We start from the raw sequence: 529,935 nt of genomic DNA, 5'->3' as shown, positions 1-529,935 counted from the left end.
CTGCGCCTGGGAAGCCGTCAAAAACCTAAGCCTAAAATAATACTTACACTATTTCTTGCATTTGCTTACCAATTTTTTTTTGGAAATATATCAAACATTTCGCGCTCACTTCACTCGCGCTTTGAATTTCTATTACTTAGTGTAAACCCCGCAATTTCGTTTGCATGAATTTAGATTTTTAAAAATTCCGTGGGGGATTTTCCAGGCTAAAAAGCCGCCTAAAAAAAATGTCTGGGATGCAAGTTACCTCTGAATAGTAAGTACCAAAATTTTGGTAAAGAAGATGGGCCGTGAAAGGGTAACAAATAGATAGGTAAATAGATATACTGTCGTATTCGTAATATTAGTATGGATAGGAAGCTTTAAAAATAAAATCTTGCTATGGCTACACTCGTTTCCCTTTCACTTTATTTTTTTCTGTTTTGAACCAAAAACACTTACGCTCACTGCGCTCGCGCTTTTTTATTGTTGTATTTTATCTCACTGTCAAATTGAAAGGCGAAATTCCACTAACCAGGTAATTAGCCCATAAAGTTGAGCGAATGTTTTTTCCTCATGACAGGATTCAGTTCCGGCCCTGATAAAACCTCTCCCGCAATCGATTCCTGGCTACGGCCATAGTATTGATACTGTGAAGGTGGAATTACAAATTAAATGTAATTTTAAGTTGAAATGAAAAGATTGTATGCATGAAATGTATAACATTTTGCTTTACAACACTAAGAGTTTTTAAAAGCTATTTAAATAAATAAATCTTTTATTTAAAACCACATTGCAAACACAGTTCACCAATCAAGACACGGCAACATACAGAGAAAAAATACAAAACTTACAAACAAACTGAAATATCTAAATAGGCTTTCCATGCATTTCCGAGAGAACCACCGCCTATTTCTTCAAATACTTCAAATTTTCAAATTTCTTCAAATCTAAACCCCGTATTTTTGATGGTGGTAGCCTGTAAATCAAAAAGAGCCAGGTGGCAACCCTACTTCGACCTAGACAGAATGAAAAATTGTTTTCATTACTCGGTATGCCTACTGCCATAGTGTGACAGAAAGTGTGACGGTAGTTGTGACCTCTGATTGGCCGACTCTCTTTCACTATTTGCTAAAATTGATGATTGCAACAACAATTTTTTCTTTTTTGTAATCGAAAACAGAACACGGACGTCAAACAGGTTGACTAATTGCAATCATTTCTGACCGGCTAACATTGTTCCGCTAGTGGCTCAAACTCACTGTCGCAGCAAGAACATGGTAAATTCAGCCAATCACAGCAATTTGAAATTTGGTTATCACAAATGTACCGATCTAGGAACCGAGAATGCACGAACCAGGGCAGATAGAGATAAGAACAATAATATCATACGTAGGAAATCGACGGGGGATCGTTGACAACGATAGCCTTATTCCGAGTTAAAAACTTTTGATGCAACTGAATTATATTCGTACAAGGTATTCAATTTAAATAAATAATGTCATAAAACGAACATTTATAAGTTGAAAATCCCTAAAAAATGTCGGCTGCGTTAGGTACTCTCGCCGTTAACAAAGCTGGATTAAACGCCCGTGTTCAAACGGACCTTTATTGAAACAATTTTAAATAATCTCACACACAAGTGCTGTACAAGGTACCACGGCATGGCACGACTATGCAGCGATTTGCAACATTATTTTGTGTTCCCTGTAAATTAATGACAATGTTAAAGCTAAAAAGTTTAATTAAAAAAAAAAATACGAGCTTTTGCTAATAGACTTGTCGTAATTGTGCTCATAAACAACTTAAATATAATTGTATTAATTCGTTGTGGCTGTCATGTTTATACAAAGGAAAGTACAAGGACGTTACCTATTTCTTTTTTTTAACCCCCGACCCAAAAAGAGGGGTGTTATAAGTTTGACGTGTGTATCTGTGTATCTGTCTGTGGCATCGTAGCGCCTAAACGAATGAACCGATTTTAATTTACTTTTTTTTGTTTGAGAGGTGGCTTGATCGAGAGTGTTCTTAGCTATAATCCAAAAAAATTGGTTCAGCCGTTTAAGAGTTATCAGCTCTTTTCTAGTTTTCTTGTAGAAAAGAAGGTTAGATAACCCTTAGGTTCATAATATTCAAGTGTCAATTGACAAATGTCAAGCTGTCAAGATGGACGTTGCCTAGATATACATAATTATTTATTTGAAAATGATTTGTCGGGGGTGTTGAAAATTTTTAATTTACACTTGTAATTGTTTCAATTGATTAGTTTTTCAAACGGTTTGCATATACCTACCTATCCTGAGAAATAACTACTTATTTATGCAAAAAAAAAAAAACCAAAAATTATTTCAACTAAACACTTAGGTCGCTCTTACTAATAAGAATTTACTCACTTTTTCTATCAAGATTTATAAAGTCAAAGGTAAGACAGAAAACCATGTAACATCATGATCAACCGGCCCCACTACTAAGCACGGGTCTTCTTTCAGAATGAAACGCTTAGGCCATAGTCTGCCGCGCTGGCCAAGTGCTAATTGGCAGGCTTCACAACAGCTTTGACAGCTTTCAACATTATGAGAACTCTCAAGCATTACATGCAGATTTCCTCACGATGTTTTTATTCACCATTAAAGCTAGTGATATTTAATTGTTTAAAACGCACATAACTCCGAAAAGTTAGAGATTGGGCATCTCTAACTTATTATGGATCGAACCACCGCACCACAATAAATGCAAGCAAGCCATGTACCTATAATAGTAAGTTACTATTTGTACAATATCAATTTAAAAAAATCTTAAACCTTAGAGGTGCATTCATGTGGTGAAATACAAACCGTACAATTAAAGCGCTACTTACATAATCAACACAGTTGATCCAGAAAGTTGACCTTTCGCTTTGGCCTTGCTCTGTAACACGAATCCTCTATATTCCTCTCATTTAATATGAAACGTGATGTAATTCAAACGCACTTTATATTCGCAAATTGTCCCGTGCAGATACTAACTCATATTTTGCTCATTTGTTGACAGACGAGCCGTTGGATTTAGAGCTTAGAGGTGGTAGTTAATTACTAGAAAGCTTGCGGTCCTAGTAAAGCTATAGATTATTTGTGTTGCTTAATATACTTTAGCTGAATATAGTAATTTGGATGAGTAGCCCAGCTATGATTTTTTACAGTAGCAACATTTTTTCAGCAGTGTTTCTGACGGCTGAATACAAAAAACGCTTCATAAGAATTGTTAAGTGTCTCTTGAGTTTGAGATTAAGATAGTACTCATAGGTAAGTTTTAATATTGGATATCGAGAGCATTTCATATCACACAATGATAATCTCAACTTCGGGTTATGTTTCTTAGCGTAGGGGTTTTTTAAAAAAACGCACCGAATTGCAGAGAACCTGCTCCTTTTTAGAAGGTTGGACAATCAGTAGGAGAATTTTAACATTGAATATCGTTGCATTAAATTTTATGTATTCGATAAATAAGAATTTACTTCAAGCCAAAGAAACCGCTTTTCTATCACTCTCGTTATTGTTAGGTTATTGTTAGGAGCATTTATATTGTTTAACTTGTAGTTACCGCGTTTTTAACTGTAAAGTGAAACAATAACCGACCAAACATTAACAACACTAGCAAGTAGGTCAAACCAAACCGCCCTATTTTTCCTAACTGGTTCAATTTAAAATTATAATAACTTAAATCACCCTTTTATTACATAAAAGCGAGCGGCACCACAGAACGAGGAATCAGAAAAGTACAGAAGTGCGTGAGATTTTCGCCGCGCCAATGGGTAGTGATCCATCAGTGTATCTCATTGTAACAGTAGATTTTGAATCTTCTTCTTTTTCGGGTGCCTCTCCGACTAGCAAAGGTTGTCAGTCTGTTTTGTACACTCCGTTGCATTATTCTGTACTCTCGGTTGCGTAATTTGGAATTTTATCTGCGACCGAGAACGCTTCTTCCGACAAATTTTCCTTCATAATGAGGTGTAGAAGTTCAATATCTCTCGTACCTGAGTAGGTACGTATTCCACATATTATGCAAGTTTTCTTATCTTGATGGTTTGCAAAAGTTTTTGATTAACATATTGTGACTTCCACATTTGTGACTTTGTGAGTCCAACTAATAGCCAACATACGTCTAAACGTCCAAATCTTGAAAGCGTAGCGTAACAGTTTAATTTACGTTGCGTTGGGTGCTAGATAATAATTAGGCGTATGTTCTTTCGAATTATTTTTGAATGTTTTTGTATAACTCAAACGAATTGATCAAGACCGGTGATACTCGGTTCCCGTATAAAGGACAGAGCATACCATTTCTATTACCCGAACTAGTTCTGAGGGCGGCACAGATTGCGGCAGCTCGCGATGGGCTCGACCGCACTCATCTCGCAATCACTGTTGCATTTTATTACTTTTCCATTTCCACGGGGGTTTCAATTTCCGTTCGCATAATTAATAGCCTTTCTACGAGTTGCTGACGTTTTCTATTCCCGCAGCGAAGAACTTTGCCGTTCAATTTGCATTTCCATCTACGACCTTGTTATGGCATATTCTCATTTTGTTCCTTTGCGTTATTGTTTCAGACAGATTGTAAAGTAGGTGTTGTTTTATGAATGGAAATAATGGGAAACAATATGCTTTTTAGAGCCTTAGTGTAACTTTTCAAGTAAAAGACGTGACAGAGGAGTAACGTTAATGTTTCACGTATCAAAACTAAAATAACAGACGGCAACGCATAATATTATGTCACAAAACCATTGAAAATTAATTATGCCCAATTATCCTAAAGAGGTAAAAATGTTGTAATTTTTATTTTTTTATAAAAATAGCGAGTAAGCGAGCAGGCGAGTCATCTTATGTTACGTGATCACCGCCGCCCATGAAGATTTGCAGCATCAGAGGAACCGCCAATGCGTTGCCGGTCTTTCAGGAATTTGTTGGTCCGCCCATTGAATAACCTCATGTTGTAATCTACTGGGAACACTGCCGAAGGATTCCACAGTTTGCATGTGCATTTATAATAAGTTTTATTTGATTTGAGAATCTTCTAATAATTCCATTTTAATATTTTAACTTTCAAAAGATCACTCATTTTCTACTCGAGTGAATGAGAGTTGTTTGACAATTTTGAATTTCTTTTGCTTCAATTTTCGTAAACGAAGAGTAATCTATCAGTAGGGCACTTGAGTATTTACGAAATCAACGATTCAAAAGTAAGCTAAAGGCGAGGGATGAAAAGACAATGAAATTTTACGGTTTATTTGAAGATTTATGGATCGTAAACATATTGTCGTCATTTTATGACTTGTGACGGAAAACAAGGAAAAGTTTATACATTTTTTATGACTGAATGTGTACGCTCTTTTCTTTTAGGCAAATAATATTTTATAAGGACATTTATAATTCTGCATATATAGGCACCTAATACAAATTTTCCTTCCGTTAAGTTTCTAGGACATACATTTTTACGAAAAAAAACTTCTTGCGATAAAAAAAATCTAAATCAATATTTGAGCTTGCGACATAGGCTTCTTTGAAATTGTTATATATTGATGACTAGCTGATTCACACGGCTTCACTCTGGTAAAATTTGATGTAGGTAAATAGGTAGGTAATAATAGCTTATGTTACTTCTGAATAAAGCAGCTTTGTAATAGTCAAAGAATTATTAACATCGGTTCACTAGTTTCAGAGTTTATCAATTACAAAAAAACAAACAAATAGCTTTCCCCTTTATAATATTAGTATACAGACATGTACCCTGAATCCGCAATGAGTGGCAAATTAGTAAATAATAATGAACAAGAATATTATTCAGTCTCACGCACTCTGATAAACATTTTTCCTAGTTCTCTCAATATCTTATCCAAATAAAGGACGCAATAGGGTGTGAAAGTATGCCGCGCGTTCCTGTGTCAATATCAAAGCGATGAAATTCCATTAAGGCACGTGTGATCCCCACTCCATAACAGGAGATGCCTTCGTACCCACTGACTTGAAGATGTACCGACATCCAACTAGACTTCAAACGATTTAATATCGTATTCTTATTGGCTTGTATTAATCACTAGCCGATGCCCGCGACTTCGTCCGCGTGGATTTAGGTTTTTCAAAATTCCGTGGGAACTATTTGATTTTCCGGGATAAAGGGTAGCCTATGTGCTAATCCAGGATATTATCTATCTCCATTCCAAATTTCCGCCAATTCCGTCCTGAAGTTTTTGCGTGAAGGAGTAACAAACATACACACTTACACACACATACACACAAACTTTCACCTTTATAAAATTAGTGTGATTACGAGAGGATCTTGTAACTATGAGTTTTACAGCGTTTTCAAGTACTGGCGTTAGTTACTATGATTGTTGTCACCATCTTCTCATAATAATCTATTACCTATGTCTAACGATTAAGGACTGTGAAAGAACAGGAAGGGATTTCCCCAATACATTGTCTTCTAACTTCTTCTGCTTGTGCTCTGCGGTTCTCAGTGAGTCGCCTGATGTTGTCAGTCCATCTGAATAAAATCTTGTTGTGAAATATATTTCTACAATCAGATTAAGAAAACGTTGCTACGAAAATAAAACTAAATATGCCATATTTGGCTTTTTACTATTACGAAAAAACATAAATGGCCCCATCTTTCGAAACATCGTATCATTCCAAGGAATCGCTAAAAATAACGACTATAACACGTTCATATCTCCTAATGGTACGTTTTAACGGCACCACCAGCATATTATCAATAATGGCACAACTCGAAAATTTCACGGCAACTTCTTAATGAGGGCAAGAATATTCGCGCATGCCAAGTGCTGGAACTTAAGAGATGTGTAAACTTTCAACGTCATTAAAAGTTTCGAAGATTTGTGCCAATACTAATTAGCTAGACGGTTATGAAAAATGGTTACGTTTAAAGTTTTAAACGTTCAAGGTAGTTGATAGAAAGAAGTTTAGAGCTTCTTGAGCCATATCTATCTACGGCATCTGTGTGGACTTGAAATAATTTAAATATTTTGAATTTATTAGCACTTTTTGGAACCTTTTTGATATATTTAATTAGCAAGGTCTACAGGATATCTTTATTATTTTAGCTTAAGTATACATTTGCGAGAATTTTAGTTTTAACACGTCGCGACCTAAGCAAATATCAATATTGTTCTTTCGGTAAACTTGATCTCCTGTAAAATTTGTTAAATGTTATAAATAAACACCGTTAAATGCTAATCATCTATGTCACCATTGTTAAATAAACAAAAAAAAATACCAAATACATTAGGTATTTGGCGTTACTGAGGGATTTATAGTAGCATATTTAATTTCATAACGGTTTTACACAGACTTATATTCAAAAGTTACACTTATTTAGAAAGTAAAAGTATGGGAAGTTGTTCCACTTTTAATTTTAAAATATTAGTTAAAAAAGTGCGGTTAAGATTTTTCAATCCGCCACGTGAACCTAAAAGCTAAAAGCTTGGATGCAGTTTCTTCGGAGCCACACATTAGGACCACAAAGGAGCAATTAGACTTTTTATCCTGCTACTGGTGCTGCATTCCGCACGTCCCGGAGTTATGAGTGGATCGTGACTGTGCAGTGTGCACTGCTATTTACCGTTGTTTTATATCTTCAAGACGCACCTACCTACCTGAGAATGCTTAACTGGAACATTTGACTCCTTGCCTGCTTGAGGGCGATGCATACGTAAAGTTGTTTTTCCCCATGCCAGACGGGACGATTTATTAACGTCGTTGCATATAAAGATATAGAGCCTCAAAAGCTCAACCGGTAAAGGAGTGGACTGAAAACCGAAAGGTCGACGGTTCAAACCCCGCCCGTTGGACTATTGTCATACCTACTCCTAGCACAAGTCTGACGCTTAGTTGGAGAGTAAAGGGGAATATTAGTCATTTAACATGGCTAATATTCTTTCTTTTTTTTTTTTAAAGATCTTGTAGCGACTAAAGATACGTCCCGTCCCGTCCATTTTCTAGCTATCGAATAGTAGTTCAAGAAATCTTCCTGTTCCGTCCGGCACGAGTACAAACATGTTACGTAGGTATGCTATGATGCCCTTTAGAGTTACACTTCGAAAGTTCTTCTAAAATTGATGGATTAAATACCTATGGCTATGTCAAAATGGCTGAACAAATAAATATCAGACCGGCAGATGGACAGACAGAAAAGCAAACAGACAGTCGTTACGTTTTTCCTTTTGAAGTACGGAACCCCTTACAATGATGTCTAGGTTTATACTTACTTTGAGTTTGACACCTTCATGATTACGATTTTTGTTTGAAATATAACTCCAGAAAAGTTTTTGAGGAACCCTGTAAGTTCGAAAACTGAAAAATACGTCTCTCATAAAATAGGATCAAAAGTTAATTAATATAGCAACATCATTCACAGTATGTAGGTACTTAGAAGCGGTAGGTACGTTTGGTAACTAGGTTATGATGCAAACATTTAATTACTTAACTTTTGTAGAAATGTAACTGTTTCCGTATACCAAATACAGAATGTTACGTTTGAAAGATAAAATTAATTTATTTCGACATCTAAACGGCTTTTATCTTTAAGATCATGAACGATAACTTGGTATCGTATAACCCAGAGCCATTACGTGTATCCGACATCGTCTCTGGGGACTACCGGAGGAGGAAATGTTTGGAAAGATAGTAGGTAAGTACATAATGGCTATAAGAAAGGTATTGGTACGAGTAATTTTGTAAAATAATACCCTATTTAAGTATTATATATATGTGTCTATCCTACTCGTATATATTATGTTTTTCACAGGTTAAACTCTGCGTTCGAGGAGTGCGTTCTAGTCTTTTAATTATTGTGAAATCCTGTGCAGTTTGATGCCTGGCAAAGTCCGGTTTATATTTTTCGTCAGGTCCAGTCGAGTCGAAGCTAAAGGATGGTTATTATCCTTGATCTAGTATATTACTATGCTGCCATATACCTAAATATAATTATAGAGCCATATACCTACCCCTCCTAGTTTAGCGCACCTTACACTTTGATTAAATACCCACCATATTATAATTATTCGTCACATGTAAGTAATCAGGTAAAGACATCAGTCAAACACTATCTTCGAATAAAAAAACAATGATTAGGTTACGATAGATATCAGCGAAATTTCATTGACTTACAAAGAATGCAGAAAATTTTTAGTACCCATTGAACATAGACGTCGGCATTTAGCAGTTGGTTAGGATTTCAAGTTTAAGGGCCATAAACGTAGGCCGTAAACTCTACCGGCTCTAACTTTGATACTTGATTACAGAGTCAACTTCACGGCAGTAAAATGAACTGCGTATTTGGCTATGCTTTAAATATTTTAACAAATACAGGTACAAAATTCATTTAACCTGTATTTAAAATTAAAAAAATTTACTCTATCTACACTAATATTATAGAAGTACCGGTAAGCACAGTGTGGGACGACCTCCAGCCCGCTGGATCGATGACCTGAAGAAGGTGGCGGGAGCGGGTGGATGAGGACGGCGGAGGACCGTGTTTGGAGGCGCGCTCTTGGAAAGGCCTATGTCCAGCAGTGGACGTATGCAGGCTGATGGAATGGAAAAGGATAGTCTCCGGAACTATTAATCATATTTTGAAAAATCTTTCACTTATATTGTAGATTAAAAACTATAAAATTATATCATGCGGATGAAGTTGCGGAAAAAGCTAGTTCAAAATATTCTGTATAGTCTTTTTGTGTTCGAGATTTTGATGACGTAACGTGCTCTGCGTACCTAGGTATATAAAATTTCTGAAAACGGAAATATTTAGCACAAAGAGAAATGTTCATGGAAATATTCAAACAATATGAGAAAAATGTGAATATGTTTTAACTTATGGACTTAGTTTGGAATTTTAGGAATGTTTCAAAACATGTCTCTATTGTACACACATTATGTATTCATACGAGAGCTTTGTTGAATTAATGAGGGTGGCACGGCGTCGATGCGACAGCGCATATCAAATATTTGCGTTGCGATTTTGTTGGTCACTGCCGTTTACCTAAGTCAGCAACTAGCCTATATCTCACTTACCACCAGGTGAGATTGCGGTCAAGGGTTTACTTGTATCTAAGTACTTGTATGTAAGTTGCTATCTATATTAATTTTGACAGAATTAAAAACCGTTGACTGATCGACGGACATTGGATAAAAGAAGGCGTTACTTTGCGGAAGTAATGCCTGCTTCTATCCAATGTCCAATCTTCTATGGCACACAAGGACCAACAAGCATAATTCGCTATGATCCACCAAAAACGACAAATCTGACTTATACCTATTTGCTATTACTTGCTTGGTTGCTTGCATTTCCTGCTGTTTAGTACATCTGAGGGCACATGCTGCACTTTATAGTTTATACCAAACAGATTTATCTGTTTTGGCGGATTATAGCGAATTAAGCTTGTTGTTCCTTGAGATTACAGTAATTAGGTATATTGGTCAGTCTTCTTTCAAAATATATTTTCTTCTAAGGCAAGTTGCTAACACACCCAGCGTAACCTAAAGTACCAGATAGAGGTACAGTTTTTGTTACAGGAAGTTCCTTTAACAAAAACTCGAGGCGAAACAACCGCCACATAAATCCATTTAGTTTCGGACAGTGTCTCTTATGTACAGCATTTTAACAGAAGAATATTCAGGGCATTATATCGGTGTAATAATATAAAGTACACAAGTCCAGTTTTTATTGGGGGACACCACGAGCCGACACGACTGGGACATAAATCTAGTTAGCGCGTGTTCCACCGCACAATAAAATTAACTTCGAACAATGTCGCTCCTCCTTACCTGAGGCATGCAATCTACGATGTTTTTTAAACTGTTTTAAGTAGATACTTATTGTAAGTATCAGAACACTAACAAAAACGCAGGCGATAGTACCCACTGATGATTACTGAAAAAAACTACGAAAAAAAGTGATGATGCAGTCTAAGATACAATCGGGCTAACCTGGAGTACCTGTAGCAGATATTCTTTTGGTTTCTATACGGCATCGTAGCGTATGCTTCAATCTTTTTCTTCGATGAGTACCTAAATAATAAAAATAGACAAAGATTATTTTACTATAACTCATGTTAATTACAATCGTAGTAGTATAATTCACGTCTTAATATCAGAACGATAGTTACAAGAAAATCTCGAATACCACGTATTCACGCCACATAATAATGATATTTTTATTGCAGCACTAAAGATCCCGAAGATAACAATGGAAGTAATTTCCTATATCGTATACAGCCAAACTAAACCTTCATAGAAAAGTAGTCTGTATAACTTTACAGTTACGTACGAAAATGGTTTGGATAGTTTTCGCCGAACAGATTTTCTCTGTGGCTTTAACCCTACAAATGCCTGATCCCAACCAACGTATCTGCCTCGGGCATAATTCCATATAACAGGGAAATTAGTGCGTTGTCCGGATATAGTCCCGTCGGACAACTTTTGTTTTTTTTTTTTAACCGGCAGACGTTGCAAAACGTGTTGGTGATTTGAAATCCTAAAAATGGGAATTGATAAATAAATTCGGAAGAATTTTTGTGCGAATATTTTTACCATTGCGCTGAGTTTGCGACGAGTGAAATATTGTGTCACAATTTTATTGGAAAGTGTGGCGAGATAATATATTTTAGAAGTTGCAAAAGTGATTTTTATTAAATCGATTTTTCACTTACCTTACCTGGTGGTAAGATGACGATACAGCCTAAGATGGAAACGATGGAGCTAACTTGGAAGTAGTTTTTCCCTGTGTCATACCTATTTCTTATAGGACATTACAATAATTAACCCCCGACCCAAAAAGAGGGGTGTTATAAGTTTGACGTGTGTATCTGTGTATCTGTCTGTGGCATCGTAGCTCCTAAACTAATGAACCGAATTTTAATTTAGGTTTTTTCGTTTGAAAGGTGGCTTGATCGAGAGTGTTCTTAGCTATAATCCAAGAAAATCGGTTCAGCCATTTGAAAGTTATCAGCTCTTTTCTAGTTACCTACTGTAACCTTCACTTGTCGGGGGTGTTTAATTTACACTTGTTATAATCACGTAATGGTAGGATATTTTTGTAATGTGGCTTTTAAGATTTTTTACCCGCCTCTTGCCAGTTTCGGAGCCCGACCGATTATTTTATTTGTATCCATATTCTGTGTATAAAATATGCTTTCAATTGTCGGTAATTTCAGCGTAGGTAATAAACGTTTATGGTAATTATTTACCATGCATCGGTTCGTTCCCACACTATAACATTTAAGAGGGTGCTACTGAAGTCTGCTGCACCTGCTGTTTGCTTCTTTAATTGCTATCGTCATTAATACTTGTCGTGAAGACGCGGAAACAGAGTAATAACTCAAAAGCTTGCATTCGCTTAATGGCTGAATGCTGTAATTAACAACTGTTAGAAGTCGCATTTTCGGTAATCGAAATTAATATCAAAATGAATAAATGCATTGAGTTGAGATTTTAATTTCACTCTGAGGAACAAGTTGTAAGTTAAAAGATTCAATTTATTTAAATTTAAGTCACTTTGAACGCGGAAATGTAGACTGAAACAAAATCAGATTGCCTTGTAGCCAAACATCGTATCTTACTAGTTTCAAAAATTGGAATTTCATAAAAGGCTGAAATACCATGAAATACGTATTTCTTCATTTTTGACCAAAAGTCCAAATACCGATTTCCATAGATACCTATAGCTTAAAAATGACAGACTTTCATACAAATTTTAACCCCCAATTAGGGGTAGAATTTTCAAAACTCCTTACTCAGTGTGTGCTTACATCATAAAAAATCATCCACAGGCTCAAGTTTCTTATCCCAACGGTTTAGCTATGCGTTGATAAATCAGTCAGGACAAGTTTTTTCTATAGATTTAGGTGCTTAGCTGCTTTGGTGAACCAAAAAAGATCGAGTGAGAATTTACAGGTCTTTCAAGCATAGTAGCTAAATAGCTTCATACTCGTATATAATATACAAAGTTACTTCTCTTCCATACTAATATTATAAAATATACGAAAGTGTGTCTGTTTGTATGTATGTCTGCTAGCTTTTCACGGCCCAACACTTGAACTTATTTTAATGAAAGGTACAGAGGTAGCTCACATCTCGGGAATTTACATAAGCAACTTTTTATCCCGGAAAACCAAAGAGTTTCCACGAGATTTAAAAAAAAACCTAAATCCACGTGGAGGAAGTCGCGGAAGTAGAGGATCATCTAGTAATACATGTCAAAGATAAGTTTTAACCAGTTCCCAAAAGGGGGACCTTTAATGGACAGTTAATTTAATTTTATGGCTTATATTTTGTCACGTGAAAAGTACTTATTTTGCATTTCGCCCACCATTGACATGGGGTGTAGGGAAAAATAAAAAACCTGAATTTATCACAGTTGCATTCTGTCTCACATTACGAGTAAAAGGAATAATTAAGGCTTGGAAATACAATGCGCGTCGGAAAGCGTGACTGAAAAATGTCCCTCTCGACACCTTGAAGTAGTATATTCAGCCAGTCGAAAAATACACTACGAATTTCAAGTAGGTGCCTGGTTTTCAAAGAACTAGATTTTTTTCTCGACTCTTTGGAAATTGCTCCGGGTAAGTAGGTACCTATGTTTCTTTTAGATTATCTTTTTATTTGTTTATGTAAATGGTTGAAGAATGATTTTATTTATTTACCACTAGATGACGCCCGCGACTTCATCCGCGTGGATTTGGTTTTTAAAAATCCCGTGGGAACTCTTCGATTTCCCGGGATAAAAACTTGCCTATGTCAATTACAGGGACGCAAGCTACCTCGGCACCTTTCAAATAAATCGGTTAAGCGAATGGGTCTTTGGGAATCCCGTTGTGACTCTTGATTTTCCGGGGTAAAAAGTAGCATATGTCCGTCCCCGGGATATAAGCTAACTGTTCCAAACGTCTGAATTGGTTAAACTGTTGGGCCGTGCTAGCAGACAGACAGACAGACACACTTTCGCATTTATAATATTAGTGCGGATGTGACATCCTGTCGTGCTGCACTCATCACACGTTACTGCCGTCGAGCATTGCATCTGTTTAGGGCTCAAAAGGAATAATTAAACTTTTTGCCCGGGCACGCCGCGCTGCATCCCGCACGTCCGGGAATTATGACAGAATCGTGACTGTGCACTTCTGTGTACCATTTCCTTATTTTGTTCCAACTTAAGTGCCTTATAGCCTTAATAATATATACGAGTACAGTGACGGGTATGGGCCTATGGTACAGGCCTATGGCAAGGACATTTTATTGTAAAAAAATACATTTTTATATGGCATCTTCGTGTGTTAATCTCTATGTAGTATAAAATAAAGTCGCTTCCCACTGTCTGTTTGTACGCTTAGATCATTTAAACTTCGCAATGGATTTTAATGCGGTTTTCACCAATAGATAGAGTGATTCAAGAGGATGTTACGAATAGTTCAATATTGTATTGTGTTAATTTGCGATAATCTACATAGCAACCGTGCGAAGCCGGGGCGGGTCGCTAGTAACTCTATAAAGAAATACTATTCATAACTTTTTTTATGTAGAGGCATACTCCTCACTTTTTTGGACGTAATATCTGTCAGGTCGATTTTTTTTTGTATAAATTGTAGCCTATGTAACCCGGATCATAATAACGAATTGATTGACACCTCTTTAATTAGAATCGGCCCAGTACTTTTGGTGCTACGGTAGGTAGAACACACAGAATCTGATAAAAACATACATACTTACCTACATACATACATAGACTGCTAAAATCATAATCCTTCCTTTTGGCTTTGCCGTAGTCGGGTAAAAAGACCTTTAGTCAGACTTTCAATATTAAGGACGTTTTCAAGTAGGTAAACTCGTTTGAGTTACATAACTTGATACAAAATTACTCCAAATATACGAAATTCCCCATGACAGCAAAAATATTTCAACTTATGACCTGCTAATATGAGATATGATATAGCTAAAGTAAAATGAAAAAAAAAAATCTTTTATTTTTGTCACACGCAGTGTCAACGTTGCGCGAAATACGGGCCGCGTATGAAAATATATACGCCGTTACATGAAATTAAATGGGCCATTAAAGAGTCCCCTTTGTGGGTGCGGAAAAAATATTGTTTGTTGTCTTTTTAATTTGTATTACGATTTTTATTCATCTTGTTTATGGTGCTACCGAGGTTTTATTAGCCCAAAGTTCCATATTTCTGCTCTCCCTGAAACGAGGAAGACTTTTAACCCGATGTGGTCAGACCTGGCATGCTTAACGATGCTGTATAATCAAGTCAATCTGTTCCCTTTGAAGAAAAAACACAAACATACATATGAAAACTATCCTCCTACATACAAGCTATTCATTACTCGTCTTACAAAACTTAAACGTGTACGCGCGCGTTTAGTGTTCATAAGTTTCAAGTTTAATTATTGTCATCAATGCAATATGCTGCCAAATGCTCGGTCGTTAGCGTAGTGGAATACCGATTGCAAGAAAACAATTTAGCTTTAGGAGGGCGCTTGAGAGGGATGAAGCAAAAACCTTGGGAGAACGACAGCTGATCGCACCGTAATGACTGGACCTACGAACAACCGGTAACTTATGCTTTTTAGTGGCACTAATGGAAAACAATGCTCTAGGTATGTCTAGGTACGTCCTTTATTTTGGATAGTCTCTGAGTAAAATTAACGTGATATAAGAATTATTACGAAGAGATAGATGTTGAGAGACAGACAGACAAACAAAAAACAATCACAAAACTCGTTCTATTTTCCTTTACCAAAATACTTAAATATATTGAAAAAAAAACCACCCGTGTAACCTTTGTACACAGTTGAAGAAAAAGTTATTTAACACTGTGGTAAATATTGCAATTATGTATTAATCCATACTAATCTATCCATACTATAATATTATAAATGCGAAAGTGTGTCTGTCGGTCTGTCTGCTATCTTTTCACGGCCCAACAGTTTAACCGGTTCTGACGTTTGGTACAGGGTTAGCTTATATTCTGGGAACGGACATTGGCTACTTTTTATCATGGAAAATCAAAGAGTTCGCACGGGATTCCCAAAAACCCTATGTATAAAATTTGGTATTGAGGTAGCTTGCGTTCCTGTAATTCACATAGACAACTTTTTATCCCGGAAAATCACGGGATCTTAAAAACCTAAATCCACGCCGACGAAGTCGCGAGCATCCTCTAGTTTTCAAATAAAATAGATATGCTGTCTTATAGTAGATTCTTTTTAGTAAGGTTGTTCCAAGTAAGTATATGAACTTGTATAATGCAATAATTTTGTAAAGTAAACACGCGTTGCACTTTATTTGAACTACAGTATACGTGCTTGTACTGCGCTAGTAGTCTATGTTGTTAGTTTAGGTAACAAAGATTTTATTAATATTTACTAAGACTTTCTGGAAGACTGGGAGTTCCTGTCTTGAAACAAAATTATTCTTGTGCACTGTGTAGGTGTGCGATATCAAAAATTTTCTTTAATTTTTCTTGTAATTTTACTACACAAACATTTTTACTGTTATTGTTTTGTTGTATATTGCAGTAAAAATAAAACCGACTTCAAAAACCAAAAACACTAAAAAGTAGAAAATAATTTTTGTTTAGCTACACATGTAATGTACCTAGGTATGAAGTCGAGCGAGCATATTAAAACAAAATTAGAAATCCAAGAGTGAAGCTCGCCCGACTTCATACCTAGGTACATTACATGTGTAGCTAAACAAAAATTATTTTCTACTTTTTAGTGTTTTTGGTTTTTGAAGTCGGTTTTATTTTTCTTTTGAAAATTTTTTATTTCACAATTTTTAGTGGCCCCACTGTACTATAATATGCTATGCCCAGTTAAAACCCTACTGTTTACTAAGCTATTACAGTGATCGCGAGCAATTTGCTCTTATCCATTGAGGAGTTCTGTTCTCCATCTCCGAAGATATTCATCAGATCTTCACCAAATTTATATGGGACCACCTGCACAGTATACCCTTTCAAACAAAAAAAAAATTTCCAAATCGGTCCAGGGGTCTTTGAGTAATCGGGGAACAAACATAAAAAATTAAAAAAAAAAGATCCCGACGAATTGAGAACCTCCTCCTTTTTTGAAAGTCGGTTAAAAATGAGGTCTAACACCTGGAATAGGAATAGCAGAAATTAAAACAACCTTAAACCATATTGTGGATTTGTGTAACGTTAATCATAACTTTTCACCAGACCTGACCAGAACCTATTTAAAAAAATTTACTGAATCAACTTAAGCTCAAAGGATAACTCAAAATTTAAAAAACCCCCGACACAAAAACCTTTCTAAGAAAACTAGAAAAGAGCTGATAACTTTCAAACGGCTGAACCGATTTTCTTGGATTATAGCTAAGAACACTCTCGATCAAGCCACCTTTCAAACAAAAAAAAAAACTAAATTAAAATCCGTTCATTCGTTTAGGAGCTACGATGCCACAGACAGATACACAGATACACACGTCAAACTTATAAGCCCCTTCTTTTTGGGTCGGGGGTTAAAAATAGAGCACTTTAGCAGCTAAGTATAGGTAGGTACATCATTGCACGTCCCGTCGCGTCTCTTCCCGTCTACTCGTCTTCTTGCAATAGATTATAAAAATAATGCCTTCGGTTTACGGGCTACTTCGTATTTCCTGTATCCTTAGTACCAGTTTTTACATCTCGACAACATTGATAAATTTCACATATCAAAACCCGATATTAATAATCATACTAATATTATAAATGCGAAAGTGTGTCTGTCAGTCTGTCTGTCTGCTACCTTTTCACGGTCCAACAGTTTAACCGATTTTGATGAAAATTGGTACAGAGTTGGCTTACGTCCCAAGGAAGGACATAGGCTACTTTTTGTCCCGGAAAATCAAAGAGTTCCCACAGAATTTAAAAAAAAAAAAAAATCCACGCAGACGAAGTCGCGGACATCATCTTGTGTCGTATAAAATAGACCTTTTTTAGGTACCAATTGGTTTTATAAGATATTTAAAAATTACATTGAAATCGCTATGACTGTTTTGTCGACATTATTTTGTTCTATAGATCAAAATGCCAATATTAAAAACATTAAAATGCATTTCAGTACTCGGCAATAAAACGCTTTTTTTGTACTTTCTACCGATTTTTATCAAGCATTTCCGGGGTTTCTGTTGCTGGACATCTTGAAACAATTTTCACGCTACACGAACAAAGCGATTTGTTTCCTCGTTTCTTATCCGAACCGCTAGGATATGGAACGCCCTTCCGGCATCAGTTTACCCCTTCATTTTTAATATGGGTATCTTTATAAGAGTTGATATGTACTTCTAGGGAAGCGCACTCCATCTTAGGCTGCATCATCACTTGCCAGTAGGTCTGATTGCAGCCAAGCGCTACTCTATAAATTAAATAAATAAACGTGTCGGAATACTCGAAATCTATCATCGATGTGGAGATGGCCAGACTTGTACTAAGCCTACAGTTTAGTATTACCGCATCTCCTCCCCGGGCCGTCCCATGGGACGCCGTCGGTAAAGACGTCGGGTATCGTATGTCCAGTTATAAATTCTACAGGATCTTTTTCGTACGTATAAAGTTAAGAGCCACTCTATTCTTCTTCGTCGTAGCATGTTTCAGGTACTTATGTTTCGTCTGCTTATTTGCAGGCAAAATGGCAGACTAGCAAATAATGAAGTTCCATTTTATTATTAGTTTTATAGCTACAAGAGTAATGATCGGTCAGAACGCTTGGTTTAAATAAACTTGTATACTCGTTGGGTACTAGCTGACTCGCCCGACTTCACATGGGTTCAAATTCTGAAAATCCTTTCCTAGTGGGAGTTGTTAAAGCAACGTTGATCTAAGTCAGATAATGGATGGATGACATGACTTTGGAGATTTGTAGAAGACTTTAGCCTCTTTAACTCCCGGGCCCCGGATCTGTCACTAACATTTACTTAATAGTAGGTACCTACTTCGTTCAGTTTCAGCGTAATGCGCGATTAAAGAAAGAGACGGACGGATAAACAAAGAAAACACTGTTTTGTGTTCTATATCACTACCCATGTTATAAATGCGAAAGTGAGTTTGTTTATTGGTCTGTCCTTCAACGGAATATCAGATCGACATGATTTTTTGCATGGATATAGTTAAAGACCTAGAGAGTGACACAAACTAATTTGTATTGGATAGAATCAGGCGTTACTTTGCGGAAGTTCATGTTTAGCAAGAAACAGTTAAAAATTATTTTGCTATAATCCGCCAACAGAATAAATCTGTATGGTCAAACATGCAGTTACAAGCTAAGCACCGCTTACCTCCCCAACCAAGCAATAAAGCCAAGTTCCCAAGCAAGCACTGCCACCACCATTCACATGCAACACCACACAAGACTTTTCCACTACTCTCGACGCACGTTTCGCCCCGACACCGGAGCATCCTCAGGAGATTTCGACTTTACAATGCTGTATTGTCAAGTGACGTTCTAATCAAATGCGCGGTATTATATACTGTTATTTAGTCCCACAACTGTTGCCCCGCCCATTACTCCCCTCACCCCCTGTTCTACCCCCGCACCCCTCCAGTCTACCCCTTTCAAACAAACGAAGCAACGGTGAATTTGAAACATTAACTTGTTCATTGAGTAATTTAAATTGATTATTATTATTATGTTTTATTATTTCTAATTGTTCGAACATGCTCAATCGAAGACCTTTATCGCAAGTGTGTAGGATTTTATATGAATGGTCGGATGATAATTTGTGTCCACTATCTAGGAGATGTTTAGTGATCTTAGAAAATCAAAGAGTTTCTACAGTATTATTAAAAACTAAATCTATGATGTCAAGCGCATTAGATAATTTACTAATAAAGCTACCTCGAAGTATAATTTTCAAAATATATTCAATTTATAGAAGTTTTGTTGTTATAATGACTTATAGAAAAATAACCCGCAAGGAACAGACCTTCGTTATTTTATAAAAGCTAAAAATTTCTCTGCGTATTAGTGTCTTTCAATGCATGACGTGATTTCTAATACTATCCCGAAGAAAACAAAAAATTAGACTTTATACTTTGACGTAATATTTTATACGTCTTTGTTGCCTGTTATCTGCCAAAGCCACCATGATCAAACTTCATAGTCGCTGATCGTTCCGCCCTGTGTTGGGGTCAATACGCTGAGAAACTTTTAGCTTTTACTTAAAAAAGCTAAAAAAAATCTCTCATTTGAAATAATAGCGTATTCCTTCTTGTTTTAGATTGGAGTGTTTTGTTGTACTACAAGACACACGAGCCTGTGTCGGGTAATATTATCGCGTTTATTGTGGTAAACCTACATAACTCTAAATTTAAAAAAACCCCGACACAAAAACCTCTATAAGAAAACTAGAAAAGAGCTGATAACTTTCAAACGGCTGAATTGATTTTCTTCGATTATAGCTAAGAAAGAACACTCTCGATCAAGCCACCTTTCAAACAAAAAAAAAACTAAGTTATAATCGGTTCATTCGTTTAGGAGCTACGATGCCACAGACAGATACACAGATACACACGTCAAACTTATAACACCCCTCTTTTTGGGTCGGGGGTTAAAAAACACACATAAGGTATACTTTCGATATACAGATTTTATCTAAACCCATTCGATCGATAAAATGCTTATAATTGACAATTGGCAAGATTTTGTTCAAAGTGTCGCTATAATATTCGTGATCTGCAACCGAATGCATCCAAAGAAACGCACAATGCATATAAAGTAGGCACACCGCAAATAAACGGGTCCGAGATTTTTATTTCCCATATCCTACAGATATTCGTAGAACTGCGCGAGACGACAGAGAACAGTGTGAATTTAGAGTAAGAATTAGAAAAATCAATACTGTATTGTTTTTTTTTTTCAGTGATAAATAATAATATATGCTTTGCTGCGATGTTCTTTGATTGAAATAAATTTATTTTATGAAATGAAATTATTTTATTTGAACCTTGAAAACTACTAACACTAACACAATTTTTTTTTGGGCAGTAGTAATTATTGTTAGGTACTATACGGCTTACTTGGTAGGTTTAGCCGCGGTCGAACCTGTAGAGTTGCAACTTTCAGGTAACTAGTCGCGTTTAAAGGTCATAGCATACATATCAACTTGGAAAGGGATCATCACCGTATTAATTCGAGCCGTCCATTATCTTTTGTATGAAACTCCTTACTGCAACGCATGCTAATCAGAATCGTAGCGTAATTGTCTCGCCTCGAGATAAGCTCACGAACGGCGGTGCGGTGCGTAGTCAACTTGCAGTTCCTTTGCAGCGGCTCGTCTTGTCTCCATAGATACTTCTCTCTTCGTCCACGCTTGCCTGTGTGCGGTCGGCGAGCCGTAAGCGCGGCGTTGATCGCCTAGTCGTAGGCGAATCGACCTACCGACGTACTGGAGCTTTACATTAGGATGACGCCTGGTTGACGACGAGGCGAAAAGCAATACGGTGCCGATCCGTTTCCGAGTTGATGTGTGCTCTTACCTTTAGGCTGCTTTGTAAAAGTGATTTTTTGTAGGTCTTTTGGATCTGGAGTATTTCATGTATGGTATGTGGTGATTGGCTTAAGGTAGGTAGTGCACGCATAAGTATCAATCAGGTGCTATAGGTATTGAAAATTTATTCTGAAAATTGGGTCACATGTTGGTCAATCAAATAAATAATTGAACACTCGCCACCAACTCGCACCGCTCGAAAACAAAATCACCAACTGGATTAAAAAGAATCAAGGTTTTAGTAATCCAGTAAAATATAAAGCCGTGTGTACATTTTAATTCACAGAATATAGTCATTAGACTCTAGAGGTTAAGTTTAATACTTAGGTACATTGAAAATCGCGGCTCATAAAGACTCAATAAGTAAGCATATTTTTTATTTCTTAAGCATTGACCACTGCACAAATTGAAATATTTTATTACATAATCATCATCATGATCAACCTATCGCTGGCTGAACACGGGTCTCCTCATAGAATGAAAAGAGTTTGACCAAGTGCAGATTGGCAGACTTCACATACCTTTAAAAAAAATTATGGAGAACTCTCATGTATGCAGGTTTCTTTGCGAGTCACGATGTTTACCTTCACCATTAAAGCAAGGCTTAGTTAAAATATCCGGTACGATGCCGTGTAGAAGTTAACCCGCTTCCATCTTAGACTACACCATCACTGTGATCACCAAGCGAGCCACTGTGCCAAAAATATAAGCAATCCATACTCCACAATGCACAGTCACATTGTGCTTTTTAGAGTTCCATACCCGAATGATGCCAACGAGACCCTATTACTAACACTCCACTGTCCGTCCGTCCGTCTGTCTGTCAGAGGGCTGTATCTCGTTAACCGTAATAGGCAGAGAGTTGAAATTTTTACAGAATTTGTATTTCGATTGCCACTATATAAGAACAAAAAATAAGAGTTTCAAATGATCACTAGGAAAAAAAATATATTCAAAAAAATTAAAACGTGTTATTTTTTGTACAGAGCCTTTCATGTGCGAGTCCGATTCGCACTTGTTTATAAAAAACTTTAGTAAGTAAATTATAAACAGTATGCACCAGAGCTAAATTGATCGCCTTTTAAACTTCAATCTGAGACTGACGCTGGTTTAATAGGATTCCATTTACCAATACTCAGTGGCTGTTAGCGGTGAAATATTAGTTTATGACTGCCCCACTTCCCACTTTTTACCTTCGAGAGCGATTGTAGGCCAGGAGCTCAACGACGATCCTAAACCACGATTCTCATTTCATTTTAACAGGTTTCGGTACACATAGATATACAATACAATCTTACAATAGATATTTTTAAAAACTTTTGTAGAGTCCTTAAAAAGCCACGAATGAGTTTGTGGTGAGGATTATAGGTTAGATTTTTTGTATTAGTATAGTCAAGGACTTGGATAGTGACATAGGCTACTTTTACCCTGGAAAATCATTTCTGAATCCCTACGGGATTTTTAAAACCTGAATTCACGTGGACGAAATTACGGGCTTCAGCTAGTCTTTATTAAACTAACGTTTTCCAGCACATTAAAACCACAAGATTACAATGGGCTGGACAAGTTAAACGATGGATCAGCTGCCAAACATACTTTTGTATAAGACGTTGAAGAAGAAGAAGAACGAGGTAGATGGAGGAATCTTCTGAAGCAGGCCGAACTCACAAAGGGGTGTGTGTAGTGCCGATGATAATGATGATAAAGATAAGTAACTTGATAATTATGCTGATCGTAACCTTTAGCGCCAAGTGTACCTAAGAACTCTATTAGACGGACTGCACGCTTGCAGTTGATAGGTAATACCATATGAACAGCACGCCCTTTCAAGCGTGATGTCCGAAGCAAGAATTTTTCAGCACCTGCTATGCGAATAATGACAGCGCAAAAAAAAAATGCTCAAATACAACACCTCCGGCGGTCCCCGTCTCTCGTAACTCTATTGATTTTCCCCATTTAATCCCTAGTCAGTTGCGTTTAAATACATTCAGATTTTCATTTCCTGTAGTAATAAAATTGTTAATAGATAAGTTTATTAAATCGCACCGAGGGACTCGCCTTCGAAAGCTCAAGAATATTTTCTTTCCTGACTTAATGTACTTTAGTAACTTAATACTTTTTCGTCGTGGAATGTTGCCAGTTAATTTTGCGCTCCGAAACAAAGTTTTAAAAACTCAGTTACCAAAATTTAAAATGTATTTAAAAAATTGGCATTGGTTCTTTTTATACTTAGTAGGTACTTCAGTAACATATAGATAGGGTTTTCTGACAAATATTATATATTACTTTTATAGTTAGATATTCTTATGTGGTTAACTGTTTGATTTAATCTCGAAAAGTTAAATGCCAAACGCATCAAATTTAATCTGTAAAGGTTTTTGGATCGATCTTGCTTTAATTAGTGTAATCTACAGGATAGAATTATATGAGTACATAGCTTTAGTTTTATTTTTAAAATTAATTACTAAAAAGCAGCATAGGTAGGTACTGTATTAACTTTTAAAACTATTTCAAGTAAACCAACGTCGTATTAGTCATATAACTAAGTAATTTTTCCGCTCTAATTGTTATTACCCATTAAACTGTCTGGTAATTATCATTATACTAGATGATGTCCGCGACTTTCTTAGGTTTTGAAAAAATCCGTTAGAATTCTTCAATTTTCCTGGATAAAAAGTAACCTACGTCACTCTCCACGTCTTTAACTTACTATAATATTCATAGCTAATGCAAGTAATTCCTTCGATTGATGATCAGATACCTCATTGTATTCTGTATAAAATCATATTATGATAACGCCTATATATACTTATCATAATATATATTATAAACTAGCTTATGCCTGCGACTTCGTCCCCATAGATTTTCGATTCAAAACACAAAATCGACTTTCGTCGAAGCCCCTTGATTTCTGGGCTGGTTTCCGTACTAACGTTTCTGTCTGTTGTTCGTCCAAGCGCTATTTACCCCTTCAGGGTTTGGATTTTCAAAAATCTTTTTTTAGTGGATGTCTACGTCATAATAGCTATCTGCGTTCCAAATTTTAGTCATAATAATCAGTCAGTCAGTCACCTTTTTATTTTACATAATATTTAGATAATAATTATGAAATTAAAACTGTTCCACTCAAAACTTACTCTGTGCTCATTTATGTTGCTACGATATAAACGCTTCGAATAAGAGAGCAGTGGGGAAATATTCATATTTCATTGCATTGTAACGTTGTTGCGAAAAGAACACAATATATTGCGAGGCCTAAGACAATACAATCACTGCTTCAATCAAGTTATTGGGAATGTTGGTGTGACCAATTGGAGCTAAAGGTTACATGACTGTTTACGAGTACCTACCTACGAGTATGTCAGTTCACACGATTGGAAAATTTTGAAATCTTATCGTGGTTTTAATTTCTTACCATCATTTATTAATAAGTTGTTCAACTTTTAAATTTTCATGTTTTGTCTTTATATGGTTAATTCTCTTTTAATATTAAAAGAAGACACTGTCTCCTGTTGCACAGTTCTTACTTCCTCAGGAGTCATAAGACTGGGCCTCATACCATTCGTTTTAAAATAATACGTTTTGATAAAATCAATAAAGATTACATATATTTTATTACGTTTTTTTTATTTTGTAAATCAATTATTGTATATATCAAGCCCGCTTGGAATGGTGCCAAGAATACTGGCTGAATTTCCGCGTTGGACAGCCAGGCTGATAGGTACCTACTTCTCCTGAAAAGTTAGCCGGTGGATAAATTTTGTAATGATAAATCTAACAGATCTTTATCTATGCTAATAATGTTAGTCACACTGTAGGCAGATAGGTAGGTACATTTAATAATATGATATGCTTTACTTCAGCAAGTTTTATCTGGGATCGTCAAATGTCATCATTCGGTTTCCACCCCTAAAATTAGTTAATTTATCGGCACACAGAGTAATGTTGAAATATTACTTATGAATCAATGGCGACAATACAATTTTCTTAGAACATTTATTGGAGTAGGTAGTATTTCATAACATTTGACCCAAATCTCAATTTATCACGTAGCGTACAAAGCCTCAATTATATATTTCATTCGATATTCGTACTCCGATTCTAATGTATTAGTTAGAATTTAATAATAGCATAAATCACATATCATGCACGTAATTGCGAGTTGGTTTTGTTTTTATAAACCTCAACCCCGACAGTATCTGATTAAATGTCAGCAAATTTGGTTTCGAGTAGGACAAGCTGTTTTAAGTCATAATTCGTTGGTTGAAGGTTTCTTTTTGGTTGATTTATGATATGATCTTTCGTATAAAATCGAGTACAGGTAAATGGAAAGGCGTGGTAGGCCGTTGCCTATATAATATCCATTATTAGCCGTAAGGTGATCTAGTTGTAAGTCTGCAAGTGCGGTAGAATGCGGACACTGCCCACACCTGAAACCTTGGGGAGCAGGAAGTCGAAAGCAGATTTTATATTTGAGTTCTTAAAAATAAAAGTAACTACTTAATCACATTTTAGTTCACTGTCCTAACATTATTATTATGTATCGCCAAAAATAATATATTTTTTTTGTGCGAAAGCACTTCTGCCTATATAGAGTTGCCAGTACCTAGCTAATTTATTAAAAAAACAACCTACCAATCAAAGAGCTTTTACACACAAATAGGACCAAAGAATAAAAGCTGTGCGAATTATTTAAACAAGCTTTTAATTTTTAATGTTAATATAATGTGATTATCTACTATTGTTATTAAAATGTAGGTCAAAACAAATACCTAAATCCCCGGTTCACAGAGGATTGTCTTGTTTAGTTGAAAGTCTAGATATTCTAGTCTTAATTCCAGTTCCACAACAAAGGAACTGGGTCCTCCCTTTGTCTTGTAATCAAAAGCTACGTTCTGATATTCGTCTGGCTTAAATTATGTGACATTTTCTTTGAATACATTCTAGTGTTTTTGAATAGGTACATAATATTAGTTTGTGTGAAATAAGGGATATTTTTATAGGATGTTATATTATGAACTCAATTTTAAGGTATATTAAGAATTAAATTTCAGAGTTAATCCGAAGTTAAGGTTTTGGACACCATTTAAAATGGTGTTCTATTACGGATTTTTTGGGAAGCTCAAGCATTTTAGATCACTATAGGATAGTTACAGGAATTTTTTAAAGGAAAATGGGGTTTTAAATTGAAACACGAATGAATATTATCTAATTTTAGGGTAATATTAAATTTATTTACAAGTATACAAATAATCTTAATATGACGTCATTCCATTAATTCCTCTTCTAGTAACAATACCAGCACTTTATACACATTGTCCATTAGCACACAATATCACAGCAAACAACAATTAAGAAATGCTTTCGAAGCAAGCGGGCACGTACCCGCGGCGAAACCCCTGATGACTCGGCGAAATACTAATTGACGCGTGCTTTTTACTTTTCGGACGCCACAAATCGCCGAGACCCTTTCCTCTAACTAAGATTTATACTTTGTGGAAAGAGTAGGTGTAGCCATCGGGCGCACGGTTCAAGCTGAACTTGCCCGGAGGGAAGAACCGCGCTGGAGGTGGCGTGGTGGGCTCGTAGTAGTCTTGGCGGGCTGACTGTGGGGCGTTGTATTGCTGGGTTTGAACTCCACTGTATTGAGCTTGCTGAACACCAGGGTAGATGCTGTTAGCCTGGAACTGAGGCTGCGCTTGGTATTGGGGCTGAGGCTGGTACTGAGGCTGGGGCTGGTATTGAGCTTGAGGTTCTTGGTATTGCTTTTGGGGAGCTACGTAGTTGTTGGTCTCGTATAATTCGGGGTAGTATTGACCGTCGTCTTCGTTGGGTTTGACGCCATAGTTGCGTGGAGCAGGGGCGTTGTACTGTTGTTGAGGAGCACTGTACTGCTGGGGAGCTTTGTAGTCCGGGGAGTTGTAACGGGGGTCAGGGGTGTAGCCAGGTGTTGGTGCTACGGGCTGAGGTGCCGTGGGAATGTGATCTCCGGAAGCCTGGAATCCGTTCTTGCCGGCGACGTAGTTCACAGTTTTTCTCTGACCACTGGGGTCGATGTAGGAGTAGCTGCCTCGTCTGTTGCCGTCAGCGTCTGTTTCCTCTTTGAAGTTAATTCCATCTTCCTGTTGGTACGCGGCTCCGAAAGCGCCGTTTCCACTGAGATACCGAGCTTCTTGCACGATAGCAGCTGTTTTCGGATCACCCGCGTATTTCGGAACTCGTCTCGCACCCTCTTGTTGCTGACACGCGACTGCCGCGATCACTAAGGCTGATACTATGAGCCTGTACATTTTGCTTAAATGTGCACTGCTCGCGTGAAAGTAACAAAATGTGTACCTGCGGGCGACTGAACTCGTTTTATATGACAAGTAAAGGCCTTGACGTCCATTGGAAGGGCTCACGGGTATGACCGCGAATATATTGTACTCGTACGGGTCTGCGATATATTCTCTTTTTGTGGTGTAACGGATGTACTGTGGGTGCATCGAGGAAGTGACATTAACTGATGGCTGCAGCTGTGGTCGTCCTTAAGCCACATCTTTGGTGTTTATTAAAATGTCAATGGGTAGCTGGATCTCTAAGAATTTACCTTGGCATAAATTTTCTATTTATTACGCTTGACTACTACTGCTACTGATCTCGCTTAGCGGTAAGGCTTTATCAGTTTTATAACTAGTTAAAAGCTAGGCTAGCTTTTTAATAGAGGAAATGAGTAGGGCACATAGTTAGAAAAACCGATAGACCTTTGGGGTCCCAAAGTACTGAAATGGCGACTTCGCACCGCAAAACCGCAGCGTTGGAAGATCCTCTATTAGGTGGACATATTACATCAAATGAGCCGTTGGATTTAGGATGCACAATACCGTGGCGTATGGATGTCTCTACAAGAGATCAATATGTTCAGGATTGGACGTCTATCGGTGGGCGTTGATAATGATGACACCTAGCTGGTACATATTCTGCAAGTATACCCAAACGTAAGCCTATTTAGGAATGATCAGTATTTACTTAGGTTGACCCGACTGAGAATAGAACTCGGAACGTAGCCCAAGTGAGGCGAACATTTGCCCCGCAAGGCATATTTCGTCCCACAATTATTTATAGTAATGGGAAAATTAAGCTCATCAAGATAGTCTATTCTTTTGTTTTAATGTCATTAACAAAAATAGAATATACCTTAGTTAGCACACACATGATTTTCTCACCGGATTAGTTTAATTATGAAATCTGCTAAGTTAGTCTATTCATTGTATTCGGTAACGCATTCGCTGTTTTAAGCCTTCTAATTATGAATGTAAAAGGTTGCGTAAGCTGAGATTATAATAGTTCTCAAGTCTAAGCACTATAATCTTTGAATTGGTAGGTAGGTATATATTTTTTATCTCAAATCACTACCCATTACACATTTATCCAACTTCGAAATTATGTTAAGAAAACAAAATTGAGGATTTTTATTTTTTACGTATTCCATTTTCAGAATTATGTCGAAATAGTTAAGTGCTATCAGTACTACCTATTAGTATTTAATTGCAGCTTTAATTAAGTTACATAACTCAATATAAACTAGATTATCTAATATCTTCGTGACAATCATGTTTCTACAACACTTATTTATAATGTAGAGGTCAATGGCTGACTATTGAGAAATATTTTAATGGGTAAGAATTTGGAGCTACATGAAATATTTACAGTATTTTTTTGTATTTCCTACATGTTAGCGGATTTAAAATTTACGAATTTATTTAGTTTGATATCAGGTAATTATTCCTAATTCCCAAATTTTTATGCTCAAACTTTTGGTAAAACCAATGTTTTATGTAAGTTTTTATGTAAATTTCTCCGATTTCCAATTTCGGGAGGTAAAAAACAGTTCTAGAAAGCAAAAAAAGAATAGTTAATCTATGTCAGTAATCTGTGATAATGGCTAGCTAGCTTGGGCTTTTTAAAAAATAATAAAGGTAAGTAGTTACATTACAATATTTCTAAATATTTTTAATTGTAATGTTTTTTTTAGATCCAAATGTGTTTGTATTCTAAGCTTATATTGATATACTTGTATTTGAAGAGCGAAACAAATTATTTTCATAAAATTTAAGATTTTCTACCAATGTGGAAGACTGCATTTATTATACAAAAAAAAAAAAACTAAGCGGAAGACCACCGGAAACAGTTTTATAATGCATTCCAAGTAGGTATTTAGCATAAATTAGCTTTCCTATTCCGCTCGTGATTCGTCCATGAAACTTGACATACTGTTAGCACGTGGATGTTAGCCTTGTTTGCTGCTCCGATTAAACGGCGTTATGTATGTAAGTGGACTGACTGACTTGTTTAGTTTGTAGTATGTAAATGTTACGTAGCCGATTTCCTTGTATCTATGTGGACGGGTAGTTACATCAGCTTATCACATTAACAATTGCGATGATTTCAATATCTTTACAATTGCATTGCAGCACTATTATCTTTGTATCACGATTATCCATATTTTAAATCGATTTCTGGTTTTTCTGAAGCTTTTTGAAATGTCAATATTGTGACATTGACTACTCTACCGGCCAATGTGGACTGCTAAGCGTTTTGGTAACCAAATAAGTATGATGATGATTGGTCGACTGAACACATCTCCTCTCCTCTCCGCTTAGGTGGGCACCGGGCCGCTGGGTATCGCAAAAACGGACATAGGCTATTTTTTGGCCGGGAAAATCAAAGAGCTCCCACGGAATTCTTAAACAATCTAAATTCACGTGGAAAAATCCTTTTTGCTTTTTTTTAAATGCTTGTTTTATTTATAGTCACCAACCTTTTAGTTTCATTGCATAGCAATAATTAGCTATAATAAGAAATCGAGAACCTGATTGCAATCACTTTGTGTCAATAATTCCAATTATGATTTTTGAAAGCTATCTCATTTTTAAAACTAAAATACTACAATTATTATTATAATATTATATAATATAGCTACCTATCATTTTAAATGGTTCTTTCGAAACCAAATTTCGGTCCCGGTTGCCAATCTTTGTAGAGACTGGCCATCGTGGCCAACATTTGGTCGCGAAGACATTATTATTAATTGCGAGTGATTGCGAGTAATAGTCGTATATCCAAATTGAGTCTCAGTAGTTACGTTCATTACATGGTACCAGTATTGGTACTTGAAAGGTCACTGGTTGCCCGTGAACAAGGCCGCTCCTGATTTGGTATGCGAGAGTTATATACAACGATCGAATCCGTCGGAGGCAGCTAGTATGACATTTATATATTGCGAGCAAAATAATTATGACATTTAAGTTAGATAGGCTCTTTGAGCCTTGAAGCCTTTACTAAAATCAAAAAAATCAAAATCATTTGTATCAAAACATGTAGGTACATATGTAACTGTGTACCTAGACTTTTGAAAGTTAAATAGCCTAGGTGGACTCTATACGTAATGGTGATAATTTAAGAGTGTTGAACCGGCATGAGCTATTCTTAAGCCATTTTGCCCCCCTATATTTTATTAAACACTGCATTTATGTAAAACATGTATATACTACTTTGTAGAATATTTCCTGTTTTATTAAATTGACAGACAACATTTTGCAATTTATTCATAGTTTATCTTTTATTGCCTAAAATACCAAAAGACTATTACTGAATTTTGGATTTCGTGTCATCTTTGACGTTCACTACATCAAAAGTTACTTGGTCGATTCTCACAAAGAGATATATTTACCAAAGAAAAGGTCCTGAACTAATAAGATGACAGAACCAAATCTTTCGTTTGGCATTTTTTACATTATAAAAATTCAAACAAAAAAGTCATAATTTCATAAAACTACAGACACATAAAACTGTCATTTAGGTGGGTTATTTTTCTTCATTAATAAATAAAACTAAGTACTCATTAAAGAAGAACATATTTGCAATATAAACAGAAAAAAAAAATTAAAATTTAATTAATATTTGTTTCCAAAAAATAATCTTGAAACACACTACAAAACCGTGCAACAAGCAATAGTAAATTGAACTAGGAAATTAGTATCGGCCGAGGCCTCTCCGAGAACGGACGTAACGCTTGTTTGCTTAGCAATTGTTATCGGATTATTTACGATTTACCTGAAATTGTAGTGCGACTATCACTTCTCAATACTAGGTATTTTTAATACTCGCTATTTTTTCTTAAAGATAGATTAAAACTTTTTGTATATTTTTAAATTGTGTTTATATGATGCTGTAAGGAATTGCATTCCTAAATCCTGGTGATCCCTCGGGATTTTTAAAGGATCATCCGTTTAGATGTTTTTTACGTGGTACAGAAATGCGTTGCATCCCGGGGACGGGCTATTACGGATAGGCTACTTTTGTCCTGGAAAATCAAAAGTTCCCACGGGATTTTTAGAAACCTAAATCCACGCGGGTGAAGCTGCGGGCATCAGCTAGTTAATAAATAAGTATTGCCTCGAGCAAATAGCTGCATTGGTATCTATTGTTCCCTGTCATTGAAAGGGAACAATTTAATTTTCAAAATTTGAAAAAAATTGTAGAGAATAGATCAATGCCTATCAGAGCAGTGGCATTGATCTATATTTTTAATAATTTCTAAAAAATAAATTAATAATTAACTGTTTAAATTTTACATGGGTTTCACATTTATTTCAAGAGCTTTTATAAATATGTAAAACTCAATACTCAAGGTTTCATTATACCGTTTGTGATAAGGAAAACCATGTTTTTAAATAAACGGAAAGTTGAATTTTGTATAATTAGTTATTGACTAGAATTATAATTTTTCAGAATCAAATATTCTTAAAGGCTTATAGTTTTACAGTTATTACCGGCTGACAATGCTATATCCCAATAGCCTTGCTATTTGTCCTAGCCGCTAAATAAAACTTTGATGATTCATCGTCCTTTTATGGCATTAGCGCGGTTTCTTGTATTCCATTATGATTTCTTTTTTTTCGTTTGCATAATAGCATTAGTTTATTGTCTTTTACAGCATTAGTACGGTATTTTGAATTTAGATTTTGGTTGTATACATTGTACACTCTACCATAACACCTGAAACAATAGGATAATTACTATCATTTGCACGTGGTCATCTCTCGTGGATCTTTATGATGGTTTTATTTTTGAACTAGCTATTACCCGCGGCATCGCTCGCGTGATTCAAGGTTTTAATAATAATTGAGGTTTGTTACAATATTTTATGCAATGCCTAAGTTATTTTATCATGTGTTTTAGCATGCTATCCTGCGGGAACTATTTGTTTTTTTTTGAAAGGAAAAGTAGTCTATAATACTTTTTCCTCGACTATGTCTATGCAAAACAACCAGCCAAGTGCGAGTCACACTCGCGCACTAAGAGTTCCGTACTCGGCTATTTTTTCCAACATTTTGCACGATAAGTCAAAAACTATTATGCATAAAAATAAATAAAAACCTGTTTTAGAATGTACAGGTAAAGTCCTTTCATATGATACCCCACTTGGTATAGTTACCTTATTATTTATATAGTTATTGAATGACGAATGCCTGAACGATAGCATGCTATCCTGCAGGAACTGTTTGGTTTTTAGAGAGAAAAGTAGCTTATTTCACTTTTTACATTCTCCACTATGTCTGTGCAAAAAATGCCGTCAATCCGTAGCTCTGTTATGGCGTTATTGAACGACAAATGCGTGAAAAATAGTATGCTATCCCGCGGGAAGTGTCCATATTTTTCGGCAGAAAAAGTCTCATTTATTACTTATTAGGTTTTCAGCTGTCTTTGCAAAAAAAAGCGTCAATCCGTAGCTCTGTTGCGGTTTTATTGTACGACAAATGCGTGAAAAATAGTATGCTATCCCGCGGAAAGTGTTCATATTTTTCGGGAAAAAAAGTTGCATTTATTACTTACTAGCCGATGCCCGCGACTTCGCCCGCGTGGATTTAGGTTTTTTGAAATCCCGTGGGAACTCTTTGATTTTCCGGGATAAAAAGTAGCCTATGTGCTAATCCAGGATATTATCTATCTCCATTCCAAATTTCAGCCAAATCCGTCCAGTAGTTTTTGCGTGAAGGAGTAACAAACATACACACACACACACACACACACACGCACACACACACATACAAACTTTCGCCTTTATAATATTAGTGTGATTAGGTTCTCAGCTATGTCTTTGCAAAAAAAGCGTCAATCTGTAGCTCTGTTGCGGCGTTAATGAATGACGAATGCCTGAACGATAGCATGCTATCCTGCAGGAACTGTTTGATTTTTAGAGAGAAAAGTTGCTTATTTCACTTTTTAGATCCTCCACTATGTCAATGCAAAAAATTGACGTTAATAAATAGCTCTGTTGTGGCGTTATTGAACGACAAATATACGAGAAAATAGTATGCTATCCCGTGGGAACTGTTTGTTTTTTCTGGAAAAAGTAGCATATATCACTTGCAAGGTCTTCAACTATGTTTACGCAAAAAAATGCCGTCAATCCGTAGCTCTGTTGCGGCGTTATTGTAGGACAAATGCGTGAAAAATAGCGTGCTGTCCCTTGGGAACTGTTTGTTTATTTTGGAAAAAAAGTAGTCTGTATCACTTGTTATGTCTTCAATTATGTCTGTGCAAAAAATGCCGTCAAACCGTAGGTCTGTTGCGGCGTTATTGAACGACAAATGCGTGAAACACAGCGTGCTATCCCGGGGGAACTGTTTGTTTTTCCGGTATAAAAAGTAGCCTATGTCCTTTCCCGGAAAATATCCTAAGTTGGTACCAAATTTCATCAAAATCGGTTCAGCGGTTGAGCCGTGAAAGCGTAGCAGACAGACAGACAGACAGACAGACACACTTTCGCATTTATAATATTATAGTATATATATAGTATATATATATATATATATAGTATGGATAAAACAATACTTTATCCAACTAAGAGAGGACTGAGTTTTCGGGAGCTATGTATAGTACGTGACAGGTCAAGATGGCAATCGAGGTATGAGACGGGGGACGTTCTGCACACCCGCACGTCACCCGCGCTATCCCGCACCGGATTAGCCCAGGGATTGTGTGGGTGTGCGGGGCGTCCTCACCCTGATTGCCATCACAACCTGTCACGTGTTGTGTTGCGTATTTGTTTGTTTATTGGCTCATCGATTCACTTATTACTGCCAAACTGCACATTAAATTTTGATAAATGAGATCTCTCTTTCGCTTCGCTTTACCATTCCGTGTGTTAGAGGCTATATTGTCATATGTCATAAAATTTTCCGATATGTCATAAAAGAACTTATCATAACGAATCAAAACGAATCAAAACTTATCAAAACGAATGTAAGAGATATAACTTACAAAACCCAAAAAGTATATTGAAATTGGTTTACCTACACATGACATGAAAAAGAAATGTATATCGAGAAAAAATAAACTTGAAATAGATGGATCGAGTTTGATATCAAATCATAGCAGTTACTATGAAAATTTCGAATACATGTATATAATAATTTATACATATTCAAATATAAATCAATCATCTGCGGTGAAGTCTTTAAAAGTAGTAGGTGGGTTTTTGTACTTTTAGTTTTGAACTTTATCTTATTTTGTTTTTGTATCCCTAGCTTACTTGTGTAGCAATGCACTTATTTTTGATGAATAAATACCTACTCAAGTGTAACATCTGCATTTTTGTACCTGTTAATCCCTTTCATTGTACTGTCCATTGTCTTGCGCTTACGGTAAGTACGATTTAGTACTAACAATAAAATTTGAAAAGATTGTAAAGGACCATAAATAAATAAAAAATGCTCAATGTCTTTATGGGTATTAGCATTGCATTATATTTTTGATAATTTTGCAAATTAAATATTTAAGACTGTTTAAATTTTAGACGGATTTCACATTTATTTTAGCCTTTATAAACATATGTGTGAAAATTATTATAGTAGGTGTAACTATTTATACTGTGCATGATAAGGGAACCATATTTTCGTAAATATGTATAAGGAAAGTTGAATTTTGTATAATTTCTTGACTCTCTTATACTTACACAAGTATATAAAAGATTAGTATTAAGTACTGACTACAATTATAAGTTTTATTCACTCGTACTTAATCTATAAAAACAATACACTGTTTTAAAAAACATCATTGTTTTGAAAAAACGACAAACTAACACCACATACTTAAAAATATTGAAAAAATAATCTGTTTGAAAATCGTCTAGGATCAAAACGGTTTGTTATAAACTAAACTGCGCTGGGTACGTCCGTTCACGGAAACAAACAAAGAACCTCGGGTAAATACCTAAACTTGTGTTCCAGGCTCATGCTTCAACGCTCTTAACATCAACTTAAGACTTAGCTATGAGGGTCTTAACGCGCTCTGGTCTGAGAAGAAGCCCGTAATAAACTTAACCGGATATTTGTTTTATTATGATGATGCTGATCACTTTACTTGAAAAGTTACATTAGCATCTGGTACACGAGATTTCTAGGTCAAAATTACTGAAGAACAGTTTGATTGTTATTAAGGACGTTTTAAAACTTAATTGTAACTGATCGGAACGGATAGTAGGTTTAAGAATAGCTTACTCTAATAAAGATTTGATCACCAATTAAATAATTGCATAGATGTCGAAGGAGGAAGGTCCTAGTTAACTTCATTGCAACGAAAAAGTAGGTAAGTACACATCATAAAACTTAGTGTTGAGTTATGTAATCTGTTAACAAGTGTAAATTAAAAATTTATAACACCCCCGACGATCCAAAGTATTTGAGTTTTCCAAAACATCATTTTCAAATAAATAATTATGTATTTAGACAACGTCCATCTTGACAGCTTGACATTTGTCTATTGACATAATATTATGAACCTAACGGTTATCTAACCTTCTTTTCTACAAGAAAACTAGAAAAGAGCTGATAACTCTGAAACGGCTGAACCAATTTTTTTAGATTATAGCTAAGAACACTCTCGATCAAGCCACCTTTCAAACAAAAAAAACTAAATTAAAATCGGTTCATTCGTTTAGGCGCTACGATGCCACAGACAGATACACAGATACACAGACACACAGATACACAGATACACACGTCAAACTTATAACACCCCTCTTTTTGGGTCGGGGGTTAAAAAATAATTATTGTTGCATCTACGATTACCTTCTGTAAGGTTATTTTTAAAAATTGATTTGAGTTGTCAAAAATAATATAAAATTAATAATTTATCTAATGCAGGTAGATTGATAAAATCGATATTTGGCTCATTCGATGTCATACAATCTGTTGCTAGGAGGCCAACAAGATTGAACTTGCATAAATACGGGTGTTTCGAAGGTTTTAGTTCAGTCTCCTTCTGAGATTCGGAGCGATATCGCATATTTTCGGTATTTGGATTGTGAACTGAATAATTAGATGTTGTGATAGCAATCACGCTCTAATTAAATTATTTATTTTGGCATTAGTTTGTTTAGATTAAAACTCTCGGATAACCTTGCACATTAAACTTGTGTTTTTTTTGTGTTGGTTTTGGAGAGGACATTCCAATAATTCGATAAAAATATTTAAATAATACCTGCTTTTCTGAGTGACGCCAATAATTCAGAAGTGGGATGTGTCTCACGTTGTCTTAATTTTGCTTTGGTATATTTTTGTAAACAACCCACATTTGATTAAAATTTTATTGAGTTTGATTTGATAATTAAAATTTTTAGTTTTTTTAAAGAATTTAGTCTTTTGTGTAGTGAAAAGTAATTTGCAATAAGTGGTTCAGATTTTGTATACATCGAATGAGAAGTTAGTCGTTTGGATTTATTGTTGACTGAATATTAAAACTGAGAGTTCGGCAGTTCAAGGGTAGGTTTTAATGATTTGACGGAGGGCAGGATAGCCCATGATTTGGATTTGACTTAGGGCAAGGAAGCCCGCGACTGACATGACAAGATTGATTAGAAACACGAGGACGTGTTCAATTCAGGACGGCCGAACTGTAAGGTTATTTTTAAAAATTGATTTGAGTTGTCAAAAATAATATAAAATTAATAATTTATCTAATGCAGGTAGATTGATAAAATCGATATTTGGCTCATTCGATGTCATACAATCTGTTGCTAGGAGGCCAACAAGATTGAACTTGCATAAATACGGGTGTTTCGAAGGTTTTAGTTCAGTCTCCTTCTGAGATTCGGAGCGATATCGCATATTTTCGGTATTTGGATTGTGAACTGAATAATTAGATGTTGTGATAGCAATCACGCTCTAATTAAATTATTTATTTTGGCATTAGTTTGTTTAGATTAAAACTCTCGGATAACCTTGCACATTAAACTTGTGTTTTTTTTGTGTTGGTTTTGGAGAGGACATTCCAATAATTCGATAAAAATATTTAAATAATACCTGCTTTTCTGAGTGACGCCAATACTTCTCTTATAAAAAGTATTTTCTTTAAGAGTCAAAAAGTACTATCTACCTAACAAACTTTCCATAACATAACACTTTCTATTTCTTGTAAATAATTATACCACATAGCGTTTAAACTATCGTGAGTGATATCCATTGTAAATTATATCACATACTTAACAGGGCTCTCTCCGTCACTCGTTTCATACAATCGTAGTTTCAATTTCATTTGAATATTAAGCAACCAAAGTCCATGAAATTTTGCAGACATATTCTAGAAACTAATATCTGTGTCTGTGGTGTTTTAGATTTTTTTTTAAATATGTAGTTTTAAAATTACAGGGGCTCAAAGATTTGTATGAAAATTTTTAAGATCGCGTAACTTTGAAACCGAATATTTTAATAGAAATCTGGAAAACCACAGATATAGATATTAGTTTCTAGAATATGTCTGCACAATTTCATGGACTTTGGTTGCTTAATATTCAAATGAAATTGGAACTACGATTGTATGAAACGAGTGACGGAGAGAGCCCTCTTAATTGTTTCGCTCAAATATTTCTGCAACAGACAGAGGAAGTAGAAATAATAGTTGAGGTTAATAACGCTAGTATATCTATATTACTGACATAAAAGTAGCTTCGTTTCTTATTACCTTTTCCTTACCTTGACTAAAACCCTGTCTAGCCGCTACTCCTTGTTACTAAGCCAGATTTGTTACGTAATAGCAAGACAGACAGTCACATGGACTCAAGAATTTGCGACTAAGTGCGTCTAGTTTCATGTTTTTAAAAAGTGTACATTTTAAGTGCATATACTTATCACGTACTAGTGGAAAATGTTAGTGACTAGATAATGCCTCATGGATTTACGTTTTTTGAAAACCCGAGGAAACTCTTTTATTTTTTAGGGTAAAAAGAAGCCTATGTCACTCTTCAGATTGCATCAGTACACAATTATATATTATAAATGTGAAAGTGCGTTTGTTTGACCTCTTTAATTTTCCAGTACTTTTTATACCGTAAAATCAAAGAGTTCACACCGGATTTTTAAAATCTCAATCCACGCATTATTAACTCAAAATTAACTTTTACTAACTACTCAGTACTTAGCCTACGGATATTACAAATAAAAACATTTTGGTCTAAGTATATTGAAATAATGAGTATCCCCCATTTTTATTTTTCTTTTTAGTATCATATTTTTGTTAATAAAAAAGATAAATTGTTTAGATATCTACCGACCTGAGTGTATAATATACTAGATTAATACTCATGTAGATTATACAACTTCATTACACAGTTGGAATTTTATGTACTTTAATTTGAAAGTCAGACTTAAAAGCAAATAAATCGACCTCTACGAATAATTAATCTTCAAAGTTGTAATATTAGCTTAATTTAAACATGTAAATCAAGTTATTTTGTTCTTGAGAATCTCAAGCCTCTCTACGTAGTCTACAAAGTTATAGGACACCAATTCGTGAAAAATTAAGATTAATCTACTATTGACGACTTCAAAAGAACGGTAAAGTAAGTGGTACGTTATCAGGTAACTGGTACAAGGTGCATTAAGAGGGGTCTCTCCGTCACTCGCTTCATACAAACGTAGTTCCAATTTCATTTGAATACTAAGCAACTAAAGTCCATGAAATTTTGCAGACATATTCTAGAAACTAATATATATCTCTGTGGTTTTCCAGATTTCTGTAAAAATATTCGGTTTCAAAGTTACGCGGTCTTAAAAATTTACATACAAATCTTTGAGCCCCTGTAATTTTAAAACTACATATTTTTAGAAAAATCTAAAACACCATAGACACCGATATTAGTTTCTAGAATATGTCTGCAAAATTTCATGGACTTTGGTTGCTTAATACTGAAATGAAATTGGAACTACGGATGTATGAAGCGAGTGACGGAGAGAGCCCTGTTAACACTGCGTCAGTATCGATATAGTCTATGCTGTTACGCACATGAGTGTCGCAAATGCAAACATACTTTTTAAAGCCTCAATAGCTCAACGGTTATAGGAGTGGACTGAATTCCGAAAGGTCGGCGGTTCAAATCCCAGCCGTTGCACTATTGTCGTACCCACTCCTAGCACAAGCTTTACGCTTAGTTGGAGGGGAAAGGGGAATGTTAGTCATGATTTAAAATGGGTAGTATTCTTATTATAAAAAAAAATATAAAAATAATTATAAAAAAGTACCTAATATGTATGTATGGCCCATGAGTTAGGTGTATATACATATTTTTATTTATGACGTAGATTTTTCGAGTTTTAAGTATTACCATAAAAACTAGTGTAATTTTTTTAAGATCTAAAAAGTAAAAGACTTTTTATTATTACAGTTACCTATTTATCTGGTTTCTTATAGATATAAAAGCCCCTAAATAGATAAAGAAAAAAAATCTGTCGACTTTCTTAAAGCTGTATTATCTGCTTAGTCTATTTCCAAGCAATCGTTTGCCCAAAATACCACATACATTCTTCCCAGTTCCCACCCACTAAATTAACTTTTTGCGGAGAGACCTTTGCTCCTTCCTGAAAGAATTTTTTCAGGTGATTTATTATTATCACTACTTTTGTTCGCGAAAGAGGTAGTTTGAAAGGATACGCCGTCGAAGCTGACCTGAATATTTATGTAAGTTTTTACTTAACTTTACATAATATTATGTAAATCGTATTCTTAAAGGCAAAGTTACATTATGTGGATCACCCTGCATAATAAGGCTTAGTATGTGGGCTTAGAATTTAAAACAACTATCACCAAAAGACGACTTCATATCGACGCCAGTTTTGTGTGAAATAGCTTTGTGAAAATCACATCACATTATCACATTAATATTATAAAGGCGAAAGTTTGTATGTGTGTGTGTGTGTGTATGTGTGTATGTTTGTTTCTCTTTCACGCAATAACTACTGAACGGATTTGGCTGAAATTTGGAATGGAGATAGGTAATATCCTGGATTAGCACATAGGCTACTTTTTATCCAGGAAAATCAAAGAGTTCCTACGGAATTTAGAAAGACCTAAATCCACGCGGGCGTAGTCGCGGGTGTCAGCTAGTTACACATATAATGTAATAGTAGGTATGTATGTATGTGAAGTCTTTGTGTAGTGTTTAGGATCGGAGCTTGAGAACTAGGTACAAAAGTTGCTTAATGATGGTGTGTGTACCCATAATCATTTAGGTTTCGTAGGTATTTGAGCAGCCTTGGGCCGAGCAACTTGAAGAAAACTGTGGCTGTTCAAACGCAAAAATATGAGCAAATTCATGCCTCCCGTTAGGCAGATTCAGGCAATATCTTCATTTGAGGCAGAAAATTTTAATGTCTGTAAGTCGAGGCATATGCTGCTATAATTATATTGGATACTAGCTGTGCCCGCGACTTCGTTCGCGTGGAATCAGCGCGCTTTATATAGCCACGGACGCTCAGGCACGAGGCGCGTAGTACGTACTCTGTACGTTAAAAATGTTCGCCGTGATTCTTTAAATTGACATAACTTTTTTATTTATGAACCCATTGACATGAAATAAACACTAAATATTAAGTGAAGCTTACTACAATATATTAGTAAAAACCGTATCTTAATCGAAGAAGCCGTTTCTGATATTAGCGTGCACAAAAACACAGACAAACAGACAAACAGATAAACAGACAAAAAAAAATTAATTACAATTTCGGGTTCGGCATCGATATAATAACAACCCCTGTTATTTTTTTTTATATATTTCCATTGTACAGACACCACTTTTCTACAATTTTATTATATGTATAGATGTATTCGATACGGAGCTTTTTTGGCATTGATCAAAAAAACGTGACCAGCCCTATTCATCAAGTAGGTAATACTAGAAAGATATAGGTATCATTAAAAAAAGATTGACGTATAATAATGGCAATTATAAGAAGTAAAAAGTCCAATGGTATTCATAATGCAATAAAGTTTCTTTGTCTCTCTTGTTCATGATTTTTCTTCTGGCTTCTGGGAAATGGCGAATGGAGATTAATTTATTATGTCTTGGAGAAAACATTGAAAGCGAAGAGCTCTCTATTAAGACGAGCGGGCGTGGAATAGGACGATTAATTATGATTTCTTCTAACGCCTGTATATTGTAGAAATGAAGAAACGAAAGCGGGCTTTATTACGTGTCTCAATTTAAAGAAATTAATAGTTATTTCATCATTTTAGTGGTTATTTAAGATAGTAATTATAGTGAATTTTTAAAGAAATTTCCCTTCCTTCAGCTGCTCTTCGGTTACGGCGGCTTTTAACTATTTGAATTGCTGAAAGCCAATTTGCAAGAATAATATATAAAGTGTGACATTTACATCTGTTTTATCCTAAAAATCGACGGCATTGAACCTGGCAAGTAGCTAATAGGTTCTCTTGGGTATAACTGTTTCGTTAGATAAAATATGTTAGAAGAAATGAGACTGATCTAAGCCTTCCATCAGAAAAAGTCCACTATGAAACGAAAGTGATTATTTACCTTTTTTGGCATTTATATATTTTCATCAAAAGAACAAGGGTTATAGAGATATTGCTTTTATAATTCATTTCAAACAACTGTAAACTTTATTTTTGAACACTTTTATGTCGAAATTGTTGATTGTTCGAATTGTTCCCAGTACATATAAAAAAGCTGTTCGCCGTCGATTGAGTTGAAACTTTTATTACACATGTAAAATTTCCAGTTGAAAAACCTTAAAAATCGTTCGACACAAGGAAAGCGCAGGAATTTTGCATACTGTTGTGAATTTGTTTGTTATGAGTAGCTAGTAGGTATGATTTGTTTTAATGTTCAAACAGTTTTTGTAGTCGTCGACAGTTTCTCCAATAAAGCTTACTTAAACAAAACAATGAATTTTTTTAAACCCCCTCAAATCAATAATTATTGTAAATATATAAGACTAGTAGCGTTAAAAATAGTCTACCGGATACCTATTTAAAAGATGGACCGCCCTTAGACGGGTTTCATTGTGAAAGAGATAGCGAATATTGATTTACAACCCTCGATACAGAAATGGAATAAATTGGAATATTAATTTCGGATAACAATGCTTGCAAACAAATTAAAGTGTGCCAGATGTCTTACTCAGATATCGCCTATTTCCTTTTATGTTTGCTGATTCACTAAAAATAATAATCGTTCAAAATACGCTGAAATGTTGGAATTGCCAAGCTCTCTAAGATCTCTACAAACCTAATTACAAATCAAGTAAGTAAGTACCTGTATTATTTTCATTCAGCCTAGATAAACACATAGACGGAAATTACAACCAGTCAGAAAAGTCCACTTTACCTATTCTCAAATAGGCGAGCAAAACGAACCTTCAAATAATTTATTTGGCTGAATTCTCTGTATGTTTGTCTGTCAGAGCTAAAACTTATGAAATAATAACATTTTATTTTGGTAGTTATGTCATAGTTTTACCGTCCAAATTCAAGCTTGGAATCATAAACCACAAACTTAAACCACAAAATCTATTTTAAGCATTTTAAGTCCGCAAGGGTTTCTAGCGCATTGATTTAATAAAATATTAAAAAAATGCAACTTTATTACAGCTTTGATGGTAGGTTTTATTAAGTCTATTGAATTCAGCTGTAGGGTGCGTAGGGTTAATACTTATTCAACTTTAATTGCTATATACGAAATAAACGGGCGATGTCGTGCGTATAATAGGCATAAATGCTTGTTATTAGCAGCTTGTAGAATGGGCTATGTTTATTTTTTAATACCTGCGTAAATATAAAAGCAAAATGGCCTCTCTAAATTTTCAAGAGTGAGTTAATTAATGCACCCGATTCAATAGCTATAAAATTAATTTGGAAAAAAAGGATTATAATATTTATTTCTAACGCTGTATACCTACAACAAAGCAGCTTTATTGAATTGAACGCATAAAATTACTAGGTATAACATTTTGCATATATACCCAACTAACTTAAGGGAATTTTTGAATACTATTCACATAACAAACAACTACTTTTCGTATCTCACCCTTTTAAGTATATTTATGAGTGGTTCTAGTATTCACTTCTTTGTGGAAAAGTTTGGGGTTCCTTTAGGAAGTTTTAGGCTCACCGTAAATTATTCCTTCGACAGGTGTGGCCGTAAAAGAAAGATTTACACTAACGGGTAAACCGGGTCAGCTGCCCTGATAAGTAAAAGAGATAAAGCATTAAACCACATCAGTTGAGTGCTTTAAATTATATAGCGTAGTACAAGCTTACGGTCTTATTATTTTGTACAATGAAAATCTCTTAAAACTTGGAAGAGATTCAAATCGTTTCAGCTCTGCCAACGTAGTCTTCATTATTGTTATTATAAGAGGCACACATATTAATTATAATAAAAAAATAGCTGTTGCTATAATTAAGTATTCAGTGAATTTAATTTATTTTGAACTAGTTGATTCGGCTCGGTGAAGATGGCCCGGCTGCGCTCGGTTTGGCCTATGTACCTAAGTAACTTTTCTGTAGATTACATGAGAATGTGATACACAATATGAACCTTCCTCGTGCCATATATTAAATTGGCGAAATCCATATTGAAAACCTATTAGAAGTTGTAAGCGAGTTCAAATGCGGATCGCGATATTTAACTCTATTTTTTTGGATTCCGTACTCGAAGAGTGCCAACGGGGCCTTATTACCAAGCCTCCACTGCTCGTCCATTTGTCCGTCTGTCTGTCAGCGCGTTATCTCATGAAACGTTAAAAGTTGAATTTTTCACAGAGTGTGTATATCTACTGCTGCTACTAATAAAACAAACGAATTTCTAAAAGGCGCCATGGAAATTAAATTTTTTTTGGAAAGTAACGTAGGTAGTGCTTGTTATATCTTACACGATGGATGGTAGGAATTCGCACTTGACTAGTGTTTTTCAATCTTACATATAGAATGAGTAGCGACCGTGGTAGCTTAAACTTTGGTAGAAATATATGACTCATATTATTTTAATTTTGGGCATAATTTCAACACACTTAGCTATCCATTAAATGTTTGAGTTGCTATCAAATTTCGAGAGAGCTTTGCTCCTAAAGTACAGCGAGGCGTGACTGGCCCGGTGAGTGAAGAGGAAGGGGGTCTCGCAAAATCAAAGCCTGCAATTTGTCAACTCGATTAGCATAAACAAACGAGGAAGGCGTTTCGTTGTATAATAACACTAGTATTTTTAACCCCCAACCCAAAAAGAGGGGTGTTATAAGATTGATGTGTGTATCTGTGTGTTTGTGTATCTGTCTGTGGCATCGTAGCTCCTAAACTAATGAACTGATTTTAAATTTGTTTTTTTTTGTTTGAAAGGTGGCTTGATCGAGAGTGTTCTTAGCTATAATCCAAGAAAATCGGTTCAGTCGTTTGAAAGTTATCAGCTCTTTATATCTATATCAGTAACATAATTTTAGGAGAACACAGAATTCTTAGTGAAGTAATAGAAATAGCATATCGATGTCGATAATATTTAGAGCTACTCACACATGCTACGCCTACTAATTAATGCCTCCATTTTAAAAATTCATCTTCCATTTGTATCCGCTAAACTCGAAAAGTAGTTGATGGATTGACTTGAAATTTTTACACAACGTTGCAATTACTTATATACTTTTTATCCCGAAGTTCCCACGGAAACGAGACTTATTTAATTCCCTTATCAGACTGAGCCACAACGAAGCAAGGCTGGGTATGGGCGCGACATAATAATATTATTTCTATACTATCCAAAGCAAGGCACCTACTGATGTATCACTAGTGACTAGACAACTGCAAGGCAAAAAGCTTCCGTGCCTTTGCTAAACCTAAATTTTGAATTCTGTGCTTACTAACTCCAAATTATTACGAATTCATAGCTACCTATTTGCGAACTTTTCTTTGTGGCAAAACTGGTTACAACGATAACGTTTATTGAGCAACTTAAAATAGCTAGTTGGAATTATTTTGCAAAGTATTTATGGAACTTTGCAACTATTGTTTACTCGTTTCTTTGCTAGAAATTCAAGGAACATTTCCACAAAAGGAAAGCCAGATCAAACAATTTCAACTAAACTACCCAATGTACTCAAAAACAATACTGAAATTCAAAGCCGCTCAAGACAGTGTGGACTAACGTAACTGGACATCATGGACGTAGATTTGCGACCGATTTGATTCTAGATTCTAGAAGTTGTTTTGCTAAAGACCTGGCGAGTAGGTTTAAGGGGGGTTTGTTCATTGTTAACTCCAAATAAACCTAGTTTGGCTCTCATTTAAATACTAACCAGACTAAGTTAATTAGTTTTAATAGATAATCTAAAAACAAATATCTGTTTGTGATATTCCTGATTTACACCAAAAAATTCAGTTTCAAAGGTCTCAAGAATTTACATACCCGTGTTATTTTAAAACAGGTTATTTTTACGGAAATCTGGCAAATCACAAACATATTTTTTAATTTTTTAAACGTATCTACAAAGTTACATCGAGCTTGATTGGTTAATATTTAAATGAGAACCAAAGTACGTTTATATGGAACAAGTGAAGGAGAGATCGCTGTTAAAAACACCAATACATAGTGGATTCCGTCCAGACCAACGCTAATGTCAGAAATTCCAGGAATTCAAAGTTTCATGATTTTGATTGAGCATTATTATTATATCTGAAGTTTAATCAGTAAATCTTTCTCGGAAAAGGCTTTAACGGTTTTCAGGAATTTCACGGAGTGTAGATATTTTCATGTTCTGGAAATTGTCTTGCTTCTACGAAGAAAATGTAAAATATTTTTAGTTCAAATTATAGGTAGGTACATAAAAATGACAAAACATAGTAGGTATGTTTTGTCATTTTTAGGGTTCCGTACCTCAAAAGGAAAAACGGAACTCTTATAGAATCACTTTGTTGTCTGTCTGTCTGTCAAGAAATCTATAGGGTACTTCCCGTTGACCTAGAATCATGAAATTTGGCAGGTAGGTAGGTCTTATAGCACAAGTACAGGAATAAATCTGTAAACCCCGAATATTTTACTATTTTTCTATTTTTATTTACTATTTTCAGAATATATTACTATTTTTTACAGTCGGCGGTTTGAACACTGCTTAAACTATAGCAAATCAATTATTATCAATGAAACTTTTCTAGAAATACGACTGAAAAGCTCGCATCGCCGCAAACTTAAGTCGTCCTCTTTTGTCTTTGTTAAGAGAGTTCTTTTGATTTCAAGGAAATAGTGAATTGAGTATTACGAAATATACAGAGTAGAGAGTTCGATGAAACCTCAACGACAATGCGGGACCGCTAGCGATTCGCGACAAAATAATTTGGGTTCTTTATTGATTTTTTTATGGACAAGACTTAAATTGCATGGTTGACTTCTTTCCCTAAATTGAATCCGCCTAAGAAGATCGTGGGTCCTAGAGTTTTAATTAAATAGCAAAGTAAAGGAAAAAATCTGAAAACCGTTTGTGGTTACATAAAAAAAAAATTTAATGTGTTCACGAAAAAAAAAATTTACTAAATGGCGCAATCCGTCATTAATTTGCAGTGTTCTACATAAAAGTCTTAGGTAAGTATATCTTGTACGATAGTACGGAACCCTTCGTGTGCGAGTTCAACTCGCACTTGACCTGTTTTTTATTTTGGAAATTGTCCCTTTTAGCCCCGCCCCATAAATCCCTTGATATGAAGTAACAGCAGATTAAATTTATTGATGTAAGGTCTGCACTGGTTGTTTAATTTAGGCACTCAGGTAGACTATGATAGGTGTACAACATAATAGGGCCGTGACCTCAAAAATACGTGGATTTAGATTTTTAAAATCCTAAAGGAGCATTGATTTCTATCCGGAATGAAAAGTATTCATCGGTATTAAATTCGATAAATTAATCGATAGCTTACAACTTAACGTCACTAACTTAATTCCACGGTTGACATGGGCCCTAATGAGGATCGTTTGTACAAGCGTGTTAAGTTGGTAGTATTTTTATTTAACTGCGTTTACTCGATAAGTACTTTTTAATTTATAAAACAGACTTTAGTGCGCAATACCTACTTGTAGCTATGTCTAGGTAAGTCTTTAAGGGTTCCGTACCTTAAAAGGAAAATAAAACCCTTATCTCATAGAATCACTTGGTTCTCTGTCTGTCTGTCTGTCCGTTTGTCGTGTCTGTCAAAAAAACCTATAGGGTACCCAGTTGACCTAGAATCATGAAATTTGGCAGGTACGTTCCTAGGTCTTATAGCACAAGTAAAGGAAAAAATCCGGAAACTGTGAATTTGTGGTTATTTGTATACGAAAAAAAAATTAAATGTGTTCATGAACTAATAATATAATTAGTAATTTTCAAAGTAAGATAACTATACCAAGTGGGGTATCATACGAAAGGGCTACACAAATACATTCTAAAACAGAATTTCATTTATTTTTTTGTATAATAGTTTTTGATTTATCGTGCAAAATGTCGGATACCCGAGTACGGACCCTCGGTGCGCGAGACTGACTCGCACTTGGACGGTTTTTTGTGCGTAATTAAACTTTGAGTGAATGCGTAACTGCAAACCTACTATAGGTACAGGTATGTACCGCACAGTATTTCGATAACTACATCCAGTAGACATGGTCTAGGTAATTTTGAGTAGTTAATAAAGCGTTCATTATTCTTCAAAATCTACGGCAATTTTTTTTTTAACTTTAACCACTCTGGTCAAGTGCGGTTTGGCAAACTTCACTCATCATATGAGGTTTCTCATGATGTTTTACTTCGCTGTTAAAACAAGTGATATTTAATTGCTTAAAACGCACATAACTTCGGACTTTAAGTTAAAGGATCCGGCATCGAGCCCTGGAGCCCTGAATCCCCCAAATAGGAGGCTGACGTCTTAACCAACCGTCATGATTAAATGTTATTTTCATATACATAATGGGAATAAATATAGTAGGTATGTAAAAACAGCTCAAGGTTATCTGTCCGTTTGAGGAACAGTATCGTCTCATTCAAAACCATCTAGTCATGAATGGGACGCTATTAAGTTTGTTAGTAATTTCGAAAAAAATATTACGCGCTGAACTCCGCTCACGAGATTCCGTGGTAATGTACGATTTTTAAAACTTTGATAATACGCGCGGACGAAACTCCACACCGCTCCGCTGCTCTTGGCCTAAGGAGTAAAACTAGGTTCATTTGTAATGCATAGACAGCTTTAGCAGGTGATAGAGCATATTTGTAAAATGAAACTGGTTTATTACGAGTAGGTACTCGTATGTCTGCAATCGTTAATATAAAAGTTGAATGCAGTAGCAAATCTCTACAGTTTATAGACACTTTCATTAAAATAATAATGCACTCATAATATTATATATAACTATTCCATACAATTATGTATATTAGGTCCGCTGGTCCATATCGATGGATATAAGCAATTTGCAAGTAAAATGCGAGTGTCGGATGCATGGCGTCGACAACCCGCCTCTAGGAACACTCTTTTATTTCACCATAGAATTTCATATGCCGATATTGCGTATCTACACTTCAGTCTCGTTCGATTTTACTATATCTCGTTCTGTATAATGTTTATTTTAAATTCGTCGCTTCAATAAAAATTGACATTTCAGTATATTTAAGGATATTGAAACATAAGGTTAGCCGTAATAAAAAATAATTAACAAAAAAATGTGGACGTACGAGTTGCGAAAAAATAGTATCTTGTTTGTAATGAAAAAAGTAAATAAAACCCTGATGATTATTATAAGCTGTGATAGCATAGTGGTTAGGACGTCCGCCTCCTAATCGGAGGTCGAGGGTTCGATCCCGGGCACGCACCTCTACCTTTCGTACTACACGTTTTAAGGAATTGAATACCACTTGCTTTGACGGTGAAGGAAAACATTGTGAGGAAACCTGCATGCCTGAGAGTTTTCTATAGTGCTCTCAACGGTGTGTGAAGTCTGCCAATCTACACTTGGCCAGCGTGGTAGACTATGGCCAAAACCCTTCTCATTCTGAGTCCTGAGATGAGACCCGTGCTCTGTAGTGAGCCGGTGATAGATTATATTATTAGAATTATTATATGAGACCGGTGATAGCCTATAGTGGTTAGGTTTCTTATCATTACTACGTTTTTATGATAGTTTTATCACATAATAAAGTATTTTAGGCACAACATATTTTCCTGTTTCATTGCTAATATTCTCCCTGCATACTCAGACCAGTACGAATATGATACCTGTAATAATATAAGTATTAAGGATTATTTAAAACTCAGCCGTGGAGCGACGACCTTGAAAAAGTGATGGGAAGTGGGTGAATGAGGAAGGCGGAGAACCGTGTGTAAGTAGTGTGCTCACAAAAAGGGATATAATTAAGTATGGGTGAATAACATCGATGGTGGATAGTGACTTCAGTGATATCTAATTAATCAATAAAAGATTTCCAATCCAATACGTGTTTTTAAACTATTTTGCTTTGTAATTAGAACTATCACACTGAAATAAGTATAAAAAATTTGTGCAACTGGTGGACTGTGAATTTAAAAAGAAAAAAAGTAGGTATTTCGTTCAAGGGGTTATCTTGGCTTGAAGCTGGCCAACTCTTAGGCACCATTCCAACTGGCACACTGAGTCCTGACTGCGCAAACAATTCATTAGTACAGATTGGCTGCAGCAAGATTTATCTAAGTTTTTGGTTTTTTGGGTTCTTCACCTAAAGTAAATTGTGAATGGAATTTCTGGTGACACTTTTTCTTGTTTTTCTCTTTGATTTTCCAAGATAAAAAGAAGTCTATGTCACGCTCCACGTGTTTAACTATACTACCCATTGAAAAAATCATGTCGATCCGTTGCTTTGTTGCAACGTGATTGAAAGACAAAACAATAAATCAAACAACCAAATAATATTGTATAATGTCCAGCTTAGCAGCCAGTTTGGGAGGTCTTTCCTATCTATGCACTTTTATCCGTGGATCGCGAATAAAATATTTGGTTTATTGGTCACAACCACCCAACACTGAATCATTGGGCAGCCTATATAAGAAAGTGGTTCAAGAAGACCTAATGTTTTCGTACTTCTAGATGTAATAAACGAAAAATTACCTGCGAGAAAAGCTTTGATAAATTTAAATCGCAAGGCAGCGGCAGTAATACGTCTGGCGTCTAGTATAGGCGTAACAAAGATAATAATAATTGACTATGAAAGAGGCAGCAAATATTGATTTACACCCCCGATACTGAAATGGAATAAATTAGAAAATTAATTTTGGACAACAATGGTTCCAAATAAATTAAAGTGTGCCAGATGTCTTGCTCAGATAATTCTATTGTGCAATTTCAACAAATAATTTTTGATTTATTTCGGAGTATCTTTTGAAGTATGTGTGCACACCAATAAATTTTGTAATTCAATTTGAAATAAGGAGCTTTTTAAACCGAAAACTATTTTATATCTCTGTAGAGTGAGAAAAAATTGGGCGTAGTTTTTTATTTGAACATGAGTTTACTTAGGAAGGTTCTCTCCTTAGCTTGATGATTTTTTTAATAAAAATAGCGGGAAAACGAGCAGGCGGGTCATCTGATGTTAAGTGATAACCGCCGCCCATGAAAATTTGCAGCACCACAGGAACCGCCAATGCGTTTCAATTTGTTCGGCGGTGTAAAGTTTTCATTAGTGCTTTGCCCAGTAGGTATAGAGATCTCAGTAATATACGGATTTAAAAAAAAAACCAATATTTATATAGGTACTATGATGTACCTATAAATAGGGAAACTGACTGACTGACATATTACGTGCCTACAGGACAAATCGTTGCATATAGAAACTTGAGATTTTGCAGGCTCTCTCAATGTAGGCCACAAAAAGAAAAGTCGAAGAGTAGCTGAGTTTATTTCGTTAAGTTTTATTTTTAAAGTTTGCACGAGGACATGCTCCCAAATCGTAGAAACTTCGTGAGAGAGTTACTTTAAATAATGAGATGGAACTATTGGATAAAATATACCTTTCTATATGTATCTGTATAATGTAAGGAGATAATCTAGTTTGGATTTAAAATACCTGCATTAAGGAACTTTATAACGGTGTTGTAATTTCCTTCAGCTTATTATGCAAGTATAGTCAGGCAGGAAAACATGTTGTGCCTCAATAATATTTTACCCAACTCTAAATGAAAGAAGGAAAATGTTCTCAATTCGGTGTCCTATTTTGTTCAAATTGTCCCTCGCGGTATCATCGGTTTAGTAAAACTGTCAAACACGCACTTATGTTAGAGGTGTTAGAGTGAACTAGAGTGAAGTAACTCTCGGTTTGATGCTGAATAGACGATGTAATATTAATTAATTAAGGCTATGATGACGTAAGGCTACCTGCGTCAAATGTGCTAACTTTTGACGCCTGACAGTGACGTCGAAGCCTCCACGGTTGATTAGAAGTTCTAACTGTTGTGAACTGTGCTAATGTGCAACATTCAGAAGTTCCGTATACGTTTGCTAAGCATTACGTAGAATTTGAATGTTGCTGGACATAGGCCTATCCAGTGGGGGATCTTTCAACGCTGCATTTTCCAGTGTCAGTACTCAATTCTCCATGGAATTCTTCACCTTGGAATGAAAATAGAACAAAAAATATTCAGAGTTTTTTTGCACCTGCTGCGACCTACAACAATATCATTAACATAAACTTGTTAATCATAATAATGCAAATACATTTTTCCACGTCACACAAATTTCAATCACGAAATAGCCGTATCACGTAATGAATTATAATAATAATTATAATATTTTATTAAAGCCACACACACACGATACTTTTAGCATCGGCAAACAGAGATTTTTCTACTGCATCGATGCCGCATAAAAGTTATGGTGACTTATTGTGATCGATCCAGCTATAAATATAGAATGTTTTAGCCATTTCTAACGCTACATCCCGTTACTACAACTTGTTTTTATTTATATCATTTACCTTCTATTGGGTAATAAACTTCTTTCAGGGGACATATTATTTTTAATGTATTTTTAACCCCCGACTTAAAAAGAGGGGTGTTATAAGTTTGACGTGTGTATCTGTGTATCTGTCTGTGGCATCATAGCTCCTAAACTAATGAACCGATTTTAATTTAGGTTTTTTTTTGTTTGAAAGGTAGTTTGATCGAGAGTGTTCTTAGCTTATAATCCAGAAAATCGGTTCAGCCATTTGAAAGTTATCAGCTCTTTTCCAGTTTTTACGGTAACCTTCACTTGTCGGGCGTGTTATACATTTTTAATTTACTCTTGTTTAAAATTGAGTAAAGTCAAGTTAAAAATTGATTGTGAAAACTACCGATCGCCGATGCTAAAACCAAAAACTATCGTGTGTGTATTGGCCTTTAATAAAAAGCGCTCGGGTCCCGCGATGCGCAACCACGTGATTGTAATGGCTGCTCAGAAGCGTGTTTGTGTTAACCCCGCGGACACAGGGAATAATTACATTATCCCATTCGCGTGGCGTGAGTAAAAATGCGCTTATACGTAATATTATAAGCTGTAAGTAATAATGAGATTGCGGGTTGCTTGGGAGTCACAATATGCTTAGGGCAAGTACAGACGAATGCGAAGTATGAAATAAAAGTATCTTTTATCTGTAATCGATTTTTATGAATTATGAATTAAATAGATTACGCATTGTTAGGGGAAAACTGCAGGATGCGTCAAATAAATGCGTTTTCGACTGTTGACGTCTGTTGCTGACGTCATTTGCATGACATTCAGTATTCAGAAAATTCGTTGCGTTTGGCGAGTGCGACCGACAAGCAAAACGTTTAATTCTCCTTGGCGGCTCTAGTTCCTTCCCCCCTCCCCTTCCCTCCCCTTTTAAAATTAGGTTTAATAAAGAGGAACCTCATCATCATCATCGTCATCAACAACAATCGATAGACGTCCACTGCTGGGAATAGGTCTCTTGTAGGGACTTCCAAACGCCACGGTCTTGCGCCGCCTGAATCCAGCGGCTCTATTATTGGAATGTCCTCTCCAAAACCAACACAAAAAAACACAAGTTTAATGTGCAAGGTTATCCGAGAGTTTTAATCTAAACAAACTAATGCCAAAATAAATAATTTAATTAGAGCGTGATTGCTATCACAACTTCTAATTATCCAGTTCACAACCCAAATACCGAAAATATGCGATATCGCTCCGAATCTCAGAAGGAGACTGAACTAAAACCTTCAAAACATCCGTATTTATGCAAGTTCAATCTTGTTGGCCTCCTAGTAACAGATTGTATGACATCGAATGAGCCAAATATCGATTTTACCAAACTACCTTCATCAGCTAAATTAATAATTTTATATTATTTTTGACAACTCAAATCAACTTTTTAAAAATAACCTTACATTTTGTACTAGATCATGCCCGCAACATCGTCCGCGTGAATTTAGGTTTTTTAAAAATCCCGGAGGAACTCTTTAATTTTCCAGGATAAAAAGTAGCCTATGTCCTTCCCCGGGATGTAAGCTAACTCTGTACAGATCAAAAGCGGTAAAACTGTTGGGCCGTGAAAAGCTAGCAGACAGATAGACAGACACACTTTCGCATTTATAATATTATTAGTATGGATAAGTCTTTAAAGAAAGTAGGTACTTATGTATAATAACGTAAAGTTATGACAAAAACTTCTTCGTAAAGTTTGGCCCTCGAGTCAGAAGAACAAGCAATTAAAAGCAAACTGTTCATGCCTAAACACTTGTAGAATATTAAATTGCCTCTAACAACTACAAATTGTTTCACGTTAGCTACGTGATGCTTGCGTGCACGACGCCATTTGCACGATTTGTATTTCTATAAAATAAAAACCAAAGTTTCTTTAGGTACTCATTCTATGGGACAGGTAGGTGTAGGTACACTAATTTCTTAGACGTACACATCAGTAATGTTCTTTGGCCAGATCTTTTTATCTTAATTATAAATTCAACGTAGTGATTTTCCGGTGACTGACTTATTATAGAAAAAAGCCTTTAAAAACATTTCTCTATTTATAATTAAGAAGGCGAAAATTAAATGAATATGTAATTAGAACGTCCTGGAAAATGTTTAGAATTTTTCTTTTTATTTTAATAAAAACATAAGTAATTAAGAGGCATTCATGTTAGAGCTGTTCATATAAAGGAAAAGTAATTATAAGAAACGGTGATGACGTCTCGCTACCTACTTGAGTAACACGCTTTTGAATTACACATTTCAATAAAGGGTGAGGGCTTGCGAATTATTTTATTTCAAAACTTAAGTTCTTTGAAAGTACGTGAGTCATAATCAACCGCGGGTTTTCTTTAAAAAAACTTGTGTCGGTACATCAGAATGTAAATAAATAAACTATTAAAACAATAATTTAATATTCATTTTTTTTTAATTCACTTATAGAATTTTCTAGTTCGTTATACTAATTTTCAAATTAACACTATGCTAATGTTAGATTGTGATTGCGCATAACAGCGGAGTTGAACCGCACGCAATGAATTTTTCATTATTATAATTGGTAATTAGCTAGGTCTAGACAAAATACGGTATGTATGTTTTTACTTACAATAATAATAATTAGTGACATGGATTAAAGGTTTGCATTATTATTTCATACTAGCCGATGCCCACGACTTCGTCCGCGTGGATTTAGGTTTTTCGAAATCCCGTGGGAACTCTTTGATTTTCCGAGATAAAAAGTAGCCTATGTGCTAATCCAGGATATTATCTATCTCCATTCTAAATTTCAGCCAAATCCGTTCAGTAGTTTTTGCGTGAAGGAGTAACAAACATACACACACACACACATACAAACTTTCGCCTTTATAATATTAGTGTGATGAAAATAAATGAAAATGAATGAAATGAAATATGCTTTATTGTACACCATCATAAAAAGAAACAAAAAAATAAAACATAACACAACAAAATAGCAGTACAATTTGGCGGCCTTATCGCTTTGAAGCGATCTCTGCCAGGCAACCAAGGCAAGAAATTGGTTAGCCAATCAAGTTGATTGCAGCGATCATCACGTTGTAACTTTGGTGCTAAGCCTGTAGATACCTAAACTAAAACTTAAACTTACAAGTGTAAATTAAAAATTTATAACACCCCCGACAAGTGAAGGTTACAGTAACTAGAAAAGAGCTGATAACTTTCAAACGGCTGAACCGATTTTTTTCCATTATAGCTAAGAACACTCTCGATCAAGCCACCTTTCAAACAAAATAAAACTAAATTAAAATCGGTTCATTAGTTCAGGAGCTACGATGCCACAGACAGATACACAGATACACACGTCAAACTTATAACACCCCTCTTTTTGGGTCGGGGGTTAAAATTGTAGATTACGTTAAATGAAAACGTCACGACTACCCCAAATGCCAATCCTAGCTCTCACGCAGAACGTGTCCGATTGCACCTACGTCGCCAAGCGAAATTGTCGTTCCAAAATACGTTGCCGTGTAGAAGCCGATTAGAGGCTTGAGGGCTTCAAGCTCTACAACTGACATCTAGGTAACGGCTCTGAATTTTAAGAGAAGTGACCCTAGTGCTGTGACAGCCTAGTTCGGCTCCTAATCGGAAGTCGTGGGTTCGATCCCGGGCACGCACCTCTAACTTTTCAGTTATGTGCGTTTTAAGCAATTAGATATCACTTGCTTTAACGGTGAAGGAAAACATCGTGAGGAAACCTGCATGCCTGAGAGTTCTCTACGAGTATGTTCAAAGGTGTGTGAAGTCTGCCAATCCGCATTGAGTCAGCGTGGTAGACTACGACCTAAACCCTTCTCACTCTGAGAAGAGACCCATAGTCAGTAATGGGTTGATCAGACAGACATGGTTTACATTTATATCGTTGGTTGATCATGATAACCCTAACGCGCTCCCCAGCGCTTTTCATACAAACGTAGTAAAATTTTAAACTTTAATGGTGTCTGGCAGGGGGTTGCCACTATACTATGTCTGGCAATGCATAAAGTGATTTCTAATACTATTCCGAAGAAAATATAAAAAAATACGCTTTATATTTTGACGTAAAATATTTTAGACCCTTGTTACCTGTTATCTCCCAAAATCACCATGATCCAAAAGTTTAAAGTCGCTGATCGTTCCTCCCTATGTTGGGTTCAATATGCAGAAAAACTTTCGCCTTTTATAAAATTTTATATTATTTATAAAATAGGTAACGAAGGTTTGACCCACGCGGGCTCTCTCTGTAGGTAGTGTATGAACCACAGAATTCGGAATCAGCGTTACTAAGCATTCATTTAATTTATGTCCTGTGCAATGAATGTACCTGTGCAGAATCAAATATAAAACACTAGCACTGCGCTTTCCCGTGGGGCTATGGTTTTTTCAGTATTTTTTTTTAAAATGTCCATTTCTAGGTATCAAGTTTCTCTATCTCTGTGCCTTTTGTCTAGATTGCTCAAGAATTTTAGAACCGAAATAGGGTAAAAAATTTACATACAAAGAGAAAAAACAATAAATTATTATTAATATACAAATATGGAAAGCTTTGCCTATAGTCATGTAGATATGGTTTCTATATTATTAGATATATTTGATTGTTATTTTAGCTTATATAAGCTTTAAAATAACGTCATTAAAACACGGTAGCGTCGTTTGCTTATGATAATTAAGTTGACAAGTTGCAGGCTTTGATTTTCAGAGGCCCTCTCTGCCCGCGTCTCCCCAACACACCTAGGTTTACTTTGGGAGGACATGCTCTCACGAAATTCGATGGCTACTCAAACAGTTTCATCGAGAGCAAAATGTTTACTGCATCAGAATAAGTTAAAACAAGTTAAAATAACGCATTTTAGGGTTCCGTACCTCAAAAGGAAAAAGGAACTCTTATAGGATCATTTCGTTGTCTGTCTGTCCGTCTGTCGTGTTTGTCAAGTAAGCCTATAAGTAACGACCTGTTGATCTAGAATCATTTTTGGCAGGTAGGTAAGTTTTAGGTAGGTAGCACAAGTAAAAGAAAAAATCCGCCGTGAAAAAAGCAGTGAACATGCGGTTACATCACAAAAAACGATTAAAATCTGTGTTCATGAACAAATAATAAATAATATAATTACTATTTTCAATTTTCAAAGTAAGATAACTAGGTATACCAAGTGGGGTATCATATAATCATACCTATACATTCTAAAACAGTTTTTTTTTAAATGAATTTTGTCTATAAACAGTTTGCATCTCGGAGACGGATCCGGAAAATTTAAATTCCCACGGGAATATTAGGAACCCTAAATTTTCGCGGATTAATTCGAAGACATTATCCAGATTTTAGTTGCAAATAAAGTAACAACTTGTAGCTTTGTCGTCTCATATTAAGTTACAATAATGAAAACTTTGCTGGCTCTGGTTAAAAATTTGAAACCTCTCCAAGTTTTAAGCGAATTTCATTGTGCGAAATAATGAAAGTATTATATAGCATGCCACAGTGCTGTTCTTTTCAACCGAGTATTATTTCTCGGTATTTAGCGAAATTCTGCTTATAATTAACCGACTTCCAAAAAAGGAGGAGGTTCTCAATTCGTCGGAATCTTTTTTTTTTTTATTTTTTTTTTTTACGTATGTTCCCCGATTACTCAAAGACCCCTGGACCGATTTGGAAAATTTTTTTTTTGTTTGAAAGGGTATACTGTGCAGGTGGTCCCATATAAATTTGGTGAAGATCTGATGAATATCTTTGGAGATGGAGAACAGAACTCCTCAATGGATAGGAGCAAATTGCTCGCGATCAGTGTAATAGCTTAGTAAACAGTAGGGTTTTAACTGGGCATAGCATATTATAGTACAGTGGGGCCACTAAAAATTGTGAAATAAAAAATTTTCAAAAGAAAAATAAAACCGACTTCAAAACCACAAACACTAAAAAGTAAAAAATAACTTTTGTTTAGCTACACTTGTAATGTGCCTAGGTATGAAGTCGGGCGAGCTTCACTCTTGGATTTCTAATTTTGTTTCAATATGCTCGCTCGACTTCATACCTAGGCACATTACAAGTGTAGCTAAACAAAAGTTATTTTTTACTTTTTAGTGTTTGTGGTTTTGAAGTCGGTTTTATTTTTCTTTTTTTAATCCAGAAAGTTTGGTAACATTAAAAAAAAGCCGCAACAACCGAAATCTCTTTTGATAATTTTATTCTCCATCATACAAGCATAATACAAGTTTCTTTTTTGAAATGAATCTTCTGAAGACGCAGTGACGAAATGCATTTTATTGGCTGGCTTTCTCATATTTGCTCGCACATATGTATGAGCTCAACGGTTAAAGGAGCGGACTAAAATCCGAAATGCCGGTGGTTCAAGCCCCATCCGTTTTACTAAATTGTCGTACCTACTCCTGGCACAAGTTTACCAAAAAACCCTATTTTCTTTAACTCTATTAACTTCTCTAAAATACATTTTAAATTTTAGTTGGTCCTTTTTCGCATAATATTAAAACGTGTTGAAAATTCTTCGTAGGAAAATAACTTGAAATTTTATCTATCCCATTACGGCAGCTTTAAGTTCAAATTTCCTCCTGTCAAGGCGGGCGCTTGGCGCTGTGCGTACAATCGAATATTTCTTATTCAGTTATTTCTTGAGAAGTGTTTGGGATTTTCCCTTAGAAGTTTTAAGCCGGCAGTAAATTATTCCTTCGACAGGTGAGGCCGTAAAGGTAAGATTTACGTTTGTGGCAAGAACGGGTGAGTACTGATAAGATATTGGGCGGGCTCTTAGGATCTATTGGGATGGACCGCACAAAGTTTTGTACTTCAACCCATGGGTATGATGCCTAGGTCAAAAATAAATTGTTTCTAAGTAATTATTAAATAAAGGGTCTTCCAAAATATGTAAAATCCACATCCGTTGGTAGTTTTAAGTTTGCTAACCATTTTAAATTATCGATTTAACTAAAACAGGACGTCAAATTACGTCAAATGTTATGACGTCACATCTGTGTATTTCATACAAGCTCCCATACTAAGCGAGCGTTGTGACGTTGGATAAAAAGTCGCTGATTTGACTAGTAGTCATCATCCCTATTGTAGGTATAAGTGTAAACTACCGTAATATATTGGAAACATCAAGCAAACTATAAGTGGTGGTATGTTTGTAATAAATGAATTGCATTTTTATTGCTCTTTTCTATGTACAAATGTTGTAAGTTGTGGGCTTGAATTTTCGTAATCTAGATGATAATAGTTATAGCCATTTATTGAATCGATTTGCGCCTGTTGCATCATTAATAATGCAGTAACTGGAGCGACAATAGTCCTTAATCTAAGGGATGGATAAACGATGACATAACTTAAATGGACTTCGAAGAAGGAAATGTAAGCAATTTATTCTTAATTCGTTATAAATAGGTGCAAGCAAAGTACAAAACAACAAATAAGTAACTTTTAACTAAACAAGCTTATATGACCACAACTTCGTCCGCGTAGGCTATACGAATTTCAAACACTTAGGGCCTTTTCAGTGCGACGCGGATGGCCTGCGCGGACGTCCGCGGCGGACGGTGGAGTGTATGAAACCTCAACAGCGCGTTCAGAGCGACGCGGAGCTGTCCGCGTCGCGGAGTTGTTGAGGTTTCATACATTTTACCGTCCGTCGCGGACGTCCGCGTAGGTCATCCGCGTCGCACTGAAAAGGCCCATACACCCCACCACCCCCTTAGGGGTTGATTTTCAAAAATCCTTTCTTAGTGGATGCCAAATTTCACAATCCGTTCAGTAGTTTTGGCGATGTGTTGATAGATCAGTCAGTCAGTCAGCTTTTCCTAAATTATGTTAATAGAATGCCCACTTTGCGCAACAGTGTAGATTTTATTAATAGACAAAACAAAACAAACACAATGATCAAGCGAAATTATAAATACCCTCAGTAAATGAACCAACTACGGCGTTGGAGGAACATATTTTTTTTTTAGTTTATAAATAGAAGGTTATTGCTCTATAATAGAAAATGCTAGACCAAGCTCTGTAGCTTCGACGGCGGCGTTGACACGTTCGACAAACGCTTTCGCTGGAGAAAGACTAGTGTTAAGGGGCTCTAAGTCCACCATAGTACATAGTAACCATCACCTAAATAAGTATGATAATATGAAAATAAGTTTGAAATAATATCTTTCAAGTAAGGGTAGGTACATCTCGAGTAGTTCTCCAAGAACAATCCATTAACATAAGTTTAAAGGACTTTTCCAAATTCAATCGAAGCTCAAGTCTAAATTATAAAGTTAAATTCATAATGTATTCTCGAAGTTGTAAGTGTACAACTTGTCTGTTAGTCCTTTCATAAGTTTATGATGGGATTTGTCTGTATTAGGGAGAATGTCGTAACTTCAAGCGTAGTGGATTGGTACGAGTAAATTATTAGTAGGTAAGTTTTAAGTCTTGCACGTAAGTAGATAGGTTCATCAAGAGGAATTCTAGTGATGCTTAAAACTGTCTCAATTTTTTTGTTTGTAATAATTATGTTAGCCTGTGACTTGCTCGTAATTTTTTAGAACATAATTTATGGTAATTTGGTTTTTAAGTCTCAAACTCTTTGCCTTCTTTTCATTTATTAGAATATTATAATCACAAAAGTGGCCACAACCTAAACATTTTGATGCATCCAAAACATTTTTTGTTAGTTATAGCTAAGTACTAAAAATACTACAGTGCACCCAGTAGAGCGCAAATGCAACCTGAAAACGTCAGCAGATTACTACAGACTGAAGTTTAAAACTACTTTACAAAACTGAAAAAATAGGTATCCCAGATATTGCCGTTGTGACAGATCTTCCGCTTCTTGGTAAATTGTTGATTTTGCGGCAGTGTGCGATCACTTTAAGTTTAGAATTCGCTGTTTTACTATTTTATTCGTGAACTTGCCCTAGTCTTACCTTAGCCTTGCCTTGGCCCTTGCCTTGGTTTTTGATGGAATTTGTCTGTATTAGGGAGAATATCGTAACTTCAAGCATAGTGGTACGAGTAAATTATTTGTAGGTAAGTTTTAAGTCTTGTAAGTAATGAAAATGCCCTGTACATTGTGTAAGTTTAATAAATATAAGTATATAAATTAATATTGTTTTATTTTATGAGTTCCAAATTTCATAGTAGTCCAAAAACACATATTTAATACTTTCAACAGAGTCAGTTTTACACCAAAAACAAAGTTAAGTACCTTTTTCACGTTTAAAATATAGGTACAGGAAATGTGGTGAAATAAAGATACAAAATGTTTAGCCCAAACCTCCATATACCACAACGAATCAAAAAGTTTCATATTAAAATCTCTTCACGACGTGGAAACGTGTACCGACATTGGACGTTTAGATTTAAAAGGTAAAGTGGTTTTACTTATAACGAAATATGAAAATCTAATTATAAAGGTTGCGATAACTCAAGTTACACAGGGTTCAGAGATATCTGTTTCGTTGAGTAAATATTTTGACTTCGGGAATGGTAAAATTTCCCAATTGAGAAGACATTTTATTAAATGGAGAGAGATTTCATGTCAACTAAATGCCTACGCCGAGGTAAATAATTTTATTCAAACAGTGTATTATTATATTATCAAAAGAAGATCATTAGCTAAAGAGCTTTGGTAGATTAGATTATGAAAATTAATTATTATAGTTACTAAACATTTATATTATGTATAATAAGTACCTATAAGTAATGACTAGGTTCAAGACACATTGCAGGAAAATTGAAGCGATGCGACGTATCTTTTTCAAAATGTTGCTTGCATACCATTTAGGAGGATTAAGGCCTCATTCATACGAGAGCTTTTTTAACGTCCGTAAAAAAGCGTTCAAATAGAAGAAATGCATTCCCAAGTATCTGTTCACACGTCAACGCCTTTTTATCGCGCACTGTTGTATTGTCAGCGCTACTAGCCGGAATTTAACGCAACCCTTTGTAACGCTCGTGTGAATTAGGGCTAATTCAACCAATAATTCAACAAAAACAAGCTGAACGCGTTTGTACGTTACGTAGCAGAAAAAGAGTATAGTATCGCTTAGCTTCTACTCTATCGCTACCTTTTTATTTGTGCCTTAGAAATGAGATTTTTAGCACTTATACATTCTAAAACGCTCATAATTATTATAGACCATAGACCAATATAACACAGTTTATTGAATAGAGCGGGAATTTCTGACCTTTGCTGTGTGAGAAAATGTTAAAAATTTAATCGTGTACCGACCGCATTATTGGTGGCGTCATATTGAGCTGACGCGAGCGATCCGGTCAGTTGGGACCGAGGACGGAGGACTTTATTACGCTTGTTCAATAAAACAGTATTCCCTATTTAGGTTAACTTACATCAGTGGTAAAAGAAATATGAAAAATGTAAGATTATAAAATTGATAGTTTACATATTTAGTTAACTTGCTATTATTAGATACATGACGTGTACTTATGTCCTTTGTGCGCGCGTAACACAAAGCCTTGAACTGATTGAGAATCAAACATTCTCACTTTGCAAGCATGCAAGCAAATTACCTAAATCTAATTTAGATCACAATAATTATAATATACACATACAATAAGACAAGTCTTGAAAGGCCAAGGCCAAGGAACAAATCTAGCGAAATCATACGAGAAATAAAAGCGTGTGTACATTTTTTAGCGTTTCATCGCTATGGCGGTCTAATGTTTCAATGTACCTAGGTCTAGGCAAAAATATTATGTTGAATTATTGGAGAGCAATACCACGCGCAATTGTTTGCCCACAAAGCCCCACTGTTCCTATCCTTAGTTAATAATATAAAAGTCATTCAGATTAATATCAATACGTTAACTTGGGCAACGAATATTATTAAATTTATTAAATGGACTCTTCAAATACGTTTCCATTTACAGTTTGATAAGTATCGTATTGTATGTGGTTTGGTCAGGGTCGTTGTGACCGCAGTATATTGGCGTGGTTTTATTAGACGGGCGGATTGCTGTGGGTTAAACTGTCCTATTTGATGAAATGTTCGGACAACTTCGCTCTTCATTTTCGATCACTTTAAAATATAAATGACTCGGATGATTCGGTTTAATGTGGCTACAAGTGTAAATTAAAAATTTATAACAACCCCGACAAGTGAAGGTTACAGTAACTAGAAAAGAGCTGATAATTTTCAAACGGCTGAACTGATTTTCTTGGATTATAGCTAAGAACGATCAATCAAGCCACCTTTCAAACAAAAAAAACTAAATTAAAATCGGTTCATTAGTTTAGGAGCTACGATGCCACAGACAGATACACACGTCAAACTTATGACACCCCTCTTTTTGGGTGGAGGGTTAATAAAATAGAAGCTTTTTTTTTGTTTTATTTTGTAGGTACTAGCGACCCGCCCGGCTTCGAACGGTAACTCTAATGTTTATGTGGTCGGATGATTTTTGGCGGCCATGTGACGAAGTTTTAGCACATCTATAGTTTTCGTGTTGTTGATGCAACGATTTTCCCAACTAAATTCACTACTATGATTATCATCCCTACAGTTTAAATGTTAAATTAATGATTAAATATTTATTAAAAATTGAAAATTTAAATATTTTGCTCAGTTTGATCACTATAATATAAAATAAGATCAAATTCATCAGAATTTCATACATGTAAAGACAAGAAAAAAACTAAATTTATGAAAAATATTCCAACAAGGCGTGTACCTACCAAGATCCATTAGGGAAGGTCAAACGAGAAAATAAATATATTGTACTAGAGTTAGTACCTACTTTAAGCTTTAAAGGTAAAGCTTTTCTAAAATAGAAAAGGGTTAACAGGGTATCCTGTTTGTTTACAGACAAACGTCTAAGCACTGGGCTCATCCATATTTGTGGACCATGTAACATGGCTGTAGCCTTTGTCATGTTTCCCTACTTGAACTCGGCTCTCTATAGCTACAATCTCGTACAATAGCGACCGTTACTGTAATCCGATTTCCACTAGAATTTTTATGTCAGACATTTGTTCTCACATTCGTTCTATGTACTCCGTGTTCAGACTTTACAGAGTGGAAAATGGAAATGATAAGTGAGCGCAGATTCACAGAGATCGCAGATCAACCCAGTTCCGGCTCACTACTGAGGACGGGTCTCCTCTCAAAATGAGAAGGGCTTAGGGCATAATCTGCCACGCTGGTTCACGGTTGGCAGACTTCACACCCTATTTTCAGAACATTATGGACAACTCTCAGGCAAACAGGTAAAATACATAAAACCCCGAAAAGTTTGAGGTGTGTGTCCGGGATCGAACCCTAGAACCCCCAGCTAGAAGATTGACATCTTAACTACTGGGCTGTAACCCCCTATTACTATCTTCTACTACTACTCTCTTTCTTTATAATTGTATTCCTCATTGCTGAGAGTCGTGATTCCTTTCCATTGATCACATAATGACAGGAATTCTCTTGGTGTAATAATGCGGTGGGTTCCCAGATCCTCCCGTGCAGAGAGCGAGATTTCGATTCCTATGTTTTAAGCACAGCGGAAACGAAAAGGTCAAATTTGGACCTCTAAGTCGGTCACCCATCCAGTTACCGACTTTGGTCAACGTTGCTTAACAATTGCAATCGATTGATATGCGTTGCGACAACTAGGCCACACGTTCCTCGCTAGCTAGCTTTACTACGTTATAATTCAAAGAAATATAACGTGAAACTATCAGCAATATTAGAAGGAATATCGAGAAATACTTTAATGTGATGCAAACGAGCCGACACTGCATCAATTCCTATGCGAGTTTCTAAACGAGGGAAATGGAACTTTTCGCTTCCCCGCGAACTTTGGAAAATATTGGTACCGTTCCAGTTTAATAAAAATTGAGTTGTGACTCTCTTTATGCGAAACGACCGGGGCAGTGGCACAGGTAGCGATAACTTCTGTAAAGTATAGCGCCTTTGATATTACTTTATTGCAGTACGTTTTTGCGTTGAGCTTCCTATTTTATCATATTATTAATGCGCTTTTTATTCATGATTTACTTAAGCTTAACTTTTTTTATTTATCATCACTCATTCAGTTTTTAAACTACAAAATACAATCGCACTCCGCCTTTATCGATTTGAAATGAATTTATTCATTGAATGTAGAATAGTTTGTGCCATTTATGATCAAATAAATGTCAAGACACTATCACTGGTTCCAAAAGCAAATTCTACTGAGAAGAACCAGCAAGAAACTCAGCAGTTGCTCTTTTTTAAACTAAGCATCTTAGTGGACTTCAGTTACTTAAAACGTTTACTGCGAGTATGGTTTGTTTATTTATTTTATTTTGTATTTTATTTAATAGTAAATAAGTATATAGTTATATCATGTACGCACTCAGTTTTGGTTTAGAGGTCCTGTATCTCTTCGCTTCTCCTTTAAAAAAACATCAAGATAGTGGAAATCAGTAAAATGTAATGGGTGTAAGATGTGAGAGAAAATTCACTATCTTAAGAGGTATGGGTAGCAATAATATTATCGACTTCCTGATAAAGGATGTTCCTAACAGGGGAATTGGGGGTAGGTTCCTAACAGATGGAAATGGAGATGGGCAGGGCATGTCTGTAGGATGACAGATGACAAATGGATCCGACTGCTACTGGGAATGGAGACTACGTATCCAAAAAAGATACGTTGGAAAACAAACATCCAGTTGGTCCGACATCACTAAGCTTGCTGGAAAAACTTGGAGGAGGCTCGACCGACTCTAAGAAGAATGACTTGCGCATGAGGAGGCCTCAGTATATTCCAACAATAAAGACGAAGAAGACAATAGGGGACAGAAACTTCCTTTAGTGTTTCTGAGGGTTATCGTACCAACGTATATATAAATTAAAATTAATTTTAAAATATAAATTTGAAAGAAACAGTTTTGAAAATTTTATAAGACACCTAGGTACGTACCTACGGGCTTTGTATTCTACAATTTATTTTACCTTTTTGTAAAGCTTTTTAAAAATATAATTTTAATAAAATACATTTTTATTATTACAAGCACAAACAGTTGTACATTAATTATATTTTCTACTTGTGCGAGTGCTTCGTATTAAAAATGAAAGAATATACCTAACATTTAGTTAAGGGAATTAATTAGCTAGGTAACTTATGTAAATTTACTTTACGATGAAAAACGTAAATAATAATTACTCCTAATCAGAAGTCTTTATAGTATATATAGGTAAATTTGATTTCGCCGAAATTTCCTGACGCCCGAATCTTATATTAACAAACTCAAAGGGCCAACGAGCTTTACAAGATACATCAAGACAACTTTAATTGCTAACAAGATCAAACTTTCCAAATTTGGGACCCGACAAATCGAAATCGCTCTTAGCAAAACAAGTATTAATTTTGTATCAGCGTCCGGGCGGGCGGGCGGGCGGCGCAATACCAGTCCCCCGCCCAACCAGTCTTTCCCGCGCCGCCGCCGCGTTACTACGTACCGTACTTTCACGCACATATCAAAAAGCTCCCTTCATTAAAAATCACGTCCCGTCAAACCTTCACGACACACACGATCGAGTCAACGCAGCGCGCGGTCGTACCACGCGCCCTAACATATTATGCGTACTTAAAAATATTAAATAAATTACATAAATAAACGGTGAGGTTATGAAAATGTGATGCCAGTAAGTCCCAGTGCCCGTAATTCATGTTTTACGGAACTCACAATGTGGATTGTTTAGTTCAGGAATTTGTCCATGAAAAGTATTGTGGAAGGTGAGTTTGTAGTCGAAAGGGTTAATTTTTCAATTAAAATCAAGCAGAATTACACGCAAGTCACCTTCGGAGCCAATATACATCAACGATTTTTGATTTTTCGGATATATGAAACAGTACAGCTTATAATTATTACACGTAATTCAAGGCTATAAAACAGTCAGACATACACTGCATGATTTATACATCCTGTTACAGTCAACCGAACCCAACCTAACTCACTAGAGTCTAGAAATTATACCATTCTTGCTATAATTAAAAGGGAAATTATTTATTCCATAAAGATTTAAGAAATTAATTGAATATTTCAAGAATTATTTGACTAAAATATTTAACTATTCAATGGATCTATAAACAAATCCTTCTAGCCGGCGTTGGTTGTTGTTCTAGTGCTGCAGATATTAATGGGCGGCGACAGTCACTAAACATCAGGAGGCCTGCTCGTTTCCTGACTATTTAAACCGAATACCTATTATTTTAGCCCATATTATGATATCTGAATATCTAACAAAAAATCAAGTCTTAAGTTTCCGAGACACTACTCTCTAACATTTTTCTTTAAAGCTCTTTAGAATTATGTAGGAAAGAGAAAAATATCATTACTATGGCAAATGTAGAGCTTTTTAGGTTACAAAGACAGAATTCACGTGGGCGCTATTAGGTATATTCTGATTTCTATGCACTATAATATACACTGAATAGTAAATAGCAATGGACTGGTAAGATATTAGTAGTAAAAGACTACTACACAATGCATGCGGATGAGCTTTTGTATTTAATCGACTTTTACTTCAAAGAAACCGCCCTACGAAAAACAAAAACTCCAACTTATACTCGAGCTTTTATGCTATATTTTATCAAAAAAAAACTATATTTTGTAATTTTGAAAATATTAATAATAAATAAGTAAATACTTGCTTGTTTTAATAATTTAGGGTAGAGATTAATTCATTACATTTATGGTGAATTTTACATATTTTATTAATTTGCTATACAAGTGTGTATTTCGAAGAAAATAAAATATGTACATTTTATTTTCTCCGAAATATTCACTTGTATGGCGCCTATTAACCTTATCGTTTAACCAATAAAATAAGCAGACTATCATATTTTAATTAATTATATTATCGGTAAAGCTCATTATTTTGATTGCTCAACAGATACTCGTAGATCAATACAAATCAACCATATTGGGAGGTTTCGTGGTCAGGATACCTGGTACATAAAGCGTACTTACTGGCTTTACCCAGCGTGCGTATGCGGCGTTAAGACTGTATTTCATCAATTTTTCAGCATGGAATGCATTTTAGAAATATCTAACTAAGACCTGGTTGATAGAACTTGATGCAGGTAACCTGGTGTAGACGGTATTATGATTGATTCATTGAATTCAGCGTGGAGTGCATTTTAGAAATCTCTACAGTAAGATGGTTGATACACAGTTTGCCTATTGTAGGCGGTGTGGCGGCGTTTCGGATAATCTCATTCACCTACTCTTATTTACGAATGTAGAATGCATTTTAGACAGGGGTAGACGGTGTTAAGATTAATGTTCGTATTTCACTTTAATTCGTCATGGAATGCATTTTAGAAATCTTTACAGTGATACGGCCGATAAACAGCATGCGGATGGCGTAGGCGGCGTAACGACTTATGAAATTCAGCAAAATGGAACAGTTTGGTGCATTAACATTAGACCATCCTATTCGGGTCCTATGGCATTTGTGTTAGAAATCATCCGCACAGTGAATGCGTTTTTGTCTAGAGATGGAAAGTCCTGGATTCGATACCCAACAGAGGCAATCGGGGAATTTATGATACCTAAATTGTCTATGCCACGATGTTTTCATACCTGAGAGGTCTCCATAATGTGGTCAAAGGTGTGTGAAGTCTGCCAATCAGCACTAGGCCAACGTGGCAGAGTGGTCTAAATCCTTCTCAATCTGAGAAGAGACCTGTGCTCATGTAGTGAACGAGCGAGGGGTTGATCATGATGATGATAATGATGAAGGGAACTGAATTTTCTACAAAAAACCAGCCAAGTGCGAGTCAGACTTGCGCACCGAGGGTTCTGTATTCGGGTATTTTTCCGACATTTTGCACGATAAATCAAAAACATAAATATGCATAAAAATAAATAAAAATCTTTTTTGAAATGTACAGGTAAATCCCTTCCATAATATGATACCCCACTTTATATAGTTATCTTGCTTTGAAAATTAAAAATACAAATTATTTGTTCATTAACACATTAATTTTTTTTTTGTGATGTAAGCACGAATTCACAGTTTTCGAATTTTTTTCTTTACTTGTGCTATAAAGCCTACCTATCTGCCAAACTTCTAGTAGTAGTAGAAGTACTTACCCTAAAGGTTTTCTTGACAGACAAGACAGACAGACAGACAACAAAGTGATCCTACAAGGGCTCCGTTTTTCCTTTTGAGGTATGGAATGCTAAAAATTAAGCCTCGTCACGGACAAAAGCTCACTATTTGTATTCATTTTATGTTTATTCCTAGATGCATGTCTAAAGCAGGGCACCGCAAGTGTCTTAAGCACTCTCGAGACAAACCAAGCGAGCACGTTCAGTTGACGTTATCATGTTTTAGACACCTCGCGTAGTTTCAAGCGCAGTCCTGTTGTAAAAGTAAAGTAGGGGTAGTGTTACAACTGGCTTTGGTGAGAATCTGGAAGTTAGTAATTGTAACGTACCTTATTATATTTAGAAATATTGTCTTTCAAGTTATTTTTAAGAATTCGTACCTCGAAAGGAAAAACGGAGCCCTTATAGGATCACTTTGTTGTCTATCTATCTGTCCGTCCGTCTGTCCGTCTGTCATGTCTGTCAAGAAAACCTATAGGGCACTTCCTGTTGACCTAGCATCATGAAATTTGGCAGGTAGGTTGGTCTTCAAAGTAAGATAACTTTACCAAATGGGGGATCACATAATTATGAAAGGGCTTCACCTATACATTCTAAAACAGACTTTTATTTATTTGTATGCATAATAGCTTTTGATTTATCGTGAAAAATGTTGGAAAAAATACCCAAGTACGGAACACTCGGCGCGCGAGTCTGACTCTGACTTGACCAGTTTTTCATTATTCATAATGTGAAGGACATTGTACGGCTAAAATATGAAGTACCAAGTTTTACCCAATCACAACTAGGTGCGGCCGGTAAACTAGATTTAGCAGTTTAATATGACTAAACAGCATTTGACAAAGTTGTAGATTGGGTTCAGAAGGAAATCTAATCACCCCGACTCCACCCAGTCTTATCTGTCTCACCCCTAGGTACAATATGGTTTTAAAAGCAAAAATGTGGAAGCAAAGAGCTCGCGAAAGATTTCCCGAATGAAGTGAGCCAACGAGATTTTTAGCAAATCTAAATCCCCGTGGACGAAGTCGCGGGTATTATAGCTACAACTTAATAAAATAAATATATGCATTTTGGCTTTGCCTCCGTTGGCATCACAACAAAGCATTATTATGTTTATTTTGAGTTTAATATGTTGTGTGTAGGAGTATAAGATAAAGAACATCAATAATAAGAACATGTACACTGTACAGTCAAAGATCTTAGAGCTCGTTATAACGAAATCTTTTATCTGTAGGCACATACAGATGGATCCAAATAGGAGCGTTCCGTTTATCGACAACACACCGCATGTACAACGTAACGGTAAAAGCAAATTACCGTTAGGCCAAACCGACAATATTCTCGGCCCGTCTATTTCTCGTGACGTCTATTTCCCGAATCGCTATTCAATGGGGATGCTGACTGCCATTTTATCACGCCAGATGGCGCATCGTCGCCATGGCCATTGAAAACTGTCATATTCATACGTTTAATAACCTTTCACAAAGTAATTTTTTAATTTTCTCAAAATATGCCTCTTTGTGCTGTGCCAGGATGTACTAACTCCGGTGTCCATTTATTTCCGAAAGATCCAAAGTTAAAAAAACAGTGGGAGAAGGTTATACGTCGCAAAAATTTTGTGGCGACTTTGCATAGCAGGTTATGTCGGAATCATTTCCAAGAGTCTGATTATGTAGGAGAGTCAGCTTACACAGGTGAGTTAAAAAGTATCTAATTTCAGTCATTAGTGTCACAGAATCGCAGTTACCATTTGTACCAGTGTGTTCATGGAACTATAAATATTTTACTGTGTTTGAAAGCTGATTTCCAACACACATAATTTGGTTTGAATATTTCCCTAGTTTCTTTTAAAGAATAAACAAACCATGCATCACTAATGTATCACTATGTATCCTGTCACCCTTTATCCACCTATAGTTTTAGGCCCGGTCTAAAAAGCTCTTATTTTTATCAATGTTACTAGTTATGTTACAATACTAGTTTAGACAAATAATATTGCTGACTTGTTCAATTTATTTTTATTTTTCAGGATATCCTCAAATATGCAGGTATTTAAAAAAGGGGACCATACCAAGCATATTTCCTTGGTCCACCCATGTGTCAACAACGCCTACATCAAGAGCCCGTCGATATTTGGCAAGAAGCAGACGCCAAATTGACTTCGGTCAACCAACTGTGGATGAAAGTATTCCAGAACCCTCTACGAGTACTGAAATAGAAATATCTACAATAATAGAGTCCTCAACAGAAGACATTACTCCAAAAGCAATATCTGTTAGCACTCAGTGTGGTAGTACTTTGGGAATATTATCACTAGAAGCTATGAGAGGCAATAATAAAACTATTCATTTTTATACCGGTCTTGAAAACTATGACAAATTCATGCTGCTCTTAGACACATTAACTCCTATGTGCTATAATTTAAACTATTTGAGAAGTACAGTTATGAATGTTTGTGTTCGTGACCAAATGTTAATAACAATGATGAAACTTAGAAGGTATTTACCAGATTTTGAGTTGGCATTTTTGTTTGGTATTTCAGAAACTAATGTTGCAAACATTTTTATAACATGGATCAATTTTATGTATGAAATATGGAATTTAATTGATATTTGGCCCACTAAAGAATTAGTTGAATACTTTATGCCGGAGGCATTTAAAAGAGGTTTTCCGAGTACAAGAATTATTGTGGACACAACGGAAATACCCATTACAAAGCCTGGTAATCCTATAGCACAGCAAGTGACATTCAGCAACTATAAACACAAAAATACTGTGAAGGCTATGATTGGGGCAACACCTGGTGGTCTAATATCATATATCTCAGAATGTTATGGTGGTTCTGTCAGTGATAGACAGATCATAGAAAGATCTGAGCTGGTTAATCGTTGTGACAGTGGCGACTCTATTATGGCTGATAGAGGTTTCAATGTGCAGGATATATTTGCTACAAAAGACGTTACTATTAATATTCCAACATATTTGAAAGGAAAGACACAAATACCTGGTATTAGAATAGTCCAGGATCGAAAACTAGCAAGCAAACGAGTGCACATAGAACGTATTATTGGGCTAGCCAAAACTTACAAGATTTTAAAAAGTGAATTAAGCCCATACCACGTAGCCTTATCATCAAGAATTTTATTCATTTGTGCTTTTGTATGTAATTTTAGAGAAAATATTATGAAATAAAAGCTGTTTAATCTTATATAAATTTTTTATTAGACATTATTATTCTTTATATAGGAGTTTTTTAATCACAGCAGCTTTAAAGAAGTTGTGATAAAAATAATCAAGTTTTTCTAACATGTACTTAATGAATTCTTCATCATAATCAATGAATATGACTTCTAAACTTTTGAAGGTATAAACCAATAAGTTGCAAAATTTCCTTTTTGTGACATACAATTGCCCTTGTATTTGATAGTAATATATGTTGTTCTTTTTCAAAGAGAGTTTCCCATTTTCATATTGTAGATATGGCACATTTAGTGGACAAACTTCTTTGTTCCGCGAACTATATGGACATTTTACTTCTATTATTGTTTCTGATCCCAGTAAGCCATCAGGGGATGCTCCTAGGTAAGGACGTTCCTTACTCAAAAATAACCCACATTCTGTAATTTCAAGATTAAAAGTGTCCATATATTTTTTCATTGCAATTTTTTCATTTATATTACCATGTGCCATTGCTTTGGTTTTTATTGTAGTTTTATGTAAGATTTGACTGGAATATTTCAATAAACTTTCAGTTTTTAAATGGCACACAGTATGAAAAATGCTGGCTGTTATATGGGTTTTTCTGTAACTATGCCATTTTGGGTTATTGCTTTGTCCTCGAGTCTCCCTTTCTATTTCCAGAATCTTTTGTTCTGATACATTTTGCAATACCATAGATTCTAAAAAACAATCTATGGCACTTTTTTCCAAGTACTCATGGTCCAAACATATGCTTCGTTGGCTGGCTACAGGATATATCTGTTTTATAGGCATTGATGACTGTGGATAATTTAGAATCATGGACTGGAATCTGCATTGAAATGCCTTCTTGTCAAAATCAGGGTTTTGCTTCAAGTATGGCGAGAAGACAGTATTATTTATATCCCTTTTTGATGGGAATCTGGAAGCTCGTAATGGAGTAGCATAATATTTCCTTGATGGCTTATGGAATGTCTGTAGTTGTGACGTAGAAACTTCATGAAGGATTATTATTTTTTGCTGGACAATGTTTTCTGCTGCAAGAAGCACCACAGCAATGTGTTTACAGTGGGCTTCATTGCCTTCACCTGCTGCACATTCACAGTTTGCCTCTTCAGGCATTCCATCATTATTTAATTTGATGTTAATCTCGTATTGAAGTTGTTTCATGGATGCCTTGCAATAACCTGGAAGTATAGGTATAATAAATTTTAATTATCAAATTAAGGCAAGTACACAAACAAAATCTAAAACCACACTGTCATACCACAATATAGTTGCATATTATTTCAGTCATCGCCTTTTATTTTCTTATATCCTACTAATATTAAAAATGCAAAAGTATGTTTGTTTGTTGGTTTATTCATTTGTCCTTCAATCACGCCACAACAGAGCAATGGAATGTGATTTTTTGTATGGGTATAGTTAAGAACCTGAAGAGTGGCTACTTTTTATCCTGGAATATTGTGTGAGGAGTTTCAGTAGTACTTAATCAAAAAACTTATTCCACACAATTTCCAAGGCATCAGCTAGTTAAAATTAAATAGCTAGTCTAGTATAAGTGGAAATAAGCCTACCTTTTAGGTAAGTATCTTGGCCAGATGTTGCTGATCGTAAAACAAGAAGGTATCTCGATTCATACAATTTAACAGCATCACAGATATTTTTATTGAATCTGAAATAAATACCAATGCATGAGGACTGAATGAGGCTTAGGGTATTACATGATAAATAAAGGAACAGTATTATTATATTAAATGTCTTTTGAAAGAATAATATTATATTATTTGTTATTATAAGCACTAGGTACCTACCTATCAAAGTAACTTTGAATATGATGTTTGGTAATCTTCGGCAATATGGTGGAGCTATTAACGTCTTTGTAAAGTTCTACAGCAGGTACGTCAATTGCTTGGCTTTGAGAAGCTTGCAGGGTTTGGTGACCAAAATTAAAATTTCGATCGTAGGCTTCTAACCTAAAAATTAAAAACATATATTATGTACTAAAGTAACGATCTCAGGGCTATACTTAATTTTTTAACATGAATTATTTAAGAATAAAAACATTCAAATCCAAAAAAAGGTGCTAATTATATAAAAGACCACTAAAAAAAATTAATAATATATATTAGGACTACCTTTCTACAAGTTCCGATTTCTTTCCAGTTATCCTCCCTCCTCGTTTTTTTAATTCGTCTTTCAATTCTTTGAGCTTCCAGGTAGAATACATATCAAGTATTGCGTTGATCGATAGGTTTTAACCACAAAAAACAGCAAAAAATCGATTTGCAAACTGATGTAAACAAAGCAATTACAAAATGACAGCGGCCATCGCGCTTCTAGCGCCCTCTGCGCTCAGCTTTGCGTCAGCATCTTCATTAGCAGAAAATAACAGCTCGGGAGCTTAGTTGCACTTCTTTTCACAGCGAAGCACTACTGAAATAGAGGATCATAATTTATGCGTAAAGTGGACAAACTCTTATACTGATGCAATAAATTATTTGAGTAAAAGCTGAGTTTTAATACTGGTTCTTCTCTTTTTTTTTTATTCACTATAGGCAAGCGCTTGACCACAATCACACCTGATGGAAAGTGATGATGTGGTCTAAGATGGGACGCGTTTACCTAGAAGGTGCCTATTATCTCGATACGAAAGGTATTCCAAATTAGTGGTAGAGCCTTTTGACGATTCAAAAGCACTTGTAAAAGTTTATTTGAATAAAAAGTCTTTCTATTTCTATTCACTCTCCGAAAATTTGTTAACAGATAGTTAGTGTAGTTGTGACAACACAATGATTGAGTGCCTTCCATATCAACAGACGGCAGAGGGGAATGGAAACTCGCTTTAAGCGGTTTTTCGTCTGCAAATCTTTTTAAATCACAAAAGCCAGTCGTCAAGATCGGATGTCGAAGAGGAAAAGAAAATATCCCGTAGAAATAGCGCAGCTGCTCGGATTTGGCGCGAAGTTCGAAGTAAATCCGAAATGAAAACACACCCTGCCGCCCGTATGTAGGCCATCGTGTCTCCCACATCATCTGTGGCTCTCAAACTTGTATGGATGAATGCCGATACTATTCGTAAAACAGAATAAGAACTTCAAGTTTAAGCAAAGTCAAAGCCATTTACTTAAAAACTAGGGACCCGCCCCGGCTTCGCACAGGTACCTAGCTTATAACAATTTTAATACGGATTTCTATTTTTTTTTTGAAAATATAATATAGGCTATATTACTCAGGTATAATGTTGCTATCTACTGGTGATAGAACTTTCAAAATCAGTTCAGTAGTTCCAGAGATTACAAACTTTAAATCCCTTACAAACTTACAAATACCTCTTTATAACATTAAGTATAGATAGGTACCTTCGTACAACTCTTTGATTGTCAGTTCTTAAAGTAAGTTTCTAGTAAGCTTTAATTTAGTTATGATTTTATTCAAGTAGGTAAGCTTTTTTATTTATTTATTTATGTACCGCCCACAGAGTTACACATTTAGATTAAATACATTTACAACAACAATAGAGTTTATAGGAAACTTTTATAAGAGATTTTTTTAAAGAATTACACATAATAAATATTCAAATAGGGATATTATTTTCAAACTTTAAGCAAATACGTTTTTGACTGATTTAATTTATATAATAGTCTGGATAATAATGACAAATTTTCTATGACAGTGTCCAAAAAATCTAATTTATTGAATTCAAAACCAAAAAAGGCAAAAGAAAATTAGTACCAGTGGATACTGAAACGCTAAGGAAACTGCTTAGCTGATAGCCAAAATAGCTGTCACTAGTTTTTTTGAGAAACGCGTAGAAAAGACCATGATGGCCAATTTAAATTTTGATTAAAAATACATTTTGACCAATAAAATGGTTTTTATTTTTTAGTTTTAAAGTGCCACTATTTCGTTTCAGGTAAATAAATATACTTTTAACGAATTGACACGATTTTCACGTAATCGTTTTATATTAGGACGACGCCTTACACTTTGAGAAACACCGTATAAGATAAATTCAAAAAGGATTCCCACCACATACATACATTTCCAACTCAATAAGGATTAAAACTTCATTTGGCGTTGAGAAGCTTTTAAACTTTCCCGTGAACCAGGTTTATCTCCTTACTTAACACACCTTTATTAGACCTTGCTTGTATTCGTCTTAAGTTAGGACGAGTCTAGAATACGTAATATCTCATTAAAATGTGCTCATAACTTAGATACCTACATAACTTATTGACCGCGTTTAGGTACGAAGTCGCGTAGGAACCGATAGGGGTATGAGTTTAATTGAATTGCCTTTCCATCATAGACTAGGACTTAGGACTTACTTAATATAATTGAATAAAAGAATTAAATAAACTGTTAATTAGGTCTAAGTGGACAAATCACACTTCACACTAATATTATAAAGGCGAAAGTTTTGTGCGTGGGTGGGTGTATATATGTGTGTGTGTGTGTGTGTGTGCGTGTGCGCGCTTGTGTGTGTGTGCGTGTGTGCGTGCGCGTGTGTGTGTGTCCGCGTGTGTGTGTATGCGAGTGCGCGCACGCGTGTGTGTGTGTGTGAATGTGTGTGGCTGTGTGCGTGTGAGTGAGTGTGTGTGTTTATATGTTTGTTAGTCGCAAAAAATACTGAAGGGATTCAGTTGAGAATGACCTCCTCCAGACAATCCTTTTATTTAAAGACCTATAATAATGCTTTATATTAATTGACTAGAAGCTTCCTCGGGTAAAGGCAGTGTCTCGAACCACAGCAGATGAGACGCTGCCTCAGTCTAAGCCGCATTGCACCATGAATCTTTCATCGACGACAGATACGTAATATTTTGTTGGTCCGTTTTTAGCTCAAAGAAGTCTCAATTTGGATTAAGAAAGCTTTTAGTAACGTAGTGGAAACGAATGAGCAGAAGAAGCCATTTGACCAGTCTCAGTTTTTCTAAAGCGAAAGTGTTCGGTTGGAGGCTGCTCAAATAGATACAAAGCTTATTAATGTATATTCAAATAGATACCTACCTACACCCGACTTCAGAAATTATAGCACTACTAGCCGATGCCCGCGACTTCGCCCGCGTGGATTTAGGTTTTTCAAAATCCCGTGGGAACTCTTTGATTTTCCGGGATAAAAAGTAGCCTATGTGCTAATCCAGGATATTATCTATCTCCATTCCAAGTTTCAGCCAAATCCGTCCAGTAGTTTTTGCGTGAAGGAGTAACAAACATACACACACACACACACACACATACAAACTTTCGCCTTTATAATATTAGTGTGATGTTACAAGATATTCTAACCAATTTTAATTTCTATCATTACGTGAATACTAAAAATATAACGGTTGCTCCCATCTTTACCTATAAGTTTATGGGTCAAAATTTTTGGTTCTAGTAGACTTTAATTTTCATGCTTTAGGTATTGCAGCAGTGTTGTTAAATAATATGATGTTCTAACCGAAAAGTCGCACCTAAATAATTATTATTAGTATAGTGAGTTCTACATGCACAAAGAAATAAACATACAGAAGTAACAACTTCTTTAATAGCTATTAGGTTAAAGATTCAAGATTATACCGGTTTGTAGCGGATATAATTGATACCTCCAAGTATATGAAAACATTTTCAGCTATTCAGTTTTTCATTCATTCATAGTCCACACATACTAAATAAGTTTTAAATAAAGAGTGAAACGATAAAAACAACAGCCTGACAATTATTATAACCAACCTGCAATTTTACTTTTAATTAATAGCCAGAACAAAGTAAAAGGAATATTTAAAAATGGGCATGTTAATAAAAATCCGATACATTTTCAATGAGTCGAGTCGGCAACAACGACCGACAATTAGTGACACGCAAGCAAACTACCTGACATTCATGACTCGTTAGACAATATACGAACATACATTGACCACTTTTATATCGTACGACAATCGTGACGTTTAATAATTGACATGACGACATTGGTGCTTATTCTTACCTAAGAAACTCTTAAACTAAATTAACAGATAAATAATTTATTAGGTAAGGTCATTGTGTGAAATATTTAAATAATGTCTAAATAAATGAATAAATAATTAATCTATAAAAAAAGATTTTTAAGCCCATGGGAGTTTCAAGAAATATATAGGTACAAACATGTAAAATGTAAGTTTTAGTTAATATTTCTCGTACGTATTGTATTACAGTATTAAGTACTTTTTTATTAAAATCTGTGCGTTTTTGCATAAGAGAGTTTTGTATAGTTACCAAAAGTATGTTAGATATTATAATAAGACTAGCTGATGCCCGCGACTTCATCCACGTGGATTTACATTTTTCAAAATCCCGCGGGAACTCTTTGATTTTCCAGGATAGATAGAAAGTAGCCTATGTGTTAATCTACGGTATAAACTATCTCTATTCCAAATTTCATCCAAATCCGTCTAGCGGTTTTTTCGTGATTGAGTGACAAACATCCAAACATCCACACTTTCACATTTATAATATTACTAGGATAAATGGAATAAAGAAATGAGCGTAATACTCGTATTTTGAATACAAAAAGTCGTATCGGTGTAGTGTCGTATAGATAGAACAATTACATTGTTTACCCTTCAAGCTGAATTGGAATAGAGTTCGCAAATATTGAGCTTTGTTGCATAGAAAAAAGACAGTAATGGAAAATATTGATTGCACTTTTAAGTTAGGCTGCTGTTTGTTATGTGCAATTGAAATTTAACCTTTGTTTGAAACATTTACACGAACATTTTTTGCTGCCGTTAACTCACAAGCGAGTGAGCGAGTGATGCGATGGCAATCACTGTCGCCCATGGCATTTCGAAGGGGAGATACGGGAAGTTATGTGCTTTGAAGAAAGAAGGAATTAAGTTGCTGCAATGAGTAAAAGAACCTAACTAAGAACAAGATACACTTAATAGGGGTCTCTCCGTCACTCGCTCCATAAAAACGTAGTTCGCCTCTCATTGGTATACTAACCAATCATACTCAATGGAATTTTGTAGAGACGTTCCGGGAACTAATTAATAATAATTACCAAGAAATAATTTATTTTTGACCTAGGCATCATGCCCCATTCATTTGATCGTAAAATGACTTTTCTGTCGCGGACATCAAAGTTTTAAATTCTCAGACATACCTAAACGTTGTGTTTCAATTTGAATTATCGTAATATTACTATCACACTTATGACAATAAGAAAATATCTATTGCAATGGCTTTCACATTCGCACGCCATAGTAGCAAATCGATTAACGCGTTTATGTCCTTGGCGATCTATCTATCTTACGTAGCCATAGAGATTTTAAGCTGCTTTCAAATTAAACGCTTTGTTAGGCACCTGAGGGATCCTTATGGTCACTTCTTTAACTAACTTTCCATTTTTACCCGACTACGGCAAAGCCGAAAGGAAGGGTTATGATTTTAGTTTATCAGTAGGGATTGCACCCACAAACTGATAAAAAGTCGGGTCATAATCCCTACTCATATTATAAATACGACAGTGTGTTTGTTTGTTTATTGGGCTGTAGATTGCAACACATCGGCGTGATTTTGTGAATTATATAGTTTAAGATCGAGTGACATAAGCTACTTTTTGTCCCAGAAAATCAAACAGTTTTTGTGCGATTTTAAAATACTAAATCTACGCGGATGAAGTCGCGGGCATCAGCTAGTTATTTTTATAATTTAAATCTCTTTTTGAATCCCATTCGTATTTTTATCGTCAGAATAAGCGAGTCATTCCAAATTAAGGTTCCGGTACTTTGGAGATCATTATCCAATCTTATCCGAGTTCGTTAAAATTTTTATTCAAACGCTTTTAATGTTGAGTGTCGGAAATGGATTCAATTACAACAAAAACTGGCCTGAAAGTGATGGTTCTCGCGGGAGACACTTGAAACAAACGGCGTTATCAAATCAGTGCACGGGAGTAAGGGTTGACGCATACTGATGGGCCAAGCGACGCGCTTTTTTTTCAGAAGAATCTACTCGAAGAAAAATGTACTAGAGTATGTACTCGCATTCCTTAATCGACATCAAACAACGCTGCAAGCTAGCAAGAAATAAAATACATAGGAAACACAAACTTATTTCAAGTAGGGGACGATGGGGGAATTGCGGACACGGGGTAAATACGGACTAGCAGATATCTACTCAATCCCTTTCCCCCGTGCCCGTCTGCCACGATCACTAGTTACTTTCCGCCATCTTCAGTGCCAGGGAAACATTCGCGACGGAAGGCTGTGCACCATTTTTAAGGTAAATAAACTCAAACGTTTTTGTGAGTTTTGATCTAATTTGTAGTGTTTACTATTTTGAGTGTTATGTCTGTAAAATAAGTGACAATAAAAAGCTATATTTTCTATCGATTGCCTCGTTCATATAGAATAGATTACACAAATAACTTTCGATGAGAAATTTTGTTACCTACAAATTATTGCCAACTTTTTTTTTTGGATCTGGTTGGGTTAATTGCGAACAAGCTCGTTGGGGTGAATACGGATGTCCGTAATTGCCCCTGACTAGATAATTTGTCAACTAAACCAATTTACTGCTCATTTTCAGATGCCTCGAAAGTATATCAGAAAAAAAGAACGAACGTACAACACCATCGCAACCTTGCAAAAAGCCGTACAAGAAATAAAGGATGAACATATAACTTTTCGTCAGGCGGAAGAGAATACAGAATTCCGAAGTCTACACTTCTTGACAAAGTGAAAATGGGCTGTTCCAAAAAAGGCATAAAATCAACTTTTAATAAAATTCAAGAATTCAAGAATAAAAAATTCAAGAAACACACGTCCGTATTTGCCCCAAGGGCTACGGGTAATTACGGACAGACAAGGTTTTGTTTTTCAATCAAAATTTGTAGTCGTTGATTGATCTCCTAGAATAGTTAATGTTAATTTTGTACTTGAATAACTAAAGTTTTATAATTAATAAAGACTGATTGATTATTTCTAATAGTATGGGTTTTATACGTAATTTCCCTTCAGCGTCCGCAATTCCCCCATCGTCCCCTATCTTCAAGTCAAGAGTGAATAGGCATATTGTAGACAAGCGCGCTCCATCTTAGGCTGCATCATCACTTGCCAGCAAGTCGATTGCAGCCAAACACTAGTATACAAATAAAAAAAAACTTATTTGAAATGCTTTTTGCTATTTTTGAGGCACTGTAGGTCGAACGGGCCTGTGACATTGAGCTGTGAGGAACAATACTTCGCAGTAGTGTTGTAGAATGTTTGATTGCATAATGTAGATACGTAACACCTTGAAGCTTGCGATGATGTTACTTCCAAAGCCCCTAACTGTTAACTCTTTTTGAATCTAGCTGAACATAAAAAGCAGCTTCACGTCACCAGTGTGACCAGACCCTTAGTACCGGTAAAATGGGGGGCACTTATTGCCTCCCCTACCTCCCTCCCATCCTCCAGTCAGAGCCCGCCGAAACCTGGGGCGACAAATTAAAAAATATGCCCCAATCGACGCAACGATTTCGAAGCTCACGAATTCCATAAAAAGGGTTAGGACCATAGAAAGATCTGATTGAAGATTGAGGTATTAATTAAAATTGAAAGTCGAAATATGCTTTTGAAATTCATTAAAAGGCTATACAATGGTGTGTCCTATATCTACTTATTTATTTCTTCCTTCGGGGCGAGATATTATGACTAGCATTTAAGAGACTAGAAGCACCTAGAAGACCAGAACCTCATTTAATCTGGCATAACAAACTAGTAACGTTCTAGCTTTAAAACATCAAAAGTAAGGCAAAAAAGCTAATGCAGTCTTTGTTACAATCTGAATTGTGATTGGCTCAATATTATTCTTGCTGCAACAACGCATTTCAGCCATGATTTCAGCCAATAATACAATAGTCTCGTCCAATCAGAGGCGATTGCGATCGTTAGAATGTAGCTGTCATCCTATGGCGGTAGCTTCCTTCAGTAGATCCTCAAAAGGAAAAACGGAACCCTTATAGGATCACTTTGTTGTCTGTCTGTCTGTCCGTCGTGTCTGTCCGTCGTGTCTGTCAAGAAACCTATAGGGTACTTCCCGTTGACCTAGAATCATGAAATTTGGTAGGTAGGTAGGTCTTATAGCACAAAAACAGAAATAAATCTCAAAACCGCGAATTAGTGGTTACATCATTAAAAAAAAATTAAAATATGTTTCAATTTTCTAAATAAGATAACTATACCAAGTGGGGTATCATATAAAAGGGCTTTATCTTTACATCTTAAAACAGATTTTTATTTATTTTTATATGTAATACTTTTTGATTTATCGTACAAAATGTTGGAAAAAATACCTTAGCACGCAACCCTCAGTGCGCGAGTCTGACTCGCACTTGGCCGATTTTTCCAGAAAAAGAACGTAAAATTCTATCTTTTTTATAACTTAAAAATCGTTACTACAAAACACAACCTAGAAACACTGTAGTGCAAAGGGATTAAAAAAGGCTTCGTAGCTAAGCTACCACGGCGCTACGATAATTCGCTACATAACACTCTACGTGTGCAATTCGCGCTACTATAATGCAGCTATTGTAAACGAACACAACGAAAAACCGATCAAGTTCGAGTCGGACTCGCATCTGAAGGGTCCCGTACCATAAAATAAAGTACAAATTTTTGTCATAAACGAGCAAATTTAAACCCTTTTTTTTGACTTAAAGGTAACTGTAGTAAAAAGCAATCCATGTTGTTTTTATAGAGTTCATCGAGCAAGAATGTTGTACGCGCATCCCTTCGATAGAGATAAACTGAAAGACAATAAAACTAAACGTACGTGATGTGATTCCTATGAAGTGCCTCCTAAAAAACAGGCACTACTGTGTATTTTATTTTTACTACGAATAAATGGGCAACTTAGGTACGCTTGTTAAAAGAAAATGGGAGGTAAACTTTTGTTACCTACTTTTGAAACATTGTATTGCAAGAATTGAGATTGTATAAAATCAATGTGGTGATCGATATTTTAACCCCCGACCCAAAAAGCCCCTCTTTTTGTTAAAAGTTTGACGTGTGTATCTGTGTATCTGTCTGTGGCATCGTAGCTCCTAAACGAATGAACCGATTTTAATTTAGCTTTTTTTGTTCGTAAGGTGGCTTTGATCGAGAGTGTTCTTAGCTATAATCGAAAAAAATCGGTTCAGCCGTTTGAAAGTTATCAAACCTTTCTAGTTTTCTTATTGAGGTTTTAGTGTCGGGGTTTTTAAATTTTGAGTTATTGTAGTAGGTACCTAACCTACACAGTGATATATATGCTGATCGTCAATTGACAAGATTTCGATCCACATCAGCACTTTTCGTATATTTTGATTTTTTTTATAGCATTGCATGACTGTTATGACATTGTGATTATAATATAATTGTAATAATCAAACCGCTTTTGAAAATGTTTCCACGGGATTCTTAAAAAATCAAATCCCTGTGGACAAAGTAGTGGGCATCATCTATTTTCTACAGAGATAGCTGCATCCTGGAGTCAAATATAGGCTACTTTTCATTCGGTAAATCCAAGAATCCACACGGGATTTTTAACGCTCAAACCCACGCGGACGAGGTCGCGTATCATCCAGTTAAAAATAAAAACAAAATAGTACTATAAAATCGACCAGACTTAAAGCTTCGATGCTGTAAAAAAAGATTATTTAAATCTTAATGTAAGGGGCGAAAACGACATTTCCGTGGCGTGAAAAATTATGAAATTGCCAGTTTGCTGGTTCAATCAGAATAAGCTCCAATACTCAGTTATGAGTTCAATGCTCCTCTGCACTTATGAGCTAGTAATTAACTGTTCGGCAAATATAGCTTGTGCTGCAAAAATTATTTTGCCTTATGAGGGGTTTATTCGTAGTAAGCTCCAAACAAACGAAGTTTGGCTCACATTTGAATCCTAACCAATCAAACTCATTGGAATGATTTTCTTATATTATAGCTTAAGAACACTCTCGATCACCTTTCAAACAAAAAAAAAACTAAGTTATAATCGGTTCATTAGTTTAGAACCGACGATGCCATAGACAGATACACACGTCAAACTTACTTATAACACCCCTGTTTTTGGGTCGGGGGTTCAAAAAGCTCTAGCTACTTTGAACCAAGTGTCCTAGTTTTAAGTCTTAACTTTAGATACGTACATGTACATATCGACTTCTTTTATACATATCATTAAGTTTAATGATTATTATGACAAGTTTAAAGACTATAAACTAACTTTATACTTTCTATATCATTTTAAACCATATTAAACCCATTTAACATGTTCGTAAGCATTATCTATAAAAACCATTTAATCCTTAGCTGATTAAGCTGGTAAAGTGGTGGGATTATCCTAGTTTTTCACACCAGAGCACAAAGCGTTTTGAATATTTCATGCTTTATAATTTATCGCATGACTTAGTGAAGGGGCTGCCTCGTAGCTCGAGAGCTGACTTCACTGAACTTTAATTTCTTTTTAATAAAAGGTATTTAGTCTTATTTCTTTATTTTTTCTATTTAGTCATTCTTTCTCCATTCTAATAATATCATTAATATAATTCTTAAATAAAGGATAGTTAGTAGTTCATACATACGAATAACGCGCGGTTGCGAGCCGTACGATTTAAACTTACGAGAACGTAAGAACCTTGTTCACACAATCGCGGTGGTAAAGGTACACCTTTTACGTCCAAAACATGTATTACCGTAAAGTATTCGAACATATTCTACACAGGTTAAATAAATGATGCTTAACCTGCGCAGACGTCAAAGAAATTGATTTTTAGGCAGTCCAGTAGCGGCATTCGCGTGGATTTACAATCTGCGTTCATGGATATGAAGGAATAAGATAAAGACGCTTATGTAAATAAAACCGGACGGATTCCACCAGGTCTGAAATAACCCTAATCATCCCTACTATTTCATTTGTGTATTTATGAGTTCCTTTGTATGTACTTTAGTGTTGAGATAAACAGGACAAAGTACTTTTATATTGTAAAGTCTGACGTATAACCAGACCTACCAAGGTGTCCGCAATAGGTGTACCATGACTCTTTTATGTATGCTTATTAAAATTTTCTTCAAGCTTTTGTAAGCAATTCTAATGCAATTGTGGAAGCACTTGTAAAAAGTAGACATCAAGTATGTCATAAAATTTATTAAAGAAAGTCAAATAAATATAAACTTGAACAGCAAGCGCGTGTCGTGAGAGATTTCGCCATTATTTAGAAGGACATAATTCACGAAGTAGGGTATACAGCGCCTTTAATAGCGGTCTTTATTCGCAAACGGCCTAACGAATACAGTCAATCTCTTAGACGTAAATCTTCGCCGGAGTCATAATTCAAGTTTATTGAGTTGGCCAAACTTTTGGGCCCTCGAGCGTAGAGTGCTTATATACATCAAGGAATTTTACTAATATTATCTAACTTGAGATTAAAATATGGATTTCACAAGTTTCGCGCTCCAAAATCGAAGTTTGTTTTTATTAAATAGAGAGCCGGAGCCAGATGGCAGAGACTTTTCAAACTTTTGTCAAGTTTTCGATAAGATCAAAGTTTGAATGGCGTTGTAAAGCTAAGTTGACGTACGCAATGAACCATTACTTTTGCCAAATAATTGAAATGCTGGCTTTTTCGTATATTATCAAGGAGGTCTTTGTTAGTTTTTTACACTGACATTTAATTCAAGTACGCTGGACCTGCGTATACCGACATGTTTTGAAAGCAACTTTGGCTCTGATAGCAAAAGTGAGCTTTATGTAAGCATACTTGGAACTAAATGCTAATGACGAGACATCTGGAAACATAGTGTCAACATGAAAACCATTTGACACAATGTCAATTTTGTTTCCCGGTATGCTCGGAGGGGCTCTTCCAATTGGCACATAAAATAAGTGTAATTTTTATGGCACACCTTTTCCAGGTTAGATATACCTACATAAGTCTATTTCAGTGTTTTTTGATGATTAAAAATAATAGTTTAGTAAAATATTGATGGTTTATGTAATCCATACTTCCATATCCATACTATTATAATATTATAAATGGGAAAGTGTCTGTCTGTCTGTCTGCTACCTTTTCACGGACCAACAATTTAACCGATTCTGAAGAAATTTGGTACAGGGTTAGCTTATATTCCGGGGACGGACTTAGGCTACTTTTTATCCCAGAAAATCAAAGAGTTCCCACAGGATTCCCACAAAACCCATCCGTTTAACCGATTTGTATGAAAGGTACCGAGGTAGCTTGCGTCTCTGTAATTGACATAGGCAATTTTTTATTTCGGAAAATCAAACAGTTCCCACGGGACTCTTTAAGGACCTGAATCCACGCGGACGAAGTCGCGGGCATCCTCTAGTATTAATATAACTTTAATCAACTTTCATTATTTAACAAATTAGCACCAAAGAACAACAATTTTTTTGCGCCTACGGCGGCACCTGCTATGCATACTAATGACAAACTATGGTTGACATTTATATTCGGATTTTCAGCAGTTTGTTACTTAATGGTTGTTGGTACCGCTCATTTCCTTTCGTGCGAAGGTCACCATTAGTGAAGCAAACAAAATATCACCTTTTGTCACTTGATATCTGCATTTACAAAAATATTTCCCCTACTGTCATTTAGCGATGATTAATCAAAATGTCCGTTTCTTATCACAATATCCGATTCTTCAGCTTGTTTTGTAATTTAGATCAGATATAATTTTATCCCTTTTAGATAAAATTAGGCATTGAGTATAGTTAATTTTAAATCATTTTTATATGGTGAAGTTATTCTTTTTCTGCACAGTGATTTCAAGGGCAATTTTTAACGGAAAAGGATTAAATTCACTTTTGGCACTTCTAAAAAACGTTGAAAGCCCTAATTTAGTCTGTCATTTAGGTATAACGTACCTACCCGATTAGGTAGAGTCCCGATTAAGCATCACGCAGTAGAAAAGTATTATGTGCGTGACATATTTTATCAGTAGATATTTATCTTCATTCTCGTTTAAACTAGGTATGTATAGCCAGAACCATTAAAAGCTATTTCTCTAAAAGTCTTTCAAACGAATATAAAGGAACGAATTCAGCTTTCGAGAAATCAATTTGACTACAAGAGATTGGCGAGGCTACGTCCTCATTCTTTTAGATTTCCCTCCCATTGTTATGGAAATTATGAATTAGCCGTCAATTGTTGTCACGTCTATTTTCTTTGGATCGGCAGCATCAAAGAAACACTTAAATGCGCTCTATATATTTTTTTTCTTAACTCATGATGCTCTATTTAGGCTTTTTAAAATTTCCAGGAGAACTCTTTCATTCAAAAAAATGTCCGTTTTCAGGATGCGAGCTGTCTCCTTATCAAACGTAAAAATCGGTTAAATGGATGGGTCGTGAGATAACAGACAGACAGATACTTTTTCAAACTTATAATATTATAGTATGGATGTATGGATAATAGTTAACACTCATTGCTTTGCATGGGTAAACTAATCCATTCTACCTAGACTCACTTAAAATGTGTAATGGATAATGGGTATTTCTGTGTAGTGTTTGTGTATATGGAAGTAAAAACCATTTTAAAATCCATAAAGAAGTTAAAAACTATTGAAAAAAGAGGAGAAAGTTATTATTTTATTTATTCAATGATAAGTTAGACTTAACTCGATCTTACTTGGACGTAAGTGATAAATTCTCAAATTAGTCCTGCCATCAATTGAACGCGGGACTTTCCGCTTGTAAGACCAGTGATCATCACTGTGCCAGAGAGATTGTCAAAACAATACTATAATAAAGTAAGTATTACAGTATTGTAACCTAGTGCTGTCACAACGTCTTTTCACCATTATATTATGCTTGAATTTAAGAATTTTATTCAAGAACACATATTTTACTATCAAATGTATTTCCTTACAGGATTCCCTTGGAGACAGGAAACCTTCTACATCGCTATCCCGTATATTGCGTCTGAATTTTTAAAATACAATTTTTATAATAGTACTACATTCATATTTACGTAGAGCTTATAACTTGGAACGTGTCAGAAGTGACAGATTTGACTAAGGTTCAGTTGCATGACAGCCTGTTAAAGTGTTACGGTTACCGTTAAACTTCGTTCACCAATAAAAAGCTAAATGGGTTGCACAAGTCAGTATTCATACCCCCATGATTAAAGTCCATTCAAATTAAGTCCATTCCGAAACAGAAATTTTTTATTAAAATTTTATTATTCTTTAAATGACGTAATCAAAAACTCACATTTATCGGATTTTTCTTTACTTGTGCTATAAGAACTATCTACCTGCCAAATTTCATGGTTCTAGGTCAACGGGAAGTACCCAATAGGTTTTCTTGACAGACACGACCAACGGAGAGATGGACAAACGGACAAACAGACGGATAGACAGACAACAAAGTGATTCTATAAGGGTTCCGTTTTCTCTTTAAAGGTATGGAATTATGGGAAGCCTATAAAATTAAGAATCAAGAAAATTTCGCACAAAATTCGTCACTATAAGTGTCTTAGTACCAGTGTCTTATCCAAAGACGTGAAAATCATATTCATCATCATTATCCCCGCCTATCACCGTCTCTCTACTGGAACGGATCTCCTCTCAGAATGAGAAGCGTTTGGGTATAGTCCCCAGGGTGGCATAGTGCAGATTAGCAGACTTCACACACCTCAGGCACTTTAGGCATACAGATTCTCACGGCACTCTTAAAATAACTAACATAAACGACGAATTGTCATGAAATTGTCGCTATTAACCGCTAGTAATACAACAAAATAATCTAGTATTGTTCTATTACTCAACAAAACTTTTTCTCTATGGTTATCATAATTCAACACAGCAAAGCTTTAAGCTCTACGTAAGTTTCCCAGTTTCCGACATAGCAACGCTAACGGTTTATGTGATCGTCTTGTCGTATGTCACTATGCAATGAAATGTACTTTGTAGTAACAGTATTTTTTGCTTTATAGGCAAAAAGTTATTATAGTTTTTCCACAAGCATTTAAAATACCTGTTTAAATAATTCCGTTAAATATTGATATCTAGACTAGTGACCACCCGTGGCGTTTCTCCCGTGGAAATTCCGAAAAATCGGGCCTTGTTCTTTGTCTACATTATAAAGGGAACCGCAGTGCAAAAATAAAGTTTAAACAGGGAGTTGATGAGTCAATTATTGAGTCAAGACTTTTGTTTTTACATAGGTATTTAGATAGGTATACATAAAAACAGTAAGTATAATTGAAGACGTCAGCGCAGTCTAAGTGTTTTAAACAAATATCCTGAATTTTGAATTATTTAATAGGTAGTTTCAACAATACAGAACTTTTTTACGTACCTAAGTACTGAATTTAATCTCAGAAAGTTAAAAACCGTGGCCCAAGGAAAAATGTTAAGGATTAGAGCGTTTTTCATCTATTCTTCCAGAATACCTCCTGCTAGAAAATCGTGAATATTTCCGACGGATCAATTATTAAAATGATTTACAACTCCCCGGCCCGTTGTATAAGCAAGACGGGCGTGTGCAAAGGCTGTATTTCAACAAAATGAAAAAGTACAAATGTTTTTGCCTACACTCAAAAGAAAACGTTAAACGCGTTTTGAATTCTTAATATCGCGATATTTGAACGGTTTCTCTTTTAAGTATAATTAGAGATTAAATACACTTCTTATTTATGACTGGTCGTAACACCGCTTGTATTTTTTTTCAGGTATATTTCTGTAAGGATGAAGAAGATTACCAGTTACGGTAAGCTTTTGTTTAGAAATTCATTTGTAAATTATGTTCCCATTTCAGAAAATAAAGATGCAGAAGTTTGATTGACTGTAATATAATTTCGATACAACGTAACGTACTACGAAAGAAAATAATACTCTAGGTAATTTTCGTGCCTTTGAATGTAAAATCGCACGTTGCAAAAATATGAATGTTTTTTGGGGAGAACCATTATTGCATGCAGGTTAGGTACTTTCAATTATATTTTCATGGTTTCTTTATTTTAAAAATGCAGATATTATGGCCACCCTGATATATTGTGACCTAACAGCCAATGTAATTATGTCTTTTTTTTTCGAGTATAATTATATAATGGGAAATCCTGCTTTTCATGACGTGACGTCTAACCTGTATTACGTCCAATTAAAACTCCACTAACGTTAATCTAAATTCTAGAAAGTAGTAAAAGATAATTATGAATTTTTAATCCAATAAAGCGCGCCATAAAACATTAATAACTCTCTGGCCAGTCACATCCACTTGGCTAGTTTTATTATGCAATATGACCCCATATTGTTTAATGACTTTATTTTAGCTAATAACATAAAACCATACCGCTATTTGGGTCACGTGAAAACTAACATTGATGGACGCGATACACCCCTTTATTATCATTAATGAACCGAGCCTTGCTATTACAAGCCTATTTTTGTACATGAACGCTTTTAATAAAAGATAAGGTTAGCTTGTGTTTTATAAATTGATTTAGGGCATTGAATTTAATTTATAGCTTGACTATTCCCTATTCCGAACAAAAATAGTGTTCCAAAAAGCTTCCCACCAAATATGACACTGGTAATCAAGTTTATGTAAAAAATCTTGTTTGGAATGGCCAATCTAGTGAGCAGTGCCTGTCCTACATAATATAAAATTATTGATTGAGGATTTGTTACTTATTAGGAACAAGCTTAATTTGATCATCAAAAAAAATTAACGATTAAAATCGCACAAGTTCGTTAACTTTTAGTCAAAAATTAACTCTTATCCCTAACCATGAGGATACAAACACTAATTGGTGAAAGAGCGATTTGTTTTTTGGTAGGCAAGTTTCAAGACCTGCCTGAACAAGTATTCAATCCTTGTAGCGATTGTACTCCGTCGTCCGTGCCTTACGATAAACGATGAAAAGACCTACGCCGGACACTCTATTCATGTACATCATTGAGTGCCTCGAGAGGTAACCGTGTAGAAAACCGGAGAAAATGCGGACGACACAATGTATACTGATTTGAAACTATACTTATACCTTAAAATCTTGTAGTAGAGTTCAATTTCCAATGATATTCATAGGATAACTTTAAACTGACCGTATATACTTTCATAGTGTGTATGCATTTTGTAGATAAAGGGGATTTGTGAGAGAGTGGATTTGTTTTAGGTTTAGTTGTATTTTAGGTAGCTTAATAATGTTATTTTATTTATATATGTAGACTTCGGCTTTGGGGTCCGGAGTTCTCTAACTTTTGGAGTAGGTACCTAAAGTGCGTTTTAAGCAATTAAATATCACTTGTCTTAAAATTGGAAGAAGACATCAAGAGGAAACCTGCATGCCTAAGAGTTCTCCATAATGTTCGCAAAGATGTGTAAGGTCCAAAAATCCGCACTTGGCCAACGTGGCTATGGCCAAAACCTTTTGCATTCTGTGAGGTCCTCTGGGAGATGGAGATGCACAGGGCCAGTGATGGTTTGATCATTATGATATTTTTTTTAAAGAATATTAGCCATTTTAATCATGACTAACATTCCCCTTTCCCCTCCAACTAAGCGTACAGCTTGTGCTAGGAATGGGTACGACAATAGTGCAACGGCTGGGGTTTGAATCGCCTTTCGGAATTCAGTCCACTCCTATAACCGTTGAGCTATTGAGGCTTGAACTATAGGTAAATGTAGGTACAGAATACATATATTTAACCCGAATTTCACGAATTTTAAATCTATAGTTCTGAAAGGAAAGACACGTGTAGTACTTACATCACATTGTACAGCCTCAGATGCCGTTTGCTAAGTTATACTAAAATAGCTAACATTGTTACTTAAAATTTTCTTGTACGTAATTGGTAACAAATTCACGACAATAATAGGTAAACCCACTCTTGCGAAACTGTGGCCGAGTCAGCCAGTCAAGTACAAAAGACCGTAATACATAATGTTATAGTTACTGCTGTCTGCTACCTACAAAATTATATCCCATACAACGAATTTACGAAACATTCTCGACAGTCAGTCCCTTTTTAAAAAACGTTCGTTTTTGTATATCCACAATTTTACGCAATTGTCCGAGTTCCCTCGCCCGTGGAGTGATAAAACGTTGAAAAGATGATATATGGGGTGGATGGACAGCGGTCCAGTCAATGTGACTAGATGTGGAAGAGAAAGGAGTCTTTTATAACAATGTTTATTTGCCTTTTTAACCCGGAGAGATAGCATTTGTCACTTTTAGCGAAGTAAATGGGGTGCTTTTTATCTGTAACGCGCAAAAATGTTAGGTACATTAGTTTAAGTTAAGGTTTTTGAGTGGGACTTTTATTTTTATAGTCTTACTAAGTAGTTAATGCCCGCAAATTCGTCTGCGTGGTTTTGGTTTTGAAAATCCCGTAGGAACTCTTTACGAAATATCATTTCGATTTTCCGGGATAAAAAGTAACCTATGTCCTCTCCAGGTCTTCAATTTGATGCTCCGTTATAGCGTTATTGAAGGAAAAACCAACAAACACACTCTTTCGCATATTGGGTAGCCTATCCGACTATTTTCAAAAATTAACATCTATTATGCATCTACTATTACTGGATATAGAAAAGCGTAAAGAAAAGATTATGTATAATAATGATATAATAAAATATAATAAGTCAAGAACGCTGGGATGTAAGTAACGTCATTATCGTGCTGTTTGTTTGATTGTCGAGATAAATGAGGGCGCGCCTCGAGCACTATCGTTCGGATTTCTCCAGGGGGCTGTATATAAATATATTCCATGTCAGCGGTCTATCGCAATATACTTAAGACATTTTTTTAAAATGCTTATAGCGGCTTTGAAAACTAAAAACAGACCATTCCCAAAATGATTAATTATTGGATGATACTTTTATCCCAGAAAATAAAAGTTTCCACGTGACACTCACGTGTCATTTGTGTTTTATGGTGCAATAAAGTATATACATACGAGTGCATACATATTAAATTCATTCATTCTGAGTTTTTGAACACGTACAAATAAAGAAACAACCTACTATTTGACCTTTTAACAGTCAAACGTCAGACCCTATTTTATTGCATTATATTGCCCATTCATTTGTTTGTTTATACATAGTTTTTCCCAAGTCGCAAACATATCCTTAAATGGAATTCGTTTTTTTGTATAGCTCCATCAAAATCGCAGACCCTATTAGTGAAATTGCTGTGACCGGCCTTCCAGAGAATTTCCTTTACTATCCAGATGTATTGAGCTTAAAGATACTTATGTCTATTAAAACAGAAAAAGGACCTTATTTTTTATAGGCACCGTATTTGTTTTCGATACAATAAGTAGTCGACAAACGTCCTTGTAAATACATGGATTAAACCTTACCTGTATCTATTACCTAGTAGTATATAAGCAGCTCTACAATATTTCAAAATACTGTGATTTTATAATTATTCTAGATTCAGCCTCTCTCTTTCTGCATCATAGTCCGTGCTGAGGATCGTGATCCCTTTCCATGAATTAAATAATGGTAGGAGTTTTCTTAAAATTGGGATAATAACGCGATGGGTTCCCAGATCCTTCCGCATTTTAATCAGAACCTAAAACAGCTTATCATGCTCTACGAGGTACGAAAGAAATGAAGATGCCAGGATCTTCAAAGTCCGACTTAGGTCAACGTTACCTAACAATCACAATCAATTGATAAGCGTTATCAAAACTGGGTCAGATTTCCCCCAAATTCTACATAATAATATAACGAACCAAAAAAGGCATCGAAATAAACATTGTAAGCTACGAACAAAGCTTGCAAATAAACATAAATAAGATTAGAGATAAAAGTATTCAATAGCGTAAAACCATTTAAACAAACAGAATACAATTTACAAAATAAATGTAAAAGCGGCCCATAAAAACGCTTTTGGCACGAGCTGGCAAGGAAATCAATCCACGGAGCATTGCCGCACTACGGATGTGCCCGATGTTAAGCATTTAACTCTCATTATGTCACAGCGGGAGTATAAGATGAATGTGCCAAACAGTCCACACCCCTGTGTCTTGGCGCCGGTGTCTTACGTTAGAAAAATTTCCTAGATTTAGCTGTTTCCGTATAGGCAGCTATCAACGGAATTTCGAATCTCGCCGGAAATCAGGCGCTAGCAACACTGAGGAAATTTTGTTTATCCCAAATTTGTCACTGAATATATCGACACCTCCCACGTAAGTTGTTGTAAGCCACAAAATTGCCATTTTGCGTTTTTTACATAACAATGTCTATTTTTATGTATTTTATATGTTCAATTAAAAAAAATCCTAAAAATATTGTTTTTTAAAGTACTTATGAGGCGTATAATGTTGTATGTTTCAAACGAGGACGACGTAAAATATCATATTGACCTTTACAACGTTTTATGTGGGGTGAAGTCGCACGTTTGCGCCTCGTATGTAACAGATACAACAGATTACGCCGGACTTCAAATGAAATGTTTGTAACTCAAGACACTGATATGTCACGGTTGTGTTTACATTTTTTTATTTCATTATCGTATTTTAGTAATTTAATAGTGATGCCAAGCTAAACTATTGTATAGATTACATACAACAATTTACGTCGTTGAGGACACCCAAAAACAGTATTGTATGATGACATACAACCGTTTACTTTGCAGAATTATAATAAATTTTGTGTTAAGTGATACATACAACATTTTACTTCGGCATTTATTTCCCAAAATTTTGTTGTATGATTACATGCTATATTTTACGTTGCTATGACATTGGTTTTTTTCTTACATACGACATTGTATACAATAAAACTATGTTAAAATTTAGTTTGATGGCGACGTAAACTCATGATAGTCAATAAAATAACTAATCGGCTCATCATACCACTAGGTTACCGTATAATTAACAAAAAAATCACTACTACAATATATAATTTCAGAGCCTACCTTTCCAATAAATAGGTTGGTAGAACCTGCCAGGTGGTGGAGTCCAATTTCTTTACGGCCTATCGTCCAAAAATAACAATTTTTTTTTTTTGATTTTAAAGCTCATGGCCAGAAAAAGGCCAGAAATGATACTGTAGTCTTCAGCAGATGCACCTTCTTACTGGCAGATCTCTATTGTACAAACACGTGACTTATGGATCTTTAATTTCGTTCTAAAGATACCATAGAGCGGAACAGGAACTCAAAAGTATTCACGAAAGATCTGTCTACTAAACAGGGCCTGCTGATACGACAAAAAACTGACAACACCTCATTTCAGCTAAACTTGAGCTCTTGAAATAAGCGGGAGAAGTTCTATGGACAGTTATACACAATACAACACAATACAATACAAAGACTTGTTGAAGATTTGGCTAAAGATCCCAGAGCTAAATTGACGGGACAATATACCCAAGATATCCCAGATGCCAGTTTATACGAGATAAGTATGGCTCTCAAACAACTCAAGGATAAAAATTCGCTCGGTGATATCAGAATCACAGTAGAATTCCTGAAAGCGGGTGGCAAACCAGTACTTAAGGTCTTTCAGCGATTTTCCAATCTTTTTCCAAGGGATTTTTAATCCCGTCATGGCGATAATGCCGTAATAAATAATAAGTAATGGTTTATTTGTTGCAATGTGGGCACAAAAGGTTAGTGAATCTTATAATCAAATTAATCTAGTTCATTGCATAACGAAATTACAAAGTTACAAACATTACTCAAGAAGAGTCATAGACTCATCTCGCTGCTGAGCCATGTCTATAAGCTGTTGTTATCGTAAGTCATTATGAATCGTCACAATAATAAGTTCGATGACTTTCAGCATTCCTAACAAGCTTGATTCTGAAAAAGCTTAAGCACTATAGGTCACATTCATAAGCTGCGACATGTTATGCATAAAATAACTAAAGGCTATTATAATAAATCTGCCACTGTGCTAAGCGTTTGTAAACTATGAGAAAGTTTTTGATTTGGTGGAAACTGGGGCTGTATTAAGGTCGCTATTGAGATGCTGAAACAACTGCCTGTTCATACAAATGCTGAAATAGAATCCTGTACGAAAACACCATGTCAGTCAACATATAGGACCAGACTAGGCCAGTCCAATTGCAGTGACAGAGTGCACATTGAGACGTAATTCTCTGAAACTCTTTACCACTGCTTTGGAAGACGTCCTTATGTTTAAGCTTGGATTGGAATGAACTTGACATTAACATCAAAAGAAATTCACCTTCGATTTGTCGATGACATAGTCACTATCGCAGAAACTCTGGGAAACCTCATTAGGTTTCCCAGTTTCTACATTTACAGCTCAATGACTTTTGCAAAGTTTCACAACAGATGGGCCTGAAAATGAACATGAGTAAGACGAAAATTATGTCTAATTCTTATGTCTCGGCCCACCCAGTAATCGTTGAGGGCTCTGCACTCGAAATTATATAAAAGTGTGAGCCTGGAACAGGTAGGTAAGTGCAATTTCAAGAAACAGATCAGCCAACGAATCCGACTCGGCGGCAGCGTACGGAAACTAAATTAGTCTTCGAACAGTGCGTGTCACCAGTGATGACATATTATGGATCCGAGATAATATGGTCACATATTATAATGGAATTCATAAGAAAGTTCAGAGTCACTAAGCGGGCAATTAGAGAGCTATATTTGAAGTTTCTCTACGTGATCGAATCTGGAATGTGGATATCGGTAGGAAAATCAGAGTAACCGGCATAAATGGGTTGCGAAGCTGAAGTGTAAATGGCCGGGGCACATAATTCGAAGGACCCATAGACGTTGAGGTCCCAAGGTGCTGGAACCTCGCACTGTAAGGCGCAGCGTTGACAGACTCCCACTAGGTGCACAGACGACATCAAACGAGTCACAAGGAGCCACTGGATTCAGGTGGTGCAAGACCGTGGCATATAGAAGTCCCTACAAGAGACTTATGTCCAGAAGTGGACGTCCATTGGTTGGAAATGATGAATCGGACTACACATACTACATTTTTTTTTAAATTTTAAACGACGTACACCGTTGTATTTAACACATACGATGACACTCAACCCGTTTTTTCCAGCGTAATTTGTTGTAAGTATCTTATACAACATTTTACAAAGATGAAACACGCCGTAAAATGTTGTATGAACAAAATCTCAGAAATGTGAAGTATTTCTATGAATTATCTTTCAGAATATGTTAAAGTACTGTAAACTTTAACTAAATACCGAATTTCACAAAAATATATTGAAAAATGGAGCTTTAATTTCAATTTATATCTTTAAAACGCTCTACTGAAAAGTTGTAGTTTTGGGGATACAACAACTTACGTGGGAGGTGTCGATATTGTGCTCCCGTGTATCCTTGTTGTATTTTACATGTTCACGAAAAATATTTTCATTGTCAAATTCAAAGATATAACATTCCGGATAGGTAATACTCATATTATAATTGTATTTTTAACCCCCGATCCAAAAAGAGGGGTGTTATAAGTTTGACGTGTGTATTTGTCTGTGGCATCGTAGCTCCTAAACTAATGAACCGATTTTAATTTAGCTTTTTTGTTTGAAAGGTGGCTTGATCGAGGGTGTTCTTAGCTATAATCCAAGAAAATCGGTTCAGCCGTTTGAAAGTTATCCTTCACTTGTCGAGGGTGATAAATTTTTAATTTACACTTGTAAAAAGTGAAGATAATTCGTACCAATGTGTAGCCTAGCGACACTGACAATATAAACTAACTAACAACTAAGTTATTAGTGGGGGGTTACACATCAATTAATCGTGGCGACTCCTACGAACGTGCTTCAAAAATGGTGGCCCGATTCAAAACCCAGGGGTTTCAGAATGTTGCTAATTCTAAAAAAAATCTCAACAATTTTTATATTCGCGCTACAGGAAAAGTCTCGGTCAATGTAGAGGTAAACACTTCTCTTAAAACGGCAAATGAATTTTTATTTCGACAACAATAACCGGGTGTCACACGTACTCGTAAATAAGGTACTTTTGTTTAATATAAGTAAAGCAAGGCTCCTGACACGCCATCCATCAGGCTCTCAAGGCCTATGACAAGAAAGCTTGCCTCTCTCATGAATATTTATCGCACTGTTTATTCCCGAAACCGAGTTTCCGAGGAAAAAGCCTCGTGACTGCTACAACTCGTTCGTTTTTGGAAAAAAACTTACAAGTTTAGATAACGGTTTGGAATACAATTCCAGGCATCTGTGATTAAGTGCATACGTACTCGTGAAAAGGTTTTTTTTTTTGTTTCGATATAGCCTACGATGGAAATAAGTTTTGAATAAAATCATTAAATACGTGTTAACTCACGGGGTAGAAGAAAAACTTAACGTAACTTTAAATTTAGTAGTTTTGAAAATGAGTCGTACTTGTAGGCTTGAAACTTGAGAGCTTTTAAACTATGCACTAATTACTTGGTACTTCAAAACATCTTAATAAAAAATGGACAAACATCTGTTCAATATGGCCGCCAACTATTTTAAATACTGATGGAATTTTGCGTTACATTCATCCGAAAAAGACCAGTTACGCCCAAAGAAATTCTTAGTAACTATTCCTTAGGCAATTTCTCTGCCCTAGAAATGAAAATACTCGATTTTGATTCAACTGGGTTAGATCTGGTTGGTTCAAAATAATTATTCTAGGAATATTTCTTTCCAGATTTAATCCTTGGAAGTTTAAATAAATTAGTAGCGTATAATAAATGAAAGCGAAGTATTCTAAATGAAAACATAAACAATTTTTACATTGTAAGGTTCATTAATTATAAGTTCGAATACACCTTAATAAAATGCCACATTTCCTAAATATAAAGTGGCGTTATTGTTTAGAAAACGTCTTTGTTTCGTCCAAGTTCTTTGATCAATCATGACAAATTGTGTTTTGTTTTAAGAGCACCCGTAGCGTAGTTTGACAGTTGTTTACCAAACAAAACTTTTCTTCTGTCGAAACACGACAAACTTTGAATTAGTTCGTCCTGCTGTTGATTTCATATTTTTATTGTGAAGGGAAAACTTACGCGTTAAAAGCTTTTAACATTTTAAATATGTAGTTCAATAATAAATAAAACGTGTTCGAGATTTAAATACCTACATTTTCTTTAAACAAAAAAAAAAACATAATGTTATTGGAGAAGATAAAGATTTTGGTCAATTCCACAAATAGGTAATGCGAAGGTACCCTTATTGCTACCTAAAATTTGTAACATCTTTGGAGAAAGTACCTAGTAAAGAGACGAAAGAAAAGAAATGCAACTATGTAGGTAAAAATAATTAAATACAAAACCAGAAAGAGTTGATTGGGCTTCTTGTAAAATATGGAGTCAAAGCCGCACCGGGTGTTATAGTACCTCAAAATAATATTATGTATTCCCATTTTTTAGTAATACATATTTTCTTTAACAATATAAACTGATGAAAACCACACCTATATTACGATACCATGTTCTCATTTACTTCCAAAATATTTCGCGTGGCTTCCATAAACGGGAATGCCTTGGAGGCCGCAGAAAAAATGGCGAGCAATAAAAATGTCAACTCAGGTCATCAGAATGGAAAGCCCAAGGCGTTTCGTCGCCAGATGTGCCACTGAATCAATGACAAACCACTTCTTCGTGCCTCGCCTCGATATGTCAAGATGGCCTACGAAAGAGCAAAAACTATGAGTCGAGAGTTAGTAGGAAATTCTGAAGAGGTGCTTGCAAGTATGTAAAGTGAACTGCTTGCGGTGTGTTTAGGTTAGACCTGCCAGCCAGAATGTCATAGAAATGAGGTGAGATTTTTGGTCTACGTTATCATGTTTGGTTGTTTATGACCAGGTCTTAAGTTCAAATTCCGGGCTGGCCAAAAAATATTATTATAATATATTGGGTGTTTCTTTCAAGGAATTCTCAGTACGAGCCCGTAGTAAGGAAATTGGTGCTGTTTAACCCCTGTACTTCGAAGACAACGTTAAGCCCTTGATCCTGCGTTTGAGCACTCTCCGGTTGTGTCTGATTTTCATTGTATCTGGCTATGAGAGTGTACTTACCTGTGTTTACATACAAACCTTGTGCACTATAATATCTCCAGCGCAGATGGCTAATTTCTATGGAGATTGGCCGATCGATATTCGGTCGGGAGGCATTATATCAAACAGCTCGAAATTTTCTACTGGCTCTCGGGCTACTACTGAACTATAATAATAATGGCCCATGTTATGTTTGCTGACGGGACTATTCCTGAATCGCGCACCTGCTATCTGTAATATATGGCGCTTTGAATATTATTTTTTTTGGTACGAATGCCGAGGATTAAAGGAAAAATATGGAAATGCCCAATGTTTGCAAATGCGCCTGAAGTAAATATATTTTACACTACATTTACATAGTTTTTTAGTATCCGTATTATAAGTAAACAAAATGGATTGCTTAGTTTTCATGTTTCTACGTTTGTGGACATAATTATTATGCCTTGAGAAACAGTTTAATTTAAACAGATTTTTAAGTGTTTTAAGGGTTCCATACCTCAAAAGGAATAAAAAATCTTTATCTGTCTGTCCATCCGTCGTGTTTGTCAAGAAAACCTATAAGGTACCTACTTCCCGTTAACCTAGAATCATGAAATTAGGCAGGTAGGTAGGCCTCATAGTACAAGTAAAGGGAAAAATCCAAAAACTGTGAACTTATGGTTACTTCACAAAAAAATATTAAAAAGTGTTCACGAAAAATTAATTTACTAAATCAAACTAGCTTACAGTTTTCTGCAATCTACATAAAAGTGTTAGGTATGTGTATCTTGTACGATGGTACGGAACACTCTATGTGAGAGTCCGGTTCGCACTTGACCTGTTTTTTTTAGAATACCAACTAAGTATACTCCTCATCCTAAAGATCCGTTATAAAGAGTCTTCTAAAAGAAAATCTATCTGAAAAAACTACGTACGATCCAGTTTTTAGATTAGTAACAAAAAAGCAAGCGAGTCAATAAAACTACCAGTGGTATAAAAAGTAGTAATACTCGATTATGTAACTGCTTTATTACATCCTAGAAAATAAATGGTAGGCAATTGACATTGTCGACGCCCTTTAGGTGAGCAATATTTTTCAAAGTTTCTTTATGGTTTTATATCCCCAAAACTGAGGAATAGCTTAAGTTTTTTTATGGGACATAAAAGTTTTTATGTTGCACAATTTTTGACAGATATCTAATGTTATTTTTGTGTACATGCTACAAAAAAAAAGACTATTGATAGAGTTTAAAACGTATAAACGTTCCTATTTTAAATTATATCAGATTCGTCTTGAGGAAAAATTCTATGTCACGTTTCAAATTTCAATAAAATAAACCACAACATGATTTAAACGGAAAAAATTGAAATAAAATATTTGCACAAATAACCTTCTCCAATAATGATTATTTACAAAAAATATACAACGTCTAAGTGATCATTTATGGGCATGTTGCCCAAAACGTTGTGAGTTCTGGCTATTTCCTTTCTGGATTTTCAGGCTTAGCAGTTGAATTACATAAGCGCCTGCAGCTCTTGGGTCACTTGACGTATGGATTCATTCCTGGGGCATGCTAGTTATTCGTTTTAATGGCAATATGGTAATTTTTTCATTAAATTCCGTTATATTAATCGATAAGCCACTGAGGTTTTAATTAAGTCTAACTTTGTGCTTTTACTGTCTGTTACCTACTGTTTCTAAAATTAATATTGGCATAATACTCCGAAGTAGAAGTTTATTAATTTTAGACAGCTGAGATAATTGAGTGAAACGTTAAAAGGAATAATAATACAGGTAAGTAGTTACCTTTGAAGATAAAGTAAATATAGTATAAAGTTGATCTCGGATAAATCTTGTCAGCTTGAAAATAAGATTGAGGATAAAACTAAGCTAAGCTAGACTGAGTGCTTAACAACACTGTATCTCTATAATATGAACTCTGATTCAAACAATGAGAACCTTCTTAACAATGAAGTCATATTGCTTAATGGAATCTTTTCTCTCGTCTATTTGTCAGTTTTGTTTACTGAGATTTGCTATTGTGTCTCTGTGTCTAGTAGTTATATTTATATTAGGATAATATAACTATTATTCCAGATTATTATCTATAGCTTTTTGATTTTCCAGGATAAAAAATAGCATATGCCCATCTCCGGAATGCAAGGTATATCTGTAACCGATTTTAACGTATTGTACAACACGTTAAAATCGGTTAATCGCATGGGTCGTGAAGAAACAAACAGTCACACGCTATAATATTAGTATGGATTATGGATATCAAAGGTGTATTGCAAAAGCTACGAGTAATTGAAACAATTGGATATATGAAGCGATGTGATTTAAGTCAATTACTTGACAGGTTGATCAAACCGATTCCAGTGTCAAAGGCAATCTTCTTAGTGTTTGGTAACTCGTCGAGCTCGAAGCATTCCATTAGGGTAATTGTAAAGCTCGAAGCCTCCTAAGCTGGTGTTGGTCGTGCGTACGAATTATTTAACGTGATATTAAGCACCACACTGCTAGGCTGGTAGCTTGGCAATACAAATCGGCGTACGCGACTAAAACATCGTAGATGGAAACGAATTCAGGGGTTCGATTACGGTAAAATGACAATTAAAATTGTCACGATCGCAATCACCTCTGATTGGTTGACGTTCGCTCACTATTAGCTACAAGCCATTGTTGCAACGAGAAGACCATAAATTTAACCAATCATAACAATTGCAATTGTAATAATGCAGGTTTTCCGGAATTGACTAACTGGTCTTAGGGTATATTCCGATGGTGTATTCAGATCACATAACAGCAGCAAAAATGTCTCCAAGCAGTGTTCGTGTGTGAATGGTCTGGACTCTCCGGCTACAGCTGGCTGAAGTTGCATAGCATTCGCAACCAAATAGTTTAACCAAATACGCGTACATGTGAATAGAACCTTTGCATTTGTAGGTATACATTTTCATACACGACGACATTTTTGTCGCTGTGGTGTGGTTGTGGTTATGGCTCGTTATGACATTTTACCCATTTATAGGTAACAAGCTGATGTCTGTGAAGTCTTCCGCGTGGAATATATTCATAAAAATTCCACGGGAACTTTTCGATTTTCTGAGATATAATTAGTTTTGTACGAGTATGTCTGTCATCAAGAGGTAAGCTATTCAAGTTCAGCGGTTGGACCGCGAAAAGTTCACAAACTGAGAGAGTATCATTCGCAATTATAATATAAGTATAATTGAACTCAGGACCTCTGAGTAGTAGGTAATAGTGGTTCAGAGACGAAAGCTACTACAATGGTATTCATGTTGTCACAACATTTAATCCGATACTCGGCTTACCGTTAACCGTTTGATTTACACAGTTGCAGCTAGGTCGCACCACATTCTATTTCTTAGCTGAATAAGCCCATAATTTATGTTCGAGAACTTCCGATAGTATATTATGCAATCTCCCGCTGCAATCTCGTTTGTAGATCGAAGTGCTCAATAGATATCCTCTTTAATTTATTACCGAAGCGTTGAAGGGCGGTGACTAACAGCTTCCTATAGCTGCGTCAATTTACATGTTAGGGACATTTTGATCGATCTCTCAACTTTGCTTTTACGGTCCCAAAAGTTTTTATTGCGTTAAAATTACGCTGCATACATATTTTTTAGAAAGAACTTTGTCAAACCTACTCGTACATGAATAGTTTGTTTTTATGGATTAGATTTGTTTTTCGTTTTATCCCATATTCCTTTTAGGTACGAGGGTGTAATTCAGTTGGTTAAACTGTGCAGAAAAATTGGGGAGTAAATGTTTAAAAACTATACAGTTATACAACATACATGCTTGGTTTAACCTGTACAGTTTAATTATACCGGTACTTATGCACTTTTTGTATGGATACCTTTATAAGTTACTAGATCATAACCGAGACGTAGTCACGTAGATTTAGGTTTTTTAGAAAATGTTTTTTGTTCTTTAAATCTTTGATTTTGCGGGTTAAAAAGAGTAAACTTATATACTCTTCAGGTCTTTCACTATATTCATGTCAAAAAATCATGGCTATCCGTTGCGTGATTGAAACGCAAACTATCAAGCAAATACCTACACTTTCGCAATATCAGTAGGAAGTAGGCTGTCATATACGGCACAAGCTCAGTTTCCAACCCGCCAAAGGGTTTTAATGACTTTGCATAGAATCCAAGTCAAAATATTATGTTCATAGAGTTTTAATGTGCGCGATTGGTGTGCTTGCGTGCCTCCACCAATTTGTGTTGGCACCTTATCGTAGAAGCTAATGTTCAGTGTAATACGGCTTCCGACATGAAAACTGCTCCGAACTCATTGTTCTTGAAGAACTGTTTAAAAATATCGTGAAGGCTCTACTTACGTGTCTAGGAAGTCACTGGTTAACCTATTTCAATGGCCTTAATAATAATTACAATCAGATGATTTCTAAATGGTACATTTATGGCATAGGTATAATCTATATGCAACCTATCACGTTTTTGTAGAATTCTGGTTTTTCTTAATTTTTTAGTTGCGTCAACCGAGCACTAACTGTTATTTCCGATCTCCCAAAATATACTATTACGTTCCAATACAGTATTTAGTGCAGTGATCTAAAAAACCAGATTGATGAAACAAACTTAATAATTACAAAAAATTAAAAAAACTGCTCTGCCATTTATTTCAAAGAATTTATAGCTAGTGTTACTCGGGAGGATGTGGTAAGGATTATAAAGATAGCCCATACATCTAAATCTGTTCAGGCATTTACATGAATCTTGAAAACATTAGGTACACTCCTTTTTCTGAGCAGTCGGGTAAAAAATGCTCTCGCATATTACGTTGCGCAGGCCATATTTCTCTTTTATTCTTCAATAGTCGCGCCCTGCAATAATATTCAAACCGTCATATTTTACAGTTAGCAGGTGCGCTATTCAGACATAGTCCCTTCAACAAACACTATATGTATCAATATGTGTATAGTTGCGTAACTCTTCAGTATATAATAAAATTTCCAAGGATACAAACTATTACAATGTTAACATTAGGGTCTTACCTGAGTCTAAACGTGAAATTATCACATCACACTAATATTATAAAGGCGAAAGTCTGTGTGTATGTGTGTGAGTATGTTTGTTACTCCTTCACGCAAAAACTACTTGACGGATTTGGCTGAAATTTGGAATGGAGATAGATAATACTCTAGATTAGCACATAGGCTACTTTTTATCGCGGAAAATCAGAGTTCCTACGGGATTTCGAAAAACCTAAATCGACGACGCGACGAAGTCGCGGACATCAGCTAGTAACTTTATATACCTACTAGCAACGACTGGATGCTGCAAAGCACTACTAAATACTTCTTATAGGCAAGCACGCTCCATCTTAGATTCATGCTGCATCATCACTTGCCAGCAGGTCTGATTGCAGCCTAACATTTATTCTATACATTTGAAAAACTAGCGATATTATAGGAACAGTATCCGGCAGGAAATCACACATCAAACTTAAAAAAACAGCAGAGGTTTGCTTTAAATATAACAGACAAGGATTAAGGTCGTATTTTTTTCGAAATTCCCACGGGAGTGACACCGCCAGCGGCTAGTTGTAATATTCTGAGAATACACCTAGCCCGTTAAATTATTAACTAAATAATTATACACTTTATATTCATCTCGTCTTTTTAATATCTACAGGGCTTATAAAAATATACTTAGAAGACATATTAATATCATCTTTGTTAGCAGAGTACCTGGGCAAATGTTTCATAATTCCATGAAAGGAAATCTAAGAACGTTTATGTTTTATTGAATCAAAAGGAGAATAAAACTCAAACAATTTACCAAAATGTTTTTACTCTTTAAATAAATTGCTATTAATACACCAAAATATGTTTTAAGAGAAAATAATCTTTGAGAAAATGTTTTTTTAGAAGAATTAAGAGGCACGTAGTTCCTATATTCCCGTTTAGGATAAACTAAATTTTCACGCTCTTGCCAGTGCCTGATTTCCGGTTTGATTGGGAATTCAGTCGATTCCTGCACTGGATTCGACGGGAATATTGCTCGCAGGAAATACTGGTGTCAAAATACAGGGGTATAGGAAATATTTTCACATACCTCTAATACTCATTGTGACTATTGACATTTAACTTCAGTTAAATGCTTGTCTTGGCACATCCGATCCAGAGTAAGGATATGAAAATTACATACAGAGGTTCGACGAAGGACTCTATAGACATAGATAGGAATCTTCAAAAGCGGGAGGAAGAACGAGCGACTTGAACTTGTCTATCTATTTAGGGCCCTATGTGTCAGTCTGTTGAATCTGTCTGCTAGCTTGCCCGGCAGATTCGATCAACCGATTTTAAGATAGCTTGCATCCTGGGGATGGAAATAGGCTACTTTTTATCCCGGAAAATTAAAGAGTTTCCACGGGATTTAAAGTCTAAATCCACGCGGGTAAATCATCTAGTGGTAAATAACATAATGTGGATTCGGTCGTTCACAGTATTTCCACGAATGGGTATGCGTTTTATAGAATAGAATAGGATAGGATAGATTTTTATTCAAGTAGACTTTTACAAGTGCTTTTGAATCGTCAAAGTAATTTACCACTAAGGTTAAAAGTTACATAAGGTTAAAAGGTTCCATAAAAGTTAATAATATGCAACTAAAGGAATGAAAAATTAGCTAATTCAATTATGATTCATAGTAGCTCGAGTGTTTTGTAAGTCTAAAGCTTAATTAAATTACTTCAAAAGTAAGATAAGATAAGCGCTTTGATACCGTGTCACGGAACGGATACTCGGAAAGTTTTATTTTCAGTTCCGCTAAAGTTGTTATGAAATCAAAATCCACCATCTAATTCAACTTTTCGGATTCCATACGTCCGAATATAAAACGGAAACCTCATAGGATCACTCATGTGTCTGTCTGTCCGTCCATCTGTTCATCTGTCACAGCCAATTTGCTCCGTTTAGGTTGAAAGGTACATATTATTATGAATACTATAATTATTATGAAACATATTATTATGGTGGGAAGTGGCTGGATGAGGACCGGGTGTGGTGGCGCTCTTTAAGGCCACCACACCCGGAAGGCCTATGTCCAACAGTGGACGTCAACAGGCTGATGATGATGAATGTTTTAAACCTCTGAAATATTTAAAATATTGTAGTTTTTAAAAACGGATTTTATATAATTAAACATTTTCATCTGAACAGGCAAAGTTAACATAGGCCAGCGAACAATGCCTTCTATGCGGTCTACACAGATAAACTTTGACCGATGCACTCACATACAATAATAACCTCTGAACCCAAAATATAAACGGCTAAAATTGCTTGCAAACTAGACTTGAATAATCATTCATGTAAATGGAAAGCCCCGTAACCGACATTACGTAGTTTGCTTTCAATACGAGAGGGAACTCAGGATGAATGGATTAACCGAATCATGCATTGTTAATGGCTTTTAAAATCCATATTTTGGAGTACTTTTTGTTGTCCGCAACTTTAACAAAACTGATGATTGATTACGCTTAATTGACAAAGCGTCCGGAAATATTCAGTTGTGATTTTAATGCGCGAATTCAAATGAAGCCCAAATCGTGATATTTTATGGTGTTTTTATCCATTTGGATTGATGAATATTGCGGTTTTCGAAAAAACTTTAGGGTTTTATTTTTTGCGAACAAGTGGTATACTAATAATGATTTTATGTACCTATGATGGATTTCATTGATATTTCTACGTTCGAAAGGAGGCTGATTCCCTGTTTTGTGGTTTAAAACCATTTTAAAAGAATAAACGAGTTTCCAGCTTTCGTTCCATAATTTCTTTTATTAATAGTGCATTGTTTTGTCACCAATGACTCTCCTGGCGCGACGATCTACTGAATCCAATCCAAGTTTAATAGAGTTAGAGATCATATCGCGTTTACCGTTGTCTAACCACCTTTCAAACAAAAAAAACTAAATTAAAATCGGTTCATTCGTTTAGGCGCTACGATGCCACAGACAGATACACAGATACACAGATACACAGAAACACAGATACACAGATACACAGACACACAGATACACAGATACACACGTCAAACTTATAACACCCCTCTTTTTGGGTCGGGGGTTAAAAATAGAGTCATAAGCACAAACCTGTAAAATGCTTGGTCAAAGAAGATTCTATCACATAGGAGTTACATTTTGGACCAGGCTAGTGCTTCTATGAATTACTTTAATCCTAAAAGTGCTACGAGATTTATTAAAGACTAGTTCAGTGGCACAATTGCTCTTAGATCGCGATAGGGGCTTCGCAAAATGGCGGAGAGTGATGGGGTCGCTGGCCTGATTCTTTATCTAGCTGGCGATCGCGGGCGTGCTATCACAGGTTATACTAACATTACTGATAACGCCTGAAATATTAATGTGATTGTTTTGGTCGAGCGGAAATTTCATATGAGCGCCACTTTCTTTATGACTTCTTTTGATATTGTAATTGAGGTCTATTTTTCCACCCTTCTATAAATTATTCTATTTTATGCTTTGAAGATTGTTATACGATGATAAGTTTTATCTCAAAAGCACTGAAATTACAAGTTGCAGTGTCTTTCGTAATGAAAAAATGAAAAAAAAAAAAAATTTCCTAATGAATTTATTAATATCATAAGTAAATAATATTATATTTTACATATCTAAGGTCTTATATTTTACTAGCTGATGTCCGCGTCTTCGTCTACATGGATTAAAGTTTTTAAAAATTCCGTGGGAAGTTCTTGATTTTCCGGAATAACCAGCCTATGTCAGTCTCCAGGTCGATCACTTGCTCTGTTGCATCGTAATTGAAGGACAAACCAACATAAAATCAAACTTACAAACACATTTTTGCATTTAAAATAGGTAGTGATTTTATGGGTTGAAGATTGTTAAAACCGGATGGTAAGTTTATCTCTGCAGCTAATGAATATTGCAGAATGTTACTTACCAGATTATATACCTAGTATGATTATTGTGGATCTTCAAGGAGAAAAATAGTAAGCCTCTAATTTTTTAACCCCCGACCCAAAAAGAGGGATGTTATAAGTTTGACGTGTGTATCTGTCTGTGGCATCATAGCTCCTAAACTAATGAACCGATTTTAATTTAGTTTTTTTTTTGTTTGAAAGGTAGCTTGATCGAGAGTGTTCTTAGCTATAATCCAATAAAATCGGTTCAGCCGTTTGAAAGTTATCAGCTCTTTTCTAGTTGCTGTAAGATTCACTTGTCGGGGGTGTTATAAATTTTTAATTTACACTTGTATGACAGTTGCCATGTAATATTGTGTCCGTATTCGTTGGTTAAAAGTATGCTTCTCCATTAAACTTTAGAGCCACTGCTAAGAGCATAGGGATCCAGCTTTAAGTTCGTAATCATGCAGAGTGGCTATAACACAGACACCGCAAAGCACCTTTCATTTTCTTAGATGGCAGACGACTTTTATTTTCGGCGAAATGTTCTTAGAAATTATGTCTACAAAAAGCATCTTGTTACACGACGAGTCATGAAAAACAAACGATTTTCCGAGACGAACAATAGTAAACAGAATGTACTACCAGCTGTAAAGGACATAGGGTGCAAAATAAACAGGTCAACGCAACATATGCCACGCTATTATAGCTCGTGTATCCTGGGCTATTAGTTTTAATTTTGCATGTAATAAACTAGCTGGCGTGCAACGCAAAGCAAAATGTATGGTGGACGCAAATGAGGAGTAGGTACATACTATCTACGTGCCCAAGAATATTGAAATAGACGAGGCTATAAGTTTGTTCACACGTACATACTTGCTAAGTTTATTATAATAAACTAGAGTTCTTGTTGACTGTAAGTAATAGTTGTAATAACGGGAGCCGGTAATACGTGTCCGGTTGAAATGTGTGTTACAAGAAGTTAGTTCTTTTGGTGCTACTAACATAAATCCTTTGGGAGCTCCTTCTGTGTTTTCTATTCATAAATCTGTCTCTATTTTCGTCTTGGATCTTTCTCTTTACTTCATTGGAGTTTCATTAGTCAGATTGTAAATATTGTAGACAAGTGTAAATTAAAAATTTTCAACACCCCCGACAAATCATTTTCAAATAAATAATTATGTATATCTAGGCAACGTCCATCTTGACAGCTTGACATTTGTCAATTGACACTTGAACATTATGAACCTAAAGGTTATCTAACCTTCTTTTCTACAAGAAAACTAGAAAATAGCTGATAACTTTTAAACGGCTGAACCAATTTTTTTGGATTATAGCTAAGAACACTCTCGATCAAGCCACCTTTCAAACAAAAAAAACTAAATTAAAATCGGTTCATTCGTTTAGGCGCTACGATGCCACAGACAGATACACAGATACACAGATACACAGATACACAGATACACAGATACACAGATACACAGACACACAGATACACAGATACACACGTCAAACTTATAACACCCCTCTTTTTGGGTCGGGGGTTAAAAAAACAAAGTTTGGCATTTGAAAGTTGGCCAACTAGTTTTAAACTAACTGATCCTTCTAGACTTTGCTCTAGTGGAATCTTTAAAATTGCTTAAGCGGAATGAAAAGGTGGAAATTTCAAAAACCCTGAAACACATGTTTCTTTGTTTTTAAACGGAAGCTCAAATACTAAATTTTATGAATATAACTTGAGAAATGACGGACTTTCATCCAAACTTTAATTCCTTAGACATATTTTAATCCAAGAACACTGGTATAGAAAAAATGAAAGTAAACAATAAAGACAACATACGATTAAAATAATAGTGTGCAAATATTTTTAAAAACAACCGTAATTGAAATCAAGTAATTAGTTGATCAATGAATTTAAATTAGTTAATAAAATATTAGCATTAGAAATTACAAAAATCCTATAATAGTGAGTTTGCTTCTCTAAACAATTTTCTAACCCCTGCGGTTGAGGCTGTGCGTTGATCAGTCGGTCAGGACAATCTTCTTTATATAGCTACGGATAAGCTAAATGGAAGTTATCAAATAAATGGAAACAAGTATGATTTACAATAATTACGTATTATAGGGAATTAGAAGATTGTTTTCTAACTGTTCCTTACAATAAATACATATCCACATTTTAGTCTATTTTTAAACATCGTTTCGTGGTTTCGTTTCGTGGTTTGTGATTGTTTTGCCAGTATAGAAGTTTGCACCTCGTCTTTAAGTGTAAATGCAGCGTATTTTCTTTAACGAGTAATGTAAATAATGTTCATTGTTTCGTGATTCGAAGGGAGACAGGGGCGTGTGGAACGTGCGAGGACCGGCTCTCGGGGGATTTGAGGCGTTCAGATTTTTCAATTTTTATTTGCGCTTGTAAGTGCCGATGCCGACACAGCGTTCCGTGGGTATTGCGATCAATTTCACTATTTTATTTTCATACCCGAAACCCGTGACACCTGTCCGTTTGCCCTTTGGTTAGGCTATAGGACAATTGAAATGAACTCTGGGACAATAAAATTGTGGAAACTGCCCGAAATCTAAGTGGCCAACAGTTTGGAAAGGCTTGACTGCTATACCTATTAGCAGACAGTAGCTCAGGTAGGTAGAATAAAGGGGATGGTTAAAACGTATAGCCTGCCTAGTGGCTTGGCAGACTATACTTCAGACCCTCCCGAAGGATGCTGCAAAATTTCAAACCTTTCAAAATTAACATTCAGAGAAAACTTAAAATTAGTAGGTAAAGATAATAAAATAATATTTTGCTACATCAAATAGAAATAAAACAAAATACAGAAATCCGTTAATAACATTAAACGATCTTCAGTAATTTAATCAACAGCTGTCGTGAGTTAGAAATCCTTAACTCGCGCACTACGTATGCCCACTTTTCGAAGCTAAATTCGGATTGGACCAATTATGCAAATTGCCTGCACTCGCTTAGCACGAGCTCATTTTAACTAGCGAGGATATTTCGGCTAAGCATAAAAGCTTAAGCTGTTTTATTGTAAATTTAATTTTCTATGCACATGCAAGGCCTGTTTGCTTTGGTTTCTTAATAGATTTAATTTTGTAACAACTTTAATCTTTTAAACAAAAAACCGGCCAAGTGCGAGTCAGACTCGAGCACGAAGGGTTCCGTTATCTAATGGAAATAGGCAGATGTGAAAATTCCTCAAAACAAAAACTCCATTTGTATTGTATCAAATTACGGCGAACATTTTCACTTGACTGATTTAACGGGGATATGATGGTAATGTAATAAAGCAAATGGCCTCATCTTTGCCACGCCGTATACCTACAGCTATTTTATTACGTTATATTATACGTAATAAAATAGCTGCTACCTATGCTAATGTGTGCGATGCTTTATAATTTACTTCTCTACTTTTTTCGTATTGTTTCTATTATATTATTTACTTACCTAATACTAGATAATGCCAACTTCATGTTCGTTTTGCATGAGTGTGTTTAAATACCTGGAGAATGACATGGGCTAATTTTATCCCGGAAAATCTTCTCATTTCATTCATTATCATCGTCCCGGAAAAAGTTCTCATGGGATTTTAAATCCACGGGAAATCGTGGGCATCGGTTAGTACATCAATAAACATGGATTGTTACTTTGTTTTCGAAGTAGAGAATAGTGATAAACTGTATATTAGGCCGACAAGTTACCCAATAGCCTCAATAGCTCAACCGGTAAAGGAGTGGTCTGAAAACCGAAAGGTTGACGGTTCAAACCCCGCCCGTGGCACTATTGTCGTACCTACTCCTAGCACAAGCCTGACGCTTAGTTGGAGAGGAAAGGGCAATATGTATTAGTCATTTAACATGCTAATATTCTTTTAAAAATATTTTCCTGCGGAAGATACTCGTAGCAAAAAAAAAGTGTCGAAATCCGCAAGTAAACTGTCAAGGCACGATCGACAATAATTAGTTGGAGTGTTGAGCGCGAAGGAAGTTCAAGATTGATGGGTGGAGCACAAAGGTCTGTCGGTGATAAATTGCCCAATATTAGGTCATGATTCGGGGCGGGTATTTGCCTATCGGTTTCTTTCAACACTATCAGATCGAGTTTTTGTGATGCTCTTCATAGAATTTTAAATAAATCTTTTCCTTGTGCTTCGGTTATTCTTTCACATAGAAGTGAGATACCTAGTGAGCTGTGGTTCATAGTAATTGGTAAAGTTGTTTATCAAACATATTTAGAAATAGATAGATTTTAATCAAATATACATTTACATATATATTTGATTCGTCAAATGCATCTCTATTGGTTTCCACTTGACGAATTTGACTTTGACTTTGACGATCTATTATCATGTACATAATCTTCGATTGTATAATATGTTTTTTTCAGGATTAGGTATAATAAATGTTTTAAAAGCGTGTGAAGGTAAGGCTAAAATTGATTGCGGAATTTTGTTATAAAACAGGTTATAAAAGATTACACTCATTCCCACAAACGACTTTCGGACTTTCTTGATAAAACAAAGTAAAGCTATGACCGCGTCAGGAGGAGTCATAACTTTATTTTTAACCCCCGACCTAAAAAGAGGGGTGTTATAAGTTTGACTTGTGTATCTGTGTATCTGTGTGTCTGTGTATCTGTGTATCTGTGTATCTGTGTATCTGTGTATCTGTCTGTGGCATCGTAGCGCCTAAACGAATGAACCGATTTTAATTTAGTTTTTTTTGTTTGAAATGAGGCTTGATCGAGAGTGTTCTTAGCTATAATCTAAAAAAATTGGTTCAGCCGTTTAAGAGTTATCAGCTCTTTTCTAGTTTTCTTGTAGAAAAGAAGGTTAGATAACCGTTAGGTTCATAATATTATGTCAATAGACAAATGTCAAGCTGTCAAGATGGACGTTGCCTAAATACATAATTATTTATTTGAAAATGATGTTTTGGAAAACTAAAATACTTTGGATCGTCGGGGGTGTTATAAATTTTTAATTTACACTTGTGTTTCATGTTATAACCAAAATACATTATTTAATCAAAAGTCCTAACCTTAACCTTTAATTAGCGGTCGGTGAGGTTGAAAGGTTTGACCTTAGACTTACCCGTCTTACTATAAGACTTGAGGATTGACTAGAGAACAAAAACATCATGCTAAAAGAGCCTCAATAGCTCAACCGGTAAACGAGTGGACTGAAAACCGAAAGGTCGACGGTTCAAACCCCGCCCGTTCCACTATTGTTGTACCTACTCCTAGCACAAGTCTGACGCTTAGTTGGAGAGGAAAGGGGAATATTAAACTAGCGGCACGCTATGATGGCCGGTTTGACGTTTGTCCGCTCATGAAGTTCCGTATTAATTGATAACGACTTTGAAGGAAATAATTGTATTACTTTATTGACGATAGTGATGTGCAGAGATTCATAAATTTTATCGAATGTAGTTTTAGGTTTAGGACTCAAAATTTATTTATTAAATTGATTTCTTAAATGTATACAAGTGTAGAAAAATCAGTTTGCACCATTTAAGGGGTGAATGTACTTGTGAATATGAACAATTTTCACTATGTGGACAAACCTCTGAAATCGCAAAAAAATATCAATAAATTTTTAAAAATGGAATCTAATACGATCGTCACATAGGATCGCTGGCTAGCACAACTACTACCTCCGGCAAACTCGCGTCAATGCTCAATGCAAAACAAAGCAGTTTCGAATTGACGTTGCTTCGAAAAGTATAAACTGTCAGTGCAATGCGATTGTGATATAGTTTTGACCTGGCTTTGGATTTTAAATATTGATACTGCATTACTGTTGACCCTTGCTCGTTAATTTGGACTCTGTTCAAGCCCTTTGTTGTGGATTTCGTCGATATGACCGAACGTACGCAGAGAACTGTTCTAAATAGTCAGACACGTGAGTTCGTAATACGCCTTCGTAACTATTTCGATCGTGAAGCTCAAAATGGAGGGCCAATTTTACCTATAACGTCAGTGGTTGAACGCGTAGCTGATGCGCTTAATATTGGACAACGAACTGTTAGACGGATAACTAAAAAAAAATATGGCGAGACTGGCACAGAAGAAAATAAACTTCACACACCAAAAAAGAGAAAACGAGCAAAACCAGTCGTAGGCATCGATAGCTTTGATGCCGATGCTATCCAAAGACATGTTTACGGCTACTATTTACAGAAGGAGTATCCAACAAGAAAAAAGTTGGTGCATTCACTGAAGGAAGCTGGATTATTCTTCGGTGGGGAAAGTTCTTTAACGAAGATTTTGAAGACCATTGGATTTCGATACAAAAAATGTAACAAACGCAAAATATTGATGGAAAGATTTGATATAGCGATGGCAAGGTATACTTTTTTACGGCAAGTGAAAGAAATCAAAAATTGGCAAAATGTTGTGTTCTTGGATGAAACATGGCTTAATGCTAACCATACTGTAGGCCGTTCTTGGAACGATGACACAGCAGCATCTACTTCCAAAGTTCCTGTAGGAAAAGGATCGCGACTTATAATTTGTCACGCCGGAACCATCAACGGGTTTGTCGAAGGTTCTCTCATGGCTTTTGCGTCAAAAACCACTGGAGACTATCATGAAGACATGAATGGAGAAAAGTTTACTGAATGGTTTACCTCAATGTTGTGTAGCCTCCCTGAACCATCTATTATAATTATGGACAACGCCCCATACCACTCGATGCAAATTGACAAGCCACCTGCCCAATCCCAAAAGAAAGCTGATATCGTCGCATGGCTTCGTAAAAATGGCGTAGATGCAAACATGAATATGTTAAAAGCGGAATTAGTACGTCTTTTAAAAGAAAACAAACCAACCAAGATCCGATACGTCATTGACGAAATAGCATTAGAACATGGGCACAGAGTTATACGGTTACCGCCTTACCATTGTGAGTATAATGCGATTGAGTTGGTGTGGGCTCAAATTAAGGGATATGCTGCAAGACACAATACAGAACCCCCATTTACCACAAAAAAATGCTAAAATTATTAGAAGAAGCTTGTGAACATGTGACTAAAGGAGACTGGGAAAAGGTTGTGAATAGAACTGTTAAATTAATAAGGGAAGATTATGAAAGAGATGTGAAAATAGATAATATTATAGAAAACGAACATATAATTATTAATGTATGTGATGATAGCAGTGACGACAGTGAAAATAGTAGTATGGACGAATCTGATTAATTATGGCCTTTTGTGGCACCTTTTTTGGTATCTTTTGTATTCATATGTTTCTTGTGTGCATATAAAGTATGTATATTCATTTTCGTTCAAATATTCAGTTCGTTCAAATAAATTAAATAAACATATACATTTTTGTTTTATTAAACCTATTTAATCAGGTACAAAAACAAAACTTAATTGTTTTTTGTTCGAGAATAAATTGACATTCCACATCACTATTGTAATGTGTCAAACCGGCCATCATAGCGTGCCGCTAGTGTAGTCATTTAAGATGGCTAGTATTCTTTTAAAAAAAAAATAGTTTAAAAGTTTGCACGTAAAAAATATGAGAGATGATTTGGTTTTAACTTTTGCACATACAAAAATTTTTCCCTAAAAAACACAAGAAACCAGTAAAATATAAGTTTGCAGCAATTCCATTTCATATTCAAATATCTCGAACGCATGTGAGAATTGATCGAATGTAGAGCAATTTATTGGAATCTCTTAAAGAAATTGAGCCTTAATTGTTACAATCTAAAGTTCAAATTTGAATTTGAAGCATACGAAGAGATCGTAGTTTGGTTACTTATTATGTAAATCAGGTAGTGCGGAAGTGTCGGGACGTTACCTAGTTCCCATTACTTGAGAGGCAAATTATGATAAATGAAACACAACTTCGTGTATTCAAAGTTCAGGTGAGCACTTTCTATCTACTTAGCAAAGGATTGCATCTTAATTAAAAGACATAATTTAACGAGTTTTGTTGAAGATTTCGTATAATATTCGTCGCTTCAAATAAATAGTTATTTAAGACTCAGGAGAAAACCTTGATTTATAACAATTTGTATAACATTATCAAATTGTGTAATATTTACAATGTATTATTTAAATTAAAAATTTATAACACTCCCGACAAGTGAAGGTTACAGTAACTAGAAAAGAGCTGGATAATTTTCAAACGGCTGAACCGATTTTCTTGGATTATAGCTAAGAACAGTCTCGATCAAGTCACCTTTCAAACAAAAAAAAAAAAAAACAAAATTAAAATCAGTTCATTAGTTTAGGAGCTACGATGCCACAGACAGATACACAGATACACACGTCAAACTTATAGCACCCCTCTTTTTGGGTCGGGGGTTAAAAATTAGTTTTGAAAGTAGAAGTAATCTTTGGAACTAATGATCGAATTCTGAATCTGAATTCTGATAGATTTTATATCACGCGGACGAAGGGACGGGCAAATGTCCTCCTTTTTCTTCAAAAAGTTTCGAGTACATATTTACAGCTTTGTTACACCTTTATCGTCCAAACCTGCACGACCAAAGAGACTTCGAAGAAGGAACGTCAGCCGCGCGGCGGTCGCCTCTCACACGCGACTACAATAGTCGCGTACCTAAGGGTGCACGTATAAAGTCGCGTCATGGACGCTTTACTTTACGTCATACATCCCGCATTCATGACGCACATATGTAACCGTAGCTTTATCACCTGAACGTCAAGTCGTCGCGTCGTCAATACAGGGTGTAACTTACACGCTAGCAAAAACTTAGCGTTATTAGCATACTACCTTAACACAATCCAATGCCACTAACCATTTGCCTTATCTTATAGTTTTAGTATTTATATTTTTCACCCCCGCATTGTATAACGTGCAAAACTCGGGCCAATGCTACTTCTACGACACGGCATTGACTTTGTGTGTCCTATTTATATGGAACGTTCGTTGACCTCTAGCGTCAGTCAGATGTTTTATTTACAATATATTGTGAACTTTAAGTACAGGATTTTTTAATTTTATTTTTTCGTGATTTTTTGAGGTATCGTATCAGTAATCATTAGCACTACTGTACCTGTCCTCGTTTTAGCTATCGTTCTGGTTACATCCTGTATAAACATTCGGTTTACCTTTCCGATCAACTCAATTGGGTAGCTTTATTATGCATTCGCTATGTTTGTGGTGTGGCTAGATAGATTCTATTGCTTTCATGTGCAACCAAAGTGCTACGAATGGAACAGGTAGGTACGTCGGAAACTATATTACCTGAGCACAAGACTGCTCGTTTGGTACAAATGGGTCCGAAATTTCGGCCCCTACCACTGACACAGTTTGTGTTTCATCTAACGCTGAAAGCATCTCGGCAAACTCTATTCAAATGGCTGTACACACATTAAGAGCATGAATTGGCTAACAAATACTATGCTGTAAGTGGGTACCTAAAAGTGGGCTTAAATACAACCTAAATGATTTCTGAATGATATACTCAGTTACCATTGCATAACTGAAGAGCCTGTAGGGTGACAATTGTCACAAGTTGACGAATCACTGAGCTCTCACGTCACGTCATCCTCACTCCCCTCCCGCACCGCTCCACTATTGCAGGATCCTACTTACTCAATTGGGTATTTTCCTACTTTTGAATTTGATAAATATTATTACTTTATTATAAACTAGCTGATGCCCGCAGCTTCGCCCGCGTGGATTGGTCAGATCCCCTGCAGCATCAGGATTGAAGAGTTGGACTCCAAATTTTTTATGAAACAATGTCGCAAAGTTCCTCTATCGATTAAAAAAGAAATGACGCAAATCGGTTCAGAAATCTCGGAGATTTCGGTGTACATAGGTAGAAAAACACAACTCCCTTTTTGAAAGTCGGTTAAAAAAGTAGCCTATTTTACGCCCTGGTCAATCCTCTACTTGCCTGTGAAAGTCCCGTCAAAATCGGTTCAGCCGTTCCAAAGATTAGCCTTTTCAAACAGACAGACAGACAGACAGACAGACAGACAGACAGACAGACAGACAGACAGACAGACAAAAATTTTAAAAACGTGTGATTCAGTTATGGTATCGTTCAAATAACCATATGAGCTTAATATGAGGTAGTTATTTCGAAATTACAGACAGACACTCCAATTTTATTTATTAGTATAGACTAGGATAAAAATAATGACGTATGCTGAAAAAAATATTAAAATCCATCAAAGATTTACAAAGTTACAGGCATTTTAATTTTGGAGTGGCAGGGTCATCTATCCCTTTCTCGCAAAACGAAAAGTATGAAACCGCAGGAAGCTACTATGGCATTAGTGACGGAGTGACGTCAAAATGCTATTATCGCTATCTCTGTCTAATTTGAAATGCTTATAACTTTTTTGTTATTTGATCGATTTAATTAGTTTTTTCAGTTTACGTCATTATTTTTATCCTAGTTTATAATAAAGTAATAAAAAAATTAGAGTAAAATACCCTATTATGCGTTATGCCTGTACCGCCTGAATTGTGGCTTCGTCCTCCTGGATCTAGGTTTTTGAAAGTCCTGTTGGTACTCTTTGATTTTACGAGACAAAAATTTGCCTATATCCGTCTCCGAGATGGAAGTTAATACCAAGTAAAAAGTAGTTAATCGTATTGGTCATGAAAAGGTAACAGATTTTCAAATTTATAATATTAGTATGGATATGGATTGATTGAAAAAACCACTGGAATTTGGTGTTAAATTCAAAATTACAAAAAAAAAATAACGTATTATTTTACTACACAAAAATCACAACGTACGGTAGTTACAAAAACACAAACATGAAAAGACTCCCTAATCTACAATATTCAAAATTAACTAAGTCGAAAAACACAGTCGATTGGGCTTACTACACAAAATAAATTCGAGAACATTTTCCCCGGAAAATTGAGCTTCATAATACATTTATCCTCTTAAGTAATTTTGGGACACAACGCATAATTCACGAAAGCGTGGCTAAATATATTTTTGCAATTTTTCTCGATTCTGACTAATTGGATTGATGGAGCGGCCCTCACAAATCTGTCAGCTAAGATAATGAAAGATGGCCAAAATGAACTTTTGTCTGCTAAGGGGAACTATTTTCCTCGAGACGGCAATCTTGGCCTGACATTTTGATCTTTAGAATCTGAAAAAGCCATTATAGGCGTCGGTTATTTAACATAGACCTACACGTAGAGCTATTTATTGACAGTACTTTATGGCAATTTAATAATACTAAGTAGATGATGCCCATGAATTCATCCACGTGGATTATAGGTTTTTGATTTAGGTGTTTGGGAACTTTTTGATTTTCTAGGATAAAAAGAAGCTTATGTCAGTCTTCAGGCTGCAAATGGAATGGAAGCTATCTCTGTGCCAAAACAAAATAAACGGATGAGCAGTGCATAGCTAGCAGACAGACGGACAGCCAGACTCGCTATCACGTTTATATTATATCTACGTATTTGAGAGTTGTTATCGTTCCGACAGATCATCGTTCTTGTGGAGCTTCTGTCATTTCTGGCCCCTGTTTCACTTATTATTGGATACTACCTGATGCCCGCGACTTCGTCCGCGTGGCTTTAGGTTTATCGAAATTCCGTAGAAACTCTTTGATTGTCCGGGATAAAAAGTAGCCTATGTGCTAATTCAGGGTATTATCTATCTCCATTCCAAAATTCAGCCAAATCTATCGAGTAGTTTTTGCGTGAAGGAGTAACAAACATACACACACACATACACACATACACACAAACTTTGGCCTTTATAATATTAGTGTGATTAGTGTGATCAATAATGTTACGTTAGACTAAAAATAAATGAAATCTTTGAATCTGAAAAACCACCACGGAGTTCTTAGAATTGAAAGGAATGCTTAAGTGTTAAATATGACCAGATAGCTTTTTATCGCGCCATACGCCACTATGTGATCTGCATTTTTGGGCAATGTTTTACCTACCAACTTACATAATAAATGAGGGTTCCGTGCCAAAAGCGGAAGTAATGGTGTGTACTCAAACCGACATGAAAAAATACTCACGACCACCATTAATTTTCATTTCCCTTAGTGTCCAAGGATTGCTGTCTTGAGGAAAGTAAGCGGGAATCAGGAAAGAGCGATAGTCATTTTATTAGAGCTTCTGTATAAATAGTTTGAACGTTTTCTCTATAAAGGAAAGCGAAAGAAGTGAGACGTGTGTATTTTTATCGTAAAGAAATCTAAGGTGAAAGCCATGTTATTTCGTGAGCGTTTTCCGATTGAAAATAATGATATTAGCTCTTTTACTTCCAAGCATCGACCCTTCGAATAAACTGCTGTTACAAATGTTATTGAATGTACGTTAGCACCTGGTCTGGTATTGCTTACATTGAAATGGAATAAATAGTGAAACATAGGTTCCGATTGACGACGTCCTAGCATTTTCCGTCGTCTTACAAGTGCTAGATTTTGGATCAGCTACATACATAGATGGACGAACTGTCTATTTCTCGGCGACTTCTTGTTTATTTACATAGGTATATTTTTATGCTCTCTTTAGGGTTCCGTACCTCAAAAGGAAAAAAGAACCCTTATAGGATCACTTTGTCGTCTGTCTGTCTGTCTGTCTCTCCGTCCGTCCATCCATCCGTCGTGTCTGTCAAGAAACCTATAGGGTACTTTCCGTTGACCTAGAATTATGAAATTTGGCAGGTAGGTAGGTAATATATCACAAGTACAGGAATAAATCTGAAAACCGCGAATTTGTGGTTACATCATTAAAAAAAATTAAAATGTGTTTCAATTTTCAAAGTAAGATAATACCAAGTCGGGTATCATATGAAAGGGCTTTACCTGTACATTCTAAAACAGATTTTTATTTATTTTTCTGTATAATAGATTTTGATTTATCGTGCTAAATGTCGGAAAAATACCCGAGTACGAAACCCTCGGTGCGCGAGTCTGACTCGCACTTGGCCGGTTTTATTTCCTTTATAAAGCGGCTGTTTTGATATTTTAACTGGACAAAGCGGTGCAAACCGCCCGACTGCTTGTACAATATACATGTACTTACACCTACACACACTTGAGTGTTTTCAAACATAATATAACCCGTTCTCATTCATGCCAATTTTGCAGCTTAAACGAAAAGCAAAGAGGGATTCAGTAAAACCCGCTTTGTGCCACAATTGAGGGATCTTTTGCCCGGAAAACGGTATAAACACTATATATAGTCGATCTTTAAGTCTTAAACAACAAAGGTCAAATTCCAACAAAACTGTTTGGGTTTTGTGGTTCACTCTTCGTGCAACATCTAATCCAACTCGTTCCAATCTCTTTACCGGGATAATATTATGAAATACAGACTTGGTCAAACCTTGGCCCTCCCTATATTATCACTCGGTTGTTACCTTATTATACGAACCGAGACTTTTATAAAATCCATTGGAAATTCTTTGATTTTCCGGAAAAATAAATTAAGAAAATTTTTATCTCCGTTTCCGGAAGACAAGCAAGCTATTAATGCTTAATTTCGTGCTTAATTTCGTCAAAATTAGTTCAGTGAACTAATTTTGTGAACCGTGAAGTAAGATAATAGATAAACAGACTGATTTTCGAGTTTTAGTATGATATAGATATATCTTTTGTTGGACGTAGACATCGTAGCTATCGTAGCTCTAGAGTGTGGAAGGAACAAGCGATTTCCCAGTGGTAGTTTCTATGTGTCATAGCTCAAAACAGAAGTGCTTAGGTATATTATGCATATTGTGAATAGCCATAGTAACGAGTTTTCGAACATTTTGGTAATCAGAATTCAGAGCTGTAGGTCAATTTGCAGAGCTTTGTCAGTTTTGCATTTCAGGAAGGGTATCCTCACATTTGTTGGTTTAGTGCAATAAGCAATCTAGAATAGTAAATCAAAGCTAGTTTGTTACGCATGCTGACTTCCATCATCGCTCGTCTCAATTGACGCTGTATACTTAGGTGCATGAGACGGGTCTGCACGCGAAATTCAAAATTATGTTGGTTTTTCGTTTTTTGGTTTTTATCATTAGTTAAAATAATGAGTTTGACATAAGTTACTCACAAATTAGTCGATACTATCTATATAGCTAATTTCCTAAACTGGATCCTTTCAAGTAATTTTTTTTATATAAACCTGTGAAGATGATAGGCGATTGGCGCAATTAAAATGTCATAAGCCTACGTTGTCTTATTAGTTTACAAATTGCGAAAAACTAAATTAAATTTGATTTTCGTGGGCAGACCCGTCTCATGTCCCTTAATCCAGACTACACTCGCCGACTTGGTTTGCCTATCTTCTATCTTATTATACACTTTTATATAAACCAATTTATTACACGAATTCATAACCAAAAGGAGTTCTACTTTATCTACCAGCTTCGGAACAACCGGCCCCTAATATAATTAATTCAATAATAAAAGTCGCACTCAAAACTAAAAGTCAAAATATAACAGTAACTGCGGTAAGGTGCGGTGCGGTCGGTGGTGATTACGACGTGGGGTTATTCAAGGGGCGGACCAACAAATTCCTGAAAGACCGACAACGCATTGGTGGTTCCTCTGATGCTGCAAGTGTTCATGGCACGCACTTAACAGGGCTCTTTCCGTCACTCGTTTCATACAATCGTAGTTCCAATTTCATTTGAATATTAAGCAACCAAAGTCCATGAAATTTTGCAGACATATTCTAAAAACTAATATCTGTGTCTGTGGTGTTTTAGATTTTTCTAAAAATATGTAGTTTTAAAATAACTGGGGCTCAAAGATTTGTATGAAATTTTTTAAGACCGCGTAACTTTGAAACCGAATATTTTAACAGAAATCTGGAAAACCACAGACATAGATATCACTTTCTAGAATATGTCTGCAAAATTTCATGGACTTTGGTTGCTTAATATTCAAATGAAATTGGAACTACGTTTGTATGAAACGAGTGACGGAGAGAGCCCTCTTAAGAGCTCGTTTACTCACTGCTTTTATTAAAAACAACTACGCAGTAGGGCATACCTACTGAACACGAACTTTTCCTTAATACCTACCTGCCTTCATAAAATACATATATATTTTGTTTATAGTATTTGTATTGCAATTGTATTATTGCACCCGTTTCTAGCGCACGTTTTATTAAAAAAATCGATACCGATTGAAATTCTATTACAGCCTGTTTTAGTTTGCTACTAACAAACGGAATTGCTTATTTCATTTATTGCTTGTTTTCCTAAGATTGCTTTCTCATCTAATTGGTATAAATCATTCGCGTTTAAATTGGTTTAGTATTTCGATTAATTAATTGGACGAAGTGTCACTCGGGGGCACTTAATTTGCCTAAGTAAAGAGATGTCTACGTTATAGTAGGTACCTGGCCGAAGTAATTGGAACTGGAAACTGTAATTTGGTAGAACTAACCTTAACAGTAACAAGCTTTTGCCCCGATTTCACCGGACAATTTGAATCAAGCTGTACTTTACCTAACTTGGGATCTAGAGAGCCAAAGATGGAAGTTGGAACAGTATTTCGTTTTACACTGCGAAAGCTTTGAAGAACAAAAGAGCACAAACAAAGGTAATCAGGCATGATTGACCTGCTTTTCCAAAAGTGGTGAACTTGAACCAAAATAGTTTTAAATTAAGTAAGCTTTCATTGTTTACAAATATTTAATTTTAAAATTACCTCAATAAAGCAACAATGCTACACTATGGAGTTTATAAAACACACGTGTGTAAGTACAAACGAATAGTGTGTACTTACTTCTCTTATCTCACTATATTTAAGTTTTCACCATTAAATTGGGTGTCTCCCAAATAAAATCCGTGCTTATATTTCTCTACCTAGCCTGAGGAGGAAGAATGTCGCATTATTGATTTAATTTAATTGGCATACCCACAGACAAATTCAATTATTTTTTGGACATCAAAATCAAATGATATTATTGGAATTCATGTGATTAAATTCGCGTTAATTAATTAATGTCGCCACCGCAAATTTGTTTACGTAGACATACTAATCACAATTATTTAATGTAATTTATGCAGGTAATAAAATAATATAATTATGTATATTTCTGCACCATTATTTAGCTCAAAACTGAAAATTTTATCACCTTTCAATTTATTATGACGGCTATAATAACATTGCAATTAAATTTTAATTCTGTTAAGAACTAAGAATTCTTAACTAAGGATTCCTATAGTACTAATTTACTAAAGATTCTTGTATTCATAAATTTATAGTTTACTACTGTAAGACCTATTCCACGTATAATGCGCCTTACTCACAACCGAACCTTGAACGGGGAGCTGGAAAAAATCTCTGTTTAGAGATAAGCATTTCCAATGTAACTTAATTTATTATTACTTTTTAACTACAATTTAGGTACCTACATGAAATTAAAGAAAAAAATAAGATACCGACGAATTGAGAACCTCCTCCTTTTTCGAAGTCGGTCAGTATGAAATAAGACGAAACGCCCACTGATAGAGTGGAATGGAGCCGAGGCGCAGCGTCTTTTTTGATTGCAACTTTATTTATTTCGTCAGAGGGATGCGTTTCGTCAGTGCGAGGCCGTCCTTTTTTCTTCTGTATTTTTATTTTCATTATACCAATACAATCAATGAGAAAGTATGTAAAGCTGATTATAAGATTGTTTTCAAAAATACTCGGATCTTTCATGCGTACACGTCGCTCGGTACCAAGCCTTGGTCAAATACAACGAGATTTGTAATCCGGCTTGTATTAACGAATCTCGAGGTTACTGGTGCGACACGTATCGCTGCGTATACTGACACACAGTAGGGCGTTGTCTGACGTCAGCACAAGCAGAGCCACTGTGTTAGAATTTGACCGCGTTGTTAGAATGAACGTTGCTCACCAACGTTGTTAGAATTTGACCGTCCTAGTACAATAACATCAAAGTAATTATTAGTTATTATAGTGGTAATAACACATTGTGAAAATTTCAGCTCCTCACCTATCACACTTCATGAAATACAGCCAGCTGACAGATGTAGGGACAGACGGACGAACAGCAGAGGTTTTAGGCACCGTTGGCACCCTTCGCGTACGGAAACCCAGAAATATATGACTAAGGTAACAAGACTAACTTTTCAAGTGGCTTTTGCGTCGACAAAGTGTTGTAAAAGCGTTGTCGCACTGATTGTGCTTGCGCTACAAGCTTTAATGAAACAATGAAATAATTGCATGCTCATTCCTGTTTGCGAATTGTACTCTATTATGTGCAAATAAAGATTCTGTTGTGCATTATCGATTCTAGGAAGCCATTTTGTTCGTGTCGTAATGCGATTGTTGTTTCGCGTACGAGTAATTGAATTACGCTTTATATTATCGCACTCTTCATTACTATCAATTACCGCAAATTAATTAAATGAGCGTCTGTTAGTTTCTTATTATTTGAATATTGTTTTGTCTAAATTATTATACTCATGTGCCTTTTAAAATTGTAAAGGCTAGGTCAGACGCAACGAGACTCTAAGAAGTTTTAGTATACGGCATATATTAAGAACTAGAGCATACCCGCGACTTCGTCCGCGTGGATTTAGGTTTTTAAAAATCCCGTGGGAACTGTTTGATTTTCCGGGATAAAAAGTTGCCTATGTCAATTACAGAGACACTAGCTACCTCGGCACCAAATTTCATACAAATCGGTTAAGCGGATGGGTTTTTAAGAATCCCTTGGGAACTCTTTGATTTTCCGGGATAAAAAGTAGCCTATGTCCGTCCCCGGGATATAAGCTAATAACCCTGTACTAAATTTCGTCAGAATCGGTTAAACTGTTGGGCCGTGAAAAGGTAGCAGACCGACAGACAGATAGACAGACAGACACACTTTCGCATTTATAATATTAGTATGGATAAGTTCAGATTACGTCAGTACTGTCGCGCTCTGCTGTATGATATTGTGCTTCATAGACATTCACAGAGACGCATTCTCAAGCGGTATGCCTTTATGCCTAGGCACAAATCGTTACTAGTTTCGCTAACGGATGCAAATGCGTCGGTGTGCTAAAGGCGTTAATATTAAAAATGCTTTAAAACTGTATTATGTGACCACTTTTCATGTCATGCAGCATATGAGTAAAAGCTCTACTGTGAAAAGCAGTCTGGCATCCGTTTGCGTCAACACAAATTAAATTATTATAATATCATGACTTAATTCATAGTGAATTAGATTAGCATAATATTAGGTGCATTGTCGTGCAAATCCTACAATAATAATATGCGGGCTCCAATTGAATAATCAGGTGATGTTTGCAAGCCCGGATTGTATTTGAACAATAGCCCCCGAGACGGAATCATAACTACTAGCATTCTATACATGCTTATAATTAACCCGTCATAGGATAACTAAACCACAGATCTAAACACTAAAATATACATAATAGGCGCCGCAGAGCTAACCACGGACCTATTAGGCGCAGCGCTAACAGACGGAGTAGAAACACAGTGGCGTGACTTCCTTTTTAAGATTCCGTAATTTAATAATACTCTGCTGTTCGTCCGTCCGTCGTATGGTGAACTGTAATAGGTAGAGAATTGAAATTGTCACAGAATGTGTATTTGCCCGCTAATAACAGCAAATAATATTTTTTTAAATGGCCGCCAAGAAAATTAAAATAATAAAAAAGTGATATTTTTTTGGGATTGTACGGAACACTTCGTGACCTACTCGCACTTGACAGATTTTTTATTAATTTAAAAGCCACCGCGTTTTTATCAACTTAAAACAATTTAGCGACATCTTTCTCATAATTATAGCCCACTAAATATTAACTAAATGATACTCGCGGCTTCGCACGCATGGATTTAGGTTTCTGCAAAATCCTGTAGGAACTGTTTGATTTTCAGGGATGAAAAGTATTCTATGTCTGTTCTTAAGGCTGCAAGCTGTTTCTGTACCCGGCAAAACGTTTCGCTAAGCGGACGGGCTGTGAAAGCTAGCAAACCGAGAGACAGATACACTTTCTCATCCATACTAATATTATAAATGCGAAAGTGTGTCTGTCTGTCTGTCTGTCTGTCTGTCTGCTACGTTTTCACGGCCCAACCGCTGAACCGATTTTAATGAAATTTGGTACAGACTTGGAATACATTCCGGGGAAGGACATATGCTACTTTTTATCCCGGAAAATCAAAGAGTTCCCATGGGATCTAAAAAAATCGAAATCCACGCGGGCGAAGCCGCGGGCATCCCCTAGTTTATAATAATTGTATGGATTCTAAGCAAATCCTAATCCTGTAATAAATAAATAAAATAAAATAATATTGGTTCACTATTACATAAGCAGGCTGTGTTTGAACTTTGAATTGCAGCCAAATTCTATTCGAACAAAACAAGAGACCCAGAGATGCGATAATTCCGCATCTGTGCGAGCAGTCACAAAATAACTGACCGCCGTATATAAATTATTCATGAATATTCATACTTACCTACTTACTATATTGTCTATTATGTTATACTTAATGATGGCCGCGACTTCGTCCGCATGGATTTAGGGTTTTTAAAAATCCCGTGGGAACTCTTTAGCTAACTAAAGATATAAATTACCTATGTCAATTCTCGGGATGTAGCTTGCTACCTTTGTACCAAATTTTATACCAATCGGTTAAATTGGTGGGCCTTTATGAATCGCGTGGGAACTCTTTAATTTTCCAGGATAAAAGTGGTATACATATTTCCGTCCATGGGATGTAAGCTAACTCTGCACCAAATTTCATCATGTCAGTCATGCTGGTTTCCTCACGATGTTTTCCTGCACCGAGAGCAAGTGATATTTAATTGCTTAAAACGCACATACCTCCTAAAAGTTAGATTAAAAGGCGTGCCTGGGGTCTAACCCCCGACCTTCTAAATAGAATTTATTAACCACTCGGCTATCACTGCTATATAGTCACTAATAATAAGCAATTAAACTATATGTAAATAAAATAGTTCAGAATTTTGTTAGCTTGATGATATTATATTATGCAAATCCTATAGTAATGGTGGTACTATGTGCAACACAATTGAATAATAAGGCTATGTTTGAAGTGCAAACGCAGATTGTATTTGCACAATAGCCCCAGAGACGATATTATGCTCTGCCCACGTATAATCCAACCTGTCGCAGGAGGACGGACCATAGGACATACATTATTCAGTTATTGTACTGAGATAATAATAATTCTTTGTGATATCTACGAATTCGTAAACATCAAGACTGACGATTTACGATAGTGTTTTATATGTTTATACTAGCTGATGCCCGCGACTTCGTTCCCGTGGATATATATTTTTAAAAATCCCGTGGGGACTCATTGATTTATCCAGGATAAAAATGTGTTATCCAAGTGCCTATGTGTTAATCCAGGGTATAATCTATCTCCATTCCAAATTTCAGCCAAAGCCGTCCGTTTGTGCGTGAAAGAGTAACAAACATCCATCCATACATACAAACTTTCGCTTTTATAATATAGTAGGGTATAGGGTAAGTAGGTAGGGTAAGTAATGCAACTACACACTGTCTATTTACATATATGTAAAAGGAAGAGCTAACTGACTGATCTATCAACGTACAGCTCAAACTACTGGACGGATCAGGCTGGGCATGAAGATAGCTAATGACGTAGACATCCGCTAAGGAAGGATTATTGGAAAATCAACCCCTAAACTTCCCCTAAAAGGGTAAAATAGGGATTTGAAATTTGTGTAGTCCACGCGAATGAAGCCGCGGGCATTAGCTAGTGGAGATAAAAGATTCTGCCATACGTTAAGCTAGTTAATATGTTGCTACGCGCTGATATTTTTACTTATAACCACCAGTTAATGCCCGCGATTTCTTTTAGGTTTTTCAAAAATCCCATAGAAAGTCTTTGATTTTCCGGGACAAAAGTAGCCTATGTCCGTTCTCGGGATATTAGCTAATTGTACTCGTCAAAATCGGTTAAACGGATGTGCCGGGAAAAAGTGTAGACAGACGGACAGACAGACACACTTTCGCATTTATAATAATAGATGACTGCATATTTTAATACTAGTATGGATTTAATATAGTAATAATAGTAGGTGTGGATTTATGCTAATAAAAAAAATTTTTGCTCTGTAAAGCTTGTAGCTTTCATCGCTCTCCTCAAAGGAAAAATGTATTCTAAGGGAATTAAAGTCAAGATTTATATTCTGTGTGGGAGGGCACTTAGATTAAGGAACTATTGAAGGCATCAACGAAAACATTGAATTTATCGTGCTCCATTTATCAGCGTGAAGGTTTTTCAGAAGAATAAATCCAGGCAATCACTCTCAACAATTATCCTCGATTTTTTCACAGAGACAACTAATTAGTCTAATGGACTGAGCTGTTAGAGATAATTGACTTAAATAATAAATTGGGAACGAAATATAGGATATGTATAAAAGCTCATGTGCTTATTATTTTTTTCCGTTGGATTATTTGCACGTAGTAGTACCTACCTTTTTTTGTATATCTACCTCAAGATTTAGGATCTGTTTTGGCAATAAAAGAATTCCCATTCACGGACCTTTAAAAACAACTATAGTCACGCGGACGATCTCGATTCGCGCTCATCATCTGAATATAAATATTTTATGAAAGAAAAATATGACTGATTGACTAGGCTAAGTACGAACACACTGATCTATCAACGCAAAGCTCAAATTATTGGACGGATCATGCCGTTTGGGAGGCACATAGCTATTGTGATGTAGACGTCCGCTATGAAAGAATTTTAGAAAATTCAACTTATCAGGAGGTAAAATACGGGTACCTATATATACATTTTGTGTTGAAAACTCAAAACCTAAGTGTATGATTTGTAAGCGTAGTCAACGTGGACGAAGTCGCGGACATAAGCTAGTATAATAGTTTATTCTAACACAAGTGACTGATAGTTGTCGGCGCTGTGAGCCTGTTTGTCGTATCCATCAGCATGTTTGTCACCCGCCGCACGCACTAATGCTTTTATCGAGCCCGATGAGATTTGTTTGCGCTGCCGAATTAAACAGATTGCATTCCCTTGTTCCTCTAACAACATTTTGCAGCCCGATTCCTGTGTAATGTGCAATGAATTTGTTAAATGATTCACCACTTTGGTGTCGTGGTATTTTTCAATTAAGATCACTAAATGATGCCCGTGACTTCAATCCGCGTGTATTTAGATTGTTAACTCTTTGATTTTTCGGGATAAAAAGTAGTCTGTGTCCGTCTGCGGGATGCAAATTATTTCTGTATTTTAGTTCATCAAAATTGGTTAAACTATCAACCGTGAAAAGGTAACAGACAAACAGACACAGATGGTAATTATATTTTATTATATTCATAGAACTTTTATTAAATCGGAAGTTATTTTAATTTTACAAGTAGAAGTAGGTAATCATTCAGTTAAAAACTTTTGTGTACAAATTGTTTCCATGTTTAAGTTTGCAATACAGAGTTACATTTTCTTTAAACGCGTAATTAAATTCTTGAAACTGTGTCTGACTTTGCATATGCATGTAAACCAGACTAATATTGTAACCAGAATAATACGTAAATGTGTCTATCTATCTGTCTGTTAACCAATTCAGCTTAACCAATTTCGATAAAAATTGATACAGAGCTTCCAGTCGGGAGATGGATACCTACACTACTTTTTGTTTCCAAAAATCAAAGAGTTCTCACGGGATTTTGTTAAATAACCTAGATCCAAGTGGATGACGTCGCGGGCATCAGCTAGTATAAAATATGCACCAAAATAATAATTAATAGGTAAATAACTTACTAATTGTTCTAATTTTAATAGTGTAAAACTAAGGATTGTTATTGGACGATGGATCCAGATGGATCGTGCTTTTAACCAAATAATCTTTCACTCCGTTTGTAGTAAATATCTATTTACATTTAATAAAATTAAACATTTAACGTTCATCATTAAGTCAATTGTGAGTGCGAATCGAGGCAATCAATAATAACGACGGGCCAATAAAAACCGGCTGGATATGCGGAGTCAGCAGCAATCGAATTAAAACACGATCAAAATGGCTTTTTGAATTTCTGTAAATAATCGACAATGGTAACTTTATTTACAACTGTTAACGAACTGCCGTAAAATTATGAAAATAAGTATTTTAATTATAATTATTGTCATGGGGTTTTGATAATTATTTATTCCATGAAATAAAAAATGTTGCACGATGTTGACGGCTTTTAGATTAATTGGTACGCTTTAGTGATATATTGTGGTTTTCCTTGGTTTACTATAATTTGGATAAGCATATCGCAGAAACTCTATCGATATGCGACTCTGTTTGTTTGACGCCTTAGACCTTCTATCTAAAAACCTTACTTTTTGATGTGTTGGTGATGGTAAGCCACCATACATTTACAAGAAATTAGGAAGAGCATATGAAGGTAGGGCAGTCGTACTTAGCCAGACGTCCTGGTCTGGCTAAGTATGGCTGCCAATCTTCACACACCTCTAAAACATTTTTTAGAATGTAGAACATACGCGTAAAAAGGCATTTTAATAATTCAAATGAGCTTTTAAGAGCTAATTTTAGTTGTAACTGAATTTCGGTTTATTTACGGAAACTCCAATTGAAAAGCTAAAATCACAATCAAAAATAAAACCGTATAAAGTCGCATTCCCAATGAAGCTTTCGGGAAAATAGCGTTATATAAATTAAAACGACGTCATGAAAACGTATGAAGGTTCACTTCGTTCAAATTTCTTACAAAAGCACTCTATCCGGGATTTTACAAACGAGAGAAAAAAGATGTTGCTATTAGAACCGCATTGCTCGTTCATCAGACCAATTGCTGCGGTTCAATGGAGGAGCCATATTGCTAGAGCACTTTTTTCAGCGCTAAGAGAACAATACATTCGTTACAGGAACGCTTTAAAGGTCCAACATTTCAATCCACTTGATTGAGTATCTTTTTCAGATTGAAGGATTTCATTTTCAAAGCGGAAGTTTAGATAGATGGTACGATAGTATACTTGGCACTTGTATTTTCTGAATATTTTAGACGGATTTTGTATATACGGAAGGCTTCGATTTTTTATTGTAAAAATTTGTTATAATCATTGGGGTGCTTTATCACACAAACATAAGCCGCGTATATATTTGATTACTCATACGTAGTCTAAGTTTCAGATTTGATTCGGAGTTACTATGAGCTTAAGATCAGATCTTACTTAATGTTATTAATGTGGAAGTTTGGATGTTTGTTGCTCCTTCACGGTACACTGACTGAACTGATTTGGCTGAATTTTGTAATGAAGATAGCTTTTACCCTGAATTATAAGTAATACATACGTTACTTTTAATCCCGGAAAATCAAAGAGTTCCTACGGAATATCTTTTTTGTCTTAGTTTGTTGGTTTGTCCTTCAATCACGTTGCAACGGAGAAACGGATTGACGTGATTTTTGCATGGATATAGTTAAAGACTCGGGAGGGACATGTCCTACTTTTTATCGCGGAAATCAAAGAATTACTAGGGGATTTTTAAATCCTATGCTTGTTATAAAAACTATTTGTAAAATGCTTGGGATATTTTCTCGTTGCTACTTATGGAACTTTCTAGAAAAAATTTAGGCAATCGCTTTTCGGCTACGAAATAAAATGAAAAATCTAGAAGTGATACAGAGCCTCACACTTTGTACCAGGCACGATACGGTTACAGTATTGGAAAAGATTGATGGAACTATCTAGAACGAAATCGCTGCCTGGCTGGAAATAGGTTTTCGATTTACCAAAACGTTGCGACGACTTCACATTACTAAAACTTCTTACGTAATAAATATAAAAGCTTACTTTTGCAACGAGGTCGTTTCTTAAGCTCGACAAGTTTTACGACATTTTGTCTTTAAAATGAATGACGTTGTAATCGAATAAAAAACAACCTACTTCAATAACCACTTGAATTGCGATTGCCGATCTGTTTTTGAAGCAACTTGATTTTCGCCATTTTTGAGCTGATGGCAGCAGTAAGCGTAAGCGTCATATATGAGCGTACTCGTAACTATTGTATTGTAGGTATATTATGTTAGTGATCAAACATCTGTTTGATACCTAAAATTATCTTTAAAGGACAAATTTTCACTTACCGAGTCAGGCTGGGCATTCGGCTATACTTGCCCGCTAAATATTTCAAATACAATGAAAGTGCGTGATATATTAACGTAGATTAAACTCACGGCAGCATCGTTTAATTAATGGGATTTTAATCACGCCAATACAGATTATTTTAATTGAATTTAATTTCCGAGCTTATAATATGAAAATATGGAGATTATTTTACCGATTATATTTGTTTCAAATCTGTAATCTTTTACTGGCAATTACAGAACTGACTGAAAAGGGGAATATTGTTTGGTTAAACATCAGCCGTATTTGCTTTACGAAGTAATTAAGAGCAAAGTTAAATTTCTTGATTAACATTTGCTTAAGAGCTTATGTATGTGATGTGTCTCTTGGATATTCATTCTAGTCTGCTAATATCCTTCTTAATATTATAAACGCGAAAGTTTGTATGTACCTATGTATGGATGGATGGATGGATGTATGAATGTTTGCTACTCTTTCACGCAAAAACTACTGAACGGATTTGGCTGAAATTTAAAATGGAGATAGATTATATCGTGGACCAACATATAGGCTACTTTTTATCCCGGAATATCAATGAGTTCCCCCGTGATTTTTAAAAACCTATATGCACAGGAATGAAGTCGCGGGCATCAGCTAGTAAATAATATATTGATATTAGCGAATAATATATTCATAGTAATCACTAGGTTATGCCCGCGTCTTCGTCCGCGTGGACTACACAAATTTCAAACCCCTATTTTACGCCTTTATTGATTGAATTTTTAAAAATCCTTTCTTAACGGATGTCTACGTTATAACTGCTATATGAATATAATTGCTGAATTTTAGCCCGATCTGTCCAGTAGTTTTAGCAATGTGTTGATAGATCAGTCAGCCAGTCAGTCATTCAGTCCGTTACATTTTCCTTTTATATACATATGTACAGATTACATTAGGTACATAATATAAGCTTAAATTATGCGGTACACTTTTAGATTTCCTTTTTTTGCTAAATACTATTTTGCTAACAACCAGAGATTCTATCGCTTGTCTATCCAAACTAACACGATTTTGAAAAATGTATATTTCCTTGTGTTTGTTGTTATTTCAAAATGTATCCATTGAATAGACTTCATAACGATTCATAGATACGAGCAGCTGCCTCTTGGATATACGTACACACAGATTCTGGTCTACTTTATATTATTTTACCATCATTTCACGGTGATATGCCATTTTTAACCCCCGACCCAAAAAGAGGGGTGATAATATAAGTTTGACGTGTGTATCTGTGTATCTGTGTGTCTGTGTATCTGTGTATCTGTGTATCTGTGTATCTGTGTTTCTGTGTATCTGTGTATCTGTCTGTGGCATCGTAGCGCCTAAACGAATGAACCGATTTTAATTTAGTTTTTTTTGTTTGAAAGGTGGCTTGATCGAGAGTGTTCTTAGCTATAATCCAAAAAAATTGGTTCAGCCGTTTAAAAGTTATCAGCTATTTTCTAGTTTTCTTGTAGAAAAGAAGGTTAGATAACCCTTAGGTTCATAATATTCAAGTGTCAATTGACAAATGTCAAGCTGTCAAGATGGACGTTGCCTAGATATACATAATTATTTATTTGAAAATGATTTGTCGGGGGTGTTGAAAATTTTTAATTTACACTTGTTCCGTTTACAATCTGATTGTAAACCTATATATATTCTGTACGCACAACATAGTCTAACGAATAAGATTTGGACCTTTTGAATTTCAGGCCTCCTCCATACACATTTGAGCTACTGAGGCTAAAAATTACAACACAGGTTTCATAAAAAGCCATTAACGAACCCCAGAATGCTCTGCACACAGACAAATCGTACTTAACCATATGTCAGCAAGCCATAACTCACGAAAAATAAGAGTAACAGACTCTCACGTTTTCCGTTTCACCGGGCTCTATATATACAGGGTGTTTTAGTTATTATTTAGGGCAGTAACCATACTACTTAGTATTGCAAACTCGATATACGTATATATCTATATATGTCTATCTGTATATCTATTACCATTCCAGGGCCAATCCGTTTAACTGAGTTTCCGACGAAATTTGTTACAGAGATATTCGTAGCTTGCATTCCGGAGACCGACTTATGCTACATTTTACTTTACAAAGAATACCAATTAGTTTTTTAAAAACTTAAATCCTGGCAAATGAAGTCGTTCGCATCGTCACGTAAAATGTAACTAAATAAAGTTAAAAAACATAAACTCACCTGCCACGTTACCAAAAATATACCACCCCCAACCATGGACAAAGGGTTCATATTTTCGTTCCATTATATGTAATTATGAACACATTGCCAGCTCACTACTGAAAATGGATCTCCTTTCAGAATAAAAATGAACTATTTTTATATATTGCAGGTAAATTACTTTTGGAATTAACACAATTATGATATTCTCCTTATATAAATATATCTCCTTAGATAAATTATTTATTATTCACGGTTTGTTTTGACATGTTCCTAGATCCGCAGCTCAAATATGACCTTAGCCTCTCTAAACTAAAGGCCGGATCCCGATCTAACGCTATTCGCCGATTCAACCCAAATTTTGACGTGAAAATACCTAATTTCGTTTCAAAAGTACTATCCTAATTTCTGGCGGTTGGTACTTTTATATCATATCACTACTCGTGACGTTCCTCAAACCGCCCAAGATAAATAAAACACTCTGTATAAAATGTATACTGTATACTCTCTCCCCGTCGTTGGCAAGGGGTAAAACAACGGGAACGAAATCTCCTTTTAATTACGCTCAATCTCGGACGGAACGGTGAAAATACACTTTTGATACCATTTCCTTGCTGCGGGCAGTCAATACTTAAAGTTTGCTTAATGAAAGTCTGGAATTTATGCATATACCTACGCCTGAATATAAGTACGTTAAGTTGCTTAGTTACTATGCATGGATAGTTTTAGTTTAAAACTAATAGCAGGTAATTTCAAGTAACAAAACAATGAATTATAATAGATATTAGTTGGTAGAGGAAATTATAATATGTATGCGTAAAATATTATTATGTTGAGAATATTAACCCTATAGCAATACATTTGTTCATAGACCACTTTCCTACTGGTCCAAGACGTTCCTTATTTTCTGAGAAACAAAATTTGTGGGATAGTGTTAGCGTGTACTTTTAATGTATGTATATTTGCTAGCTTGTATTTCAGACTTGTATTTCGGTTTCAGCGTGTTTAAAGGACGAACCAATAAACCAACAAAAAACACACTTTCGCAATCATAATATGGTTTTTAAACAGTTATGACTACGTTTATACAAAAAGTTACTTCCATTAAGAAAAAGTACTCGTACTGTAAATCACGGAGCTTAACACTATAACGTACGTTTTAGCGACAAAATACCTAATGAAACACGGGCAGTGGTCGATGCAACTTCTACGTTCTAGTGTGTTTAAAGACAAACCAATAAATCAACAAAACACACACTTTCGCATTCATAATATGGGTAGTTATGAGTACGTTTATACAAAAAGTTACTTCCATTAAGAGAACGTACTCGTACTGTGCAAATCACGAAGCTTAACACTATGACGTACGTTTTAGCGACAAAATACCTAATGAAACACGGGCAGTGGTCGATGCAACTTCTACGTTCTAGTGTGTTTAAAGACAAACCAATAAATCAACAAACAAACACACTTTCGCATTCACAATATGGATAGTGATGTGCACACTGCACGTTTATACAAAAAGTTACTTCCATTAAGAGAACGTACTCGTACTGTGCAAATCACGAAGCTTAACACTATGACGTTCGTTTTAGCGCTAAAATAACTAATGAAACACGGGCAGTGGTCGATGCAACTCCTACGTTCCAGCCGCGTAATTAAATTTTGTTCCCGCTTCAAACTCCCGACCTCTGTCTTGCAGCTTAACAGAATTTCAATCTGCCGCTGTAGCACATTTTACGGTTTAAATCAACTAAAAGTTTCCATTGCTATGCAGGGGTAATTATTCTTGATGTCTGAATTATCACAAGCAAGCTTGAATTATCTGAGTATGAATAGCTCAACAAATATAAGAGCGGACTGAAATCCTAAATGTCGCCGGTCCAAACCCCACCCGTTGCTACTACTACTGCACTACCTGCCAATCCGCACTCGGCCAGCGTGGTAGACTATGGGCAAACCCTCCATAAGAGGAGACCCGTGTTTGCGACACGGAGCCGGCAGTGGGTTGATCATGATGACACTAAACTTACACACATTAAATTATTTATATCACTACTAAGCTAAATTTTACCCCTAATTGACTATTATTAGAAAAAGACAGTAACCAACATAACGAGGTTCCTAAAAATCTGAGAAAAACTGTTCTTAAAGTGGCGCTTGGTAAGTACTCTTAATATGTTTTTATGTTGTGCCCCTTATAATCCAAGGAATTTTGGAGAGTCAATTGTAATGAGTTTAAGACTTAAACGATTTATATTGTAAACTAGCTGATGCCCGCGACTTCGTCTGCGTGGATTTAGGTTTTTAAAAATCCTTTGGGACTTTCCGGGATGAAAAGTAGCCTCTGTCACTCTCCAGGTTTTTAGGGTCACCCATGCAAAAAAATCGTGTCAATTCGTTGCTCCGTTGTGACGTAATCGAAGGACAAAGCAACAAACAATCACACTTTTGCATTTATAATATAGGTAGTGATAAACTAAAGTAAATTGCTTAGATCCAGAACTTCTAGTTCCAGATTAAATTATTTTGATTTTTCTCTACAGTTATTGTGAATGAAATGATATCTCTATCTATGGTTATTGCCTCCACGCCAAACGAATTGACATCAACACGAACTTAAGATTTTGATAAATGATGATTTTTCACGGGTTCCCTTAGTAAATAGGTAGGTACTAAACCATTACCGACAGTAATTAATTAAGGAATTTCATAAATGGCACTTTTACATCTTTAGTCTTTACCACCAAGTAAAGAAATGCGTTTAATTAACAAGTCGAAAGAAAACTTCAACATTCATCGTGAATAGACGCACCTTGTTAGGACCGCTCTAGATCACTTAAATGCCCTTTGAATGCGTATTTTAATTTTTAATACCTATTTGTTTTTTTTAATTAATGAACTCTGAACCCACGTTTGACATAGTGACTTAAATAATGTTTTGTAAAAAAAAACTGTCTTTTATTTAATCAAATCAAACTTTATTGATTTTATTTCATGTAAGAGCACTAGTGCCTCTTATGCTATGTCTATAACTCTACCACCACGTGCAGATTCCATTAAGAAGAGTCACAGTTTTTTGTGTACGGGGGTTTTTTAATTTTAGTTCTTTTTCATTTAAGTGCCATCATTATCAGGATTTGATAGCTACCTTCACCAACTCTGGATGTATGTAATGAATATATTTTATTCCTATTTGATGAAAGTAAGAGCAACATATTATTTAACCATCCTCTTCTTCGTCTTCTATGATCTATCAAATGCTTCATGAATTCTCGTTTCCATTTATTTAAGTTATCAGACATACTTAGTTCAGTTTTGATTTTGATACTTGAAATGATAAAATTATGTTTTGAATCAGGTGTACCTTCACCAAACGATAAGATAAATTAGATTTCTTATAAAAAGAAATTATATAGAAAGCGGAATATTTCAAGATCATAAATAAAACAGCTATTTAGTACTAATACTCGAGTCAGTAAAATATTGCAACATTCAAAGAGTTTCTTCTTTGAATCTCTCTGATTTAAAAAAAGCTTTCGCCTCTTATCTGAGGTTTATCTCATTAAAATTGCATTCTGTTTCCCTTCTTTAAGAGCATAAAGTCGGCAGTCAATAAATCTCCTTCATTTATTCATTTGCAAGGCCAGACCACTTTTTCATTGATAAAGTCTAGATATTTTGTACCATAAATATTAGAATCAGCCGCGTAGCTTCAATGTTAGTACAATTTTCTAGAATGAACGTGACTAAACTAATATTAATACTCTAGAGTCTAGTGGTATGTCTAAACATTGTTATAATCATAAAAAGAAACAAAAAAGTAAAACAACATTAATTCAAAGAGATAACGTATTGATTTATTTAGCGAAGGTGATAACAGAAATATGCCTGCATGCGTGAATTCTATATGTATACCTTCTATAGGGTTGAAGAGGATTCCTCTTTAATTTATCAATAGATTGTAGATAGATTGATTATTATATTTATTAACAGGGCTCTTACTTAGGACGGAGAGAGCCCTCTTAACTTCTTCCGTAAACGCATATCGATAGGACCATAAAGTAATTGAATGCATGTATGTGCAATCTTTATATACCCACTCAAATGTTTTGATGATATCGTATACGAATGCACACACTTATTACTGAATGTGTATTGAATGCTCCTTTCTAATGAAATGTTTTCGATCATAAGTTCTGTTTATGTTTCTACTGAGTAAGCATGTTTCTAATAAAATTATGTTTACTGACATTGAATAATTTAAAAATGTAAACACGAAGAACACAAATAAAACAGTGTTGGAGGGTGGTCCAATATGTTTATTAATATTATCGTAAATTGTTCATTACTGAATCTTGAAGTTGGTGATGCAGATAATTAATAAGATGATTCTAGAAATATTCAGAATACATAAATAAAAAAATAATTATTCAATGCCATTATTATGTAACTCCCGCCAAGAAAGCTGATTTGGAATATGTCAGTTAAGTAGTTACTAAGTAGTTTCTACTGGATAGCATACAATCCGGCATATTCCTATTTCGAAGTGCAAATTGCATCTCAGTTACTAATTAGTTTTTGGAAATATTTTTATTTACAACTACCTGACGCCCTTCACTTCGTCAGCGTGGATTTTGATTTTTAAAAATCCCGTGGGAGCTCTTTGATTTTCCGGGATAAAAAGTAACCTATGTGATTCTGCAGGTTTTTATTTAGGTATATCCGTGCAAAAATCAGTCAAACGAAAGTTTTTATAAATATCAAAACCTAGGTCCGGACTAGTGGCGAAAAAACCGGCCAAGTGCGAGTCAGACTCCCGCACCGAGGGTTTCGTACTCGGATATTTTTTCCAACATTTTTCACGATAAATCAAAAATATATAAAAGATAAATAAATAAATAAAAATCTGTTTTAGGATGTACAGGTAAAGCGCTTTCATATGATACCCCACTTGGTACAGTTATCTTACTTTAAAAATTGAAACACGTTTTAATTTTTTTTTAATGATTTAACCACAAAATGATTTATTCCTGTACTTGTGCTATAAGACCTACCTACCTACCTACCAAATTTCATGATTCTAGGTCAACGGGAAGTGCCCTATAGGTTTTTTGACAGACACGACGGACAGATAGACAACAAAGTGATCCTATAAGGGTTCCGTTTTTCCTTTTGAGGTACGGAACCTAAAAATATTAATTTACATACATTATTCAACTTTATTATCATTTACGATAGCATCGTTTACGGTACGGTACACTCGCTGTCAATTACATCCGAAGTAAACATCACAGCCACATAACCGCCCAAGCCATAAACCCACTCATATCTGTTGCATAGAAAATTACGGCATTTTTATGCGTTTCCATCCCAGAGTCAGGTCTGGCACCTCGTAAACCGTGCTCGCGCACAAATTCAATTTGAAAATATAGCGGTCTTTTTATTGCATCCCTCTGCATAAGAGTAGGTACTAAACACGACACGTATATTATAAACCTACATACAGTGTACCACCGAGCAGTGGTTGCCAGCCAGTGGTGTGCACATGGTTCGAAGTCAGGGTACGAACAATTTGAGTAGTAGAGACCTTCTTTACTTTTACTATACTTTTACCATCAATGATGTTTTGATGCATCTAACAAAACTAGGTGAAACATCATCATTTTATCTTCACATTAGGATTAGGCCGGTTTTCACGCAGATAGTCGGTTCTGGTGTTGCATACTTCTATATTCATGTTTACTATATATTTACTCTTAGATATAATATTTAACTTTTGAGGAATCTATGAAAAAAGGATATAATTTGATTTCTTCTAGGTACCTACCTACAGTCAAAAGACGGTTCTAAGAAAATGCATCCCCTTGCATACAGAGGTATATTTAAATTACACCAACGTCAAACATTAATTGCTTATTTAAGCGTATATTATACTTGGAATTTTGTAGGAGGCAAACAGAGGCAAGCCATTTCAAGCTGCAGTTACCAGTTTGAAATTCCACAAATTATAATAGTAAACTCAACGTCAAACTCAAACTCAAAGCACTTGTTCAAAATGGGTACCATTGTACAATTCTTGATTGTTAATTGTAAATTGTAAGGCAATGATGTGGTAATTAATTACGTAAACTTAAAACTAAAGCGCGCCCTTCTCTAAAAAGGAGCCCACTACAAAGTAATCTTTATCATCAATATATTTTATTCAAGATATAGGACCGAAAATTAAGAACCGTGCCCCGTAAACTCCATACTCCATAAATCCAAACTTTCTTACAGATTTAAAATGCTGTCCTAAATTGCGAAACGCCTTTTAAAAAGCTTTTAGAATTGTATGCAAGCAAAGAGCTGTGGGCAGTGCATCCGATGTTGTATGGTGGTCAGAAGCCCTTTAAAATTCCCTTCGTTGGCTTGCTCATTATTTTTCAAAATTAGTCGCCCTTCACATCCTTGGATAGGGTGTTACTATGGTAAAAACTGTGATGATTTGATATAAATATAAAATTATATACGCTACATGCTGCAAGTTTTACAGGTTATTTTGCCAAACAGACTCACCAGATTCTTTAATTCTTAGTGTGGAATATGGGTAGAATAGTACCCTAAGTAGTAGGTACACTCTAAGATTAAATCCAATCTAATTTTTAAAATCATAGCATATCATCATATTTGAAAGAAAAAAATGAAAGCTAAAAATGGTCCATAACTGTCTTGTTTTAATGCTCAAGTTTGTCCCTATATCTACAGCCAGCGCTTCAAGAAAAGCGTTGCGAAAATAAAATCCGTGGTACTAAATTATTGAATTTAAATCAAAAACTTTAAATTTTTGTTTAACTTTGACGTTACTTTATTTCGATGCTTAAAATCTTATCAATATTGGTGAGATGTAAAATTTCATACTAAGTATAGATACGTCATAAAATCACTAATAAATAAAATAACTCAACGATTACACATTTATAAAAAAAAATTAGACGTTTCTGTTTTGTAAAAAAACTCCGTTTAGTTCTTAATTGTAGAAGAATAAAAGAAAAAAACTCTAGCTAAGACTTAAAAATGTCGCCCTGAATTTCAAGGCACCGCTGCCGTTTAGAATATAAAGAGCCGTGCGCAATGCACCAGACGGCCCTTGTCTTGTGTAATGGTCAGTAGCTTTTAAAGGCTCTCCCTCAGCTTGCTCATTAAATTTCCATCATAAAACGCTATTCATGCCCCCTTGTCTAACTAAACAGCGAACACGTCATCATGAAGGAATGTAATAGTCAATTGCTCTTACGTTTTGCTTCTAGTTTATTTACTTATCACGAACTTGCACATATCAAGTATGTTTGTTATTTAATAATTTATTACCTAAGAGTCAATGCTTCAACCTCAATAATATCTTACTTGAAGGGACAAGTGTAAATTAAAAATTTATAACACCCCCGACAAGTGAAGGTTACAGTAACTAGAAAAGAGCTGATAACTTTCAAACGGCTGAACCGATTTTCTTGGATTATAGCTAAAAACACTTTCGATCAAGCCACCTTTCAAACAAAAAATACTAAATTAAAATCGGTTCATTAGTTTAGGAGCTGGAAGGAGGATGCCATAGACAGATACCTACACACGTCAAACTTGTACCCTTCTTTTTGGGTCGGGGGTTAAAAAGGACAATATATCAGTCATGTTTGAAATAGAAATACTTAGAACAATATTTTTAACTAAAAAAAACATTCTTTACCTCAATGTGAATACGGTGGTAGAGGTATTTTTTAACTGTCTGCACTAAATACATATTTATTAACCCAGGCTATAAGATTACGTGAGTAGAATTCCGTAATTAAATATCGGTTCATTACGGGTATCATTCTCAACACCACTTCATAGATTTATAATTGCTAATTTTATTAGAAGCTCTAGCTATTCATCAAAAACATTGACTTCAGATGAACCTTCTTATTTTATGTTTAATATAATATGTATATATTATATTCGAAAAATGAGTACTACCTAATTTACAACTTAACGTGCCTTGCCTGTTCTTTGTTGACTATGCTCTTAATATTATATCAGATCCCAGAACCGAAACTGTTTTGCCCTGAAATTACATCAGCATAGTTGCAAAAGTAGATATGAAAATTCCTCGCGAGCTATTGAAAATATTTTCCACTTTCAAATTGAAGGTTGCCTCGAAAAGAGATGTGAAAGAAAATAAGCATTTTGTTTTACACGAGAATGCGTCAATTTTTCCACAAGTTGGTTTATAGCAAATTGGAAAATATATATTTAACGACTTTCTCTTAAATGCGGAAATTGTGTACTACTCTGAGAAGGGAAAAGAAATGAATCTAAATATTTCTGATGTACCTACCTACCTTAAGCTATTACCAATTTATATTTTCAATCAATCATCAGCTTATTTGCACCTACAATTGGATATAAGCCGTTCCAAGAGCGCGCGACCACACACGGTTCTTTAAAATAGAAAAATGTTAATTCGAGCAACATATAGCCGCCAAATTGTACCTATATTTTGTTGAGCTTTGTATGTGTTTTTCTGTACTAATTTTGTGGTGTACAATAAAAGTATATTCATTCATTCATTCATTAATTCATATAGGCAATATCGTCTTATTCAGCAGTGCAACACCTCGCACAGCGTAAAAATTGTACGCAAAACAAATTAGGTATAGCTGAATCTAAGGGCATATAAATTATACCAATAAACTAAGAAGTGTAATAATACTGTATGAAAATAAGGTAACTGTTAACGTAAATTTTACCTGAGCTTAAGCCAAGGTTACATTTTTACCTACGTTTACTTAAGTCAAGTGCTTTCAAAAACATCTTTTGAGAAGTTCATCAATTAAATGAAGCATGAAAATTCTTTTGATTTCTAATGCTCGTTTTATGAACAATTTTCTTTTTTGTTTATACGTAAACAGAAATATGTTTATTCGTTTAGAATTATTTTACAGCGTCTTTGAGGGCAACTGACTATTGGCTAAAAAAAGGCTATAATATTATGTAAAAAAATATCACAGATTTATATCACACTTGAGAAAAGATACTTCTAGTTAAAAAGTAATGTTTTAATTTATTTACAATTTGTTAGAATAAAAATGACTTAAGTCATCTAAAAAGAGAGAAAATATAGAGTTTATCCAACAAGCAACCCAAGCACAATCAGCGCGACAAAGTTATCTCGCGGCTTGTTCATCAGATTTGAACACAGCGTTGAATAAAATATTTCTTTTAACCAGTGGGTGTTTATAATGACTCTCATTGTGCCATCTGTAAATACATTATTAACAACGAACAGTATCAGAAAGCAAACTCAACACCCGCTTGCGCTAACATAATTCAACGGGAATTGAATGTAAACCACTGATGAACGTTGTGCGGCTAATAGTGTTTGCACTAGACGGTCAATCGTGACACAGAATTCCTATCCTATCCTCGTAACCTACTCCGATGACCTGATTGAAGCTGAGACCTAACTACACGGATAATCCATATCCATACTTTATTTATATTATTAAAAATGCCAAAGTGTATCTATCTGTCCGTCTGTCTGTCTGCTAACCTTTCACGGCCCGTTTAAATGATTTTAGGTGGTATGTAAATATCTTGTATCCCAGGGATGGACCTAGGCTAATTTCTGTCCCGGAAAATTAGGGTTCCCGTAGGACATTTAAAAACCTTTTTCCACGTGGACGAAGTCGCAGGCGTCATCGATTTGATACGAGATAGCTTGCATCCAGGAGACGGACTTAGGCTACTTTATTAAATTATTCTGATTTCATGCAAACCAAATTCATATGAGAATTTCAATAAATCCATAAGAATTAGTCCAGTAAGGTAGATGAAAAATTTGTAGCAAGATTCTAACAAACAATTCGAAAATAAACTAAATAAATTTGATAATTTGTGACACCTCCCAAATACAAATTAAGTATCTGCAAATTTAGCACGGATAAAAACCAAAAAACTAACGAGGAAGATCCAAAACTAGTGCCTGCTTTTATAAAATTCGACTACATTTTCTTCTTTGAGCTTAAGAAAGTAGGTTGCCTTTTTATATACATATATGTAACATAATATATATATGCACCACGCTGTTACAGCGTTCTAAATCTCTAGAGACATTCTGGGTTAAGAGAGATTCTACAGCATTTTAGCCGAGTAAGCACAAGTTCTGTATTTAACCCAGGGATTGCTAATTTTACTTCTCTTTGGAAAAATCTACGACAAAACTGTAGCTCCATTTAATAAAATATACTAGATAACCAAAACATATAGGTATATACGTTACTAATGACGAAATAAATTACAATCATAACAATAATTACAATTTACAAGTGTAAATTAAAAATTTATAACACCCCCGACAAGTGAAGATTAGGTACAGTAACTAGAAAAGAGGTAATAACTTTTAAATGGCTTAACCGATTTTCTTGGATTATAGCTAAGAACACTCTCGCTCAAGCCACCTTTCAAACAAAAAATAAACTAAATTAAAATCGGTCAATAAGTTTAGGAGCTACGATGCCACAGACATATACACAGGCACACACGTCAAACTTATAACACCCCCCCTCTTTTTGGGTCGGGGGTTAAAAATTACTAAGCCCCTTAGTATAACCAACTAACCAACCGGTAGACCTCCACTGTTGGACGTAGGTCTCCTGTAGGGACTTCAATGCGCCACGTTCTTGCGCGGCTTGAATCCAGCTGTTCCCTTTTTTTTTTGTTTTTTTTTTTTTTCAGCTGTTCCCTTTTTTGGTTTTTTTTTCCAGCTGTTCCCTGCGACTGCGGATTTGAATTGGTTTAATATAATACTATTGATGAAAATTTGATTGATGTATTACATCAATCAAAATATGGACCGGAACTCTTCGTGTGCGAATCCGACTCGCACTTGACCTTTTTTTTAAATATGTATAGTATTTATTTCAATCAGTATATAGTACCTTGTTTTTATATCGATGAATTATAAGTACCCATATTTAATGAAATGACACTATGTTTATCTTTACATTACCTAATGTCTTAAAAAGATAACAAAAGGAAGGTTTTAATGAAACTAACAAAGTTCAAAATTAGCATAACTACGACACGACTGTGTCAAGGTATATGGAAGGCTTCAAAATAATAATTTTTATCTTGAGAAATATAGAAAAGTGCAAAGAGCAAGAAACCTGCAATAATTCAATACATTTGTACCAGGTAAGCTAAAAGATGCATCTGGTACACTTACACAGAGTGATGCAATAAAATGATCGCTGTATTAGATTGAATTTGCAAGCGAAGACGATTTACGAGGTGCCAGTAACTCGGGAATGGAAATGCATAAAAATGCCGTAATTTCCTATGCAACAGATATGAAATGGTTTATGGGTTGACCTATGTTGGCTGTTGTGTTTACTTTTATTTGAATAAATATTACGTACTAGAGGATGCCCGCGATTTCGTCCGCGTGGATTTAGGTTTTTAAAGATCCCGTGGGAACTGTTTGATTTTCCGGGATAAAAAGTTGCCTATGTCAATAACAGGGACGTAAGCTACTTCGGTACCTTTCATACAAATCGGTTAAGCGGATGGGTCTTTAGGAATCTCGTGGGAACTCTTTGATTTTCCGGGATAAAAAGTAGCCTATTTCCGTCCCCGGGATATAAGCTGACCCTGTACCAAATTTCGTCAGAATCGGTTAAACTGTTGGGTCGTGAGAAGGTAGCAGACAGACAGACACACTTTCGCATTTATAATATTAGTATGGATATGGATAGTACGCCACATGGCAATCGGGGTATGAGGCGAGTGTACGGGGCGTCATCCCCACTCCGATTACCATGTCGACTTGTCGCAAAATATAACGTCTCTGTTTATTTGTCGTGCATCTTGCTTGTCTATGGTTTAGCATAATAATGCTGTGGGATTCTTCCGTATGCCAACTCGATTAGAAGAGTACAATAACTTTGTAATAAGGAGTAAGTAATAATAAACGGGACTGATAAAATGCTCTTCGAGGTCAGGACAGGTAACCAGGCCATATTTCGGAGTCCAAAATCGGTCACCCATTCAGTTACTCCCTAGTAAGTAACAAGCAATTTGATTAAACAACACAAACTATTGACATGCGCTTATCAGGAAATCTTTTCCCAATGTCTTTAATAAAACAGGTCACGGCCTTCAGAAATGTGGAATATGATACAGATAAAAAAATCAGGTCATTAAAAAAACCCCATTCAAAATCAAGCAGTATACATACAGACATACAGGTTGAATTGAGAAGCTCCTTTGTTTGACGTCGGTTAAAAATAAAGGCGTCTTGTACATTTATGAAGAGTGATGTAATAAAACTACAGGCAGTTGTATTAGATTGAATTTCATAGCGAACCCGGTTTATGAGGTGCCAGACCTAACTTTTGTGATGTGATCAAAACTCATAAAAAATATGAGATGGCTTACGTTGACTGGCGTTTTGGCGTTATGGCGTTTTATGATGTTTGTAATTCAAGTTTTTGATTAAAACCCGTGAACTCCTACTGAAAAGCTTATGTTTATCTATGAAAATGACTTGTGCATCTTTAGCATGACCAAGTCCCGTTCGCTGCCATAATGTGAGAGGGCGACGTTGTGGCTAATTTCTATTCTATCTATCTCTAAACTAACCTGCCGGGCGATTCAGAACACTCGATTCGGTAAGTTATCGTTCGATAAGACGTATTTTTCAATGAAGAGTACGTCTTATCGAACGGTAACTTACCGAATCGAGTGTTCTGAATCGCCCGGCTGAATGGACAAGCCTCAACCTAGTGCTATCTTTTTCCGCAGCGTGAGTTATGAGAGGAATCACACTCACACTAATATTATAAAGGAGAAAGTTTGTATGTGTGTGTGTGTGTGTGTGTGTGTGTGTGTGTGTGTGTGTGTATGTTTGTTACTCCTTCACGCAAAAACTACTGGACGGATTGGGCTGAAATTTAGAATAGAGATAGATTATACCCTGGATTAGCACATAGGCTACTTTTTATCCCGGAAAATCAAAGAGTTCCCACGGGAATTTTAAAAAACCTACATCCACGCGAACGAAGTCGCGGGTATCAGCTAGTAGCAATATATTTAGACCCGTCACACCCAAGCGACATCATCTTCACCTCCAAGTATGACACACTATAAAATGCAAGATGTGAGAATTTTGAGAAATATCTGTTGTTGCTTGAATGTACTCGTAACTGGGACTTGAAAAGATCTTAAATAATATTGCCGTAGGTACGTCAAAGGATAAATCTGCCATTCGGAGGCTCAAGACTTATGACTCAAATCCTGCGGGAAATAATTGTCATGATGTGATGATTGTCTTGGCTGATTCAAAAGTACTTGTAAAAGTTTAATTGAATAAAAATTATTTTGTTTATTTATTTATTTACTCGCGCTTTGTAGCATGGACGTCAATACAGTTCGGGACTTCAAGATGCGTTTGATATGTTGAGTTGAGCAAAAGCAATGGCCATAAACTAGCCTTTACTGAAATATGTAGCAAACGGTATTTTGGCCATCGATGTATTTTTGGCACATTTATTCAGAAATACATATTTCGTAGGAGTTAACGGTTGGCATGACGCTAGTGTAACGCAAATGTTAAAGGTCAATTTCGAATTCCTCGTGTCAAAGGATTACATCGACCGTTACCGTTTTAACTAGGTTAAAGAAAAATGAAAACTTTCTCAATATGCCTCAACAAGATTCCGAGGCAAGAGTTTTCAGTTATAACATTTAAGTTTACTGCCAACATTTTAACTGATTTCACAAAAAGGAAGCGTAAAATTGGCTGTGTAGGAAGTTGTAGCGAGTTGATAGAGGATCGGAAAATATACAGGGACGAAAAAGGATTCTTATATTATATATGATTTTCCCTCAAAAGAATTTCTTTGTTGACAGAATCTATAGCTTGTTGGTAAAAATAGTAGTAAGATGGAAGTCCAGAATTTTGTCCCTGGACAGAAAATTACGTGTTTATTTAAGCATTTTCAAAATTACCTATAAGTACCTACGACTTTGGTCTTCTTACAAAAGCGAACAATAATCTTCTCAATAATCAAAAATTATAGCTAGGTACTATATTACACTAGTCCAATCCTGAGACTGCCTTTGATTCTTTGTATCTTTTTCGTACAAAATATGTAGGCATTACTAGCTGACCCGTCTCGCTTTGCTCAGTCACTTCTCGCTCGAGTCATAAACGGACTGAAGCGACAAGTGCCGGGTTGGTTGTTGATGATGATGATGATGAAGTCCGTGAGTGAGTCAGGACTTTGTTTTTTATATGTACTTATTGATATTTATATCTAAGTGTCATTTTTGTGTTCCGTACCTTACAAGGAAAAACGGAACCCTTATACGATCACTTTGTTGTCTGTCTGTCTGTCCATCTGTCGTGTCTGTCAATAAAACCTATAGGCTACTTTTCGTTGATCTAGAATCATGAAATTTGGCAGGTAGGTAGGTTTTATAGCACAAGGAAAGGAATAAATCTGAAAACCGTAAATTTATGGTTACATCACAAAAAAAATTAAAATTTGTTTCAATTTTCAAATTCAATAAAACTCTGCTAAATGGCTGCTATTATATGTAAATGTCTTAACTGTACATTCGAAAAAAGATTTTTACTTATTTCTGTGCATAATAGTTTTTATCGTGCAAAACGTCAGAAAAAATACCCGAGTACGGAACCCTCGGTGCGCGAGTCTGACTCACACTTGGCTGGTTTTTTCATCACAGCGAGTGTTTATTGTATGTCCCTATAATTACGATGTTATTAAATGGAGCTGACCAGTACAGAGTTACTAGAGCGAGTTACCATTTATGTGGTTCGGGCCTTTCATTCCGGACATGTGCGACAAATTTCATTCCCTTTTTCCAGTATTCCGTATTTATCTAAGCTATTATTTGCATTCGTTCCGTTGGAAAAGCGTGTTTTTTTCTATGTAAATTTATTTGCGTTTCCAATTTTGCTTGCTTAATAAAATCACTCAAATTGACTATTTTACAGCTGTTGGTTGTTTATACTGCTTCTATCTCAGTGCGAATATAACTCATATATATCTTTAATCTTAAATAATTTTTGAAGAGGAAACTTCACCAGGCGCGTTGTGCGATTTTGAGATGGGTAAAAACTTCAAGCTCGCCTCACTGAGTACCTATACTTATTTGGAGTGCTGATGGATGTGAAAACTAAATTAATGTTAACGGTTTTCATTTACAAATTATGAAATTTTAATTTTTGATAAGTATAACTAAGTACTATAATTATTTTCCTCCTGACTCACTTCAGTCCTCACTGATTGCAAATTAATTAAAAAATCTTTATCAAACCATAATTTTTATTCCCCGAATATATTTTTTAACGATAACTTACCTCTGTGGGAAATAAGATGGTACAAAAAATCCTTTGAACGTTATAACAATTTTTCGAGAGGAAAAGTTTTGATCTTTTTTACGGAGACATTTCGCAATATGGCGCTCATTCGCAAACTCCAGAGGTGACCCGGTCAAAGGAGGTGAAAGTATAAAGGAGTTTTCTTTGGCCCTCATCACTTTCAAAATATCGCATGAGTTACGTTCCGAGGAAGATGAAATTGTTTTAAAGGAATGTGGTGACGGGCCTTCAAAGAAGAAAGAAAATATTTAAAAGACAGTACTTCAAAAACCTTCAGAAGGACCCAGCTATATGTAGTATTATCAAACAATAAAAATAAGAAAAATAATAAAAGTAAAGTGTACAACTACGCAAAACCGAGGAAATATTTAAAGAAAAAGTTATAGTCTTCGGTCGAGACAACGCATTCGGTCAAGTACTAAACTTGGTACTAAATGAATATGTACTGCACTTAGCACTCGACCGCGTTTCTCGACCTAACAACTCGTATAGTGTACACTAGGCCTTAATTTCGTTTTAAACAAACCTGAAATAAACCAGACACAAAAAATACTTTTTACTAACGAAAGTTTCAGGACGCTTTTTTACGGTAATAATCCAGTCAAAATAGACAAAAATAAGTCATAACTTAGCCAAAATTCGCATAGAGCTGAAAATTGCCAGAGACGTTAAATACATCATTATAAATGAAATATCAAAAATCCCCTTCGATCCTACTTCTGCAAAAAATTTTATTCAAGGTCAAAAGTATAAAATTAAGGTTTTTTCCATTTTTCTCGAAAACAGTAAGTATTATCGTGAAAATAGGTCGGACAAAAGTTGTAGATCATACAATTCTCTACAAAAATGGTCTAGTCACTTTTTCTCTTACGACTCACCATTCGTAAGATATCGCGGTTTTAATCATTAGAAAATTCATATTTTACATAATAGCACACATTTCCGCACCACCTATGAGGTAATGTACTTGGCGCATTTTTTTTAACGTGGTTTCCCCAGTAGGTATACTCCACGATCTATTGTAATAAAGAAAGTTTGATCAGATCGTATCCTATTAATTGAAAGAATAGTAATATTGCTAATGATTAAAGTGGAATAGGTTGTTTTTTTCTACATGTCATCATTATATAAGATAATTGTCTAATTCTACTTCAACAATTATTTCTTCGTCTTCATTCTCTTCTTCTTGCAGAATTTCTGTTTGCTGTTCTAAGAAAAGGGATGCATCAATTGTCTCTTCATTAATATCATAAATATCTTCATCTGTTGTATTTGTTTCAACATTGGAGCAAGTCTGACCCTGACAATTGATGCATACTGGCGAACAAAATAATCCTACTTTTTGACAGCCACAATTCTTACTACAATCCGTCTTGCATTTACAAAAAATAGTATTAAGTAGTTTTTCTGGAGCAGGCGGGAGTAAAGTTTGAATTGGCTCCAAATAATTGTCTGTTAATTTCCAACCCCATTCTTCTGGGTCCAGCTCATTGCCTAGCCACACTTGAACTTGATAATACACACGATACAAGTGTTGAAAGGCAGAAGCAGATGTTGGAGGCAGACAAGACAACTGTACTGTTTTATTGTTCCATGCAGATTTTACAAACTTCAAATATCTATATTTGTCTATAGAATCAATTTTTTTTGGAGCACCATACATTGCAAGAAGAAAACGAATTCCATTTGTAACGATGTCGTGTGGAGAAGAGTCAATCTTTGTGAATACTTCTGCGCAATGAATTAAATCATTACGTTTTTCAAACAATTTAAATACTGATGTTTTACCTCTTTTAAAAATGGCTGATGTAGTATCGCAACCAGTTATTGCATGTAAAAATAAAATATGAGCTTGACATTTCGGATATGCAGTCAGACTTTGTGATGAATATATTGTTGATTGTACTTGAGCTTTCCCAGGTTTTAAAAAGTAAATAATTTTATCATTTGGAGTCCGTGCAGTCAGTAATATCAACAAATCAACATCTTCCCCAACAACGACAGTTGTATTTGAACTTTTCCATTGTTCTATTGCTGTTTCAATTATAAGGACATCAGCATCATTATCAGCTTGTTTTATTGAAATACCAGCAGCTGCAAATTCTTCACATAGCATTAAAATGAAGCGAGACTTATTGTGAGTATTTGCAAGAAATTGTTGTTGGTTTGTTGGAACTTTCATATATCGATCAAAAACGATATCAACAGATGAAGATGTTTTTGTAGTCCGACGACGTTGTTCTGCAGCTTTAATATTTTTCGTATGATTAGTATAGCCATCAAATACAATCGTACTGTTATGACCAAAATGTCTTTGTACATACTGAACATATTTTTCAAAAATAGTATGAAATGTTTCATCTCGATCCCACACAACACGGTGTAATAGATACCCTCCATCGATGATGTAGATAGCATTTGTGTTATCAATTTCGGAGTTTAAACATTCAAAGCAATTATAAAGAGCCGACTTCATAGTTTTACGCATTCCCACTTCATCAAAGAGTGATAATGGGTAAGGAGCTAATTCATATGCGAAGAATGTTTCAAGTTCATCTTCGAATGCCTTAGTAATGCTCATGCGTTGAAATAATAATACAGGGTCTATAGGCACCTTTTCATCATGTACCTTTATGACGCTACTTGCATTTAAAAGAGGAAGTACTCTATCAGCGCGTTTTAATTTAATATTATTAAACGTTTGGCCAGTCATTTTGCTCATAGAAGCAAGTCCAACTGCACGAGCATTATGACAATTAATTTTCTCATCGCCGACAACTCCGCTGGCAATAGACATAATTTTTGGAATTATAGGAAACGGATCATGTAATAAGAGCCACTCCATAAGTTTATTAATATCTTCAATATCTCTCTTTACACGAGAATCGCTTGCATCCACATGCTGGTCTGTTGTGTCCATTCTAACATTTGCGAGATATTCCAATCCTTCACACACAGTATTCATCGTATGCATGCCATAAACCCATTTACTAATGACACTTTCTTGCGTACTTCTCCCTCGAGCAACACCTCCATCTGTTTTCATACACTTCATCATTGATTGTTCAATCACCATATCCGTCGAAGTCCCACAATTTAATTTATCAGAACGTCTAATAGTGAAAAATCCTTCAATAAACACTAATCCTTCAATAAACACTAGGATCCATCAAGTTCTCTAATTGCATCATATCTTGTAGATATAAATGCGCAGACTTGGCATAATTAAAATGTCCTGACGCATGAAGATAAGGAAGCATTTCTTTAACGCAATTCAAATGAGCTCGCCAATCACCCATACGTTCAGCTCTTATAAATTCCTTTGCAATAGACACCATATGAAAATATTGTATCCATAGTTTTGCTGTAGGTCCTCGTTCTTCGTGCTCCTGTAGATTTTCATTAAACTGATAAAGTAATGCTTCAGCTATTTCATCGCCTTGTTCAATATCATTATAGGAAATAGTTTTATTTATTATAAGTTCAATTGTATTTGTAAGGTTTTCATCCATCTCACTATCGAGAACAAGCTCTTTGGATATTATTGTTGCTAAAGTAAGATGTAGCAAGGTATGAGCTCGAACAGCTCTCGCGTAAGCATGACCATTGAGCATTTTTTCTAATGAATTAGGTGCATCAATCAATGCATGAAATGCTTCTTTTATACCACTTCCTTGCATAATATATCCAATCGCTCCAAAAAAAGACATGAGTAAATGAAAACCTCCAAGTCTTACTATGATCTTCGATAAATCAGATCCTTCAGGCGCTGCGGATACGATTTCTCGAGCTTTTGCGTACAAAGGTTGATCAAAAGTAATAACACAATAATCGTGGCCATAACGTTTTGCATCTTCTAAAGCACACAGTAAAGTTGTGTATATGGTATTGTAGTTACTCGCTGGTTGATGAATAAATGGTAAAAATAAAATTCGAGATTCCGAAAAATTTATAATATTACTTGTTAAATGTTCAATATAACCATTCCAACCAGGCAATAATAAGTTTTTCCACTTCCCATACAACCATAACATATCTACTTTTTTAAGTAAAGATGTTGTTGTATTATTTTCATAATCAAAATCCTGCACAGCTATTTTGCTATATCCTACCACACTATCTGTTTGATAGACTTGTATTGGCACATGAGCTTTTTCTGCAAAATGTTGCGCTGAAGGAAGTATGTTTGTTCGTAATATAGGCTCTTCTGCTATAACTGAACTTTTTGGAGTAATAATTTTAATGATCCCCATGATGTGAAGCGTATTATGACCGTCTAAAGTATGTACATTTATATCAGCATTGTCTGCAACATACTGAATAAATGTGCCAGTTTTTGGTGGCAAAATATGCGGTGGACGATGCAGAACTGCTGCTGCCTCATACATTATAGTATCATTATATGATGCACACAATCCGAAAGACGAAAAAATCTGTATAAGACGTTTTGATCCAAATCGTCGATGAAAAAAAACTGATAAACCCAATTGCAATCTTGATTTGAAAGACCTAGGCCGAACAGCAGTCATTATACAGTGGCTGATAGTTGTACATATTAATTTCAAATGATCTAATTTAAATCGTCGATTTTTTAAAATTACTTGCTCCAAAAAATAAGTCAAGGACTCCGGAATATCGCTGTTGATATTTTCAAACATTTGACTCGGCGGGGGATAATTATCATTATCAATCACTACAGATTGAATATCCTCTCGAATAATTGCTGCAGCAGCTTTCAATATTCTGAATCGTTCTTCGTTTGTATTTTGTTTTTTATTTTCATACCAAGCTTTATTAAGAATATCGTACTGATTATCAATAAAACAGATAATTGTTAAACTTCCTTTCTTCTCAGTTATAATAATTTTATCACCATACTTTAACTTTAATCTTCTTTTAATTGTTTTATTATCTATAGTTGGATTTTTGCCGATATCTTTTAATTCTTGTAATGAAAATTGGCAATCATCATTATTTTCAATGTACTGAAATATTTCCTCCATCGCCAAGTTTACTGAATCATCTTCGGGACGACCAACTTTATATCCCGTAGTAGGCCTCAGAAAGATATTATAACAGTTATTGTGGTACTTAGCTTCAGCAGCAACTAAGTCAAATTCATACTCAATGCGGGCAATAACAGCTTTTGCTGCGTCATCAGAACGAGTCCGAGCTACCTTTAAAATGGAATCTTTAAATTCAAGTGTAGATACGTTATAAATTTTACGACGAGCATTTTGCGCTTTCTTCTTTTCAGCTTCTTCATTTGCTTCATCGCCGCAAAATAAACAATATTTTTTGAAGTTGAAGTCTGGCTCACTTACTCGTGCTCTAGTATGAGGTGGACTTATCGTGGATGTACTACCTTGTTCTGTCTCACGCTGTCTTTTAGCTGCAACAATACTACTCTTTCGAGTATACATTTTACGACACTGCACGTGGACTGTCACAGATTGCTTGTCTTTTAAGTATTCAAAAAAATTATCATTTCTTTCAACACTTGCATCAATCAAAGTCTTCATTCCACGATCAACAACAACAACTTCACTTTCTTTCAAAGGTTTATCACAAATGAAACAAACTTCTGACATTTTGTTTAAATTATTTAACAGCACAAATTAAAATTGAAAATATTACCAATATGCACGTCTGCTCACTGCACAGGAATTTTCAAAACTAACAGTATATACTGAGTCATTTCATTTACTTTCTTCAAAAATAAGCAGGTATGCGACCCTCCACACTCGAACAATGACGTAGTTAGCAGATGTTACTCAAGGTTACCGACGAAGGGAATTAGGGACTGACAGTATAGTCTTATATTTTAAAATCCTCATTTAATTTATACAAGTTTTATTGTGTAAGTAACACAAACGAATAGTTTCTTATTTTCATTTATATTGAACGTCCGGTGACGTATACAAGCTGCATTTTAGTGCATATTATGTAAAATATGAATTTTCTAATAATTAAAACCGCGATATCTTACGAATGGTGAGTCGTAAGAGAAAAAGTGACTAGACCATTTTTGTAGAGAATTGTATGATCTACAACTTTTGTCCGACCTATTTTCACGATAATACTTACCGTAAAACGGGGGCTACTTTGACTTCCAGGGTTACTTTGACAGATTTTGGGGCTACTTTGACAGAGCGCCAAAATCGGTTTTTACTTGTGCTCAGCAAGTGCGCGTGACCTCGAGTAATATTGCGTGAGGCGCGGGGTGTGGGGAACGCGTCATAGCGCGCCCGCCGACTAGTCCGAACAGGTTCGTCGCTTGAGTTTGTTGTGTTGTGTGGTGGTGCAAAAATACGAAAAAATCTTTACTTTTCGGTAAGTTTATTGTATTGTTTACTTAAATAAAACTACAATTGTGAGTATTCGTGATTAAATTGGTGTAAAATAAGGATTTTTATTTGTTTTAGGTTACCTTTGTATTTGTTTGTATTTACAAATGAACTACAATGGTCAGAGAGTATAAAAGAAAACTGGGTGCCCGGAGTTACAAAAATTATAGCGATGAAACCCTTGCAAAAGCCGTTGCTGAAGTGAGGGCAGGTCTTCTTACCCAGAGTGCGGCTGCCAAGAAGTATAAAATAAATAGAACAACTATTCTAAACAAAATTCACCACCAACATGAACTAAAGCCGGGTCATCCAACTGTTTTGACTCCTGAAACTGAAAAACTAATAGCCGATACCTTGAAAATATTAACAGATTGGGGTGTTCCTTTTACTAAACGCGATATCCAAATTATTGTTCAGATGTTGGTCACCAGGGAAGGTAGGGTTATAAAACAATGGAAAGACAACTCACCGGGGCCGGACTTTGTGACCGACTTTGCAGCGCGAAACAACCTTACTCAGAGACTGGCCACAAATATATCAAACCTGCTAGGGCATCAGTGGGTCCTAATGAGATAAAAGAATTTTTTGAAAATGTGAGACCAGCTCTGGAGGAGACACGTCCAGGTCTTATTTACAATTATGATGAGACGAACGTGACTGATGACCCGGGGGCAATAAAAGTTTTAGTCCCTCGAGGTCACAGACGTGTCGAACGAGTCCAGGAGCATTCCAAATCATCGGTCAGCATCATGTTTTGTGGCACAGCAGACGGAAAAATGATTCCTCCTATGGTTGTCTACAAATCAAAGCACCTGTACGAGAACTGGACAATGGGAGGCCCACTAGGAACAATTTACAGAAATAGTCATAGCGGTTGGTTTGACATGAACCTCTTCGAGGTATGGTTCTTCAAGTTGTTGTTGCCGAGCATCCAGGAAGAAAGAATTGGAAATGAAAAAGCAGTTGTCATAGGTGATAATTTAGCTTCGCACTTCTCACCTGAAGTCGTTCAGGCAGCAATACAAAATAACATTCATTTTACGACTTTAACACCAAACTCGACGCACATAATGCAACCCCTCGATGTGGGTATATATGGTCCTTTAAAAAGACAATGGAGAAAGATTTTGGATACTTGGAGAAAGGAATCGAGAATACGGGGCATCATTCCAAAGCCACAATTTCCCATGTTACTGAAGAGACTGATGGATGCAATGGCTCCCAATTTGATGAAAAATTTGCAGAGCTCCTTCAGAACTACGGGATTTTACCCTTTCGACCCTCAAGTTGTTTTACAAAAGCTCCCAGGTGAACGCGAACAAGAAACAGGACGTATCCTAGATAGCTGTCTGCTGGAGTTTTTAAAAGAGACGAGGGGTTACAATACTGAAAGAATTCGTCACAGAAGAGGGAGGAAAGTCGTTAATAAGCCAGGAGCACAAATATTGGTTACGAGCCAAAGAGATAATGCAGAAGAAGATGCCCCAGAAATAGATGTCCCACCCACCATCGACGATATTCCAGAAATCGATTCCCCACCTATGCCAGAAGTCAGTTCGCCAAGCACCTTCAATAACTCTCCAAAATCGATTTCTATTTTAGATTTTCCAACTATGGATGACTCTCCTGAAATAGAAGAAAATGTCTCAGCTTTCGAGAATAATCAACCTTCTACCTCTGGACTGCTTACAAAGAACCAGACTGATTCCGACGAAGATGTGCCTCTGAGTTGTTTGGTTCGCAAGAAGGAAATCAAAAACAGGAAAAAGGACAAGAAGAAGAATAAGAAGGAGTCCAATTTATGTTATATCTGTAGGTGCGACTATAGGTTCTACCGTCATTCTGTTGACTGGATATGCTGCATTACCTGTAAAAACTGGGTGTGTGGGATGTGCAATAAGGGCTCAAACAATCCGTCATACGAATGTGTCGTGTGTGAGGATGACTCTGACTAATTGTTTCTTGCCTTATAATATTGCCAAAATTGATTGTTACCTTGTCTTGTTTTTAAATTGATCTCAATTATATTAATTATTACTTAAGAGACTGATTAAGTGCCATTATTGAATTAATAAAGAATAATTTAATTATTACTTAAGAGACTGATTAAGTGTCATTATTGCGTTAATAAAGAATAATCCATGTAGTTTTCAATAAAATAATAGTTTTTTTGGTCAAAATGATGTCAAAGTAACCCGTGCTTTGACTATCTTTGACTTCAGTTGCATTTCAATGCCCTGTCAAAGAAACCCCACTTCTGGGGTTACTTTGACATTTAATAAATTAAAAAAAGTAGGGAGTTAAGGGGGGGGGGGGAGGTTAAATTTGCCATAGATCTGATAACCAAAGGACACATTGTTCTGTTGGCGTAAAAAAAGTGAAATTCGAGCCGTAAAAAAAAAGTTACAATCCAAAAACCTCCAAAACCTGTTCAAAGTAGCCCCGTTTTACGGTACTGTTTTCGAGAAAAATGGAAAAAACCTTAATTTTATACTTTTGACCTTGAATAAAATTTTTTGCAGAAGTAGGATCGAAGGGGATTTTTGATATTTCATTTATAATGATGTATTTAACATCTCTGGCAATTTTCAGCTCTATGCGAATTTTGGCTAAGTCAAATGTCTATTTTGACTGGACTATAACAATATAATTTGTAGGGTACCGTACCCAAACGGTGCCAATGCGACGGGACCTTATTACTAAGCCTCGCTGTCCGTCCGTCCATCCGTTCATCTGTCAGCGGACTATATCTCATGAACCATATATATTTTATCCAAAAAACCAAGATGGCGAATTTCTAAATAGTCGCCATGCAATTAAAAAAAAAAAAAAGTACATAGTTGTAAGATGGTAAGGAACCCATTGCGGGCGAGTCCGACTCGCACTTGACCGGTTTTTTATTTTCAAAGAACACTGCATTTGCCTACACTCCTGAATTTTTAGAACGAAATACCTAGAAAGTAGGTTAAGCGTGGAAGCGGAGAATTAAGCGACCATCTGATTCCTTTTATTTTAAGAACAGAGCTGAAACTTGACAACAGAATTAAGTGAAATTGTAGCAAAAGTTTAAGTTCGTAAGAATTTAATGTTAAAAGCTTTGATATTATTAATTAATGAAAGTATGGCTTTATTATAAAAATAGTATGAGCATAATTATGCTCTATTTTCTCATTATATTAGGATATGAGAATAGAAGAATAGATTAGAATAGAATATCCATGGGCATAATTATGCCCATGGATATTCTGATAAATGGGAATCCTTTGCTTTTCCCAGGAAAAAATAATTTTAAGTTTTTATTCTAGCAGATTTCGTTGGAGTTGGTTGTTGTATCAGTTGGAGTAAGTAGTTGAAATGTATAGAAATAATAAGCAATCATAAAGACACTTTCGTAATAATAATATTGTACTTATTAAGGGGATAATATTTCTAAAAATATGATGACCGTGACCGAACGATGACTTCTATACTCCATGCTTTTGGGCCGCCTGAATCCAGCGGCTCTCTGGGACTCGTTTGATGTCATCGCCTACCTAGGGTGGCGTCTTCCAACGCTACGCTTTTAGGCACCTTGGGATCCCAACATCCATCGGTTTTCGAACTATGTTCCCTATCCATTGCCACTTCAGCTTCGCAACTAATTGAGTTATGTCGGTTACTCTGGTTCACTTACGAATCTTCTTATTTCTGATTTGATCACTTAGAGAAACTCCAAGCTTAGCAGCTCACTTCATCTCCCACTGAGAGACATTGAGCTTTCTTATCTACCGTTTTTACATCAAAAATGTTATAGCTACCTTCAGTAGTTAATACCTATTAGTAGGCTTATTGTAGGCAATTCTAAGTGTGCATTAAAATCGTTTTCTACTTATTATTTATAGGTACCTCAATGAACTCTCTAACTACGTTTACCACGGAAGCTATGAAACTATATTCCAGATCTTGACTCCCACACTTGCCTCATACTTAAAGATATTAGTGAATATTACTTGAAACTCTGCATTGCAGCTCTTAGAGAGGCGTGTAACTGTAATTAGTAAAGCGTTTTAGTGCTTCATACCGCTCGGAAATTCTGTACATTATCTAAGTTTTATTTCATTACGAGCGAATCGTACACCTTCCAGCTATTAAGGCATAGTCTAGGGACTGTAAGAGCTAGGTTTACATTGCGACATAAATGTCGGACGTTAAGTTCTGTGTAGAAAACAATGGGCACTTAAAGTGCTTTGATGACGATAAGATTATTTCGTTCCTTAAAACACCTACAATTTTTATGGATTTAGGATTTAAAATATATAGGCTGGCACTTGACTGTAATCACACCAGATTGCGCAGCGCGCCCGCCCAGACGGTACTAAAGTTCCTCTCTCTCACCGATTACCAAAAGTACCACTCGAGTGAAGCCAGGGCAAGTCAACTAGTCAACCATCCTTTTTTTTATTCAATTTTCATTTTATAAACTATACGCGTTCTCCTGAAAAGTTACTGTTTCGCAGATAGCTTTTGCGCCCATCGATGTAATAGTGTAAAACCTTGATTATAACTTAAAATTTTAAAAACCCCCGACACAAAATCCTCTATAAGAAAACTAGAAAAGAGCTGATAACTTTCAATCGGCTGAACCGATTTTCTTCGATTATTCCTAAGAAAACTCTCGATCACGCCATCTTTCAAACAAAAAAACTCCATCAAAATCGGTCCATTCGTTTAGGAGCTACGATACCACAGGCAGATACACAGATACACACGTCAAACTTATAACACCCCCCTTTTTGGGTCGGGGGTGAAAAAGTGTTCCAAATGACGGTGAAAACTGCTTGGAAATCCAATAAAAAGTTTACAAATTGTACAGATATAAGTTTACAAAGTTTACAAATTATATGATCAAACGGGTATAGCGGCTTTTTAATGATATTTACAGTTACAGAAAAGAGAATAAATGTATTTACACTGTGTAGGAATTTTAGTCTAGTCTAAACTTAATAAATATACCGAAAACGGTGTATGAAATTTAAAGCAAGTATTTGCTAAACAATTAGTTGAAACTCGTAACGGGTTCCAGGAACGAGTAGTATTTACTGAGTGCTTGAACTAGTTTCGATATTATTTGCAAACGGGATTATAGAAATTAGAGCACTATATTTTTAACCCCCGACCCAAAAAGAGGGGTGTTATAAGTTTGACGTGTGTATCTGTGTGTCTGTGTATCTGTGTATCTGTCTGTGGCATCTTAGCGCCTAAACGAATGAACCGATTTTAATTTACTTTTTTTTGTTTGAAAGGTGGCTTGATTGAGAGTGTTCTTAGCTATAATCCAAAAAAATTGGTTCAGCCGTTTAATAGTTATCAGCTCTTTTCTAGTTTTCTTGTAGAAAAGAAGGTTAGATAACCGTTATGTTCATAATATTATGTCAATTGACAAATGTCAAGCTGTCAAGATGGACGTTGCCTAAATACATAATTATTTATTTGAAAATGATGTTTTGGAAAACTCAGATACTTTAGATAGTAGGCGCGGAATAGTTCAAGAAAATCAGTTCAGCCGCTTTTCAGCCGTTTGAAAGTTATCAGGTCTTTTCGGTCTTTTCTAGTTACTGTAACCTTCACTTGTCGGGGGTGTTATAAATTTTTAATTTACACTTGTTGTAGTATCTTTTTATCGTGGTTATATTTCAGTGATATCTGAAGTTCCGTGTCAAGGGCTGTTTATTATAATATTTCTATTTTATTTGTTACGGAACCGCCCACAGAATTACATACTTAAATTTAAGTTATTTTCCTATGGTATCATGTAACTCCATTTGCGGACAGTCACAACTTACAGTACAGTAACGTAATATTAGCTATTCTTGGAGTTTTTCAACGTGATCAAAATATCAGAAATGACGAAATCCGTAAGAGAACCTACAAAGCTCAACGTATTGCAAAGCTGTAGTGTCAATGGCTAGGGCACATAGAAAAAACCGGCGAAGTGCGAGTTAGACTCGCGCACCGAGACCTCCGCTGAGAGGGTAAAGCCCTCTCATATGATACCCCACGTGGCATAGTTATCTTACTTTAAAAATTTAAACACATTTTAATTTATTTTTAATGCTTTAACCACAAATTGACGGTTTTCGGATTTAGGTATACCTTTACTTGTGCTACAAGACCTACCTACCTGCCGAATTTCATGATTTTAGGTCAATGGGAAGTACCTTATAGGTTTTCTTGACAGACACGACGGGCGGACGGACGGACAGACAGACATACAGATAGACAGACAGACCACAAATCACTTTGTAAGGGTTCCGTTTTTCCTTTTGAGGTTCGGAACCCTAAAAACCGATAGACAATGGGGTCCTAAGATGCTAGCATGGCGACCTTGCACAGTGCAGTGCTGTGCATGCAGATCCCATGGAGATGGGATGGACATGGGTGAACAAAACCGTGGCATGCCTGTGGAAGTCTCTACAGAGACCTATACCTACCCAGTTGAGGACATCTATAGGTTAACAATGATGATGATGATGAAGAAATAAAACATTATTTTCCGCCATAACAAACGGTTTTTTATATTTTATTCAGATACAAGTTGGCCCTTGACTGCAATCTCACCTGATGGTAAGTGATGGCATACGCAGCCTAAGATGGAAGCGGGCTTACCTGGAAGGGGTATGGCTGTTTTCATTAAAGCCATACCCCTTTGATTTTATGGTGGCAACTAGCCACGGCCGACGCCTCTCACCAGACCGAAGTAGCTATACCAGCTATAACAAATATGGGTGTAGATAAAAATATCGGCATCCATGCATGGAGGACGTGACGGGAAATCAGTAGCGAATTACGCAAAATCGCTCGCACAATCAATGATTCCCTTTGATTAAATACCTGATTCGAACGCTGATTACAACAAAATTACCACCGCTTTGTAATTTTGTATCCCAATTGGAACGTGCTATTGGTAAATAACAACGTATGTTGCACGAATGAGATCATAATTATATTATTGCTTAATTACCGAAATCATAAAAGGTAGCTAAATACCTGTTACTTTTAATTCATGGAGCTTACTAATAAAAAGTAAACACATGGACTTTCGCATGGAATTAAGTAGGTACTTTTCTCTCTCTCGTCTGGCTAAGTAGGTACTTATAGACTATTCTGTCATGTAGTCTACATTACTTGGACCCAGTTATAAAAAAAAGTAATTATTAAAAATTTAAAAGGAACCAAGCCACATTGTATTGAACTTGTGATTGCTCATGGTTCAATAAATTTAAATGTAACCATTTTAAAAGCTATTGCGTTCTTTGCTTCAGAGCTTTTAAGTTGTTTATATTGTATAAAATTTAGGATATTCTAATAACTGAGAGTTCATTATTTAATTCATTTCTCGACGATTTGTTCATGATTGATTGGTTAATTATGCATAACTGGGCCCAAGTCATAATATAATTATGTAACTTTTTCTCATAGACTGTAAAATAAAACATTACTAGTTGACCAGCCTCGGCTTCGTACCTATACCTATTCCATAGACAAATATGAATATATGTATTTACTAAATATGAATTTTGTACGCATTAGCGTACAAAATTACGTACGATTTGAGTCCTTATTTTAAAGGTGAACCATACTTTGACATTGATATGATGAATTGCACTGAGAAATTTTGTTAGGTACTAATCTTTTTTGACGTGACAACGTCTTATAATTCGATAGAGCCGGCTGCACGCACGAAAAAACATGACTCATGCAGCGTTACCTCGCTCTGAGGCGTTCCATGTAAGGCTTGAAGTGCAAGCGAGAGCGCGGAACGAGCGACAAAGAAGCACAATCGGCCTTTGTTGTCACGTTCAACTATCGTCAGTAAACCGACTTTTTTACCAAAATTAGAATACAATAAAATAGAATGTATTTTTATTCAAATAAACATAAGTTAGATTTTGTAAATGCACAGTACTTATATACAAATTATATGAATTTTCACATTTCAACACCAACTGTATAAACGTATAAACATGCTACGGTTTCAGTAGCTAATAGCCTTTTAATAGCCTCTATACCACCTCTATCAGAAAATGTTACCTTAATGTTTTTAAGATGGCAAAATAAAGATTGGAAACCAACCAAGATAGTTTTCTCGTTAGAGCTTATTTATGTTAGAAGAGTGTATGAGCATAATCACAATAGAAAGTCGTAGTGAGTAAATAAGTATGTAGTGGTTGTAAATCTATACCACAAAGCCATAAGAGCAAAGATATTAATGAGTATATCCTACCTGTAATGACGTGTGAACGAAAACGTGGACACTGATAGTTGGCCTCATCCACAAATTAAAAGTTGTTCAGCTTCATTTCAGCACCTTTCTTAGTACGCTATTAAGCGAGCTATGTTGAACCGACAGACAATAAATTTAATTAATATAAAAAATAACACCCCCGACAAGTGAAGGTTACAGTCACGTACCTACACACATCCATGCACACGGTCACACCCACACACACACCCACCCACCCACCCAGCCACACACCCACCCACACACACACGCACGCGCACACACACACACACACACACACACACACACACACACACACACACACACACACACACACACACACACACACACACACACACACACATCTTCTATTTAGCAGTAGATTTACTATTTAATTTTATATAACTGTAACTCTAAAATTATCTAATATTGCTTATTTTTTTACTCTCATTTGTTTAATAATTAATTTGCTTATTACTTTTAGAAACTACTTATTTATTTCCATTGTAACAGAATATGCTATGGAAGAGCGGGGCCGCCCGCCACAAGTACTAGTTTAATACTAGTCACTTACTGGGACGGTCCCAATTTTTATGTTATATGTAAACTTGTTTTATACCGAAATAAATAATTTTGTATTTTGTATTTGTACAGTAACTAGAAAAGAGCTGATAACTTTCATACGACTGAACCGATTTTCTTGAATTATAGCTAAGAAAACTCTCGATCAAGCCACCTTTCAAACAAAAAATACTAAATTAAAATCGGTTAATTATTTAAGAGCTACGATACACAGACAGATACACAGATACACACGTCAAACTTATAACACCCCTCTTTTTGAGTTGGGGGTTAAAAAAAGAAACTCAAAAACATTTATATTCGATCCATAGTAATTTTTAAATACGAAAGTGTGTGTGCGTGTTCGTCTAACCATCACGACGATGGTTAGACGGATGGACAGAAAATCAGACGGACCGACACGACGTCGGTCCGTCTGATTTTCTGTACATCCGTTTAACCGATTTAGACGAAAGGTACAGAGAGAGCCTGTCCGTCTCTGAGACGGACATGAGCTACTTTTTATCCCGAAAAATTAGAGTTTCCACGGGATTTTTGAAAATCTACGCAGACGAAGTCGCGATCTCATGTAGTTTTAGATTTAAGAAGAAGAATGATTTGAAACTGTTAGTATACCATCAATATTACAATACTACTAGTGGTACGCGGATATTTTGCAAAGGAAATTCAAAAAAAATACAATTCAATGTAATTATGGACGTAAAGCCTTCTGAAGTACTTCCCATCATACGTTTACCTTCTTAAAGCATCGCTTAAAGAGGGTTTCTACGATTTGCAACCCTGATGTGTTATACTATTCAAGGAGAAAAGGAATTAGGTACGTTAAATGAAATTGTAACCCTCCCTTTTACAATTATATTATAAGTTTATGTTACCTGGCGATTAGTTTGTGCCTGACGATGAGTAAGACAGAAGCTAAGAAACGAACGAGAGTCGAAGAGATAGCGCTCTACAGTGGAAAAATCGAAGTTTAGAAAGAAATAACGGTTTTCTAGCGCGTTGTCTCTGTCGCTAAGACCGACAAAACGTCACATAGTTATGAATGACAAAGATGAAGCTCTATGAAATGAAATTTTGTTCTAAAGTTATTTTTCTTGCCTGGTTAATGCCACCTAATTGTCGTCGTTTTAACTCTTGAGATGGCTACAGTATGTAACGTTACTACTATGTTTACATAATATTTAATATCATTGCCTTATGCGATTCAATTTCAACACAACAATGTATATTCCATTCATACATATGTATGAAAATTACCGGTAAATTTTGGAGAAAAATAAATAAACAGCCATACACACCTTGCCATTTTGATCCTTGAATTATTCATGACGTCTCACGTGGGCCCACCTGGGCGAGGGTTGAAGAGGACTCTCCAAATACGACCAGTATCATTGCTTGGGGGAGCCAAACGAAATGGGTGAGCCAATTCGATTTAGGGGCGAAAATAAAAATAACGATTCGTATTACTTGCACTAAGTCAAATGTATTGCTGCAAAAATGATGACGACGTGATATGAAAATTTATTGAATCTCAACTGCAAGTCGTCGTAAGAATAAAAAAAAAACACGATATTTTGCTCAATAGTGACCCTCAGATTCTTCCTATTTACTGAAAAAACATAGCAGAATAAAATACAGGTACTTTAGGTATATGAAATGTATTGAAAAACCTGTTAATATGGTCTAAAATACACGCAGTTTAGGTATATGAAATGTATTCAAAAACCTGTTAATATGGTCCAAGAACCCGTGAAAGCCAGACCTACGTCATAGTAGGTGGAAAACTTTGCGCAAGATTAAAGCATTCTACTCACGACACTGCGGCAGGGCTGATTTAGGAGACAGTTCTAGATTGGAGCAATAGACGCGGATCTGCCGCTCAGTGCTTGCGCAGCCGATCTAGGAGGCGATCTAGGATACTTTTCCCGCAGTATCGTGAGTAGAATACTTTAGTATGAACCTTGTATCTATCGCACTAATATGAGTTTTTGTCGGTAGTGAAAGTCTTGGATTTAAGAATAAACTAGGAATAAAGCAAAAAATTAAGGAAAATAACACAGATCTAGATAAAATCTGCTGTAAAATAGCCGTCCTTTGTTAACTATGTGTTAACGTTTTATATGCGTTAATATCTCTATGATGTTAACTCTATGCGAACTACATGTCAACTTCATAATGATATGCTGTCAAAGAAATGAATTTACTATGCTGTCAACTTGTTCAACAACAATCAACAAAGTATTTTTGCTTTGGTTACCAGCGTTAAATTATCTTTGCCAAAATTAAAATGCAAAAATAGCTGGACTTATGACTCTACGTCCAAATTATAAAAGATTACAATGGCAACCATGCAGCATCTTTTGCCATCACCACTTGAATTTTACGCTGAACTGCAAGAGAAGGCAAACCTAGCTGAGGATAGGCGTCTAAAAAGATTTCTAGCAGTAAGGACTATACAGCGTATGACAAGAGGTTATTTAATCAGGAAGCATATTGCCTGGTTATCCAAGAATGCAACGATTATACAGTGTGCGTTCAGAGTTCATTTATCACGTAAAATATACCTAGCAGCGTTGCGAAGAGCTGTGAGGAACAAGCATGCCAAGTATTACGCTCGAGCAGCTACGAGAATACAGGTGACATTTATATTATGCTTGCATTCTTCCTGTTGTAACTTAGGTGTAAAGTATAATGTATATTCTTTATTTGGTGACCAGTTAGACCTTGACAGTTTTGAGCACTAAACTATAGTACGCGACAGGTCGAGATAGCAATCAAGGTGGGGACGCCCCGCACACCCGTCCAGGTCATCCCCCCGCTTCGTACCCTGATTGCCATCTTGACCTGCGGCGTACCATAACTAAACTACGATCTGACCTGATGGTAAATAACAATGCCATCGAAGATGGAAACAGGATAGCCTGAGATAGTTTTATTATATACTGCAACGAACCGAAACCCTAAATCAGTCCATGATATGGCTTTGCCAGTAATCAAGGCCGAAACCGACCAGACCTGAAGCCAATTTAGCAATTATGAATTTCCGAATTGACCCAATCATTAAATTCATTAGGTATCTGACCTTATTCTTACAAAGCTTGCCAACAAGGTATCTTGAAAAATCAGAGGCAGTATTTATAATATTTATTTTGACTACATTGCCAACTAACCAGTTTAAAATTAACATGATATTGTCTCAGGCTTAAAAAACAGCTCAATTTAATGGGTCGCATAAACACGCAAAAAAATTACTTGTAAAATTAGAGTAGCTAGCAAGTTTCAAATTGAGATTTGTTTTAGGCATTATGGCGTGGACACTATTCAAGACGCACTAAGTTCTGCTACCGTTCCTATAGAAGATGGCTTGCCACTGTTAAAGAGCGTGGAGAAAGACGAGCTGCAGAAGCAGCTGAGTTTGGTATCAGGAGCCGGGCAGATGATCTGCGTATTCTAGAAGAAGAGGCAAGACAGTGGCTCGCATTCGTCGTGTTCAAACTGCACCATCTACTTAGAACGTACGTATGTGCCGGCGTCTACTCTGAACCCGCGACTACAGAACTCTCAGAGTTTGAAAAGCTTCTTAAATCTATCCATTACACTGAGTACATGAAAAGACTCAAGCGAAAATACAACGAATTCGTCAGAAAATTTCGCCCGAAATTCGCAAATAAGAGACTGTTTCCGATTATAGGCGATGGTGCCGACTACTGGTATCTATCGTTGCCCGAAATGTATGAACTGACGAAGCCCATTAATAAGACGGTGGATACAAGACATCTGGATACACATCATGGTCCTTTACATAAGAAGCCGTTTCTCTGGAAGAAGGTACGACCGCCCTCAGTGTGTGAAAAAAGAGGGCCGTTTAGAATATCTACATCTCCTAAAATAACAAAAGTGACGAAATCGCCACCCCCACCAGCTCCCACTCCCTGTGGTGACACCAAACCGTCCAAAGATCCACGATTTCATCTCTATGTAAAGTACTACATTCCGCAACCTGATCTTTTCGATTATGTGGACTTCCACATCAATGTTTTGTTAGCTAGGAAGTGCTCCATTCAAAATATAAACAATGAGTTTTGATCATTTTTGAAACCCACGAAGTGCTCGCTAATTTTTTGCAAATATCACAATGGTCTATTTAGGAGCATTTCGTACAGTCAGCATCTAAATTATTGTGTTTACTTTCTTACTTTTTAGTAGAGCTAATAATTAAAATTCTTTAATTGAAAATACGCATTTTTATTCAAAAAGAAAAAACATTGTTGTCTTCGGTAAAAAAAGCATCTTTGGCACTGGGTCTATTATTCTTGACATTTCCTCATTATAGCTAATTACAAATCATTAGTAGAGACGATCACAGCCGTACCATCACAGTAGCCTGGGTGATATTAAATTGTATTTAAGTCACGCAACCGACTCATAACCGTGATTTCACCTAATGCTTTTTTAAAGATTACTAGATCCATACTGAACTTTCATTTATACCCGGGCTTAAAAGACCACCATTATTACGCGCCATATTTAACAGACCTGGAACCCTCGTAGCATTAGTTTTAAGTTTATTACCACTAAGTACATCATCTTACAAATCTAACGATTGAGAGTCAAAATGTGTACAATAGTACCTACTTTAAATAAACCTTGACCTCGACACGACTCATATACTCATATCCTTTTATTTTCTCTTACACGTTCAAAAACGGAAAAAGCTTATGCTAGGAGCAGATACAACAATACTTAGCAAGTACATCAAGTAGGGCTTGACGTGTTGACCTTTTAACTCCATGAACGTTGAGCTATTGAGGATTAGTGATAGCGGGGTCGGTGGCGAACCAATTTTCCAGATTCCGGACCTGTGAATGACGGTCTTAAAGTAAACAAACCCCATTTAACTGTGGATTAAGACAGAGGGAGGATACATATATTTTACGCTGACGGTACGAAATGTTGAGTTTTTCTTTTCTTGTTCGGAAATCCGTAATCAGGCTGGTGAGTTTGGAAGGGTCGTCCGGATGTTGCGAGCCGCGAGCCTTTTGTTGTTACGCTTTTGTTGTTCTGAATTTTACACTTGTAATTTATTTGAGGAAACGCCTCGGCGAGAAAGAAATTACATTAAACTCTCCGAGGCAAATGTGTTTTGTAAATTAACATCTTGCCCGTGTAGGTTTAAAGGTTGAAAATTTCCTTTTATCCGTTTATTTTCGTGTCGAGAATTTTTTCGCAGAATTTAATCACTTCATTGAGTTCATTTCACTAATAAAGTGTAGGATTTCATTAGTAACTAGCTTTAGCCAGCGACTTCTCGTATGATTTATATAAATGTGACACATGTGAATATACTGCGCGCTTTTCTCCGCTAGATTTGTCCCTGGCATTAGCAGAAAATTTGAAAAATGGTAGTTTAAATTATTATTTGTGTTTAGGTCTCCCATTTGAATTCAAATTTGAAAATAAACATAGCAAATATTAATACTGTACTCGAAGCGTTTAATTTACCGTATTCACAACAATACAAATAAGCTGTCGCAACAAGCACCTTCTAAGTAATATGTTCAACACCACACGTCTTAGAACTCATTTGTCTAACAATGCCTGTTTGACTCAGCAAATTTATTAGGGTCAGAATAATTCAGCTTGTGGGTTTCTGTACCGACTCCTTATTGCATAGCCGTCTTAGGGGGCAACCATTTGTTAGACGTACGAGTATAATGGTTGACCCACTTTATGTGTGGCGAAAACGTTAGAATGGGTGTGATTTGTAAAGCAACTAGACAATACAGAGACCTTATGCTTTTGATAGTCTATACCCGGGTTCAATTTCATTGGCCTATTGTTTCAGTTATAGATTCAAGGTCGCGTTGATAAGCCACTTACAAAAGGCGGTATGCCATAGTTTAGCATTCGTACAGTTGAGCAATGAAACCACCACACATGCAGACATCCTGTAGAGAACTTGACGCTGTATCCTGTGTCACCACAGAACACTCTAATTGGCGCTTCCATATTCAATGTTTGTCGTACATAACGCATTGTTACACTACAGATTGTTTTACCACAGAATACTTATATAGAAGTATTAAGAATTTTAAAGTGACATGTTCCCTGTCAACTACCATAACTAAAGGCATACTTATTGTATCAAGTAAACGTATTCTGCACCACGTTTATTTAATATTGGGTCGTATGACCACACATTTTAATAGTAGGTACCTTCCAGGTATAGAAAAAAGGACCACTACGCGAACACGTACGTTTAATGAGAATTAAATAGTGATTTGTATTAAGACACAATAAAGGACAATTCACGCACAGCACTGGGTTTTAAAATTGAACAATGGCCTCTCTTTCTATTGCTTTCTTATCTTTGATCTATCTGTCTTATAGGAGGTACAGGTTTCACAAGAGCCATTGAAGGGGCGCGTTGTTGTCAGTATATTTCTCAGGTCACGTGACCATATGAGCTCGGCTAGGTATATCAAAAATAATTATCATTGCTCAACTGTCGGTTCGCTAAACTGTGCTAAGCCTTCAGTATCGCGAATTTGCGCGTCAACTGAAACTGTCAGGCTCAGCGAGGGTGTTTGGCGCATGAATAATGTATGGGGTAAATTTGCAAGTGTTTCAATTTACACCCGACGCCACTCCGCTCATACGCACCCTAGAGCTGTTGAAGTGCAAAAAAGAAAACAATGAGTGCGGCGTACGGATAGGGTAAGTGTGTACTGTCAAATTATCACGTCGTCGTATAGTGTACCTAGTTAACGTGTTGCCACGATAATTGCATACAAAATTATTTATACCTATTCATTTAAAAAACTTCCCCTGATTAATTGATATATCAACGCACAACCTGAACAGCTCGGATTAGAAACTTAAATTTTTTTAAATATAGGTTCTTTTTATGACCTAGGCACTCACTCACAAGGAAAAACACCTCAATAAGTCTAATTTTCAGGTGGATAAATACAAGTTTTTAACCTACTTCAAAAAAGGAGGTTACGCATTCGACCCTTATGTATGCGATTATCTCAAAGACCAGTGAATCGATTTTGATACTTTTTTATTATTATAATTTACTTCTTTCAGGAAGGTTAGTATGTAAAACAATATATATCATTCCTATGTACTAAGTTATATACAGATATAATGTATACTTAACGTCGCCAATATTTTTGATATGTAGATTGTAGGTACACCGAATTTTTTTGTATAGTTTTTGGTTGACTTGATAGGTGGAGGTAGGAAAATTTGCTAAATAAATATATAATCGAGCAACAACTGAGACAATTTTTTTACCATTAGTTCACAAACTTGTATTTGTATTTACTGAAAAGACGTTTACTTCTTAGAAATTAGCTTGGATGTGTCCATGTTTAAGTATATCTTTAGTAGGTAGGGAAATAATATTTGTCATTTTAAATCTTACACAGTTAACCTTATACAGTATATTCGGAGCTTTTGTTTATTTTTAGGGTTCCGTACCTCAAAAGGAAAAAAGAACCTTTATAGGATCACTTGTCTGTCTGTCTGTCAAGAAAACCAATAGGATAATTTCCGTTGACCGACTGACCGTTGAGGTATGTAGGTTTTATAGCACAAATAAGGAAAAAAATCTGAAAACCGTGAATTTGTGGTTACATTACAAAAAAAAATTAAAATGCGTTCGCGAAAAAATTAATTTACTAAATCAATTAGGCACCTATATACGGCGCTGCCCGTCATTAACTTGCAGAACACTGTAGGTACCTACATTAAAGTGTTAGGTTTATCTTGTGCGATGGTACGGAACCCTTCGAGCGCGAGTACGACTCGCACTTGCCCAGTATTTTTTTTACCTACAAGTTACAATGGTCCTAGGCAGAAGCCTGTTAATTGTGTATGTAGGTAATTTTTTGTATTCTTTTTTATTGAACATAAAAATACGTTCGATATAGGTATATTGAGAGGACCGTTTTTCAGAGAAATCGTGAAAAAGCTCTAGGTATTTTAAATCGGGGTCATAGGAGCACAGCGAATGAAAACTGTAGTACCTATACCTATTGAACACGTGGCCAAAAGCCAATTGCGGAATTCTTTCTAGGAAGTACTGTTACGTGACTGAAACTACCCTGAAAGGATTTAATTTAACCCCTTCTTCTTAGTTATTTTAAAACTTTATTTCATTATTGAATTCTTTTTTTTTTGAAGTAGCAGCATCCAGGATTACTTCAAATAAAAAATCTTATTATTTAACTTGATTTAGTTTTAAATGTTAATTTAATAATACAATTACGATGTTAACATAATGAACTACTATGTACTTAAATCAGGTATTTTCTTATTGAAATCTAATAAGTAGGTATGTATTGTTAAAAGTGACACAACCAGTGGTACCAAATAGTTCCTTTGGGATTGCTTCTTTTGAGGTAGAATTTAATACCTTCCAACCAATGTCGACGATAAAAACTACTTTCAAAGAGTTGATTTTATTTTATTTGAAGGCTCGCTTGGCCAGGTTAAAACGTTTTTTTTAATTTGTAGACAAGCACTTGATTGTGATACCTAGAAGATGCCTTTTTAGTTTTGACTAAAAGTTGAGCAACTGATCTTGATCAACGCACAACCTATGCCATTGGGGTTACAAAGATGGAATTTTGACAGTAGGTTCCTCATATTATATCATAGGCGCACACAGAAAGATTTTCGGAAACTTTACCCCTAAAAGGATTATAGATATACATACCTACTAAATGAAATTTTTGATTTCAAAATTGATCCGGGAATAATATATGGTTTCAAATAGATCTACGAATATACGAAGTTACGGCACAGTTACGGACCACAGCACACACGGATTGTAATTGTCTAGAAAGCCCACATTTCAGGGGTTCATCATTAGTGAAATACGTTTACACCAAAGGCTGGGTAATCCGGTCTACATAATAGGAACATGAGGTTTGTTATAAATTAAATAAAGCTATTTTATTTTACGGAAATTTAAAAATTATAAAATTTTAATTTTTGATACTATATCACGTGACCTTGAAGTTTATACGCCATTCTAAAAATGGCCCTCGTAGAAGTTTTCACTTCAAGAATAGTAACAGGGTAGTAGAAACATAGGGGTCACAGTTTGAGGCCAGTAAGTGTGTGTGTGTGTGTGTGTGTATGTGTGTGTGTGTGTGTGTGTGTGTGTGTGTGTGTGTGTGTGTGTGTGTGTGTGTGTGTGTGTGTGTGTGTGTGTGTGTGTGTGTGTGTGTGTGTGTGTGTGTGTGTGTGTGTGTTAAGTATTATTACCTAGTGTAAAATATAATAATCTTAAGATAATGTTGTAAAGCTTTTTTTTAAAATAATATACCTAACAACTTTTTATTAAAATTGAAAATGTTACAAAAAGTTCTAAAGCTTATCAAAAAGTCTACAAGCAATTAGTATTTCTTAATAACTTTGTGAAAAGAACTGTTTCTATTCATTAAATGTTTGACAGAAAATTATAAAAATGAAAGTTTTAACTGGAAAAATGAAAACAAAGTATTTCATTCCTTAAGTATTTAAGTTCTTAAGTAGGTATCTAGAAAGTTTATATATCACAATTTTCATTTTTCGAATCGTTGTCGAATTAGCACTGCTCTTCAATTCTACCTGATGGAAAGTAAAGATCATGCAGCGTAGAATAGTGAGGTACAGGGTACGGCAGTTTATTAAACTCATACGATTAACCAGTCATACGCGACGGTGTTACCACACTGATAATAATTTTTTTTTTTCTCTCTCGTCTGGCTTTACAAAGATTAGCCAATGTCAAGTTTGTAGTTATTTGTAACAAGTTAGTTAAACTATACAAGTATGGACCCCGTCTGTGCCGGCGCTCGCCGACATACGCACGGCACCCCCTTAGAGCGTTTTCCAGTCAGTTTTAACAAAAAAAACACTCTCAAAAAGGCAGAGCACGCCCGCCAGCTAACACCAACACAGTCGAAGTCCCTGATAATAATTTCGCTTGGGTCTTTTGGAATATAAGTAAAAATATAACATAGCATATCATTAATAGTTAGATATTATAGGTAAGTATCTACTATTTTTTTTAAATTTTATTAAGTCATGTAAACCATAATTAAATCGTGGCGTACCCTTTCAACGCAAAGTTAGAAACGCCAGCAGCATTCTAATCTGGGATCACTTAATGACCGGCGCTCGTTAATTAACATTACACACCTAATTACGTTAAATGTACTTTACAAATTAAGTACGTAACGTTAACGTCAGTTTAATGCTACATATTTTTATGATATACCTATGTATTTTTTTTTTCCTTACATCCTTATTCTAAGGCCTTGTTCAGGGAAACACAGAGCATATTGCGGCGTGTTGCGCATTGCATGATGCCGCGCGTCTTAGTTATTCCAATCATGGAGAAGTAGGTGGTAGTGATCGAAACGAGACCTACACCGGTATTTGCAGTGGCATACGTGTACGATCAAATGTGTTACAACACGTGAAACGCGCATAACAAGAACATTCCCGTATTATATCAGCATAATTAAGTTTGATTTGGCCGCGCTACCTCTACGCAAAACGGATTGTACGACACCACGCATCTGCATTAACGAGGCCTAATAGATATTTCTGAATAGGTAGTCATAGAAACAGTAAAAAGCGTAAGTTTGTCGCTACGTAGATGAAGGCATCACTGTGCGTTATTGTAAAATCAGACGCACCTATTTGCATAGAGTGACTGTTTAATTTAAGTTGCTATGCGTCATCATTATCATGATCACCCCATCGCCGGCTCACTAGTGTGCATGGCTCTCTTTTCAGCATGAAAAGAGTTACTGTCTACCACGCCAGCCAACTGCAGATTGGCAGACATTTTTGTGGATACTCTCAGGCATGCAGATTTCCTCATGATGTTTTCTTTCAGCGTCAAAACAAGTGATACATAATAATTTTTTAAAACGCACATATTACTTACCTTCGAAAAGTTAAACTTGCGTGCTCGAGATCGAGTCTCCGACCCACGGAATAGGAAGCAAATGTCTTAACCACTAAGCTATGACTACTCGTCAATTAAAAGTAATCAATCTCAGCTTGTCAGCTATCTGAAAATCTTTTTTCCAAAAAAGCCATTGCATTCTTCCATTTTCTTCGCAAAGACCGAGTAATTCTCAGCATCCAATCGATAAGGGGAGCGGAGAGGTTCCGTGATCTGGATGAAAAATGCGGGAGAGCCGTGGTACGCAGTAATTAGTGAACCGTACGCTTAGGAGCGTGAGGGAGCTATGTTGTGTCCAAGTGGTACCTATGGAATTTTTAGGAATACGAACAAAGCTCTTGAGTAGATACGAATGAGGTATTTTTGGGGTTCCGCACCTAAAAAGGAAAAACGGAACCCTTATAGGATCGCTTTGTTGTCTGTCTATCTGCCTGTCTGTCTGGCTGTCGTGTCTGTCAAGAAAACCTATAGGATACTTCCCGTTAACCTAGAATCATGAAATTTGTCAGGTAGGTAAATAGTTCTTAAAGCACCAAATACCGTGAATTTGTGGTAACACCACCAAAAAAATGTGTTCATGAACAAATCATAGTATTTTCAATTTTCAAAGTAAGGTAACTATACCAAGTGGGGTATCATATGAAAGGGCTTACATGTACATTCTAAAACAGATTTATTTTTATTTTTATACATGATAGTTTTTTATTTATCGTGCAAAATGTCTGCAAAAACCCCGAGTACGGAACCCTCGGTGTGCGAATCTGATTCGCACACCGAGGGCGAAGAAAGTTGGCTATTAACACATATTTATCGTGAAAGTCCAGTCGCAATAGACCTCCATCGGTGAGAACGACGATGACGATGAAAACTAACATAAAATTACTTTTCCCGTGAATTCATCCGCGTGGATTTAGGTTTATAGAATCTCTCCATAGTAGAGAGAAAACTTACAAACAAATGTTCAAGTGTCTGAACCCAGCAGCAGTTTATGTCAGACATTTGATTTTTCCTTTCATAAACATTCATCTTTTTAATTATTATTAATTTTCAATAACTAACTAGTGGATAACCGGTTTGTGATATTACGGTAAAAAAGAATATGCCTATCACTATTTTAGTGGTCTAAAACAATCTTCGCATTATTTCCTTTCTAACGAAACCAGTTAGGCGCAAATCGGTTGGATGGTTTCAAAGTCTAATACTGGACATATAGAAACATTTTTTGTGTTTTATCAGTAGGTATTAGGTACGAATATTTCAGATGATTACAATGAAAATGAAAAATGAAAATGAAAATGTTTTATTAACAAAATATAGTCTTATACAATAATTTCCCTGTTTCTGGTGGTACCCACACTAGGTAATCCTGTGTCGTGGGAACCTAGTTTGCGTTGACAATATCCCGTTTACAATTTTATTTGACACTCGGTTAAATTAAAGCTAACAGTATAACAATTATTAAGTATAACAATGTTACTAAAGTACGTATTATATACATATTCGTAATAAATAGACACAAACAATTTAGTAGATTAGAATTTTAGAGGATTAATGGAATCAAACATTTATCACTCCGCAATTTACTGAATGTCAACATTTCGAATTCAAATTCGCGGATGGTTTTTAATTGAAACCGGTAACTGCATACGAAATAACAATTTTGATGAACACTTCACAACACGTATAACACTGTTTTAGCTGCGTAAAGTGGTTTTCGATTTGACACATTTTTAGTTCCGTTAAAAATAATTTATCGGATGTTTTGAACCGTTTTGAAAAATAAATTTGTCCTATTTTAAGACCAAAGCACACACGCTGCTTTTAGGATCAATCAACGGTCTGATTGCTTTTCGGAAACAGCTGATTATGAATTTCTAGCATCCTTTAGATCGTTAGTATTGGAAGCTTTGCAGTGACTGCAAATTTAAAGATCAGCGCATACTTACATAATATATGCTGGTTTTAGTATTTGCTATCGTTTTCTTGCAATTAATTAATTTGCGATCAATTGTGGCATTGAAATCACACTTTTTATTTATCGATTGCTCCTATTTTTTTTAAAAGGGACTATCCCAGAAAGTAGTTTGTGAGTTATCGCCAAAAAACATAGGATGCCGTTGTGTTTTCTTGACTTCGCCAATGTTGCGTGGGCAGGATTTTAACACGAGTGTAGAGCATATATTTTTCTGTTTCTTTCTTTTCTTCTCTCTGGGCTGGTTTCCGCACTTCGTTTCCGTCTGTTGTGCGTGTAAACATCTCTATTTCATAGACTAAACCGTGTCCTCTGACATGCTTGGTCTAGAGAAGCGACATAAAGACATACCAGAGGGAACTACTCATAGAGAGAGAGAGAGAGAGAGATTATCTTCTGAAGATTTTTCAGAGAAACACATTATTTAGATGATTAGGTAAATTTCATAACGGCATTGCAAAAGAAAGTTATATTATTGAATACTAGACGATCCCCACGATTTTATTAAGTAGATTTAGATTTTTAAATGCCATGGGACCTCTCCGATTTTCCGGTATTAAAAGTAGCCTATATTTGTATCCGGAATGCAAGCTCTACCAAATAGATAATGGCTGTGGCCTCATAAACGTGGATTTAGGTTTTTGCAAATCCTGTGAGAACTCTTTGATTTTCGGGGACCAAAAGTAGGGCCTATATTCTACCCCGCTATGCAAACTACATTTCTGTGCGAAATTTTGTCAAAATTGGTTGAATGAACTACTAGGCAGACTAACGGACTTTTGGATTTATTATTAACTAGCTGATGCCCGCGACTTCATTCGCGTGGATTTAGGTTTTTGAAATCCCGTGGGAACTCATTGATTTCCCCGGATAAAAAGTAGCCTATGCGTTAATCCAGGGTATAATCTATCTCCATTCTAAGTCAAATCCGTCAAGTAGTTTTGGCGTGAAAGGGTAACAAACACCCGTGCATCCATACATACATACTTTCGCGTTCATAATATTAGTAGGAAGTATGGATTTGCAAAAATATGACGCTGACGGCAAGTTAAATTAAAAGTGAATAAAAATGTAGAGTAGTCGGGCTTTCTTGTGATTAAATTCAAAATGCTCCCAAGCGACCGCAGCGACTGACTGTGACAGGCGGCTCACGTTTAATTTGCGGTCACCATGATCTTGACTACGTCGATTTTTGTATTCAGCTTTTAAAATTGGATTGGAAATAAGTTTTCTAGTATATAAAAATACTGAAATATGCTTCATCAAAATGTTTCGTGTGTAACCGTAACCTCAGATCTCGCAGCTTCGGTCTAGAGCGAATTCATCTCCACTAAGCTACTGCAAGTTGAGGCGCTGCCTCGACCACCCGCAGCTGTATCTAGTGTATGATTATATAGATAAATAGATATATAGAGCATGATTATGAAGCTGACAGTTTTCTCATTTTAAGTATCAAAAACTATTTTGAATCGATTGTTTTTAACCCCCGACCCAAAAAGAGGGGTGTTATAAGTTTGACGTGTGTATCTGTGTATCGTATCATATGTATCGTAATCCGCTTTAGACGCAACTCTAAATGAATTATCCTCATATTATCATATTTGACCAGGTACAGGTAGTTTTAGTACCTATAACTTGTCGTAACTGATCTATATTCGTAGAAACGGACAGCGTCCAAAGCGAATTACGACTGACAGGAGTGTGGACACCGATGTTCGTCGAAACATGTTCCTATGAACCGCCACACCTAGTGGAGAATTTATATCGCTGGGCTCAAACAATAAGAACAAAGCCAACCCTGCGTCGCGTAAATTTCAAGCCACGAACATTGAAAAACTGGAGCTACTTTGAAAATGAGAACAACTCGCGACACGTTGCATTTGAGAACGTGTGAAACGTAAAACAAACTACTATAATATTGTCGTGTGCTAAGAGTGGCTCGGAGCCTTGAAAGGCTTTACCTGCCTGCAGGCGCTTTATGAGGGAGTATTTGAAATGGCGACGAGTAAAAGAACCAGTTTACATTACATCGAGTCGACTTTTAGCAAAAATAAAAAGCGTGAGTAAATTGTTTAACATACAAATGGGTTTTAGTCGCGTTCGCAGGATATTGTTCTTAAAAGGTTTCAAATAAATTTTTTCTCAACATTTACTTATTTATTTTTTAATAATCAATATTATCGACGCATTGCCGGCTCATTACCGAGCACGAGTGAACACCGCAGAATGAAAATTGTTTGGTCATAGTCCACAACGCTGGCCAAATGCGGATTGGCAGACTTCGCACTCCTTTTAATAGATAAGATAATTACTTAAAACGCACATTAATTAGCTAGAAGTTTGTGCCTGAAACTCACCGAATAAGAAAATAGGAAATCAACATCAGACTATCGCCTTTTAACATTATTAATAGATGCATAATCGGTAATAGTGTACTGGGATAGAAAAAATATTTATTTGAAAGTCTAAGTTCTACGATGAATCTATACTCTACCTAGGAATAATATTCTCAAAAAAAAGAGTTACGTAAGTAATTGCTATTTAGTCTACTGCATTTGACTTTTTGACACATTAAAATAATTATAGGTACTTATGTACGTTGATAAAAATGACGATCCGACATTTTAAAAAGAGCCTTCATTGCAACCATTTACAAGTTAGAAAAGCAAAGGTGTAAAAAAACTGTTCACCTCCTGTTTTTACTAATTAGATACTATTGGCTCACTCAAAGGAATATTTAAATACTCGCCAGTTAAATGAAAGATTTGTCTTACCTTTTTTTACTTTTCTGTCTGGGTGCGGTTTTGCTGATTGCTATTTTTTCGCACAGAAGACGTAATGAATGCTAGAATAGCCTAAATAATTAATTAATGTAAGTACTTTTAAAAAAATTTAATGAGAATTTATGTTCCTACTATCCGATAATTTATGTACATTCTGTAACTTATAAAAAATGTAATCAAGTTTAAGTGCAAAAATAAATGCAAGTAGTATCTAATAAAACAAAAATCCTTGTTCATTTTGTTCACAACACTAAGAATAGTAAATTTCTTAGTAAAAAAGTAATGAAAATGTCTATTTATTTTATCTACATCAAAAGAGAGAAGGTTCTATGCTCACACAAAATTTATCTTTTAAGCTTTGATATTACAGTTGCTTAAGTACCCTAATTATAATAAAAGGTTTGCAAAGGAAAAATCTTTTTGTTGAGCTTCAAGTTTTTTTATTGTATTCACCAAAATCGTGGGGTTTACACAATACTAAAATTTAATAATATGGCCTTCCATAAGGCCGCGATTACACCTGTCAGTTTTACTCATTTAAGTAGCTTACGTGATTAACTGACGACAAAAAATGTCACTTACTAAATAGTATTTTTAACATTTGTGAAAATCTGTATCGTTACTTGGTAATATTTTTAATATTAACAAGATACGAAAATGGTATTTTTAGAAGTTTAAATATTTGGAGTTCGAATTCCCTCTAAATAGGTGTGTTTACATTAGTAAAGTCGTAAGTTAAGCTACTTACGCGAGTAAAACTCACAGGTGTAAGATGTTGCTGCCTTACACTAAATTTTATTATACGAATTGAAAACCCGGTGAGCTCAGCTATTTAGTCAAACAGAATTTTTCAAACGCCAAGGAATGCGTTGTGACAATTTTTGTATAGTAAATCTGTCGAAACGTGAAATGGATTTCGTGGAAGCAAAATTGGTCTTAAGTTATTAAACAGAAGACAGTTAATATCTGAACTAATTAATCAGGTGGTCCCTAGCATAGTTACTGTTCTAAGCATTTTTACGAGTTCATTGAAAAGGGAAGAAAGAATGAAGGCTTTATATTATGAAAAAAGTTAATAAAGGTAGATTAGTAAATTATTTAATGTAATATAACAATAATTTATAATGAACGTATAAAAATGTCACAAAATTACAAATACTTAATTCATTTTTAGAGATTTTAGTATTTGTGGTTCAATAATATATGTGTACATAATAATATACCTTCCGTTTCATATTCTTAGCTAGGTGGTAGAATCCTAAAAATGTTTGCACCAGGATAATACTTGACTTAAAGTCCCAAGTTTTGAACGACGTGGAAGTAAACTAAGCACAAGGACTGAAAAGGTAGGATAGAGTATAGAGATAAAGTTTAATCATAATAGACTCGCTAAACTTGTAGATGGCAAGTCATGAAGATTAGTAGAGTCGTAAAGATTCTGAAAGGCATTCAAATATACTTGAATGGGTTATTAGCGGCAGAGCATCTGACGTGGAATTAATACCATGTCTCATTCGTCGACAGCCGTTATTAATGGTTGGCGTAATTATCTCCAAGACGCAACCAATCAACATGATACGTTTACATGGCACCGTCGAGATTTACATATAATTCTATCTTCTCTTCTCGTTATATATCCTTCTCTTCTCAGATCTTGGCGCGTTTGAAACCCTCGTAACTTAACTATCTTACAAATTTAACAATTCTGACCACCAATTAAAAAAATTCAAGGTCTACATAAAAAATAGTTTACCTGTTGAGTATCTTAGTTTAAAATCAATGTTTTTCGGCACCACATTGCAATATTTTTTGATAAGTACTTACATTCCGTGTATGTACCGCTAGCCTATACTAAGGGCTTATCAGCTGATATAAAACAACAACAATTAAAACAATAGGGTCTTGGAATGTTTCATGAAATGTATCTCAGCTTATTGTTTACATAACTAAAAAACTGCAAAAAATATTTTCCCGCTGAAATTACTCTATTTTTAAGTTAGAAAATTGAAAAATATGTGTCATTTATCGCGTTGTAATGTCATTGATAACCTTGCGTACAGCGTGACGTTAATAATAATTGATTATGTTAAAAATAAAGAAAAATCATGATTTTTATTTAATTAATCTCTTTGATAATGAATTCTAGCCCCATAAACTACCAAACATCACATCATTTTATTACTACAGTTCAATACCCTATTCGGTGTGTTGCCAAGTAGGTAATTCACATTTGTAAAATTAAATCACCGCATTAAGTACCATATGAACATACTCCTAGATTTATAAATACGTATTTAAACACGATTCATCATCATTAAAACTTTGACACGTTAATGAAAGACTCTCGAGGGCGTCATATGTTTTGACAAAGCTGTATTGTTTATTATGACTTATTTAGGGAGAGGAATAATTAAATTATTAACGTAGCTAAAGTTCCCGCTTTATGAGGAATTTGAGCCATTTTTTCATGAAAAAAAAAGTAATTTAATGACGAAGCCTGAACTTTTTTATTAACAACATATTTTGTCCCACCTTTTGTAAGTCTTGATGATTTCATTTGATGCTAATAAAAATTGTAGCCAACTAAGATTATGGGAGCTTATAGTATTTGTCATCATCATCATCATCAACTTCTTGCTGGCTTACTAACAGAGCACACGTCTCCTCTCAGCATGAGAAAGGTTTATCCATAGTCCAATATACTGGCCAAGTGCAGATTGGCAGACTTCACTTGAGAACATTATGGAGAACTCAGACATGCAGGGTCCCTCATTCCAAAGTCGATCATCACCTAGTTACCTACTTGGGTCAACGTTACTTAACAATCGCAATTGATTGATATGCATTATCACAACTCTAGGTCACACTGCCCTCTGACAGGTTACCCATTTACTCGTTGGTATTCAAAAAGTCTTTCAATTTCGACGAATATACTAACTATTCGAATATAAAAAAGGTAGTTGTATCCGATAATAATAATAATTAATAAAAGCTAGGTCCGTATTTTTCATTCCTCTCTTTAAAATCTCTGATTCACTGTGACCCAGATTTTATTTCATTCTGTGTCATTTTAAAACTGCACCTATCTATGAGAAAGGGAATGAACAGGTACCTACCTCTATCAGAAGTCATAAATAATATTCCTATTCTATTATTATAGGAATGAAGATGATTAATGATGCTATGTTCCTCAATTCTATGTTATAAAAATTGCAAGGCTTCTAAAAGCACTCTAGTTTAACAAGTGTAAATTAAATATTTATAACACCCCCGACAAGTGAAGGTTACAGTAACTAACAAGTGTAAATTAAAAATTTATAACACCCCCGACAAGTGAAGGTTACAGTAACTAGAAAAGAGCTGATAACTTCCAAACGGCTGAACCGATTTTCTTGAATTATAGCTAAGAACACTCTCGATCGAACCCCCTTTCAAACAAAAAAAACTAAATTAAAATCGGTTCATTAGTTTAGGAGCTGCGATGCCACAGACAGATACACAGATACACAGACACACAGATATACTTCAAACTTATAACAGCCCTCTTTTTGGGTCGGGGGTTAAAAAAGAGAGAACTTTCAAACAGCTGAACCGATTTTCTTGGATTATAGCTAAGAACACTCTCGACCAAGCCACCTTTCAAAAAAAAAACTAAATTCAAATCGGTTCATTAGTTTAGGAGCTACGATGCCACAGACAGATACACAGATACTCACGTCAAACTTATAACACCCCTCTTTTTGGGTCGGGGGTTAAAAAGGCTCTTGGATCCAGTTGTATTTGCATGGTGCGGCAAACGAACAAAACAAACAATTTCAATTATAAAATAAATAGAGATTTTATTTTGAAACTCAGGCGTACGATTCGTAAGTAATTTCCGTGACACATTAGCCTCATTCTCACGGAAACAGTGCACAAGTGTCTAGTAGAACGAAGTATCTTTTGACCTACTTTTACCGGAACTTTTTTGCAAAATGCTTCCAAGTGGAGATTAAAAAAGATGCTGCTACGTGCAGTCAACTTAATTCATGGACGTGATAACATTTAATGAAATTCATGGAAATTTCACTTTGCGTACTTGTGTTTTGAGACTGAGTTTGTAACACTACTTGAAAAAATACATTTTATTACATTAGTTTTGTTTAAAGCTCTACATTTTAGGAGAATTTATCCTACGTCGTAAGCTGTGGTTAAGACGTCCGCCTAATAATCGGAAGTCGGGGGTTGGATCCCGGGCACGTTTCGGAGTTATGTGCGTTTTAAGTAATTAAATATCACTTTCTTTAACGGTGAAGGAAAACATCTTGAGGAAACCTGTATGCCTGAGAGTTCTCCATAATGTTCTCAATGGTGTGTGAAGTCTGCCAATCCGCACTTGCCCAGCGTGGTTGACTATGACCAAAACCCTTTTCACTCTGAGAGGACACCCGTGCTCTGTAGTGAGCCGGCCATGGGTTGATCATGATGATGATGTTGATGATCCTACGCCGTGCATGGTTTTAGGTTTCTTTAGGTTTTGGCCGGACATTTATCCAAATCCATACTGATGTGTGTGTATGTCTGTCTGCTACTCTTTCACATCCACGGATAACCGATTTGACGAGATTCGGCACCAAGTTAGCTTACATCCCTGGGACGAACATGGGCCATATTTGTCCCGGAAAATCAAAATTTTCAACGGGATCTTTAAAAACCTATCCACGTAAATGAAGTTTCGAGCATCATCGTTTTGCTACAGATATTGAAGAAGGACATAGGCTACTTTTCATCCCAAAAAATAGAGTTCGCTTGGAATTAAAAAACTGATATCCACGTGGATGAAGTCAGGGACATTGCCTAGTATCAATAATACCTATAATATTTTTTCTTTGAACTGTACCTCGACCGGGCACCCAATGTGTAAAATAAATCCACCCCTTGTATAACAGCTGCCAGAAAGAATTAGATAAAAATCACGAATCTCTTACATAATATTTTCCTACCATGCAGATAAAAGGACACGAAAAAACCATGCTATAAACACTCCACCTTTTATCGGGGTTGTTAAAAGGACAGGTGTCTGATATTTATTTTTCATAGAAATTCATGTAAAAAAATGTTTACCGAAAATTTCATAGGTATTTTCATACAGTAAATCTTTCGCGGTGTCATACTAAACAAAGAATCATAATTCACGCACATGAATATAATAGGCGGGCGCGTCGCGTGTCGGGGTAGCCACGAATGGGGTATTTTATAACTATCCCGTGACTTTACTCGAAATGTGGTTTAATTGTGGTTTAAATAATAAATATTGAAGTTTAAGATATACCAGCTGTACTTACGTATTTGGTCGATGCTTGCGGTTCACAGTATCAACCGCGACGCGCAGCGAGTCGAGTCCCTATGAAAAAGGACCTCGGATGGATTCGAAACTAGTCAGTACATCGACTAAATACTTGAGTATATATAGCTAGTATATCCTAAACTTACATAAATAAATAAAAAAACCAAACGTTTATTTCAGACGTTTCCATCCATAGATTTTTATATGTTAGTAAAAAAAATTCCTTCATTACTAAGTTAGAATTATTAGTTTATTAATAGGTACAATTACTTATACTCGCCCAGTAGCTACAGCACAGTGGTGTAGTAAGTATGGGGCAGTCGGGCCTGGCAGCAATTACCTTTAGGATGCCATTGTCGCTGGTACGGAAGAGCTGCAGGAGAGATGCTGCATTTTTTAACGCATTATAGCAAAAATGTCGTTAGTGTGTGTCAGCAACCATTTTAGAGGTGTTACAGCATCACAGCAGCTTCAACAGCATCCTATAAGCGTTGTTATGCACACGCAGAGCATTGTAGGCCCTCAACACTTCATACTTTATATGCAGGAGGTCATCATTATAAACAATCCTTCGTCGGTTCACTACTGAACTCGAGTCGCCTGTATAGTCTGCGCTGCGCTGCGCTGGTCAAGTGTGGATAGGCAGACTTCACTCACCTTTGAGAACATTATAGAGAATTCCCAGGCATGCAGGTTCTTCAGGTCAGGCAGGGCAAATTTCGAAATAGTTGCTTATATCTTGTACGATGGTACGGAACTCTTCGTGTGCAAGTTCAACTCGCACTTGACCTGTTTGACTTGATTTCATAAATCCTAAATCCACGCGGACGAAGGTGCGAGTAGTAAATAATAAATAGTAATTTATTCCACACTAATTCCATTTACAAAAAAAAGATTTGTAATTTTATATCTATGTTAGCGTGATAGTAACAATTTAACTCTTCTCTTTGCCTAAAATGCATGTAGGCAAAACGGTACGGTACGCAGAAATTCCCGTAGGTATGATAGACAAGTCAGACGTACAAAACGCATGTCGCGCTCGCCATGTCACGTCATTTGTCATTGTCACGTCTACAATGACACCCGGTGTGTTGTGTAAAACACGTATCGTATACCCGCATGTACTGTACGAAAGTTTAACGTTCGTAATAGTCATCATCTTCATTATTATCAACCGATAGACGCCCACTGCTGGACATGGTGTTTTGTAGGGACTTCCACATGCCACGGTCCAGCTGCCTGAATCCAGAGGCACCCTGTGACTCGTTTGATATTTTTTGTTCATCTAAATCAAATCAAAATCATTTATATTCAAAATAGGTACTATTGTACACCTTTTGTTTGTCCGATTTGTTAGATTTGAAAAATTCTAGTGGGGGGTTCCAAGTCAAATCTGTTCAGGTATAAAAGTATAAAGTGGAATAAGAATCTCACTACATACACACTGAAACATTACCTTTTTTGGACAGTCGTGTAAAAATGGAATATTTTTTTTTTTTTTGTAGCATAAAAATACTTAATATAGCCTCTGATTTCCAAGATAACTTTAATCATAACCAATTGCTAACGTCTGACATCTCATTTTGTGATTGATTGACAAGTGTTCAGAACAGGCGTCGCCGCATCGCCTGGTCGGGGATTAAAATTGAACACCAAACATTCTTTGCATGGTGTTTTTTTGAACTGCAATTTTTTTTTTTCATAACAATGTCTTTTTTTATTAAAATAAAATAATGATTCTTGTTGTCTTTCTACGTAATAGTCAATAGTGAGAGATTAAGCTAATCAGAGGTACCTAATTGCTATAGTAACAATTGTACAAGTAGCTCTTAAACTACGGCGGTATAGACCTAGCTGCATCATTAATAAAGCTTGTTCATTTTATTGAAAACTTGTTTCATTTATAAAACCTTCCAATCGAAGCGTTAATCAACCACGGACAGCTAGAAAAATGCACCGAATTCCCACGCTTCTCAAAACGAAAGCCGTGGCGGGCCCGTATAAGCCACTAATCGGCTTGTCACCCTGGGGTCCGCCATCGGATTTCAGATCACGTAGATACAATCTGCATATCAGGGTTAGGGGACCTATGAAAACATTTTAGCGAAAAATGACGGTCGGATTTCCAAAGCCTGCAGTGGTACGATCTTGGTATACGGCATTTTTAATTTATTACGCAGACTGTTGATCTAACAATTCATATTTTATGCTTTATGTTTTTAGAGTTGTATTACCTAATCCATAATAGTAGTTTTATAAATGAAAAAGTGTGTATATGTATCTGTCTGTTCCTTTTGCTTTGATTATCAATATTTATGAAATTGTAAGATATAATTAATTAATGTTGTTTTATCAAAATATTTCCACTCCTACTGAACACAAACTTTGGGCCTGGGGAAGGTACGGTAAGGTAAGGTAGATAATAGTGCCATGGGGTTTCAGTCCGCCCCGTGACCGTTGATTTATTGAGGTTGTGGTTTTTATTATAAAAAGATAATATTATAAAGAAATAGAGCCTTCATAAATAATAAGGTTAAAGTTAATTTGTTTGAAACGTGACATCGACCCGCGATACAGACACGGTGAATTTAATAAAGAGCTGCTGTTCTACCGAACATCCCTGCAAAGATTGATGTGTCTAAAATTGTAAAGGCGGATGCTCACGGAGCTTGATAGCACGAGCTATGCTGCTACATTGCTTGCTACGAATAACTTGGCGTAGACATTTCGTAGCGATACTCGTAGCGTAAGTTTGGGTGTGTCTATCTGCACTAGAATACGTTGCTTTCTTTTTTTCTTCTATCTGAGCAGGTTTCCACACGTAAAAGTTTCCATCTATTGTACGTATAGTGCATCTCATCGCAGTCATCATTCTAGCCATCTAAGCTGGCCCCAGAAGCAAAATAGACCACCCAGGTTGCCGAGGACTTCCTGCAGCAAAGCTGGCATTGGTCCATGTAGGGAAAGACTTTTGGCTTGCCAGCAGTCAGTGGTATATACTCATAGTTGGGAATAGTTAAAACTACCAGGTTTATACTCACTGAACAGGCACGATAGGTTCTGGCCCTGTCACCTTCGGATTCGTGGCCTTTAGTGCTAGTGCGAGCATACTTACGTTGCTATCATGTTGTAAAGAAAGGCGAAAATTGGCTCCAGCTACCACATTCGTGAGAAGCTATCCTAAGAAATGGAAAAGGCTATGTCAGTTTCAGATAGGAACATATTATATTATAAGTTTAATATTTAATAACTTCACTGGAACGAAAGCAAAAGTTTAAAGACTTTACAACAGTTTCAAGCTTGCTTTGTTACACTGTTTAGAATTTTTCTTTGCGGAGAATCTTTTTATGTTTATCTTGTACGTAAATCTCATTAACGATTTTATGAACTTGTTTATTTTCAGTTAAGTAATATTAAGTTTATAGACTTCTAGAATATTAATGGAGAATATAGTACCTAAAGATTATTATTTCTTAGTATTTTATTCCTGAAAAATAAGCTATAGTAATTTATTTTTTGAACAAGTACCTAAAATATAAATAGTGGCCTTCACATCACTTTCAATATTATAAATGCGACTGTGTTTGTTTATTAGTTTGTCCTTCAATCATCTCGCAACGGAGTAACAGATCGGTGTGATATCTTAGGGTTCTCTATTTCCAAAGAAAAAGAAACCCTTATAGGAATTGTTGTTGTCTATCAAGATCCGTCAAGTGAATCAAAAACTTTAGGCTACTTACAAGAAGAAATAGAAATTTGGCAGGCAGTAATGTCTTATAGCACAAGTAAACGGAAAATCTGAAAACCATGAATTTATGGTTACACCACAAGAAAAAGTATTAGTTCTTGTACGACGGTATGGAACTCATGTGTGAGTCTGACTTGCACTTGGTCGGTTTTTTGCATATAGGTACATATGCAAAAAAATTACGTGTGTGATTAAAATGTCTGATTTCGTGTGAAATCAAGTGACAAAGGTTTATTCTTATCCAGGGAAAAGAAACAGGCCCTGCGGGATGGGATGCCTTTTTCAGACCTTTGCCCTTCAATCTCTTAACAATCTTGGTTCTTCTCCACGTGATTTCATTTTCGGAAAACCAAGAATTCCCACGGGATTTTTACAAGATTCATGCATGTGAGTTGTAGGCGACAATACATTCATAAAATACCATAAAATAATGATTAATTATTAAAAATGATATATGAATATGAATAATAAAATAAGCGATATTGTGTGGTGACAGAAATTAATTGAAATCTATGACGTGAAGCGAGTGCCGCACCAGCTGTTCAAAGGTTTAATTAAGGAAGTAAATGCATTTAGGGTTGTCATTAAAAAGTTAAATGCAACGCGAGTACGAAGACTCATTTCTATAGAAAGGGCATTGTTTATTGTTTTTGCGTCTCAAGTAGGCTCGACTGCGTATACTGCAATTTAAAAAACACTGTCACTAACCAAACTCGTTTTGTAACGCAACCAACATATATTTATCTTAATCACAAAAATAAGTTCTTAATAAGTAAGTTACTTAATATAGAGAATTTAATCAAATTATGAAAACATTATTATATACTCTAACAGAAATCAAGAATTACTACTCATATTGTAAAGTGCAAGTGTGTTTGTTTGTTGGTTTATTGGTTTGTTAGTTTGTCCTTCAATCAAGTCGCATTGGAGCAACCGATTGGCGTGATTTTTTACATGGCTATAGTTAAAGACCTGGAGAGTGACATTTTTCTTTAAAGATGCATAGAAAAGGGGCAAGAATATTGTTTCATATTTGTACAGACAGCAACCCTAGTTATATAGAGATCATTGATTATAGTGGAACAGATTCAACTGAAAGTTGTGATTGATGACGTACACATATTATACGTGTTACGCGCGTAGGTACATTCGTGGAAATTTTCGACAATAAGCTATCAATTTTATTTGGCCCCGTGAATCATCCGTCTCTATTACGGGTTTAATTAAACTAACGGAAACAAATGTCTTTTCTCTCACGAGTTTTATTTTATTAGACCAAAGAGATTAATCGATGGGTTTTGTAATGCTTGATTCTCTGTTCCTTTATTTTATTAGAACAAGAAAGATAATAATAATTGGCATTAAAACCAGCTCAAAGGATTAGCAAGCTGAAGTGGCAATGGGCAGGCCATGTCTGTCGCAGAACCGACGGCCGTTGGGGCAGACGTGTTCTGGAGTGGAGACCGCGTACAGGTAAGCGCAGTGTAGGACGACCTCCAGCCCGCTGGACCGATGACCTGAAGAAGGTGGCGGGGAGCGGGTGGATGAGGAAGGCGGAGGACCGTGTTTGGTGGCGCGCTCTTGGAAAGGCCTATGTCCAGCAGTGGACGCTTACAGGCTGATGGATGGATGGATGGATGATTAAAACCAGTGGAACGCAAGAAATAAAATGACTTTGAAATCGGAAATTCTGTCATTGCCAATTCAATTTAGAACGTGAGTAGAGCACGTGTATGACCGATAAACACTATGATTTTTTTTATCATAAATCTATTATTGTTAGCGCATTTAGGGCTTGCAAGATTCTCTGTATTTTGAATTTATTAGAACAATCGATATAAAAATCAGTGGTATTATGTAAGAAATAAAATCAGTTTGCGATATTCCATTTCCTGAGCGGAAATTCTGTCATTTCCAATTCAATATAGAACGTGAGTAGAGTACCTACCCAGTGTGTGACCACTATGATTTTATCACAAACCTATTGATGTTAGCGCAAAGTTGTAATAGCTCTATAGTTCTAAATCTCAAACCAGCCACTTTGCACTGAGCATTTACGTGAGTCGTATTTCAGAGAAGTGAGATAGAAATAGAAGGAATAAATTCACTTTAAGAAATATTATAAACTAGCTGATACCCGCGACTTCGTTCGCGTGGATGTAGGTTTTTTAAAATTCCCGTGGGAACTCTTTGATTTTCCGGGATAAAAAGTAGCCTATGTGCTAATCCAGGGTATAATCTATCTCTATTCTAAATTTCAGCCCAATCCGTCCAGTAGTTTTTGCGTGAAAGAGTAACAAACATACACACACACACACACACACATACAAACTTTCTACTTTATAATATTAGTGTGAAGTGTGATGAGAATATCGCCTAATCGTATCGTACTATTTTACAAACTTTTATTTGACTTGCCGTGTCAGTGTGCTCAAATCTTGCAACTGAAATTCATACCAATTACCCTAACCGATGTTTGAAATAACTTCGATGGCAAAGTGTTATGGTACTATTAGAACATAGTGTTTATATACTCTTTGGGTACTATGGAGGTGATTTCATTATGGAACCGGGAGGTGGTTATAGGAGTCCTCAATTTCAAAACATCAAAAAACTCCATCGTGTTTGGGCTCTTCGAATTTGTCTTAATAAGTACTATAGACCTAGATAATGGATATATAGCAAATAGGAGATGTTCACAGGATTTCTTCAAGTACCCATCATATCTTCATTTTATTTAGACTCATTGGATTAGTTATTGTCTTTGCACGTATAACAGTAGAACTAAATGATGTTCAAGTACAGTATATAAGTATAAAACAGAAGGTAATTTGGGTTTAAATTGGTTCAACATAAGTTTGCCATCCTCGTTGCATCTTGGGACGCTCTGGATCCTTCAAAGAATGCTGGAAGAATAATCTCAATTTGATATTTAAAAAGAAACAATAATTTAACTGTACTCAAACCTGCAACCAAGAAAATACATATTTCAATCAACAATCCTACATCGCGATAATAAATTTAAATCACATAAAGGCTAGGCCATAAATATTTCAAAATGTGATCGGTATTTTGCCAAGGCACAGTTCGACGACATAGCCATCAGGAGCAGATGGTCATTTGTCTATCGGAAACGCAAGAGCCCTCGATATTGGCGTTCAGTCATGCGTGTTGGTCACATTTACCGTCGTGACGTAAATCGCGTTGACCTGGTGCTGTCCGCATGCATGAGTTTTGACCAACTATATTCAAGCTGGTATGTGAGTTGTAAGCTATTGCACTTACAGCTCCTTTACAGTATACCTGGCCTGCTTACAAGACCAAGAAAAGTTTACTATGGACAGAGCAGATCCACAAAAAAAATTCGTGGCGACCCACGAATTTTTCTTTGATCTTTTTCCACGAACTTTGATCGCGACCGATCAACTTGACTGACGCGTGATGCGGACGCGCCACAGCTGACACGATTATAAACCTTAACAGGGCTCTCTCCGTCACTCGTTTCATACAATCGTAGTTCCAATTTCATTTGAATGTTAAGCAACCAAAATCCATGAAATTTTGCAGACATATTCTAGAAACTAATATCTGTGTCTGTGGTGTTTTAGATTTTTCTAAAAATATGTAGTTTTAAAATTACAGGGGGTCAAAGATTTGTATGTAAATTTTTAAGACCGCGTACCTTTGAAACCGAATATTTAAACAGAAATCTGGAAACCCACAGACATAGATATTAGTTTTTTCTAGAATATGTCTGCAAAATTTCATGGACTTTGGTTGCTTAATATTCAAATGAAATTGGAACTACGTTTGTATGAAACAAGTGACGGAGAGAGCCCTCTTAATATTAAGGGGTAAGGTCTATATTTCATTCGGTTTTAGGTTGCGCTTTTCCGATTATTATTAAACACTATGAAAATATATGTCACCGCTTCTGAGGCCCCGTGATAGACAAGACTTGTGCGGCCGACGTCATTCATTTTAAACCCCCGACCCAAAACGAGGGGTGATATAAGTTTGACGTGTGTATCTGTGTATCTGTCTGTGGCATCGTAGCTCCTAAACTAATGAACCGATTTTAATTGTTAAATCGGGGGTGTTATAAATTTTTTATTTACCCTTGTCATAGTATTTATTAGGTACTGTCCCGTCGGCCTCAGTGCGTCGCTTCTTTGCTTACTTTTTAAGCGCTATGAAAATGTATAGATCCGATTCCAAGCCGCCGACGCTGATGCGTTCAACCGATGCCATAGTGTTTAGCATTCTTACGTCAACCGCGGAACGTCAGTTGTGTATATAAATGAATGAATGATTTATTCAATAAAAATATTTAGTCGTAGGTATAATCCTTAATAAACTTGCAAATCTCTGTAGACTTTGGAGATTGATTGATATACGTACACACATCGCATTGTGTCGTTAGTGTGAATTAGTCCCAATGAGGAATGATTGCGTATCCCATAATTACCGCAATGACTTACGAGTGATTTATGCTAATTGTTATTACATTTCGGCTAAAATTAGAGCAATGTATTGTGTAATATGTCATAATATTACAGTAACCTTTACATAGTGAATGTGAACCTGTGTAATAAATGACAACATGGAGATGAAAATGATTTGGATTCACGGATTCGGGTCTGTCATATTAACTTCATATCTACTAACTTTTCGTCAATATCATCAACTTATGGCTGGTACACTACTGATCACAGGTTTTTTCTGAGAATGAAAAGGGCTTAGCCATAATCCACCACGCTGGCCAAGTGCAGATAAACACTATTTTAAGGCAAATATTTCAATATATTAATTCTATTTCTTCACAGGACACTAAAAATTATTTATTACATTTAGATTATATCACAAGTAAACTTTTCAAACTAAAGCTTACAGGTGCACAAAGGAGATAAAATCTGTTAGTTTCAGAAAGTGTTAAAGTAAGAACATTTACAACTTCGATACAGAAATATATTATGCACTTTATGCGCTGTTGTTTCGTTAGTTTACTCGGAAGCAAGTTTTCGCAATTTAGCTTATATTTTTGCTTCCTAGTTTCGCCATTAAAAAGTTACTTTAGACATAAATTTTAAAGTTAATATAATATTATTACAGATAAAAGCCGAACATGTAGACTCTGAAAAGAAAACTAAAAGAAAATCAAGATACCTACTCGACCACAAACTCTATAGAGGCTTTCTTCAGTGTGCAAGCACGGGATTGAGTTCTAGTTAAACTTACTCAAGTACAGTAAAAAGGTCAATAAGTTACTTGTGGATAGTAATTAAATATTAATCAGGTCTCTACTAAGTAAGACAACCCAGCAAGAAGCAGGAGTTATGAGTGTAGCAATCAAAATATCACTTGTCATAACGGTGAAGGAAAACATCACGGGGAAACCGGCATTCCTAAGAGTTCTCCATAATATTCTCAAAAGTGCTATTTTTATTCCAATTTTTTAATACCTGTTAACACTTATCTTCAAGACACCTATATTTAAAAGTGAAGGGAAGTTTTCTTAATTGTTAGATATATGTAGGTAATTGTGCACCTACTGGGTAAACATTCGTCTAAATGATTGTAGTCGGAAAATCTCTCCATTAGGCTGAGACAGTTCTGATAAACTACGTAATCCTAAATGAGTATGCGACATTTTACCTTCATCACACCTAACGAAGACAAATTTAAGCTCACCTTAAATCGGGAGACCCGGATTACTGATAGCTTATATAGATTTAACCATATTATATTGAAGTATACATTTATAATGTACTTACATAGGCGCTTCTCTACCTATACAAACGCATAGACATAGCTATTACTTTAGCGCAGAAAACCAAAATATCCAGAAAAGTTCCTACGGGATTTTTAAAGTCTACTAACTCCACGCAGACGAAGTTGTGGGCGTCATTTAGTACCTAGCTACATAATTACACAGTCGATTGCCAGTGAATTACCTTTATAAGCCAACCTTTTACAGTAAATAGGTTTGCTTATGTTATACGCAGTGTAACGACGGGAGCAGACTCTCGATTTTTTCTTTCACTGTTTATTAAATAGAAGCTTACATTAGGGCACATGACATTACATATACATAGTTGAAAGGCTCGGATCTTTCCTTTCAAATTACGATTATTGCCTGCCTACCTAGATATACGATATATAAGGCTAGTGAAAGCTAGAGAAAGCTTCTTGCTTCGAAAGTACTCATTGGTACTCATATGCATGCATGCACTGTACTATGCATTTGATCTACTGACTTTTACATATGCTAGACCTGCGATTGCTGACCTACTTTTGAAGTTGAATTTCAATATTTTGGCGCTGATAGCTGCAGTGAGCTTCACATAAGCGTACATTGGACAAATGTTAGTAATTTTTTTTTTCATAGTGCCAACACGAACACCATTTTACACAGTGTCAATTTTAATTGCCGGTACGGCAAGCCTATCCGAAGCGGCTGTGGGCGCTTCGAATAGGCACACAGGATAACCGTAATTTTATCTTCTTCCAGCGTACTCCCAGCGTTTATGTTCATTTTAGTGATCTGAAATAAAAACTTCACGTCTTATTACAAATAAAAATAAAAATCTGTGATACATACTATCGCAATACGAGAATTACGAAATGTACTCCAGGCTTAAAAGATTGAGCCTGTATTATCTATCCATGTGCACTCGACTTTTAAATGAGAAAAATTGTCTGCGAGCAGCCTGGGGCGTATGGCATGACACGGACCAGACGCTTAGCCCGTCTGCCCTGTCTGCCACTGTGCGCGTACGTACCCTTAAGCGCCATCTCCACGGATGAGAGAATCGCGGCGATAATCTCGCTGTACCACCAAATTCGATACAATTTTCTCTTTGAGTGCCATCTATTGGTGGTTGGCAATTAAGGCTAACTGTATTTTATTCAACGCTGCCCTAAACAATAACCTCGCACTCATGTTGAACCACTGGCGTAGGTTCTTAAGCCAGGATGTTCGTCTACGACCAGGTCTACGTTTGCTTTTTATCTTGCCTTGTATTATTTCGTAGCTGTAGCTCTGCAGCTGTAGCAGTCACTCTTATAGGCCAATCTCCACAGGGCGAAACAATCGCCGACGACTCGTTGCGTTTCCTTCGCCCGTGTAGATGGCCCCTTATGTAGTTTAATGAAAATTGTATGACGTAAATGCGGTAAAGGCTCTGTATTTTTAAGAGACATTTGCGTGGATATACGGGATAGGAGGATTAGTGTACTTAGCGTATGCTTTGAAAGGGAGTAACCTAATTTCGACTTGTTTTACAATTAGTTTGGAGTTCAAAAGGAATGTCACAGTTTTAGTAAAAGCGGAACGTTTAAAGAGGAAATTTTCTATGAACTTATTTTCTATGTGCAATTTACTTACCTACTATAGTCTGAGTAAGTATGACTACTTAGTATTTTTTATGAATTATTCTCTATTGTACTAAATAAAAACCTCTAAAAATTTTTGTTTTATTCAGGTCTAGAAAAACATGCGAAACGTTGCAATGGTTATTAATTCCTTATTTACTGTAATGACATCTTGACCCTAATCTTTTATACTTAGGTAAGTATATGTTTTTTATGTTTGAAAAGGCAAGGGGTGATTTGCTAATATTGTCTGTTTGTTATTTTACACGGAATAGTGGTAGGCATCCTAAGTAAACAGCTAAATGGGCTTTACCGAAGGCAAATATAGATTTCTTTGGGATTTGCATATTTTAAGGAAATCTCATTCTCATATCATTGTTTGCTTCGGTTTTTATCAAATGAAATTATTAGCTAATTATTATTATAATTGAAGATCAATATTTGATGAATCCCGTTTTTTTTTTAAATTAGGTTAAAGTAATATTTTGTTTTTCTATTTCAAGTTTCACTTACCATAAAGTCAAAACTAGTCTATGGTCAAAACAGAGAAAAATTATCACCTATGAAGCACCTTGTTATGTTTCTTTTTTATCTATTTAACTCATTCCCATTTCAGAACAGGCAGTAATAGATAAATGGCGGCATTAAAATTCATCAATCAGGCTATCAAATTATTTTTCTCCTAAGTAACTTAGCTTATTAACTAAGCTTTCCTCATCTTTCTTTGAAATGCAAACAATGTTGGAATAATCAATAACATTCTGAATATTTTCCTTTTCCAACCTTTACCTTTTCCAACAGCGCCATCTGTACGTGTTGATTTGACGCAACATCGTAGTACGAGCTGTTTTCAATAGGTGTCGCTGCTTTTGGTTCAAGTCAAAGTCAGAGGTGTTAATTTATCAACCACCCGCTAGATGGCAGCGAAATAAAGCTAAGTTACCAAAATGTTATAATAACTTATTTATAATCTATAAATAATAAATAAAATTGAAGTGACTGTCTGTTTGTGAACGGGCTTATCTTCGGAATGGCTGATCCTATTTTGACGGGACTTCCACAGACATGTAGAGGATTAACCAAGGAGTAACATAGGCTACTTTTTTAACCGACTTTAAAAATGGAGGAATTGTGTTTTTCTACCTATGCCTATACCTATATCTCCAAGGTTTCTGAACCGATTTGGGTAATTTTTTTTTAATCCATAGAGGAACTTTGCGACATTGTTCCATAAAAATTTGGATGCCAACTCTTCAATCCTGATGCTGCAGGAGATCTGACCAATCCACGCGGGTGAAGCTGCGGGCATCATCTAGTTTACTGATAATAGAGGAAACTCCATGTCTTATCCAACATTTGTTAGAGTATATAGCTAATGCTTAGCAGATAAATTACTTGCAGGGAGATATTCTTGTGCAGATATATAACATTAATAAATGAGACATACTTTGACAAGCATTCTCAGTTAAGAGAGGTCTCTCCGTCACTCGCTCCATACAAACGTAGTTCGTCTCTCATTTGAATACTAACCAATCATACTCAATGGAATTTTGTAGAAACGTTCCAGGAACTAATATCTATGCCTGTGATTTTCCATATTTCCGTTAAAATATTCGGTTTCAAAGTTACGCGGTCTTAAAAATTCACGTACTAATCTTTGAGCCCCTGTAATTTTAAAACTACATATTTTTAGAAAAATCTAAAACATGACAGGCACAGACATTAATTTATAGAATATGTCTGCAAAAATTCATGGACTTTGGTTGCTTAGTATTCAAATGAAATTGGGACTACGATTGTATGGAGTAACTTACGGAGAGAGCCCTGTTAACCATCAGAAAGGTTTTAAATCGATTAGTGAAATATTTCTGTATACCTATCTAGACGGTTCAGTTGAATCCATTGCATACCTACCATTAAATAATTTAGTTTGTAATTTTGGCTACGATAGGGCTGGCGTATCCTTGTCGGACGAAAGTCCCATAAAAATAAGATAAAACCATTTAATTTTGATTAAACTAAACTAGTACACTACAGTACCAACTTTTACTATGAAAGTATATTTTTTTAAGTCGTTGTGGTTTTGAAAACTTTACCCGCACCGCAGTTGAATTAACCAATTACATGCAACTTTTGAAAACTTACCAGGAAAACAGAAAACGCCAAACATCGTTTTACTTCCTTATATTTGCAATTCAACGAGTCTAGGAGTTTAAAATTACTTTGGGACAGTTTTATCCTTCGTTTATTATATTTAAGGCGTCTTCGAAATGAGATTTCAAATTAGCTTCGCGACTAAAATTGAATTCCGTATATTAAAATAGAGTAAATTTAAATATATTAAAATATTTTCAGAAAAAGGCAAAAGAATTACAAAAAAAGAAGAATACAGCTGGAATCTTTAAAGTTCTTTACTTCAGCCATTGAAAAAAACAGTAGGTAGGACCTACAACGGGGCTAACTTGTAACTTTTGTAGATTACCAAGCTTAACAGTTTCCTTAAGAGGAAAAAAAACACTATACAGTAGGTCTGCAAGTTATAAAAAAAGACTGAATTTGACTTTGTGACTTATAAGTGTGAACATGACAGGTGGTTAAAGCTTTAAACTTTAAAAACGTTTTCTGATTCGTTGGTGCCTCAAAATGGTTAACACCCACTGAGATTTTTGTCTCTATCATTTATTTGGGAATATGTGACAGAGAGAGCGCCACACTAACTTCTTTCAGAGGATAGAGTCTAGCAAAAATCATTTTATACAGACAATTTTGCAGCGTGTCTACCTCGTCCAGGCTTGCCGTGTAAAGCAAACCCACCCTAGCCACACTAACAAAACAAAACGGACTTCGTCTAAGTGATATTACTATGATGTAAATTGAAACGGCATTCCTGCAATAACAAAGGTAAAGTCGAAACCTCGAAAGCAATACCAAGCGACTGCTTGAAGGAATAACGGTGAGATCTAATTGCCGAATCCCAGATGGAATGCAAACGGATCAAACGCAATACAAGAACTGGTACCTACATCGGTCTCGGTTGGATTCTTAGCACACAAGGCGAAAATACAAAGACCGTTCAAGGGGATTGGATTCGTAGGCTAGTGGAAATTGGTAGCTCAGCGGGTTGCGAAGCTAAAGTGGCAATTACAAAATTTGAAAATTGGTACATGTTAGGGACCTAAGGAGTTTATCACTTACGATAAGATGCAGTCAAGGGCCTACCTCAAAATCGAATAAAGACAAGTGTAAATTAAAAATTTATAACATCCCCGACAAGTGAAGGTTACAGTTACTAGAAAAGAGCTATCATCGGTTTAGGAGCTACGATGCCACAGACAGATACACAGATACACAGATACACAGACACACAGATACACAGATACACACGTCAAACTTATAACACCCCTCTTTTTTGGTCGGGGGTTAAAATAGAACGTAATGAATGTTTTACAAGGTTTCAATATGGTTCGACAAATAATCAAATAAGTAAAATACATATTAATAATAGCAAAATATATGCATACTAAAACCGAATAATAACGAATCGATTGACACTTCATTATTCAAATTGGGCTCAGTAGTTTAGGGGTTAATACAAACCTACATACATACGTAGACTGTTAAAATCATAACCCTTACTTTGTCGTTTGCCGTTATCGGGTAAAAATGACGCAGTTTTATTTATTTATATTAATGGATTTTAAAACTAACTTTTTAGCTGAAAAATCAATCTAAAGTATATACAGAAAAAAAAAGCAATAACGTATATTTTTGTTTGTAATTTATATTGCGTCATCAAAATAAATAAGAGTTCAAACACACCGCGATAGAAAACAAACATTTCCGTTAGAAAACAAATAAAACACGACACTTTTTAGATCCGACGCAAGCAAATATGATATATATTACATACATAGCATATTAGTTTTTTTTAGGATGAAGCTAAAATACCATTCAGGTGAGGAGTTCTAAAATCATTAAAATATTCAAAAAATCAAAAAAAAAACTGACTTCAATACCCACAAACACCAGTATAAATTAATTTAATTTATTACCGAATATATTATTATGTACTTATACAAAAGTTAATGTAGTTCCATATTAAGATTTTTTGGAGCCGGTGCCAATTAGCCGCACGAACCTTTTACTCTTCATATTGTTTGTGACTCCACATTGGTACCTCGTTGGCATTGGTTTTCCCACCCGAGTTGCCATCTCAACCTGTCGCGCACTAGGGTGTTAATAGCGCGAGCGTTAATACCAATAGCCCAGTAGTTAAGATGTTGGACTCCTATTGGGTGATCCGGCGTTCGATTCTAGACACGCACCTACTTAACTACTTCTATCTTTTCGGAGTAAACATCGTGAGGAAACCTGCATGCCTGAGAGTTTTCCATATTATGTTCAAACGTGTATGTATGCCAATCCACACTTGGCTAGCATGATGGACTAAGCCTAAACCCTTCTCATTCTGCCGCCCGGCAAGAATGAAAAGGTGATGACGACTCTCAGAATGACAAGATATTTACGACGATGTAGTATCTTCATCGGGTGTGTCGAAACTATCGATAAATGTCAGTAAGTAACAACTCTAGTATTTTTTTTTAACGGCTCTAACACCACTCCATATGCTCGAGTTTACTTTCCACTCATTCAATTATGCAAAGCTACCATTTGTTAACAGATTTTAGGTAATTCAGGGAATGTCGACCCGATTTATGCTAATCAGCTTAGCGTCCGTTATTTATTGTACAATATAGGCTTTTGTCATACACAATGCACGACGGGTACGTATCCAACGCAGCTTCTAGAAAACTATGAAGGCGTTCAAACTGTACAGTGAAGAGCCAGGCTATTGTTGTCACGAGCCATACAAGTTCATACAGTTCCTCATACATAATAGGTACAAATGTCTAGGAGTCTATATCTGTTACATAGGCAGTAACTACCTTGTTGGTTTTTTGGTCAGTATATTCGATTGTGGATGACGATGTTCTTGGTTCTATTCATATCTCAGTATGAAGTCTTGCAGTACATGAACTTAAGCATCCATACTAATATTATAAATGCGAAAGTGTGTCTGTCTGTCTGTCTGCTACCTTGTCACGGCTCAACAGTTTAACCGATTCTTACGAAATTTGGTACAGAGTTAGCTTATATTCCGGGGACGGACATGGGCTACTTTTTATCCTGGAAAATCAAAGAGTTCCCACGGGATTCCTAAAGACCCATTCGCTCAACCGATTTGTATGAAATTTTGTACCGAGGTAGCTTGCGTCCATGTTATTGACATAGACAACTTTTTATCCCGGAAAACCAAACAGTTCCCACGGGATTCCTAAAGACTCATCCGCTCAACCGATTTGTATGAAATTTTGTACCGAGGTAGCTTGCGTCCATGTTATTGACATAGACAACTTTTTATCCCGGAAAACCAAACAGTTCCCACGGGATTCCTAAAGACCCATCCGCTCAACCGATTTGTATGAAATTTTGTACCGAGGTAGCTTGCGTCTATGTTATTGACATAGACAACTTTTTATCCCGGAAAACCAAACAGTTCCCACGGGATCTTCAAAACCATAAATCCACGCGGACGAAGTCGCGGGCATCCTCTGGTAATAATATAAGACTGTGCGATAACGCTTTTCGCAGCTTTTTCAGAGATCGCTTTGCAAAAACCGCGAGGGAGACGTGTCTCACTGATTGTGCTCGCTGCAGCCATCGTATAGTATTGTGTGTGTTGACGGCTTTACGTTTCACGGTATAATGTGCACTTTCAATGATAACGTTATTTCGAGCAATTAATTGCAGGACTCGCCGCTGTTATGATTTAAGTAGAATTAATTCAGTTGAAGTGTTTTTGTTTAATTGTTATTTTGTGTTAATTCGTTGAAAGCGTTCAAGCGTACTTGAGTGAAGTATTTTCGCAGACGCAAGTGTTCAAGCTTTACAAAATATTATTTGCCAGACACCAAATCAACTTGAAAATGTTGTGTCGTAAATTATTTCATATTCTTTAATAGGTACCCATAATATAATTATTATAATAAAAATATTTAATATATAATAGGACTTTAATTAACTCTATTATCCGTGCATAAATCAAAACACTCATGATTATATTATCATCATCATTATCAAGCCATCGCCGGCGCACTACAGAGCACGGGGTCTTCTATCAGAATTTTTGGCCATAGTCCACCACGCTAGCCAAGTGCAGATTGGCAGACTTCATAGGTACATCTTTGAGAACATTATGAAGTACTGAGAGCATGTGTGTTTCCTCAAGATGTTTTCCTTCACCGTTAAAACATGTGATATTGAATTGCTTAAAACGCCCAATGACTCAGAAATGTTAAAAGTGCGTGCTCGGGTTTGAGGCCGGGCCTCTCCAATTGAAGGCGGATGTCTTTACCGACTATGTCTTTGTCTATGTCGGATTTGGCTGTCTAGAATGGAAATAGATTATACCCTGGATTAAATTTTAGGCTACTTTTTATCCCGGAAAATCAAAGAGTTCTCACGGGGTTTTAAAAACCACGCGAATGAAGTCGCGGGCATCAGCTAGTTTATAACATGGGACATAGTGATAAAGAAACAGTGTTTAACTGCATGTTTAACTGCATGTTTTACTACTATGTAGTACTGCAATACCATTGTAAAAAGTAGCGGTAATAGGCACCGTATTCCCGCTGCGGGTCTATTACAGACACGAGCTCACGACAGAGGGCGGTGCGGCGTCGAGTCGTCGCCGGCAAGTGAACAATTTTCTGATTGTCATCAACCCTGAAATGATTACGACTAACACGCTATTTACATTTCCATTTGTAACATACCTCTAAAACAGGACCTAGTCCGTTATTATTTATCGTTTTTACTGAATATGTACAATGACTCAAACCTTAATCTGACTTTCAGACATGTAAGTCGCAGATGGCAAGAACTAAAATTAAGCTATCTTAACTTTATCCTCTCCGTCAACTAAAAGTGTAACTTAAAATTTTAAGTATAGAATGTAACGGCTATACTCAGATATTTAATTGACGTAAGCCCGACTATTTCGCTTCAATCCACACTCGGCCACTATGGTGGACTCTGACATCATTCTGAGAGGTGTAGTGCTCAGTAATGGGCCAGCAATGGGTTGATAATGCAGATGAATCACCGTAGCTATTGCGTCTATTTGAATTTTTTTTTTCACCATTTAAAAGTTTTTTTTTTTTTTCATCTGTACATAACCTGTGTAACCTGAGCAAGCGTAACAGTAAAATCTCGTTTCACATAGTTACCTTATCACAAAGTTTAAAAACAAAGCTTCATCAAGCTAAAGTATCTATTTCCATTGTTAATTATTGAAATTATACCTAATTAAGATTATTATATTTTGTTTCAGATGTCCTCCGACACGTTTAAAATATCAAGATAGGTAAGTGATAATTATACATAATACGAATTCGCTTTGTACAATCTTCCTTTCTTACAAAATATCCTCAGGCAATAATTACGCTGGTAGTGTTTATAATTCAACGCTTTCGTGTTTCCCGCCCTCCTCGATCTATTTTTACACTAAGCGACACGACTTTAAGTAACGACCTGCTTATTACGTAAAAAAACCCGGTCAAGTGCGAGTCAGACTCGCGCACTGTGGGTTCCGTACTCGGGTATTTTTTTTAACATTTTGCACGATAAATCAAAAACTATTATACATAAAAATAAATAAAAATCTGTTTTAGGGTGTACAGGTAAAGCCCTTTCATATGATACCCCACTTGGTATAGTTAACTTATTTTGAAATTGAAACACATAATTTTTTTTTTTAAATGATGTAACCACAAATTCGCGGTTTTTTGGGGTTATTCCTGTACTTGTGCTATATAACCTACCTCTCTGCCAAATTTCATGATTCTAGGTCAACGGGAAGTACCCTATAAGTTTCTTGACAGACACCACGGACAGACAGACAATAAAGTGATCCTATAAGGGTTCCGTTTTTCCTTTTGAGGTACGGAACCCTAAAAAGTTCGGAAAATTGGGAAATTGGTAGATCAAGGTCGTCTTGGCTAAGTTTCATCATTATCATAATCATCGTGATGATGGGTGTCCTTTCAGAATGAGAAGAGCTTAGGCCTCAGTCCACCAAACTGGCCAATTGCGTATTGGCAAACTTTACACACTTTTGAGCACATTATGCAGAACTCTAACATGCTTACGGTTACAATACATGTTTGCTTACGGTCTTTTCCTTCACTGTTAAAGCAAGTGATACCTATATTTATAATTGCTTGAAACGAATATACTGTACCTCTTCTCATTTTTACATGACTACGCAACGCGAAGTAGTGTTATGTGTTCATCAACCTATATAATATTTTTGTTTGTTGGTACAAATAAATAAAAAATAAGTTTTCCACACGAAGAAAACTAGACCTTAAGAAAACTAATTAATTAATATCTACAAAAGGATTCAAGGTCCTACCTTCTACACGTGTATATTTCCACACGCCGCGTAGCAATTATTATTATCTTTAATTACTCGCTATATAATGGTACGAACAGCAATGAAGCTAATTTTCTATCACTTGTTAGTGGCAGCCTTTGTGACGACCAGTTATAAGGCTTCAAAGGAAGGCTGGAGGGATGTGCTTAGCAGAACCAATACTCAGAGTTGTGACATGATGTGTAATAAGGCTTTGTGAGGTAGCGAAAGAATTATTGTTTTGAAGTAAATTTTGTATAGGTATCTACTCAGAGGTGATTTTGAAGTGACTTTTATATAAGAAACAATAACGAAAATTTACCCTGAGTAGATTATTTTAAAAGATATTGATCGACTCACTTTTGTTTATGTGCAACGCACACTTATGGTATAAAACTAATATTTTGACGGACACTACAACTCAATTTTGTTTAATTCGTCGATAGATTATAAGATTTCGTAGATTTAGGTTTCTAAAAATCCCAAGGGAACGTCGATTTTCCGGAATAAAAAGTAGCCTTATCCGTCTCCACGATCAAGCCGTCTCTATTACCAAATAGATGATCGCGTAACGTCTTCCAAACGAATTTTGGTTTTTTATATACCGCATGGGAACTATTTAATTTTCCGAGACAAAAAGCCTACGTCCGTTCCCAAGATGTAAGCAATCTTCGTCAGAATCGGTATACAGGTGGGCCCTGAAAAGCTAACAAACAGACAGAGACACTTTCGCAATTGTAACATGATTTACTAGCCCTAGCTCAGTTTGTAGATAATAATCATTATGTTTCGTATCAATTCACTATGATGATATTGTCATCGTCAGATATCGTGATCAATATCTTCGAAACGATATACCTGCTAAGTATATAGCTATAGTGCGCGACAGGTTGAGATCACAATCGGGGTATGTGGCGGGGGGACGCATTGCACACCCGCACGTCATCCGCGCTAGCCCGCACCGGGTTAGTGCGGGGACTGTGCGGGTGTGCGAGGCGTCCCCACCCCGATTTCCATCTCGTCCTGTCCCATACTATAACCTACACAGTAATAAATTGTTTATCAACTACCATTAACAGTTCTAACGACACACGCCCCAGTTTCACCTCCATGAATTTAATAACGTTTCAAATTGGCAAAATAATAAACCGGGACGTTGCTACTAGCGATGGGCATTATTGCTACTTTTAAATTATTTTCATTTGGTGAAATTATTTTTCTTCACCGCGATTTCACAGACGATTTTTCACGGAAAGTGATTTTTCAACACACTTATTTGAATTGGAATGTATTTTTTGCAAATTTGCAAGAATCGTTGTAAATAAATAGTTGTAAAATAATATTGTTACAATCGTTTGCTACATTAATTTAACAAGGAGTTATAATCACGATTAATATTATTTTACAGACACGTTTTTCACAGACATTAAATATTCGCATTTAGGTAAATGATTGTAAGTATGAAAATTGGCTTTCCGTGAAAATGGCAGTTTTATTTAACCATTCCTCTTATCGGATTCTACGCGGCACTGTACCGGAACGCAAAATCGCTTGGCAGCACGGCTTTGCCAGTAGGATGCTAACTAGGGACGGCGAAAACTTCCCATCAGAACAGAGTCAATTTAGAAATTAGAAATTTCCCAACTCTCCCTGCTAATAATCAAACTCGGGATTTCCTGCTTATAAGACCACAGCGCTCATCACTGAACCAGGGAGGTTGTCATAGTCAAGTCAGAGAGAGTCAAGTGTTAAATTGTAGTGTGTTAGCATATACATAAGTAGCATAAGAGTACATTTGATTACTAATAAACAAGGCTTCGTTACGACCAGACATTTCAATAGTCACACCTCAATATGAAAATGCTTTTCACGTGATTTTTCACATGCTACCTGTGAAACGGTTAATCTCTAGTTGCTACTGACGTCCCGGTAGTCCCGGTATATTCGGAAATGCAATCACGTCAGCTATGAGGCGTAATTAAACACAAAGCGACGGCTTACTTGCATCGCATTGTGATTTATTTGGACAATTTTATGGGCCCTACAATGATGGATAGTCTTAATTTATAAATTATATTAATATTATTATTGTTGGTCAATTAAAATTATCGATTTTACTTTAATAATAAATTAAGCTTGATTGTTATTGCTTTGCCTATATTTACTTATTTATTCATATTTTCATCGGAAGCTTATAACTACTATATACGAGTATATACTATACGGTCTCCTCTTCTTAGAGTGGAAAGTGTTTAGGCCATAGGCCGCTACACTGGTCAAGTGCGGATTGGAGACTGCACACACCTTTGAGAATATTTTCTTTTTCTTCATCGTTAAAGCAAGTTTAATAAAATTAATAGAATATGCAAAAAGTTTTGTACCAAAGACATTTCTGATGCATCGATCGTGTACAAGTCCTGCAGCTACCTATTTCAAAATTCAAATATTTTCACTAAGTGCAGAACCACTGAAAGGGTCTTTTGAATGTCGGTGCAGAATTCTTTTACGATTTTAAGATAAAATCATTCAGGTATGAGGTCAAAGCGTCTCGCTTATTGGAAGGTACTTTATGCTATTTCCCTCATATATATTTTGTCGAAACTAACGAAAAGTGGTTTTTATTTGAAAACTTACCTAAATTGAGTCCGCGCTTTTGCACGCAATTAATAATAATGTGACTGTCTTGGTTTATGGCTTGGTTTATTTACACCAATTGCGTATGCAGCACGTACACGTGACACGTGCGTAGTGACGCGCGTGAATCCGTTGACATAACTGCACGCATGACGTCTATGCGAACGTACACGCCACGCAAGCGGTATGCCATGTCTCATACAGGTCCATACATTACAACGCAATGGTACGCACTACGTCTACGCTTACGCAGCCTGTGTGAACGAGCTCTTAACGACATGTTGTATGTAAATACAAAGTACAGCTCGAACTGCAGCTCTGCAGTCCAGTTTGACTACGACTCATGCAACTGATATTCTGCAAATATCGATAATTTAAAATCATCATAGGTCTAAGTAAGTACCCATTATATTTTTCATTATAATTATAGGGATTAAGGAACAAAATAGAGAAAGAGAATTTATAAATATTTATTTAATGTACAGAATATTTGACAATAATATTTGACAATTGTATAAAATAAACTTTAAACTAAAAAACTAAAATAAATTAAATTAAATCTAAAACCTGATCGAGACCGCATCCATGATAAATTCTTTTATAAAATCTTTTCTAATTCAGTTTACTTTTGTGTATAGATTACAATTTTAACTCTAGAAATAGGTTGTTATAGTTACTTATACTGGATAACTTTTAACATCACGACATTTATGGCACATCTGATGCCATTGCAACTGTACTCAGACACTGCATTAAGGTTTCTTTACTATTATTTCCACCTCAACGAAGTGTACAGAGAAGTTTCAATTCGATAGAAATGTTAGCACGAGTTACTCGTACTAACAGTACTCGTATAGTTACATCGTAAAAATATTATGTCAAAAATTGGTCAAGTGCGAGTCGGACTCGTACACGAAGGGTTCTGTACCATCGCACAATAAATAACACTTTTTAATAATTTTTTTTAATTTACATGATGCCCATTTTGAAATTTTTGTTAGGTAGGTACATATTTGTTTTTATAGCGGCAATAGAAATACACATTTGTGAAAATTTCAAATCTGTAAGTACCTACTATGGTTCACGAGATACACGGACGGACAGATAGACGGACAGCGGAGGCTTGGTAATAGTGTCCCGTTGGCACCCTTTTTGGTACGAACCCTAAAAATTAAGTTATGTTTTATTTCTATTACGTATTTTCCATATCAAAACAGCTACATACTGACTTTTGTAAATGTATTTTTAACCCCCGACCCAAAAAGAGGGGTGTTATAAGTTTGACGTGTGTATCTGTGTATCTGTGTATCTGTGTATCTGTGTATCTGTGTATCTGTGTATCTGTGTATCTGTGTATCTGTGTATCTGTCTGTGGCCTCGTAGCGCCTAAACGAATGAACCGATTTTAATTTAGTTTTTTTTGTTTGAAAGGTGGCTTGATCGAGAGTGTTCTTAGCTATAATCCAAAAAAATTGGTTCAGCCGTTTGGAAGTTATCAGCTCTTTTCTGGTTTTCTTATTACTTTTATCCCAGGACCACCAGAGGTTACGTATTTTCTGACACAGGAAATATGAACAATTGAGTAGTGTTAGTAAGTACTAAGATAGCATGCCTAGCCTACGTGCTAGCTTGCTTAGACGGCCAATTTTCAGGTATCTGATAATCAAGGTACATAAAACCATTACTTACCTACCTCACGTAAATTCTCTGATAAAACTGATTTTTACGTATATTTTAGGCAATATCCTTAAAAATATGTCGCCAATACTCCCAGACACTTCCCGCGTCGGCCGTATTGCTTTGCAGACGCTTTAAAGCTCCCAAAATAAGTAATTACTTAACTGCACGTAAATTCTGATGCTCCATTTTTATATATGTCCACCAGACAACTATTTTAAAACCTTTTACAAGAAGACAGACAGATCCAGAGGGCCAATCATCCCCTAAATTCAATTTTAATGCCTCTGTGAGTTTGAGCGCGAGGGCATCATTATCTACGCGCATGAGACTGAGTAAGACATGTATTAGGATATAATATATTGACTTCTCTCTCACTCTCTTATAGTTTACTTATGTCAATTAATTATTAATATTAAAAAAAATCTGCTAAAAATTAAAAAAATTGGAGAATTTACGTGAGGTAAGTAATGTTTTTATGTACCTTGATTACCTGATACCTGAAAATTGGCCGTCTAAGCAAGCTAGCAGGTCTGTAGGCATGCGTTCTTAGTACATACTAACACTACTCAATCGTCCACATTTCGTTCGTCAGAAAATACGTGACGGCTGGTGGCCCTGGGATCTTTCACTATTGTAACAGAGGTTCATAATATTATGTCAATTGGCAAATGTCAAGCTATCAAGATGGACGTTGCCTAGATACATAATTATTTATTTGAAAATAATGTTTTGGAAAACTCCGATACTTTGGATCGTAGGCGCGGAGTTTCTAATTTATAAAATATTATAATCACAGTTAAAATGAGAAAACATCAATTCAATTATAATATCCAACAGTCAACCAAAGGCCACGAACAATCAACCCAAACCCAAACCATAGTCAAACAATTTTTAGGGTTCAGTAGGTATCTGTAGAAAAAAAAAGTAGCCTCGACTGTTGTAGTCGCGTAGGTGTGCATGGCACCATTAAATATCGTAGGAGGCGATGACCCTCCGCGCGGCTGAGGTTCCCGCATCATAGTCGCTTTGTCGCGCAGGTTTGGATGATGCATTAGGCGCACCTTCTTTTCATTTTATCTGCTTGAACTCAGCTTATTTACTTTGACAAAATACGTTTAAAATTCATCATCATCAGGATCAACCCATCGCCGGCTCACTACTGAGCACAAGTCTCCTCTCAGAATGAGAAGCTACCACACTGGCCAAGCACGTATTAGCACACCTCACGCACCTTTGAGGGAGCATTATGGCCAACTCTTAAGCATGCAGTTTTCCTGACGGTGTTTTCCTTCACCACTTCGTTGTCTGTCTGTGTGTCATCTTTCAAGAGAATCAAAACTTATAAATTGGGTACTTCCCGTTTACGTAGAATCATGAAAGGCAGGTAGCAATATCTTATAGCCCAAGCACTCTACTCCTGTGGCCCAAGTAAAGTGAAAAATCCGACAACTGAATTGTCATTACATAAAAAAAAACTTGTACGGAACTCTTCATGTGTGAGGCAGACTCGCACTTGACCGGTTTTTGAAAGTTATGTCAAATAAAAATTTGACATGCAATAACAAACAAAATGAAATACAAGCCACTTTATTCCTTATTTCATCGGGTGAAAGTCGATTTCAATTTAATCGTAGGTATATCTTGAAAAGCGAACTATTATGCGACTACGTAAAATGGGTACATTTTTAAAGCAACGACATGTTAGAAACAGATATTTCGTTTTGGTCGTGTTAAACTATGTGAGTCATTCAGATAATTCTTGATTTAGTGATGTTCGGTCAAAAATATTTCATGGAACGTATAATTAACATAACATTGATGTTACTTTTGGAAAGATATTAGCTGCCTTATTAGATTTATATTATTATAGAAATTGGGTTTTAGAATGGCACAAATAAACGGTAATTTATGAATAAAAGTTTAAAAAGCGTGAAATAAAAATTAAATTAAAAATTTAAAAAACCCCCGACACATAAACCTCTAAAAAGTAAAAAAATAATAGGTAAGTATGTATGGGCCCTTTAAGAATAGTATAAATAGTAAAGTTTTTATCCAAGCGTTCGTTGCGTCGGGGGACCGCTAAAGACTATTCTTTCTACAACAGATGACTTTCATAGTTTACGATAGGTAGCGGTCCCCTGGCGCAACGAGCGCTTGGATAAAAACTTTACTATTTATACTATTCTTAAAGGGCCCATACATACTTACCTATTATTTTTTTACTTTTTAGAGGTTTATGTGTCGGGGGTTTTTTAAATTTTTAATTTAATTTTTTATACTTTGTATATTTTTTGTAAAGGGAACATTAAATCAACCGAGATATTATATTTCTTACTTAATTTACATTATAAGGACTTCTACATCGATTATCATTACACATAAGTTAAAAGTCTATGTCCATTCATATTATGTAATCTAATACCTATAGTAATTATTTAACACCACACACCAAAGAGTCGAAATCGCCCTCGTCTAGTTTTATGTATAATGATCTGGGAACCCTCCATATTAAAATAGAAGGTTTTTTTCTTTTATTTAGTAGCGGTCTGGTGATAGACTGATCTTGATCCATTTTGTGCTACTTCACAAAATATGGCTCATAAGCTACTACACAAAATTCAAACCCCTATTTTAACCCTTTAGGGGTTGAATTTTCAAAAATTCTTTCTTAGCGGATGTCTACATTATAATAGCTATCTGCATGCCAAATATCAGGCCGATCCGCCCAGTACTATGAGCTGTTTGTTGATAGATCAGTCAGTCAGGTTTTCTTTTTTACCCGACTACGGCAAAGCCGAAAAGAAGGGTTATGATTTTATTATATTTAGACTAATGACATTTCGTCGTCGCAAAAACTTGAAGAAATAACATTAGCTTAAACTCACAGGAAACTTGCAGGAAACACTCAGCGATATAATGTTATTAGAGCACGAATTATGTTTAGAGTGAGCGTCGGTGTCGCGGTGTCTCGGTCTCAGCGACAACTAATTGCGTTTAGAGCGATAGAGCAACGCAAGCGATGCTAATGGAAGGTATTAATTAACGCGGGCGTCTCACTTTGAACATTTTATGTTAGATTTATAGATAAGGCGAACTACGGTGCGATGGCTGTAGTACGCGCAAAGCAAATAAGTATAGTCCAATCCGATTACGAGGCGTATAACTGTGAATAAAAAGATAATTTAGCCAGGTTTTTCTATTTAATTCTTAGTCTATGACCTGCGCAAACCGCAGATTTACTTCAGATTGGACTATACTTATGTATTGCGATTGTCGATCACTATAACTACGCACATAGTACATAATGCTTAGTCTATGATCTGCGTAAACCAACATGTTGCAACTTCAGATAGGAATACTAACTTCAACTTCCAGTCTACTGGCAATCCTATTGCATAGCAAGTTAGCGTTCTAATACGATGCTGTGAAAAAACCGATTGGTAATTTAATTAACTACTATACTTTTCTTTCAACCCTAAAGTATACCTCTTACCTTTAGTATCAAGTCAGTTACAGTTAGTAGATCTGGTGGTACCTACTGATATTATATAACACAAAATTTAAAAACCCCCGACACAAAAACCTCTATAAGAAAACTAGAAAAGAGCTGATAACTTTCAAATGGCTGAACCGATTTTTTTCGATTATATGTAGCTAAGAACACTCTCGATCAAGCCACCTTTCAAACAAAAAACTAAATTAAAATCAGTTCATTCGTTTAGGAGCTACGATGCCAAAGACAGATACACACGTCAAATTTATAATACCCCTCTTTTTGGGTCGGGGGTTAAAAAGAGCATAATGGAAGGCATAACATGATAAATACAATAAGTACATAAAAATATAACCCTAGCTAGGTAGGTAAGTGTAATAATGAAGAGAAATGTTAAAATATTTCCTTATAATATTTGCATTGCTGCCTTGCCTTTAAGAGGGGTCTCTCCGTCACTCGCTCCATACAAACGTAGTTCCAATTTCATTTGAATATTAAGCAAAGTCCATGAAATTTTGCAGACATATTCTAGAAACTAATATCTATGCCTGTGGTTTTCCAGATTTCTGTTAAAATATTCGGTTTCAAAGTTACGCGGTCTTAAAAATTCACATACTTACAAAACTTTGAGCCCCTGTTATTTTAAAACTACATATTTTTAGAAAAATCTAAAACACCACAGTCATGGATATTAGTTTCTAGAATATGTCTGCAAAATTTCATGTACTTTGGTTGCTTAATCTATACTAATAAATAAAATTGGAGTGTCTGTCTGTAATTTCGAAATAACTACCACATAATATTAAGGTCATATGGTTATTTGAACGATACCATAACTGAATCACACATTTTTTAAATTTTTGTCTGTCTGTCTGTTTGAAAAGGCTAATCTTCGGAACGGCTGGACCGATTTTAACGGGATTTTCACTTACAAGTAGAGGATTGACCAGGGTGTAACATAGGCTACTTTTTTAACCGACTTTTAAAAAGGGAGTTGTGTTTTTTAACCTATGTACACCAAAATCTCCGAAATTTCTGAACCGATTTGCGTCATTTCTTTTTTAATCGATAGAGGAACTTTGCGACATTGTTTCATACAAAATTTGGATTCCAACTCCTCAATCCTGATGCTGCAGGGGATCTGACCAATCCACGCGGGCGAAGCTGCGGGCATCAGCTAGTATTCAAATGAAATTGGAACTACGTTTGTATGGAGCGAATGACAGAGAGACCCCTTTTAAAGGCAAGGCAGCAAAGGAAATATTATAAGGAAATATTTTAACATTCCTCATCATTATTTTATCTTTCTACCTAGCTTAGGGTTATATTTTTATGTACTACTAGCTGATGCCCGCAGCTTCGCCCGCGTGAATTGGTCAGATCCCCTGCAGCATCAGGATTGAGGAGTTGGAATCCAAATTTTTTATGAAACAATGTCGCAAAGTTCCTCTATCGATTAAAAAAGAAATGACGCAAATCGGTTCAGAAATCTCGGAGATTTCGGTGTACATAGGTAGAAAAACACAACTCCCTTTTTAAAAGTCGGTTAAAAAAGTAGCCTATTTTACGCCCTGGTCAATCCTCTACTTGCCTGTGAAAGTCCCGTCAAAATCGGTTCAGCCGTTCCAAAGATTAGCCTTTTCAAACAGACAGACAGACAGACAGACAGACAGACAGACAGACAAAAATTTTAAAAACGTGTGATTCAGTTTATGAGCTTAATATGAGGTAGTTATTTCGAAATTACAGACAGACACTCCAATTTTATTTATTAGTATAGATATAGATGTATTAGCATGTTGTATGGAGTAAGTGACGGAGAGAGCCCTGTTAAGCCCTTTATTTGTAAATTGAATAAAATACTTTTGTGACATTAAATTCGCCAACAAGCGCCTCGAAAAGTAAGTTAGGCGACCTCTTGAGCTCAACCGAGGAAAATGGAGACTTTGCATCAACCCAATGGTTAAAAACGTTTCGATATCACAAAACCTTAGCCCTGCAAGTTTGTGTTCACTATACAACGATTTTTTTTGTGTAAACTTCTTTATGCGCGTTGCTTGATTTTGGATGGGTAAAAATTGTCGATAGTTGTGTGCGCTAAGCGTCACAGAACTTTACTGTTGTGACTCAGGGTAAATAATAGGCATCCAGATAGACTTGGTTTGAAATGGCATATTTGTTCTATATTTACATTCTCATTTATATTGTGAAATGTTAAACAATTTTAGGAGGGTGACCTTCATAGTTCATTTCACCAGCTAGCTTTCATTCCACCAGCCTGTATGCGTCCACTGCTGAACGAAGGCCTCTCCAAGAACGCACCACCAAACACGGTCCTCCGCCTTCCTCATCCACCCGCTTTCTACCATCTTCAGATCGTCCTTACTTACCAGTATGTGGTCTCCACTCCAGAACACGTCTGCCTTTTCGGCCGTCGTCGGTTCGGTAACTTACTAATACCAATAATTTTAAACTTTTTCCTGTCTATGATCACTATGATCACGTATTGCTACGTGCTATGACACTTACCTACGTGAAAATAAACGGATGGCTCGTCAAAATGGAAAAGCGCTCTAACGCAAATTATTAGAGCAACTCTAACCTCCCTTTCTTTGGCGTCCGGCTTTGCTCCGTGAACTCTCAATAGATTCATTAGGACTCTAACGAGATCTTTCAAAGCAAATTACGAATGCTTTGTTTCGGTAAATGCGATTTGTCTTATTTATTGCAATATTATATTTTGACATCGTTTCCTAAACCAGAACGACACTTCCATGTCAAATGATTTTGCATATTTGGTTCTTTTGGTTTAGTGTACAAGAACCTTGAAGAACGAAAAAAAAGAAACTAAAATTAATATTGCAACTAAATTATTCATAATATCTATGAATTATCTCATGTGTGTGCCGTGATAAAATATCTTTTTTTAAACCACATACCTGCCTATCCTGTATTTTCTGAGTTTCTTTGTCTTCTGGTTAAAATTTCCTAAAGTGATAAGTTGTTACTGTGCATGTCCTTTCAATGTTTATGTTATTACTAAGTTCTTCTGTTTTTGGTACATAATAATATAATAGGTATACCTAAATAACGCTTATAATATGTTAACATACAAAATAACTCTTATTTGAGTTATTTGATTTGATTATTTTTAATGATAAGTAGATATTACACCTACCTAAGGGTTTTTTTTAGAAAAAGAAACTTTTTCAAGAAAAACGTTAAAATATTTCAACAGCCAAACTTTTAGCAAATTATCTCAATAAAATTCACGATCCGTTGAAGAAGTATTAATGTAAATGTTCGGATTACGAATCTTTATTGTAGCATTAAACGTAAATCGATTGGAACTGTCGACTTGATGCCGCGCGCCGACGGAATACGAGGTACGATATTTTTCAAACCCACTGCAGCCACGCGATAAGGGCCTCCGAAAATGTGACCACATTTCAATCAAATTTATGACTTATTATAATGATTATAGGTACGTTATCAACTGTGCGACGCTTGAATTTGCGATTTGACTGAAAAGGTGTACTCTAGCGTAACAAATTGTTCGGCAATCGTAAGGTGGCGATAACGATTTGGAAAATTAATCTGGGAGTAAAAAACGATTTGAGGGGAGAGGCGCTTTGGTTATTCGTTTTAGGTATTGAATGTAATAAGTAATGACGAAATTTATCTATCACGTTCTATACTTGTATATAATATGTGTGCTCACTGTGCTATGATTTTCTTTTGCTTATAATTTAATCATTTACCATGTTTGTGATGATTGATTTAAACTTTAAGTTAGGTACTTAATCAGTTGATACTTAATTAGTTCAGAAGGTTTATATGGATACTTAATTTGTATTGGTATAGTCATCACTACTGAGCACAGAACTCCTTAGAATGACATTGGCCCATAATCCGCCACGCTGCCTAAGTGTGAGTGAGCAGACTTCACACACCTTTGAGAACGTTATGAGAACTCTCAGGCATGTAGGTTTTCATTTTTCTCACTATGTTCTCCTTCATGGTTAAAGCAAGTGATATCTTCCCTGGGATCAAATCTCCAATGATCCGAATAGGAGGTCGACGTGTTAATCAACAGGCTTTCACTTTGGCGTCTAGTAGTTATACCAAAAAGCTAAATAAATGACGGTAATAATAGCACAATTTTTCTCTACGATATTGAAATTTGAAATGCAACATCATTTGCAGTGGTAATATGTTATTATAACACTTAACGAAAGTCACCGAATGAAATCTTTGTTCTTAGCCACCCCGGGGAGACGCCCGCCGCGCCGGACCGCTCGCAGCGATTGAAATTTAAAATATTGTACCCTTTGCCATTATGCGAGCTTATTCACCCTTGAAATATCCCTGGGGGCGCCAGGTACAACGATTGGGGAAAATATTTTACACTTGTTACTAAGGATGTCGCTTACAACACTGCCTTTGCGCGGCGCTAATCGCTTCACAATTTTAAACCTAAACTTCGGCGAGCTAAAGTTTAAAATCGATGAAACGCATGCATAATTCCGTGGAGTATTTATGAAAAGCGCTTAATTAGTGTGTCGAGAATGAAAAATTGTTATTGAAACCGAGTTGATTGAACTGGCGTTTCATAACTATGTCATTTCGGATCGGGACGGTAATGAAAACGAGATTAATAACCCGTCTCTCATCAACGCTTTTAGTAAATGGCACCAGACGCATGATTTTGCACTTTATGCAGATGGAGGGGACACATTTTATTTGTGCTTTATGGATACGGCACGGTAATGGTAGTTCTAATCAAGAGTAAACCCAACTGTTTACAGGGTAAAATACTTTTTTATAAAAGCTATTGAGAATGGAGATGGCAGCTGTTGTTGTCCTCTTCTCTGCTGAATCATGATCGTCATCATGATCAATCCATCACTGGCTCTCTACTGTACACGGGTCTCCTCTCAGAATGATAAGAATTTGGTCATAGTCTACCACGCTGATCAAGTGCGGATTGGCAGATATTATCCCGAAAACCTCCTACAATTATAAAATAAGGGCTACGGTTATCCGTAATGATGAGTATGAAGCAGAGAGATACAAAATTATCAATTTATTGTATAACTAATTAATAAATAATTATTATTAACCTAGCTACTACATTTACTAATAATATAACTAGAGATCTATAAGAGGTTCTGAAAATCAAAGTATATTTGGTAAATCCCCATACATTTCCTAGGAAACATGAATGAAGCAAAAAAAAAATATTCCATTCAATAAAGCTGGCTGAAAAAGAGGATTTTTAAAACACGTTACTCCGGAGCCAATATGTTATGTTTACTCAATTACTTCCCGCAAAAGCCTGTCGATGAAAGAACATTAACGATGTATTTATTCCGACATTCGAACTACATATTTGCTTATAATTTATCTCTTTTCCGTGCAATATGCAATTAACCCCACAATGCCAACTAAGCGTTAAAAGCGCGAAAATAATTAAGCAAATAACTTCACTCATTAGTCAGCAAAATCTGTACTCTGTATTGCCACAACCCATTGTAATAATTTCCCTAAATCGTCACATAGAATCGTCATCGTCATAGAGAAAATCGTCACCGTCACGATCATCGCCGCCGACAGGGAAAGAACCTACTCTCTTACTCTCATAAATCCCTTCACAACAACAGGTCATTGCGTACCTATCCTCTGGTCGGCATTGTTGACATAAAATTCGACACGCAACCACTGGGGGAAAGTACTATATCAAATTGTCCTAAAGTTATTTCGAGGTGTCAAAGAGTAAGTTTTAAGACCCCAACAAATATGCGTGGTTTTTGAATCTCTACAATATCTAAAAATTATAGTGGAATTATTCCTTGTTTACTTTAGGTACCTTTGTTACCTGGATTTACTCCGAAACAAGCCAAATAGAAATAGATAGATTTTTATTCAAACTAACTTCTACGAGTGCTTTTTAATCATCAAAAGAATCTACTACTGGGTCGGAATGTCATTCCTACCGAGAAGTATTCTCTCTTCTCAGACTTGGGCGCGTTTGGAACACCCTCGTAGCTTGAGTTTTAAGTTTACGCAATCAATTAGTACTATCACATCATTATTTTACAAACTCAACAACTGACAATCAAAATGTAGTATGGTATCTACTTTGAATAAATGATTTGAGTTTAAACCAGCAAGAAGCTCTATAGGCTGCAGACATTTTTTGTCTTTAGATAATACCAGCTGATGTCCGCGACTTCGTTCCCGTGGATATAGGTTTTTAAAATCCCGTGGGAACTCATTGGGTTATCGGAATAAAGAGTAGCCTATGTATTAATCCAGGGTATAATCTATCTCCATTCCAAATTTCAACTGAAACCGTCCAGTAGTAGTTTTTACGTGAAAGAGTAACAAGCATCCATACATCCATACATACAAACTTTCGCGTTTATAATATTATTAGGATTATTATGATTAACAGCGGATTTATACATTTCAAATTAATTTATATTTTTAATCTCTAACAAGCAAGTTTTAAATCAAATTATAGTAGTATCTGTGCAAAAATATTGTGCAAACGAATTACCAAAAAATAGGGAACTTTCCCTAAAAGTGACAACACTGCTCATAATAGCTATGGGTTCGTATAAGCCCAGTCCGCCCGCATTACTGCGTATTAAGTTCGGCTCACTGGGCAGAAGGCCAACGTTTACTTGATAAAATAAATTTGAACAAAACAAACGCATTCGCCGGGGCAATATGAATCCTCTCTGAAGTTGTGCTAAGCGGCATGGAAGTGGAAAAATGGGCGGCGCGAGCTAATATGAGAAAATACTCTGCATACCTGCTGATGAGCTCTTGTCGCCTATCTGCCCGCATTCCTTTTTAAGTATATCGCTTTTATTACATTTTCTACATTAACGGATTTCCATTTTCTGGATAAGGGTCTAGGACTAGCTTTATGAAATACCTTATAACCTAAGCCCGTAGGAATAACGTTTTAGTTCAGTGATTCCCAATTAGGTCAGCAACGGCCACCGTTACCTACTAATTTTAAACGTTAAATCGAGCAAAACATTACGCTACGTTACGTTAAAAAGTTAACGTTAATAGTAGCGCTATACCAAAATGATTTAACGTTATATTTTTACCGTTATTTAACGGTAAATGCGCGTCGAGTAAAGATTCTACTTTGTGCACGGCATTGTTAGATAGAGATAGATACATAAAGAACAGTTTTCCCTACCTACTCAATGGATGGGTTAACAGGTATACCTAAGTAGTTTTACTTTTACCGGATTTAATAATTTTATTTAAATAATTTAATGGATGCATGGGTATCGTTATTTTTATACTCACTATTTAACGTAAAGATAACGGTACTTTGGTAACTTACGAAAAAAATACCTGTTTCTCTCACGCCACATAATATACAAGGGCTGTCTGTGTACCTAGCTTTAGGATTTACCAGTACCTCTAGCTTAACAATGAAGGGTAAAACAGAGCGTAATTTTCTTACAAACTTTCGCCTCTTATGCAATACTAGCTGATACCCGTGACTTCGTTCGCGTGGATGTAGGTTTTTAAGATTTCCGTGGGAACTCTTTGATTTTCCGGGATAAAAAGTAGCCTATGTGCTAATCCAGGGTATAATCTATCTCCATTCTAAATTTCAGCCCAATCCGTCCAGTAGTTTTTGCGTGAAGGAGTAACAAACATACCCACACACACACACACACACACACACACACACACACATACAAACTTTCTCCTTTATAATATTAGTGTGATACCCTTGTGTGTTGACTGGTGACTATCTTCACACATATTATAATAATTAAACTATAGTTTTTTTCATATATAGTATTTTTTTTTATCGAAACTGCTTCTAGTTTTCTCATTTATATAGTGATTTGCAAAAACAGTCGAAGCCGGTGTCTCTAAATCCACCCATCGGTAACTAGCTGGCAAAGGGTGGCCATTCGTTAGTCTAACTCTTTGCTAAAACGACCCCTGGATAAGCCTGCAATGTTAACATTCTTTTCAATAATGACAGCAAGGGGGAGCTCTGTGTCTTGTTTATTGGATTTTTTGTTGCAATCTACATATGAATAGGAACTACAATCTGTCGGAAAATGAAAACCATCGAGTGGGAGGTTTGTTTTGAGTGGTTTTGATATTTTAATAATACTGTGGAGAACCTGATCTCGATTCTTTTAGAGAAATAAAACAAATCATTATAAAACTCCAGATAAGCAAAGCTTATACAATTTTATTTTAAAAGTGAAAAAATTCGTACGCTTGTGTGTTTGACAAAATTTACGCGTGTCATTTTATACTACATAATTATATCGATATTCGCGTGGGGTAACAGTTAAATTATAAGTGATAACACTTTCGTTAAGATTTTTTCCTTGTTACAAAAATATGTAACATGCCCAAATGCACTGGTGCCTATGCAATATTGCAAAAATGGTGTGCTATTTTATTTTTGTTCACAAAATAGAATTATAATAATTTTTAATTTCGATTTTTAGACATCCATAAAGGATTTACAATTAGAAATAATCATTAAGGTAATACATTGAATATTTTACGTCGACTCAATGTATTCTCTGTTCTTTAATACACACCTACTTTAAAGTTTTCAAAAGTAACACGCGTGTTGGTCGCTTTAATAAGTGCCGCGCATGATAAATCGGATCAAGTACGAACACATACGAGTGCTTTTTTGTCCCTTTTCCACCACTACGAAACTTGATTGCCTCTCTCTGTCACACTTTTAGGGTAACGGATTTAATACATCGCTTGCGGAGTAGAAAACTTAATGAAAGTGTAGTACTGAGCATCATTATCGACGGCTTTGCTCGAAGATAAAAAGGTTTAAGCTATGAAAACGTATGCCGCTTTAGGGTTAAACCACGCATGGAGGAGCAGTTTGAACTATCGCGTCTGTGATATCTGGTTTTGAGATACATTTGGGCTTGACTGTACTGAATGGCAGAACGAATAGGTGTTGAATGTAGTGCACCTCAATCAATGCGACGTTATTCTTTTATGAAAGTGTAGAGAACCACGCTCCCTTTGATGACACCCATTCGGGCGTAAATTACATCGGAAGCACATTCGGAAGCCAACGACAGGTATTTCGCTAGTAAGAGGGTAATTTTTGATGATCGCATCATCATCATCTTCTGCATTGACAAGCGATAGATACCCACTGCTGGTCATGGTCACATAGGCCTCTTGTAGAGACTTCCACATGGCAGGGTCTTGTACCGCACGCATCCAACGGCTCTCTGTGATTCGTTTGATATCTTCTGTTCACTTAGTGGGGATCTTCTAACGCTGCGGATTCCGGGGTAAGGTTGCCATTCTAACATCTTGAGACCGAAACATCTTTAGTTTTTCTAACTATGTGCCCAGCCCATTGCCACTTCTGTTTCGCAACCCGTTGATCTGCAAATAAAGAATATTGTACTGTATTGATCAATGTCAGCTACTTTGGTTCTCCTACGAACCTCCTCATTTCAATCAATTCAGAGACAATCCATAATACCAGCAAGAGGCGAATGAGTCATACTCGTAAAACACGCAACCAACATTTTTGGTCTGTCTGTCTGTCCGTCCGTCCATCCCTCAGTCGGCCGTCCGTCGTGTCTGTCAAGAAAACCTATGGGGTACTTCCCGTTGACATAATAATCATGAAATTTGGCAGGTGGGTAGGTCTTATAGCACAAGTAAAGGAAAAAATCCGAAGACTGTGAATTTATGGTTACATTACACAGAAAAAAATTAAAATGTGTTTCAATTTTCAAAGTAACATAACTATACCAAGTGGGGTATAGTTATGTTACTGATATGAAAGGGCTTTATCTGTACGTTCTAAAACAGATTTTTATTTTTTCAATACAGAAAATATAGGTAAATCTGTATGCGATAGACTTGGCTGCCTCGAGCACAACAAAATAATTCTGATGACATCCGTAAAGGTCAGTGCTACTAACACTATACCTACTCGCATAATATGTTTACGGTTTTAAGCTGTGATAGCCTAGTGGTTAGAACGTCCGCCTCCTAATCGGAGGTCGGGGGTTCGATTCTGGGCACGCACCACTTACTTTTCAGTTATGTGCGTTTTAAGCAATTAAATATCACTTGCTTTAACGGTGAAGGAAAATATCGTGAGGAAACCTGCATGCCTGAGAGTTCTCCATGTTCTCAAAGGTGTGTGAAGTCTGCCAATCCGCATTGGGCCAGCGTGGCAGACTATGGCCTAAACCCTTCTCTTTCTGAGAGGAGACCCGTACTCAGTAGTGGGGCGGAAATGGGTTGATCACATAGTCAATGCTGCTGCGTCACTGAAGACTGAGCCTTTTACGCCTCAGCGGCTCTTTTTAACCGACTTCCAAAAAAGGAGGAGGTTCTCAATTCGTTGGGATCTTTTTTTTTTATTTTATTTTTTATTTTTTATGTATGTTCCCCGATTACTCAAAGACCCCTGGACCGATTTGGAAAATTTTTTTTTTTGTTTGAAAGGGTTTACTGTGCAGGTGGTCCCATATAAATTTGGTGAAGATCTGATGAATATCTTCGGAGATGGAGAACAGAACTCCTCAATGGATAAGAGCAAATTGCTCGCGATCACTGTAATAGCTTAGTAAACAGTAGGGTTTTAACTGGGCATAGCATATTATAGTACAGTGGGGCCACTAAAAATTGTGAAATAAAAATTTTTCAAAAGAAAAATAAAACCGACTTCAAAAACCAAGAATACTAAAAAGTAGAAAATAATTTTTGTTTAGCTACACATGTAATGTACCTAGGTATGAAGTCGGGCGAGCTTCACCCTTGGATTTCTAATTTTGTTTTATAATATGCTCGCTCGACTTCATACCTAGGTACATTACATGTGTAGCTAAACAAAAATTATTTTCTACTTTTTAGTATTCTTGGTTTTTGAAGTCGGTTTTATAAACGTGCGATTTTAAAAAATTTTCAAAAGAAAAATAAAACCGACTTCAAAAACGACAAACACTAAAAAGTAAAAAATAACTTTTGTTTAGCTACACGTGTAATGCACCTAGGTATGAAGTCGAGCGAGCATATTAAAACAAAATTAGAAATCCAAGAGTGAAGCTCGCCCGACTTCATACCTAGGTGCATTACACGTGTAGCTAAACAAAAGTTATTTTTTACTTTTTAGTGTTTGTCGTTTTTGAAGTCGGTTTTATTTTTCTTTTGAAAATTTTTTATTTCACAATTTTTAGTGGCCCTACTATACTATAATATGCTGTGCCCAATTAAAACCCTACTGTTTACTAAGCTATTACACTGATCGCGAGCAATTTGCTCCTATCCATTGAGGAGTTCTTTTCTCCATCTCCGAAGATATTCATCAGATCTTCACCAAATTTATATGGGACCACCTGCACAGTATACCCTTTCAAACAAAAAAAAAAAAATTTCCAAGTCGGTCCAGGGGTCTTTGAGTAATCGGGGAACATACATAAAAAATAAAAAAAAAAAGATCCCGACGAATTGAGAACCTCCTCCTTTTTTGGAAGTCGGTTAATAAGAAGTACATAATTAAGGGTAGAATTAAGATTTTACTTTTTAATTGACTAGCTATTTATTGTATTTTTAACATTATTTTATTACTAGAGGATGCCCGCGACTTCGTCTGCGTGGATTTAGATTTTTATAGATCCCGTGGGAACTGTTTGATTTTCCGGGATAAAAAGTTTCCTGTTTCGATTACAGGGACGCAAGATACTTCGGTACCACAAATCGATTAAGTGGATGAGTCTTTAGGAATCCCGCGGGAACTCTTTGATTTTCCGGGATAAAAAGTAGCCTATGTCCGTCCCCGGGATGTAAGCTAACTCTGTACTAAACATTAAAATCGGTTCAGCGGTTGAGCCGTGAAAACGTAGCAGACAGACAGACAGACACACTTTCGCATTTATAATATTAGTATGGATATCGTATATGTATGCTTGCTGGGTTTCATCTGAAAATAAAGATTAATTTATTATTAGTGTGATCTCGTTTATCAATTATACCGATATCATAAGCTACATTTCCCGATTAAATAACACTTTGCAAGACATTAATCTGCCAATACCAGACCTCTGTGTCAAACGGAGCAAAAACAAAGCATGCCTGCATTCAAAGGCTAATAAAGACGTGTGTTCACTACACATTAGTAGTAGGGTGGGTTCAGAAGACATATCGGCAGATTAGAATTCAATAGAGAGCCGTTGAACTGTACCTCGAAAGTTACTTAAAATCCATACTAATATTATAAATGTGAAAGTGTGTCTGTCTGTCTGTCTGTCTGCTACCTTTTCACGGCCCAACAGTTTAATTGATTCTGACGAAATTTGGACGGACATAGGCTACTTTTTATCCCGGAAAATCATAGCGTTCCCACGGGATTCCTAAAGACCCATCCGCTTAACCGATTTGTATGAAAGGCACCGAGGTAGCTTCCGTCCCTGTAATTGACATAGGCAACTTTTTATCCCGAAAAATCGAAACAGTTCCTACAGGATCTTTAAAACCTAAATCTCTCTCTCTCTCTCTCTAGTGATACATAAATAGGTATACAAAGAGCTTTAATAATTATGAGGAAAGAGAATGTTTTTATTTTGGGTATACGTGCTATCTAAGGACTATGGTATCAATCACAGTCCAATAAATTGGCTAAATATCAACAGAGTAAATGCTCCTTTTTAGTAGCTGAAATAACTGAAAAGCAACTTGGGCTTCCATTGACACTCGAAGGAGGCTTAAGCATCTGAAACGAAGCTATAATCACACTAATATTATAAAGGCGAAAGTTTGGGTGTATTCGCGTGTGTGTGTGTGTGTGTGTGTGTGTGTGTGTGTGTGTGTGTGTGTGTGTGTGTGTGTGTGTGCTTGTTACTTCTTCACGCAAAAACTGTTGGGATTTGGCTGAGAATGGAGATAGATAAGATCCTGGATTAGCACATAGGCTACTTGTTATCCCGGAAAATCAAAGAGTTCCCACGGGATTTCGAAAAACCTAAATCCACGCGGGTGAAGTCGCGGGCATCAGCTAGTATTCTTTATAATAGAGACTATAGGAATAATATATCTTACTACAGTCTCTACTCTCTCACACTCCGGTAACACTTGCACTCAGGGGAATGGTTGGCAACACTGGGTAAAGAATAGGAAATGTTTTTTTTTTCAGGGGTGTAGGGTTTTTGGTTTTTAGTTAATAAAGTGTGATTAATCAATGTTAGGAGTTTTATTTTAGTACGGCTAACACATTCCTAATATCTAATTACACTACCTCTATTATTGTGTAACAAACGATTCATCTTGCCAATCCAATTATTCTCCCTCGAATTAAATATCGAAGAACCCTTAACCCTTCCGTTTAAAAAGGTAACATCAGAAACGTGTTCGAAGTTACAGATGTAATAGCTAGCGGACAGAGACCGAGTGCAGCCATCAATACATGTTTCAGTCAATGCGGATACCGCATTAGTAGTAGATTAATACTTTGTATAGGACCCTCTTATTGGAGTCTTTCGGTGTACGTAAGTTACGTATTTTCCTATCCATCAATCAATAGAAAGGTTAGTATTGATTATTACGTAAGTATAACTTAGTATACTTTAATTTTTTCATACAATGCGCTTTTTTAATACGCCTTTCAAGTAAGAATTTAATTTTGATAATTTTGATTGCTATAAGTACCAGTAATTTCTAAATCTCAGTGTGTATTTTTTGAGTAATTTGGCAATTAATCCCTTTTCATACTAAATATCATAATTATTAGGTATGTGTGTCTGTTTGTGTGTTATCTTTATCACTCTTGATGAAAGGCACAGAGGTAGATGCAATATGACGACATACATTATACGTAATACTTTCCATCTCGGAAAACAAAACGATCCCACGGAAATTTTAAAAAACCTTAATCCACACCAATAATGTTACGGGAAGAAGCTAGTTTTCCACATGCGGCCGGTTCACACATGTCTCCGTTTTACTGTTCCATTTTATCGTGTACGTTTTTTTTTCGTCGATGGCGTATGTAGTATGAGCGACTTCACACATGGCACAGTATTCTGTATACAGTAAAAAATATCGTCCCGTAAAAAAATGACATTCCGTTTTGTCATCGAATACTGGACGGACGGAACGGAAAATATACGGATACGTAGAATTTTAACGGCTTTATCCATCCTTGTAGAATAGCGGCGGTATACTGCGAGTTTTCTGTTCACACACCGCATCCAGTAATGACGGATCCGTTGAACGTTATACGGTGCCTATGTGTGAACAGAGCATAAATTTATGACGTATCCGTTAAAAACGTACCAATAAAACGGACTCCCATGTGTGAACGGGCCGTAAGGATATGCCGCTCCATTCGTGAAAGCAAAATCTTTACAGCAAGATATAATATGGCAATGATTTCATTCATAGTATCCATAAATGGTTTTATTTAATATCTATTTATACGAAACGTTTCTGATACGAAAAGCTGAGGTGTGGAACGTTCTTTTAGCGTCCGTGTTTCCTGCCAAGTACAACTTGAATACCTTCAAGGCAAGAATGTATAGGCATCTTCTAGGCAAGCGCACTCCAATCTAGACCTCATCATCGCTCTGTTTCTCAGGCATGATTGTCGTCAAGCGCAAGCCTATTTCTTAAGAGGGCTCTCTCCGTCACTCGTTTCATACAATCGTAGTTCCAAGTCCATGAAATTTTGCAGATATATTCTAGAAACTAACATCTATGTCTATGGTTTTCCAGATTTCTGTTAAAATATTCAGTTTCAAAGTTACGCGGTCTTAAAAATTTTCATACAAATCTTTGAGCCCCTGTAATTTTAAAACTACATATTTAAAAAAAAATCTAAAACACCACAGACACAGATATTATTTTCTAGAATATGTCTGCAAAATTTCATGGACTTTGGTTGCTTAATATTCAAACGAAATTGGAACTACGATTGTATGAAACGAGTGACGGAGAGAGCCCTGTTAATAAAAAAATCAACAAGCGATACAAAATTTGCGCAGTTATTTAAATAGTTAAATAATTTCCGAGTAGTTTTAATAAAAGTTACCTCTCCTTTAACATAACATTTTGTAAATTAAAACTAGGCAGAGTATCCAAAATTCAAATTAAGACCCCGATGCACTTGGCCGACGTTACTATACCAACAGTGCCTATTAAAGTGAGGCATGTGTGTGGAACTAATTCAAGTAGGGTAGGCACATATTTCTATTTCTTTATGACCTTTATTCAGAAGGCAGTAAGGGTTAGAATGACAGTTTATGTGGGGTATACTAGTTTGTCTCTACCACGCCACGTGGTTCACGGCTCTTGAGCAATGTATATTGTAGCATAAACTGGACTTGTGATTTTGACAAAACTGATGATAATAATTAGTTGGTGAACTTTCGACGTCCATGTTTTGTTTGCGGTTTTTGTAAAAACGACTAGGTTCCAATCGATATTTTTGTACCTAGGACGACGAAGAAATCAAGCATATGCTTGCATACGGCCAAAAAGAAGACAGCTATTCTGAGTTTTTATGGTTTATATAGTATGGTTTTATAGAGATCGGTCTCTATAAAACCATTAGGTATTTTAATTTTTTACCTTATCTAAAATTATTTGTCTAAGAATGTATGTATATAGATGTATGTATGAAAGTGTATGTGAAATAATTTTTAGTAACTTAATACGAAACTATCTTCAATACAAAAATATATGAAAGTTGTTGTATTATTCAAGAATAGGTAGATTTTAAGGACCTAAGTAATGACAAATGTTGCTACTACTTGGTGTTATATTAATAACGTAATACCTGCTCGTATTCTATAAACTTCACCCGTTAAAATTAACCTCCAAACCCCTTTTCAGGGGAGTTTAGCCGGATTATCCTCATACTTAAGGAAGTATCAGGTGTCCGGAAAAGTTGAAATGACAATTTCTTTACTTTATGGTTATGGGAAATAATTGGTCTAATAATACGAGTACTATACGTTCAACGTTTTATTTTTATATTGAGACATAACTAAGTATACAACAAGTTATATCATAACTCACGACCACCCGCAGATTCACTGAGAAATCCTCTTTATTCGCTGTCACGTCAGAGTTCATAAAAATCCGCCTTTTACATTCCTTTCCTTGTCTACATTATAAAGGGCACCTTTGTCCAAAAGTTTAGTTTTCTAGGTCCAAGGGCTTAGGCTGGGCGTTGATGAGTCAGTCAGATAGTCAAGACATTTTTTTTAACCAGGTATTTAGAAGATGCGTAACATAATCTTCTCATAGTACGTAAGTTCTTAAAATGCATAACGCTTTGTCTTTAAAATATTCTCTAAGAAGATATATATTAAATATATCCAAGATAAATATGTACATTATTTTATTCACATCGTCATCATCTCAAGCCAAAATCAATTAAGCAGATGAGCCGTGAAAGCTAGCAGACGGACAAACAGACAGAATCACTTTCGCATTTATATAATAATATTAATACGGACGATGTCCCAATTAAACCGTGGATTGTATAATTATATTCGAGTAACACTAATTACAATTAATCATACTGGTCGACTAAATCTACCGCATAGCATAATTTAGCGAAAACAATTTTAGTTTAGGCCGTGTATTAATATTGCAAATTTGTCACACAGTTTAGATGATATCGTTTTGATACATCGAAATATTTGGAAATACAAATTCTAAATTGAACACGCAATAGTTATTATGGGATTACGTACCTACTTATTCATACTTTTAAAAATAAACTATAACGTTCAAGTAGAAGTATATTATTATCAAATGATTTTAGGCTTATTTCTTAGTTATAATGTAAATTTTCCGTCCCGTCGTGGCCACAACTCACGAACTGAGTCGAAATATTCATATTTCAAAATTATGCAGCCCAAGTGTAAATTAAAAATTTATAACACCCCCGACAAGTGAAAGTTACAGTAACTAGAAAAGAGCTGATAACTTTCAAACGGCTGAACCGATTTTCTTGAATTATAGCTAAGAACACTCTCGATCAAGCCACCTTTCAAACAAAAAAAACTAAATCTGTTCATTAGTTTAGGAGCTTCGATGCCACAGACAGATACACACGTCAAACTTATAACACCCCTCTTTTTGGATCGGGGGTTAAAAATCATAATTTCAATCGTGGTATGTAACCTTTATAGAAATTATAATATGTATTATAATATTATCTGTAGTGTGTAGTAACTAGGTATTCAATTTAGGCGATTCTAATGCTAACCCCTCAAATCAGACAAATTATCTATCTCAAGTTATATGAAATGAAGTCCAACCTGAATATTGGGGGTACTTTACAAGCATTTTACAATGATTTTATTCATTTGACATTACATGAAATGATAATACTTTGAAGAGAATCTTCGCGTAGCACTAGTCGTAGCACTTGGAGGCTACGACGTAGCAAACAGCTTGTGAAACATTAGGGACTCCGATACCTGAAAATGGTCTTACAAATACAATACCATTCACCCCTCTTAAGGAAACAATGCTATCTGTATCCTTTCCTATAATTATGTGGTATATACAATCACATGCAGAACCCAAAGAGACCGCAATCTCATGAAAATGTTTATAGAGTCGACGTACTTACGTATGTATACGACTCAAGAGGTAGCGAGCGATAAATAGCCCCCATCAATAGAGGGTAAGTAGTACTCTTTACAAATGTCCCGGGAGCTAACAACACGTATTAAGGTTAGACTATTTACTGCAGATCTTTCCGTCGTTCATACCAATTACATTAACTGCACCAAGGGGGCCATTCTAATGACTGTTTCCTCAAACAATGTAAAGTCTCAAAATTTTAAGTGTAAATCTTATTTAAGTCCACCTAAGTAGAGTTTATAAAAAAAATTCATTTTCTGGTCTATTCGCCACGAATCATAACTTTAGAACCGTACCGTGCCCATACTCCATCATCCACTGCTAGACCTATGTCTCTTACATACGCCACGCCACAATCTTACGCCACCTGAATCCAACAGTTCCCTGCAACTCATTTGATGTCATCTGTTCACCTAATGGACCGACAACTAACGACGTGGCCATCTGCTTCCAATCCATCTCTCCATCCATCCACCATCTCCATCCACTCCATCCATCCATCTCCACTGGTCTCCATCTGGTTAAAAGGTCTTAACAACACATACCTGGTTGTGGCATGAACCATTCCAACAGTGAACTAGTCCCAAGCACGGCGTACTTTGAACCATATTTTTGCAGGGCGAACATAAACCTGACAAATTAAAAAAAAAAAAAACAATATTTTGTCCCATAAATAGGCCAGACCAGGCTAGATCGTAATTTCAATTAGAGGCAAATTATTTGCTTAATTTGGGGTGGTATTTTTAATTAAAGCCTTAAATTTCCAATAGTCGTAACTTTCTAAGGTAGGTTTCTAAGGTCTATATTATGGTTCTTTTCGAAGCTGCTTTCTAAATAATTCCAATCTCGATTTGGGTCCAGCGTTTTAAGTAGGTACTAGGCACTATTTACGTTACATACTAGAGTGGCCATACACGGGCAGTCATATCTGATCGCTTCATGCTGCGAGGCATCCTTTTAATGTCGCAATCGCGACTGCTCCGAGCAGTCGAGCAGTTGCAAGATATACTTACACTCATTGCACTCGACTTCTCGACCTGTCGACTGCTCTGACACAGTTATCCATCATCTATTACCGTAGTTAAATTATCAACTTTACTGCTTGAATGGATCGCATAATTTTTCGAGGATTCAATACATGAGCATCCTGAGTATGGCAACTTAAAACTGGAAAAAATAGATATAGGAGGTAGACTGTGCATTATTATTAAAATAAATCACAACCTGATGATATAAAATATTGGAGCTTAGTTAAAAAGCTTTTACTGCTTACCTAATGCGAACTTTTATCAAAGAAACCAATGGACTCTCCATTGGAATATAGTTTTATATTTCACAAACATAAAATAATATCGTTAAATTGTATATTAATAAATTTATTCATTTTACAAAATATGAAACTCGCTTAATGTAGTCACAAAATTAAGCGTCCAATATTAAATTTTGTGAGCGCTCAGCCGCTGAATTTTGAAATATTTAAGTAAAATGATTATGATCACAGTCGGCGAGATTTTTGCTAAAAGAGAGACCTTTCTATCTCGGCCGTCTCTAAGTTAATTAGGGTAAAGCAAGCGGAAAAAGCATTCAAAGAAATTGGCCGGCTAATTCGTGAAATGCCCTCAGATACGGGGAAAATTTAATTAATAACTGTAGCCCGTTCCAATAGGCCCTTTTCCGTGGGTGAAAATATGAAAGTTAATGGCACTTCGGAAAATTAATATTTTAATTAGCACGTCGAGATATCTAGCGTGTTCGATAGAAACGTTACCATGTTATTATTAACCTATAGGTAAGTATGCCTAGTACTTATGAGTCTGGTTCAGAGTTTTAGATACTATGCTATTAATCCAATATAATAAAAAGCAAGACTGAAAATCTTATTTAAATCTTATTTTCTAATCGATAAGAGGTTACAGTACAACACAATATTTAAAAACTAGTGCTTCATGATTTGATATTGAATAAAAACCTTTCTTTTCTATAGGAACGCTATATATAACAATAAAATATCCAAATATAGTCTTATTGAACAATAAAGTGTCTACCTCAAATGGAAAAGTATAGAAATAAGGCTGTGATAAATATTTAAAAACCATTAAAGCGGGTTTCCATTTTGCCAGACCGATCTATTTTACTGAACCGACAAAAAGACGGAAAATTTAGTGGCACTATATTTAGAAGGAGAGGAATTGACGAAAAAATGCTCCGAGTAAAACGCCTATTATTATTTTTCTATTATTAGAATCCACAGAACGTCTCGTAAATGCATGGAAACTTGTTTACTGTACGGTCTACAATGTATCAACAATCTATTCCGTTTTTAGGGTTCCGTACCTCAAAAGGAAAAACGGAACCCTTATAGGATCACTTTGTTGTCTGTCTTTCTGTCTGTCTGTCTGTCTGTCTGTCTGTCTGTCTGTCCGTCCATCCGTTCGTCCATACGTCGTGTCTGTCAAGAAAACCTATAGGGTACTTCCCGTTGACCTAAAATCATGAAATTTGGCAGGTAGGTAGGTCTTATAGCACAAGTAAAGGAATAAATCTGAAAACCGTGAATTTTTCTTTACATAATTAAAAAAAATTAAAATGTGTTTTAATTTTGAAAGTAAGATAACTATACCAAGTAGGGTATCATATGAAAGGGTTTTACTTGTACATTCTAAAACAGATTTTTATTTATTTTTTAGCATAATAGATTTTGATTTATGGTGTAAAATGTCGGAAAAATCCCCAAATACGGAACCCTCGGTGTGCGAGTCTGACTTGCACTTGGCCGGTTTTTTTGCTTTTAGTTGCGCTGATAGAATATAATTCTGTCCTATAATGTCCTTATGATGCATGGAATTTTCTATAATTTCTGCGTATGCATGTGATCAAACACCGAGTAAGTTATTATAAAAAGATGGACCGGTGGATGGATGGAAAGTGGAAACTTGCTCTAACAGTTGTTTGGGAAAGTTTGCGACGCCTTTGAATAAATAATTATGTCCATAGGAACGGACAATTTCACATAAAACGTCTGTCCGTCAACTTCCAAACAGCGTAGTTTTAAATCGGCTTTAAACTTTGGTTGAAAACTTTTATTTTTATTAAAATTTCACTAAATTTCAAACTTTTTTGATTTACAAAAGTTTGGCTGTATTTATACGTCCAAAATAGAAATCGTTGAATCAAAGCCTTTTATTATCAAGTTTTTTTGGAATTGGTCTATTCAAATAATTTTATTACATTAGAGTACACCATTTTGTGATAGCCTCCGAGCTTTTATACTTCATTATTACAATCCTTCTTCACAAGATTTTTATGTTATATAATGAATAGATTATATCCAAAGTTTAAGAGCGTTTTCGAATATCCAAGAAAAGTTTGCGAAAAAAGCAAGTTATAAGTACTTCTTGAAATGGGGATTTAATATTCATTAAGTCTAAGAGGACGATGCAAATTTGTTTATTAATACAATTAACTTCCAACGTATCGGACTTAGTACTTAGCGGGTATTTAAAAATTTAGCGCCCGTTCCTCCAACGTTCGCCCCCGGGCTTTCACTCTTAATTATTACTTTGGGAAAATTAAGACTGTCGTTTAGCGCAGAGTGCCCGAGTAAAGGTTGCGCCTTCCATTTATCTAAATGTATTTTATCTCGCCGAGGGCGCACGAACTACGGAGTTGTCATTCTTTGTGTATGTTTGTATCGCCCTGTGGAGGGTTCGTAATGCGATACTTTGATACGACCACTTTCTTGTTTCTCACCTACTAGAGGTGAGTCTTTGGAATTGGAATAGTAGTATCCTGTTATATTATATACCTTGAATGATATTATCCTAAATGGTTGGTCGAATAACGTATTTTTTAAAATGCCGGGCTGGTAATTCTTTTTTACTAATAATAATTACTTTAATTTCTAAGCGATGTTAATAATAATTAATAAATAATGGTTTGTTCGCAGAAATGTGGCTACAGAAGGCATTTCTGTCTCTTTTGCTAATGTATTTTAGTTCCTTATATATACGGATTTTTAAGCAAAGAAAATATGCAAGTAATATACCTTAAGGCCATTAGGATACAGACTAAGTAGTTGTACTGATAAAATTAGAGTCATTGTTAAAATTTAAGAGATAAAATCGATAAAAAGTGTATATACTTAGTGTAAATCACTAGGTGAAACTCGCGACTTTACCCTCGTTAATTTAGGTTTTTTTAAATATTCCGTGGAAACTCTTTGATTTTCGGAGATAAAAAATAACCTGTGTCCGTCTCCGGGATGCAAAATATATTTGTACAAAATTTCGTCAAAACGTATGGTCGTGTTAAGGTCACAGACAGACGGACACACTTTCATATTATTATGTAATATTAGTATGGATATTGTAGGCAAACACATTACAGCAGAGACAAATAAAATAATAGAGTGACACTTTTCCAATAGAATAGGTAGGTATTATGACTTGAGTGTTAGGGGTCTATAGTTACTGAGACCTTTCTAACACTACCCCGAACTATATCTAATTATAAAAGCCTCTCCAAAGTTCCCCTATTCTCCGTGACACGATGTAATACGGCACGCTAGGCCGCCGTGTTAAGTACATTACCTATTGTAAGTGTTCTTTGAGGTGCGACTGCCTTCAACAGATCTAACGCTTTTACAGTAATTATGAGCCGCGCCTCTTATGCGCTCGTCTAATATATTAGAGAAACCCGAAACTTTCATTAAAATATTCCTCTTTGTTGCCTACTCGCTTAATACGATTTCGTCATTATGTTATGTTACACGCCGAGTAATTAATGCAAATTAATTTTTAGCGACATTGATTTATTGTCAGCGTTGAGACTTGCACTAGTTTTTCTTTTCTATTTTTATTTTTGAAAAAGTTTCAGAGTAGCTTTAGAATTTAAGCCTTTTTAATTAAAAATACTATAATTGCAGTCTATACCAAATTTCAAGTCGTGAAAAAACTTCATGCAGGTTACTTTCAGTTCTTCATAATGTTCTCTTATAGTTTGCCTACCAGCACTTGGTCAGCGTGGTGGACTCTCATTCTTAGAGGTGAAACGTGTTGTGTAGTAATGTGTCGTATGTGTAGTATGACTAGTAGTAAGCAAGTGATAGGTAGAGATGATGATAAAGTTTTACCTGAGTTAACTTAATCTGGATGGATATGTCAAATTACAATGTTTTGTATAAGGCATCTTTAAAATTATAAAAGTAACACGAGCGCTTCAGGTCACCTTACAATAACTGATATATAATTCCAATAAAATGTAATAAAGGGTACGAACAATAGTAAGGTACAATAATAAGTAACAAAAATTAACTTAAATCCAGCTGGCCCAACTAAGTAATTAGAATTTGTAATATGAAAATTTAATTTATAATAATCATTTTAAAGCGTGAACAAAATGCTAAAGAATCTGAAACAATTCCCAAATTAATGGTTAACCAATTTAGCAAAGATTTCAACTGCAGCGCGTAGATTTGTGGTCTGGTCTCATTTACATTACAGTTGAATAGCAAATTTTAATTCGGTAGTTTGGCAATGTGTGGTCGTCAGAAATATAATTTACAAATATTTCAATAATATATTACAGAATTAATTGAAAGATACATCGCAATATTCAGAAGAAATACAGAAAAGTAAGCTGTTTAAAATTATAATACATAGGGCATAGGCACTTAAAAATCTTTACCTTCGTTGGCATTTTTCTCAGAATATCCCGTGTCACAACAAAAGAATTAAGTTTCCCGCACAAAATAAAAATGAAAATATCTGGCAAAACTTAGCAGTCTCTAAGCATTATACGGCTTTATTTGAGTGTTTCCTATTTTTAACAGAGCTTCGTATGTTACTGTCACTGCAAAGGAGAATAATGCCTGTGCTTAAACTCATTTTCAGTCTGAAAATGTACGTAAATATTATTATGTCTCGAATTAATATCTACAATTGGAATATTATTTTGTCTCCTTCAGATCACGTTTCTAAATTTCTCGCTCTTTTTAATCGTTAAAATTTTGCCGCTATATTTTTTATTTCGTAAATTGAGGTTAGAAGTAATTAATAAAATTTATTTCCCTTCATGTTCATTATATTGTCAGTGACACTACAAGACGTATATGTAACCGTGGATTTTTGTGATTTATCCATGAAAAATCGTTGTTTTTTTTATGACACTTAATAACCTTACAAAGATATAAATAAAAACCTAACTAGTTTAAAAATAGAATTCCTGACAAATTGATTAGGTACTCTATCTCTATTGTTTCTATGTCTACTGTATATGTATATCTACTGTATATCTATTGTATTAATAATATAAAGTATGTCTGTGTACTAGTGTACTAGCTAATAGGTAAAATTGCAAAAGCTGTGTAAGTGAAAACTTAACATCAAAATACATAAATCAGATATTGTAAGCTGGAAATGAAAGATACTTTGGTATTCAATAAAAAAATTAGGATAAGTGAACGATAAAATTTTAGCACAAACACTTGACTGCTAAGCAGGATTTCACGAATCACGAGTATTGCCTATAAAACCTTCTACGCAGGTGTTAATGTTCAAACATTAATTTCTTCTCTTTTAGAGCGTATTTCTCCAAAACGCCGAAATTTTATTACAAGGCGTAACTCGAATACGCTTCAAATAATAAAGAAAGGCACAAACTGACCACTCGTAAAAACCTGAAATTGCTTTTAAAGCGTACAAATGTACCTACCATTGGGGTTATTAGGAATGGAAATCGTAATATTTGTTTTGACCACCCATTAAATTTCTTGTTGTTTTGCATTCTTTTTTTAAATTATACATCGTAAAGTAAGTATAATTCCTTCATTGGAAATAATAAAAAACTTTACGAGTTCACATAAAAACCTTCAGTCAGTGCGAAATATTATGGCCATATACCTACTTAAGGTCTCTAGTACGCCTTGTACACGCATTGTCTATGGTTTCTACAAAATAACGCAAAATCTGTGCGCATATTTATGATACGAATATTCATTTTCTCAGCTCTATGACGACTTTCAGTTTGAAGTAAGGCATACGTTTTGAATCCGACCTCAAGAGTAAACTATATCACTTTCTAATAAACGTTCCAAAGAATGAAATAAGAAATCTGCAATCAATAATCTCCAAGCCCATCCTTTGAAATCCATTTATGAAATATCCCATAAATAGTCGGGCGACGTTATTTATTCCAAGACAGAAAGGAAGATCAAATAGCCTTTGTCCTCCCCTTTTTACTTATTCAAACAAAATTACATATGCCAGCTTCTGGATCGCCATCGGCCGAAATTTTACGCGCTAGAGATAGTGTCATGAATATAAATCTATCGTAAAAGACACCGAAGAGAGGCCAACGGAGTTTACGGCATGACTCACTTTGCATTCTTTCTACAACGGCCCTTTACGGTCGCTTTATGGACTCAGGTCCTTTGCATAAAGCCTCAGAACTGAGGGGTCTTGTATTAGGATCGACGCTTACGATTATTTTTCTCACTATGGGTTTAGCGATCTTCATTGTAGAGTATTGCATTATACGAGCACTCCGTGCAAAAGGATTCTTTGAAAGTTTATAGACTACTACGTAAAGAACTATTACTACGTACAGAAGAAACACTAACTCATCACGCAATGTAAGGGTACTCCTAGTAGTATTATGTAAAGCGTTGCCCTTGTTCCACATAATTTACACATAGCACTGCCCTTGTCAATAGTAGATGATCAAATCTATACGCTTGTGTGAAGCATCGGGGTGTGCATCTATCAAGTAAAAGAATAAGTCAGTATAATAACATTAACTGAGACAATAGATAAGAGTGGGTACAAAACAAATTTAAAATCTTAATTTATTAGATAAACGTGACAAAAAGAGTGTTATTTTAAATGGCGCAGATATTTAGCGCCTGCAAGGATCTCTGTTAACTATTAATCCCATTTTCTTTTGCTGGAGATAACGAAACTCATTTAAGATATCTCGCGAACGCCTTTCAGCCGTTTTGGGGTGTACATTGGATTGGACAGCTAAGATGATGGAGTCGCCATATTATATATCTGTAAAAAAAATATTGAAATGACATATATAATAAAAAAATTGTACATATATAAGTATGACTAACATTCAACTATAACTTGACTTGTACCTTAGTACTATTTCTACAATATTCATGATTTATAACTACATACTATTAAGAATGAAAAATTTAAAATCATCAATATTAGTTTGCTACAAGTCCACTATAATACTTTATTACAGACAAAATATAATATTGAATTTCAGTTTCGGAAACTCCGTGTCTTTTCTTGTTCTTTAATACCTTCGTATTTTGTCTCGGAGACCAAAGGTTTCTCTTTATGTCTAATAAAATTTTCTTCAAAGTATTCTTAATTGAAAATTCAAATTTATGCATAAGCTCTGATTGTAGCATTGTGTCGGCTACAGGCGTTCACGAGGCGAGATAGATGACTTTGCAAATTATGCGAGATTAGCTTAGAGATGGCAATAACGTTAACATAAAAATTACTAGTCCTTTAAATGTTAATGTATGATCTTTTTTAAATTTTTAATCATTAATTTTTATTCTAATAAAATAAAATTCAATTTACTTATACGCAAAAATATTTTTGAGCACTAATTACAGTGAGATGAATAAGACAAGTGTAAATTAAAAATTTATAACACCCCCGACAAGTGAAGGTTACAGTAACTAGAAAAGAGCTGATAAATTTCAAACGGCTGAACCGATTTTCTTGGATTAGGTATAGCTAAGAACACTCTCGATCAAGCCACCTTTTAAACAAAAAATCTAAATTAAAATCAGTTCATTAGTCTAGGAGCTACGATGCCACAAACAGATACACAGATACACACGTCAAACTTATAACACCCCTCTTTTTGGGTCGGGGGTTAATAAATGACTAAAATAAAATAAAAAACTGCAGCCACACCTGCGCTTCAAGAACGCGGGATGTGGGACGCGAATATAACGTGCAATGATCGGGTAGGGACGTGCATGGCGCCATTTGATATCGAGGGAGGCGACCGCCGCGTCACGCGGCTGACGTTCCTGTTTCGTAAGTAGTCGCTTTTATCGCGCAGATTTGGATGATGCTTTACGGAGTTTACAGTTGAAACAGAAGAGTTACAAAAAATAAAATTACAAGCTCGTAGCTCATATTATTGAAATGAAGTGAATTTCCGTTGTCAAAGTTTGTACAATAGGTACTTATCTGTCTCTTGTTAGGTATTATAAAGGAATTCATAAAAGTAACAAGTGAAAGAATTCAAGTTTACAAAAACTAATAAACTGAACACGTTAAATTAGTTCCACATTTGGATTCTGTCTAGATTATTTAATTCGACAAGTGAAGGTTACAGTAACTAGAAAAGAGCTGATAAATTTCAAACGGCTGAACCGATTTTCTTGGATTAGGTATAGCTAAGAACACTCTCGATCAAGCCACCTTTTAAACAAAAAATCTAAATTAAAATCAGTTCATTAGTCTAGGAGCTACGATGCCACAAACAGATACACAGATACACACGTCAAACTTATAACACCCCTCTTTTTGGGTCGGGGGTTAATAAATGACTAAAATAAAATAAAAAACTGCAGCCACACCTGCGCTTCAAGAACGCGGGATGTGGGACGCGAATATAACGTGCAATGATCGGGTAGGGACGTGCATGGCGCCATTTGATATCGAGGGAGGCGACCGCCGCGTCACGCGGCTGACGTTCCTGTTTCGTAAGTAGTCGCTTTTATCGCGCAGATTTGGATGATGCTTTACGGAGTTTACAGTTGAAACAGAAGAGTTACAAAAAATAAAATTACAAGCTCGTAGCTCATATTATTGAAATGAAGTGAATTTCCGTTGTCAAAGTTTGTACAATAGGTACTTATCTGTCTCTTGTTAGGTATTATAAAGGAATTCATAAAAGTAACAAGTGAAAGAATTCAAGTTTACAAAAACTAATAAACTGAACACGTTAAATTAGTTCCACATTTGGATTCTGTCTAGATTATTTAATTCGTTTTGAAAATTCTCAAGGCGTTTTACTCTGAAAGTCTTGTATTTTACAAAATACCTAAGTAGAAATAAACAAATACTTGACAACGCTACTATTGTAGACTTTTAAAAGTTTGTGTTACTCAATAATGAAGTTTCAAAAACATTCTCGTTCAAGATACGCGATGTCTGCCTCTATCCTTTGGTTTGAAGGGGTATCAGTGTGCTTAGTATGAGATTTTAAACCTTATAACGTTAATAGAACTCGAGAGTCGGAAAACAATGATGTCAGAATAAAATGAACTTTAAGTTCCTTAATTTAAAGTAAAAAACTAAGTACACCGATATTTTCACAAACTTTCGGCTTATAGCGCTGGCTGAATTATATTGACGAACTTGAGCTTTAAAGTAAGCCTGTTAGGGTTTAATGGACCGTAACACCTTGTTTTAAGCACTGAAGTATTTTTATGCTCGAATTCTATCAACTGTAGTGAGATGAAGAATCTCATACTAAGCACACAGAATTGAAGTGATTGTTAAACTACAAGACAACCCGCAAGAGGAGAGCAATCAGACAACAAAGCCGCAAGAGAGTCACATATTACATTTTCAGTATTGAAAATACGTGTGACTTCAGTAGCAAGAGTCGGTTGAATCTAATAAATGCTTGGTTCGTATGGCTGGCCAATGACTCTCGTCTTACATCTTGCGGCCTTATGCGACCACATGATCGAAAGTACCAACCATCCATACTAATATTATTGATGCGAAAATGTAAATCTGTTTGTCTGTCAGCTAGCTTTTCACGGCCCATCAGCTGTATAACCGTTTTTGACGAAAGTTACATAGATACTTTGCATCCAATTACATAATAATTTTAATAAATATTCTTCTAAAATAGGTAGGCAATTTGTTGTCGATAAAATTTGATCCAATAAGTAGTTCGTTAAAACTCTTGAGTGCAGAATAATTTTACTTCCGTTAACGGTAACTAAGGATGGCTTAAAACTATAAGAAGTCAAACTTCCGATAACTTGACTTATCGATTTTGTGTAAGTTTTGCATACTTGCCCGCACATACAAAATATGCATAATTATTATTGCTATAAATCTTTACTGTAGTAAATCTGCATTCATCTATATATAAGTAGGTAGGTTACAAATCCTGATTCAGTTAGGTAATGCCCAGCCCAAACGCTTGGACCTAGAAATTATGCATAGAGATTTTCTTTATAATATAATATATACAAGTAATAAGTCCCACAGGATATTGAATAAAGTGGATTTATATTTTCAACGAGCGGAACTGCAGGTAATCGCTAGTCCATTATAAAGACTTGGATGAATAAATACTCTATAAAGATAAATAAAAAAAAATTTCAAAAGAAAAATAAAACTGACTTCAAAAACCAAAAACACTAAAAAGTAGAAAATAATTTTTGTTTAGCTACACATGTAATGTACCTAGGTATGAAGTCGAGCGAGCATATTAAAACAAAATTAGAAATCCAAGAGTGAAGCTCGCCCGACTTCATACCTAGGTACATTACATGTGTAGCTAAACAAAAATTATTTTCTACTTTTTAGTGTTTTTGGTTTTTGAAGTCGGTTTTATTTTTCTTTTGAAAAATTTTTATTTCACAATTTTTAGTGGCCCCACTGTACTATAATATGCTATGCCCAGTTAAAACCCTACTGTTTACTAAGCTATTACAGTGATCGCGAGCAATTTGCTCTTATCCATTGAGGAGTTCTGTTCTCCATCTCCGAAGATATTCATCAGATCTTCACCAAATTTATATGGGACCACCTGCACAGTATACCCTTTCAAACAAAAAAAAAACTTTCCAAATCGGTCCAGGAGTCTTTGAGTAATCGGGGAACATACATAAAAAAAAAAAAAAAAGATCCCGACGAATTGAGAACCTCCTCCTTTTTTGGAAGTCGGTTAATAAACACATATTTAAAAAAAATTAAGGAAACGTCACGAAAAATAAATCTATATACAAATACATTTTCTGCTTTCAAAAATCAAAAGTATCCTTTCCTCTGCCGATAAAATCTAGAACGAGGTGAGAGCAATCGGGCGTTAAGCAAACAAATCGTTGCCAAATGATAATTCCGTGAAAATATCTGCTCCTATTGGGGCGTCACAATCGGCCGATCCTCGCCCTTTTCCGGCACATAAATAATCGGCCGACGTTTATTTCATAACGGAACCCTGATAAGACAAGTGATTCTTTTATTGCACACCTATAAATATCTAATAATACCTTATGAAAATTGAATTATTTGGGAAAAAACAAGTAATATTATCGCAAGAGGAAATGTAGCCAACTTTCCAGTTGATAAATGAAAATAGACATGACTTATTTTTGCAACAAATATTGAAGTGAAAGAAAATATTATTTTGTTCTTTAAATACCTCATCTAAATGGATTCTATGCAAATATTTTCATTTTATTTAGAGTAATTATTAGATTCTAAACAATAGTCTATCATTTTATATGCACGTTACTTTATAAGACAACGTAACGATTTTCCAATTCTTCTGAAACTTTTTCTAAACAAAAACGAGTGAAATATTTTATTCAATATCCATCCGATATCGAAAAAACAATAAGCGAGTTACCGATTTAAAAGATTTCGCAACTCTCTTATCTCGGACGAAGAGATATGAAAGAATTACCAAGAATCCTGAACACTCGTTAACTGAGTTGTCCCATGTCCCTCCGTGAACGTGGCCAAACAAAATGTAATTTTCTCCCCAGCGTCCTTACTTACGTGACCCGGCAAAGATATAACGCTTTTATTAAATTATATTTTAGCTTTCATAAGAAACTGGTACAGACATAAATAATAAATATAGAATTAGCGATACTATACTTACCCAAACAGATTTACTGTATGCTCAAACTAAATCGTTACTTTTAACTTCACCGCTATTAAAGTAGACTTTGGGTAAATAAATACCTATTTATCGACCAGTTAATAGGTACGTTTTGGAAATTAGACTCTAAGGACTATTTTTTTGGTATTTTTTGCATATCTCACTTTCGCAAAACGCTACAATTTTAATATTGGCATTTTGGGGTTTTTGTGTAATCATTTAAACGACGCAAATCATTTCATATTTTACAGAATACTGGTTAGAAAACAATTTTAGAAAATAGTGCCAATATCAACCAAGTGATTAGGATTTTCTACCAATTTTTCATCACTCAGCATCAATTTGTTTGTTGTCAATATACCTACTAACCCATTTTCTGTATTATACGGAGTATAAAACAGAACCTTAGTAACCTGTATTAACCAACATAATTTGAGTTATTCTAAACAGGGGAAAAGTAATATCTTATAATGCCTTGTTTTAATTTCGACCCGTAAATAATAATTTGGTCAATTTCCCCATACAATTTCGGTTGCGTGCTCAAAGTTTTTATTAGAATTTTATTGTTATTTAGGCGTGTTTGTTCCTTGTTTCAGATTAGATCGGCGGTTTTAAAGCAGCCGGGCGCTAATGTGAGTTTCTGAATTTTCCCTTGTTTATGTAAAGAAAATGTAATTGAAATTTAACTTTTTTACTGCGGGGATTTAACATCAAAAGTTTGCGAGTGCATATGTCCAAAGTTTTAGGGTCCAGTCCATCAAGTCTGCTTAATGACGAATTCCCCTAACGTTACGACAATGGGAAACAAAACTAGAGTCCGAGAAAGTTTTTAGAGGGAAATTCTGCGTCCACGGGAAGGTAGTCCGAAACTATGAGCGTTAAGTAACTTTTATGAGCGGCCTAGAGTCAAGAGCTTATAGACTGAGAGGTAGAGGGAAAAGTTAAATACACACACAAATAAGACATCCATACTGTTAGGTTGAATTCATACGTCCTAACCCTTTCTGACAGTTCTCTATAGTACGCGACAGGTTCAAATGGCAATCGGGGAGAGAACGCCCCGCACACCCGCACAAACCCTGCACTAACCCGTTGCGGGCGAGCGCGGGTGATGTGGGGGTGTGTGGGGCGTTCACCCGCCTCACACCCCCATAGCCATCTCAACGTATATACCTCACGGACTATAGGTGTCTGTGCTCTAGAAACTCTCTGGTGATGATTGACAGTGGCGATATTTATAAAATAATTGAGGAATTAAATAACCGAGATAATAAATGAGAAAATAAATAAAATAAAATAGTATTATCTTTTAAACTGAGTTTACCTTTAAAAAGTATGTCTGTATGGCTGTCTGCTAGCTTTTCATAGCTCATTTGCTTAAACCGTTTTTGACGAGAGGGACAGAGACAGCTTGTATCATATCAATGTACTCAGAGGCTTGTATCCCGGGGAAAGACATAGATTTACGCGGAAGAGAACGCAGGCAACATCTAGTAAAATAATAAAATCACGTAAAATATTGCGGCTGTCTCTCTGACTATAATCAAACTAGCCAGCTTCATCTACGACGCACCTGAGACTGAGCTTTTTATTTCTCTTCCACATTCCCACCAAATTTCAGCCGCAAAGGCTGAGGTGGGCTGAACTTTGTTGGGTGTCATAAATTTATTTAACGGCCCGAAGGCAATAAGAGGTGGAGTGTAAAAAGAAAAATACGATACCAACGTGCCTAGCCGTTATTGCAATTAAACAGAGGAAGTAAATCTTTCAATACGAGCGCCGTTCGCCTCCCGTTTCCTGCCTTAATTTATCGCTTTGTTTTAGTCAGCGTATCCCATTGACGGATTGCGATGTGTTTGATTAAAAAAGCTTAGCATTTTTTCAATCGTTATTCTATGACAAAGGTAGGTAAGGATAGAAAAAGTATTGTTTGAAACACAAGAGGGATAGAATTTCCGAACAATGCGTGTTCATTGTCAAGAGTAGTCACGTTGTGTGGTAATTTTTTTTTCTTAATCTGATTAATATATTAATAGTTCTTAATTTTAGATTATTTTATTAAGTAAGTACAAATTCTTTATTACACACAAATCTATACTAATATTAATAAATAAAATTGGAGTGTCTGTCTGTAATTTCGAAATAACTACCGCATATTAAGGTCATATGGTTATTTGAACGATACCATAACTGAATCACACGTTTTTAAAATTTTTGTCTGTCTGTCTGTTTGAAAAGGCTAATCTTGGGAACGGCTGAACCGATTTTGACGGGATTTTCACAGACAAGTAGAGAAGATAGAGAATTGAGTAACATAGGCTACTTTTTTAACCGACTTTCAAAAAGGGAGTTGTGTTTTTCTATCTATGTACACCGAAATCTCCGAGATTTCTGAACCGATTTGCGTCATTTCTTTTTTAATCGATAGAGAAACTTTGCGACATTGTTTCATAAAAAATTTGGAGTCCAACTCCTCAATCCTGATGCTGCAGGGGATCTGACCAATCCACGCGGGCGAAACTGCGGGCATCAGCTAGTACATAATAAAACATAAAAAATATTACTTACAGAATGTTTACAGGGTGTCATTGGTATTTTATTATTATTAATTATTAAAATAGTAATCTACTTTATAAAATTCTGAAACAGACCAACAGTCAATATTTATAAATAAATCTAAGCACTTACGTATTATTTCCATATTTTTTAACTTCAAAAATGACGAACTTCCTAAAAAACTTTTGTCTTTAATTTTAATCCCTTACCGCTAAGGTCCGCCCCAAAATTAACATTTGAGAAAAGTGGGTGGTTCCCGAGATGTCAGCGATGGGAAATCCCATCGGGCGCACGGCTAGTAAAAAAATCTGTTAAGTGCGAGTTGGATTCGTATAGAAGGATTCCGTAGCATTATACAAGAAACAATTTTTTAATTTTCGTGGTAACTATTTTGAATTTTTTATTATTTGTTGTTAAAGCGGCAATACACATTTTGTAAAAAAATCGACTTTCTATATATTACGGTTTACGAGATACGGCCCACAGGCAGACGGACGAACGGACCGACAGCGGAGGCTTAGTAATAGGATCCCATAAGCAGCCTTCGGGTACGGAACCCTAAAAATGATATGAAACTGTGCACACTGAATTTTTTTTGCTATACGATAGCTGTTCTCCTAAAAACTAAGTAAGAGATGTGAGGGGGAGACGCGGGATGGGTCATCCAACCTGTACACGCTATTTTCATTACTCGTTGGGGCAAATGGTGCCGATTCTGTCTAGTAATGCTGGCTCTTGCCATCATCAAAGGCGTCGCGCGGATCACTGTATGGTTTTTCTTACACTGCGTAATATTTTCAAATCTAGATTAGTAATGCAAAAAATGCTTTATCAAAGAAAATGTGCGTAGCATTTGTGTATTTTCAAAGCTGTTGTAACCACCTCTTTATAAAGCAACAAAAGCGAGAGTAATTACCAGTTTTCCGCGCTCATTTTACACCATTCCATAGGGTTGAGGAAGCGAGTTCCGTAGCTCCAGAGCACTGAAGGGACGAGTGTAAATTCAAAATATTGCTTAATGGTTTGCAAGCAGGCATTTCATTTTCCATTCGGGTTGTTGTGTAATTTAGCTGCGTGCGTAGGTAAGTGATGCGTGCTTCAGTATAGAGTTTTTTTTTCGTAATTTACAATAAACATTTCATTTTTTTTTTTGTAAAACCTGCTTACTTAATATTACAGGTTTGATAGATTCTGTAATTTATACATACAATTATATTACTCACTTATGCGGTGCCTAGATATAAGACATCTATGCCTCTTCATTGCTTACATCGATATCGGATAACGTTTCGTCATATCCACAAAACCTACAAATAAGAAAGTTTTACCGGCGAGAGAAAACTTTAACACTTTGTGAGGCCCTAGTTACGTATCTAATATCAATATCTAGATTAATACAGGAAATCCCAATTTTAACAAGTCAAGCTGTATCAAAAGATCAACCTAGTATCTAATAGTGTTTGCTCCTAGACCACGGTCGCACGTCCGTCTGTATCATTACCTATAATAATATGGGTGTGGTGACCGATAGCATCTTTCAGTGGGGTGTACGGTGGAATCGATACCGCATTGTATGAATATTTGATAACTTTTCGTTACTGTACTTCGAAGCGTCATACACTCGGCTAATTGAAATAGTTTTGTTTGTAGACTCCCCCTTAATGATAGATGATTGTGATAGAAGTTCAAAGTGTACGACTAGTGTACTATCGAAAGATGTTTTCATATCTAGTGTATATATAGGACTTTCACTTTTGAAATCTAAAGTTACTTTAAAATTAACTTTAACTTAAGTACAATTTATAAACTTCTAAACGCAATATCTTTGTCAAGTCAAATTTTGATGGTAATACGATAATAATTTTAATTCTTTCTGTAAAATAAATTCTTAAGATGTATTTGTATACATCACGTTGCAAAATTTACTTAGTTAAATTTCATAGTTCAGCACTTCCACCGTAAAAAGATTGTGGTACAAATCTGTGCGTAATTATGTACCTTTACCATAAATAAAAGAATATTAAATGGACCGACTTCTGGTTCTACTTGAGATTTTGCATGTAAGTTTCTTACTAAGAAAGGGATGGGTCAGATAATTCAGCAAAAATACTTATTATTCGGTGACCACCGAAAACTTATGGTTATTTTAAATTGAAGTAAATGGAGTAAACATTATAATTAAACAAAATTGTCTAAAGTGTAATAAAAAGTAGGTGAAATGAAACTTGAGCTTACATAACTAACAAATCCTGTTTTTACTTACTTTAACGACGCAAAAACATTTTATATCCTCTTCGCTGGTGGAGATTAAGCCGCTAAATAATTAGCAAGTTTTAATAACTTTCCTCATAAAAAATGTAAAAACACGGACTCGGGGGTAGGTAGGGTATTACGTTGAAATGAACCTAGGCGTGTTGGTTTTTATTATTATAAGTACCTAAAATAAAACCATATGATATAAATACAGATAAATAGAGGTTTTATTCCAACAGAAATTAGAACAGATGTTAAAGAAAGTGATATTAAATTATGTACAACTCTGATTAAAGTCTTTTTAATTAAAGATCAATTAAGTAAATTCAAAGTTCAAAATGGAAATAGTTTTTAATTAAGCCATAACGTTATAGTTATACAATGTAAGTACACCGCTGAGGAAATTTCTTAACTAAGTAGTAGGTATCTAAAGGACAATTAAGTAATCGAGGGCTAAATGTATGTCGCAGTACATAATGTACCTATTATGAGTAATTAATATGGTCTATCCATGGAATTACGAAGTATTTAGTACAAGTAATTCTGTGAGTCTATCAGGTAAGAAAGTTAAGTCAATTTTGAGAATTTCATGGCATGTTAAAATTCAGAAGTCAAAAATACGATTTAATTTTATGCTAACTGATGGTTATTAATTTAGTAGTCTAGGACCGATGTGTAGATAGATGTATCAAACAAATAATGAGCCTAGTAGCGTAATACCCGTGGGAGATATGGAGACTGAAAGAATTTATATAAAACTCCAAAGTCCGATGTAACAACCCTGCAAACAGCTGATCGCGTTTATCAAGCAGCAAAGACAATGAAGGAATCTACTCGTATGGCATCATTTGGTACAACATACCTCATTTGTCATGTTTATGATTTATCAAACACTCTGTATATCCATCAGCATGGTGCAAAAACCTACAAGCTCGTGGGATGTGGACACCCAATGTCTTTGATTAAACTGTAGGCACCTATTAGAAATTATCGACAACATTGCGGGAAGTAGTGGTTATACGCAATCAAACCTTGGCGCGGTTCCTGATTAAACCATAACTCGATACATTATAATATATGTAGGGCTGAGGGATTATCTTAACTAGAATCCGATAAAGACAATCAAGTAATCGGGGCATAAATGGCATGGCTTTGTACATATATCACGAGTTAATAGTTCGATTTCATGTAATTGAGTTGACTCAATTCAGCCAATGGGATGACGCAGCTGCATTACTGATTTATGCTAATATAATAATTAATTTAGCTGATATCCTCAGTTGATTGATTGTATTTCAAGAAACACAAAATTAATTCGGGAATTATAATATGTAGGTACCTACAAGAATTTTCCTCTCGATATTAGAAGTTAGACAAATTACTATACAAGGCACAACAATCTTACTTCGCTAAAATCCTGCAAAACATATAAATCTGTATGATACAGATTTGTCTGTTTCATACAGATAAATCTGTACAGATGATACAGATGTATCATATGTATATTGTACAGGTGTCGGGGCGAAACGTGCGTCGAGTAGTGTTGGGATTTGTGTGGTGCTGCGTGGTGGTGGTGCGTGTGGCTTGCCTGGTGGCTTTTCCTGCATATTTATCAGTGGGAGAGCAGGCGGTGCATGTCGCATGCTGCATGTTGCATCATACAGATTTCTTTGGTATGGCGAATTATAGCAAATTAAGCTTTTGGTTCCTTGTAAATCTGTACGATACAACGTGCAGCATGTGATATGCACTGCCCACCTTCTCACTACAAATTATGCAGGAAAAGCAAGCAACCAAGTAAGCAATACCACCAGCACACAACATCAACAAAGCTTCTAAAATACATACGTTTCACTCCTCAGGCATTTTATTCTTTGTCATAGTTTTAACCAATAAAGTGGTTTTTAAATAAAATAAATAAAAATAGAAATAATGTCTATTATAATTTTCTCGGCAGAAAAAAAACTAGTTAGTATTTAATCTAGCTAGTAGATATGTCTAGTTTTTTTTGTTGTAATCGGGACCCGATAGTGAGTTTTCTATAATTTTCCATCTAACATCACCCATATTTGCATCTTCTTCCGTGAACTTCTTCTTCTTCTTTTGTGAACATCACACATATTTTCACATTTCTAACAAGGATATTTTATTATTATTTATTCTGGCCTCTAAACTGCTTTTTTGACGAGTCTGCCATATTCCCGTACCGGAGGTAAACAAAGACACTGATAACAAACTTAATTGCAATACTAGGCAAATAACTATTAGTGTTCGTATGCAAATCTAGAAGCACAGGTGTGTGGTGTTTATCCAACTGATTTAATAACCGGCTCATCGCGAATCGAATCGGAGCAGGGCTGTATGCTGGGGGCGCCAGCCAGGTAACCTCCCAGTGTGCCTGGATGCTGCTGGTCCCTTCTGGATGCGTCCGAGGGGAAGAGCAGTGTTCGGGCCGGTGCGCCCCGGTAACATGGCTAATAATTTCTCTTCGGAGATATTGTTGGCTATGGCTAATGACCTGGCAGGGGGGAGGTTTCTCCGCGTGTCCCTCTGACTAGCAGAGGGCACAGTGGATGAAGCGGAGGATGGGACGCGGGCGACGTGCGCGTCCCAAGGTCGGGGGACGCACTTCGTTGGTGCGTCCCGGAGGTGCGTCGATGGGGACCGAGTAGGTCCCCGGTGGAGGGTCTGCCTTGGCAGACGTCGCTGGCTGGGTCGCGGTTGTTTGCTTCGGCCGTTCCCGTGACCCAGTCGCCAGGCGACGCGCAGTAGCGCCGCTGGGGTTTAGTGGGTATTCCGGTCGCCTCTCGGCCGGCGAGTCCCACATACCCTCCCTCCGGGGGGGATGCGTAAATGCATTCCCCAGCGTCAACAAAAAAAAAAAAAAAGGGCTGTATGCTGAATAGCAATGCGCCACAATGCATTAGTGACATAGACGGAGGGCAAACATTGTTTACGAACTCTAGTACGAATTTTATTGTGATTTAAATGATCTCTTACTTTCTTTTCTATACGGGCAACGGCTGGGAATGGAGATAGCCTATACACTGAATTAAGACATTACTTACTTTTTATCCCGGAAAATGAAAGCGGATTTTAATCTATATCCCCGTGGAAGAAGTTACGAGAATCATATAGTTTATAATAATACTAGAGGATGCCCGCGACTTCGTCCGCGTGGATTTAGGTTTTTAAAGATCCCGTGGGTCCTGTTTGATTTTACGGGATAAAAAGTTGCCTATGTTAATAACAGGGACGCAAGCTACCTCGGTACCAAATTTCATACAAATCGGTTAAGGTTTTTGGGAATCCCTTGGGAACTTTTTGATTTTCCGAGATAAAAAGTAGTTAAACTGTTGGGCCGTGAAAATGTAATAGACAGACAGACACACTTTCGCATTTATAATATTAGTATGGATTATAAACTAGAAACCAGCTGACGCACCACATCTTGTCTCGAGTGGGATTCCTAAATTTTTTTAGAGGGGAACTACATTATAGAAAGAACTTACTTGCAAAATGATGAGTTTGTAGACCCAGCGTTAGACATACAGACACACAGACAAACACATAGATAGATGGACAATAAAGTGATCCTAAAAATTTTACGTTTTTCCATTATAAGATAAGGATAATAATATGGATTGAAGTAAAATAAACACAAAATTCCATAAGTCACTATATAAATAAGACTTATCGAAACGCATAAGCGGAAAATCTGCGTCCATAATGAAAACAGTTATCACGCTATAATAAACAAAGAACTATCATGGTGTGTTTATGTAAATGTGGAAGCACAGGTGCTCGGTGTTTATCCGACTGGTTCAATAACGGGCTCATCGTGAGTGGAATCGCCGCGGTATTATTATATGTTGGATATCAATGCGCTGCTTATTACGGATGGAATGGGAAATGGGCCTAGCTCAATAAGAAAAAACACTATGACTATGAAGTATGTAAACTATCGTAAGTGATAATAATTATAACAACTCGTACCTACATCCATCCATACTTATAATATTCTCAATGTGAAAGTGTGTCTGTCTGTCTGTCTTCTGTCTTCTGTCTTCTGTCTGTCTGCTACTTTTTCAAGACTCAACCGCTGAATTTTTTTAATGAAATTTAGTACACAGTGTGATTTTATACCGGGGACGGACATAGGCTACTTTTTATCTTGGAAAATCAGAGAATTTTCACGGGATTTAAAAAAAACTAATTCAACGCGGATGAAGTCCCGGGCATCATCTAGTAATAATATAAGACGGCTCACTCAAGTTTTTGTCGAAATTTGCCCATCCAGGGTCCTTATTAGGGAGACGCAGAGGGAGGAGGCGACATGAGCCTCTAAAAAAAAAGATTCCGACGAATTGAGAACCTCCTCCTTTTTTCGAAGTCGGTTAGTAATTATCCATTTTGTCATCATCTCAATTCTCAACCCATCAATGGCCCCCACTTCTGAGCACGTCGGCTCTCCTGTCCTCGACGCTGTCCAAGTGCACATTGGTAATCTTCTCACAGCATTGGGAACTCAGACAGGCACGTTTCCTCACGACGTTTTCCTTATCCATTAAAACAAGTAGGCAATATTTAATTGCTTAAAACACGCATATGTCTAAAATTTATGTGTCCGGGATCGAATCCCGAATCTCCCCAATAAGAGGCCGAAGTCCTAACCACTAGGCTATCACTGCTTCTATGAAATTTCCCATGATGTTTAAACTCAAAGCAACCGCCGAGTTTCTTGCTGGTTCTTCTCGGTAGGAAATTCATTCCGGATCAGGGGTCGATAGATGCATTTGACGACTTTTGACGATTCAAATTAAGTATTGTAAAAGTTTGATTGAATAAAATATTCTCAATTATTTATTTAAAAAGCCTCGTGATACTAGTAATATTTATTCGACTAATTTAATAAACGGGTCATTGGGTATCTAATTGGAGCAGAACTGTACAAATATAATCAATACCTACATCACAATACGTTAGAGGCAGACTGCAAACTGATGCTGATAAGCTATACGTTTTTGTGTATAACCTATTAATTAGTATTGTAGGCTTAGAGCTATTGCAGACAATGGCTTTTTGTCGGAGATCGAATTTTGTCTGGAAACAGTTGACTTAAGATGGTAATAAGTGGTTTTCAATATTTGATTTGATGTAGGTAATAGGTACAGTAGTTAATTTAGGTTGAGGGTTCGATCCCGGGCACGCACCTTTAATTTTTCGGAATTAGATAATATATTATGTGTGTGTGTTTTTGAATTGAAACTACGTTTGTATGGAGCAAGTGACGGAGAGACCCCTCTTTATTTACGCCAAAACAACATAGTGACATTGCGGCATACGACAGGTCCGCATGGTAGAGCAATTAATTATATTGTGTATAGTTGCAAAATTCGTCAGTAGACTGCAAAAGCTATCGTAATATTCTAATTTTATAGCACTTTGTGATCTCAATTTTTTTTTAAATAGACTGCCGCATGCTGCTTATGGCAGCAAAATCAATGTTTCAATTAATAGCATTCCGTGTTGTCACTAATTCTTCGGCGTAAAGCAGCCTTTATTCGTGTATTTCCATCTACTACGTGTTTCAAAAAGATTCTTCTCTATGCCAAAAATCCAGCGATAACAATACATTTTAGACGTCTTTGCAAAAATCAAATCGAATAGGCTATAATTGGTCATGCTTCGTGCCATTCCTACTCCTATTTTGGAAGGACAGTTTTTTGTGAGACGTTAAAATAGTAAGGCTAGTGCTAATATTATCGATCGTCTGCAACACTTCAGGCTGAGATATTATCTAAAAGGTTTCTAAATCTCACTAATATTATAAAGGCGAAAGTTTGTATGTGTGTGTGTGTGTGTGTGTGTGTGTGTGTGTGTGTGTATGTTTGTTACTCCTTCACGCAAAAACCACTGGTCGGATTTGGCTGAAATTCAGAATAGAGATAGATAATATCCTGGATTAGCACATAGGCTACTTTTTATCCCGGAAAATCATAGAGTTCCCACGGGATTCAGAAAAACCTAAATTCACGCGGACGAAGTCGCGGGCGTCAGCTAGTTAGAAATATAGACGGATCGGAGTCAAGAAAGAAATTATATAATAGATAGCAAAACATAAACTTTAAAATATACTTGTCATTTCCGTTCCTATCTAGTTCCGCCCTGTTTTCGCGACTCGCTACATCAAAACTGATAAGGGAAGGGTGAATGCACGAGTGCGTCCAGGTACTTGGGGTAGTGATGAGCTTCGTCGATTGGAGGGAAGGTATTAAAATTCAATGTCAGTATCGCGGTTATTGTATTTAGTAATTTAGGAGGTTGTTCTCCTTTTTCTCTTTTATTACGTTCTACGCAAATCTTTATTCTGGCTCTTTAGGCTCTTTACGCACTGAATACAATCTGAATGCAAGAAAATTCAAATCCAGAAAACTCAGATCAAATCTTGATGTCGATTTACAGTCGGTCCGTTTCGGATCTCTCTCTCACTCTCCGAAACCACTCTCGCATAACGACTCTGATTTGGATCGAGAATCAGTTAAGTTCAGACAAGTAATATATATTGTTTACATAATAATTCGGCCGATGCCATTAACAATGTTCCAAATATAATTCGGAAGACTTAGGAAAATTTCGAAACACAAAATTCGGATCTAGTGCGCAACCCCATACACAAATAGTACCTACTAAGTATACAAAGATACTACGACTACTTCGGTTGGATTGGATCGGATGCAGTGCGAAAGAGCCTTATTTTGAAAGGCTCATGTGGACTGGGTTCGATCGTGACACAAAATTTAATGGGCATCTTTATATTGACACTAGCTGATGCCCGCGACTTCGTTCGCGTGGATGAAGGTTTTTTAAAAATCCCGTGGGAACTGTTTGATTTTCCGGGATAAAAAGTAGCCTATGTGCTAATCCAGGGTATAATCTATCTGCATTCTAAATTTCAGCCAAATCCGTCCAGTAGTTTTTGCGTGAAGGAGTAACAAACATACACACACACACACACACACACACACACACACACACACACACACACACACACACACACACACACACACACATACAAACTTTCGCCTTTATAATATTAAGTGTGATAACCGCGATTTACTTTTATATATTGTTGTTTTTAATCGACTTCAAAAAAATGAGGAGGTTCCCAATTCGTCGGATATTTTTTTTAACCCTACAATCTAACAAGAAGTTACCCAGTTTCCTTTTATTCAACGATCGACTAAGTGAACCGACCTTATGTAATATTATGTATAATCTGTTGATAGCGTGTTGATAGCTGAATTGTAATTAGGACGATTTGTCATAAATAGTATTACCCATTTTGGGTAGGAAAATACTTAAATATAAAAATTATAAAACAAAAATATTAATTCGAAAAAAAAATTATCATACAAAATTTTATTATAACTCCCGTTTCTGCAACGCGTTCAAAAATTATTATTTACTGTTAAAAGTGTTTAAAGTTAAATTAGTCAATTTAAATTGTATTACATTTTGTAGTTGGTTTTTAAAGTCAAAGCCAGAAACTAACTACATATAATTATTGACACACTACATAAGCAGGTACTAGATTCCCAACTTGATAAAATTTTACCTATCTAATTAGTTATCTACAATGAAAAAAAAAAAAACAAAAACGTGAAATGATAAAACCTAAGCTTCTTATTTAAATCAGAATTTCCTTCGTTAATTGGAAAATTGGAGCAAAGACTCGAGTGTCAAGACTTCACGAAACAATTAATGTAAGTCGATTAAAAAATTGGTTTAACCCATCACTATTCACTAGTGAGGTCTGAAGTACCTAAAGTCAAAACAAGAAACTTATTCATATTATTACCATTACCTATCACCCCAAGTTGCAAGAAGGTAGGTACTAGTTTCCTAGCTTCACAAAATTATGGGTGGGTAGGTACCTATGTAATTAATTACTAAAAGAATATATCTAACCTGTTTTAATTGAAGTTGGCTAAAAATACAATCACTTGGTAAGAATTAGCTTCTTATTTGAATCAGGATTTCCATTGTTAAATTGGAAAATTGGACCGAAGACTCGAGTGTCTAGACTTCACGAAACAATTAATGTGAGCCGATTCAAAAATCGATTTGGCCCATCACTAGTGAGTACTGAGGGCTGAGGGGGAGTGATGAAGCCTCCGCACGGTGCAGGAATACCAACGTGATTAATGGATTCCGACCGGCGCGGTAATGATAATGACCCCAGCGACTGAATCATCGGAATCAATGCTGAGCAATCTAAAGTCCACTTTGCGATTCGAATGCTGTAATGAGCGCCCTTTGATTTGTTTAGTTTGTTATTCGTTACTGAGGAACCTGTTAGAAAAACTGTAAACAGGAAATACGCTTTCAAATCGAGCCTATCAATTTTCAAGTTTGAAATTCTGTGTATTTGCAAATTTTAATTGCAACACTCTCAAGTACAACTTACAATTCAAGTAGATGATGCCCGTGACTTCGTCCGCGTGGATTTAAGTTTTTTTTTTTTAATCCTGTGGGAACTCTTTGATTTTACAGTATAAAAGTCTCCGAAAATGTCCGGCTCCAGAATGCAAGCTAGTTCTGTGTGAAAAGGTAATATAGACATACAAGAATAGACAGACACTTTTTCGCTTTATAATAATATTAGTAAGTATGGATTATTTATTTACAAGGCTATCAAATTCGCTGATAGACTAGCTAACCTGCCCTGGTGACACTCAGTTGGAATCTTTGAAAATCCTTTATTAACGGGGTTTCCGTACCTATACATGAATAAAACTCTACATAATATATGCCAAATCTCAAGTTTCTAGAACCAGCGAAAAAAGATGGATGTTGATTATGTCAGTCAGTTTCCCTTTTTATTTTAGTTATAGATGTCCAGTTTTCTAAGTGATTAACTTTTTTATAGGAATACCATAATGAGCGCCCTATTAACTAGAAGTCGCACGCACTGGCAACAAAAAATACGCAAACGATTTCATACAATTACAGGCTTTTGGACGGGAAAAATCGCACGATAAAATTTTGCAACGCAGTCTTACTCTAAGGCGCCATCTCCACGGACGAGAGAATCGCGGCGAGTCTCGCTGGTCTCGCCGTGCCACCAAATTCAATACTTAACTCCTATATAGACCAATCTCCACCGGGCGAGACTATCGCTGACTATAGTAGGTCGGACTCGATGTGATTCTCTCGCCCGTGGAGATGGCACCTTTTAGTTATAAAGTGGTAGGTAGGTACTGAAACGTAGGAATAAACGGAGAGAATTTCCCACCGTCAGCTCCATACTCCATAAGTCAGCTAGGTGGGATAAGCCGTAAGTAAATCACTGGGCGATGAATGCGCGCGAGGACGAGCATAGCTGATAACGGTTAAATATGGCGACCGCTCATATTCGATTCACCATAATTTCGCTGGAGTAACGTAAATTCAATAGGAAATCATGGGATTATTTGAACAGTGGAAATAATTTACGAAAATTTGTTGGATAGCCGAATTCGGGAATATTCTGGCTGGATCTGTTTGGGAATTTTTATTATCAAAGCTTTCAAGCATTTGGAATTTTGACGAGAAGTTCTTGAAGACCTGAATCAAATTTCTTCAAAATCGATTTAACAGATGAGTAAGCAGAAACACAAACACATTTTCGCATTTATTATATTCAGTACAGATTTATAACACTTACAAATCATTGAATAATGAAAAAAATATTACAATACAATGAAATGACAAATCTGGTTACAGAAAGTTTAATGTATTTTTAACTAACGGTATTCCATAAAAAGTCACCGGAAAACCTCAAGTAATTTTCCGAAACGCAGTAATTCATCCAATTTCCGGTAGCAATTACAGAATTGAATAATTCCCTACAGTTATTAGCCGGTGGTATCATAGCCACCCTATAGGTTCAATATCCAAACACGATTAACTGAAAATAAATGTCGTATTGATAAATCGGCTGGAGCTAACTGCTAAATAGCGTGTGACTAATGATGTCGGCCGAACAATGCGCTGTACCTTGTACCGTTGCACTTGTGTTTGTTACAAGCCTGACAATGCTGTTTGTTTTGCAGTCAAATTATCCATAACGTTTTTCTATTGCAGGAGTATAAACAGCATAGTGTAATATTTCAAGGGCAATAGAATTAATTTTCCTCATTTAACACTAGATACCTACGTCGTATCCGATCGAGACATACTTATTTGCTAACTACGGACCTCAGAAAGAATACTCAGAGTCATTCAGAGGGCGATGGAGAGAGTTATGAGACCGAGGCGTGTGGATGTTCCTACCTACAAGAGACATTTTACAATCACATCTTATTCCAATATATTATTATGTTTACCATACGTATTACGTACATAAATTATGGTCGACTGAATTCTGCCTTCATTCTGTTGCACTAGTTAAAAAATAAATAAAAAATTCACTGCGTCGTTAATTGAGTTTTATTTCAACCAGCACCGGTACAAACGTTGACAACTGTCGAGACTGCAGTGAAGACGACATTGCCTTTTTTCGCGACCGCTGAAATGATGCAAAACTCAGACTTTTTCACTATCTCCGTGATGCAGTTGTGAGTGCTATGGTTTTATAAGGAGACCGTCTCCAGTTTGATTCCAGAGGAAATTAAAACAATTTTTAAATTGTCTCTGACTTGTAAAGGCAGTTTGGTCATCGCTAGTTACTACCCTACTGCCAATGACGTGATATCATCGTGATTTAACATTCCGGTACGATGCCGAAGGAAAAGAGCAACCGCCGAGTTTCTTGCTGGTTTTTCTCGGTAGGAACGGCATTTCGAACCAGTGGTATATGATTTTAACGATTCTAAAGCACTTGTAAAAAGTTTATTTGAATAAAAATCTATTCTATTCTAAATAAGAGGTGTGGATTAATAAAACTGCCATACCCCTTCTAAGTTAGCCCGCTTTCATTTTAGACTGCATTTTCATTTACCACCAGGTGAGATCGCAGTCAAGGTCTAATAGAACTAAAAAATAGTAAATAATAAACTTTATTTTGACAACGGCAAGAAACATTTTATCGTAATTTTATAGTCTATGGAACATATTTTGTTGTAAAGAGTTAAAGAGTAAGCGTAGTGATGTGTGAATTTCTTTAATGTTCAGTGAACAGTATTTCTCATTTTATACTGAACACGATTTTAACTTTATAACAAGTAGAAACATACAACGGAACACGAGGACGAGTGAAATACGAGAAGCTAAAATGTAATTGTGATCACAAAATTCACAAAATACTGTACTAAGTTGTTTTTTTACCGTTCTGCAAAACACAAGCAGGCCCCTTGCAGACCTAACACCAAAGTTTGACATCTAAAATGTTAGATATATAGAAAACTTTATTGCACACAAAACATGAAATAACCAAGAAAAAACAAAGAAACTAAAAATTACAAACAAATGTTGTGAATGTGATGATAAAATGTCAACTAAAAATCAATATGAGAAACGAAAATACATATAGGTACATAAAACGTGTGGTTTCACTAATGATAGTCATAAAAACATCCATATCAAATCACGGTAACTGCCGGCAACTACCCAAACTAACCTATACTATAACCATAATAATTATTATGATGGTAATAATGATCATGATCAAATGTAGTAAATGGAGGAACTTCCAAACTTAAACAAAACACAATTTGGTAAATATATCGTCAGTAATGGACAAGTTTTCGTATTAGCAACGTTGCCTGCGTTTATGGGCCCTTCGCATGCGATTTTTGTGGTAAAGATTCATAAAGTTGATGCAAGCTTTTTAGAAGGCATGCTGCAAAATAATTTCGGATTTACACAAACTTTTTAAGCCCCGACCCAAAAAGAGGGGTCTTATAAGTTTAACGTGTGTATCTGTGTTTCTGTGTATCTGTCTGTGGCATCGTAGCTCCTAAACTAATGAACTGATTTTAATTTAGTTTTTTTTTGTTTGAAAGGAGGCTTGATCGAGAGTTTTCTTAGCTATACCTAATTCAAGAAAATCGGTTCAGCCGTTTGAAAGTTATCAGCTCTTTTCTAGTTACTGTAACCTTCACTTGTCGGTGGTATTATAAATTTTTAATCTTCACATGTTGTTAATAATCTAAGTATATAAAAATGTAAATTAAAAATTTATAACGCATTTATTCAACGCATAGCTCTAACCACTGGACGGATCGGGCTGAAATTTGGAATGCAAATGACTTTATGACGTAAACATTCGCTAATAAAGTGCTGGGTTGGCACTACTAAAAGAACTACTTTTGTTTTTTGTTGTCTTCTTAGACAGGGTTTCTGAAAAAAAAATATCAATTATTATCTGTTATTTAATCAGCTCTATTGTAAATGTTAGTAATTAAATAATATCAAAGTACTAATTAATAAAATAACCGAATAACCAAATAGATTTTGTACCAAATAAACACAGCCGAATTTGTTTATGATCCAACGCAATCACTTAATTAAAACGTTGCCCAGGTTCTAATATCCAGAGGGTAGAGCAAATATATACTGGGAGTACCAACTAGTCCGGGTGCCCACAGCTAAAACTTGGAAAGTCCAAAGCATAACAGTCTTATATCGGTCGTAACAATGCAAAACTAAACATGTCTATGTAAGCCTTGTATTAGTTTCTATAGTTTTTAATTCTATTAATATCTCACTAAAAACTATCAGTAATATTAGAAGGTAAAGCACAACGCACATCGGTAGAGTGGAGTAAGAGCCGAGGTGAGTCTTTTAAAAATAACTTTTACTTATTTATTTTGGCATTGAGGTGGCTGCGCGCGACTTTCCCAGGCACAGTGAGCGTCCTTTTAAGTCCCCTCCCATCAGAGGATTATGGGGTATATTTAACATGAACATAAACATGGATTTCGACCGACGACGGCCCCACTCTGCCTGTACTTTTACGTTGACCCATAGTCGTACACGAACCATCACCTATTCTATGAGGTAGAATGTGACGTGCAGTGTATGAGTATATGTGTCAACTATCATCTGTCATCCTCATCATCATAATATCAACTCATCGCCAGCCCACTGCTAAACACGAGAGTTCTCTCAGAATGCCCATACTCCACCACACTGACCAAGTGCGGATTTACAGATTTCAGACAACGTTGAGAACACTATGGAGAACCCTCAGGCATGCAAGTATCCTCACGATCTTTTCCTACACCGTTAAAGCAAGTAGTATTTAATTGCTTAAATTGCTAAATGGTTAAGATGCATGGAAAGTTTAGGATGTTTGGTCATTGTATAAGCTCTATGGCTTTTCTACAGTATCTGCTAACGTGGACTCTCATACTAGCAGTACAACAGTCTCGTACAATACTGGGTACCTATCAGTTTGCGATGTATCCGGCAGTCCATAGTGGTATACATAACATACCACAGAGACGATAAATTAAATTGCATCCAGCGCACCACATTTTGATAATCGCTAAATAATCGACAACGAGCCTAACAGCTTTGGGACAGGGAAGTTAATAGACCAAATGTTGGGGGACACATTGAATTCAGGTTTTAATTAGAACCATAATGATTGGCTTCTATTTGGTGCACCTAACTAAAACATACTCCTTGATTAGAGAGACCATCGAGTAACTTCTTCTGCTAAATTGCTAACTAGCGACCACCCGTGGAAATTTAAAAACGCTGGTCTTATTCCTTGCTGTGCAAAATCTCAGCTTTCTGGTTTCTAGGTACAGGTATTTAGGATGGGTGTTGATGAGTCTGTCAGTGTGTGAATCAGACGAAGTAATATATAAGTCTATGGAATCAGAACATTTCTTTTTATATAATTAGATTTACTGATTAGTTAGATTAACTATTAAAATCACTGATATAATCATAAATTAGCTTATTATCTTATTCTCTTATTATCTCATGGATTCTGGACTAAAAAAAGAAGGTATACTAATTTTTGGAGATCAGAATTGGGGCACGTGTTTGGTCGCATTTCATAGCTGTAATGAAAAAAGCTCGAATTAGTTTTTTAGACTCTACTAACGACGAATCTCTTTCAAATGCTTTGAAACCATATATATTGCTGTTTGAAACCAATAATAATGAATGGTGTTTGGTGGTGGTTTAAAAAAATAATGGTTTATCTAGGGACATTATATGATTGATCGGAAAGAGATCTATGTTGGTGTAGTAGATTATTCTTTGAAGGTTTTTACGTTACGGTTTATCAGTTTTGCGTAAAATAATATACACAATTATCATTATAATAGATACTGTTATTTCGGATGTTATATATTTTACGTAATTTTTTTTTAATTTTCTTTATATTTTAACCATTTAAAAATATTCGTAATAGACTTTAAAGACTTTCGAATAATATTATCTATTGAAAGTTAGAGAAAGGGCTATGTTTGCGATCTTTATCCATATCCTAATCCCAACTGGCGAATGCACAATAGCAGTTTAATAAACTACACTCGGCTACAAGTACCTACTTACTATGTTAAGTTATTAAAAAAAGCTTCCCCTATTTTGAATCGAAACAAACGTTTTGTTAGTAGCAAACATTCATAGTAAATAATAATCAAAACGATTTGTAAATATTATGCACGTTGATTAATTACATCCTAGCCTGTAGCGTGTTAAGTATATTAATGAAAAATATTAGGTAGGTACGCCTCTTCTAACCTAAATGCATTAACACAAGTAGCTGAAATCATAAAATACATTGAAGACAACGTCTAAATCTAGCTAACCCTTCAGTCAGTCTTTTCCTTTTATACAAACATGACTATATTATGTCCAGGTACGGTCCGCGGACGGTCGGACCTTGGACCGCTGAATATTTTTACCTATCTATGAATTAAAAAGTTAAACTTTTACACATTATCCATGATAAATATGCAGTTTGGTTGGATTATAACTTTCGCATTTGCTGTTCCTAACGTGAACCAAACTATAAAAAAATGGCTCAAGACAGGTTTCACATTTTTTATGGACCTCATTTTAAAATTTTCAACTATTTGGACCCTACTTAAAATTACTTACCGATCCCTGGTCTAGATTATAAGACAAGTGGAATTGCGAGGCAGAAACTGTTGCCTACGAATATCGCGAACTGTGAATCGGTGGCGCGGACAGCAACCCCTTATCTCGGCGGTGCGCACGTGTGAACCCGTTCAATTTTAATTTCATGCTCAAACAATGACGCTATCGAGCCGGCTATTATTTTGTATCGGGGGTTGAGCTCATCTAAATCCACGAGATAAGCCCAGTCTCTCTTTGTCGCCGTCTATGCTGATAGCTAATTCGAGAACATTGGTTTCCATTCATTAGTGATGGGATAAATTGAGTAGTGTTTGTTACTCGATTCTGTCGCCGGGTACTTTCAATCGGCTCGTAAATCAGAATGAGAGTCAACTTCAACTGGTTTCTATTCAAGTGCAGTAAACAAGTGGGTTAGGTTTGTTAGCAAATGATTGAATATCCATTTACCAGTGGTTGATAATTACCTTGAAGAAGAATGATACCTACTAAATACCAATTTAATAAATTAAGTGTAAATAATTATTAAACTTATACTTTGATTTGATTGCTTGTAGAAAAATTTAATTCATATGTCGATTCCTTGGGGCATATCATTTATTTATCCTATTGATTCTTATACAGAAGTATTAAAATATTAATCATCCTTAAAATCTGGTATCAAATAACTAAAATGAATACACGTTCTCTGCATTAGCAACAGTTACGAGTGTCTATCAGTAAAATAGGGGAGAGTTGAGTGAACATATTAAATCACTGAGTGCTTGATAAACACAGGCAGGTCTACGACGAAATTGGTAATTTATTTGGAGATGATAACAATTATCACAAAAATACTAACTGACTTATGACTTGCCCTGGCTTGCTGTAATACACTCGTATACAGGTTAGGTACTTGGTAAAATATCACAATATCTTAAATAAAATAGGAATTAAAAAAGTTGAAAATATCCATTAGTTTTTTTTAATGATTTATTATTAATACAAATTCGCAATTTTTCTGAAAACATGAAATATAAAACGACAATTTACTCATAATAAATAGTCTGCTTTCGCCTGAAGACATTAGGGGTAATTTTAGCATTAGATTTTCTGCACCACATTTCTGGGATTGTAAGGTTTTACCAGTAACCTGTATAGTAAAATAGCCAGTTTAATGGTGAGGAGAATAGAATCAAATCAATAATGTTAAAGATTGACGCTTGCAAACAGACATTTCTTGATTAATAAACCCCCCAAAATAATCGATTTAGGAAAGTTTGGACGACGACTCATGTTTGAGACAGGTAGATATACCTAAGAGATAACTCTCGAACAAATTAATCACGTATTCAATTATTTTCTCAAACGAAATGGGAATGACGAAGTGAAATTTGAATATATTGAGCCACACCTAAATCATGTTAGATTTCAATTAAATATCCAGCAACGAAATCGGTTGGACGATGCAATTTTTTAATCCGTTTTGCAATCATAATATGAAAATATTACATTGCCGTCCACAGAATTAATGATTTAAGATTGCTTTTATTAGAAACTAGGTAAACCTCTAAAATGAAACATAAATCACGACTGGGCTGAAGTGAAATTTATCTTCCTTATGATACCGTAACGAAATTATGTTTTATTTTGTGTTACCGAGAAATATTAATTGTAATCTATTATCTAACTTTTAATATAGTATTTTAAGTATTAATAGTGGTTGTTCGTTTTAACTAATGCACGTCTTAAATGGTCGAAAATGGTCTTGTGAGAGAAATTTGCAAACTCTACTGTTTTATGTCGCTTGTTTCCAACCAAAAACTATACGTTTACTAATACAGTGGAAATACTTATTAGTAGGAAAATAGGTATCCACTAGGAATATTTCTTCACACACTTACCGTCGCATAGCGGTCACTACTTATATGTGAATAATGCCGCCTTTGCATACGTAGTTTTAAGATAGCTATATTTCATGTTAAAATTTAAGTTAAAATGTTATGTTAAGTTAAAATCATACTTTCAAAACAAATATTAACAATTCCCATTTTTGAAAAATTAAAAATAACAAATTATTATCTTGTAATATTCCCTAGTGCTTCTATAAATAATGTATATTATTTATGGAAGTACTATACCCAAAATCGATTAATGGACGGAATGATAAGCAACATACTAAACCTTAGTGGTTTTTTTGTTGTGTTAAAAGCATTTGTAATACGTTCAATATTTGATAGTTAATAAAAAAAAATAAAAAAAATAAAAATGTATTCTCTGTCTAATGTATAATGCAATAAAGTATCTATCTATCTTGATTCAATAGACTATGTTTCAATGACGTTATTCTACCCTAAGTGGCTGCAATGTGATGTGCAATAAATCTATTATTAAACGGCACCACATTTTACTCGTCTATAGCAACTATAGTCTAGTTTTAGTAGTTAAGACGTCGACCTTCTATTTGGGAGGGCGGGGGTTCGATCCCGGGCACCTAACTTTTCGGAGCTTGTTTTAACAGTGAAGAAAAACCTGCATGCCTAAGAGTTTTCCATAATAGTCTCAAAGGTGTGCGCAGTTAACCATCCGTATTGGGCGACCGACTATTGCCTAAACCTTTCTCATTTTGATAGGAGATCTATGCTCAGTAATAGACCGGTGATGGACAATGGATGGATGGAATGGATGGATGGATAATGATGACTATCCTATTCATGGGAAACTTTAAAAGTGTTAGTTTTAATTTTACTCACAGATTAGCATGGCCTTCGAAGTGGAAATGGAGTAGATCAGAATTGAATTTAAACTTAGTAGATCACTATGAATAAATGAATAGCTAATATTATTATTCAGCCGCAACTAAATTATGTTTGATTTCAATTAACCTTCCAGACACCGGGTAGACGAGAAAGGATTTTCACGTGGAAAATATTGCAATGTCGTCTACAGATAGAGTAGGTATGCACTGAGGTTTCAACGCTTTATTTACATTGAATAATATTGTCTAAATCTTGTTAAGAAAAAAGGGTAAAAGGATAATTGAGTCTGTGTTAGATTGAGTGTGTCTGTATTTGAAAAGGATAGAACTCTTACATTCTCTCACTACACATATTGTAGATACTAAATTGTGTTTGTTTGTTGGTTCGTTTGTTTATTGCTTTTTCCTTCAATCAGGAGCACCTTTTCAAGAGCTCTCTCCACTCCAGAGCATGTCTGCCCTTGGATGCCCCATTATTTGTTGTTATAATAGTAATAGAAAAGCTTAGTCTGTGAAAATTTTTACTCTTTCTCTATTATGGTTCACTAGATATAGCCCGCTGACAGACGGAGACGGACGGACGGGTGGACGGACGGATGGACAGCGGAGTCTTTGTAATAGGGTCTCGTTGGCACGCTCTTGTTGGAACCCTAACAACCATTGCAATATACAAGTAAAGACGAAGGATAACGATAATAGATATGACTTGTACATCAGGTGATTTTTCCATCAAGATTGGACACCGTAACGGGGGTTCCGTTGTAATGGGGTAACTTCTAATAAGAAAACTTCTGATAGAACGATTCATGTCTGACCTCGGGAATGATTCCACATTAATGAAGACCAAAAAGTCGACATGCTATAATACGAAATGGGTATCACATTACAGTATGTCAGAGTATATAAGAGTATCTAAATAATGCATATATTATAAATGTGAAAGTGTGTATGTCCGTCTCTCTGTCTGTCTGTTACCTTTTCAGCAAATGACGAAAATTTGGTACTGATATAGTTGCATCCCGAAGATGGACATATTATAGGTACGGGTATATATTGGAGGGGATATTATACCGAAAAATGCCCTTCAATTTTAAATATGGGTACTTTCGAGACAAGAGTGAATAGGCATCTTCTAGACGAGCGCTCTCCATCTTGGGCTGCATAATAACTTGCCACCAAGTCTGATTGCAGCCAAGCGCTAGTCTATAAATTAGAAAGAAAGAAAGAAAGAAAATTCATTTATTCATCTTGTTAGTAGGTTAGTAGTTTTTAATAATTACTTAATAATAATCAAAAAACTTCCTGCACCCACATGGCACAAGATGAAAAGGCCCCGGCTCAGCATTAATGCTGCAGGTTTTAAAATAAAACCTGAGCGCTGGTATTCTGCCGGGACCAAGAGGAGTGACGCGCAGGAATTCAATAGAGTTAAAATAAAATAAATAGTTAATGTACATAGTGAGTATAGTGTGTAAATAGAAATCTTGAAAACTTGCCGTTTTGTATTAAGATCATGGTTAGAAAGACAGTGATATAAATAAATAAAAAATAAAAGCATAATTAACATTTAGTTATGATAAGGGATAATTAAAAGAGTTCCCATGGATTTTTTAAAATCCAACCCCACGCTGACAAATTCGCGAGCATCATTTGGTAGCTTATAAACTTAAATAGGTATATTTTGCCAGTTTCCCAAAATTTTATCAACTTTAGTATACAAAATTTAAAAGCAATGTCTTTGTTAACCCCCGACCCAAAAAAAAGGGGTGTTATATTAGTTTGACGTGTGTATCTATGTATCTGTATATCTGTGTATCTGTCTGTGGCATCGTAGCTCCTAAACTGAGGAACCGATTTTAATTTAGTTCGTTTTTGTTTGAAAGGTGGCTTGATCGAGAGTGTTCTATGCTATAATCCAAGAAAATCGGTTCAGCCATTAGAAAGTTGTCAGCTCTTTTCTAGTTACTGTAACCTTCACTTGTGGGGGGTGTTATAAATTTTTAATTTACACTTGTATCATTAAATGTTCCTATCAGTACCTCCTAGCTTCAGTTCGTATATTAAATCGACTACTTATGCAAGCACAAATACCCTATTAATTCTTTGAATGCCCTGTTTACCCAAATTTCGCGCGTTATCCTACATTTTAATGGTTCAGACGTCAACATAAAGCCGGCTAAGTAAATATAAGCAACACGACCCACAGTATTGCAACTCAGTTATCAGCTCCGCCCACTGATGGGAATCCTTGTTTGCATTATCTCAATTAAGTCTACGTTCTGTTTGCACGCCCGTCCCTGAACGCAGCACTTTGGAAATTTTGTTTGTTTCATAATGAACAACAAATCCAAACATAAAGCTTTGCGTCCAGTTAGTAGCTATACTATACTACTATTAATATATATTTAAAAGTCTATTACTAATACTATTGCTATATATTTAATAGTCAATAAAATTATTCTTCGTTCCTTTACTCTATTTCTTACAAAGCTTTAACGGTATTTTCTTTTCATATTGCCGATGAATAAATAGCTCCTTATGTATTCTAGGTCAGTTTATTTCCAGCTTCATAGCTCGTTCACACAGGCTGCGTAAGCGTAGACGTAACGCGTACCATTGGGTTGTAATGTATGGAACTGTATGAAACATGGCACACCGCTTGCGTAAAGCGTGGACGTATGCGTAACCCGGTGTGTTACGGATTTACGCGCGGCCTGGATCGGCCTTTAGTTATATAAGTGTGAGTCTTAGTAAAGTGACAACTCTTAATAAATCCTGAGATACACTTGACTTCTTCCACTTTGTTCGTTCTACAGCCTTTCTAATAATGTTAGCCAGCAGAATCCCAGTGAGTTATTATATTTAGCCAAACCAACGAGGTAACGAGCTAAGACATGGAAGTAACTAGGTGATAGGCTAAGGAAATGATTAAGCGGCCTGATCATTTTCATTCAAGCTTACTATTTTAACAAGTTTAAGGAGGCATAGGTAGAAGAGGCTTATAAATATTTGCATAAGGAGTTTCTACTTTCCTTTAAGGTTTTACTACCTACGACTATCACAAATTATATTTTGCAAAGCTTATAAAATCTTTGCGCAAAAAAAAAAAAAAAAAAACTCATTACGCTATATTTGTGGCGCTATAATATTATTGGTGGTGGTATTAAGACCTATCGTTAAACAATTGCCATTGTACTAAATCAGTGTGTAAAATTCGAATCTGATGAGTTTCCGATTTAAATTATTTTATTTGTGGCATGATTAATAATTTATAATTCCGTGATATTTAATTGTGTGGTTAAATTGATGTGACCTTAAGCATCTATTTACATTAATTGTTAATTTTGACATTTCGAATGAATTTATTAGGTATGTTATGAATTTTAAAACAGCAGTAGGCTGGATTAACAACTTAAATTGGGTCATATAAATCGAATAAATAATTAATTAATGGCTGAAAATATTAGTATTTAAAGTCTCATTGTTTTCTATGAATGAATATTTTAGATGGATGCTTTTATGCGTATTGATTTCAACTACTAATTATATTTAATTGATTGCACTAAATATCATCGCATTTAGTATAAGAGAGAAAATTGTGGTAGGTACGTAAATCTGAGAACTGTAAGTAAAACTGAGGGTACAGCTTTAAGTTTTTAAAAGGAGAGAAAAAGAATGTTTGAACTGATACTAAATTGTAATGAAAGGAAAGTGCAAAGTGTAAGATGATAGAGCAGTGATTGAAATCAAACAGAGTTTAGTTATGATCGCGATCTTATCATGTCCTAACTCAGTAGTCTGGCTTAGATTTCTTTGCCTACCTATGAATAAAATTGTAGTTACATATTTCTTTACTGTAAGAATATTAAATTATAAAGCAATGAGAAACTCTAATCTGCATTTACTTAATGTGACTTAACTAAATTAGTATTGGTGAGACGCAAAATCAAAGTGTCCAAAACTCAAAAATACCCGTAGCTCTGTTACCTATGAGTATATTATACAAATTAGTAGTAGATAAGTAAATTTGAATTAAATCAAAGACTACCTTTTAACAATATCATTCTCCATTCAACCAAGTATAAGTCAACCTCATGGTTTTAATCTCTAGTGTTGTTATAAGTTACTTGTAGCTATGCACTTGATCCGTGAAAATCACAACGTAGGGGTGTTAATTGAAACCAAACAGAGATTTCCAATCGTTGACACTAGATCGCATTGCAGGGTTAGATTGCATTGAAGGGTTAGCTCTGCTCTTTTGTATAGAAACAACTTCGCATACCTATTTGCTTAGTACGTACTTTTGAATTACTGAAATACATAAGATTTTCCGATAAACAAGAATTTTTCTGGCAATTTTATTATCTTTATGTGTATAGACGCGAAAAATTGAAATCTTGAATACTTGAAGTTTATAGTGCGCAGACAGTAGTTGGGTTTTAACAAAGAAAGAACACAATGAATCGTACTGCGGACGAAGTCGTGGGCAAAAGTTAGTGTTTCATAGTGCTAGGAAAATGAAAATAAACGACAGTAGTACCATAAATATCCACTCGCGAAGTTCAGCTTGATTTGTCCCTAGCCTTAAACAAAATATAGCACGTAAGGCTATAAGTAATTGAGCAAACTGCTAAATTACTCATACGTTGCCTGAACCCATCAATTCCTTCAGGTCTAGCATGGTGAAATAATAATGAAGCTAGTCAGAAATGCCTAGCACTGGCCAATAGGTATTCGACGTGCCCCCGTCGCATGCCAGGCATTCCCCGTCCGAGTATGAAATATGGAGACACGGCTGTGACCTGAACTTCGAGTACAGATATTATATAATGAGAAAATTCTAAAACTATTAGCCACGAGCGAGATCGAGGGCTCGGAAGAATTTAAATTGTGCATAACGTGTTCCTAGGTACTACTAGGTACTCATAAAATACTTAGTACTAAACTATTTCCATTGTTAGCTAACGCGAAAGTGATTTTTTTTGAAACGGAATTAAGTTTTTTTATTTAATTCGTAAAAGAATAGATGGCGCAATTTTGGCCACTGCAATTTTAGTTCTATTAAACTTTTTGATAAAATAGAATAGTAATATAAAATGAATTTCTCGTATTAATATCTTTCTCCGTAACAAATGTGTATCTGTTAAAATTAAAAACAAATCAGTACAAAGCTTATTGTTTTCCAGGCACAGTTTTTGTACTGAATAGGTAGTACCTACAGAAAAATTAAGGCTGATGTAGTTTTGTTATAAACGTACAACTATTTTTACATAATATAATTTGAGAGAATATTTTATGCTACCTATTTTGTAGAAATTCAATCATCCAAATCCATCCACGGTTGATGTAATCAAGTTATCAAAACGTCTCTACGGCTATAAACGATTTCGAACGAGCAATCGATACAATCGAATACCAACGGTTGTCTGCATAATCGAATGCCTAAGTGCTGTTATTCCAACAATTCCCGCCCATCACCATGTCTATACAAATTGAAACATCATAAAATCCATGGAATGCCGTAATGGCCGCCCGCGTGTCAATGTATTGAATTTCAAAGATGATTAATGAGATTATTCGGATATCGGGCGAGGTTTCCTATTTACGTAATGGGAACAAGGACAATGAGATCTAGTATGTTCTATTTTCATACGCAGGTACTTCTATAGTTTTTAAACATTGGTGTCCTAGAGTTATTACGATTAAGTAGGTAGGTACCTACTTACTGCCTACATATATTATTGATGGATATAAATGAATATAAGTGCAGCTAATCAATCCGTGCAGCATATTTTCTTCCATTGAACCTTTATATAGTCCATTATGTACCTATCAATATTATTTACCTATTAGATCTTTACTACCGAGAAATCTATGCACATAAAAAAACTTGTCTACTGAAATGAAAAATGACTGTTTGATATACCAAATTGATGGACTTAGAAACTTGAGGTTTTGTATATAGGATACTAGCAGACGCCCGCTACTTCGCCCGCGTGGATTTAGGTTTTTCGAAATCCCGTGGAAACTCTTTGGTTTTCCGGGATAAAAAGTAGCCTATGTGCTAATCCAGGATATTATCTATCTCCATTCCAAATTTCAGCCAAATCCGTCCACTAGTTTTTGCGTGAAAGAGTAACAAACATACATACACACACACATACACACACACACACACACACACCTATACAAACTTTCGCCTTTATAATATTAGTGTGATCTTTTAAACGTAATATTGGTATCTGGGTTTTTATTCTAAGATTGGTACCTACCCCTATTAAACGTATAATATTGGTACATACTACATACCCCTATTAAGAGACGAGTTAGCCAGGACAGTTTTGCTTATTAAGATTAAGTTCACCTAGATGTAGAATTATTAGTAATATTTTTGATATTATAAAATAGTGCTAGTGCTAGACTACGTGCCTAAGTTTATCTTCAATTTAAATTAGCAACTTGACGCTTAGATAGTTCTGTTTCGGATCGGAAAAAGTGACGATATTTTAACTGCCAATACAATTGATTTTAATCACTCAAAAATAAGTCTTATAAAGTGTATTTAACCTCTCGCCTCGCAATTTGGATTGGATACATCAGGATAGTACGAGGTATTCCCCCCAGACAGCCGTAAGACAGAAATAAGTTTCATGAACGTAGGTGTTATCATACTAATGGCTTCCCGGCTGCAGCTCTCCACACATTTAGAATTCATCCATTCGCTTAGGCCTCCAGGGTTTAGTCTGTTTTTTCAATCGTCACTAATAAACGAGTGCCTATAATGAATGGAAGAAAATGAAATAATATTAAAATGGGAAAAATAGATGACTCCAAAAAAAAAATCGTTTCACTGAGATTTTTACTCGTTTAGAGAGATTTTATTCTTCTTCTTTATTAGTCTTTTTTGTTTATCCATTGTTGTACATAGGAATTCTCATGTGCATGCCATATTTCTTAACACCGAGTAATTTCAAAGTTTTTTAAAAACCTAATTAATCATCTTGTGTTGACTTAAAATGTACTCGTAATATAACTCCAAGCCTCAAGCGATTGAAAGCGAGCAATAGATAGTAATACGAGTATAAAGAATTCTTATTCAATACTATGCAAAAATAATGATATCAAAGGTAAGTTTTAAGCCGTTTAAAATATCAGTTGAAAACACTAGTTTCTTTTAGTTTTATAACAGAAAAGAAACTGCAAGACGATTGCAAACTAATTATTTCAAAAATATGGTTGTGATCTTTCTGTCAGTGTTTTTTCCACTTAAAACTTTTTAAGACACTTGTTTTCTTTGTTGATATGAAAGGACTACTTAGTAACTTATTTCTTGAATGAAAGTTTTTATTTGTTTAAAAGTATGTAATTTATATTTCCAGAGGACTAGTCTAAGTCTTAGTAGAGTTTCTGCATTTCGAAATATTTGATTTGAGTTGGCAGAAAAGGTTAGAGAAGGCAGGGGTTTTCCTTAATCGCTTTTATTTTATTTTCTTTAGTTAGCAAGGTTACTTACTAATATGTAATAATATTATGTAATATATATTATGTGTATATTATGTAATATGTATGTAATACTAGCCGATGCCCGCAACTTCATCCGCGTCTGTTTGGGTTTTTAAAAATCCATTGGAACCCTTTGATTTTTCGGGATAAACAGCGTAGGTATATAGCGTATGTCAGCATCCAGGTCTTTAAGTAGGCATTGATGCAAAAAATCACATTGATCCGTTGCTCTGTTGTAGCGTGATTAAAGGACAAACCAACAAATACACATACTTTCGCAATTATAATATGGGTAGTAGTGATTATTAATATAAATTTCGAGTATTAATATTAAAAGTGTCAAAGCTTCCTCTTCAATGTATTAGTATGATGAGTTGCATCCGAATTTATTACGTAGCCGTAACTCAAATAACTGAATTCTTTTATGTAGGGAAAACTTAGGAACTCTGAAAATGGTTGAAAACGAACAATGGACCTTCGACAATGCCGGTCACGTTTTGTCGCCTTAAAAATACGGCGCTTAAATCCATAAAGAACTCCAACAGTACTATTCTTGGCGATTTCTTTGAACAGTATTATAATATTAGATTTTTCCTACTCCCCATAACTAACTTCTTTGATTATTTCTTTTGCCGTTACAAATAAGATCCGTTCAATTTATTTATAGCTTGGAATAAATTTGGATTGAGAGCGCCGTTGTCTAGTTGAATTTGAATATCAAACGAGTTCATAGGTTAACTGAGCTGGTCCCGAGGCATATTACAATTGGATTAAAATATAAAGGTCTTTCTATACTGCATAATAGTCTTTACCTGCTCAATCTCAACTCCTACACAGCTATACCTAGTGCGTGTAGGTACAAGCCTAAAACCTCAATCTTGCACTACATACCTACTCTATACAAATAAATAAAACTGAAGTGTCTGTCTGTGAATTCTATATAACTACTTTAATCATATTAATTAACGGATTCCTAGTTATTTACAAGTTACATAACCTAAACGTCCTTTTTTTTATTTTTGGCAGTCTGTTTGTCTGGGTAATAGGGCTAAACCCTTTTTTGACACAGGCAGGACTATATGCTAATAGTGACCTAGGCTAGTCTTTTTTATCCTGCGTCAGCAAATGACTATATTATGATATTTATTACACACCTAACTCCACTCGGATCCAATCGGTCCAAACTATTATATTAAATGATAAAGTAAGTATAAATAACTAAACTAAAAAACCGGCCAAGTGCGAGTCAGACTCACCACAAACTCGCGGTTTTCAGATTTATTCCTGTACTTGTGCTATAAGACCTACCTACCTACCAAATTTCATGATTCTAGGTCAACGGGAAGTACCCTATAGGTTTCTTGACAGACAGACAGACAGACAGCAAAGTGATCCTATAAGGATTCCGTTTTTCCTTTTGAGGTACGGAACCCTTAAAAAAGGAGAAAATGGAAACTACTGATAGATAAGTTAATTGATAAAATAATATATAAGTATCAAAATACTCGATGGTCTCTTAGCTTTATTCTATTACTAAAATTATTCAAAACCGAGGCCGAATATTCGAATAATTTCATTAATCATCTTTGAAATTCATAAATTGACACCCGGGCGAACACTACTGAATTCCATGGATTTTATGATGTTTCAATTTGTATAGATATTGTGACAGGTTAGAATTGTTGTAATAACAGCGTTTAGGACTTTAGGAATTCGAATATCCAACCGATTGTAGATATTCGTGTATATTATCTTGTTACTGTTAAAGTTAACTAAAACTTAGCGTAGCGAGACTGCTGAAGTGTAAATAAAATCATAACACTTCCTTTCGGCTTTGCCGTAGTCGGGTAAAAATTGGTTGCAGTCTAACGAAAGGTCCTTCGGGTCTCTATGCATTTCGTGAAAATCGGTTAAGCCGTCAAATGGCAACATAATGGATGTGAATGTGATATAGATAGAGAAACATAAATACTTCGCATTTACAACATGATTCAGTATAAATAAACACCAACATCTATTCAAAAAGGCTTCCGTCCATTTTTAAATGAAATTAAATGTTTATATATTTGCTGAATACGAGTACATAGGATGTTTAAAATAATATTATAACTAAGTATAAGCGATCTTCATATTTTATTCTAACTACATAGCATGCAAAAATTCATTTTCCTGTTCTAATAATAATTTATTCGATTAACAGTATTCTTTGTTTGCATTAAAATATTATACGAGTACTCCTACCTAAGGATGATCTTTATATAATGTACGAGTATCTATATCTACGTAAGTATAAAAAAATAATATGTCATTTCCTTAGTCGTATTTTGCAAACCTTATTTCACACTGTTCGCACATGACGTTGTATCTCATCAGATTACGCAGAAAAAAGGGAATATTTTTACCCCAAAAACAATAAGCTTAAACGAATATCATTTTCATATGAAAGAGATAGGTATTTGACACGAATATGGTACAAATCGCGACATCAATAATAAACTGGCCCAAGTCTGTATTTTATAAGAAAAATACCAAATTTTTGAAAATGTGTTTGGTTATAATAACGAGTCAAAACCATTATTATAAACTTTAATCTCACAGACAAACACCTCAATTTATTAACCTTGTATTATTAGATGAATGAATGCTATTACACCCTTAATTATTATTATTATGATTGCTGAAATAACACTTATGAAAAGATGTACCTAATATCACTCCGACCTACTTAGATTTATAAATTTTACGCATATAAAAGACTAGCTGATGCCCGCGACTTCGTTCGCGTGGATGTAGTTTTTTAAAAATCCCGTGGGAACTCTTTAATTTTCCGTGATAAAAAGTAGCCTATGTGCTAATCCAGAGTATAATCTATCTCCATTCTCAGCCCAATCCGTCCAGTAGTTTTTGCGTGAAGGAGTAACAAACATACACTCACACACACACACACACACACACACACACACACACACACACACACACACACACACACACGCACACACACACACACACGCACACACACACACACACATACAAACTTTCGCCTTTATAATATTAGTGTGATAAAGTACCTACTTTACCTATATTTGAAAAGTTACAATGGAAGACACTTTACCAACGAATTTGAAAAGTTTTCTTATGGACCTCCACTTGTGGTGATTTCAAAAGTGTGAAAGCGTGTAGAAAAAAGTATGGCCAATGAAAGGGGAAATCTCGACGCCAACAGACGTTGCCGAAGGCTTTAGCTGTTATGTTAGGGTTGTCATACACTATAACGACTCTCCAACTGTTCAAAGATTGCATTGAGTAGTGTAGAGTAGTCAGATGTCAGCTTTAATTTATTATGTTTGGAACAGCATTCTTGTTTTTTTTTTAATATTCAAAATTTGCAAAAAAAATACAATATTTATCTACACATCACTCTAGCTGCAACCACGTAGGTTTATTTTCTGGATTCCTATCCTAAACCATGCATCATTCTAAATTTTAATATTAAAGACTTACTATTTTATGTTATTGTTTTATTTAATACCCAGTACCCACTGATGAAGGTGAAACAGAAAAAGAAGAAACATGTGTAAATTAAAAATTTATAACACCCCCGACAAGTTAAGGTTACAGTAACTAGAAAAGAGCTGATAACTTTCAAACGGCTGAACCGATTTTTTTGGATTATAGCTAAGAACACTCTTCCTAAGCCACCTTTCAAACAAAAAAAACTAAATTAAAGTCGGTTCATTAGTTTAGGAGCTACGATGCCACGCTACCATACGATACGCAGGTCAAGCTTATAACAGCCCTCTTTTTGGGTCGGGGGTTAAAAAGATTTAAGTTCTTGTGTGATGCTTCTTCTGTGTGATTTTGGGTTGGCACCTCAAAGATTTCTTTAAAAATTTGATGTTAATATCAGTATAATTACATATTATTTATAACAAGCTTTTATTGAAGTACAATTTGGGCACCCAAATATATTTACTATGGAGGTAATAGTGACCAAATAAATTGGATTTAAATTAATGTTTGTTTGATACAGTGTGCAACGACCTTTACTCACACTGGGGTCGGAATTAGGCCATCAGTCTGCAAAATCGATGCCTACCTTCTAGATTCATGAGCGCGGGCTGAATATAAAATAACTGTATTTTAGTGCTTTCCAGTTTGATTAATCGGTATGTACTATGTAGGGGTGCAGAAGGTACCTCATAAAGATTTTGTACTGAATTTATTTTAAAAGAGGTTTATCCACTAACTTATTTATTTACTAAATTATGCCCGCAACTTTGCCTACTTCAATTTATGTTAAAAATATATGTACTTTAACTTTCCGTCATATAAAAACTGGCCTATGTTGTTCACCGAGATGGAAGCTATATTTTTACCAGCTAATTTCGTCAAAATCACGCGATGAAAAGCTATTAGACAGACAGATACACTTTCTTTCCATACTTGTTTCAAAATTTTAGTCAAGTCTGTTTATTTGAATGCATAGATCATTACAGTATTTAAGGTTTCTATTTTTTTTTTACGAAAATGTTTTGGATAAACAGGGAATAGAAACTAATTAGTGAAAGGGAAGAATTTTTAAAATATAACGGTAATTTAAATGAAAAATCTCTGCAAACCATGCTACCATGTCAGTGGTAAGAGCGAGTCACGCCAAACCAACGTTTAATTTAATAGTGACGCGTCAAAACAATTAATATTCACACATGCTGACTCTATGGTAATGTTTTTTCACAAGAGCGCGAAAAAAAGAAGGCTCTGTTGTTCAGAGGTGCGAACCGAGTCTCATATTACCCATAGACAAAACGATCCGACAGCAAAAACTTCCACCGTCCACAGTTTATATCTAACCCTTCACCGACATACAATTTTGAATGCTTGGCTGCAGTAATACGGTTTATATTTCAAAGCGGAGAGAACGAGATTGGTCGTATTACGTTCAGCAAATATACTTTATCCTTGAAGACCCAGAATAGACAAAAGTCACCCCGCTGTGGTGGCGGGCCATTTAATATTCGACTTTATTTATAAAGAGGGAAGATTGACGTTTAAAGTTCATTTCGCTTTCATTTCCATTGGAAAATGTCATCGCAACAGGAATAGGCGTAAGTGAACGCGTCAAAGTGTAAAATGAGGGGTTTTGCGCCGTGTCAGTGAAAGTCATTAGGAATGGAATGGATGAAAATTGCGTGCATATTTACGTCTCTAAGTTAATATGAACGACGTGATGAAATGAAAATCCTTCGAAGTTTTCCGTTTTTATTATACGAAAAAGCTCTTAAAGTGATTTTTTGTGCCGTCCTCATACATTTTAATATAATGAAAAGGACTTTTACGTTTTGCATTCGCGAACAGTTTTATCGGTGATTGTACAGGCGCACTGCATAAACAACAATTGACGATTCACACGTCGTGCGGTACAGTCGCATCAATAATAGTGGATTCGGCATACGGGCTTAATCAAGGCAGAAATGTAGTGGTGATATACAGAATGCAAAGCGGTGTACGAGCAAACAGAACGGGAGGCTAAATCAAAGACAACAATGGCGGGGCGGATTGTCTGCGTGGTGAGCAGTTCACGCCACTTTCGCTACTTTGTGGATTGTGGAGAGACGCCTGAGAGACGGTTTTGGAAATTAAACTGTACCGTCAGCGAAAATGAAAAGTTTTAAACAAGTTTTAACTGTTCTTTATTGGACAATTTAAAAAATCTTTAGTCACTAAAGGAGAGCTTCCAATTTCCATTGCTACTGGTTCCTTGGTTAGATTACTTTTACCATTTAGGGCAAATACAGATAGGTAACGTTACTATATATATATTGTTTTGAAAGTCGTTTTTCAAACTGCATATACTTATATAATTTATGTAGTGATGTGTTAATTGCGGTGGTGGGGCGCGTCATTTCAAAATAGACAAGCTCTACCACAAAATATCACGCTCAGAGTCACTCAACGAGCGATGTAGCTATACTTGGAGTTACTTTACGTGATCAAATCAGAAATGAGGAGATCCGTAGGAGAACCAGAGTAACCGACATAGCTCTGTGAGTGACTAAGCTTATGTTGCAATTCTGCTGGTCCCGGCAGAATACCAGCGCTCAGGTTTTGTTTTAAAACCTGCAGCATTAATGCTGAGCCGGGGCCTTTTGATCTTGTGCCATGTGGGTGCAAGAATTAGTTATTATTAAGTACTTATTAAAATCTTCTACTAACCCATTAATAACCTAAGTTTGTCTATATGTGTTGATGCACACACAATATAAGTTAATTTCCTTTCTTTCTTCTTCTTTCTTTCTTTCAATGGACAGGCAAATAGTTCGAAAAACCGATAGACGTTGGGGTCCAAGGGTGCTGGAATGGCGACCTCGCGCCGGAAAACGCAGCGTTAGAAGACCCCCACTAGGTAGACGGGCGACATCAAGCGAGAAGCAGGGAGCCGCTGGATTCAGGCGGCGCAAGACCGTGGCGTGTAGAACAGACCGATGTCCAGTAGTGTTCTTGTCCAGCAGTGTACGTCTATCGTTTGTTGATAATGATGATGACAATGATTATCTATTTTGCGCTTACTTACTTCACATAAAATGATATCTTGCAAAAGTCAGATTCCACCTCTGAATGCAGACGGTTGCTTGTTAAGAATCCAAGTGCTGAAACCACTAGGTATGCTACCAATTAAGAGGGCTCTCTCCGTCACTCGTTTTATACAATCGTAGTTCCAATTTCATTTGAATATTAAGCAACCAAAGTCCATGAAATTTTGCAGACATATTCTAGAAACTAATATCTATGTCTGTGGTTTTCCAGATTTCTGTTAAAATATTCGGTTTCAAAGTTACACGGTCTTAAAAATTTTCATACAAATCTTTGAGCCCCTGTAATTTTAAAACTACATATTTTTAGAAAAATCTAAAACAACACAGACACAGATATTAGTTTCTAGAATATGTCTGCAAAATTTCATGGACTTTGGTTGATTAATATTCATATGAAATTGGAACTACGATTATATGAAACGAGTGACGGAGAGAGCCCTGTTAACAATCTATCAAAATAAGTACCATTATGCTTTATAATATAATTGCTGTAGTTTTCTCTCTCCCCTCTGAACTTGAACATCATTAAAGAAAACTTCTTACTATTAAATTTTGAGCACATAATAAGTAGCTAACGAACATAATATATCAATTTTTATGTATATCAAGTATGTAATTAATATAAGTAGGTGTATGTAATTGATGTAAGTATATCAAGTTTTAGAATTGAAATTTCTTTCGTCGTCTGTATGTACCTATGTACCTACTTGATAACTTTCTTATTATAAAGACGGAGCAATAATTTTGTTGCTTATTTTCACGCAACAATAGACAATCTGAGTGATCGTAATACGTTGTATTGAGTCATATTTTGATAACATGAGTTACTATGTTAATTATGTACCTACACAATTTGTATTTTATTTTCGGTGTAGTATACTGACATAATATTAATTAGGTACTCTTCTGGATGCATTCAAAATGACATAGTATCTTCTCAATTCTACAATCTAGTCTACAATTACATGATTACCTACTAGCTGATGTCGCGGTTTCGTTCGTGTGGATATAGGTTTTTAAAAATCCCGTGGGAACTCGTTGATTTTCCGGGATAAAAAGTAGCCTATTTGTTAATGCAGGGTATAATCTATTTCGATTCCATATTTCAGCTAAATCCGTCCAGTAGTTTTTACGTAAAAGAGTAACAAATATACACACAAACTTTCGTCTTTATAATATTAGTGTGATAGTGTGCTGTGCTTATACCTAAAGAGATAAAGTTTGTAAGTATGGTTGTAAGGGATAATCTCCGCAACTAGTGATCCGATTCTGAAAATTCTTTCACTCATAGATAGCTCCGATATTTGCGAGTGCTATAAGAATGCCATTAATATATTACGCGGATGAAGTCGCTGGAAAACACCAGTAGTTTATAAACCAACGGTATAAATCACATAGATTGGACCTTTGATCCACCTTCGCTCTACGTCATTCAGTCTAATCGATCGATGATAACACCATGTGAATCTACGACCCAAAGTCGTAGTATGTAAGTGCCCTAAGATTTAACACAATGTTTGCTGAAAGGCAATACATACATAACAGTGTTGTGTGCATCGCGCATGAAACACTTTGATGCCGGCATCAGGCCCAACGGATTTCTTTATACAAAGGGCTACGTCCAAAGCAGTTAGTTCCTTTGTCGTTTGAACACCGTGGGTTATGGTACCTTTGAGTCACATTTTTATACCGGCTACTTTATTCCTTTACTAGCTGATGCCCGCGACTTCGTTCGCGTGGATGTAGTTTTTTAAAAATCCCGTGGGAACTCTTTGATTTTCCGGGATAAAAAGTAGTCTATGTGCTAATCCAGAGTATAATCTATCTCCATTCTAAATTTCAGCCCAATCCGTCCAGTAGTTTTAGCGTGAAGGAGTAACAAACATACACACACACACACACACACACACACACACACACACACAAACTTTCGCCTTTATAATATTAGTGTGATTTGCTGCAAGGTAGAGTTAAATACATAATTTTAGATATTTACCTATACAAAATGTAATACCAACTAGATACTAGCTGCTCTGGCTTAGTGGAGTGGAATTTCTAAAAATCATTTCTTTGTTGGGGATCTAGAATATAGATTATAGAGAAGAAACACGATGGTAGGTATACGCCAGTCAGATAATAAAGACATAATAATTCAATTGTTAATATATTTAATATGCCAGTTAATGTTAATGATTATTTAATTACTATATTAATAATTACTATATTATAACTTGAAAATAAATTATATATTTAATATAATTATATATATTAAATAGCCTATGTTACTCAGGAAGAATGTAGCTTTCTATTAGTGAAAGAATTTCCAAAATCGGTTCCAAAGATTAATTCCTACAAACTTACAAACTTTACCTCTTAATAAAATTAGTATAGATATATTAATCATAAAATTTTGATCACCCAACGATTAATTAATAATAATTTATATTATTGATCGCCTACTTTACTTCTAGCTTGGCTTTACTGTAATTTAACCAAGTAATCTAACTAGGCCACACCGCCATATTGGTGTACACAATACAATCCAATATCCATAATCTCATGAACTTAGTATAATCTTGCATCAAAACACAATCTGCACGAAACGGCAAATTTAACTACCGTCATGATTATCTCTTCATTCGTCCAAACAATACAACTTCTAAGACAATGTCCTGTTCATAAAATGCTATATAGGCTCTTGGGACGACGCCATTAAAATAAGACATCCCAGAGAGCCGGTATTGTCTTATTCTGTACCTTATACCCGACCGTCTATAATTTTGATAATAGGCTAGAAAATATCCCTTTGTCTTAACCAGACTACCTGCTGTAAGACGTTCGATTATTTATTATTATCCAAGTAGGTAACAAATTACGATATTAACAGGTGTCATTGAGTAGTCTTTTAAAATGGCAAAGAAAGATTTTCTGTTTTCCCCGAAACTAATATCCCCGATTTTATCCACTGATTTCTATGACATCAGTGGATACAATCGGGGGATATAATTTTTATCTACTCCCCATGCTAGCTGGGCAGACTGACGCGTTTAAAAATATGAATGTTTCCCTTCATTTTTTTTAATGATGTCCACGGCGTAAAGCGTATGGATAATAATTAGTTGGATTACAAGTAGTTAGTGGCGAAAATTGTGTTGGTTTCCACCTTTTTAGCAATAATTTTCAGGTGGTTACAGTAACGCATTGCGGGGGCAAAAGCGCTCTTTAACTATTGTTAATGACCCGACGAGGGTATAATTGCGTTTTTTTCACACCCCACTAACAGCCATTCCACTAATTTTGCTGGTTACGGTAGGAAAGTTTTTAATTTAAAAATAAAATCACGCTCGCATAATTTTCAGTTTTGTTAATTTCCTGCAATTTCATGAGTACCAATTTTAACCTACATAGTAACGATGGAAAATCTCGTCAATTGGCTGGCTTATTATCTTTTATCCAAGAATTATTCCGACGTAGATCAACGGGTTGTGAAGATGAAGTGGCAATGGGAACGGCACATAGTTCGATAAACCGATAGACGTTGAAGAAAGGAAATTCCACCCGTAAGGGAGTAAAATTGGGGAATGAAAGTTTGGATGACAATCTGTCATTTTTTTGAGTTATACCTATTTAGGAAAATTGATATTTGGGCTTTTGGATAAAACAGAAGAAATACGTATTTCAGAGTTTCCAGCCATTGTACCTTCAAGGCGGTTAGTAATAGAAAGTCTGACATATTTTTAAGTTATATGTAAGAAAATTGGTATTTGGGCTTTCGGCCAAATGCCAATTTCAAAATACCAAAAAATTCCACTCGAGCGAAGCCGGGTGGATCAACTAGTTATTACATTAAATTAATTTGGCCCTACAATTCTAGGTAAAAGATGTTTCAAAGTTGTCTCAGAACGAACTAATGCGATACCGCTTTGTCTAGCTATAAGAGCTATTTCACACGTAAAATTATTTTATTTAGGGCTGATTTTTCGATTATAGTCGAATAATCTTTATCTAAGAAATGAATTTTACGTTTTGACAGTTCTTATGGTAAATCTGTCAAAACCAAATAATTATTCGTCAGTTAAAAATAAAGAATCAGCCCTTAGGCATACGCTCGTGAATGTCAGTCCAGCGAGTATTAGTATAATTTGCATTGCGTAGGCACTAGCAATGGCTGACATCTTCGTAGATTTATGTACTTAGGTCGCAAAAGCTCGCTATAAAAATAATATTATAAAATATACTTCTACTTCAATATCTACTTTTAGCCTGATAAAATAAAAAAATTGATATAGCGTATTGCCTTTAGTGTACAAAAATAATTATTTTATATAAATATATTGTGAATCTTGTGTGAAAGGGCACTACGATACTTTATCAACTTTCAACAAGATCACGAAAGCACTATAACTATTTGAAATAATATGAGTATCATACTACGAGTACCTATTATTTTAGTTGTTCATTAAAGATTTATTTCTCGTCATATTATGCTAAATATGTACCTACCTATATAAATTAATGTTACCAATCTAACCTGGACTTAAGTAAAAGTAAAGTAAAGTAAAAGTAAAAAGCCTTTATTATCTAATACGGTTTCCTAATACATTTACAACTATCTTGTGTTACAATAATTTATTTATTTAAACGTCATTTTGTTCATAAATTCTTCACAATCAAAATCAAAACATATAATATCAACTAGTGTTTTGCTCGGTGCGCGAGCTGCTAAAGCAGCTCGCGTGACATGGTTATGTTAACTTTATTATATTTAACCAAATTTATTTATTAAGATACACAATTCACCCCAAAAAACCCACAAAACGACACCCATATCAATTTTTTCTTAAAAAGTGCATGTCCACCATCTTGGATTTCAAAATAAATGTCATTATCAAAATCAGCACCCTGGAAAACTCTGAAAACGACATCCATATCATTTTTTGTAAAAATGGGGTGGTTGAGGTTAATAAAGTAGGGTGTGTGGGTGCGCGGACCACTAAAGTGGTCCGCGAGCATGCAGAGTTTTTTTTCACCGAGTAGACCTTCGGACCCTGATCATCTTTTGCCAAGAAACCACTCTTCCATCTTTTATAGCCTCCGAGATAGACAACGACGAAATTTGTACGGCGGCCATCTTGTTTATCCAAAATTTTCCACTTTTTTTATTAATCGTTTACTACTTTTTTCAAAGGTTGCGAGTTTCAACGAAATCGGTTGGAAAACAAAAGAGTTGCAAAAATCACGTCGGTCGCCATCTTGTTTTTCTGAAATGTCATAATTTTTCCCTACTCGCCTCCCCCACCCGAACATATCTCCCCTGCATTATCGTATCGTTTTCTGTCTCTTTCTAGGAGAATGAGACATTCAATATTCGCCATACAAAATGTATGGGAAAATAAATTCCGCCATTTTGAATTTTTTTTCTATTCATCGAGTAGACCTTTGGATCCTGATCCTCTTTTGCCACGAAACCGCACCTCCATCTTTTATACCCTCCGAGCTGGACGCCGGCGAAATTTGTATGGCGGCCATCTTTTCTTCGCCATTTTGAATTTTTTTTCAGCTTTTTGGCAATTGGATGATGTCATGAATGACATTTGGTCGATTACCCCCCACCTATCTTCAATACCTTGAGCGGACCCTTCACCCGTCTCCGACATCCTCGATCATCAGCTATTTCCAAATTTTTCCTCGATTTTTTTTTTGTTTTCTATACGAAACCATCAGTGAAAAAAAAAAATTTCATACAAAATTTTACAGGAGGAGTTTTTGGGGAAAATCTCGAAAATCTCCCCAAATGTGGCAACACTGTTTACATATTTCGATACTGCTGGTTGAGTCACACAATCGATTGATACATGTCGACTTTCCAAAATGTTGCCAACTGCCTCAAAAACGTGATCAAAATTTCGGAAAATTTAAGGAAAATACAAAATGGCCACCAACTCTTTTTGCAGAAGCATATTAGATAATTTTACAACTTTCCTATTAACTACAGGATATACCGCTCCCGATAACGTTTCAATCTCTCATCTCGCTCGCACCCATGCGAACCTATCGTCCCTGAAAAAAGACCATGTCGAAAATCACTTTTTCTTTGATGAATTCCAGTGTTGCCAGTCTCCGGCGACAAAAATACCCAAATGTCATTTGTACCAGCAAAACACATAATTGCTCATACTCGGATTTTGCACAAAGTCCTTATTTCGATTTTTTACAATTTCCCGAAAATCTTGAAATTTCCCTAAAAGTGGGGTAATTTTTTTCCTCCAATCTATACCCCGAGTCTATACGTACAATCGCTTCATAGAAACCGAATCGCTCCGATGTTGCCAACTTTGAGATATTTAACTTTTAAAATTGCGTTTTTTCGTACCTCGAACAAAACGGCCTCCATGACAGCCGCCATCTTGAATTTTTAAAAACCACTCCCGTTCTGTCAAAATACAGGATAATCGTGGGCGAAACCAGAAAAAATAATTATCCTCGATTACCCCGTTTCGGATCTGTGGCGCCGCGGTTCGGGGTCGAAAAATCTAAAATTTTAAAACGCTACGGCTCGGCCGCCATCTTGTTTTTCCAATTTTTTCCACATTTTTTGTTAACCGTTTACTACATTCTTTAATAGTTGCGAATTTGAACGGAGTCCCTTAAAAAACAAAGGAGCTGCAAAAATCACACCGGCCGCCATCTTGTTTTTCTGAAATGTCATAATTTTTCCCCAGAGGGTTCCCGAAACCGAACACAACTCCCTTACATCACTATATCATTTTCCGTCTCCTTCTAGGAGAACAATTATGTCAATGAGTCAGTGAGTCAGTGAGTGGTAATTGAGCTATATATAGTATAAAATTCCCATTTCTCAGTATCAGTTAATTTATTCTCATATATTAATGAAATAATGTCAATTTATTGATTAAATTATGTCCGAATATTTATGTTTAAATAAAATATTTAAGTCCCTTTGATAATAAGTTGTAGTGTTGTGGGTGCCGATGAGGAATCCTTAATATGCAGCATAGAGGAATGTAAACATAAAACCTACCACCTTTTATGCAGTGGCGCAAAAAGTATTGATTCGACTAATGCTTCTTCTTGGGTATGCCCTGCTTGTGCTTGCTCCTCTAAAAGAGGCGGAGACAACAGTCTCACTCCAGTTGGATCCCACAGGAGGCAGGACACAAATATAACGTTCCGAAAAAGACCCGCTGCGGTCCCGAATGACGGTGAAATCCAAAATAACACTACGATTAAAAATCTGCACTTAGAAGTTAAAGGCCTACGGGAGGAAATTTCTGAATTAAAAAGTCAATTACATCAAGCGACGTCAACAATTGCTGTTTATCAAAGTAAGTTAGAGGAATTTTACGCATCACAAGCAAGTTTAATCGAGAAGTTTATCAAGGGGCAAGTGCATAATATCAATGGAAACCCAAATATGCAAGCTGAACAGCATGCTTCCGTCACACTTGTATCCGTTCCTGGTCAACATATACCTACACCTATAACTACAAAATGTAACCCTTCGCAGTCTTTAGTGGCAGCCCCGCGCCCCCAAAATACTGGAGTTACTTCCCACACTTTAATTGAGAGTGCCGAGCCCGCCGTGGTCGGAATATCAGACAGTGAACATCAGTCGAATTTAGGAAATAACACCACCGCAAGCGAGTGGAGTACAGTGGCCCGTAGCAGGAAAAGCGTACGACCACTTTCACTTCGGGGTACAGCTGGTCCGTCAGTAACATCTCTAAAAGCCGTTGAGCAACGAAAATACCTCCACCTATGGAATATGGAATCCGACGCGAATGATGTTCTCAAGTACCTTCAGCAACTTTGTCCGAGTGGAGCGTGCGCTGTGGAGGAGCTTAAGCCTAAAGGTAACTACAAATCTTACAAAATCACGGTGCCCGAGGCTGACTATGAAACCTGCTACACGCAAAGCGTATGGCCCGTCAATGCTAAAATAAAGCCTTGGATACAACTTCGGAAACCCTCCAACTCCCTACGTGACACAGCAGCACAGTCCCAGCAGACATTTCGTGACCCCCGCCGACCAAACAATTCCCGGCAATAGAACCACTCTTAGCCTGTTCTATCAAAACGTGCGTGGCATCAAGACCAAACTTAATGTCTGGAGAAACAACCTATTGCAAACACCAGTAGATATTGTGGCAACCACGGAGACGTTCCTCGACCAATCGGTCGGGGACTCGGAGGTGGCATGTGGTGGTTGGAGTGTCATGCGCCGAGATCGCCGCACGCCTTGTGGAGGCGTAATGATCCTGGCGCGCCATGGCGTTCTGATGCGCCGCCGACGAGACCTCGAGACTGATGCCGGTGAGGACCTCTGGGTGGTCTTTACGCTACGCAATCGTTCTGTTTATGTTTGTGTCGTTTATATGAAGCCAAGTGCAAGTGACTCTGACTATTTTGATTGGTTTTGCAAAGTAGAATCATTTATTAATAACTTGAATGGATTTATTATTATTTTAGGCGATTTAAATCTTAATAGTGCCTCTCAAAATGTTAAAAACTATTTTGGTTATTTTGTGTCGTACTGTAATCTTTTTGAAAAAAACCACATTGTAAACACACATGGTTCGATGTTAGACGTCATATTAGTTCGGGTCCTTGCAAAAAATGTCACAGTGTCGGTTAACTCCTCAGAGGGCATGGTCAACCCAGATGCATATCATCCACCCCTAGATATTTCATTCAGTTTTGAAACCCAACGTCCCAGAGATCGCATGGAACCTAGTAATATTGGTAGGGCTAGGGATTGGAATTTTAAAAAATGCAATCATGAGGCATTATCACAGTTACTTTGTGAAACCTCCTGGAGTAATGTTATCGACTCAACTAATGTAGATACTGCAGTTCACCACTTTTATCAAACCGTCTATAACTTATTTGACAGTTGTATCCCCAAGAAGGTAAGATCTAGGGTAGTTCGGCGTTATCCGGTTTGGTTCACAAAAGACATAATCAGAGATTGTGAACGTAAATTGAAATTACATAGGATATGGAAAAAGTCACAGTTGGACTCAGACTACAAAAGATTCACTGATATGAGGTCCAGCCTTAATGATCGAATTAACATTGCTTATAAAATTTACATCAAAGATGTCGAGCATAACATCAGGAAGCATCCTCAAAAATTTTGGGCTCACGTCTCGGGTCTGCGATCTAAAGGTGGTTTCGAACCTGCAGTGGATTCCAATGGTGAGCGCCTGGTGGGAACCAAAGCAGCCGAAGCTTTTGCAAACTTTTTCTCAAGCGTATTTCTCCCCGAAGTTCCAGCACTGAATGCTTCGGAGGCGAATAGCTCTGATAACAGCCGCAACAGTAATATGATACGTGTACAGAATTTTTCTCCACAGCAAGTAAAGCGTGGTATTACTAAGTTGAAGCCTAATAGCTCTGTAGGCCCGGACGAAATTCCACCGTCTATACTCAAGAAGTCCAGTTATTTTGTACTCCCCCTCTTCCATATATTTAACCTATCTCTGAAATCTGGTACTTACCCATCACAATGGAAGCTGTCAAGAGTTACGCCTATTCCTAAAACTGGTAATACCGTAGCTGTTGAGGATTTCCGCCCTATAGCTATCCTATCTACACCGGCTAAAGTTTTTGAGAGCATACTACATGAAATAATTTATAAGCAGGTCAATGTGTTTCTCTCTGACGAACAGCACGGCTTTAGGAGCAAGCGATCGGTTAATAGTAACCTATTGACATTGGTCGACTACATTTCCGAATGCTTAGATCGTGGCGGACAAGTGGATGTCCTTTACTTTGACTTTCGGAAAGCGTTCGACAGGGTCAACAATGATATATTATTATCCAAGTTGAGTAAGATTGGCTTCGCTCCCAACCTCTTACAACTTATGGCAAATTATCTTCAAGACCGGAAACAATTTGTGCGGCTTGGCTTGTATGAATCCAAATCCTACCACACTCGTTCAGGCGTCAGTCAAGGCTCGATTCTTGGCCCTCTCCTTTTCCTGATAATGATCAATGACCTACCATCAGTGCTTGAAAGGGCCAAGTGTTTGCTATACGCTGATGACCTGAAATTGTTTATGGAAATAAAATCTGAGGCTGAATGTGTTGAACTTCAGAATGATATTGATGCTGTCATCAAATGGAGTGACGAAAACAGAATGGAGTTCAACACCGATAAATGTTCGGCTATGACTTTTGGACGCAAGAGGTGTCCAGTTTACTTCCCTTATAATATGAACGGGGTTCAGTTGCCCAGACAAACTAATATAAAGGACCTAGGAGTAATATTTGACCATAAACTTACATTCCATGACCATATTTCTACACTCGCCTCCGAATCATTCAAACGGTTGGGATTTGTTTTGCGAAATACTCGAGATTTTCAAAATTGTCACACGATAAAACTAGTATTTGATGCTTTGGTTCGTGCCAAGCTAGAAACCAGCGCCTGTATTTGGAATCCATACGAAAGCACTTACATCTTGCTTCTTGAAAAGGTCCAAAAAGCCTTTTTAAGGTATTTATATAAGAGATTGTACGGGTATTACCCATTTATGTACCCCACAAAATTTCTCCAAGGGCACTTGGGTTTCAACTCGCTTAAAACCCGACGAGAGTGCGATCAAATTGGTACAATTTGCAAAATTCTTAGGGGTGTGACTGACTGCTCTGAGCTGCACAACAAGCTCTGCTCCGTTTACGCACCCACTGATTATAGCTACCTCCGCCGCCGCCGCAAGTTTTTCGTGAGTCCGTTTAGTCGCACGGTAGCGCGCGCCAGGTCTCCCATACCGCGCACTTTGGCAGCGCTGAACGCGCTGCTGAAGGAGTCCCCTCGCTGTGACATATTTGCTGACAAATGGGCTGACCTCATAGGTCAGATCCTGCACTTTTGTGAAAATTTGTAGTTGACATATTTGATTATTATTGACTTTATTGTGTAACTTACAAATTCTAATTACTTTGACAAATTTATTTTTATTGTGTAACTTAATTTAATTAGTGTAATTGGACTTAAAAGGTCCGTTCTAATTAAATAATTAATTAAATAAATAAAATAAAATAATAGTATAGTAATTTACGTATTAGTCGCCTCCGTGGCGTAGGCCTCCCCCAAATCTCTCCAAAGCTCCCTATCCCGGGATAGGGAACCTGGACTTATTATTATCTAAATATTTTACTTTACTTTAAATCAATTTTAATTTAAATCAACCTTAATACGAAACTAATTGCTAAATTAGATATTAATGTACATCGTCCGAATTATCTATAAATGCGTTTATAGGCTTCGATTTAGATAACACTATTAATTCAGTTTATTGTAATTGACTATTTAGATTTATAAACATTTAATTAATTTATATAGATATAATATACCCTGAAAGCATCGTGATAGAAAATTGCTGGAAGGTACGAATAAGTAGGTATGGTATTTTTGACCACCAAATAAAATTTAACTAAGGAATTTTGATGTCTCGACTGTTTTTATTTTTAACCCCCGATCCAAAAAGAGGGGTGTTATAAGTTTGACGTGTGTGTATCTGTGTATCTGTCTGTGGCATCGTAGCTCCTAAACTATTGAACCGATTTTAATTTAGTTTCTTTTTTTTGAAAGGTGGCTTGATCGAGAATGTTCTTAGCTATAATCCAAGAAAATCTGTTCAACCGTTTGAAAGTTATCAGCTCCTTTCTAGCTAATGTAACCTTCACTTGTCGGGGGTGTTATAAATTTTTAATTTACACTTGTCAAATCTGTCTAAACAGTTAAATTTTATCTAACGGTCCCAAACTCATCCCTATAAAATATGTACCTATATCACTCACTGATTAATTCAAAGGTGACTTTTATTGTAACTAAGTATTACGTATAAAAAGTACTTGTCGTATAAAAATATAGTTTTTAGTTTGAAAAACTTACGAGCGCGGTCCATCTGTGGGCTATAAACCTCCATTATGTTCGGTCCTATTCTTGCAACTTTTTCGATAACCATAACGAACAAAAACTGTTTGGATTTGTCTATTGCGTGAGTCCAAACAGCAAAAGGAAACTTTTGAAGTCCGAACTAATCTTGACCAACTTTTGAAAGAGGCTACTGCACTAGCAGGGCTGGTCTCTACCAACAAGTATTATTTACACCACAGCCTAAATAAAAGGGTAATGTTTTCAAGGTTCATGTATGTATGTATATATGTGAGTTCCTTTTTTCTACCATAAATTCTAAATGCCTGAATAGACATGGGGTATTGTTAGAACCCTTACATCATCCCGAGTGACACTGGTTACAAATATTTTTTAATTCAATATAGCAGGGCAGTGGTGTTTTTAATTATGCTTTTTCCTTTATCATGCATTTTAATTTTTCTATTCTTAGTCTGTTAAATAATAATTATTTCTCTCATAAATTAGATAAGGAAAAATATTATTTGAAACACTTAAATTAATTTTTAGGTAATTAAAATATGTGCAAACTAGAAGCTCAACTCATTATAATTTACTATTTCTTGAAAATATTATAGTGTTATAACATTTCCGTCTGGCTTTTTCCTTTAAACCGTTCTTTAACACAAAGTCACTTTTAAATACAAATAAATTATTATTATACAAGCAGTATAAAATTTACCTAGGTAAATATGAGGTAAAAGAATATTTATACACCGAGCGAGATGAAAGCGTATTATAGAAGATCGCAAAAAATGTAAAAAGTATTGGTAGGCCTGAAGCCATTTGCAAGCTGTCTATTAAGCCAAGCAAACAAATAGTGGAATTTAAATAAAGAAGCTTCGCTAGGATCAATTACGTTTTTAAAAGACGGCAGCCCTTTTATTATATTTTTAGAGCTTTTCATTAAAAATTTTCTTCAAAGGGACCGGAGCATGTCTCATTATTGCATAGGATTTGAGGCGAAATGCGACGAACGACGAAACTCAGGTGCGGTTACCTGGAGCGAATTTCGACTATTCAACGACTTTTAATTAATTTCGATTAGTACTGGAGCCTCAGCTACTATTCAAACTTAGATATTCACGAAGCTGTGAATATTTTACGAAAGCTTATTTCTTAGAAAATCTCTAAGAATATTTTAATCATATTAAAGAGAGGCTTCTTCAAAACATTTCTTAATAAAACCGAGTGGTTAGCATTCTGTGAGAATAGCCTAATAACTTGAATATTATTAGGTTTACGTACTTAGTTTGTAGCAGCATAATATTTTGCGTTTCACCTTGTCAAAAAGTTCTAAAAGAAAATATTTTTTAGGCAGACTTAAAATCAAGGCTTATCTTAACTTTGATGTTTTAATCAAACTCGGCACTACCTCCGTGAACTAGGGAGTTAGCTTTGCCAGCTACGGTAATTAGAACGCCTACCTTTACAGCAGTCAAGGGACCTTTTGATTATTCATCTGCTTAGAGACTTACACAGACTCTCAGACTCAAAAGAACTCCAAAAATACGATAAAATGTTCCTATCTATAGACAAATGTAACTTCTTGATTTGATATTTGGGCTCACTTTTAGAGCCAAACATTAAAAAATAGTTCTGCAAAATAGCAATATACTTTCCTCTCTTAAAACTCTTTAAAAAACTTTAAAAATGTAAATAAAAGTAATTGATAAAATCTGTGATGTAATCTTTACATACTCGTAGTTTACTGTACGTAGATAGACTTTGTTTTTTTTTCGGAATTTGATCCAAAATAATGAAGAGGGAGACTGGAGAATAAAAGTAAAACGTTTACGCAAAGTCAGACCGTCGCGTCGCCTCGGACAAACGAGTGATCCAATAGGGGCTACTTTTTGTTTTCAAGGACTAAAATGCAGATTTCTCCATCACATTGGGAGAGAGGCTCAAAGGATTGGGCGCAATTATTAGCGCCCAAATCATTGTTCATAAGTATCGTACGAAAATGCTCGTGCATTTTCTAATGACAACGCTTCAGGCAGCAATGTTTATAAGCAGGCTATTTTATGGTCATCTCTAATGAACTTCTGGGTGGGCTATCACTAATTAAAATACTTATCCACCTAATCTTTGTATGGCCTATTTGCGTCAGCGAATATTAGTCCATTGTACTGACTAAGCAACGTTCACCCAAGTCGCTAACTGCATAGGCCGAGGTTTTAGAGGACTTTACAGGTCCAAATTCGGCATTTTTATTTTCACCGTGCATTGAAGAGCCTGGAGAAAGGCTGGGATGTTTAAAACCTAGATAAAATTAAATCATTTATTTCGTGGCCTAATTTCGTTTACCTACATTGAAATATAAATCATAACCATATTTAAATAAGAAGCAAAAAATTAATGCTGTAGAAAAATTCGGGAAATGTAATCGGTTTTATGCTAATTCTTTTAACTCAATTCACCTCAAAACTTCTTGAAAAGAGAAATCAAAGTTTAGAGTTTTTCTGACTCTCTGTGTACATAAACTTTATAATATTGAAAAGGAACGGATTTGCGCAGTTCAACTTTTTCCTTTAGTATTCATAAATGGAAATCCTCAAATTTTAGATTCTATCGATTTTGGGCTTATAATATTGAGTTAGAATTAATTAAATATTCGTAACAATGATTATTACGTCTGTCAGATAATATTAATAGTAGTCTATTTTAGTATGCAGATACGTACGCTGTTAGATATACAATTACATTGTTTTTTTTCGTATTGTTTCAGATATTGAGATGTGGAAAACGTAGTATACTCAAAATGGATGAAGTGGTACAGTCCATGCGAAGAATGGCTTTGCTGTGGATTTTCTCAAGCCTACTTGCTGTGGACGCTGTCAAAATCGTCATAGAACCTCTCCCAAAAGGTAATACATATAATCTTTCAAAAGTTAGAATACAAATGCTTTTTGTATTAGCAATTTAGTCTAAACTTTGAGCTAAATATACTTATTTCAGATTGAGTGGCTCACATGGTCGCAGTGGCATAACAAAGGAAACCCACCGACATTTTTGCAAAAGCTCATTTCTAAATTGACCAAAACGAGCACAGAGTTATTCAAAGTATCCAAAAAAAGGCAGCATCAACTGAATGTACTTTTTAATTTCATTGTTGACAACGAGAAAAATGACCTCACAATTTAATGTACAGCTTTGTGACAGCGTTAATTACAATTTTAAGAATGTCCTTTTAAAACGACCTTTGTATGTAAAGTATTCAGAGAGAAATTAACAAAAGCGTAAAGATCTGTCGTAACAAAGTTCACAGAAAAAGCTACTTTTTGACCTGTCGCTCACAGCAAGGTAAACAAAATCGGGCGTCCGCTCTTAATTTACTTTTTTCGACTTGAAGCACGGTGGCCGGTCCCCCGCACTTCCTCCCTGGGATGCAAGACTTCGTTTTAGTTTCGTTTAATTTCCTATCTCTCCCCGTGACGTTTATTATGGACGCGCACCCTCCTCGCCCGGCTTTTGTTCAGAAATCACCACCACTAATAACCATACCGAATTAATTTTTACTCGCGGCTCTTCATCTATTTTCGGACGTCTTATTGTATTCACATAATTTCCAGTCCGCAGCTGCAAGCCATGCGGATTTCTAAGGAGTTTTTATCTGCCTTCAGTGTTCTTTCTTTTGAAAGTGAGAGCTTCTATTAATATTAATTAAAAGTTTGAATAATTGAATGGATTCCGAATTGTTCCCGTTGTTAGGCTTCTCTGGAAGTGATTCGCGGCAATAATTAAAACTTGAGAGGGAAATGGGTTCAAGTCCATTATTTAATATCTGTTTAAAACAGGTCCCTGCTAACTTTTCTCATAAATTACGCAATAACCAATAAATCTACCCTGATATAAAATAACCGTAGGTATTTAGCAATTTTGGTAAATATACCTACAATGATTGTTTTTTATCAGATGTTCGTTTTTTAGAGTTCCTACCCTTAAAGCATTATATTTTGATAATTTCTAGATGACGATACAATTTTATACTCATTTTATTCTAATAACTAGGATAACCAAACAATCTTAATTGTTATCTTTGCTATAAATCAAGATCTTGTTACGGTAGCAATTTGATAAGATTCAATGAAAACTAAATCCAAAATGGTCATAACACAACGTTGGCAATTGCTACTAGGCTAATAAAACATTAATTTAAGCGAAGAGCACGAATAAAGAGTGACTTTAATGAAACTTGCAATGTGAGTCACGAACTTAAAACAGATGCAATTAAGAGCCCGCCATCGGCATACTAACGAATACATTTTTATTGCATGAAAATTTTTGTCCTGAAAATTGTTATACCAAAGATATTTTTCTTATATAATAATATATAACTTAGAAATATCTCGCACTGCGAAGGGTTATAGGTAGAGATTTCTTATAGAGATAAGTGCTTCCCTGTCCACCTTTACTTTCTTTTTTTCTTCATTGTTACAACTTTCTGGTGCAAATAAAAAAAATGTCTTGGTCAAAACAATTTCTATCAATTTTTTTTATTTTAAAGCCAATTATTTCGCTTTCTCTTCTTTTTTGTCGTCGTTGTCTCATGACTGAAGTTATGAATCTCTTCAGTTTGCTTACTAAGCTTCTCCAAGCAGTGTGAATTTTAGTCTTTTGTAGTGAACCTAAGACACTGGCCACTATGCTTCATATTTAAGGTTCTCTTTTCCAGCGCGTTGGCACTTAGCCACTGCTTCTCTTTCGAGAATCGAGATCGAGTAGGTACGTAATATAGTAGGTAAAAGCAAAGAGACGTATTCAACCCATCGCCCGAACACTACTGAGCACTAGTCTCCTCTCAGAATAAGAATTGTTTGGTAGACTGGTACTACAGACTTCTCTTAAGAACATTATGGAGAACTCTTAAAGCAAGCAGGTTTCCTTGTGTTCCTTAACCTCTAAAGCAAGTGATATTTAATTGCTCAAAAAGCTATCACCATAGGCCATCACAGAGAGATGTATTTAGATGTAAAGTGAGAATTTGTCATACGGAAATCAAGATTACCATTTTGACCAATTAGGTACTACAAATTGTGCTACGACTTGGCACGCATGACTGATATTAATAACATTATTTAGTTTAAAAAAAAGGAACAAACACCACATTATCTTGAACTATTTCCGACTAATTAAGCCCAATGTACTTAATACGAGAAAACGTTGAAAATTCGTAACACGAAAGTTCCCATAAAACAAATAGGAACCGATAAGGCGAATATATTTCTCATTAAAATTGTAGTGGGAGTGGCCTACGTCCGACAAAATCCACATGTACTGGTCGTGACCTTAACGTTAATGCTTGATTTATGGCTTCTGTTCCCGTGGTTGTATAACGAAGTGATAGTAATCGCCTTACAATAAAGCTAAGACAAAGGTTTTGTAACAAGCGGAGAGAGGGCAGCGACGCGGATGACGGCAATTGCTGAATCCTAAACGCGAAAGTTTGTATGTATGGATGTATGGATGTTTTTTACTCTTTCACGCAAAAACTACTGGACGGATTTGGCTGAAAGGAATGGTAGATTATACCCTGGATTAACACGTAGGCTACTTTTTATCCCGAAAAATCAATGAGTTCCATGAGTTGAATTTTTAAAAACCTATATCCACGGAAACGGAGTAGCGGGCATCAGCTAGTTTACATTAAAAATTATCAAAAAATCGTTAAGTATGATCTATAAATTTTATTATCTTTAATCTCATCTCTTTATCTAATACCTCAGTATAAGATTTTTTTTTTATTCAGATACAGGTTAGCTCTTGAGTGCAATCTCACGTGGTGGCAAGTGATGATGCAGTCTAAGATGGAAGGGGGCTAACCTGGCAGGGGAAAGGCAGTTTTTATTAAACCCATACCCTTTTGGTTTTTACACGTACGGTCATCTAGTATGGACAAGCAAACGGTGTGATTTAAAATTCGATTTATTTTTAAATGGCGTGAAAATCTCAACTCCCCTATGTCCTGTTTTTAACCCCCGACCCAAAAAGAGGGGTGTTATAAGTTTGACGCGTGTATCTGTGTATCCGTGTATCTGTGTATCTGTCTGTGGCACTGTAGCTAAACTAATGAACCAATTTTAATTTAGTTTTTTTTTTTTTTGAAAGGTGGCTTGATCGAGAGTGTTCTTAGCTATAATTCAAGAAAATCGGTTCAGCCATTCGAAAGTTATCATAGCTCTTTTCTAGTTACTGTAACCTTCACTTGTCGGGGGTGTGATAAATTTTTAATTTACACTTGTTAACTTCACAGCCTCTGTATCCAGATAAGAATCGCAAGTCGCGTAAAAAACAACTTGCAGACAGAAAACACTAATCACACACTCAGAGTCGGATGAGGATGCAGTTTTCGGGAAGGAAATTTTAAATTCTCTTACCAACACCACAGTGAAGGAACGTGATAAGCTCAACCCTCTTATTACAAGAGGCTTTTGTCTCCGCGAGATGAAATTGCCTGCTATTTTGCTATAACTTCGCATACAAGGAAGGCGCTAGGTGTTCCTTTTTGTGAATGAGACCGTATAATAATATTATATTGTTTATATGTCATAAAAACACAGTTACTTTATATTATATCTGCATAAGTACATAATATTTCCGGCACATATAAAACGAAATATAACACGTACATTGTTAAGGCTCTATTAAATGTCGCTAGGTAATATTATCAAACCTACGGACCACAGCTTCAGTAAATATGGTAAATCTTAGTGTTAGGAGAAAATATAGTTAAATTCAAACCTACAAAAAAACTGAACGATCCCAATGTAATTCATTTCGATAAAGTTCTAAAGAGAAAATTCGCTACCCGACTAGTTCTATTAAATATATCGCTATACATTTTGATTAAATGAATTAGACCCTTGGATGATACTATCTCTATGATTAGACCTCATTATTTTATGAATATTTTGCTAATTTTTGCTCATAATCATAATACTATCCGTCATGCTGACGACGTATTCATGACGTCATATTTTACTCAAATTATGTAGAAATAAATGTAAAATGTAAATAATACGTAGTACGTACTGAGAAACTAACTGCTAAAACTCGTCCATACTCGAGTAAAAATATTTTTTACTTTAAAACGGAACATTCCGGAACGTATTACGTATGTTTTGGAGCCAAACAACTACCAATGTTCGGTATACGAGCACACCATTTGTCCCCAACATGTTCCCATCTATACTTTTAATTGGCAGCCACAGATCTACTGGCCTATTCGGCAGACATGTTGACGAGTTGAACAAGTTCATGCGGCGATATCTCTTGTTGATTTACATGTTTGGTGTGTACAGTGATCCCATTTGTTTCGAACGAGAGTGTCCTAGTTTCTGAAAATGTTTAAACCTTTGAGAGACCCAGCTCTTGACGCAAACGGATCCAACAACTAGGGGATGCCCGCGGCTTCGTCCGCGTGAATTTCGTTCTTTTAGTCCCGTAGGAACTCTTTGATTTTCCGGGATAAAAAGTAGCCTATGTCCTTCCCCGGGATGTATCCCAAGTCTGTACCAAATATCATTAAAATCGGTTCAGCAGTTGGGCCGTGAAAACGTAGCAGACAGACAGACAGACACACTTTCGCATTTATAATATTATATTAGTATGGATATGCCTAATACAAGTAGGTATGTAAAGATGTGTATAAAGTGTGTATACGCGCTACTAACGTCGCATTTCGAATTTGAAATAAATACATTTTAAAGTTCCTTGTATATCATTCCGTGCATTCAGTATTGACGTTCAGCCGTGCTGCTGTTATCATTTTTGGTCACTATGCTACACATTCAAAAAAATTATAATTAATCCATAGTTGTAGCGTTTAGCGTTGTGTCTGTCTATCTATCTACTTGCCTACCTTCTAATTAATTTACCTATTACCTACCTATTAACTTTTCAAGAGCCATCCGCTAAACCACTTTTGACGAAATTTTGAACACTATAGCGATAACTTGCATGCTGGAAAATCAATCCGTTCCCAGGCGATTAAAAAAAAACACGAGGACAAAGTCGTGACATCATCAGCAAACAAAACAGATTCTGGTGAAATTTTGGAAATTTATTAAGACGAATATAAATTACTCTTCTTTTAATTTTACAACAGTTAAAGTTACGTTATTTCATGACGGGGTTCCATTTTTATGATGGGGGTTATGCATTTAACTGTTTAATTGGGTCAAACAATTTGGGACCGAATTGGCATTTCGGTTACATTGTTTCAAATTTATATTGGGTCCTCTCATAAAAGATACAGCCACTTGACTTTGCAAACTAATTTGGCCGCAAAGATACAAATTACAAAGTTCTCATCTACAGTCTGTTTTACTCGTGCAACAATATTGCATTATATCGACATTTTCTGCTTGCTTTTGTACTCGTATTATACCTTAGGGTAAGTTATGACGCTGTACAAGATGAAACTTGTAAACGAAAAACGTAGTAGTACAGTTGTATACCCTCTAATTAGCTTTTCCACGATGTTATACTGAAAGGCTAACTTGTTAGTGGTGCACAACTTTTCTGGTGGCCCATTTCTGAAAGGGTTCTCTTAACTATCCACGAACCAAGGCTCCGAACAAAAATTTAAAGTTTCATGGAAATAAAAAAAATGTTACATACTCTTTGAGTATGATGTAAGCTTGGAGCAAAAAATATTTTCAGTTTAAATTGTTTTGGAATTTTATGAGCCCATAACTGCCAATACTGACGTAGAGAAATATTGACTTTAACATGGCTTTAGCCGCGTAGTTCTGCAGTTAACCCGAGTTGTTGGCGTTTTGAAATCCACTCCATGTGACGCACCGCAGCGTTTCCAGTTGATGTCGGCTAATTCGATTGAGCAACGCTGTCTTCTTTAAATAGAAAAAATGTTATCAGATTATATCCGCGACTTTATCAACGGGTAATTTAATTTTTTTTTGATGCAATTGTAAGGTTATTTTAAAAAAAGTTGATTTGAGTTGTCAAAAATAATATAAAATTATTAATTTAGCTGATGAAGGTAGTTTGGTAAAATCGATATTTGGCTCATTCGATGTCATACAATCTGTTACTAGGAGGCCAACAAGATTGAACTTGCATAAATACGGGTGTTTTGAAGGTTTTAGTTCAGTCTCCTTCTGAGATTCGGAGCGATATCGCATATTTTCGGTATTTGGATTGTGAACTGAATAATTAGATGTTGTGATAGCAATCACGCTCTAATTAAATTATTTATTTTGGCATTAGTTTGTTTAGATTAAAACTCTCGGATAACCTTGCACATTAAACTTGTGTTTTTTTTGTGTTGGTTTTGGAGAGGACATTCCAATAATTCGATAAAAATATTTAAATAATACCTGCTTTTCTGAGTGACGCCAATACAATGTTACAGTAAAACTTAAAGCTAGCCTTATTTAATTACTGATGTACCTATCATGCCCACGTGGAATGGAACCAAGAATACTGGCTGCATTTTCACACCTTCATTCCCTACTTGACCTTTATAGTAGTGGAATTTTTAGAAAACCCTTTCTTCGTGAGTGCCAAAAAAGGAACCTAGTGTCAAAATTTCAACCCCAGCGGCTTAGGCTATGCTACGATAGAACAGACAAGATAGAAGACAAGTCTTCTAGCTTTAGGCTTCATTGGAGGGGAAAGGAAAGTATTAGTCATGATTAGCATGGCTAATGTTCTTTTTTTAAAGTCTTTTTATATATAGAGATTTCCCTTGTTCATACATATTTATGATATTTGGTCAAAAGATCCGGATTAACTGACATAGTTTTGCAAGCGTCCAGGTCAGAACTCTCAGTGGTCCAATGACATCGCCAGACTCTTAGAAAAGCCAGGAAGAATTTCTTTTTTTTTCTCTCTCTCTTGTCTGGCTTTACAAAGATTATCCAATGTCAAGTTTGTAGTTATTTGTAACAAGTTCTTTTTAAAATTTTAACTGACCTACATTTCGATTTCCGAATTAGCTCAACTTGTCGTTGTCAATTTATTTTTCAATTTACGCTTCAATGTGTAAGTACCAAACTTTGTTATACTCATAATAATTATCCAAGTTGCAGCAATAACCGTTTGCAAAAGGAAATCACATTTTCTAGAACTTAACATCATGAACATTGCGTATCACGCGTTAACTTCAAAGCGATGCTAGGAGTCCCTTCCCTTGCAAAACTCATTACATGATGCCAAATAAGGAGTTGTAAAGCAACATTTCTTCAGAGCCATTACGCCATGCCAAATGATATTTTTGTACCTATTCGTATTTATAGTAAAAGAGCTGGTGGCAACGGTTCTCAAAATGATTTGTGGAGTAAAAATTAAATAATAACTAATTGTGCCATTTCAATAGAAACAATATGAAAAGAAAAACAACAATTGGTTACCTAATTTTTTATTCGTTCTTTTTAAATAAAAATCAATTCTGTTCTAGATAGTTTCTTAAATAAATTTCTAGGTAGGTAGAGTTTAATTAAATTAAGTAATATATACTCCATAGTACTTTGTTAATTGTGTAAGAAGTCATAAACGTACTTACTCAAAATTCCACAAGTTCCCAGGCTACTAGAATCGTTTACACGGGGCGGTCCTACTGCAAACACAAGTTGAATTTAATCTCTGCCCTGCTTTATCTCAGAGCCAATGAGAAGAAAACTTTATTTTGTGTGTAAACAAGGATAATCGACTTCTTTTTCCGCACAGTCGGTCTGGGTTGGAATGATATTGAAAGGTTAGTATGTGTCTAGAATACGTTACCAGGACTATAAGAATTAGATACGCTCTGTGGGAAGGTAGGGTTCTACTTATTGCCTTCAAATGCTCTAACGGAAACACGGCCAGTCAATTTCGAGAAGACCTTCACAAGCAAAAAACATAACAAGAAGAAATCTATTACTTAATGGATTAAACGTCAGAAATAATTTTATTGATAGTTGAATTTCTCATTATTCTTTTTTGTATCTTTCATGTAGTTATCTTAAAAATATTTAAGTATTAAAAGCAGGTAGATATAGAACAAACCTTGACATTTTCAACTAAATAAAGGTAAAGACGATCGAATAAGATTTACATTTCTTGGAATATAAACTTTCGCCCCAAGCAATAAAAATTGCTTAAAAGAAAAATTTCAAGATGAAAATATTATAATATTTAGTAAAATATTTTTCTCGTAATCATAAATACGAAGAAACCCCAAGAAGCTTAGTATATAATGTAATATCCAGTTACAAACATTTGAATAAATTCTTGCAAAGTCCTTTCATAAGTCTTCTCTATAACTGATAATATTTCAAGGTACGCGAGAAAATATCGAATTTCCGAAAACGCCCATGTTTCGTTCGAGGCTACATAATATATTATGTTAAGTTTCAGGTAAATATAGTGAGTAATATTTGGCACCATAAACATAAGATTATATGAAGATTTATCATTAGAAAAGTCTACCTGGTATAAACATGAAGACTGATGTTTGTTAAAATTGATTAAATATATTGAATAAATTATACAGTTAAGTAAATAAATACTAAACTACAATTGTTTATTGAAATAGTTAAAAATTTAATTAAATACATAGATTTATTTAAAATAGTCAAAAACCAAATTATCAATCCTTACGGCTTAGACAGGCCCCTTTTGTATAAAGAAATAGGAGTTGGAACCCGAAATTTTATGACTAGATTGCTTGTTATATTATAATATCAAATCTCAGTCGCTCACGGTGTACAAAACATAAACAATAAAAGTTGCCAAAGAATTTGATAATGTCTTGAACCTCTTTGTATATTACTTTAAACGCTTCTTTTACATTTCACTTTTACTATAGGTACAAGATACGATGTATCGATATGACTTTACATGTGATTCTCTTTGAAGCGTATTATTGAATATTGGAAACGATTTGGGGTTGAAATGAGATCTCTTCCTATTGTTTCGGGCCTTCACTTGATCTCTTGTGTTGGAAGTTTGACTGCTAATTTCCTTTGTTTTTTACGATGCAAATACCGATTTATTTTTATACATCTTATGCCCACGACTTCATCCGCGTGGAATATTTGAATGGTCGTGGTTAAATTTTCAAAAAGCCTTTCTAAGCGGATGTCTACGTCATAATAGCTATCTATCTGCATAACAGATTTCAGCCCAATTCGTCTTAATAGTTTGAGCTGTGCGTTGATAGATCAGTCAGTCTGACTCGCACTTGACCCTTTTTAATCCCAAAAAATACAGCTAGTAAATACATAAATGTTTTTTAATAAATGAGATCAGCACTGTGTATTCAACAGGCAACAGCTATTAGCTAAATACCAAAAGAGATACGTACATATCACGTCTTTTCCGTGTATTGTTAGTGACAAAGAATAACAGTTATTCGTGTAAAAGACGTTAATCATACCGGTTGCAGCGTCCCGGGGGACTCTGACTTTCAGCCACAAAGTGGATTTTTCCCTCATTTCCTCGAGAACATTTTGTTTTCTCCTTTGAATGAAACTGGAATGTTATCAAGTAACACCATTCCACCAATATCTTGATTAGAATTATAAATATACTAGAACTTAGGAATGCCCCTAAGTTCGAAGTTTCATATATAAATTATATAGGTTTTATATATAAATCCCAAAGAAACTCTTCGATTTTCCAGGATATAAAGTAGCTTATATCCATATAGGTAATCATATTTACGAGGACGTGACAAGGAAAGATAAAATTTGTTGTTTCTCGCCTAGGCGTGTCTATGGTTCGAATAAATTATTTTGTTGCGGTCAGATCAAAGATGACTTTTATCATAAATGTTCTATCAGTCAGAGGACAGAGGTTATGTAGGTTAGATGTCTAGGTAATAATAATAATTTTATTGATAGTTTTTTATAGTCTACTTTCCTACAGCTGGTCTAACTTTTACGTAAGTTTTACGTATCTCGAGTGAACTTGTTTTTTTAGTAGGCATTTTTAAATAAAATTACTACCTGTTTGAGGTTTCTTTCATAGTTTGTTAAAAATAATTACTATTTGAGAGAAAATCGGCACTACATTTTTGATGTTTATAAAGCCTATAAACTTTCTCGATATATAACCACATACTTATATGAAATTGTGGCAAAAATTATAGTCAGCATGGTTCTACATTTCGAGCTCTCTTGCCGGGTTTTTTTATTAACCCCCGACCCAAAAAGAGGGGTGTTATAAGTTTGACGTGTGTATCTGTGTATCTGTGTGTCTGTGTATCTGTCTGTGGCATCGTAGCTCCTAAACGAATGAACCGATTTTAATTTAGTTTTTTTTGTTCGAAAGGTGGCTTGATTGAGAGTGTTCTTAGCTATAATTGAAGAAAATCGGTTCAGCCGTTTGAAAGTTATCAGCTCTTTTCTAGTTTTCTTGTAGAGGTTTGTGTGTCGGGGGTTTTTAAATTTTGATTTATCATAACAGCTAAGATAGATTGTACGTGTCAATTTATGTAACTCTTGTATACTTTCAATTTATGTTAGTAATAGTTTGAATCCCCTTACAATTTTCTTTGCATTCGACCCAAAACAAAGGTTCTAGTAGTTTTGTCACTTTGAATTTGGCCTCCGAGATCCTTGTTACCTTCTTTTACGTTAGCAATGTTTTGCTTAGTTTACGAGCTGCGCTAAAACCGTAAGCAACCTTTCGCAAATGTTATTTTGTATGTCCATGTAATAAAGAACGGAGTTTACGTATAGAATTTTTTTACAGCTTTCACAGGCAGGTATTCATTAAGGCAAAGGTCACGCGTGAATAGTTTATGATTTCTTGCAAGAATAAGTATTTGCTGCTTTCTGTATTTTCGCACATTTTCTTCAATAGTTTACTACTTGAGTATAGCTACCTAAGCTTAGTTAGTAGTGGCATTTTGCAATCTTTTGTATTTATAGATACATACTAATATTATAAAGAGGAAAGATTTGTTTGTTTGTAATTTTGATAAACTCTGAAACTACTGAACCGGTTTCAATAATTCTTTCATTCTTAGAAAGCTATTTTATGTAGAAGTAAATATAAAATACACAATTACCACGGACGAAGTCGCGGGCTAAACCTAATAAGTTATATTTCAATTAAGTAACTTAACTTTAATAATTAATTAAATCCGAAATATTATGAAGAAGCTTGGCGTATTGGTAGAATATTAAATAGCTATTGGCCTTTAATTAATATGAACCTAATAGAATTTAAGGCCTTGTTGGATTATTTGGTTACGATTATTATCAAATTACACATGGGTTATAATATGATTTACGTATTCAATCTTGTTTAGCATAAAGGTAAGGCAAAAATAATAGACATCGTGGAAAAATATAGAGGTGGGTATTACGTAAGAACACGTTTCAGCGGCTGTATTGCGTATACGATATGATCCGCAGTCTCAAGGGATCTGAGCCCTAATTGGACGCGGGACGCCTTTCACCGATTATTTAATTTTTAATAACAACCTCTTGGAATAATTCATATTGTTTTTTTTTTATAATTGAACTAGATGATGCCTGTGACTTTATACACGTTTAATTAGGTTTTGTAAAAATCCCGTGGAAAACCTTTGATTTTCCGGGATAAAAAGTAGCCTTTGTCTGTCTCCGGGATACAAGCTTTCTCAACGCCAAGTTCAGTTAAAATTGGTTATCGTACACAAACTCTCGCGATATAAGTTTCATTTTGAGATTTATAAAGTATACTTTTATTTTTCTCAGCGAGAGATTTATGCTAGAGAAAGAAAAATCGGAGCAAAGTCATGCGCTCCATAAATGCCAGCCTTACATAGCAATGACATAAATCTAAATATGAAAAGTCCTAACTCACTGACTGACTCATCAACGCTCAACCCTTGGACCTAGAAAGCTGAAATTTTCACACTTGATTTTCCTTTATAATGTAGTCAGGCAGGATTTTTTCAGATTCCCATATATTATTTAAATGAGGATAGTCTGGCCTAGAGGCAGTATATTAATTGGCTGCGCTAGATCTGTTATTTCAAGTGATTGAAATCCCACCCAAATTGGCGAGTGAAAGGATCTAAATGAATGAGGAATGAGCTCGGACAGGATACCATTTTAATGTGGGCAAAGCAACGGACTAAAGTACTAAAATACGAGTACGTACGAGTATAACAAGCATAAATTAAAAATTTATAACACCCCCGACAAGTGAAGGTTACAGTAACTAGAAAATAAATGATAACTTTCAAACGGCTGAACCGATTTTCTTAGATTATAGCTAAGAACACTCTCAATCAAGCCACCTTTCCAACAAAAAAAACTAAATTAAAATCGGTTCATTAGTTTAGGAGCTAAAATGCCACAGACAGATACACAGATACACACGTCAAACTTATAACAGCCCTCTTTTTGATTCGGGGGTTAAAAATAACCGTCCGAAAATTAAAAATCAACTGTCCTACATTGAGGCTGAAAGTAGTTCAAAGCTTATACAGTAGGTACTTTTTAAAACCAATTTTGGTTCTAAACATCAACTGCTATTATAACCCCAAAACCATGCATAAAGTCCATTTCAAAGTTTAATACGAGCCATAAACTGAGAGTCTTTATTTCAAAAGAAATGCAAACAGACTAGGTGTCGGTAAGCGTTCATCTCTTCCTTTTGAAAAAACTGCTTGGAAAACATTCCATGCGTTATTTTTAAGATATTTTGCCCTCATTTTAACCTTTTATATGTCAGAAAACTTAGCAAAGTAGTGAGCAGATATACTTAGAAAGGCTTTTTTTGCACCTTTTATTATGTTTGTTATATCTCTCGGAGATTCTAAGCTCAGCTTTCAATCATTTCTATTTTGGAATAAAATTACCTAAACAGCAAACACAAAAGGAAAGGGTTTTATGGATTAGGTGACGTAAATCTATTATTACTTATACCAAAGTAAGCTTGTCACACATAAGTACAACTTTGAAAAGCTTTCTAATTACTATTTGGTTTCTATACATAATTAATTTTGTCCTTTATCCTACAATTTGTAGTTTAGGTAAGCTAGTAATATTTAGTTTCACTGGATTTTACTAACATTATGTATTATTACTAACTTCGCCCTACTTTCTATTTTCTATTTTCATAAGGTAATGTTCAATTATCATCCATACTTCCATACTTAATAATAATATTAATTATAAATGCGAAAGTGTATTTGTCTGTCTGTCTGTCTATCTGTCTGTCTGTCTGTCTCCTACGTTTTCACGGCCCAACCACTGAACCGATTTTAATGAAAGGTACAGACTTGGGATACATCCCGGGGCCTTAAGGACGTAGGCTACTTTTTATCCCGGAAAATCAAAGAGTTCCTACGGGATTTAAAAAAAACCGAAATCCACGCGGGCGAAGCCGCGGGTATCCTCTAGTACCTATAGTTATAATTTTTTCTTCTATTTATGAAGATATTCTTATAACCACTCTGGCGCTCCCACTGGCAGTCGGAGATCACAGGTTCGATTCCGAACTACGGCAAATAAGGGAATCAGCTATAAAATATTATAATTTGTAAAGCCCAAATCTGCAATTCTTGGGAGGCTATAGTTACGCTATGGTCACCGTAGGTATACAATGTCAATGGCTATAGCTATAATGTCGCCAAGCGATTAAAGCGTTCGGGTACAATACCGCATCGCAGCCAGTATATATTGGTTTCATAAAACAGCCATACCCGTCCAGGTTAACCCGCATCCATCTTGTCTGCATCATCACTTATTTCCATAATAATAATGATCGTAGTAAAGAGCCTACCTGTCAACTTATACAAAGTTGCATGAAAGTTCCATAGTTTTCCGTAATACCAAGAATAACATCGTCATCTCGTAAGCCACTGACGTAATACGGATATGAGCACAATTTGTTTGCGGGGAGCTAATCTTGAATCACTATTAACCTCCTGTCAGGCAGTCCGTCTGTCAGAGTCAATTGTTAGAACAAATGAGTTCCATATCTGCTTCACTAACATTGACAAACCGAGGTCTACATCATTAGAGCGTAGATATACTGTACATATAGGACTTGGATGTAGGTATTAAACCTTTGGGGGGTTAGCCTAAAAATGTTTACTTGAATTTCTTCATTTTGGTATTTTTTTGGTATTAGTTAATTCATCTATAATCTATACACTAATATTATAAAGAGGTAAAGTTTGTTATTTGGGGGTAGGGAGTAATCACTAGAACTAATTAATGATCCAACTCTACAATTTTGTTCAATATACGAATGCTTTACAATATAAATCATAACTCACGGACGAAGTCGCGAGCAAAGAGCGCCGCGCCGTGTCCATCGCGTCCTGCACCAAACCGTAAACGTTTCATGATTCTTCACTTTAATTTATCATATTTCATGCTTTTCAACAAATCTAGTTAATAAATATTGAATAGATATTATCAAAATGGATTACATTTAATTAATTAATGAAGGGCATAGATCGAGGAGCAAAACAGACAGGAATGAACTTTGGTGTCTTTGAAAACGTCCCTCCTATCACCTTTAGTAAGACAATCTGTACCACCTCTATAAGTTTCAATGAAATTGTTTTGTGATACTGCAAAGGAGCTATAGCCAACATTGTTCTTAAATCAGTCTCGAGTTACAATGGTAGTAATTCTGATGGCAACTAATTTTAGAATATTGGCATCTTTTTCTTACCAATGTAATAAGAAAAGGGCAAATAAACTTAATTTTATTGAAACTGTCAAACCTCGTAACTTTAAGTACCAGTCGCGCTAAAATTTAGTGTTTTATTTAAATAAAGTGATTAATTTTCCGTTTTTTAGCAATATTTAAACTTTAACTTAAAATAATTTTAGTAGAGAAAGACTTCAGAATCGACGCCAATGAATAAGCGATGTAACTAACAGAGAATTGTTCTGGTACATTCAACTTCAAGTCAATTGTGGCATCGGATTAACTACGCGCTACGAACCAACGAAACTCCGCCGACGATATAATTTCGCCCTAATATTCAATTTAACTTTGACACTTCGCCCATCCGACAAAACCTCTAGCTTTTTGCCAGAATTATTATAAATGTTGAACTTTCTTTGATTTCGGGTGGGGTATATTGATTGGCCTAAAACACTCACTTGTTTTGATTTTATTTTATAACATTATTAGGTACTAGAGGATGCCCGCGACTTCATCCGCGTGGATTTAGGTTCTTAAAGATCCCGTGGGAACTGTTTGATATTCCGGGATAAAAAGTTGCTTATGTCATTAACAGGGACGCAAGCTACCTCGGTACCCATACAAATCGATCAAGCGGATGAGTATTTAGGAATCCCGCGGGAACTGTTTGTTTTTTCGGGATAAAAAGTAGTCTATGTCTTTCCCCGGAACGTATCCTAAGTCTGTACAAAATTTCATTAAAATTGGGTTCAGCGGTTGAGCCGTGAAAGCGTAGCAGACAGACAGACAGACACACTTTCGCTTATATATTATTCTTTAACGGGAAGCTTATATTTCTGGATAAATTAGCCGATGCCCGCGACTTCATCCGCATGTATTTTGGTTTTTAAAATCCCGTTGGAATTCTCTTTGATTTTCCGGGATAAAAAATATTTTATGTCACTCCCGAAGTCTTTAAATATATTCATGCTAAAAATTGTCAACAACTAAATAACAATAAAATCATAATATTATATTCTGTACAATTTTAAAACCGCCAATTAAACCCCGATATCGCACTTTGTAATTGAATTTAAATCGATATTCAGTGAGTGCTCGTTAGACATCTCTAACTTCTTCAAGAACGAACATAACTTTCGGAGACGTGAACCTACTATTAATATAATACAATCGCTGAAATGTTATGACTTTATATTGCCTTTCAACCACGCTAAATAATGCCTTTGTAACATAAAGTTTATCGAGTCGTATAATAAGTCATGTACGTACCTATAATATTGTATTTTATTTAGTACCTACAAGCTGTCAGTCACACCCCCACTTTGCACTTGTGTAGGTATTTCTATTATATTAATATTAGAAAAAAAATAAAAAATAAAGATTTGTCTATTCTGTCTGAAGCGATTTCAATAATTAATTCCTACACCATTCTAAAGGATACATATTACATACCTATTATGAAGATAAACCCAGGTATATCCAATTTCACGCAAGTAAAGCCGGATGGATCAGCTAGTTTGAGATTAAAAGCTTAAGAAAGAATGTGTGCAAGTAATGTTGATGAAAACCGCAAACTCAGAAATGAAAAACTTAACCGAATAGGTTTTTTAAATCCCGTGGGAACTCTTTGATTTTTCTGGGATAAACGGATAGTTTTTTTAGTGGGATAATTTTACTATTCATGATTCGTGCAATGAAAAATACTCACCATCCTCAAACTATTATTTGTCAACTAAACATATTAATTTTATTTTTCCTTTACAAAATTAATAGGTACCTGAATTTCTTGATAAAAATATTTTTATGTTACTTGAAAGAAATATACTTACATAAAACTTTATAGAAAATTGCCTGTCAGGCACACTAGAGCTTGGTCAAAAGGTAGAGGAGTTAAAAATATAAACAGTTCTCTTTGCGTGCTCAGTTAATTTCAACGCTATAATATCATAAACCGTAAACGTTCCTGATAATTAACTTTTTGTACCTATACTACATAGTTGCTACTTACTATGGACTTTGTTTAGTAAGTAGCTCTAGGTACTAGGTGCTAATAAGTTTTAATTAAATGAAAAGTTAGCGCATGACTGCGATTCCAAATGAAATGATAAGTGTCATCAGTCGTCACTTATGTAGTCCGAGATAATAGCCTGATAATTTTAAGGGCGGGGATAAAGGGGGGGAGGGATAATTTTAATTAAATTAATTTTTATACTTATGAAATCTATTAAGCCCATACCTCTAATCAGTATTGTATTGGAATTGCTATTTGTTTAAAAAGACCATACAGTTTTTAACAATAACTTAAAAAAAATTCTACAGTATAAAATTAGGTTAGACTAGCCGATGCCCGCGACTTCGCCCGCGTGGATTTAGGTTTTAAAAAATCCCGTGGGAACTCTTTGATTTTCCGGGATAAAAAGTAGCCTATGTGCTAATCCAGGATATTATCTATCTCCATTCTAAATTTCAGCCAAATTCATCTAGTAGTTTTTGCGTGAAGGAGTAACAAACATATACACACACACACAGACACACACATACAAACTTTCGCTTTTATAATATTAGGTTAGATGGAGTGGGTACCTAGGTATATTATTTTTTTACATTTTGTGATCATAGCAAAAATATAAAAGGCCTTTTAAATCAAGCTCGCCGAGTTGTACCTACCATTTATCGGGGTTATTTCTAAATTCTGAAGGTTACCAGTATCAATAAAGATGGTAGATAAGGTGTACCTTTCTGACCGCTGTTAAGGTCGAAAAAGGTGCGCTTTGAATAGAAACCCCAGCAATTTTCTTTAAGGCTCATAACGTTAAATATGAAAACTTTTTTACCACCTTTGTTTAATGGATATTGTTTTAATGGTTGTAAAATATGTACTCTAAATGAACTCGCTGCGAAATTGTTTCTGGAATCCATTTACGAAAGTTTTAATTTACATTATAAAACCTCCGAAATGAGTACTCGTTATAGTTCTCGATGTTAAATTTTATCACTCTAAATTATTTTAATTCTGTTTACATGAATTACACTCGCAAATAAAATAAACTTAATGAAAAGTACTAGTTGTAAAATAAATGTATCTAACGCTATTTATACCAGAGAATATTATATCTTGTCTCTATAGTCTATTTGCTAAAAACTTTTACCTAATTGCTTAACAAATTAAGGTAAAAAATACACAAATACATTGAAATATTTTTTATTGAAGAAAAAAGTAACATTCATTCTAAATAAATATGAACTCGATCTCTAGAACTCTAAGCTAACTTGTATCAGAATAAAAAAAAAAACAAAAAAAAATTTGTAAATAAAAGAAATCATGATTAAAGACAAAATCATCATCATTATCATGATCAATCCAAGGCCAACTCACTAAGTACAGAGCATGGGTCTCATGACTCCTCTCAGAATGAAAAGGGTTTCGGCCATATTCTGCCACGTTGGTCAAGTACAAATTGGCATCAACGCCTAAGAGAACATTATATGGAGAACTCTCAGGTATGCAGGTTTCCTCGCTATGTTTTCTATCACCTTTATAGTAAGTGATATTTAATTATTTAAAACACACATACCTAAATCGGAAAAATTAGAGGTGCATGCCTCGGGATCGAACTCCTAATCTCCCGAATAGGAAGTTAACGTCTTAACGACAAGGCAACTAAGGCAGCAAGAAAAATCATACAGTGGACAAAATAAATCGCCTATAATGTCTTAAGCCGCAGATATCGACCGGAATCCGACATACGACAGTTTTGGTTTCGTGATTTCATTGCTATTAGGGCGTCCGAGCCGTCCCACGTTTATTGTCCAAGATACGAGTGGATTTGTGGAAGCAATTTCCTTTATACATTTTGTTTTGTCCTTTTTCCTACAGTTTGATGGTCCAGTTCGTGAGTTGTAGCTCGACTTCGATTTAACGAAACTCCCTCAATCGAAACGATACGCATCTCTACCGTGACCTGTGAATAGAAAAGAAAAAGTGCAATTATTAGGCCGAGCACGTAGCCAGGATTGAACGAAACTAATTTAGTGCCGAAAATAATTTAAAAAGTTTTGTACTGCACCTTTTTCAGCCCGCACATTAAAGTGCATAAAATCTAGATTTTATGTAGCAGTGACACTCACGCCATCAAGACGAATCAAATGACGTTACTATGATTTACTTATCAAAATCGGTTGAGCCGTTACGAGCGGACATAGGAACGGGCAAACATACCTACATACAGTTCAAACACATAACTCTACTAATAAATAATTCTACTTTATTACTAGTCTCAATACGTGGGTAGAGAGAATGGTCTAGTTGCATGACAGGCGGTTAAATTTACTTTACGATCAGCGTTAAAGTTTGTCTACTAATAGAAAGTAAGTACCTAGGTCAAACAAGTTAGTATTGATAACTCTTAGATTAAAGTTTGTAAAAAGGTAACAATTCCTGATTTGTGCAACCCGTTTCACTTTAACCGTAACTTAACTTTGACCGCCTGTCATGCAGCAGAGCATAAGTCATATAGAGATGTCAACTTTAATCAAGCAAGCTTATATTATAGTTTATAGAGCCGTAGGTAATTAGCATGAAATATCATAGGTTGCCTTTATCATGAATTTTAAATTTAATAAGGCATAAATTACAACAATCCACGATAAAGATAGAGCACAAAATAAAGTTGAGTCAAAGTCGCCCCTGTGACACCTAGCATTTATGTTGACTAAGAAAGCAATACTAGATCACCCGCGGTAACATGAAATACGATAAATAAAATAATATTAAATAGCTAAGCACAGTTTTCTTACTACACAGTACTTAGGTACGTAAGTTTTGGGCTAAAATCGCAGCACATTTAGGACATAAACTCAACGAATGATACTTGCAAAAAGGTTTGCGCAAATTACATAAAAAAATACATGCCTCAATCGATGACGAAAGTTATAAAATAGCAGGTGTTTTGGAGACTAGGTAGGTACCTATGGCGCTGAAAATCAAAGAGTTCTCATGGGATTTTAAAAAAATCTGCCAGGAATAAATAAAAGATAAGTATTTTATGAGTTCTCAAAAGAAATACAAACTTAGAAATTCATGTTCTACTTTCATTCTCACATCTGACATCACCCTTTCAGGCAAAACATGTTAAAGTACTGCTCCTGCCTTCTAAGCCAAATACACATGACATCGTCTTTCAAACGGACACCTTTCGCGAGGGTCTTAGGTCTCTCGCCTCAACCTCGCCTTTGTCCGTCAAGTTTTTGTCTCTTCTCAATTCACCCTAGCCTACATTTTTGTTGGGTATGTCGGTCCCATGAACATATTTTCTTTGCACCGACGTTGCTGATGTTCTGAATCTGCTGAACACAACAGCTTAGGTATATTCTGGAGTCTGGACACTTTTGAATCGAAAAAAAAAGTTAAGTACTTCTTTAAAAAATGAAATTGAATAGATTGAATATTTATTCGTTCCATCAATTAATACTGTTTCAATAGACGTAGAAAATCATCGATGTAGAAAATCTTTTGGATTTTGTAAGCTACCTAATTTATGTATTCCTATTTTAATACAGGTAAAACTTTACAAGCAGTGACTGCACAAAAATTATAAGGAGTAATTAAATCAGCTTAAATTTTTGATATCCTTTCGAATAACTCATTATAAAAATGTCTTAAGGTAGGTTGGATTAAAATTAAAATATTATTCAGTTGTTAACCGAATACTGTTCATCAGAGAAAATAGAGCTAACAAAACGTTGGAGTTTGAGGAATCAATCACTTTGGGCGTTCACGCAATAAATGTGTATGGAACGGACTAAAGCTAATCAAACTAATGTCTTTTGGAGAGAGCTCGGATGAACCGCATCCGAGGCCGAAACAAATCACAATAACAACAATGAAGCCTGATTTATTGCACACAATTCGCAATACACCTGATGACTTTCCAGCAGTACTGAATAAAAATAACAATACTGAAAGAACGTTTAATAGGTATATTGAAATTCGGCCAAGTGCGTGTTGAGCCACGAACAGTGTAGGGTTTCGTAGTTGGCCGTCACAAATAAATTCATCTAAGTAATTTTTAATGAAATTTTAAACGACTATTACTATTTCGACTATTACTCGTTAACTTGTAAAGGCTACTTAGCTGTGTTGGTTTCCCTTTTAAATTCATTATATATTTACTACTAATAACCATTTTGCTGGCAGCAACCATTTAAGCCGTGAGAGCCGAAAAAAACATTGAGCCAAAATTATAACAAATCCTGTAGTAGATCATATGTGTACAGTAACTTAGTTATTCATACAAAAATGTTATGGTTTATCTTCATTCTTGTAATAAAACTGCACCTGTCATATCACAACAGCTCGATCATTTTTAACTCCCAACATTGCTCCCTACAGTTCCCTGTCAGGTAAATGTCAAGTTAAAGTCGGGACGCAGCCAGACTGGTCTAAATCGTCTGGTTTATGTAAGTACAAATGCACTGGTTAACAAAAATAGGTACAACTTGTTCAGAACTTTCCACTGTCAATAGTTTTACGATGAAAATAAGACTGTTCCTTTTTAAAAGTTTATTCTCAATAAGGTAGGAAAAGAAACGATAAACATAAACACTTTTAAGTTACAAAGATAATACATTTTATCTTACCCTAACAAGCTGGTATCCATCAAAATATAGCTAAAGAGATTCACACTCAATATTGAACCGTTGGTGGGTTAATAAAATAGGAAGAGTAAGAAAATAAGGAAAAAAGAAGTTAACAGAACAATACGAAAGTGATAAGATTATGGTCAAAAAAACGTAGTAGGGTTTAACTTGTACCTATAAGTAATTTTGTCTACCGGAATACTACATTCGAATTGAAACTCCACACAAATTTTAAGCAATATAGCAACGCCTATGACAGTCAGTACAACGTCGCTGTATAGAGCTACTGGCAACAATAGAAATATCTTTTAGTATTCACCTGTCGACGCAATAATTTCATCGCGCTTTCCACATTCGCAGGACGTGCATTTGGTGCGACATCCCGCCAGACTTTTGCGGGTGCAATACAAAGGGACTCATCTTTTTGCCCGCATGACGTAAAATCTAAATCAATGGTTAGCCCTCACTTTTGTTATTGCCACCATTACGGCACAGGTGCTCTCCGTTGTGGTATTTTGGCCACGCGGAAACCAGTCTGCCCGAATGCCCGAGCCGCATAAAAATTCATAGAAATACTTGAATAACGCGATAGTACCTAGTATCCCGAGCGTCCGAGCCTTATATTTTGCTCGATTTTCCGTCTAAATTCTCGAACGTTTTAGGTTTTATAGTACAGCTATAAAATTGAACGCTCTCATCGTTCTCCTCTGAATGATTTAATGTTTTGTGTTAAAGTTTCCTTAAACAGAATCAATAAAATATAAGATTTAGGTAATATTAACATAAAGGATATTATATTAAGTCATTAATAAAAATCATTAATATAAAGGATATACGGGACGATGATCGACATGAACAGAATAATAAATAGAAATAAATAAATAAAAATATGAAAACAATTTCAAACTACTTAATAGGTTAATGTTTTACGTATCAGATATAACTATTGTTTCAAATTACCAGTCCAACTCTTACAAAAGATGCAGTAGCAGAATTACCTAATCAGAATCAAAGATCAATTAATAGACTAAGAGTTATTAATGTAATAATATTCTCACTATATTTGCAAATACTTAAATTAAAAATTACAAAACAAAATTGTCATCCAAATCACTATAACGAGGAAGTGTGCCCAGAACGCTGGCTGCGTTACCTCGTTAAATGGCCAGGCCTACGGTCACCCGTGGACTCCACAAGACGGGAAAAGTAATTCTTTAATTTTTCTTTCCGTCCATTTTAGTTTCTTTAGACTAAAATTGACCTACAACCGATGAGTAAATGAACTAAGCCCTGTAGTATTGCAGCATCAGACATATTTAAAAAGACGCATATTATGAAGATCACTGTCTTAACATGGATGCACAATAGTGACAAAGTATATGGATGGAAAGTTAAAATTGGTATCGCTTGATCCGTATACGTGTACAAAGACAGGTAGCTTTACGTCATCTGTCGTACACCTAATAACGTCATCTTACTCCTTACAAACTAAACGATGAACAGCTGCTTATTGTAGAGCTGACAGCAAAGCCGTGGTACGGCTATTGTTAGGCTGCTTCTTAGAAATATAATAGCGACTTACTTCATCCTGAGACGGCACAATATGTCGTCATAATTTTACGTTTATAGTTAAAGTTTCTTTCAGTGGGTTTTGAACAGTGTAGTGTCTAAGATCCTTTTTAAGACTCGATGTAAGATAATATTATATTTTTAGCCTTGTAGGGACATCTTTTAATTATTTCGGAATTCGTTACTACTTTCAATAAGCTTTAACTTTGAATGCTTACTTGTTTTCTTATATTCTCCTTCTTAGAACTTAAAACTAATGTATAATCAGCAATATAAAATAGTAAAATAAAACTTTTACATATCTCTGATGTTTGCAATGCATATTGATTTATTCTGTCAACTCAAACTGTTTGCTTCTATACCAAAAACATTGACGTAAGTATAATAGGTACCTAAATTCTCTGTGCCATATACTACACTGCTACTCATAAATGGTTCGAAGGTTAAAGAGAAAAAAGGAATTTACCTGCCGAGTGCCGAGTGACGAAATATTGTACGTATATTAAATTCAGGGATTCTAGGTCACATTCAATATCCAGCCGCTCGCATTGTTACGCGTCCCGGGATTTCACACAAATCAGACGTCTCAGTATTGCCGGACCCGGAAAGTTAATGAAGTGTACCGCGAACACTTTACCCGTGTCAAACTGTCAGGAACACGTCATATTTCACATGTGTATTTTCGTGTTTTAATCGCCACGTCGCCCCCGATAAGGCTACATCTTGACGAGCTATTCTAAAATCTACGCGCGAACCTTTATTATGCTGTCGCTTCTCGTCCGGAATGAAAAAGGTTGAAAGAGGTGTAAACATAATACTAATTCGTGGTTTTGTTACGTGGAAACATTCTGTTGTGATATGGTGTCGAGATGAATTAACATCATAACATTATTCGACCGCCGCACCGCCGCCGCCGGGGCTCCAGTTTCGCAGAAGTGTTCCGCTTAACGCTCTCTGATACCCGTTACGTTTTTTTTCCCTCCTAAAATTATGTTATTCACGAGAATCATGCCGCCGAGGATTTTATTCCCTGTAGTTTTTTTTTTCAATCTCCAGTGACACTTCTACGACGCAAAAGAATTCGATAAATCATAAAGAGCTCATCCCAAATTTCATCCTGCAATGGAATACAATACAGAGCAAGTTCTAATTACAGAAATAAAGCAAAAAGCCAACTGAGAGCAGACGTCTCCATCGGTTAAGGAGCACTTCACAAAAAAGTAGTTTCTAAGGCATATCCACATGTAGATTGTGAAGCGTCCAAAATTTGCAGAGCGTGGTAGTTGGTACACAGACCTTGCACCGCTACCTGCTACTTTGTGACATCTTGATGTAGGGTTGCCACGTGCCCCACTTTTTATATGCATCATCTGTCTGTATCACATAATTTTGTTACAGTGATGAAGTAGGGTGCATCAATACTATCTAGTATTTAAGCTTCTCCTTCTTCATTTTAATTTTTGATTGATTTAGATTTCATTTTTGACACAAAAAGTTGTCTATATTCAGCTATTCTCAAAACATCAAAATATTAAGGCAATTAAAGGTCTAAATATCTGAACCTAATTTAAAAAAATTGAGGTTCTTCTCCTTTTTTGGCACTCAATAAACAATAACTCATTTAAAAAACTTCGACAGAAAAACCTCTATAAGAAAACTAAAAAAGATTTGATAACTTTCAAATGGCTGAACCGATTTTCTTCGATTATAGCAAAGAACACTGTCGATCAAGCTACCTTTCAAACAAAAAAACTAAATTAAAATCGGTTCATTCGTTTAGGAGCTACGATGCCACAGACAGATACACAGATACACACGTCAAGATTATAACACACCTCTTTTTGGGTCGGGGGTTAAAAATATTATGATGTTGGACTTATTTTTATAACAATTAGATACAATACTTAATATAAAAACATGAAAAAGCATAACTTATACGAAACTTATAGCACGCTTATAGGTCATTTAATTAAACGATAGAAAAGAGCCTTATCTCTTTTTACTAATGCCTACATTCCTTCGGATTAAAATCAAAATCGATCGAAAATGAAACTTACTTACCTTTTTATTTAATTACAAAGTCTCTTAGTGAAGAAGAAGTAATTAGCATAAGAAGCTAGTGACATCCCTAAGAGCTTCATCTGCCACTTGAACGATCGAAAGGTACGACGGCGCGCCGGTATCAGGAAGGAATGTATAATGGGTGACTTGAACAGTTCCTGTCCCATTCCCACACAACCGGCTTCGCTTAAGCTAAATTTGTGCGCCGTCTCACTCATACACACTAACATTTTCAATACTTACCTGCGTGAAATGATATACATCTGTTCGATAGCGAAGTCTCCCTCACACCCGCGCGCGGAAATGGATTGTTGATATTGCTCTCTCAGTCTAGTTTCATGAACAGGGGGTAGACAGTGTACGCACGCATTAGTGTTGGTGTCCATTTATTTAGTGAACTTGGAAGCTCGCTTGCGTGTTGTGCATAGGGTGTTGGGTTTGGTGGTGTGCGTGAGTTGTAGAGGCGCGACATAGCTTTGCCGTCTCCATCACTTAAAAGTTTTGTACGGAATGAAACCGACGAGCTAGTTCTGCGCCGGCCGGCACGATAGACGGACGTGTGTGCCGTATTAGCGCCAAACTTCTTCGCAACTCTTCGATACTAAAAACTTGTATAAAAAACTTGTCAATAAATTGTAGATTTTAGCGTTTTTACTGTGATTTATTAAGTTATAGTATATAAATAAAGTGACTGTTGTTCTAAAGACACTGTGTGATGTTTATTTTTTTGTGTAACTGCAACGTGTTTAGTTCAATGGACTGAGGAGGTTGGTCGTCACGAAATTCTCGAATGGAGACATAAATCAACCCAAAACTCCAGCATATTGTAGAGCTTTTTATATGCTTACTTAAAGCAAAACATCCATTTGTAAATTTTATGTTTTTAAGTATAATTCTATCTCTATTATTACACTTTAGTTACACAACATAGAACTACCTACATAGTACATTCGAATCGTGTAAAAATATAGAGATCAAGATAACAGAAACATTTAAAATTGCATCTCTACATCAACTCGTCTTTGACGTTAAAAGTTCTGGTGTCAACAGAATCCAAATTCTTAACAGAGATATTATGTCGGGTAGGAAATATATGGTTTTATCTAAAATCAGAATTTTAGAATTCTGAATTAAAACAGAAATGATTTAAAGTCAATTTCATTACTCATCTTAAATTGCCAAAGCAATCATAAAGCCATAGCTACATACTCGTGTGAGTCATTAGAGGAAAACGAATTAAAGTCATAACAAAAAATCAACCGTAAAAATTTCAAAATTGAAACTTTAAAAATCACCGCCTCTAAACCATCACCGACGGGTTGAACAACCTTACAATATAAATAGCCTCGCACAGAAAGTACACAGAAAACACGGGTAAACATGGACTCCCCTACAAATTAGCTACCTTTAGATATCATACTCATGATATTAATTTGGGATGATAGAAAGTTATATATCCTTGACTTGCCTACATTCATGAACTTAATGTAGGAATAATAATAGATATTATGAGAACTGGATTTCTGTGTGGATATAGGATTCCTGTGTGAAATGAGTATTACGTATGTATGGCAACACAACTGCTTACCTAATTCTCCATTGATGTGATTGTTGATAAAAGTTAATTAGGTTAAGTTAGTTCTAACTTTTACAGATGCAAAAAATTGTCTTTTTTTCAAACATTTAAGAACCTTTCCTTTCACTTTTTCTAATACAATAACTAGCTTTGGGCAATTAACTAATATTCAAATTATTTGTATCTAACTACCTAATGTGAATTTTCTTCTTTAAAAGAAATGAATGCTCCAAAGTTTTACAATGTGAGTCATCTCATCGCAATATTTTTTTTGAATTCAGACAAAAAATTGTACCAATGATGATAACCAAAAATTTACTAAGTAGGTGGGTAAGGCCGTAAAATTGGCCTCATGTGACATAAAAGTAACTTAAAAGTGTGTGGCTGGATAACTTAAAAGTAACATAAAAGTTTTGTAAAGGGACGTCTCCAATATAAGAAAAAACTCCTTTTTGCACAATCATTTATTTATAGCTGTTTAGAAAAGAAATAATAGTTACTTATTTTGAATTTACGAAATCACTTACACATTATATTATATACGATAACTAATTTACAGTTCAAAATAAGTTTCATTAAAATCATCTTTTAATAGGTATTCGTTTTTTTTATTATCTTCTTCGTTCAATTCTATAGTTTTCACAATTGACAAAGAAGGAACAGTATCCGTGTCCATTTTCTTCGGGGTAGTGAATCTTAGTGAGGGTTTTTTTATAGTTTTAAGAAAATTAATAGTGTAGTTTGTATCTTCGTCTTTGGTGTGTATTTCGACTACACGTCCTATATAATATTTCCAAGTTTTGCGAATGTAATATCTTACTAATACATATTGATTAATTTTAATCTTCACATCACTTTCATCATAGACTTTGGTATTTTCGTTTTTGTTAGCTTCTACAATACTAATTACTCCTGAGTTCTGTCTTCCTTCTTCTTTGATTTCGTTTGTTTTTATAGAATCTTTTATGTCATATCTTGCTTTTCCTTCAAAGTCTTCTTCAATATTTTTGGTTTGGTCTCCTTTATTCAAACTACTGAAGTATGTTTTTCTGTTTTCTTCGAAGTCTTTAGTCTTTTGGTTTTCAGTCTTAGTCTTGATTCCTGAACTACTAGCCACCGGGTTTTTATATGGATCAATATTTTCTGTGCTTATGGGAACATCTAATGATTTTTTCAATGAACAAAGGTCAAAATTTGAGTCCACTTTTTTAAATTGTAGTCCACCACATCGTTTCAAATCAAAATATCTTTTATTCCATGGTGAATTTCGAATATCAGATAAAATCGTTACGCCTTTTTGAGATGCTGTTTTTTTTTCAATTTGTACTTCTTTAATTTTTTCATCTATATTTTCTACCAATCGTCTTACTTCTAATCCTTCATTTTCAAAATCAGTTTTACCTGAACCCTTTTCTGCTCTTTTTTCTTGTCTTTCTCTCAAAATATTTTCACCTGATTCTAAATATTCTTCTTGATTATTTTCGTCTAATTCTAAATATTCTTCTTGATAAGTTTCAGAAAAATGTGTAGCATCACTGTCATCTAAATATTCTATTTCAGTACAATCAGACTCAGTGGTGCTTGCCGTGCTTTCCCTTCTCTTTTTTGTACCAACTTTACTTCTCTTTATTGTATTTAATTTGCGTTTTACAGTGTTTCTTGGTTGTGCGTCTTTGTTGATTTCAAATCTGTGTGTTTTTGTAGAATAACAATCACATTTGCCACTCATATTTTTGCAAAAACAACTTAAGTTTCTAAAATTCACAGCATTCTTATCTTTAAATATTACTTGATGAATTTTTAATGTATTAGGCAGAGGTTTTAGATTTTCTATTAGTTCTTCTTGAAGTACTTTTATATCCTCTGGTGGAATATAAAACATTTTTATAAGTCCCTTTTCAGAAAGGACTTCATATGCGGTTTTCGCATCGGGAATATCTTCGCCATGTGCCACTTTTGAGTCTAAAGTACGCTTGACTGCACCACCAATACCGTCCGCGGCACCTTTTCCATGTGCCGCCTCAAAAAAGGACCATGTGGCATGCTCAAAGCCGTACGTTTCAATTTGGCTAAACAAGTAAAAATTTTTTTTATTTCTGTACTGTGATGTTGGTCCGTCGGAGAAAAAATGTAGTGTGTCGACTTGAGGGTATGTGATTTTCAAATATTGTAATATGGGTGTCAAATGAGCCCATATGGCTTCAGGGCTGTGTACGTTTGCGGGGGATATTGAGCAAAATGATGTAGGTCTATCATGATCCTTGATGTAAAGAACACCAGTGTGCAGAGTTATTTGCACTTTAGAAGCTCCGAAGTGTAGGGCTTGTATTTCTGTATGCAACTTGCAAGTATAATTTTCGGAAAAATCTATGTGAATGACTGTTTCATTGTCTTTTAAGTTGGCTATGCAAAATTTGTAACTTTTATATTGATGTGATATATTGTACGAATGAATAAGAAAATTCTTCATATCAGAGTGGAATGCATTAATCAAGTCTTGTATAGTTCCTTCTCTAACCGTTTTTACCATTTTCTTTGTTGTCTTTTTGTGTCCCTCTTCACAGTACTCGTGCTTTTTTAACATCCATACTGGCCATACAATTTCTTCATTCAGGTTGATCTGATCTTCAGTAATAATGACTTTGTCTTTACAAGATTCACACAAGCCATACATACAAGTATTTGATGTTATATCACAAACAAATTTTGATGTTATTTCACTGAGGTCATCGCTTTCGAGGATCGTTAACTGTTTTAATTTTTTTACCATGAACGCCATATTAGAGTGTTTTACACAAGCACATGTATCACGGTCTGAGATTTTAGGTTTGAGTACGTAGAACGGTCTATATTTCTTGAATGTGCTCAATGAAGCCTTTCCACCTTCCGCAACATATTTTTGATGTAATTTTTTTATAAGTTCCAATAGATATCTTATCTGTCTCTTTATTTTATTTTTTGTTCTATATTCTTTTTTGCCAGCAGTTGCACGACTATTATCGTCTCGATCGTAAAAGTTTTTGATTTCATTGAATAGTTTCTGTTTGCGTATTTTCCTGTCTCTGTTTGTTCGAATGTTACTTTTGAGCCCTAGGGTATTTTTGAGTTTTGTTTTTAATTTGTATTTTTTCACTACATCGTTAGTTACAATTTTTTTAATAGTATTCTTTTGTGTACCATCAGATTCTTTATACTCGTTCCTTAGTGATTTTACCAAAACATTATGTTCTAAAATCTTCTTTTTCACTATTTCTTTTTGTTGTGTGTTAATTTTCGGTAAATTTTCCTTTATAAAGCTCTCTGTTTGTTTCATAGGTGTAACACTGTCGCTGTCCGTTTCTTGATTTTCTTGATTGGTTTCGGTCTTCTTAAATTCCAGGAATGCTAGATTTAGTTCATCTAGTTTTTTGGACTGCCGATAAAATTTTTTTCTTAGTGCATTGAATCTATTGCGCAATATTTTATTTTCTTTTTGTAACTCTTTATTTTTCCTACGTAATTTATATTCTATATCTTTTTGCGTTTTTGCTGGCTTACTAATATCAACCTTTGCTTGATCAGCTTGTTTTTGTCTTTTCCTTTCTTCCTGCCATTTCTTTCTTCGTTCTATTTTTTCTTCTTCTGTATATTGACTTACTTTCTTTTTATAGTACCGCAAAGCGCACTTAGCAGTCTTCTTTTTCATTTCGTCATATTTGATAGGGTTCTCTCTTTTCAGCTTTTCCCGGTATTTTCTTTGTCTTTCCGCAGGTGTAAGTGGCATCTGTAGGTACAGGAAAAAATACAAAAATTTCAGTTAGGTAGTATACTATGGCTGCATAGCCTCATGGAGGCTCATTCGATTCCACTTAAATATATATATAAATGAAAATGAATCGCCTAAATGTTCGCAAAAATGTGTGCATAACTCTAGAACGACTGCACCAAATTAGATGATTCTTTTTTTGGTATGTTTGTAATCAGAACTAGGTTTGTAACGGGATCAAAAAGAAAAACAGGATCAAAAGGATCAATGGGATCAAAAGGATCAACGGGATAAAATTTTAATATGTACTCGGACAAAGTCGGGCGGGCCGCTAGTAGTATTCATAATTATTAAAGATTTTTTAAATTAACTTCATTCAATGCACGTAACTTTTTATTTACCTAATTGATAATTAAAAGTTTAATTATTTTTTAAAGTTTCTATATGAATAAGGCCTTACATCACTTTTATGTTACGTTACTTAAAAATGTGACATAAATGTCACATAAAAGCTAACCTCTCGTCAAAACATTTTCACTTTAACGGTTAAACGACAAGATTATAAGCACGTACACAGCCTCTAGCTATTCCTCAAACATTAGATTCATCAAAATAATAAGTCTCCTATAGTAAATGAATACAGTTTTACCTTTATTCAGATGGAATCAATTTATAACTAACAAAAATGACTCAATTCCACTCGAAAACAAAAGCTCACTGCTACAAACATGGCCGACGAGTGAAAAAACGTAGCATAGACAAGTAGACTATGGTGTTGCCATATTAAACAAATGAATTCTGCTGCTCAAATGCTAAGTTTTAGTAAAAAATATCGTAACATAAAATACGTGACTTAAAAGTATCAGTATCCGTGGACACGATGTTAATGTACCAGAATTTTATGATTTGATTATTATCTAATCCTGCCTGATACTGTAATTTTGTAGAATAGGTATTAATTTATTCATAAGAACTTTAAAATGGTCAAATACAAATACAGCAAAAATTCAAAATTGATACATATGGCCCCAGGGCGAGTGTGGGACATTTTATTTTGTATTGAAAATATTGTGATCACATATTATTTTTATGAAAAATAATTAATTATAATATGTTTTGAGAATGTTTGTATAAATAACCTATTAGAAAAACTATTATACAAAGCTAAGAAAAAAGAATTTTATAGGTAATATATAAGATTTTATTTTATTACTTACCGGACGCTGGAGCTAATATAAAATAATCCATTTTTATCGGCCTTACCCAGGTAAGCAATAAATGAATCAGTAAAACTCGACTGCCCGTGATAATGGTTATCGATTTCATACCTACTAATCATTTAGAGATTGAGACTTTCAAACCAAATTATGTGGCTGAAATAATCTTTCTAATCATTTTTTAAAATTCGCAGACAAAGAAACGGTCTCGGATTTCCTACCTCCTACCTCTAAGTAAGTGTTGATGTAGTGGTGGCTTTCGTCTTCCGGCTTGAATTCTTTAAATAGGTAGCTATTTAGGCTTGGATGACTAGACATGCAAATCGAAACAGCACCTTGGCTTATAATTATAAAAATTAAAAGATCGCCATTACACACCTTGACATAATATATTTTTGTATAGTTAATAGATTATCGATGAAAGAGCATAATATACTCGAAAATATTCGTACATCAAATACGTCTTGTAGACAAGTGTATTTTTGGCAAGCTAAAAGAAAATTTTAAAGTGCTTCCCGCGCTTGAATACCACGCAAATATCTGCCAGTATCTTAATCCATCCCAAAAGGATATTCTTGCAATTTTTTGGAGGCATTTATACCTACCAACTAAATTCCTTATAAGAGCAGGTAAAAATATAAGCATACCACATCTCCAAATTATTGCCGGAACGTGCGTAGAAAATTTCATCCAGTAATAGCTTCGCAAACTTTGGCCGAGCTTCCCAAACTCTTCATGTAAGCATCCTTCCAAAATATTCATGACTATCTCCAAGTTTACTACAATATCTATAGAAGTTAAAGTTCTGTAAAACAATAGGCACTGGATTTTTTTATCTATTCAGTGACAATAAGTACTTATTGGCTATCTAATTTTACGATATAATTTGAAATGAAGAATGTGCAAGAACATTTTTGAAAAAAATGAAGCGCAGTTAAGGCTAAAAGTGTAAATAATAACAAAGATATGGAAATATTAAATGAAAATTAACACTTAAATGATAATAGCTATAAAAACATTATTATCATTAAAACAATAATAATAAAGGCTGTATTTACGAGAACAATTGTGTAAAAATGTCTAAAAACCATAAACAGAAATAACTCCTCAAGCTACTAACGCGTGATTCCCAAACTGCCAAGACATGTCCCCCCATACGAAATTATCCATTGCCACGCTGTATCCTTGTCCGAAACAATTGATATCTATATTTGTATCAATAATGCCGAGCAGACGTGTACCTATTCTGTACGTGGGTTGAATCCAGTGGAGTTAAAGACATCGTGGACGATTGTAACTATGGATAATGTTTTTTGTAGAAGAATTTGATTATCCCTTGCGGGATGCGTCTGTAATGTTTTGTTATATAAATGAAACAATTTTTCTTTGTACCAGAAAAAAGAAAAAGAAAGAAAAAATGGACAGGGAAGCACCTATCTCTATAAGAGATCTCTACCAGTGAACCTTGGCAGTGTAAGAGGTTGTAAAGGGAGTAGAATTTTATTAGGGAAGATCTAACTTTCATCTTTTTATCAGCTTAAAATATCTATTGATCAAAATATTGCAAATTTAAATGAACAAGAAGTAACAGAAAAATATTTTTGATAAGTTTAAGCTAAAAATTTTGCTAAGTTTTGCTAATTTAAAAAAAAATAAGAATAACCAAATTATGGTCCTGTATTGAAAGTTTTGTGACTTTATGAAGTTCATAATAATATTTGTTGTTTTATAACCTCACCTAGTTTTGATACTAGATGTACCTATTGTAGTATTATATTTTTTACTCAGTATTTATTTCAGGGTTCGAAAATTATAATAATCAATTGTTATTATGATTGTAGCCTTTGTCTTAGAACATTTCTCGGCGCTGTGGTGGAAGCACCGCGTTATAAGCATTTAATTGATTTTGTATCCGAAAACTAATTAGAATTGAGGTTTGTGTAACCGAACAGTATTAATAACTTAAGAGCTGGCCCTTCTGCATGCTGATTAATTTTACTTTAATCCATAAATATACCTAAATCTAGATGTTAAATCTAAGCAATGAAATGGAAAAAGGATAAAGCTGAAAAGTATTAAAGTCGAAAAATTATTTCCATAAACCAAAGATCAAAATAGAAAAAAATGACTTTTAAAATACACAGAATAAACAGTGTTATCCTCGTGAATTGCAAAATAATATTATATTAAATTCAATTTTGAATAGCACTGCACAGTATGAGTTACTTAATTATGTATCAAAATGATAAATGATGTGGGCTCAAGACTACGTGTTTTATTTTTCAATTGACAGTAAGTTTCAAGTAAGTAAATAAAATTTTAAATCTCCCCTTTCATCTGGAATTTGGATGGTTTTACTTTTGATTCTGCTTCCATACCATCGATAATTCCTCAGAAACTTTTGACTTACTTTTGATTCTGATTCCATCCGTCGATAATACCTGAGGAATCTTTTTTGCCCTAGCCTGTAACCCGTTTAGTGAAATGACGTTAAGTTTTTCAATACATTTACTGTTACATAATTTGCTTTAACATTGAAATTCTCATAAGTTATATAATGCATTACAAAACTGATTGTCATACAAGGAAAGGTGATAAAGCCTTACTGCCTTCCTCATATTTTTCAAGTTACTGTTAATGCAGTAAATTTATTAACACGATTGTTCGCGATGATTCTCTATAAATTTACTTCGAGAAAATACAAGTTCAAAATAAGTGCATCAAAACAAAAGGACTGTCTGTTTACGCCGAAAAGAACAATAGGCCAGCGTCGAAAACACTCCAGAAACGTAAACATCTATTGTCTGCGGGTTTTTATGACCCACTCGAGGTGTCCAGAAAAGTCGGAGAAAGAGATAGGCTTATACGAAAGCAAAGGACAGACGGAGCCTCGGAATAGTATATAAGCGGACGTTTTCGGCGACGGGACAGAGTGTGTGTATGTGTGTATACTCTTAACAGTGAAAAGTGCTGAAAGGTGAACAGTGGACTCTTAAGTGAAATAGTGAAAGTATTAAATTGTGATTGGAAATATTGTTGTGTGTTGAATAAACGTGATTTACCTTAATAAGTGTTTCACTGTAGTTGTCGCACGTACCTTGACGTACCTACTTACCCGCCAGTTATAAGGTTACTTAGTGCTCAGTGCGTTACAATTGGTCCTTCGAAGAGCCGGATCGGGTTATTGTAGTAGGTAAACCAGGTGAGGATGCCGACAACAAGATCAGAATCACGCTCAAGGATTACGGCGGAAACCATGGCGAGAGATGTGACTGTAAGTATGCCAGTCGAATCTACAGACACGTCCACTACCAGTCAATCTACGCTAAGGACGCCTCCGCCCTGTGTGAACGTCAGAGCAGTGGGATCCCCGGTGCAACAGGTCGGGGACGTAATCAGGGGGAATACAGACCCTGCCCCCACAAAGGGGGGCATTCCGGTATTCACTTCTGGTACTATCGACGTTTCACCGAATGTTGAGCCTTCTGGATCATTCAGGATGAAAGACAAAATTAAGGGATCACGTCAACAAGCGCTGGACATACGAAGGACTTCTTTGAACCCTTATAAGTCTACGTGTGCGGATAACGCGCACCCGTTGCCTAGGAAAAAGAGGTCGGAAATTGAAATAGAGTTAGCGCAGAGGGAATATGAAACCGCCAAAGCTCTTGAAAAGCTGGCTCGAGCGAAATTATTGGCATTGCAGGAACAAGAGGAAACCGAAGATGAAATTTACGAACAAGAACAACATGTCGAAGAATGGGTAATCCAGGCTTCAGAAGAATTTCAAAATAAAAGTCAGCACCAGGCGTCAAGGCAAGATGAAATATCGTCAGTACAATTACTTGTACAGGAAATCAAGAAGTTAAACGAAAAAGATAGAGATATCATAGAGTTGCCTTCATTCAGTGGCGCAAGTGCAGAGTGGCTAAATTTCAAGAAAGCTTATTTTGAATCAGCTGAGAACTTCTCCCACGCAATGAACCGAGCGCGCCTTCGCAAGGCTCTACGAGGAACTGCCAAAGAGGCAGTGGAAAGCTTGATGAATAGCGTTGATGATCCGATGATCGTAATGCGGCACCTTGAAGATAGATTTGGTAGACCTGGATCTTTAGCACTAGCCGAGTTGGAAAAAATGAAACGAATAAATCCAGTGAAAAATGATCCAAGAGATATTTGCAGATTTGCCAGCCAGGTAAAGGCCTCTATTTCTGTTATCAAAACCTTGAAGAAACCACAGTATCTTCACTCACCAGAAACTTCCAATTGCATAAGGGAAAAAATGTCAGTGAACATGTTTGATAGATACGTCGCTTTTTATAGCCGGTATAGAAATACTGAAATAGCTGACTTAGAAATAATCGATTTATTCCTTACCGAAGAAATACAGAATTATGGAGTTTTTGCTCCACCTGAAATTGATGATACCATAACGCCGCAATACGTAAATTCAAGAAAGACAGTTCACGCTATGTTAGAGCCAGAAGAGAGAAAACAAGAATCACCGTCGACGAGTCGAGAAATAGCCATTCGCACAGTTAAGAGATCATGTAACTTATGTGATGAGAATCATGGCCTATTAGAATGCAAGAAATTCAGAGAAGCAAGCGTAGATGATCGATGGGAAATTGCGAAGAAAGCTAATATATGTTTCAAGTGCCTTCGTTACAGACACCAGAGGCTGGACTGCAAGGCTCCACCCTGTAGAAGATGCAGGAGATATCACCATGTAGCTCTTCACTCTGAAAGACCCACACCAACTGCAGTCCAGCAGAAGAACGAGTCGTGCAACAATGTCGACTACGAAGATGAAACATATCACGATGAAGATGATTATTATTGTGATGATGAACCAGAAGAGAAAATTGTATCCATCAATACCACAGTGACTAAAGGAAAGGTGTATCTGAAGATGGTGCCAGTGAACCTATATGGCCCAAAAGGAGAAGTCCGAGTGTTAGCATTGTTAGATGAAGGATCTACAATTACACTGGTAGATTCCTCAATTGCAGAAAAGATTGGAGTTGAAGGAAAGAGAGAACCATTGACAATAGAAACGGTTGGCGGAAAAGAATTGAAGAAGAATAACTCCTTGAAGGTCAAATTGAAAATAAAAGGCGTCAACAGTAGAGAAATAATGACAATGGAAGCCAGGACAATGGACGATTTGAAGTTGTCAGAACAAGAAGTTGATACAGACGTAATAAACAATTGTCCTCATTTAGTAAAAATCAGAAAAGAACTCGTTTACACCGGTGAAAAGCCTAAGCTTCTTATAGGACAGGACAATTGGGGATTGATTGTCACAAGGAAACTATTAAAAGGAAAGGCCACCAAACCAGTGGCATCACTTACAAGACTAGGATGGGTTCTGCATGGATATGATACAAGTGCTAACGCCGTAGTTAACTTCGTTAACCACTGCCGAACTAAGGAAGATGAAATAGAAGAAATCGTCAGAGAACACTTTAAACTGGAGTCTTTGGGAATACAACCTAATTTGCCGAGTAATGACAGTGACCGAAGAGCCTTAGATGTTCTAGAGAGTACCACGAAGAAACTACCAAATGATCAATACGAAACAGGACTCTTATGGAAAAAAGAAGATGAAACTCTACCGAACAATTATCATCAAGCTCTTCGACGACTTATGAATATTGAAAAGAAACTAGACCGAGATGATGCATTAAAAGAATCTTATACAACGCAAATAGAGAAGTTGTTGGAAAAGGGTTACGCAGAAAAGGCCCCAGAAAATACCTGTAGCGGGAGAACCTTTTATCTTCCTCATTTTGCAGTCGTTCATCCAATCAAGAAGAAGCCAAGAATAGTGTTCGATGCAGCGGCAAAATTTCAAGGTAAAAGCCTTAATGATGCGCTACTAGCAGGACCGGATTTACTTCAATCTTTATTTGGAGTTTTGTTACGATTCAGAGAGGGTCCAGTAGCAGTGGTGGCCGATATTCAAGAAATGTTCCTAAGGATAAAGATAAGAGAAGCGGATAGAGACAGCCTTAGGTTCTTATGGCGTGGAGAAGATAGAAAGAAGAAACCTGAAGAATATCGGATGACTTCGGTAATCTTTGGAGCTGCATCATCCCCAGCGACCGCCATATACGTCATGAATAAAAACGCTAAGGAATACGGAAAATCTTTCCCTGAAGCAGTGAAAGCAATTGAAAGGAACCATTATAAGGACGATTACCTGCAAACTTTCAGGACCACTGAAGAAGCAAAGCAAACGGCAGCAAAAGTGAAAGAAATTCATGAAAAGGCAAGTTTTCACTTGAAAGGCTGGGCTAGCAACGATGCGAGAGTAATTGAGGAATTCAGAGAAAAGATACAGAATGATTCTTTAGAACTCACGAAAGAAGAAAAAACTCTTGGTTTAAGATGGTTGGTAAAAGAAGATGCATTGGCTTTTAATGTTGGTTTACGAAATACCTCGGAAGAACTCAAGAATGGTAAGAAAATTCCCACCAAACGAGAAGTAATGAGCGCTGTCATGTCAACATTTGACCCATTGGGATTTGCGACACCTGTATTGATTCAGGGGAAGAAATTAATTCAAGATATTTGGAGAACGAAAATTGACTGGGATGAAAAAATTCACGAAGATCAAGTGAAGTCATGGTTGAAGTATTTGGAAGAAGTATCCACTCTAACAGAATTAAAAGTCGCAAGATGTATCTCATCGTACTCGCAAGAAGGAGAATTACATACCTTTACAGACGCAAGCGAAGAAGCTTATGCCGCAGCCGTGTATTGGCGGACTATAGGAACTGATGGGAAGATACACGTTACCCTAATTGCAGGGAAAGCAAGGGTCGCACCGACGAAACCCATTTCGATTCCAAGGCTAGAACTGCAGGCTGCTTTACTAGGGACAAGGTTAGCAGCGACAATAGAACGAGAAATGGATCTACGTGTGCAAAAAAAGGCATATTGGACCGACTCAAGTACAGTGTTGCAATGGATTAAATCTGATCCTCGAAAATTTAAAACCTTCGTAGCTCACCGGCTGGCTGAAATCGAAGAATCGACAAACGTTGGAGAATGGAGGTGGGTGCCTACTAAAGAAAATCCAGCCGACGATGCGACGAGAGGGACGCCAAATGACTTTGACCAAGCAGCAAGATGGTTCCAAGGCCCTTCTTTCTTGCGCAAAAACGAGGATGAATGGCCTGTGAGAAGATTTGAAAAAGCGAATGAAAATCTGGAAAAGAAAGAAAGAAGGCGACAAGACAAAGGAAGAATAATACCGTCAACGCCGCCAAGCAGAAGGAAGAGAAATGATAACCAAACAGAAAAGCCCAGAGGAAAAAGAACGAACAATAATAAGGAAGAACGCGAATTACGGACCGGCAAACTACCGGAGGAATGCTAAGACGTCCGTCGAGTCATCGTGGTGGTTCCTACAGAATCATCGCTTTAAACGTGAGAAGGTGCTTTGGCACCGCGGGGAGATTGTTCGCGATGATTCTCTATAAATTTACTTCGAGAAAATACAAGTTCAAAATAAGTGCATCAAAACAAAAGGACTGTCTGTTTACGCCGAAAAGAACAATAGGCCAGCGTCGAAAACACTCCAGAAACGTAAACATCTATTGTCTGCGGGTTTTTATGACCCACTCGAGGTGTCCAGAAAAGTCGGAGAAAGAGATAGGCTTATACGAAAGCAAAGGACAGACGGAGCCTCGGAATAGTATATAAGCGGACGTTTTCGGCGACGGGACAGAGTGTGTGTATGTGTGTATACTCTTAACAGTGAAAAGTGCTGAAAGGTGAACAGTGGACTCTTAAGTGAAATAGTGAAAGTATTAAATTGTGATTGGAAATATTGTTGTGTGTTGAATAAACGTGATTTACCTTAATAAGTGTTTCACTGTAGTTGTCGCACGTACCTTGACGTACCTACTTACCCGCCAGTTATAAGGTTACTTAGTGCTCAGTGCGTTACAACGATGTTATCTATATTGTTTTTTATCATACTATTCTGAGAAATGAGCCCGACAAGTGTCCCGCGCTCGCCGGTCGGACATTTCAAGTATTCAAACCGGTTTCATAATGATGTCTTCATTATGAATGCCAAACAAGAGTATTAAATATATCCCCCGTGACGAAATATATCTTATCATTCTCATCGTCCCATTTAATTTAATCTTTGAGAAGTAGATAAAGTAGGTAAAACTAATTATAAAACATCCCCAGAGTCCAGAGTAAAGTTCGTGGAGGCTTATTAGTTTGATTGAAACTTGAGATGACTGATAAAACTAAATTATAACAGAAATTTCGAATGGAACGTCTCAAATTTCAACTGTTCCGAAATTAGCAAAAGCAAAATTAAAAATTAGGAAACTCCCTTGCCAAAAATCTTAATAGTAACATTATTTTATACGAGTTCATTAAACGGATTTAAATCTCCCTTAGTATCTGACGATTTCGTTTCCTTTCACAATTACATCGTTCCCGCTGCCCATAGCACGACAGGCTTCGCTCATTATGAGAATCTTAAGAAATTTCATCCGACAACCCATTGAATCCAGCCCTCCTAATTGTGTGAAGGTGTTCAATTGAATGGTAGGTGGAACAGGGGTATGAGTATAATGAAATTTTGCGTCGATAAAGACCACTGAGCCTGTAACACAATACTTGATGTTTCCTCGCTGCGCGTATCCATGTCATGCCATTAAACCGAATAAAAATATCTGCCGACACATCTTCAGTTAGTAAATAATACTCGTTCGTATTTTAATCGGCGATCCATTTTGTATTCATTACTAATTAACGTTTTTAGATAAGTGAGATAATCCGATAGTCACTAAATTAAAAATTGGTTTTTATCATTACTGCAACAGTATAACTCAGATCTGTTTTAACACTGCAATATCAATTTTCTGCTCTTAGTTACTACTTACCTGTTATCCTTCATAATTAAGATAGTTACTGCACTTAATATACATAGTAAAAACACTAAACTAAAATACTCAGAGGATTATAGATTAGAGGCTTTATCGCCTCTTAAATTTTTGTTTTATATGCAAATATTAGGCAGTAAAAATATTTTATGTGAAAACTCGGTGATAATATCTTAGAACATTTGAATATTATCGTAAAATTAAAGACCGTTACAGTTTCTACAACTTGTTTACTATGAAATATTACAACAGCTTGTAGATTAGATTCTGCATGTTCTGTAAAATAATATATCTGCTTTTTTTTTCGAACCTTTAGACGTGCAAACTAAAATGAAGTACCTAAGTGTGTTAATGAATTATATGCCTTGTTATCTGAAAACTAAACATTATTAGGGATTCATTATTTGAAATACCTAATGAAATGTAATAAAACCGGCCTTATCAGTAATTTTACAAAATAAAATACCAAATGAATACAACAATGCAGTTTGTTGGCGTTTCTTAAATCGTTTCATACCACAAATAGCTTGCTTTCTGCATATTGCCTTTGTAAGCGAAGCTTGAAATCGTAATGCAATTGCCCTGCACAGAATACCTAGAATATTTGAACTGTACGGGCTATTTCCGATCTCTATATTTATAACATCCAGTCGGTTTGTCTTTCCGGCTTTACTCAGGACTGCACTAAAATTTTGATCTAGGTTTTCACTTTTTCAATTTCCATTATCCATCTTACAATTAAAAAATACCTACTGAATTTTGTAATAAATTATATACTAAGTTTACAAATGGGCAACAAAATCCAGGCACGCTAATTGGCTGCCCAGGAGAGATACGGCCCGGAACGGATATATTCGCTTTGAATTATTAATACAATACTGTTACAGCGGCAAATTATAAGCTTCTTAGTGGGAACTGAATAAATATTGGTTAACCGATAGTGGGCGCCCCAGGAAGCTGCTTATTTATTCTATTAAAAAAATAACTTTTGTTTTCAAGGAAAATTAAAGTTGATCGCACAGTACACACTGCCGCAAGAGGCATAGGTAAGTGCTGAACACGAAGCATTTTTCGGTAAGTTCCTAATAAAAATGCAAAATAAGTTAGCAACACGAATCAACTGCATCACACGCGTCAAAATGTGGTGCGTACGATGTAATCTAATAAAAATCAAATATTGTTTGTTTCGTTTAAAATGCGTTTTATAATTGGGTGTTTTACACCAGAGCAATACATATACCATACCACATATTAAGATCGCATGCTTAAATAATAATTAAATTAAAACTGAACAACAATCATCGGCAGACTGACGTAACTCATACCATAATATTCTAATTCTTCAGCACGATATAGTCTCGGTGCAGAATATATTGCTGCTAAAATCAAGAGGGCTCAAGACAAATCTTTGCCAACAAAAAAATAATTTGATACAGTTTTATTTATTTACATCTAGAATATTTCCAAACACGGTATTTATTACTTTGCTCCTAATCGAGTGTCTTGTACAGATAACCTATTTCACCCTTTCATAGTCCCTTTTTTGAGGGCTTATCTATTTAATTCATCGCTGGACTCTTTCAGACCCTGGCCGCATTCACGATATCAGCCACATGACGAAGGGCTGAAGGATTCGGGTTAAATTTACCAGAAGACATTTATATTTATTCAATGATGGCCACCGATACGGATCTCTTTGGTTAACTGGCTAATGATGAATGATTATACTTTAATATACGTAATGGATATAGAGACTATTATTTATGGATTAGTTGCGCCTGTGTTGGTATGTTTAGTGTATAGATTGTATTTTAAAAATTGAACACAAGCTCGTACGCTTACCTTGTACTATACACGTATAGCGACACAGACTAGGCCTAAGTATTGGCGCGCAGCCCGCACGGGGCTTACGCACCCGTTGACACCTACAAGCGTGCTTCAAAAAATGGCGGCTCGTTACCAGGGTTGGTTAAATAATATTTGAATTGGCTAAGCAACGTTAGACCAAGATTGATAACAAATTACTATAATATATCTGGATTCTGGGTATAACCGACTTCAAATAAAAAAGGAGAAGGTTCTCTATTCGACTGTATGTTTTTTTTGTATGTTTGTTACGCGATTATTCCGCCAGATATGAACCCATTTTGGTAATTTTTTTTGTTTGGTAGGTCATGTTTTCGAGGTGGTCCCATTTTAGTTTGGTGGAGATCTGATGAATATCTTCGCAGATAGAGAACAGAACAATATAAGAGTAAATTTTAATATTTTAATAAGTTTGTGGTTATTGAAGTCGGTTTTTATTCGATTTTTGATATTTTTTCAGTAATGTTTTCCATTTAGGTGGACGAAAAAGAAGAATATTAGATTATCACGCCAAATACTCTTTCTATCTCTATAAAATACACATCTCATCTACTATCTCTACTGATCTCTATAGAATACGACATGTTATGTGCATTGAGCAGGTAAGTCTCGTAGATATATTGGCAATAATATATTGCAATGTGATTCATGCTTTATGCTAAATAATATGTAATTATATAGTTAACCATGCGGTCTCGATTACACTTTCTTTGGGTGTTTAATGCCATCACCGATGGTAATGGTCCCTGTGGCCATTATACCACCCCAAACAACTATTTTAATGTAAACTCGAAGGCGAAATTGACATTTTTATTCCATAACTAGCTGATGCCCGCAGCTTCGCCCGCGTGGATTGGTCAGATCCCCTGCAGCATCAGGATTGAGGAGTTGGACTCCAAATTTTTTATGAAACAATGTCGCAAAGTTCCTCTATCGATTAAAAAAGAAATGACGCAAATCGGTTCAGAAATCTCGGAGATTTCGGTGTACATAGGTAGAAAAACACAACTCCCTTTTTGAAAGTCGGTTAAAAAAGTAGCCTATTTTACGCCCTGGTCAATCCTCTACTTGCCTGTGAAAGTCCCGTCAAAATCGGTTCAGCCGTTCCAAAGATTAGCCTTTTCAAACAGACAGACAGACAGACAGACAGACAGACAGACAAAAATTTTAAAAACGTGTGATTCAGTTATGGTATCGTTCAAATAACCATATGAGCTTAATATGACGTAGTTATTTCGAAATTACAGACAGACACTCCAATTTTATTTATTAGTATAGATGGATGTGTATTGATGCGATTTTTATTCCATTATTTTATTATTGGTTTCATTGTGTTTGCGTTTGGCATAATAACGTGCATTGTAATAATAAATATAAATCATTTAAATACATTTATTCAAAAATTAGGTGGGTTGAATATTTGTCCAATAAAATTATTGAGGATATTTTTTTGAAAATTATAAATGTTTAGTTAGGTAGATATATTTATATTATAGGTAATATTTGTTGACAAAATATAGTAGGTCATAATTAAGTCACAGTAATTAAATCTTTTTGACTAAATGTAACAATAAGTACAATTATTTAGTTTTCCCACAGAACAAAAAGTAAACTGTGTCTCTATTCCGTAAGTTTTCCAAAACATTGTAAATACAAGCAAGGTAGGTAGGTATAACTTGTTAAATAAGTAGGTACATAAAATGGCTCTACTTCACAGGCAACAGATTTATTCGGATTTCGATACAATAGTATTATGACTATTTAATTTTAAACACATTATTTACGAATTTATTTAAAAGTTTATTTATAAAGCTATGATTAGCCACATAGCTCTCCAACTATTTAAATCAGGGTTTCCCAAACTACGGGTCGCGACCCACTGGTGGGTCGCGAGCGAATATTGAGTGGGCCCTGCCTATAGTACCAACCGTCCGAATTAAAACTAAATACCGAAATAAATTGGACTTATCAAACTCACTGCGATTAAAAGTAACTAAAGTTGAAGTTGATGTCAAAACTGTAATGGCGAAACATAGGAAACAATTTCATCCTTCCCATTAAATTTATATAATTAAGTAATAAAAGATTGTATTAAAACAGTTTGTTATTTCAAAAGTCCTTTATTAATATTGCTAACGCTTAAATTTCCTAGATATTCCAGTCATTTCGTCCGAAAAAAAGGCAAATAAAAGAAAATGAATTTGCGCTTCTAATTTTTTAATATGTTGTAGGGGATACCTAGAAAAGCTTAACTTGTGATTGTCGACCAAGCTTTCCTAGGAGCTTTCGCCGCCATCTTGGAAAACGCTTAAAATTTGTTTTTCGGCAATAACTCGACTATCCGATGAGATTCGAAAATTTTTGTAAGACACTTTTTGTAGTTTTCTTTGTGCTCTACAATAACGCCTGAATCATTTTTAGCGTATCATGCATCGTTATCGAGATATCGATCGATAAAGTCAAAAATTTAGGACACAAAATTTTTGTTTTTTCCTTTTTTTCTTTGGGTCTTAATAAATATGAAAAATTGTGGAATTCAAACTTGTAGAGCATATTCAGACCTACAATTTCCTTCTTGGATTTTTTTATGTTGGACAAAAATTACGATCTCCAGCGCGCCGCAAAGTCGGTGAATCCACGCTCAGCGTCGAGCGCGCTCAAGTTAGTATATCGTATCGTGTTGAGTTTTTGCTGTGCGTAGTGTAAATCGAGGGTTCCGATATTCTGGGCAAAAATTTCGATATCTAGTTGGCTGTAAACTCGTTATAACGGAGTGCCCGCATAGAGCGTCCGTTGGAGTTGGAGGGGTCAGGTATAAAGGGACCCTTTTGTTAGGGTCTACGTGTTGAAACGTGTTCTTCTTTTCGTAGCATCTCGGTCAGTTGCCTCGAGCCTTTCGAAGTGAGCACACGTGTTTCAACAATTTTGTGACCATGGGAGACTGTTTTATTTGTAAAAAAGCGTTAATCGACGACATTCATGTTGCTAAAAAAAGAGCTGTTCGAACTCTCTTGACATTATTTGTTTAATAAATTACTATTGTGTGATCCTTAATTTGTTGCTCTATGTACTTATTTTTTATCCCATCAATTTCCTGAACAATTTCCCATTCGATTCGACATCCAGACACAACCGAGCGAGCAGCTCGCTCGACGCTGAGTGTGGATTCACCGACTTTGCGGCGCGCTGGAGATCGTAATTTTTGTCCAACATAAAAAAATCCAAGAAGGATATTGTAGGTCTGAATATGCCCTACAAGTTTGAATTCTACAATTTTTCATATTTATTAAGACCCAAAAAAAAAAAGCAAAAAACAAAAATTGTGTCCTAAATTTTTGACTTTATCGATCGATATCTCGATAACGATGCATGAAACGCTATGATTCAGGCGTTATTGTAGAGCACAAAGAAAGCTACAAAAAGTGTCCTACAAAAATTTTCGAAATCTCATCGGATAGCCGAGTTATTGCCGAGAAACAAATTTTACCCCTTTTTTCAACATGGCGGCGAAAGCTCCTAGGAAAGCTTGGTCGACAATCTCAAGTTAAGCTTTTCTAGGTATCCCCTACAATATATTAAAAAATTAGAAGCGCAAATTCATTTTCTTTTTTGAATGTACGTAATGACTGGAGTAAGAGGTGGGTCCCGAGTTTGTAAACTTAAATCAGATGAGTCGTAGCCCAGTCAACTTTGGGAACCACTGATTTAAATGATTTACTTATTCAAATTGGGTACTATTGTACACTTTTTGATTGTCATTTGTGTATTTGTAAGATAGTGATGTTATGGCGATAATTAATTACATAAACTTCAAACTAAACTTATAAGCTTACGAGGCTACTCACTAATTAATATCAAGCATTTCAATAAAAATAATTATTGTTTTATTCAAGTAGAGTTCGCTTGCTAAATGTAGCTTTTCTATGCTGATACATTACATAATTTTGTAAAGTACGTATAAGCACAGAATATAATAATACTCAGCTGAAACTTATCTTAAGATAATAATAATTAAAAAAAATCTAACTAATATACGATTCAAAACGAAAACATCTTCTTTTCAAGTAGCTACCTAAGCATACAAACCTGGTAATCATTGAGCACAGTTATTTCACATTATTTCATATGATTTTGTTTTACCGTCGCCAGACCTACTCGTAGATATTATTTAGGCCTAACGGGCAACCTTTCATATTATTCCTGAGGATAAAATTTATGCTACCATTTCGTTCAAGTTAGGTAGTAGGTACCTACGTAGTTTTTTCTAATTTATTAAAAACTATTCTTGAAAAAATATGCCGGAGTTTTGGTTGATATTAACAGTTCTTTATTATTTTATGTCTAATTTATTCTTATTTAAATTTTTCTTTTGCAGGCTGAAAATGTATATGGTGTTAGTAAACAGTTTTGTGTTTGTGTTGAGTGTTTTATGTGACTCGTGTTAAAATGCGGACTATGGAAGTCATGGCTCTAACAGTACGTTGGTTAGCGTGCCTGCTCGTTGGCGTCGAATGGCAGGTTCTTTCCCAGGTTATGCAACAAAATTCTGAAGTAGACAGTTCATACAACTTTTACTACGAACAGCCGTGCTGTGTGGGGCCTGTGATAAAAAACAAATACCATATTATGAGGCATAAAAGAGGTGAGTCACGTTTTTATGATAGTAAGTAAAGTAGGTAGGTACTTATACTTAAATATACTTATGTACCTATATTGTATATGTATTATAAAAGATTTCAGTTGTGTTTTTGGCCTAAGTTCTTCTTTGAGGTATTTCAGACACAGTGTGGTCATAATATAGCTAGAAATACATAAAAAACAATTTTTTATTCAAATAAGTATCTACTCAAATTTTTGCCTACTTTTGAATGGTCCCTGAATCTACCACTGCTACACTATTTCGGAATGCCTATTTTAAAAGAGCTTCATAGGTAAACAATCTTGAAAAACTTTTAACATTCCATCTGATTTCTACCTTTGTAGTCAATAAGTAGGTCGGTATTGTATCTTAATTCTAATGTGCAATTCTTTAACCCATTAAAAAATATTCTCTACAAGAATGTTCAAAGAATTCCCAGAAGACTTGCGAATCATGATTCATGATATACCAGAAAACATCAAACGCACACACACAAATTCTGCATCTTACACACTCTGTCCATGTGTGCGATCCTTACATGTGTGTCTTAAACACTGTTGCACACACATGCAAAACCGCGACGCTTTCAAGGGTACGTGGTGTAAAATGAGATGGATATAATGATTTATAAGGTGAAAAGGTGAGACAAAACACCTATTGTTTCATTGCCCTCCCTGATGATGTCGGGAGATTTTGTTAACACAGTTGTAGTAACTGTTTCTATTTGGAGTTCGTTCCCTAGAAGTCGAATTTCAGTTTCGAGGCTTGATTGCTTTTCACTGAATAGGTACTTACCACATATTTTTCAATTAAATTTGTTGGCCTAAATGTGACTTGTAACGGATTTCATTAAAATCCCAAAAAAAATATTTGCGAACGAGCTTATAAGGATAAAATAATTAAGTATGTAAGTAATCATTTGGGTGTATTTAGATTATTTTTCTATAGAACAACGAAAATATACCCATTAGTTGAAATAAAAACATTTTAGCGATTAGTGCATTTGAAAAATTCCACTGTCCATGATGTTTCCACGCTAGTTTACTTCATGAGAAATGTATTTCTTGAACTTGACATATTTAGTAGGTAGGCACATTTTGTATATTGTGAATTCCAGTTTATAGGTAGGTGCTCTACCTACCATCCCAATGGCTCAGGCGTGGTCATCTAAGCCGAAATATTAATGTGCAATTTACCGCCTCCATTAAACTGTGGCTTAAAACAGTTCGCCGAGAGCTTCATGAATGTGGAAACTTAAATCATTAACTCTCATCGCAGTTAATGAATATCCAGATCCACTAATACTAAGCTTGTAGGTACGTCTGTAGTTATAAGTTTTGATTTCTTGTTGACAATTGCTCATACATTCGTTGATTAAATTCTTGTTTCACCTTATCTAAAAGCTCATCAGTCATCAAGCAACAAATAATAATAAAAAAAAGCAACACAAAAATTTCTACTATTTCTTCCTACCTATTTTTTTTTTGATTCCTAATTGTATTAACTAAGATTAAGACTAACAATGACATTATATTATACCTAATGACAAATAGCATAAGTATTATTGGTAAGTAGTTATAGGTTTTAATTCATTAATGATATAGGTAGCCTTTGTTTTGTGGTGTCCTTAAAATAATAACTAACTACTTACAGTTAATTTACAGAAAATAAGATGCAAAACTTTATAAGAATGCTAATTTGGTTTTTCAGATCCCTGTATTTACATCTTATTTATGTGGCCGTGGATATTTAAAAATATTGAACTTTTTCCCCTCTCATTCACAGCGTAATGGGAAAATGATCGCCAATGCGGGATCTCCAACTCAAATGTCATGAAAGTGTCAATCAGGGAGATTTCCGAATAGCAAAACCGATTATCGGGCATATTAAGTCGGTTATTGTTATCGACAGCAGTACTCCGTCCATCCGACCGTGAAGTAGATTAGGGACATCATATTATAATGCCATATTTTGGCGTCAGCTGCAAACATCGCCTGCATGCCCCTAACAGGCACATTTTTTAAAATTTCTTATAAAATTCTACTCTGAAGCGCACTTACGAGTATGTATAATAGTTGAATTTTTAGTATACGGGTTATTTCGTGCAAACATTATATACGAAGTCTACTAAAGCGCCTGGGATAATAATTAGTTCTGTATAGTGCTATGTAGCTAATTACAGGGGTTGCAGGCCTTGAACGATAGACAGGGATGGTTTGAAAGGGACTAACTAATTGAGGATTATTCTTTGGTAAATAGAGGTTAGTTAAATATGGTCTGCCAAAATGTTTCACATAAAGTCGTCCATGCTCCATCAGATATAGATTAGAAGTTAGAACTTATGCTTATTATAGAAAATACATGATAAATGGATTTTCATGCAAAATGTTACTATCATTATTTTGTACTTATACTTACTAAATAAAATTTTGCTTCGTAGTGTGTAAATTTTTTAACTCAGGTCTGGTGCGTACAATTTAAAAGAATTAAGCCGGAATACACGTAAGATCCATGACAAATTGTACACCACTTGAACTGAGGAAGCTATGAATGAAATGGATCAGAGGCAAATGTCCATAGTAGTGGCGAACGAATAAAAAGTGTAAAGAAAGAATTGAAAGAGAGAACGCACTCAGCCGGGCAAAGTGAAAAGGGAAAAAAAGAAACACAATAAGTAAAGGACGCAGGAACAGACGCGCAACGTCCGGGGTAGTCAAAACTTGAAGCGTAAATTACTTTGACCGCTGACCACGTCTCACTAGAACTGCTCAGCTTTTTTAAGTAAGTACCTTATAATAATCCCCATAATGTAGACCTGTAATCCTTTATAGCAACGTAATACCTACATATATGTACCTATTTTACACCTTTATTAATGGGTAAAAATTGTACCTGTATTATAAATTTATAGGTAAGTGCTTATTTTACAGGGCAGAAAGAAACATAATTTTTATAGTCATGAAAATAAATATGGGTCCATTTATTTATTTACAAATCTGGACAATAGGTAAATGTTATTCAAACCTTATCTACTTACCTCTAATGGCGTCATTTAAAAATAGAGACCGCTGACTCCAAGGGGAGATGACATTACTTATTTTAGACATTCGTAACACAAAACATTTTGTAGGAAATTTGGTCACGTAAGAAGGGTGTCCCATATCGTATCTTGTAGGCATTGCGATTGTCCATTGTATTCCTGCGAGACAAAGGGTTGAGGAGCCGAGAGGAAGCTTACCTTCGTCAAACCGCTTTTTGGAATCAAACGTTCAGGTATTCGCGACTGATCAACCCATTTTATCTCAGAGCTGTTCACGCTTCGGCGAACTCGCTAAATCATTCTGCGATGTAAACACTCTCTTTAAAAACATCAAAGAATTTAATGCTTCCGTTTCATATGCCAATGCAAATATCCAATGGCTTATTTCTGCCGCTTTGCCTGCGAAGTTAAATCATTCAAAATTTCATAATGAACGACACAGATCTAAGTATATTGATCTACTATCTAAAAGCTGTATTTAAGGTATTGCTCTAGGCTTTTTTCTCACCAACAAAACATTTAAAAAGTACTCATTCAATGTCTAATTAAGAACCACTTTTTAAATTAAAGCCCCCACAGAACGAATACAGGCTTAAAAGTAATGACGAATAATTGCCATCTTTACAGTCATCAAATTCATCATCATTATGTTTACCGCCATCATTGTCATTGTTTGTTGGATGATTTTTATTTCCCTGCTTTTATTTATACCTCTTTTTAAAGTATCATTAACAAAACCGCATATTAAAGTTCTCGAACGAACTGTGTTCAGTTTTTCGTCTAAGTTCTGACTATAATATGTTCATAGGTATAATTTTTAAAATATTGTACGCCTTTTTAATGTACTCCGCCCTAAATTAAAGTTTAAACTTGAGTACAAAAGTATGCAACCAAAGAAAGTGACCGCAATGGATTTTTAAGTAGATGTACTCAAAGGTTAACTAGAACAAGCCGGGGTCAGCTTTACAAATAATAGCTAACCGGTATTCTTTTCAGATTTCATCCCACCAAGCAAAATGCTTTTATTCAAAGTGGAGGCAAACCTTTTCTTTACCCAGTGTCGGAACGTTGAAAACAACTTTACCGTAAAAATGTCTGAATAGACAAACATAAAAATTCTTTTGAACTTTGATTTGACAACAGTAAGTAACATGCACGATCTCTAAATCTGATTTCTTCGGGTAAAATATGAACATAATATTATTTGTAATATCAGCATAAAGTCTGCTTTGTTACACAGCGAGACACCATGTGGTTTGCAATGTGTGTCCATTGCATTATATAACGCCGTAAAAAATTCTAAATAGATAAACATAACTTTTGAACTTTGATTTGTCAACAATAACTAAGATGCACGATGTCTAAATCTGATTTCTTTGGGTAAATTAGCATAAAGAATGTCTCCTTTGTTACACAGTGAAAAGTGAAAACCCATGAGGTTTATCAGAATGTGAAGGGTTTGATCACAGTCAACCAACGTGGTCAAATACCGATTACTAGACTTCACACATCTTTGAGAACATTATGGAGAACTCTCAATCATTTCTGCATAATATACTCAAAGGTGTGTGAAGTCTGCCAATCCGCATTTGACCAGCGTGGTAGACTATGACCAAATCAATCATGCAGGTTACCTCACGATGTTTTCGTTCACCGTTGAAGCAAGTGATGTTACTTATGTGGACGCACATAATTTAGTATAATCACTGCGCGTCCACAGTGTGCTTGACGCACACTGTGGACGCACATAAGTAACTCGGAATGTTGCGAAGAGGTGCGTGCCGGGGATTGAACCCCCGACCTCTAGACTAGGAGGCCGACGTCTTAACCACTAGGTATCAACGATTTAAGATCTGAATATTAATTATTCGTTATTGACCGGCTTGTTATTCTTATTTCACAGTTAAAGCATAAAATATTTTGTTGATTGTAATGTACACAATTTGATTTATTGAACAAGTCAGCAATCATACGAAGCTGGATTTACTGATAACAACGGATTATACGAATTATTGTTGCAAACTAATTAATGAAATTGTGTGTAATTTACTTCGGATAAATAACTGTGTTATCGGAATACAGTTTGTCGCATTATAAACACGTTGAATCGATTTATTGATACTAAGAGATGATCACGGATAACTTCATTAATAGGTACCTACTGTAACAGCGTAGGTACAACGTAGGTGCAACTATCGGACATGCAAAGAATATTCGTTCTCTGGAACGTTATAGGTATGTAATATGTATAGTGCTTCAATCCGATCCCACATTGCTCCACTACTGGTTGGCGGATTACACTTTTTTGTGTAGATTTACTTTCCAAAGAAAATCTCTTTTTTTGTATCAACTATGCTCTCTGACGCTAAAACTTGATACATTCGAACGTTTTATTTACTATATGACACAATTATTTTTATGTTCTTTCTTGGTGACGAGCTATCATAGTGATGGAAGAAGCCGCGCTCGATTCAATGAACAAGGCATAGATGCTGTAATAAACTTTTAATTACTAAGAGACACTTCAATTCACTCTTTCTATTTTAACATTAACTCAACAAATAAAGATGTGAATATGAACTCGTTATGCACCCGAATCTGACTTTAGTATAATATCAAAATTTTATTCCGTTTCACATGCATAAAATAGAAAATTCATTCTACGCAAGTACAAGTGTAAAAGCACTTTATACTCTATCCGCAAATAGGCTCCCGAGCATTAGATTAAAGTCATCTTTTATGAAATTAATCCCCGCATCCTTAGTTACGTTGGCGCGGCGTATAAATTAAATTTTGTTCAGCACTTCAGACCTTGAGCCGTCCACATTAACTTTATAACGCGCTGCTTTGTTCACTTTAAAACAATTATTGTGGTTGCAAAGAGATTCCACTCGTGGAATACTCATCGCGGCCTGCGCTGATGCTCTCAGCCATTGTTGCTGAAAGGCATCCGAAATTCTTCCCGTCTGGAAAATTTCAACCCGCACGCCGAAGCCGAACAAGTTACTTAATCTCTGCTCCGTCCCTTTTACCAGTATGTCCCTTTCATCAATACTCTCAGAAATTACACCTCAAGCGAATTTTGTTACTTCGGTATGTGGGGGTGTATGTAATTTTATTGTGCCTTTATTTGAGGGCCCTAACTTTTGTACCTCAAAAATGTCTTTATATTTTTGAGACTAGAATCTATACCTATTGGATCGCCTAATATTGATGTCTAAACATCATTAATTATTAATTATTTATCATTTGATTTGATCAGTGGTGTAAAAAGTAACTAGTGATGTATATACATTTTTTTCTATTTTTTTTTAGTTTATTTATTTATCCAGTCTCCAGTGTTACTTGAAAATTACATATAGTAGGTAAGTCACGCAAAATTAACCTAGATGTTAATAACTGATGGACTGTCCGAATAAAACTTTAATAAAATTAAGTTTTAGATCATTTCCAAGACGACAGTATTATTTAAATTGGCCCCAAGTTGAAAATCTAGGTCGCAATTAACTTAATTTCTTCGTCTCTGTGATAGTTTAAAGCAAAATAAAAACCTAACTCATTACACAAAACATACAAGTCACTGTTGGAACATCTCCAAAACATATTCGTGCAAATTTGGATGTGCATCGTATTCAAGTTAATTTCCATGTATAATTTATTCCCATTCTAGAATTTAAAAGAATAAAGTTTATGGAGATCTCTGTGAAAATGAACAATGTACTCCGAGCTTACACAACGCTGCCTAAGTAGCATTTGCAATGTTAATTTTATTCCATTTTCGACACCGCAACATTTTTAAAATAAACTACTTAGTTACACTAGTAATACTTATTTCCTTTAATATTCAGAGTAAGTATAACAATTACTATCTTTTAAAATTAAATAAGTAATCTGTAAATAAGTACTTAAATATTTTTATACCTAAACATTTCTTTTGTTGTGCAAAACAGACTTTCTTTCCACGAATGGTTAAAAATTTAAAAGTTCAATTTAATTTTAAATATTCATAGTTTACTTTATTTATAAAAAAATACCCTGGAAGAAATTATAGTTGCCTAAATTCGTCTCCCGGGTTCAAAAAATACAAATTAAATTCAACTTGCATTAATAATCTATACTAATAAATAAAATTGGAGTGTCTGTCTGTAATTTCGAAATAACTACCTCATATTAAGCTCATATGGCTATTTGAATGAACGATACCAACACTGAATCACACGTTTTTAAAATTTTTGTCTGTCTGTCTGTCTGTCTGTTTGAAAAGGCTAATCTTCGGAACGGCTGGACCGATTTTGACGGGGTTTTCACAGACAAGTAGAGAATTATATATATATATTATATATATATAACTATATAATTATATTATATTATATAATTATATATATATAACATAGGCTACTTTTTAACCGACTTTCAAAAAGGGAGTTGTGTTTTTCTACCTATGTACACCGAAATCTCCGAGATTTCTGAACCGATTTGCGTCATTTCTTTTTTAATCGATAGAGGAACTTCGCGACATTGTTTCATAAAAAATTTGGAGTCTAACTCCTCAATCCTGATGCTGCAGGGGATCTGACCAATCCACGCGGGCGAAGCTGCGGGCATCAGCTAGTATTTAAATAAACTTACAAGCGCATAATTTTTCTTAATTTTAATAAATTCGTAAAGTCCCAATAAAAAACGCCTTTATTCCTTTGCTGTTTCCATTCTACTTTCAAATATTCGTTTGTGAATATAATGAGATAAGTTTAATTAGTTTCCGCTGTCGATACCACCACCAAGTCTTAATTAAGCTTTGGAATCAATCTAGACACTCCTATTTTGGACTAAGAGCCAGCGAAGGCCAGACCTTCGTTATTTTATAAAAGCTGAAAGTTTCTCTACCTGTTGTCCCCAATACAGTGAGGAACGATCAGTGACTATGAAGTTTGGATCATAGCATCAGCTTTGGGAGATAACAGGTAACAAAGGTATAAAAAAATCTTAGGTCAAAGTATAAAGTTGTTTTTGTGTTTTCCTCAGAACAGTATTAGAAATCACGTCATGCATTGCCAGATCCTTAATGCCGTAGCAAACTCCCTTAAACTTTAACAATTTATATAACTTTAAGGATATATGTCAAGGGGTTGTAACGATACAACGTGTTTGGCAATGCATAACGTGATTTTTAGTCCTGTTCTGAAGAAAATATAAAAAAATTTGACTTTACACTTTGACGTAACATTTTGTATATCTCTGATACCTGTTATATCTCAAAGCCACCATGATCAAAACTTCATAATCGCTGATCGTTCCTCCCTGTAAAGCGTAGCTTATATAAAATAGCGAAGGTATGACCCTCGCTGGCTCTCACTCTATTTGTTCATGACACCGGATATGTTTTATCCTGCTCTAAGATTCATTTCAATATACCTACATAAACTTGTCATATTTTTATGTAAACATTTTCTCTTTTTTTTTCTCTCTATGTTACTTTTCTAATCAGATTATCAAGTTATTAGTTATTATTGTACAAACTTATTTAGTACCTCTATGCATGTGATAGGTAAGCCTACAGCCTAACACAAAAATATAATATTTTAGTAAACAAAAAGTACTTAGGTATATAAAATGGCGTGAAGTTCCAATTAAAAATCATTAAAATATTTCATTTGCAGCTGTACAACCGGATTAAAATAATAATCATAATCCTTTATATTGTGGCGTGTGTCTGGAATTCTTGGAGCGTTTTCCTTGGAGAATTCGAGCACCGGTACAATCAATACAACATTCGGTTTGTTCGAATGCACTTCGTCAAAGGTAATTCGATCCGACTGAATCGACGTCCTTTTGTTTTGGCACTTATACGCCTTTAGTTTGTTTTTGCTGTAACACAACACTCAGACGTTCGTGTTACTATTGACACTTCATACCAAAACATAAAAGCGATTAAAAAAGTGCGCGATCGGAAAAGGCATTGTTTGTTGAGGAGAGATCCTAAACAAAGTTCTATTGAGTTATAGAGAATTTAGTATGCAAGATAAAATGCAGTACAAAGGTGTGCTCGTAGGTTTTGTGAACGATTTTAAATCTGTCTGTCATGATTCTACCAGCAATTCCTAATTGAACTGATGAAGTCAGTCCTTTTTTAACCCCCGACCCAAAAAGAGGGGTGTTATGTGTTTGACGTGTGAATCTGTGTATCTGTCTGTGGCATCGTAGCTCCCAAACTAATAAACCGATTTTAATTTAGTTTTTTTTTGTTTGAAAGGTGGCTTGATCGAGAGTGTTCTTAGCTATAATCCAAGAAAATCTGTGCAGCCGTTTTAAAGTTATCAGCTCATTTCTAGTCACTGTAACCTTCACTTGTCGGGGGTGTTATAAATTTTTAATTTACACTTGTTACTATATTAATTAATGGTGATAACAAAACATCACATATAACATCATATATAACAGTTGCACGGTTAATATCCGTTAAAAAGATATTGACTGGAAAATATACTTTAGACAAAATATAACAATTTACAAAAATCCATATAGGTAGGTATATCCCCAACATAGCGTGATATGAATATTATGAATGGCATTATAATAGCCAATTTTGTTTACACAGAAATCCGTCTCCCTGGAAAGACGGTATCATTACTCATCTATTTTATTCAATTCGCGAAGCAAAATTGATTCACAACATTAAGCATACATTTACGATCGTGATAATATAAATTGCCAGATATCACCGCTATAAAACAAACCGCGGGATTACCGATTTAAATTCGTCGATAGCGAAGCAGTTAAAGGGAGCCTTTATAAATTAACGATGTCAATTTCCCTAATGACGTTGTAAAAGGAAAGTTTACGATATGTACCTATAGTACAGTACATATAGTATAGTATTACACTAATATTATAAAGGCGTAAGTTTGTGTGTATGTGTGTGTGTGTGTATGTTTGTTCCTCCTTCACGCAAAAGCTACTTGAAGGATTTGACTGAAATTTGGAATGGAGATAGATTATGGATTAGCACATAGGTTACTTTTTATCCCGGAAAATCAAAAAGTTCCTACGGGATCTCGAAAAACCTAAATCCACGCGCCACGGCCAAGCCGTCCTTTTTTAACCAAGATGTAGAGTTTGTAGAGTCAGAGCTTGTAAGTAGAGTTATTTGTTATTTATTGTTATAAATGTGATATACTCAAGAGCACTTAAGAGCTATATATACTTTGGACTTGGGATAGGTTCCATGGGCAGCGCAAATCTAAGCTCAGCTAGGGGCTTGGCCCTACTAGAGATCTCATAACTTTTTAACAGTGAAAGCATTATGAACTTGTGAGTCTTGGCAACATTTTACATGAAATGTTTTTGGTGGTTTTAATTACATGTGTTACAATAACTGATTGAAGACAATCATGGTTCTGTATACTTCGGTTTTTATTACAATATAAACATATACCTACATTATATTAATATGGAATGTAAAATTAATATAAAAGCTTCAATATTCGAAACGTATTTTATGATACCTCGAAATTAATTAAGTACTTAAATGCCTTAAAATTTTTAATAAAATACAGCCTTTATAAATTAGGAACGAAGTCAATTTCTCTAATGACATTGTGAAACTTTGTCGAACTAAATAGTAAACATAGAAAATGTTGCAATAAATAGGGAAATGTGTATATTTCCGTGATTAATAAAACATTACTTCAATCAAAAGTAAAATTAATCAAAGTATTAGCCTAGAAATTTGAGACTTAATTGTAAGACATCTCCAAATTAATTACCTGGTGTCCTTATCAGTTATCAGCCTTAGGCAATTTACAAACTCCGCCAAATATTTTAAATAACGTTTTGTCTAAAACTTTAAGTAATGTTTGAAAGTTTATAATTAGCTTTCTGTTTATATTATTGTTCTACTTACCACAGAAACTTTAGACGTGGTTTAACTAAACAAACGCAAAACCTACAAACACGTGTTTAAAGTTATTTTAAGTTTTTGTGGTGAGACCTATGTTTTGAATTTTGTATGTATATTTCTTTTTTCAGAGAAACTAACTCTTAGACACATATTATTAATAGTAGGTATTGTTCTTCTTACAGAAAAGTATAGGTACGTAAGTAAGTCACGGATCTTACCTATCGCAATTTATTTTAAACATTTTTCAGTGAACATAAAAATTAAGTAAGTAAATAGGTACCTATATCGCACGCTAGAAACTTATGTAAAAATATTCCAAGTCCTTACAATGTCAATTTGTCATGAATTTTCTTTTTGCTAACCTGACGACCTTGATAAGATGGTGGCGACAAGTAGATGGATAGAAAAGAATAAAGAAAAGCATCTATGCCCAGCAGTGGAAACACGGAGTCATTGATTTTCTATTTAACCCCCGACCCAAAAAGAGGGGTGTTATAAGTTTGACGTGTGTATCTGTGTATCTGTCTGTGGCATCGTAGCTCCTAAACGAATGAACCGATTTTAATTTAGTGTGTTTTGTTTGAAAGGTAGCTTGATCAAGAGTGTTCTTAGCTATAATCCAAGAAAATCGGTTCAGACGTTTGAAAGTTATCAGCTCTTTTTAACCCCCGACCCAAAAAGAGGGGTGTTATAAGTTTGACGTGTGTATCTGTGTGTCTGTGTATCTGTGTATCTGTCTGTGGCATCGTAGCGCCTAAACGAATGAACCGATTTTAATTTAGTTTTTTTTGTTTGAAAGGTGGCTTGATCGAGAGTGTTCTTAGCTATAATCCAAGAAAATCGGTTCAGCCGTTTGAAAGTTATCAGCTCTTTTCTAGTTACTGTAACCTTCACTTGTCGGGGGTGTTATAAATTTTTAATTTACACTTGTCTAGTTACTGTAACCTTCACTTGTCGGGGGTGATCAAAATTTTTAATTTACACTTGTGTATAGTCAGTCTGTCACTCCTAAGTCCCATGTGTACTAGGACCTTTTAACGTATTTTACTAAAAAAATACTGAATTTATATCTTTATTTATTACTGATTTTGACATCTAATCTATGGCGCCAAATTATCTTGTGCTCTTTAATTACGCATCAATTACAGACGTCTGCCTCTGGCAAGTTGTTAATACACTTTAGTTATTAAATTTAAGTTTCATAAGCAGAAAGTTACGTTTATCATCGAAAGTTTAAAGAGCAAGAAGATCATCTTACAAGCATTATTACGTTATTTTATCTTTTGTGTGTCTTCTGGCATTAATTAAATTGGTTACGTTATCTATAAAATGTATAGGTACATACTAATAGGTATAATAAAAGGTGATACTTGTAAGTTTGGAAGCGGGAGGAGGCACAAGAAAGAGCATGGATGGGAATCACTGATTTCAATCCATACCTACAGTAATATTATAAATGCGAAAGTGTGACTGGCTGTCCGTCTGCTTGCTTTTCACGGCCCATCTATTTAACCGATTTTGATCGTTACACAGATAGTTTGCATCCGGGGTCGGACATAATTAAGCTACTTTTTGTCCCGGAAAATTAGAGAGAGAAAATAGATATCAAATGTATTTTTTATGAAACTATTATAGTGCAATGAAATAAGTAATTTCTTTTTTACGTGTAAATAATAATAATATCCATTCGACTTAGAGGTACTTACACTCACTAACTCGTTTATTAGATGCAATTCAATTCTCTGAAATTCCTGATTCCTATTGAAGAGATTTACTATTGAATTTCTTAACGTTTCTATCATAAAGATGAAAATGAATCCCGATCAATCATTAAATTAGAGTTCCCCAATACAAATAGGTAACTACTTCACCCGCCGCTGGTTCTAAATTATATTAGTTTATTGTTATACTTTTTTTACTTCGTCCCTCGTACTAACGTAATTGGCTTGGGATCACGCTACCATAACTATAAACTTCGTTATTGGTTTGCCTTTGTAAAGCTATTTCCTATTGTATATTTTAGGGCACCATTTGTTCTTCTATTAACTCTATGGGAAAGTTAGTTGTAGCATATGGGGTATCAATTAGTTTTATGTCGACCGGGCATCTCTACCAACACTCCCATTTTGTTTATAAAAATAAAATAAAATGTTTTTTTGCCATGTGCGAACAATCCACGCTTTGTTAATTGTTTATAAATATAATATATAATATATATAAATTGAATTTGACTGAAATATACCTAATTTCCAGCGAGTTGTAGCATAACAAGTGTAAATTAAAAATTTATTTCTTAAAGAGTTGATAACTTTCAAACAGCTGAACCGTTTTTCTTGGATTATAGCTAAGAACACTCTCGATCAAGTCCCCTTTCAAAGAAAAAAAACTAAATTAAAATCAGTTCATTAATTTAGGAGCTACGATGCCACAGACAGATACACAGATACACACGTCAAACTTATACCTAACACCCCTCTTTTTGGGTTGGGGGCTAAAAAGTAAACACCAATTATTAAGTACAACTGCTGGCGTTCGCGAAGTGGTTTCTTCGATATTGTTATCAACAGATTTTAGCTTTATATAATAGGTACATAATAGCTTTTGCCTTACACGGATGTTACCCGGACTAAGACCGGGTTACAAATACCATACATACATATTATAATTTATAGCCCTAGGGATTGATGAAAAATGATTTGATTTTGACTTTGACTTTGTTAAAGAATTTTCAAAATCAGATCATTGTTCCAGAGATTACCTCTACACCCAAACATACAAATATTACATAATACTAGTGTAAATTGCTATGTTGTTAGTATACACACAACGTCTGTTTTGGAAGCCAATATCACGTAGGCACTACACCAGGAGTTCTGTACAACAGTCCGATCGAGGACACTTGGCAGCTAGCTCTCGACTGGAATCGAAATCGCGAGTGATATCGGTTATTGAGAGCCGTCCGAACAAAGACCCCTTTATCACGTCACTGAGGATTAGTGGATTTGGTTCCAAGCTTCATGACCTGTCATGAACTTGTTTAGGACCCGATGATATTGGGTGATATTTGATGGTACCATTTTAGTAACTACATACTTTCATAAAATATCATACACTTTAAGAAAAGTCCTGATCACTAACTGGTTGATTAATCAACGCCCAGCCAATATCCTTGGACTTTTTTTCTTATCGGGTGGGAAATCTTCTTAAGATGCCAAACCTCATGGCAAAGACATGGGGCTATGTAGGATTTTTGCCTACTAAAATCCCCTCGGTTACCATCCTCAGCGCATGAGGTCCGGGATCGCCTATTGGGCTCTTCGCAAAAAAATAGCTCCCTGTTTTGCATCTTGCTATGAGGTATGGCAGCTTGCGCTAGGACCTAGGAAACTGATATTTTACACAGAGTTTTCCTTTAAAATGTAAGCATAAATAAGGTCACGTTTTTTGGAATTCCCATGGGGACAAAGCCGTGAGCGGTCGCTTATCTTATTAGATACATAGGTACAATTATTTATTTATATGCATCTATCTAAATAAATGTAATAAATACCTATTTCGCTTTCACAAAACGTACAAACATTATCTGATGTCTATAATCTAAATAGGTACCTTCGCGTTTAGTTCATACGAAAAACTATTGAATTACCTCGCTGGTGAAAAAGGTCCTAGTTATAAGTGTTCTCTACATAAGCTGTTTCAAATCGTTAAAAAGCGATTTCAAGTCACTTCTAGTGGAAAAAGCTGTAATAAGTTAGTAGGCTTTAACAAGCTTTTGAATCATTAAAATCCCAGTTCAGAATAAGCTCAAGTAGAACAAACGACCTGCAAGGAATGTCGCAGTTAAGAGGATTTCGGTTGAAGTCGTATAACTATTAAAAATCCACTTTGTAATGTATTTTATTATAACATGGTTTTATTTTTGAAGGTTTCAGCTATTGTCATAGCTCAATTCTGTATTTTTTTCACGCATATTTCAGTTTCATGATTCTGATTAAAAGGCGAAGAAACCAAGTCAAATAAAATGAAAAATCAGAACATGCCTTATAACATCGGCATGTCTTTTTGCACGACGCGGTTAAGTCTTTAGGATGTAGATTCTAATCATTTATTACTTAGCAGCGACCGCGACTTCATCTGCGTGGATTTACTTTTTTACAAATCCCGTGGGAGCTCTTTAATTTTCCGGGATAAAAGTAGCCTATGTCACTCTCCAAGGCTGTGTTAAAAAATCATTTTGATCCAACACTAAAAAACAGACACGCTTTCGCATATTTATAATATGGGTAGGTATTGATATTATAAACAAGTGTAAATTAAAAATTTATAACACCCCCGACAAGTGAAGGTTACAGTAACTAGAAAAGAGCTGATAACTTTCAAACGGCTGAACTGATTTTCTTGGATTATAGCTAAGAACACTCTCGATCAAGCCACCTTTCAAAAAAAAAAACTAAATTAAAATCGGTTCATTACTTTAGGAGCTACGATACCACAGACAGATACACAGATACACAATACGCAGATACACAGATACACACGTCAAACTTATAGCACCCCGCTTTTTGGGTCGGGGGTTAAAAAATCAATAGCATCTCTTTTCAATAGCAACAAAAAATAATTAGATCAAAGTAAATTAACAACAATACAACATCATAAGTAATTCCATTCCGTAAACAGCTGGATGCGTAGCTGAGCACCATTTGCACAATATTCAAATGCCCGTTGTAACTTTGATCCAATTGGCACGCTTTACAAAACAACTGCTAACAGATTGGCCGTTCATTGTGATTGACAGTCGCGGTCGAGCTGATTGTTTAGGTTTTCGATAATCGGGCGACATCCTGTTAGCTTGCGCTGAATTAATGCGAACACAGCTGACGGCTTACGGGGCATGGACACTGTTTATTTGGATTGTGTAATGCTCAAAATTTCTAACTCAATCGTAACTCGTATGTACTTACATCCTATCAACGGAATAGAGCTATCTCTATTACGTTATCCCATAGAAATGACAGAGACAAAAATCTCAGTGGGCGTTAACCATTTTTTGTCATCAACCAATCACAAACGAAACCATGTTTTCGAATTGAATTTCGAATATTTTTTGAAAACATTTTCTAATTGAATTACTGATGTTTTACTGAAATATATATTTGTGATCAAAACCCAATTCACTTTGTCAAAACTGTTTTAATTCAAAAACCTCGCTTTTTGAGATAAACTCATTTTCTGTGTTTTTTGATTGTCTATGCGGGAATGAAACCGTAGTAACTATGCTTTATATTATATTCAAAACACAGTAATTCTTTCTAAATCGTTTTTTTTAAATTTCAATAGCTTCTATAGATTATTATCAAAAATTAGTTTTTCTTGAGTAATTTCTGGAAAAAGTGTGTTTTTGTGGTCACGGGGTGCGAAATGCTGATTAACGGTCAGATGAAAACTGTTACTGAGTAAAACAACTGGAAAAAATCCAATACTTCTACTATTAAGTAGGTAGGTATATATCAACTTTGGGATCTCGTTCAGAGTACCTTTTAACTATTAAGCTATTGGATTTTGTGCTGTTGTTTCTGCTTTAACACAAAACACAGATCACGATTCTCTGCCAAATAGTATTTGGACGTAATGTGCTTGTGTTCGGATAAACGGAGTGCCCGTGGACTGTCAATTGCATTCGCTTTAGTCCAGCATTTCAGCTTAGCTGGAATCGCGCGATTATCGAAAATTTAAACAATCAACCTGACAGCGACGGCTAATAACGTTGCACGAGTCACGATCGATCAGTTAACTGAATTTACCCTAATCAAATGTCTTTACGAATTGTATAATGGGTACATACTACGTATTGAATACACCATATACCAGTAAATAGCCTACTTGTAATTGAATGATTGAACTTTTTAGCTTACACTTTTTCTTACCTTACTAAGCCAATAAGTAGGTAAGTGTTAGTAGAATATTTTTAAAGTAGACTTTTCGGTACGATTTTTAGATGTAAGAAGCTATATTATGCATTTTTCCTAAATCGAATGTTTCTGTTATCTGTTTGTACTTCCACTTCACGCAAAAAACCAATCGTAAAACGAAAAGACAATAAGCAACGGAAGATGCGACTTGATAGACTGAACGTGTTCCTTTCATTTAAAAAAATATTATACACTTTAATGTTTCATCATGTCAAAAGAGCATAGCTATAATTGGATCCATAAAATCGTTTCGCTTATGCCAATACACGTAAACTACGTTTATCTAAACTCCTCTAACGTCACGACAAATACCATTTGTCAAACCAATATGCGCAGTTGTGTCTTGTACACAAACCGAACAGTTCCCATGGGTTATATCAGGGAGCAGTCGTTTGTCTTAACGGTCAAGATTAACTACAGTAGGTGTTTCTTCGTCTACAAAAAACATTCGCGTTGGACGCAAACCTTATTAGGTGCCTACTTTTAAGTAGGAACCGTACCTCTAAAGGAAAAAAGGAACCCTTATAGAATCACTTCGTTTGTCGTGTGTCAAGAGTCAAGACCCGTCAATGGGCTCAAGACCTGTAGGGTACTTTCTTTTGACCTAGAATCATGAAATTCGGCAAGAGCTTTGTAGTTACATCTCAAAACAAAATTAAAAAGTGTTATTTTTTGTACGATAGTACGGAACCTTTCATTAACTGGTTCAGGTAGACAAATTATATTATAGAACTTTTGTTATAGCTTATTTTAATTACAAAATATACCTACAGGCTACATGTATTTTAATACTAGATGTTATTTTTAAAATCCCGCGGGAGCTTTTTGATTTCACGCGGAAGAAGTCGCGAGGAACAGCTAATATAAGATAAAGTTTATTGGTTTGTGGTTCAACCACTATATTAACTTATAAAGTACCTTATTTGTAAAGAATATAATATAATTATATTACCTACTTAGTTGCAAGATTTTTACGGTATTGATCTTGTGTAGAATATAAAAATTAATATATTAGACAGTCGAACACAAATAAAAGCTTTTCTCAAAACTTGATCCATTCTAATCCACTTTTATTAACGTTTTCCATTTTATCTGCCGTTTTCAAGTATCTTAATGTAAATATAATTTCTTAGATTCGACGATTTGAAAACGACAAAAAATACAGAGCAGCCCGCGTTGTAGTCAATTACGAAGCTTAAAAATATCGCCGGCATTATTCCCCCGTATTTAAAAACGAAGGGTTTCCAATCCTTTAAACCGCTAAAAACAACTCAAAAATCTTCCGCATAAAAACTGCTAAATCTGTATTTTTTACGAGCGGATTGCCACTCGGGTAACCCTGAATATTTTAGGTATTTTGTTAATATCCCAATCCTCCTTTTTAACTCGGCACGGACTTAGAGAAGTCGGCATTCACCGTTAACAGTTTCATGATTAATGACAGAAAAGTCTTTGATGGCTTTTTAATTAGAGCTAAAATAAGGGTGTAATACTGGAGCGGGCGGCCAGGAAGGTTGTTGCGGCGGACGTTATATTTCATAGAGGGTGCGGTGGCTTCGAATTTGCAAGGCTAATAAATTGCGGAATACCTAGGCCTTATTGGCTCAACGTTAAACCGTTCAAGCGGCACTGGATTATTTTCGTCAAGTCTCCATATTTAATGCTATTATAAAACCCTAAGGCGAATATTTCTTTCTGTACATTGCCTAAAGTTTTAAGCCGTAATTAATAGCCATAAATATACCGTACTACTTATGTTTTAACGAAAGTTAACTTTTAAACACACATGCCGCTGCCCAGTGTAGATAATAAATAATATCTGAACATTCTATTGATTTATTTCACCATATTGGCAAGATCATGCGAACTGTGGATTGTAAATAAATGGTTTTATATTAACATCTAAGATATATTTTAACATTGAAAAGTTAAACGTATTCTTGCCCTTTGTGCGGCGATCTGCATAACGTTTACTTATCAGTAGGTAACACGGGAATGAAATTTCTTACTTTGCATTACAAATTTATTTCCTCTACCCCCTGGGCCTTTTAGATTATTCCCATTCTTCAGTGAAAATAGCGATTAATATTCAATATGAACAGCCTATTTGAGTGATTGTTTCTGGAGTCGGCCTACAAAGATCGGGATCCGTTTTGTTTGTCGGCACTTTCTGATTGGGGAAATAAGCGTTTCGATTGTAATAAAATATTAATCTTGAACTTTAGATTAATATTGGTTCTTACTTTTATACCTGTTTTTCCTAAAAGGTAGCTCTTAATATTGTTCGTCTAAGAACCATTCAAGGAATACTTTAAGAAATTGTTTCTTGAATTGTTTTTCTCTTCGGGGCCATAATTAAAATGTTTTAAAAATGTCATTGATGGATGATGCCAAGGCAAATGGTACAGCTTACCCAGTATAGTTTTCACAGGCTTTCACTTCAAGAATATGAAGTTTTGGGTACATATTTTTCTATCAACTATGGGTGAGGATGCGTAATAAAATGTATTTAAAGAAGTTTACAAAACAGGTACACATTGTGTTACTTCTGTGGAACATTGCCAAAAAGCTTTGTGGAAATTCGCTCTCAAAGATTAGTTCATTAGACCCCTTTTTTTGTCAGAATTAAAATAAAGTCAATCCAAACACCCTATGCATCCCCAAACATCCTTGGCAGAAAAACAGCATTTGATTCCTCTTTCAAATATAAACAAAATTCATCCAAAAATTTCGTTCTAATGTAACGGTAGTAGCCGAGAAAACTACAGCAGCTATTCTTTCGCTAAATTCGCGGGTTCGCTTTCCAAAAAGCATTCACTTTACCTAAGTTGGCACGTCGAAAACAATGACTTGCAACAACGTACCTACTAAGCAGCTAAAGCAGCCACTCACAGCAATTAGGAAAAACAAAACATTTTTATACGCCCGCCTCGCGTCGAGTAGCAAATTCTTACTCAATTTTTCGCCTCGTCATCCTAAATTTTCATAAACAAAACATCTTGTAGGCTTTTATTTTTTTGTCTAAGTACCTTCCGCGAATTGTGAACAGTGTGTGAGCTTTTTTAAGTGAAAATTTCATTATATCAACTTCATCAACTTGATTGTAAACGTTAGAACTTAGGGTAGGATAGATTAATAAACTAAATGATAAGCAATCTCTTAATATTATTTTTGGTAGGAAGCTGAAAATACTGCATTTATTTTTCATTTAAGTAATTTTCTTTAATTAAGAATTTAAAACTCGTTACTTTTGTAGCAAATGACGACAAAGATAAATCGTGTCCAAGAAAATCCTCGAGTAATGCCGTTTCTTTTAAAATTTCCTTAATTATACTTTTTTGAATATTACAAATCTAAAGCGCAGGTTCGTAAAATCGCATTAAATGTTAGAACAATGCAAAAAGTTGTGGAGAACACCAGCTGTTCTGAAAGTAGCGTAATTTTTTTTTAATTCTTCGGACTGCGATTTCAACTTGTGGTAATTGGTAAGAGATGATGCAATCTATTGATTTCCGTGGCTGGTGGAAAATCCTTGCCGGCCGGAGGTAACCAACCACGCTGTGTTTATAAAAAAATTGGAATGAAACTCCGTTGAGAATCGAATTTGAGCTAACAATATTTCTAATAAATAATATAATAATAAATTATGTTAGTGTTAGTACGCATATTTATAACGTACCTACCTATGTACGGAAGCTATTTGTATTTTCGTTTCTAAACCGCTACAATATAAACGCTCTTTCAAGTCAAGAGTTAATAGGCATTTTCCAGGCAAGTACTTACGTCCTACGTTCATCTTGGTTGCATTATTACTTGCCAGCAAGTCTGATTGTCGCCAACTCGCCAATCGCTAGCCTATAAACTTAAGGAAAATGATATAGAAATGTTTTTGATTTAAAAATGAACTTTAATTATACTTTTTTGTTAATACTTTCAGTAAAATTAGTGCAGTTTCAGAAGATCGCGTTAAATCCGGAAACAATGTAAAAAGTTGCTCCGAGTCCCAGCTGGTCTGAAAGCAGTTCGTAATATATGGTTGTTATTAGCAACAAAGTTTTAATTTCCATCTAATCCGACTGTAATATATTGCTTGTTTGCTTATTGTATCGGATTACGAACGCCGTGTTGTGAACAAGGATTTTTCTATTTATAGCAGGTGACAATAGAAATTTAGTTATAGAAATTATGATTCGGTTATGTATTCCAAGATAAATTACAAAGGCGTTTATAGGTATCCGATTAAAATATAATTTCTCTGAAGGAATTGAATTTTTTTTATTGTTTATAACAAACAATATTATTATTTGTAAAGAAAGTGTTTTAAGTGTTCAAACGTTTACCATTTTTGTAACGAAATATGAAAACTAGAAGTTATTACAAGTTATTAGTATAACCCAATGGCTGAAACTTTGACCACATTTGGGTATAAGATCAGTAATTCTAACTATAAGACAATTTTTGGGTAAAATTGACCGACTTAACCCTTAGTAAGGTAAAGGCGATAATGCTTAGAATATACGTATATTAACATCCAATATTAGCGATGATATCCTTCTTTTATTATATTCATTGGCAATTCCTTTGTCGTTTTATTAGTCGACATTCCTTCCCCTCGAATGACTCGCAAGTCACATATATTAATGGATCTATCATACCAATTGTTCCTCGTTTCACAAAAACGGTGGTATGAGGACTCGGGCTCAGTTTATATCACACATAATATTATATACCAATATAGGAGTAGATATATTATAGAGATATCGGATACGTTTCGTTACGTATCTATCGATTTATCTGATAACGTACAAGTACAAGAACAATTTTGCTACGTAATGGAATTTAACGTTTTGTTCTTGTTGTCTTGTTCAAACACAAACCATAGTTTTGAATTTTGATTAAAACAATGACCACAATAAAATCAAACATTATTCTATATTATTACTAAGTATATATTAGGTAAGATGGGCATAAGCTACTTATTATTCCGGAAAAGCAAAGATTTCCCACGAGACTTATAAAAACCTAAATTCACGCGAGTATCACCTAGTATTGATGGCATTATATTCATAATAATCATAATCATTATCAATTTTTTTAAAGCTTACTTTATCTTTACGGCTATACTAATAACAGCTCGCCTCTGATCCTGTAAAACTCCATACTACAGCCGATTTATAAATTAAATCCATAAAATATGAATAAGGTCTCTTACCCAGGCGTTAAACGGTTTACATAGGCCGCTTACAAACGTTTTCCCTTAACGTCTAAGCAGAAACTCACACAAAACAACTCTTTGGAGGCGGCTTTGTCCATTTGGCATCCGGAAAGTTAAATCCAAACAATAGTTAAAGGAAAGCAAAGTTGGTCTCAAGGCGGACTGCGTGTGTGAACCGTTGTTTGCTGTTAGCTTTAGTTCAATAATGGATGCAAATAGAACGTGGACTTAGACAGAGTTAAATAGACAAAACACTTCGTTTAAGATAGCTTAACTAATCCTTGATATACGACGAATTATAAATACACATACGAGGAATGGAATTTACACAATACACACTATATAAAATATAAGGTAAGACATCTGTGTGTCTGTCTGTGGCATCGTAGCGCACGAAGGGATGTACCGATTTGAATGCGGTTACTTTTATTCGAAATCCTATATTTTAATCGATATGGTTCTTAACTATGTTTGATGATTGGTTCAACTGTTTGAGGATTATCGCCTGTTTTCTCAGTTGGTGTAGGGATCTCAATCATGGGGTATCAGCCAGGTAACCTCCTCGTGTGCCCGAGTGTTGCAGGTAGCAGCAGCGCTTGGGCCGGTGTACCCTGGTAACATGGTTAACGATTTCTCTTCATGGGATATTGTTGGCCATGGCTAATTGACCTGGCGGGGAGGGGGTGTTGTCCGCGCGTCCCTCTGAGTATCCCTAGCAGAGGGCGCAGTAGACGCACCCATGGGGCATAGCCCCAGGAGCGGAGGGTGTGGCTGTGTTGGGTGGTTGGTGATGGGGCTTCATCACCCATCCAGTCACTAGCTGCCCCACCGGTCTCTCGCCTGTCCGGTTTGGTGACGGGCGAGGGAGATGTTGAGGATAGGGAACGTGGAAAGGGGATCGCCCTTCCCGCGAACCCTAGCCCTCGAGAGGACCTGTGGGTGATGGATACTTATATAATACAGACTAGTACATAGCTAGATACAGACTATTTATAATCCCGACTACATTATGGTATGGTTATGGTAACTTTGACCTGTTGGGGGTGATAACTTAATCGGTCACGTCATGATCAGGCGCTTCAGAATTTGCTTAAGCTGCTCAGATAACTATTCTTCTAACAGCTCAGTAGAAACTTCACAAAACAATTTCTCGGAATCGGCTTTGTCCATTGGATTGGGCGTCCAGCAAGCATACAATAGTTAAAGGAAAGCAAAGTTGTTGTGAAGTTGGATCGTGTGTGATTCGCAGTTTGCTTTACGCTTTTGGTACAATATTCATTATAATTGTTACGAACAGATAAAATGTAAAACATATATTGTAGAGAAACGTTGATTTATTAAGAGGGCTCTTTCCGTCACTCGTTTCATACAATCGTAGTTCCAATTTCATTTGAATACTAAGCAACCAAAGTCCATGAAATTATGCAGACATATTCTAGAAACTAATATCTATGTCTGTGGTTTTCCAGATTTCTGTTAAAATATTCGGTTTCAAAGTTACGCGGTCTTAAAAATTTTCATACAAATCTTCGAGCCCCTGTAATTTTAAAACTACATATTTTTAGAAAAATCTAAAACACCACAGACACAGATATTAGTTTCTAAAATATGTCTGCAAAATTTCATGGACTTTGGTTGCTTAATATTCAAATGAAATTGGAACTACGATTGTATGAAACGAGTGACAGAGAGAGCCCTGTCAAGACATCCTGCTACAACATCAATAATAATAAATTCCGACTAAGGATTCAAGGTTATTCATTTGTTTTAAACAAAACATAAGTAGTTAATATTATGTTGATGTTTATTTAAAATTGACTTATTTGAAAATTAAATTTTTAAATTACTTACGAGAAATATCTTGTCTTGGCAACAGACTTGAGTTCAAATTGTTTGTGAATAAACATTACTATTTACTATTCACTTAAATCGCGTCGTAAACTCAACAAAGAACCCATACAATACATAATAGAAGAATTACCTAACCAAAACAACAACCAAAGTCGCATTAACCCATAAAATATGAATCGGTCACATTGCCAGGCGTTCAACAATCTAGCTAAGCTTCTCGCAAACTAACTACAAACTTATACTAAACAATTCCAAGGAGTCAGCATAGTCCATTCGGCATCCGGCAAGCTTAACTCTAAACATATTGGTTAAAGGAGAGCTGAGTTAGAGAAGCCGACCACTGCTTTACCTAACTGTTGTTTACTTAAATAATTTGGTAATAAGTAATTGAAAGCTTGTAACAAAAATACGTGTAGCTAAATGATTTTTGAATAAAGAAAGCATAGAATAGAATAATATTATGATGAATTTCAAAATGTGCAAAACATAGAACAACAATATCAATTGGAAACAGTGAAAAACTGGTTCTCTAGCAAACCTAACCAAATATACCCGTACAACGGCAAAAGTAGACCAAAATAAAATAGAGATACTCTTCAAAAGTATAAGTTGTCCTAAGGCTTACTTGAAAATATTCGTACAAACTTTTGAGTCGCAATTATTTTTCGTCTGACAAGAAAATGCGCGTTCAGTAACATATTCCTAATAAGAAAACCGTAACGTACGTACAGAATGCCATTAGAATTTTCACTCGACTCGATCTGGGGTTGGTGATTTATTTGCGGGTATGAGGCGTGAAGCAAATGAACTGCCCGTGTTCGGAGATATACGAGTTCTCTCTAACTAGGGGGAAAACGCCTTGGATCAGGAATTCTAGAATAGCAAGTGTAACTGCTATGGTAACTTTATACCATTAAGGTTGCGAATTAAGTTTTAACGCGTTTGTTTACGTAAACTAATGTTGAACTCGTTTAATTTGTATACAGAGGGTGTTTAGTTTCACTTTCTGACCTTAAATACGATCTTATTCGATTGTTATCTCAACCTAAAATGGAAAACACTAACCTGGGAGAGATATAACAGGTATAGAAACAGTTTGATCTGGATAGCCAATCAGCTTGACCTTCAGCAAGTTAAACGCAAACAAATCCTGAAAATACTTGCTCGGCGTGTAAATACTTATTATTAATCTACTACGCTATCCAAGTGCGGATTGGCAGACCTTTGAGAACAATATGGAGACGTTTAGGCAGCTATGCATATTTCTCAAGTTGCTTTTCTTCATCGTAAATTAATTAATTAATCTCAAAGAAGTACACTTGAAAAAGGCAAAAAAGCCCTTCATTGTACCGACTTAGTACAATCTCCGATCACTACATCGGAGGAAAAAGGGAGGAATACAAAAAATGATTACTAAGTATGTAGCTATAGTGTGAATGTAAGTATCACATCACACTTCACACTTATAATATTATAAAGGCGAAAGTTTGTATGTGTGTGTGTGTGTGTGTGTGTGTATGTTTGTTACTCCTTCACGCAAAAACTACTGGACGGATTTGGCTGAAATTTGGAATGGAGATAGATAATATCCTGGATTAGCACATAGGCTACTATTTATCCCGGAAAATCAAAGAGTTCCCACGGGATTTCAAAAAACCTAAATCCACGCGGGCGAAGTCGCGGGCATCGGCTAGTATGATATAAATCACTAAAATCCTCACAAATGCATTTGCGTAAATCAAAATTCCGAGCAAAGAATCCAGTGCTAAGTAGATCGGCTTGCGGCGGCGGCGCGGCGGCGCGATGCCAAATTCCGCATCCCAACTGTCATTGGCAGCGATTAGTCAAGCTGTTAAGTGCTACTTCCCACTTGTTTTTCTCTTACTATACTGTAATTTATGCGACTTTACAGTTTCACAGCGAAATTTGCAATCGACGGGATCCAGTAAAACCGAAGGTTTATTTATAGAGGTAAAGTTTAAGCCGAAAGTTCTCCGGTGCACTGATCCCTTTTTTGTTTACTTCCTAAGTGGAATAAATCCTCTTGCACGCTCGGCAGCATTTAGAATTTGGTGATAGATTCAATACTATGAACTTACGGAATACCTACAGGTTTTGTGTTTGTATTCCACTAGTCCTGGTAGAGTAATCGGCACCTTTTCCAAATTAGCTTATCAGATCACTGTCGTGTCAAGGCTTCAGTCAGTACCGCAAATACCTACCACACCTACCATCACCAACTATGTACTTAACTACCTACGTATCATCTGGTGGGATCCTTCTGCCGTATCTAGTTACCTCCCTACCGCTAGTTACCTCCCTAAAGCCATGTCGCTAAGCGATTTAGCCCTCCAGTAAGATGCCGGATACGAACTGATAAAGGATACCCCATCCAAGTTAGTTCCCTTTCACCTTAGACTGCATAATATCACTTACCACCAGGTGAGGTCGCAGTCAAGGGGTAACTTGTACTGAAATAAAAAAAAACACATTCTCTAACCATGCTAATAACAGATTATTTTCAAAACATTTTTACTTTAAATTGTATGTGGGATGGTTAACAACTTAATAGGTAAACAACAGCATTAAAACTAAATTTAATTTTAAATTAAGCAAACAAGAAAATAACAAAGAGCTATTTATTTCCTTGAACTTCAACAGTAGGTACAGCTAAGATGTTATTTGTACATTATACACAGTTGTGTGTACACTTCTTAAACAGAGAGTCTACACTCTGAGTCCTTGCACAAAGTTTATAAGGAAAGTCAACAGCGCGGCCCGTAGTGACAAAGGTGTAAAGTCTCTAAAGAAATAACTAAAGCGAATAGGTACAGATTTAAGTACATACACTGAATAAACCCTTGATTTCTTGGAAATGGACTTTTATTGAATCTACTTTTGAGCACTATACAGTATCTTTTTAAGAATCCAGCTTTAAAAGCATTTACGAGTGTTAACAAACTAGAGGTGTGATATCTTAATAGGTATTTAATTTAGATTTGCTGTACTTACTTAATATTTTTGTGATCTGTAGTAAAATGAACAATTATAGCTATTTATGGTGTTGTATGATCATAAAAATGCTCAAGAGTGGCTGGTTATGGATTGACATGATGATGATCAATTTTTGATGATGAATCTTTACTATATTTACTAATATTATAAATGCGCAACTTTGTCTGTCTGTCTTTCACGGCCCAACAGTTTAACCGATTTTGATGAAATTTGGTAAATTAGCTTATATCCCGGGGACGGACATAGACTACTTTTTATCCCGGAAAATTAAAGAGTTCCCACGGGATTCTTAAAAAATTTAAATCCACGCGGATGAAGTCGCGGGCATCATCTAGTTTTTAAAATAATTAGTTAACAGGGCTCTCTCCGTCACTCACTCTATACAATCGTAGTTCCAATTTCATTTGAATATTAAGCAACCAAAGTCTATGAAATTTTGCAGACATAGTCTAGAAAATAATATCTATGCCTGTGGTGTTTTAGATTTTTCTAAAAATATGTAGTTTTTAAATTATAGGGGGTCAAAGATTTGTATGTAAATTTTTAAGACCGCGTAACTTTGAAACCGAATATTTTAAGAGAAATCTGGAAAACCACAGGCATAGATATTAGTTTCTAGAAGATGTCTGCAAAATTTCATGGACTTTGGTTGCTAATATTCCAATGAAATTAGAACTACGTTTGTATGGAGCAAGTGACGGAGAGGCCCCCTTAAAGGGCAGATTCCTTGATTAAAGTAGGCACTATAATTTTTTCCCATCTCTTGTATTACTTTTTTTAACTCATGTAATAAAAGCTTTTAGATATTTTGAAGTGTCCCGTGTTCCTAGTTTGTCCTTTGTGAACACACGGGTTTTGTCAAATAAATAGTGTATATTTTTCTGCTATTTGTCCCGTATATTGACAAGCAATCCTGCTTAAAAGAGAACCAGGCAAACACCGCCACTGGGCGACTTCTGATTGCTCAAGGCAACTCTTGTTTACTTATCTGGCGTTGCATTTGATTGGTTTCGTTGGATTTTTATATGTAGGATAGTAAAACAGGTCAATCCTAATTTATTATTTAAATAAAGAGCGCTGATTTCACCTAATTACGATGCAAGTTGCTATCTGCTAACAAACTGATTCGTATCATCCTGATATTTCCAGAACTTAAATTACTGTGTTTATGTTCATCATGTAATTAAAATAGTATTTGACTTCAAAAAAGAAGGAGGTTCTCAATTTCGCACGTTTTGAAGCAGTCGAATAAATAATTTAACCAAACAAATAATTAATAATAATTATGCCTACCTACATACCTATCCTTCTAAACTACAGACAGAACCCTCGGTATGTGAGTGTGACTCGCACTTGGCCGGTTTTTTCGTAAATCATGTCACAATTTAAATATTTCTTTAAGGCAGGATCTGTCTAATTAAGATGCTTTTCATCTTATTTTGTAATGCTTCTGATTTTTCAATTCACAAATCCAGTACTGTGCTGTTTGTTTATTATATTGACAAACAGTCCTACCTAAAAAGAAGCTAAACAAACCTTGTGACTGGGTGTCTTCTGATTGCTCAAGGCAACGATTGTTTGCTGATCTTCCTTTGCCTTTGATTAGCTTCTTCTTCCTTTCTATAAAAAAGCTTAAATAACTGTTTATATTCTTAATGATATTTTATCTTTTAAACGAACGTTAAACATTTTTATAATTCCTATCTTTAACTAAATTAATATCTTGATAGATACTCTTATTATTTACTAAAGGATGCCCGCGACTTCGTCCGCGTGGTTAAGGTTTTTAAAGACCCCATGGGAACTGTTTGATTTTCCGGGATAAAAAGTTGCCTATGTCAATTACAGGGACGCAAGCTACCTCAGTACCAAATTTCATACAAATCGGTTAAGTGGATGGGTCTTTAGGAATCCCGTGGGAACTCTTTGATTTTCCGGTATAAAAAGTAGCCTATGTCCATCCCCGGGATATAAACTAACTCTGTACCAAATTTCGTCAGAATCGATTAAACTGTTGGGCCGTGAAGAGGTAGCAGACAGACAGACAGACACACTTTTGCATTTATAATATTATAGTATGGATTATTACTTTGATTTCTATAAGTATTATGTAGAAAGCGTATCCGGGAATAATACCTAATGGAAAAAAAAACTATTAAATACTTAATAACACCTCCCAAAAGTTTTAATTAAAAATTACGATTTTTAACTAAAACTTTTGGCAAACTGTTGAATTTATAATATTATTAACGCGATACGTCGCGTCTAATATCTTGTGAGTAAAAATTGTATGAATTACGAATAATAAGTACCTACTGTATCAATGTCCTATAGATTTTTATCTGTGCGGGTTTTTAATCCTCAGTTCACAGTCAAGTCGCAGAGTTGAGTGAGTCGTCACACTCACTTCCGCCCTTTGATTTATAACCAACCCGCCCTCAACAGTTTCACTCAAAACCCTTGAAACGATTCAGTATTTAAATACACTTTTACCGCCACCACAGCGTGAAACTTACAGTCTTACTTTTAAAGTTGAAAGTTAACGCTAAAAATTCCGCTGTTTAAATAATGCAGTGAAGCTTGTTCTGTTTGGCTAAGCTTATCCCTTGACCTACAGGACTGGTTTAAAAACCTTCTTTCACTGTACTGCAGAGTCTACAAACTTTTATCTGACTTACAATGTTAGTTTGTTAGTTTAGGCCTTCCGAATCTTTAAGAATCAATTTGAATACACGGTTGATTTAAGTTTTTTTTTTTAAATCTTTATTTTAAGAGATTATTCGCTGGGCGAATATGCCTCTCTATATAGCTGCAATATAGTGCATTCTAAATCTAAATTAATCTAGATTAAAATCTAGCCAGTAATCATCTTATATGCATATGAAAGAAGGAATAGGATTGGCATGGAGAGAAAAGACAGAAGTTATTGTTGTCTTTTCTCTCTGTTGATTTAAGTTGTATCTAAGCACAAAAGCCTTAAAAACCTTAACCATTCTGAGAGGAGAACCGTTTTCAGTAGGGGGATGATGATGAATTTAATGTAGGTACGCTGTACCAGATACCTGTATAAAAGCTCTACAAAAGTAATTAACAGCTTTTATCCGCATCTGAAATGCTGCTTACGCGACAGGTCGACATGGCAATCGTAATGGGGGCGCCCGCACACCCGCACAGCCCCCGCGTTAACAGGGCTCTCTCCGTCACTTACTCCATAAAATCGTAGTTCCAATTTCATTTGAATATTAAGCAACCAAAGTCCATCAAATGCAGACATATTCTAGAAACTAATATCTGTGCCTGTGGTGTTTTAGATTTTTCTAAAAATATGTAGTTTTAACAGGGGCTCAAAGATTTGTATGTAAATTTTTAAGACCGCGTAACTTTGAAACCGAATATTTTAACACAAATCTGGAAAACCACAGGCATACATATTACTTTCTAGAATATGTCTGCAAAATTTCTTGGACTTTGGTAGATTAATATTCAAATTAAATTGGAACTAAGTTTGTATGGAGCGAGTGACGGATCCTCTCCTCTTAATCCGGTGCGGAATAGCGCGGGTGACGTGCGGGTGTATGGGGCCTCATAACCTGATTGCCATCTCGACCTGTCGCGTAGAATAGGTACGCTGTATTAAAACCTATACCTGTATAAAAGTAGAACCTAATAAACAACTAAATTCATCCGCATCTGAAACCAGAAAATTTCGCAATAAATCTTGACCCGTGTTAGTTCAACTGTTTTTACTGCGGGACCCTTTGTTTTTCCACCGCCGGCGGCTACTCTGCTACACGTCATCGCCATTGTACTACTATAATTACAATTTATTTACACGACCAGATTTATTTTGGTACAGCAACAAAAACTTGATACAATACTGATTGCCTTTTTGCATGTTCATAATTTTTTTTTGCGGGTTCAGTTGGTAAGCTACTAAAGTGTAAACTAGCTGAAAATAAAATATGCAAACTGAAAGCTGATAGTGCGAACTAGCGACAAAAAACTTAGGTCGTGTATCCCTGTATATATAGATATTTATTTTTAACTAGAGGATGCCCGCGACTTCGTCCGCGTGGATTTAGGTTTTTTAAGATCCCGTGGAAACTGTTTGATTTTCCGGGATAAAATGTTTCCTATGTCCGTCCTCGGGATATAAGCTAACCCTGTACCAAATTTCGTCAGAATCGGTTAAACTGTTGGGCCGTGAAAAGGTAGCAGACAGACAGACAGACACACACTTTCGCATTTATAATATTAGTATGGATATTCTGATGCAAATAATTATGTATGTTGGCATACTTATTATTCTCATAGCAGAAAACAGGGTTTTCATTAATTTAGACTAAGTACTTGAATTTTTTTAGGTAAAAAAATATGAAAATATGTTGATAGAATGATGTCACGCATTATCTATTTGCTGTATTAAAGTTAGATTCCACTTTTAAAACTGTTTTATATATTTATCTATAGAAAGACGAGATCTAATAAACAATGAAAAATATGTTATGGAGTTAAAAACCCAGATGAGGTTATAAAAACAACAAGTGACTTTTTCCATAATGCAGTTTCAAAGACGCTAATAATTATAATCAATCTCAGCTTTCCTTAGACAGACTCTAACAAGTTCTAGTTTCTCCAAAGATCGTTAGGAAGTTAAATTCCGCATCTTTTGTTCACCTAAACAAGTATTCCAAAATCATTTACACCCCATTGTATCAGTCGCAAACAAATAATTCATCAAAAAAGAATGTCCTGATTTTTTGCACTCAATACTTATTCTTTACCCTTATCCCTCAACCCCTGACACTTATAAAAATCCTAAAAATGGCCGCCAGACTTTTTCGTCAATTATTCGTAGCATTTATACCTATTCATATACGTATCGGAACACTAGTTAAAAACGATAGGCATATAGAACTCTTGAGAGCCTCGAACCTCCCACCTCTCAGGGGCAACAATTAAAACAATAAGTGGCAAGGGATCAAACAGAGATGTTACCGCGAACAGTCTTTATTTTGTAGTCATTAAAGTTCAAAATGCTACAGAAACGTATGTTTGGCGGAATGTACAGAGTAACTACTGAGTGGAAGCAAATGACGTCTCCCGCGCTGTCGTTTCCGTACTTCACAGAAAAAGACTTGGGTAGGTAAATTATGTATCGGCACGTATTTCAAGATGACGATTTTAATACTTACTCCATCCAGCATCGTTTTTATATTTATTTTTATGACCTTTCTGACATTCCATTCAATTCTCACATAATATAAGAGCTGTGATTTCAGATTCAATTTCCGGGTAGATCAATGAAAGAAGCATTTTTTTTGATATACCAATTGATTGTCTCATTTACTTTATCCTTCGTTTGAACAGGTTTCATCCAAGCATTTATCTTCAGCTTTATTCTCACCAATAAAACACATAACCACATATTATGAGAACTCCAACTTGCACTATGCGATCACGGGAAACGCAAAACTAATCATTAAAAATTTACAACTAATGATCCAAGTTTCACTTTCAACTTGTTATTTTTTCAAGTTATAGGATCAATTTTTTTTCAAATAAAAAAGATTCATTCCCTTTTCATTAAAAAAATGAATAAAAAAAGCGTCCCGACATTAATGAGTCCCTACGTAGATGTGTTGGTTAAAATAGTGCCTACGCTCATTAAGTAGATCGTTAAAGTCATTGAAGGTATCCTTACCTTACCCTTGGTTGTTAGCAACCGTCTATGCAACAGTTCTCTTTTTAACTATACAGAATCCGAGTCTCTTTTCTTAGCGTTGATAAAAAGACCGCAGGAAAAAAAATATCTAAGTAAAAAAAGACAAAAAGTTCCACTGTTACTACTTACTATCAAACATACTCGTAGAGCTGTACAAACATTTTTGTTGGTGCAAACGCCACAGACTAAAAATATACAGACACATTTAGTTCGAAAGTAATTTTGGAACTCGTGTGTTAGTTGAACTACTTATAGCCATTCCTCCGGCCCGCTCGAGTTTCATGTCGGGGCGCGTCAAACAACAAAAGTTTCCCGTATGTACACCTCACTTCTAAAACAATGAATGCAATGTATGTAAAACGAAGGGGGTGTCGCCACACGATAGTTCTCATGACGGCCCACCGAAGCGGAAGGAAGCCGCTCTTGAGTTTTTTTCAAAATGGCTGCTTGTCACATGTCAGACTGACGCGCGAAACAAGAAAAAAGCAAGATGGCCGCTGGCGCCAAAAGGGTTAGGTGATTTGGCGAGGGGTCGCAGTCTTGAGCGATAACTGATGAGACAATTACTATATAATCAGTTGTATTGATATTAGATGATTGGGAAAATAAAATTTTTAGGCACAGTGTAGCTATGCTTCTTGTTACATGCAGTTCATACATTAGGAACGAGTTATTCAACGCTCATTAATCTAATAGGTAACAAGTGTACTTAAATTAAAAAATGATAACACCCCTGACAAGTGAAGGTTACAGTAACTAGAAATGAGCTGATAACTTTCAAACGGCTGAACCGATTTTTTTCGATTATAGCTAAGAACACTCTCGATCAAGCCACCTTTCAAACAAAAAAACTAAATTAAAATCGGTTCATTAGCGTAGGAGCTTCGATGCCACAGACAGATACACAGATACATACGTCAAACTTATAACATCCCTCTTTTTGGGTCGGGGGTTAAAAATAAGGATAATTGAATTGAATGGTTAAAATGCTCACTTCATTCTCATTTGAACTGCGACTAAAGAAATACTCATAATGGCGTAGGTAGGTTTTAATTTTCATCTGAGTTTTCGGAAGTAGGAATGTACGATTGAAATCTTAACACAAACTGAGACACAGGTTTCGAATTACCAGTGATGAAATCAAAACTTTAATTAAAAGAGAAACTAATCAAAATCTCTCTCTATATCTGCGTCGTCTTTCTGGTCAGAATAACTAGGTATCACATGCTCAAGATATTTAAACCACTCTCGTTCGTGAAGTCTTATATTAATTGGAGTTACATTGTATGGTAGTGATTTTACATTGTATGGTTGTGGTTGGAATTTTTAAAAACAATTCCACGCGGACTAAGTCGCGAGCGTAAGCTAGTTCATCATAAATATATTATATAAAGTGACTAAACTCACTGGTTTTTGTCAGCATGTGCCCGACTTGTTTCAGCGATCTGATACATTATTTTAACTGGCATAAACGTGAATGAAGGAAAAACTTGGCTCTTTTTGGTAATTTGATTACTTATACATATACCTAGGCTTTTTGTAGATAATACAGCTATGTCTTATAATTTCTGATCAGACTCTACTTCAAGATCAGGAGGAGTACTTTGAGGCATAAAAACGTAATAACTATATAAGTATAATTAATGTATGGGGATGTATCAATATGTATCGATAATTCCGTCAGTAGGTAGTATACATTTGTTATACATGGGTTTGTGATAAGTTGTACAGACTTATCGATGACCTTTACCATTCCCGTCGTAAAAAGCATTTCCATTATACCCGTTTGATATACAAACGGCCTTTTTCTGTTAAATCCAAGTGAAGGAGCTCTCAAGCAACGGGCTGGGCAATATGAAACAGCGACGCACTCCAAAGGGCCCGTCTCAGATGTCACTAAGAGAGGCCGTTCGCGGTCCCGACCACACCCCCACTCAAGGCACATAAGCCTACGCGGCCCGGTTTATTTATTATGTACAGCCATTAACGCTGCTACCATCATGGCGGCGATTTTCAATTTTTAATTTCCCTCTTATACCGCAACGGTACGCGGAAAATAGCCAGAATTGACGCTTAAGTTTGTTACTCATTTCCCACTACTACTTGCGAAACGATCTCCTTCCTTAAACTTAATTAAATTTTCTCGGAAAATTTTATGTACATACTTCACTCGACAGGTTTCGAATTTCTTTCCAGTAAATAACGTAAGCGTATTTGGCAACTAATTCGTCACCACGATGTACAAAACTTGCGCAGATACGAATACCTGATACGGCTTCATCATGTTTACACCCTAAATAAGCCCACCCAAAGCCATTTATAAGTCTTCTAAGGCGGGCAAACAAAATGGCCGACTTTTAATTTAGCTGAGTCTAATTATATCACAGATTAAACTGCCCTTGCAAAATAAATAAAACTCGAGCCATCAACGTAGGTACCTAATATAACTCAAGATTAGTTAGTTTCGAAACTTTGTACTTGACAACAACAATTTTGATGACAGTTGGTCCATTCGAAGCTGTATTTAAACTTAAGATTTAACTTGTACCTATCACTGACAGGCCCCACAAGGCACAAATTCTTACAGAATCACATTTGCTAGGATATCAAAATGCCTATGCATTTGAATCTCAACCTCGTGCCACGACTTTTAATGCTATTTACTAACAAACTATATACCGTGTATAATTACGAAGCATTCGATTTTTAAACTTTTAAATTTTTACACATTTTACCTAGTGTTCGTTAGCAAAACTGACTAACGTAAAGCACAGATCTTTACACGTTCTTTAATTTTACGTAGTAAGTACTTTACTAACCTTCTCTTACTAACTGTCCCACTAGGACCGCAACTATCATGCTTGTCCTCTTCGGTCGGGAATCTCTCGACGCAAGTTTGGACTACTGATTCCCTAAATTTATTTCATTAAATTTAATTCTCAACTCCAAGGGCCGACTGGGAATTCGGTCAGAGCCAAACGAGTTAAAGTTCACGAGCACCACGGCAAATTAATCTTAAGGGAGTTCCGATGTTATCCTCTTCCTGGGCCTTCGAGCTGCGTCCGTCTACCGTTATAAATTAACAAACCCCCAGTAATTAAGCTAGAGGTGTTCTGTACATTGAGTTTAGCGAACAAAAATTCAATTAACCGTATAATTACGTTACAGCAATTTTGTATTAGTGCACATAATCAATCCATACTAACATCATCTTCATCATGATCAACCCATCGCCAGCCATTTACTGAGCAAGGGCCTCCTCCCAGAATGGGAAGTGTTTAGGTCATAGTCTGCCACGCTGGCCCAGTGCAGACTTGCAGACTTCACCCAACTTTGAGGAAAATGTAAATGCTAAAGTGTGCCTGTCTGTTTGCTAGATTTTCACGGGGCATCCGCTTAGCCATTTTTGAAGAAAGGCACAGGGATAGCTTGCATCTACATACATAGGCCATATTTGTCCCGGAAAATCAAAAGAATTTCCAGGGGTTTTTTAAAAACTCAAATACACACAGGTGAAGTCGCGTCATCATCTTTTTGGTACAGAGATTGACATCCTGGACTTAGTGGACATAGTGTAGGTACTTTTATCCCTAAAAATTAAAGAGTTTCCACTAGATTTACCTTTTTTACAATGATGTTATTTGACTCATAAATAAGAAATGTGTACAACCATGTCCAATAATACATTTATATTGTTTTTTCTTTGCAGGTAAATAATGGAGCTACAGTTCCCGTAGGGGTATGCTTAGCTTTAATTTAGGTCTTTGTAGCATAACAAAAATGAGTACACGCAAAACTGAGTGAAACAATTTGCTATACCAGTATACCCGACTAATTTTCACATAAGAATCACAAATAACATAAAGCTCACAAGTTTTCATACTATTAAATTGACAAACTGGTATTACAGAGTAGAAAGTGCAATTTTCTGATATATTTTCCGGTTAGCAGGAAATCTGTTTAAACATACATCCGCCGCAACGACGAGCACAAGCGTATCTGCCAAATGGAGTCGAGTTGAAACTTTATAATTAACACAGTTAAATATCCATTAAAATTCGTCAAATGAGTCGCCTCTTCATTTGCATATTTTGCAACACGGGTCAAATAGGGTTGTCAGCTTCTTTTAAATTATACTGTCTAATTTCATTTGTTTGTGCATACAAAAATTACTAGACCAATTGAAACGACACTTCATGGTTTGAATGCATTAAGTCAGACTTAAGTAAATTCATACCTACTGCTCTCACATTTATCGAAACTGGCTTCACAGAACTTGACTTAAACCCGAAAACCTGACCAGACAATATGCAGGCAACTGTCTTAACTATTTATGTATTTATTTAATCATCTTTTACTAAACAGATAAAGAATAAAAATACAGAAAATATTGTAAAATCAAAATAAAGTGATCGATTAATGACCCACTACACTTGTACAATAATTAAACAATCCAAAAAGTAGACCTACTTATACATATTCGTATTAGGTAGGTACACCTTTAATATCCGAGTAGTTGGTAGCCCTAGGAGGTGAGTTTTGGTGCGGTTAATTTCCTAGAAGTCCCAGGGCGGCCGTACGTCCCAGCTCCTTTGCTCACCAGACCACGATATAGAATTAAATGTTGATTAATTTTATTAATTTGTGAAAACAAGCGAATTCAGGTGTTCATTTATGCCTTTCATTATTAATTATACCTACAACTTATGTTTTGTTTCATTTTACGGCCTACATTTTCCCTATAGTTAAGCTTTTGCCCTCGTAAAAGGGCCAAACAATATTTGTTCTAGTTGAAGATGTAGTAATGTAGTTATTTAAGTTTCACTTATCAATCATTTTCGTGGCAGGTGATATGGCTAAATAGGTAAGGAAGTGCAGATATTTGAAAATCGAGTGTTTGAAATATCAGTGGAGAAAGAATCCATGCATTTGTTCTTGTCTATGTCTATATTTTTAAAAATAGTTCTTCAATGGCTTATAGTTCGTTCACTTGTATATAGTTTTTACACATCGAACGAGTAGAACTTGTTACAAACGGAATACACCAGGTGAACCGCTCTCCTATAAACATGTCATAAATTAAATAATATAGCCAATAAGATCATAGGGATTCACCGTAATTAATTGTTGGGATCCGAGGCGATTATAGCGTATTAATATAATGATAACCCATAACTTACCTGAGGGGCTCAGAAATACAATGTGTTTACTTAATATATTGGCACCCAATTATGCTGAAAATACCTAGCGCATTTCAATTGATTCATCTAAATTCAGAGCAGATTTGGAAGATATTATAATCCTCATAGATAAATCGGCTTGTTTAAGAGTTATTATGATTTAAAACAATAATTTCAATATGTAGCACCACGTTATTTAATAAAATCGAGATTACTTGTTTATTATTCATATAGATTATAGTCTATAAACTGTAAAGCATATGAGTTTGTATCAAAAAAAATAAGTCTGATTTCTACCAGAGTGTACTAGAGTGAGACAACTCTCGGCTTGATCCTGAATCGACGATATGTCAAGTATTAGGTGACGTGAAATCAAAGAAAAATAGGCGGTTCATAGGCTACCTAGCGTCATATGTAGGAACATTTGACGCCTGCCAGTGACGTCGAAGCCTCGACTTTTTGTTACAAGTTCCGTAAACTGTCGTGAACTATGCTTCTACTTTTTCCGAGTTCTGGACTGGGTGTCATGTTAAAAACGCTAATGCTTAAAAGAAATGTAGGTACCTATCCTAAAGATAAAAGATAGGAGAAAGACATCTACATTCAATAACAAAACCGAAGTGCCATTACATCTATCTTCCCTGATAAAGACTGGCAGACTGGCTTAAGAAATGCAAAGGCAAATGGTATCGCGGTAATTTCCTCAATGCAACCGCCTGGGGCGCTCGACTGTCAATCACTCTCAGATAGCATAAAATATTTACAAGTATAATTCTGAGTGGCCGCGATGCATTACGAGGCCTTTTACAGTGCCCTTTATGATAGCTCGATAGCTCGCCATTCGCCAAGCGCCCTATCTTGTGGAAAAAGGGTGAATAAAAACCCAGTATAGACTTTAGTTAAATGGTTTGTAATATTCTTTCTATTGAGCAAAGAATGTTACATGTTTTTACGTTTCAGAAAATAAAACAATAGTTTAAACTCTAAATAGATATTAGGTATATTGAAAATATAATTTTTCCCGTACATTTTAATCTAACTCAAAATTTAAAAAACCTCCGACACATAAACCTCTATAAGAAAACTAGAAAAGAGCTGATAACTTTCAAACGGTTGAACCGATTTTCTTTGATTATAGCTAAGAACACTCTCGATCAAGCCACCTTTCAAACAAAAAAAACTAAATTAAAATCGGTTCATTCGTTAAGGAGCTGCGATGCCACAAACAGATACACAGATATACAGATACACACGTCAAACTTATAACACCTCTCTTTTTGGGTCGGGGGTTAAAAATCTATTATATCAACTTAGTTCGACTTTGATTTTACTAGACATTTTGTGAGATGATGGACACTTTTAATATGCTTTTAATTCATTTGTTTGATTCAAGCTTTACATTCAACCCATAATCCATACTATTATTATACGAAATAAATACGAAAATGTGTCCGTCTGTCTGCATGTCTGACGACGAAGACGGACATTGAGTTTTTATCGGAAAAATCAAAGATATCCCCTCCAACCATCCAAAAAATAGGCCGATGATGTTTTAGTCACTAGGCTATCACCACTCTCCTGTTTATATTAAACGTGTTATTCGCGTATTGATAGCATAAAATATTTATGTCTATCATTCAGAATAGCCACGATAAATTACGTGACCTTTTGTATGAAAACCCATTGATTCCAGTTGTAAAAGGGCAATATTATACCTCGGTATACCCGTATATGTATACATAAACTACAAAAATATATTTCTGATCATAGACTTATATATCAATGATTTCTGATTTTCTCATAAAAGTATTAACAGGGCTCTCTCCGTCACTCGTTTCCACTCGTTTCATACAATCGTAGTTCCAATTTCATTTGAATATTAAGCAAGCAAAGTCCATGAAATTTTGCAGACATATTCTAGAAACTAATATCTGTGTCTGTGGTGTTTTAGATTTTTCTAAAAATATGTAGTTTTAAAATTACAGGGGCTCCAAGATTTGTATGAAAATTTTAAGACCGCGTAACTTTGAAACCGAATATTTTAACAGAAATCTGGAAAACCACAGACATAGATATTCGTTTCTAGAATATGTCTGCAAAATTTCATGGACTTAGGTTGCTTAATATTCAAATGAAATTGGAACTACGTTTGTATGAAAAGAGTGGAAACGAGTGACGGAGAGAGCCCTCTTAAGCCTTTAACTAACAATTTTATACTTTGACTTAACAAATGTAGGGTACATTTGCTTCGGTAATCGATTTTCCTGTTGTGGGTGCCCTGGAAAATCCAATAGATTGTCCAGGTAAAAAATATTAGCCTATAATATGTTTCTGCTAGCTAAGCACCGTACTAAATTCAATCAAAATCGGTTTATCAGATGGACCGTACAATGTTATTCGACAGATGGACAGACACACTTTCGTATTTTGACACGAATACACAATTTGCATAATACAAACAGAAATAATAAGAAAATTTAACGTGGTATGTAATCCACATAGGCACCTAAGGTTTAAATAGTTAAGGTATTTTTTAATGTCAGTTTATTAAATTATTTTATTTTCTAAATATTATGTACCTAAGTGTGCCTTAACATACGCGTTTAACCCGACAGATATCTTTTACTTTTAAGCTCATGACTGTTGCAAATAAAAATATGTGTTTATTTTTTCTTGAATTAGATTTTTTACACGTGACTTGTTAATCTTAAAGGCTAACGTTCCTAACTCTTATTACGACTTATTAATAGATAGCCGTCTAGACGAATTGATTTTTGCCCTAATTTACAATCTAAATGGTTTAATTTATTCAATTACTTTCTTAGATTACAACAACTTGACTAAAGAGCAATCAGAGGTAAGTACATTGACAGAGTTAGTATCTAGATTCTAGAGGAATTAAAATCCTATCCTATAAAATATAGACAGAGATTCAGCTATAGTAATATTTTAGCCCTATTTAGTTTTTATTTCTCTGCAAAGATCAAGGTTTATATTTTTAATCCCTTGGAAATATTTCACTTTTACAACATAAACACCGTCTTTAAGACTTCGACGCGAGGTGATGCCGCGTGGATTTAGGTTTTTAAAAAATCCCGAGGAAACTTTTTGATTTTCCTAAAAGTAACCTATGCCCGGTAGGTATTCAAGCTATCTCCGTACCGAATTTCGTTAAAATTCTTTCAAAATTGATTAAGTGGATGTACCGTGAAAAACTAGCACGTAGGCACACTACACTATAGACGGAGTATGTATGGATTAGTATTGATCATGGATGTGATCCATACTATGTGCAATTTCAGTGTGTTCAAGCCTTAATAAGACCGTTATTCACTGGAATCGTTAGTTATTGATGGATGTCGGTCTAGACGCGTTGACTTTTCTTTTACAGTGGCCGTTGTCACGAACCCATAAAATATTAGTTACTGGGGCGGACTTGCGTGTACTATGGGCTAATTATAATTATAAGTGGATTGGGGCCATTTTATTTCGAGTAAATATTTTACGGGCGTGTTATACAAGAGCTCTAGAAATTTTCTTATGAATGAGCAATTTTAATAACCAATTTAAATATTTAACTCTAAATCGTTTCGACATTAACGACGAATATCAAAAAAATAATTCTGTACATTTGTAGATCGTTATTTTAGCGATAAGATCCTATAAATAGTTTGTTCCGTACTTTATAATAACTAGCGAGCCGCGCCGGCTTCGCACGGGTAGCTTATCATAATTTTCATAGAGGACAATTTTAAATAAAATAAAATTGGCATAGCCTGTTACTTAGGAATATTGGTAGCTTTCTACTGTAACTTCAAATAAAAGTACCTATATTCAAAAGTAGGTTAAAATTAGGTAAAATGCCTTGCTGCAGTAGGTAGAATTTGGATTTCATTAACATTATCTCGATGAGTCGGCGATGAGTTGATGATGATCATGATGAGATGATATCGGCGATAAGTTAATGATGATGAAGCTCTTACAAAGGTCAATTTATTTAATATAATTTAAACTACGTAATATAAAAAATATATGCCATCTATCGTGAAAGATTTGATAGTTAAAGTTCCAGAAACATAATTTTGCAGCGTCATCAAAATCAAGACGTCCAAAACCCCGCGTGCAAACCGGTTTACGCAGCCGGCCATCCCATCATTGATCATTGTCAAAACTTAATTGATGTCTGACAAAGTGATGTCACCGCTTATTTGGGTAACCGGAGAAGCTTTTAAGAATAATTAATGTACCAATGAACTTTGCAGATTTAAATTTGTCAACCATTACGCGGGAGATTGGCGAAAACTCATTAGCTTGGCTGTTACAGAACAGTTAATTCAATGTACTCACTCGCATACATAAAATATACATTTTGCAGAACATCCATACTTAATCCTTACTGATATTATAATTGTAAAAGTATGTCTGTCTGCTTGTTAGCTTTAATTCACAGATTTACCGGTTTTTATAACTAAGAAATAACACTTTTTTGTTTAATGATATAACCACAAATTCACGGCTTTCGAATTGTGTTCCTTTTACTTGTCTTCAAAACATTGCTTCCTAACTTCATGATTCTAGGTCAACGGAAAGTAGACCTTATAGGTTTTGATTCCCTTCACGGGTCTTCACAGAACAGACATACAGACAGAGAGACAACGAAGTGATCCTATAAGGGTTCCTTTTGGGGTGCAGAACCCTAAAAATAAGCCGAATAATGATAACAAGCATCCCTTGATAAAAAACGGTAAACCTGTCGACTAGTACCTAACCTTTTGTAGACGGGGATCACGAGATTAAAAAAAACGTAATTAAACTTTTTAAGTGAGTATTTACCAACTTGCTTAGCATTAACCTTGATAAAAATTCCGTCTCTGATCCCGAAGTTCCGAAAACTCTATTTAATCTTTTCCCAAACTCTCTTGATTTATTTTTTTCGTTTGAAAATAAATTCTAGACATTTTCTTTGATCTTTTTTGAATAAACGATATCATATTAAATCGTAATTTGGGTATCTGAAATTTACTAAATCTGTGTACTTTATTTTCTCCTTTAATGGGAAATATTTTCTCCTATAACGGTATTTACGAGTAGGTACATAATTTTATTTTGGAAAACAATTTTAAAGAATGTACCTATTATCGTAAGTCGTCATCCATCCTATGTCGCAGTAAGTCATCCTATTTCCCTGTCAAAAAGAAATTCGCTAATAATCATAAAGACACGAATGAACGAGACGTGGGTACTTTTAAAGGGCTATTTTCAATTTTCTTCCAACGCCGCGAAAAGCTTCCTTTATCCCGAAAATCCTTCACCCCTAATCTAAAAGTTGGTCCTTTGCGAGCAAATGTCGTGATATCAGCGCAGCTCAGAGTAAATAACGAGTTGAAAAATGACAGTAATAACTATAGGGATAATGAGTATGATAGGGGCGGTATGCCCCGAGGAATACATGGGGTGCCTCGGTACACCAAATGTTGCAGTTGCACCCGCGAGGTAAACACAGCGGCGCTCTTTTCTCGGATTTATTTTAAAAGCGAAATTGAAACACTGAAATGAATTTTCGTAGATTATGAAGTTTCATTTATACGAACTTTAAAGTTTATTCGAATTTTAACGCGATTATATATTTATAACTATATACTGCTATATTATTTGCTCTGTCGCGGATTTTTACAGGAGGAACGAATGGCAGAGACGTGGCGCTAATTCTTATTGACAAATTCGATGACCGCGGCATATCCACTGTGTTCGATTAACATCCTTCTTGGTCTATAAAAAAGAAATGTATCCTCACGTGACGTCTCACGGGCCACGGCACAAAACATAAGATTTATCTCATGTCCTACATTCAGAAATTACTAAGGAAAATTGTTCAGCTACATGACTTTTAAATGCTGTCCGATGAAATAAAAATACCGACGTACTTTGCCTGGGAAAAAAATATGAATAAGCAGGAATAAGCGTGATTTTTGATAAAATCTTTAATAAAGGATATAATTGCACCTCATTTGATACATCGCTACTTCTCAAAATGGATCTACCTCTAGCATATCCGTATATTTTTCCCCATTGTCAAGGCACAGTGAATCCTTATCGAGACGCCTCATTTCCACGCAATCCTGTCTAACGCGTCAAAGAAATCGTGCTTCTTACAGTAATGTGAGAGGTATATTATTAAAACTCATGCGGTCCTATTAGCAACATCTCAGATTGCCGGAGCTGCCAGCATCTTGGGAATAACGATGCGTAGGGATGCCAAATCAATATCATATTTTTAAGGATATGGCTTCATGTGTCACTTAAAGTTTTGGATGAAATAAAATATTATTTTGTGAAGCTAGAGAAAATCATTAGGTAGCTCGTTACACATATTCTCCAAACAAAAAGGCTTGTAAGAAAAACCTTTTACAATTGTTTTCTTTTTTGAAAACGTTACAGTAAATCTTAAAGTTAGCCAGCCCTATCTAATTACTGTACAAATTATACCCGCGTTCAATGATTCCAAGAACACGGTGTACTGCTACCCTGGGCAGCCAGGCTGATCCTTTACATATGATGATAAGGCAAATGTCTCGTGAAAAAAAATTTACACTAAGACTCCACGACCATCTCCAAAGCAAACGGAACAAAAATGTATCTCTTGATAAGAGAGGCATACCTACTTGCACCGCTTCCCAGTTTCAGCCATTTCTGCTGCTTGCTTGCTGTTTGAGTTTAACTACATATTACGTACAATGTACCTGGCAGTATTAAGAAATGCAAATTTTCCCCTTAATTCCCTCTCTGTATAACGACGACGACGATCATTCTTTCAAGCCTGGAGCGAATTAGCGGCGTCGTTAGCGTTGCAAATTTCCATGGGAGAGGTTCTCTACTTAACAGAAGTTTAACTAGAAAAAGTCCTAGAAATAGCGTAGATATGGCCACTTCACACGCAATATACGCGTCGCGGTGTAATGGCATCATTTCATGGCGTCGGAGCATGTCATTACAAAAGTCACCATGACTACACGGTGCTCACTGGAATGAGATTTGCAAATGATAATGAGCACTCTTTGTTGAAAAATGTTCCGTTCCTTTTTATAATGCTAACATCTCGTTGGATTTAATAAAATTTGCTATAAATTACACTTGAACGACGGTATTATTGCCGGTTGCTTGACGTATCAACTACCGTGGTTAGCGCGGCTTTGTCTGCATCATATTATGTTTACTAAGTTGATGAAAAAATGCTTGTTGTTGTTTCATTTATAACATCCTGTCCTACTACAATGTATAAAGTTTTTCTTAATTTAATTTAATAGGTATTCATCATGACTCCACGATTTCTAAAAAGAGGATCAGGCACTTTACACACTGCATCCGATCCGAATCTGCGAATTTTCGATGCGAAGTCGTAAAACAAAATTCTGATCTAGTATACCAATCCTTTGATTTATTTTTTTAACTATCAAAACTAGGCATAAAAGAAGCTAATACATATATGAACAAAACTTGTTTTAACATATTTAGTTACTGGTAGTGAATAAAAATATTTCAGAGCTGATTATGATATTATCGAGCATTTAAAAAAAAACATGTAATTTTTTTCTTAAATGAAGAACACAGAAATTTACACTGAGTTCACAAAAATCATTAAAATAAAGTAATCAACGCAACTGAATACTTCGAGGAAGCTCAGCAAAAAAATTCGTACCAAATTTACTTCCATTCCACGGACAGTACAAGTTTACGGAGACACGAAAAACCCAATTAAAATTTGTTTGCGAATGGCTGAATAAACGGAGCAAAAATTGCTACAACGCAAATAAGGACTAGGTAAGCTGCTCCTCAATTTAGGTTCATAATAAGATATTCATAAAGATGTTCCTTGGCACGACAAAAGAAGGAGACTTTCCGACTAAAATGTTAAATTACAAGAACCGGGTGAATACAACGCAGTACAATAGAACTCTCGACGTCAGCTTCAGTCATAATAAATACACAAATTGCTGAGTGCATTAATAACAAGCTTTCTAATTTATGCTTGAATTGTGAATTAATCTAAACTTCTTATGTCAAACTTCTTACTTCGCAATTCTATCCGCAGTAATTATTCAAATTCAAAATATTTTTATTCAATTAGACTTTTACAGGTTCTTTTGAATCATCAAAAGCATCTACCACTTGTTCGGAATGCCTTTCCTACCGAGAAGAACTAGCGAGAAACTCAGCGGTTGCTCTTTTCAAAGATTTGATATACAATATTATGCCATGTATAAAAGTAATTGAAGTTAACGCGCATTGCTGGAGCGAGCTGCAGGTCTCCACGCTCTTTTATCATTTACATAATCTTGTTTTTATCATACAAATGTAATTTTATCTAATAGGCAACCCTAATAACAATTTTTTGAATCACGCTTGAAGATGTTAAAAGATGTGTAAGCCATACGCCAAATATCTATGTAGTCTGTGTAATAATGTAATAATATGTGACACACACAAGCAAAATATTTGTCTTCACTTTTTATTAAAATGTAATTTGCGTTCTGGTCATTTAATTATTTCACCAAAGGTAAGAGGCTGCTATCGGATTAAGGCCGCTTTTTAACCCTCTTTTATAGTTTCTTCTGTATCTTATATTGTTTTCAGTAGATATATGTTTGTATGTGCAATAAATAATTCTAAATATAAATAAAATAAAATACAATTTTATGGATAAATTTTGCCTATCTGAAAGTTTATAATATTTTTGCTAACCAGCAAGAACTAATTTCGTAAAAAAAATTAAAATATTATCAAAACCTCAAGGTGCTAGTAGAGTAGATGTAGGCATTTCGAGAGTTATAAGAATCTCGAAAGAAAATATTACCCTATTTACTTACTTGCAGTACAAATTGCATGCCTATTTCTTACACTGCCTGTTACTTTATCTTAGATCGCGATATTAAACACAGTAATAGTTAGTCGATGGGAAATATTCGGATATATCGCAGTCGTTTAATCCCCACCCCTCAACGACCTAGCGACACGAAAATCTACTCATTTGTCAGGTCTCCCCCATAATCTGACCCTGTCACATGAACATATCAAATGTCATTCGAAATTAATACAGCCAGCTCAGATTTTCATACAGTAATCTTAGCAAGGATCAATTTCTGACAGGCTGGCTAAAAACGCTGGAATATACCTTAATTTGAAATCAAAAATTATTCTGGCGTTTTACAATTTTGGTTTGTTTTTTTTTTCCAGTCAACACACAAAACACGACAACGAACGCCTTACTCATTCCGATTGTTCATAAAACAATAAGTTAATTCATAAAACAACAACCCTAAAAACAATTTTTAAATAGGCTCACTCTTAGTTGCAATCACACCTACTGGTAAATATTGAATTGACTATGCAGACTTATAATAACTTACAGGTACCTTTATGTAAATTATATTTGAATTTTAATTATTTTAGGTACCTTTAAATTAAAAACTTGTAAAGCTTTGTATTAGAAAAAGTTGCCTGATTGTATTTACTAGCTAAACTCAGCCACGCTTACTGCGGCTCAGTCTAATATTAATAGAAAAGCTAATAATACCTGTTCCCGTGGGAACTTCGGGATAAGAAGTATACTCTTATCGTCGACTCTTATGTAGAAAAACAATTTTATTGTGTAAAAATTTAAAAATTACTTTGTGGTTTTACAATTCTCGATTACTTTTCAAGTTTTGCGGACACAAATATACGTTGGAGGTCGAATTTGTATAAGGATTTGTATATTTTCCCTGATTAATGTGAGTACGAGTACTTATATTACTACTATGAATAGGTATGTACTTAGTTTATATTTTTAACCCCCGACCCAAAAAGAGGGGTGTTATAAGTTTGACGTGTGTATCTGTCTGTGGCATCGTAGCTCCTAAACGAATGAACCGATTTTTTTGTTTGAAAGGTGGCTTGATCGAGAGTGTTCTTGGCTATATAATCGAAGAAAATCGGTTCAGCCGTTTGCAAGTTAGCAGCTCTTTTCTAGTTTTCTTATAGAGGTTATTGTGTCGGGGGTTTTTAAATTTTAAATTATACAATTTGACATCAAATATCGTGACCGACAATGGGCAAGTTGAAGCCACTTAGAGAGCTTACCTCATCGTCCCAGATCATTTTATACCCTGCCCCCGCCTGTATTAATATGATCGCAAGGAAGCTTTATTTTATACTCCCAATCCCCCTCAAGTCTGCAGATGTATGGCAGTTATAAGTCAGCCGTATTAATCCCTATCACTTGACAATAAAATGGAAGTAACATCTCAAGAAGTTAATAGAAATTTATTACTGTCGAGGGAGACGGAACAGTGATGAATTTTTATGTCAAATCTGAGAAGAAAACTTATTTTGAAATGTTTTATGAATTTTTATTACAGCTGTTATTTAAATACTAATCATACCTACGACCTTTATGTACTTAGTACCTACTACCACAAGAGGGGATATTTTGAATAACAAAAAGGGAGCTGTAATTATTTTTTACGGGTTTTTGCTTACAACTTATCTGTCAACTCTTCTCTCTTCTCTTTAATCTCTTTAATCGATTTTGGACGTTTGTCCCGGAAATTCAAAAAGTTCTCACGGGATTTTCGAAACCTAAATCCACGCAGACGAAATCGCGGGTCATCTGGTCTGATATTTAAACAAACCAAATTGTTAATTGAGTATATTTTCCAAGTTTTGTAAACACGAAACAGAAAATAATGTACTTATGTAGTATAGCTAAGAGCTGCTTATCTGAAATTTGTTCTAGATCGTAGAAAGCTTTTTTGCCTATTGTCTACCTTCATGAATATTTCATTTACCGCGACAGGCAACAACTGTTTTCGTAAGCACATAAAAACTCGCTATGTTCTTATTATACGTAGATAAGCTATTTCCGATAGGTAAACAATTCTACACCTTATCTTTTGCATCACTACCCTATTATAAATGCGAACGTCTGTTTGTTTGTTTGTTGGTTTGTTAATTTTTTCTTCAATTACGCTGCAACGGAAGAATGGATTGACGTATTCATTCTTTTTTGCATGGATTTAATAAAAAACCTGGAGGCTACTTTTTATTCCAGAAAATAAGAATGCACATGGGATTTTTAAAAACTTACATTACACATATTTATATGAATGCGAAAGTATGTCTGTTTATTGCTTTGACTCTCAATCATGCCGCAACGGATCAACGTGATTTTTTTTGCATGGATTAAAACTAACTTAAGAATGACATAGACTGCTTTTATTCCGGAAAATTGAAGAATTTCCACAGGATTTTTAAAACTTTAAATCCACGCAGACGCAAATTGCAGGTCAATTTTAGTTGTAAATTTACTTAGTAGGTTAAAAAGGAATATATTTACAGCAGATTGCGATCTACCCCAATAGTCCAAATTTAGTTTAAATCTCATCAAACGCAAGTTCAGTCAAATAATTTTCCGCTATTCCGCCTCCTTATTGCCGGTTGCACTGCGGACCACATTTCAAACAAATTGAAAATCAATTTACCGAAGGGGTCCTTATAGTATAGGCGGGAGACGCCAAGAAGAAACAGAACTCTTAGTAACAGAGGGTAGAAATAGGAAAATACATCACCTTAAAGCGAGTAGGGAAGATTCATATCAGACAGGAAATTCGACTCCCGTCCCGCCTTAACTTAGTGGATTTTTTAAGGACACGAACCTACTTTTCTCTCGCATATGGAGTACTGATTCATGAGTTTTATCTGCCATGAAATGTGAGCTTGTGAATTTATTGAATGTTGCCTGCTTCTCTGCGAGCCAGAATTAATAGTAGGTAATGTATTTAGTAAGTAATGTTATATTTCGCAAAACAGCTATTCCTAAGGCTGACATCTATATAGGGTGTACTTTGGCTTTGCTCGGACTTAAGTTTCAGTTAAAACGAGACAGATTTATGCAAGCGTTATAGCGCCGTCTCGTTTTAACAGTGTCTTTAGTCTGAGCAAAGTCAAAATGTGCTCTACAGATTTCAATCGAAGCCTCGAGACTTGAATCTGAATGAAGCTCTATGTTTTGAAAAGTGGGCTAGTTTTCGAGAGGTCCTACTCGTCTACACGAATATAGGTATTATTTTAAAAAATGGTACACGAATATACCATACAAAAAGATAAACTAGCTGTCTGACATGTTGTATAGCTCAAACCTACATTTTCTCTTGATAAATTACAACTAAGTACATCAGGTACATTGAATATTCGATAAATTCTACATTTGATACGAGTGAAGCCGAGAGCATGGGCTAGTTGGCACTAAACCGGCTTGTGAGGCAAGGCGAAGGCTTAGAAATTTATCAATCTACACAGGCCCAAATATATTTTTTTCTTTAGTGACAAAAATATATTACGTTGGTACCTACTATCTAATAGGTACCAACGAAATATATATTTGTGTGTGCCTGTAACTTCGTCTCCATTGATCTAGGTTTTTCAAGAATCCCGTGCGAACTCTTTGATTTTCCAGGACAAAAAGTACTCTATGTTCTTCCCTGGGATGCAAGCTGTTTGCAGCAGATTTCTTCAAAAATTGATAAACAGAGAAAAGCTAGCAGACGGACAGACAGACAGACATACTTTCGCACTTATGTTACCAGTAGGTATAAGTAAGCAAATACACTGTGTAAATAACTTTTTTTTTTTAAATTTTACTTAATGGTATTTTTTCAACAAACAATAAGCAGGTCTAAAGCGAATCTCCTCAGTAAAAACTCAGTGTAATTAAGTGCAGTATCTAAGTGAGACGGCGGTTGTGTACACAAAGAATATTTCTACAGCAATCTCATTTGTTGATACCGAGGGCGGCTTAGCGTCCCGTCGGAATACTTTAACTTTTCAATTGTAACTTTTGATGGGTTTTCGAACGAAATAATAATCGCTCGTATCGCGATGGGGTGCGCGAATCAACGATTGCTACAAAAGAATGCCAATTTTTATGCAGAAAATTAAGTTACGTCTCCCGTGTATTATTCACCGCTGAAGCGGGATGCATCGCATGCATTTTTATGAGCTTAGAAATTTATAGTTCGAATTGAAGTGACACCTTATCAGTTTCCATTTTTCGGTTGGTGAATGATTTAAATGGTTTAAGTGGAAATCCCGTCCAGTAGAGCAACGGGTGGTGTTTGAACCGCCGACCTTTTAGATTTCAGTCCGTTGCTGTAACCGTTGAGCTATTTAGGCATTGGTCGTCTATCTATACTAATAAATAAAATTGGAGTGTCTGTCTGTAATTTCGAAATAACTACCGCAAATTAAGGTCATATGGTTATTTGAACGATACTATAACTGAATCAGACGTTTTTAAAATTTTTGTCTGTCTGTCTGTCTGTCTGTCTGTCTGTCTGTCTGTCTGTCTGTCTGTCTGTCTGTCTGTCTGTCTGTCTGTCTGTCTGTTTGAAAAGGCTAATCTTGGGAACGGCTGAACCGATTTTGACGGGATTTTCACAGACAAGTAGAGAATTGACCAGGGAGTAACATAGGCTACTTTTTTAACCGACTTTCAAAAAGGGAGTTGTGTTTTTCTACCTATGTACACTGAAATCTCCGAGTTTTCTGAACCGATTTGCGTCATTTCTTTTTTAATCGATAGAGGAACTTTGCGACATTGTTTCATAAAAAATTTGGAGTCCAACTCTTCAATCCTGATGCTGCAGGGGATCTGACCGATCCACGCGGGCGAAGCTGCGGGCATCAGCTAGTCTGTTAATAATAATCATCCAATAGACATCCATAGACGATGAGGTGAAATTTTACACCGGCTGATTCAAAGCACACTGTTGCCTTAAGGAGTGCTTAGTTTTATATGTCGTATATATGTACACGTACTTACTGATTTTTATATGGCTGCTTTATGATGGAGCATATGCATAAAGTAAATCTATCTTGGTTGACTTGTGAGACCAACTTTGGTTGTCTGCGATAACTCTTTGAAGGCAAATAGAATAATAATAGTATTATAGCGGTGGACTTTAAATGCAAAAAACAAGTGCTTGTTATTCATAAAGCTTTATGAGTGACGATAAAAGCTTTGTCTTAAAGTAAATGCCACAGAATTTAAACAGACCAAAACAAACGATACATACTTGAATATTAACGTACTTACTTTCTAATATAATTTAATAACGTTAATGCTTTTTATTTCTTTACATTTGTTTAAAATTACCTTTACACCGAATTCTGCAAGATACTGAAGGAATAGTACGGAAATTAAACACAAAATAAACGAAAACATGCTTTACACGGCAAAGTTGGGAAACCCTTAAAATCGATAGGATACTCAACTAGAAACTTATCTCGTTCCACGCTGCATTCCAAAACAATTTTATTAAACTTTTCTCCCGCTTTGGCTATTGTAGGAGCGGGCGAGATTCGATGCACCTCCCTTGCTCGAATTCTTTCCTCAATATTTTTTTTTTCTAAAACAAATTACCCTCCTGCGAGCGCACCTTTAAACACGAAGCACCACCCTGAATAATTAATACAATGGAAGGTTAAATTCGTCCAAGTGTCAACTTTCCCCTAACTTTTTAAAATACAACACCATCAAAAGTGCGGTCTATGTCAGCGGCGTCTAGACCTTTTATCTCTCCGAGGGTTGTTTATTTAATTTCGCTTATTTTATTGGAATCGACAATGATTTAGGAAAACTTTTCTGCCAAAATGGCGGGGCGAGCGTTATTTTGGTGTTTTTCGTAGGGAACGTTGTTTGATCCTGATTGACAAATTTATCCCGTTCAAGTAAATAACATTCAGAGAAATGTTTGCCTAGAGATGCTTAAGCCTCTAAGCAAATGTCGAGAGCGAAGGGTGAATCGATAAGCCGAGAAACTAAATGAAGTACATGTTCAAGATATTTTGTACAATAGATAGCAGTTTTTTTAACAAAATTTTGTTAATAAAAAACTAGAGACGGTTGCTTAATAGCTTTGATACCAAGCAAACTTATATTTAACTAGGTGACACCCGCGACTTCGTCCGCGTGGATTTAGTTTTTTCGAAATCCCGTGGGAACTCTTTGGTTTTCCGGGATGAAAAGTAGCCTATGTGCTAATCCAGGATATTATCTATTTCCATTCCGAATTTCAGCCAAATCCGTCCAGTAGATTTTGCGTGAAGGAGTAACAAACATACACACACCCACACACACATACAAACTTTCGCCTGTATAATATTAGTGTGATTAAATGCATAAAAGAGCCTTTACAGAAGATTTACATCGGTTGTGATGTTTATTCTTAGTTTCGAAAATAATATTATTTTTCTGTATTTTTATTGTACTTATCTAATTACATATCCTCCGAAGTATCCATTGTACTCTTTTCAACGTCACGATTTGTAATAAAGTCACGTGGCCAATACTCGATACGATTTACAAAGTTCGATTATAAGTACTTACACTGTTTTTTATACATTGGCGTAAGCAATGCCCTTTAAAGCCCGGCTATAATTTCCCCGGGGAGAGTGCTGGCCTTTGACAGGGGTATACCTGGACCGAAGGGTGACCAAGGGTAAGAACTTGGCAAAAGGTATCTAGGGTCACTCCCACCCGTTTATTGTTCCTTGACGTTTATGGTCACAGAAAGGGCACAGACAAAGGTTAGAAACTTATATTGGACCCCAAATGGTAATTTCGTAGCAATTAATATTGCCAAAAAAGGTGTAAAGGTTTTGTAAAATTAAACAAACAAAGATACCTTGTGTAAAACAAACTAATTGGCTTTAATTAAAAAGATATTATAATTCATGACTATTGCACCTATTTTGTAAGTCTACTTCGTTTAATTAATTATTATTATTACTAATATAGTAATTTAGCTTTTTCTCGTTGCTTATCTTGACAGATGTTATCTCTAAAGAGATATTATTATTGAAAGAAAGTTTTACCGTCTAAAAAATTTCGTGACTTATAGAAGTTTTTTGTTTGAAAACAATAAACACATACAATAATTGTAGGTAATGCTATGCCGTTGCGTAAGCGTAGACGTAGCGCGTACCACTGCCTTGTAATGTATGGAACCTTATGAAATATGGCACACCGCTTGCGTAGAGCGTGGACGTAAGCGTAACCCGGTGTGTTAGGGGTCGACGCGCGTCGCTACGCACGTGTCACGTGTACGCAATTGGTGTGAATCGGCCTTTAATGTCATCCGCCCACCGAGTAAACCTTAGAAAATATTATTTATAGCTATCAAGCAATAAAGAACAAAAATGACGCAACCGTCGGAACTAAAACACAAAGCCGATATTTTCTCGCATGTATGAAATGCAAATACAATTTAAAAGTTTGCATACACTCGCAGTGAGACTAAGAACACGCCTACCCGGCTCGCTTTATGCTATAAACTTATGCTATTTTAATTTAAATATGCGCAAACGGAAATAAGCTAAAGTATGTTATAGCATCCTTGCTCATTTCAAACTTAATTCTTACTTAAACAAGAACACTGTTTTAAAGTTACTAGTAAATGGAAACGTATGTGCGCCCACATTTATTTTCTTTGAGTTTAGATTGTATTCGCTGAAAATAATTGTAGGAAGACGGATTCATAAAGGTATGAACAAGCATTTATAAAAGACTAGATAATACCCGGCATGCATTGCAATATTTGCAATGCCTCTTTGTATGAATGATTCATGCGCCAAGTATTGTACGCTGATGCTATATCTCAGAAACCCAGCAAATTCTTATAACAGCTGTACAAAGTTTCCACAACAAAACACAATACCTATAGCTATTATTAAAATTATATATAAATGATAATGACATTATATAAATGAGAAAATAATCAAGCACAAAGACACTGCATGATTACTCGTTAATCCAGGTAAATTGTAACGAAAAAAAATTTAATATTGATAAGAAAAAATATAACGTTCAGTAGGTACAGTATAAGTAAAACATCTGAAATCACATCTACAAACAGAAAATGTGCAGTCACGGCACGATTACTTTAAACTCAGCTCAAGACTAACTCGAGAATTTTATTAAACTTCAAAAAATAATATGAAAGTATCGCAGAAGTTCGCTCCAGTTACGACCGCGTAAAGTGTCTATTCAATGTACAGGATTAATATTCGCCTAACGTCAAAGAATGAATCGGGGCAATGTAAAACAAACTTCGCTAGGACCGAGCGTAAAATAAGGATTCATAATTCAAATCGAAAAAACTTTCCCGGGCTCGGTAATTTTTCCCATCTTATAGCAAGTTTCGCCCGAGGGGTCGCGAGTCTTGGCTCAAGGAAATCTAAGGAAGGTTTACATTTTTAGCCTTTCACCGGTGTCCTCCTCTCCACTTTATATCGTCTTTTGATTACTCTCTCAACAAGTTATGCATATTGTAAGACTCTTCGGCGTCTGTGGTTTGAAGAATTTCGGTGTCTTTATTCGACGTCTTTTCGGCGTTGTTGATGTCTCATTTTTCATGCCTTTTATATCTGCGCGGCCTTTATTATGAATGAATTTTGTTACGACTGATGGGGTTGTTGAACATTTTTATATCTTACGTGCGTACGTGTGTTTTATGTCCTAAGATTTCTAAGAATATTTGATCTCAGATTAAATTACCATATTCATATTCTGGTAAATGACAATATAAATCAGTTATTTTTTTATTTACATATGCATAGTACGTTGAGTTATATTTATCGCCTGTGACACAATTTTGTAGTATTTCAGTGTTATATTTAGGTATTTCATCTTTACAATTAATTTAAATACCGCAAAAATGACCCATACTATTTGAAGACAGAAATAGTAAGAGTTCCTGCTTTTATGTAATAATTTTATTATTTTTGCATTAAATTTTGGTATAAAGAATTAACAAATACTGTTATGCTTTACGTAATTTGTAAAACAATTTTGGGCTCATTGACGTAAAAGGGTCCACTTCGTTTCTAAAGCAGTGCCACCATTTTGCCGTTAATTCCCCTTAAGACCACCACCCTAATTGTTATCGGGGACCCATAACGGTGTTTCTAATGCGTCTAATGTATTTTTGGACATTCTGCAGCTTGCCCAGGGCCATTTTTCTGTTTGTATGAGCCCAATGCATTTCTTCCGTCCCCTTGCTCTTCGGTAACTCTATTATCATCGAATATGTTCCCAATTTCCATTGTCCGCTAATGCATGAGAGTGGTAAAAGCGAATTTGATGCACATAATAAATAAGAGATAACAAGTAAGACATTGAAAGCCTCAATATTTCCTATTTTATACAATACTAGCCGATGCCCGCGACTTCGTCCGCGTGGATTTAGGTTTTTGAAATCCCGTGGGAACTCTTTGATTTTCCGGGATAAAAAGTAGACTATTGCTAATCCAGGCTATTATCTATCTCCATTCCAAATTTCAGCCAAATCCGTCCAGTAGTTTTTGCGTGAAGGAGTAACAAACATACGCGCACACACACACACACACATACACACACACACACACACACACACACACACACACACACACACACACACACACACACACATACAAACTTTCGCCTTTATAATATTAGTGTGTTTTTTTCCGTTTTAACTATGTTTTTATGGCTACTTCTTCGTTAATTCATAAACCTATTTAGATTTTTTCTAAACTACCTATGATATTATTAAAGTTGTTCTATGGAATGGTAACCTTAGTACGAGGACACAGTTTTTATACACCCAAAATCTGGTTTTCTTACCAAAATAAATTTACGTGTGTGAACTAGTACCGAATTTGAAAATCGCGGAATTCAAACCTACAATCTTTCGGATATCAGTACCTATGCTCCTATTATTTATCATGATCACTTATTCTAGTTTCATAAATATAAAAGCTTTTTCATCAGGGACGTTACGTAAGACAATAAGATTGCCTGCATATTGTCGACAAACTATACGTATACAAGTCTTTTCTCATAATATAACAGTTTCCTATGAATGTAGCAAAGCGGCAAATTAGATTTTATTTCTTAAACAATTTGCGGGCGGACACAGACAAAGGGCACACAGTTCGATGCCGGTCAGCAATTCAACGGTTTATGCGGGCACGTTTATTACTTACCTACGCATTTACTAGTGCTGAGAATGACTTACTCATCGATATCTATAACTCGATAGCGAAGCCTATACCTTTATCAGCGTTATGCATAATTATCATGTGCTAAAGTAACGCTCTCACCTAAAAATACAAAATCTAATTAAAATGAAAAAATATTTAGATTCTAAATATAAAAAGACTACCATCAATTTGTAAAGCAAATTTTGACTACTAGAGCCGTAAAAATACTTTTTTTTTTAATGTCAAACCCCAAACCGATAAGATTAAGAAATATACACACAGGATAATAAATCTTAATATCGATACTTAGCTTCATCCGCCAACCCTACTGCGGCTAGTTAAAATGACCGCTGGGCCCTAACTACAGGTAATACGGCAGAACAATAGCTTCGTCCTTGTTCATGATTTTGTCGTTAAAAGGTAAAATAAATTTAAACGACATCTATGGTTGAATAGGGATGTCTATCAAAATGTACGATAAAAAAATATTAAAAATACATTTTTGAAACGAATGTAAGTAGCCTGTCTAGAGTTGCAAATCATAATATCAGTCTTGATAGTAATTATTTTTATCACTGCTTTTATTCAATAATAAGATTCTAGATCAAACTTTTTATCATTATGTTTGTAACTCTGTATATTATATTAAAAGATATATGTGAGTAATTTCTTTGAATTGATAGGTACTGAGCTGGTTGATTATAAATTTTTATTTTGTACACGTTTATAAAGTGTAAACAAAAATTTACATTGTGACTAATACTGTTCTACACAACTTCTAAACTAATAAATGACATTTCTAAGTATATTGCTATCTCTTTCATAATGCTCTCTGTGAAAAAGGAAAGCAATAGATTTAGAACTGTCAATATAATTTAGTTTAGATATTAAGTACCTACAACAGAATTAGCCACATTTGTTAATTTATTTTCAACATTTACGACATGAATTAATTTTATATTAAACAAAAATTAATTTCAAAATATACAATATAAGTATCGATATCGATATACAGTGGTCAGTTTTTCCCCGCCCTAATAGATAACGCGGTAAGTTCGCAATGACCACAGGACCCCAATCGCAAGCCGGACAATGGCCATGTTCTTGTTCACATTAAAACGCAGTTAACCGTTCTTTATTGTTTTATCCACGGCCCGTACCAATAAATGTTCGCGACTCCTGGGAAATGAGAGTAGAATTTGATTTCGCTGCCTTTGGTCATTAAAGTCGCCCTTTATTACCGAAATTTGCTGCACTTATATTACGAGTTCCGGTACGGACAAAGAGTATTAAGGAAATGTTTTATGAGAAATAATAAATGGCCACTGGTCAGTTTATCGCTATAGGCCACTTCTATTATTGAATTGAAAGAGTAAAGGCCTGTTTCACAACCACCATATTAACTTTATTTTTATCCGTATCCTACCCAGCAATATACAATATCTCCTACCTATATACCTATCACAAGCTTGACTCTTAGTTGAAGGGGAAAGGGGAACATTATTCTTTGAAAAATATAATGTAGGTAACGTTTGCTTATGTTGTTAACTGGTTAATCAGTTTCACTAACAACAGAAAACTCTCAAACCAAACCAAAGTGAAACGGATCAAACGCGGGGCATATAAATAAACAGCCATTGGAAACTTCAGCCCCCTTCTCATACTTGATTGAACTAAATCCCGTTATCCCTTTCCTCGAGGGCCAAGGAGTGCTTTGGAAATTTACAGTTTTCAGGTTCAAATGCTTTGCAATAAAAGTGTCAGTGTCAAGATATTTTAGTAGTTGGGTACATTGATTTTTTGAAGCAAAAACTTCTTTAGACGCTAGACTTTATAAATGTAAATATCTTTCGGCTTAACTCACATGATTGCCTGACTAGTTTCGAGCTCGTCAATTCGACACTGCATTCTTTAGGCGTGTGCCGTGTTGGGCGATTTTAAGACGTGTAAAAACTTTGGTCGCGTTACCGGCATGCTAGTTATTGCTCGGAGTTAATGTTTAGTTTAACTCAAAATAGTAACCTACCTAGTACCTAGTGTCAAAATTTTAAAATTTTAACCCAATATAGTCCTGAATCTATAATTTATTATCACAGCGGTTTAATAGATCAGTCATTCAGGACAAGTTATATGTATATACTTAAGTTACCATACTTCGTCTCTCTCTTCGTATAGGCTCTTTATATGTATAGATAGATAGAAAGATAGATCAATGTAAACAAAGACATTATAAACGGCCACAGTGCCATTAGACGCACCCCGATTCGGCAGATGTTATAAAGTATTCATTCGGCAAAACGGGGAAAACACGAAATCAGATTGTCGCAAAATCACGCGAGTGGCGCGACTCGGTCCACGCATTTATAATTCAGACGGCAGAATCGCGAGTGAGATATTGAAACTACTTCTTTGATCCAAAACGATCTTGGTCTACTCTGTTTGTTATATAAAAAGTTAGAATTCTAGTTTATAGAATTGTAGCTTGCTCACGCCGTCTTTCCGTTATGTGGAAGAATAGAACGTAACCTATTTATGACAATCTGATAAATGTTTTTCTGACCTATTAAGTATTAGGATAAGTCTCAGGTTACGCTTAGGTCTGTAGTTATCTAATCCATACTATCCTATATTAGTAACACAATCCAATGCGAATAAGCCCTATCTTGTAGTTTTAGTGTTTTATTGTTTTTAAACCCGCATTGTATAGCGTGCAAACTCCGGTCAATACCCCACCTGTGACGCGGCATTGACTTCGAGTGACATATTTACGGAACGGCCGTTGACCTCTAGCGTCAGCCAGGTGTTTTATTTGCAATATATTGTGAACTTCCTATAACTTGTCAAATCATCAGTACTATCACCTGTCTTCGTTTTTGCTAGCGTTCTGGTTACATCCTGTATATAGATTTAAAATGTAACAGAATTTTATAGCAGTGATCAAAATTTGATCGCGATGGATAATCGCTTTGATAATTACAACCAAGAATAGAATCATGGCGGCCAATAATTGCTTAATTTAGCAACGCCGCGTTCTCGGAATTGGCACATTCACACTTCAATAATTAACGTCGGCAAAGTTTTCCACCTCGGAATGAAGGTCCCAGTCATTACTGCAACGGAGAAGTTAGCCATGCATTCGATGCAATTGAAACTTTTGACATTCAAGAAATACGAGGAGTAAAAAAATCAAATGAGAAATAAAAATCATTCTAGTAAAATGTAATAAACAACACTGGATCCTTTGCATTTTCTAATCCAAAAATCAATCCCAACTTTTCCAAAGTTGATTCCAAAGAGTTGATTTTATTTCATTTTTAGGGTTCTATAGAGTGCCCTATACTAAGCCTCCGCTGTCCGTCCGTCTGTCCCTCTGACTGTCAGCGGGCTGTCTGAGATACATCTTGGGAGAGAAACTTGAAATTTTCACATAGTGTGTAGTTCCGTAGCCACTATAACAACAAATAATAAAAATTTCGAAATGATCGCCATGGAAATTTAAAACAAGTGTTATTTCTTATACGATGGTACAGAACCCTTCGTGTACGAGTCCAACTCGCACTTGACCGATTTTTATTGTTTACAATAATGTCACAGTAGCATTGAAAATATCTAATTTAAATAACGCCGATCATCATAATTTCAGTGGGGGAGTCTGAATTATGAAAAATTATTATTCGACAGAAGCTGCATTTAATGTTCCAAGACACCCTTGTATGCCAGCAACCAAAGTTTTCCTAATTAATTGAAAGATTTTAATCATACTTGCGTAACGAAATTATTATGGACCGTTTAATTTCCTTGCCCTACGCCCTTCGGCATCTTACTAATGTGTTAGCAAAATTTTAATCAAGGGCGTGTGGAAATTATTAAATTATGCAGCAGGCTGTCGTATGCACTCGAGAGATATAAATCGTCTGCGTTTGTTTAGGTAATACCTCCAAGTCATAATTTTACTAGGAGGTCTAATAAAATTATAGCTCCAGTCTAACACGCCCAGATGGTACAGCTAATGTCTTATAATACGGTTAGCTAAATAGCTTTTAGTTGGTGCAGTCTAGATAGGAAATGAGTTAGAACTTTCAAAAATATGCTGGGTGTACCTAATGGAGCATTGAAATTCAAGGTTAGAATTTCCTTTCTTTATTAGTTTTGACCTATTTATTATTCGCCTCGCCTATTATTTTTAAGTTTTTTAGGCTTTTGATAAACCCCGTGAGAACTGTCATTTTCTAGGATAAAAGTAGTCTATGTCACTCTCCAGGTCTTTAGTTACACCCATGAAAAACATAACGTCGCGACATGTTCGGTCCGTCGCGTTGCTCCGCGCCGCTTGCAACGTGATTGAAAGACAAACCAAAAACCAACACACACGTTCGCATTCATAACATTGGTAGTGATTCCTGCCAACAATGTGTTACGTATTTGTTATGATATTTTCGCACACAAATAAATACATTTAAACAGAAAAGTGTCAAGTTTCTGTGTAAAAGTTTCAAAATTGTGATAAAATATTTGAAAACTTCGAAAAATGTATAAAAGTACTACTACTTTAACTATTTTTAAACTTGGTATCGAGTTTATTTAAATTTATTCCTGTTCTCCATAGAAATTTTATTTCGAAACGACTTAAGTTTCTTTGACACGAATCGGCACTTTAGCCTTTCTCCAAATGAAATAAGTGTAGGAGCTTAGAAGAGCGACAATAAAGTTCGCTTACATGTTTACGTAGTTTCTCCACGAATAAACTTTGAACGACCTGAATCGTCAGAACTCTGAAGTCACAGCCAAAATAACTTACTTAAATAAAGAGGACCGTAAAACTTTGCAATAGAGAATCTTAAAATTCATCAATCAGTTTATCTTTTCATTGACCGATCCAAAATTTTTGAAAATTAAAAAATGGCAAGGCAGAAAGAAAAAATATCCATTATTCTTGTAAAAAAAAAATTAAAAATAAGCGGGCAAATCGATTTAATCTGACTCAGTGTTACTTCTTTTCTTTGCCATTTTAGAACAAGAGCGTTTATCCTGATATCCGAAGTATCTGTTGTTTTAAGGTCTTGTAAGTTCCCAATCCATTTAAACGGCACACTAAGGGAGGTCGAAATCGAAATATCTCAGAACAAAAATAAAATCAAATTAAGTCTGCGATCTTGGCGCATGAATTGCACCGAATTGGAGTTGTGTCGGGCCAGATCAAATAATTTTCGTGAAAATGAACGCGGGGTATATTTAATTAACTCAACCTCCCCTATTAAAGTGCACAAGAATTCCCCGGTTAAACAACATTAGCATTCGTCAGGAATTTAATTCTCGCGAAATGGAAAAATGTTTATTTACACTTCTCCTTTTTTAGTCTATTCTCCCTCTCACATGTGACTACATTTGTTGAAAGGGAAAGCAATTAATTTTATTGGATTTTCTTTTCGCTACAAAAGTTTTAATTACTGCGGAGCGGGGAGTGCGTAGCAGTGTTTTATAAAGCCGCGCTTCCACTCTCCGGTCTCGTTGAACACAAATTGTTTGTTGCGGTCACATTACCTCTCATATTCGCTCCACACCTTGTAAATTTGTCGATCCCGCACTCATATTTTCCACCTCTGGAATTAGTTACGAGTTACAAAGTAATGGTATTTTCACTGCGGGTTTAAGGGTTGTGTATTTAAAGCATATAACTTTTAAATACATGCTTGCAAACAATGACTTTCTAAGCCTTGCAAATGATTTTGATTGATTGATACATTTTTGATTTTGAACATTGATATTTATTTATGTACCAGTAACAAAGGATAATTAGTTATCTCTACTAACTGATAGATATATCCTCCAGAAGCCCTATACATAATATAGAAAATTTAATTTTGATAATAATGATGAATAGGTATCACTGAAATTGTTAGTGCTTATGATATAATACGTCGTATGTAGTCATCTTTACATCAACCTAACTTATTTCTTAAAAAGGAATAACGATTGATCTGTACTGGATTTTCTTTTCATTACCAAGTTTTAACTACAACAAAGCGGAGAACGCGTATGTATTTTTAAAATGCGGCGCTTCCACTTTCGGTGCTGACATTCAATAATAATATAATAAACGTTATAATTTTTTTGGCATACTTCTCTGATAATAGGTATATTCTATTATCAGTTGGGGTATTTGATGGAGCAATATTTGATCGACACAAATTTCACCATATGATTAATTAATTATTCCACGTTTGCACACAGTATTTAGTGTTTACTCCGATAGTGGAAACAAACGACCGCAGGGATGCAAAGTTAGTGGTACCGTGTATAGAAATTAAGGAGGCCGAATTAGATCTCATCAAACATTAAGCCCTTACCTGGGGCCCACTAAATAAATAGCACGGGCAAATGAAAAACACCCTCGTCCCACTCGGATCGAACGGTGAGAATTGGTAGGAGGCAATAATAAATATGCATAGCGCGTCTATTCCGCATCCTCTGTGATTAGTAGGTGGGGGGACTGATACTAGGTGAGTGATAGCGAGGGGGCAAAGGAACTAAGGTGCCCCCTAGCTAATAACAGAACGTGTCTCTCTCCATTGTATCGGCGGAATTTCTTGGATATTGCCAATATAGCGTGTTCACGTGTGCGTACTTTTGTTTCTGGCATTGCGCGTCACACGGCTACATCTAATAATATTGTCTTTATTGGAGGGATATGTCCTTAATTCAATATTTGCATTGTCGGTTATTGTACCCGAATAATATATTACTTGGGCAGAAGTGTGCCCCTTAACATTGTTATTAGTTTCTTAATTGTTTTAATCTATTTAGCAGTTAAGTTGTCTATGTGGTAGACCATTTATCGATATAATTATTAACGAAATCAGACTGGATTTGTACTTTGTTTTATGTTTGTTAAAGAAGATTTTTTTACACAAGTTCAAGTTTTCATATATTCAGATACAAAAACAAGCTTTTTAATCAAAAAAATCCAACGAGAGGTGACTATAAAATACTTTTTACAATTATTGGCGGCCCGTGATAAAGTAGGGGATTATGTGCTCAATAAGGATGATATATCTACAGCTTAATATTTTACAGTCATATTCGATATGAAACTGAAATGAGAATGTATACTACTTTTATTATGTCATGGGTAGTTTTAACCACAACGTTGTTCATATTTATTTCAATACATTTATGTATAATGTTCCTACTAAAAGTTTTCGGAGCTTCTTTCGTGTTTTAAGCTATTAAATGTCATTTGCTTTAACGGTGAAGGAAAACATCGTGAGGGAACCTGCATGCCTGATTGTTCTCTCAAAGTGTGAAAACCATTTCGCACTTGGACATCGTGGTGGACTATGGCCAAACCCTTCCCATTCTAAGAGGTGACTCGTGTTCATGACCTACTGTATTAAAAAAATCAAAACACGCGAACCAAGACGCGCAGGTAAAACTTATTATACTTACTAGTCAAACTTAAATCATTTATTCAAAGTAGGCACTATTTTACTCCTTTTGATGGTCAAAATTGTTAGATTTGCAACATGATATAGTGGTAATAATAAAATTATGTAAACTTAAAACTAAAGTTACGAGACAATAACAAACAAACACGCCCAGGTCTACATTAGTACTATTTATTTCGTTTCTACTTTTACGTTTTGCAGCAATACTCGCTGAAATTTAATACCGGACTTTCTTGTTTTCATAGACCAAAAACATTCGTGAAAATTATTATCGCCGTGCAACCCGCATCCCGACATTACACAGATTAAACAAGGGTCAAGCTAAAATTAAAATAGGATTACACGTACCAACCATAACATAGGAACATATGCATCCATTCACCTCTGATTATATTTTATCGTTATTGCACACAGATTGCGCGAGAGGCGTCGCTATAATAGAATTAGAAGCCCAACACGGTCCTAAACAAATTTCAATTTCCAATTATGAGTCCGTACTAGTCAGTTTATCCCCCTAGGAAGCTGTGACTTATTGCGTGCCCGGTTCGGCGACTCGGTAACGTATTCTGAATAATTGTGCCCAGTACAGAGACCGATTGAATTTGCCCTCTGGAGACAACATAATACGTTTGATTTATACCTCGACTACAAGTCTATATGTGATCGATATAGATATATTGAGCGCATAAAAATTTGTCCCAGCGGAACTGAGCTCAAATGAAATTCAGTCATTTCTGTATATTACACTTATAGTGACAATATACCACAGTCGTGTATGTAACGTGGTTCTTTTATCAAATAGCCTATGACCTATGAAAAGTATTGAAAAATAGGTGTATTTCCCTTTTATGGACTCTACATAGGAGAAATGACGAATGACGTTGAACTAAGCTGCCTTATACTTTTTTATTTACGTTTAGTTAAGTATGTGTTTCTTCCTTGGTTTCTTCCTATATCTAAGCGAGAAAGTAGAAGCTAAGCGGCGTTTAAAGTCCGGTGCTCACTAACCACCATCGTAACCGTAGCCATAACAGTTACTGTACCATAAATGTGTGTACACTGTATGTGGTTTCAGAGCCTCCCATGGCTGCGCTATGCTCGCAGCGAGCCTAAAATAATTCATTTTCGGTTTTTGCCGCGACTCAAAGGGCGCTCGTGGATGTCAAGTAAAGATCATAGCACGCTGCGACCCTATGCGTATTCTCCAGAATTTATTTGTTCATCATGATTGAACAGATGAAAAATTATGTATTCCGCTGATACAGATTAATATAACGCGTCTATTAATAATTATGTACGCTGATGCAGCGAGAGATACTTCCTCCAACGTTGTGAAAGCTTCAAACGAATACTGCAGCTGATAGGTTGTCGGCGCTACGACCAAACAAGGGACTGTGAACATCACATACACAATACAACATCGTTACTGTATCTGTATGGTTAGGGTTACATATGGCTGGTGAGTACCAGGCTTAAAACGTAAAAAAGATAAAAGACAAAAGATAGAAAATCATTCTACATATAAAAGCATAAATTAGTAGGCTTTTGTTTTGTCAAGTTAGTAAAGTAAACATGGCATCCTATCCCAAAAATAAGCAGATTCGAATAAAAGACCGAGAAAATGTAACATAGGAGAACACATTGGTAAATACTCGTTAGCTAATGTGTCTCTTTCGCACGCATTTTCCTTATATTCATAGGGAAACATTGATCATCTAATTCGGTAACGACGCGTCCACGTTTACTAAGGTATTCACGAGTTTTATTAAAACAGAAGTCCCTGAAAACATTTGCTGCGTCACGCATCTTATTGATTTGGTATGGCAATAAAGGAATCCGAGCTACCTTAGCCCTCCATATACTTTTGCGGGTTCAATGAGCATAAATTGCAATAGGATTCCTTACGGTAGGTAGCTCCGAAATTTTCTTTCATGCCAGTATGAGTTGCAGAGGCAAAGGTGCAAAATTTACCTGGAGCTATTGTAGGTACGACGAGTCTACGAGGCATTAATATATTTAGTACCATATATATTTATATACTAGAGGATGCCCGCGACTTCGTCCGCGTGGATGTAGGTTTTTGAAGATCCCATGGGAACTGTTTGGTTTTCCGGGATAAAAAGATGTCTATGTCAATAACAAGGACACAAGCTACCTTTCATACAAATCGGTTGAGCGGATGGGTCTTTAGGAATCCCGTGGGAACTCTTTGATTTTTCGGGATAAAAAGTAGCCTATGTCTGTCTCCGGGATAAAAACTAACTCTGTACTAAATTTCATTAAAATCGGTTCAGCGGTTGAGCCGTGAAAACGTAGCAGACAGACAGACAGACACATTTTCGCATTTATAATATTCTGCTTCCAAAGCTCGTACGATTTCATCAATTTAGCCTAATGTTGTTAGTTTATAAGTTTAGTAGTAAGTACTAGTAGAAATTGTTATACTAGATTAAATTATTGTTACGTGCACTACACATTGTCGACGACACCTATAACAGGTGTGCGGAAAACCTGATCAAGTTTATGAATACACCTGTTTTGTAAAATTTTTAAAAATTTGTTCCTAAATAAATAAATTATTATTATTAGTGTCTGTAAAATAAATAAAAAACACGGTTAAGTGTAAGTCGGACTTGTACACGAAGGGATCCGTACTATCGTGCAAGATACTCGCGCTAACACTTATGTAGAACTCTGCAAGTTAATGGATATAATATGTGATTTAGTAAATTAATAATTTTTTTCGTGAACACATTTTTTTTGTGAAGATTTTGAAAATATGGTCGGCCACGATTGACAATTTTTTATTATTACTGGAATTCAGGCTGGATATTATTTACGCGTCGCGTGAACGCTCAATTGTGCAAACGCTCAATGAGTCTGGTGGGAGGCTTCAGCCGTGGTTAGTTACCACCCTAATAATAATGGCAAAGCCGTGCCGCCAAGCTATTTAGCGTTCCGGTACGATGCCGTGGAGAAACCAAAGAAGTATGGGCTTAATGAAAACTGCCACACCCCTTCCAGGTTAGCCCGCTTCCATCTTAGACTGCATCATCACTTACCATCAGGTGAGGTGGCAGTCAAGGGCTAACTTGTATTCTGTATTCAAAAATATATATGTAGCGGGTGGAATAGATTTGATGAGTTTGGATTATCTGCCTTTCATTATGAATTCGATGAAAATGAAATGAAAGTATCGTATTGATAGAGTATAGACAAAGAGAATAGTTAGTTACCATCGATAGCGTGCGGGGCTCCCTCGGCCTGCGCGAGATCTTGCTCCTCGTCAACTGTCAAATGGAATATAAGTATTAATTTATGTGAAGACTGAACCGAATTTAAATCGACCTTACAGGTCGTTTTTTTTTCGTATAAAATGCAGCCTATGTCTCTCGGACTATACCTAAAAATTGGCCCAAGAGGCGCCTAGGCGCTACTGTGGAACACACAGAATCTGATACAAACATACATGCACTGCTAAATCATAACCCTTCCATTTGGCTTTGCCGTATTCGTGTTTAAAACAGAATTACAAAGTAAGGCCTCAGTACTGCGATCGCCGGTCGGCCGCTGGATGCGCGCGAGGCTCCGTCGGTGACTCTACTGGGGATCTGAACGTAAAATACTTACAAAACGATCCACATATGAGGCAGTCCACCGCCGGGGATAAATCGAAATCCGGTATGTTTGTCTCAACGCTTCTGTCCATGCTAAGACACGAGACGTTGTCGGTTTGCACAAAGACCGACGAAGAGTCCTCTGGGAGTCCTTCGAAGCGCGGTAGGGCCGGCGACCACAAGTCGCTGCCATTTTCCAAGTTGGTAGCGAAATCCATAGGCATCACATCGGTGAGGGGAGGCGGCCTGCGCAAATGGTAATTTCTAGGCATCTCGCCATAGTTTCCAGGTTCAGATTTCTTGGACATATTCAGCTGCAGCGTCGTGGTCGAGTGACGGCTTTTGAAAACCTCGGTACTTTCCCTTTTCACGGAGTTGTCTTGTGAGATACTCGTATTAGTATACTCGGCCATTTCCGTCTGAAAATCGAACGACGTGTAATACGGAGAGATGCTGGGAAGTGCTGGCGGCATCGTGACCCGCATCAGGGTCGTATGAGCATGCTGCCTTATTGTAGTCGTACAGTGAGGTGTCCTGTAGGCCAGCATCTCCGTAGAGATTCATATTCTGTTCCTCGTGGTCCGAGTGGTCGGCTGGGTTGTAGCTGGATGAAGAAGGTGTGTAAAGCCACGAGCAATCCTGATCCCAGTTTGTCGGTTGGTGTCCAGGAACCTCGGTATTTCCGTTTATCTCTTGGAAGATTTGTTACTCCATAGCTTTGAAGTGAGTTTCCAACATTTCAGACGTGGTCGAAGTCCCTTCGGGCGAGCTCTGCGCTGAGCTGGGTGATGAATTATTCATATTTTTTGTTTGACTTTTTGTTTCGGAATGTCGAAGAGTTTTAATGATGCTTTTTTCTATAGTTTTTTTAATCTGCTCTCTTTTTGGCGGTATAATTGCTAGGTCTAGACCTGAAGCCTCGCTTTGTTTGGGAACATTCTCCAGCGAGAGCGGCGAGGTCAAGTCCGTGACGAGGTTGTAGATCACTTGCTCCAGCTGTCGAGGGTCCTCCACGGGCAGACACTGATTCTCATCCACCTGAAATAACAAAACAAAATACCATCTCCTGATAATGGCTGCCAACTGCAAACTGTGAATACGTCAAATCGCTTGTGCTTGATAAATTTGTTAAAATAAAAGGTTTTTTGGAGGAAATCAGTGAAAAGGTGAATCAGTGTAAAGAGTAACCTCGATTTATCGCTCAATAATTGTTATCTCAAGTCTAACTCACAGAATAAACAAGAATAACGCATAACAAAAATCCGCGAAGTAATGGATAAAGCGGATTTCTTGTTAACAAGTGTTCGAATATGTACAGTATACTTACTTAATAAATAGTCAAAAAACAACGTGAAAATACTTAAAAACAATAAAATAATAATCACAAAATAACTTCTGGTTTAAATAACACTTGGTTGTGGACATGATATATTTTGTACACGCGATACCCGCCCGGTAAAAGTCTTAAAATTTTATTTCAAAATACCCGCACTGTAGAAACATTTTGATGTTTCGAGTCATTTTCGTATTTTCGTCTTATCTTGGACCATTATAATGTTTTGAAAGTATTGTACTATTATTAAAATAATTGTTTACTTCATAATTATAATAATTTAACTATGTATAACTAAATCATGATAGTTATAAAAATTATAGTAACATCTATTGGCCCCTTTAACAAAATGAAAGAACCGACGTTTTTCTACACGCCGTTAGATGTCATGGTTCAGCTTAATGCTTTATCTATTCTCACCTATGGACATTTTCACTTTAAATGGCACTTTGCTGTTTTGGAGGTGTCCTTTCGATTGCGTAATTTTAATAAATACTAGCTGTGCCCGCGACTTCGTTCGTTTCCATTGTACAGACACCACTTTTCTACAATTATATTATATGTATAGATTTAGACATATATTTTGGTAATGAATTTAGTTTATATTGAAAATATATGAATCAGATTTCCTGTTTTTGATATTTGCAACAACATAAAATAACGTAATGTTAGTTAAAATCATATTTGAAATTCAGTAAAATTTCATTTACATACTGTCCCACTTTTGGGTGGCCAACTTTGGATTGGATTTCTAACATATTTTTATACTAGCTGTGCCCGCGACTTCGTTCGCGTGGAATCAGCGCGCTTTGTATAGCCACAGACGCTCAGGCGCGAGGCGTGTAGTACGTACTCTGTACGTTAAAAATGTTCGCCGTGATTCTTTAAATTGACATAACTTTTTTATTTATGAACCGATTGACATGAAATAAACACTAAATGTTAAGTGAAGCTTACTACAATATATTAGTGAAAACCGTATCTAAATCGAATAAGCCGTTTCTGATATTAGCGTGCACAAACACACAGACAAACAGACAAACAGACAAAAAAAATAATAATTACAATTTCAGGTTACAAAATATGTCTGCAAAATTTCATGGACTTTGGTTGTTTAATATTCAAATAAAATTGGAACTACGTTTGCATGGAGCGAGTGACGGACTACGGTGTGTGACTAATTACTACATACGATCTCAATACAGATAATAACAATGCCGTCTACGGTGGGTATATTTCCAGATCCAAAACAACGCCAAACTTTTGTGAATCTAAAGACTTTATAACTTGAGCAAATAATTGAGTTTAATTCAGAGTAAACAAATTTAGGTGATAATTTATTTTCCACTTTGTTAAAGTACGCGGTGATTCGAGTATAAAAATACAGGCATCGTGTCTACTAGACTGGAAGGAGATCCTGTGATTGAAGTTTACTCAATTCACTGCGTTTACTTAAGATTTTATGTAAATTATTTTGGAGCGTTAAGGCTCGGAAAAATATATCGAATAAATTGTAAAGTAGGTACGCTACATATTGGATCGTTAAATGCTTGTAGAAGTTTTAATATTAATTGTAAATGTTATAATGATATAAATTTCAAAAAGAGATATAAAAATGAGTCACCATCAAATCCAAAATCACTCATTCATTGCGTGAAAAAAAATTCGTAAAATATGTCTAAAGCTTTGTACCACCCAAGTAATTTACAAGTAGTGTACGAGTAGATTTAAAAAAAACTGTAGATGGGAGGCTGACAGGTTTAACCACATAGCGAATACCTACATATAAATGAGCGATATTGTTATGTGGTTTGATCTTCACCTGAAGATATATCAGACTGGTCACAAGGAAAACAGGTATTAATACGCTAATATATCAGTTTTCGACACGATAATTTAAATTGTTTAAGGGCAATGCCACTAATTTTCTGTTAAGAGTAGGTATAGCAGTTTATGAAAAACAATTTCTTCGCTGGATTGCAGCGCAACGTTAAATCACTAACAGTATATCCATTCCGATATGAAGGTAATGAAAATTAGGCACAGCTGATGGCTTCCAACACACTACACCTGAAACCATTCTGGGAATCGGACCTGGGAGGGACTGACCAGTTAAGAGACCACAGTGTAAATGCTCTCGGGATCGTCAATTTTAAAAGGCACGCGTTTCTTTGTCAATCACAAAACCTCATCTCCCATACGGAGGCAATATAAACTTATATGGAACCACGACAGTACCGGCTGTGAAACAAACAGGTATCAATATTGAAAATATTTGCAGTCGACACGATATCAATAAACGTGACATGCCGAGATAAGGGCGCGTGCTCTGCCGAGATTGCGCCCGATTACCGCCACCGACTCGACACACCGACGTACAAAGAATACCTAATATTTTAAACACTTTGCTATTTACAGTTTTATCTACACTTTACCAACTTATTTCAAGGAGATGATGGCGCCGATGCTGATGTCTTTTTCTAAACTTAATTTAAAGTATCTGCATCTTTTTCTTTTTAATATTGCTAAAAAAGAGCGGAACATGAATTTTACATTAATTAAAGACTCTAAATTTTAGTGCACGCTACAAATCTAAACAATAGGATCGCAACCAGCAGCTAAAGTCACGAGGTTTGACAGCTTTAAATTAAATTTAAAACTGTGTCTGTATTTTTCACATTACATTAGTGGGAAGAGGATGCGAATACCTACACAAAATATTATACAAATAAAAGAACTTTTTTATGAGCTTATTTTCGCGATCAGCTGTTTGCAGGGTTATAACATTATTTAAAAATTCCATATGCCCTCATATCTCCTTAGAGTCTCACGCTACGAGGCTCATTATATATCGGCCTCAGCTTGCTGGGACGTTACGGACATTATCTAGAACCTTGTTCATTCAGTCACGGTTGTAGAACGCCATAACATCCATAGTTATAATAGGTATATACCTACTATATAGTTCTAAAACAAACAGACGATATCAATAAACGTGACATGTCGTAATAAGGGCGCGTGCTTCCCCGAGATTGCGCCCGATTACCACTTTAAATCACTATCGATACGATACACCATCACACGAAGCGCTAAACCTAGGAAATGTTACACATTCAGTCAACATTATGCGTACTAACCATTACTAGCTATGCAAGATACTTCATCCGTGTGGTTATAGGCTTTTTATCCCAATCCCCGAAATCCCGCGGGAAATCTTTGATTGTCCGGGATAAAAAGTATCCTACTTATAACCGCACACGGACTATGCGGTATCGCTTATTTTTAGCAACTTATACAAAAATAATTCAATTTAAATTCATTTTATTCCTTTTATCAATTACAAATATTTGGCAACCTGAAATATACACAACAGGCAAATAAACATCTCATTTGACTTTATAATACAAAATCTGTTTTTTCCAATACGTTGTTCAAACTCCTACATTGTGTCAGGGCATACAATTCACTACGAAATCAAAATCAATAAATAAAACATCATAGTTTAAATAACCGCCCCCAAAACGGAATATAATGTTTCAAAATTCCATTTTCCGAAAACCATTAGCAAAGCAAAGGAAATCCACAATCTCAGGGGATTGAAAATCAAACAATGGGAACGTTCGAAACATAATACGGTACCTTATTAAGACACAAACGTGGTATTAGAGAAAAAACTGAAGCGAAAGGCATCGCGCCGCTCTGGAACGTCAGTGGGGGAAGGAAGGACGCGAAACAAAATGTTTATACGGAGAATAGGGTAAGGGGGTAATGCTCGTAATAAAATTTTATACACCTTAATATTTTACCAAACGATGAGTTGAGGCGTGTGTGAAATTATGTAGCTCCAACGCGGTGCCAAAATTTACAACTTCTCCCTTAGGTGTGAAAGTATAGTGTATTTTGCTGTAAGGAGACAGCCGCAATACATATTTTTATATTCCTGAAAGATATGCATAAACTGCGAACTTCAATGTTATGTATTTATTTTTATGGGAAGTTATAAAAGCAAACAAAATTTTAACTTATTTATCATCTAATGAAGACGGTTTTGATATTTTTTTAAAAGCCTGGAAAATTGAATCCCTATGGAGCCATCACGTCGCGTTGTGTAAACAAGCGTCCCGAAGGCGGCATACCTCAGCAAGGAGACACTGTTTTTCCTGCGAGATAATTTTATGTAAATGAAATTCACATTACCCTGTTTCCTATTCGAAGCAGTGTACGCGCCCTGACATGTTTTCATAGCACGTTTATTGCCGTGTTTTGTCTTTATTATCTTGTCTTCCTGTCACTACTTTCAGCGTGTTTCGGTGCGGCGTTGCGCTGTATTTCATAATTTTTTGCTACTCGTGAATATGCCCATGGACGCTTATATCCCTCGCTAAAAGCCATCTGATATACATACAACCGGCTCTGAGCACGCTGCGTTATAAAAATTCATTTTGAATTTAATGACATCTAAAAATAACTACGCTTTTTCTTCAAAAGCGCGCGCAAAATATATTATGAAGATTGAAAATGTTAATCAACTTCACAAAGCTACTATGGCAAGAACTGGAAATCTGCTTTTATATCCTTGAAGGAAAAAGAAACACTTCGCTTTTTCTAAACTATTTCCATGGAGACCCTAATAAAGGCTCTAAAGTTTTAAGAGCGCGTTTGGTAAAAATACGGTGTCGCTAAAGTTTTCTTTATTAGTTTCCCCCTTTAATCTGGCCAGGCGTGTCCCAATGTCTTTATGGCGAATTTTCAATCTGAGTCTGGGCGGAAGCCAATAAGAAATCAACTATTTGTTCCCTGATTCCCGTGCATCGGTTGAGGGGAGACTCGCTTCTTTACGACTTCTTTTACGATTGGAGGTGCATTCGGAATTAGTCCGCGCAAGCGGGAGAGCCTTTTCGTGTCTGCGAAGATGAATGGTAAAAGGATTACAATGGCTAACAGACTGAATTCTTTCCTTATGGTTAAAATATCCAACTTTTTATCGGTTACTTGAAAAATTCAATATCGGCGTGGAACTTTTTTCATTCGCGTTTTTACTTTCCTTCCGCTGAAACGACTATTACTTCAGCCACATGTCCCGAACTTTCTATACCAATCCTTTGTTTCCTTATTTGTTTTTCTTCGTCTCATTTTAATTTTCTTAGAATCAACACCCAGAAGAATGAGTAGCTACTATTTCTATATCTTTAAAAAACTCGTTAGAAAGAAACATGTAACAAAATGTCTGTTAAACTTGAACAGACCTCTGAATTTTCCACTGACAAAATGCTTGAAATAAGAGAGCAGTATTATATGAACATAACATATTACAGTATTATAATATTCACAGAACGTTTTAATGGGACGCATGTTACGAGTTGCTAAGTATATCTAATAAAGTTAACTTGATAAACAGCAAGGGGCGGAATTCAAGTGATCTGTCAGTTTCATGCCATTTATGAAACGGTGGAGTCATATTTAACCGGAATATACTTGCTTCACCCTGTTATTAATTTTTGAATATACTAATTATTGTTGACACATAAAGGTACCTAAATATCATAGCTTTCAATTTCATGAAAACTCTTTATTAATCTCAATTAATTTATATATTATACTTATGTATATTTAAATAATATGTAGCGAAATGCAGCTTATGTATATTTAAATAATTATGTAGCGAATTCTACTATCCAGCAAAATCTAAATAGAGTCCTTAGACTAACTGTACCTATTCATTCCAAAGGCCCAAGTGTAACTTTTCAAATTACGAGAGTTTAGCTGACGCGCTCTGAGCGTTGAGGTGAATTTGTCATTTAGTATGGAGGGCTAACCTTGTGATTTGATGTCACCATAGCAATTGGCAGATTAACGTGACCAAAGTATCTCGTTTTTTTTTAAAGATGAAAACTTACACTCACGGCACAGTACCTATTTCTAATAACACAGTCACAAGTTTTAAAAAATCTTTGAAACGCTAATGAATAACTTCTTTATCTTTAAGTTTTGCACTTAACTAAGTAACTACTTTGTTAATTTTTGTATTCAAACGCAACCGAAACATGGAAAGCATCTTAAAAAGCACTAAGTTATATTTCCTTAATTATTCCGAATAATGAAATTCCATTTAAGCGCTTCATTCTAAAAAGCTTTAAGACCAAAAATGTACGGTTAATATTCTTTAAGGATTAAGTGTCTTAATGTCTATCGCTGAGTAATTAAGTTTTTAATGTTCTTTGAATTTGATGGTTTATTACTCTGTTCATAACGTCATAAGGATGCCTCTAGCGCTTCTAAGTCTCGGTTAATACTTTATTACGGTTCGTATGAGATTACTTGGTTTCATTTTACGACACTTTTAATCGCTACTGAGTTCCATTGACCCCAAGTTATGCCAGCCGGCTTCAAGGGTCCACCGTTTTAAGAATATGGCATTATATGACATAAGAGACTTTACGAGATAACCGCTAAATTATAGAATGAGTACTTATTCTAACATTATATCTAATAACTCTGGTTAGATGCAATGGGGTCGAAAAAGTTTTGATTACCTATAAATGCTCAATAGCGAAGGAAGGGGAGGATGGACTAAAGAGGCCTTACCAACTGTTGGGAGGAGATCAAAATCAGTCTTAAGTAACAATAACTTAAGTTTTTACTAATACGAAAAAATATTTACGTTTATTAAAGTCCTAATGGTAAGGTATTCGTCCCACCGTCGACAAGGAAGCGACTAGCTACCATCTATTTTCTCGTTCAAGAAACATAGGTACAATAATTGATGTATGTCAATGACAGAGATAAATATATTAATAGTTGATCGCTATAGTGATGCACACGTCGCGCGAGAACTCTCTCTGCACTAGTTTGTTGTACCGACAAGTATTACTAAAGACAAAACTCGCTCGGCGACGCTCTTTTGGCGGTCAAGACACTCGCGTAGTTAGTGCAGGTTTAATTAATGTATCCCAACTACACAGCCGTTTCCCGTTACTCACCAACTCTTTTTAGTTTTAGCTTAAGTTTTTTCTTGCTAATCGTCGGCACGCGTCACATTTTGACAGTTAGTGTCTTAATAACTATCAATTTCTTAAAAACTAACAAATGATCACCTTAAGGTGACGCTGTACGCTTGACCGAAATTGCCGGCACACGTGAGTAAATCTGTTTTCTATTTCACCTAACATTGAGCCGGCTGGCCCTTCCCTCCACGATAATTTTCACCGAAATCAAGCTCGCAAAAAGGGTTGAACAGTTGTTTGGGAAAATAATTTTTGAGAAAAAACTGCTAAATTTATGCCTGTATATGTAAAGTTATTTCAACGAATGAATAAATAAACTATGTCGCAAGTTAAATTGTTTTAAAATTATAATACTCATAATCTTATCTATTTTACGCTCAAAGTTGTCATAACTAAATTTATGATGAAATTTATGATGATGAGTTAAAATGGGAATCTTTCGAGGTTCATAACTTTAAAATAAATATTATTTTCAATGATTTTCAAAATTATCATCAATAAACCTAGATATTGACGGTAAAAATCGATATATAGGTAATACTTAGTTATGAGCGTATAATATCAAATAATGCAGTGATCACCCTCCTACGTTTGTATGAAGAAAGCATCGGAATGCGTCACCTGAAAAACTTTGAAACACAGACAAATCGCAAGTATGTGCTAGTTTCATTAATAAAACGAGTTTAAAGACATGCTTAATGCAGTAACTTAAACTACCGGCACTAATTCTCATGTCCTTTGTTAAGCGTCTCTTATACGAATGCACTCAATTGTTCCCAGAGCGAAACGACACTTACTCTAACCATTGTTCCAAGCGACGAAGATACTAAATGTTTATCCTTCAAAGAGAAATGAACAGTTTATAAAAGCTCTTTAAAGCGTTTTAATTTTGACGCTCTCTTTTTTAAAAAGCCTTAATTTTGTTGGAAAAATGCATAAAAATTACAGACTTGAACAGTGCACTCTACTGACTAAAACTGCGCAAAAGGTCTACGAGCCACTTTGTTTACACATCACACCGACGTTTCTAATACCAAACTGTAAAGTTATTGTAAATCTATACAAAAATTTTCCATTTTAAAAACAGTAGATGCCTACATAATATTGTAGCTAATTCTGTTGTACACAATCTCTAAACGTAACTAAAATGACAGGACTAAATATATTTCTATTACTTTCATAATTTTCCTCACGGAAAAGCAAAAGCATTACAATCGCAATTGTGTAAAATCTTAATATCAATAAGTTTAATTAAAATAGGTAAGTAGGTATTAGTAGATAATGCCCGCGACTTTTTTCTTGACGATTTAGATTTTAGAAATCCCGTGGGAACTCTTTGATTTTCAAAGTTATGGCCTATGATTAGGCCTATGTTCGTCCCCGGGATTTAAGTTAACTCTTTACCAAATTTCATCAGAATCAGTTATTCTGTTGGGTCGAGAAAAGCTAGCAGACAGACAGACAGACACACTTTCGCATTTATAACATTAAGTATGGATGGATAAAGTATGGATTGCATCACCCAACCTACCCAAAAGATATTGAATGTTATAGGTAACTAGCCGATGCCCGCGACTTCGCCCGCGTGGATTTAGGTTTTTCGAAATCCCGTGGGAACTCTTTGATTTTCCGGGATAAAAAGTTGCCTATGTGGTAATCCAGGATATTATCTATCTCCATTCTAAATTTCAGACAAATCCGTCCAGTAGTTTTTGCGTGAAGGAGTAACAAACACACACACACACACACACACACACACACACACACACACACACACACACACACACACACACACACACACACACACACACACACACACACACACACACACACACACACACACACACACACACACAGGTCTACGAGCCACTTTGTTTACACATCACACCGACGTTTCTAATACCAAACTGTAAAGTTATTGTAAATCTATACAAAAATTTTCCATTTTAAAAACAGTAGATGCCTACATAATATTGTAGCTAATTCTGTTGTACACAATCTCTAAACGTAACTAAAATGACAGGACTAAATATATTTCTATTACTTTCATAATTTTCCTCACGGAAAAGCAAAAGCATTACAATCGCAATTGTGTAAAATCTTAATATCAATAAGTTTAATTAAAATAGGTAAGTAGGTATTAGTAGATAATGCCCGCGACTTTTTTCTTGACGATTTAGATTTTAGAAATCCCGTGGGAACTCTTTGATTTTCAAAGTTATGGCCTATGATTAGGCCTATGTTCGTCCCCGGGATTTAAGTTAACTCTTTACCAAATTTCATCAGAATCAGTTATTCTGTTGGGTCGAGAAAAGCTAGCAGACAGACAGACAGACACACTTTCGCATTTATAACATTAAGTATGGATGGATAAAGTATGGATTGCATCACCCAACCTACCCAAAAGAAATTGAATGTTATAGGTAACTAGCCGATGCCCGCGACTTCGCCCGCGTGGATTTAGGTTTTTCGAAATCCCGTGGGAACTCTTTGATTTTCCGGGATAAAAAGTTGCCTATGTGGTAATCCAGGATATTATCTATCTCCATTCTAAATTTCAGACAAATCCGTCCAGTAGTTTTTGCGTGAAGGAGTAACAAACACACACACACACACACACACACACACACACACACACACACACACACACACACACACACACACACACACACACACACACACACACACACACACACACACACACACACACACACACACACACACACACACACACACACACACACACACACACACACACACACACACACACACACACACACACACACACACACACACACACACACACACACACACACACACACACACACACACACACACACACACACACACACACACACACACACACACACACACACACACACACACACACACACACACACACACACACACACACACACACACACACACACACACACACACACACACACACACACACACACACACACACACACACACACACACACACACACACACACACACACACACACACACACACACACACACACACACACACACACACACACACACACACACACACACACACACACACACACACACACACACACACACACACACACACACACACACACACACACACACACACACACACACACACACACACACACACACACACACACACACACACACACACACACACACACACACACACACACACACACACACACACACACACACACACACACACACACACACACACACACACACACACACACACACACACACACACACACACACACACACACACACACACACACACACACACACACACACACACACACACACACACACACACACACACACACACACACACACACACACACACACACACACACACACACACACACACACACACACACACACACACACACACACACACACACACACACACACACACACACACACACACACACACACACACACACACACACACACACACACACACACACACACACACACACACACACACACACACACACACACACACACACACACACACACACACACACACACACACACACACACACACACACACACACACACACACACACACACACACACACACACACACACACACACACACACACACACACACACACACACACACACACACACACACACACACACACACACACACACACACACACACACACACACACACACACACACACACACACACAAACTTTCGCCTTTATAATATTAGTGTGATACTCTAATATCGAATAACTTTTGTAGCATTTCAAAGTTAAATTAACGATGCAAAGTTAGCGTAACATTATCTAAAACTATCCAACATCTTCAAACTAATGATTTCGAACATTTGCAAGCCGTAACTGCGAGCGCCGCAGAACTAAATTAACTCGCTTATATGAGATTTCAGTCACGAATCTTGGTCTTGAACGTATCGCTACCGAAGCGACGATACTAAGCGAGTTGAACGGGCTAATCGCGACACGCGTCTACGTAATTTACCTACAGTGTAAATAGTTTAGTTGCCAAGCTTTAATTTACTCTCCTTATATTGCATTCCAATAGTTTAGACACGTCGCTACATAGGTGGTAAAGGTACATCGCTAAGTTTTCTTCTGCTGCACGGCTGATGAAGGCTCTATTATAAATCGTTAACTTAGATTAAGGTTTCCACTACGTCGGAGTGGAAACTATAATCCTTAATCTAAGTAATCTAAGAATACCTCCTCACTGTAGGGATTTAGGTTTTTAAAAGTCCCGTCGAAACTACATATTTAATTTTCCAAGTAAAATGTCTCTCTCCGAGATGTAAGCTTTCCCTGTACCAAAGTCCAAAACAGCTAAACGGATGGGCCGTGAAAAGCACATAGACAAACAGACACCCCTTCGATTTTTAATATCAGTTCCACACAAATATTACAAATCTGAAATCATTAGTAGATGATGCTCGCAATTTCGTCCGCGTGGATTTAGGTTTATATAAAATCCGTGAAAAAAAGCCTAAATTCGCCTAGATTCACGCTATCTCTGTACCTTACGTCAAAATTGGAGCCGTGAAAAGGTAGTAGGCCAACAAAATGACAGACACACTTTCTGATTTATGCTATTAGTAAGGATATGATTAACTTTGTACATCATTATAACAGCTGGAAATGATCGAAATACCTATGTATATTTAATGTGTCTTCTCTACAAATAGTTTAGCGTAGAGTGTCAATTTTATCCCACTATTGCATTATCATATTTCAGTCACGATCCTCGATCTTGAGTACAATGTAACTAGCACTGAAGAGGAGTGACTTGCGCGAATTTATCGCAACTTGTATAATATTATATTATCTTGAACGTACCTACAGCCACCGGCTCTTCATTGGCATGTTAGACAGCTTACACTCAACAGAACAAGTGTAAATGAAAAACTTATAACACCCCCGACAAGTGAAGGTTACAGTAACTTGAAAAGAGCTGATAACTTTCAAACGGCTGAAGCGATTTTCTTGGATTATAGCTAAGAACACACTCGATCAAGCCACCTTTCAAACAATAAAAAAACTAAATTAAAATCGATTCATTAGTTTAGGAGCTACGATGCCACAGACAGATACACACGTCAAACTTATAACACCCCTCTTTTTGGGTCGGGGGTTAATAAACAGATATTACAGCTAATTCTGTTGTTCATAATCTCTAAATTAAACTAAATTGACAGATCTAAAAATATTGCTACTTATCCTTTTCCTCGAGGAGAAGTGTGCAAGAGATAGCAATGTATTTAGACCGTCATTTTAGTTTAGCGATTGTGTACAACAGAATGAGCCACATTCTAACTAATCTGTGGATACACTAGAATTAAACTAAATCAAATTAAACTGACAAGTGCTATCCCTTTCATAAAGCTATACCTGCGGAAAAGGAAGCTCTAGATAGTCAATTTAATTATAGATTGTTTACACTTTACAACATAATTAACTATAGATACTGTATTCTTATCAGTTAATCAGTTTTCAGACAGTTTACTATATTGTTATATTTGCGCGTCGCGTGGTGCTTAGCGTCGCCCTATTAATTCAAACATATGGGCAAGTTACGAGTACAAGAGCATTTTCACAGAACCTCACTGTGTCACATGACGCGTGTCCCCACCATACAATAAAATTAATACCATATTATACTCCAATAAATCGATAAATTTTTTTTTCAGTGATAAACTATTGAAAATTGAAGATCGTTTAAGAAACACTAAAACGTTACAATCATTTTAAAAAAACTTCAAAACTACACACCCATATTTAATTTCTAGTCTGTCGTGTTATTGTTAAAGGCAGCGTGCAGCGATAACACGAAATACAAACACCCACGGGGCACGTTCTAAATTAATCCAATCCACGGAGTAGGTATTAGAGGGCTAATGGTGCAAATAAATAGAACAAGAGACGGCTACTACTTTTCAGGCAAATAATTAACATTTTTTATATGTAATAAAAATAATCTCAATCCCTAAGAACAGACTTTATAGCTTTAGTTCTAACCATTAAGTTCTTGAAAAATTATAAAAAACGCAAATCTTTTTCTGCTTCTAACAATTTTTCCTATGTCCACGAATTGTTTTTTTTTTATTATTCAATTCGTAGTAAAAGCACCATCGCTAACACAAGTTGACCATTATTACGAATCCATAATTTTAAATTACAGATAGGTTTATAAAGTGGAATTTTTTACAAAATGTAGGTTGTCGCTGTAGCTTTAAATCTAGACGTACGAAGTTGCGGGCAATATTACAGGTGATAGAAAATTATATCCTATACATCATTGCCAACGGCACCCTATTACTAAGCCTCCACTGTCCATCCATCCGTCTGTCTGTCAGCGAGCTGTACCTATCTCATGAACCGTAATAGGTACAGTTGAGATTTTCACAGAATGTATGGTTTTGTGCCACTATAATAACAAATGAATACCTAATAAAAACCAAGAAGGGGAATTTCAGAATGGCTGCCATGTAAATTAAAAAAAAATGAAAACTACGTAGTTTTACATGTTGTAAGGATGGTACGGAAACCTTCGTTTAAGAGGCCAACTGGCACTTGTTTTATTGTATGTATTAGATGCAAAGAAAATTTGACTGCTGTCTCTTACATTGAAAGTTTTCTTGTAAGCCAATTGTATGCGGTTAATCTAATCGGCACCGTGTACCGTTATCGGTGCCATAGCGATTGCCAAATGAAAAAAATACGCGCTTCCTGCCAGTGGTAATTATTGTGTAACATCAAAAGGAATATTTACTTTGAAGGCTCCATTTCTTATTATTTTCAGGATGTCTTTGTGATAATTATATTTTATGGAGAATTGTGAGTAATGGGGTTTTTTGTGAATGTAATGTGTAGTTAACTTCACTTACCTAAAAATTTGAAAAGAACAATTACTGCTGAGTTTCTCGCCGGCTTTTCTCAATAATCTTTATTACGAATCGGTGGTAGACTCAAAGACATGACATGACATAGCATAAGAAATACAACGTTAGATAAATTTAGATTTTTTAAATTTAATCGTTCTATTAACCATCCTAATGAGAAAAGCGAAACCATTTTATAGCCACGATGCTTTTAAAGTGGACGTTTTTAAGTTAAAGTTAAAGTTGTATAAGAGAAAACCTATTTAATATTTGTACTTACTACTATTTTATTAACCCCCGACCCAAAAAGAGGGGTGTTATAAGTTTGACGTGTGTATCTGTGTATCTGTGTATCTGTCTGTGGCATCGTAGCGCCTAAACGAATGAACCGATTTTAATTTAGTTTTTTTTGTTTGCAAGGTGGCTTGATCGAGAGTGTTCTTAGCTATCATCCAAAAAAATTGGTTCAGCCGTTTAAGAGTTATCAGCTCTTTTCTAGTTTTCTTGTAGAAAAGAAGGTTATATAACCGTTAGGTTCATAATATTATGTCAATTGACAAATGTCAAGCTGTCAAGATGGACGTTGCCTACATAATTATTTATTTGAAAATGATTTGTCGGGGGTGTTGAAAATTTTTAATTTACACTTGTAATTATTGTAACTATAGTACAAATAAATGGTAACTGTTGACGTGTTTAATTCGCAAGATTAATTTTACAATGTAATCACTGAAAACCCACAACATCGTAGTACTTACAATGTAGTGACAAATAACACAGCACTGTAAGAACAGAATTAGTTTGAAACTTTCCTTGACCAAAATAATTTAGCACGATACCATCTGAAAACGTGCGTTGTTAAAGTTTCCTCGAGTCCAGCTGTGAGGCCCCTTCCCCTTTTTCCCTCCTTGACCACGGAGCTCATGCGATAAAACAATTACCTCCATCAGTGTACGAAACACGAAGTTTTACAAATCGGAACGCCAAAATTATATAATGAGGTCGCAGATGTACCTTACCATGGGTAGATACTTGTACCTTTTACAAACGGGTAGTGAAACTTTTAAAGTGACTTACACTGGTATTCATAGTCAAGACAGGGGCTTCTTTAGGGAACCGTTCAGACACATCTCGTCTGAATGGTCCCCTAAAGAAGCCACTAACTTGAGAATGAATTCCAATGTTAGTATTTGATCTCGTAATTCTCGTCATCGTCAGCAACTATTACAACTCTACTGCTGTATACCTACCTACAAAGGACGCTTATAGGGACCACATGCCATGGTCTTGCGCCGCGGCCGCCTGAATCCAGCGGCTCCTTATAAATGTTAGGTATTGGCGTCCTACTAACCTACCTAGTGGGTCTAGTCTGCCAACGCTACGCTTTCCGGTGCAAAGTCGCCATTCCCATGACGCTGGATCGTGTTTAATACTGCAGACAAAAATACGAATGTCTTGCCTGGTTTCAACTTTATGAAATATGTATACCTATTAGTCTTAGGTTTAAATACTTATAGCTTCTAGCTATTAAACTCAAACTACATATTTATTTTAACAAAAGCATTAACTTTTTTTTTATTAAGTCTGCCTGACGAGCTATTGTATCTATTTTACACAATTAACTTAGTCAACTTAACACAACTCGTCGGCTCGTAACCTTAATAGTCATTTATTTATATCTTGTTAGCTTAGTGCAAAGAACTATGGACAGGTCAATACAGCAAATCCTTACGGGATAAGATAAACTAGATTATCCGATACAAATCTAATTTGTCCGATATTGGTAAACGCTTTTCTCTCCTACCACAGTAACAAGCTACTAGCTAGTCAAGTTAATCTGCTAATAATCGCTTGAGTTTGTTGTAGAAATGTTGAACTCGGTGAATCGTATCCCTTATTGGTTTCTATGTGGTATGGCGTACTGGAACGCTAAATCGCTTTTCTGCACGTCTATACCGGTAGAATGGTTGCTAATCATAGACTGCTCCCATGCACTAAAGAAGTCGTCAGAAAACCCGTGTCTCATCTCGTCTCTGATGCATTGTAAAGGCAGCAAAAATTTCTTATATTTTACACCTATATTAATATTATTAAAAAGGGAAGCAAGTTTGGATGTAGTTGGTAATTTCCGAAACTACTCATACAATTCAAAAATCTCTTTCAATAATAGATAGGTATACCTATTGTCGAGACTTGGCAATATGTCGAATGCTTGATATCGTGGTTGGTACCTAAGAAATAAGGTTACGGTTACTTGACCTCTTTCAAACATAATTCGTTAGCTGAATTCTTAGTTGTGTTCCTTAAATTCCTTAAGAAAAAACTTTACCTAAAAATATTTACCGTACATAAAATACGAAAAACATTCCAAAAACATTGCTTATGTTTTCCTGTCACTAGTTAAACGGTTTGCGTGCCGACAAGGCTCATTGGAATCTTGATAACTTGGCCCCAAATTATACGAACCTAGGCCTTTGTTAAAGTATTAAATAAATAAGCTATGTTTATGCAAAATAAACCAAGATAAGGGTTAAGTGATTGAAGTGACGAAATAACATGGATTTGTTTTAGTATATAAAGTATAAACACGTGACATAATTGGATTAGATGTGTAAAAAATTATAGTCGTAGCCTGTTTTTTAGATTAACTGATAAAAAATTAATCTCGCTGAGTGGCATATTCTACCTAGCCTTTATTATTTTGGCCTAAATATGTCTAACACTAAAACTCATACAATATTCGCGCTACTTTTTTAATTTTGTCCTAGAATGAACAAAAACAAAATAAAACAAAATCACCTAGTATATTTTGATACCAATCTTTATTATTAATTTTTTTTCGTAAATACTGTTCTAACGCTGAAGGAAAACATCGTGATGAAACCTGTATGCCTGAGAGTTGCCTGTATGCCTCCATGATGTTCTCAAAGGTGTACGCAGCCTATACCAAATCGCATTTGGCCATGCTTGGTGGAGTAGGTATGGTCTAAACGGCTCTGGAGCTTTGGGGCAAGCTGACTTCACTCTTCAACTTCAATCAAAATAAGTGCATTCGAATTTAAAACAAGAGCAAAAATATGGTACAATCTCGTAGATTAGGTAGGTATTAAAAGGTTTTTATGCTAATTAAGGTATAATTATTAAACATTAAGGGTTAGGTATTAATGCGCCCTCACAACCTTCAACGGGAAGCTGGAAGAAATCTATGTTTAGAGATAAGCATTTCCAATGCACTTAGATTAATTTATTATAACATTGTAACTACATTTTTATTTTGGTTCATGAAAAATAAATATAAATATATAATATACAAAAATCCCATTCAAAAAGTTTCATAAAGCTGGGAAACATTCTATGATTTATCCATAAAAACAAAGTGAACGTGTGCAAAAAATACAGTATATAACATGTTAAAATATGTGTATTGTAATCCACAGAGATTGAATGATGAAAAATGTATTGCCACTGAATCCATTATTATGGAAGTTGTTGGATACAGCAGGTTTTGCGACACCGATTTTGTATATTTTGTTTTCAGCTGAGACTTTGTACTCAATTGTAACAATCGTTTTTGTAAAAACAATTATCCTATTGTATAACAGGGAGGTAATCTTAGTATGGCTCACCTTACGAAAGTTAGGACTAGTAATTATTCGCGGTGCATAGAATAGCTGCATTGCATTCACCGTAATCTGAACCACATAATATATTAACTTATCTTGTTATACCATACATTGGGATGTCATCATCTTTATTGGATCTACAACCTTCTATGGGCTCCGACCTTGTCTTGTCCTTTTCTCCATCTTTACGTTGAACATGTTCGGCTCACAGATGTCCCGTATTTTGGACATTGTTAGGATATGATAGTTTAACTAATACTCAGCTCACCTTTTCTCCCATCATATAATATGGTCCATAGTAGAGCTTGTCTATTTTGAAATGACGCGCCCCACCACCGCAATTTACACATCACTACGACACAAAATTATGTAGGTAGTGGGGTGCGTCATTTTAAAAATAGACAAGCTCTACTTACCTTCTATTCTAAAACTACAAGGATTGAATTTTACTCGTCTTTTCATCTTATGGTCTACAGTAGGCTAATATTAAGGTGTATTAAATAAATACAAACTCTACAGTTCGGAGACATTCTGGAGAAGTCCATAGATATAGTATACAAAGATGGATAAGCTTTTCTTTTCACGAAACGTGTTTTAAGTCTATTTCTCTGTCATCAAGCAATCTATTCCATGCAGTCGCTTATCTTCATACCGCTTACTAGAACCATTACATCCAGTCTGTATTATTATGTTACAAATAACTGACAGACAGACAGATTGCATTTCCCAATAATATAAATATAGAGAACAATTCCCACATGAGCGGCGGCAACTTAAAACGCTTTTCAGACTTTATTACGAAGCTTTAAAAGTAAAAGCTTTTGAAATATTGGTCTGACTTTAAAATAATTCCTAGAATGCTTTTAGTCAGAGTATTAGTAGGTACCTATTAGATTATCGTTGTTTATTAAAGTTTTTTGTCTTCATAACATGCAATGCGATTTTAACCTGTTATATAGGCATAAAGTAGAGTAGGTAGGTAATCTTACTGTTTCCGGTTCTTTACTGCTTTCTTACTACACACTACTACTTCATGCCTACATACCAGCTTTTGCCCAGGACTTCATTCGCGTCACCGTGACGCGAATGAAGCCTGCGCAAAAAAAAAGCGCAAATTTATAGCCTACTAGAGGATGCCCGCGACTTCGTCTGCGTAGATTTCGGTTTTCAAAGATCCCATGGGAAATATTTGATTTTCTGGGATAAAAAGTAGTCTATGTCCATCCTCGGGATATAAGCTAACTCTGTACCAAATTTCGTCAAAATCGGTTAAACTGTTGGGCCGTGAAAAGGTAGCAGACAGACAGACAGACAGACACACTTTCGCATTTATAATATTAGTATGGATTTGAGAGTGTTTTCTCTATGAATTTACCTAACCATAATATTCATAAAGGAAAACTTTATTTTAACACTAGCCGATGCCCGCGACTTCGCCCGCGTGGATTTAGATTTTTTGAAATCCCGTGGGAACTCTTTGATTTTCCGGGATTAAAAGTAGCCTATGTGCTAATCCAGGATATTATCTATCTCCATTCTAAATTTCAGCCGAATCCGTCCAGTAGTTTTTGCGTGAAGGAGTAACAAACATACACACACACACACACACACACACACACACACACACACACACACACACACACACACACACACACACAAACTTTCGACTTTATAATATTAGTATGATGACCAGGACAATGTAACTATGTATTAGTGGAAGAATTTTCTCCTACATCCAAACTTTTCCTCTTCCATCCTCTTTATAATATCAGTGTAGCCTATACTAAAATTATGACGTACTTTTATTATTTACCCTTCATGGAATACCAAGGGAATACCTTATTTGTGTCTGTTGTTTTGTCTGAAACATCTGTCGAAGTAAATTCTCAAAATGGCTATACAATTTGTGTACTGTAGTCATGCCATAGTTATACTGTTGTAGACACCTGGCACATGAAATAACACATAGAAACCTCACGTGAGCAAATCGATTGTACGTACAAGGTAACGTCGCCCCAGAGGCATTACAGCAATACAGTAGCTTGATTCCCAACTGCTCGATTTCCTTGCCTGCCAATACGATGTATTCAAACTTCATTTGGTGTGAAACATTGTTACGCGAACATAAGTAGAGCTTGATTTTCGGCGAAACATTGTAACATGAATCGAATCCTAATCACATCACAATTCACACTAATATTATAAAGGCGAAAGTTTGTATGTGTGTGTGTATGTTTGTTACGCAAAAACGCTCCTTCACGCAAAAACTACTGGACGGATTTGGCTGAAATTTGGAAAAAGTGTCAATCATCAATATTTGCTTACCTGCTGTATTACCATTTGTTTAATCATAAAGGAGTAATTATAAAAATGTTTCACTGTCTGAATCCATCCATAGAGTGAAGTCAGAATACATAATAGTCTTTCCTTTGTCAACCTGTATTTGTAAAAAATACCGTGAAATTGTGTAACTAAAAATCAGGGAGAAAGCTGGCAGTGAATAAATTCGATACAAAGGGTCATAAAATCGACGCAACAAAAGCAGTCATTGAAAAAACAAGAGGGCTGATTTTGTACGTGCTCGGATCTGCTTCTAGTGTTTTCAATTTAAAGTTTCTTTATAGCGAAACATTGTCACTGGCGGAGTTTGTGTCGCTGCTACAAACTTGATTTAATCATCATTTTGTTTTATAGCTCTCTATAACGTTATAAAAATCAATAGATAATCTAATTCCTTTGTACATACATTTTGGATAACAAATTAAAGGTTATGGTATTTTATAATATATCCTAACCCTAATGTAATATTATAATTATTGTTATATAATGTTACTCCTTCACACCACAATGATTGGACCGAATTGGCTGTTTGGAATGAAGATAGCTTATACCCTGAATTAACAAATAACCTTTGTCCCAGTAATCTGGTCAAATCAAAAAACTTATCCAAACTGAAGAAGTAGTAAGCTTCTTTGGTTTATTACAGAGATAGTTTACATTCTGGAAACGAATATAGGTTACTTTTATCCCGGAAAATCAAAGAGTTCTCACGGGATTTTTAAAAAAATCATCTAAAAAATAATAACAAGTGTAAATTAAAAAATTATAACACCCCCGACAAGTGAAGGTTACAGTAACTAGAAAAGAGCTGATAACTTTCAAACGGCTGAACCGGTTTTCTTGGATTATAGCTAATAACACTCTCGATCAAGCCACCTTTCAATCACAAAGAACTAATCAAAATCGGTTCATTAGTTTAGGAGCTACGAAGCACAGACAAATACACAGATACACACGTCCAACTTATAACACCCCTGTTTTGGGTCGGAGGTTGAAAACTAGATACAATTGCTGCAGAATGTAGATAGAATATGTGACGTGAGACTTTAATTTCTTTATTCAACAAAGTGCAGACTTGTACCATACAAAAGACAGTGACGGCTGGCTTCGTGAAAAATGTATTCCATATACTAGTGGAGGCGACGGACGCGAGTAGGTGAGCAGCGAACACATTCAAATGTCTTCCGGATGGCTAGTCTCGAGACTCGGGAAGAGATGTTTGCCTTTTTCCAACGTCACATTCAAAGTAACATTTATTTTACATGGTTAAATACAATGTCCGCGATACGGGGACTGTTTCAGAATTGATATTACGCGGCATGAAATATGTTAAGAGCTCTCCGTCACTCGCTCTATACAAACGTAGTTCGTCTCTCATTGGAATACTAACCAATCATACTCAATGGAATTTTTTAGAAACGTTCCGAGAACTAATATCTATGCATGTGGTTTTTCAGATTTGCGTAAAAATATTGGGGTTCAAAGTTACGCGCTCTTAAAAATTCAATACAACTCTTTAAACCCCTGTTATTTTAAAACTACATATTTTTAGAAAAATCTAAAACACCACAGGCACAGATATTAGTTTCTAGAATATGTCTGCAAAATTTCATGGACTTTCGTTGCTTAATATTCAAATGTAATTGGGGCTACGATTGTATGGAGTAAGTGATGGAGAGAGGTCTGTTAATGTCACAACTGTGTTATTTGACGGTCACAACTATGACATAATATGTAGCTATCTATGCGTGCTAGGTTTTTTTACTATATGTGACTTACATATATTGAACATGTACGAAAATAACTGCTTTTTATTCCGCTTATATGGTTTACAAGCTAACAACACCTATTTTAAAAGGGGTCATGACTCTCAACAATGAGAAAAATACTACGCAAGCTTTCTACTCACGACACTGCGGCAGGGCTAATTTAGGGTGAAAAAGTGGGTAGAAAAAAAACTAAACAATAGGTAGATAGCTCTAGGTAGCTAGTATGTTGAATCACGTCCGCTCTACGATTTGTACCTCATTTCTTTGCTATATCGTTGATTTTTCGTAAATGGGTATTGGTTGTAAAACTACTGGGTGTTCGGTGCGTGACTCCATCCCATACCCTCGTCCCTTACGTGTCCCATCCCACCTTAATAATAGATAAGCATGGAATAATTGCTTCGAATTATATGGAAGCCAAAACAAGGCTCGCGTTTTTGAAAGCAGCAACAAATTATAATAAACTATACTGTTCGATCAGTATTAGATAGATGGATACATTTATGATAATTCGTTGACGGGATACACGCCAATACTCTACAACACCCTCGTATAGAATATTACATAGACGGAATATATAATGCGTATATGTATAGGTATTATAGTATGAAATATAAATCTATGTAAAACAGTACCATGACTAAATGCACAACCTAAATTGGTAGATCTAGAAACTCCCTAGTCCTCACTGACCAAGTCACAGGCCATCCTGTCTACTCGTTATTTACCTTTTACCTGCAAGTTAATGTAGGAAATCGATTCTAATACTTATTATGTAAGTAGTTTCGGAATCTGGGATGTCTAGATTTTTAGAACTCTGAATTCATGGCAATTTTTCATTCTTTTCAGATCATGTGAGGGAATTCTCCTGTGGGACTCTATACTACAGGACCTTCTTTGTGGATTCCAAGCGCGACGCGCTCTATGTCGGCGCTATGTAAGTTTTGCATTTCACGTTTTATATATGTATAAATAACGAGTGTCTTTGTACAAGAATCTAAAGTTTATTTGAATTTGAACTGTGATTCAGGGAGAAAGTTTTATATTTAGATTTATTGACACTCAGTATTAATACAAAACGCACCTATTCATCATTATCAGCCCATCGCTGGCTCACTACTGAGAACGGATCTTCCCTCAGAATGGGTTTGGCCGCAATAAACCACCGCGCTGGCTAAGTGCTGGATTGGTATACTTCACAAAGTGCATAAACCATTGAGAACTCTCAGGCTTGCAAGTTTCCTCACGATATTCCTTCATCGTTAAAACATGTGATATTTAAATGATTAAAATGCACATAACTTCGCATAAAATCTGTCAAGTGCGAGTCGGGCACACGAAGGGTTCCGTGCCAGCATACAAGAAACAACATTTTTTATTTTCATGACGGCCATACGGCCCGCTAACAGACATACGGGTGAACGGACGGACAGCGGAGGCTTAGTAATAGGGTCCCGTTGGTGGTATTTTTTGGGTATGGAACCCTAAAAATTAAAGGTCCGTGGTCGAAATCCGGGCCCTTCTAAATAGAAGGCCAAAGTCTTAACCACTAGGCTATGCACCTACGCATTACTTTATTGATATTGTTATATTCGTTGCCCGTTGATAGGGTTAACAAATATAACTTAAATGATGAACAGACACAACGCGCGACGAAAACGTGTCCAACTTGGTTTCTAGAAGATTTAGTATAAGGAATTGTACTGCGCCTTTCAAATATTATGAAGACCATCGCGACATTTGAAATAACTAACTTATAATTATTAAGATTTCTTTATTGTACTACTTATTGTTTAAAGTTTTAATTTTGAAGTCTTTTTAAATAATACTTAACAGTAACAACAGACAGACAGACATTTATCTTATTAAATAAAAAGAAAAGTTCTGACTCACTGACTGAATCGTCCTGCCCAGACAGACATAGATTTACAAGTACCTATACAAGTTACAAGTGGCCTTGGTTTAGTATAGGATTATAGTCGCTAATTTTAAGAGTTCCGTACGAGTAGATATCGTGTGCCCGAAGGGTGCCAACGGATCCCTATTACAAAGCCTCCACTATCCATCCGTCTGTCCGTACGTCTGCCTATCAGCGGGCTGAGTCTCATTCACAGGGTGTGTAAGTTAGTATATAGGCTTTAACAACAAATAATGAAAAACCTAGATGTCGAATTTCAAAATGGCCACAATGTAAATTAAAAATGTTAGAAAATACATAGTCTTATATCTTTACCATGGTACAGAGTCCTTTGTATGCGAGTCCGACTTGACCAGTTTTTATACATAAGATTTTAGGGGAAAAGGATCAGGGTAAACCCTCTGACACCTACCCTGTTACTCATATGACTAAAACCCAGGAAATAACAAATTAATTAATCTCACGTATGAGTGCGCATGATTGCATGCGCCCATGCTGTCACGGTTCGTTCATTATACACCGTTAAACTTTTTTTTAATTACCTACCACCACCCTTACTGACGACGAATCAATAGTTTGTATAGACCAGGTAGAACGCTCAATAAGTATTTATACTTAACTAGTATCGGGCTTAAGTTAGTGGAATAATTAATAATGATATTATATTGGGAAATACGGAATTACTCGAGGCGATTTTCGGCGCACAGTTAGTTTCCTTTACTTTTGCGATTTGCGTAGCGTAGTCTAGCGTAGCCTAGTCGAATTGTTACGGGGCAAATTTTTTGCTGAATAAGCGCATAATATGTATTCGTACCATTTATGTATTTAAGTTTATTTTGCATAAAGCTGACTGGCCTGGCATGGTTTATATTATAAAAGTGCCAAGAGTAACGTGGCGCGGACGTGGTCATGATGTTGAAAGAGACTATTGGATTTTCACGCCATCACCACTAAAATAAAAAGACTAATACAACAAGAATGTCATTATCATGATAAACCCATGAATTTTTTTTAATAAATTAAATGAATGGTAATTTTGTTAATTGCATTGTAATGATAAGAATTTTTGATTGGAATGTTTACAAAGCCCTGACAGCACCTCTTGGTTTGTAGGTACATGAACGCAAATTATTATTGAGTAAATTGAATTGAACATTAACAATCATGGTCGTGGATTAAAACGATTGGACCATTATAAATTTTCGTTTAATTTCTTAGCTTCTGTTCGTTATATTGTACGCTACAAAATACAGGGGCTATTATTATAGGGTCAACAGTGCGTGTTACGGAACATTCATCCCAAGATACCTAAATTGTAACATTATCGGCCATAAAGCTATTTGATTGCGTTTTCAACCTTGTAACTTAGGTATGGGAATCGGTATTTTCGGCAATAACCTAATCTATTGTAGATGATTAATTACAACTTACGTATTATTTTTTTCTTTTATTGGAGGTAATAAATAGTGGCTGACTTTCAATAAGCAAGCGTAGCGGGGGGGGGGGGGGGGGGGGGTGTGTTATACAAACCGTTACAAACCGTGTAAATAGTCAGCTGTAAGAAACTTTATGTGGACAAAGCAAATTGCATAAAAAGCTAGCCTTATCTAATTCCTGTGCTATTAATTTAAAGTTAGTTTTAGCAGTAGATTACATTTCCCTACTTTTCCTACTTATTTTAACCAAAATCTTTTTTTTTTCAGGGACCGACTATATCGACTGAATATGAACAACATTAGCGCATCACATTGTGATGTAAGTTTTTGAACACGTTTTACTTGTAAGCATGCATTCACCGGTATTAACTACACCACTACGCATCGCGGACGCAGATAGTAGTGGTGGACGCAAATTGGCTACGCAGCTACAGCATAGTGTGATCGAAAAATGCAGTCTAACTTCACGCTTACACCGCGGCTTATAGTGAGCCTGCTCACAGTCGGCGGGTGAGATTACATTAGGTGTGAACTGTAAACGCTCCTATAGTTGAAATCAAACACGACACGGCAGAACTGTAAGATGGCAATGTCTCCAATGCGCCTCCTACAAGCATTGCGCATTGGCTCCACGTACTGCAGTTTGACATACTTTAATCTTCGTACATCGTCATTTCAACTCATCGCCTGAGTACGGGTCTTATCTCAGAGTGATAAGGATTTATACCATAGAATGAATGGCCAAATGCGGATTGGCAGACTTAACCCCTTTGTGAACATTATGGTACTCTCAGGCATGCAGGTTGCCTCACGATGTTTCCTTCGCCGTTAAAGCAAGTGATATTTAACTGCTTAAATTATAGATCAATATTAAAAATCATCGTTTTTTGTTCATAAGTAGCATTTATTTCTATACATAGTCATAATTTCCTTTACAATTAAAATAATGCAATTAATTTTTATTTGCAGAGGGATTCCATCAATTTGGAGCCAAGCAACGTAGCACAATGTGTCTCCAAAGGAAAATCAGAAGTAAGTAGTTTAAAAGAAATATCTGGTGGAAGGCTTCGGCCATGGTTAGTTACCATTAGCAAACCCGTGCCGCCAAGCAATTTAGCGCTCCTGTATACGAAGCCACTTGGAGAGCGATATGGGAGATTAATAAACTTTATAGTTTATTTGTAAAACATAGAAATTAGGAATAATAATGAAGATCAAGTTAAGTTACTTAAAAACGGTCAAAGTTGTGAGTTCAGAACGATTTTGTAAGTGATACAAAAGTTTCTTAGAACAAGATAATATACTGTTTCATTCTTAGACTCAAGAATCAAGATATAGCTCTTATCTAACTCCATAATAAACTTATCCCGCTGCAGAGAACGTTCCATTATTGCCTCATTAAATCAATTGAAACTCCTTTGTTCTCCACTAAATTGCACACAACTAGCACTATTTCCATCAAGGGTTAATCCCATTTTTAACTGTGAGCGGCGGGCGGCGGGCATATTTCATAGCGGGGAGCTTAAAGCTACGTTCTGCTCGCTATATTAAGGCCGTTAATTTTGATTTACAATCGCGGCGTAAAAGCAATATTTGTTTTATTTCTCGGTTACACCCCGTCTCCAAAGATCGGGTGATTGTGGAAGTTAGACCGAATTTACACAGCCCGATTTTATCGTGCGGCTAATGGTGCGTGCATATCGAGTTTGCGGACGCCAACAATTCGGTTTGTGGATTCAGCGAAGTATATTGGATTTGTTTGGATTTAGTAGACTTCAGTCGACTCTAACTATTATAGCCAATATTTTTTTCTGATCTATCAACATGCTTTGAAGCGTGTGCTTAGCTAAAACTTAAAAGAATAAAAATAGATGATTTTAAATTACGCGTTTCTAGTAATAGTTACACCGTAATTCAATTTTAATTTTAATATTATTTTGCTAAATCTAATATTAAAAATATGTATCTAATTGTAATAATTAATGATCTTTAGGAGAAGTATAGGAATCAATTACTGTCAATAGCCATCAAATTCAGACATTTTTAGTATTGAAATTACATAAATATAATGTCTTTGTAAGAGTCTGTAGAACAACAGCTTAACAGGGCTCTCTCCGTCACTCGTTTCCACTCGTTTCATACAATCGTAGTTCCAATTTCATTTGAATATTAAGCAAGCAAAGTCCATGAAATTTTGCAGACATATTCTAGAAACTAATATCTGTGTCTGTGGTGTTTTAGATTTTTCTAAAAATATGTAGTTTTAAAATTACAGGGGCTCCAAGATTTGTATGAAAATTTTAAGACCGCGTAACTTTGAAACCGAATATTTTAACAGAAATCTGGAAAACCACAGACATAGATATTAGTTTCTAGAATATGTCTGCAAAATTTCATGGACTTAGGTTGCTTAATATTCAAATGAAATTGGAACTACGATTGTATGAAAAGAGTGGAAACGAGTGACGGAGAGAGCCCTCTTAAATAAATATTCTCGTTCGTTTTTGCTGAGCACTCAAATACTTTAATTAGTGTAAATCTCACTTGTGTAAAGTCAGCTTAATGGCACTACACGATTCACTTAAAATGTGTTTTCTTAGCGGTCTCAAGCGTCTGTAAAGAAAAAAACCTATATTATTCTAGTCGATTTTTGCTAAGCAATCAATTTGCTTGGTAACAAGTTGTAAATCTCACTCGTGTAAAGTCAGCTTAACGGCACTACACGATTCACTAATTCGATAATGTTCAAGACGTGAGCGATTTCCACGCTCGACTGGTTTCTTCTATTTTGGGGTCCCACTGGGCTGCGCTTGTAATTGATATAACTATTTTATAGTGTGGACTGTGGAGGCAATTTCATAAGAGTCGCATTATTATAAACAGTAGTGTGACGTTACGTTAAGTGAATTATAGTCTAGTAATAAATGTAATAGATAGACAAGAGACATAATCGGACTAGATGAGGCCCACGAATTTAGGTTTTCGAAATTCCGGGATTAAAAGTAGCCAGTGTTCGTCTCCTGGCTCCAAGCTATGTCTCTATTTTAACAACCACCTTTAGGTGAAATCGCAGTCAACGATCAGTCGTTATCGAATGTTTAAATATGTCGGATTTATAACAAAGCTAAGTATAGTTTTATCTTTTAGAGTTTAGACCATGAATAATTGTATTTAGTTGCGAAATTCTTTGGTGAAATAGAGTGAATTTTGCGAGCATACATCACACATACCTAGCTATACATAATACAGAGTAAATTAAGAATAGATGGCGTATAACAGCATAATGTTTCACATTCGCTTTATAGCCAACTTCCATTAGGCTTGGTGAAATAATTAATATATTATGAGTAAATGTGTGGTACCTACATTAACACACTGTGCCTTAAATTCCTTGCAAATTAAGGTTATAACCTTTTACCATACAAATTCCACATATAAAAATCATTTGGAACAAAATTAACTCGTTGGAGTCCTAACCGAGACGGCGGGCATTTTATAATTTAGGTAGGTTATTTTTTTTATTGGGACATCTAATTCAATTCATCCTTGTTTTCATTATAAAGAGACCTTAGTAGAAAATTTCAACTTGTTTATCCAAGAGTTTGGGCTGGATGTTGATGAGTCAGTCAATGAGTGAGGCAGAACTTTTTTTTTATAGTAGGTATACCTATGTATTATATTCGCGATGCCTAATTTTATGCCCACGTCCTATCTTATTTCAGCTAAATGTAAGTAGGGTATAATTTCTGGCTATTCAAGAGCTCTGAAGTTCATCGAAAGTTCTCTTTACTTTTTCATACAATAGGCGCGTGAAAATAAACAATTAGGGAAAGTTCTTTGTTTTCTCGTAAAAACTTGCTCCACACAGAGGTAACTTTGCTAGAGATTGTTCTAAAGTAATTATCGGATTAATACACTTGGAACGTTTTAGCCGTTGTACTGACGTGAACAGAAGTGTTTTGCTCGGAAACAATCAGAATTAAGCAGGAGAACAATCAGGCTCACGTCTAAGTTTCTTTTAACGGCACTTAGCTGGGCTTTCGCATAACTTCGCCTGGAACTAATGCTTTCGATTGGTCCATTTCGTTAATTATTCGCCACTTTGTTCGTAAGTAGATTTACGGCCGGCTTTACTTTTCCCCGCGCTTTTTTCTAACAAATGGTTTTCGCGCGGAGTTGTACTTATTTTTTTAACACAAAGTATCTTCTTGCTAGTGATATACGAAGCTCTCATTTGCATTGCTGCCCTACTTTGTGACGAATTTGATTCGCGGTCGTTACATTTCGAATAAGGGCGAAACGTTATTTTTAATCGCTTTGCATATTGAGATACTTATTTTTTAAAGAATTAATTTCCCTTAAGTGATAAAGGTTGTACCTAAGCACGAATTTAATTAAGGAGTTCTTTACAAAGAAATTCTTTATAAGTAAAAAATTACAGAGTGTAATGGGTGACCAAAAATTTTTATCTTAAAATCTAAACTCTAATTTACCTTGCAGTTTTTCTCAAACGACACGGGCGAGAGCGATGAACTTAAAAGGGCAAAGTGAGACCCTGTGGCCGCCTTTCAAAATTTCACCGTCGGCGTTTTCCCAACCTTTTCCGTGTTACGACATCGTGTTTAGAGGAAGAAAAAACTCGTCTACAGCGAGAAACTTTGATTATAGCTTTCGAGTAGTCGTTCTTCCCACGATCAGGGCGATAGACTCGGGAATATTTCTTTTTTATAGCCCTCTTTAATACTAATAAAACAAATTTAGTTTCATAGCAAGAGTTGGGGGTAGCATGTGGTCTATTGCCTACTTTCCGCACTATCGCCGGAGTTCCTATTTCTTTGCGTGGCTTATTTGTTCCCGATATATTTGGTTCTTTGAAACACTTTTACCAGTTTTCTGCGTAACTTATTTTCTTGGTTGTCACGAAAGGTTACGTAACATTCTTGGTTGAATAATTTTTCTTTGACCTAAAAATTAACATTTGTTACAAAAGTTATGGCTTGAAGGCTTTTCCTAACTATTTGAAGTTTTTAAGTTCACCCGGTTATACAGTACCTATACCTGCACCTAATACTTATAAAAACTAGTTGATGCTCGCGCCTTCGTACGCGTGGATTTAGGTTTTTAAAAAACCCATGGGAACTCTCTGATTTTCCTGGATAAAAAAGTAGCTCATGGCACTCTCCAATCTTTGATTATATTTATGCAAAAAATCACATCAATCATCAGATAAACACAATTTCGGAGACTCATTTGATCACAGCCTGCAAAAAGAAAAATCATTAAATTTTTCAGCAAAGACGATAACTACTACTTACAGCAAAAATTTTTATTTTAGTAACTTTTTACATCATAGAGTGACAGGGAGATAAGTATTAGCAAAGTGTGGGTATTAATTCATTACATTTTCAAGAGCCATTGTGTGTTGTCCAGCGATTGCGGTTAGGCGAGAGATTGAAACTAATTTTCTCTACGTCACGTTGAAAGCCGCCCGTCTACTATTGTGTTGCGACAGGTTTCAAAATTTACGAAATACTGGAAAGAAATATTATATAACAAAACACGTTTTGCGTCAGATTGTCGTATAAATTATAATTTAATGACCATTTATATTTGTAGACCTGTGTTTTGTATTTTTATTCGTTTCAGAAATTTCGGAATAGCTCAATTACATTTTCCGAAAATTGACATGAAGAATATCGTGTGACATTATATTTCATTACCTTAGACCACCGATTTTAGAATCACCCTCCTACATGTTTATTCTGAGCTTTAGACTAACTTTAGATATACATAGGTATATCACTCAAATGTTTTATTATTGTTTTTAAAATCATTAATATCACATGTAGTACACGGAGAGCTCTCTTAATACGATGTATAATCTCAAATTACGTCTGTATTTGAGAATGCAATGTCTGAAAATACAATAAAACTACTAACTGGTTTCATTGTATTTTCAAAAGCTATGTCTGACGGTAGACCGTTGGTTGCGGTGGGACGAAAGGTTGAAACTAATTTTCTCTATGTCACACCGGATGCCGTCCAGTCAACTATTGTGCGGATATTCTATCAGATTTCAAAATGGCAAAATACAAAACTGCTAACTGTACATACAATAGACAGACACTGTACTGTTTTGTACTGTATACACAGTAAAAAATTTATCCTCTAAATATTATACATATTATATACTGTAAGATAGACACTTATGATCGGGAATCGGAATTAACTAAAATTAGTCATGGTTATTTTTAATTATTAATTAGTTTTTTAAGAAAATATTAATTCCAATTACGATAAACATTAAAGTTTGGGTATGATGATGTAAACTCCAAATTAATTTTTTAAACATGTCTATTAAAATGAAATGGAATATCACACTTCACACTAATATCACACTATCACACTAATATTATAAAGGCGAATGTTTGTGTGTATGTGTGTATGTATGTATGTGTGTGTGTGCGTATGTTTGTTACTCCTTCACGCAAAAACTACTTGACGGATTAGGCTGAAATTTGGAATGGAGATAGATAATATCCTAGATTAGCACATAGGCTACTTTTTATCTCGGAAAATCAAAGAGAACGGGATTTTGAAAAACCTAAATCCACGCGAGCGAAGTCGCTGGCATCGGCTAGTTAATACTATCGTGAAGATAACTTAAGTACCGAGACGGCCCGCGGCCTTGCTCCCATGGGAATTTAAAAAAATCCGGCCTAATTTCTTGTCTACATTGTAAAGAGAACCTATATGCAAAACTTCAGCTTTCTAACTCCAAATGTTTGGGCATTATTAGTCAGTAAGTGAATTAGGATTTAGGACATTTGTTTTCATTAGATTTATTATTTTACATGATTTACGAGCGCATTTTTGCAACCTTTTTCTAAAACTTTAAAACTTTTTAAAACTTTATCTAAAATTTATTAATTTTATATTGTTTTAATAAGGTTTTAATATGATCCATTTTACATAAAACCAAACCAATGTATAGTTTATCGTAATAACACAGTATTTTCTTTATTTGCATAAGTTGCTTTAATAATTATATGAGTGTGTATACCTACCTGAAAGTAAGTAGGTAGTGACTAGGTATGAAATCGTTTCAGAACAAAGTTTAAATTGGTATAATATGTCATGAAACAGAAACACAATTTGCGAATTGTTAGTTGTCCCGTTATACTTTCGAGAGCTGCGGCAGTGTACTATTGTGTGATGGCCATGCGGTTGCGGTGCGATGGTAGATTGAAACTAATTTTCTCTACGTCACAACTCACAACGAAAACCATCCGCAAACTATTGCGGTGTTGCTTTGATAGATTCTGAATTTCACGAAATGTGCGGATATAAAAATTATTTATCTATTCAGGCCAACAGAAGTGCATAATAAGAAAGGATTTTTGGAAATTCCACCCCTAAAGCAGTTAAATAGGAGATGGATTAAGTGATGGTTAAATTTTACAATGGCTTGAGACTTCGTCCTACCATAAATATCGTGGTTTATCATTATTTATAGTGAAACCTAATAAACACGGGCAATCGTTCATTTTGGCTGAATTTTATTCACTAAAAGCGGTCATCACATATTCCTGTCGTACGGAATATTAATGTCCTGTTCAATATTTATGTTGGAAGTGAATTTGCATAATCACAGCGTACATTCACCATACTTTCGTACTATTATTTCGATAAAATTTCCGACACACCCAATATGTATTCCTTCATTGCAGTTCATTTATTTATCGTATCGGCTAACCAATTATCCGTATTGCGCCAATTTTGATTGAAATGCAAGAGAATGAGTGAATTAAATGTGGTAATTAACCTCGATCCTGATTTATACAATGATACTTCAACTGCACTTCAGCTTAATGGATTATGGTTTAGTTAACGGAATCGATACTAAGTGTGCTCTTAACCTGATTAAATAATATTAATTTAAGGTTAACAATCTTCTGTTTTAGATCTATTATTAAATATCTGATACCCAAAACTTCTTCTAAGTATACAAGAGAGTAGTTTATCATGAGATGATTACAATATTTTGTACTGAAATGTGCTTGTGTTTGATGATGTTTTTTGTTACAGCATTTTGACTGTCGAAACCACGTAAGAGTCATTCAGCCAATGGGCGACGGATCAAGACTTTATGTGTGCGGAACCAACGCTCACAGTCCTAAGGATTGGGTTTTATATGTAAGTATTTCTTACCATTTTAGTTATTTTCGTGTTTTTACATATTTAGGTTAAAATAAAATTTAAACCATCTCGCATATTCGATTAAAGCAACTTCACAGACCGTATCATACGTCCAGCATATCATTATGATAGAGATAAATCATGCTAAATATGCAGTGTGGATATATAACTATAACATTAATTTAATACTACTTAATTATTTAATTATATAATATATATAATTTATTTAATTTAAAAATAAAAAATACTAATTACAGTTTAACTTCGTAGCGCAATGCTACGCCAACGTAGACGTCTACGATTCTTAGTAATTGTATGTGAAACACGATGTTTTTAATCGTTTGATCAACTATTTTATTATGCTCCTTGAAATAGAAGGGCATTATAAGTAAAAACAAAGTAGCCATTTGCATCTTGGTACTCAGAGCCCATATCTCACATATCCATTCACTTGGCACCAAAACTCCCTTAATTGAATGTACACTACACAAGCATTAACTCAAGACCGTATCCGAGCGAGGCCATCTTGGCACAACAGCATAACGGGGGCTATTATTGTCTTTAGAACCACTTCAAGTTATCCCAACACGAGCTTTGGAAGCGCGCCAGCGACGCAACAGTTCTTAAGAATCCGCACATGTGTTCCATAAATGGAAAGAAAGGAAAATATGCAGATATTTTCCTTTTATAGTGCATTTTTAACTGTGGTTTTTAACAAGGGTCCCCTTTTATACCACCATTCGTCGTGCAAATGCATTGAGCACATTGCACGGTAGCTTCGCGCTGGCAACCGCGACAAATTTCACGCGCGCTGATTCCAAATGACGCCGTAAGATGGAAGGAGATTTTTCCTCCACGTCGAAGTTTCTAACCGAACGACTTCGTAAAGCCGGCATCCAATGACAATTTTACGCGGAAACGTCCCTCTGGCGTAAACATTTTAAAATGGATATTTCCATTTCATATAATTTATTATTAAATGGCTTGCGATATGAATTATACCTTTAAAATTATTGCAAAGGTGTAATTTATATTACACGATGTTTTGGTATTAACTTACATTTTATAATTTTTCTGGAATTTACCCAGTATATCTATTAAATTTTATTTTTAATACAGGTATTACTTCCTCCGGTTAAATATTAGCTATCCTCTGCGTATAAAAGTTTTATATATTGCAGCAATAAAAAACCATTTTAAAAATCATGTTGACCGGACTTGACCGTCTAGTCCTCATGCGTGTCGTTAACGGCGGATATTTTTGTGAAATTATTTTTTTAAACTCATAAAAAAAGCTCTCCACAATAGGTATCGAGAGCAGGCTGCAATAAATTTGCCGTGCTCTGTTCACCTCTCACTTTCCCTGCTCTTGACTTTCATATAATTTTATGATGTATCGACGGTCGTTTTGACCCTTCACACGTTTTATCGCGTATCAGGCCCAATGTATGGCGGGTTTTATGATCGTTTTGCAAATTTTCGTTTTAAAGTATGAATACGATAAAGGGGTATTATCGGGTGTAAGAGTGCATCCTCTTTGACGCGGCGCCCTACGCGGTAGACTCAGTTACGAGTAAATGGCTTGTATGATAGCGAATATCCCTGCTTGTTTGATACTTGAAAATATTATAAAGGTTCAGATAGACACTGGCTGATTCACTCTTCTGGGTTGGCAGAGTTTCAATATAATTTGAAAAATAAAGATAGCAGTAGATTTTCCATTTTTTAAGATTTTCATTAGAATTGTAAAACTTCAAAGCTCAGAAGCATAATAACTTAAGGCGTAAACAAACTATGGGACGCGTCTGTAAGCCGCGGCTGACATTTGCTACTTATATGCGTGCACAAACGTTTGGTACGCGGCTTGTGAGATATCTCTTGGATGCCCTAGCGCTCAAGGTTACGTCCGCGACTTACGTCCGATAGTTTGCACAGTCAAGTGTACTATTTATTATCCTGATACCAATAAGTCGCGGTTGTCAGTTGCGTCCGTCAGCGGTGTCCGATAATTCGTTGCCACCTTTGTTTATCTTATTGCGTCAACATTTTAAGTCAGAGTAGTTTCTTTAGTAAAGTTTTATTTTCTCGCGAGGAATTAAAGATTTTTGTTCTATAAATTGCTTGAACGACTCTCTGAAAGTACAGCGTAAAAGTCCACCGTATAATAAAAAGGATATTAATTATTTATTTGTCAATTGTAGCTTTAACTTTAAGTTTACGACATCACTGTATTGCAAATTCAGCAGTTGACCATCAGAAAGTGTACACTAGTACGCAATTTAAATAAATGATTTGACTTTGAATAACGGCTTAAAACAATATCAAAAAAGTTCTATTTGAAATATATGAGGTCTATGTCCCAGGTATGGTAATTTTTATGCACATTATTCCATACCTATTAGTAAGACTATCCCCATGCGTTTACAGGACCATATCGCTAGGTTTTTCAATTGCCAAATTCCAAAACTTTAATTATGAAGTGACATAAAATACTACTGCCCAAACGAAAACACAATTCGTCCAAAACGATAAATCCTATTAAAAGTCGAAAACCCAAAGCGGAGTGAGGGCGGTTGAAAATTGAAAATATATTAGGTTTGTGGGAAGGAGCCATTGAATGCGAATGTTGATACTTGCCCGTCCTTTGTACAGAGCAGGCTGGCAACACAGAGATAGAGTCCTTACAGTCCCCTCTGTTTTAATTAATCTTTTTTTTTTTAAAGATTATGAAATTATTTTTAATTAAGTGCGAAGCGCTGTGCTTCTTTAAAAATTAAAACTATCTTTTCCAAATTGAGTAAGTAAACTGTTTTAAAAAGATAAAACTTGAATAAAAACCTTCAGAAGTAAAGAATTTATTAACAATCCAAAGAGACATTCGGTGCATTTTTACTCGTTTATTCTTTACGAAATTAGAAATCTGCAGTATCTTTCGGCAACTTTTAAATCCTCTTGGATCTACTTACGTCTTGTTTTTTTGAGAATTGCAGATCAACATCATAAAAACTAGTTGATATAGAAAAGAACAGATATAGATAACAAATGGCAAATAAACAGCGTCAATAATAATCACTTAGATACTTGAATAGACAACTAAAATGCATAAGAATGAATTCACATAATTGATGCCTAAATGTGTCCGTAAATGCACTTATCGTGTACCTACTAAATTGACTTAATTTTTAATATCGTTATTGTGTATGATTTATCTAATTTATTACGAAATGACATATTAGAAACAGTAAGGCTAAAATATTGCAGTATAATCTGTGGTTTGAGTAATGCGCTCACTCCCTCAAGAGGGGAAGGGCGCGTCAGTTTCAAAAATTGAGTGAAATCACATGTACGCAATTGATAGGGCAGTTGCGGTGATGCGGCTTCAACATCAGACCACTTAGAGGACCTACGGGTAATGGAAATTTGCATCTGTCAATATTTTTATGTTTTCGATGAGATTTTTTCGCAATTACTTACCGCTGTTTTTAACCCCCGGCCCAAAAAGAGGGGTGTTATAAGTTTGACGTGTGTATCTGTGTATCTGTGTATCTGTCTGTGGCATCGTAGCGCCTAAACGAATGAACCGATTTTAATTTACTTTTTTTTGTTTGAAAGGTGGCTCGATCGAGAGTGTTCTTAGCTATAATCCAAAAAAATTGGTTCAGCCGTTTAAGAGTTATCAGCTCTTTTCTAGTTTTCTTGTAGAAAAGAAGGTTAGATAACCGTTAGGTTCTTAATATTATGTCAATTGACAAATTTATGTCAAGCTGTCAAGATGCCTTCACTTGTCGGGGGTGTTATAAATTTTTAATTTACACTTGTTGATATCTATAAGTACCTTATACTACTACCTACCTGTTTCGTATCCGTTAATTCTTTTAAAACAACATATTAAGATTATAAGTTATATCGAGTGATTTCCAGCGCCCACGAATATTCATAGCACTAGAGGAACCGCTGATTTTCAGGAATTTGGTGATCCACCCCTTGCTTAACTTCATGTTGAAATCCAATGTTTGTGTTAAAAAAGTGCCCCAATATGTTTGTCTTCAGATTAGAGGCTTAAGTTATAGGTATCTACTATGACTTAATATTGTAACCATTTATTTTCTGAACGACACATAGGCCCATTAAAATAAATGATTTTCCTAAGATAAAATATGTCTTAAGACTGGCTCAAGGAGACCTAGTATGTGCAGGCTCCCTTACTGCAGCCATCAATTTATATCTATTCTGTTACAAATGGCGGTTTTCGAATGGAGGGGTATTGGAAACAAATGACGGACGCGATTGCATTCCGACCGCTTGATTTCTATTGTTTTTCTTTATTTATACTCGTGTATGAACTGTGATAAAAATTTCATTTTTCAAATAACTAAATCGAGTGCTATTTTTATTAAAAAATGGATTGGAAAATATGAAAAAGTAATCTAAAAAGGCTAGTGAATGACCTCACTCGTTTTTGTTTTGTCTCTCCCAATGTAGAATTTTTAATGACGATTTTTGTTGTGATCCCACAAAGTGTATAAAGAAACTTAAAGAATTTTCTATGATGGTGTGATGGGTGGAACTCATGCTAAATCCTATCTTGTTGGTGGTTCATGTATAAAGAGAATCTATGTAGGTATAATATGCAAAATCTCAGGTATTTATGTAGAGTTAGCAGTCAGAGATAGGATATACTTGCAAAACATGTAATTCTGGTGTTCGATACTTGAATTCTGTCAACGTTGGTGAGCTGAAACAATCTTATACTAAGCACACAGGTGTGCATATTCTGAAGCTCATACCTGATGCTTACCTGATGCAAATTCCTGGTCGAGTAAATACGCTCCATCCTTGCTAATAGTTTGAGCTACATGAATGTCAGTCAGCCAGTCGATTAGAGTACATTAATATGAAAGTTACTCAATTTATTCCTTTACATATAAATTACCTAACATTTAAATTATTTTCGTTGATATAAACCTGATCCTACAATTACCGAACGTTTCCAAAAAACAAAGCAAAGTCCTTAATAAAAGGGGAATAAAAACAATGAGATGCAGCCGTTAGCTGAAAAAGATTAGTCAATGCAAGCAATAAAACGAAAGTGATTTGAAACAAACAAAGGTATCGTTTGTTACCGTTAGCACTCGTTTACATTTTGACTGAATTGGAAGCTTAAAAAATATTTATTAAATATTCTATTAACGATATTGTTTTGATCAATATATTTAATACGAATTTCTAAAATACAATATCTATTCATCTTTTACGCAAATAATGTGGCTAATTCTGTTGTACACAATCTCTTACAAAATTTCTCTCGCCGTAAAAGGATAGCAGAAGATTTAGACCTGTCAATTTAATTCAATTTAGGGACCTTGTTTAACAGAATTAGCCCTAATATCTAAATCGCCTAAGAACAAGAATTAAAGAAGTATATCGCGAGCGCTGTTCAATTATGCATTATTCAATTATCTCTGAGCTAAGTTGACAGGCCTAGTCTAAATCTATTGCTGTCTTTTTCCGCAGGGAGTGTTATGAAAAAGATAGCAACATACGGTCTATCATTGTAATTCAGTTTAGAGATGGTGTACAAAAGAATCAGGCGTAAATTCTAAATATCAATATATATCAAAGTAAGCTATCCACGATAGCTACATAGTAGGAAAATAGTGATGTCGATTGGCATGTAGGATATTTAAATTTCCTTTTAAACAGCCGACATTTCCCGGCATCCGGAATACGCCCGGCTCGTTTTAGTGTAAACGCGTTTACAGTTCACACAACAATGGGATAATTTGTATAGGTAGCAGATTTAAAACACATCGCGTTCATCTTGTTCGAATAAATGCGATAAGCCCCGCTTATTGATTGTTCCCATTTAAATTGAAATCGGTAAATCTGTAGCTCGTCACGAATGAAATAAAATAAAAGTATTAAGAGGGCTCTCTCCGTCACTCGCTCCATACAAACGTAGTTCGTCTCTCATTGGAATACTAAACAATCTTACTCAATGGAATTTTGTAGAAACGTTCCGAGAACTAATATCTATACCTGTGGTTTTCCAGATTTCCGTTAAAATATTCGGTTTCAAAGTTACGCGGTCTTAAAAATTCACATACAAATCTTTGAGCCCCTGTAATTTTAAAACTAAATATTTTTAGAAAAATCTAAAATACCACAGGCGCAGATATTAGTTTCGAAAATATGTCTGCAAAATTTCATGGACTTTGGTTGCTTAATATTGAAATGAAATTGGGATTACGATTGTATGGAGTAAGTGACGGAGAGAGCCCTGTTAAAGGTGCGGTCCTGTTATATGAGCAAATATTTAATTAATTGATCTGAAACAATTGCACTTATCACAGTGATAATGGATATGGTATTTTATGACAGCTATTTGAAAAATAGTTCAGAATGTATGGTACCTACTACTATTAAACAAGTGTTAACTAAAAATTTATAACACCCTCGATACAGTAACTAGAAAAGAGCTGATAACTTTCAAATGGCTGAACCGATTCCTGGATTATAGCTAAGAACACTCGATCAAGCCACTTTTCAAACAAAAAAACTAAATTAAAATCGGTTCATTAGTTTAGGAGCTACGATGCCACAGACAGATACACAGATACACACGTCAAACTTATAACACCCCTCTTTTTGGGTCAATAAACATAAATCATTATGAATCCTAGTAATGCACACTGAAACGCGAGACATTATTTTTTCTTCCTGAAAAATTACACATTCGAATTAGGTGCAAACCTTTTTTATCTTTCAAAAGTCTCTCAATTGGCAATCCGACGCTAGTTTAGTGTCATACGCGGCCGTCATTACCGCAATTATAATGAGTGTAGCCGACGCCGCGCCGCGCCGTGTGAAGAGCACTTAGGAAAATCACTTTATAAGCTATATACTGCATTCAGCTACCACGCAGATGATCTCACGTGAACATTTTTGTGGCCGAGTTTACGCTTATCGTTAAACTTTATACAAACTATACTATAGTACCTATAAAGTAGCATTCAGACACACTTGAACATTTTTATCGTTTTCTCTCATTAAGATTCTAGTAGGTGGATGGCAAACATGAGTTTATGAAGGAAACTTGCTTGGGAGAGCTCGTACACTTGTTTTCTTACTGCGAATGCTTCCTTCTTAGTAAAGCAATGTTGATATGCGAAACACGGGGTAAAGTTTCTGCGGGAGCGCAGCAAATTGAAGTTTTGCTGAACATCGGTTATGACAAACCTAATGTTCGCTTTTAAAGTTAGTTATGTACAGATTTTGTGAAGTTCTTCCGACGACGTCAGATGCATGTAACCAAATAACTTTTCCTAACCGTTTTTAAAGAGAATATACTAGTAAAATCGAGTATATCGGTGAAATCTTACCTACTTGAGCTTAAACATTTGAAACATAAAAAGTTTTCACGTCACAATGAATCTCTATTACCAATGTTTATAGTACAAAAGCGAAATCCAAATTCATATTCCAGAAGACATTCTGCCTGAGAGCACAGGTGCAATATCCATCCCATTCGCTATTGAGCCAATACCGTGTGCGATACTATCGGTGTACTGTTTTGTGATAGCAATTGTAAAAGCTATAATCGCTCTTGAGATTAAAATTTATAGGGCTATTGTACATTATCGTTACGCGTTCTTATGTATTTGAAAGTTTTTTTCTGCCAGTGGACATTAATAAAGTAGGTAAGTATAGTATCACACTATAATATTATAAAGGCGAAAGTTTGTATGTGTGTGTGTGTATGTTTGTTACTCCTTCACGCAAAAACTACTGGACGGATTTGGCTAAAATTTGGAATGGAGATAGATAATATCCTGGAATAGCACTTAGGCTACTTTTTATCCCGGAAAATTAGAAAAGTCCCCACGGGATTTCAAAAAACCTAAATCCACGCGGGCGAAGTCGCGGGCATCGGCTAGTAGAAAATAAAATTAACTTGAAACTCGTGTGATGTAATACAATACCTAGAATAACTCAACCGCCTCAAGGGCTTCTATGAACTTAAAAACAATAGATGGGTACATAGATAGAAAGACTTACAAACTTTACCTATTTATAATATTAGTGTAAACTGTAGATAAAAGCGACAACAATATTTCACAAAAGGTAAGGTTATCAGTAAAAATGATCTCTTCCAGGCAACCCATACGTACTTATATTGCCCATAATATTTAATTTTCTTGCACCATTTTCCAAAGTTAATAATCGAAATTATGTATAGATATGCGTACATTATGACGTCATTATACCTCATTTATTGCGCCGGGAGGAACTTTCGTGTACACAAAGGACCTTTAAATTGCAGGATGCCGCGGGTGAAGTTTCGGTAACAGTGTCACTATCAAATAATGAGATCCACACAAACTTTTGGCATAAAATATGAACATAATTATTGTATAATAGGTACTTGTGCGAAATTCTATAGGTAAATTGATGAATGTCGGTAACGATGGTGACGATAACGGTAAAGGAAAACATCGTGAGGAAATCTGTGAGCTCTCCGTAATTTTCTCAAAGGTGTGTGAAGTCTGACAATCCGCGCGTGGCCAGCGTGGTTACTGGTTATACTATGGCAAAATACTTCTATTTTTGAGAAAAGACCTGTGCGTAGTAGTGAGCCGATATGGTAGGTTGATTTTGGTGATGGTTTAAGTTTAATTGGTAAGTAAGACAAGAATATATTTTATAGAAGAGGAGATATTAGGAGGTCAAAAAAGCCCGCACTCCAGAGCTGTATTATGAAAATTGTATGCGACAATAGCAATACTAGACATAAAATAGACTAGCTGATACTCTTGTACACATAAAAGAGCACCATGTCGATCAATAAAAATTGCCACGATCTGAATGTATCAATCACAGGTTTTGCACTACAGGGAAATGTGACTCAGTGAAAGAAAATCAAATTCAGCATCGCTGCACCTGTGTTCGCTTGTTTTACGTTGTAATGCAAGTCTTAAGTTTTTACAATACATTATGCAAAAATCGCTATACTTCAATAAACTAATGAATACTCTTGTAAATAAAAGAGAGCCATATCGATCAATAAAAATTGCCAGGATCGGAATGTAGGTATCAATCACAGGTTTTGCAGTACAGGGAGATGACTCAGTGAAAGGAAATCAAATTCAGCATCGCTGCACCTGTGTTCGCTTGTTTTACGTTGTAATGCTCAAGTCTCAAGTTTTTACGATACATAAGTTTCGAAGTATGTCTCTTTACAACCGAAGGCCTTCTTTTGCTTATTTAAAACTTTGTACTATATTATAATGGTTAAAACTTGGCTTTTAAAATCCATACTTAATATTATAAATGCTAAAGCATGTCTGAATGTATGCTAGCTTTTTACGGTTCATCCGTTTAACGAATTTTGACGTAATTTTGGGAATCACATCCTGGGGATGGACACAGACTTTTGTCTCGGAAAACCAATGAGGCCAATGTGGAGGCCCAAAACAATATGAAAAATAAGTAAACAGTTCGTGTAGCTTATAATATATTGGCAGCAGCTCCAAAAAATATTATTATAGAACTACATTAACTCTTGTATACACAATAGATATATTCGGCAGTAAATTTAATTATATTTTAATTTTTAGGGTTTGTGGTTGCTGAAGTCGGTGGTTTATGATTTTTTTTTTGCAAATTCAAGTGCGATTAATCCACATTGAAACATGCTAAACTTGGTTCGACTTGCACAAAGCGAACACATCCATACAAAGCCAGCAGTCATTTATAGCTTCAAGTTTCAAGCGAACCCGGTGCCTACATATTCCGTGTGTTGGCAAACCTCAATACCAATATATTGCGAACGTACGCCCCGACGTGAAGGAGGATCGAATGCAGGATCCTTGCACCTGAGTTCGCTCTAAAGTTTTTACTACATATGAGTTTATAGTCTGTTTTCTCTTTACAACTTAAAGCTTACTTGAGATACAAGCCGACTAAGTTACTTTAATGTTGGCTTTCGCCCACTAGCGGGAATTTAAAGTTGTAATACTTGTAATCTCAATACTCATACAAGTTTTACTTATTCAAAAATACGAAAAATACGTCTAGGTCGAAACATGAGTCAATTTTTAATATCAATGTCTGATGTCTGAACTGAAAAATAGTGTTAGATAAGTTTAGTACCTACAAGTAAGTAGTAAAAGAGGTGATAGCCTAATAGTTAAATTATATCGGCCTCCTGTTCGGAGGGTACGTGGTTTGATACCGGGTACTCACCTCTAAGTATACATATGAGGTAGACATATGAGTTTTAAGCGACTAATTAAGATCACTTGCTTTTACGGTGAAGGAAAACTGGGGAAACCTGCTTCCCTGAGAGTGTTCCAAAATGTTCTCAACAAGTGAGAGAAGTCTCAGAATACCCGTGCTCAGTGGTGGGCCGGCGAAGGGTCGAATATGAAATTTTCGCAGAACGAACAAACGGCGGGTGGTGGCTAGTATTATTGTAATAGTCAGATTCTATTACAATTTAGATGGTCTAGAACTCTAGAATATTGAGATGTTATGTCTAAGTGTATGCATATATTCATATTCTGTGCACTTGCAACCTCAATATTAATATATTGCAACGGTTCAATTGGAAGCGAAGGAGAATCGATGGGGAATCACCGCACCTGAGTTTGCTTTCTTCAGCACACAGCTTATTCCTGGTTCTGAAAATTTTCTTGTTCATACATTATTTTTTTGGTGTCTTTTTGTCATATTGAAGAATGAGAAAAAGATGATGTTAACATTTCTCTTGTATACTAAAATCTATCATCAAAAATACAAATTATAGAACTTATAACAGTAAACTGGTGAATTGTGAATGGTAAGAGCCCGAGGCTTCGCCCATGATTAGGTACACTCTATATCTATGGAAGTGTGCCATACCGATAAGAAATAAGCGTTCTGGTACAATCTCGTGTAAATAATGGTAAAAATCATTTAGACCGCTACATCACTTACCGTCAAGTGATGTCACACGCCAACTTTTTTATATAAAAAAGCGAGCAAACGAACAGGCAGTTCTCCTTATGTTATGTAATTAATAATTACCCACTACTGACCATAAACATTTACAACACCAAAGGAACAACCAATGCGTTGCCGGCTTTTCAAGAATATTTCAATAACTTGTCATCAAATTAAATAAAAGTCAACTTTTTATTTAAAAAACATTTTCATGCATATTTTTCAAAGTTGGATATATTTACCTTTTCTCAATTCATGAAAACGAAACTGGGTTGAGTATTGGACTTAAAATTTTCGACCCTAAAAAGATGCAAATCCCTTGAACGAAGTTTCACACAATGTGTAATAATTGCCGTAGCGGACGTAGCCTCTGGAAGCTTGAAGATGCTAATTTTGTAAACAAACAAAGCAAAGGCCTAATGAAGGTTGCCGGTTTGTCCACAAGTTTCTTATTCCAAGCAAGGCCCCGGGCTCTTCCGTCCGATTCATTGAGTTGTTTACTCTGGACTTACGCTCACTTAGATGGGGAAAATAATGATGTACCGCCGTGAACAGGACGTCGATATTTTGATGTCATTTTAAAATAAAATTTGCTGCCACAAGTAGATACATACAATTTTTAGACTTGAGTCTGAAGGGGTGATAGAGTCATACAAGCAACACATCTATTAAAACATTCAAGTTTAATCATTAGGCTTGTAATTAAAATCAACAGAAAGCTAAAATAATATTTAAAACAGTTTCAATAAATCTTTGTTGTTTATTATGAGTTAAGACACTCGAATCGCCGCTGTATCAAATTTTATTTTGTAATTTAACCTTCGAACATTTTAGCCTAATTGAGTTAACAAGCTGTGTTTCTTAACACCGGTTCGATTACTTTGTTAACATAGCTTACACGTTGTCCGACAACTTATAAGGCTACAGCGCGGTAAAAGGAAAGAATAAGACGTGGCCCTTTCTTCGCCCGAGGCGTTCGTCGCGGGCACGTCCTCGCACGCCTAATTTAATCCTCGGCTTATTGAAATAAAAACGACATAGGTTTTCGACAGGTGCCGCGGGCTACAGAGGAGCGGAGGGGAAGGCGGGTCACAGGTGCCTCCGATGGTCGCAGCGTCGTTAAAATTTACATAAAGTCTCAATCCACCGCGGCGGGGCTCGCTGCCCACCCCACGTTTATGCTACATTTAGTAATTTTATGATAATTTCGAAAACCGTACGTACCGCCACCCATCGCATTATACTAATAGAGGAGTTGGCTGGAAAACGCCTATACGATGCTGAAAATATGCGGGCTCCTTCTAAATAATAAGTTTCGGTCAATAAATCGCTCCGGACGTGAAACGGACGTGGATTTTTTGGAAAAATTAGTCGCAGATGTGTTTTCGAGTACGACCAGCCGGGGTGGGCAGTGCGCTAGACGCATAAATCCACTCGTTAGGTGATGCTTTTTTTTTCAAGTGCCTTTGATTAATAGCGCACAAAATCGAAGTGGTCGGGTGTAAAAATTAATATTTAACGTTTAGCTACGAAATGAGGCTCACACTTCGTATTCCGATCGATGCAAATGGTCATCTAGGTGTTTTAATGCCTTCTTTGTTGGGAAGGCGAATTTTTAGGGTGGAAATAAAAATAAACGGTTTTGTTTTGTTGCAGTCGAACCTGACACACCTGCCGCGTCACGAGTACGTGCCAGGCATCGGCATGGGCGTCGCGAAGTGCCCGTACGACCCGGCCGACAACTCGACCGCCCTGTGGGTGGAGAGAGGCAACCCAGGCTCCCTGCCTGCGCTGTACTCGGGGACTAACGCGGAGTTCACTAAAGCAGACACCGTGATCTTCAGGACCGACCTGCATAACTTGACTACGGGCCGGCGAGAGTTCTCTTTTAAGCGGACTTTGAAATACGACTCCAAATGGCTGGACAGTGAGTTCACAGTTTTATTTGAGCTAATAACTCATAGTTGTACAATGTACATGTTACCCCTATATTTAGAACTATAGACCTCATTTTATGAGGTGAGAAAAAAGTGATTTCAATGTGAAATGTGAAAAATTGGCCTTCAGTCAGAATTGGATTATTTTTAAGTAATTTTAGTGATATTACTGATAATTATGTTCAATCGTGAATTTTACTGAATGACTAAAAGCACAACTGGTGCCTAAATCAGAGTCATTTTGCGGGACATTGCATGCTCCAATAATATATCATTCAGTAGGTACCTATAATACGCAGACTACTGAACTAGCAACACAACACGATGAATGAAATCATTGTCCTAGAAAGCTAGATGGATGAATCCCTAAATCAATGAATCGTTACCAATCGCCAATCAGTTTTAGGTGATGATTAGAATTGTTACATATTATCGAACAACGAATTAGAGTGGAATTGGTCTGTTTGTTAAACAATGGAAATTAAACTGTTTTCGCTCTAACGGGCTGTAATGTTCCCCCAATCTTCGCCCGTTAATATTGGTGCCAGTAACCATAATACCTCGTATTTCCTAACCCTCGATTCGATTTCTTTGTTTATTGCTTTCGTTATTTATTTAGGTAAAAGGTAATTTTACTGTAAATAGGAGTTTGTTATTTGATTTTAAATTAAATTAAGCTCTCTATTATTATTATCTGATTCGTTGCATATTTGATTAACAGGGTTCTCTGAGTTCTCTCCGTCACTTACTCCATACAATCGTAGTCCCAATTTCATTTGAATATTAAGTAAACAAAGTCCATGAAATTTTGCAGCCATATTCTAGAAACTAATATCTGTGTCTGTGGTGTTTTAGATTTTTCTAAATATATGTAGTTTTAAAATTACAGGGGCTCAAAGATTTGTATGTGAATTTATAAGACCGCGTAACTTTGAAACCGAATATTTTAGCGGAAATCTGGGAAACCACAGATAGATAGATATTAGTTCATGGAACGTTTCTACAAAATTCCATTGAGTATGATTGGTTAGTATTCCAATGAGAGACGAACTACGTTTGTATGGAGCGAGTAATGGAGAGACCCCTCTTAATTGGATTAATGGACATATTTTTCATACTAGACTTCATTTTTGGTTTGCGTATTAGCAAAACATCTGTGTCAAAAATACAGACACCGAGAGGATCTTTTGGGTTCCATTTTTATATTTTGAGTATACGAAACACAAACAATGTTAAATTTTGATATAATTCGACCCTAATTATGGAGCAAACATTAAATAATAATTGGGGAACTAAACATTGGCTATTTACACTATTTAATTACCTACTGCTGTTGAACATTATGTATTGAACATTACAATTTATTGCACATCATACCACTTACATTAATGTAAACCAAAAATAATAATATACTTAATCCATATTATATAATAATATAATTTGGTCTGAGATAGAATTGATTTGGACATAGGCCCACGGGATGCTTAAGAACCTAAATCCAACGGCAAAGTCGCGGGCATTCATCTTGTTAATTATTCCTTCATATTAACAAGATGATGCCAACATACAGATAAATAAATTATATTAAAATGGACACTAATACAATCTAATGAAGCAGCATTTCCAAAACAATCGCGCAATCAAGCATAGTCCGTTTCATCTAACTAAATAATGCATGCGACCGATTTTACACGTATTTGCGGTAACGCACGCCATTGTGTGTTGAAGCTATATTCTCGTAACCGATCAAGCGTGTAGAATTTACCTAGCCTAATTTACGGCTATTGTTTCAAAACACGGTCATAATTTCGAAAATTATTACGCATATCGAAATTTTGTTACAGGCTATAAATTCGAACATACTTTTGTTTTATCGGACTAGCTTTTTCGCGGGATTTGTCAGCGTGCATTTAGAAAAATTGTAGCGATATAGAATCGTGGACAAACATACAGTCCGACAAGGCTCTTTTGGCACTTGAGTGAGGGCGCAGTTGTCGCTTTATGCCGACACAACGAACTATCAACAAGTGCACTTCTCTAGATGGCGACTTTAGTTCCTATTTTGGCCACGCGCCAAAAGAGCCTTGTCCGACTGTAAATGGGCCTAGAGAGTAGAGACGCATCACTACAGTATCGAGACTTTTACAAGACCGCCCAAAAAAAATGTAATTGATGTTTTCAGGGTGTATATTTTTTGTTTTTTTTCGACCATAAATTCTAAATGCATGCACAGATTTGGAAGTACCTATGAGGTATAGTTAGTTACATCACCCAAAGTGACACTGGCTATAAATTTTCTGAAAAAAAATCAATATGGCGGCTCTACAGCCTCATTCAAATGTAAAAAGTCTTTTTAGTTCGTTGTTTGGCAAGGCAATCATGTTTTTTCCTTTTTTTTATTACGACTTGTTGCAGCTGTATTGCTGCAAAAAGTCGCGATGAACAAACTCCCTTAGTTTCTTTAAAATACCTGCCTCAATTCTAGTTTCGCCAAACCATATATTTTAATCGGTATATTTGTCAAGCCTAGCCAAGCTGATACGGGTGAGCAAACGTATCCATTGGAGTAGTTGGAGCTCAGAGAGTTGGAGTTGTGCTCAATTTGCGAGTACTCTGATAGAAACGAAACTTTATATTTTCATCAAATTTTCCATTTTCCTTACCATACACTCCACTTTACATATTATGTTTGTATCTTAAATATTAATATCCGAATATCTATTCATCAACTAATAGCCCGGTTTATCGGCCTTACTGATTGCGATCAAATAATTTATTGCAGCATAAATTTGAAAGGAAAGCCTTATTAAATTTTAATACTCCCTAAGTAAAGCTTAGGGAGTATTAAAATTAAACGATAATCTATGGAAACAATATCATGACAGCATTAATAAGGACATATTATATACTTACAATATCCAATTTCTATGCATACGTTATGGGCACATTAAACTGTTAAATAGCAACATAGCACCCTAAGTTGGGATAATTAACTATAATATGAATTGTGATTATAGTCTTTGTAGATATTATTGAGACCATTCACACACCATGTTATAAATGAACCGCCAAGAGAGCATCGCTGACGAGTTTTTTTTTGATAGCTCTTGTCGCTGCGACAAACTAGTAGATAAAAGCTCTCGCTGGCAGTGTACATACTCGTAAGCGATCATTCGTTTATTGACACGGAATCACACATTGATTGTACGTTACTTGAGCGAGAAAATAGTTTATAGCGTATGGCTTTGTCTTTCGTGGTGGAACAACTGTCTTATGTTGCGTAACATTCGAATTTGCTTAAACAAACTTAATAATAACTCAAAATTTAAAAACCCCCGACACAATAACCTCTATAAGAAAACTAGAAAAGAGCTGATAACTTTCGGCTGATGGCTGAACCGATTTTCTTCGATTATAGCTAAGTACACTCTCGATCAAGCCACCTTTCAAACAAAAAAAAACTAAATTAAAATCGGTTCATTCGTTTAGGAGCTACGATGCCACAGACAGATACACATATACACACGTTAAACTTATAACACCCCTCTTTTTGGGTCGGGGGTTAAAAACAATAATGTGCGAACTTTAAGACCTAGCTTAGATTAGCTAAGAATAAATAAATAATAATTAATTATTAATCCTAGTTGCCAAAAGTGGGCAGACACTACTAAAACTGCCCATGAATATACTCCTAATACAGAGGCACAGAAGTATCGTGTGTCTATAATCCTTAACACGCGTCGATTTCATTTCGGTTCGCAACAAATGAGCACGTATTAATATGAGCTACGAACGTGGTACATGACATAATTGACACACGACTTCATCTAATATTTATTGCATATCACAGAGAATAACAGCAATTTGATACTATGGTATTAACATGGGAACGCGCTCATGCGCGCACCTCGAATATATAAAATTTATGTTCGTAATTAAACCATAATATAATGCTACCAGTTGTATGTAATGGCACTGACAAATCTTTTGGGTTTCGTTTAATATTTATTAAAATTAAAATTAAAACTAGTTTGGTGCGTGCGTTAACTCATTGTAACGAGCTTTTGCAACTTATTTTACCTTGCCTCGTTTCACCGTTAACAGATGAGGTATTGCGTGGAAAACATTAAACGATTTTGTTAAACGAATATTATATTTCAATTTTCTTCGCTTTTGAAGTGTTATGCGACGCTTTAAGGAAATCTTACGCAATAAATAACACAAATATACTCTGATTTATGTGTTTAGGGTTTCGTAAGTGCGAATGAAAAAAATGTAACCCTGAAAGAATCATTCGTGTGTCTGTCTGTCTGTCACAGCCAATTTTATTCAAGATCGATTACATAAAAATTTGGTAAACATATATCAATTTTTGTGACCCGAACATTACATGTAAATGAATATTGAATATGGGGGTCACTTTTTGGGTCCAATTAAATTTTTTATTTTAAATTAATAATTCAAAAATAAATTTTAAAATTGCAAAAGGTGTTGTGCGGATATATCACAAATATATGTTTTTAATTAAAAAATAAGTAGTCAATTAAGAAAATTGGCCAGCCTTCCCCGCTCTCTATCTCCAAAACTATTGATCCTAAATTTTTTATATAGAAAATAAATTCTGTACTTGTATATTACAGAACCTATAGGTATAGGTATGAAGTCTATGGTCTTAAAATAAAATGACATGGTAGATCTCTTAATTTTGGGCATACAAACATACACAATATTCATCGTACGAAACCCTCTCCATGCGAATTAAACTCACATTCGTCCGCTTTTTTTTTTAGAACCGAACTTCGTCGGCTCCTTCGACGTCGGAGAATACGTGCTCTTCTTCTTCCGAGAGACTGCCGTCGAATACATTAACTGCGGAAAAGCGGTGTATTCCAGAGTGGCCAGGGTCTGCAAGCGGGACACCGGCGGGAAGAACATCCTCAGCCAGAATTGGGCCACTTATCTGAAAGCACGACTTAACTGCAGCATCCCCGGAGAGTTTCCGTTTTATTTTAATGAAATACGTAAGTGCTTCATTGAACATTGTTAATTCATTTGTTTTATTTTTTTACTCGTAATAGGGATAATAGGCATCGCCCATAGGCCCAAGCTAGACCTCGTCATTGCATTTAATTAGGAATGATTGTCATTTGTTTCATTTAATTTAAGGTAATATTCAAACACCAGTTACAGTGGTAAAATGTATAAGGTTCATCAGACATTACTTCAACACCTACATTTTATTAGGTACAATACCTACATTTTATTGAATAAATCTTTCATTAATTCAATCATTGAAGCACAAGCAACTCTGGCAACTCTCGTCTGCAATATGTACCTTGATATAATAGGAAGAAACAGATTCCCAAGATACAAGCCTCTTAGTTAGAGAGTCAGGGGTATAAAGATAATTTAGAATATAACTGGTTGTTTTGAATATTTGTCTCATTGTTTCAATTAGAGGTACTTATTTGCAAAAAAAAAAAGTCTAAGCTGTTTCAATGATTATGTGTACAGTTATTTTTACTGTGTTACTTTACACATATCGCTTTAACTTTAAAGTCTATACATAGACTTTAATTTAAAAATATTCCCCATATGCACCAACATTGATTTAAAAAAACATTCCTCTCGTACAAAGCGAAAATCTCATTCGTTCCGCCGTCTCAAAACTTTCACGTAAATGCTAAAATATTGTAGCAATTTTCCGAGCCCTTTGTAAGTACAATTCTGTGTATCCAGACTGACTTACCGAACTCCGACAACTAACTCGCGTAGCTTCACCCTAATCCCAAACAGGCAAACATTCGCTGTCAATCTCTAGCAAACATTTCACTTCGAAATTCAATAGCGCATAGCAAGATTTAGAACGACAAAAGTCTAGCCAATTCCTCTCCGGAGCCGGGACTCCGTCTGCCTCATATAATATTAACGTTCACCGCTTCAGCCTCACCACGGTTTTTCACGCGCCCCCATTGCATTCCTGCATAACTTATGAACACGTAATAGGTACGTTCAAGTGTTTCTGTGTGTACATTTACATTTAAGCGTGATTAGATCCGTAGGCAAACTTGCGGTAATTAAGCCTGCGTCTCGTTACCGCATTCCTTCAGCACATATTTGGCTGAAAACAAAGCTACTGTAAAGATATTTTAATGGTATTTTGTTGTGTTTGCGCAATTAATATAAATAAATCGTTAACGGTGCTTAACTTTTAAACAGATTCAAAATTCTAGAGAAGTTCGCTTTCCATACAAATGTAGTATATTTCTTATTTCAAAACAGAACTAATCAACCAAACTCAATGAAATTTTGAAGACAAGTTCTAGAATCAAATATCTGTGGTTTTCCAGATTTCTGTAAAGTGCAAACAGACAAACATGGTTAGTAGGTATTCACTTGAGAATCAAACTATGTTTGTATAGCGCGCGCTACGAATAAACTTAATTTAAATACATATATGAAGGTACCTAGTATTTGATCTCGAACAATTTATCCCTTGTTTATTCTAAGCCTGTTGATGTTAGTTATTTTAATAACTTCGAAAAGTTTTTGTGTTTATCTCGGTGTTTGACTCTTGTAAATAGGTACATAAGAAAAACACTGACTCTAACATGTGTTTCATATATAGTCGTATTTAAATAATAAGGCCAGGCGTAATATATTTATAGTCGGCACGCGTCGAGCTTTCGTTTGACAACTCTTTCGTGTTTTGCTTGTAAATTATGTGCTTGCTTTTCCCCAAAAATATCGTTTTACGCCTTTTCTAAATTTAATACAAGCTTTATTTATGATTTTTTACTAAAACTCACGTCATGTTATTATAGTAGGTACCTTTATTTAAGGAAAAGCGCAGAAAAGCGGATTTTCAAGTGAGATATTGCTTGTCAAATCGTCATTAATTGAAAGAGTATCAAGCTCAAAGTGTGCACACGTTCTAGAAATGAATACATCCATCGGTACTTAATATACCAGAAACTAATTTACTGTGTAGACTGATGATTATTATACTTATAAATAGTTTAATATTATGGCAACGTCTGGTGACACGGAGATACAAAGTTCGGGACCACAATTACAATAATTTAATAGCCAACTTGTGGAAGTTTTGACAGCTATGCACAGATTAGGATTTGTGTTGGTATTTGACAATTTAAATGAGTTTAACTGTAGAATATTCAATGTGTAGGTACGCATGTCTCGTTATGAACGTTCATTTGATTCTCGAATGTTAGAATTTTGGGAAGTAGGCATAATTAACTATTAAGTACCGTTTTCCAAATAAGGATAGTTACTACTTGATTAAGTATATTGAATATCGCTTGCACATCATAAAACTACAAGATTTTTTTCCGCTTACAAGATTTACATACATTTTATAGAAGTCTGACCTTTGATTTCTAGAAACTTTGATTTGATTTACTGATCTGAAAGTAGATAGGTAGAACAAACATTATTTATTGATGCACAAAACATGCAATACTAAGAAAAATTATTTATATCTAATAGAAAACTAAAGTGCAAAAAGCGATCTTAGAACTAAAAGTGATCTCTTTCAGATGACGCTTTTTTTAAGAACCTATATTAATAAAAGTAGTGCTGTCCTTTCCCACTGAGAACATTGTGAGAAGGATAGCACAACTTTAGATCTGTCAGTTTAAATTAGAGATATATCAGTACCGGGTACCAATGAAGTAAATCATACATAAATAAATTTTTCATTTATCTGATCAGGGCCAAGCACGTATACCTACTTACCTGTTTTGTGCCTGTATACTTTTTCCTATAGTTCACAAGGGATAAAAATCTGATTTGTTCAACAGAGAGTATCTACAAAGTACCAGGAGATGACAGCCGGTTCTACGGAGTATTCACAACAGCCTCCACCGGTTTGATGGGTTCAGCCATCTGCACCTTCACTATCGGCGACATTCAGAAGGCGTTTGAGGGGAAGTTCAAGGAACAAGCCACGTCCAGCTCGGCTTGGCTACCTGTCATCAGCAGTAGAGTACCTGAACCAAGACCTGGGACCTGCGTTAATGACACCTCGTCTCTACCTGATACAGTGCTCAACTTTATAAGGTATCTATCTATCATCACTAAAATGTATAATGACTCACTATCTCCAACTAAAACCCTTAAAAGGAAACCTTTGAAATTAAAAATAAGTAGGTACATACTTCGCGGGAATTGCGTGCACAATCTCTAAACTGAATTGACTAATTGCTATCCTTTTCTGCAGGGAGCATTATGAAAAAGATAGCAATAGACCTGACATTTTAGTTTAGTTTAGAGCAAATACAATAAAATTAGCCGCAATATCTCATTTAAATTAGTTGTTTATGTGTTGTTAAAAATGCACCTAGAGAGCTGTAGGGATTCTGTACAATATAATTAGCCACAATATTATATTATAATCGTGTACATCGACTTTCATTTTACTTTATTAGCACTTGAATGTAAATCCTCCTTCTATTTTGGAACTCTGTTAAATAAGTAAATATTTGGAACTCATATTGCTCTACGAGTATATTCATAGTAACGAAAGCCCTCGAACTAGTCTCAAACAGCTTGGCAAATCATTGGCATCCACTCTTTCATAGTCACTTTTATCTAGCAACACGTCCTGTTAATTATCCACCGCTCTCACGCCGAGAGTGTTCAATTATTTTTTCTGCTCTTTTGTACACAATCCACACTTTCCGCGCTTTCCGAGGTTTTAGCACTTCACCTGAACCAGTCGGATGGAAATATTACATGGGAATATTTTAATTAAATGAAGAATTCTATCGTGTCGGGGGCTTTTATCTATGTCCCCACTTTGCTGTCACATGTAGACTATGTACATTGTTGTCAACACGATGTTATGTTCCCGCCGACGACATTCCCTTTTGTTTGCGAAATGAAAATTTCATTTTAAACGTGATTTAATATGTTATTAATATTCCATTGTAGACGTGCTATTATTGAAAAGATAAACTTTTAGAATGATTCTTTGTGTGGTGGGAGGCTTCGGCCGTGGCTAGTTACCACCCTACCGGCAAAGCTGTGCCGCCAAGCGATTTAGCGTTCCGATACGATAACGTATAGGAACGAAAGGGGTATGGTTTTAATAAAAACTGCCATTCCCCTTCCTAGTTAGCCCGCTTCCATCTTAGACTGCATCAACCACCAGGTGACAAGGGCTAACTTGTATCTGAATAAAATAAAACACAAATTAATTAAAATTGGAGTCTATTTTATTTTTAAGGTTAACATAACTCCCTGCATTCATATTATCATACCTTAACTAATGCGTAACGTGAAAATAAGGTCCCCTAAGATCATTTACAATCAATAAATAATACACACTATTGACCCTAACTTATCTTTTATTTCTCAGATCTCATCCATTAATGGACAGCGCAGTTTCTCATGAACACGAGAAGCCTATCTACTATAAGAGGGATCTGTTCTTTACCCGCCTGGTCGTGGACCGAGTCAAAGTGGATATGATGGGCCACCAGCTTGACTACACGGTTTACTACGCTGGCACCAGTGAGTACTATATATTTTAATATTATTATTAGTAGAGCAAGGATAGGAACTGGTGGTAGTCCCAGATGTAGCATGAAACACTACCTGTCCTACATGACTTTTACATGTATAATAAATACACTTACGACACCCAACAAAATATATTATTGCAACATTTTTTTTTAATCTTTATTTTAATATGTTTACTACACGTAGGTAGAGATATTAATTTTTATCTGTGATTGAGCTGTTGATTTCAGCCACGAAAAAATATTTTAACATCAAAGCTATCCATTAGACCACAATTCACAATCACATTTATAGAATCAAATACTAAAATAAACCTTTTTTTTTAAATTGAATATTAATCCAAAAGCGACAAAGAATTTAAATTATTTTTTCACGAAACGACCTCCAAAATATAAGCGTCAGCATAAAAATAAATTATTGACCCCGTTGTGAGGACAATCAGTGCGGCCGGAGCTAGGGTGACACCGAGAACAATCGCGGGAGGACATAAAATTTCATAAAGGCGCACGAATTAAAAAATGCCTGCGCACGGGGAAATTAAAAAGTAGCGGCGAAAGTGGCACAAAGGCCATAATTCGTCTCGTCCGTGACGGCTGGACATTTGGATTCCCGAATACCAACCCTGTCCCACCTCTCCGCCATGCATTCAGTACCGAAACAGGGGATTTAGCTCAAAACACGAAAAACCGATTATACATTCATTGTTTGTAGCCAAATAGCGTGTGCAACACCTACTCTTTAACACTTTTTGTCAACTCTCAATTTATTAACTTTTAAAAGCTTGCACTAAAGCTTTTAAGCTGTATGCCTGAACATTCCGTTTCGGTATTTTCCGGCACAACAAAGAGAGAATTTCTCTTTCGGCACTTTAAAAAGCGTGTCTGAAGTCTAGCCTATTACTTTGGTACTTGATCTGTAATAATATTGTGTTGGGTTAAACCGTCAAAGAAGGAATTACTTTCAGATAAAAAACTCAAGTGCTTCATATTTGTAAATGGTGTGTGATGTATACATGATAGGTATTTTAGATAAGGGTAAACTGTTAAAATAAATTAGATGAGTGATCGAGTACGTGCGCACTAATTTTCGAACAAACAATTTTCCGATGAGAGTGCACGTAATGCCAGCAAATAGAGCTGCGATTGCAGCGTATGTTTCGGTGTATAAAACCACATTTTCGTAGTCGTTTGGCGCAATGTACCGGCCGCAGGTCGACGTACACCGCAGAGACCTCACGTCACATTTTCGCCGCCATATAAATTCGAACCACCGGTCTAAACAACACCTCCGAGTGGTAATTTTCGCCTATGTTGTTGCAATTTTCACCAATTTTCCTCGAAAATCGCTCCCGAACGAACCGCCCTACCGTGAGACTACAGAATGGATTAAACTCACGTAGATATCTAACGAAGGGGGAGTTCGTTTACGGAACAACTTTTACGAAAGGAGAGCTACGTTTGAGTTGGCGTTTGAAATGCTCGTGTGGAATATTAAATTGTTTAAGCGTTACCTTTGACGTGCCCTCTCGTACTGTAGCCACGTACCGTAATAATTACTCCAACTTAATCTGCATAATGTAACTTTGTTTCCGTGCTCGATAGTCGAACTATAGACCTTTGGAAAGCGTTAACGCGTTGTGGCTGCGGTAACAACGCTTGATTACGAAACCCACTGAAACAAAGTAGGTCGAAACTCACAATGAAGAGTTTCGGTATTGTTTAAATGCAACAGCCACTTCCGCGTCCGAAACAGTAATTGTTAACTATAAATGGTTTCGGGCATTCACACCGCAGCAAAGGGGAAAAAGAATAAATCCCGACCGAAAATCCGAAATACACTCAGTTCACTATTATTTACATCCGAGCGCCGAATAAGTTGAGCAAAATCACAAAGAGCTCGAGGCGTCTCGTGAAAAAGGACAGTTTACTCTTTCAATAAAGAGTTTGCTTGCCGCAATATTACTTTGCTGCTTAGCCCATTTGGAGTGCTCACCGCGCTATAATATGCATTAAACTGCACCGGCATCGGCGCCTGCCGCTGCGAAGTTGTAGCGCGGCTCGAGGTGCTGCCAGACAATGAGAAATGAGCGTATGATGCCCCGCAATGCGGGCGCGTCTCGTTTCATTCCACTTGTTTTATCGCGCCTAAATCACTGTTTCCACACAACTTCGGAGCTCCACCGTCGACGCGGGCCTAATGAAAGTTTGACAGTGACTGTCATACGCACGAACCCCTGTTTGTCAATGCAAATGTACTGGGATATCAAAGACGTTAAGAGTATTTAGAAGTTAACAAAGTTAATTAAATTTCTCGAGTCGACGTCAACACCGGGGCTCTTTAGTATCAAGAGCGCCTTTGTAAACAAATGAACACAATATTTATGTTAACATATCGCAAGCAGACAGGTTTGAAATAACGTTCCAAACTTAATTATAACGCTCCAGATAAAAGAAAGGTTTCTGTAATATACGTTATATTTAAAGGGTTGGCGGCTAGTTTGGCAAAAACTGGTAAATCAAATAGAAGACCGCTCACCCTAAGCTAGCTTTGACGTCACATGTGGAATACGAGGCTATTAAATACGATTTAAAATTCACAGTCGGCTCAACGGTCGAGTCGCCACTCGCCGCTGCGGATATGATAGCAATTTGATAACATCATTATACACATTCAACGTCGCAAAACGTCCTATGATATCCCAGAAAATATACGATCTGTTCACATGTACGAAAAACTTTATTTACCTCTGCAAATATTAACAAAGAAGCACTTCCTTTAGGAAAAGTGATTTAACATTCAAATTTATGTATGATTGGGTCGGCAATTTGCAATCTATTTACCATATACGAGCTTGTAATATTTAGCGATACGGTACGGTATCGCTTTTATAAGTATCGGAAACCCATTTCGCTAAGTGCATCGAGTCCAAGTTTTGCTATAAACATGAGATGCGATTCCTACAAAATGATATGTGAAGGTGGTTAAATTATCGTATTCACTGACGCCATATATTCAAGCGAGCCTCTCCGTAATGGTAGGAATATTCTTCCCGGAGCATCTCGGAGTTTCTCTGACGAAGTATAGCCCCGGGGTTCATCGACTTGCATTGCCCACAGGACGAAAATGAACGATATTTATAGCCCAGTTGTGATACGATATACTGAAGAGAATTTCTGACGTAATTTATAGTTTGCTGCACTAGCCTCACGTAAGCTGTGCTCGATATAAAATGACCTACGTACTTTAAAGCATTTAATAGCGACAAAGTAAAGTTGCAACAGGCACAAACAGCTCACTTCATACAATTCTAATTCTAGTGGAAACCGTGACTTCGCCTGCGTGGATTTGGGTACCAAAATTATTTTTGCCTCTCACAGGAACTCTTTGATTTGCCGCTATAAAATCTAACAATATGCCACACCATAGATTTTTATGCAAAAAAATCACCCAAATCAGTTGACCCGCTGTGGCGTGATTAAAGGATAAACCAACAAACAAGTACAATTTGGCATTTATAATGTGGGTAGCGATACAATTTTGAAATGCGAATCCGCAAATCCGATTTAGCAGTTAGCGAGCGATTCAAAAAACGATTGCACATTCGCACAAACACAACCAATTAGCTATGCTTACAATTAGTATTCAAATCGCGTCCAGCGGGAATAAACATTGATTTTTATTCCCCCAAAACTGGAGGAGCGACCGTGGTGGCCGGGATCAGGAATACTAATGCGTTCACTTTTGAACGCTTATTCGCGCCCCGGTGAAGGCGCTCAACGTTTTTTGCATAAAACATCTCATCAAAGGATTGCTTAGGTCCCAGAGTATATTGAATATCAAAAGGTGTACGGGCGAAAAAGTTTTTGGGGTGGCGCGTTCGCGGCGCGCGGCGTCCCTAATGTTGGCCACCGAAAGCCGTCTTTAAAAATACACCTTTGGAACGTGTTCGGAATAACCGCCCGTTTATTATAAAATACAAAATAACAAGCAAGGCTTTCTACCTTTTTAAATATTTATTGGATTTAACAGCATACGCTGGACTGAAAATATTTTAACACAGTTTTTTACCCAGTGGGTAGATTCTTTCAGAACATTTTGAATAGTGGTAAAATACATTAAGTTATTACAACGCATTTTTGTATTCACCTATACTGTCTAAACTGCCATTTATCGATTAGCCGGATTGCTTTGTGGCCTTCAATAGAGAACACAATCAAAAAGACCAAAACATCAATAGTTACGGTGGAAACTTTGAGCTCCATAAACAAAATTACAGATATTGATCGTACCGTAAATAGAAGGGTTGTAAATACCTACCTTCTTGCAGCATGATTCACATCAACATTTACTTAATATCCTACAAAAAGAACTAAGTGTCGGATAAAACTATTGCGTCGTTAGTTAAAAGTATCATATTATACTAGATACCAATTCCTTCTATCACTCCTTTATTAACCCCCTCTATTAACCCTCCTATATTAACCCTCTATTCGGTAGTCATTTATTAACCCCCGACCCAAAAAGAGGGGTGTTATAAGTTTGACGTGTGTATCTGTGTATCTGTCTGTGGCATCGTAGCTCCCAATCTAATGAACCGATTTTAATTTAGTTTTTTTTTTGTCCGAAAGGTGGCTTGATCGAGTGTTCTTAGCTATATTATTACTATCCGTATCACCTTAATAAACTTTAACCTTTGAATATGTACTACGTGCAAATTGCAAAAGCAAGTTCTCGCAATCCAATTCCTACTTCTAATTCAATATTTTGTTTCAAGTTTGGATACTTTGATTTAACCTTCAGTTTCTATAAACTACCTCCTCGATAACCCCAGTAAATAGTATGAAATCGGTCAAAGGGCTCACTCGATCACATAAAATTTCTAACGACAAATCTCATAAAAGTCGGAGAGCTCGTAGGCAAACGTTAGAAGCCACGCTCCTCGATTTACGGCGCCTATAAAATACATATTGCGATTTGTGATAAAAGTCCGCACCAATTTGCTGATATCAGCAGAATTAATTTACTTTTATTGCTTGAAGGTTCTCTATCTACTACTGTCAAATTGTAACATTTTGTCCGTTTATTTGTACTTATTCCAGTACTAATACTACCAGTATTACCAGTTGACCACTGGATGGATTTGGATGTTTTCAGCTTGAAAGTATTTATTTACTTATACGAGTAAATACTTCAATGATTCAGTGAACCAAAGAGAAACTTGTCTTCTCAGCACAAGAAGATGCAATCTATGCTAGTCTTACACCATTTCACGTCGATCGGCTTTTAGAAGAACTTGAAAGTGTTTCATGATCATCATTATCACTAGCGACACGCACTTTTTGAAAACAGTGATCTTCAATTACTTAGGAATTTTGGACTAGAAATCCCCGAACGCTGCCCAGCCGGTTGGATTCGGCGGCTAGCCTTTTTCTTGAAATTGGACCTACCTAAGCTGGATTGTGTAGCCCAGGAAGACATATTTGTCAACAATTTTGAGTGCAGAGCTCTCAATAACTACTGGGTGCGGCGTAAAATGAGAATTAGACATAATTTTCGTCTTACTCATGCTCATGTTTTATAAAACTCTGCTAAGGTCATTAAGCATAAAGTCTCTGCAATAACGATTATGTCGTCGACAAATCGAAGGTGGTTGATGCCGTAGACGTTAATGCCAAGTCCGTTCCAATCCAGAAGCTTAAAGCCGTCTTCCAAAACAGTTATAAAGAACTTAAATAAACACTACTTTGTTAGCGATGATGGCTAGTGGTTAAGGCGGCCGGTGGCCTAATAGCTACAGAGTTTTCAATAATACCTACCAGTTAATGTTTTAAAACCAGATTAATTAAATTAAAATAGGTCGTAAATATATAGAGCATTAAAGATTCTGTAATAAAAAGTAAAATTTAATTAGCAAAAATACCTTCATGAAGTAATTAAGTGCTTGCCTATAAATAAGCCTGTTTGTATATTCTAATGAGATTCATCTCTCAAAGTCTATTACAAAGGCTTTGTAATAGACTTAATTAAAATTACTATACTAAGAATAAAAAATATAGGTAAACAAAGCGTAAGATCACACTCAAAACAAGGCAAAAAGTATAAATACACAAGTTATCTGTCGTAAAGTAAATGTTATGTTGATTAGATAAATAATGAGAAATAATAATTTTATGGTTGCTGGAAAAATAATAATAGCTAAACATATTTAGGTAAAGATTTCCACCTTCATCTTATAATATCTACATGTTATTTTGTTACACACATTCGTGTTATTTCACGTCAAACGATAAAAATATTCTAAAAGGCCTTCAATGAAACGTGAAAAAAATCTGAAGGTAAAAACGTCACGGTGCGAAGGTAGATTTTAAGGAAAACCCATCCAATTGGCGAGCGAAAATCTATAGGTTAAGCCGGGACTTTTTATGAAAACCAATAAAGATGTTAGAGCTACTTTGTGTTTGGGAATTTATACCACTTGGAGGAATAAAACTTATATTGTTCGGGGATTGCAAAAAAGTTTTCACTTAAGGTCTGTCGAAGCGAATCTTTATTGAATTGCGGGATTATTTCTTTGAACCTTTATTGAAGGCTCCGTGATTATTTGAAAGGAAAATATGAAAACATAATTACGACCTGCGCTAACCCTTACCTACGTTCGATACTGCTTTAATTTGATTGAAAGGTATTTTATTGCATCGAATAAATAAGAAATGGAAGTAACGGAAATCTATCGCCTTTTTATTGTTATATCAATAGTGACCAGTTGAAATTTACTAGATACGAGATTTTCTGTACAAGAACTCTACTATCGTTAGATTGGTTTAACACCTTTTCGCGCCAATTCGTGTAATTTTAAGTAGGCACAGATTCAAACAATGAATTAATTGTCCTGTCTAGAAAATCGCAAACAAACACTTACCTCTTCTACTAATACTAGAACAATGGACCTGCGATTACCGACCTGTTTTTCAATCAATTAGATTTTCGCTATTTTGACGCTGATAGCAGCTGTGAGCGTCATTTTGTATGGCACTTCACGGCCCATCCGTATAACTTTGACGAAAGGTACAGAGATAGGCTGCAGGGATGGACATAGGCTACTTTTGTCCCTGAAAATTAAAGAATTCCCATGGGATTAAAAAAAAACCAAATACCACATAGACGAAGTCACGGCCATTATCTATTTGGTACAGAAACCGTTTACGTCCCGTATATGCATATTGGATATAGATAGGTATATTAACTCTTTGTCCCGGAATATCGAAGATTTCTAATTTTGAAATTTTCAAAAAACCGAAGTAAATCCACAGGGAAGAAGTCGCGGGCATCACTTAGTCTCTAATAAAATTTAACAGCACGTGTGTACCAGAACGGAGTATCGATCGTTTTGTTGGTATTCCTGCTTATTCTCGGATATTCCTTTGATGCCGCCCTAAAAGAGTTTACGGTCAGACGTGCCCGGTATTGCCTTATGTACCTAATTCGTTACTAAAGACCGGTATCCCGGGGGAAATCCCCGATCAACCAATGTGGGATTGTTTAATTATTTTGTTAGACTCGACTGTGATCGGAATTAATGGGTATAAGTAGGGGAATTTATAAGCCTAGCTAATAAAGCCAGTGGTTCCCAATATGTACCGTTCAGTTTTTATTAAAGTTAAAACTTATTTAACTGTGTTGGGTGATTTTGAGACAGGTAATAATATATAAAATCATATATAAAAACCAATGTTAAAATAATTAATTTGAAAATCAAAAAAAAACACTGTTATTTCATGGTTTTAAGTTTTCACTTCTGTCGGCGGTTCCCACTGACTGCCATTTTTTTTTTCTCTACCTCTACTATTCTCATCTACCTATACAAAGTTTTAAATATTCTTAAATAGTTTAAATAAAATTTGACGAATGAGATAAAACGACAAAGACTTCATGTGTACGAATGTATATGATGAATTAAAGCATATTCATATTTACTCTATATAGTAGGTATGATTAATAGAACGTTTTTGGACGACGATCTTACAGTCTTTCCATACCTAAATATTGAGTGAGTGGGCACAATTTCATGATTTACATGGCATTGGTCAAAAAAGGGTCATTCATACATAATATTATGGAACTTTGCGCAGGCATAAAGTTACTTGTAATGTTTCTGTATAAACCACACCTTACTAGTCTAGATATATTTGTGAAAACGGCATATCAATGATCTTTTATTGAAATTATCTAAATATGGTTTCCAAGAGTGCCCTCCGACTTTTATCTACAAATGAAATCCCAGGTATAAACGTTCTGGAGAAAATATTTTCTAAAGAATATTTCAATATTCTCTCAGATTATCTCATAAAAGTTTAGAGAGCGCTGCGTTAGACAGATTAGGTACATTCGTACAGTATCGATGTTAGAATCTAATTAATTTTCCTTGCGTGGAATAAACCGTGAGGAGAATATTAAATTATCGCATCGCTCTTTTACAAGAATAATCCTATTAGGACCTTAACGAATTAATTTAAAAATAGGTCCTCTGCAGTTATATCCCTATGGAAGCCTTGTATGAAATATTCATTCGTAATAGACGACTGTTTTCGTTTTAAATAATTGAATACTTTATACGAAATTAATTTAACTACAAGTCTCGAAGTCTCTCAATTAAGCATTTTAGTACCTTTGCAATTCGAAAAAAGGCATTCCGAACCAGTGGTAGATGCATTTGACGATTCAAAAGTACAATTGTAAAAGTTTAATTAATTGAATAAAAATATTTTCATTTATTTATTTATTTGGAACTCCAACGTCTATCAGTTTTTCGAACTATGTGCTCTATGTGCGAACTATTGTGTAGTACCCAGGAATAAATTTACTTTTTAATTACCTAAATTTGGTAAATTAAATTTACATAGTTTAGTCGTTTTATATATTTCTAGAGTTTGGATGAAAACTATAACACAAATCATTCGGTTTCTATAAACGTAGTATCTATTTTTCGACGTATTATAACCGTACTTTTATCGTTACTTCAAATCTTCGAACTTAAAATGCGTAACGAGATTGACGTAAACAGATTCACAGCACCTCCGCTCCCTTCCTCTCCCCTAACACCTCGTATTTACTAACAAATACACTGAATGCTTTCCCTTGTACCCTGTTATCGCATCAACTCGATCTTCTGTATAAGAAGCAAGCCGAATATTAGACATGTGTGAAACTTTCACAAGCGAAATATAACTTAGTGGGAGAAGTCTTTGTGTGTGAAATTCTTTAGAGATTTAGATATTTTCCTCGAATACTAAAATATCAATTCACGCGCTTTTGGCATTCAGAGGCCCCAATTTGACGTGACTTTCGTTAACATGGCGTTGAGCTTTGAGGTAAATCTGGCATTTGGTATGAAAGGGCAAACGGCGTGATTTAATATCTCCATACAAATTCGGCAGATTAAAGTACGTAACTCAGGTGTCATGTTTTTGAACTTACACGGTTCCTGTTCATACAATTAACGTAAAAGAATAACTTTAAACTAATTTTAGGTAACGCTACGTGAGCCTTGAAGTAGGTATATCTAGCATTTGGTATTGATGAGCAAATGTCGTGATTTGATGTCCCACAAAAATAATCCCTATACACATTAAAGTAACTAGGGTGTCACCGTTTTCAACTTACACTATTACTATTCGTACAGTAAAGTAAAAATCAACGTCAAATATTTATGATTTCTCTGACCTTTAAACGACTTTAATATTACACTAGTACTCATGCTTTTTGCATCAATTGGTGCCTTCGCATTAGACACATATTGAATGTGGATTAATATTTTTTTTTTGATATAACATGTGCATTGATATTTAATACGAAGTAATATATAAGTAAGTATATATGAGACATGTCCGCGCCACTCGCCACTTCTGTATAAGCCGCGCCTTAAGACTAACACATATGTACAACAAACAAACTGAATGCTTTCCCTTGTACTCTGTTATAGGATAAGCTCAATCTCCTATGTAATGTAGGTATTACGCGTGAATCATGAATGAAAGCCTCAGTATACGAAGCACTTAATAAACTAAAGACCAGTTACACGTTCTTGCTTTCCGAATTCTATTTCAATTCCAATTCTATTTCAGTATTGAGAGAAAAGTAGGTACATTATAAATAACATGTAACTATAAATTAGTAGTATAGTAGCCAGCTCACTACTGAGCACGGGTCTCTTCTCAGAATGAGAAGGGTTTGGTTACAGTCCACTAATCCAAGTACGGATTGGCAGACATCACACATCTTTGAGAATACTATGGGAAACTCGTAGGCATGCTGGTGTTTCCTCACGATATTTCCTTTGCGGTTAAAACAAGTAATATTTAAATGTTTAAAATGCAGAACTCTGAAAAATGAGAATCTCTGAAATCGAACCGCCGACCTTCTGGAGAGGAGGCTGACGTTTAAACCACTAGGTTGTCACTGCTTTTAGCTCATTAAGGTCACTTAAAACAGAACAACGTCTCATTAATTATAGCTCCACAGTGCAAGTGATTAGGGCAAAGCTATGATTAGATCTAAAACTAGCCGGCGAAGGCCAACCATGAAGGTATCGGGTAGGTAATTACTTTCTATAGCGCGTTTATTGTGCCCCAATTGGCCCTGAATATGTTTCTCATTATCCTTTATTATACCTTCGATGCTAATCACACCGCTTCAATTGCCCCTGAAATGACTCTAATTGAATCGGACGTGTTGTGACTTTGAACATGCAACGAAATACCTGCCTATATTGCATTGTTTATTGTAACCATATTGTAACCCTTAACTAATACCAAAATAATATAAAAAATACCCTTACCATACTTAGTACCCTCAATAAGTAAGTTTTACTTCATTATTCTACTTAGTATTATTTATAATCACTGCGTGCTACTGTTTGTTAATCCAAATAAATAAAATAAAATAAACATTTTATCTACAGAAAGTACATACATAGGTTCATAATTATCTCACCTTCCAAACAAATATAACATATTCTAACTTTGTTTGAGTCTGCAGTCTGCACCCATATCTTAGTCGAAATTCGAAGTCGAAGACTCGTATAAAGTGACTCTTTCTAATACACACTGTTAGAATGGAATGCCGTTCCGGCTTCTGTTTTCCTCGCTAATTATAATATTAGTTCTTCATAAGAAGAGTGAATAGGCATCTCCTAGGCAGGCGCGCTCCACGTCAGGCTACATCATCACCTACTATTTGGACACTAGTTTACGACAAACCACAGTAACTACCGGGAATCTATTTGTCCAGTATGCCCACGACCAATCCCGACAACGTGTGATTAAATATTCTCTCTATAAAGTGATTTGGTTGATGCAGACAGATTTGCCGATATGATCCCTAGATTTGATTATTCTAACAGCTTAGAAAATCATCAACGCAATGTGCTTGGAGTTAATAGCGCTAGGTTACAAGATAATTACATTTTATCAATTAAATTCACTTAGGAATTGAATTTTTAAGATAAAATACATACTAAAATCTATACTAATATTAGGTATTATAAACTAGCTAACGCCCACGATTTTGTCGGCGTGGATTTAAGTTATTAAGAATTATTTATTGCTATAGTATGCATCCAGGAAACGGACATACGATACTTTTTATTATTGAATTTTTTAGCTTCGGTGGTTCGGTATACGTTTTTAAACAACCTCGTAATATGAAAAATACCCATAACTCATACAAATCGTAACTATTAAATATTTAAAGGTCTGAAGCAGTTCTGTGTAGTTACCTTACCTCATACTCTATTCAAGTAACATAATTACAGGTGCTTGTTTACGTCAATCAACTGCTTCTTACCTCTTTCGAAGCAATATAACTGAGACTGTCGCTTGTTATGGGTAACTTGCGTATCTATTTATACCTATTGAACAGGGTGTTAGGAACAAATAAATTTTACTCAATATTTGCGTTACAAAATAACATAATTAAGACGGTAACATTATTTACACAAATTTAATCTGCGTGGAAAACTTAACCGCTTAATCCAGCATTTTGGTGAACGTATGGTGGTTTATGTTTTAGTCAAAATTTTTATCTATTCAAAACTACTTTTAACTGAAAAATTGTTCAAACTAGTTTTGATGAACGACGTCAGTTAAAAGAAGTTTTAACTGAAAATTACTGGTTTATTAACCAAAAGTTCGTAAGTTATTAAAAGTTCGTAGTTACTATTGTACTACGAACTTTTAACTAAAAAAATGACATTCAAAAGTGGTTTTAAATCTAAGTCCTCCAGCTCAGCGCAGTCTTACATATATTCTGTCCGACGTTTAAATGGGCTTCGCTTTAGTATTGTGTCAAATCTTTGAAAAGAGCAACTGCAGAGTTTCTTGCTGGTTCTTCTCGGTAGGAAAGGCATTCCGAACCAGTGGAAGATGCTCTTGACGATTCAAAAGTACCTACTTGTAAAAGTCTAATTGTATAAAATATTTTGAATTTTGAATTTTTTGAATTTAGTTTACGTGGAGGTCATTTTGGAATTTTTATTATTTGTTGTTATAGCGGCAATAGAAATACACAAAACTGTGAAAATTTCATTAGCTATATAATAGCGGAATAAAAATAGCTTATGTCCGTCTCGTCCAAATCTTTGAAAGGAATGGGTTGTGAAACGTACAGACAGACAGAAAAATAGACACTTTTGCATTTTTATGGTATTAGTAAGTATGGATTTTCTAAGCTAATTTAACTCTGAGTGCGTTCTCATTTTGGGATCAGAGAAAATCTTAAAAACCTCGGACGTAGTATTATGTATGTAGTAAGAATTAGACTAACTCTAAACTAAAACAATTAGTAAATTACCTAAATTAGATTTCAATTTGGACTCGCTAACACAATGCTAACAGCGCCACGCTAGAAACTTTGAGTAGCACTGGGATACTACGAATGAGTTTGGAAACTTCACATTAAATGTTATAATAACTATTTTCTAAACTTTCTAGTGCTGATCAAATGAAAATTTCAATTCTCTTCCTATTATGGTTCATGAGATACAGCCCGTTGACAGACGGACGGACAGCGGAGGCTTAGTAATAGGGTCCCATTGGGATCCTTCGGATACGGACCCTAAAAACTACTGATTGACATTGCAAAGTATAATTTAAACTGCTAGAGACTTGAGATTCTGCATGTATAAAAGAAATGAAATTAATTTGTATGTTTTTTTTGGAGCGTCCTAATACCTATTCCTTCATTAGGACAATAGTATTAGTAATACAATTACTAATTTATAGGACGACTATAACTTAACTAACAACAACAATGACGCTCTGCCATTCGATGTGAAGTACGACATACGGTGCCATAGGGTTGGCAAAAACAGATTTATTATTATTAAAGTGCGCAAAAACTATGAATTACGATGAAAACATATACTATCTAGAAAAAAGTAAATCCTCATTATGATTACTGCAGTAGTTTTCTTGCTTTTGTTATTATTTAGGAAATGAACACTCCGAACCGATCACACTAGTTAATCGATACCCGAAGGCATACTTTACCTTTAATAGGGCATATAAAAATTTATTTTAGTTTGAATTTAAATAACGTAGTGAGCACTTGCAAATACAATCATCATGCCAACCCATCGCCGGTGCACTACTAAGAACTGGTCCCCGCACAGAATGAGGGTAGCTTAGCCATAGTTCTCCACCTACATGTTGACCAAAGTGTAAATTGGCAGAGTTCAAACACTTTTGATATTATGAAGAATTCTCAGGCATGCAGATTTCCTCACGATATTTTTCCCTCACCATTAAAGCATTTCTTCACTGAAAAGTCAGAGATGCGTACCCTGATTTCCCCGAAATACAATATTAGTCTTGTATATGGGTATCTTTTTATTTTCTTTAGTTTAAAAACCCGTATTTTATAAATATTATTAAAGATAGTTAAGCAGTGCCAACCCTAAGTTGGCCACGTTCCACTATACTATTGTCCGTAACTCAGTTGGTAATTTCGGTACATATCTAATCCAATTAGCTATTATGATCCGCGCTCCGAATATTAATTTGATGGTTTTGTAAGGAGACTGCATCCGAACTAACCTTATGTTACAATGGAGCTCACACTTAATCCTGATCACGTCTTCAATTTGATCGGACTCCGTACAGTATTTACTGAGGTTATATTTTGCTGACCAGCTGAAATGACATATTAAACAAGTGTAATATTATAAGGTTGGATAAGTAGAAATATAAATTGCTCTACGTTTTGATAATGCGTACCTATAGCTACATTATTAGAGTCATTCGTCTTCTGTTAGAACTTAGATGTTAATGTACGTACAGTAAAAGAACCTTTGGTAATATTTAGTGGTTTCAAATAAAAATATATAAATGAAAAATATAGTTTTAGTCAAAGTTGCGAGTATAAGAAAACACCGCCATATAAGAAAGGAACAAAAATATAATTATACAAAACTAAGGGATGCCCGCGGCTTCGCCCGCGTGGATTTCGATTTCTTTAAATTCTGTAGGAACTCTTTGATTTTCCGGGATAAACAGTAGCCTATGTCCTTCCCCGGGATGTATCCCAAGTCCGTACCTAATTTCATTTAAATCGGTTTAGCGGTTGGGCCGTGAAAACGTAGCAGACAGACAGACAGACACACTTTCGCATATATAATATTAAGTATGGATAAGAAGAGTGTCATTACGTCTAAGCCCTAATGCATAGATAAATGATAGCTTGTCTGAGCCCTAGTGTACCTAATTTATCAAGAAAACAAACGGGACATGTGCGTTACGGTAGAATCTAACATTTATTAGATGAACAAGCAAACATCGTGATTTGACATTTCCATGCAAAGACCGTATGTTGTAATATTTTTCGTAAACTTGAAATCTTTCATTTAAAACCCTGATTAATTTTAGGTAAGCCTAGTTCCTTTTTTCAATACGCATACCTACTTTTAAAATAAATGCGTACCTATTTAATACGCAGATTTGCGGTCCAAACACAGGGTCCAAAGTTACAAAACTCATAAAGTTTGCGGTCGCGGTCCTTTATGGTATAAAACTGTTAAAAGCAAAAATAGTCTGGATCGCGATTGGTTTGTTGCATGCCCCGTTTAATAGCTAGCGGTTTGTTAAATGCTTCAATGACTGATTTTAAGTAATCGAAAACTCGGTTTATGGCGAAACTCGTACACGCTATTCACCACGCCCGTTTTGGCTGTCTGCTGTTTTTTTCTGTTATTTTATTGCAAGTGCTTTGAAACAAAGAAGGTCCTATAAAAAGAAATATGAAAATACCCACATGTTTTGGGGTAACTTGTCTACCGCAACCAGCTCTACTCCAAATGTACTAAGTTCTATCTTGAGTGATGCTGGCTAAATACTATATGTTTGATTTTTTCGTAGAGGTGGTTTCTATTGTTAGAGTTCTGAGAATTTCAGTAATAGAATAATTATTGCTAAAGTTATAATCAAATTAATTATTTCACTATTCAATCATCATTGCTTGATGATATCTCTGAGCCATCGGTTCCGGTTATTATCACGGGCATATCCACGAGTAATGACAATCTTTAAACCTAAGTCAAAGACAAAAGTATTTTATTGAAATTAAGTACCATTAAACACTGTCTGAACGTCGGAAACCATTATAATAAGAAAAGATAAAAATAAAGTAAAACAAAATTTTACAATTTTAAAATAAGTAACTATTTGTAAAAGTAATGATTAAATTATTAAATAGAAAATTGAAGTACCGAACTTAGGTATAAAAGCAAAAGTGTCATTAATTTTACTCTGTACATAGACCTGTACTGAAGGATCTGGAACCCACATTAATAGGTTACAATCCAAAAAAAACCCTAATTACATATCTGATTACTGTGAGGGGATCATGGTCCTAAGCATTGTGAAATACGATGCTGTGAGAATGAGATTATGTATTTACAGTTCTTTATGATTGTTACAGATGAAGGAAAAATTCATAAAATCGTACAGTGGACCCGGAACGGCGACAGCCAGTCAGCTTTACTTGACATCTTCGACGTAACTCCCAGCGAACCAATTCAGGTATGTGAGGAATAAATTGCATTTTAAACCCCGCTTTTCACGTATGAACGTGTTAAAAATTGGAGCTGAAATTTTAACATTGATGACGAAAATATTTTCAAGTGCTGCTCCGACAAACACTCGATATTTTGATTACATCGATTTTTAAAATGTAAAACTGGTCATAAGTTGTTAGTGTCAAATTGGTATTTTAGAAATATCATAATAATTTGTACTCGCGTTGTATTTGTTATAAAATTTTCTGAATATAAATAGCACGACTGACTCACTTGATAACTTAGTTAAAGTAAGCCCGACTAGTTTCGAACTCATCCGGGGTTCTTTTTCAAACCTATCGTGTATCGCGTCATTTATTTCACGCTACAGTTCAAACGCTAAAGTATTTTTGTCTGTTTAAAAGCACTAATCTCAAAAAGTACGGTCTACCTGATATACAATACAGTAGAGGTTTCTATGCTCACATACTAAAGGCAATCTTACGAAGTCGGCCAGGTACTTGTATATATACAAATTCATTTAAGTACCTTTTTTTGTTATTCGATTAATAAAAGTATGTCTAGACGTTATTTGTATTCCAGAGTTTCAAGAACTTAAAACTTTTACGAGTCTCAAGATAACTATAGCGTAAGTAGGTACTGCTCGGTTTATATTGCTTTTTGTTAACTTTTGTTTTTCTTTCAATACTTTGTCAAAGACCGAAATAAAAAGTCTGAATTACCAATAATATTTAATAACTAGATCTGGATGTTATTGAAAATACTTTGTTCACCGAATACGTAATCATAACTAAATAAACGTTTGTTCTTGATATTTTAACATACCTAGCCGATTAGCATTTAAACTGTAAAAATCAAAGCTATGCTAGTCGCAAGTTGTCGTTGTCATCGTCCACTGCTTGAACAAGGTATCTTTTAGAGACTTCCACCGCTGTTGTCCTGCTCTCGCCTGGATTACAGCGGCTCCCTGCGACACAGGTTATGTGGTCTGTCCACCTAGAAATGACCTGCCAATGCAACATTTCCAGTGCGATGTCGCCATTCTAGACCTTTGAGACTCCAATGTCTATCAGTTCTACGAGCTACGTCGGTTACTCTAATTCTTCTACGTGTCTATTCATTTCAGCGAGTATTATACGAGTAAATAGCCTAAATTGGTGGTTGTGCTAGCTGAATCTAGTAGCGGTAGACCTTAGATTCTTATTTGACATAAAATTGTAGATCGACAAAAGCGCTGCCGTATATAATACTAATCAATCGATCAGCCTGCTTGTGTCCACTGATGGGCAGGCCGTCCCAAGAGCGCACCATCATAGACGGTCCTCCGCCTCTCTCATCTATCCACTTCCCGCCATCTTCAGCGAGTATATTGCACTAAAATACTCTCTCTCGTACATTAGTAAAATATGCCCTTTTTTATCCAGGCGATGGCTCTATCACGGTTACATGGATCTCTCTACGCGGCATCCGATAGGCGAGTGCTACAGCTACGCCTGGCGTTGTGCGCCCGACGCTACGACGCATGTGTGAGATGCGCACGCGACCCATACTGTGGCTGGGACAGGGACGCTGGCGTTTGCAGGGAATATACACCAGGGTAAGCTATATTACTATCTTTGAACACACCATCTGCTTAGCGAGTGCTACGGCTACGCCTAGTCTAATGTGCTACGGCGCGTGTGTGAGATGCGCACGCGACCCATACTGTGGTTGCGACAGGGATATCGACGTTGGCACGGAATAAGTATACCTAAACTAGAGTAACTATTTCTTCTTTTTCAGACAACACTATATCATTTGTATATTGTGATTTTAATGCATTGAACTAATAATAGTGTTTTAATGTGGCGATAGCTACGATTGATCTTAGTGTACTGCTACGACTTAAATATAAGAATTGTGCTACGACAGTCTTTTGTTCTATTATTATTATACCCATTTCCGTCAATCAACCAACAATGTTATTTAGTTTTAATAACGTCCTGTCTAACCACTAAAAGGGTAGGCAGTACCGATCGAATGTGAATTCTCTATTAAAACTATATCTCCCATTATTTTAGAAACTTTTACGAACAACGATTTGGACTAAAAGGTAATTTTTGAAAACGCCTGAAACACTAAACTAAACTTCCATTAATATGCGCATAAAATAACGAGCTCCGATAGAGGCCATTCAATTCGCGCGACGCATTGATAGCGCGCTGAAATTCAATAACACGATACGTAACTATGAACTAATCGGACGGCAATATTAGGCAATAACTAATTTTCTATGATTCACCTTTTATTAGAGTAATAGTTCTCGATATGATGATTACTTAATATAAAATTATTCATGCCAAAAAACTAAAAAAACTAAATAATTTATTAAACCATACATAAAACTACTAAATTAAAGTTAATTCAAGTGGGTTAAATGCTCCCTGGAGAGTTAAAAGTTCAGTAATTATTTTCCTACATTTTTTTATCTAGGTGATTGTAAGTAATCATATTTTTACACAGAAAGAATAAAATGAATAAAAACTAGAATGTTATGATTACCTACTTTTGTCCTGTTTGGATACTGAACGGATTAAAAAAAGCATATATAATTTTAATTTCATACTTAGGCCATTTTCCCGTTTCACACTTTAACACATTTTATATTTTCACAGACTAATTCAAGATGTGGCGAACGAAACGGCAGATATCTGTGATTCCTCGATCTCCCGAAAGAGCGTATCAGCAACTTGGGGTCAAAGCTTGCATCTCGGCAGTTTTGTCAAAATGCCAGAAGTCCTCCAACCGAGAGCTGTGACGTGGTACCATTACTCCAGGGAAAAAGGCCGACATCCTATTGCTTTTAAGTAAGTTAACCAACGATCAAATTGATGAAATACGAGTATCTGTAAAGGTGAAGCGGCGTCTGTAAGTCATTTTTATTATCCACTATTTTTAGTGTTTCTATATATTATGCCTGACATCATTTGATATTTCCCAACATCATCATCTCCTCTCAGCATGAGAAGGATTTTGGTCATAGTCTACTACGCTGGCCAAGTGCGAATTGGTAGACTTCACATACCTTTGAGAACATTATGGAAAACTCTCAGGCATGCAGGTTTCCTCACGAATTTTTCCTTCACCGTTAAAACAAGTGATATTGTATTACTTAAAACGCACATAACTTACAAAAGGTAGAGGTGCGTGCCCGGGATTGAACCTCCGTCTCCAATTAGGAGGCGGACGTCTTAACCACTAGGCTATGACAGCTAAAGAAACCGCTCAGATCTATTTCGCCTCGCCTGTATAAATAAACAATAAGTAGTAGAATGCCCAAAGGTGTTGCTGCCAGACGATAGTAAGCAATGTTAAGAAAACAATAATAAAATCCCAATAGATGGTACAGTTCCATTACGGAAAATTTTCCAGACAGTACTAACAATAAAAAACCATCCAGAAGACAAAATGAAAGGGTAACAAGAACAATTACACCACACACCCACACACGTATAAACTGAATACGCATGTAACAACATTAATTAAAGTGTTTCCAAATCTACCATTATCTCACTTCCGAGTTCCGCCAGCACAATTAAAATGCAAAGGGAAACTCGAGTTTCAATTCATCGAGTGCTATCCTTTACATTACTTTTAAACGAGGGTTTATTTCGCTAGCCGTACTGTAATTATTTCTTAAAATACGGTTAATAGGACGGAATATCAAATTTAGTAAGGTTAAAGGGTTGAAGGCCATTTTGTATGAATTTAATTTGTGAATATTGTTCCTCACGCACTTGTGCATGAATAACATTTTTTTTTGTAAATAATAAAATATAATTTTTCCCCTTCTTGCGTATCGTTATCCTTAATAACTGGAGTTCTTTCCTGTTCATTATTTTCCTCTCAAGCCTGCCTATCTTATGCAAAAGGGATTGTATTGTTTTTAGGATTAATGTAGGAACTTTTCTAAATCCTCGTGTGATTTTCTCGGTATTCCCTCGTACAATTTTCTCGGTGAAGCTTGATAAGTCCTATTTTTTGCTGTTCCTTAGTATATATTATTAGGTTTCCAAATCTAATGTATCCCTTTGTTACAGTAAACCCGAGAAATACATAGAGACATCGGAGCACGGGTTGCTCATAATATCAGTTACAGAGGCGGACGCGGGGCGATACGACTGCTGGCTCGGAGGCTCTTTACTCTGCTCTTATAACATCACCGTAGATATACACAGGTAAGTCACATTCTTTTTTCATAACAGTTTTAACCTTTAGAATATGTTGCCAATAATGATTTATTTCAATTCAAACTTGAGACTTATATCTAACGCAAAATACTACTTTTTGCCTGAATATTTATCCGACAACGCCGTCTTTAGGCGGTGTGAAACGATTTTAAGCTGTTTTATCGCACATCCTTCTTTCCTTCAAAGACTCAGGTGGACGGTTGAATCCAGTCAGATTTTTCAATATTTTCCATATCATTACTTCCATACACCACCGAGCTTGCTTGGCTTGGCGGCACGGCTTTACCGGTAGGGTGATAACTAGCTATGGCCGAAGCCTACCACCAGTCCCAGACTAGAGAAAATTTAGAAAAAACCACAGATTTTTGCCGACTTTTGTTGGACCGACTTACGTTTGATCGTTGACGTTGCGGGTCCGATCATTAGCACTCAGCAACCTACATAATAAGCTATAATGGTTAACCAATCAGTTCTTTAAAGTTTAAATCTATAAAAACTTCATAATATAAGAGTTTGTTTCTTGAATAAAACACGAAGCTCTATGCAATCTCGATACCTATTCGTTCTTTGTAAATGAATATACATCTACCTACACACAATTTTACAAAAGTAACAAAAACTAAGTACTCCTTCAGTACTTTTATCCTCTTGGGATAGCAAATATAACTTGGTTTTTAAAATGTTACTCAGTTTTGGGGTAGATATACCTATTCTATAGCAAATCAATTGATCAAGGTTCCTATCTTCGGGGAAATCATCTTGAATCTCGAGCGGAGCTTGACCACTTATTTCATTAGTTATATTAGATTGTATTGTCACCCAATTACTACTTGAGTTATAATGACACTATAACATAAAACGTTTTGATAACACTACTCTACGTAATCAAGATCAGTCAATCGGATTTTACCATATTTTTTTAGTTGCATATATGGACTGTAAACGATCTTTCTTCCTATCTTGGATGCCATGCTTCTTAGAACAAAACTTTGAACACTGTTTTCTGGGAACTGTCTTTTCTTACTTACTGATCTCTCGATTACCACGGCAAACTAGCTACCAAAATGTGTAATATTTTCTTAGCTTTTAATGGAAAGAAGGTTTTTATACTTCTGTAACTCGAGCACATTCGGCGCAATACATCTCTTTTGCAGCTTTTGCAATGCTTAGTCGATGAAATAGCTGCAAGAAAATGCTGTCTTACTGATTGTACCCAGACTGCTGCAATTTTTCGATGTTACCAATGTTCATAGTATTAATTGGTGTAAGTGCGTCGAATTATTCGCTAGCTTTTTGTAATCACAGAAATTAATTTAATTATGAATCTATTTAAGTTCTTCTACATAACGTAATGGTTAGTGACGCTGCAAGCCTAGTATGGGCGTCTGGTCTGGTCTCGATAGAAAGTGAATATATTTTTTGTTCGCAGATGTTCGCCACCAGAAAAAAGCAACGAATATCAGAAGATTTACTCAAACTGGTGTCACGAATTTGAGAAATACAAAACGGCTATGAAGACGTGGGAAAGAAAGCAAGAGGTAATTGCATAAATAATGCCTACCTTTTCATAGCATTCATGATATTATATGAAGATTACACCAATTAATTTGGGGTCGATTACAAGTTAGCGCCTGACTGCGGCGATCTTACTTAATAGTTAGTGACGATATATTCTAGGATGAAAAAGCACCAATCTGGAAGGGGTATGGCAGTTTTATTGAACCCTAAACGGTTTCTAATGGCATCGCAGCGTAGCAGGCTTAACTAACATTCGGTGGTAGATCTTTGCCTAATCTAATTAATCTCTACCCATAAATAAATGCAAAAGTGTGTTTGTTTGTTGTTTTATTGGTTCGTATTTCAAGCACGCCGCAACTCAGCAACGGATGGCGTGATTTTTTGCATGGATATAGACCTGGAGAGTGACATAGTTAGGCTACTTTTTATCTCGGTTTGTTTTTGGGAATTTATTTAGGCCGAGAAAACTTAAAGAGTTCCCACTGGATTTCAAAAACTTTAATCCACGCGGACGAAGTTGCGGGCATCAGCTAGTTGATTATGTTTATGGGAATCGAACCCGGGAGCACCTGCTTATAGTGCCACAGTATGCCACTGCGCAGATAGATCATCAATTAAGTAGGTACGTAGTTTATATAGCAATAAAATTTCTTTTACAGCAATGCGCAAGACAGAACGACTCGAATCAAAACACGCATCCGAACGAAATTGTGTGATAGCTTCTGAACATCGCCTATCTCATGTTCCAATCGGTCAACTACTACGCCGGAGCCATCCCTGTGCCGTACGTCTCGGCCGCTCTCAACTACTTCAACGTACTGTCGTGAGGATCGGACGAACCCCTCCAGTACCCATTGGCGACCATTAGACGACCAGTCTAGCATCAGTTATAACCCGTGCCGAGATTGACGCCGAAGATCAAAAGTGTTTCAATATTTTACTTCAATCTATCAATCCACACATTACACAATAAATCTGACCAAGATCACATATTGATTTGAAGCGAAATTGATCGCCTAACGGTCTTCTCGTCGAGTTTGCTCAACTTGACAATGTTGATGGATTTTAAAGACTATAACGTCAGCGAAAAATATATCAACACACCGAATAAAATCTATGAACGTTTTCGAGTTAAGCAAACTCGTACGCAGGGTATACAGATTCCATGAACGAACGTGAAGCTCAAGATATAGTGAATCTAGTGCCCCCCTCTAGCTTTTTTAAAAGACATAGTGACTAGTGACAACCCATTGTTCCACAACGCAGCGGGAACATGAGAAAGGTGATCGGACAAACAAAATTTTATGGACCTCGTTTATTAAAATTTAAGGAAGGATTCCTAGCGTTGTGCGTTGCTTTGTTGGAGATTGTGTGAATAAAAAGATTTTATCTTATAAAAACATAATGTAAGTACGCTTTGATCGTTAAATAAGTAGATTTGTTAGTGATCCGAGCGGAATTAATTTCGGTTATAAATGAAACGCAAGTATAATAGTGAATTTAAATTGCCTGTAAGCTATTTGTACGTGTACAGCGGGCAATATTTTGTAAGCCTTGGACATATACAACGCGTGATGTCAATGACAGTAACGTAACGTAAATTCAAAGGACATGTGTGAAAACGTTCGTATAAACTGAGAAGCATATGTAGAAACAATAATGTGCGTGCGTCGAAAGCGCTCCGCACTATGTGCTTCATATACAAGTACGACGCTACTACAAAATAATGTTTAAGTAGACAATGTTTAAACTTGTTGTTGTTACCTTTTCTTTAATACTGTAAAAGAGAAGCAGAAAAGGACTAAAATATCATCTTATATTAAGCACCGTTTTGTAGAAACACAGTAGTTTTTATGTTTCATGGTATGGTTTTTTGTTTTATGGTAGTGTTAGTACACACGTTCAGTGCGACATTCTGCCACACGTTGCTATCGTTACGCGTTGCATCTTTCCGGGCCTTAATAATTTATTGTACTTTCAATTAGTACTTTACTATTCCAAAAGCGGTTTGTATGTCATTTCATGTTGAACTCATTATTATTAATTTAATAGGTTTAGCAAATGAGTAAATATGAATTAGATTGCTTGTTAAATAACGTTTTAGACCCAACATTGGTCAACTGTAAAATATTACGACCTAATTTAATTTGACTGAATGTTCAATTTTAAATAGATGGCCAATGTCGTAATGAAATACGACATACAACGATGAAACAGTTTTCAACTGATATTTTGTTTTACCTCAGTTGAAAAAAAGCTTCGACATTAAACTAATTGTATTTTGTGTTGTGTAAGAATACTAAAATACCCAATCTTGTAGCAATGAACTGAAAGGTTTTCCTGTTTTAACAAAATAATTATTGTACAGCTATATTGTATCTTAATCTTGAATTGTAATTAAGTTTGTTAGTAACAAAATGATCAAAATACCCTTTAGCTCAACTAATGGGTGAAATACGTACCGCCGCTGGCCGCTTCGCCGTAATTTCAAATCTCCGAGGGTTGTGGGAAGGTTCGCCTCATTATTTTTCCCCTATTCGTGTAAATAGTTACTTAATTCTGTTCTCTACTAATGTAAGTACGTATAGAATGCACGTCCCTAAACGTAAAGAATATAATTTAAGCCTGTGATATATAAGAAACTCGTTTAGGACATAATTTTAAGTGTTTATTCACTAACTAGTATGGATAAATTATAATTTTTAAAAGCCGAAAATTTTTATCAGAAGGTATAATAAGATTTTTAAACATAAAGTAAGTTTCTACTAAAATGAAATCACTTCGATATATCTTTTTAAAATAATAGATAAATCACAGATGTAGTTCTAGTTATGGATAGACATCACATTCCTTTGCCACTGCCACATAATAAGATATAGTGATTAAGTAATAAATACTTAGTTGATCATCCGATTTAAGTGTTTTTCCTTTATATACAATAAACTTTTATTTCAAAATATCATATTTAATAAAATGGGCATGTTTCTGCATTGAAATCAGAAAAAGTGCAACTTTAACAAATTAATTATTTTTGATTAATTATTATTCTTGACCATGCCGGTTATTCCCGGTAAATGTGACATTAAAAAGCAAGTCACAAGTTTTTGCGAATATTTTATAAAATATGCCGAAAATTAGTCGGACGATATTAGCAGACATTTGTTAATAATATGGGTATCATTGCTAGTTCAATATGAAGATAACAAACATAAAATCCACAAGAAAGCTAAACATGCTTATCAGACTCTTTGTACGGTAGAACCGTAAACCTTGATGTAAATCAGCAATAATTTTTACTAAAAGTTTCAGCAAAGCTTGCTCATGTGAGTAAAATGTATGCTTAGACATACGGAATAAAGGCCTATCACGCTTGGCGAGTCATTGTATCCCGCTTACGAAATTCCCTATGTCCTTGTGTACATGTTTACTGTTAGAATACTTACTCATAATATTTGTATTGAATATATAAAATACTACATAGTATAAAGTAGCCAGTGTTTAGGAAATACTCTGCATATTTTTGTACAAAAAAATTTAATCTAAATGTGGTTAGATAAATTAGTATGTAAGTTACCCTCACGTATCATACTCACTGGTACCTATTTGAGATTATATTTTGTTATATTTACACTCTTGTTCTTCACACTATTAAAAATATTGCCTTTTTGGCACAGCGATATAATCTGTTTCGCTGCTAAAGTTCCGATTCGATATCCATATTCCAATTGTATGAATTCAAGAAAGGAATCTTCTTAATGTTTCTTAAATATTCGTTTTCAAGGATGACTATACAATATTTAAAAATTTTAATATTCTGAAAAACAAAGTGAGCACAAAAGTGTAAATAAAACTTCTTGACTTCATATCATTTTTATCTACGTAAGAGCTTGTATAATATTATAAAATACTTACGTCATCAGTACTTCTGATTCTATGTATTTCTGAAAAAGATCTTAATATTATTAGGAACATAATTAGGTATTATATTTTCTAAAAATTTATCGACAGACGAACTATTTAGATTAATTTTTCAATAATTTCTTTGTATGTATTTAAAATGCCAATCCGCTGCATTGCAGTAAGCAATATGCCATACAAAAATGAATCGATTTATGATCAGCCGAATCAAAAGCTATAGTGTAAAATTGTGCACAAAAATATCAACTTTACTGACACCTGGACTCTATCAATTTACTACACTTTGTTTATGAAATGAAACGGCTGCTCGTAAATCATTTTGTACATTGAAAACAAAAGTTATCCTATCCAAAATCTCGAATTTTTCAATATGGCAATTTAAAACTTACCGTTTAGTACGTACCGTACCGTATAATATATAATTGAACTTAAAACGAGAAAGTTCACTAGTATCATCATAGGTCCCATAGGCCATAGAAGTTATCAAGATGAGGATTTTTACAAAGTAGGAAGGTACATGTTGTTTCACGTACTTAGAATTACAGCTGATGTAGATAATTCAGTAACTCAAAACTGCCAGTTTTTAGATTATAAGTACTTATTTTGTTTTCAATGTACTATTTGTGTGCAGCGTCGTGGTTATTTTACTATCATGTCTCGATTTTAGCGAAATGAAATCAAAACCGGCCATTTTATACTACTACTATGTAAAACGTATTCCTTTATAGATAAATCAAAAGGCTCAAGTAACGAAATAACTGTTCTGATATTCCGCCATACTAGTATAATTATAACGTTAGGTGCTTATATTTGTTTTCGCAGATAATATTCTTTCCTCATATCATGATGTACATACATAAATCGAAATAGTATATAAAATAGGAGTAAATATCTGAGCTTCGTCGTTTATTGATAAATTATGTGCTACTTAAGATATTGTACTTAAGTATTTTAGTAGTTATAAAAATTAAGGATGTCCAATCTCGGGCTGATCCTGCGCAATAATTATAGCTAAATACTTACTATTGTCTGTACTATTGCAATAGTTCTGTAAATTTCACATGTTACTATACTGTATAAGTTAATTTCAAATGTAGAGATAAGATTTTATATAATAAATCTATGAAATGTATCTTGCAGTCTGAAAGAGTTTTATTTATCCCATATGTACCTACGAGTAAAAATGATAAACGTTCATTACAAAATATCTTTAATTAGATAGTAGGTAATCACTTATACATTACAGATTATAGATTTGGAAGGTAGTAATTAATGTAGAAACGAGTAGTCAATAACGTCTGAGACTCACGCGCATAATACAAGAACAGATCTGAGCCGGATCCTCCAGTCCTACGCAAACCGCCGTGTTGCAAATTCAGATTGAACTAAGTACTTGAATTGCGTGTACTACACAAGTAATACCCATATCGAATGTTTACACGCTGACGATATGAAATAGGCTAACATTCTTTGTGCAAAAATGAGCCATCCCTTCTGTTAGCAGATAAGGAAATAATTTTTCTAAAATTAACCTACTTAACATCATGTATGAATGAGTATACGAAAATACGTAGTTTTCCGCATAATCTCAACTATCAAACTACCCACCTCCTAGTATAGTAGATACATATTATACTTACACATAACATTACAAAGATGTGGTACTAAAACTTACCTCGATTTTCGTAAAAATACACCCACGAAGATTATTATCTATTCTGGCAATAAAAAAATAATAGTCCCTATACTTCCAAGCTAATGTACTTCCCCGGGCTAATAATATGAGAAAAATGGTATTGAGAGGTTCGACAGAGGCACGGAGACATGTTTAAAATAGTGTCAATTCATCAAGTCGCATACCGGGTTGACATTTTCGTCATAACAACGCGACGGTGGGGTGCGCCTTGCTCGCCCCCTTGGGTCGGACGAGGGACTATAAAAAGTGAGGGTTCGTAATTATATAGTGCCACTAAACTAATTTCACGATACATTGCCCGAAATCTGCGCTTGGCACCGCCTTGCCTGCCGAAGAAATTCGATTTCGGCGCCAAAACCCATGATTACCATTGTTATGGTGCTATTTCGTATGAATTGCTAATACCGCGCTGGATGTTTACGCAAATTACTCACGATGTTGGTGCCGTTCACTGTAATTATACATTATGTGCGCAAAATAAGGTAGGTTTATTATTGCTACAATGTTTTACCTAACAAAGTACCTAACTATTATATAAAATATTTACAAAAATGACCTACTACAAAAATTAAGCCTAACTTAACAAAACAGCCGTAGATATTCGAATGTAAGAAATGTTCGAATGCGACAGTAAGTAGGTATTTTTTTTATTTCTTTGTTATTCTCTGTTGTTCATGCATGTAAGTCTGTTTATTCCACCATAACTTCTAAATAGGTACCTGAACAGATATGTAAGTATGGGGTATCGTTACAATCTTTACACCATCCTGTTGAGACTGCTTTTTAAATAAGTTCAATATTATTTACCAGGGTAGTCGTGATGTTTTTTTAATTACTAGGCACATAGATACCCTTTATATTTTAACCTGAAGTAAAGTAATACCTGAAGCAAACATCTCAAATAGTAGGTAATCTTAAAGGTAAACATCTCAAATAAAGAATATTCTCTCATTAATAATTTTCCCCGTATCATTTCCAGGTAGAGGAGGCCATTAGCCTAGTGATATAACTCACGACGAACGTAGGCACTAGAACTTCAAGCAATATGCAGTATAGGTGTACCAACTCGTGTGTTAGTTAAAGTTGTAGGTGTATGACAAATTCGCCAACTTTCCACGCCTTGACGCGATCTGCATCTAATCTGCGGACCGCATCCCGCGACAAACTGCTGCTAACTTTCCTCTAGTTTGTAGTTTGTCATACAGCTTACGCTACAATTATGACTACGTTACTGTGGCTATAACTTTAGATGTACGTACCTATGTATGATATTTCTAGGTTCATCATCGTTACCGACTCACTACACAGTAGGTTTTGACCATAGACTATGGTCAATACCACGCTGGCCAAATGTGGATTGATAGACTTTACATATCTAATTACTATTATTAAAAAATATATAATAATAATAGTATGATGAGAATAATCTCAAAAACACCGCATTAAATCGCAGGCGTTCAATGGCCACGAAGCGTATATAATCTTCTATTTCACGGCGAGCTTGCGGCTTGCGTCTCTATTAAATAATTACTTGCATCAAAAACTGGAGCTTAGTGGCTGGATAGTGATTTTACGCTATGCGCCTTTAAAACTGGGGCGTTTGAAATGATGCATTAGCTTTCTACAGCTAGGAATAGATGGAATGCCTCATGCGATGCGGAGGGGTGCAATGGGATGAGTATTAAGGCTTAAAGAGATACAAAGCATGACGGCGGTGATGCGCAACGGATAATGTATGGCATGACACTGGACTTACTCGAACACGCCTGACTTCAGTATCAGCCAGTAGAACTGCCAGCCAAGCCTACAAAGGAATCTGACAAAGTCTTCTTCAAAGAAAAGTGACTGAGAAAGATCTCAATCGACTTCTGGGAAGCATTGTACATCGATTGTAGTTTTTCTTGGCTTGCGTTTGACGACATTCATGCCTGAAAAACAAAGCAATGATATCTAGGTTAGAGCGCGCTTGCCTAGAAGATGCCTATTCACTCTTATGCCTTGAAGGTATTCAAGTTACTTATATACTTGGCAGAAAATAGGGACGCCGGGAGGGCATTTCACATCTTCGCAGAGAAATGCTAAATCGATCACACATGACTTTATTATGAAAAATTAAAATGGCACGTAATCGACAGGCACTATAATGAGAATTGACCCTAAAACTGAGGGCAATCGAAAAATTTGTCCTTCTATCATTTTACCGCCAAGGGTATAGAGGTCTTTATTGGAAATTACTTCCGGCCAATATGTCGCCAGACAAGGGTTTGTGTCGTATAGACACATTCGACATGATGAAGGACTTAACAACTTTTTCCTTCAAGATTATCTGGACAAAATTATTCGTTAAGAGACCTCTTAGACATTTTATTCCAATATTTTTGGTGACTAAGGGATCCATCTTTTATTATTTCTTTAAGCTACGCCCACGGCTACTTCGATGTGGAGTTCGTTATGAATTTCTCAGCAGCAATAAAAATAAATGTATGCATATTGCATATTATGTATAACTAGCTGATGCCCGCAGCTTCGCCCGCGTGGATTGGTCAGATCCCCTGCAGCATCAGGATTGAGGAATTGGACTCCAAATTTTTTATGAAACAATATCGCAAAGTTCCTCTATCGATTAAAAAAGAAATGACGCAAATCGGTTCAGAAATCTCGGAGATTTCGGTGTACATAGGGAGAAAAACACAACTCCCTTTTTGAAAGTCGGTTAAAAAAGTAGCCTATGTTACTCCCTGGTCGATTCTCTACTTGTCTGTGAAAATCCCGTCAAAATCGGTCCAGCCGTTCCCAAGATTAGCCTTTTCAAACAGACAGACAGACAGACAGACAGACAGACAGACAGACAGACAGACAGACAGACAGACAGACAGACAGACAGACAGACAGACAAAAATTTTAAAAACGTGTGATTCAGTTATAGTATCGTTCAAATAACCATATGACCTTAATATGCGGTAGTTATTTCGAAATTACAGACAGACACTCCAATTTTATTTATTAGTATAGATAACTTTACACAAATACCTGGAAGTATCACCTAGAAACAACATTAGTTATTCTCCTCTGACAGTTTTGATTCAAGAATTCTGCAAAATTTTGAAGCTTTCTTCCTACTATTATGTTACGTATACACATTTTAACTATTTCGATGATAAATTTTAAGTACAGAGATAGCTTGGATATAAAGTAACCTATGCCCGTATCCGGGATACTTTTAATCCCAGAAATTCACTACCCCACGATTTTTAGGAATCTAAATCCACTCAGAAAACTCAAACTCAAACTCAAATTATTTTTATTCAATTAAACTTTTACAAGTGCTTTTGAATCGTCAAAATAATCTACCACTGGTTCGGAATGCTGTTCCTACCGAGAAGAACCAGCAAGAAACTCGGCGGTTGCTCTTTTCAAATTTACAATTTACAATAATATGCCATACTGTATACAAGCAATTGCAGCGCCGTGTATTGCTGGAGCGCATCAAATCCAAGCTTTTTTGTCATTTACATAATCTTCGATTGTATAATAAGCTTTTTTCAGGAGCATACTTTTAATAGATTTTTTAAACTTGTGTAAAGGCAAGTCTAAAATTGATTGTGGAATTTTATTATAAAATATTACACTCATTCCCACAAACGATTTTCCAACTTTCCTGAGGCGGAGCGTAGGATATGCGAGCCTATCACGGTTTCTAGTTTGCCGGTCGTGGAAATCACCGATTTTTTTGTAACTATGAATGTTTTGTCGTACAAAAATTATATTAGCGTAAATATATTGAGAAGCTACTGTAAGAATACCTATTTCCTTAAATTTCTCTCGTAGGGAATCGCGCGGTTTTAAATTATAGATTGCGCGTATTGCCCTTTTTTGTCTCGGGCAGCATCTATACTAATAAATAAAATTGGAGTGTCTGTCTGTAATCATATAATATAAGTAAGAAAGCCTTTTTCTGAAGCTTTTTCGCTACAACAAAGGATGTATTGCGGCTACAGCTGCGGTGAGGTCAGGCGTGTAATCCTTTATTACTGGCGGGATATCTCGAGGTGGGCCACACTCGTAAGCGTATTATCCCAATTAGCTTTTACATATTAAGATATCGATCCCTTATCGTAGCAACTTACTTTGTATTCTGTATATTTTACGAATTACCATGCCTACTGTAGAATTCTTTACATTACCTAATTAAAGAACTGTTTAGGAGTGACTTTATCGCACATAAAATCACTCCTAAGAGTATATCTATACTTACTTATTCATAAATCCTTTATTACCATACCTTGTGATATTTTTCATATTCTGCATTGTCAAAATTTACAAAATTTCATTAATGAACTGTGTACCTAACATAATTTCAGGCTTAATTTTTTATTAAAAAAACATACTTTTTGTAGAATTATGTTAATGTTTTATAATATTTTTGATATGCCAGGCCGTTAGAATTTTTTCTAACAAAATTTCAGTAATAATTTCATAGCAATGGCTATAGTAATTTTATTTGTGGATTTTATTTATTTTTTAGAGATCAAAACGTGTCAAGAACTAGGTGCGGTCGTTATGTTTCCTTCCCACCGAATATTTTGTCGTCTATGGTCATGTCTAGTAGCTATGTATGTTTATCACTTATCTATCTGTTTCTCCCATGGACATGGTTTCTCCTGTCTCGGCGTCTGAGCTAACTGCGGCGAGGTCAGGCGTGTAATCCTTTATTACAGCGGCGGGATGCTCCGCGGTGTCCCACTCTCGTAAGCGCATTACCCGAATTATCATTAGTCATGCCTACGTCTGGCGAAGTTTGCACAAATTTACATAACAATAAAGCCCTTTCGTTATGGCGATTTTTAAAATTAATTGGATTGCGAGCCGTGGAAAATTTGTATTCCCCTCGCCGTGGTCCGCGATTTTGCGGTCAGTTCGGCGGATCTAGCTAAAATGGCGTTTTGGTAAATAACAGAAAAACATGTGTGTTTCATCATAGCGTCTAAACTTTTGGGCCGATTTTGGTGAATGATGTGTTTCTAAGAAACATTGGTTTTGCTAAATTCCCATGTTTTTTGGTGATAACTCCAAAAATAACTTAATTATCTATACTAATAAATAAAATTGGAGTGTCTGTCTGTAATTTCGAAATAACTACCTCATATTAAGCTCATATGGTTATTTGAACGATACCATAACTGAATCACACGTTTTTAAAATTTTTGTCTGTCTGTCTGTCTGTCTGTCTGTCTGTCTGTCTGTTTGAAAAGGCTAATCTGACGGGACTTTCACGGGCAAGTAGAGGATTGACCAGGGCGTAAAATAGGCTACTTTTTTAACCGACTTTTAAAAAGTGAGTTGTGTTTTTCTACCTATGTACACCGAAATCTCCGAGATTTCTGAACCGATTTGCGTCATTTCTTTTTTAATCGATAGAGGAACTTTGCGACATTGTTTCATAAAAAATTTGGAGTCCAACTCCTCAATCCTGATGCTGCAGGGGATCTGACCAATCCACGCGGGCGAAGCTGCGGGCATCAGCTAGTTTTATAATAAACCATCGTTCTCATATATTATAACATATTTTTCCAGCTTTAAAAAACTTAAGTCATAAATTCTCTAAAAAGAAACTTAAGTATAATTAACTAGAAAATTTGTTATCTTAACGTATAATGTTTTAAATTAATATTATAAACTCCCATAACGATAGACACATAAAAAATGCTTGAACCGTTTTTACACGTAACTATAACATTAACACGATAGTGTTTCCCGCTTTTATAAAGGTGATCGTATATGCAAAAACCGGAAAATCCGCCAGGGACAAAAATGCTTATGACGTCATCAGAAAAGCCATTTGCATTTTCATAATTTTACTGTTCAAATCTGAATCTTTGAGTGCGGCCGCACTCTTTGCCTCTGTGATTATTATTATTTAATAAATGTCATACAATTAACACCTTATTTCTGTTTGTAAGAGTACAGTTCTATAACCTAACCAGGTAACTAACCAAACTTCAGTCATTCGCGTTGGGCCACATTGGGTACATTCAAAATATCCTGATGGCGTCAACAGAAGTCTGCGCTGATGAGACATCTACTTATATACATTTTTATGACATGCTGACGGCATTTTCATTTTCAGTTCTATAAAGTTCTGCTTTGGTAGCTTTTGCATTTCCTGAAGGTCATAGTCAAAAGTCAAAGCCAAAGCACTTATTCAAAATAGGTACCTACTTACTATGTTACACTTTTTGATTTTCAATTTTTGAATTGTTCTACTAATATGTAAACGTAAAACTTTTAAGCTACGAGGGTTCCAAACGTGGGCTCTTCTAAGAAGAAATACAATAAACTCAGCCGGCTATTCTTTCTATTAGTCTTACGACAGTGTGCGATCTCCTTAACAAGGTAATGTTTCCCGCTATTATAAAACACCGGCATCGCCACAAACTTAGCATGCATAATGTATCGCGGATTTGTAGACGCTAATAAGTGTTATCCCGATTTTATTATTCAAGTACAAACTACATGGAACATTTATTTTACTTGTCTTTAATAATAATTTTAACAACGTTATATCCACATGGTATTTGCCTATTATCCAGTATCAGTGAATATCTATTATCTACGAACTCATGTTTAGGATTATATTTGTAACGAAGCATTTATTTCGTTTGTTAAACTAGCAAAAAATTGCATCCTAGCATTGGCGCAAACATAGAACACCGACACAGCGCATATTTTGGTCGCAAATTAGTAGCCAATTTGGCGTGGGCAATGTTATGACCATATTTTCTGGCTTAACGGAGTCCATTTTTGACATACACTATAATATTATAACAAAAAAAAAAACACGATATAAATACAAGTAGGTATATTACGAATGCGTACAAACAGGTCCACTGTACAAAACCGTTGGAGCGAGCGTTTCGTTTCATTCAAATAGCCACCGATAAAAGCACAAAACTAAATCGAGCACCGAATGAACAAGAACAATGGCACTGGCTCAAATTGTAGCATTGTGAACAACGGCCGATGTGTCACGAAGAATAGACTCATTTGCCTCTAACAATGTTACCGTGACCCTCATACCATCAGTTTTTGTTTGTTAATCTACAGAAAGGGCGTAACTCATTTTGTCAACTCGTAATTTAATTTCGCTCAACCCCTACAACTCGACGTTTAAATTTGCTGCCGGACATAGGCTCAAGTAATCTGCTTAATTTATTGATGTTGTATATGTAGATGACCACTTGATGATTTAGTATTCTGTAGTTAGCGAAATTATATACTTACTAGGTATATTGTATAACCATATCCTTCACTATCTATATTTTAAATGCGAAAGTGCGTTTGTTTGTTAGTTTGTCCTTTAATCACGCTGCAACGGTGCAACGGATCGATGTGGTTTTTTGTATGGATATAACTAAAGACCTGGAGAGTGACACGGGTTTTATTTCGGAAAATCGAAGAGTTCCTACAGGATTTTAAAACTAAATTTACGCGGATGAAATTGTGGGATAGTTAGATATAGAGAGAGACAGAACTTTGAGACCAAAACTCCATAGATAGGTAATAATGATTTAGATTTTTTTTAATTTCCATTCATTTCTTATTTCCACCCCACGTAATGTATGACAAAAACGTAAAAATGAAACCTACGCACATACCTACGCATAGATATTTTTACGCATCGTAATAAAAATATCTAATAACTTAAGCTTTCCCAACAAGGTGACGGCTAAACGTTAAGAAATGCTTAAAATGCAATTTTACACAAGCATTTTTTATTTATGACCCCCAAAAATGTAAAATGCAAACGTTTTATTGCGGGGCTTTATAAAAATACGTAGAACAAACAATGTTCCTTGTATCTCAAGATAGGGGACGTCCAACCGTTCGTTCGCCATGTATCAAAGGGGACCCTTAAAATATGCTTTAAGAAAGCAAACTCAGGTAAGGGTCTGAGTATACATATTTCCGTTCTACTTTTACTAAACTATCAATGAAAAGAATGAAAAAAGTTTTTTTAAAACGTGTAATTGTCCTACCTACCTATCTTTTTTACATACGTATGTACAAAAAATGTAAATGCCAATCTTACCTTACGTACCTTTTGAGGTACGGAACCCTAAAAATAGATCAACTGTCAAAAGATCTTCTTCATCATCCGTCATTTACCGCTTCATAGAATAACTTTATTACATTAAAATTATAAGAAGAGACACCATCAGGATTTCCTCAATATATATTTTTCTTCTAATTTGGTTCTTCTAGTTTCCTTGTAATTTTTTTATATTAATGGGAATGTATTGAAAGTACGGTCAATTTCTAAATCTCTAGTGAATAGCAAAGTTTCTCCGTGTATTGACAGAGGTTTCGACCAGATAATTCTTATCGCGTCTCTTGATACTTCATAATATGTATTTGAATAAATATTTTAACACACAATATCTAGGGTGTGACCTATCTGTAACCTAACACGTCATGTAAAAGACTGACTGGTTGACCTGGTTGACTGAAAATGGGTACTTCAAAATAATCTTTGTATTTGGCAACTCGAGTTTTATAGGAATATTATCTTATTCTGTTTATTTATAGATGGGTACCCTAATCGTAACTAATATAGTAAATAGAGCCGTTTTAAAGACCCTTTCAAATGAAATGAAGATTCAAATCACTGATAAATTTGATTATTCCTCTCGACAAAGAGATTTCATTTTGATAAATCAACACTTATTGTTATAGAGATTTATATTGTTATTAAATCTCACCCTTTGTATTCAAAAGAAATCTATATTTAATTGGAATGATATTAAATTAGAGGAAAATTGATTCCGTAACAAAAGAAAGTAACCTAATGTCCTGAAAATACAACCAATTTTCGATATTAGTAAACTTTTTGACGTGACAACGTCTTATAATTCGATAGAGCCGGCTGCACGCACGAAAAAACATGACTCATGCGGCGTTACCTCGCTCTGAGGCGTTCCATGTAAGGCTTGAAGTGAAAGCGAGAGCGCGGAACAAGCGACAAAGAAGCACAATCGGCCTTTGTTGTCACGTTCAACTATCGTCAGTAAACCGACTTTACAGACAACCAATTTTTTTTTTAGGTAAATATGCGAAAAAAAGTTAGTTTGAATGCCAGCTCTACATGAAATGATCTTTCGTAGCTTTGGCGTAGCACTTATGTACTTTGTAGCTACGAGCTATATCTACTATAATTTGCCACATGTATTTTTTACTGTATTTTATTAACAATAATCTTAAGTTTGTTTTAAATTTTCTTCTTATTACATACAAATTGTATGTAATAAGAAAATAACATACAATGCTTTTTAAAGGAAAGTAAACCGTAGCTGTGCATCAAATTCCGCTTTGTGAAAAATCACGTTTTCAGGAGAAACATTTAAACTTAAATTTTTTGATTTAGCTTTAGTTTAAGATTAAAGTCACATAGCTAAAAATGTTATTTCTGATACTAACAAGTAGCACACACGTTTAAGAACGAGATCCTTCATACACACGCGGCTTCAAAATTTGCCAAAATTACATACGTAGCGATGAAACAAGTGAAAATACTTCGACAAAAACCTCATGTACGTACGCAATACTCATTTAATGCTATACATCTGTCTACTTTATAATGAATTCATTAAAACAAAATAGGGTATCTCGTACAAAGGTAGGTAGACATTTGACGGGTAATTCTCTTCCTTTTGTGTAGGGTGATGGCAACATTATTCTCGCGGCGCGAAGCTAAGTGGTGAAAAATGTGAAATATTTAAGATGCAAGATTTTATAATAAGGATCGCTGAGATTACACCTTGATCTCATCTATTTTGAACACGGCGGCGGCTGGCAGTGCGACATTTTTATTGCCCCCAGCTCTGGATTAGTTTTGTTCTGCGAATTTGATGCATAAACAATGAGCTCGATTATTCATCGCCCCGCGCAACTTGCTTAGTAACATGAATTTGAGATGAGTTTTATTGTGTGACTCTTCAATCTGAATGGTAATACATACTTTTAAAAAATTTAGAAATATGCATAGGGAATGCATATTACTAAAACCGTTAAAGCAACTGATATTTATTTTATTTTCTTAAAACGCACATAACTCTTAAAAGTTGGAGGTGCGTGCCCGGAATCGAACCCCCTACCTCCCGAATAGGAGGCCGACGTCTTAACCACTAGGGTATTACCTTCACTAGTTTCTGAAGAAAAAATTATAAGAACTTAATCTATATAGAGGCTTTGAGCACCATATTGCAAATATTGCTTTTTTTAACAATATCCGTACTATCAATATCAATTTATCCATGCCATTTGAGTACATTAAACTTTTACCGAGTTCGATGATTGCGGACGAATCAGACTCGCGACAGGAGTGACATTCTGTATCGAATGCGAGCACAAAAGTGTGAATATGAACATGTGCAAAAAATATCTCGCGTATGCATTTGGGAATTTCGCGTGACAGAGAATTTAATACGAGGGGAGTCTAATATTAAACCTCGGGGACCCATCACTTTTAATATCTGGCCGGCGTCCTGGAGGGCTTCTAAATTATTTACCAAATGGAAAGGTAATGGTCGCGGAAGAGTGCGAATGAAGGTATGCAAATTTTATAAACATGTATTTTGGGCCATAAAACCTGGTGGGCCCGCCCCAGCGTGATGAAGGATGTGCTCGCCATAACACGTGGGTGCCAAGGTGAAAGTAAATGTCGTACTTTGAGAATTATGGACTTTTTTAACAATAGACATAAAATCATTATTATGATATTTAGCAATTTGGTATTGCGTAATGATGATGGTGAGTTGAGTGATGTTTAATAGTACAAGAGTGCCTTCGGTTAACTAACTCTTTAATAGTGTTCACGCGTTACCATGCTATTGCATACATTTACAGTGAGATCAACGCGAATCAACGTTTGGTATTACATTAATATTTTGCAAATTAATTAATAGTTTTTCACGACCTTGAGGCATTTGCACTTATTATTACGAGTAAGTAAAGAAAGATTATAAACAAAGTTCACATAGTGCTGCTGGCTTCAATTAGCGCTCTGCGAAAATTGCTTGCTGTATACGAATTATACAAATTGAAATCTAACTTAGTTTATCAACTAAACCAAGCTTTTGTCTTGTTCGTCAACAATTCTTCCAACGAATTATCATTACAATAACAACCGAAAATTCAATCAAAACTGAACACTCGGCACGGGCGAGGCAACTCAGAATAAATGGAGAAAAATCACTATTAATCCTACACGTGTCCGCGTTTAGGGTGAAGGGGTGAAGCGAGTGGAGTCACGGGACATAAACAGTCACGCTCGACGGCCGGCTAATGACGATCCGCGACCGCGAACTGCGAATATACATATACGAGTGTTTCAGAATTTAGGGCTTGTACACAAAACTGCCGCAAAAACCTGCGAGCTTGCAAGTCGCGTCGCAAGAACTTGCGAATTAAGTAAGTTAAGTATAATTAGGATCCAATTGTCATAAAGCTTGATCATTGTAAACTTATCTTGTGGCGATGTTTTGTAAGACTATAGCATACATTGTATGAACTGCTGATACAATGGCAAAGCCTGAAGCCATCCTGCTAATAATAATTAATGACAGGTCTAAATGTACCTAATCATATCTGTTACCTAATATTCCCTGCCCAACAGGATAGCACTAGATTAAAGATCGGTAAATTCAGTTTAATTTAAAAATTGTATACTTAAAACAGAACTAGCCTAGCTTACCTAATTTTACATATCATTTCGAAAAATTTATTCAGAAAAACTTAAAAACAAAAGAACCTTTGTAAACTTTAAGCTCTTTGACTCTTGCTCTTTATTTTTATTACATCTGAGTGTAACCGACTATCAAGACGTCCGCGTCGGGCTCTATTCCACTTTTTATAGATTATTCAAATGGAAACTTAACTTCCTTCTTACGCCAAATCATAAAACGAATCTTCATGAATATAGTATGCGCCGTCTTGTACGACGACGTCTACAATGAAGTAGAGAATTTGTAGCAATATTTCCCCTCAAAGCTGAAGATTAAAAACTTTTCCTTGCACCTTGCAACTCAACAATAACATTTTCAAATTCATAAAAAAAATATTTGTTCACTCATTTTCTTTCTAATTGGTGAGTTTTGTTAGATAAATTTATTATATAAACCGCCAAAGTCTCAAGTCAAAGTAAAACTAATACATAAACATACTTAGGAAAGTTCTAACAGCGGTAGGTACAGAACCAAATTTTCCGTTGAACCCCAAAAAGGTTACATCAACAGGCCGAATCCAATAAAAACAACTAGCGGATTGGTGCACGTAATTCGATTATCGTACATTGTACATCTTGTATGGAGTTCGTTAATCAGCGAGGGGTGGGATTTTGTTTATTTCAAAGCGTTGATTTAGAACGGAAGCGTTTCTGCTACGCTGTCTTTTCGATGTAGGTATAGGTACTCAAAATTGGTTTACCCTTAACTGTTATCTGTAACTAATCTTGAATGCATACTTGCTACAAGGCTGAAGCTAAAAATAATACATAGGTAAGTTTAAAAACCTTGAGGTACACTAACTTTAGTTTTCTTTCTAGTAAAAAACAATTTCGGGTTCAGTTTCAAAAGACAAATTAATGACTGAACCAATCAAATGACTTCATTCGTTTGGAATCTCATGAGTATTACGAAACATTGTTAAAAAAGTCTCTAAATTAATCATTTTTATTTCGGAAACCGCGTCTAAGTACATACAAATGGCGGCCTCACATTGGGCGATATCAGATATTATGTATTATTTAAAACTTAGGACGCAAATTTTAAATACGGAAAATTGTATTGTAGCTATTACTCCTATATTTCGTGAACAATGTTCGTATAAAAAAAGCTAATCAGCTTAATGTCACTCAAGATTTAAACGCACAAAGACCGTCGCGCAACACACAAGCATATCAGATTTCACAGATTAAATTTATTCATAACATCTTTATAAGTCTTTACTACTTCATTACCCTCCCAAAAACTTAATTTATGGGTGCTTTATTTATAAGCTAATGCAACAACATAATATTTATAGTTATACTTACTCTAGCTGATGCGCCTCCACTTCGGACATGAGGAAAATTTTGATTTTACTTTTACAATTCCTGTTACTTTAAGCTATACCCATGCAAAAATGAGATTTGTAGGAGAACTAAAGTAACCGGATATAGCTTAGCAGTTTGAGAAACTGAAGTGGCATTGAGCAGGACACGTAGTTCGAAAAACTCATAGACGTTGGGACTCCAAGATGCTAGAAGGTAACCTTGCACAGGAAAGCGGCAACGTTGGAAAACTCCACTAGATGGACCAACGACATAAAACGAGTCACAGAGCTGGATACAGGTGGCGCAAGACTGTGGCGTGTGGAAGTCCCTGCAAGAAACCTATGTCCAGCAGTTGAGGTCTAAGTATCGGTTGACGATATAATAATGACAAAAAATCATGTCCATCCGTCGCTCCGTTGTGGCGTGGTTGAAGAACTAGATGACCAAAATAATGCACTATGGTCAACATCAGGTATGTGTAACATTGTATAATTATGTTAGACGCAGGCATGCAGTATGCACGGGATGCGTTTCAGACAGGTGTTTGGTTACGATTGTGGTTGTTGAGCCATGTTCGTGCTGACCGCATACGCCACAGCGCCATCTCCTGTGACGTCATATCTACGACAAGAACACGACACGACTGCGTTTTGGTTTCAGGCCTTTAAATATAAACATGTATTATTGTAAAAAATATGCATGGTTTTATTGAAAGCTCTGAAACATTGTATTTCACTACATTATTCCAATCATATTTTGTGACTTTATGTCAAAACTACCTACCTGCTAGATGATACTCACCACTTCGTTCGGGTGGATTAAGATTTCCTAAAAATCCGGTGACAACTGAAAACTCTTGGATTTTCTCGCAGAAAAAATAGGTTATGTCCGTTCTTGAGGTGCAAGCCAACTCTGTTTCCGTTAAAATCGGTCAAACGAATGGGCCTCTTTTTTTGATTTTTTGTCGTGCTCCGATCTCTGTCCTAAAGTACAGCCTCAAAACGTTGTTGTCGTATGTCGTAGCGTACCATTGTAAAACTGAAACCAATATTCGCTGGACGCGTGGCATTCTGAATCAATGCCATTAGGCGATTCACACGATATTAGTTCGAGAATAGAACCACTTCGTTGCAATGACAGTCATTAACGCTTTTACATTCGGCAATTACTGTTACCTATAGCAAAATAAGGAGATACTATGATTTTGAATTGTCAAATTAATCTGTAGGTAAGTACCTACTTCTGTTTTGGAATGCCTTTTTTGCCGAGAAGAATCAGTAAGAAGTTCGGACTTAGAAACTGCTTCTTTTTTTGGTACATAATTGACTACCCCTATATTTTACGAAACTATTTTCAAAATCTTCAACCAGTATTTTCTAGTAAAAGTCCTAATTACATTAATTATAATTGTCTCTACTTATCTGCTGTTACTTATTTTATTTGGAAAATAAAAGGCTAATGCCTAATTATTATTTATTGTTATTAATGTAAGTATTTTTTATACTTTACTTTTACGACTACGAAAGCTGAGAGCTTGAAAGCTCAAAACACTAAGCGAAATTACATAGGCCCATGTGAACGATATGAGACCTTAAGTAGAATATTATATTTTTAAACAAGACCCATAGGAACGGGTTTAACCGTGCCCTAAATATTTTACGTCACTACATTTACCGGCCCAATTCCGAATAACATGACGGTGAGTGAACCGGCGAAACGGCCCGGATAAATATATGCGTAAGTACTCACGGCAAAGTTTCACTTAGCGAAAAAATACATATTTTTCTACTAGCTAATACCCGTAACTTCGTCCGCGTGGGAACTCTTTGATATTCCGGGATAAAAAGTAGCCTAAATCAATTTCCAGTTCTTTAACTATACCTATTTATGCAAAGTCATTTCGGAGGAATAGGAATCGCCTATTTTTCTTTGGTTTCACATCAATCATAGTCCTAATATTTAACATATATCGTCGAATCAGGATCAAAACAAGAGTTCTTTCACTTTAGTTCACTCTGCCTATACTTACCTACAATCTATTGGTTGAACTGTTTCCTACTGTCTCTAAAGACAGACCAACACCGCGGAGTGTTAACGTTGCCCACTTGTTGTTTTATATTTTCTGTCATGTTCAACGTACCTACCTACAAAGAGGAAACAAGTCGTTACAAATAGGCAGCGTGGATATAAAATTTTTACACGCCATAAACACCCATTATTTAAACGACACTTCAGGGTGTAAAGAAAAACATACAGAATTAAGCGAAATATGGATACGATCGTAGAACTGGGAGCAGCGAAAGGTAAAACCAACTGTGAATTATATAAATACGTAACAGTAAAAGCTCCTTACATTTCGCACATTTGGAGTGCGGTATTAAAAACCATTTCGAAATGTTTGCTAATTCTCCAGTAGAAAAGAACAATCGCGGCGCGTGAGTGCTATGTGCTGGGCATTACTGTTAATGCGGGGTGCAAGTCACAAGGTTTTATTCTTTTTATTACAACACTAGATGATGCCCGCAACTTCGTCAACGTGGATTTAGATTTTTTAATAATCCCGTAGGAACTCTTTTCCGGGATTAAAAGTAGTCTATGTCATTTTACGGGATGCAACCTGTACCTTTCATCCAAATCGGTTAAGCTGTTGCGCCGTGAAAAGGTAGCAGACAGACAGAGAGACAGACAGACACTTTCGCATTTATAATATTAGTATATGGATTTAAGATAGAGTACGGCGTACGCGCAAGGAACAACAAGATTCGTGGTGGTATTCATAGTGTGGATTCGAGCAAATTAAGCTTGTTGTTGCTGCCACAAATTTTGTATGGTAAAACGTATATAGCATGCATAATATAAATGCACTGCCTGTTCTCCTACTACAAAATTGGTTTGTTATCTATGTACCGAACTCATTGGAAAAGTAAGACATAAGTAAAACACTTTTCCTCCGCCTTTACGCACCGGAGTACATACTGTACAATACGATACGATACGATATTCTAATATATTTTTACGACGATACGATACGATATTCTACGATATTTTTACTTTTCTCTAAAACAATTTTGAATTTTTGGCAGAGTTAAATAATTTTTTTTTTTAAATTCTGTAAATATAATAAAAGATATCAAGATAATCAAGAAGTGTATGAATAAATGCTTTGAGTTTGAGTTTGGGACTGAAGTAAGAAATATTTAACGAGCAAATGTAGGGTAAAAAATATTTAAATGCGTATGCTTATCGCTTGGACCCGCAACAGTGGCATCGTAGAGATTAGGTAGAAGAGACTAGTAGGTATACAAACATGAGCCAGGCTTTCCACTACAGCTTTGTCCATTATTAACTTCCTCTATACACCTGCATTTAAAGACGGCGATGTTTTATTTTATTCCTTTCTCTGAATATTGCAGCGTTTGAGCACAAACAGGAAAGTTGTTGCGATTTTCGTTTAAGTGCAAAAGTCAATGTTAAAACGCCTCTAGTAAAAGTACCTAACTTCACCTGCATTTACTATGAGTAAGGGTTTGGTTACATTCTCGGTTGAGTCTTTATAGAGGAAGTTGACCAGCGGCAGTGAACTTGCTTTACCATAATAATAATATGGTAATTCATATTGTTTATCCCACGTTTGTTACTGAATGAAGAGGTAAAAAATACATAACATACATACCTTACATAAAAAAAATCCCATTTTGCTTAGTGTGTAAGTTTCTCCCTAGCTTCTCAAAGTATTACGAGTATAAATAACCAAATTACCATAGTATAACATAAGTAATAATAGGCACCTTAAAGGCAAGCGCACTCCAGCTTAGGCCGCATCACCACCTATTAACCTATATAAGTACTTTTAAAAAACGAGCGATTGAAGCGTAGGTATTAAAGTTTGTTTTCTAAGTTTATACCTAAAAATAAAACAAACTATCATCACAACATTGCATCTCTCACGCCGCGCCGGGGCTACTTCCGGGCATCCAAAACTTCCCTTACTCAGTGTATTTTCCGCTTGGAAGTATCGGTGGACGGTACAGGGTATTCGCATGACTGGTTACTACGCAAGTATCCACTTAGTGAGGCATAATTTTCAATGAGTAATGACGTAGACTGTTAACCTTGTCCAATGCGTCATGGTCAAAGGAAACATTTTTAAATAAAGAGGAATAAAAATACTTACTAATTATTGTTTTATAAACAAACCACTAGCCCGCGACTTCATCCGCGTGCATTTAGGTTTTTAAAAATCCCGTGGAAACTCTTTAATTTTCCGGGATAAAAGTAGCCTGTGTTACTCTCCGACCTTTCAACTGTCTCTATGCCAAAAATCAAGTCGATTGGTTGCTTAGTTAGGGCGTGAAGGAAGGACAAACAGAAAACACACTTTCGCATTTATGTTACTATGATTTCATAGATTTATCTTCCTAAACTATATAGCTGCGAAGCTTGTATCGATAGCTGTGAAGCTATCTTACCTATCTACGTATAACATATTACGTATAACAATATGAGCATTATAATAATATGAAACCCTTCAATTGTCTATTCACCTCAAGTTGGTTAAAGAGAACGCAATCCAATGTGCACTGCTTTGCGAAAACGAATGGCATAAATCTACGACGACACACAGCGCATCGTGAAAATTTCATCGCATTGTATGTATTCAAACGAAATTTTTTCGTTGCGGTATCTCGTCACAACCGCAGTGAAAAGAAAATGACCATTCTTGCGATTCGTCGTCCCGTGAGAGTGGCGTGTCAGCAATTCGAATATGTTATTATAAGTCATCATAGCCTTACCTATTTAAATACTGTGGTTTCTACTACTATTACTTCATACAACACTTTCGATATACATTTTTCATGGCGGCTTCCTATAATACCAATCAACCGGCCAATAAAATAGCATTTTCTGTTGTATAGTATTTAACCAACTGAAAACAAACCTGGGACCTCTCAATTTCATACCGCTGCGCCCGACAGATCGTTTCTGAAATGTCAAGAAAGATCGGTCATGCTTATCCCCGGGGGAAAACATCGCGATGACATGGCGTCCGACGCTTGATTTGATAATATCCTTTATAAAGAAAGGGAAATGACAACCATTTCCAAATCCATGACACACAAAATTAGGAATCGTGTCAGTCCCGGACATTTATTAAATCATATCGCTTGTGACAAGTATACCTACTTGCAGAAAGACCAGCAAAGATTGACAAAAATATATGAAACAAGCTGACATGCGCATTTGCTTTGCACAAGTGGATTTTTTAAATCGATGACAAAAATCGTGAAACAACATTTTTAACCGAAAGGCCAGACACCAACTATCCCAAATATCAGCTATTTAGCGATAAGACCGCGTTTTTGTACCTAAATTTTAAGTTTTATTTTTTGTAACCTGTCATTCGTGTTTTGTAGTGCAATAAACTATGTACATACCTACATGACGTACACCAACTTGGAAAATGAAGGACTTTCATACAAACCTTCATCACCTCTAACCCCCCTTGGGAGTTGAATTTCCAAAAATCATGACACACATACCTAGATACTTACTTATTTCTAAAATTTTTAACCAAAAGTTCAATAACGAATTTTCATGAATACGAGTAGGTATAACTAAACAAATAACGGACTTTAATTAAAACTCTCGTTCCCGATTTAACCCCCCTGGGGTGGAATATTCAAAAATCCTTTTTTAGTGAATCTACGTCATAAATGTCATAATGTTAACTGTTTCTTACCCCTGCAGTTTAGGTTGTGCGATGACGAAGACGATCAATCTGTCAAGACGAGTCTTTCATACACCTAGTGTGTCCGGACATGAACTAGCGATATTTTAAACACTTAAAAGAAGATACTTATTACAAGATAGAAGAAAGTAAAAATTCCAAAGGTATTAGTGCCTGGGAGGAAGTAAGGTAAGTCAGTCATAGGAAAAAACTCTCACAATCGACAAAGCTAATATAAAAAACGAAACATGACAAAAATCAGAAAAATATTTCCTTATATTCCATAGACTTATATATATATTACTTCGTATAAATCAATTTTATATTCTGAACCAAACCTAAAAAGACTGTGAAACGAGCACTGCGTGAAAATTCTTACAAAAACTAAATCATAGGAGGATTAGCTGATCTTAATGGGCTTAGCTCGGGTGAAATTTCTAAACATCCTTTCTTAGCAAAGGTCTCAGAGGTCTACGTATACGTTTACGCTAGTAAAACGTACATTGCATGACGTATTACGTAATCTTAACTTCCTTGTATAGAATACATATAGTAGTATAGTAAACCAGTACTTTCGTTAAAACCTTTTGAACATTAAAACTGCTCTATCGCGGCATCTTTAACCTCTACAAATTGACAGAGGAACAAAGTTCGCCATACTTGAAACAAGCCACGACCGCCAAAACAATTTATCATCATTCATTAGTCCCCTCCGATATATCAAGCGTGTCTCTTGTGGCCAGATTTACAAAGGGTTTAAGTTCAAGGGATAGGAGAACTGCGTTACTTGGAGCGGTTCATTTTGACTGAAAGGAAGTAGCGAGGAACAATGGGTGCCAAATAAATAATTTATTATTGCAAGGACAGGTGTCTAAATTAGTAGAGGGGACCTATAATACACCTACATAATTATATTACAGGCTTATCCTATTATACAGACTGTAATTAGAATACTAGCAAAAAGTTAGCGTTATTATTACCTATACTGCCTAATCAATCCACCCAATACCAATAACCATTTGCTTATACATTGTTAGTGATTTAGCATTTTTCAAATCCGCATTGTATAGTGTAAAAGAACTCGTGGGACCCTGCCTACGACCCGGCATAGGCCCCACGGCACCTAAATACGCAACGTTTACTAACCCCTAGCGTCAGTCAGATGTTTTATTTACAAATTAGAGGTTTTTTGTGGTGAGTATCTTATCACTAAATCATCACTACTATCACGTCTTCGTGTTTGCTAGCGTACTAATTATATTGAACCCTGTATATAAAATAAATTATCGTATCCAAGCGAATATTCATCGTAATCATTTTTTTGGTATGTTTGATAACCTAGTTAACTAACTATATCAAATTACTATCTACTCGACTTACGTAAAATTTGAAATTTTTGATTTTATCAAAACCTAAAACATGAAATTACACATTAAAAAAATTAAGTTGCGAAACACTGATAAATTCTTTAAATAATACAGATATACATTATCTTAGATCAAGATAATACTGTCAACACACTTGCGCCAAAGAGATGAAAATTAACAGTCATTTTCGTGAAACATTAAACTAAACTGAAAAGCCGAAACACATTCATAGAGTTCATAAATAATACTGAGAAGCGGTAACGCGCTAAGTCGATATGCCACAAGTTTAGCTTCGCTAATGGCCTGGCTTTGAATCATTATAGATCAGCTAGAGAAAGCTATTCCTCTGGGACTGGGGGCGAAGAATAATTGTGTTCTGTACATATACTAGGCAATGTTATATGTTCATGGATAACGAGTTTAACGACTACCAAAAGTTAATAATAGACTTGTACGTACGAGTAGGTAGGTATGTCATTAATTTTATTGTTAGTCAGGCCTCTTTTTACCTTAGTTACATAGAAAAATAAAATTCTTGACTCTCTCGTTAACGGACAATATACTTATAGGTAGGTACTACAACGTCCAGTCCAAACCCTTGAAACCTAATTTTGTACAAAGGTTGCCTTTATAATGTTGTTAGGGAATAAGGCTGGAATTTTCGAAATTCCTGCGGAATAGCGAATAAAGAAGATTTTTATTATCACTTTATGATTGAATCGAAAACTGACCGGACAAAGCCTGAGCCTGATTCTCTGTAATGTCGAAATCAATTCCTTCCCTTGTGACTTGCAAGTTTGTGCCAATCACTTATTTAATTTTACCAGTACGTAATCCATGCATAACAATAACTTATTTAATTTTACCAGTAAGTAAACCATGCATGTCTCCGCGATGCGCAGCGAGCTGAGTCCCTATGAAAAAAAGGACCCCGGATGGGTCCGAAATTAGTCTGGCTTAGGTACATCGACTAAATACGTTAGTGTAGCCGTTAACAATCTATATTTTGAAGTTATAACATTGGAAATCATTAAAATAAATGTTAAAATAAACCATGCATCTTAAACTTTCGACATGATTTCGATATACTCATATTATGTATTCATAGCCTGTGTATGAGGTGAAGCAAATTGTTTACAGCAACCTAGATTTCACGAGAAACTATTTAATTCAGTTGCCGTCTGAACTAACGTCGTCTAGCACTCATCGAAGAGCAGATGCAGTAGATAGTGTGCACACTCTAGCTTGATTCATGTCTACCTATAGGAATAGCCGTTTCCTTGCAAAGTTTAAATATTTATTTTCCAGTTTGAAAAAAATTCAGTTTTGGAAGAAGTCGCTTCTTGCAGCTAGATAATATTACTTAGGTATATCCCCGCAACTATACAAACAGCTCAAGTCTGTCGAGTTTTCATCACACTGCATAATTATATGTCAATGTTAATCGTTACTTTTTGAAACTTAAACATAATTATATTTTGTTATTCTCATGCTTTTGCCGATGATACCAAGTACGTCTACTCCTTACTTTACATTGATTAACAATGTGGTGTGTTCGTAAATCAGGGTGAAAACTTTCACTGGTCTGGGCATTTTAACCGGACACGACTGCAATGATAAAATTACTAGATATCTACCTACTATGTGTACCTACAAGAAATATTTTCACTTTTTCTTTTTTCAAAATTTGCGATTTTTCCGAAAAGATAGACCACCGCTGGAGTAGTGATAGTTTTCAGTTAGATTGGTGTATGATCCGTTTATATAAGCCCAAAAGAACCATCGAAATATATTATTTATTTTTTCATATGTAATAGATGGATTTATGTTAGTTTCCAATAAAGCGTTGAATGATAGACAGATACTAAAAATCGACATCTAAATCCGAGTCGACATTTGACTGACGCGAAATTGCAGTATCAAAGGTGCTCTAACATTATTTAGTTTGACGATATCCTACCTACCTATATTTTGTTGTACAACTACGGTTTACTTAATAGGTAGCTATATAAAAACAATGTTTTGGCGAATTAAAGTATTTTTAAGTACATCTAAAAACTTAAAACTATTAATAACATAATTAATAAGAATGTCATGCTTTACTAAAATTCATTTGGATCATTTTTAAATCAAGAAACAAGTTAGAGTAACTTTAGATAAAAACGGTATCGGTAGAAGGGCATTCCGAACTAATGGTAGATTCTTCTATCATTTTACTACCTGATGCCCGCGACTTCATTCCCGTGGATATTGGTTCTCACGTTTCTTTAAGACTTCTTGATATAGTAGCACGGTCAAAATAGATATTCAAGGTTACAATAATTCGCATAGAGCTGATTTGTACAATATTCGGAAATCCATTATAAATGAAAGGTGGAAGATCCTCATCGATGTGACTTTTGCATAAATTATTTATTTTGATTTCTGTGTTCATGAAGATTTTTTGTACTAATGCCTGTGTTAAATACCACACTATTTCTTATCATTATGTTGTGGTCAGTATTTATGAAGCTAATGTGGTCAGTACAACTCAATTTTAAAACGAAATTTAAAGCAAAAAATATTAACCAAAGGGTGAAAAATGTCATTTCCACGATTGATGTTTAAACCGTAGCGCTGAATTTGAATGAAAACTTTTGCCCGGTCGGACATTTTAACCGGGCGAGTAATTTATGTAACAAGGGTGCTCTAATGTTATTTAGTCCGGTGACATTAATGTCTGCGGTCGTCGCATGTACGTTGTATTTAATTATAATATTATTTTAATCCACGTGAGAATATTACGGTACCATAATATTTTTAAAGCACGTTCATTAGCTTCATATAAAACGTTTGTAAACAACTCTAAGTCTAACCTTTTTTGTAAGCCACGGCTTCTCACGGTTGTACCAAAATGCGACAGAGTGAATTCTTCGATTAATAACAAATAGCCAAAGTAGGATGGTAGGTACTAACATATGCCCGCGGCTTCGTCCGCGCGGACCTCACAAATTTCAACCCCCTATTTTACCCCTTTAGGTATCTATAGGCATAGCACAACCCGATCCATCCGTAATATCAGCTGGGCGTTGATAAATCAGTCAGTCATTCAGTCACCGTTTCCTTTTATCTGTATATATTAGGACTAATACTAACTACATCCTAATTCCATATAGGTAAGGATTAATACTCGTAATTTTAACAGTTGCCAAGATGTTGCCGTGATTGCACTCTCTGAACTTACACTAATCTGATCTATAGGAGAAAACGCGCGCGATTTTCTCTTTCGACTCTCTTTTGACAACTTAACAGCTATGTGGTTCCTCGGGTCCTCTCCTATTATGATGTATTTTCTAACACATTGAACTAAAAACCAAAAACATCTAGACATTTTTTGAAATTTTATAGGATAAGAATCCTATAAAATTAAAACAAGTGTAAATTAAAAATTTATAACACCCCCGACAAGTGAAGGCTATAGTAACTAGAAAAGAGGTGATAACTTTCAAACGGCTGAACCGATTTTCTTGGATTATATCTAAGAACACTCTCGATCAAGCCACCTTTCAAACAAAAAAAAACTAAATTAAAATCGGTTCATTATTTTAGTAGCTACGATGCCACAGACAGAGACACAGATATACACGTCAAACTTATAACACCCCTCTTTTTGGGTCGGGGGTTAAAAAATAGATTTAAGAATTTCCGATTCTAGAAAATGGAAACACTATTGTGTGTTCACAATTCGATGCTTGCGATTGAATAGTGTCAAAAGCGACAGCAAGATATCTGACTCAATTATGTACTGAACCGTCAGGACGCGGCGCCTGGCAGAGAGATCGATAGTTATACTCGTATGTAAACTATGAATAAGCTCCGGCTTAGTGCCGATAATCTTTGCAGCTACAACGCTAGCACGCACTCGTTAACGTTACTATTATGGATAAATATACTATTTAAGGATCATAATTGTAAAAACAGATATTATTAAACGAGTAAATGCAATTATAATGGTATCTGTTTGACTGTTACCTTTCCACGACTAAACCACAAAGATGCCGATACTTCTTATGCCGATAAAATTGGCATTCAGTGGGAACTGCCGACAGAGTGAAAACTTAAAACTTTGAAATAACAGTGGTATTTTTTTGGATTTTCAAATGCAGTAGGTAGGTACGGAGGGACCTACCTATTTAAGTATCAAAAATTAAAATTTCTTAATTACTAATTTAAAACTATTAACATTCGTTTAGTTTTTATATTTATCGGCACTCTAGGCACTTATAACATTAGCATTTATAACCCTATCGAATTAGTAGGAAAAGAACGCAACATATTTTTCTTATTTATCTACCTCTTTAGTTCGAATAAGAAAACAATGTAATTGGATGTAAAGTGAGAAAAAACTATGCAATGAACAAACATTTTACACCTTACGTCTCAGTCAGTGTTCTCTATTAACTTTTATTTTCACCTCTAAAACAAAAAAAGTTTTACGAAAATGTACCCTTAAAAGTTTAAAGGGACAGGGCTTTCAGATGCAACTTACGAGTATAATGGAAGAGGTGAGGGAATTTTAAGCCCTAATGGACAACCTTTTAACACATTAACACGTTTAAAAACCTAAAGTGGTGATGGCGGCAGAAGCGCGACATTAATTCGAAAATAACCCAACCCCCTTTGCTAAAGGCTATGCGAATTTGATCAGAAATCTGTTCCGAGTTTAAAATGAAAGCTTTACCGTTTCACCATACTTTTTTCCTGTATTGAATATTTATTATTTTCGATCTGAAAATACCTACTGTTTTATTTGCCAGCTATCAGTAGCTTCGTCACTGGGCAAGCAAGATTGTATTGTATAAGTATTTAATATGTTTTGTATTGAGTATTTTTGTTGTGCATTTACAGATAATATGGTGATAATAGAAGAGTGAGTAGACGTACTTATACCTAACTAGTAAAAAATACTACTTTAATAAGTAGTAACTCGACTCTCGTAAAGTGAAACACCAAATTTGTATATTTCATATTATTAACATAATATGCATTGAACATTTAACATTCATTTTAGATATACCCATAATATACCTATATGTATATGCAATACGTCAGACAAACGGACGGACGCAGTCAATAAATTTTCAAGCCAGACGCCTGCGGCGCTGTTAAACATTTTGGTGTGAAAACCATGGATCTATGTAAATAAATCAGGTAAACTATACTTTTAATAACTACTCCCTAACTCACTATGAGACCAAAATGTTCATTATGTTTAATACGCATACAAGACTGTATATATAAATTGTATGTAGCCGAACATAAACAACAAAGCCAAATAATATGAAAATGCCGAAAATACTCGTTCTTATTGACTAGTTTTGTTCAAATATTCAAACAGTTAGCCTAGAATCTAGATCTTTGTACCGAAGGATTTTGAGGCCGAAATAGTTTCTGATGTAAGAATTTTCATGAAGACCATTCAATTTGGTAATAACCATAATTTCATTTAGGTAGGTATATTTTTATGGCGCCTTACAATATAATATACGTATAGCCTATGCAACTTAAGTGATAAGTGTAGGTATTACGTATATATTATGTATGTTCAGTAAAAATTCAAATAAAATAAATAAATAAATTTGTACTTCTTACTGCTAGGTACTTACCTACTATTATTTTATACTATGACCTGCATAATTCGGAAAGAAAAAAAAAATTGATTTCGTGCTGCACTGTCGCTTTTTGGCAACATTAAATATGTTCAATACTGCCTAGTGGGCAACTAGCCTAAGTAGTAATACAGAATGGTCGTTACGAAATGCATGCGGAGTGCAGAGTCGTGTAGCGATGATTTTTTAAAGAGCGACCGGCAGCGTTCACTACTTTCTCGTTTTATTGATTAATGCCCCTAAATACATAAATTTAATATCGTAGAAAGAGATTTGCACTTAATTGCACATGTTAGCTACATGTCCCATTCCACGTTAGAAAAAATTGATAGATAGGTAAGTACCCATCAACTACCTACCCAAAAGTGATACCTCTCACTGTGAAAACACTACCTCAGTTGTGTTTGTTTGTTGATTTTACGGTTTGTCCTTCAATCACGTCGTAACAGAGACGACGAGGATCGACGTGATTTTTTGTATGGGTGTAGTTAAAGACCTGTACTTACGGTACTGAAGAGTGACATAGGCTACTTATTATCCCAGAAAATCAAAGAGTTCCTGAAGACAGTTATAAGAGTTGAAACCTAAATACGCGAAGTTGCGGACGGTACCAGCTAGTTACTCAATAAAAATACCTGACTGCGTAAAATCAACAAAACATCTTCAAATTTTATTAAGTTAAACTAACACAGCATATTATAATAACATCATGTTGTACAGTACAAAACTATTTTCTATCTACCTAGTGTAGGTATAACAGTGATAAAGAATTTTATTACAATGTTAATATCCGGACGCACCAAAATAAAATAAAATAAATTAATCACCATGAATACGTTTAATTAGGAGTTTTAAGTTATGTATTCGCTAATAAGTATACTTATACTTTACCAATTTTAAATATACGTATTTTATACAATGGTTCATAAAATAGAGATATTTTACGTCCGCCAGTCCAACTATAAAATCGCCTTTATGCAGGTTTTGAAAGGAGTTGAAGTTCCATATGTCTATGGAATTTAGCCTTTAGAATAGTTTTCGTTGTTGATCGTCAACTAAAGAGCTTTCTTTAGGCAGAGGCGAATTTTAATAGGGCCGCACATTGCTTTACTTGGCGATATAACGAACCCTGTGCAGCAATTATCGCGCTAATTAAATTTACGCTCTATGACTAATTTATTCGATAAAAATTTTAGCTTTCGACAGGACCCGCCGGACTAAAATGCCGCATCTATTTTTTTTTTCAAGTAAAAACTTTACAGGCGCGGTGGGCAATTTTAGGATATACTTACATATTTTTAACCCCCGACCCAAAAAGAGGGGTGTTATAAGTTTGATGTGTGTATCTGTGTATCCGTCTGTGGCATCGTAGCTCCTAAACTAATGAACCGATTTTAATTTAGTTTTTTTTGTTTGAAAGGTAGCTTGATCGAGAGTGTTCTTAGCTATAATTGAAGAAAATCGGTTCAGCCGTTTGAAAGTTATCAGCTCTTTTCTAGTTACTGTAACCTTCACTTGTCGGGGGTGTTATAAGTTTTTTTCAGAAGCACTGGTGTCGGTTCTGACCAGTAGCAATGTTATCCGATATCTCTAGACTTTCTATTGTAGCTTTCAAATATCATAAATGCGAAAGGTTGTTCATTTGTTGGTAATGGTATGTCCTTCAATCACGCCACAACGGTGCAACAGATCGACATGATTTTTTGCATGGATAACTTAAAGACCTAGAGGGTGACATAGGATACTTTATATCTCAGAAAATCAAGGAGTTCCTACCGGATTTTCAAAGAACTAAATCCACGCGTACGAAGTCGTGGGCATCAGCTACGAGTTAAAAGTAACAGAAAATAATCTAAAATTTTCACGTGCTGTAATAGGACGTCATTCATGAAAATCATTTTAGGCGTCAGGTTAGCAATGTGGCAATGATGACGCCACGTTACGCGCTGATCCTAATTGGCGTCGCTGTTCGGCGGCGTCGGCCCGTGGCCCGCACGGACCGATTATTACCAGCCCCAAGTAGACTGGTGCGTCGACTACTCTGTATTCACACCCTCATCGACGAGAAATGACGATCTGTCGATATATTACAGGGACTACGAAAATAAAAGGTAGAGCTCCCTAATATGCATATAAACGTATATAATATTAACGCATTACTTAATATTATATGCATATAAACGCATACCTATAGTATTAAGATGGGTCTCTCAGTCACTTGCTCTATACAAACGTAGTTACAATTTCATTTGAATATTAAGCAACCAAAGTCCATGAAATTTTGCAGACATATTCTAGAAACTAATATCTATACCTGTGGTTTTCCAGATTTCTGTTAAAATATTCAGTTTCAAAGTTACGCGGTACCTACAGGCATAGATTTATATTAGTTTCTAGAATATGTCTGCAAAATTTCATGGACTTTGGTTGCTTAATATTCAAATGAAATTGGAACTACGATTGTATGGAGTAAGTGACGGAGAGAGCCCTGTTAAGTAATGCATTAGTTTCTCACTCGCCATTTTAACTTTATATGTACTAATGACAAAAGTACAGTTCACCTTTAAATTAAGAACTAAAATCATACTTTTAACATGACAGTTGACTGATAGAGTTAAAATGGCGCTGTGTTAAACTTAAAAGTACGGATCGCAGAGATTCTTGTTTAGTCTGGATGTGACATATTATAGAAGTGCGTGCCCGGGATCGAACCCCGATCCTCTGACTGGAAGACCGACATTTTAACTATGGTCAAATTTTTCTTATTTTGACCCGTGCTCGGAGTGAGAAAAATTTGACCATAGTTCCTATACCAAGTGCGTATTGATAGACTTAATAAATACCTCTAGGTACTATAATATATGTGTAAGAGTAGGAGAACTAGCTCCAATAAAACTCGCGCCATTGTTATTATTCATCACAGTTTATTATCAAACTTTTAACCATCTTTAATATTACTTTTATCCAAATAAACCTTTACAAATACTTTTGAATCATCAAATGAATCTACCACTGGTTCGGAACGCCTTTCCTGCCGAGAAGAACCAGCAAGAAACTCAGCGGTTGCTCTTTTCAAAGATTTGATTTACAATAAGATTCGATTTACAATATTTTAACCGAAATTACATTTAACCGTCAAACTTTAAACGAACAAATTTGAAAGAAGTTAAGAAGCTCAACATTTAAACCAAAGTTACAATTAACTGTCAAACTAAACCGAATAAATTAAAAAGGTAGACAAATTCAACGTGTTATCACTTCGACTGTCGATAATAGAATGCCGCTCCGCTGGACCGCTTCGCTTTTAAATACTATCGTGGCGGTGGGGTTCGGAAACGTCGACGACGTACGATGCGTCATTGAGGATTCTACTCGTCATTCGATCTATGAATTACGTGTCTCATTATTGCGCCGATACGGCCATACTGATCATAGGCGCGTCCCTGCGCCTACTCTCGTCCTTTTTCTCTGCAATAAAGTGCATAAATTAGTAAACCAACATCACACACACATAAACCCTTATAATTTCGAAATCAAAAATGGTTCCTCAACACTCTTATCACGTTAAGAATCTCATAGCCTCAGGGCCTCGACACCCATATTAGCTTTCACGTTAACTCATAGCCTTCACGTAAACACATTTCAATTATCTTGGAACACATAAGTGATAACGTCAGAACCTCATAGCCTCAGCGCTAATTTTGGTTCAGCCTCAGAGCCTCGGCGCTCATTTTAGCCTTGACGTTGACACATGAATTACAAGACAATTGAAAACACATAGGTAAGTGATCATCAGAACCTCATAGCCTCAGCGCTAATTTCGGTTCAGTAACCATTTTTTGCTTTTTTTTTTTTTTTTTTCACATTTCAATTATCTTAAAGCACAAATGACGTTACAACCTCATAGCCTCAGCGCTAATTTTGGTTCACACATCAAATGGACTTTAAGGATAATTGAAACCCCAAGTGATGACGCCAGAACCTCATAACCTCAGCGTTAATTTTGGTTCAGCCTCAGAGCCTCAGCGCTCATTTTGGCCTTGACGTTTACACCTTCGGAGAGATAGTAAAAAGTGATGACGGCGGAACCTCAAGCCTCAGCGCTAATATTGGTTCAGCCTCAGAGCCTCAGCGCTCATATTGGCCTTGCCGTTTACACTTAAATAATGGAAAAGTACTTAACTTATAAAAGCACGTCAGTCTGCGCGTCAAATCCTCACTTTGCCGTACTATTACGTTTACTCATAGCCGATACGGCCACATTACTTTGTACTTCAAATTTTGGTACGCTTTCCAAACGTTCGTTAATCGTGGCAAACTTTTCTAACTTTTCTTCTGGTCCCATTGGTTTACTTCGATGAAGTTCACGTCTATTGTTCAGTAATATTCATATTCAGAGGATATTCTTACTTCAGCTTTTACGTTAACATTTTATACAATATTATTATCAGTTTTTTTTTTTTTTTTTTTTTTTTTTTTTTTTTGCTTTTTTTTTTTTTTTTTTTTTTTTTTTTTTTTTTTTTTTTCGCGGTATTACCCTTTTTTTTAAATATTTATCCTCTTTTTTTTTTATCATTACTATCCCATTGTTTTTTTTTTTTTTTTTTTTGTATCATTGTTTGATAAATACAAAACCCCAACTCTACCTAGACCGGCTCTTCCACCCCTATACCGGTCCCAAACCGACCATCTAGCCTAGCTACCACAACTAGTACTATGACCTCAACCAACGGAAACCACATAAGGTAACCACAACTCTAAAACCTACAGTAAGTACGACAGACCGTGTCTACTGAGAAGTGTCTCTGACCAGAGCCGCAGAATAATGAATCGGTTTTGATATATACAACACCCAGCGTTACGAATTCATAAAACACCACGGGATTCTATAACTAGATCTGATATGTATCACCGACCTGTAGAACTCTGATTATAATAACAACAAGTAACTGGGCGACGGTACCCTACACTAGATTGGCTCCATCGTAACTACTATCTCAACCGTCTAATCAACATTTCTAACCAACAATATCCACACGTATGTAAATTCACATTATCTGTACAAATTGGAACGAACTCACCAATTACAACTGCAACTTAAAATCACTTTCACAGTGCTGACTCAAGAAGTCCTTTCACTACTTCACTCTGTCGAAACACCACACGTAATGAATGCCGCTCTGCCGCTGGTTAGCGTGTCTACCCCAAAAATCTCCCTACCACTTCACGCCATTTTATCATAAAAATACCCGCGCCACTTGCTATTGGTCGATTCAAACATATCCACTCAAACGTATCCCACTTCTGATGTAAGAGTAGGAGAACTAGCTCCAATACAAAAAATACAAAAAAAATACAAAAATATTTATTTCGGTATAAAACAAGTTTACATATAACATAGAAATTGGGACCGTCCCAGTAAGTGACTAGTATTAAACTAGTACTTGTGGCGGGCGGCCCCGCTCTTCCATAGCATATTCTGTTACAATGGAAATAAATAAGTAGTTTCTAAAAGTAATAAGCAAATTAATTATTAAACAAATGAGAGTAAAAAATAAGCAATAATAGGTAATTTTAGAGTTACAGTTATATAAAATTAAATAGTAAATCTACTGCTAAATACAAGATGTGTGTGTGTGTGTGTGTGTGTGTGTGTGTGTGTGTGTGCGTGTGTGTGTGTGTGTGTGTGTGTGTGCGTGCGTGCGTGTGTGTGTGGGTGGGTGGGTGGGTGGGTGGGTGTTTGTGTGGGTGTGACCGTGTGCATGGATGTGTGTAGGTACGTGACAGTGCTTGGGATTTAAAGCTCAGTGCTTTAAAAATAAATAAATGTGAATTTAAATTTTGGACATGAAAGTACGTGCACTTTTTGTTAAGTATGCACTTGTTGCATCAGATCTTCGGTTTCATGATAATTTAATTTAAGCAACCACTCAACAAGAACTTTTTTGCAATTATGAAATGATAATGGATAAATATTTAATTTATTATTAACTATGTTGTAAAGATGACTCGATTTCCTATTAAATTGCTGTGACGCAAATTTTGTTTTACTTGGAATTGAATATAAAACCTTGTTCCTTCTCGTCTTTTTAAGTTTGTCAGTTTCAAAAGGTACATTTTTATGCACTTTCAATAATGAGAATAATATATACAATTTTCGAACCGTTAGCAATTCACTTTGTCTATACAGGTCTAAAGTTGGAAATCTATATGGTTTGAAAAACATTACTTTCAGTAAGGACCTTTGACCTCGTTCCACTTCAAGAAACTTTATTTTTGAAGCTGCACCCCATACTGGGATGCAGTATCCCAAGATGGA

The 529,935-nt window shown here is 35.6% G+C and overlaps 6 protein-coding genes and 2 long non-coding RNA genes across 11 annotated transcripts; 5 read left to right on the top strand and 3 right to left on the bottom strand.

The window, feature by feature from the left end:
* Positions 1-26,724: 26,724 nt before the first annotated feature.
* On the bottom strand, positions 26,725-27,847 carry LOC123873472 (extensin-2). Its single transcript, XM_045918322.1, has one exon. The coding sequence runs from the start codon at positions 27,810-27,812 to the stop codon at positions 27,009-27,011; it is 804 nt and encodes a 267-aa protein (XP_045774278.1). The 5' UTR covers positions 27,813-27,847; the 3' UTR covers positions 26,725-27,008.
* A 39,384-nt stretch (positions 27,848-67,231) lies between these two features.
* LOC123873411 (semaphorin-2A) lies at positions 67,232-495,110 on the top strand. 4 transcript variants are annotated; one of them, XM_045918254.1, is made up of 19 exons: positions 67,232-67,526; positions 90,797-90,834; positions 207,439-207,471; positions 247,483-247,518; positions 298,249-298,387; positions 437,193-437,280; positions 439,965-440,016; positions 440,667-440,729; positions 447,786-447,893; positions 460,536-460,806; positions 465,607-465,837; positions 468,637-468,895; positions 470,196-470,350; positions 486,329-486,429; positions 487,850-488,022; positions 489,080-489,271; positions 490,505-490,642; positions 492,084-492,192; positions 492,832-495,110. In XM_045918254.1, the coding sequence occupies exons 5-19, from the start codon at positions 298,282-298,284 to the stop codon at positions 492,886-492,888; spliced, it is 2,103 nt and encodes a 700-aa protein (XP_045774210.1). In that variant the 5' UTR covers positions 67,232-67,526; positions 90,797-90,834; positions 207,439-207,471; positions 247,483-247,518; positions 298,249-298,281; the 3' UTR covers positions 492,889-495,110. The 4 variants fall into 4 exon arrangements, with proteins under 4 accessions (XP_045774210.1, XP_045774212.1, XP_045774211.1 ...); XM_045918255.1 differs by lacking the exon at positions 67,232-67,526 and adding an exon at positions 77,955-78,098; XM_045918256.1 differs by lacking the exon at positions 247,483-247,518.
* On the top strand, positions 71,301-73,101 carry LOC123873413. Its single transcript, XM_045918258.1, has 2 exons — positions 71,301-71,603; positions 71,939-73,101. The coding sequence occupies exons 1-2, from the start codon at positions 71,420-71,422 to the stop codon at positions 73,099-73,101; spliced, it is 1,347 nt and encodes a 448-aa protein (XP_045774214.1). The 5' UTR covers positions 71,301-71,419.
* LOC123873412 lies at positions 73,141-75,483 on the bottom strand. The gene is made up of 4 exons (XM_045918257.1): positions 75,246-75,483; positions 74,922-75,083; positions 74,685-74,782; positions 73,141-74,294 (listed from the first exon to the last, which is right to left on the bottom strand). Exons 1-4 carry the CDS (start codon positions 75,335-75,337, stop codon positions 73,141-73,143), a joined length of 1,506 nt encoding a protein of 501 aa, XP_045774213.1. The 5' UTR covers positions 75,338-75,483.
* On the top strand, positions 170,067-172,121 carry LOC123873414 (spermatogenesis-associated protein 17). The gene is made up of 2 exons (XM_045918259.1): positions 170,067-170,500; positions 171,165-172,121. Exons 1-2 carry the CDS (start codon positions 170,204-170,206, stop codon positions 171,948-171,950), a joined length of 1,083 nt encoding a protein of 360 aa, XP_045774215.1. The 5' UTR covers positions 170,067-170,203; the 3' UTR covers positions 171,951-172,121.
* On the bottom strand, positions 325,305-329,989 carry LOC123873410. Its single transcript, XM_045918252.1, has 2 exons — positions 329,373-329,989; positions 325,305-328,741 (listed from the first exon to the last, which is right to left on the bottom strand). Exon 2 carries the CDS (start codon positions 328,739-328,741, stop codon positions 325,532-325,534), a length of 3,210 nt encoding a protein of 1,069 aa, XP_045774208.1. The 5' UTR covers positions 329,373-329,989; the 3' UTR covers positions 325,305-325,531.
* On the top strand, positions 353,363-353,611 carry LOC123873417. The gene is made up of 2 exons (XR_006797691.1): positions 353,363-353,396; positions 353,514-353,611. It is a non-coding gene; the product is annotated as an uncharacterized LOC123873417 (long non-coding RNA).
* LOC123873416 lies at positions 477,304-485,091 on the top strand. The gene is made up of 3 exons (XR_006797690.1): positions 477,304-477,375; positions 478,879-478,888; positions 485,081-485,091. It is a non-coding gene; the product is annotated as an uncharacterized LOC123873416 (long non-coding RNA).
* Positions 495,111-529,935: the final 34,825 nt, after the last annotated feature.

The sequence above is a fragment of the Maniola jurtina genome, chromosome 16 (genome assembly GCF_905333055.1).
Source record: "Maniola jurtina chromosome 16, ilManJurt1.1, whole genome shotgun sequence".
Lineage (NCBI taxonomy): Eukaryota > Metazoa > Arthropoda > Insecta > Lepidoptera > Nymphalidae > Maniola > Maniola jurtina.
Note: the sequence above shows the minus strand (reverse complement) of the source record. Positions and strands in the feature narration are given on the sequence as shown.

Excerpts from the sequence above, each read along its gene's own strand:
- LOC123873472 (XM_045918322.1), bottom strand. The coding sequence starts at position 27,812 with ATGTACAGGCTCATAGTATCAGCCTTAGTGATCGCGGCAGTCGCGTGT.
- LOC123873413 (XM_045918258.1), top strand. The coding sequence starts at position 71,420 with ATGCCTCTTTGTGCTGTGCCAGGATGTACTAACTCCGGTGTCCATTTA. Across the intron at positions 71,604-71,938 it reads AGGAGAGTCAGCTTACACAG|GATATCCTCAAATATGCAGG; the intron begins GTGAGTTAAAAA and ends TTTATTTTTCAG.
- LOC123873412 (XM_045918257.1), bottom strand. The coding sequence starts at position 75,337 with ATGTATTCTACCTGGAAGCTCAAAGAATTGAAAGACGAATTAAAAAAA. Across the intron at positions 74,783-74,921 it reads ATTCAAAGTTACTTTGATAG|ATTCAATAAAAATATCTGTG; the intron begins GTAGGTACCTAG and ends TATTTATTTCAG. Across the intron at positions 74,295-74,684 it reads CCAAGATACTTACCTAAAAG|GTTATTGCAAGGCATCCATG; the intron begins GTAGGCTTATTT and ends CTATACTTCCAG.
- LOC123873414 (XM_045918259.1), top strand. The coding sequence starts at position 170,204 with ATGGCAACCATGCAGCATCTTTTGCCATCACCACTTGAATTTTACGCT. Across the intron at positions 170,501-171,164 it reads GAGCAGCTACGAGAATACAG|GCATTATGGCGTGGACACTA; the intron begins GTGACATTTATA and ends GATTTGTTTTAG.
- LOC123873410 (XM_045918252.1), bottom strand. The coding sequence starts at position 328,741 with ATGCCACTTACACCTGCGGAAAGACAAAGAAAATACCGGGAAAAGCTG.
- LOC123873411 (XM_045918253.1), top strand. The coding sequence starts at position 345,171 with ATGCGGACTATGGAAGTCATGGCTCTAACAGTACGTTGGTTAGCGTGC. Across the intron at positions 437,281-439,964 it reads GCGCTCTATGTCGGCGCTAT|GGACCGACTATATCGACTGA; the intron begins GTAAGTTTTGCA and ends TTTTTTTTTCAG. Across the intron at positions 488,023-489,079 it reads TGCAGGGAATATACACCAGG|ACTAATTCAAGATGTGGCGA; the intron begins GTAAGCTATATT and ends ATATTTTCACAG.